This window comes from Chrysoperla carnea, chromosome 5, assembly GCF_905475395.1.
Source record: "Chrysoperla carnea chromosome 5, inChrCarn1.1, whole genome shotgun sequence".
NCBI classification, from domain to species: domain Eukaryota; kingdom Metazoa; phylum Arthropoda; class Insecta; order Neuroptera; family Chrysopidae; genus Chrysoperla; species Chrysoperla carnea.
Window position 1 is genome coordinate 42,505,852 of NC_058341.1, and position 576,716 is coordinate 43,082,567.

A 576,716-nucleotide genomic window follows, 5' to 3' on the forward strand; every position below is an offset into this window, starting at 1 on the left:
ACACAATTATATAGTAGAAAGGAAACACGATAATCAATTAGATAGCTTGAAAATTATAACTCGATAACTATAACTATAGCTCGAAAATTGGAATATGATTTTTCACTTTATTTATTTCCAGCAGATCCTTGCCCAAGATCACTGCGCTAACGATAACGTTATTTCCCAAACATGTCATTTATTCGTTAAAACTCCTTGCTCGTGTTATTTTAAAGCGAAAACAATTTAAACTATTGAATCGGAACAGGTGGATATTTTTTTATCTTCTTATATTCTGGTGTTCTGTTTCTTGATCAGGTAGCCTACTAGGTAAAGTGAATCTATCCATGAAAATTAAACCCTAATTACTCTAAATAATCCAAGGATACAAAAATGTGGTTAATTTTGTGATTAAAATTTCCGAGATATCACCCCCCATATAGGGATGAAAATTACTCTAAAACAAGCTTTTAATTCGGGGCAAAGTTTAAAATATATCAAAAAATACCATTCTTTTCATGAAATGGGTAGGATGTTTTTGGGCCCATAACTATCTAAATAGTTTATAAACATGCATATCGGATCACTTTTGAAGTATTGACTGAAGAATTCACTTTTACGTCTTTAACCACTGTCTCAGAAATTATTCGTAAAATACTATAGAAAATGATTTGAATCATTTTTGTGTTTCTTACTTTACTCTTTATGGAAAAAGTCGGCAAATATCTCAAGATTTGCAAAGGTTTAAACTTGCATTATGTGGATAGCTGAAGTGTTTTCTTTGTATTAGACGTTACAAACAGACTTTCTTAATTTAACCCGAATTTAACAAAGAAATATTTTCCAATTGGATCAAATACAAAATATTTTTTCCTGAAAATTATATTTGTAAGTAAAATTTGGGTATATTTTTCTGGAATAAAATAAAAAAATAACTGTAGAATAAAAACTATTTGAGTATTTGTATCAACTCTAGTCGTAACAACTAGTTTGATAGTGATTCAGGTTAGTATTATAAAATCGAAATAAAAGAAAGTCGAGTTTCAGATAAAAAACTTTTTCTTGTTTGTACTTTTTTATACTTAGATTATTACACTACAACACAACACACATTATGTGAAACTATTGATGCTAGTTTTATTGATAAGAAGAAAAAATTTTATAATAGAAAACATAAAACTGGTCAAGCATTATTGTGGAACATTATGTGGGCGATGTTTGTTCCGTTTCTCATAAATAACATATTTTTAGACGCACTATCGAATAAAATTAAAATATTTTAAATTTGGTTATTTGTGTATTCACTATCGCATAGATTCTTGGAGCCTAACATAACTTTGTTAAGACTTTATCAAGATCTTCTAAGGTTTGTCGATTCTAGTCGATTACTATTAAATTTTGACGTCAAATTTTAGATATTGATTAAATATTCCAGTTAAATAAAAGATCCAGAGGTGTCATGAGCACCCGGTAGGAACTGTATTCCTTTCGTACCTTCGTACATTATAAATTCAGCGCTTACTTTTTTTATTTACAAGATATTTTTCTGAAAATTTAAGGTATTAATTTTAGACGCCAAATACTTGTTTGATTCCTTAAAGAATTTAATTTTATAGCTATTATTAGTTTTTACTATATGAGTTAATTGTAATATTAGTTTAAAAAAGATATACTTCTGATTTATTAGTCAACCCAATATGTGAGTACATTACGTTTGGTGTGATTAGGATATTTATTATGACATAACATAAAAATTTCATTGTACTTTACTATAAATTATCTCTATTTTCTTTAACTGCCGATAATAACTAGATGTCGGTTTTTGGTGTCTGTTGCAGTTCTTTTAACTACCAACCAGCAAACAAATATCGTACGATGAGGAACATAATTTTCAAAACCATATTGACGTTGAAGGGAGAGCTGTCGGAACTCGAGCGCCCCGAAATACCTCGAAATACCTGTCTCATGACCAAAAATTTCTGGCGAACCTTTTCGTATTTGAAAAATGTTTAAAGGTTTAAAAGGAAAATTTTGTTAATTTAAATTGACCGGAGACCTTTAAAATATTACGCAGGTTCACAACAGTAACCAAAACCGGTTGACCTTTGAGTAATCTACAATAATTTTTTCGAATAACTTTTTTCTGTATCTATAACTTTCCTGAAAATAAATTTATCATTAATGAATGCCAAAGATATACGAGCATAGTCCTTACGGAATACCCTATATACATCACACCCTGCCAATAGATAACGAAAACCTGTTTTTACCTATAGTACGAAACCCTTAGTGGCGATGTTATATTCACACACAACCTTTGTTACATGTAATTATGCCTCAATGTCAAAAAGGAATCTAATTCCTGCTCACGTTCTCGGAGAAGAAATACACCATTAAAGCACATAAAAGATATATTTTTTTTACATTTATTCAAAGAAAATGTTGTTGAATCGGATAAATTTCATAGTGATAGCCTACAAGTCAATGTTTGGTATTACGGTTGTAAGGTAATAAAATATGTTATCTTACTGTACTGCGTTACGGAACATTACTAGCAAAGCATGCTGGATACGACTTTAAAAGGTGATACCAATAGCTTTCTAAATTAATTTCTACAACGTTACATTTGTTAAATAATTAATATATTAATGTATAATCCCTATCCCTATATATTATAAATGCGAAAGTAAGGATGTTTGTTTGTTTGTTTGTTTGAATGTTTGTTACGCTTTCAAAGGCTTTGTACAGTTTTGAACGAAACAATATAGAATACATAAAAACATATACAAATCTAATAAAATCAACTTTACAGCTCAACGGCATTTTTATCTGTTATCTGAACGACAGCAAGTTACTAACGAACATTGAAATCGAATTTTCTTTCAAATAAAATCAGGCGTGATTACCAATTGAATATTAATAAACTAATGATGGAATTAAATAGAAAATTGTTGGGAATGAGGTTTTATGGATGCAAATTGGGAACAGGGTATTGACTGAAAAAATAATAATTTTTTTAACATGGGTAACTTGTTTATATTTAAATGGGTTATACCTAATTTTAGCAAATAATTATGACATTAAATTGAAAAATTTGGAGTACGCTGTTTTGGAGAAATTTGAATCGGAGTCTGGACCCAAAAAAAGTATTATTTTTTATAACAGAGATTCACCTTTAAATATTTTTAAAATTTTAATTTTGCATGGTGATTATCAATTTTAGAAACGAATAGTGGAATTTTTAGTTCGCCAATTTGGAGAAACTTGCATATCTTATTTTTTTAGTGTTCCAGCGTTCAGAGTAGAAGACTTACAGAAAAAATTCTTTGGTAAATTCTAGAAAAATTTATTGTCTTGAATAAGGTTTCTGTTAAAAATTCCTTTTTTCATAAATGTTTCAAAATACTTTCTATTCAATTCACTCTCAAAGCCTCCCCTTCTTTTTTTATGCCTTAATTTGGCTGCATATTCATTGGTTTCAAAGTCTCATAATGTCTGTAAAAGTTACAAATTAATCCAAAAATTCAACAACATTTATGATAAAATTAGTGATTTTGATTTTTGGGATGAAAAAAATAATTTCCACCTAGGGAAGTTAAAAGCCATTTAAACGATAAATGAATTCATTCTGAATGATGGTGTGACCTTTACCTTGAAATAAGTAAACAAAAGGAAAATGATATGAAGAAGAAAAACGATCTCATACAATATAATATGACTTTTTTCATACACTTCATTCATTCGAATTTAATTCAATACTGTACGTATTGCCTGAGTCTCTACAAAAATTACATTTTGCAATGTATTTGACGATCTCGTCACATCATTACTTTCTCATTTCATAAAGAGAGTAGAGATAAACATAGTTTAATTTAACAACAAAAACAAATTTTAGGAATTCAAACAATATTTGAGAGGAAGTTTCTTCTAATTTTGTATGTATATTGATTTGCTAACGTACAATATGCTTTTTGAATGAAAGTTATCCAAACCTTGGACTCCAAGTCGTTATTGCCGTCAAGATAAGTTTTGTATACAGAATGTTCGAATTACATCTAGACATATAAATATCACGAGTATGACAGAATAAATACGTCAAGCAATGCATCTAAATGAGAGGTTTTATATATATATGTGTTGAAGCATCGTTATGCGTTGAGATAGTTGTAAGACGCTTGGAGAGTGGGAGTTTCTTAGATGAACTACAACAGATAAACCACGATACAAATCACTTTTGCAATTTTATATAACACCTGTAATACTTCTTACTTCGATGCATTGCTTAACGCATGTACTCAGTCATACTCGTGGTATTTATATGCCTAGATGTAAATCGAACATTCTGTATATTATTTCTCTGGGCATCAATTAGGTAATTCCAATTTAAAAATTATCAATTGCGGTTTATTACTTCAAGAAATGATTTTTCTTTGGCACTTTCTTATAATGCAAAATATTTTTGAGATAGAATGCCCGTAAACGGATTTAGGAAAAAATATTCCGTAAAAATTCCAGTACCCAACCAATTCCTCTATAGTCGACAAACTCAACTCAACCAATTCAAAATTACAACAAAACTTCGAGTATATAAAATTTTGGATTCAATTTTTCTGGATCTATTTTTTCCGATTACCCGATTTCCGATTTTAGTGAAATATGGGATTTGTCATATATTAGAATTCTCGATTAGAGCTCTTATATAGATTGGAATAATGCAAAGATAACATAATTTATCGTTTGAATTATAATCAGAAAATCGTTGTAGATGAAGAAATAAAGCACTAAAAACGGATCAACTATAAACTTTTTGAGCATTAAGGCGAATTGGAATGCGGTTTTTTGCATTCGATTTGGAAGGGTGTCTACAAACTTTATGATGAGGGAGAATCTAAAAACTGGAAACTAAATATCATGAAAACTCAAATATCATGAAAATGACCCCCGAGGTATCTAGTGCCCAAGACGGGACCGTAGAGGCGTAGACATCTGGCCTCTTTGATTTTTATGAGAATATGTATTGGATTTTGTTCCTGGGAGTCCCCCTTTCGCCCGTCCTGGACACCAGGTATTTCGGGGGTCTTTTTTGAAGTTCAGCGGTCTCAAAATCCTTCGAGAACCAAAATTAAACTCATCGATATTTAGTTTCCAGTTTTTCATTTCTTCCTCATCAATTTCGTTCACAATTTTCACGAATGCAAAAAACCCCATCCCGATCCGTCTTACTGCTAACAACATACGACATTGCATGCCTTTATTTCCTCGTCTATTGGTATATAGTTTCTAAAGGCTAAATCCACAACAACTTATTTACACACTTGTGAAAGAATGGTTGAAAATGGTTCAATAAGAAAGTATGTATGTTCATATATCCCATCTTTGAATGTTTTTTTTTACGTTACCTATAAAGCAGTCATCTCTTACACTTACACGCCTCAACAAATTACTATTTTCCATTTATATTTACAATGAAAAATATACACCACATCATGCAATTACCCATTTTATTTTTATACCATGTACTTATGTAATATTTATCAAGGTTTACTAAGTTTAGCCTCAAGCTTGTAACGCTTAAAAATATTGGTTTTACGGAAAAAATTTTGGTGTTTGGTATAGGTGGTCATAAAATTACCTAATTAGTCCAATTCCGGTTGTCTGCCTGCCCGTGTTATCACACGATAACTCAAAAACGAAACGAGATAGATATCAAGCTGAAATTTTTACAGCGTTCTAATGACGTAAAAAGTGGGGTCAAGTTCGTAAATAAACAACATAGGTCAAGGTTTTGGGTCCGTAGGAATATCTTGTAAACCGTTAGAGATAAAACAAAAGTTTAAATGTAAAAAATGTTTCTTATAAAAAAATAAACAACTTTTGAAACATTTTTTCGTAAACATCACTGCTTACCCGTGAGGTTGCAAATTAGGCGCAAATTGTATAGTATCTATTATATGTGAATATCAGTTATATATGTGTGACATGTATGTTTGTGTAATGTGACAGTGTAATATTGTATTTTAACTATTAACTCAGTCAATTGTTTGTTTTAACTTGTTTTTTTTTTTTAAGATGAATAATTTTTTTGTTAGGTGCGTGTGTTTTATCCTTTGTTGTGTGTTTTCCATCTCTCTTTTCAATTTCAAGCTATTCTAAGCATTCGGAAAATTTTAATATTGTATGAAAAAATTGAAGCATTATCATTTACACCCATCAATAATACAAGACTACACCAAGCTTACACTGTACTTTCACATCCTGTTGATAGAGAATAGAGTGAGCAAATTTTAATTGCTCAACCAGCTCATGTTGCGTGAATTTCACGTTTAATGTTTATTTTTAGACCATAAATTGTTTTTAGATAATTCATATCAAATTCCCTTTTCAGATATATTCCTGTATAGAGTAAAAAATGGGCTTGTATAGTTCGCGAACGAACTAATTCAAAAGAGCGCTGTTTTAGATGAGCTAGGCGAAGTAGTTCATCAATAATTGCGGTCCTATTTCCTTCGTTCTTTGTATAAAATTAATTTTGTTGTAATTTACTACATTAAAACCACTTTAAAAGAAGACATCCGTATAAATAGAATATTCTTCGAAATATTAGGTTTTTGTCAAAACGGCAACTCTACTTCTCTGGAATAAATTAAAAAGATTGCCATTTTCACACGCTTTTCCTATGGTACGTGCGTTAAAAATGTCATTTTTAACCCCCAAATTAAAAAGGGGTGTTATAAGTTTGACCGATATGTGCTTCTATCTATGTGTGTGTCTGTGTATCTGTCTGTGGCATTGTTTAGGGTTCCGTACCCGAAAAATTTGTGAGGGGTTTTAAAATTTTGTAAATTTCACTTGTTGATTGAAACGAACCCATGTTAGTTGCGGTAAATTGTCCCTAAATGATAGCATTTGTATTAGGCTTTTAGTTATATGTATTAAAAGTTTTGAAGATTTCCTAAGATTTTGCTGAAATGACCCAACTTCCTTAAATTTAATGCTATAATTATTTATTTTCTAATATTTATTTTTTAATGTGGAACCTAAACATTTTTGTATTCTCTTGGTTAAATTTTGTGATGTTAACTCATTTTCCAAAGGAACAAACGAACTAAAAGCTCGAACTAGTTCAAAATAAGTGAGTAAACTAAATTAGTAAAAATCGAATGCAATTTTTCATTAATTGTATATATTATTGATCGTGTAATGTGCTCTACAGGTGTCAGGTGTATATATTTTATGAAAATAATGACATTTAAATTCACATAACATACGACCAATAAATACTTTTAAAAAAGTATTATATATTCAGTAAAATGTATATTGTTCGGTATCGTTAACATAAATGAAATTTAATATTATAATGTAATATTTTATTACACTTTTACATCATTAAAAATTAGTAATGGGTAGAAAAATTTTCATATTCACAATTTACTAAAAATTTCGTTCACTTTGGATTGCTTTTGCTGAAGCTAATGATGAGCATAATCATAGCTTTGTTTTCCCCATTTAGTTTTGGGCTTGCTCTTACTTTTAGCTAGCTAGTCTTGGTTACGGTTTCGATATTGAATTTTTTATCTTAGTATTTTCCTGTATCCTGCAAAGATTGCAAAGTATCAATATTATGGCGAGAATAAAGCTATATCTATAAACAAGCCGCGGGTAGGGTCTGGTGTGATCCTTGAGGTTCACACGAAAAACATCACAACCTAATAAATAGTTTTAAAAAAAATTAAAAAAATAAATACGATACGAATATTATGAAATTCTTTTCAGATCATATTCATTTCGCATCACCCCAACGAAGAAAATATCATTTTTTGTTTGCGCGTTATCGATCAGGAAAAAATTAAAAAAAAAAGCTCGCCAACTCGAAACGACTTGACCGAATTTTATGAAATTCTTTTCGGTTCATATTGTCGTTAATACTCTTTCTAATCTACACCTCCACGAAGTTTATATCATTTTTTTGTTCGTGAAATGACTCGATCGAATATTATGAAATTCTTTTCGGATCATATATCTGTTAATAGGGTTCGATCCACATCTCAACGAAGCCGTTATCATTTTTTGTTCGCGCGATATCGACGAAGAAAACAATGTGTACGTACGTACGAACACACACACACCTACTTCTTTTCAAAATTGTTGTTTAAGCCTTGTACTAACCATGAAACGTAAAGATATGTTGAAAATTTTGATTTGGAAAACCGGACCCATTACAATAACTTCCTATACTGGGAAGTTGACAACCTAGGATAGAAAAATTGATTTCTTTCCAGAATTCTAACAATTGTCATAAGAATAGTACCCAATAATATGGAACTAAATAGAATTCAAGAAACGCGCCACACGCCACACGATAGTTTTTATGCGAAATCATTCAATCGTACCCAACCCTATTTGGAATCGTTTTGAAAATATGTATGAGAATTGAGGATCGATTCCAAGTACTCATACACCTCAACTCATTTTAATTAAAAACACAACGGGTAATCGTATAAATATTATCGTATAATTAATATTTTCATACATGTTTTAACTTTTAATAACACAGCATTCAACATCTCAGAAGGTGATCTATAAAGTTTAAGTAGTAAGGATTATTTAATATAACATAAAGAGTACCCAGTTTTTACCTTTCTATACGTAACTAGAGCATAGAAGTAATGTTTTCCACTGAAAAATTCACTGGTGTATTTTAGCGAATCCTTACATTTGCAATGTTAGAAAAAACTGTCTATAAAAATGTATTCAAAGTTTGGCAGAATTTTTGACCATTTGAATAACCACCTGATTTCCAATACAGTTTAGTTAAAGGGAATATTCATGTGTTTTTTTATATTTTTAATTCATTGTTTACAGCGAGCGTTATAACATAGTATAATTATAAATACTGTTTAAAAATGCTGTAAACTAAGTGTAAAAAAAATATTTAAAATAGAGAATAATTCTGAGACGGTTAAACGCAATCGTTTTGTCGCTCTCTGTTGGTAACGTATTAATATGTGATCTGTGATTTGGTGACAGTTCAATGTACTGTTTACTACAGGAGTAATACCCACGAATAATTATAGTATATATCCATGGTAATACCAAACATAATATAAGTAATTAATACCATACAGTATTTCAGCAAGTCTGACAAATCCGTTTTAGAAATTTGAATTTCTCTCACTGAATTGGTACTTTTATTAATTAATTTTAAGTATTTAAAAAGATATTAATTACTAAAATAATGGTTTAGTTCAAATGTCCAGCCAATTAAGTTACGGAAAAAAAATACTTGAACCAAATTTAAATTTCATGAATATTCCCTATTGGCTTAGAAACACAATTAATGAATTCATTAAAACATCCTTTTTTTGGTAGGTCAAAGTAGTGAAAAGATAGATCGTTCGAAAAAAATGCTGGGATTTCGTTCTACAGCATTTTCAACTTGCCTGTGCTCTATATCGACAATTATCGTAAGCAAACTTTCCAAAACTACGGATAAAAACTAGCCTGTCCCAACAGAATTTTTCCTTCTTAATCCTTCTTAAAATGGACAACAATTATTTGAAAATGTTGTGCCATCACATAATTTATAATCACTAAAAACATATGAAAATGTCAAAGTTTACTTTTATTACCTTAATGAATACCGTTATATTATAATTTCACATTCAAAGTAAACTTTTTTATGGTAACCAAATTAACAAAAAAAAACAGTGATTCACAATGAAAATGACTATATATACCCTAAAGGTTTATGACACACAAAATGTGTAGGAAAAAAGAATTTCCTAAGAATAATAATAATAATAATAATAATAACAGTTTTCATAATACTTATAGCCTGAAGTATATTTATTTAATATTACAATATAAATGAAAGTAAAGTGTATGAAAATCACTCTCTTTGTAAGAGGGTAACAGTAAACTTCCGTTCAATTTAATATTATGATTATATACGTAGGTAATATTTTAGTCGATCGGAGGTAAACTTTGCAAATTTTAAACTTTATGCTACAATTATTTTGTAAAGTAGACGAAATGTTATTCGATATGTTTGGCAAAAACTGGGTGAGTAATTTAAAGAGCTGACATAGTTTTATATAATAAATACAAACACAAACACAAAATACGAACAAATAAAAAGGCTCTCTTTTCTTAAAAAATCTACGTAGAGCAGAAACATCAATCTGAACTCCTCCTACTCTTACCTAAAAACCACCTGTGGAATAGAGTATTTCTCCCCAAGCGAAAATTTGCAGCAAACCAAACTTTTATGCAAAATTCGTACGGCAAACTTGAATAGTCTATATCACTAAAATTTAATAATAAAACAGTTAGCATTGACTTTGAAAAAGATTGTACACAGTGTAACCCGTTATCAAAACTCATAAATTATTTAAGACTCTTAATCGGGATACTGTGTTTGGTCTGCTTAGCCCTACGAACTTTTTTTTCTTCTTATCTTCACAGCATAATGTCTATTATTTTTAATACGACTACAAATTTTATAAAAAATAAAATTTTTTTTATTCAATTTGAATGCAATTTGTTAAACGATTGGTGCGTAGTTACTTACGCTTGTAGCCTCGTTGGGGCATAGGTCAACGGAACATTGATGTATTTGTTTAAAAAACACTAAAATCACTGGCGTTTTATTATTGAAATATTATTTTAATAAAATGTTACTCAATTTTATTGTTCAACAGAAACAACTATATAGTTATAGTATTGGTGGTTGAAGAGAGATATCTATACTAACAAGATTTTAAACAACTCTTGGTACACAATAAAATGTGTAAGAAATAGTTACGTAGTATTTTAAAATAAAAAATGACACATTATTGGTCTAAAAGCATGAATTTTTTCTCATGCAAAGAAACCAAAACTTTTTTATAATACTGTAGAGAGATAATCACCTTAATTTAAGTTTCTTGGTTATTATAATTGTCAAGTCGAACACCTTAATTAATGTTTCTTCGTAAATATTATTCTTTGCCTGAATTTGAATATAGACTTTTGTAAAGATGAACAGCGCAGACCATATTGAATTAATTCGTAAAAAACGTTCAATATGATTATCGTATATTAATTTTTAGTTTAGTTAAAAATTGCGTAGGTTACTTGCTGACTTGTATTAGTGTACACAACAGAAATGGTGTACTTTAGTAGGATAATGTGTTTACAAAACGTAAACATCAAACATATTTGATGTACACTATATTAACCATGTTAACCAAGGTTAAATTTAACATTCAAGTACAGAAATAATGGGGATCAATAAATGATAATTTATGCAAGTCAACAATGAAACTTTAAAATAAAAAAGACACTTTGAATAAAAGTAAAAATATTAGCATACAAAGGCTCAAATGTCTTTATTGCAAAACGTTATTCCTCTCCAAAAGGTTGTTTTATTATAATCGTCCTAAACAAATCAGCATTCTTACCTCGACAAAATTTTTAGATGGCTGAACACTAGAATACAGGTAACTTTTATCATGTAGAATTCGATTCCTCAACTTCCTCTCTATGCGATCTATCAATCAAAATTGCAACTCGTACAACCTTTAAAGGATTATCTTGAAGAATCAGAACAACAGTGTTTTATCAATCAATATGTTGTTGATACAGATAAATTCACAGGAAACTTTTTTCATTTTAACTTGCGATTTCAACTACACTTTACTTGTTGAAATGTTAAAAAAAAAAAGAAATTAAAGGTATATTTAAAGTTATATTAAAAGTAGGTAGGTGTATTTGCTATGGGCAAATATCCAATTGAGTGTGTTATAAAAAGCTTTGAAAAATAAAACCATTTTTAGTTGTCTAGATAAAAATGTTATAATAAATGATATTTTTTTTAATATTTACCAAGAAAAAGCTTTGCGTGTTCATACATGTAAAATAAACTTTTGATAAAACAAACATGTAAAAAAAGATCTATAAAAATTCAATGCACAGTAGTGGCACCTTAAATTAATGAAAACAGAAGAAGATGGCAAAATATTTTATGAAAAAATTAAAGTTATGAGACAGCTTAAAACCGGTGATGGATGAAAATTTATTTAGCTATTCATATAAATTAGCAATCTTGTAAATTGGAATGTAAAGTGATCATTATAAATTATGATAATGTGTCTTTTTATAATAGTGGGTAACATTTGGAATATTTTGCACGCTTATTCTAGAAAATACTATGTTAATATGTAAATGGAAGGTTGCTTTCTTAACTTGTAACTGTTCTTTCGACAACTGTTTTCCCTCACATGCCGTTCATATCAATTCAATTTTTAGTCTAGCCAACAAGTTCAAATTGGTAAAATATAGAAAAAATGGTAGTAAAAATACGTGTGATAGCTCGGAATGATGTCTAGAAAAATGTACCAGAAGTGTTTTTCAGCACATAAAAATTGCAAAAATGATAAGCAATTAAAAAAAAATAAATAAATTTTTTTTTTTAAATGGATTAGTAATGATGTTTGTTATTGTAGTTGGATTGCAAAACATTCAAAACGCCTCCACTGACTCAAACAATTAATCACTGAAGCATGGGATAAGGTAAAGTTTATGTCAACTTAAACTTTTTTCTTTTGTCATAACTAGAAACTTTATTTTATTATTCGAAAATATGATTCATTTATTCCTCTTTTAAAAATAACACATAGAATATAAAAAAGCAAAAAGAAAATATTCTTTGGATTTTAACCACTATATGTTCAAATCAAAACGTATACAGTTATCCTTTACAATAATAAAGAGAATAATAATAATAAATATCCTCTTTCCAGCTATCTTCAAAAATATAGTTTCAATAAAACCGTGTTTTAAGTTTGAGAGACAATTCCGGCAGAGTAACTGGGATAATAATATTGTTCACCATGGATTAATTAGCGATCCCAGATCCATACATTAGGCCTTCTTCTACTTCATATACAATTATCTTGCAAAGTTATTTCTGTTAACCGAGATGTTTTGCCTTCTTTTAAAGCAGTTGATGCTCGCAGTACAGAGCAATCAATTCAAACTTCGTTACCAGAAAATACGATGTACATATCTCCGAAAATAATTCGAATTTTGTAAAATCCAATTAGGGACATACTCTTAAGGGCTGATATTTAAAAATATCTAAAAAAATCAATTTCTTCAATTTTCTAGACCAGAATACTGCCTAAAAGTTAAAAATCTACTTCACTTTACACATAGTCAAATTGAATTAAAAAGAAGTGAAAACAAACAATTGACTGAGTTAATTGTTGAAATACCATTCATAGACAGTGTTGATTACTCTATTACATTACACATACAAACATGTCACACATACTTAACTGATATTCCCATATAATACATGCTATACAATTTACGCCTAATTTGCGCCCTCACGAGTAAACAGTGATGTTTACGAAAAAATGTTTCAAACAAAAATTGGTTATTTTTTTATAAGGAATATTTTTTACATTTACCAGGTGGGTCCTACGGGTCCAAGACCCAAGACCCAAATGACCTATGTTGCTGGTTTACGAACTCGACCTCACTTTTTCCGTCCTGAGTACGCTATAAAAATTTCAGCTTCATATCTTTTTTCGTATTGAGTTATCGAGTTGACAGACGGACAACCGAAAATGGACTAATTTTGTGCGTAGCATCAATATTTTTAAGCGTTACAAACTTAGGACAAACTTAGTATACCTTGAAAATTACATATATGCATGGTATAATTAATGATCTTATTTTCATTTTATATACCTGTATATTAGAGTCGTGTGAGTAATTCACACTAATGAGTTAAATTCAATTATATATAACCTACCAGAAAATTAAAAAAAAAATTGTTCTTAGAATATTTTAGGAAATTGATTTCCTTTTATTTATGCGAAAGCTTATAGTACTAAATAAAAAACAAATTTTATCGATTATATAGAAAATTGTATAGAATTCAATAGTTAATAGTAATTATTATTTTTTTGTATTAATACAATAAATTATTGTTGGAAAATAATAATTTATCAAATAACGAAGACCATGTTCCAATTCCTGTCTTAGATTTATTAGTTCAAATAGGTTCATATAAAACGTATTAATGCAGACAAAAGTGCAAGATCATTTCGATGGTGATGCAAACTTCTATGATGCCAAAAATTTGGTTTTCTCATTGAAAACATTTAAAAAGGTAATACGTAGAAGCTTTAAATTTTTTTAGCACATATACAAGGATTGAATAGATTTCAATAAAATTTTAAACACATTTTTTGATTAACAAAGTTTCCAAAACTCACAAAAAATTCCTAGATCATCGGGCTTTTTATTATTATTTTATCGTTCAAAGTTGGCTGAAAAAATGATGAATAATATGGGTTATCATTTTCAATTGGAAATTTCTATATCAAAAAATCTAGAGAGTGTGGTAAAAACTTATAATAAAGCCATAAAAATATAAAGTTGCTGATGGTATAAAAACAAAATTTTAATTTAATTATGAGTTCATCGAAGATCCATCATTTGATGAACAGAGACGACTATATTTAGATTATTGATGATTGAAAAGCGATATCTATATTATCAAATTTATAAGCAGCACTTTCACACAATATATTATATATTTTTGTAGTTGCCTGGTATTGTAAAGCTAAAAATAACTCATTACTTTACTACAAAGCATGTATTTTATTTACATGTATATACCGTACAATAAACCAAAACTTTTTTACAATACTGTAGGTTTACAATCACTTTAACACTTAGTTTTCAGTGGTAAAAAAGAAATTATGTAATTATCATGGTATCTTTTGTTTACGAGGAATAACAATCTTTTATTTTTAAAACGTTATAAGAATGTAAATATCTGTCTATGATGCATTGATTATATATTTTTTTTTAAATATAATTTAATACAACTACTATTGTCAATAAACTTCTGTGTAGAGAAGACCCGGAATACTATTAAAAGTAGTCAGCAATACGAGATTTATTTAAGGTATATGTATAAGAGTCCTGTATGCGAAAGATATCGCGATCGTATTATATAAATGAAAATAAATAAATTTGTCAATATTAACATAAAATAATATAGTATACTAGATTGATACCCGCCCGCTTCACTGGGCTTAAAAGTAAAAACCACCGCTTTATAGCCTCCACCACTTTTGATCTCACTTACCAACGTTCCATATCATTTGAAGGGATTGTTTTACGCAGTTAAAATATATGTTTTCAATTTTTTAAATTGTAAAGTAGTCATAATTCATTGAGTATATCATAAAAGGTAGCTTTGAATTGTGACATTTACTAGTTTAAATTTTTACAGAAATCTTTAGTTTGTGGTTCAAAATTATGATCATAACTCTGCTTCATCTGTGATCATTTTTAACCATAAATTAAAGATTTCTGGAAAAATTTAAAATAGTAAATGTCAGATTAAATTTATTTAAAAAAAATTTTTTTTTAGATTCTATATCTTTTTAATTTATAGCTCATGTGTTATTCTGACAGTATGAGCTATATTACTGTACAATTTCATTAAAAACCATTCGCTAGTTTTTGCGTGAAAGCGTAACAAACAAACAAACATGCTTACTTTCACATTTATAATATATAGGGATTACTTACCTGAAATTGGGGTACCTTAAATGAAATAAATTTTTATTTATCTTTCTGTTTATTTGTTATGTCCCAGGACTATATAATAACAAATAAAAAAGTCTACAAACAGATCAATACACAAAATGTCACAGCTTGAGCTATACAGACAGTTTTTAAACATTGAAAGAGTGATCGAGTAATCTGCATATATAAAGAGGCCATTTTAATCGATGAATGACAAAAAAACAGATTTTAATGTATCCACTTTTGGTTCATCTAAATATCATCTGGTACTGGTAACTTATAGATGATAGTAGATAAAGAGCCCTTTAAATTAGAAAGTACCTTATAAAAAAGCAAATCCAATAATTTCGACAGCAATTAAATGAAAAATAAAGGAGTCACGCTTCCCAACAAACTTGGTCAGTTTCTTATAAACAAAACCTCATATAGTTAACGCAAGCTTCTATCTATTACTAGTATCAGAAATTGTATCTAGAAATGTGCTTTTAAACAGTGTGTCCAATTCATTCGACATCATATGGTTTTTTATTATTTGTTTTATGAAAAAAAGATTTTATCAATAAAATTTTTTTTTCATAAAACAAATAATAAATTTTGAGTAAGGCAAAAGATTTCAATTGTTAATTTTAAAAATAAATTTTATGTATATCCTTAGATTTACAAAGATTTATTATATGTTTTTTATACAACTTAGAAATTATGAAATCTTGAAAACCTTCGAGTATTGGCTTCGACATGCCAAAAAATTTCCATGGCAATCTCAACCTACAAGGAGAGACCAAAGTGAAACTTATGGTTAAAATGAAATAGCTCCTTCATTTATTTAGTAACTCTACAATAACTCAATTCAAAATATATTTACTTGTATGTAAAATGAACCGACCTAAAAACATTATACATATATAACATTATTTTCAGTTTGACTAACTTATATAAATCACTTTAGAGAGTATATTCTTGGTACTTTCCATTACACTTGACTTAACACAATTAAACAATTCTGACATCGAACATGAAATTCTATAATTCCTAATTATACCATTTATTATTTATTAAAATAGATGCAGAAAATTTATTACATATATTATATTATATAATATTATGTTGTTCATAATTGAGTTTACATAAATTTGTTTGTCAACATTGAGTTTGTTATACTACTTGTGATACACATATGATATATAGATTGCATATATTATACAACTGTTGAAAATTATTGTCAAGAGAATTTTGTCGATAGCTCACACGCTAACACAATAAATTACTTGAGCGTAATAATAACAACATTTTACGATTTTATAACAAGAATTTTATTTTAATATTTAATTAAAACGTGTTAAAGCGGGTGGATAGTTCCTTTAGTAGATTCCTTTACTTACGGATAATAATTGGATTTGAAGATATTTGCAGGGCCCGATCCAAGGGGGGGTGGCGTTGATCCGGGCAACTACCCAGAGCGGAAACAATGTGGGTCGGCAAATAATATTGACAATCTGAACTAAATAAAACCTGGGCTATTCCGAAAACTGGGATTGTATGGAAAAATTCATTATTATTGATAAATAAAATAAAACACTGAAAAAACACCATTGGAATCTATGTATTTAAGCGAAACTGTACATATAATATTTATACAGAGTGTCTTTTTAAAGTCGATATTTGTTTGTAACTCGGAAAATAACTTTTATCGATAAAAAAGCTTCAAGAGAATAATATTGGATGTGTAGGCGCACATCTTACGCAGACATTAAACGTGACCTTGGTTTTTAAGCTCAATGAAAAGCTCAGTCTACTCCATAATAAATTAGAAAGTAACGTTTTTTGTTTTTTCATATAAAAATTGTTATTTTTTATAGTTATATATCGTTCAAATTGAATGAAAAAACGCCCAAAAGGATAGATTTTTGCTATTAATTACTGTCTAAGCTATTCGGTTTACAAAAAAATGTTTAGGTATTTATAAAGATCAATTTTCTAATTTAACACGTTCGTTTAATGTTTGTCAGTTATATTAATCAGAGTGTGGTTTTAATTGAACCTGAAAACTTACATCGAATTCGACGCCGGTATAATGTGTCCCTTTGAAACTAACATTTTTCGTTTGAAGCAATTTCCTCGATTAAATTTATTTATCGGGTTTCAAGCATATATCAATTTAAAAAAGCACGCAGTATATGGTTTGAGTGTTAAGAGCGGCAAACATAATTTTTTCCCGAAGCGGTTTAATATCTAGATTGGACCCTGGATATTTGACACAAACGATTTTTTCACGTGTATTACAAAATAAGTTATAAACACGTCAACCATGCCAATGGCGTTTGTTAAGTTAAATATTCCTATGAATGATTGAAGACTAAAGGACATCTCAAAACTTCATCTCATTTAACTTAAAATCCTATGAAGGGTGGAACGTACTTGTGGTACTACAGGACAGATATGGTCTGAGTACAATCGCAGGCTTTCCGAAGATTTTATATCACTTCCAAGTTGTTGTGGATATTACAAGACACTGATTGGGCAACAGGCATGCTGAACGCTTGGGCCTGGCAGTGTATCACAACTACTGCAGGAGCTGTCACAGTGGTGAGGAGGAGCAGACACTGTCTCATCTTCTCTGTCACTGCTCAGCTCTTTTCATGAGGAGATGGACTTACTTGAGCCAGCCTTTCTTTGATGACCTTTCCAACCTAAAGCCCGTCGACGTCAAAGCTCTCCTGCTTTTCTTAAACAGCTCCAAATAGTTCATGGAGTAATGGCCGGGGATGGGCCAACCCTTTTTCGGTATCACAACGGACCATATGGTCTAAGTGTGTCCCACCCCAGGACAGTCGCTCTAACCTAACCTAGCCTAGCTTATAATGTTTGAGAATCGTTTCTTTACCATGTTTATTTTGAACCGTTCGGTGCGTTAGTAGCATCTTAACATACATTAAATACAGCACCATTTTCAATGCTTTATTCAATTTTACTTAGGTTTATGCATATTCGCGTGAGATTTAAATGCAAAATAAGTATACTAGCAGCGTGTAACTAGCTATGACGCCAAATAGTAATACTTTAAGTCTTACATACAGATTTTACATTGAATTTAAATATTTTAAACAAACAAGCAATCATATTATTCTTGAGTAAGTTAAATTTTATAAAATATTTTCTGTAATATAAAAATTACATGGTAGAATAATTTTTATGAAAAGTTTAGGACATAGTTATCCGTTTTATTAAATAATGTATTTTCAAGAATAAAACTTTTAGCTCACTATCATATTACTCTATTGACAAACTATGTTAAGGAGACCCTCTCGCTTTTGAAAAATAGTCGATAAGTAACGACAAAAAGGATTTAACATGAAAATTTAAATTTTGCATCGACTCATCACGGAATGAAAACTTGTGTGACTTACGCTGGTTGTGCCGGTTTTTATTTGAAGATTTTTACACAGGATTAATAAAAATTTTACGTCAATTTTATCAACCGTAATTTTTTCGGAGTCAATGAGGAGAAAATTACCAAGTGAAATTTGTCACCCAGTTACATTTCAAATCTCGTAAAATATTTACAAACAAAACAAAAAAGTTGATAAGGTTAAAAAATTTATAAATAAAATTATAAAAAAGGATATCTGAGTTTTAAATACCTAATAGCATTTTTAATTATTCAAAAACAGAAATGTTATTTTTACTGTGTACATCTTGTATTCCTGAAGGTGCAATTTAAATGAATATTTATGAATTAAAAATGAGTTTTTAATATTTTTATTTAAATCACAGCAATATAAAAAAAAAAAACATTATTTAAAAAATTTACATGAATATTACAAAAAATATAAAAGCAATAATAGCAATTGGTTCACGCCGACACAATTTATATGTTCTTTTCAGCACTCATCAATGTTCTCGGTTTATTTGAAGAAAAAAGTGAGACTCGAATGTAAGAAAAAAAAACAGTTCAAATCTTTCAGAAACCGACTTTATGAGCAGGAAATTTATGAAAATATGTTCCTTGTAAGCACAAAATTATCGTTTATCGTGTATACGCACTATCAACGATGTACTAACGCCAGGGTAATTTTGGATAAAAGCTTGATTTTTTTAATATGAAGTTGAACTAATTCTAAATCTATTCTGAAGATTTTAGGGGGAGGGGATTGCCTGATTATTTAAATAAATAAATGACTTCAAAAGTAGGCATTTCTAATATTGGCCTTAACGGTAGAAGAATGACATGTTTGCGTGGTAAATTAAAGTTAAAACTTTAATAAATTATTAAAAACAAATAAACAAACCTGCCTTCCTCGATAAATGGACTATCCAACAATAAGAGAATTTTGCATTATAATATTAGTTTTAGTTTAATTTTATGTAAATCACAAAAAATTTAATTCCTTTTAGTTTTTAATCATATGTATTTACATGGGTGTTATACTCATTGCCTAAAAAATAAAAATACCGGTAAAAAAACGCTGAAGTTTGGAGTGATTCAACATAAAAATTTTCTTCCCACTCAAATACTTTTTACTTCCTCAAACGTATTAATAAACATTTTATTGAACTTTTACCTAAAGTCAACAAATTAAACAAATAGAAGAGACAATAAAACGTATCATTAATATAAAGCTAATTCGAAAGACTTCTTTCATTTCATATCCTTCTTTGCATATTAGAAAAAATATACACGCATATTTGAAATTAAAGACCTTGATATTTAGTTAAAACTAGTTTTGAAATACAAAATGTAAATTTTTCAGCAGAACAATGAAAGAAAAATTTATAACTTCAAAATGATAGACCTACCATGTTACACGTATTTGCAACTTAAATCGTGGATCAACCTCACATATCTCAAAGGCCTTAAGACAGAGATACATCGTCAACAAGTTGGGCGTCACCCTTAGTATTTTCTAGATTTTATTATTAACCATTTAAATATCCATACGAAGTTGAAGAAACTCAAGCTGTTAGTAGAGCTAAAATTGAGGAAAATTTGTGAACAGGTATGCACGGAAATTTGTCTAGCTCTAACGACTTTTAATCAGCTGAGCTCACGCGCCGGTGTTTTTTTACAAACGTAGGCGTTTTAAATTAATTTTTTTTCCACTTATACTAAAAAATTTCAAGGAAAGTGTTTCATCAGTAGTCGGAAGATATCAGCCATTAGTCTAAGAAGTCTACCTGATTTACCCTAAAGGTACTTACCGGTTTTAGGCTTACGTGTACAATGTAGCCAAATAGGGTTTGATTTCAAAGTTTAATTAATATACTACATTAAGAATTTTACAGTTTCTTTTTACCTTCGCGTATATCATACCCGTTTTGAGCTACCTTCCTCTTCTTACTACCTCTATTTTTTTGTTGATATAAAAATCACCTCTAGAAATTATTGTTTGGCTTAGTAATGTTCGGTCTAACAATTTTTACCTCTTCGAGAATCATCGTAATTGAGGCGATCTCTTTCAGGAGAAGAACAAGTTAGACTAAGCTCCTCAAGAATTTACAGATATACTAACGGGCACCTGGACTTATTTTATAAAAAATTAATTTGAACAAAGTATCAATGAATTTTTCTTAAATTTGTTTTCATATTTGCGATATTTTAAAGTAGAAGAAGGGCTCGCCGAATGCCGTCCAGAACACTAGTATTGATCACAATAAGAATTAAGCACACATCGTGGAATAAAACGTTGATATTTGGTAAGAACTAGTTATGAAGTACATCAAATTTTTGACAATAGTTTCTTTTAAACTAATAGAAGAAGTAGATCTGATATTACATTACCCACGTCCTTCAAGAGAATCAAGATCAGTTATCTCAAATAGTACAAATACAGAGGGAACCAAAAATGGCCATAGATGGACATAAAATTCATAACTATTACTCATGAATTATTAAATTTATTATTACCAGCACAAGGAGAGTAATTTTCAAGTTCAGTTGAAACGGCCGTTGAAGTTATTTATATGAAAGTGTAAGATGAAATTATTTATGAAAATACAATAATTGTTTACTTAGTAACACTGATAAAAAAGACATAAATGAATCAACGTTTGTCTTGACATTATTTGTTATAAAATTTTTACTTTAATTTTTTAATTGTATTGTGTTATTTTTATTTTTATGTTCGGTACAATTAAAAAATAACAACGTATGGCTTTGTAGATCATAATCGAGGACCTTTAAGAAAACAAAGATTTTCATGGGCTTGCCCAGTTTTTGGCCCAGGCAAAAATTCATAAATTCAACAGAATTTTGGCATCACATACTTAGGCCAACAAAATCTAAGGTAACTCCATATCCAAAGAGGGGGAGCTGCCCTGACCTGCACCCCTTTCTCGGTACGTCCAAGTAGATTATAATCAACTTGTTATATAAAAAAAATTCGACCCAAAAAATATATAAATTATGTTAGTTTGACGATGAGAAACCTTACAGCTAAAACATGAAACTTGACAACCATAAATTAAGGTGACGAATCAAAATTCTTATGCCACAGAAGAATCAAGTATTAACCCTTCAGAACGAATGCGTTTTTTCAAAACGTTTGTTTTTTTTCAAAATTTCAAATGGAATGTCCACTTGCAAATTTTTTACTTTCACAAAATTACATGCATTACATTATAGTAAACAAACATTTCCGTTAAATATTATATATCTATGGGCATTGCAAATTATAGTTCTTTTTTCTATCGCTAAACAGAGTCTGTCTTACTATTTAAATCCAAATTAAAACGTCACGATGCTTCACGTCATCTCTTACTGTACAAAGCGAAAAGTTCCGTAATGTAAAGACTCGTTATGAAAGCCGCGCCGGTTCGAAATTATAAAACAAACAAAAAAATACATTCATATTATTATTGAACCCAAATTGTATGGTTCCATACCTACTTTTTTTTAATACCAATATTTGTAGTAACTGAATTGTGGTGTTATTCCTCAAGGTTGACAACCTCCATATAATTCAATGAATCATACTTCAATTTTATAATATTAAAAATGTGGCTATAAATAAACTAGAACAACTTATATGTATTTATTTATTGAACATGGGAAAAATATTAAAACTGATTATTAATAATTATTAGATCGAATATTTAGCTTCTTTTTACACCTAAAAAAACTGTTTGATTGATCTGTTTGCTATGATAGACCATTACAAACTAAAGTCTAAATGTGTTATTTTTAAACTACGAATGTTTATTTACATGCGATGCAGCAGGAAAGTAATATTTACATACTAGAGGAGGATAAAAGTTCGTGTTCGTGGGGAAAACTTTCGGATTCGGGGACTTTACATATTCACCTTCGAGAAGTGTCCTTGCATAAGAATAAAGAATTTTCAAAATAAAAATATGGTCTGAAGATGAGGACTAATGGCTTTCTTTTAAAGACCAACGATGTTTTTTTTTTCAGTTTATCGATAATTTTTCATCAAAACCTTAACTTTTATTTTCGTAAATTTAAACGTTTTCGAGCTGTAGACTATTAAATGTTAGGAAAAATAAAAAATGACCATTTTTAGCCTTGAAAGCGGCCTTTTTTGAATTTTTTTAGCAATATTGACAAAACTTTAACCTGCTTAAAAAAAATAAATTTTAAAATAAATATAATTAAACCATATCCTATTAATGACATCTCTCGTATCGATACATGCCAACAAATCGAATTCGAAATTTTTACCCGGCGAATACGGACTTATGCACTTCTCTACATACATACACTGTTTGAAAGAGAATTTAATTTGTATTTAATGAGTGTTTTGCATAAATGACTCATAGACGTCAATTTTATGGCAACAAAATAAATGTTTTATTCAACTTTCGTTTCAAATTTTATGTTTATCAATATCGGCGACTTTTAAAGTCATATTACAACGGAAGAGGAAAATTTTGACTCATGTTAAGTATCCACACGAACCATGTCAAAATTAAAAATAGGGCCGGGCACAGGGTTGAAGTAGTACCGGTGAGGAAATTTTTGGGCTCAGTTTTCCTTAGTTTATTCTATCCAAATAAAAACACAAAATTTACAAAATTTTAAAAGTCCCCGATACGATTTTTTTACTGGTATTTCTCTCCAAACTGATCCGATTTTTTTGAAACATAGCTCAGAACACTCTCCATTATATTACCTTCCAATTAAAAAAGAAATTGGAATCGGTTCATCCGTTTAGGAGCATCGAAGCCGAACATCCTAGGTTTATCGATGCCAAAGACAAATCACATCTCATTAAAATTCAAGAGGCAATTAACGAAAGAGGACACAAAATAAACGCTATTTCAATAAAATAACTGCAAGCAAATTTGGAAAATTCAGGACTGGATAACGACCCAAAAAAATAAATAAATTTTTTTAGTAAGCAATATGTTACTTTTATTAATTATTCAATCAAAAAATACATGCTATTTCAATTTTTTGTATAATTTGAAGAGCATCATAAAAACATTCTGTTTTAATAATATTTTGATAATTAGGTCCTTTAGGATATAAAATCCACAATACATATTATAGTTATAATTGCGTTTTCATATTGAAAAATCTTTTATTTTATTTTATAAATAAGGTAGGTAAAAAAAGCTATTTTTATTATTTTTAATATTTATTTCAATAAATAAGGCCCTTTTTTTTACGAGTCAACAAAACAAAATTTAAAAAGAACCTTATAATACACACAAAAAAATAATCAAAATAACAAAACATTATTTGTATTTTGGTATAAATATTGTCATTTCTTTTGAATTCTTATTTAAATCACAATTAAAAAAATTTCGTTTTTATCAAAAATTAAGAATTAACCATTTCAAATTTTATTTAACACAAATTATGCAAGAATTGTGGTAATATGTTCAAATTTCATACCAAAAGAGTATCTTAATCTTGGCACTGGTAAAACGTACAATTCAAAATAAATGACCCAACTCAACGATCTTAGACGTTTATTTGACGTATTGTCTTGCATTCTTTTTTTTCTAACTAAATAAATTTGTGTCAAATTGTCACAAAGCTGTGACCAGCAGGAGTTACCTTGAGATTATTTCAGTAATTTTAATACACATCAAAACGTTAGTATCAAAAACACTTCAATGAGTTGCCGTAAAAAAGTATTTGGAAGCATTTTTAAAAAACCACTAAATTAACTAACTAAACTAAATTTTATCTCCAATTCATCGCCTCGATTATCGTCTCCTTCAGCAGTTTTTCTGAATTAATACACTATCTTTTATCAGTTACAAACACAACAAGCTAATTTTTCAATGACTCTAAAAGAAGTAAAGTTCAAAGCCTTTTAGGATGCGTCTCTATGAGCAAAAAAGTTGCATTTTCACTAATTCTTTTTTTGGGTCTTACAGATTTAAAGATATTTAAGGTAGTAACAGGCTATTTCATCCAGTATATCACAATGTAAATCCTAAATAGTCGAATCGAAACGATTAAGCTGCACTTAAAAAATATTCTATACCGTTTTAGAGAAATTTTCGAAGACCAACTTTCAATATCTTTCCAGGGCCAAATCTTTAAAAAAAATATCAAATAAAGCCCGATCATTGTTGCGTTCCGTTAAGGCATGTCCTTTTTTTAGTGTTGGTTCCTGACCTATTGATTCAGTGTCGTATAACTGTCGTATAGAAAAATCGAGTTCTCTGATACAAATTTGCTGTAAGAATTTCACCCAGTGTCAAAATTAAATTAAAACATTTCTTGATCATACTTTCTGCCACATTTCATTTTTTTTTTCGTACTTAATAAGAGACACGTTTACCCATTTCTTGCATATAAAAACATTCAAATAAAAGCACAAAATTCTGTTGTTCTCCAGTTCAGATATTGTGCAAAAATTTTGAGATTCCATTTAACGAAAGTTGTCATGAGTACAAATTTGTTTCTTATAAATTCTTCTTTTTCATAAATTCATCAAGTGAGCAATTATTTTTTTAATACCATGTAATTAATGAGCATTTAATTGAGTTTTTTCTAGGTAAATTTCTTTTTATAATAAAAAAAAATGGCGAAAAATTTATTATATTAATATAGTACTAATTGTTCTTTCAAATATGGGGTGTCCAAAAACTACAGTATTTATGAAGAGCAGAGCTTTACATAGGATAAAAATCTTAGAATTAAGCTCTTTTGCTGTTTTAAGATTCTAGGAACCTTTAACGAGTCACGGCTTCGTTAACTATCGATTGTAATTTTGAGTTATTTTTAGTTTTAATACCTGTATATATGTAATATATATCAAAGTATAGTAACTTTAGTCCCAAGTTTGTAACGCCTAAAAATATTGATGCTACGAACAAAATTTTGGTATTGGCGTTCTTAAAATCATCTAATTAGTCCATTTCCGGACTGTCATCACGATAACTCAAAAACGAAAAAAGATATCAAGCTGAAATTTTTGAAACATTTTCAGAAAACGACAAAAAATTTCAGAATAAATGGTTCGAAAACCTAATAATTGTGTTGGTTTTCTAAACACTTCTAATTTATAAAAAATACTGGAAGTACTAAGTCAACACCTTTAATACAGGATATTTCAACAGTTAACCCAATCAATTGTTTGTTTTCACTTGTTTTTCTCTAAATTTAGTAATTTCAGAGATGCAAAGTTTAAAGTTCTACAATAGAAAACTTGATTTTTGTTAATTATTTTCAATTTTTCAATTAAATATCTCCCCAAATATTAAATTTGACAAATTGATAAGAAGAAATATATTTTCTCGCTAAAATTTTAATTACATTAATATTGATCGAATTCCCAAACTTACGAAAGATAATTAACGAAGCTCGTACCTCGTTAATGGACAATAAATATCAGATACAAAAACTGAAGAGAAGGTTTCTTCTTATAATTATGTTCTAAGTATCACTTTGTCCTCCCAAGTTCGGTAGTTTTGAGACACCTTGTATAAATATTAATTTTAGATTACTTTTTTTTTTTAATTATTTAAATTATATTTGTTTGTTTTTAATAATTAATAATACTAATTGTTGTTAAGGCTGATTGTTTTTTTCTAATATCTAATGTCTTTAGTAATATAATACCAAATATTAAGGATTTTTGTTTGTTTTATAAATATTAGGTAAAATTATTCTCAAATACAACCCTGGTTTTAATATTTTATTTCAAAAAGTTACAATTCTAAGGTCATGTTTACAGTTAACTGATTAGTTGTTTTTTTTTTTTTTGTGTTAGTTCAATACTTCAATATTTTATCAATTTTGAGTAATATGAATGGCGGGAATTTAACCAAATGTTGTTTATTGTTAACAGCTGATAATTTTTACAAAAAAAAAAAAAATTTTCAACGTTAATTTTATCAATTTTACAAAATTCCGCCAAAGTCAACAACCAGTAAAAAATTTTTGTTCAATGCATAATTATTTGAATTTGAAATTGATTACGTAATACCTAATATAATAATTTATATTGGAAAACATGTTACAGCATGTTTGGATATTTTATAAAAACTGTTTTTATTACAAAAGTACAAACTAACAAAGTATGTGGGCATTAGTAAACCTGACATACATTATTCAAAGAATATCTGTTTTAACCAATAATAAACATTGAGCCTAAACCACAAGTAAAGCCGTATATCGGTTAACGGATGTTGGACACAAGCGCAATAAAGCGTTTTCTATCATGTCTTACATAACTTACATTGCGCACTTATATTCAATTTATTTTCGATGCCTGTAATATCACCGTATGAAAATCGTAAACATCACAAAATATTTGAAAGTTATTGGTTTGATGAATACCAGATGGGCTACAGTTACCAAAACCGTTTTACGAGCATTAAATTAGACTTTTCCGATAATATTTTCCGAGTATTAAACGTTAATGCATAAAAATTGAAGTATTGAAATTAAACACTTTGAATAATCATTACCAAACCTCTAACGAAAATTTTCGTCTGAATTAAGTAAGGCCAATGGGATTGACAAAGCATAAACCAAACGCCACGCTCGTATGAAGAAAAAATATTTATGAGCGCTCCTGTTACTTGTTAAGTGTTTTGAATGCATAAATAATGACACTTTTTTTCTAAAATTTGGTACGGAACACTAATGAAAATAAGTAGAAATTCATTTATAATCTATTTTCAATGGGTATTGTTAAAATAGAAGAATGGAAAATTTATAAACTAATATCGATTTTCTTTTGTGAAATGAAAACATAATGAAAATTTTTCCTTTCAAAACGGTGTGAAAACGTTCGATTCAAGTTGGTAAAATTAAATAGGTACATAATTTAGAATAAATAAAACAACTTTTTGAATAAATTCAAAACCAACATTTTCAAAACCGAGTAAAAAAATCAAAACAGCAAAATATTACATTAAAAAAAAGTTTTTTGGTCGTAAAACACTGGAATAAATATTTCTTTTGCAAAAATGGAATATTAATAATTAGGGATTTATTTTAAAAAAATACAATATATATGCAATTTTTTTACACAGGCACAAAATTTTACTAAAATTTCAAAAAATATTTTCAGCATATTAAAAGCACTCATTATTTTTTTTTTCGAATATTCATTTTGTATTTTTCTTTTTTCAAAACAAAGAGAGGGAAGAAAAATTGAAGAGAAAACATATAATTAAAATGTTTTTTAACTGACGCAAAGTAATTTTTTAAATTAATCTAAATTAATAAATACTAATTTACATATTTTATTTAATAAAACAGAATTAATATTTGAATATAATGTTTATTTTTTTATATAATAAAGTTATTGTAAAAACACAACATTAAATAGACTTAACAATAATTACAAAGGTAATTATTCTTCTTCGTGTATAAGACTACGTTTACACGGAGATATTTTTTTGGGGAGGAAAAATTAAATATTAAAATTGAGAACATGCGTAAATTGAATTCGATTATTTCGATATTTTCTATGTAAATGTAGTCATTATTCCAATAAAAAAATCTAACATGATTAAAAAAAATTCGATGTGCCAGATAAAAAACTTTTACAGCAGATGAAAATTGAGACAGAGTACAATCGTAAGCGTAGTTTACCTTTAATTATCTGAGAAAATGAATAAAAAAATTATATAAATTAATACAATAGTTAATAAATTGATTATATCGAATTAAAAAATGTATTAAACGAAACGACAGCCATCTTAAATATTAATCGAAGGAAAAAAAATAAATTTATAACAATAATTTCGAACAAAAAAAAACATAAAATGTAAAAAAAAAATTTTTTTTATACTAACCGAAATTTTTTTTAATTTTCATTTTTTTACTCACTTCCTCTTCTTCTTTTAATTTCGATCTAAACTCACACACTAGATTACGTGCTTGCATTAATCGATTAACTTGCTGCTGTAGTAACGATTCCCAACGCTGCGAATACATATCTTGATCGTAATCGACTACTTTTGTCATATTAAATAAACGTAACGATTCATTACTAAATTCTTGTAGTTGTTCTAGGATATTCTTATGATTTTCTAACACCTCCTCTTCGGCCATTTGTAGTTGTGACACAGCTTCATGAAAATTGTACATATCTGCAGACATATCACCTTCATTTAACGATCTTAAACGTTCTAAATCTGAATCGTCATGATGATGTGTTGCTGAATGATTAAGGATTTCTTCAGGTGGATCATCATTATCTCCACCACGTGGTTCTGAAGGATCAACCACAGCTAATTCCTTAACACGATCTGCATATCGAAGAGTATTTAAAGTATGTTCACACGATTTCATTCCTGGTGATATCATTGCAATCATACAAGTACGTGATTTATCACCAATAAAAGAATCACGTAAAACTTGTGTTAGTTTACTTGCCCGGAACGGTAAATGTGTACCTTTTCGACCTAACGCTCGAATACATTCTTTTAACGCCAACAAGGATTTATTAATTTCAGCACCTTCCATTCGTGTTTGTCGATTAGCTGATGAAGTATCCGCTCCACGTTCATTTCCCGCTAAATCAATCAATGAAAACTTACCATGTATACGATTTAATCCACATGGTCGTAAAACAATTTGAAATACTGCATGCGAACGTGATGAATTACTATTTGCACTTGTTTGTCCAGAAGTACGTGCTTGATTACCATGTTGAATTAATCGTAAAACTTCATCACAATTATCAACAACTTTCTCTGTTAAGCCCACAATTTGTACTTGACCTTTTCCATCTTCTAACACACGTAACTTGGATTTATCCGCTAATAGATCAAATACTTTTCCCGAATATATTTCAAAAAAACTTGCAGATACCATTAGTTTTAAACTTTTGTATTTAGGAGAGTTTAAATATTCAAATACATCTTTAGCTACCATGGCATAAATACCATTCTTACAATTCTGAGTTTTTCCTTGAAATACACCACCCATAGTATGTGTTTTTCCTGACCCTGTTTGACCATAAGCGAAACATGTTGCCATTCCACCTTCGAATACTGTTTTAACTAAAGGCTTCGCTGTGTATTTATAAACCAATTCGTTATCACATTTATCGTTAAAAACATAATCAAATCGAAATAGTTGATTTTCCAAAAATTTTGTAAGATCTACTTTATTTTTTGGTTCGTGAATAACAATCGAATCTTTACTGGGAATGCTAATTACATCGACTTCTTTAAAATTATTTTCTTTTTTATTCAATGGCCGTTTTCGTACACATACAGTGATTTGATGATCTTCAACGCCTTCGTTTCCACGTAACGGCCGAAAATCAATGCTATTTTGATATTCACGAATCATTGCTAAAAATTCCCAATTTGGATTACCAGGATCTAAATTCATAAGTGCTTCTTTCTCAGCTTTTTCTTCTGCTTGTCGTTGGCGTCGTTCTTCTCGATTTTTCTTCAATCGTTCAACTTCTTCGACAACAGTACTTTTTCGTGATTGTTTATTCTGTGTAACTGTAGCACTAGATACAGGAAGATTTGCCATTTGGGATTGTATATTTCGATTCGGTTGTTCGTTAGTTCGAGCATTTTGTTGTGTAGGCATTGGTGGTATATTTTCACGTCCACCTTCACGTTCTGTTTTCCCATTGACATTTTCTGGTTGCGTTACATTCGTTTGTCGTCGATTGTTATTTGTTGGTAAACGATACGATCCTTTATTTGATACAGGTATTGAAGCACGAGATGAACTACGTAACACTCGAGGTGGTTGCATTTGATTATTCTGTGTTTGTAAGTTTTGTTGACTTTGTGCAGATTGTTGTGTTTGTCGCAATGATTTTGACGTTTCAATTAATTCTGGATTTAAAGCAATTACTAAGGAAATTTCAACTTCTTTGCCTTTTGTTTCACCCTTTTCGAACCATTCCACTGTAACACTACGTGTTTCCCAACTGACGTGAGAAACCAACGCGGAGTGAATACGACCATCGCTACGTTTTATATTCACACTTAATCCAGGTTCAATACGACATCCAGCTTCCATTTTTAAATGATTATTTTTTAGTACTTTATGTTAATTTATTTATTTATATATTTTTGTTAAATAATTATAATAAACACTAATTTTTTGATCACAGTGATTTTGCAGTCTATTTAAGGTAAACACTTTGTAAAAATGTGATTTCTTCATGAAAAATGATTTTAGATATGTTCAATGATGAATTTATACTGAAAACAAATAAAATTCACGTTATTTAATATGAAAATTAATCTTTTTATTTCGATTTTATTCAACATAAATTGCATGTGTTCAACGTAATAAATAATTATTTAAGTTTTTCTTTATGTAACCTATTCAAGCTGTCATAGTAATTTTGACGAAAAAATATGTTTACTCAAAATATTTGATAAAAATTCAAATCATTGAATTGATAAAAGAACCTTTTAAGGATTGACTGAATAACAAATTAACTTACATTTTTTTTTCTCTTAATTCATTGACCGTTATTTTTTTCACATAACCCTATTCTATTTAAATGCTATTATTATTTCACACAAGAAACTTCCATGTTTAAAATATATTTTTTAATTTAGATGCTTGAATTTTAAATACGAAGTAAAATAAAATTTTTAATGAATTTTTTTACAAATATAAATAATTTTAAAATGATCGAACAGATTGAACTGCAGTAATATGCAACTTACTTTGAAAGGGATTGTTCCAAAAACACCGGTGGGCGACTAGTTTCTGTAGATGGAGCGTTCTTGAAACTTGAATACAAGTATGAGGTCATCGATTTTCAGTGCTACCAACAAAACTATGGTTTAGTTGTCAGATTTAAAATACTTTAAACTTTTATTTAATTGATTAAAACTTATAAAACAATACTTTTTTCATTAAAAAACTTTTTAAAATTATATTATTTCTAAGTGAAATTATATTTAAACAAGAATAAACTGATTTTACTATTCCACTATATTTCACTTGGTTAGGTTTGTGTCTGCGGTTTTAGTTATATCGATACTAACGCTGCTGCCATAGAAACGGTGAATGCGTCAACAACCGTGTTGTATGTTGAAGACAATTTCAAATTTGTTGTTATTGATTAAAGAAAAACCGTTGAACTATTTTTTTTTTTGCTATTTACTTGATAATAGGGGTTATTTTGGTTGAAATTTAATTAAATTTTATTGTTATCTATTATAGAATAAATTTCAATACAATTTATTGTAAATTTTTAATCTATTTTATCATTTAGAACTTACATATTTCAAGGTCGTTAATGTATTTTAATTTGAAAAAACCTTGATTAGTTATTGCATTAAAAAGTCGTTGTTTGTTCCCATTTGCAATTCATTTCCTATTTATTGTTATAAATTGAATTTTATACACTTATAGACGTAGAGTTTCATGAAGTTTACGGACAGTTTTGAAAATTAATCTTCTTATCAGTGATAATAATTTTTTAATTTTATACAAATCACTTTATTTTGATTAAACTATAGATTTGATAAGACATAAGATATCGACCATACGTAGGCAATAAAAAACAAAAATTATGAATTTACTAAAAACTCAATGTTAAGTATTCAAGATTCTATCACGTACCAAATTATTTTTCCGGTTGATTAGGATATCTAACTTTTAGAAAGCTTTTTTCTTTTCTTAGACAGTGTTGATTACGCAATCGTTTGTTTTTTACGCCATGTAAGAAAAGAAAGATAGCCACTCTTAGATTACCACAGTCATGTACCTATATATAATATGACTGTGGCGTCGCACACACATAACTGATATTTCCATATAACACATACTTATAATTTGCGCCTTCACGTGTAAATAGTGATGTTTACGAAAAAATGTTTCAAACAAAGGTTGTTTATTTTTTTGTAAGGATCGTTTTTTACATTTAAACTTTTGTTCTATCTCCAACAGTTTACAAGATGGGTCCTACGGACCCAAGACCCAAGTGATCTATGTTGCTCATTTACGAACTAAGCCTCACTTTTTACGTCCTGAGGACGCTCTAAAAATTTAATCGAGTGAAGAAATTCCCGATATATCTACCATCCTTTATATACAATTTTAGTCAATGTTTCGTATGCTGGATGTTTTGGGATAAAATTACACCTGAAAATGATTTTTGAAATTTGAAAAAATTCACAAAATTTATCAAAAATGGTTTTCCTAAATTTTTTGAAGCTTTTCATTTAGGATAGTTTTGAAAAGTACTATTTTGCGTTTGAATGACTTGCTTGTTCTATTAACAGGGGGGCTCGATTTTGGTCTTTTCTGGTCAAAATTATCCCAGAGTCATTTTTAACCAAATAAAGTAATACAAATTTTTCTCGATTTTTTCCAATTTTTTAAGGGGACGAACTTTTTAAAATTCTGAAAAAAATCATAATTTTCCTTATAAAAATGTGCATGAAAAGGATTATATTGAAATGAGCCGCCTAATTAATCAATAAAGTGTCACCAGAAAATAATAACAGCAAGGCTTGTCAAGGTTTCTAATTAGATTATTGTACATTGTTGAATATGAGATATAATGTAAAACTGCACCATTTTAAATCACGTCATTAATTTAATTCCTCTAATTTATTGGTTTAATAATGCTTTTTATATCAAATTAATATTAGTTCATTCAACAATAGATTTATTGGAACTTGGAAGTCATGTAATTTAAAGAGAAAATTGATTCAGTCGAAAAGTGAATTAAATCTTCTGATTCTTTTCATTTTTTTCGTGACGATTTTGTTGGGGTAACATAGGAACATTCACATTTAATAATATCTGTTTTTTAGATCATTCGTAACATTTTACACATGTATAGAGTGCCTACTTAAGTTGGCTACATATGGAAGACTTTTTTACTATCGAAAAAAAGTTATTTTTTATAAAAATCTTTGCTTTCGAAAATATTACCATTCAGGTATTCATTTTAGTTCCAAGTTGGATTAAATCTGTTCTAAAAGGGTGTTCATTAAAAAAGTTCGATAGGAATGCTAATGCTCGTTTAGAAATGTAGATAGTTTAGAACAGATAATAAGGGAAACGATTTAAGAAATTACTCCCAAGATATGTAGAAGTGTATTTAATGAATTTTGTAAAAGAACAATTACATTTATGTCATATTACAATTACAGTAATAGTTCTTAAAATGTTTATTTCTAATTTGACACATTTATAACAAATTAATTGATACAGAACAATTATTTTTCCAAAATTACGTTACAATTATTATTTACGTAAGTAAAAACTGTTATCTATACAGTTCGTTTTTCCCTCAACGTATCCAACTTCGCGTTCCATCAGGAGTAGTTTCTTGAACCGTTTCCAATATTATCTGTTCTAATTGATCTACATTTCTAAACGACCATTAACATTTCTCTCGAATTTTTTCAATTTGTGGACACCATTTTAGAACATATTTAATCAAATTTAGAACAAAAATGAATAGGTGAAAGTTAATATTTTCGAAAGCAGAGATTTTTGTTATTTTAAGTTTCTTTCGTAAACCTTATAGTAAAAAAGTTTTCTAAAGTTTTTCAAGCTGGATTTTTATATTAAAAGCAAAGTTCTAGTAAATACTATTTACTGCAACTTATCATCTAAGCATTTTTTCTCTCATTACAAATATACAAATTTTAGCATTTTGGTCTGTATGGATGGATGAACAGTTGTTACCAAATTGGCCCAAAACGATAAGAGCTAAATTTTGCTAACAAATTAAGCAAAATACAGGTATGAAAAATAAAGATTTGAATACTGTAACAAGAATGCAACCTGTGAAATTGAATTCCACGCTGACCCATTTTTTGTTTCTTTTCTGATTTTTTTAAAAATATGTTCAAAATCGCTTAACGTTACTCATATTATGCAAAATTTATTAAAAATTATTTTATAAAAACGTAACTACCAATTGAACTGATTTATTTAAGAATTTAAGTCGATCGTGGTCCTTAATTGGTTTTTAATGACGCTTATTGTTTTTTTTAACATATTTAGATTGGGCAGATTACGCTCACATATTTACCATATTATTGATTAACTTTTAAATACATGAATTATATTCCTAACAAGAAAACATATTTGTGGTAATATTTCCTATGAAAAATGACGAATTTTATTATACAGAATTGCTGAATAAGTTTTGCTTATCATCTTTAAACATTAGGTAATACAATATATATTATATTTATGTAATAACAATTGCATATACTTAAAAACTAAATAAAACATTTGAATAAATAAATGTATATGCAATTGGTATTATAAAATTGTTATGATAATTGCATATACAACAAATAGTAAAAAAGTTGTTTGTAGTAAACCCTCCCTGATAACATTATTTAACTTTTATTTTGTAGTTTCTATTATATTTAAGACACAGGACTAAATTACACAAATTACAAAATTCCAATTCTGAAGTTTTTTGATGTTCTACCTAAAGGCTGTTTTTTAAGGGAATATACTTTAATTCGAAATTAAATTCATAAAAATATATCAATTGCCATAGTACTAAGTTCATTGGTAAATTAATTTTATGCTATTTGTGTTTAAATATGATTTTGGGCTTGAGGGCATTGCCACTGACTTAACTGAAGTGTAATCTGTGATTCGTATGTTTGACACTTTATCGAGCAGTTAGAGGCGCATTCCAATTAGTCAGTTATGTGTGTGGTTTATCGGTACAATCTAGCGACTTCACATATCTCCATAGAAAAGAATCCATAGGAGTGAGAACACGCAAATGATGCAATTTTTCTAAGTAGAATAGCCAAAAATACCATACTTTCGTTACCAAAAAATTGATTGGTATGCACATCTAGAAAATTATCTCCAAATATGAGCTTTTAATATTAAAAGGAAGATCCTCCTCATCAAAGTTTTCCATTTTTTCCTACCAGTCCCGTTGAAAAATTTCAAATTTTATTAATAATTGAACGTACAGCAAATCTCAACACATATTTGGTAGAAAATTAACGAATCTACAAAAATTGTCTCTGTTGTTTAAAAGATTACCATAAGAGTTTAAAAGACATTCGCAACCAAAGCTCAAAGTATACAATTTCGAAATTTTTAATAATTATCTAAAATAATATGACTTTAATTTATTTATTTTTGGAAATATTTCTGCAAAAATCGAGTTTTCAAAGTATTTCTCGATAGAAATCCGTGTGTATGTATAAATGTGATCTTTTATTGCAGTACAATATCTTAGCGACAAATTAAACGATTCAAATAATTTTTGTGGCATTCAAAAAGCATCCATTGAAAGGTATGGATCTTATTAGATTTTTAAGTTCACTTGTTAAGCACTTTTGACCCCACCATATAGTACGAAATATTGAAGACAAACGAAGCAAGTGATACGGCTTTAACTGAATCCATTATTAAATACGCAGATTTGATTTTTCGTGCTTTCCCATTTTATCTAGCGATATACAAGGTAATCAAAAAGAGGTTTAACTGTTCCAGCAACAACATGTCGCATTGAACGTACATTTAGAACGTTACAACGTGCAAAGACACGGAATCGGCCAACAGTGGAAGACGCAAGGCTACGCGGCCTATCCATGCTCTGTGTTTACAATAAAAGAGTAGAGAAAGACACTAAATTTATCAACAGGGTGATAAATAAATTTGGGCAGAAATCCAGATGATTTAAGTTTTTATTCAAACAGTGATTTAATAAAAAACATTCATAATACTTTTTTGTGTACTTTCTTTTCCGAAAGATGAGTTCAAGTGCACCTCCTTGCATCCCTTTCTGGCACATATGGAACCAGACACGGTGCCCTTAGACCCGAAGACGCATTTTAATACAAATGGGATAAAATTATTTCAACATTGTAGCGATCGATACCATTTTCATATTTCTAATTTCGATTTAAAGTTTATCCCCTTTACAAAAACAGTAAATATCTTAACATAAATTTCAATGTCTTAAAGATCTAAATAATAAGAAATACATGTCACCATTCGACAAAAACTTGGAATCATTACAGTTCTTAAACCATTATTTTCCTTAAACGTTCTTTGCTTTATATCACCATTTAATCTTTGCCAATTTTCTCTCTGATAAGAGTGTTATGAGGACGGATTTACTATGGTTGCCTTTTATAGATTCTAATAAAAATAGTCATACCACTTACCTGCTGTATCCACAACAGTGGTATTAAAACGTTGTGCCGTTGGTATTGTAAATTGTGATGAACTTAATTGCAATCCATGTGTTAAAATGTGCACTATCACTGAACACGTCACAATCATCCAACCCCAACCACCCTCTGGATAATAATGGCGACATAATGTTGCCACTTTACGTGCATCTAATGTTTTAAAATCTTCTAATGGTTCCTCACCATTATTATTAAATAATTTCATGTCACCGGCTGTATCACCTAATTTTGTACTTGTGGTTTGTTCACTAGCTTTACGTGTTTTACGTGGATTGTGGATAGGACATATGGGTTTTAGGTTTTTGTAATGATTTTCCGTATAAATAAAATCCCAATTATCAACTTTAATACTATTCGATCTTCGTCGAGGATACTCAATATGCTCGTTTTCGACTACATCATCCACATGTGCCAACGCCACAACTTCATACTTCCCAATACGATATATTGGTACTGGTTCTTCTGACGTTGGAGTTGGTGTCGTTATTTGTACCTCTGGACCTTTTGATGTAATGACTGTTGTATTATTATTTTCAATTATATTCAAATGTAATTTATTCGGTGGAAACGTGACATCATCTGGTTCTAAAGAAGTAGAAATGGTTTCAGTATCAAATTTCTTTGTTCGTTGGAAATCATTTGACGGCATCGAATTGGTGAACATTGCTAAATGTTCACGCGATAATGGTAAAGTTGCTGAGGGTTTTTTAACATCATCTGTTGAGCTGTCTTTTATATGGATTAATGGAGGCATTTCGATGTTGGTTTCGGTGCAATTGTTTAAATCGTACTCGTCGTGATCGACTATGGTACTGTATGCGCGTCCATTTGGATCGACACGTAATTGAACCACAGCCATTGTACATACTGGCCATGTTTTGCTGTGATTTAGTGTCATCGTGTATTGATGAAATTCTTGTGTCTATCGAAATATTAGCAGTTTCAGGCGTGTTGTTTTTCTTGAACATTTCTGTAAATAATAAAATTTTAATTATTTATTGTTAATACCATTAATATCAGATTATTTGGGTTTTTGTTGGCAAATTTGGACCCAGTAAAAATGATGTTGATGACTAAGGTTCACAAGTCTAATACCGTGAAAAATTTAGAGCGTACGTTCAAATTAAGTCGTATATTTTTTGGGTCAAAATTGCTTCAGAAAATGATTTCCGTTGACATAAGTAACAAAAATTAATTTGAAATTTTTCGGTTTTTTTGAGGGGTATCTTTCTAGTTTCTAGAAAACTTTTTGTTTTCGTTTTTCAAATTTCTATCACAAGACGCACAAGTTGAAGCTATCCACAAATTTTCAAATCTGTATCTGTTATAGTTTTGGAGAAAATGGACACAAAATTTTGTCCTAATTTGATGGGTCCTACGAGCCCTAGATTTAATTGAGAGACTTTTTACGTCCTGAACACGCTCTAAAAATTTCAGCTCGATATTTCTTTTCGTTTTTGAATTACCGTATTTCCAGACAGACAAATGGATGGACAAACGGAAATGGACTAATTAAGTGATTTTATGAACAGGTATAGATACCAAAATGGTTTATGTTCAATTTTTTTTAGCGTTACAAACTCGGGACTAAAATAAGTATACCTTGATAAAAATCGTACAAATTAAATAAAATTAAATTATTGTCAATATATAGCAATTAAATTATTGCCAAAGTGTTTTTGGAAAGTATCCCTTAAAAAAATCTATAATATAATTTCCAAATTTCCACCCACGGTGTTGAGTCAAAATTAATTCAAGAGCTGTGCAACTCAAAATGCTTTTCGATCCGAACTATCATTCTTGAAATTATGTATTCCAATTATCTTATTTGAGGAATTGGACCGACCATAGCTTGGGAATGCTATAGTCCTTATCGGACTGATTTCTGTGTCTTGTTCGTCCGTATTATTTCAAATATAAATTGTTGGATTGGCGACAATTCAAAACTATTGTGAAACATATTAGAACAACTGTAAAAATGATTAATAAACGACTTATATGTAGTAAACGAATTATATAACTTATTTTGTTTCAATAATTTTTGTTTGAAACTTATTTTACAACTGTTACGGCATAGTTTACAGAAATATGCAATTAGAATATAATAATTGCAGTTTTAATAACTGTTAATTATATTATTTATTTTATCTACGACAATTATTACAAAAAATAACTTGCACTAGTGCGATTAGATATAATGTGAAGAAAAAAAAAAGTTGTAATAATTAAAGGAATTAATGATCTAATTATTTTTTTTTTTAAATTTATGTAATATCTATGTTTTAACAATAACTTAATTATGTTTATAATTAATAACAATTTAGCATGAAATGATATTTATCAGTTGTATTTTATATATATTAGTTTTCTAGCCTGTTTTTTCCTGGGTACGTGATGTCTTCCTTATTTTTTTATCAAATTCCATAATTTATTCCTCATATTCAAACTTATCGTGTTGGATAACGACGGAAAATAGAGTCAAGGCCTCACAAATATACCCATTAGAAAAAAAAAACAGGTTAATGAAATAATATTAAGAATTAAGTTTGTTTATTATGTAATTTGTATATCATATATGTAATAAAATTGCCTATAAATAAAGAGAAAGTAAATTACTCACTTATACCTATAATATTTTTCTAGCCTGTTTTAAGTCACGGGTTCTTGCCGAAAAAATGCACAAATTTTGATTTCTGTATGCAAAATGATGTAAAACGGGGGCAAAAATATTTGTTAAATAGTTTTCTACAAAATTTTAAAAATTTTGCGATTGCACAAGTGTGGTTTTTATCAGTAACTGCCAAATTAGTCTTGCAAAAAATATGTACCTTTTAAAAGTACATGAATACAGTTACTTTTACCGAGTATTTGGAATCAAGTTCAAATACGTTGTTTTGGTTTTTAAAAACAAAAACAAAATTTAAAGTATATTCCTTACATTTAATGTATATCATGTTTACGAAATTTTGAGATTTTAAAAACGGCCACAAATAATACTTTATCCAAATATTTTTGTCACTTAAAATATTTGGACCCACACTTAAAGTAGGTAGATTCTTTTACTCAAATACTCTACAAGTCTGTTTTTTATAAACTTAATAATGTAAAAAAAATTTGAGCTGGCATTTTGTCCAAAGTTGCTTTTATTTACAGTTATTTTCAAAAAGCCTAGATCAATTTTTTGAATTAAAAATACGTATTTCGATTACAATGTATAGCGATAAGTAGGAATTAGTTAATCGTAACTACTCTCCTGTGAGATTTACTCGTCGCTAATTTGATGCCTATTTCAAATACCTAAAGTTCTCATAAACTATCTTTTATAATTTTACATATAAAAATAAAAAGCTTTCAGTGATTAAAATGGGACAAAATGATTCGCTTACGTTTACGAAACTGTTACAAAATAAAGTTTGGAAAGAAGAAAGAAGAAAACAAGAAAATAATTAAAAGCAAGAAAATATTTTCATCTGAAATTGTTATGATAAGTAAAATCGTCATTATAGTCGGGGGACCCGTTTTCATCCTGTCCTGTGGAAAACTGTTTAATCTTAGAGAACAATTCCAGATAAAATATTTTCTTGTTTTCATACTATGAAGAGCGTGTTTCTGTAATTGTCGGAGTTTTAGTTTTCGAACTTTATTTATTTAAACCATTTTGGGATTATAATTTCGTGAGAAAGTATTACAACATATACTTATATATATATTTGATAGCTTTATCATCATATCATAGCTTTATGTTCTCTAGAGGGGGCCGTATTTAATTTAATGTGACGGTACATAGCTTATAACCAGCGGAAGATGAAGATGCTTCTAACGATACCTCATTTGTCAAATTATGATAAGTAGTTTAGAAGCTAGGTCCGAACAGATGAACATACATACATACATATAGGTCAAACACATAACCTTCGCCATTGTATTTGTCGGAGTAAAAACTATATTTCTTGCATTAAAAAATATAGTTCTTAATTTTGGGAATACTTTGAAGTTAGGAAACTTAGAATGCCAGACTAAGTAATCTTCAGTAGATCTGCTGATGCCTTTAGTTAGTTAATGCTGACTTTTCGATTATTGTTAACAAGTTCAGATATAATTTAGGTAATTAATAGATTAAAAATGATATTCGATTTCGATAATAACTCTCAACATTTAAACACTAATAATTTAATTAAATGCTTATTTATTTATATTCATTTAGGTACCTTACCTATAGGTATTAAATTAAAATAATAACAATAATTATTTGTTACTAGGTCAATATTATTATTAACAAATATTTACAATATTATAATAATAATGTAAATATAAATTGTATTAATTATAATGTATTATATTATTTTAATATTAAAATGATACTATCAATATACCTGATGCGTGATTGGAAAATATTCTGTCCAATAATTAATTATTCAATTGTTTACAGGAAATTTATATGCGATTCTCATTAAAAATTGTTAATGAATTGTAGTTGTTGTAATTGGAATTTAAAAAATACGAAAAAAAATACGTGTGTGTGTGTGTGTGTGTGTGTGTGAGTGTGTACGTACTTACGTACGTACGTTCATGGTAATTTTTTTCGCCACCGATGATGCGCGAACAAAAAATGATATCGATCACGTTAAGGTGTCCATCGAAGCGTATTAACGGCAATATAATCCGGAAATAATATCATCAGATTTGGTCAAATAACCCACGGCTCGTTTGTTTTGTAATTATGACTAACTTTGGTAATTAGCGACAAGAAAACGATTACGTGCTAATGAAATAATTTTGGATTAAGGACCCTGAAACGACACGAGAGTGGGAACCTATTCGCACCTAAGTTTAGAGCTATCGGACTGAAAAAAAGATACATCGGACTGAAAAACAGCAAATAAACATTCATCTGAATGCGATAATTATGGATCACTCCGTATTCTGTGTTGTAAGTACGTGGTATTAGAATATCTATGTGTTATATCATCATAAATTTATTGATACGTAAATAATTCACAGAATTGTTAATTGTTGTAATATATTCAAACTCGAATAGGTTAATCTATGCAATAATTAAACTAATCATGTAATAATATATATGTTATTGCGGTTAAAGATGACAATATATTCATTCATTCAAGTGTAACTACAATTTTACTGATAATTGTATTTATGTACTTTAGTTTTTATGGCATTTCTAGAAAATTTTTTTACCAGTTTCTTTCTTATATCGTGGAAGCTGGTTTAGCAGGCCCTTAATATGTAAGAAAACCTCTACTAATAAAAATTCTAGAAAATACTTTAAAATTTAAAATTTTTGAAATTCCCGAAAATCAAAATAAATGACGATCGAAAGGCCGCCATAATTGTGTTGGTTTTTTAAACTTTTCTAATTTATTAAAAATAATGCAAACACTGACATTCAACACTTCCTAGATAGGATATTTCAACAATTGACTCAGTCAATTGCTTTATTTTTACTTGTTTCATGAATTTTTTAGTTTTTGAGAAAAAAAAAATTGTAAAAATATCATGTTATTTCTATATTGCCTAAAAAAGTGACGTCTTTCGTTTTCAGTTGAATTAAGACGTTGACGTCTTTCGTGATTTAAGTGTGTGTACCTAGTAAATCTGAACTTATAATTCAGCAGCACGATTGCAGAATATGATGTCAAAGTTTTGAGGTCTGAAAAACGTAAAAGTCCGATTTTAAATTTTTTCAATACCAATTTATGAATATTTACTTTAGAAAGTAAATGATTGGATTTAAAAATCACAAGAGTAAAGTTTAAAGTAAAATCACGTTATGTAGAGTAAAAATACTTTTTCGTTGTTTAAAATTGGTAAGAGAATAAAAAATGTATATATTTTGAACATTTTTTGAAATGATAGTTTTTCAACTTATTCACTTTAGGAGAAAAATGGTTGGAAACTTTTTATTGCATTTTCAAAGACCTCATTCTGGGATATAGATCATGCATGTGCTTTCGACAATACCCATTTTAAAAAAATAGACCTACAGCTTGTTAGTTGGCGCAGTCTTTTTTTAGTACAACTTCATTTTTTCATCATATAAAATACTTGTATAATGCATGCATTTATGAACAACATTATATTTAGCTATAATAATACATTATTGTATAATTATATATATTTTATGTTTGTTCTATTATATGTACAAGAACGTTGATTCATAGTACCTATACATATCTTAATATATATATATTTCTTGTGTGCGTGTGTATGTAATTGAACTGCTCCTAGACGGCTGGACCGATTTTGATGAAATTTTTTGTGTGTGTTCGTGGAGATTCGAGAATGGTTTAGATTTACAATTTGGTCCAGTACAACTGTTTTTGAGGGCTCCGTACCAAAAAAATGAAATTTCATTAAATGGTGGGAGCGCATATAAATCATATCACATTATGTATACTATGTGTACTATGTATTTTTAATAGTATTCAGGTATTGTCAATAGGCATTTATTAGAGCCATATGCGAGCGCAGCGAGCTCTACTATCAAAGGTCAGGCCAAAGGTCGAAGGTCAGGCCACTCCAATAAATAGGAGTTAAATTGGGGTTTAGCGGGATGGGTTTAGCGGACAGGCTAAACGTAGTATAGGTATTCATGAATTGGAGTTACGTTTTTACGGGACAACGTCCGTCGGGGCCGCTAGTATATATAGTAAAAATAAAATCATTTATATTAATTTAATACGATATTTAATGAGGCAAACAAAAACAATTATTTATTTCTGTGCTCTAAGTACTTAATTTATATTTACTAAATTATATTATTTGTATATGTATGCATTATAATAATATAGTTTAGACAATTTATTTTATTGTAATACATATGTAACAATTATCATCATATTATATTATATTTAGAATGTTCAACAATCATTTATTTTATAACAATTACAATAAATTTATTTTTGTAATTATTATTAAAAGCGATTGGGAACATTAATGAATGCGATATTATGTATTGGCATACATATAGGCATCTGAATTTAAGATTCACTTGATGTGGTGAATAATGAGTTAAGCCCTTACAGTTTTTTCGAAAAAAACATTCTGTTATGATCTTTCATCTTTGCCGTACATATCGCCTTATGATACATCGCATCTCAGTTATTGAGTCTATTTTAAAATAACCGTAATCATTTTAGGCCTTCTTTTAAGACACTCTTGCAAGAAGTGAAATGCGAGGTATATTAAATATTAGTGTACAAAACCTCTAAAATTTATTTGTACTCATCAGAGTTTTAATGAAACCGAAATATGTTACTTTTTGTCGTGAAACGCAATTATTTTGCTTTTAAAATAGAAATCATTCAGTAAAGCACGTTGGTAACTGCTATCCTTATAAATTATTGTCTATGGGTTATTCTAATGTATGAGCAATATTATTGTAAAGTTTCATTTAAATCCACTCAGTAGGTTTTGAAACCTCTTCTACCGAACCGAGCGAGTAATTGCTAGTATCTTTATAAGTTATAGTCTATGATTTATTCTGACATATGAGCTAAATTATTGTAAGGTTTTATTAAAATCCATTTAGAAGTTTTCGAAATCGTTCAGCAAATCAGGCAGGTAATTGGTACCGCATGTTAGCAAACTTGCTAACAAACAAACACACGAATAAACTCTTCACCTTTGTATATTTAACAAGTAAATAATACCTACTCCCTTGACTTCCCATCGCCTCCACTATTTTGCAAACTGTATTTAACTCAAAATGTAAGTATATCATCATATTTTTATTTTCTATTAAAACTAACCGACCAAAAAGTTCCAAATATCAGTGTTTTACATTGTTAAGCTTATACACCAACCTGTATATAGAATCAATAGATGCATTTACAATGTTTGGTTTTTTGTTATGAAAATACAAAAAGACAACAAAATGAATTCTTAAAAGTACTCAACTTAATAAAATTTTCGATAGATTTCAAAATAAAATTGTCATAATAAATACTAAGAAAAGATGAAATCGTATTATATTTTCAGATGAAGTATTTATTGATCGCTAAAATGCAGTAGCGAAGTATTCAATACAATTATCATACTTTTATAGTGTTTTCGTAATTTAATCATCAGAAAAATTCTGATTGGAATGACGAAGCCCCACGTATTAGGAGGGAGGGGTGCAAATTGGAAGACTTGCCTCGGAAATCATAATATAAAGCGTTGGAAAATAATATTTTAAAACGCCTATTTGGTTTTTCAACACATTCAAAGTTGATTCATGAACGTATCTTATTCTTGATCCAAAGATTAGCTAAAATAATTTAAAGAGCTAGTAAATTAATGAACTATCAATTGTATTCGACCTGATACAACACACATGCAAACAGGCAAATGGTTTCGCAAGTTTTATATAATAAAAAATTATAATGATTGAATTAGAAACGTCACTACGAAATAGAAATATGGTGGAAGTGCCGTGAAGAAATTTAAGTATATAATTAATTTGATTTTAAGTTTTGACAATTTTTGATTTGAACAAAATGATTTTGAAAGTTAAAAACATTTTTTTTTTTAAATTAGGTACTTGTTTTTATAAAACTAGCTGACTCGGTGAACTTCGTTTCACTTACAATTAATTTGATTAAAAAAAGATTTATCCAATTTAATGTAGTCTTTCGGAAGCTATGCACGTAAATATCGAAGTCCCAGTCGATACATATTCATAAAGTTATACATATAATATAGATTTAATATTTTCTATTAATAATTCAGCAGGCAATATTAATTGAGTATTAATTATGTGTTAATAATTACTAATGTAAATGTTAATACATAATTGTGTGTCAACATTACCAATTCCATTGAGTTTTAACCAAATATTTTATCGAAACGAGAGTTGACGAAAATATGAATCTCAAATATTGCTACATAATATATACTTATGCAATGAGGCGCCATGGTTAACGAATATTTAAACTTTTACTGGATTTTTGCTGCGTCGATAATTTAATATAACCATTAGCGGCCTTTTTCTAAATATCTTACCGCTATCGTTCATTAAATCAGAAAGGATGTCTGTATACAAAATAATCTAGAATAAAGACAGGAAGAACGATCTATCAAACTTTAAAATCTAGATTTTAAGTAAAATTGTAGCAGAAACATAAACCGCTCCACAATGATACAAATTATTGCTAGGATAGTCTTCTCTATATTACGAAAACTACTTCTCTTTCAGATTATCCACGAAATTTTAAATAAATATCATTTGAGGACATTTGAAATAACTATCATTTGAGTAAAAAAGCAAATTTAAAAAATCAAAAAACGCGACTGCATTAAATTTTAACTGAAAAACAAGTCCAATAATTTACATATAGCAAAATATCAGTCAGAACCCATTAAAATCTAGATCGGCTCTTCTGAATAATGAGTCCCGGATGTTACAGTCGCTATGTAAACTACTGGACTTGTTTTTTTTTTCAGTTCAAATTTAATGCATTCGAGATTTTCGGTTTTTAAATTTATTTTTTTATTTTACACTTTTTAATTGGAATTTTCAAGTACCTATTCAATGAAACCCCACTTATCATAGTTCGTCGACATTTTCAGCCTATCGATTTGTTTATTTAATACCAATTCTAGGATACCCCATCTTATCATAGTCATTCGACTATTTTTTTCTTTTGCACAATATGGTGTCTGATTATCGCCATATTGAGTTTTCATTACTGGCATGGCTGTAGTGACACGCGTTTGACTTTGCCTTTGATAGTTAAATAAAAAATGCAAAAATCACTTTGCTCGATACGGCCGTTTTCCTGTGCTCGGCTGCGTATAACTGTCGAACAAAGAATGAGGTTAACGACTCTCATTAAAAATAAATTAATGAATTAGTAACTCTATATTATTTATTGATCTGAAAAATTCAATTTAATTTTATTCCCAACAGAAACTGCCCAATCGTTTTCAAGTAGTTATCAACCAATGTATGTATACAAAAGTGACATTATAGGTATAGACGACGGTAGACACAGACATGTGTTTAATTTTATTGAGTTGGACATTATAAGTATATAAAATTAAAATTTTGAACACGAAAATTTTATCTCACGCACAAATCAATAATATACGATTTATTTGAATTGTTCTATTTTATACTTTTTGTTGCTGGCTATCGTTTATTTATTTGGTTATATGTAAAAAAATATTGAGAGTCTGAAAAATAGCAAAATTATTATGCAGTTATCACAAGCATAATACAGTCTAACCTCGAAAAAATTTCGGGAAAGTTAAATTATTTAATAAAGCTATTATTTTTTGTGTTCCATGCGAAAAATCTATAGAAAGACCGCGAAGACAAAGTTTTCGTCATTATGTCCCTAACAATCGCGTTAGCAAATGACAAAAATCAATTTTGTATCCTCCTAACATTTCCATCAGTATCATTTTTGATTAAAGTAAACAAAATTTTAATGTCAATTTTCTCCAAAATTATAAATAGGCAATTTGCAGGTAGCTTCAACTATTGGTCTTGTGAAATATTCTCGCAAATTTTAGAAAACCGGTCACTGTACAGTGATGTTTTCGAAAAAATATTCCAAAACTTTTTACATTTGTTTTACATTTAAACTTTTGTTCTAACGGTTTACAAGATGACATTTTGCGAAAAATCGTATAACTTGAAAAAATAGATAAACTTTGAAAAGCTGTATCTCCAAAACTGTTGATCCTATAAAAACTAGTTTCACTTCAAATTGTTAAAAATTTAACCTTCTTTAAAAATAAATATTACAATTTTTGAGGAAAAACCAGTCCCTCCGGGTTAAAATCGACAAAAACTGAAGTAATGTCCAAATTTTCGATGTTTTTTTTTTCTTCCATTTTTCGGTATAATATTTTTAAAAGAACGTCAATCCGAAGACATTTGAGTCGTTTGAGCCAGAGTCGTGGATAAATTTTGCTTTCTCCAATTTTGTACCAATCGACAAGGTAATACGAATAACGAAATGGGTATTTATAGCCACAGATTAGCCCTTAGATTTCCCCACAATTTTCTTTAGTTTTCGGAATATTCTGTCATGTAACGTGTTACTATTATTTTTGGCTATACTATTATTTTTGGCTATGCAATATATATTAGGTTGTGAGACTCTTATATTACATTCATGAATTTTCAATAAAAAAAATGTAATGCATAAACAATAAAAATAATACATTGGCCATTATATAACATTACATAAGGTACGCATCTACAACCTAAAAATATATGACCCAATATATAATTTTTAATGCATATACTATATATCATAACATATAATATCATAGAATAACACTAGCTGGTGTTCACAAATTTGTCTGCGAATTCCAAGTCTTTACGATTTACTAAACATATAACTTAATAAATAAGCTAGAAAATGTTAAAAACCTTCACGGGTTTCCAAAATTCCATTTTCTACGTATTTCTTAGACATAGAAATATTTATTACCACTTTTATCAACCCCACTTCCCAAAACACCTCAACAAGGGGTCTAAATTTTAAAATACCATATTTCAGTACGAGATGCGTGCCAGATTTGGATAAAAAACACACTTTTGTGGGCTGAACTTGAAATATATTTTGCTGCATGAAATAAATTTCGATTTTGGCCCCAATTTCATAGATCAATTTTTTTTATTATATAAATACGTCTTTCGACTACCAAGTACATTCGAAATATCCTAGATATCTCATTTCTTATCTTTGATAATATTTATATTTTGCTGCGATAACTTAAGATTGTTTTGGGTCGCTTATCACAAAGACAGGATCTGAATGCAACAATAACAAAATCCAGTGAGGGATTCGTGCTATTTTTGGTCAAAAGACTCACTCTTTCGGCCTAAAATTAAATTATAAAAATTTGGTTGCAAGAATTTCCCTTGGGTGGAATAAATATTTTTCTATTATCCTATCACATATGAAAATAAAGCAACAATCGAAAAATAAGGTATAATGTACTAGCATTTATAAGCAGGCAATAGTCCACACTATCAGCAGCTCATTGCACACAGGTTTGTCTGTTTATCTTTACTAAAAACTCCCAAACAATCGATGCTAGACAAAAAGTATCGAATGACTTGTGTGTTACAAATATTTACAAATAACTAATTAAATCTTATTCCAAAAAATAATGCTATAACTGATTTCATTGTTCATAGTAAAAATGAATTTTGACAATTTTTTGATGAGCTACATATCTCAATCGAGTACAACTTTTCGAACAAATGTGAAATGATCTTAAATTGACATGCATCTAGTGCGTATTTACAGGATGTATATGTTAAAAATTATTTTTTCAAAATCTAATAAAGTAGAAACAAATTTGAAATAAAGTGCGAAATTTTATTGACGTCTGTAGCCCCAAAGGGGACTGGGTGAAGATCCATGTTCATACAAACTTTTGATAATGTTTTGATCCCAGGAATAAATCCTTAAAGCTACGGATACATACTTTTATACATTCTGTATACAGCACTCTGGGTGTATAGAATTTCATGATAGTCTGTTATAAATTGAAATATAACGACAACATTTTACGATACTATTTTGGCATTAATAATAAAAATATCGTAGAGATAACATCGTTATTCATCGTTTATATAAATTGGTTGTCCTATGCGATTCGATTCGTTTCACTTGTATTGGATCGCTGAACATGAATTGCTATTAAATTTCACAAAAAAAAAAATTCTAGCTTTACTAGTACAATAAATTGATACATGTGGATGAGACCTTTTCTGTTATTTGTAATAGATATTCAATGTTTTAGAAATTATTGGTAACTAGCTGATGAAATCTGTTGAAAAATTTTATCTTTTATAGTTTATATGGTTGAACGTTGCTAAACACTTAATCGTTGATAAATCAAATCGCCTGAAAAGTACAAAAGTTGAAGATATAGAGTTTCTTGATTGATCAACGTACGAATTATATCAGCAAATTATCCTTGTTCTAGGTCAATCCTTCATTCTGGAATGAATTCATGTAGAAAACTACAAACTTTGAGTGATAGCGTTCAGAACAAAAAAAAAATCAAATCAATTTGAAATAAATTCGAAAATAGTTCAGTCCAAGAATTCGAATTTTTAAGGTTTCTAGAATCAAATCTCAAACTTAGAAAAAAGATGAAACAGACATAGAGCGTCAACCGTGAAATATATTATTTCATATCGTACGTTTAACTAAATGATAGAATTAAACGTGTTTGTATTTTTTCTCGGAATTTTGAAAATCCTCTATCGGACGATAGCTTAAAATTGATAAAATGCTTATTTTGTGTGTTTATTCGAATGAGAAAATAATTGTGACACTGAGATACGTTTTCAAAAACAAAAATACTTATGTACAGCATGTTCGAGGTGGTATACAAGCTCGTCGGTGTACTTTTTTTTGTCGGACAAAATATTTTATTGATTCATAATTATTAATGTTATCAAGTGGTCATAGGGTCCGAGAAATTCTCTGCTGCGATTTTTTAGAACGATAGGTCATCATGCTCATTTGAAAACGCTGCCAAAGGAAGACACTCACAAAGTTTCAAATATTTATTTATAATTTAAAAAATTCGTTGTGTCCCACGGTTTAATTTTATTTATTCAAGAAATATTTACTATTTACAAAACATCAAGAGCCTAGAAAATTGATTTACTTCTTTCCCGTAATTTATACACCATGTATATATGTAATATACAAGGTATACTAAGTTTAGTCCCAAGTTTTAACGCTTAAAAATATTGATACTACGAACAAAATATTGGTATAGGTTTTCATTAAACCACTTAATGAGTCCATTTCCAGTTGTCCGCCCGCCCGTCTGTCAACACGATAACTCAAAAACGAAAAATGATGTCAAGCAGAAATTTTACAGTGTGCTCAGGGCATAAAGAGTGAGGTCAAGTTCGTAACTGGGCAACATAGGTCCATTGAGTCTTGTGCGTGGGACCCATTTTGTAAACCGTTAGAGATATATCGAAAGTTTAAATGTAAAAAATGTTCCTTATAAAAAAATAAACAACTTTTGTTTTAACATTTTTTCGTAAACATCATTGTTTACACGTTAGATCGCAAATTAAGCGCAAATCAGTATGTATTATATGGGTATTTTCACTTGTTTTTACTGTATACTTGGTCATAAAAGAATCACTTATACGCACCTCGAACTATTCAATGGCATATGGTCGACATAAAGCAAATAAAATTTATTCATGCTAGATAAACGCAATAAAACTTTACTGGTACGCTCTAACAAAGTTTTTCAACCTTTACGAACCACAATTCACAACCCATCCATCATTTTTCCATAGCTATATGTACTTACTATTGGAGCGTAATATTATATACGTCAAGGTATGAATTCATCCAGCCATCCCTTATGAACTTCCCATCGTAGGTAGGTATTCATCAACGTTAAGTGCATTCTTACAAGTATTAAATATAAAGTGCAGTCAACTGTATATGGAATATTATTTTATTGCAGTGCGGTTTGATTATTAAATATATTATTCCACATCATAAGTAAACATTATTGGAGTGTGTTTGGGTTAGGTAAGTAAATATAAAATAGTTTATTGCATCAGAGTTTGTAAAGCTCATTTAACATTCTCTTTTTAATTTTCTCAATTTGTGAAAACATAGTTTGATGATAAAGTGGATGAAAACTTACGTCACATGTATGAATAGACCTTTATTGTTTGACATATACATAGTATCTAGATTCTAAGGTGAAAACACATTTGAACTATCCACGTGTGACATAATTTTTGTATAAATAACAGAAATTTATCTTTTTTCTGAACTTAAAGCGATTATTGTAGCTTTTGTAGAAACCGTATAGTTAGTTTCTTCAAAAACATAGCTGTAGCAACGCGTTATAAAAACATCTTTTTAACCTCAGGGAACCTACAAATGCTCAGTTATAAACTTCTATTTTATTACCTTGGTTCAATTATTTCAACTTCTTCAAGATTGATGAAAAAGTCTTGATACCAAACTAAAATTCGATGGCAACACACAACACTTTTGTCGATCTCTCAATATTATTTTCGGCGATACGTTAGACGACTTTATAGTAATCTTTGACTTAGCGATCGAATAACCTGAAGGTAAAATGATATAAAATAAATGTTTACGTCGTCAATTCGAAGAAAGATTTGATTTAATTATTTTTCAATTGATTACAAATAATATAAATGATGTTCATGGAATCATAAAATCTTCTGACTAAACTTTATACATCGAATGTAATAAAATCTTAAGCAAAATGAAAAAAAAAATTAATTGATTTTACATTATTAAAGCAGTAAGAAATAAAACAGTAAAGATTTTTCTTTTCATCATTTTAACAACATTTACTGCATTTGAGTAACATTTTTATTAAAGTTTGCCAATAGGGATGATCGGCTTTTAAAGTGCATGGCAGCTAAATTTTAAATATAATTAATGGTGTTATTAATAATTACTAAAGTCTGGCAATTTATCGTGACACGTTACACGTTTCCACAACGTTGGGTTATTAGCAAAAAGTTTTGTAAATATGTCAATCTCTTCGCTGCAAAGTTCTGATTTAACACCATATTTAACAAAGACTTGTTCTTGTAAGCTATTTTAAAAAATTCGGGACTTCAAGATGAATATGCAAAGTTATTTGTAGGCTGGGTAGACTTCAACCTAGGCTGGGTTGAAGTGTTAGGTTGGTTTTGCTAACACTCACTCGGAGGGTTGAAACCCACAGTTTGCTCTGTATTATCAAGTCTCTTAAATTTGTTCATTCAAGTCTCTTAAATTTTTGTATTGATTTCCAGTCTTTAGCTTTTTATTTTCTCGATGATAATATACAAACCTTTTAAAAAACTTGATTATAAAAAATTTTCCAAGCAGGGTTTTAGTGGCTGGCTTTAATACAGCAGATATTCAATTATTTCCTCTTTCTCATTGCATACTTCCCAGTTACCATTGTTTTTTTGATTTTTTGAGATTGATCCTAACAGCTCAATTTCCTGTAATAACTTCAGTGTTTATGCAGACTGGATTCTTATTATGATTCACCAGTCTCCTTGTCTTGATGCTACCCATTTTTTCCAAAGGTTTGGGAAAACGGCATTATCTCGATTGATGCTTACTTCCCTCTTTTGTGTAATTTGATCCGTTCTTGTTAAAACTTTGCCATTATACCTCTGTGTTCAAGTTCACATATCTGTTAATAAGCTCTAAAATGGGAGGAAAAAAATTTTTCTCTGAAACACAAATAATTTTGTATGTAAAATGATATAAAAATTTGATATAAAAATTTAAATTATTGATTTTGACGGAAGTTATAATTTTTAATTCAAATATTATTTTGATTAAATAATTTTTTTTTTTAAACAAACACATAAATAAATCGTTTTTATAAAGAGTTTTCCATTAAGATTAATAGAACTTCCATTTTAAATTAAATAGCTTGTATGATTGGGATGGTGACAACTTTGTTTAATTGTACAGTAAAGATCTTAGAAGTACGCAAAATTAGAACGTTTAAAAATCCTAATTTCACAAAGAAGAAGTTACTTTAAAAGTGACGTAAATTGGTGTAAATTTTGCAAAAAAGAGACGTACAGCAGACTTTGAAGGCTTATTACTTTTTTAACAAATTTTAATATAACTTTAAAATTTTCTTATAGTATGAAGTTTACTTTTATATTTTTATGGGTAATGTGGCAAATTCGATAACTAAAGAGTGTTTTTTTGATAATAAATGTTTAGTATGATACCAGCCAAATGTACCCCGCGAAAAGGTATATAATCGACGAAAGGTATATACCATATGGCACGAAATATTCGATAATGCCATCAATGGCATTTTTTTTTTACTTTAATTCGATCAAATTCCATGCTGCAAGGACGTTCGTGAGTCAGTGGTCAAATTATGAAATAGGTACCTGGTAAGTAACTTGAGCTAAATACTCTTTTCCAATAAAAGGCGCAGCGCTGATTGATATTTGGCTATCGCTCTTAATGAGAAACTCTCCCTTTTCTTTATTTAAAAATATGAATAAAATTTTAATAAAAAAAAACCTAAAAAATAACTTTCTATAAGCTCTTTTTTGCATAGGAATTATATGTTTGTATTTTCACTTTCAGTAAACAAACGTGGAAAAAGTTCAAGCAACTACAAACAACTTTATATTATTCCAAACTACTTAAAAAAAGTTTTAAAAGTTATGTGCTTTTTTTTTCGGAGCCAATTTAGTTGTTTATTATAAATATTATGTAATCCGTAATAATATAATAGAAGACAGTTTTGATAGTCTGGAATATAAAATAATCTTGTTATGAAGGTATACAAGTATTTCTTCCCGATTTTATTAAATCAATCTAAAAAAAAATTATATTGTAAGTCATTTGTAAAGTCACCACCTAATCAAGAGATAAAATTGAATTCCAAATAATTTTGCTGATTCAAATGTTTAGAAAGAAATGTTTATAAAATTTTAAGCAAAAGGCCATAAGTCGATCCTACGTGATTTGCGCTGTTTTTACCAATATAGTCCATATAATAATAATATAATAATACAGCCAATTTATTCCATAAACCTTAATTTCACATATCAAATGTTGTTAGTAAGTTTTATTTACATGTTTGCTTAAAATCTAGTATAAGTGGTTAAATTAGATGTCTTTATTTTTAGTTATGGACCCCATTTTGGGTATAGGCCTACCCCCACCTTTTCAACCTCTCTCTATCCTGGCTCTGATCGATCCAGTCTCTCCCCACTGCCAGAACGATGTCGTCTGCTCATCGCTGCTTTGGTCTGCCGGTTTTTTATGCCTGATAGTCCTTTTAATTTGGTGGTCTCTATTGTCTACCTTCTATTTGTGTAGCGAGCGATGTGACCAGTCCATTTCTACTTTATTGTTGCTTGCCCAAGTGCATCTGTAAACTTTGTTCTCTGTCTTATCTCTTATGCTTCTCTCCATTGCTTTTTGTGTATTCTTTGTTTCCTGTTTGTTATTTTTGGTGAATACCTAGGTTTGACAGCCATACAGGAAGCAGGGCAAAATACAAGTGTCCATAACAGTTTTTTTCATGTGTAGGCTATAGTTGCCTTTCAATATTTCTTTCAACGAACAAAACTATTTCCATGTTAACCAAAAATAACAACAACAAAGGGCTTAATTAAAATTCACTTAAAATATATAGAAGGGTCTATTTTTTTAACCAGATGTTTATTATGAGTTAAAAATTGTATTTATGGTACTAATTTTGGCAACTTTTTCGAGAGTTTATTTAAGACAGCTGTTTTTGGATATCGGATACGTAAGAGGTAAGGAAAAATTACGTTTCGTATCAGAGAGGGATAAATTAACACTGGTCGTCTGCTAGTAAGGCAGCTTAATTTCTGCCTGCAAATTAAATTTGCATTATTTTATTAAAAAACTAATATGGGTATCATATAATTTAAGAATATTAAAATTACATATTTCACTCTCAAAGTTTTTTTATGTTATTTCATCAGCTTATGACATTTTATTTGTCTTTAATTGTACACATCTTTTGGTACTACTGTTATCAAACTTCTACATATAAAACCATTATTTAACTTTGCTGAAATTTTAATAAAAAAAGCAACTATATCAAGGAAGATACAGTAATTCAAAATATTTTATGAATTATTCATATGTGTAAAAACTTTTTTTTTTCTTGTAATTTTAAACCATTTCCATTATATTTGTGCTTTGTTTGTAATAGATTATACTGCGCTATGCTGCGGTAGAAAATATGATACGATAATAAAATATATTTTATGTTTCAATTATCAACATTCACATGTTAACATTTCTAAATCCGGATATCTTCTTTCAGTGACGCAGTTTAAATTGGAAATTAAACTGTTAATGTTTGATTTGTGATTAAAGATGTGGAAATAGGATTTGGATTAAAGGATATAACGAAACCATAAAGTAAAGGCAAGGGACGCTTTAGTATGATTGAAATGATTGTCCTATATCCTCATATTTGATGGATTTTACTCTAACATCAGCAACAGTTAGAGATTTGGAGGAGAAAGTAACAGCGGACGAGTCAATACAGCATGGTCGTCAGCCCCATACTGGTTGGCGATATCATAATACTTCTGGTGGATAGCCTTTTTCAATACTGTAATATTACTTATGCTAACATGGATATTATAGTATCTGTCTCTATACCATACAAGCATTGCGCATTAAGCGCTATACATTTCTTACCGTGTGCGTTGCAAATGCAATTTTGTTTACCAGTCGCCAAAAATTATCAGAATAGATACGTAGCATTAGTTAAAAGGAACAGGAATGATGTATTAAACTCTGCCAGTAGATGTTATAAAGAATTTTGCTGTTTTATGTATAGGGATACGCTTCTGTGTATTTTCAGTATCGTATTATATATTTAACAATTTTCATCGAGTCCAACAAATTATAGTATCATAAAATCATACATTTTGTATAAAGCTGATCGTTAGCTTATCTGTTGTAACTAAATACTTCAATCGTTTTAATATATTATAATGAAGCAAATGTCCTATTTTATGTATAGAAGATATTTTAAAATACCATTCGAATTACGATATAAAAGGTTTCAAACATTCGAGTTGAATATAAAGGTGCGAAGTTAAAAATTTAAAGGTTTTCATCCTTGATCGGCGATTCTAATTTGACCTATGTCCTAACACCTGTAGCATTAATCTACCTTAAGAACCCTCCCCTAAAATAAAAAAATAAAATTAATTTCGATTTTGCGGCAAAATTGTCTGATTGAAAGGATAATGAATAACCTAGAAACTAAAAGTATAGTTGTTTTTTAGGCAGTAACTGACTTACAGCAAATATTCTGTCGCTGCTAAGATATAAATATATTAGAGTACTAGCGGCCCCGACGGACGTTGTCCCGTAAAAACGTAACTCCAATTCATGAATACCTATACTACGTTTAGCCTGTCCGCTAAACCCCAATTTAACTCCTATTTATTGGACTGGCCTGACCTTCGACCTTTGGCCTGATCTTTGATAGTAGAGCTCGCTGCGCTCGCATATGGCTCTAATAAATGCCTATTGACAATACCTGAATACTATTAAAAATACATAGTACACATAGTATACATAATGTGATATGATTTATATGCGCTCCCACCATTTAATGAAATTTCATTTTTTTGGTACGGAGCCCTCAAAAACAGTTGTACTGGACCAAATTGTAAATCTAAACCATCCTCGAATCCCCTTGAACTCACACAAAAAATTTCATCAAAATCGGTCCAGCCGTCTAGGAGGAGTTCAGTCACGTACACACGCACACAAGAAATATATATATTAAGATAGTAACTTAAAATCCTTAGTATCTGTAATATTTTTTTCTAGCACCCAAATAGGCTGATCGAGGTCAAAGGAGTTTTCTTTTGAAGGTCAAATTGCTCTGTTTCGGTCGTGTAGGATGTGTATGTATTAATTTGGCAACGCTGGGAAAAGTAAAAGTTATAATTTTATATATCTGATAGTTTTCAATGTTTATTTGCATACCAAGTTCGATTTTAATTCACGATAATTGTGTATTTATTTAAAGAAAAATTTTTTCTACGAGGCATGTTTATAATTTTCTGATAGATATAAAATTCTTAGAAATAACATGTAGTGTTAAACGAAGTGAGTAATAAATTGTGTAATACATTCGATTTACAAATCCAACCTTTTATCTTTAATAGTATTTTCCACTATTTCTTGTGGTATGTAATCTAACATCGCGAATTGCATTTTATCGGTGAAATAGCTGTAAGCTTCATATAATCATCAGTCAAACCTAGACGTTCATTCTGTGTGTATATTGTGTATTATATGTTACCGTTATGTTGCAAAAAATGAAAGCAAATTATTATTAAAAATAACCTAAAGTTAAAATACTACTAAAAATTAATATTTCCAACAATATTTCAATATATCAGGTAATACAATCTAATTGTTATTTCAGCTTTTCCTTCCTTCTCCAATCAATCTATTATGAGCATTCCTATTTGGTTTCCTCCTTAAGCATTGAAATAGGACTGAGGAAATATATTGCATTATAAGAAAAATAACTATATCATCACTGTAATTTCGATAGGTCCAATGTCAAAATTTCAAGTAACTTTGATAACTGAAGGTCAAAAAAATAGACCAGAAGAAGCGTTTAAGAGGTATCTGACAACCAAAAGCATGAAATAAAAATTATATGCAATAAGCTTTGTGAATGGTCAAGTAAGATTAAGGGCCTGCAAAAAGAAAAATGCTATACATGCAAGTAACTTCGCATTTTAGACATCAAAGAAATACTTTTCAGTCCCTCGAAGGTCATTCGGAGACAAAATTAGGCACCCTTTTCTATCACCATCTGTCGGTGTAAGTCCAATACTTTCAATATTCATTTTAATGCAACTTTCATCTCGCATTGATGTTAATATATTTGCTCATTAACTCTTGGGTGAAATATAGAACGTGAACCATTTTGAAAATGGTGGGTAGATAAAGCAGTTTTTTTAATTATAATAAGGGAAAATACTGTTTTCTAAGCGAGTCATAAACATATATTTAACCGATTCGCAAATTGTTTTGGCAAGCTTAGCTGGTAATTTAAGTTATTTGCGATGTATGGGTAAAATTTGGAGTTATATCGTGATTCTGTAAATAATCAGATTACCATTTTTTCGTTTAACAGTAACATATTGTGTATAATAAAATTACATAACATGACTAAAATACACATTATAGGTATATCGACACGTACCAAAAATATATTATACAAGAACAATTATATATTCCGCAAAAATTTAATTGAATTGAAAGAAAATAAATAATAGTAACGAAAAATAAACAACTAAAAAACACGCTTTTCTAAAGAGCTGAACTAAAAGGTAGAAAATAATTTCTTTAATTTCAAAAAAATCATTTTTTAAATATTGGTAAAAGTAAAGTCATTATAAAATATCTTAAACAGCACCTCATGCTTTTTTTGCGATAAAATTCTTTTCTACCTTTTAGTTGAGCTTGTAACAAAAGCGTGTTTTTTAAACTATTATTTATTTGGTGATTATTAGTTTTTTAGACAATTATCTGTTTAGCAAAAATCGAGTACAAATATGGTGGGAGCGCAAGAAAATATATATATCTTCAGATTCGGAAAACGTTATTCGTGAAAATCCTGATTAAAATAATCAAATAAACTTATAAAATTATTGTATAGTCATCGATCCTTGATAACTATGCCAAATTTCGAGTTAATCCGACGTTTTGAAGAGTGATAAAATCATGTTCAAAGTTCCCGTTACTTGCTAACATACGTATGATGTATTTCACAGAACTTCTAAAGATGCTTGTTATACTTACGACAATCGGATAAAAATAAAAAAGATTATTAAAAACGATTTCTTTCTTATTTGCATTTCTAATCCAAACTTAATATTTCTAAATCAATTTCATCTTTACTAGTAAATTATATCAAATATATTTTGTTACATTCTGTAAATGTGTGTTTATAAATAATATGTACCTAAGTATATCAAATGTAGCTTTCGAAGACTTAGTTTTGAAAAGATCCTGATTTATTAAAATATAAGCTTATAACGGTCTTACAAATTTATAAACAATTCCCATACGACCAACCTTTTCGAGATAATACATGACCTACAACCTTTTCACTCAATTAACTCATTCATTAACAATGAAAATTGGTCCAGTGTTACTGTTTAAGATAAGATAAAGGGTCAATGCTACATGAACATTAATACTATTGTCAAAGCCTCTTGCTTGTAAAATTTTTAGTGATATTATAAAGAGTTTCAAATTTTAAATTTAATAAATTTAATTAAATAAATTTCATGTTTGGGAAAATATTTCAAGAAACTGGTTTTGTTTTTGTCAAATTTGAGCCGTTTTAAAAAATAGCAAAAGTATGTTTTAATGATGTTTATTTTACAAGATTTAGAGAAAATGATATAAGAACCTGATTTTGTAGCAGCAATGACACTTTAATATTTAAATTTAAAAATAAAATATTATATATCCCCTGAAAGTCATAAACATGAGGCCAGTGATTCCCAAACTTATTTGACCTATCGCCCCTTTTCCAGAAAAAAAAATCCCCCAATGATTAGGGCAACATTATTTCTCCCCCCAAACTTCGCGAATCTTTTTAAGCTGGTTTGAATTTGACTCAAATAACATTTATTTTCGATATTTTTTGGATCATAATCACTTTAATAAATGAATCCCATCCCTATCCCTTTATATTATAAGTGTGAAAGTAAGGATGTTTGTTTGTTACGCTTTCAACAACATAGCTCATACATTAGAATAACAAATGAGCTATAGTTAATAAATATATATAAAAATAAAACAAAATAAAATAAATATTTATTCTGATATTTACTGCCCCATCTATGATCATCATTTTAAACTATAAATTAAAGAATTCTGTAAAAATTTATAATAGTAAATGTCAAACAATTCATGGCCTTCTTTTCTGATATACTCAATGAATTATGACTATTTTACATTAAAAAAATTGAAAATGGTGCAAATATTTTAGCTGTATAAAACAATTTCTTCGAGTATCCTGGAAAGGGAATACGTGATATAATAAGAAAGGTGGAGGCTATAAAGTGGTGGTTTTCATTTTTAAGCCCAGTGAAGCGGCTGGGTAACAAGCTAGTTTAAATATAAAACCTTTTTTTAATATATTTTTTCCAAAGGGTTCCTAAAAAAGTCGTCTAATTATTCTAAAATTTTCAGGACCCAATCACTCTTGAGATATTAGCTTCAGATTTAAAATATCTTGATTACAATTTTTTTAATTATTATAATTAGAAGTAAATACCATAAGTAGAAGTAGGTAAATGTAATTTTGTTTATTATTTGGGATGGCCAGATTTGAGCGGGCCAAGCTTGAAGGTGAAAAACTTCTACTTCCTCCCGACACGGCGTTGAGTTCAATGTATGATTCGGATAAAGCTCTTACTAAGTAAGTGTATTGTTAATTATAATTATGTATTGAGATAATTAGGATTGATTCATAATAAATGGTTTGTATTATTATCTTACTAGATTCATTTTAATTATAAGTATTTGATAATATGGCTTAGACATATTTAAACATTTAGATACAAAACTACATGTATTCATATTTTATAAATTAATTGTAAATAAAAGAAACAAACCCATGTAAATTTTTAAAATATTATTTAAATATTAAGCGCCTACAAATTATTTATGTAAACATTATTTTTATTAATGTTTATGGATGTAAATGATAATAAATCAGTTAATTTTTTTTGAAATTTATCATACGGAAGTAGGTGTTCTTGTGAGGTGTATCTTTTGGGAAATCGCCAAATGCAATAAAAATCATTGATGTTATGATAAAAAATTTTTTTTAACAGAATCCATAGTGGAAAAAAATGAAGTAGTAGAAAAATCTGGTGAAATATATTTACTAACTTGAATATATAAAATTTATTAGGGTATTTGGAAATACAAAATATTGATAATCCATATTTATGGTAATCGAATCGACATAATATTTTTACGGATATGTGTTATCTAAAGCAGCATTACTGCATGAAATATTTTCATGATTTGCATCAGATGGACCGAAAATTCAAAAAATTGACCACTTATAGCTTGTATGCCTTACTTGTACGTTCAAACGAAAATGCAACTTCGAAGTGCGACGTTTTTCTTCGGGTGTATATATGTATATTTATAAACTTAACTTTTTCGGGCCTATATCCGTATGCCTATAGCGGTTTCCGGTCAGATAAAATGAACCTGAATTTGAGATTTCGTTGTCTAAAAGTTCGACGTTGATAAGTATATATCCGATAGAAAAATCGCACTCAGGAATCTAGTTCCTAGAATTTCATTTTGTTATACATGTATACGTATCTAACAAAAAAATAACGTGCATCAAAGAAATAACAATGGCAATGCGTCTTTTATATAGGAAGCATAGGCGTAGACAGTGGGCTCTTGACTTCCAATTGTGGGCAAAGTGTAACTTCCCACTTCGCTGGGCTTCAGAATAAAGGTCACCACCTTATAGCCTTCATCTCCCTTGCTCTCACTTATCCCCCTGCCATAACACTGAAAATTGTGATAGGGATTGTTTTACACAGGTAAAATATATGTATCTACAGTTTTCAATTAAAAAAAAATTTTTAAATAGTCATAATTCTTTAAGTATATCTCGTTCACTATTTTTACAAAAATCTTTAATTTAACATTAAAAAGATGTTTATAGTTGGCGAAGTGAAATGTCAAACACAAATTTAATTTTTGTAAAAATATCTTTATAAATTATAGCTCATGGGTTAGTCTGATCGTTTCATTCAAATCCATTCAGTAGTTTTTGAGTGAAAGCGTAACAAACAAGCAAACGAAAGAACTTCCTTTCAATCACATTTAAAATATAAAGGGATTTGTTCATAAGCTGTTCTTAATGAGAATATGAATTGGGAATCCTGAGAGAATGTTAGCACAAGAGTTGCGAAAGATAAAAGAAAGGGAGCCTAGACGAAATGTTTTCTCTCTCATATAATCTAAAGACTTGAATGTTGTGAGTATCAGCAAGACTTGCATAACACAGCTGTTAGATTTTACTCTTTGTACATTTGTGTATAACACAAAGTACTACCCACATTTCTCTTTATATTATCGTACGTGCATTAGGTGTGTGTTTTTGTTTCTGTTTCTTTTTCATTTCAAATTCAAAATGTGTTCTCAAATAAACATGAAGTTTAAAACAGTTAACTATAAGCTAATTCTTCAACATCTTCTGTTTTGTCTTTTCACATATGTAAAGGTGTTGACACATTAACGAACCAGACAGCTGTAGCACCTGCTGGCAGTGTTTATCTTGAATATAAATGTGTACTTCTCAGAAATTATGTCTTTTAGGATTAGCGTTTCTAGACTGATTTTTGAATTTTTTTAAAATAATCTAAAATGAGGATTATTGACTAATATGGGTAAGAACTAGGACGAATCTGATGTCAGAACATGATGTCCCCCATCAATCTCTGAAACTTTTGCTTAAACTTGAAAAGGGCCAACCCTGTATATTCCATATTTTCTTTATCCATTGTTGAATCAGGGACAAGACTATACACATAGAGAAGCCAAATGCACCCGAAATTCCTTTCGAAAATTGTTTTTGAAAAAAGAATATTAAGGATGTATGAGCATGACAACAATGTTTGATTTAAAGGCTCAAAATTTGTTTGTAGGTAGTCTTTTACTCAAAGAATATGTGGTTAAAATTTCAGCTTAGGTATCCGTGCAAATTTTTAAGAAAAAAGTCATTAAAAATCGATATAAAATACATTGGCTCTTATGGAGGAATCTCAAAAAACGACATATTTTGGAAGTTTTTGATAATTTTCATTTGGAATGAATGAAAACAAATTAAAAAAACACTTTTTAATAGAAAGTAAACATATTAGCAATGAATTAGAAAAGAAAAAAACTAAGTGTCACCGTCCATATAAGGGATGTAAGAGCAGGGTAGATTAAGGGTTGAAATTATTTTTATCTTATTTTCAACTTTGATGATGAATTTTGTTATAACTTCATGAATGTAGACGAAAAATAAGAATAAAATTTTTCGATATGTGTCTTGGTTTTCGAAATATCGAAAGCTAAATAATTAAACAAAATTTTCAATTTTCGATATTTTGAAAATTAAGCCAGATATCGAAAAATTTTATTCTTACTTTTCGTCTTATATCGTCAAGTAATAATATAAATTTATTATCAAAATTGAAAATATCTATTTTTAAATTTGTGCCCCCACTACCATGCTCTTTAAGTAGTGGTATTTTGGATTAAAATACTATTTTTTTGCATTATTTTTAATGAGACCGGTGAGCATTTTCAACTGGCTAAAATTGATTTTAACCACATGTGTTTCAGGTCACTGTTAAAGCAGCACGCAATCGTGAATCGCGAATGGAAATTCATGCGAGTCATTTATGTATCGTATGTCTAATGGTTACTGAAACGGATCGTGTGTACGCACCTTAATCTAAGCTAATAATGACTGCTTACAATTAGTGTGTTGCATATTTATCGTGTGTTTATGAACCCAAATATATTTTGGAAAACTGACATAATGTAATGTTAATTATTGTTTTGTCTTAAATATCAATAGAAAAGTCAATTTGATTTAAATACATCGTACATACCAAAACGATTTCAAAGAATTTACTTTTTGCATTCATGTACAAGGAGACTCGATAAAATAAAATGGATACGAACGTGTTAAAATATATATAATTTTAGCACGATTGAAATGCGATCAAAAATCTTAAGCGCGAATCGATATGAACTTTTCATATGCATCTTTTTGAGTAATTAATAATTTTATCCATTTAATGCTTACTATTTAGATTATTTCGTTGCTTACTGACATGGGAACTTTGTATTTCTAGAAAAAAAACACGAAAATCTAGTGTATTTAGATACGATTTTAGTGTCATATCTTACAGACTACACATACAAGCGTCAAGTGAATAAGATTTTTGCAGCGTTTGGGCTAAAATTTACTTTATAGAAAATGATTAGTATACAAATTAATGGCTACGCACTCAAAAAGATAGGTCGAGTAGAGAATTGATCAAATAAAATAAAAAATTGTTCCAGAATTTGATTAAAAACCCCAAACAATTCAAAAATGGGGTTCATTTAACGATTGCATGAACTTTTATTTTGGGTGATTCGTAGATATCTCAAAAAACTAATGTTTCGGAGAGAGCTCCATTTTCGAATATTCTGGAGGTATCTTGAACTATAACAATATAAGCGTCAAATGAGTTGAATATTTATGTTTTTTGAGTTTTTACTAGATAGTTTGAATAATTCTTTGACAAGAAATTCTGATAGATTTTACGATTGAAAAATATATTTCTGAGGTATAGAATTCATACCTAGAAGGCGGAGGCTAGAAGTAGGTAATAAAACACGATTTATGATTTATTTATTAATATACCAAACTTAAATAAAAGTTATTGAATGTTTCAATTTTCAATTTCAAAAACATATTGTGTGTGACAAAGAAACTTTTCTATTGTTAAAATATCTTTTAAATTAATTCGAAGGAAATCAATATTACTTTTTATTTTCATTTCAGTTTGTAACTGGAACAAGTTTCTAATACAATACCTAGAATACCTAGAAAATTTCTATAATAATCAAATTAAAATAATTAAAATTTAATTTTGTTCGTAAGTTATTTTAAAAAGAGGAGTTTCGAGTGTGAGTCGGGGGTTTTTAACCGACTTCAAACAAAAAAGAGGAGGTTCTCAATTCGACTGTATTTTTTTTTAATGTTTGTTACCTCAGAATTTTGGACTTGGTGATCCAATTTCAATTTGGTCCAATTCTGACAATGGCATCCTTGAGAAAACCATATGTCACAAATTTGCATTAAGTATTTAAGTAAGTAGGAGAACTCTAAAAAATATTTTGATTATTGTCTGTTATTCAGAAGAATACGCAATTATTTTTTAATTTTTAGTGCATATTAATTCGTTTGGGAACAGTTTATTTTTTGAAATCGGTTTTTTTTTTTGTTTTGAAAGTTTTTTATTTAAATTTTGTAAATTTCACTTGTTGCAATGGGAACCTAGGTGAGTGGTTTTGCTAGAATTAATTTATCTTTGAACCTTGAAATATTTTTCTTTCGTCCACAATTGTTGATAATCAATCATATTGGAAAAATTTTGTAATAAAGTCTTTTGTCATTATAAAATAATTTTATGATAGAAATAAATATTCGATTTCGTAACATATTGAAGCAATTAGTCGTATAATAAGAAAAACATGAAAAATAAACACAGGACGTAACTACATAAATACAAAATAAGTATCCCAAGAAAAATGAATGACTTAATTTTCAAAATATCATAAATTTGATTTGGATGATAATGTGGATATATGAATAAATATTTTGAAACCTACTTTTCATAAAATTAGAGTATACAAATAAATAGAAATATTTTAAACATAAATTCTTCATCTACATTTTTTCCAAAACATATTTTGTAAATCGACATCTGTTTAGGAAATTAACAATTTCTTATAATTTCAAACTATAGTAAAATTATCTTGAACTTAACTAATTTTATTTTATTTAATATAATCTATTCAATTTTTGGAAGTATTACAATTTTTTTAATTCTATTTTTTAACTCTCGAACCAAAAAAAAAAGTGTTAAACTTTGACCGCTATGTGTGTCTGTCTGTCTGTGGCATCGTAGGGCCTAAACGGATGAACCGATTTGGATTTTTTGGTTTCGTTTGAAAGATAACTTAATGGGGAGTGCTTTTAGCTACATTTTAAGTGCAAGTTTGGGGTTACATACTCGGAACAAATAAAAAATAGGCAATGATCATCAAAATGGGATCAGTTTCGAGAAGGCTGTAAGGAAAAAATAATTTAACGGAGAGTGTTCTTAGATAAGTTTCAAATGCGAGTTTAGGGTTCCAAAAATTTCACTTGTGGTAGTATATTCGGTATGCATAATGGAAAAATTTTCTGGAACAAAATTATACTTTTATACTGTTTGCAAAGAGCTGATGTATTATATAACGAAACCTCTATTACATGTGAAATTTACAAAATTAAAAAAAACACCGACAAATTTTTCTGGTATGGAACCCTAAACTCGCACTTGAAACATATATAAGAACACTCTCCATTAAATTACGTTTTCCTTAAAGCATTTTGAAGATCGTCGTCAATTTTTTCCGGGTGCGGAACCCTAAACTCGCACTTGAAACATAGCTAAGAACACTCTCCGTTAAATAGTCTTCCAAAAAAATCGGTTCGAATCCAAAAAGAGCGCTACGATGCCACAGGCAGACAGACAGACACACACTTTAGCGGTCAAACTTATAATACCCCTTTTTTTAATTCGGGGATTAAAAATACTGACTTGTGAGTAAAATACGATTGCAACACGTAAATTTGGACCAAAATTCGTTTTCACAAAGCTAGCACTTACAATTTCGGTCTGACAGGAATAAAAAAGGATGTTGATATTTGCAAAAATTTTTGCTTTTGCCTTCTTCCTATTGGTGCAAAAGCTGGATTAGCATTACGGCAACCTCTATTGTAATATAGAAGATTTAATTATAAAATTTACAGTAAGCAACGAGACATTTGCGACAAAGGACGATTATTTAAAAAAAAAAGTTATTATTTTTGCAATAGTTTGTACTTATTCGGCGTCACTAAATTTATATCGATACTAAATTCGATTTGATTAATCGCTTATGCGTGTATAAATGAATGAAAATATTCGAATATATTTAGTGCTTTATATATAAATCTTGAGTGCATTGTTATATTATTGAGGATATAACAACAGTGAATGAAAAATAATAAACTCATGCATGGACGTACCTAAGAGAAAGGTTCAAGGTGGTCGAATTGCGGTCCCAGACCCACTATAAATGGACAATTCACCGAATATTTACTCTTGTTTTTCACCGAATATTGAAGTGCTCTTTATTTACATAGATATTTCAACAGTATGTTATAGCTTTATTACTCGATTGACCGACCTCCCCCATTTGAAAGCTTATATATACGTCTGTTAACACATGCATGGTTTGTACTGAAGAAAAGTGAGAATATAAATTTTAAATATCGATATTATGTATGTAAAGAATTATTTATTACATCAGCAATACAATATTTATTACATATTGCAATAAAATTATGAATAAAATCAGTCATGTATGAGAATTTTATACGAACGATTTTATATATAAAAAAAATCATACGTGCAAAGCGAAGGAAGAGCGGGGTGTGTATAATCTGTGTAATTTTCTAGCGCGGCATAGGTTAGGTTAGGTTTGAGTGGCTTTGCTGGAGCGGAACACACTTAGCCTAAAGCGTCAGTTGCATACCGAAAAAAAGTTGGCCCATCTCCTGCAACAATTCCATGAAGCATTTGAAGCTGCTTAAGAACATCATGATTGCTTTGACGCCAACGGACTCAAGAATCCATGTCCTCATGGCAAGATCTGGACAGTGAGAGAAGATTAGACAACGTTTCTTCCCCCCTCCCTTCTGTGACCGCTTCGGCAGTAATCGTGAGGTACTGTCAGATTGAGCGTATTTTCCACCTGATCAGTGTTTTGTAATAGCCGCCCCAAAACACTTTCAGAACACTTACGACCATATCTGTTTTGTAGCGCCACAAGTAACTCCCTTCCTCTATTTAAGATTGGACTTCTTTAAGATATTCTCATGCAGTAATAGCTTGCAGTTCGCAAACGTAACTCTCGGATGCCTATTGATGTTTGCCAGCCTTGTGATATTTCTAGCAAGTTCGCTGGAATGTCCCTTTGTCCTGGTATCCATACCAATACCAAATTACCAATAGCAATTTGGCATAAAAATTTATTTAGAGAACTAAATTAATGGTAAATCCAGATCCAGAAGAAGGCAGTGGGTTAAACAAAGATAGTTGAGTATTTATAATCGATAACATACTACTGGACAAGCCTGTAAATAACTTTATACAAAGACAAATAAATTAAACTTAAAATTATTTACGAATAATAAGAATTTTAATACTAGATTATCCAACTTTATGTCAAGTTCTAAGATATCGCTACTATGGTGGTAGTAAATATTTGGACAGGCATAATTGATGATAATCGATTGGATTATCATAAATTATACTATTATTACAAGACTCTTTTATTGACACTTTTTTAAATTTATAATCGGAACAATTGTCTCTAAAATAACCAACTATTTCCGGTGTTTAGGATTTATAAAACAATATGCAAGCTTGTAAATAATCGATAGAATCAAAATTTCACTATTTTCGAGAAAAAACAATTTTATTTAAATTTATTCGAAAACAAAACCACAACCAGTTTTCAGCCTTCTTGAATTCTGATAAACTACCTTTATGTCAATACCAATGCTGTTCAGTTAATTTCAATATCTGTCTAGAAACACCGAATGATTTAAAGTGCATTCGACTCTAGGTAGGTAGTACATCTTAGACTAAATGAAAATGTATAGAATGCAAATGTTAAATATCTTCTTGTGTTGCAAACGCAAGAAGATATTTTCTATATCACAAACATCAAATACATTACTTACCTACATTTACTAAATTACATAAATGGTGATTAAGTTCAAACGAACACAGTATGGCATAATATGAATTAATGCATAAGATATCTTCATATCTACTCGTTGCAGTATCGGTAATACAGTGTGTCGCATTTTAGATAAAGACACTCTCATATTTTCGTTATTTATAGGAATATTGATTTGCAATTTTGGATAGACCCACCCTCCTGGGATCACATTTTTAAGATACTTAACCGAAACTTTAAACTCATCTTACTATAAATTGACAAACATGTCCGATTCTTAATATTTTACCTTGCGTTAGAGATGGCTAGGGATATCGAAAAAAATTACTTAAAGTTGCTTAGAATTTTTTTTATTCCTATGTACCGATTTTCATGACAAAATACGCATTAATTCTTAATTCTGTCATTACTTTGGTCCACATCCATATTTACTGCACGTTTATTGAAATATTTGAATACATAACATTATTAAATTATCAAAGTGTCCAGTTTTTACATTCCATAGCACACAATTAGAAAATTAGAAAAAAAATCATTTTAACAACTTTAGCTAATAGTTTTTTTTCGATATCTCAAGCCATCGCAAAATATTAGGAACCGACCCTTTTTGTTAATTTGTAGTAGGCTGAGTTCAAGATTCTGATTTCGGTTAAATGTCTTAAAAAATGGGACCTATCACCTTGTATGACTGTGCAAAATTTCAAATCGATAATCTAAGTTTGAGAGCGTTAATTTGTGGAAGTTATTAACATCAAATAAGCAAATAAAATGTGTATAATTAAATTAAATCGATTATCCTTTAAATAACGAAAATATGAGGGTATCTTCATCTTAAATACGACACACTGTATAAATGAATGCATCATCATCTTGTTGAGAGAAAATATCAGCATCCATTCCATTTACTAAATAGTATATTATGTTTGAACGAACATTCTGTTATTATTATCTATTAGCAAATAGTAGTGTCTTTGCGGCCGTTGGCAATTACTATTTCAATTATTATAACTTTTATACTAGCCGTGGATAGAGGTCCACACGAAAAACTTCCCAGCATAATAAAAAGTTATAAAGAATTTTAAAAAAGAAAACCTCGACCGACTGGAAACGACATGAGCGAATATTATGAAATTCTTTTCGAATAATTTTGCCGTTAATACGCACACACATACTTATTCTCCAAATAAATATTAATGCCTTGTCCTTATAGTCATGAAACGTAAAGATATGTTGAATATTTTGATTTCCAAAATCGGATCCATTACAATAACTTCCTATGGTGGGAAGTTAAAAATATAGAGCAAAAAGGATCGATGTACCGTTCTCTCTAAAAACGATTAGTGAAAAGTATAAAAAATCATTTTTTTGTAGTGACTATTCACTATTTGTTCGTGGAAGGTATACCACTATACTTCTCAAATAGTGAATAGCCACTATTTTCACTATTTCAAAATTAAAGAGTTATCGAGACCAAGACTAAAAAGGAAATTGTAATTGATTGTCTTTGTTAAACATGCTTAGTTTTAATACATCTTTGTTGAACAATTTTCTTGGTCTGTGAATTGAAAGTTTAAAAGAATGAACGAAAAAAAGACCTGAAAAAATTATTAAAAAAATAAATGATAAGTTGTTAAATGATATTACCAATAGCACATGTTAGTTTTTAAGTAATTCATTATTTTTTTTGTATTTTCTGATGAATTCGTCAATGCATACTTCGATATAATTCGGCCGGTAGGTTTATGTTACCTGTAGTTTTTGTGACCTATAAACAAAGCGAAATCGAAATATTCATTGATTGTGTGGCTGAGAAGTCACTTCCATTAGAAAACATAACGAAAAGAATGTTGTTGAATTCTTTAAAAACTAACATGTGCTACTGGGAATATCATTTACGTAAAGCTATTCATCTAATTTTAAACCATTTTATCTCATTATTCCCTTTTTCATAAGAATGAATAATGTAGTTTTGTTATCTGGTAAAATTTGTTAAATTTTCGAAAAAAGGTTCGAATAAAAATCCTTTATACTAAATTTAGTAGTAGTAGTATTTATTTAAAAAACGTGATTGGAAATTTTTCCATCATCAATTTTCTTTCCGAAAAAAAAGGCGGTGTAAAAATGAATTCGATATTCTTCAAGTTAAAGTCTTCGAAAAATGATTTTTATTGAAATCAGCAACAAAACTTTTGGTACTTTTGTTTCCGATTTTTAAGATTTAACTATCCGATAAGCTAATTTGAACATAAATCAATGTTGATCGCAGAAACACCGATTTAATTTAGTGGCTCGAGAAATCTGCATAAGAGTGCTAAATATTAAAAGTTCAAATAATTGACTCATTTCTTAGTTCGTAATTATGTCAGAAGTCAAAAAGATTACTCATAATTTTTGACATTCGTGTTATCTTGCTGAAAAACAGACGGGCAAGCTAACAGATGTATATACATAATATATTAAGGAATGCAATGAAATGGACTAATTAGACTAAATGTAATTACTGTTCCTTCATTCATCTGGACCCGTGTCTTAATAATTATGAGTATTAGTGTATTCATTATATAAAATTATACCTTGGAGGAACTTTTCATAATTTCAAAAACACTATTTACTGAGAATATTCTGTAGTATTCTCAGTAAATATTTTCTGAGAATAACAATTTTGATATAACCTACTTTAAAACAAGTTGAAACTCGTTGAGTAGCTAACGGAACAATTTCACCTATTTGAATTATTTCACCTATATAAAGTTATATTATCTTTAGGCTAAATTTTATTTAAAAAAAATTATGGTTTCGCACCAAAAAATTTAAAACTATAAAACTGTGAACACAAGGGAGGATGAGTGAGGTCAAGGAAAATGCGGGCTGTAACACGGTAGTCTTTATATTTAGAGTTGAAATTTTCCAGCAAAGCGGGTATCTGCTAGTAAAAACATATATATTCAATACTGAATGTTAAACATGATATTCTACGCCATCCGATTGATATTTATAAAGATTTTTTATATGGGTTTCCGAGACACATAGGTAAAGCAGTAACACCATATCATATATTAGCAAGAGCACAAAGGCACCTACTGTACGTTTTCACTTCTTTCTCCTTCTATTTTTTTTTTTTTAAATTTAGTGCTTAAATGAAGCAACAGCGTTACTAAGTCAAGTATAGCTTAATCTACATTTTTGGGACAGCCAATATCAATGTTTTCAAGCCATATGGCGGATACTTGATAACGTAAAGATACAGGTTCTATGATGACAAAAACCAAAACTTTACTTTAATTAAGATTTCAAAAATAATATACGTACAAAATACAATAACTTCAATATCAGAAATCTCGTTAACATAGAAATACCTAAAAACAAAAACATTTCGTTAATTTCCTTTTTTAAGTGTGATTAGAAAAATTAGTAGGTATTATTAGACTGTATTAACAATATCTTTTCCTCCATTCAGGTCTACTCACGTACATGGTCAATTAATAACTATGGAAAACCAAGATCTGACTGACAATATAATCGTGAGTTATAAATAGTACTAGTTAAAGGATAGTTTCAAGGAAATTAGCAAGATATCTTTACAGCCCGTTTTTTTCATAGAAAGGATCTTTTAAAGATCTAAATAAGGTAAATTTTACACTAAATAATTTTGTTCACGTGTGTATATACTAAAATGGAAAATTATTTCAAAACATATTTTTAAACTAAAAACAACTTATACCTTATGATTAATGAATTATAGAAAGTAAAATCTTAAATTATTGATAGCGTGAATTTTGAACCTCGTTGTAGTTCAATTCAAATTTGTTAAATTAGAAATGAAATGCGACACTTTATTTCAAATAAGAAATAAACACTTTGAAATCAAATGATTATAATTAACTCTACAAAGATAATAAACAGATATAAAATTTAAATAATAAGTGGAATGTATTTTGTTGATTCATTAAAACTTGTGTAAAATAATGCGCTAGCAGAAAACAGGAATATTGAAGAAAATTATCTGCATAGCACTTTTTGATTGGTAATAGTGTCAAGGCTAAAGCTGATGTATAGTCTTGAGACTTTATTCACTTTTTAATGCACTTAGAAGTATTTGCTTTCCTTATATAATGACAGAAATCAAGAAAGAATTTTCGTGACTATCAAACGAAACATTTTGTTTTTTTAAGGGAGAGGAATTGCTGTTGATCAGTATAGAATGGATGTTTGAGTACGGGAGGTGTGGTTTTACCAATGCTGGTGATTTGGGAAATTGACGATCAATTCATAGCCTAAAGAAAAAAAACGAAGTTCACGGTGGCGGTTAAATGTGATAAACAAAGACGTCCTTCAATGAGTTCAAGTTAAACAGATGTAAAGTAAAGGATCCCGCAGTATTAGATAGCAAGATAGCTTTCTGTGAAATATTTTCTAATCCACCCTTAAATGTTCTTCGCATCATTTTGATCAAAAGCTCTCAAGGTCACAAAAATTTTTAACGAGTTGTGTTCGAGATTTGGGCGTTCAAAGCTATGAATATATTATAGTTTTAGTATATGGTTAAAACTTTTTCAAATCGCCCCCAAAATGTTCTTCAGATCGTTCTTATCAAAAGCTCTCACAGCCATAAAATTTGAGCGGGTAGTTTTCGAACTACGGACAATCAAAGCCACACATATATTATAGTAATATAGCCCTTAGCTCGAAAAGTAGCCGTTAAATTAAATTAAATTTTCAGGGCGTGAGAGTTTTTGATCAGAATGATCCAAAGAATATTTTGGGAAAGGTTAGAAAGCCATTTTCTATTTAATATTGCGGGGCCCTTGAATGAATGAGTTAATTTATGAAATCAAAATTCATGAAGAAGATTATTTCCTCTTATGTCACAAAAAAAAGCCGTAGAATTCAGTTTCAAAAATTTTTTGTTGATAAACAGCTTACACCTGTTTAATTATTTAAGAAGATAGAAGTTTTAAATAATTGTAATTTTGTGACGCCATCAATTCCATGATATTTTGTTAGTCAAATACCATAAACGAAGCCTTTTCTTCGTTATCAAGCTGATTTCTGTGCATATTGTCAGAACTTCTAAACAGATATTCCAAATAGACATACGATTCAATGATATTCGAAACTGGAAATTTTGTTTTCAGTTTCATGGTCCTTTTATTAACTGTCAGACTTTTCGGTGAGTCACAAATACTTAAACATATCTTCTATTGTACTATTCTTCTTCTTAACTATTTGAACAAACATATAAAAGTAAATGACGAAAGTAAAGTTCTCTCGTTACACACAATAGTAATTTCTATTACTTACATGTTGCATTTTCGATATAGCTGTATTGGTTTTCATTTAATAATAGTACAACACATACAACTATATTTATTTTGTTATTACATTAAATTGACCGTAAGATGATGGTGAATTAAAATGCTCCATTTTTTCCTTGTATTTCTATAATTTCCATTTTCCGTGTTCTTAATTTTACCTGATTCACAAGCCTTATTCTGATCTTGATATATTATAAATGTGAAATATTTGGCGCCCCTTGCAATTATTGGGTGCCCTTGTAGTTGTTTTCTCAGTCCAAAGCGTATTCCCAAGCCTCGACTACATCCTTTATTTTGGTTTTGTTTCTTATATTTACAGAAGGGATTTTTTGCAACTTTTTAATCTGTACAATTTAAGTAATTATCTTGACTACAACTTATTTATGTATTTTAAGATGGTAAAATAATACATTGGACAAGTTGAGAATTTTTGTCCTAAAGCAGCTTCATCACCACTTCTTTATCCGCAGAAAAAAAATACTCCCAGATAAAAATAAGAAAATGATACGTCATAATACTTCATCTCACAGTCCAAAACGATTTTCATTACAGTAAGTGATTGTAACGTTATTATATTCGGTATAATCGTATCTATATGTGATTCTTTGATAATCATTGTAAATTCATAAGTTTATAATGCGAGTTTACTATTTCTTTGTCTATTAATTTTAACATCGTAAACATAATAATTAGTATTAATAGACATTACTTTGATTTCCTCATGTCCGAATCTATTCATTCCATTAATCTTGTTTCTAGAATACATTTAGAAGCTTTGAAAGTACTTAAAAAAATCAATAAAAGTGGGAAGTTAGTCGGCATTTAACTGTAATGAATCCAAGATATACCCTAGTTAGCAACAAACTGGAAGTTTTATTAAAATCGTATCACATATTTTTATACCATGTATTTGAAATATATAAGATTAGTCCCAAGTTTTTAACGCCTAAAAATATTGATACTATGACCAAAATTTTGGTATTGAGTCCCATTTCACTGTTTGTCCATCTGTTTGTCCGCCTTTCTGTCAAAATGATAGCTCAAAACATAAAAAGTGAGGCCCAGTTCGTAAATGAGCCACATAGGTCAGTCAATTGGGTCTTGTTTTATATAAATGAGCTTCAAAGCCCCGAAATTTGTAAAATAATCGTTTTAAATTTTAGATATTTTTTGAAGCTCCCTACATTCTCTAATCGTTTGTTTTTTAATTACTAACAGAAATAATTTGTGTTTACAAATTTTAACTATCTGTGTCTCAAAAATGAAGCATTTGGTTTCTTAAATTTTTGAACTTTCGATGTTTTTTTTCAATGTTCCCTACCAACTAAAGAATTTTGTCGGTACGTACATTAAACACTTTCTATCTATGACTTACTACTTAATCGGATTAATTTTTAATCTGATTTACAAAACCACAAGAAAATAATAATACATTTAACATGTAAATTAAAGTTTAAGACAAGGCTAATCCATCATGTGACAGATTAATGATTGACATTAATTTTTACTGTAAATTAGGAGTATAATAAGAGAGTAATAATATAATATTCTATAAATAAATTAGATATTGTAAGAAGACAAGTTTTATCCTTTCTTTCTGGATGATAAAATAATTATGATGAATTAATGAATTAGAAGACACAAAACACAAAACATACTTCAAAATAATATTCCAATCAAATACAGGCTGTAACAAAAGATATATTTTAAAAATTATGATATTGTTATCTACCTAACTTCTTGTTAGTGGTCAATAATATAAAAGTAAATATCTCAAGATACGGAGGTAATAGTACTTCTCCTTTTTTCAATTCTCTCAAGAAATTTGTTTAATATCGTAAAAAATAGCTGGAAAGACATGCTTTTGCCCCCGCAATAGCAAATCTAACAAATTATCAACAGTACGTGATACAGAACAAAAAGCAAGTAAGGTTTACATCGAAGTATTGGTTTTGGACAGCAAAGGTACAAAGGATCAATTTTAATCTAATCTTACTTAATAACACTGAATTTAGTATCTGCCTCTCTTAATTGAAGTTATGTAGGAATGAAGTACGTCTCACAATTTGAGAACGGTTGCGTTATCAAACTCTGATGCGTAATAGTAAAGCACCCGAAAATCTGTATAGCAAATTAAAAATAATTTTATTAATTATGAAACCTACCTAGTAATAAAATTGCTGCTACGTGGGTATAATCGTCTGCTAATGATAACTTATATTGCATCAGAAATCAGAAATTTTTGCTGCTTTTTAGCCAGTTAATGCAACAGCTCTCAGATGTGGCTTACTTCATCGTGTGGCCTAATGTCAAGAAGTTAAGAAATATGTAAATTCCAAGCGTGTTGTAATCAAATTTTGAGTAAGGTTACTAGACTATTATACCAGTTCTTTGAAAATTTATAATTTTTACTTCTCCAAAATTCAAAGATAATTTCCTGTTCTTGAAATCTTTTTGGATACGCTATAGCTTTCAAAATATGATCTAGCAATGGGAAATTTTTGGAAATTTTAAGTATCTCGAAGGATTCGGACTGTGTACTTTACTATGACCTAATATTTGCGCTAAAATTCAAATTTAATAGTTTCGGGTATGGTAAAACCTTAACCAATAAATCTGTCTGAAAATACCTGAAATTTCTTTAAGTACCTATGTAGTAGATGTGCTACGTAAACAAGTGAAATTTACAAAATTTAAAAAACCTCTGACAAATATTTCGGGTACTGAACCCTAAATTCGCACATAAGAACACTCTCCATAAAATTACTTTTCAAACAAAACCAAAAAAATTGGTTCATCCCTTTAGGCGCTACGATGTCACAGACAGATAGACACACACAGACACACACACACACGCACATATAGCGGTCGAACTTAAACACCCCGTTGTTTAGTTTGGGGGTTAAAAATGATATTTTTTCTCAACAGGTTTTTTTATTATCTTTTTTTTTATAGTACGATTCGATTCTTGGAAAAGAGGCCATATAAGTTTTTTAAAAGAAAGTTATTATTAAATATTGAAACAAAAACATCCATAGAGGAAATTCTGTAGTTATAAGAAGAAAACATATATAAGATGAAAAGTTTTTTTAACTGTTTTTGTTCCCTATTTATGTATAGAGTTTAATTTTCATTCCATTACTTTGGATTTGATAGTTATTCTTTGGTTATGCTTTCTTCATCTAAATGTCTTCTATAGATACTTCAACAATGTGAAAACAGTGAAAATCTGAATAGTATAGAAAATATTCAAACATTAATACGATAATGGTTTAGAAATTATTATTAAAAAGAATACATAAATATAACGACATAAGTTGTGTCGACGTATTAAGGGAAAAACAACACTTCAACATAATACATAAAACAACAATATTTTTGGTAGTTATTTTGTGTTTTAAAAACATACAAAATAAACATTTTCATAGTAATTTGTTTTACACAGAATAACATTACATGGTTTTTTATATACAATTACTTCAGATATAATTCAATGATGGGTGAGCTCTTAGTTTAAGGATTTCACTCGACTAAGCATAAAAGAAGGCTCTTGTTTGATAATAGACGATTTGAGGATAGGCTTCGAAGTGATTTCGAGTGATAACAAGATTTTATTAACCTACAATTGGTATAAAATTAGCTAAATATATACACAAACGAATACAAAATAATAAGTAACACTGATTTACACAAAATTGATTATTTTAATGAGTGATTACGTTGATTACTTTTGAGAAGTTCAATTTTTTTAGTTTTAACTATACTGAACGAATGATGGAAGATTTAAACCAAATCAGAAGTATGGACAAAAGCATTATAAAAAATACATTATGGTAAAATACACAATTCAGTAAAAGATATGGAATTTAAACTAGGGCTTCTATTTGGGTTATTGGTAAAATTTACTCTACAAAATTTTTGACTACCCTAGTAGTCAAAAGTCAATTTGTTGAAGCCCTATATAAAGAACGTACGTATCCAATTTCAATATTTCATCGATTTCAATGGGCTAGTACCGCGCATCAGTTTTCTTGATGGCGTTTTCCATGGAAGCGATACACTAGCTTATTTCTATAATTGTATAGATGGACATATAAATCTATGATTTATATATTCGGTTTACATTTAAAATTTAATAATATTTTCTATCAAATTTAAATAAGTAATTCTGTTAATTTACATAGAAAAAATATTATTTATGGAATTTTATTTCTTATTTTCACAATTTCTAATACAACAAGCTTAATTCATTGTAATTTTTATACCATGCATATATGAAATATACATAGTATTATAAGTTTAGTCCCAAGTTTGTAACGCCTAAAAATATTGATGCTACAAAAAAAAAATTGGTATAGGTGTTCATAAAATCACCTAATTAATCCATTTCCGGTTGTCCGTCCGTCCGGCCGTCCGTCCGTCCGTCCGTCTGTGGTCACGATTACTCAAAAACGAAAAGAGATATCAAGCTGAAATTTTTACAGCGTGTTTAGGACGTAAAAAGTGAGGTCAAGTTCGTAAATGAGCAACATGGGTCAATTGGGTCATGGGTCCGTAGTACCCATCTTGTAAACCGTTAGAGATAGAATAAAAGTTTAAATGTAAAAAATGTTCCTTACAAAAAAATAAACAACTTTTGTTTGAAACATTTTTTTGTAAACATCACTGTTTACCCACAAGGGCGTTAATTAGGTACAAATTTTATAGTATGTATTAATATCAAAGTGAGTATCTTTTGTTATTTACGTGACGTCAAAAAAACAAACGAGTGCGCATCAACACTTGCGCATTATATGAGAATATCAGTTAAATATGTCAGATATGTATGTATGTGAAATGTGACAGAGTTATCAACACTGCCTATACATGGTATTTCAACAATTAACTCAGTCAATTGTTTGTTTTCACTTGTTCAATAATTAAGTTTGACATTTGCTTTACAATTAACATGTAAAAAATTAAAAATTAGTCATAACAGCCACCTTTTACACCAAAATTATTCACTGACAGTGCTGGCATCGATTTGATTGCCCCTACCATGACTACGCACCCAACGAATACTCAATTGTACAATGAGACGTAATGGCCAGTAAAATTTTTGATTCAAGATGTGACTGATTTTAATATTGAAACTGTTTCCGTATTCTATTTATTTTGAATGATATCGTAAGTGATTAGAAACAGACGAAAAAATTATATCGTTGGATACACACAAAGTTTCTTTTGTTTACAATAACAGAGTATAATTCGTAGAAAATATTTTCTTGTTAGTCATTGGTTGAATAGGTTGCTTTCTAATTTTCTTCTAACGTTTAATATTATATATTTGTTATTTAAATATGAAAATAATATTTAATCATAAAGTTATATAGAAATGTTATTTCTGAGAATTGATAAATCATATTAGCCATTTTATACGGGATCTTACTATTTTTTTTCTCAAAAGAATGTCATCGAGTGCTATACCGTTGTTATAATAGAATATTAATGTATATCGGAAATAAATTTTCGAGTCAACACTTTGAAATGAATAGGTAAAATAGTTTGTCTTATTATGATAATATTGCCGATAGCTTCATAGATTCTTAGATGTATCTCAAAATCGCTATTTTACTCACGTAAACGATCATCAGCAAGTTTCTTTGTTTCATTCTTTTTCGCTATCTACTCAAAGTCTTACAACTATAGTATTTCTATAAGTTATAAAATATTTTGTATAATAATTGTGCCAACTAAAATATTCTAAGTTTCAAAAGGTAGTTTTATTTGGGTTGAAACGCTTAGTTTTTCCTGTAGTTTTTTTTTACTATTTGGGGTTACTCTTAGCACTGTATAATGGTAAACCTGATCAGTAAGAGAAGCATTTTTATATGGGTTATCTTTCCAACGCCTTACTGATAATTGTTAAGTATAACTATTATTACCATTTAAACAAATTTTCGAAAATATTACGAGAAATTTGTTTTACAGATTCTAGATAAAAATTTGGTTAGTGTTAAATTATTATCTCCTTAGAATTATTCTCAGTTTCAAGTTTGGGTTCTTAATCTTAACAAAATAATCTGGGAGAAAACGGCACATAGGACGATCTCTTTGATTGGTATAAAAATCTCGATGCAATCATCTAGCACGGATTTTTCGCGGTTTTTCTTCCATACCAAAAGTGTTGATTTATCAAAGTTAATCAGAGATTTGATATGTATGATCATAGACGTTATAATTCTCCTCTATTACTTCAAACTTATTATGATAAACTTACTTTGAATTGCCCATATATTAAACAAGTGAAAACAAACAACTAACTGAGTTATTTTTTGAAATATACGCCATCTAAGTAAAAAAAGATAGCGACACATATATACATGTCACACATACATAAATGATATTCCCATATACTACGTACTATATAATTTACGCTCTCACTAGTAAACAGTGATGTTTACGAAAAAATGTTTCAAACAAAAGTTGTTTATCTTGTTAAAAGAAATATTTTTTACATTTAAACTTTTGTTCCATCTCTAACGGCTTACAAAATGGGTCCTAACTTACCTGTGTTGCTCATTTACGAGCTCGACCTAACTTTTTACGTTCTTATAAAAATTTTCAGCTTGTTATCTCGTTTCGTTTTTGAGGTATCATGTTGACAGACGGACAACTGGAAATGGAATAATTAGATCTTCTGAACACCTATACTTTTGCTCATAGCATCAAAATTTTTAGCGTTACAAGCTTGGAACTAAACTTAGTATACCTTGATATATTTCATTAATACAGAGTATACAAAAAACAGTTTAGAAAATATAAACGAATTTAACTCTATGGAAGTTTTTCCATTTATATACAATTTTTGTTTGTTTATCATTTATTATTAGTTTTATTATACATATAGACGCATTTTGTTTTGATGCGTTTTACTACCTACTTCCATTATTATTGGGGCGGTGGATGTGTATGTATATTGCTTATTATAAGGGTTGAAATTAATAAAGTTGTAATCATGATCAAAATTCAAATTGTTATGTATAAAATATTCAGTTTAATAATCATTATCATTTATTAGAATATAAGAAACATAGCCTAATTGAAACGAATGATTACCTACTCGTTATAATTAAGGCAGTGGGATCACGGTAATGCACTCCAGTTAATAGCGAAGGCATAAACCTGGAAGGCGAAAATCTTCCAGATGAAATTCTTGAAGACCAAGTTTTAGAATGTTTTGATTTTCCAAATGTATAAATTATCAAAATAGTTATATATAATAGTTATAATAATAGTTATATGTGTGTGACATGTATGTATGTGTAATGTGACAGAGTAATCAACTCTGTCTATACATGGTATTTCAACAATTAACTCAGTCAATTGTTTGTTTTCACTTGTATTTTGTTTATATTTGAAAACTGCAGATTGTGGCATGGAAACTGCAATGAAAACGGAAGTTAGTTGATTAGAAGTGATATAAAAGATTCAAATAAATATAACAACCATACACAGCAAAAATACCGTGTAACAAGATGCGTTAAATATGGGTTGAGATTCGACACAAACAAACACACATTTACAATAGATAAGTGGTTAATTTAGAACGACGCCATTTGTTATTTGTCAACCCCTTTATTATTTTACGCAAGTAAAATTTATTGTTATGAACGGCTGAATATATGGGATATACATATAATCATTTATTGGGTGTCCTGAAATTCGGTTAAGTAGCATTTATTCTTGTACGACCGAAAAGTTATAAGGAATAAAAAAAGGTACATTTTGTTTTAGTTAAATGTTGATAATGGAATAATAAAATATTCAAGGTTAGTAAAGGGTCGTTATTGTTTTCTTTTAATGGGAAATTTTTGTATTGAGTTATCTGCATACCTTTTTCTACGAAACAAAAACAAAAAGGTAACTTTTTAACGTGAATAAAACGGTTGAAAATAATTTAATATATTGTCCCATGCGACAAACATCACTGAATGCCACAACCATCAACAGAAATTTATACATCAATTTGGTGCTTTTTATACCATGTATATATGTAATATATATCAAGATATACTAAGTTTAGTCCCAAGCGCGTAACGATTAAAATATTGATCCTACGAACAAAATTTTGGTATAGGTGTTCATAAAATCACCTCATTACAAGCTGAAATTCTTATAACGTACTCAGGGTGTAAAAAGTGAGGTTGAGCAACATAGAGCAATTGGATCTTGGGTCCGTAGGACCCAGCTTGTAAACCGTTAGAGATAGAACAAAAGTTTTAATATAACAAATGTTCCTTGTATAAAAATAAAAAACTTTAATTGAAACATTTTTTCGCTGACATCACTGTTTACCTATGACGCAAATTGTAGTAGAAAATCAGTTAAGTATGTATGGCATGTATGTATGTGTAATATGATGAACACTGTCTATACATGGTACTTCAACAATTAACTCAGTCAATTGTTTGTTTTCATTTGTTTAACATGGGATTTTTAAAAAGCTAACACAAAATGGAGTAAACCTCCCTATATATTTGCCTCTTTTGTTTCCTTTCAGTTTTTGTTTCAAGTTTAGCGCAATGGGCGACTGGAAAGAGAGAAAAACCTTACCTATTTCTGGCCTAGCTTTGCGGTTACCAATAAAAACCATATACACTTATTTATATTGTAACTAACGGGATTGAAAAGTATACATGAACAATTTTCGCAAAGTTCAGTCCAATAATAAACCATAAAACATTGTATTTTATTTTAGAACTATTTCCATTGAGCACAAACTACAGTAAAGCAGTTTTGCTAGACAGTGTTAATTATCACCTAGTAAAATTGGTTTAATTCAAATCAGTAAGTTAATTTAATGTTTAACATTACTTTGTCAACCGTTTCTTTTCTACTAACACGCTTTGCGTGCACTGGTTGGAATTTAAAGAATTACTATTAAATTTTGTGTTTAATTATAAATTTATCAAGTCAAATACCGTACAATTAAAATATACAAATCGTAGATTCTAAAATTTTGGTAGATAAATTACATACAGCCTGTAATAAATGCTGGTATGCTCAAAGTAAGGTATGCTCAAAGTAAGGTATGCTTAATTTTAATTCAGAATTAATCGTGCATGCCATCCCTTCCCGCTGACCATCAATACAGTGCATAAGTCTATATTTTAGTCGAAAATATGACTAAAAAATCGATATTAGGTTAGGTTAGGTTAGGTTACTTTCTTTCACGCTTTGGCTATAGAGCACATTGTGATCTTATATGAGTTTTACTTCCTTTTCCGCTGATAATTTCATTTATCTGCTCAATTATTTTGAGAGACCGAGTGCACTTCCTTCATGCCGATAGCATGCACTACACCAGCCCATCACAACTATTAATTAAATTAATTTTTGTTATGACGGCGATAATTGAACCCGCGAATGGAATTGGTTATGCCTTAACCAACGGAGTAACTGGATTCATCGAGATTGGAGATGAAAAATTGTTGGCTTTTTCAATTAAGCCGTTATTGCTTCGCAATATGTCAAAACAATATGTTTATACAACAAGCTAGATTCTAAGCCTAAAAAGTGAAATTTTATTAGGAATACCGAGCAAACAATTTATTACAATAACAATTTATTATGGAAAATACAATTTTCTTTTAGAATGATTATTATAATATTTCAAATATTAGATTCTTGGAAAAAATTACTATATTATTTATAGGTACATATATGTTTATTTGTTTGTATATTAAATAATATAAATCATTTTTAAGTATGTGTACGCTCCCGCGACATTTATGAAAATCAGGCATTTTGTTTCAAGAGGACATATCAACATTTAGATACATATAGTATCGTAAATATGAAGAAAAACGAATAGTGCGAGTTGAACTCGCGCACGAAGACTTCCGTACCATCGTGTTCTGTACGGAACACTTCGTGTGTGAGTTTTAATCACACTTGACCGGTTTTTATTTTTTTCTGTTGTTATAACGGCAATAGTAGTAACACTCTGCCAGAATAACAATTCTCTAACTATTGCGGTTTATGTGGGAGCCTGCTGACAGATAGGTGGACAGATGGATAGAAAGTAGTGTGTTGGTTGTAGATTTTCGTTGATCACCATTCGGGTACAGAGACCATTCCTAAGAAAAATCAGACTTTTAAATCACTTTCTTAAATAGGCTAAATACTTACATTCATAACTTGGCAAATTTAGTATATTTTGTTTTCGAAACTTCAACCCGAACATTATTAATTTTTAAAATATTAATAGATAATTGACGTTTTCACAGCCTAGGAATTGAATTCCGGATCTCTTGTTTTTATACGGTTACAAAATTTTGTCACTTAATTGAAAATATAGTATAATTAGTCGAGTCTCGCTTGCCTCGAATGTAAGATGTTCTGTTAGTTAAATTCCTAAACTTCACAGACGAAGTTTTTTTGAAGATCATAAAGTAACTCAAAGCTACAGACTTAAAGCTACATTCTGCATGTAAAAAATTGACCACTGATGTTTTGACATTCAATGGTTGTAAAACATTGCACGTATATTGTGTCTGCCAATAATTTTACTAAAAATATTGGCATACGAGCTGCTGCACTTTTCTGATGTGTTGGGCGGGTCTTAGTTTTTTTATTAGTATTTATAATATCAATAATCACCTAAAAACGTTCGCAGTACTTAGATGATCACGTTAAAAATAAAAATGTTTATTTTTCACTTCAATTATTTGAAAAAAATTTGTTCGAATAATTTTTTTTAAATGATAAAAATTCCATACTAAATATAACAAAGTTAAACCACAAACGAAATAACAAAAGCCTATATAATAATATACAAAATATACATATTATTTATCGGTGGGAGGTTATTGGCAGGCATATGCTAACAAATTTCATTATCAAAAAATAATGTTCCCATAAATAAGCAAAACAAATACCGTTATTATAAACTCTGTATAACAAAGGCATATTAATCTATAAATTTAGCCATACACAATAGGGATTCATTTTTGTTAGTCATGGAACCAAAATCTGCAACAAGTAAGAAAATGACCAAAACGCATTTCGTACCTATTGTTTAACAATAATTGAAAAACTGAATGATTCAAAAAATCAGTTCGATTAAAAAATTTATAAACATTGGTCAGTATTGATCGGCTTCAATCAATCTCATGAAGCAATCCTTGGTTTGATAATTTTGTGGTCAAGAACTGGGCACAAAATCGACAAGGTTTGGCTTATTAGATTGATTGAGGATGATCAATATTTTTTGAATCAAACGGATTTTTGCATCAAATTGTCCCATAGAATGGTTAGAAAACATGTGATTATGGCACAATATTTCATGTCTACTTTGGGAATAAACTGCTATAAAATGTTTATTTAATATCCAATTTATATTTTAGACAAAACTTATAACATACAAGTGAAAACAAACAATTGACTGAGTTAATTGTTGAAATAACATGCATAGTCAGTGATGATTTCTTTATCACATTACACATACAAACTTGACACATACATAACTGATAATCAAGTATAGTACATATTATAAAATTTCCGGATAATTGGCACGCTCAGGGGTAAACAGTGATGTTTACGAAAAAATATTTCAAACAAAAGTTGTTTAATTTTTGATAAGGAACATTTTTTACACTTAAACTTTTGTTCTATCTCTAACGGTTTACAATATGGGTCCTACGAACTCAAGACCCAATTGACCTATGATGCTCATTTACGAACTCGACCTCACTTTTTACGTCCTGAGTACGCTGTAAAAATTTCAGCTCGATATCTTTTTTCGTTTTTGAGTTATCGTGTCCACAGACGGACGGACAACCGGAAATGGACTAATTAGGTGATTTTATGAACACCTATGGCAAAATTGTTTTCCTAGCATCATTATTTTTAAGCGTTACAAACTTGGGGCTAAACTTAATATACTATGTATATTTCATATATACATGGTATAAGAATCAATATAAGATTAAATAAAAAAGTTAAAGATTACCCCGATATAAAATCAGATCCGATCGATACGTTTTTGGTATTGTGGAAAAATTGATTTCGATTTTGTTTGTTTGTTTGAAATATAACATAAACGAAAGTGTTATTAGCTATGTTTCAAGAAAATCTACTCACCCGGTTGAAGATTGTCGACTCTCATATAGTGGTTTCTGATACGGTACAACAAAATCGCACTTGCAATAACTGAGAACACTCTTGATCAAATTGCCTTTCAAAGAAAAAAATCAAAATCGATTTCAGCCGTTTAGCAGCTACAATGCTACAGGCAGATACAGAAATACACAGATACACGTACACATAGGCACACAGGCACACGATTCGATGATCGAGTCATTAAATTGCACTGGGAATTTTAACACTTTTATCATCCAATGACGTTTTTCGTTCATTGGTCCCTAATTATTATATTAAATTATCATTTGTTGGGGATTACTATTATTATTGCTTTATATGGCATAAATTTTGCTTTATAAAGGGTATAAATATGAAATTTTTTTTAATGCCAAATTTTCTTTTCGTGTATTATTCGAACTGAGTGAAGTTCAAACAAATTTTTTGAATGGTTTTACTTTACCACTTTGAGATTATCGCAACAATTATATTAGTAAAGCAAAATAAATAAAAAATTTAAAGAATATCCTCCATCAAATGAAAAAAACAAAAAAATACGAAATATTGATAAATGTTCTTCTTTTCTTCAATTAAATGTCCATTGTATGACTATTAGCAATTTTCCAGACTTACTAGCATAAGGCACTAAAAGTAGCTTAACTACATTTACAAGTGAAATTTACAAAATTAAAAAAACTCCCGACATATTTTCGGGTGCGGAACCCTAAACTCGCAATTGAAACCTGAATACTCTTCGTCAAATTACCTTTCAAACGAAACCAAAAAACTAAAATCGGTTCATCCGTTTAGGGGCTACGATGCCATAGAAAGACAGACACACAGACAGACATACACATTAAATTACCTCTCAAAAAAATCAAAATCGGTTCATCCCTTTAGGCATTACGATGCCACAGACAGACAAATAGACAAACACACACACAGACAGACACATACACACAAAGCGGTCAAACTTATAACACCCCTTTTTTTAGTTCGGGGGTTTAAAATAGATTTTCTAACTTTTCAAATCTTTTTCATTGTGAACTGTATTTTTCCTTAAATTCCTCAAACTTTTCACCGTCAATGAATGATTGATTTTCAAAATTTGAAGGATAAACAAATTGTAAATATTGTTGTGTTATTAAAAACTTTTTTTCGAAAAACAAATGTTTTGTTCATAAAAATTTAAACAATGTGCCTCACTTTTTATCATAATATATATATCAAACAAAGATAATTTAGAAAAGTTTATAAATATAATTTGAACCTAATGACATTTTTTCATCAGTTTATGTTAAAAGCATCCAAAAAAACAAAAACAAAAGAACACAAAACAAACAGAAGCTCATATAATTTTTTGCTTTATTTTTTATTGTTATTTTGAACGAATGTGATATGGGCTGAAAAAAGTATTATACCAAATAAGATTTTATGTGACAAAAACGTACACATTAAAGATAAATGTTTTAGAGATTTTATGTGATAATTTCATGGTACTTTTCTCTCAATAAAGCCGTGCGAAATACCGTGAAAATGTATTCAATTTTGTTTTTTTTAAATATATGTTTATACGTAGTCATTTTTAAGGATTCCTTTACGCCCCGTCTTTTTTTGTATACCAATAGGAAATACAGGCTACAATGACAAGCTTTAAGTAACTCTGTAGATAAGAATTAAAAGCAACACGGTTAAAAATTGTTTACAATATAAAGGTGATTTAGGTCATACATTTCTTACATATAGATAAAAATGATATGAGATGCAGATATAATTTTGTTTTTAAATTTAAATATTGGATTTTTATTTAAAAATAATTTCTTATAAATGAGCACCTCTATGCGGTACCTCTATTGAGAAAGGTTAAAATAAGTCGTTTACTCTACTAAACGAAAAATATCAAAAATATTTTAAAAATTAAAAATAATTAAAGAAAAATTTTTATGTTTAAAAAAATTAAAAATATTTTTATTTATTGATTTTATTAATTTTTTTTTATTTTTGATGTAAAATTAACTAACGAACAAATTTTATTATAACTTAAACTGCCATAAATTTAATAGTTTACGAGATATTTGAAAAGAAAATATTTTCGCTACCTTTGAGCTTTTCACAGGTCACATCTTGCAACCGAAAAAAAGATAATCCCGGTGAAGCAAGGATCTTTAAAAATCTTTATTTTCCTGGGTTACTAGAAAAATTTACCTAACTAATTTTGAGGAATTAACCGATATGCATCAAGAATAATTTGCAAGGTAAAGCCAGAAAATCAACAAGAGAGAAAACTCTAGTCTCTAGTGAAGTTAGAAAATTAAAGCGAAATATAAAGGAAGACGGAATGCTAACTTGCTAGCCTGGCTTGAAAACTTACTTTGCGTATTCAAGGCATAAGGTAAATTAATTGAACAATGGATTACGATATAGATAATCTTAAAACCGTGTAAATACAATTTGCATATGTCACAACAAAAGATACTGATTACTTGTCATTTATTTGAAAAAATGACTCATCCAATTTAAAAATTCACGTAAACCGTATTATATTATATATAATAGCAAATATGTAAACTTTATCCAAAAATGGTCAGTTGTGTATTTACATTATTTACATTTATGGATACCTTTTGGCAGGTCAAAAGTTAATATATGTATAAATAAAAAACATTTAATTAAAAGTTTTTTATAATGTAGTTTTTATAAAAATATAAAGTTGCACCATATGACTCAAAGAATTTTAAAATAGGGTGATTCAATTTTGTACAGAAGTGTCCTGATTCAAACATTTTACAAAATAAAAAACAAGTGAAAACAAACAATTGACTGAGTTAATTGTTGAAATACCATGTATAGGCAGTGTTGATAACTCTGTCACATTTCACATACATACATATCTGACATATTTAACTGATATTCTCATATAATGCGCAAGTGTTGATGCGCAATCGTTTGTTTTTTTTGACGTCATGTAAATAACAAAAGATATTCACTTTGATATTCCTATATTAATACATACTATAAAATTTGTACCTAATTAACGCCCTCGTGGGTAAACAGTGATGTTTACAAAAAAATGTTTCAAACAAAAGTTGTTTATTTTTTTGTAAGGAACATTTTTTACATTTAAACTTTTATTCTATCTCTAACGGTTTACAAGATGGGTACTACGGACCCATGACCCAATTGACCCATGTTGCTCATTTACGAACTTGACCTCACTTTTTACGTCCTAAGCACGCTGTAAAAATTTCAGCTTGATATCTCTTTTCGTTTTTGAGTAATCGTGACCACAGACGGACGGACGGACGGACGGACAACCGGAAATGGATTAATTAGGTGATTTTATGAACACCTATACCAATTTTTTTTTTGTAGCATCAATATTTTTAAGCGTTACAAACTTGGGACTAAACTTATAATACTATGTATATTTCATATATACATGGTATAACAACAGAGAAAGTGCTCTACTGTTTTGATACTTATATCTATCCTTTAGTATCAAGGATAATTTAAATTAAATTGCATCGTTTAAAAATTATATTTTGTACATGACGAGATCAGTTGGTTCTATTCGCAAACTAATATTATTTTCCCAACTTTATAGATTTAAAGATTATTTGACTAGCAGCAAAAATTTGGCATTGACCAATTATTATGAATGAACTTATTCTAATTTCAAAGGGATAAAATGACCAAAAGTATTAGAGTCCGTTTTTGCCATTGTGTGCTGTAAAGTTGTACGAATTTTGTTTGTGTAGAATTTTATGAAAATTGATCGTTTCTCGGTAAAATACAAAAACAATGTTTGGTTTGCAGGGTTAGCACGGAAAGGTCATTTGTTTTTAATAGATCGCAGTGGGTAAACTATATATGTGTTCCAATTACCTTACTAATAATTCACAAAGGGATGTAATGGTTCCGAAACCATATATTGGAGAATGAATAGACGAGAAACGATTAATAAGGGCTCTATCGAATTTCGAAATAGGAAAGTAATTTTTCAAACTGATTTGGACGAATAGAACCGTATATCACAACTCTTTGACCTGATTTTCTGTCTTCAGCCGTATTCACTATACCACTTAAAAACCATCTCGTAAGCCATTTATAATATAAGTAAGAAGAGATTTTATGGATGTTCTTATGTATAAAACAAAGACTTGATATATCTTATATGTACAACTCCAAGTGATATACAAGTGATGAATCTGACAGACAATACTATTAAGTACAGATCAAATGACGTGATTACGCTCGCCTTATACACAGTACCTATTCCCTTTTTGTTTTATACTTAAGAACTTCCATAAAAACGCTTCTTACTTCATTTATTATAAATGGTTAACGAGATGGTTTCAAATTTGTATAGAAACATAACCAAAGGACATATCTTTAAAATATTATTCAACAACAGCTACTTTCTTAAAGGTACGTCCTATTGTCATGACACATAAGTGTTGTTTCATTGTTGAATGAATTTTCCTGTACTTTGGATCATGTAACTATATGACACTTGAAATTAAGAGTCAAAACTAATAGGTATAACAAGTGAAAACAAACAATTGACTGAGTTAATTGTTGAAATACCATGCATAGTCAGTGTTGATTTCTTTATCACATTACATATAGCAACAAGTGACACATACATAACTGATAATCAAGTATAGTACATATTATAAAATTTCCGCCCTAATTGTCGCCCTCACGGGTAAACAGTGATGCTTACGAAAAAAGGTTTCAAACTAAAGTTGTTTAATTTTTGATAAGGAACATTTTTAACATTTAAACTTTTATTCTATCTCTAACGGTTTACAAGATGGGTACTACGGACACATGACCCAATTGACCCATGTTGCTCATTTACGAACTTGACCTCACTTTTTACGTCCTAAGCACGCTGTAAAAATTTCAACTTGATATCTCTTTTCGTTTTTGAGTTATCGTGACCACAGACGGACGGACGGCCGGACGGACGGACAACCGGAAATGGACTAATTAGGTGATTTTATGAACACCCATGACAAAATTTTTTTCCTAGCATCATTATTTTTAAGCGTTACAAACTTGGGACTAAACTTAATATACTATGTAACTATAATCAAGTAACATAACTGATAATCAAGTATAGTACATATTATAAAATTTCCGCCTAATTGGCGCCCTCACGGGTAAACAGTGATGTTTACGAAAAAATGTTTCAAACAAAAGTTGTTTAATTTTTGATAAGGAATATTTTTTACATTTAAACTTTTGTTCTATCTTTAACGGTTTACAAGACTCGATTGACCTATGATGCTCATTTACGAACTTGACCTCACTTGTTACGTCCTGAGTACGCTGTAAAAATTTCAGCTCGATATCTTTTTTCGTTTTTGAGTTTTCGTGTCCACAGACGAACGGACGGACGGACGGACTGACGGACGGACAATCGGAAATGGACTAATTAGGTGATTTTATGAACACCCATGACAAAATTTTTTTCCTAGCATCATTATTTTTAAGCGTTACAAACTTGGGACTAAACTTAATATACTATGTATATTTCATATATACATGGTATAATAAATATATATATACAATTAAATAAAAAAATAACTATTTTTGATCATTTTCAATGAGTTCTTTTTATTTTGTTTTTATAAAAACCGTACAAATATGTATTCTACAGTAGCAGCATGTCTGTTGTATTGTGTATAAGCCATGTAGGATGATAATATTTACTATAAACATATTATATACACATATTACATTGAAACACTGCTCACGTAAAAATTGTATTATAAACCAGAAATCGATTTTCAATGAATAATAACTAAAATGAAATCGATGCAAATATTAAATAACAAAATTTAATAAAATAACTTTCTACTACTTTATTAAATACTTTTTGTGAGTAAAGATCCAAATTTTATTATCATTAACATGCTGCGAATTTTATAAAAAATAAAGATATAACTTTCAAAAAAGGCTTGCACAAGGGCAATGTTTTTTTGATCAGATTTAGTTAGCACTTTTTTTTAATCTGATTTAACTATCCCACGCTTTTTCTTTCCGGACAGTATTCCGCACAATGAATAATTAGCACCTAAGACTTATAAGTCCTACTAATTTCCCATTGAATGCGTCAAAATCACTTTTTGTATACAAATCTTAAATTTGCTCTAAATAATACAACTAAATAAATTCCTTTTTTCATTAATTATGTCATTTAAGTTTATCAACATGTCTTTGTTAAAATTCATTCTAAAAACATTTCTAGCCTACTTCAAGAATCAATCACGTTTTCATTTTGAATTGAATCTAGACGCCGTTTATAAAACTTGTACGAAAAAAGAACACGTTTTCACTGTTGGGCAAGGTTTGCATAATATTAAAGTTAAAGCAGAGCATTTTCGTATAAACTACGTTTGAAATAGTGATTTAGCTCTTCATTGAATGCGAATAATAAAATTTGACAAAATTCAGAGAAGCTAGAACATGATAGAACGCCTAAATCCTGGGGTTTGAGATTATTGAATTTTTAACATGAGCTTTTTTGAGATTTCTGAGCAGTATCACCACTATTTAGTAGTTAAATTTATGCAAAATGGAAAAATTCGATTAAAAAATTTCTATATGCTTTCAAGATGAAAAAATCCTTAACTACAAAATTTTGAGTTATAATCAAAAACTGGTAAAACTGTGTTTTCGATCAAAAATACTTCTTGCATAAATTTTTAGACCCTTTACTATCCATAAAACAAAACCAATAAAAAGCGTTAGGATTTTTACATATTTTTGGAACACATTTCAGATAATTTTCTATGTGTTAAGTTAAAAAATCCATTTGCGATTACTAAAGCACTTTCAGTATTTCAGTATTTAAAGGCGCTGAGCTTTAAGAACAAAATATTTCAATTGCGCTATTTCGAAGTAAACATCACGAAAATTATCAGAATAGGCTAGAAGAGATTTATACGCAAGGGGCACCCAAATGAGAGTTCTGATTCATTTTTCAGGTTAGAAACTGGTTTATTAAAAAGAATACGTCAAGTAAATTTCACGAAAAAGGAAAACTCACGATGAAAATCCATTTGATAGAAATTTAAATAATTTATGTAAGATATAGGTTTCATCAATATTATATTTTGTATTTAATTAAGAAATGTAAAACTTAGAATAATACTTTAGGCAAATTTCCAAAGACAACATCGCCTGTATAACATACTTACCTATTCTTATTGTACACCAGGTTGAAGAAGTAGATAGATTTAATTAAACTTTTCTTCTTACAAATAAAATTTTGTTTTATAATTGTTTGTTTCTTCGATTATTTCGATACAGGATGTTTCACAAATATATCGACAATTCCGGTTACATGTTTTTCAGTCTCTCTTAAATATTGCTGTAACAAATCCAGTAATCGAAATACTACTAAACGAAACTAAATCGAAACATTATTACGAAACACTACAAAACACTACGGACGGACAACCGGAAATGGATTAATTAGGTGATTCTATGAACACCTATACCAAAATTTTGTTCGTAGCATCAATATTTTTAAGCGTTACAAACTTGGGACGAAACTTAATATACTATGTATATTTCATATATACATGGTAAAAAAATATAAGTCTGAATTTTTTTCTTCCCATAAAATCAGTTACAAATAAATATAAAAAAATTCCCTTATTTGTTTAATTAAAAAATTTAAAATTGATACACGCTTAAAATAAAGGTTGACGACAATTTACATTGGCTTTGGGATATTTAATTAAAATTATATTTTTACGATTAAGAAAGAAAAAGTAATTTTTATTTAAAACAATTTATTGACTTAGCTTAGATAAAAACAGTTGGCAACAAACGTGTAATTTGAAAATAAATTGTATGATTGGAAAATTCTGTAAATAATAAAACGAAGTTAAAGAAGAAGAAATAATATACATCAAATTTGTTTAATATTAAATCAATAAAAATTTTATTTTATGGTAATTATTTTTTTAGATGAAATTTGTAATCAATAAGTAAATTTTTTAAACTTTAAAATTTCTGATAAATACTGTAGAATTACAATTTTATGTCCATAGCATAATAGGTTTTTTAGGTCTATTTGTTTTACCCTTCCAAAGCTTACCATGCTACGAAAAAAAATTTTGGTACATGTGTTCATAGAATCATCTTATTAGTCCATTTTCGGTTGTCCGTTAGTACGTCCGTTCGTCGGTGAACACGATAACTCAAAAACGAAAAAAGATATAAATCTGAACAGGGCAGGGAGTGCTTTTACAGGGCACTCAGGACGTAAAAAGTGAGGTTGAGTTCGTAAATGAGCAACATAGGTCAATTGAGCTTTGGTCCGTAGGACCCATCTTGTAAACTGTTAGAGATAAAACAAAAGTTTAAATGAAAAAAATTTTCCTTATAAAAATGTGATAGAGTACCTAATAAACACTGTCTGTACATGATATTTCAGCAATTAACTCAATCAATTGTTTGTTATCACTTGTTTTTTTTTAGTTCTTATTTTAATTCACGAATGTAATGTGATGTTTTTCTTTACATATCTTTTTATATAATTTGTAGGTTTATAATGAATAATAATTCATCTTGACGTAGTCTTTAAATTTAACTTTAGGAAATATGTTTTTTGGTGCGTAAATATATTTTTTTTAATTTATACGAATAGTCCACATAATGCAAAAAAAATTATAATTTAAGAGTGCAAATCTATAAAAAAGGTTCAAAAGTTTAATTCGTGGCTTTCCAAAAAACTTTAGGGACAGTAATGATATACAATTGTATAAAAAAAAGACCTTTTTAGGGAACAAAAACAAAACATAAAAAGGGCTTTGTGTTAATACTATTGGTACAAGATTGTCGGAGTATCGAAAAGCAGATTTTTATGAACTTTGTGTGTTAATAGTTTCAATAAATTAAACTTACTTTAACTTTACTACATGTAATTCTAGCCATAAAATTATTTTAAAAACATGAGGCAGTAAATGGCAGACCCTAATTTTATGGCCAAAGTTTTGATAGGTTTGTCAATCTAAGAGCATGAATAGTAAATTGACAAACGAAAGTAACTAACTGAGACTGGAGGGAAATCATTGCCTGCTTTAGGGGGATCTATCAGAGCGGCCATCCAGGGCTCCAGGTTCCAGATCAACTTAACCACTTTATTTCAAGTCCTATTTCTATCGATCTAAACGAAAGCTAAATTCAGCGTATTAACTTTTATAAACTTCCCTCGTAGGATGTTTGTAGTTTTTTAATAATTTGATAAAAAATATGATAAAAAAGAGCGTCATAACCATGCCTTTTAAGGTATATTCGCTTGGGGCACCTAGACGGTTATGGCTGGCCCTGAGGGCAATCAAGAGCTTTCAATATATTTTATAAAAGAACTAGGTATAATTATGGAAAAATTGAAAATGTAGAAACGAAATCAGTCTTTATATTTTCCGCATAATAAAACTACTTTTGGTATAGGTATTTTGATGTAGGTTTAATTTTCATTTTTTACATCACTCCACAATTTTGAATGATTCACTGTATTTTGTCTAGTATTTTATTAGTAAATAAATCGCAGGTAAAAAATACATATTTAATAATTTTTTGTCCAAGTAATTGTATGAACGATTCTTGTCGATAGTTTTTTATACTGTGATTGAAGATATGATTGAAGCAACGTAAGTGAATTTTTAGCCTGAATACAAAAGAATGCATGGGCCATACAAAGTAGCTATTCGCTCCGAGCGTGAATTTCGTTTCCATGACAACGATACACTACTTTAATTATAGAATTAATGGATGCATATATAATTGTGTGGATTGCATTGAAAACTTACATTTAAAATTTAATATTCTTGTTTCACAAATTTAAATAAATAATTACGATAATTAACATTTGAAAAATAATATTTGTACAATTTGATTTCTTATTTTCACAATTTTTAATGCATTAAGTTTAATTAATTAGTGTTTTTCAATCATTTTAATTTGACAGTTTCTATATCATTAACATGTAAATAATTGCAAATTAGTCATAACAGCCCACTTTATCTCCAAAATTTTTCACTTAAAGCGCTGGCATCGATTTTATTATCCCTACCATGACTACGCACACAACGAATACAAAATAGTACAACTTGTAAAAGTAATTGTAAAGTTTTATCAAACTCTCAGGCTTAAAGCATATTAATGTGAATTTTACATTATTAGCTTGCTTATCATGCATAATTAAGTACCTACCACCTACTCAATCACACAACTCTAGAAATTCTACTGTGACTTGATAATGATAAGCATCTAATAACTTATTCTAACAATTTTGTTCCTCTACACAAATTTTCGTAAGGTCTCCTAGGATGGTTTTCTAAACTGAATTTCCATTTTATCTAGAGCCAAACAAAAAACTTTTTTTTTTTTAAAACAGGGAAAGTCGAGTTCAGTAAATAGTTTTTCCAAGTTAATGATTTTGGAACTGAACCATAAAATATTTTGTGTTAATAAACAATTTAAATGAAGATAATTTAATGAATTCACGAACGCATTTAGCTTTCCTATTGTTAACATCATTTTATTTAAATGAGAGGGATTTCTCTCTTGCATTTTCTGTTTTGTTATGCGACGACTGACGTCAGTCTGCCTCCTTACAGTTATAGTTCTATTGTAGATGAGAAGGATTACAAAAAAAAAATTATTTACGAAATGTTTTTAAAGACATGATAATTTATGTTCCCATGTATTCATAAAATGTTAGTTAATTAATTTACACAAGCTCTCTAGTTAGTATCAAAAAACTACTTTTATTCTTTATAGTAAAAAACTACTTTTAGAAATAATTCCTCCATATAAAAAAGTTTGCCTAAGTTATAAATACTATCTCTAATTAGGTCATTTCCAAAGATATAATTTTTTTAACTTCTTCGAAGAAATATGTAAATAATAAATATATGTACTTGCAGATGCGAATTAATAACTTTTGCGGCCGCCGTTGGTAGTCTCAGAATTTAGCCCCGCTCGCAATAAAAATCTATCATAGAGAACAATTTCTTTAGTTTTAGAAGTTTTTTAGTTTCAAATTCTTTATTGCTTAGAACCTGAGAAATTGCGTTGGATGTTCGGGACAGTTCTTAGGATCGAGCTATCGTTGTTAAATTAGGACGTATACGGGTACATTTAAAAAAAAAATGGGTTCTTTTTCAAACGTCGTTACTAAAATACTTGCTCTATATAAAATCTGCTGTAAAATTCTCGTCACTTTTGAAGTTGAATCACGCACAAGTCTGTCTATAGTTATTACTAGATATACTATCACTGTGAATGTTTCCCGATCCGAAAACGAAGAAGCAATGTCTTCGGCAGATTCAACTGACTTCTCTCTTCTGTCTCCTCTTTATGTCCTTTTCATTAATTTTGTTTTTCAAGGTTTTTAAACGCTCTCATGAATTTAATGTAAAAAACCGCATTCCGATTCGTCTTACTGCTCACAAAATCGACAGTTGACACGTTTTTTAGTCTAACTAGACAAAAGTGATTATTATTTGCCTGTTAAGATTAAATGCCTTTTCACATCCTTTCCAAATGTGAGCATTACAAATTTGGATATTTTAAAACGTGAATTCAATTTTAATTCTCTGTATTGTGAAAAATATCAGTGCGTTGGAGTTAAGCACTTTCTGATCAAGGAAATTTTCTGATCCAAAATAAACCATATCTGAAATGTTACTGTATATGTATATCTAAACAGCAACAAAGATTGTTTTTAAAAAACAACCAACTTTTGTTTGAAACATTTTTTCTTCAATTTTGTAAATTTGTTACAATTTCAAACCAAAATTAAATTACAACAAGTGGAATATCGAAATAGAAATTGATATTCATTATTATTATCCACAGACAACAAAAATTAAGCATCTTTCTGAAAAATTAACTGCGGTCGGAATGTCTGTAGCCAGTCAGTTTAACAAGAGATGTTCTATACCACATGTAAGACATTGGGGTTCACCTATTTTGGAACTTACATTACTTGGTACATTTTAAAAGACTCTAATTTAAACAAATTAAACTTCAGTTTTATTGAGAAAGCTTTGTTATGGTCAGCTTTCATCACAATAATGGCTCGCAGAAAAAAAATATAAAGTTTAATTTTGATCGTAATATTTAAACAAAATTTCAGTAAGGTATTTATGTAAATTTGTATTGTTATGTAAATGAAAATTACTGTGGGACATATTTTCCTTTCGTATTATAATAATGAAAAGTGTATAAAAGCTACCGTTTCAATTACGAAGTTAATTTATTACATTATATAATATTTACTATATATATTTAGTTATATACGTATTTAATGCTCTTTGATCGCGCTATGCCACTTTTGTTATCTTAAGGGTTACAGCAAACCAATGTTGTTTATCACGCTTTAATGCACAAACAGGTCAATCATGTTCAGTTGCAACTTATATGAATGAACATAAGCTTTTAGTAAGTACATAAATATTGATAGATAGATTTTAGAAGTGGTTATAAAGTTTACTGCTAAGAGTTCTATAAACCGATCTTTTTATCTTCATAATATATTATTGAAAAATCTATTTTTGTAATTTTATCTTACATGTATTATCATTCAACAAGTTAAAATAATTGCATTGACTTCAAATCCCAAAGAGAATTTTCATGCACCAAAATTGAAACATTTTATCATTTTTATCACTTTTAATAGATATTCATTGATTTAAATTAAAAGTGAAAAAACTAAAAAATCAACGTGAATTTTAATTATTTTTGAAAAACAACTTCTCAGCGTTAGGTTTGTAAACGCTGAAACGATGAAAAATAACTTCTCAGCATTAGTGCAGGGGCCCGTAGAAAATCTATCCTACAGGGCCCTCAATAAAAATGTATCAATAGAGGCACTTATTTTTTAAGTTGTTGTAAAGGATCTCGCAAGATTAGGTAGGACAATAGCTTTCTGTAAAACGTTTTCTAGCCCATCCTAAAATGTTCATTGGATCATTCTAATCATAACTCTCACGGCCACAAAAATACGAATATATTATAGTTTTAGTAAGTATATGACTAGGAAAATGGCTTTCTGATAAATTTTTTTCTGATCAGAGCTACACATACACTATAATTATATAGCACGTAGCTTAAAAACTACACGTTAAAAAATTTTGATTAGAACGATCCGAAGGACATTTTGGGAGCGGTTTCAAAAAGTTTCACAGTAATAATTTTGTATTTAAAGCTGTAAATATAATATATTCGTGGCTTTAATCGCCCGTAGCTGAAATGGATAAAATTTTTTGTGACCGGGAGAGCTTTGGAGCAGAATAATCTAAAGAGCATTTTAGGGTGTGTTAGAAAAAATTTCACAGCATGGCGTTTTCCTATCTTATCTTGCACAATTCTTTACCGTTGATCCTTATGAGGAAAAAATTTGCCGGCATTGTTTTCCTTTTTTTTAATCAACTAGTATTTCACCACTATTTTTTAACCATCAGTGATTTTAAGTGTATTTTGATCTAAGATAAACCCTAGAATCTTTTTGTTCGCAATATTTAAAAGGTTATGGCAGATTTTCAAAAGAAATTTGTTTCACTTTTCAACATTGAGGGCACAGGAAATTATTTTTCTCTAAAATACTTAAAATACTTAAAGTTGGTTGGTTGAAATTATAAAAACTCACCATCCGTTCACTGTCAGATCATAAGTAACTAAATGAACCAAGTATTGGTTAAGGTAGGGCATTTTTGTTTACCATTTGGAAAACTTTAATATTTGGAAAATTTGTTCTTTCGAGATCACTTCAAAACATTAAAAAGACTTGCAATTTTAATAAGGGCGGTCAATTTTGACTTTAAGTGTATATTTCAATATGAGATTTTCGACGAAACGTTGCTCCAAGATTGATTCTCAACAATATAGAAAAAATTTGCATTTACTTCAATTTTCTTTGCATACTCACCACCATGTAGTACCCATTCTAAAGTTAATTAAGTTAAATGATTTTTAATTAATAACCACAAACCCTATCATTAAACTAAATGTTTTTCATATTATAATTCAAAGATATAATTTATATAGAATATAAAAATAATGTTAATGAAATCAAAATGATGTTTTAAAAAAAAAAACATAAAATGAATGCTAATATCCTATTTATCATAAATATATAACATATTTTAAAAATAATAATCAATAAATACATCACATATTCATTACATAATTAATATTTGTACATTATACATAATTAATTAATTTTTAACATGAAACTTTTAAATAAGTACGAGATGGCATAAATTAGAGAAGCGTAAATTATTCACTTGATAGCGATTGAATATTTGAAGAAAATTTATAAAAAATAAAATTTTAATGTAAATCCAATTTCTTTGTTAATTGTTTTAATTGCTTATCTATTTTCGCTACACAAAAGTTAAATACCGATAGAAAAAGAAAGTAATTTAAAAGTAAAATTTATATTTTATACTGTTTTATTTATCAGTACGGCGGTTGAACATGAAAATTAACTGGTCTAATTCTGAGTCAGCCCATATTAAAAAGTATACTACAAAATGTAACAACCAACCACACCTACTAAGCGCACTCTACTTTGTGCGAAGCTGGAGGCCGCTGTTGGCATTGTGAATCAGTAATTTCATGTCTTTTTATGTCAAACTCTGGAAATGGAATGTTTGAAACTTGAAACCAGTTAAAAAATGTTTAGCTGACATTTTCGCGACAGAGGGTAGTTGGAATCAATCAAAATGAATAATCATTCCGGCAAATTACACTTATATTTTGTAGCTCTGTCGTAATGCATCGGAAATTGAATTGATTCCCAAAATAATAAGTTAGATGATATTGAATGTCCACGACAGTCACACTTTGGCCATAATGCCCATTGTAATTCCATATATGTGTTTTACCATTTTATCCGCTGATAATTTCGTGTATCAGCTCCACAATTATTTTGAGAGACTGTTCTAAAAAGTTGTTTGGGTAATATTTCCGTTTCTCATATTTAAATACTCGAATCCCTTTAAAAGCTAATTATTAAAATCCGTTCATGTAAAAATATTAGTGGCACAATTAATGCTTTAAAATAAATAACCCCATTTAATTTTTATTAATATAAATGGCACAAACATATAACAAGTGCCTATATATTATACAGGTTTAATAGTTTTTTATAAATTATACTTCAACATGGATCGTTAATTTTCACATACAGCGTAATTTGAAGTATTTATGAACTCAAATATAATGAAAAAAAATTCAATTTAACTTTAATACGACCTCTATATACAGAGGGTTGTATGACATAGCTTTATGGAGAGCAGTTTTCCAAAATTCACCTACGTCCTTAAATCTATTGACGAAAATATCTTTTCCATTTTTTTCAATTTAAAATTTCCGCTTACTAGATTTGCCTAAGCTTAATTACAGAAAAAAAACTTTACTATCGCTTATCCTTTCAGATTTGTATACTCTGTACACGGGGTGTTCTGTTATTGACTGCAGAACGCTTCACTCTCGTAATAATAGCTGATCAAGAAAATGCGACCGCAAAAGCTCGTTACCAAATTTCGATCTGAGGCCTAATTTTCGAGATATGGCTATGGTAAAAATCAAAAACAAAACGGGAGTAATAAAAAATTTAACCATTTACAATGTCAGTAAACCTAGCAGGCATACACTATCGTATGTGGAAGGGCAAATAAAAAACTAAAAAATTTAATTGGACAATGTTAGACTGCATAGTTAAATGAAAAAGGCTTCACATTACGTATTCTCATTTCAACAAATAGAGAAAAAATTACACAGAAGCTGAGACTCCAACCCGAGTTCTTTAGATATCCGCTCTAGGACGTAGCCAACTCCGTCACTTCTATTATATTTGGGTGTCACAAATTATAAGTAACCTCTTGGTTTTTTTATTTTTATATATCAAGTACACAAAAATTTAAAATAAATGTTAAAATTTAGTTTCATAATAAAAATATGTAACCAGGAACTTTCTTATTAGAAATTTACCAACTATATATCTATGGTTTCCCAATGTGATGGTTACGGGACACTGTATAGAATATATTGTGGTCTTGAATAAAAATATAATTCACCGAAAAATAAATATTAAAGTTTAAATAAAGGTATATTTTATTCAAAAAAGCTATTTCACAATTGAGTGGAATTAGCTAGGCTAGTGTGTCAACTTATCTAAACTAAATACATTTTGCCTAAAGTTATTCTCTATAGACTATCTACACAAAACTATACGCAAACTGATCAATGATAGTATTCATTCATCCATTCTAAACAAAATTGAACCATTTTTGTATTTATAAAATGATACATTTACTAGTAAGTTCTGTGCGGAATGCCACCATTCGGTACTCGTGGCTAAAAACAGGGTAGAGAAATAATATATATAAGTGATAATTTACTTCCTATTTATTTATAGACAATTTTATTACAGATATGATATAAAAATTACATAATGAACAATATTAAATCTTTACATAGTTTTCTAGTCTGTTTTTACCTTCATCACTACCCTCTATTTTTCGTCAATAACTAGCACTAATGTTGAAACACACAGAATTCGGAAGATACAGCGCACCCAGGAAAAGCACGCTACAGAATTAATATATAAGATAATGAGTTTTAATTTTATGCTTTAGAAAACAAAATTTCAAAAAGTTATGTCTACGCAAAGTAGAAATTTTTACGCAAAGTTCTTGTACTATAAAGTACAAAAGAAGATTGATAGTGCAAATGTTTTTTTTTTTTTTAAATTACTCGACACAAATTAAAAATTGTTCTGACATTGATTTCTGCTGCTGTTCTTTGTCTGAGCTTAGTTTTAAATAATAAAATAAACAGTGGAACAAATTACATTGATCTGTGTAAAACAAATTTATAAACAGTGTAAGTTTTCCGCGATGTTAATTTGTAAGTGAGAGTATTAAGAGTCGTTAGTTCAGTTAGTTCAAGAAAAAATTAAAATAACGTTCTAAAACTTTTTTAAATTGCTATTAAAAAAATACTTATAGTTTTTTTTCGCGATTAGTTAAAATAAATGTCATAAGGTCTTATTTTTTAAGGAGTTTCTAGTACTTACCTTTATTTTGATATTTCGAATTTTTAATAATTCAGATTTTATTACTAAGTAATATAAAACCATAGCCAAAATTTTTGGATTATGTTGGGTTTTATATCTTAATTAAAAAATTAAAAAATTTTATAGCTAGTGGGGAATCTATTTCCTTTAATTCTCTTTTCATCACTGAAATTCATCAGATGCGTTAAGAATCGATGATATGGCTTGGGATAATAAGTGAATTCAAGATCAAATACGATGCGAAATAAAATGGGGGATTTTGAACGGTGGGAAATGAGACATATATTCATATATTTGTTCAAGGTGGGATGTTGAAATTATAATTCAAAATATTCACCAAAAAGTAGAGAATAAAAATTATAAATTTAGAAAACAAAGAACAATACGTGAAATATATTGTATTGTTTATATATTTATTCTTAGTTAATTTTGTTAAAACTATAATTTTTAAAGTCGTTTTTGTCCCTTGTATATGTTAAACAAAAGCCACTGTCAACCGAAATTTGGCCACTGTCCAAAACGTTAAGAAATATTATTTCCTTTTCATTGCTATTTTCGAGATTTTTCAATCAAATTGCCTGTAATTCTTGTAGGTAATTAAACCATGTATATATGAATTATATCAAGGTATACTAAGTTTAGTTCTAAGTTTGTAACGCTTAAAAATATTGACGCTACGAACAAAATTTTGTTATAGGTGTTCTTAAAATCACCTAATTAGTCCATTTTCGGCTGTCTGTCCGTCTGTCAACACGATAGCTGAATAACGAAAAAATATATCAAGCTGAAATTTTTCTGGCGTGCTCAGGGCATTAAAGTGAGGTCGAGTTCGTAAATGAGCAACATAGGCCAAATGGGTCTTGGGTCCGTAGTAGAAAAGTTTAAATGTAAAACTTAAAAAAATAAACAACTTTTGTTTGAAACATTTTTTCATAAACATCACTGTTTACCCGTGAAAGCGCAAATTAGGCGTAAATTATATAGTATGTATTATATTGGAATATCAGTTAAGTGTGGGTGACATGTATGTGTGTATGTTTGGCTGTCTTTCTTTATCTATACTATATGACGTAAACGATTACGTAATCAACACTGTCGTTACATGTTATTTCAAAATTTAACTCGAAAATATTACCGGTATTAACCGCACTATTTCAAATCTTCTACATTTGTATAATCCTTAACTCTGAATTCTTGCTACAATTTAACATACATATACTATGATCCATATACTAAACTAAGAACATTATTATACTATACATATGTAGAAACAAACGTTTTTGATTCTACTGTTTTTATAATAAAACAAATCCTTTGTGTACGATTAAATGATGAAAATATTAAGTAACTAAATATTTTATTAATTTTATGTAAATTTAAAATCAACTTATGAATATTGTGGAATTAGAAATGTTAAATAATATAATATATTTACAACGTTGTAAAGATTCCTTCATAATTAACGCGATAAAGTATGCAGTGTTTTTAAAAGAATGGAAGTGAAGATGAATAATATATAGTGAGACAGAAATGTATACGAAATTTAGCTGAACTAAATTGTCTGAAATGTAGCATTTTTGTGGAGGTATAATGGATATTTCGAACTGTGGCATAACGATTATCGTGAATGAAAGTGGTAGCAGGAAAATGATTTATTAAGAAATTAGTCTGTAACATATAAAAGAATGCCTATAGTAAAATCTTTTAATCATCCCTCGATTAGGCCCCGAGGAAATCGCCATACTGTAACAAATCTTCAGGTCTATAGATGTTACAATATTACTAACAATATCCCACTTGTTCGCGATAGCTTTGGTAGTGCAAGGAAGCAAAACAAGCTTAGAAGAGATATGTACAAAACACCGAAAGTCAATTTAGCTGCCATCACGTTAAAACGAAACAACAGATCGCAATGATTTTTTATCACAGAGTTATATAGCTACATCTAATTACGAGAAAAATGTATTATCTCGAGATATAAAAAGTTAAATATATTTAATTTATTTTTCTCGAAACAACGTTTTCAAAGCGATTGAGTAAAATCTCTCCGAAATGGCTCGACCAATTATTTTTGAATTTTTACAAAAATTTCTTAGATATTTTCCCCAGGTATTAATCGAAAGAATAAGATTTCTAAAATCTATTTCGATATTTTAGATACGATTGAAGAGAAAAATTAAGTAGAAATCTATTTTGGAAATAAATGGGTGGTTTATTATCTAATATATCACTAATCCTAACATTAATTTAAAGTTTTTATCGCGTGACTGGAGATGAACTTTTAATCTACCATTTAAATAGCACTAATATTGTGCAGGTTTGTTTTATCTCATACCATACAACAGTTTAAATACTGGCATTTGACTTAACATTTATGGACTCTTTTACAATCGAGATATCACTCTGATTTGATCTCAAAGAGGCTTAATTTTTATATGTTTTGGTTAAAAATTACTCTAGAAAAAGATTTCTATTACAATCAAAGATCAAAAAATTTATATTTTACCCTTCGTTTTGAGATAAGAATAAAGAAGACGACAACAAAAATTTTGTTTTAGAATTCAACGAGACTTGCTATATTTTAGAATTTTACGAGACTACATGATATGATTTTGGTCCCTAGTTTCGATTAGCAAATGGGTGAATAGTTTTTAACACCACTTTTTTTAGTTCGGGAGTTAAAAAATATATAGTTTTATCGCAAACATTTGTGAGATATTTCATCCTTGTTAAGGATTATATTAACATATTATATATAAATTAAAATAGTTCATTTCCTTTTTGCGCTATACTTTTGTTTAGTTTAGAAAAAAGTATTCAAAATGTCAGTAAATGTTGCTGTAAATTGTAGTAAATTATAAAATAAATATATGTTGTCCCCATTTCAGAAATGATAAATAAACTAAAACAAACCTCACTTAATGAAAATTCTACACATGCTTGTCAAATATTCTCCATCTGCTATTAAAAAGTTTTCAAATGGTTGACGATATTTGGCTTTTACTTTAAAATATAGGTAAATCAAATATTATTTATTCGACAGTCTTATATGAATTATATAGTTCACATTGTGTATAGGCAGGCTAAATATTTCTCTATTCATGGTTAATTGAACAAAGACACATGAAATAAGTTCATATATATAAACCATAAGAAAATCTAATTAACGTGATCTTTAATACATCTAGAATTTCCTCCAGGAATTTGAATCATCACACCACCAATAAAGAATATTTGTATGATATTGAAAGTGGAATAATTTATAAGTTTAATATTTAGCGATTACAAATAGTAATATATGAGTGACTCATAAGAGAAATTATTTTCTAATTTTTAGTACAATAAAAGCTGGTCCTTAACAAAGTATTTTATTTAAATCTTAATGTTAAACTAAAAAACGTATATCGAATATGATGGAAGCGATGAGAAAATTAAATCATACATAAAAATGCTTCCAAAATTTTAGTCTGGAACTGAAGCAAATTTATCTTTCAAGATTTGATTAAAAAAAAAACAATATTCCCTTTAATTATTTTCACTTAAAAAAATTAATATTAGTTTTTAATGATCAATTACAATTCTTCATGAAATAAGTGGTTGGAATTTTTCGGAGAAAATGATGCCAAATGAGACTTGATGAACGTGTCATTGAATAGTTATGAATAACTTTTTTTCGTGCTAACATGCCAAAACTTTTATTTTAAGGAAAAAGATACTTGGGCTACGAAGATTCTGTCAATTATTAGTAGATAAAATTTTCATAGATATTTTTTAACTTTTTAACTTCTATACATCTTACAATTAATTAACTAAGCTCAGTTCTGATCGCTTAATCGATTAAAAAAAAGCTTTGAAAAAATTTCAAAGCTTTCATTAAATTAATTGAAAGAAATCGGGAAAATTTTTCTTTTCGCCGATTCAGACGAAAAACTTTTCTCCCTTTGACTGGTAGACAAGTAGTTTCAAAGATATTGACTAAAATCCCAGAGCAATATTTTTAATCGATACCTGAGAAATTTATTTTTCAATTGAAAAGCTCAGTTTTTCATATTTTTGTATTATTTAGTGGAATTAGGACAAAAAAATAAAAATTCAGCTTAATTGACGATTAGATGAGCTTTTTCCATAGGTCTTCAAAATAAAAGCTTTTTGCAAGTTTTGAGATATATCCAATAACCCTCACTCAATCGTAAAAGGAATTTTTGTATTCGCGATTTTCGTATTTTGTGGTTCAAAATTACCCTACATATCAAATTTCATCAAAAAAATTATTGTACAATTTATTTCCTATAAGTTTTCTTATGTATTAACAAGTGAAATTTACAAATTTAAAAAAACTCCCGACAAACTTTTCAACTGCGGAACCTTAAACTCACATTTGAAATATATCTAAGAACACTCTCCATTATATTGCCTTTTTCCTTAAAGCCTTTTCCAAACTGAGCCAATATGGAAGATCATCGCCAATTTTTTATTTAATATTATTTATTAATTTAATTTAATTATTTAATTTTTGTTCGGGTATGGAACCCAAAATTCACATTTGAAACGTAGATAAGAACACTCTCCATTAAATTACCTTTCAACCAAAACAAAAAAAAAAACTAAATTGGTTCAGGCGCTACGATGCCACAGACAGACAAACAGACACACACATAGCGGTCAAACTTAGAACACCCCATTTTTTAATTCGAGGGTTAAATATTAAAGTTTTATTAATACTAGTCGAATCATTAATGGAGCGTCAGAAAACGTCAAAGAATTCTCAGTCATCTTACATTTTATGAAGGAATTCATAGATTTTGTTTACCCTGTATTGTACATCCTAAAAATAATTCCTCCTTAAACATTTTAAAAGCTTATTGTACCACATATAATGTGGGTATATTATTCACCAAAACAAGATTGAGTGAACAGGGGACGACTTTACTATCATCAAGTTTCTATATTTAATATGCTCAATTTATCAATGCTCTGGTTGCTTGTTGTTTGTATTATCTTTCCTGTTCTTATATAACAACGACCTTATATAACATACACACATGATACAGAGTGATTTGTCAGCTCACACCTACAAGCTTTGATAAATAATACAATTCTAAGAAAACAATTTACAAGAAGTCGATTTATTCTAGTTACAGAATTACAAGCCACTAGAAATGTGTAGGTGATGAAAGAAATATATGAGTTACTAACTGTCCCTCGGAATTTAGTCAAGCTACTTCTATATTCAGATGTAGGTATACATTTCGATTCACTACCTACTTGAGGTAAACAAAAAATAAAACTGAACCGATTAATTTAAAGCAAGATTCCAACCTGACTGAAAGATGGTATCGATTCCAAATTTGTGAAAGGCGTATTCCAACTGCCCTAGTTGAATCTGGATACCTTGAGAAAAAGGATTTGAATTTATTACAGTGTGATCGTTTTTTCTGTAAATGTCATATTTATATTTTTGATATTTACGGCTTTTAACGCCCGAGCTTAAAAAAAGGTTTTATAAGTTTGACCGATATGTGTGTGTGTCTGTATGAACCGATTTTAATTTTTTTGGTTTCTTTTGAATGGTAATTTAACGGGGATGGTTCTTAGGTATGTTCAAGTGCCAGCTTATGGTTCTATATCCGCAAAAAAACTAAAAAATTGGCGATAATCTTCAAAATCGATTCAGTTTGAAAAAGCATGACATAATTTTAACATATAAATAACTACTATGTTAATGAATGGTCAAATAAACCTGGCTCAATTCATTTCGAAAAGCGAAATAGTAAAATAATTAAATAATTCAAAACAATTATTCAAAAGAACAAAATCAACTCAAATATTTCAACTTCAATAATAATATTTCCAAAAATTTGTCCCCAAAAATGATACTTCTCTAATTATTGTTTTCATCTCATCTGATGTCCTTGGCCATCACTTTGATATTGATTTACGAAGGAGTGTTATAAGTTTAAAGTGTTTACCTGTGCGTCCGTGTGTTTCTCAGTGGCATTGTAGCCCCTAAACGGTCGAACCTACTTGATTTAGAACATTTTAAAGCTAGGTTTCCAAAAATCGGTTCACAGGAAATAAATCGCATTTGTCGGGGGTTGAGAACTACATGTACAATTTACTTGTTGTTTATATTTTAAACCGATACTTTGTTGTTTAATTATAATAATTTATAATTAAAGCAGCGATTAATTAATCCAAGTGCCGTTCCATAATATGCACCAATTTTAGTGTTTTCGTTCGTGAACTTCCGATGAATGCGTAGTTCCCAAGTTGTGCACTCAGTGTAATTTTCCAGCTAGTTATTCATTAAAATAATATAATAGAAGGAGTTCCCTGTAGACCGATGTATATGATAAACTGAGGTAGAACCATATTGTTTAAGATTTTTAGATTCTTGTAAAAGGTTAACTAAAGCAGATTGCCCGATACAGAAAACAATATGTTTTCTACTAACATAGAAGTAAGAAAATTACAAATAATAAATAATGATTTTTCTCATTTTGAGATTTTGAGAATATGTAAGTACCTACGTATGTACTTGTGTGCTGGCAGGAAACTAAATGAAATCAAATACTTATATACCCATATTTTTAAAGTAAATGTCAAATGTTGCGTTTTTATTTTCTACAGAATTATATGAAAAACATATAATTCTGTTTTTGTAAATGGTGATAAAAGACCTGGATGTATTAAATACGGGTTTAACCTCCGTTTCTCTGACATATACGCCTATCTTTAAATGTAAAAACATATCAAAATCTTCAATTCCGCTCTACTCGATTTCTGGAAAAACATGTAAGTTTTACGACTTTTATTGTAGAGGATGGTGATGGTTTCTTTTCAGACGGACAGACAGGCGACAGACGACAGTCAGACAAACAACCGGAAATAGACTAATTAGGTGATTTTATGAACATCTATACCAAAATTTTGTTCGTAGTATCCATATTTTTAAGCGTTACAAACTTGGGAATAAACTTGGTATACCTTGGTATATTTCATATACATGGTATAAAAATATGTTGTCTATGACATGTCTAGGCCATTAAAAGAGATGTCTATGTTTTATTAGACAGATCATTCATCCCTTTTAAGGTATTTCCAGCATGGTATCTGCAGTTCCTATGCTAAAGCTATGGTTCAAATTTTTTTCGACATAATTTAACGAAAAATTAAATTTAAGAATTTAATAATGCTTACTATTAATTTCCAAAGTTTCAGAAATTTTGACCGTTTAAAATGGGAAATAATTATGCCAACGTCCCAATTTCGATCAATTTACGTCAAAATTAATATCTCGAAAGTGAAAATTAATTTCTAAATTTTTTTTTTAGAATTTTATTGTATAAACATTTTTTTCTACTTTTTCTTCAATATATAATAATATCATAAAAAATAGTTGGAGAGACCGGACATTTTACATGCTTTAAATGGGACATGACCCTCAAAATCGCGAACTTTGTCTTTAAATATCTTGCGATCTAAACGGCCAAAAATTATGAAATTTTAGGAATTCATAAATAAAGCTATTATAAACCCGAGAAAAAAAATTCGGCCAAATCTGTCGAAAAGTGATTTCATGCTGGAACTACCTTAACAGTATTTTTTTAAATTACTACGATTTTTTATATCCATCCATTTATTTAACGCCTAATGAAAGTCATTTCAGTTCTATTGTAAGACACCGATTTCACAAGACAAAATGATTTTCCCAATGGTTACATTAAAAATATCTTTCACTATTTTGCCTTTCATTCCTTCATAACTGTATGATTTAAAATTTGTTAGAAATTTTCAACAAACAGTAATCAAACGACCTTGAACTTTTCAAGAAAATGTTGTGGTAGAAACCTTACACATTATTATACTCTTGGATATTTACGTACATACATAACAAAATTTATTTAATGTTGGAAACTGGAGAACTGTTTATGTTGCAAAAGTGTAATAGAGGGTCATTAATTTTGAAATATTCACACACAAAATTTTTGTTTTGTTTAATTTATTACCACTTAAAGTTATATCTATTGTACGCACTCGTTTACGCTTAAAGCAATAATTTCAACTTTTACAACATGTACTGTTTTAAAAAAAAATAATGGTCAAGAGAAAAAAGCCAGATGTAGACGTTGTTAAATATTCAAATTAAACGATATGAATGGAATACAGATATAAGTTGATCTAAAGACCACGTATCCATTAAAACTATAATGGGAGCGTTTGGCCGATCTGATGAAAAAATATCTTCGGTATCTTTCAACCAAAAATTTTTGAATGTCATAGAAGGATGGTGTCTTATTCTTTCTGAGATTTGTTGATTGATCAGTTAATTTATCCACCATCCCCGTTAACGTTAACTTAATTTTCAACTTTCTTTCTATGACTTTTTTTGAAAGTGCTTCGCATTTTCAAATGAATATTATAGCACCAAATTTAAGTTGTCGGTCTGAAAAAACGAAGCTGGGAATTTGTCGGACATTACTAAGATTATACTATAGGATTTGGTGGAAATAAATAATCGGAATGTAAAATTCATCGTGAATGTAATGTGAGTTAATTGTTAAAATACCAAGTATAGACAGTGTTGATGACGCAACCGTTGTTTTTTGATGTCACGTAAGTAAAGAAAGATAGCCACGCATTCATAACTGATATTCCGATATAATACATACTATAAAATGTGCATCTTATTTGCGCCCTTGTGGATAAACAGTAATGTTTACAAAAAAAATTTTCAGACAAAAGTTGTTTATTTTTTTATAAGGAACATTTTTTACGTTTACACTTTCGTTCTATCTCTAACGGCTTACAAGATGGATACTTCGGACAATTCAATTGACCTATGTTGCTCATTTACGAACTGGACCTGCTTTTTTATGCCCTAAGCACGCTATAAAAATTTCAGCTTGATATCTTTTTTCGTTTTTGAGCAGATAGACAGACGGACAGACGGACAGGCAACCGAAAATGGGCTAATTAGGTGATTTTATGAACACCAATACCAAAATTTTGTTGATAGCATCAATATTTTTAAGCGTTACAAACTTGGGACTAAACTTAATATACTACGATATATTTCATTTATACATGGTGTAAAAACATTATATGATAGCGTACACTACAATTATTTCATATAAAATGATTATAACAAGAAAATATCTTTAAAGAATATAAGATATTTTAAAGAGCTTTAACAAAAATATATAAAAATGTTCTTGGAATTATTTATGAAATTAAAATACAGACTTGATTTCAAATTAATCCTTGTGAACGAAAATCCTTTGATAGCTAGATAACACCATTTAGTTTTAACATAATGGTTTTAGTGTAGAATAAGAAAAAATATTCGATAGTAGAGTATTATACAGTTTTCAATGGACATCACATTAAAAAAATTTAATTCAAAGAAGCATGAAAAAAGGCTGTGCTTTTGGCCTGCACACACAAGAATAATTTTTTCTGTAAGAGAACATACGCCAAAAATTTGTAAGAAAACGAACATGTTTATGCTCACCAAAAAAATCACCATTTGCGACGAGAAAAATTAAAGCATATAAAACCTGTCAGCTTATTATGAATGAATTTGTACTAATTATTTCAGGTGTATGAAGAGGGGAGCAAACATTATCTCTTATCTCATTAAGAGAAAAGAATACTTAAGGTCATTTTATTTCCAATCTTTCATGAGATATTTCACCAGAGAAAATATACCACCTTGTTGTTAAAAAAGGGCAAGCTATATTTTACTTTTGGTAGAGACCTTGTTGAACAATTTAATTCGAAATTTATCTGGAATTGCTTTATTTCTTAAGTTGGTGTCTCTTGGTTAAGTCCGAAGGATCACGTTGGCAAAGAATCAGAGATTTATAAAGCATTTTCTTATAGGTAATTATACTATACTAAAAAATATTCCAGAAAGAGGACTGTACTTACGTTTGTATGCTTATGAATACTAAGTTAATGTAGGTTTATCACTGAAGTACAACAGGACATTTTTGGTACGAAGTTCCTTAACGCGGATTCCTTATCACGTAACAGTGTGAGATATGCTTTGTGTGCGTGTGTGTCATATCCATGACAACCACCTACTTCATCTACTTTATATTATTTTTATTTTTTATAGTTCACGAATTTCGCATTTTTGTACTATTTACAACCAAAACTAGTTATGCCACTGTATGGGGTTTCGAAAGATTGTAATGATCTGATGATTCTTATTTCTTTTTTTTATACAAGATCAATGAGATCCATCTCGTATATATCACTTTGGTTACGCCAAAAACCAATTACCCTGAGAAAGTGGACTTTAAGAAATCAATCAAGTTGTTTTTATTTTCTCTCCACGATTTATCATCATATGTAGGAGCAAGATCCATAAAGATCTTTTTGAAAAAACTATGAAACTTTTTTATTCTGCAGTTGGTACTGAACCTGCATCAAAGTACAAAATTCTTTTGAAACTGTATATTAGATAGATCACTATGATGTGTTTATAAAAGCAATTAACAAGGATAATGTATAATACCAGCAGAGTTTCATAGCATTTCAGATGTACCCAGAACGATGTACGTGATTTGATTTTTTTCTTTGTGAAAAATTTTTATTCTATCCTACCGAGACTAGTTCAAAATAAATACAATAATGTTATAGTCAAAGAAAGAAAAACAGAAAACAACATTTATCACAAAAAACACAATGAATAGATGTAATTTTCAGGTCAGTAACTTTCTTTTACAAATTTCCGTATTTTTTTTTGTTTGTGTGTGTATATATTTTTATAATTGAATTAATGAAAACAAAAAAGTAATAAAATATTTACTTTTATTAGTCTGTTTTTGTATATACCTGGCCTGTTACGTGTGGTTCGCAAGGGTATAATATGTCGTTAATTCTTGTTTAAGGTTCGAAAGAAACAATGGAGAAAAATTCTAATAATCATATTTAAATGATATTACCCGTTAGTATAGTAATACTATTATCTGTGCGCCTAATAACGGTAATATGTAAAATATACAGAGTGTCTTTTTTAAGTTTACATATGCTTGAAATTCGAAAAATAAATTTTATCGATAAAAAAGCTTCATGCAAAAAGTGTTGGGTCTATAGGCGCACATCTTAAGCAGACATTAAATTTGACCTATGTTTTCAGACTCAATGAAAAGCTCAGTCTACTCCATAACTAGTAACAGATAGATGAACACTTTAAAAAGTTTTTATTGATTAGGAAAGTAAGATTTTTTGTTCGAAACAAAAAAAATTTATTTTTCACATGTCTTCTGCGGAATCTAAATCTCTTAAAAAAAAATTCCAATAAAAGTGATTTACTTTTCTATAAAGACCAAAGTAAAGATGAATAAAAATCCAATTTTCTTGTTTGAATGCAGTAAACTTTTAACTTTTTTTAAATATTAATAACACACCCTGTATATTTACATCAAAAGACTTAGGTACAACTCAAAGTCAATGAATTACAAAATTGTTAAAATCAACTTTTTTTGTATAATTCACGTAAATACTTTTTTTTCGACAATTTAAAAGTAAATTTTCTTACGTGCAGTAAAAACGACTATTAATCAATATTCTGATTTTAAAACACACGAAATATTTACAATCGTTTCACAGTTTATCAATCTGTCAAAGCTTGACAAAATGTATTTTACATTATATTTGGTAGATTTTTAGAAGCTATCAATCAATCTTGATACTTTTTTAAGTTCTTACAGTTGTTTATTATTCATATTTTTGATGTTGATCCATTTTTGTTTTTACGAAATATACTGGCAAGAATAAACTATTTCCTATTTCTCTTCTTAACTCTTAGTTTTAAATAATTGTACATTTTAGTTTCCAAAAAATTATTTCATGGAATGAACAATGAACCCATAAAGTTAAAATTTTAATAAATTTGTATCGGGAAAAGTGTATTTTCAGGTTTTTTGATTTTGATTTAGATATGATGCTAAGCTGTTGATGATTACATTTTGACAATACATCTACGCTGTATGAAGTCTTAAACTATTTTCAAATTTCCTTATCAACTATTCTTAAATAGATAACATACAATTTCTATGAAATATCACCTAATACTAAGAAAAATAATTCCAGGGATGTAGTAACTTCATGTTCTTCCATACTTTGTTTGATAATACGAAAAGAAATAACGAGCTGAAATTCAAACAAGATGTTGTAAGTCTGTGCCCATGGTAAGCTGAATTCACTTTTAATAAACTTCACAGTCGAAACGAACGAACATATAAATTTATTAGATTATACTTTTTTCAAATTTTTTCGTAAATAATGAAATAAATTTCAGATAAACCAGGATTTAAAACAAAAATTATTGAATATTCGCTTTCTTTAAATACATTGAACTGGATTCTGATATTAATCGCAAAGGACAAATTCAGGAAAATTGTGTTTTAATATATTTTTGGAAAAATATTATAGATAATAGTGTGTCAGGCCAAAAAAAATAAACTTTATATTTTTGGCATAATTTACGTCCTTAATGTTATAGTAAATAAATTACTTTACATTTTTGATTAGTTTTTGTTCGAGGAACACTGCAGGTGCCTGAGAATTTTCCACTTTAAGTTGTAATTAATTCTAAATTAGTTTTAGGGGCCAATTAGAAATAATTAAAGCCGTAACAGTATGTGAAGCCGACGAGGGTGCTAGAAATAGCACAATCCTGCCGGACACAAGCATCAATAGACATCCGGGAGTTCCTTTTGCGAACTGCAAGTTGCTCCTGAGAGAGGATTCCTTAATAAAGGCCAATCTTAGATGGAGGAAGGAACGTACTTGTGATACTACAAAAAAGATATGGTCTGAGTATAATCGTAGGCGTTCCGAAGATCTTATATCATTTCCAAAGGCCTCTATTAGCGAAATCGTGGCGGCTATTACAGGGCACTGGCTAGACGCCTGAGCTTCGCAGTGTATCATAAATACTGCAGGAGCTGTCACAGTGAGGAGGCAGAAGAAACAATGTCTCATCTTCTCTGTCACTGCCACGAGGAGGTGAACCTCGAGCCACGTAGCTTCTGCTACGAGGAGGTGGACTTATTTGAGTCATCCTTGCTTTCACGATCTCTCCGACCTGAAGTCCGTCAAAGTACTCCTTCCGCTCTTAAACAGCTCCAAATGGTTCATGGACTAGTGGCCGAGGATAGGCCAATCCTTTTACAGTATCACAATGGACCCTAGGGTCTTAGTGTGTCCCACTCCAGAACAGCCACTCTAGCCTAACCTAATTTAACAGTTTGTTATACAAATAAATAAGTTTGTTACATATTGTTCATGATATTTTAGCTAATACACCGAAAGTTTCTTAGTTTGTAGAATTATACAAACACAATTCCTAGACATTAAATCCCAAAGACGTGCCTGAACATCTTATATATTTTTATGACTCTAGTCACATTTTACGTCTCCAGACAAAATAACTTTTCGATCTTCATCGTAATCGAAAGCACCATTTCATATACCTAAACACACACATGATGTATGTAACATGCACGTACTCAGATAAATGATATCAAATACGTAATACAACGTACAACGTACAATAGATATTACCTATTTATCGTTGCACTCTCATCATGACCCATTATTAACTTTTAAAACTGCACATTTTCATGATAAATCATTTAAAATGATTTTCTAGATTGATAAAAGAAACTTTTGTATTTCGTTTTTAAAATGTAAAATTCTATCATTCTTTTCAAATTCACTATGATGCTTATCTTTGGTCCAACTCCATTAAATAAAATATATAGGTATTCACATTTTGACAACATTGTAGTAAAAGTCTGGTGTGATATACTCATAATTCCTCTGTATAAACGCGAATTTTTTTGTGAATTTCTTTTGAGATTGGTATTTACGCGTGCACAGAAGCTGTAAGCAAGTTTATAGAAGTAGAGTTAAAATCGGGTATAGCGACTAGGGGATGAATACACATATAAAACCATACATTAGGACGACACATTATAACTACATATCGGCTCTAGCGACCAATATTCGTTGAATTATAAGCAAATATATCGGCTATAAAGACCGTCGCATGTAAAAATGCACTTTTTTTTACATGTACATACACATATAATGTACTCATTTTCAATTAAACTTAAAACCATCTTATTACTCTTTCGAACCTTATAAACTTTATTTTAAGTCTTTGAAATTAGTTTTGAAATTAGTCAGGAATAATGACCGACACATACACTTATACACTCACAGTACATATACTTATACACTCACTTTAATACCACTTGTAAAGCATCTCGATAGCCATTATAATATATATGAAGTAAGAAAAGTTTTTGTGGACGTTCTAATGTAAGACAAAGAAAGACTCGTGAAAACACTTGGGAAAATTTCGACTTTTTTCAGATTTTGGTGATTATAGCACAAAAGGACCAATTTCTGATGTACCTTTTCAGGATGTTTTTAAAGAAGGCTAAATTTGTTACAATATGAGACTAGATTTGTTTCTGAAGGTCTACTAGTCTATAATAGTTTCCGAGATAAAACCATCCAAATATTGTTTTTTCGAACTTTGCAATTGTTGCAATATTCTGTCGTTCTCTATTAAAATTTTGGCTTTTTTTCATTCAGAACGACAGAATGTTGCAAAACATTGCGAAGTTCGAAAATGATAAACTTGATAAAAATGATGAGCCTTATCTTAGAAACTAGTGGGTTTACAGAGACAATTCTAGTCTCATATTTTAGCAAATCTAGTCTACTTTAAAAATATTTTGAAAAGGTACTATCAAAAACAAGTCCTATGGGGTGATAATCGCCAAAATCTGAAAAAAGTGAAAAAATCCGATACTTCACGTTTTTTCGATTTTTGACAAAATTGCGTTCAGTAAATTACTGTCGGTAAATTAAATCTAAAAGATCTTAACGATTCTTGTGCTTGGAGAAATTAGTGTTTCGAGTACGTTGACGAGCATCACACTTCCGATGTATTCATTTTGGCTTTTCTACGGGATCGAGATATGAAAGTCTCTATTTTCATTTTAGTACCGCTGGCTAATCGTAGATATGAACCTCCATCACATTATATACCCAGGTTTTATTCTGTATTTAGACGTAAAAAATGGCAATTTACACAGAATATGTGTTTTTTTTCAAAGCTATAAAAATATATTTAATATTGTTTTTTTTTTATTTCCATCACAGACAAGGTTTACGCTTTTTTAGAATGTTAGAATGCATAAGCTTTTTTTATTCCATTAATCTATACAATTTATAGATCAAGACACTAAATGATGAAAAATAAGCAAAACCAAACAACCCCGACAAAGAACATTAAACAACAACAACCGACTGTAAACAATAAACTGTAAATAAGTTTTTATTATAAAATGGATGAAAAAACTCATTGAAAATGTGTTTAAGTCCATATAGACCGTAATCAATCAAAATTCCCTTAATTCTGCATCTTTGCCTTGGCGGTAAGAAATTTTTGTGGATATCGGTGTGAGCGCCATACTGATTTGATCTTTGAAGAAATAGTAACATTAGCAATTGTTATGATGAACGGGTCAATGCACCATGGGCTTTAAGCTCATACTGGTTGGCGATACCACAATACTTCTGGTGGATAGCCTTATTCAATACTGTAATATTATTTATGCTAACATAGATACTATAGTGTCTGTCTCTATTCCATACCACCATTATAGTAACCGCCTTACATTTCTAACCACGAGTCTTAAAAAAGTAAGTCTGATTTTAAAAACATTAGCCTTAAAGTGTGACTTGGACGTCGAAATTTTGGAAACCGAATTTTTTGGTTTTTTTTCACGAATTTTTTGTCTACTTAAAATTTTCTAATACTTAGAAGAAAATGATTCACAAAAAAATACGTAAAATGTTACGCATCCTGTAATCGTCGAAAACGGTTTTGTTCCTTAAAACTGTACTTGCAAGCGTCTAGCCACTTCTTCAATAACATTATTTCAACACGTACGGCAGACAAAAAAAAGTCGAAATACTCTATTTCTATAAACCTTACAACCGGTTGAATTATTAAACTTACTTCAGCCAATTTTCAAAATGGTCAAAAATATGTATGAACTGTTCTCCTATCTCTTACAATTTTAAAGATATATTTTTGTGGCTGGAATAGAGTCTTGAATCCCCCTGTCTCGAGCTTTTAGGAACTCAAAATCAAAGTTAAAATGTAAGACTATTTCAGCTCACTATCTAAGGCTCGCTATACATACCCACATGAATGGACTAATTAATTGATAGTGAACATCTGAACCCAGATTTTGTTTCTACAATTTCAACTTTAAAAACAAATACTAGCGTGCTATAACCTGTTACCTAGCCATCACTTATGCTCTTACTTTGAAGACAAATGCGCCACATGATATTATTCAACCCACTTGCTATATACCAACTTTACTTCTATCCCTTGAACAATTAAACAGGCTTCAATTATCGAGCTCGCTTCGCTGACAGTTTAGTATAGTCATTAGTTTAAAATGTATATCGTTATCGTGATATCTCCAACAAAAGTCGACGTAGCAACCTCAGTTCATGTCCTATTCTGACGTAAAAGCAATAATAACGTGAAGTTTCATCAAAATCCGCCCTTTAGTTTTTACGTGGAAGGGTAGCATATATTTACAAACTTTAATAGTATTGGGATTCTGATTTTTGTTCTTTTTTAGTTTGTAGTTAAAAATTGAATGAGTACTTTTTTATTATTGAAATTTACGCTTTTCGAGTAATGGTTTGATTTTCTCTTTTGGAAATATAAACGGGAATCTCACATCGGACAAACAACTGAGTTTTAATATACAAGATACAATAAGACAATAAAAAGTAGATAAGAAAAGCGTTTACATTGGAAAGTAATAACAAATGTTTTTTTACACTTTTCTCCATTTCCACAATACTTGACATTTGTAATTAAATTCAAATTAGCGTTCAGTTCTCTAAGCATATATTTAAATTTTAAATAGATAAAATATATGAATTATTCATAACACCTTTCCATATTTAAATACAAAAAAAGTCGCATCAAATTTAAGCAAAACATCATTTGGCTAGACACACAACTTCATTTTGTAGAAACAACTGGCCGTTATGATTCACACCTTGCAATTTGGAAAGTAAAAATGGTGTATTTTTTGCACGCGTTATTCAATATAATTCCCTAGTAATTTTCCAAACAAAAACTACGTCTACAAAAAAATTTTACCTTTTCGCGTGATTTTGAAAACATTTCGTACTTTAAGTGATTGTAAAATTGAAAATAACAAACTGGCATTTAATTTTATTAATTTTTATTTTTTAATATCTGTCGTGAATAAAGAAGCTACAACGTCTCAACAGTGACATACAGGAAAAATACGTTTATAAGAATTTACAGGGTGGACTATTTTATTCTATTATGGCTAATTGCTCGTTTAGTAGTTAATCAAATAAATAATAACTTAATCTTTATGGGTTGTTCTTAAAAGGTTAAATGACAGCTGAGTTGACGTGATAAAAGTTTGATGGAGGATATCATGTGCTGACATAAGTTCAATAAGAACCTAGTTCTCCGGGTCGCTTTAGTAGTTAATATAAAACCTATCTAACAAGTAAGAGATAGAATAACATTTTAAATTAGAAAGTTTTTTTTTTCGAAAATATAGCCAAAAGTTGTCAAGGAAAATTGACCTTGATCTTTAAAAGATTTTGAAACTTTACCACGGCTGAAAAATTATTAACACAGGCGAATAACCTTTATTGTCGCTGATAACTTTTGTCTAAAAATTTTTTCTAATGCCTTAATGTCTTAATTAGTCCATTTCTCCTTATTATCATTTCCACGTGCCCTTCTGTTCGTCCGTCACTCCGTGATAACTCAAAAACATAAAGAGCTATGAAGCTGAACTTTTAGAGCGTACTCAGGACGTAAAAAGTTCGTAAATGAACAACATGGGTCAATTGAATCTTAGGTCCGTAGGACCCATCTTGTAAACTATTAGAGATAGAATAGGGAATTAAATATAAAAAATGTTCCTTATAAATAAATAAATAAATTTTGTAGGAAACATTTTTTCGTAAATACAATTGTTTACCTCTGAGAGCCCAATTTAGTATAAAACTTTGGCGTCCATTTTCTCCAAAAATATAAAAAGTAGAGTATTAAAGATTTGCAGAAAGATTCTCGAAAAACCAAAAAAAAAATTCTAAAAAATACTCTCAAAATTTTTCTAATTTATTTAAATTAATACCAACACTGACATTCAATACTTTCTTTACAGGATATTTCAACAATTTATTCAGTCAATTGTTTATTTTCACTTTTTTAAATTTTGTATTTGTTAATTTTCTGTATATACTTCATACACGCTAAATACTTTTAATAAGACATAATTTGGTGGAAGCGCAGGGCTCGTTCATTCTTGTTAAAAATGGGTATATTTAATGCATTGATCTGCGCCTCCACCAATAATAAGTCTATCTATGAGGAAATCCCTGATAATAAATTTTAAATAAATAGACATGTCTCTGTTTAACAAAGCTACGAAAGAGTAAAAACAATCAATCGTGATCATTATCAACTGTCTAGCCAAATACCAAATGTTCTCAATTTTGGTATTCACTCACTTTTTAACAAAGATATTAAATTAAGTGACACCTATTAAACATGTTTATTTATTGGTTAAATTTTCAATTTATTTACGTAAATATTGTGATCGAATTGTTTAAGATGTAAAGAAGGTTAATTACAATCCTTCTAAATTCACCGGATTATTGATTATCTTATCAGGTTACGTTAGTTGGGTGGATCTAGTTACCTTAGCAAAGCGTACCGACTTCCGCACGCGGTACACATTATTTTGTGAAATTGATTCCCATATGCATGAAACTATGCGGAAGATTCAAAAAGGAAGAAAATTTATACTTGAGTTTTTTTCCAGGCGCAACCTCCGTATCAACAGCTTATTTCATCAATAAAATTTTTTATTTTTTTTGTTTTATAGATCAAGTCTATGGATAATACATTTTCGATTTTCCGAAGGAAAAGCGCAAAGTTCAAAATTTTAAATTTTTATATTTTATTTTTTTGCATTTTTTTTTTCAGTTTTAAGCAAAAAAGTTCTCTTGTGATTTTTGCCTAGACGCTTAGTTTTCGAACAAAAAAATTTTGAAAAATTAGTAATATTTGATTTTAAGAAAAACGTATTATTTTTTCAATCTCTGAGGGAATGCGCTTAGCTAGTGCAGCTCCTGCGCTAGGAATTTTTTTTATACATTGAGCTGACAAATGTATAAAAATTCAATATTTATTTACACAAAAAAAAAAAAAAATTATTGGCCAGCCACTAACTCGTAAAAATGAGCCGCAATGAGAATTATCGGACTAAGCTATAAATGGTTTTGAGGGGATTCTAGCAATTGACGTGGGTTTACAGTTTTCACAATCAGAGCTACAATTATTTGTCACTTTTAAATAATTTTGTTGACATTAATAATACAAACTATATGAAAACAATTGTTGAATATGTAATTTATAGACCGTGGAACACCAAAAGTTTTTTAAATGAGTACACCAAACTTTTCTCTATGATATTTTCCGAAAGCCCTGCATTTTCAAATAAGCATGGTTACGTCATATTTGAGTTATCGAACTGAAAAACACGAAACAGGGAATTTTTCGGACACTACGACCACTTGATAACATTTATAATTATTAAACAAATTTGCCAAAGTGAATTATGTTTGTTTTGAAAAACAAAAATACTTTGTACGGCATGTTCGAAGTGGTAGAAAAAATATTTTATCGTTTAACAATTATTCATGTTATCAAGTGGTCATAGTGTCCAACAAATTTCCTGCTGCATTTTTTCACACCAATAACTCAAATACGACGGCATCATGCCCATTTGAAAATGCAGAACTTTCGAAAAAAAAATCGTAGAAGAAAGTTTGGTAGACTCATCAAAAGGAAGCCACTCACAATGTATTCATCGTTTTAAAAAAAATCAATTATATTTTATATAAATTAGTGAAAAATTATAATTTAAACCATCAGTCATGCTGCAAACGTTTCACTTTAGACGTACCATACAGTATGTATGTAGCGAATAATCGTAGATAAAATTTGAGCTTGCCAACTACACTCTGATTTTTTCCTCGTAGTAAGCAACAGTCTCAACTTTGATTTATAATTTGAAACGTGAATGTTTTTCGTTCACTAATGAAATAAACAGCAAATATTTAAACTATTGTGATTTCAAAATAGCGTAATTCAATCGTTGAATTAGAATATTTTGAAAATATTACGATTTATATTTACCTGAATTCCATTCATTCGATAATCCTCCATGACTTCACAGTTTCACAAATTATCATAGTAACATTAAAAATAATCACACGCTTATTCAAACCACACACAATTTTTTATTTGTTTAAAACACATTCACCACCCATCAATTGTTTCTATTTTCCTTCAAACACAAAAACCTAAACATCATTAAAAAAAACAATATTTATTAATCACCAAAAAGTATTAAAAACACACAATTCTTCGTCAATTGACACACATAGAACGTAAATTTACGTAAACATAAACAAGCTCACAGAAAACTTCTTTATAGGATACCATCGAACACAACGTGTACGGAGCTACTAAATTCATATTCACATTGGTAATATATACGGAATAACCCACATATTATTACAATTTTGTTGAATGAATATCCACGTGCGAATATATTTGAATTTCAACCAATCATATCACTACAATTATTATAAACATACTTTCATCTCTATGGTGAGTGAAAACATCGGATTGCAGTACGCATGTTTATATGACAGTAAAATGTGCGAGAACTTTCAATAATAAAAATTTAATGAGCTATTTTATATAGTTTTGTTTTAACTATCATTAAAAATTATTCTATTAAGAAGAAAGTAGAGCATAAATTTTGCTTCTGAATTGCAAGCGGGAATAAAAAATGTTCGTATTCCAAATATTTTTGTAATAATTTTTCTTCATTGTTGCTATACTATAAGTATAAATTAACCTATGGACATCTCTTAGAATAACAGCAAACTACAAAAACACGGGAGACATCTATGAAAGACATGAACAACTAACTATGGTTTGAATCTCCGTTCCAACAAGAGAGATACAACAATGATCACTTAATAAATGTTTTCTCAAATCAAAGTAATTCTATTTTAGGTATTAAATTGTATCCTTCTTATCAAGATCCTTATGCATAATTTTCTTGAGTAGTAAATGTTTAAAAAAAAAATAGAAAAGAATATAAATAGTATTTGTCCAAACGAGTGGCTCTCAGACGGCTGAAAATTTTATGAAATGCTGTATTATCTATTATATTACCGACATTTATTGCTCCCAGCAACTAAACAAATTAAAACACACTTGAAAATAAATATTATTTGGTTTAAAACTTGTCTTTATTATTAAATAACATTTAAATTACAAAACCTTATACTCAAATAGAATGCTTGATTTCATTACTTTTAGTAATATCTGGTGCATAATTATATAAATCATTTGCTAAATCATCAAAACCATTTTTTTCATCGTCCGATTTTCGACTACCAGCGTCACCGTCTACATTGTCTTCTTCACTAGATGTCCTAAGTGGTTTCGTTAAACCCGAACATCGTATTAAGAATTTCAATTCATTAATTAACTCTTCACGCAATGGAATTTTATATTTAAAGCTACGGCTCACAGCACCGAACGACATTTCCAAAAAGGCTGTTACGGTTGAACAAAGTATGCCCGTGACCAATACAATAAATACACCACCAACATTTGGCAAACCTAATTCAGCTGCTGCAGTTGCTGCCCCCGTATCCTATAATTAAATACAATTAATAAAAAATTCGTAACATTCACAAAGCCTGTGTAACTTTTAGCGAATTTTCTGAAATGGAGCAAAACTATACCAGTTTATGCAGGACGGTTGCAGAAATTGAGACGAAAAGTGATGAAAGAGGAGGTAGGAATCCAAAAAGATGAAATTTTGAATGAAATATTTTATGAACGGTCTCAGTGTACTTAAGAACTTTACTCTTTCAGTTGCTACTGTCCCTTGGCTTTCAGAAAATTCACTAACATCTAGACTTTTATTAAAATTTTATATTAAATTCCCATACGTCACAAGCACCGCCACCACGTTTTTCTTTCCACCATTTATCTTTCAGTTTTTGTAATTTGCCAGCTTCTTGAAGTTTTAAAACTGCTGTACTTAAATCATTTCGATATGTTGAATCTAAAATTAAATAAAAAAGTCAGTGAAATTCAAGGAAATTTGAACTAGTCAGAAGGACTCCCCTCCCTTAAATTCTGCACATTTTCCTATAAGTGAAAATTATATCTTGAAGGGAATGATTATGAGATACCAATATACTTGATCGAAGTTTTACATTCCTAACGTGACTGAATCGATAAGTACCACCGCACACACAGCAAAAGTGACGATTTAGCTGAACAAAAATATATAGGACTTAAGTTAAAATGTCGTAAATCGGCCATATACTGGCTCAAAGACCACGAATTAGTTTTTATTTTTAGAAAAAAGCAACAGCAAAGAAATACAGTCTGGTTTCTAGCAAGTGTAAACTACGCATACTTACTTTTACGCATCGCAATCCCATATCCTTTATCATCTAGTAAACCACCAACCTGTTGCAGTGTACAGTCTCTCTGTGTAATGTACTCAATTGAAGTGGATTCCATCAAAAACGCATAATTTGAGGTCTTTGCTCGTGTAATACCCTTCTCATTGGTGTCGAACAATACACCTGGTGTGTTCTGCATATATTCAAACATTTTTTTATATGGGGGATATGTGGCCTCCTGTCACAAAGATTAGATAAAAAAATTAACAAAATTATTTTTTCAGCTTTAATTGCAAACAGAAATACTGCTTGCCATATTAAATTTTAAACTACCTTAAAAAAGTCTTTGGTGGAACCTTTTGATTTAGAGCCATATTGTATCTCTGTTTGTGCAGCAAGGTCTTCTGCACTTTTAATGGGTTCAAACATGCGTTCAACTGTCAGACATGCAGCTAAATTAGCTGTATAAGACGACACCATAATTAATGTGAAAAACCACCATGTTCCAGCTGCTATACGCGTAGACGTTGCTCTGAAATCATTAATTGGACTATTGCAGTTTTAATTCAATATGATATTTGGATTATTACACGACCAAACGACCAGGCGTGAATCTAAAACAAAATCTTTCATCTCAATACAATATTTGAATAGAAAACTATTTTTAATAAATTTTTTTATTCAGTTCGAGAAGGTCACGATTTCTAATGACCTTCTCACTAGATCCGTACTTGGTATTGCCACGTTTTAAATTAACTTTTAATTAATATAGTAAGAATAAGAAGTTTTTATACTAACGCTGGTGCAATTTCTGACCCTTGTTGTAATAAACTACCAATAGTAAACCAAAATGAATTCGTCAAACTAAATTGATTTGACAGTACTTCAGGTTCTTCTACACAAGGATAAGGATTCATCCATTCATACGGACTCAATCGTCCCATCAAGAATATCAAAAACGATACACTGAAGTATGCTGCACCCATATAATACCATAATTCCTTTGAAAATGGATCCATGAAAGAGAAAAGTTCTGGTGGCATTTTAGATGATTTTTTATATAATATACTAATGCCTAAATTCATGAAAGGCATAGTAAAATCCACAACTGATTCTCGCTGCGATGTGATTGTTAAGTCGGTAATAGCTAAATCAGCTCGCTGAAAAAAAAAGTTTTAATAAATGCATAACATAAATACCCTGTAAGTTTTTATGCCAATTTTACTGAATATTCATGGCATGCAGTTTGAAGTATGTATAGCTCGCTGAAAAAAAGTTTTGATGAATGCGTGATATTATATGGTGAATTTTTATGACAAATTTACCAAATAAGTATTCGTGGCATTCACATGCAGAATGTGAGTACATACGTAAGCGTGTCTTTATATTTTAATAAATAGAAAGAATCGATAAAGTTAAATATTTCTGCTTATTTAAAGTTATTTAAATTAAAAGCGATGTGTGCGTTAATCCATTGAAGTGAGCACTCCTGGCTACATATTTAAAATTTTCCGCGACAAGTATAAAGTATATAAAAATGTTCAAAATAAACTATATAATGCTTTTATCACTCCTTTTACTTTACGGAGAATATTGCTTGCAGAAACTTTAAATTGGAAAATCATGATTTAAAAGTAAAAAGAGCAGAAATTATTACCAACCCCGTCCATAACTTCTCTTAACATTCCTTCCCATTCACCAGTCTTTTCATTTATCGATCCATAATTACTGTCTTCTTGTATAGCGAATGTGTAATTAAATCCTAATAATAAAGATAATTCATGAATTACATCAATTCCAAAACCTTCATATCGATCGTTTCCAGTTAATTTATCTGCTGAATCTTTTAACATTCCATAGGGTTTAGTCTACAAATACATTCCAACATTAGCGAAGAGTTTTAATTGATTTTTTTTGACATTTGATAACCGATACCAACCAGCGCTGTTAATACAAGGAAAGTTTTGTTTTTAAAATTTGTTTCTTGTTTGACTTCATAAAAAGGCACTTGTGTGCGAGTGATGTTTAACCCTTCTGTTGAATTCCATGTACCAATTTTTTGTAGTCCTTCGGATGTCAATTCTACAAGTTGTAACATAAAGTCGTTACGAAATCCTTGGTGATCAAATTTGAGAATACCAGTAAGGCCTTTCCAGTTCACCTACAATTAATATCATCAGATTTAATTCTATAATTACCCTATATGTACCAAGATTGAGATAAAATTATGTATTATTTCAAAATTTCATTTTCATTCTGAAATATTATAGTTTCACCTAAATATATCTGTACTGATTTTGAATTAAGGGACAGAAAGATGGTTAGATCGGTATCTAGGAATAATAAAATTAATAATTGGGTCATTAAATTATGGATAACACACGATATCCTTCTAATACATATATAGTAACTGTTTTCCTCCTGATTCTGATGGGAAGTATTTTTCCCATGTCGTTTGATCTCAGCTATCATATTGTCATTTGATACAGCTAATAATATTCGCATCAAATTAAAACAACAAAATTTAAAAAAAAATCGCATCCCGAAACACACGAAGCAAGGTACAATTTCAGAGACCACTGTTTGAGAAATGACAGACTAAGAGTAGTGTGTATGGTTTAGTATGAATTTGAATGATTTGGAGGGATCATTTTACCATTCAACGATTTAACATAGCTTTAAATGATTATCAAATTACTAGAAAAAAAATCAAAACTTTGCCTTGCTATCCCCAGAAAATTTTCAGTTATTTACCCAATAATTTTTTTTTCTTTTTTTGTGTTTTGAACCTTAAAATTTAAACCTTAAGCCATTCCTTAAACCTACCATTCTCATAAAATTAATTAAACTATATCCATGCTCCCAATTATCAAATTCATCACAATCTAATGGTCTTGCTCTTACGCTATTCGATTGATTCAGTTGATGTAAAGCCTCAGCAAATATAAATACAGCATCATACATTAATGCTGTATCCACTGTTAATTTCTCTTTTTCCAATGATTCTCTTAGTGTCTCACCGCGCTCTTGTTCAAATTCACGCCATAACATTGTAGCTTGTTCAACATCTGCGTCATCTGGATCAATCATTCTTACTCCAGTAATATTTGCACCACCATATTGAAATGGTTCTAAATCGATGGTATGGATATCCAAAGTTGTTATAATGTAATGATAATGGTCTGTTAATATTCCAACTTGTAGTGCTTGTGTTAATATTGTGTATAGATCATATCCTGTACTTTCCACGATAAAATAACGCTCACCATTGTCCTTGGCTTCTTTTAAAATAGGTCTGAAAATTAGAAAGATAGTATTTGGTGTGGGAACATTCCGCTTATCACTCGGCTTCGTGTTCCAATAAAATACGTCAAACACAAAGTCTTGTAAAATAAACAGGCTTTTTAATGTTGCATTCAAAAATGAGGATAAGTAATTTCAGATGAAAATGTTTAAAATGATGGATATGTAGAATTTTTAATTGACAGACGAAAAGATGTTAAATGAATATAATTCGAAAATAAAGAGTCCTTGATACGTGTTTCAAAATATATAGTTAGCCCAGTTTCATGGTATGGAGAAAGATGTTAAGCATAGTGACATTACGCTTCAGTGAATTATGAAATTGGTATGATTCTTTTTGTTTGCCATTTAGAAGATTGAAAAATATAAGTTTATGATTTATGTAAAAGGAGCTTTTAATTTTCGTGCTTGACTGTCGTTAAAAAGCAAATCGCTTACATCATAATTCGAAGAAAGAAAAGCAGTATGTTTGCAATTGTCAATGCGGTTGAAAATTGAATTTGCGAAACGACTTTTCAACCCTTTCAATAGTTGCAAAGATTCTGCTTCTTGTTTCTGTTTATCATGCTACCAATGAGTTTCTTTTAATAAAAATGGCGGGAAAAACGATTTCAAAAAGAAAATCTTACCTAAAGTTTCCATCACCATTATAAATGTCTAATTTTCGTACAATAACACTAAAACCTTTCGGATCATATAATTTTAATAATTCATTAATCCGTGGTAAACTATCATCCGTGTCATATAAAATTGTAAACGATGTCCATTTCATTGCACGAACCAAATCGGAATAGACACGAGCTAATGTTGGCGGATATGGATGTAAATTTAGCATGCATGTACCACGATTCGGTAAATGATCACGACGTGTTTCTATATGTGGTATTTCCATTAAATCGCACATAGATTGTACATAGCCAGATGATTGGCCAGCAGTTGGTCCAAATAAACCAACAATACCTTTCTCCAATAATTCACAAACTGAAATTAAATAAAATCGAAATAAAAACGAATTAGAAGACGAGTTTTAAATAGAGAATTTGCCTTAATACAGTTGTGTTAACTGATTTGTCTTTTGCTAGACATGCATCTCGATAATCTTATACAATTTAAACAAGCAATTCTTGCATGTATAGGTATATATACCTATATATATCACCAATCTCGGAAACGGTTCCAACGAATTTCATGAAAATAAGTATGAGGCGATCTAGCTGGATCATTTTTAGAAAATCCGTGTTTTCCGGAAAAATTGAAACAAAGTGAAAAATATTACTCTTACTGCTATTTATGGGCGAGTAGTAATCCTATTATTTTTTTAAATTAGGAGCTAATAACTGCTTTACTGACACTGAAACATTAAAGATAGATTTCAGTAGATGATAAAGATAGTTTTTGGGACGAAAAATCGATCTGGGTTGAATTCATTTTAAGAAAATGTCGTTTTCCCTCGGAAATGGCTCCAATAATTTTCATGACATTTAGTATCAAGGGGATTTCGGAGGCGAAAAATCAATCTAGCTAGATTTCACTTAAAATAAATAACGAGCAAAGCTCGGTCATCCAGGTACTGTAAAATATTAATTAACGTGGAAATCACAAATCTTCCATGTACGGTTATAAACCACAATTAAATGTTTTGGAAGGCATAAATATAATGAAGTTTACAGACTAACAGTTTTGAGTGGATAATTCGAGATGAAAACGAAACATTTCTAGACTAATGCTAGAGTTATGCACCATAAGTTTACAAATGTTATAAAAAAGTAAATAGCTGATCTTATTAAAGGTAGAGATGAGTACACTCTCGAAAATTTGGCCAGGTCTCGTACCAAAATCTGTTTGAAAATTTAACTAAGATATAATGGATTTTTTACAAAGTTATAAAATAATGCATAAATTTTCAATGTTAAACATAAACTGTCAGTAGTAAAATTAAAATATGATGATTTAAAGTAGATCATGATCCATTTATTTTATATTTCTGCAACAAAATGCATCATAAAAATATCAGTACCGTATACAGATATTTTCATGTAATAGGAAGTACTCGAAACTTTTGGCTTTTGGTTTTATAAGATTATATAAAAATAAGGCATTAAATGGATTTATCTCAAATTAGTCTTCAGCATTTTGGAATGTTGAAAATTTAATTTTTACATTATCTGTGATTTGATGTTAAAATAGTGCCTACTTTTTCTTGTTGATAAAAATATAAAGTTAATAATACAAAATTCATAATAAATTTAATTGCTTTTCGGTGAACTTTGCACAAAAAATGATTAAAAATAAATATAATTTGTTTGTTTAGTATACAAGTTTTAAAGTACGTTTTCAGAAATTCTGTATTGGTAGTTATCATGTAGGAAAAATGGTACAATTAAAAAAAATCAAAATATCCTCTATTGGAATTGATCTTATTAATGATGAAAAATGTCAAAATATTATAACAAACTTTTCTTATTTTTCTAATTGCTATATAAAACTAAGATTTTTGATTTATCATTTAGTTCTTAGTAAAATCGAAAAAGACACATGGTTTTCTCTCCAATCACTTAAATACGCCTCTGGCAAACCTTGAATATTTCATAGAACAAATAATCGTAATTTACTATAATGTATTTATTGTTTTAAAATATTGAAATTATACACATATGTTAATTCTATATTTTAGTCTTATTTCTAGATTTTGTCTATTTTTATTAATAGACGAGTGGCGTCTACCAAAAACGCGCCGACACATAAGTGAATAGATCCCATCGGAATCTGAAACGATTATTTTAGAAAACAATTTGCTTCGAAAATTTCACAAGAATCGAAATAAAGAGTCAATTTTTTATTATCATATAAATAGTTAGCTATAACAAATTATAGTGACTATAATATAATTTTTTACTTGAAGCAAAAAAGTCGTTTCTGGGGAGATGTTTCGCTCGCTTATCATTAATGTTAATAATCATCCAATAAGTGATTTTTCACTAAATATGCCAATACCAAAGTGTATTTGCAACATAGTTTGCCCATATTTTATATTATAATATTCTAAATTTTAATTTATTTTTCAACCTTTAAAACATTTGCCCTTATTTAGTGACATTAACCAAACGAGAATATACAAAAAATGCATAAGAAAATTTTCCCGGAAATGTGGATGTATGGTCAGTATTTATAAGAATAAATATTAACTTACCTGTACGAGAAATCATAAACTGATCATCAGCCACAACTGTAGAATCCGCAACTAGTTCATGCCATGGTAATAATGCCGAAGGTTCTTCATCATCTCTTATTGAAGCGCCAGCTCGCTGCTCATTAATCGCTTCAGCAGCTAATTGAAATACCTTGTTCTGATCTTCAGACATTTGGTCAAACAATCCAGCTTTTGATTTAAATAAAATTTCAGTAAAAAATAAAAAAGTGGAATAGATATATTTTGAATTTAATATTTGCGCCTCTCTAAAGCCAAAGCACATAATTTTATGTATTTATTTTTCAAAATTTTCAAAAATCAAGAAATGGCTTCCGAGAGACGCATGTTTTTAATACGCACCAATACGGATTTCATCTTTTTTGTATCCATAGGTAATTGGTAAATTATATATAAATAAAATTAAAAACAGAAATTTAATACACCAGGTTCCCATTTTGATGAAGTTTTAAACATTATGAATTAAATCTGCATTTTATGATAAGATTTGTTGAAGAATGTCTTGAAAAATTTACCGACCTGAAAATGACAAAAATATAATTTATGACCAAAATGATTGTAAACATATTTCTATTTAAATAATGCATTTCCAGGTCCAGATTAACTTATAAGAGATATTATAAGAAAATTGTTAATTCGGACAAGGTAGAATCGAATCGAATATCGAAAAACCTATTTCCGTCTAATCAACAAATGAATTAGTAGAATTTTTGTTAAAAAGTTTTTCTAACTTATCTATAATATAATTTTAATTTGCCATAATTTTGAAATATAATTTCTAATTTTTTAAATAATTGTTCTTCTAAATAAAATATTATTTAAAAATAAATGTCTAAAATTGAATATTAAAAACCACTTACAATAAAAAAAAAACTGTTTTTAATAAAAAGCCAATAACAATCAAAATTTCCCATAAAAATGTCTTAAAAACCAATAAAAATAAAAAATAAATTCACATATTTGTTATTTTAAGATGAATAAAAAAAAAAATTAAATTGTTTAATTTAAATACTTAATAAAACATTATATCCAATAAATCCATTAACAACGAATATAATATAGATTGTTATAAAACTTTTTTACAAAAATAAAAATAATAATCGACTTCAAAAAATGAAAAAAAGGTACAATTTCAAATAGAAAATTGAGGTTCTGTTTAAATAGAAAATTGTGGTTTGTGGTGTCTAAATAAACTTAAAAAGTAAAGCTACTTATAATATCTTTTGGGATTAGAAAAGGATAAGCTTTCTTATCAAAAAATGTGTTACAATGGAAATGATAAAATTTTTACATTTTTCTATATTTTTAATATACTTTTATGAATAATATTTTGGAGTTCTAGTTTCCCCAGTATACTCGTTTAAAATTCGTTGAATAAAATATAAAAATTTTTTTGTTTAATTGAAAGAAAATTATGCTGAAAAATAATTTTAACTCCTCTACTTAACGAAAATCAGATTTAGTTTTAGCGCGTAAAGAAACGTGTTTTAATATATACATATTTATTTCAATTTTGAATCCTGTGAATTATTTAATTTATTTCTACATATTTTTGTTTTGAGGCACGCTAATTCTAGATAGAAATTATGATTTGGATTCCCAACAGACATTGGTAAAATTATGTTAATAATAAATAGTTCATTTCAAAATTTTATTATTATCATTCTCTTTTTTATTTCTCATATACCGGCATGTGTGTTGCTCAAAATTCTGCACATTTTATCCAATATTCTTAAGCGAACGACTTATAATGAGTCGACTAAAATTGGAATTATAATGGATGAAAAAAAATACGTGTTTACTTGAGAAATCATCATAATTGTTCTTTTTTTTACATGGTAAATTAAGGCTAATGCGCAAAAATTACACGGAGTGTATTAATACTTTGTTTTCTTCGTTTTTGGGAAGTCGGTTAAAAATTAAAATTAATTACCAATATAAAATCTAAACAAAATAATCATTTATTTATTAGAAAACAAAACAATTTAATAGAATTATTACTTACTTTGCATTTATTTCACACATTTATAATTTAACAATAATAATTTCATTTAATAAAATAATAAACACAAAAACAATATCGATTTTTAATTTATTTATTTATTAAATTTTAGAAGAATTATAATAATATCAAAGATATAAACTTAGAACTAACATACATTTACGGATGATACATATAAAAATATTCATAACGCTGTTTGTTGTGTTACGAAAGATCACGACGATGTCTCCATTTCTTTCGTTTTGTGTGTATTTTCTATACAGTTTTAGTTTCTCATTTATTTACTGTGTGTGAGTGTGTGTGATTGTATAATCAGATTCGAAAAATATGAAACAGAATAGCACACTTTTACTGTTGATATAATGTTTGAGTTCTCTTAAACCAAAGAATATAACGAAGAGAGGAAAAGCTGCCCATAAGAGCTAATGTAAATTCGTAGTACACGAGTTTCAGTGCCTCTACCGAGTAAGGCTTTCAAAGTTAATAGTTAATAGCCGCTCTCACAAAATAGTCAAACTTAATCATAGAATATTATGCATAGATAAGACGAGGGTATGCTGGCCTGTAAATGGATGCGATATGATGAATGAGAGAGAAGACTGTCAGTTAGTTCCTTTGTGTCCTTGTTATAGTCATATGTCATAATCATATGATGCAATATCTAGCCAATGACATATAGATTAAACAAGGACTCTTGGGAACTAATTGGCAGTCTCCTCTCTCATTCATCATATCGTAAATTTGGACCATGGCGTTCTATATGTATAATATTCTATGAACTTTATAATCGCCCCCGCAATATTTCTGCATCTCCTCATTTCTATACTCTTTGTTTTAAACTTAACTGACTTGTAAGTAAAGGATGGTTGTAAGGCTGGAGGGCATGATTATCATTGTCAGGACTCCAGGTACATTTTATTTAATTGGCATGAGGTACATTTTATTTAAATGGTTGCAACTATTCTGAAAAACATAGTATAGTTTTTTAAGTCAACTTTAATATCTACCGTTCCATTGCATTAACAAGTTATTGTTTATTAACAAATAGCAACATTTGCTTCCCTAACTCTTGCGTTACTAATGATATTTGACTACTAAGAAACACATTCCATTTTCTTCAGTCTCATTACACATAGTGGTTTATAAAACAATTTAAAGTCCTATTTTACTACCAGTCTACTAATTAGAAGCGAGGAAAAGGTTAAATTACCTATTAGTTACTTATAATGTTGCCGCTGGCTCAATTTATTTGCATTAAAGTATTTATATACATACCTATAGTTAATTTTGAACTTAAAACGCTTCTATCTTTTTTAAGTTTATTATCGTTTATCGTTTTTATGATTCTTGGCTACATTTCGATAAACGTTTAAAAATAGATTTTTCCATCACAAAATATTATTACATGTGTCTGTGTAGATAATATACTTACTTGCTCTGTTTTCAAATTTTCTTAATAAGTTCTTCTTTGTATTTGTGTGTTTTATTTTAAAATGTAAACACATACTCACTTAGCCTAGCGCCGATCCACAGTCGAAAAATTGCGCCCTAAATAAAACTTTCTGAAATGTTAACTAAATTGATTTGCGAGGAATGACACCCCGGAGCAATCGCTATGATTCGGCTCGGAATCATATTGTTTAGTTACAATATCCATTAGATTTTCACGCCTATAAATTATTCAGGATAAGTAAGACACATCACACACATAATTGACGTACATTTTTGAATATTTTGAAAGTATTTAATGTTTAAAATGAACTCGTTTTTTTCTAACCCTAACGTAAGGGGTTATTCATTAATTACGTAAGCATTTCGGGTGGAGGCGGTTGTTAAAAATATTATCACGTGCTTTGTGGAGGGAGGTGGGTGGAGTCGTCAAAATCAATATTACCAAAATCGTTATCCTCTCTATCAAGTTTCATCAAATTCCAAATATATATTTTTTAATTGTGATTTTATTGATTTTTTGTAGGGGCTACCTATCCCATAAAAAAATTGTAAAAAAATATTTGATCCAGTCAATATAAAAAGCGGGTCTGTTTGACGTGCAGTGCCCGCCAAAATCATATACGAGAGGCGATATCCGAGAGAGAGAGGAAAGCTTAAAATATTTAATACAATGTTTTTACGCGACATTCCTCCAGATATAAATAACCTCTTCAACTATATGGATTTCAATGCTGTAGATGCTGTAGACAATAACAAAAAAAAAACTTTATAAAATGTTAGTCATTAACTCCCTCGAAAAAATTGTCTGAATCCGCGCTTGTACATACTGAAAATATGACATTCTTTTTGAAATTTTCTTGTATTAAATGTATTTGTGTTTAATTTATAAAATTTGTTCTCATATATAACATTTTTTAAATAATTATCTTTAATTATAATCGCTATATGCTTTGTGTGTTATCCATCTGAAAAGTCGATTATGCCGAGTTTTTAAAGGGAGTGCGTTCTATTTTATAATGACTAAAAATACCATTTTAAGCTATAGAGCTCTATCTATGTTTATATTAATATGCCTGGAATCAACAAGTTTTTAACAAATTTTTTAATTTAAATTTTGATTTTGAAAGAAATTAGTCCCAGAAAAAATATAAGTACCTGACAGATTGTATGTCACAGCAGATTTGTTTGTAACATATTTTATACAGTCGATTTTACAAAATTTTGAAACTCTTTAATATAGGATTTAATAAGTGCGGAGTAAATGGCATATTACACAAATTTAACGTTGTCATATTTTTAAAATAATTATAAATAAGTATTATTTTAAAGATAATTATTATGAAACATACTTATTGTTTCTACGAAATGAAGACTTAAGGTAGTACCAGCATGAAATCACTTTTCAACAGATTTGGCCGAATTTTTTTTCTCGGGTTTATAATAGCTTTATTTATGAATTCCTAAAATTTCATAATTTTTGACCGTTTAGATCGCGAGATATTTAAAGACAAAGTTCGCGATTTTGAGGGTCATGTCCCATTTAAAGCATGTAAAATGTCCGGTCTCTCCAACTATTTTTTATGATATTATTATATATTGAAGAAAAAGTAGAAAAAAATGTTTATACAATACAATTCTAAAAAAAAATTTAGAAATTAATTTTCACTTTCGAGATATTAATTTTGACGTAAATTGATCGAAATTGGGACGTTGGCATAATTATTTCCCATTTTAAACGGTCAAAATTTCTGAAACTTTGGGAATTAATAGTAAGCATTATTAAATTCTTAAATTTAATTTTTCGTTAAATTCTGTCGAAAAAAAAATTGTACCATTGCTTTAACATAGAAACTGCAAATACCATGCTGGAACATCGTTAAGTAAACACAATATTTTTATGCGACATTCCTCCAGATATAAATAATCTCTACAACTATATGAGGTGTTTCAGGATTACATACCACTAACTTAGTATTGTGTATTCTAGCACAAAATAATCGAAAATATTGAGAGCGTTAAAAGAACTAAGGGACCGGATCGTGGAAGCTGCAAGAACAGTTTACACTCGACGGCAGATTTTGGCATGGGCAACATGCTACTGCCCAGGGTGGCAAAATTTTGGGGATCTGGAGAAAAAAACTTATTATAGATTTAAAAAATTTTTTTATCTTGCTTGTTTTTTAAAAAAAAAGGTGATACATGTTTTCGTTAACATTGTTGTTTATTCGTGAGGGCGCAAATTAGGACAAAACTTTGGTATCCAATTTCACCAAAACTATAAAAGATAGAGAGTTGAAAATTTTGCAGGTACCTTCAACTAGTGGTCTTTAACGAAATATCTAGAAATTAGATTTAAAAAACTTCCAACACCAAAATACGAAAACCAAAATAGTGGTTTTTGAAACTTTTCAAATTAAATAAAAATAATGCAAGCACTGATATTCAACACTTTCTATACAGGGTATTTTAACTATTAACTCAGTAAATTGTTTGTTTTCACTTATTTAAAATCATTTTGCATGTTCTTTTAGCAGTATAAATTATAATTGCTAGACAGTTTTGTCGTTGCTAATACCGCGCGGATATTATTTCTAATTTTTGTGGAGCTGTAATTTAAATAGGTTAATATCTATATTTAAATACAATAGGGAAAGAAATATCCGAAATTCAACTGTCTTAAAATAAATTCTCGAAAAAATTGCTAGCTCTATTCCCTGAATCTAAAACTTTTCCTTACGCCACTGATATTCCATTTAAATGTTTTACAATTTATGATACCACTTATTTACCTAGTTTTATGTTTAAAAATATCTGCGATTTTCTGATGCATGGCGCCATGGGGCGGTGATTTTTTTTTATATAATTAAGAAATTAAATATCTTTAAGTATAAATTCGTTCTGTCAAATAAAATTTAGTTAGGCTTTCAGCAATTATTAAAATTCCTTTGAAGTACATTACTTATTGCAATATTTTGATTAGCGTAATTTATGAATTAAAATTTATAAACATTATATCAACAGTATAGTAAATTCAGCCTTACAGCCAGATTTTTAATCATCTCCAAACTAAATAATTAACATAAGAAGTATGATGATTCATCCCTTAACACTCTGATTGTCATGTTGGGTAAGCTTTGTTTAGTCTTGGTGTGCTGTAGGATTTTAACAATGTACCTACGTCCCGAAAAAAATTGAAAATCTTTCTCGATAGATTGTGTGTCCGTCAACAAGGTTCCCGCCAATTATAAAATAATTTATCTCGTACCAGCTACCCTTAACAAATATCGACCGTTACTTAAAAATTAAATAACTAAAAAATTAATTTCTTTTTTTCTTTCTTTCTTAAATATATTGATTTTGCTAAACGATCAATGGCACAGGGCTTGGAAGAAACCTAATTATAGTGCTTTTTATACCATTCTCTTAACTTCTCTTTGATGCGAAATTGTTAGCTTTGGTAAAAAGTGGCATCGGAATTTTTTATATTGAAGATATGGTATTTTTATTCTCAAATCTACTATCATTAAATTTGTTTTTAGGCAGCTATACAGCTAAATATTTAACAGGCAGCTATACAGCTAATTTATTTAATTACTATATCTCTGTTTTTTCTTTGTCATGCTAATTTCCACAAAAATTGCTGCGATGAAATTAGTAAAACCAAAAAATCTAGAGAAATGATACTAATCGATTTTTTAAAGCTAAAGTAGATTCAATAAATCAGGAGATTTTATTTGCTGTTGGACTAGAGAATAGTTAATGTTCTAAAATAGTAAATTTGTTGGACCAGAGAATTCCTATATTAACTGTAATTTTTTCAAACTCTGACACAATGGGATTTAAAGTCAAATATAAAAAAAATATATTGAGTATTGCCATTTTTTATTTTTCAGCTAATCGCCGCTAGACATTTGGATTTAGCGCATGAAAAAGTGTTTTCTCAAAGTGAGAATACGCATGGGAATACGGCATTGAAGAGGTAATGTTTGTTTTGAATAAAAAATTTTTAATGAATATTTCTTTGAAAATAAGTTGCATTTTTGGTAAAGTTTCCATGTTATGTAAATATTTTGCGACAAATAGACGACCAAATTTCTTAACATTCCCTTACCTCCAATTAACATATCGTATTAAAAATAACTTCAGGGGAATATTAGATACCTAATTAACAAGTTCTAAACCTAAGCAAATAGATATCGAATTAATTAGTTTTATCAGGTTTTTTCATCGCATGATCAGTAAGATCATAGCTATAGAATAATCTCAAACTGAATATTGAAATCGAATTAATCACTTAATGACTTATCTGGAAATCTTATTGTAAAATATAAATGTAGTTATGACGTACTACATGTTACTCCAATCTTTTAGATTCAAGATTCGTAATAAACGAAATTTACTATACATCAAATTTATTTAGTTATGAATGAAGCTATTACAAATCGAATTGAATTTTTTCGTTAATGTGACCTAAAAATTGTTGGCAACATTTTTCATAAATTGATATTCACAGACAGACGTCTAAGATTAAATATTTACTTGTTGTACAGACTAATAAACAGAAGAAAATAGTTAAATTTGTTGATCATTTTCTGAAAATTTCTTTTCCAAAACATTTCCTGAGAAAAAAAATGTTTCTGTTTTTTTCTGTACATTTGCCAAGAATAGTCATGTTTGTTGAAAATATTTTGTAAATAAAAATTTTGTTTTCTTCATTCAGAATTAAATATCCGGTGATTAATATTTACAAATATCCGCTTATGTGTGTGTCTAATCGCAAATTTTTTTGAAATGAAAATTAATACAAAAATTATTGAACAATAGTATGTGTGGTCTATATTTATTCTAACTATTAAAATATAATTGGCTGGGCGTAGCCTTTACAAATTCTGTTATAAACTTTTTGATAATTGTGGCCATACAGTACAGACTACATAAAAATTTTTGAACAAAGAATCAGTGACGGATACACCATTAAGCGGGGTAGGATTACTGTCTAGGGTCCTTCCGTCGGCTAGGGGCCTTGGAAAAAGGATAGAAGAGTAAAAGTACAAATTTGTACACGAAGGGCCCCACACAGATATATCTTAATATATAAAAGAAAGTTGGGTTTGTTCGACCATTTATAACTCGAGAACGGCTCGACGGATTTTCATGGTTTGGGATGATTTAATTTTCATGATATCAGAGTGTGACAGAGGAGGTAACATTTTGTATGAAAATACGAATTTTTTTGAATATACTACTTTAAAACATTAAAAAAATGTTTCCCTATTGAATGCTTAATTATCAGCAAATATCATGGGCTACTTTTTTTTTTCTTGAAAATAAGGGTTCCGTTCCAAAAAATTAAAACTCATGAGAGACAAGTGACGACAAGGGAAGTGACGCCTATGTCGCGGTAGTCTTTAAATTAAGTTAAAATTGCCCAGCGAACTAGACATTCATTGACTGTAAGGTGGTACGAAGTTCGCCGGATCAGCTAGTTAAATATAAAGTTTAACCTATCTCTACCTAAAAGTTAACAATAATTGGGACATTTTCTTGGTTCAAAAATGTTGAAATTCTTCACACTTTTAGAGCAGAAATCATACAAATGAGAAAAAATGCTTATTAGGTAATACTTCGAGAACAAGTGTCTATGCAGGGATATCATATAAGGTTTTAGCATAATTTACCTTGCCAAAAAAAAAATCATTGAATCAACCGTTAAAGTTTGGAAAGATAATATCTGATTCTGTGTTTGTGACCTCAGAACTTCCAAGCGAATGATCCAATTTCAGGGCAGTTATGGGTACAAAGTTTTAATAAAACGAAACATTTCCATTTATTATTCATTCGGGGATTTCAAAAGTCCACGATGAGTGTTTATAGAATTACATACTAAATTTGGGCACATTTTTACATGGGGTCTCTCCTTAATAAATAGCTTCGATTTATTTGATAATCCATGTTTTTATTTAAGGCGTTTCGGTAAAAAATCGAAAATGTTACCAAAAAACTGAAATTTTGTGTACGATGTACGATTCTCTGTACGGTTTACGATTATTAAAAACAGCCTTTTAACATGGTGGTTAATGGAGATTCGTAATAAGTGTTGATTTTTTAGCCAATAAGTGCTTTTAAAAACGTAACCATTTATATAAAAACTTTTATCAATATTTCTCAAGTTTTAAGGTTTAAAATCACATCTTATTTTGGAAAAAGTACTGACTATGGTAGTTAATTTCTCATAAGCCGTTCAGAGAATCGATATGAATTTTTCACAAGAGACATATAAAAGGATGATAAATTGATAAACAAAAATTCAAATTTTTCGAATCATTTTCATTTTTTCGGTATCGAAATATCTACCTTAACTGATTTCGGAATAGGATATTTGGGATTAATTAAACAAAAGGAAACAAACACTAAAAGTTATAAACTGACATTTATTTCTTTTAATAATTATTGTATTTTTTTTTTTAAATGTTTTATTTTTTCAAATAAATTTATTTTCGTGTTTTGATTTTAATTTAGTTTTGTTTATTTTATTTAACAACAGTGTATATAATTTTGTGTTTTTTTTCCATAATTATCATTGACACTTTCGTGTGTGTTTCGTTTAGATTTTTTCCTTATTTTTTTGACACATAAAAAAATTAAAAATTTTTTCTCTAAATTTTTTTTTTGTTTAAAATTAATTTATTGTATATTTTTTTTGTTTTTACAATGTGAGTGCAATATTTTTTTTGTCTTTTTTTATTATTTATTATTATTAATTTTTATATTTGGCACATATAAAATTTTTTTTATACAAAATATGCCAAAATGGAATCCAAAAATTTATCTTAATTTTATATTACATTAGGTATAGTCATCTTATACATATTTAGAAAAATTAAAATAATTAATATGAGGATAAAATTTTATGAAATACTTTTCTTTATTAGTAAGTTTATCGAGAGCATCAAGGTTACATAAGCCGCACGGAGTGACTAAAACTTATGTCATATTATACAAAAAATATTAGATATTAATTGAATCAATTGAGTTGCTTAACTGTAAAACAATGCCAACAAATTGAACAAAGAAGAAAATTAAATTTTTTGAATCAATATGTTTTAATATTTTTTAAGACCTATTTTAAAGTAAAAAACGAGCTATTTTTTGGAAGGTTAGACGTTTCGCCGCTGACCTTCTTTGTAGTCAGTGCATATTTGAATCGCGAACGACTGCAAAAAGTAGCCCGACGTCTTAGTTATAAAGTGGAAAAAATTGTAATATTATTAACAAACACTGACTGCTTAGCTCAAGTTGTTCCGTCTATTTTTATTTAACAAGGGTCAATAAATAATTCTGACCTCAATACCCTGAAGAAATCTGGTGTAAGAGTATTAGTTTGTTTTTAGAAATGCTAAAAATATTTTCAATTTGGTATTAGTACTTTTTAGTTTAGAGAGTAAACGTTCCGATTATTCACTTTTGGATTTCAATTGGACCATTCAAAAGCTATAGATTTTATTAACAAATTATCAATATTTCCAAACATTGGACAAGCATTTATGGATTTATTTTATTCATCGAGAATATAATATTCAATTTTTCGCTTGAAAGACGATCTTGGAGCTTTAAGTGGCGAAATAACCGCTAAAACAAAAATTATCAAAAAATGCCCTACCCTTTATACATATTTGGGCAAAAATCAAACACACAATCTTTGATATTTTGGAACAATTTTATAATCTTGCTTTTTAGTTTTTTTCATTCTGGAGGAAATTAATTTGATATAATTCATTAATATCCAAGGGAAATAATCTTGGTTTTTAGTATTTATTGCAAATTGGCTGAAGTAACCTCGAATTACTGTAGAGTGTATATTCGGAAAAAATTGAAACAACTTCATTTTAAATAGGAAATAAAGCTCGAAGATATGATCACTTCTAGATTTTCGACTAGAGCCAGACTAGGAAATAAAAGTCATAAGTAGGTAAAAGTCATAAGGTATATTATTTACCTTCTCCACTTAGATGGAATAATTCCTTCTAGTACTCCTATTTTTATGCTCCTCCAAACAAGAAGACTCATTTCTACAAAGTTGAGTTCTTTATTTCATATTATAAATGAATGATTATAAGAATGAGTTAATATCACAGAAAAGTAATTATTATTAAATCATTTTGGAATAAACTGTAACCTTAAAACTACAATTAAAAAATAAAATTGTGCAGAAAAATGTTACGGAAAAATCTTATATTTATCTATTTTAAAAATTAATTCAATTTGCAGATTAAACTCCCACCACAGCATAATTCACGCGTTGTTGAATTACTTGACGCTTCAGTTCATTTATAAATTATGAAATGATGAAATTAATGAGTAAATTAACCCAATAACTCTGCAGGAGTGGGGATTTATACTGCAAAGTTTCCAATAATATTTATTAAAATTGTGTTTAAAAAAAAATTGGGAAGACAATAATCATGGTTGCAGTATTTATCGTACAATACTTTGTAATTAAATGGCATTATTAACTTACTGTCTAAAATTAAAAATTATGTTGTTGGCTTAGTTTATATTGCTGGAAAAATGGCAAAAATAGATAACGGATATGTTACAAGCTGCTTAATGGAAAATTGATATGCTTAAAAAAAGTAGAAAGGGGTGTAGCTAAGAACTATGTTCTTCTCGTTTTAATTTATGTAATTTAAAAAAAAAATTATTTAAGGGGATGAGTTACGACTCACGCCCTTCAGCATGAGGATCGGGCACTGTGACCTCAAGATCAAACCCATTTATTGCAAATATTATTAGTATTTTAAGACTATGAAAAAGTGTTGGTTGGTCGGATAGTTCCAAAAAAAAAATGTAACAGAGACAAGAACAAATAATATTCTAGGATGTGACACATAAAAAATTCCACCCTAACTTTCTGCTAATGGCTCCTGAGTCGATGTGGATTGCCAAATAAGTTCCCCAACGACCGCACAAATGTTACGTTATGGTAGCAGACATATCCAACCTTACAATCCCGACTAATATCAATGCCAGCAGTAGGATGTAACGTTTGTGCGATCGTTAGAGAGCTTATTTGGTTAAGGGCAGAAAATTTTCTCAATTTTTACTAATCTTATTTCCCTCTTTCTTTCTATTTCGATAATGGCCGCTCTGCCATATATATGTCCAATACGAATACAATATGAGACAATACTCCACATCGACTGAGTAGTTTATTTACCACGCGGCAGACAGATACGGTTCATAGATTTTTTTACGTGAAATATACTAAAATATAAGAAAATTCACCTTTCTGTGAATAATGTTTCCAGTCGATTTTAACTTTGATAAACATTTCGGTATTTTACATTCATAATTTATTTTTAATATCAGCTAAGTATTTTATTACACAATATTTAAAAAAATAGAAACCAAATTAACTTTGAGACAAAATAAACATTAAATCAAAAATGAAAAATAAAAAAAGCTATTTTCTGATCCATATCAATCCTTTCTTTGGCATTACCAGCCACGGAAAGAAAAGGAGAGAAAATATGGACAACATTTATAAACAAGTAAATAAACCGAGTTAGATCAAAGCACAAATATCAATATCTAACACAAATATCACGCAATGATGTCCTTGTGAATGACATTCTGGTATCCGCGTCGCAAAACACTTGTAATAATGTAAGAGTTGAGAAATTCAAGATACATGGAAGCTGAAGCGAAGGCGTTCATATTGAATGGAATAATTTTTTTTGTTATTTTCAACCTCGGCGAAAAACTATCCTATTACAGAAGTACTATTTCTGGAATGCGGAATGCGCTTGAACGTAAATAAATATTATTGTAGACTAAAATGGAAGCATACGGAAATCAGTGGGGTCTTTGGCACAAGCTATAACCATGTATCTAATTGCCAATGTAAACTAAGCCATGTGTTAAAGTTTGAAAACATTTTTAGAAATTTGATCTCCACAAACTTTGTAAAACTGTAATAGCATAAGAAATTTGAATTTAGGGGCTGTTTTTATTTATTTTTTTAGTAGACAAAATATTTTGAATTTATTTATTTTGGACAATATATTTTGTGCAATAACTATGTTTAATTCTTGTTTTTGTTTAAATGAATACTTGATTGGATTTATGGCAATGGTTCTTTGAATCCATATGAAGTATATGTTCCCAATGGATGAAAACGACGTTCTTCCCCGCCAGAAACAACGCCAACCACGGTTTGTGGTTGTTGCTTCTTACGAGCTGGTTTTGTTGAGCCTTGGCAACGAAATGCAAATTTTAATTCAGTTGCCATTTCTGAGCATAATGAAGCCTGTGGAAAGATTTAAATAGAAATTAAAAACAATTTAAAATATATTTTTACTTATATGAAAAAAGTGGATTTGGGAAGAAATAGACCGAAAATTTTCTGTAATAGTTTCCCAAGCCCTGAACATAAAAGCTTAAAACTTCAGAACCCAAACAAATCCTCTATAGTCGACAAACTAAGCCCTACCAACTCGTAATTACAAAAATACTTCGGTTCTAAAAAATTTTCGGTATTTTTTCGGTCTATTTTTTGCCGGGTGTATTCTTCACACGCTTTTCGCTAATTAACTGCTACATATCCGAGATTTAAATTACATATTAAGATTTATTTTTAGTTTAGTGTACTCAATGGACAGTTTTCTACTTATTGTTGCACGGTAAGTTATACAAACAGCGATAATTTTTACCCCATTCAAAATAACACGTGCCATGAGCAGCTCGCAAAGGTTGGCTATTTCTCTCTAAAGCGGAAAAACGATTAATCTCGATTTTTTATTTCAATAATTCCATTTAAATACTATATAAGAAATGCATGGCGACAACTACACAATGCTGGTATGGTATAAAGATAGATGCCCGGGGATCTATGTTAGCATAAGTAATATTATAGTATTGAATAGGGCTATCCACTAGAAGTATTGTGCGTATGGCCAACTAGTATGGACCTGACACCCATACTGCATTGAATCATCCGCTATAGCTATTGCTATTCCTTCAATGGTGAAATCATTATGGCGTTCACACCGATACTGACGTAGAATGATATCCACAAAAAATTTCTTTCCGTGTAGACAATTCACAACTTGTTTCCCAGTATAATTAACTGTCTACACTAATTTTCATTTTGACCTTAGGTGTCAGAGCTGATCACTTATCGAGGTTAAAAATTCAAATATTAGGATTTTAAAATTTTATCAACATTCTTATAGGTAAGTTAAAAAAAAAAATCTTTGAAAAGCATAAATTTCGAGAAAATTTATGTAGTTCGTTTCAGATTTATGTAGATTCTTTCAAGTAGAAAATTTTATATTTGAAAATAGTTGTGAGATCCGTATTCGGTATACATTTAAGTTTTCGAAACCGTATTTAAAAGGTGGTTTTACAGAACTTTGTATTCGAAAACTATATCGAAAACAAATTATATTTGTTAAAAAAATAATTCAAAAGCAAAACTTGGAAATAGTTAAGTAGTTTGTACTAATTGTTAAGCCCATTGCGAATATAAATTTCTAGTAAATTGCATGTTTTTGAACAGTGTGGCTTTGATAACTTTTTTGGTGTAAAACTTACCTCCTATGAAATCCAAATTTCGATATAAGGCAAGCAACAAAAAATTTTGACACAATAAACATAGTCATTTCGCAAATAACAAAATCATATTTTTTGAAATTTTCATTTACAAATTAACTTATAACTAATTTATATCCTAAATCTTAAAATTACATACTTTTCTAGATATATACACAATTTTTGTTAAAATAATTTCGTTTATATAATTTTTTAAAATTTAATTTATATATATTTTTGTTTTATAAATTTAGATTTATTATTTACAAGAAAAAACAATTTAATTTATTAACTCAATATTAATTTCTTTTTAAATATTATAATGATTGCTTTATTTAATGATTTCGTCGTGATTAAATCGGCTAAAAATTACACATACACTTGTAATGAAATCATTTAGAGGTGTAATAACTCTGTCTGAAAAAGTTAATGGTTTGAAAACTCTATACGCTCTTATCTTTTTTGGGTTAAACTGTTGCCGGGAGGACTCCTAATAATTTTGAGTTTAAATTCAGTAGGCCCCTCAATAATTAAATAAATACTCGCAGGCTCATAAAAACAATAAAAAATGTAATTTTATAAAATAAATATTATTAAAAGGGGCGACTGCAATGGGCATTTGAACCAAGGATAAATTCATGTTTAATAAGGATGTCATTACCGTATATTATATTAAGGCAAGTCGAAAAGAACCGCTTCCGATCCAATATGACGCTTAGTTTAGGCGGTAGATTTAATTTTAGGGTAAATTATGACTTTTTTTGAAAAGTGTATTTCATCTGTGCGGTTGTCGTGGCATAAAAAATGGATATTTCAAACATGATACATCGGCTAAAACCATCCCTTACCTGATCCGACACTAAATTTGGCCTGCGGGCCTAATTTTTTGAAATATAGACAAATTATTAAAATATGCATATTATGACCATGGAAAGTCGTATAAACCCATCTCCTGCTTTATTTGAGCAATTTTTTGGCCCGGAAACATTGGCAAACTATGTTTCGAATCGAGTATAAGAATGGTTTTATTCGACTCTTCATGGTCCAAATACTCGGAGATCATGACGGATGTCAAATTATATCCATTTTTGTAAAATAATCAATATTTTCCGAAAAAAGAGATTCCACACTTAACTAAAAAGTTAACGAATTACAACGGTAGTGGTTTTTTGTTTTGACCAAAATATGTAGAACTGACAATTTGATCGAAAATTGATCCATTTTTTAAAAATTGGGGCCAAATTGAAAAATGTGTCTATGCATCCATGTTCATTGCACAAATATTGAGTCGCATTGTTCGAAATTTCATTTTATAGTTTCTGAAAACTACATACAAAGTTTCAGAGCTGTATCCAAAAGTATCCACATGTGAATGCAAATTGAAAAATTGATCCATAAAATTGAACAATAAGGCAAACTGATGATTGTGGATTTAAAAAAAAAAAATTTCATCTTGATTTCAATTGCAAGTGCTTGTTTCATTTTTTTCCCGGAATAAAACTATTTATAAAAGTAAATAAAAATTGATTTTAGGTTATAATTTAATTAATAATTGTCTTTATAATTTTAGGCCTGAAATTTAATGATTTTTTTTTAAATAGTTTATATATTGTCATAATTTTATGTAGGAGTTGTATAAAAATTTATTAAAGAATATCTATTTTGATTGTTTTAAAATTGTGTTTTAAAAATATTGTTTTATAAAAAAAATATTAAAAATATAAAGAAATAATTGTTTACTCCACACATGTTTAACGTATGGAAGTTTATATCGAGGCGTTTAATCAGAATAGTACATTACTCTGGCTTTACAGGAATTCTTTAAGAATACTATTGATTTGAATTCAATTGCCTTTTTTTGGTTCAAATTATTGTAAATTATGTTTTTAGATCATTTTAATCCGTACATTTGCAATAACCACTTCAAAATTTGATTGAGAAAAAGGTTTCATTGACTTTGGAAACTAAATGTATATTAATAATTTTGGAGGAGTTCCAAAAGTTTGAAGAAATTCCTTAAAATATTTTTATTTCCAATATTATTGAAAATTATTCTAGGCTGTTTTCAAATCTGGTTAAAAATTTGATAGGGATAAAGATTTTCAAAATATCTTAAGGTTTTATGGATTTGAAATTCCATATGTAGTTTTTTTTTTTTATTTAGCTGAAATATTTGTTTTCTTTGGGTTCAAATGTCTCTTGAAAACAGTTTTCATATAATTTCGAAACAAAATATTTTTTTGGCTTTTTCGATATTTTTAAAAAAGAATAAGAAAAATTTAGAAATCCCAAAATTATACTTTTGTTTCCAACATTAATGAAAATTTTATTTTTGGGCTATTTTAGGCAATATGAAATACCTTCCGTTTTACATTTTTGAATTCGATATTATGACTGCTCCTTAAAGAGGATATCTTAAAAAGCGCCAATCTTAGATGGATGGAGGAACGTACTTGTGGTACGACAAGAGAGATATGGTCTGAGTACAATCGTAGGCGTTTCGAAGATCTTATATCGCTTTCAAGAGCTGCCAGTGTATCACGTCTGTTGCAGGAGCTGTCACAGCGCGGAGGAGGAGGAGGAGACGATGTCTCATCTTCTTTGTCACTGTTCATCTCTTGCCATCCATCCAAGAGATGGACTTATTTGAGTCAGCTTCTCTTTGACGATCTCACTGAGCGAAAGTCCATTGACGGCAAAGCACTCTTGCTATTCTTAAACAGCTTAGAGTGGTTCATGGAGTAATCAACCCTTTTTCGGTATCACAACGGACCCCATGGTCTAAGTTTCCCATCCCAGGACAGATACTCGAACCTAACCTAACCTGGATTATAATTGCTTGGAGAAATAAATCCCATGGAACTTTTTTTTTTCTTCGTATTTTTGAGATATTCGACATATCCGGCTATAATTTAAACTTTCCTTGGGTCAAAATAACTATTGAGTGCCTCTGAAAATATCATAAAAACCAAAAAATTATTTTTGCATCTCTAATATTTCGCAAATGAATTTCTAAGTATTACCTGAAAACGCCCAAACTATGCGGAAGAAAATCAACGATTTTCTAAATAATTAAACTATTTTTAAAAACAATTCTAGGATTTGTATAATCAATTCTTGTGTTTTTAAATGACATATTGGCAGTGTTTACTTTAAATTATTAAAAAATTTGTTTAACTTGTGGTATAATCAAAACATAGTTTATATTTTTTTAAATCGCTTAGTATAGGAACGAGTAGCGCGATTGTACAAAAATATAATGAGTGAAATTTTTCTTTTGAATTATCTTGTGACCATAAAAAAATGTTTAGAAAAGATAGGTACTTTTTTTTTAAGAATATTTAAAACGCTTTCGTACGTGTGGTGCGTAAAATGAAGCCTGAATTACCTTTGTTGGAAAAATTTCACCCGAATAATTTTTCTTACACATACACACTACTGTGCCTCGTACTAATTATTTTTTTTAAGTTTTATCTGCGAGTAATCTTTGTTTATAATAAATTCGTTTATTCAGTACTATTTACATAAATATTAAATATTATTATATTTTTTCGATTTTTAAAACAATTTTTTGCGTCGTTATTGCAAAATAAATATTTTTTGTAGTTTTATTTAATAATTATTATACTTATTCATTTAATTCACGATTAATAAAATATTTTTAAAGTTAATTTTTCTTTTTTTTAAGAAGGAAATTCTTCGTGTCCATATTCAGCCTTCGATCATACAGTTAGAAAACATTTCATTTTTATATTAACAATTTTATAATTCTTTTTAAAGTTAGGTTTTAAACTTTTTACGATATTAAAAAAAAATTATTATTTATTTACAATTTTCTCCGTTTATATTATTCTGAACGTTTAATAATACGTGTAGTCTTTAAGACTACACGTTTAACTTATAGCTACGTGTCGTTAAGAATGGAGCTCACCCTTTCCTCAACGGCAACTTTTCGTGATTTCCATACAAATTCACAAACGGCCATAACACATGCCACTCCCATGCCACCCATTAATACAACAAATACACCACCAACATTTGCTAAACCCAATTCATTTGCTGCACTACTACTTTTTGTTGCGTCATCCTGTTATAACAAAAAAGAAATGAAATTAATATTAACAAAGTTTCTAAACACGTAATATTAAATTTTGTTAAAATTTACCCGGCAAGTCCCTCCGCCACGTTTCTCTTTCCACCACCTGGTTTTCAAAATATGTAATTTTCCTTCTTCTTGTAATTTTAGTACAGCTCCACTTATTGCAGTGCGGAACGGAGAGTCTGTTTAAATCATACAATACTTTAGTATTTTAATCGAAATTTGTATAGAGACAAAAGTCTGGAAACATGAGAATACGTCAAAAAGTAGACATGTGGTCGTAGACATGTGGTCAAAAGTCTAAAACTTAACTTTGTAAAATTAAATAAAATCGAAAGTATTTTAATACATCAAGAATCAGGTTTGCCAAATTGGATTTGTCTATCTAGTTTGCACCTTATTGCATTAGTATAGATATTACAGATGCCAAAGGATGGCTTTACAAATTACGCTCTCTTTGCGATAAGGAGTCCGGTTTATCCAGATGCCATTAAAAAATGTTCTTATTATTCAAAAATTTGTTCATGTGTTCGATTTGCTAACACCTGGCAAGTGTAAATCCTTTAGGAGCTCCGATGACACCGACAAACACACAGATACACACGTCAAACTTAAAACACCCCTCTTTTTATGTCGGGAATTAAAAAATAGATTGCAATCAAGTATTTTAATGGAAATTTTTGTTATACTTCTTTTAGCGTTATAGTTACAATTTTTTAGCGCCATGAAGCTGGTCAAAAAACGAAATGTTCCTCACAATAGATAAGGATAGATAGATGATAGATTAAGTGGCTATGAACACTATTTGTTAATATTATTATTTGCTAGTATAGAAGAAGTACAACTTTTTACGTGCGTACAAGACACGCATATTTTTCTTTTAAATAAATTATTATTACTGAATATATTGACTAATGATCTTGAAAGACAAGATTTTCTTGAAATATCCAAATTTCTTCCCACACAAATGAAAAAATAGTATAAAAAGCCATCTTTTGTAATTTTGTCTGGTGTAATCTTATTACACCGCTTGCCTTATGGATGTAATACCAATTCAAAATGTCCATCTCATAACCAAAATATGGCAGGTCTTATCTTTGAATATAAAAAATTGATTGAGTAATTGTGGTCACAGACTTTTGCAAAATTAAGAACCTATTGCTAAATAATTACTTGGAGGCATTGCTATTCCATATCCTTTTGAATCCAATAAAGCTCCAACTTGCGTAAGATCACAATTTCGTTCTACAACATATTCAATTGATGTGGATTCCATTAGAAATGCATAGCTGCCGGAGCCTTTAACAACACGTTCAACGCCTTCTCCATTGCTTGATGTAAATACAGACGGTCGTGCCGATTCCATGAAAGACCACATTCGTTGATATGTTGAGAAATTTGAATCCTAAAAAAAATTCAATTAATTTTATGTGCTTGATATTTGGTACATTTATTGGCTGTACTTCAGTAGTTAAATTCACGAATGTTATTTGACGCCTAGAAGCACATTCTAGCAGATTTTAGCACAAGTGAGCGTTCATTCTAGTGAGCGTTTTATTTCGTTTTGCTTTATTAGTCGAGTTTCCTTTCTTCTTTCACTGTACTATAAATTCATTTAGTCTTTTTCATAATTAATGATAAGACATAATCATCTGTCAGCATACAGTCAGACAAGTTTACCAGAGAGGTATTATGGATTTCCATGTTCAAGCATTGATATTTTTAGTTAGATGTACAGTAAAAAATAAATAATTAAAAAATCAAAAATCCGACTGTGTTAAGTAAAATCTGAAAACAAAGAAACAAGTCCAGTAGTTTACATAGCGACTTTAACAGTCGGGTAGTTATTGGGAAAATTTGAGTCAGTCTAGATTTTCAACAGTCCCGACCGTGGGGGCTGAGCGATATTTTATTTTTGAAAGTGCCTACGGGACGCTTGTATTTCCTTATTCGCCTCTGATTCATATAGTAGTTGTTATGAGAAAAACAATACTTACTCGAAAGAATGCTGCAGTTGAACCACCTCGTAAAGCGCCATATTTTATCTTAGTTTGTTTAGCTAAATCTTCAGCACTTTCAATCGGTGAATCCATACGTTCTACCGTCAAAAAAGCAGCCAAATTAGCTGTATATGATGAAATCATAATTAATGTAAAAAACCACCACATTCCAGCTACCATTCGTGTTGAAACAGCTCTAAAATTAGAGAAAAATTAATTACTAACATTACACTTTATGAGGTCCATTGTAGGCGATAATAAATTTGACTGTAAGCTTTTTTTGTAACCGCTATATACAGATTACAATGTCATTTAAAATATACGATGTTCTCTAAAGGCGAAAACTGGGCGACATGTAGCTCGATATTTGTTGTCAAGTGTTGCTTATTGTAGGCGAGCGACAACGTAGGACAAAATTTAATTAAATTTGTCCAGTTTCCATGTTGCATGCAACAAGCCGCACCGATCCGTTCATTGTTGGATAGACGACGAAACTGTTCAACTTTTAGCATGCGGCAAGGACTTCAATGCCGCTACATGTTGCCTCAGGAATTGCGCTTTAAGGGACACATTGGAATTATGTGTTACGAAGGAAACAAAATTAGCACAAAACATTTCCAATCCTATATTCTCTTGACGAGATTTACCCAATATTTTTTTGCATTCTCTGCTATACAGATCTCTTCTATGTTTTTCTTATCATTAATATCTATGAGTGATAAAATAGTGAAGTGCAGAACAGAGACATAGAAAAAAGATCGAAGTACGTTTCTGTATGAAGTTTTGTAATTTATATCACTGTATTGTCCAAATTCGGTAATTATAGAACAACTTATACATTCTAGAAACTGAAGCACTAGAGACAGAGGGTAGAAATTATGGCCTAGAATCTCCTTCGTCACAGCGAAATTTTGAAGCAACAAAGCTAAAATTTATTCCAGTTTTCAATAACAATTGTATGTGATAAAATGGGTTTTTAACCTCCGACGAAAAAGAGGGGTGTTATAAGTTTAACGTGTCTATCTGTGTGTCTGTATCTGGGATCCTATTTTCTAGACGGATGAACCGATTATAATTTTTTGTTTTATTTTGAAAGGTAATTTGATCGAGCGTATTCTTAAATATGTTGCAAGAAAGTCTGGAGTAGGGGAAAAAGATGGCGAAGGGCCTTGGTTTATGTACTCTATTACCCTTAGCTTTTGGAGTGTTGAGGAGAGATATGTGACTTTCTAGTCTGTATATAGGGGTCATATGATTGTGTTCACACCATAATTTTAGTATATTCAGACGACTGATTTATTTTTCTTTTAATGGAAAAGAATTGGTATATATAAAACAAAATGAGTTCAAACATGCAACAAGGATAAACAACACTACTTTATAATCTATCATACTATTTATATTTAATGAACTAAAGTGAGACAAATGATAATAGATTGCAAGCCCATAATAAAACAAAATTTCTATGATTCTATTTCTGATTTGTCTTCCATTTGGCGGATTGGTAACTGTAGTTAAAGAGTCGAATTTAAAAAAATCTTGTGTTTCATTTTTCGTTTTTCGATTGGGGGAAACTACTCTATAATGATCCCTTAGGGTTAATTTATCCCTTAGGGTTAATTGATGAGTTTTTGTTTTAAGTAAACTATTAAAGCCATCTAGTATATTTATTGATAGATGGCTTTCACGTTATCAAATTAATCGTTCAACAAAGATTAATGTCGATGTATAAGCTATTTTGTGTTTCGTACCAAAAATATTAATTTTACTGCTTTTGATCTATGACAAGACAAACTTGAACGTAAAATTTATTTTCTTGTGTAAGCTTGCGCCAGCTTGTTGTTTTACTCTTGACTTTTAATATAACACATTTTGATAGGCGTGTAATAAATTTCAAGGCCAGTTTTTATGACGATATTCAAATATGTCGTTAAGGGAAAAATGATCCCTATTTTGTGTGTAAAGTTATAATAGGTAAAATGATTCCCCATCACGTGGGGCGGTACTTGAATGTGTTTATTTATATGCTTTTACCAGTGATTTTTGTTTTCATACTAATCGTTGATGCAATGTAAATGAACAATTGATATTTCATGTGAGCTATTTGGTAAAAAATACAATGGGCACATTTTACCTACCAATTCTTAGGTCAGTAAAACGATCTCTTTTGAGAAATATTGAATAGTTCTAAAAATTTGAACACATCAAAAGAAAGTGACATACCGATATTATTGTAACACTTGAATTAAGAAACTGAAAATATTTCGACGTTACACATATTTCGAGTAGTTTGGCTTTCTTAGGGGAATCATTACAGGACATCTTCCTATATTTTACTCTGGATTTTATGTAAAAAAACAAGGATAACATAATACGTAGAAACAAAACGCAACTTTCGATAGGGTTAAAATTGAAATGCAATTATTGAAAAAATTTCCAGATCATTCGAACATTGTAAAAATCCTAATCATTGTCTCTATTATGTTGCTAATAGATTCCTGTTATAAATAGATAACGTCAAAAAACATCGACTTAATACATAAAATCGACACTTAAGGTCCGATTTAAACTTAATTTTTCTTTATTAACAAACTTATCTTTATTAATCGTCCAAAAAGCATATAAAAAGAATCAAAGAACATTCGCATCATTATTGGCTCACGGTCTAAAAAAACTCTATATTGATTCACAAAAAGAATAATTCTTATTGTGTTAAAATAAATAATTTTTTACTGTAACTTCAGATTTATGTCACTAAAATACAAAAAAAAAAGTACTACATTTAACGATTTATATTTAATTTGTCTTTTGTTATTTAATATAAAATTTATGATGTCTTCCGACATTTTATTCTATTATATTATTTCGTAAAATAAATGTTGCATCATTATTTAATGGAGAGTGATTATTCTGGATAATTTCTTATCTTATTAAATACAATTATATCAAAATTGCCTTTTTATAATATTATATACTTTGGTACTACTTAACAATAGAAAAAAAGTTGAAAGCTTTAATGTTGAAAGGGGCTAATTTTTATTTCCGTGCAAGTTATCGTAATGTACGTTTTCTTATATAATGACTGTTTCATTAACCAGAGTGCAGTTTTTCGATTACACACATAAAAAATAAGAAGAATTCTATAAAGTATGACCTTCATTGCACTTGATTGAATACCAAACCCGATACTTTTAATTGATACCTTGATTTTAATCCTTATAGGACCCTTTAACTAACCCGTGGGAGCTAAGGAACAGGAAAAAATTTGTTATATTTTAGAAAGCTCAAACCTATTCTAACAAAAGTTTAAAAAAAATTCGATGGGTATTTAATTATTATTGATCTATTTAAAAGTATTTTAGCACTCACTCATCAAGTCACTTTAAAAAAGTAGATAAATCGAAAACAGTTTTAACGGATCAAATATGTTACAAATACTTCAAGTTCGAAATATACTAAACTTACTTCTTTGAACGGACTGTGCTATAAACGTGTGTGTATTCATTGAGTATGTAACACAACTGACGACTAACTAATCTTCTTAAATCTTGACCATTTTCGAGATAGGGAGAAAGAGGGAAAGGCAGAAATAAAATTAGTGAAAATTGAAAAACGTTTCTGATCCTTGCCGAATAAGTGTCCTAACGACCGCGCAAATATTAGGTAATGCTGGGAAACACATCCTTCCTTCTCTTCTGGACTAATAATAATCAAACCATGTTATAGTTTCTCGGGCGTTTGGAAGAAGAGAGAAGGGTAGAAATGTCTGCCAACAGTTTGTAACGTTTGTACGACCATTAGAGAGCTTAGTTGGTAAGGGGTAGAAATTTTTGTTTTTACTAATTTTAGTTTTACTAATTGTTCTCATATTCGATTCATACGATTCCTATTTGCTGGTTATGATTAAGACTCTCCTAATATTTTCTAATTTTCTAACAATATGGTTAGCCAAAAATACAAAAAAATATTTATATGATACCTATTTACTATCTTTTTATGTTGTTTAAAATGTTTTAGACTTTTCCACATTTTTTATGGTGACACTTACTTAGGGGCAATATTTGAACCTTGTTGCATGAGGGAACCAATTGTAAACCATAATGAGTTGAGTAAACTGAATTGATTTTCTAATACGTCTGGTTCATCGTTACATGGGTGTGGATTATCCCATTCGTATGGGCTGAATCTAGAAAATAAAATGAACATTTTTTGAAATAACTAATAAATTTTACTTACTTTGGTAAAAAATCACATCCTTGTTGCATTAAAGATCCAATCGCAAACCACATACAATTTAATAATGTAAACTGATTTTCTAAATGATCTGGATCTGGATTGCATGGATGTGGATTATGCCATTCGTATGGAGTAAATCTTTATTTTTGTTTTAAGAATGTAATATTATTATTTGAATGAAAAGAAATTTAACTAATAAAACTGTGATTACCTAGTATAGCCAACAAGTTCATATTGTTTAAAATATTTTGTTTTTGCCAATATTTCATAAATTATTAATAATACAGTAACAATGTCGTTCAAAAGTACGGGATAGTCTGCATTAAATTCGGTAGTAACGATTTTTTGCAGATTTATTTATGATATTGGTCGAATGAATAATCCAAGTTTGTGACCTCAAGCGCTGAACGAAACTTTGTCAAAAATCGAATAATCCGTGAAAATTTTGAATCTGTGCGAAAGTCACAAGTATTTTTACGACCAGTATTTCTATATTTCATCAATTCGACCTTGTCGACTGGACTATTTTCTGTATTTTTGTTTCATAAAAACCAAGTTTGAATTAATTTCATAATAACACACAGTTTTATTAGATTTTAAAAATGATAATTATCATTATTAGTTACCTGGCTAAAATGAATAATAAAACAGAAACACCCAAATATGCTGTGACCATATAAATCCAAACATCCAACGATAATGGTGATAAGAAGGAAAATAAATTTGGTGGTTGTTTAATTGGTTTTCGATATAATATACTAATTCCCAGATTCATAAATGGCATTGTAAAATCTACAGCTTGTTCACGATCATATGTTATCGTTAAATCTGCAATAGCTAAATCAGCTTTTTGATCTAACAATTCTTTTATCATACCATCCCATTCCTTAGTTTCACGATTTAATGAACCATAACGACCATCTGGTGCTAAACGTATCGTATAATTGAAACCTAATATACGTGAAATTTCATGAATCAAATCAATTGCATAGCCTTCAAATTGATCATTCCCTGTTAGCTTTTCACTGGAATCTTTTCGCATGCAGTATGGTGAACTCTAAGAGGAAAAAAAAATTTATTTAATTTTATTCTGGTAGAAAATAATTAGTAAATAGACGTACGATATAAAAAGTTGAACGCCGAATGCGTAAAATTCACTAAAATTTATGTGCAACACTAAAGGCTGATAAATGATTACACGACGATATGCAAATTTTGAAGCAACCAATGGGTGAATGAGCTATTCTTTGTTGTAAGGAAAATTGTGCATATAGAAAGAGATTTCAAACAAAAGTTCTTTGTTTTTTAAGAACATTTTACATTAAAATTTTTGTTTTATCTCTAACGGTATACAAGATGGGTTATATGGACCCAAGAAACAATTGGCTTATATTTATGAACTCAAACTACAATAATATCTTTTTCGTTTTTGAGTTACCGTGTCGACGGACAGACAATCGGAAATGGACTAATTTGGTGATTTTAAGAGCACATATATCAAAATTTTTTTCGTTTCATCAATATTTTTAAGCGTACAAACATGGGCCTAAAATTAGTATACCTTGATGCGTATTTCATATATATAGAGGGTATAAAAATAATAGAAGCCACTGATGCAGGAAATAAAAACTCTACAACCTAAATTTAAGAAAAATGTATTTACCAAGATGGTTGTTACTACAAAAGTTTTATTTTGTAAAATTTCCACAATTTGTGTATAAGCTTCACCATATGATCGTGTAAAATTGACACCTTCTGTTGAATTCCATGTACCAATTTTTTTCAGACCATCCTTGTTTAATTCAACAATATCCAAAACAAAATCACTACGAAATCCTTGATGATCAAATTTGATAACACCAGTCAAACCTTTCATTTCCACCTGCAAAAAAGAAAAAAAAGTCATATATAGAATTCGTATCCAATGTTTTGCATCAATTTTGTGTAAAATTTGAAAAAAAAAAAGCTTTTTTTATATTCTTGAATGAACAATCTAAAGCCAATTTCGTAATTATATTTGTTTTTCTTCTATTTTAGCAGTATGGTTGGATTATTGTGTCTATTGTGATTTAGACTTTTTACTGCTATCAAGTAGAGGAAAAGCTTTTTCGTATGTTCATTTAAAAAAATTTTTTTTTTCTTCATGTTATGATTTAAGTTTGTCTAAAGAAGGATGTTGTATAGTGAACAATTTATTGTGTATCAGGAGTGACTCAAAGCTCGCTTTACTCCATCTAGAACTAGAAGTATGTAGTCTTGAATCTAAAAAATGACAGTTGACTAATTGCAATAATGGAAAATTTCTTTCATTAAACTGTCGTTGTATAAAATAAGAATATACTTGTACAAGTCTGTGTTTATCCTACAAATGCCATCGTAGTGTTCTTCAAGAGTGCAACCAACGGTCGACTGAAAAAATTATAACGTCATTATTTAGAATTGTAATTGTTTCCGGATCTACCTTACACTTCAGATTTGATTCTAAGCAACTTTTATTTGTTCGTAAGTTTAACAAAATTCTGACGGGGCAGAGATGATCTTCAAATTTAAAGTATGCGATCGAAAACCTCAAAAAAGGAGAAGATATGGCTTTAATGAAGAGATAGAGAATAGGCAAAAACTATCCCCTTTTTGATGAAGGTTGAACAAGATTTCTCAGAAACGCATAGAAATGATTTGTCAAAAATGGATGTTGTTTTTTGATAGTATCAGCAATTTTTGACTCACCTTATGTTTCAAAACTGATAGTTAGATGTTATTTGGAGTTGACCCTGTATTCTCATTCCTTGACAATAGACTTTTTTTTTGTAAATAAAACCATGTCGGTTTTTTTTCATATACTCGGAAATATTATCTATGTTATATTATTTCAACACAAAAATTCCTCAAGGATTTAAAAACAAGTAGTCTGTATGTGTGTAATAGCAACTACAATGATATAATATCAACAAAAATATATATTACCTCAAACCCTTTAGCAATTTTCCACCCGCACACACTAAATATGACTTATTCTCCCGAGCTACCACTCTCTTTACTATTTTGTTAGATGAATATTATAGACCGACCTTTAACCAAAAAGTGGGTCGGACTCTTGATTCTGATGCAACTCATATCAATTGTTTGGAGTCTTTCATAAATCATTTCTACTCCAATAATTTTCATTCACGTTTTTGATATATAACGAATAAAAATTTATATAAGAAAGAATATTTGTTGACTTTAAGTTGAGAAATAGTTATTGAAATAAATACCACGATATTCGAAATGAACGAAACGTAAAATGGCGATTCAAGAAGAGGAATATAAAAGCGTCCTCAAGAATCACCGACTCGAAAAATCGTATGTTACCTTGCATTGCAAAACTTTACCTGCAAAGTTAGTTTTTTTAATCCACTAGGCCCACTAGGCTAATAATAAGATTCTGAACCGTGATATGCGTGAGTCTGAATCGGTCCTATACGTGACTCTGAATTGCTTAAATGGATAACTGTTAAAAACAAAGCCCTAAAACAATTCTGGTTAGTTATTGAGAGTTTGGACACTCCCATTTCACAAGTGATACCAAATTTTTATCCAACTAACAGATATAAATTACGGTTGATAAACGAATTTTTCAAACTCACTAAATGATTTGATTTTGTGATAATTTTATATTATTATTTTTTTAAGTGTACCTCTAATTTTGATGTGAGTTGCATCTTTTCGGGCTAAGGACCGGTCTATAATATTTCTGTGTATTTTTTCCATGTTCCTGTTTTGTGGATGTGTCGTGATGATAGATGATTTTAAAATTTATATTACCCAATGGTATTTACTACACTGACTATCCCTAAAATACAGCTATACAAGGCAAATGGCGTTCATAACCGGATCAGTATAAATTATATTTTTACATTAAGGATAGTTTAGACAGTTTATCATTCGTAATATAGAACTTATTTGTGAATAAAGTAATTACTATTAAAATCTCTTCTTGTAATTAAAAAATTGAAAATTAAATGTTGTTATAGCTGGCAGGACCAATATTTGCATAATCTATTGAAACTGATCGGTTAATTAGAGGAATCAAACGAAAAATGGAGATTGAAAGAGGAATAAATAGAGCAATCAGAATTTGAAAATGGAGAAAGGCGAATCCCGAATAACAAACGGAAGGCTATGAAGTTCATCATATTTTTAATGGCAAAGACATAATTATGGTACGAGAACAGGCAACGTTTCGACACTTTATTTTTAGACGGCAGAATTTCAGATATTGTTTTTTTTTAACTGAGAAGAGGAAGAAGTACGTCTTACACATGAGAGCGATTTACTAATAATAGATGCGCGCTAGTAATGAAATTGAATTTCTATTTGGAAAATTAAAATAACATCTGTTAATTATAAAACTAACTCATACTAACACAAGTGAAAACAAACCTTCTTGTTCATATTTTTTGTTTACTTTCTTGCATACAATTTTTAAACGTCAAAGTCCTTAAAAAACACAAATAACTTTGCCGTGTAAGCTTAATTAAAAACCTAAAGTTAATGTAAAAAAAAACACTCGCACCAGGAATCAAACCCGGATCTCTTGCATTCATGCCAGGCGCCTTATTTAATTGGGCTATACGAGCTCTAAGCACGAAGTGTAATTTTTTCTTATGATCAAATTTTTATTTTTGATTGTTTTTCCATTCTCTTTAATTGAAAACAATTGATTGAGTTAGTTGTTCAATTATGTCTAACCTTGCATAGAAAAAGTCTTTCAGTCAAAAATCAGCGTCTGCATTATTTTTATAAACTAATAAAAGTCTTAAAACGAACCCATTTACAGTGGTTTTGATCGATATTTTTTAGTCTTCGAACATTTTTCAAAGGATTTTCAAAAAAAAATTTTTTATTATCGAAAATTTCTTAAGCGACTCGCTAGTTGAAGCTATTAACTATTTTCAATTATCTTTTATACTTTTGGGAAAAGGATTAGAAAAATTTAGCCTTAATTAGCGACCTCGTGAGAAAACAATGATATTTAAAATGTTTCAAACAAATACCAACTCAAACTCACTTTTAACGTCTTGTATAAATCTCTGTGATATCATAATATGGCTTGTCAGACTTGTTGACATACTGTATGGCATCAATTACTTATATCTTGTATGATATTACCATGGATATATACTATAATTACTACATATGTGGGTAACAGCACATTGAACGGTCACAAACTGACTGGTTACATATTAATACGACATCAACAGAGGAGGAGTCAAAAGGACTGCGTTTAAACATCTCAAAATTTTTCTCTATTTTATATATTTTTTTACATTTAATTACTGTATTTTAAACAATATTTATATTTTTTACTATGTTATAACGGTGCAAGCAATGAATTAAAAATATACAAAAAATACATGAATATTCCCTATTATATTTCCTGGTATATTTAAAAAATATGAATTTTGACATTTCAGAGACAAAAAAGTGCATATTTTTGACAAAATTTATGATATTAACAAAATAAAAAATAGAATTACTTGAAGAGAATAAAAAAGTATTTTATACCTTTAATACTTTATAATCGCATGTGCAAGATTTCGACATACTATATTATAGAAGTAGATAACTTATAAACACCTTTACTAATGTGTACATTTGTATGTTATGTAGTAATATAGAGTACCTACTACAGGTGAAAATCTGATTTTTGTTTATACAATTTGTCATTGTAAATAATAATATACCATTTTTCAACACTTGGGATATCTGTTCTTTTATGAAAGTCAGTTTTTCCTAGGTATATTACCCTCATTTTATTTTTATTTTCTGAAAAATTTCTAACTATAAAGTACAATTCGAGTAAAAAAAATTTGATTAATATTTGTTCACTTTGTTAATGAAACTCACACATACAAATTTATGCTATGAATGTTAATGTCTTTGTATCAACGAGGGATTATTTAAACCTCTTAGATGAAAAGCAGCTCAAACATTATTAAGATTATAGGGAAAGGAAAATTATCTTATTTTCTAGGAAAATTAAACTAACACCGCGATTTAAATTATCATTTAAAAACATCTTGGTAAAATGTTTATCTAAGATGTTTTACATGGAATATTTCCAAAGAAAAGTGAACAAACGAAAGGTTTTTTTATTATCAGAAATATTTTTTATAAATATTTTAAATATAGTCATTATCTTTGTTGGTAACTCATATGAATTCGACATTTTAGACCCGGTAAAATTTCCGTTTAAAAATGCTAATGAAGGTGGAAGTGCAGGTTGCCGGTGAATAACCCGGTAGGATATACTTTAAATTAAAATGAGGATTTCTGTCAGCTGTATTATGTATTTTGTTAAAATATATCCCCTTCAGAACCCACAATAAAAATATTTAGCTAGATTTATTGTGGGTCCTGAGCGGGAATATTTTAACAAAATGCGATAGGATAATGTGTAAACTATTTTTTTAAACAAATAAATCATAATGACCGATTTTATCATACAATTGGGGACAAAATTAATAAAAAATGTTCGTACTTATTTTACTTCAAGTCCTCAAGTTTTCGAATTTGCATCCCTCAAGTGGGGTAAGTATGATTCTATCAGATTTTGAATGTGTATTAATTTTTATTTATCGTGTAAAGCTTGCTCAACAGCATCCCGTAAAAGTTTGAGACCCAGCTGTATTTTAAGTGATTGATTCTTAAGAGACCGCACGGAAAACTGACCAAAAATAACGAGTTTCTGTTTTATACATGTTAGAAAGATGAGATTGTCACCCATCGACTCGAAATAAAGTTAAATTTTATTTAACATGATTTTATTTAACGCAGTCGCGTTAAATAAAGGGGTTTTCGGGTTTTGATTATTTATTTTATTTTAGACTTTTTATAATTCCTAACTAAATTTAAACATATAACTTATATATATTCTTGTAATCCCATTTTAATGTCCTTTAATTTGATATGTTGTTCGATAGTTATTATTATTTCGTTCAAAATATCCTCCGTTTTGTTTTGTTTTTTTTTTTTCAAACACCTATCTAAAACACTTGGGTTTTTGAGACAAATATAATGATGTATTAAATGTTGAAATCCATTAAGCCGTTTGGAAGATACGAAGTAATAACGAAATTTACAAATATACATTCATTTATACATGCAAACACACAAGATACGCGCGAAAGATATAAATATACCCCTTGAAAGTCGGGTAAAAAAAAAAAGAAGTAAGTACAAAATATGTTACTCATATAAAACTATTCAACATAAATTTTTTGTAAAAAATTCCACTTTCTTCATTATCCATATTTATTGTTTTTATTTTACATATTTTTTTTACACGGCATAAAATTATTGGCAATAACTAAATTAATGTCATATATTTTATTAACATCAAATTTTTTTGACGTGTTTCAATTTTATTGAACAAAACCGTACAAAGTGTTGGCGTATAATATTACACACAATATGCTCTACAAATTTAAAATTTAAAAAACACTTTTTTATGTTTTTCATGGCACTGCTGTGTTTTTATTTGTTATGATTTTATATATTTTCCAATTTGTATTTTTTGCCGCTTAATATTATGGTACGTAGCACGCACATTATAAATTGAAATATTATATAATACGTTTTATACTATTAAAGTATGCGTAGCAGTGTGGCTTTATTTGGAAATTTATTTTCGTATTTGTCCTTATAATTTTTATGATATTAATATTTTATTTAAATTTTTAACATTCTTTTCTATTTCATTTTTAGGATTATTATTTTATTCATTGTAGTAATAAATATTCTAAATTTATACGATTTATTTTAACAATCTTGTAGGTCACAGGATTATACAGAATCGACTCGGAAACAAACTAACAGATTGTAGGCAGTTTTCTGGCGCTTTATTCCTGTGAAATCAGTACCGGATAGTACCTACAATAAAAAACTAGATTCTCCCATGATCCTAAGAAATGCCAAAAAACAAGATCTGCCAAAAAACAATATCTGCCAATTTGTTCATTTCTATTCAAGTAAATTTACACGGCGCTTCAAATATTTATCCTTAAATGTAATTTAAGGGATTGTAGAATGTAATGATAATAACATAATAAAGTATTTTGTCATTCCGTTGACTTTCAACGATTTTCTTCTACTCATTTTAATTATGTTAAATGATAAATTTGTTTAATAGTAATTAAAAAATGGTACACTTCTAAGGTAGATAGACGAACCCTTTATACATAATTAAATGAATGAATTCTAAAAAGATATATCACCTATGTAGTACCTTTGTAAGTATTTTAAATGGTATATACGGGGGAGAATTGTCTAGCTCGGTCTTCTGTCTTAGTAGGCCCGTAGTAATTTTTTTAGTTGAATTCGCATATATGAAACCCCCGTATATGCGAGGAACGAGAATGAGTAAAGTATATTTGAGGTATCTCACGTTCTCTTGGCATCGTACTATCCGAATTCGCTAAAAATGCGATCTTTTGTATCCGAGTAAAAGGCAACATGAGGTACCCAGACGAGTAGAGGCGAGCTTTATCACATTCTCGTGATTATTTGAAGTTTAGTTATAAACATAAGAGTGTGTGGTAGTTACTGTTTCACTTTGACGGGTAACTTTGACCTGTATATTGAGCGAGGATACTCCCCGAGAGTGTGGATGATGGGTGAAATTTATTTATTTATATTTTTTAAAGGTTATTAGATTAGTTCTTGCCATCAGCAAGTTAGAGATTCTTAGCAATATATGTGTTTGGCAATAAATATTCAACAAAGTTAGCAAACAGTTTTTTAATAGATTCCAATTCGTGTTGGTCAGTGAAACGGAACGAATAAGTAATCATTTGAAAGTCTTATGAATGTAGACATAAGCAAGCTTAAAACTTAAAAAACAGCAGTGATCTGTAGAATGACTAGACCGTTAAAAAAGGATTATTTTTTATTAGACAGTTTTGCAAATTACTATGGTTTCTTGATATCCTCCTATTTATTCAACGACTGTAGTTTTCGTAGTTTTTTTTAAGCTATCGCTTGTCACATGTGCCTAATAATTTTTTCAATAGGCTTCGTTTTGAGTCTACTAGCTTCACAGCTTAATGTACATGTCTTTTTAATCGTGTATGGATATAATTACATAATAATTACTAATTGTATATGAAATTTTGTGGGGTCTAAATATTAAGCATTTTTGTCCGGAAAATTAATTGTCCGGCAAATGCGTTGTTTTGGAGCGCAATTTAACAGGGTATTGATTACTGATGATCACATGACTGGTTTTTGCTTTAATAAATATAGGTTTATACCGACCAACGTAAAAAAAACCGTTTTATCGGGGTTATGTTAACTGACTATCACACGTCGGGCCAAAATACTGTTAAAACGATATATGTCGAGCGAAGCAAATATGACTACATAAACGGAGCAAAAAATATATCCAACCGTTCCGTAACAAGTCACGTGCTCATCAGTAATCAATACCCTTAATTATTATTATCTTAAACAAAAATTATGGACATTAGTCGAAAGTATGACAAACCTTGACAGCCTTCCTTTATACATACATATATAAAATACTATACATTTTTTATAGTGTCAGCTAAAAAGTTATTAACTATTAAAAAACATATAAAAACAAATTCATTTAAAATACACTTAAAAATATGATGTATACATTTTAAAATTATTAAACGGGTTTAAAAACAGAGAGTCGAGTCGGACGGGTGGCATAAAAATGTACGATACTGGAGTATAAAAAACATAACTTACAACATATACATACTACACTAAATACAGCAAACAGAGGAGGCGAGTATTTACTTTACTGGAAATGTATACAAATTTATATTTATACAAAGTGTATAGTATGAATTTGTAATCTGATACAAAACAAACCTTTGATAAAAGTGTGTGGCGACTATAAATTAGGTTGCGGTCAAGTTCAAACATCTAGAAGCATTCCTCATAAAATAAAGGATCATACGCTTTTAATTGCCTTTGTACTATTAGCTCAGTTGATTAAGGCGTAACCAATTACGTCCGCGTTATTGTTATTTTAAAATCTGGACCATAATTTTTTCTGGCTTACATAGGCTAGCTCGAGTTTCTAATTTACACAGGCGATCTTTCCTCCAGGGAAGCAGCTTCTGGAGATCCAAGAACTTATCGGGATTAAAATGATTAGATCTGGTCATACACTTGTACAATCTGACCTATAATTTCTCTATTCAGATCCGCTGCTGGTAGAAATATATTTACAAAGAAATAAAATTATATAGAAATATTTATTATTTACAAATGTTTCAAAGAATAGCCTGTATAAATGTCTACTTGTGTTAAAATTTAATTTATTTGAATTTATAATGTATTTATAATTATTATTCGCTTTATTGCATAAATTTATTTTAAATTAGTAACATAAACTTTTTTTAAATTCTAACTCTACTTATTTCTTTTAGTGTATACTAATTTGTACTGAAATTTTGAATGAAAGCATTTAATTACAAAACATTAAAGTTAAGTAGGTATTAGTGATTATTAATTCCGTTTTATTTTAAGTGACTTTAAAAAAACCTAGGATCTTTGGTATATCAATGACAATTTTTAGGAATTTGCATTTATTACTTGCTGGTCACTGCTCAAAGCTTACAGGGAATGTGTTCTATACCAATGAAACCTTTTTGCATGAATCTACTTCTTTCGAGTTTTCAGTTTCTTTTAACACGCTTATACAAACTTTGTTTGTGATTAACAAACAATGTAGTAAAATATTTCAAATCAATTATGAGCTATTTTTAACTATCCCATCAATTTGAAAATAGGTAAACATAACAAAACACATATAAAATATTTTTGAGTGAACAATTTTCACCAATTATTATTGAATGAGATAAGGTATATACAAAAGACAGAAATAGTACCCCTAATATACTTTAAGAAATTTGATGCCTTAAGAAAGAAAATACCTACCTTCTCAATCGTTCTCTTTAAAACCTTTTTTTAGATCCTTTATTAACTATGCCATGGGAGAAATAAGTATTTTGATTCCAGTAGATGAATGAGATTAAAAATATTTTTACTAAAAAAATCCATTTGTGCGTTACAGTCGTCTGTATGATAAAATTATACAACAAATTTACATTTTTGGAATCTTTAGACATTTTTAACAATGCAATTTAATATGTAATAATAAACTGTTTCAATGTAATAATAGTCTGTATTCTATAAACAAATTATCAACATTAAGATATTTATCAAAAATTTAATTTTTTGTATCTTCAAAGCTTTACTTCGTCGGTGTATTTCAATGCTTTTCTGTTATGAAAAAAAAATTATAATATTTAAGAGAAAAAAATTTTCCTGGATAATTAACAACCATTTGAAAAATGATTTTACTCATTTTATTCTTCATTCTCGACATTATGTATTTGGATCCTAGACTTTTCTAGGCTCTTTTTTTAATTTTTGTTTTCAGTTTAGAAAATTAGGTTAAAATAGACTGAAACAAGTTTGAGCGCACTTCATGAGTTCTGTCCCCCAGTGCGTGTGTTAATTTTGCCTACTCTTTGCATATAATAAATCTATAAATTTCTGTTTGTATTGCGTAAATTATTTGCACTTCCACCATATTTATTGTAATGTATTTGTTTTATCTAAAATACAGAGACCAAACACGACACCAGAAATAGTATTAAAGGTAATTTCGTTAAGTTCAAGCTATTCGTTGTGTGTACAGTAGTAGGTGGATGGTAAAACTAAATCGATAGCAGCGTTGTCCTCTTAATAAATTTGCAATAAACCATAAGTTTTATTTAAAATATGACTATTTTTCAATTGATTAAATGCAATTGGTATAGTAAATGGCAAATAAAAGACAGTTAGTCATGAGGACTGTTGACGGAAGTGAAAGTTTTAAAACTTTGGAATAACTGTGTTTTTTTTAATGAATATTACAAATTTCATAATTTTAAAATATGAATAATTAAAATTTCATAATTTGTAATTTTAAATTATGAACGTGTGAACAGATAACTATTATTAGTAATTTAAAAAAAAAAAAGCCTTCTATTAACAGTAGTTAGGAGTTACCAAAGATCAGAATCACTTAGTTAACAGTTAAGGGTACAGCTTTAATTATTGTTACATAGGTGCCGTTTTTTCGATTAAAAAAAATTGTAGTTTCATAGGCTACGATGTTATATTTGTAGCTATTCGTTGTGTGCGTAGCCATGGTAGGGACAATAATTATTGTAAAACACGAATTGATTAAACTTAATGCATTAAAAATTGTGAAAATAAGAAATCAAATGTAAATTATTATTATTTTTCAAATGTAAATTATCATAATTATTTATTTAAATTTGTGAGACAATAATATTAAATTTTCAATGTAAGTCTTAACTGCAATCCATACAATTATATATGCATCCATACAATTCTATAATTAAAGTAGTGTATCGTTACCATGAAAACGAAACTCACGCACGGAGCGAATATTCATAGCATTAGATGTGATATCATAAGATTTTCCCAAACCAAATATTATTTATTATACATATACTACATACCGTTCAAAACGCCTATAGGTGTTTTCATTTATTAAAATTATTGAAAAATAAAAATTAATTAAACCATTACAAATAGTGAGAAAAAGAGACGAAATTGCATTAATGATATTTTTTATATGTAATTTAACATAAAAACTTAATTTATTTGTAAAAATAGTATTAAATTTTTAATGTAAACCAAATATATAATCCACAGACTTGTATATCCATCCACAAAATTATTTAAGTAAAGTAATGTGTCGTTAAGTGGACAAAATAGTAGTCGTTTGATTTATAATATGGGGCCTTTCAATAATAACGATTTGATTTAAAAAAAAATATCAAAGTAAATTTTACATATTTTGAAGCTTGGAAATGTTGGTTTTGTTGTGAACAAAATATCTTAAAAATATCGAAAACGACTCTTTAACAGAATTTTTGTATAATTTCTATGATGTCCAATTGAAATAGTTTTATGAAAAAAAAAAAAAAAAAATTGGATATAATAATTGATGATGTAAACAATTTATAAAGTCCTATAATTGGTATAATTGAAATTCTGCGATATTCAAACTCAGCGATATAAATAAGCTTTACTGTATTTTCTTGATTAAAAAATTTTGATGTCACAGAACTATTCGAATTGAGTGGCTATATTTCCATTATTGATATGTTATGTAGTAGTCATATGGTATAATAAAACTAAACATTTTTATACTTACTATTTTCATATAGTTAATTAAGCTGTATCCATGCGGCCACGTATCAACGGTATCACAACTTAAAGGTTTTATATCAATTTGTTGACTGGTATCTAAATCATGTAATGCTTTTGCAAACAAGTGTACAGCATCATACATTAATGCCGTTTCAGCCTGGAAAAATAACATAAATATTAGAGAGTTATGAAAATTAAAATATCTTGTTAAAAAAACACACAGAATCAGTGGCGTATTATAAATAATAATGAATTGGAAACCTAGGGAAGTCAAAATATGTTAATATAGTTGGTACGGCCTATGAAGTAGGTTAGGTTAGGATATATTGGCTGTCCACGTAGGCTATAGAGCCCATTGTGATACCGTAAGTGTGTTTTACTACCTTTCCCCTGATAATATCATTTACCAGCTCCTCAATTTTAGAGGCTGAGTTCATATACCATGCACTACAACAGCCCAACACACTATTAATTAAATTAATTTCGTAGCGACGGCGGGAATCGAACCCGCTACCCTAAGCATAACGCGGACGGCCTTAACCAACTAAGCTAATAGGCCTTAACCAACTAAGCTAATACTACCTATGAAGTACCTTCAATAAAAATTAGTTAGGTGGTTACGAAAATTAAAGCATTGCGAAAAAGAGTTAGCTTGGCGTTCGCAATTTCTAGAAGGTTGAATGAAAACTCTTCTATGAACACTATATAGAATATTGCACTTTACTGGTTTTCGTTTTGGATTTCCCTTATCCTACATCTTACTTAATGTCAAAAAATTTGGTAAAGCTAACTTCTTCCCAACGAAAATGCTTATCTTGTTTTTTGAATAAGTTCGGGGTTTGAATTTATAAACCCTCAGCAAGCTTTGTTATATCCCGAGTGTTATATCCCAAAATGATTTAGGGCAAAATAAAATATGTTCAGGCCCATGTCAGGTTACAGCAGAGTATATATTATCTTTAATGTTTACTTATGGCCACATTTTCTTCTTGGTAAAGTAAGAAATGGACTAGCAACGTTATTAATAAACACAGTTATCTATTTTGTATAAACCTTGTTATTTATTATTTCGTTATTTCAGCGATTCAAAACTTAGTTAAAACTTAATAAATCGCTTTTATAATGTAGGACATAAATATTAACTGTCATCGAAATGATGTCAGTAACAAGTGAAATTTACAAAATTTCAACAACCCCAGACAAATTTTGGGGTACAATAAACAATAAACACGCATTTGAAATATATTTAAGAAGAGTTTTCATTAAATTGCCCTTTTCCTTAAAGACCTTTCCAAACTAACCCGATTTGGAAGTATCATCGCCAATATTTAGTTTTTTCGGGTACGGAACCCTAAATTCGCAATTGATAAGATTGATAATCGATAAGAACATTCTCCATTAAATAACTTTTCAAACAAAACCATAAAAATTAAAATCGGTGGGTCCGCTTAGGCGCTACGATGCCACAGACAGACAGGCAGACAGACACACACACGTAGCGATCAAACGTATAACACCCTCTTATTTTTAGTTCAGGGGTTAAAAAACCAAATGTATACGCCACCACTGTTCAAAATCATCACGTAGTTGTGACAGAAGGAAAATGTTTCCAAGCTATTTGGAAACACATAAAAAAAATATATATATTTTTCATTTTTATTTTTGTAATTAAATTAATTGGTGTGGATTTTTAATTAAAAACCTTTTTATTTTTTCTGTGTGCTTTTTTTGTATCCTTTTCTTTCTGATATAAAAACCTTACCTTTATAAATGTAATATTGTCCTGTAAAAATATTCCCAATCAAATATTCACAGTTGATGGTGCAGGTTCCCAGATGTAATGAAAATGAAACAAAAACAAAAAATATTATGTTAATACAAGATTATTATAGACTTATAAATTATTTTACTAGAGATTATTATAGTATAGATATAGACCAATATTTTTAAAGCAACCATGTTAAAAATGCCAACTTTTGAAGTCATTTATTTATTTAAATAAAAGGGCAAATCCACCCAACCCCCCTTAGATTTTCAGAATTCCTTTTGACTTAGCCCAATTTAATATTTAAAAATCAAGCCTTTTATCCATTTTGTTTCAATAGAATGTGAATGTGTTCGATATTGTAAAATACCATTTTACCTTCAATACTATACTGATACTCGGTATGTAGGAAATATATTTTTACGTTTATTGTAGTAAAAATAGTTTGTTACCATTTTAATCAAACAAACAATAACAATAAATTAAACGGATTAAATAACAACAACAATAACAAAAAGTTACTTAGATAAAATGACAATAACAATTGAAACTTTATTGTTTGTAATAACAAAGTTCTCCATCTACAATTATTTTATTTGAATAGAAAAAAATGTATGAATAAAAAAACGACAATTTTATGAAAAAATATAGTTTTGAATTATTAGTAGACAAACAACTCAAGGACTTCATTCCGTTGTTGTTTTTCTTCATTTGTTTACCAATATACGAAGGAACACATAGAACAATGAACAATTATAAAGTTTTTTCCTACTTAAAATAACTATCCTGAATAAAATAAATAGTATAAGGGCACGTACGTCAGAGATCACTTTTGTTATATTTTCTATTTCATAACTAGTTGCATTCAAACTACAGATATAGATAGAATCAACAGTGTTTTAGTTTATTTTTTTTAAACAATGTTTCCATTTGACAAGATATTTTTGGGCTATCGGTCACCATTAGTGACGAAAAAAAATTAGTCTCACTCTTGCAGTCTTGGTCTTGGTCTTTTTTAAAAAATTTACCAATACAGTATCGCTTCGACAAGAACAATTCAAAGACACTATCTATATGAATCAAGATCAAGACCAAGATTAAACTATGCAAGACCGAAGCCTCTGCAAGACTTTTTGGGGCAAGTTGTAATGATTATTAAAAGTAAGACTCCAAAAATTCTGAAATAGAACAATAAGATTTAATCAAAAGTTAAGTTCAAAATATGGTTGATCAAAAAACAACACTCGATTCACTAAAACCATTTTTACCAAGATGCAAGACCAAGACCGAAACCTAACTCTGCAAGGCCACGACATATTCTTGCAGGACCAAGGACAAGATTAGAAATAATTATGGAAGAACAATACGAAGATACAATCGTCAAGACCAAGGTAACTATAATCATGTTTTTAATATTGGTATCGCTCATTAGTAGTCACCCTTTTTAAATTTTAACCCTTCAGGGCTTACAGCCACAGTGATGTTCAGTAATCGTACATAAATCCTGCATCTCTAGTTTTATCAAACAGTTTGATCAAACATTATTGAAACTAGGGATGCAGGATGGGCAAACAGAGGTTGTCCTTTATCAACTTTTTCAAGAGATGGACACATTAACATTGGACGAAGACGAATTAGGGGTAACGTGGTTACTTGACATTTTTACTTTTTCTTGGAGTATGAAATTCAAAAATTCATATCTAGACGTTTTTATTTTGTATGAAAATGTTCACCCACTGTAATTTGCAAAGTATCAATCAAGAAGAAAAAAATAAATAATCTTTTTTAGTAAGACCTTCAATTTTTATATTAACCCCCATTGATCTCCGAATCATAGAATGTAAGATATTTAGGGAAAATGGGGTTTTGTGGACTTTGATCGCTCATATTTCGTGACACGAACATTGTAACTTCGTCAAATATACCGAATTTATTTGATTAATATGTGCATAGTTTGACAAGCAGAATATGAGGTTTTGTGAGTTCACAAAAGCTGACAATTTTCAAATGTATATTTATATTATTACTGTGGGTCCTGAATTGGATATATACTCAAAAAATAAATTGTATCGATAAAAATGCTTCAAGCAAAAAATGTTGGGCTAGGCGCATATCGTACGTAGACACTAAACTTGACCTAAGTTTTTAGTCGCAATAAAAGCCGCAGTCTATTCCATAACTGGTAATAGATATTTTAAATTAGACACTTTAAATTTGAAAGTTGTAATTGATTAAAAAAATAACATTATTTGTTCGAAAATTTTTCTGGAAACTATTAAGTTTAGACAAAAACGGACCGAAAAGTTTTATCCAAAATTAATTGTTTCTGTGGAATCTAGGTACAATTCGAAACAAAATTTCCAATTAAAGTGGTTTGTTTCTCTAAAAAGACCGTTTCAAATTGTATGAAGAAACGTACTATTTTAAACTAAGTGCATAATACAGCCCACGGAAATGCTCATCTTAATTTGAATAATAATTTTCCATCCTAAAATTTGGATTTTTTTATCCATATATTCCTGCTTTGGTACGGATGAAGTACGTCTGTACATAGTCCTCTTATATATATTGTTCGAGGGTAAACATAAAAAGTAGAAGTTGAAGTTGGTTTATTGCTATCATTAAAAGTTAAAAGAGGGTAGTTAGTATTCGAATAGCTTTTTTACTTCAATATATGCAAGTAATAGTTATGTCAATCATGTGTAAATATTGGAATAATCTAAAGTTAAATATTTTGATTAAAGCATTCAATACATCTAATTATGTATGTCAATTCAACAATATTTACATATAGAACATGCCTAGAACTATAGTTTACTTTCATGTTATTTTGTAAGCCATCTGAAGTGAGATAACATATTGAATAAATTAAATCAAAATGTATTTTAAATTTACATTTCAGTCATAAAAAGAAAATATGGCAAAAAAAGTATATAAGTCTCAGTATTTCCAACTCAGACCAAAATTATTTCTCAGAATATTTGTTCGAATCATCTATACTTCCAAACAGAAATATTAAATGTGATTTCGATATTTGCAACTCGGACTATTTAGCACGATTTTAAGCTGCGATGGAAATTTGTTCAGGTGTATAAATATCATAACATATTTAAAGTTTACCTATACCTTTATTTTAAGTACCGGTAAAAATGGGAGTTATACTTGTTTAGTATAGAAAAGGCACTCGGAAGAGGTCTTCTAATCTTTGAACTTTAAATTCAATAGCAAGAAGAAGTGTATGGTATTAGTGAGTAATAAACTTTAATCGATGAATCAAAGTGTATAGTGAAGTGAATGGTGTAAAAAAGAAAATCAGACTAAATAGACCAGTTGCCGGCCTGAAAAATGGATTGGGCCTCTTATTGGTGCTCGCATCAATTTTGAGAAACTCTGAAAAAGACAGTTGTAGCCTACTCCGATAGTTTTATTTGACACTTATTCCGAAATAAATCTTTTCAAAATATAGTAAAGTTGTCGATATTTTTGGAGAAATACCCATTTATATGTTCCATTTAGTCCCATGTATATACCTTGCTTTTTGTCACTTTTTAAACTTAAAATTCAACGAAATTAATTCGATAACAGTAATTTTTTTGCTTAACGGTAGTACGAACGCCAATTTAGACTCGTGGTTGAAATTATTTGTACCTTATTTTCAACTTTGATGATTAATTTTCTTATAACTTCATCAATCTAGACGAAAATCTAATCTCTGCCTTGATTTGCGAAATATCAAAAGTTAACATACGTCCTATAGTCCATCTCGTCTGAAAATGTAAAACACTTGACGCCGTTAATCAGTTTCTATTTTATAAAGTTATTCTTCGAAGTAAATGTGAAAAAGAGAATTTCTAAAAAAAAAAGGAATTATTGAAGAAGGCTTTAAATGTTTTTCGGCTAGGGACACGTTTAAAAGTACTTCATTGAACCTAGAGATCTCGATCAAATTTTTGTTATTGATACCTGATTAGTCACTAGAATCGTCTAAATAGGATGTCAGATCTGAATACTGCCCATAATCAACTTTACAAATTATAAATATAAATCTATTTCAAATTATAAATATAAATACAATAAACAACAGTGACCGTTGCTTTCTGTAAATAAATAGATATAAAATAAACAGTTAAGTTACTATTTTATTTGATTAATCATTACCTATGCAATATAGTTCATATATGACCGCTGATATTAAAAATACAGCGTATTATTATTAAAAAAAAATGAAATAAAATAACATTAAATATTAATAATAAATTTGTTGCCCATCTTGAAAGTTATTATTAAATTTTCATTCGTAAACAATAAGAAGTAATAAAATTTTTCAATTAAATTGAATGTGAGTGGAATGAAAATATACAAAGTATTTTTATTGTTTTTTTTCTTGTATTTTTGTTTTTGCATATACTGTTTTTCTTATACACTGACAACAATGACAACGACGTTGGGAGACGGACAGACTGACGAACTGTCTTCCATATGCGTTATATAAAGTTATATTAAAAAACAAACGACTTTCTTTTTGGTATTTGAATAATATGATTTCGGTAATGGTAGAAACTTACCGGGATTGATTAACCAAACATCGATGAGAAAATATTTATATGCTTTGTGTGCATATTAACACGATTTACTACTATTAAAATTAATAAATCGATATTTTAAAATACGATGAAAAATAAAAAGTTTAATTTGAAGGCTATATGGCATAACAGCTACCCATGGTCCGAAAAAGATTCTGAGACGACTGAACCCCTCTCAGGTTTATCCCTAAACATTTTCAATAAAAAAAAGTAACATTCAGCCATCTTAATAAAAGTCTTGAAAAAGTTGCCACCTCTCGTATCTTTGCGAAGAAATCAATCAATCAACTCAATTCTACTATTCTCACTTTTTTGTTACTTCTTTTCGTCTCTACTAAAGCTCATTTTGACGGCAAAGAAGAGAATTTAAAAGACAGATAGATATCACTGGTCTCATATCATCAAGATAAAAAATGTCGTTAAAGTAAAAAAGCCAACAAAAGGATAGAATATTCGGAAAAAATAATGTTTAAATTCAAAGACATTCTGTAAAGCCCATTAAATAAAAACAATTCCGCGAAATATAAATATTATTAAAGATAATAAATGTGAACTCTAGTATACTTTGAAATAAATTTCAATTTTTGCCCCAATTTCCTAGATCAATTTATTGAATTATATAAATATGTATTTCGATTACCAAGTAGCCATCTCATCAGTATGAATTATTTAATCGTAATTACCCTTATTGTATATGCTACTCGTTGCTAATTTGGTGGCCGACTTCGGGGTGCAGCCGAAATTTAATTCCACGAAATTCAGAAAGCTCGCCACAATTTTTCGTTTTCACGATTTTGTTTCGAAAAGCTATATTTTTTGTTTGTTTAATTTTTTGATTCGGAAAAACAATTCGCTTTTTGGCTTATATTGGAGTAGGTAGAATAATAAAAATCCCTTTGAATTACAGAAATTGTATATATTTTTATGAAAAAACTAGTACCGACTGCTAAAATTGTTCTTGTACACTCGACTTTGACTAGCGCTTGTACTTTATATTTAAGTCTCTACGAATAAGCACAAATGATACCACACACCGCATCTGTAACAAATTGGATAAAAAATTCAACTAAGAAAAACAATAAATATACTTCGTCAAAACCAAATATTAATAATTTTAAATATAAAAATAAGCTTATTATTTATCTATATAATGATTTCAAATTATAAACAACATTTTGGTGAACACATGGCGAATTTAAAAAAATTTATGAAAAAAAATTAGTTGTGGAAGACAATGAAAGAATGGGAAAGAAAAACAGTTTTGTCCAAGACACAAGTCCTAATAAATTAAAAGTTTGGGAAATTGACAAACCCGTACAGTAATAGACTATGAGTTGATAGTATGAAAATAGCAAATGGCAATTTGTTTCGGATTTGTGTTATATTAATGTGGTAGCTCATAGCCTTTAGCGGATTTAAGATTGGAATTAAATTTTACCTGACTGCGCTACGTAAATGAGAGCAATATGCTTATCAGCCTTTGTATTTATGTTTGTTTCTTTGTGACAGTTTTGAGACTAAACGTGTCGGTTGATTTTAATAAATCCAACGTCAATCAATTTTTCTTAATCTTGAATTTATCAATAAATATGCAATGTTTTCTAGTAATCATCCAGACTATAATATTAATCAACCAGATATACAGACGCCATATTGGGAAAATAAAAAATAAAAGTCGAAAAACTTTGTTAAGTGGGATAGCATTGAATAGGTATTTGAAAGTCCAAACTAAGTGCGATTGCATATAATATAACTTTAAATCAAAAACAAAAAACGCGTGAAAATTGAATGTTAAATATAAACTGAAAAGAAAAAACGCCCAGCAGCCTACATAGAGACTTAAGGAGGATCCCTCACCAGTAATAGAAAAAAATAAATTAGTAGAAAATGATCCAAATTTTTAGTATGTTGTAGTTAACAATACATATTATTAAATGAAAAAAAAATTTGGGTATCTTATCGATCAATTAAGAGAGTAATTAATTAATTAAAAATACACTAAATAACATAGCATGATATGAGGATGAATGTTATTTAGTATATTTTTAATTAATTATTTACTCTCTTAATTGATCGATAAGATACCCAAATTTTTTTTTGGTTTAATAATATGTATCGTTAATAACAACATACTAAAAATTTGGATCATTTTCTACTAATTTATTTTTTTCTATTACTGGTGAGGGATCCTCCTTAACAGCCGAGAACTATTTTTGGCAAGATTTGAGCCGGCTTAGATTATTGGTCCCTACTGTTAGAGTCGCTATGACTACTAGACTTGTTTTTTCTTTTCAAGTTTATTTTTTGATTTTTGATGTAAATTTTAATTTTTCGTACACGGTTTTTTCGATTTTTTAAATTTGCGTTTTTGTTTAATGTTGGCCAAGTAAATAAATTTAATATTCTATGCTGTTTTTTACTCCTATGGGTTCCATTAACACCCATTTCGGCTTGTTGATCACTTTTTTAATTTAAAACTGAAAACAAATATTTGATCATGTCTATGACTTTTTCGATAAAATATAATACAAGGATTTGTCAAGTATTTGTTTGCAGAATTAATACAGTTATAAAATCGTGTTTGAAAAAAAGTTCTAATAATATTAAGCGATTATATCTATTTAACTTAAAACCTATAATTCTATGTGATTATAATATTACTAATTTTGAGATAAAATGTAAATAAAAAACCTTTTGTAACTGCTATATTCCATGTAATGGTAACAATTATGGTAATGCAATAATTTATTCAAAAAACATTGAGTTAAAAGTTTATAGGTTTCAATACATAGTAAAAATGTTTCTTAAAAGGATTATAATGGCGTTTATTAAATTTCGTGATAGAAACATATTGTTTTTACTATGAAAATCGAAATTCTGAACTCATGAAAATATTTGTATTTAAACTCATTTTATTTTTGGGAATTGCTTAGAGCGAAGAAGTCAACGAGGCTCTAGTCAAATTGAATTTGCTTATATCTTAGCCAATCTCGATGTTCAATAGAGTTATATGATAACCTGGTTTGGTATTTCCGTTGATGTCAAACCTATTTATAAAAAAATGCAAATTATACCTTAACCTTAAACAAACCAACAAGTCTATTGGCTTGCTACCTTTTTAAAAATTAACAAAATTGTGGGAAATTTAAAATTATTTCTTTTCTTTCGAAAGGTACGTGCTAGCCTTCACGACAATTGTTTATGTGTAAGCTTTGAGTCATTTCATATATGAGTCTTGTATGAAGTAAAAATTTACTTTAAAAATACTACGAAATTATGGGTTCGAGCCATCATGCTCTATGTACATTTGATATAAGGTTGTTAGGAGTTTAAATAAGAATGTCAGTTATGATATGTGGGGTCCCTTAATGCATCAATGAGGAAAAATTTCCTCTACTATGATTATTTTACTTCTTGAGGTGAATTTATTAACATCTATGTTTTACAAAAATGTGAATATAATTGCAAAATTGTACGGTAATGTGTAAAGCTCTTTGATCAAATTATCAGAGCTCTTTGACACTCTCTCTTTGAATTTTTACTCTAACTTATTTTTATACCATATATACCTACCTTTCTTAAATAATATTAAGGAAGTTAAGTCCCAAGTTTTTAACGCTTAAAAATATTGATGCTACGACCATAATTTTAGTATAGGTATGCATAAAATCAATTTCCGGTTGACCGTATGGATGTCTATCAGTCCGCTCGTCAGTTAACACGATAACTCAAAAACTAAAAGAGAAATCATTCTGAAATTTTTATACCATGCTCCGGGCGTAAAAACTAAGGTCGAGTTCGTATCTGAGCAAGATAAGTCAATTGGGTTAGTGGTTAGGCCCGTAGAATTCAACTTGTAAACCTTTTAGGGTAGAACAAAATTTTAAGCATAAAAAATATTTCTTATTAAAAAATTTACAACTTTTATTTGAAACATTTTTTCGTAAACATCACTGTTTACCCGGGAGAGCGTAAACTAGTCCCGAACATCATATGTATTATATGGGAATATCAGATAAGTGTCTGTGACACCAAAGTCGTGCGATATATTCACGACTGTGGCTATTTAAGAGTGGCTATCTTTCTTTACTTATATGACGTATAAACAAACGCTTGCGTAATCAATACTGTCTATGCATAGCATTTCAACAATTAACTTAGTCAATTGTTTGTTTTCACTTCTGGTTAATATTATGATCCAACAAATTTTTGAATTTCTCTAGAATTAGAAAATAGATTATTATGACCTAGACTGTCAAAAATAAATTTTATTTTATTGGTTTATCATCAAAGAGTTATAATCATCAAGACTGTGCATATATATATAACGATTGAAATATGGAGAGAAGGTACAGTTTATAAATAATTAATAGGCATATCCTATTCTTCTATAATATGTACAGCCCCTGTACGTTTAGGTTGTAACATAATCATTTTGGCTTAAAATAAATGAATTTATTATTATTGTACAAAAGGGATCAGAATAATAATTATATTTAGAATACGACGATTTAGTTGTAATAATAAGGAATTACATAAATAATATTAATATTAATTTATTAATACAAAGAGTTTGAAAATTATGATAGCTCATGCATTAAGCATTATAAGGATAAGTTTTTGAAACACGTAACCTGTACTCACGAATACTATTCCCGATCCCCAGGCGGAAAGAAAGTCTCACCAAAATGGCCTAACTAATTTATATGTTTTTTATTTCCAAAATATTTCATTAATGACATTGTGAACAGAAGAGACATTTTGATTGTGTAAGTTATCTATAATAATAATAATGGAGTTTAACCTCCGTTTCTCTGGCATATACGCTTATAACAGAGGCCAGCAACATCGTTATTTGTTAATATTTATGTATTTAACTGCATCCATATTTTTACAATTACATTCTTGGGTGGGTGGGCTCGGTTACTTCGTTCTTATCCAAGCGACGACAATGTGATTAATTCTACCGCCCCATTAATTGTAGTTGGTCACATTGCCGCTGCCTGCATTCGAGCCCGCAACCTAAGTGTAAGTAGACAAACGGTCAATGTTTAACGTCTTAGACCGCTCGACCACTTAGGCTCTTCTAAGTTGTCTAAGTTGTCTTCTATGTTAGAGGTAAGTTATTGAGATCACTTAATCGATGCCGACTAAGATATGGTGGAAGTCATTTAAGTCGGTTTTTTTTCCAAAAGCCAAATTTTAGATTCTATATTAATGAAACGAATAACTGAAAACCATGTCAAAAAACCGATCATTCAGAATATATTACAATATTTGACGAACACTTTTTACCAGAAAATGTTTCTTACAATGTTGTTGAAAATATTTTCTTTTAAAGATATTAATTTAAATTCTTCCCTCTACTAAATTTCATCTTGGGTATTTTACGTTTCTAAGACAAATTATAAATGATTCGAAAGCATTTAAAATGGGACGTTAAGGGACTTACATGAAATATGTAAAGTTTACATGATTTAGTGCGGAAATTGCCAGTCACGAAAATTTTAAACTAAAAATGAAGTCGTTCAATATATATTAGTTAAAATAACCCAAGATATCGACAAAGTTAAATCATGATTCTTTTTTAAAATGAGTTTCGTCTTGTATTTGAAAGTTTAATGTTAGAAAAAAAAACGAAAATTTAAAAAAATACATACAAACAAGAGTCGAATCCCGGTTAAGCAAACAAATAAACATAGACAATAAATAAAAATTTGTTGCGAAAAAATTACACAAGGAGTCTAAAACACATATAACCCAGTTGGCTTAGGCGCTTGGGAAGATTCCAAGACACCCTGTCTCGACTTCTGTTATCTGTGTATGTTTTTTAGATCTCTTTAATTAATGTTAATTTTTTCAAGTTATTTGTATTTGTATATGGGGACTGTCGACGCAATTGAAAATTTATAACTTTGGAATAACTGTGTTTTTTTTTGTTTTTGTAATTTCTTAATTAAATATAGTATAAATAATTAAAATTTCATAAGTTATAAATTGAAATTACTAACATGTGTATAAAAAACTATTATAAATAAAAAACACCAGCAATACACAACGTTTTCAAGCGATCAACCATCCTAGAACTAAGTATGCTCAATGTTGCTTAGCTCCAGTGATCGAGTGAGAACCGTTGTTTTCAATACGGTATGTATGGAGCGTGAGGACAACGCAAGTTCATTTTTGTTCATCCAATAAGTGCTTAACGTGCCGAAACAAAGTATTCATTTCAAAAAATATCAATATAACCGATTGACTTTGACGTTTTTTGTAAACCATATTTAGTTAACAAACATAAATAATACATTTTATATTAGAAATTATTCAGAAGCATGTATTTAGTTTATTCTTGCAACCACGAACTAGTGATATTGATTTAAACAATGAAATTATTTGAAACATTTCAATTTTATTCTAGATAACTATATTCGAATAATATAGATAGTTTTCTAATTTATACGTAATTTAAATTCAAGACATATTTCAATCACGTCCACATTACATAACTCTCTATAACAAAATTATAAAATCATATAATACTAATAAATTTGTAACTTATATAGCTTCTGTAATTTATTTTCAATAATAATATGGACTAAATTCTATTTTATATCACTTTTGAAATTCATAAATGTAGGTACTTTTCTAACCTAAGAGGTGGTTTTTATGTTTTTTTAACAAATTTTCATTTGAATAAAATGTAATAAATTTTGTAATTTTCATGTCGAAATCGCTATGCAAACTACTGAATTTATTTCTCCTTTTCATATTTTATCGTACGCAAAAAGTTCTGGTTTTCCGCCCAGACCTTGCAAATTAAATTGTTGTAATATAAAGTATACATTTCAAAGAACATAAATTGTTTAAGAAAAGAAAACCCGACTGCGTTAATTAAAATCTGAAAAGGAAAAAACAAGTCCAATAGTGTTCATAGCGACCATGTAAACCACTGGACTAGTTTCTTTCTTTTCAGATTTTTACCCCGACTATACAATGGCGTGGGTTATGTGTTTCATGTATGTTGTTATACTTTCTCATGTAATTATAACGCCCAAAATGATTTAAATATTATGAATAAAATAAAGTTCGAAAACTTAAACTCCGACAATGACAGAATCACGCTTTTAAAAGTATGATAGGTTTCTTTCATTTTTTTTTTATTTACTTATTACGATTTCCCGCCAAAAATCCGCCATTTTGTCTCTTTTTGTCTACCTGAGAACATTCGTGTTTTTAAGACGAATATACGTACATATAAGATAACGACGCAAAAAAAACGACGTCTTGATAATCGGGTAGGTCTAGATGGTAGGTGTTAAGCTTTAATAACTTCTTATTTTATAGAATTTTTTGGCTAAAAAAGCTTATGTTACAAAGTTATTTCTATTATTTTCTTGAAACTAAATTAGACAGAAACTAATAATGTTACAGCAATAAATCCTTCTAAGAGGTCACAATTATTGGCTGTAAGGGACGAAGATCGTAGGTGTTAAGTTTTGATAACTTCTTATTTTGTAATATTTCCTTTTCATTGTTAATACTTGGCTTAAAAAGCTTATGTTACAAAGTACTTTCTGTACGGAAGATATAAAGACTTTTTGATTGTTTCTTGACTACTCCCGTTTAGATAAATAATGAAATAACTTAAGTGAATATAAATAAATACCTACAAGTTTAATATATTGTTATGGCTATGAAACCTTCTAAGAGGTCACAATTATATAATAATATAATAACACAGTTCAAATTACATAATGTACTATGTAATATTGTTACTGGTATATGATTCACATATTGTTATCTTCAATATCCAACATTGTTCGTACATACTACATATTATAGAACCATAGTACTACGGTTTAATACAACAATAAACAACACATTTGTTGTTAACACATTGTTAGTGATTATAACATGATATTGTATGTATGCTCTAAGTCAAAATAAATACAAAAGTTAAACCATTCTAGTTATTCTTATTATATTACATGTGATACACACGTAGTATTATAGTTATAGCACTTAGAATGGTATAATATGTGCATTTTTTGTGACACAGAGTGTATGTTTGATATTACATATATCTCTACACGATAAAATGAAATGTATGATATAAATTTTATTAATCATTTATGTATTATGAACTTAATAGTCAATATGTGTACCAAATAAAATCAACACGTATGCTCGAAAACAAGTACTAAGCATGAAAAATAGGCTGGAGTTCTAACCTGGACGTTACTATTAGCATAATTACTTAATTGAGAATTATCGAAGTAGGCTAAAATGTTATTTGTAGGGTTGCAAACAATTGACGTGAATTGCGTTCAAATCGGTGTTCTCTCTTTAAACAATCCCCGAAACTTTAGAAACTAAAGCTAATGATTTGGAAAATGTTTCCGCTGTCCACTCTACTTTCAACCTTCTGTCCTCTGATTTGAACTTCTGTTTAGTGTTTTTTTTTTCGTCTCTCTAACCGTCTGTTACTTCAATATTATTTGATCTTTTAAGAAAATTTTCACAAATTCTTTGAAAACTTTCTTTGAGTAATCCTTTTGTTCACAGTATTTCTTTGCGACATGGGGAAAGGAGAGAATGGATTTCTGGGGACTAGAGTTATTAAACAAATTCGGCTGAAAATTTTGTTTCGCTTCTTTGTAAGCGATGTTACTCGATCCCAAACCGTGTTAGAGACGTGTATTTTTTTCAAATTCTTCTTTTCGACGCTAATTTTAAAATCGCATCTCGATAAGTTGCAATTTTGTTAAGAAGAAAATTAATTTTTGCCCTTTCGATTTCCGTCAAGCGGATTGCGATCGGATAGAAACTCAGGCCTTGCGGCCTGCTCAAAGTCAGGCACTTTTTTCAGACATCTAGTGCAAAATGGAATTGTGCAAAAACTATTAGACCGAATGAAACGTTCTAGAGCTAGTTTTGTTCTTTGAAGTATCAGCTACGAGATATAGCGTTTATTAATCATTTTTTCGCAAAAATTTGAAACAAACATTTGATTTTTCTTATAAGTTCTAGAAAACCATTTGCGGAACAAAAACTTGCATAGCACCAGTATCAAGTGCACCATTTACGAGTTACATCGCTTACAAGGAAGCAAAACCGATTTTTCAGCCGAATTTGTTAAATAATTCCAGTCCCCAGGTTCCCGGCGAGTAGACTCGGCAGATCCATTATCTGAGTACCCCCCTTCAGAGATTAAAATCACTCCTGACCTGTAACCAACAACAACACGTAAGCCATATCTTTTTCCGTTATTCAACAGGTCTATAATTCTTAATATCATTTAGTATGTGGTACGCAATTCAATTTGTTCTTTTTGGCTTAGTATAGTATACTAAAAGATAGTAATATTACAGTGTATTTAATACAAGTATCTTTTTTATTCACTCTTGGTGTAAATAGTGAATGTTATTGTAGAAGAAGAACATACGGTTGCAAAGTTAGAGATGTTTTATACTAAAATCAAGATAACTATTAATTCATTACATGTATGGTTGCTAAACAATACACCTTACCATACATACATAAACTGTTGTATATCTGTATGGTTTTATTGTAAGGTAATAGTTTAGAATTTTCAACGACGGATATTTATATTTTATACCTATAATAGACTTAGACTCACTGACACAAAATTTATATACAAATACAGTGACCGTTACTCGAAAAAAGTAGATGGTCACAGAGCTATTTATAAAATTCATCTATTTTTGAGTCATCTAAATAATCGCTAGCTCTGTTACGCCAGTGACGCAAAGTATTGAATTTGCATTTAAAATAAATTGAGTTTGATACGACCCTCGAGGTCAACTTCTCATTTGTAGATCATGTTTCCAATATGTTGTTTACAGATGATGCTTTAACGATAATTATCTCCATAGATAAATGGAGATAATGAGTTTAGTTTTTTAAGTCTAGTTTCATCCACTTTTCAGATTATGTTTATCTAGTTTTTTTCCAGTTTTTTTAATTAAGATTAAAAAACGGCTAAACCAATTTTGCTCCTCTTTCAGTTTTTAACTACGTGTTTGTGTACATACGTACACAAACACATACAGACTTGAAAAGCTTTGATTCGGATATTAATCCCTTGAAACCGCGGAAATATGTAAAACTGGAGATTTTCAAAACAGCCCCATTAAATTAACTTCCTCTAGGCAGTTAAAATTGGGTACTTTTTAGGTGCTAATTAGGAGTACCAAAGCTAGAAATCAAGTGCTCTGTACCGTAACTCAATACTCAAAGTTGCCTTACTAGCATTGTGAATGTAAAGGAAACACAATGAGGTGCTAATTGAGTCCTAAACGTTCAAGATCCTAAAATTTACTAGCTAATAAACGAGAGCTTCAAATTTCGCAAAGCAACAGATCTAAAAATCAGGCCTCTTAATCAGGTATAAACTAAGCATAATAATTAAGTGTTATCTTTTGTGACAAATTCATATCGATTTTCTGTACGGTTTTGGAAAAATTATCGATCAAATTCAGTGTTTTTTAAAAAAAACACTTGTTCATTTCTACGTTCACAGTTCTTAATTTTGGTATAGTTTTAAAGCTTAATCGTACAGAGAATCGACTTGAAAATCAGTTCGTATTCACAATAAAAATTCAACCGATTTCGATATGCATGCAAAATTTCATCTTCAGCTTAACTTCAAGGACATTCATAGATAGCACATATAGACATACAAGTGAAGTTAAATAAAAGGTTGTACAAAAATTAACCTTTTAAGGTTCGCCATACTTAACAAACGATTAGAAATCAGTGTCTTCAAGTCTATATTTCACAGATATGTGAGCCGTTATACACAAACTGTTGAACAAAACTTTATATGAAAACTATATAATAGTATTTATAATAATAACAATAATCTAAGTTATCCATAACAGCCAGAGCATTATCATAACACTTCGTTATTATGGATGTAGCAGATACCTTCATCATTTTCAAAATAATATACGTCAACATATCAAACGAAACACTTAACGAAAATGTTTTGTTATATGGTATCTAATATAAATATTTCTAATTTCTTGATAGCAAATAATTGTCTATCACCTCAAAAATGGAAGAAGAAGTTTTAGAATTTTTTGAATAATCACAAATTCGACAACTTCATCATTTTCTAACTTCTGTCGCGGAAGGGGTCGAAAAATATGTAATGATCGAACTGGGATTTTACGTTTTAAAGCTTATAAATAAAAATTATTTGCCACAAATATTTGCCCACGCATCAATTCTAAGCGATTGAACCTACTTGGTATTTTTTTTTGTAAATGGGCACCTTTTTACACCTATCGTTATCCGGTCTAAAATCAGTCTAATTTTTCTAAAGTGGAAGCGAAAAAATAAAGTAGGCTGATATGATTAAAAATGTTTTTCCAAGCAAGATTGTAGAAAATAAATTTCGTTATAATCTGTCAACGAATTGACTTATTCAGCTAATCAGAAAGCTATTAGTATGGCCTTTACAGGTAAGAGCTGCTACGGTTTGTGTTATACATGTCTAATATAAATATTTTCATATTTAGATATAGGTAAATATTATAACAGTAGAATAAAATGTCAACTATTATATAAACAATCAGAAAATTTTCGTTAATTAAATTGGTATCGTGGATTCTTCAGAGCATATGTCAGAACCTTTTTTTTCATGTAAAATTATTAAAGAAATCATCATGGTTTACAAGTATACCAGAGCCTCTTTTCAATTGGGTATAAAAGCTAATTTTATTTTTAGATATACGGGGTAAGCATAACTTCTAAGAGAACTGGATTGCTTGAAATGTAGAAAAAACTGTAATATTGACACACTCCAATGGCCTAAAAATGGTATTTTTCCTAATCTATGTTCCTTATCGCACGTAATGATTTGTTTGGTGGTTGGGAGGTCGATTCAGATTCAGCTTGCCAAGAATTTTGAGAATATGCTAATATATTTTATAATATGTCAATTTGTATTTTTTGTTCAAAATTTTTGTTTTTTTATTCAAAAAAATTATTTGTGAGTTATAAGAAGTTAAACATAACAGAGATAATTTAAAGTAAGCACAAGGAAATTTTATGTTATGTCATACTACATATCCTGATCAAACAAACTGTGGATATTGTACGCACATATTGGGTTGACTTCTAAATCAGACGTATGTCTGTTTTAAACTAATATAGAGTTAAAGTAGCTATAATATTTAACTCTTTAAGCAATAAAACAAGTATTTGCCTTCTTAAATTAATACATTTAATTTTCTGAATTACCAATGCGCAGATATGCAAACAGTATTCTGCAAGAAAAAATGAAAAAAAAAAAAAACTAACTAAACCTTATTAAATTACCATCGCACAGAAATATAAAAAGTATCGAGAGAGAGGGAAAAAAATTATTAAAAGAAACTAATTACACTAAACCTGTAAGGTAGCGTACCACGAAACTAATATTAAATAATTAATTTCCAATGCAGGTATTTGTATTTTCAAATAATTTGTATCTTGTATATTTTCATTTTTTTTGGAGTTGTGTTTTATTTTATAGCAAATTGCGCTTAAATAAAAAATATAGACAGTAGAAAAAAGCACAAAATGTCTTACAAAATTGAACATGTGCATAATCAATCAATCAACCCAGCAAAAAAAAAGCGTAAAAAAGTAGGCACATACATTTAAAATGTACGAAGATACATATTTCTTACCGGGTGGTCTATCGTTGTTTTTTTGAATTCAGGATACTTTAAAACATAAAGATTTGTTGAAAATAGAATACACTATATCCTTATTAAATATATAGAAATTTAAAATTCTCTTGCTGCACATTTATACAGGGCATATATAAATATAAAAATTCTAAATTGAACCATTTTTTCGTAAACAGAATGTGATTTATCTTGAAAACAAATGTATGTTGTTACATATAAACTTTTAAAAATGCAGTACATATAAAATAATAAAAATTTATTTGTTTTTAACTTTGAGAAATATAAACACATTACACATATCTTTGAAAAAAGTCATTACGTAAGAGCTGCGCAAAATAATTGAATTTCCTTTTAAAGAATACTTAAGAAGAAAACTGTCACTTGTTAACAATATTGATGAATATCTTCTGTATTGAAGTCATAAAAAAAATTCATTATGAAAGATTGAAAACTAAAAAAACAAGTAAAATTTACAAAATTTAAAAAACTCCAGACCAATTTTTTGGGTACGGCACCCTAAGCTCGCACTTGAAACATATATAAGAACTCTCTTCATTCAATTACCTTTTTCCTTAAAGCATTTTGAAGATCGTTGTAAGTTTTTTTCGGGTACGGAGCCCTAACTCGCACTTGAAACATAGCTAAGAACATTCTCCGTTAAATTAGTTTTTAAACAAAACCAAAAAAATTAAAATCGGTTTATCCGTTTAGGCGCTACGATGCCAAAGATAGACACACACACAAACATAGCGGTCGAACTTATAACACTCCTTTTTTTAGTTCCCAGCTAGATCAAATCGAAATAATGTACTTATTTCTTACAAAATTTTAGAACAAAATGCCTTTGGCGTTTATTTGTTCTGATTCTCCGTTACCGACTAAGGTCTCAATAGTTATCGTTTTAAGATTATTATTGAGACCTTATTGAAAGTTTTAAGTTTTAACTATAATTTATCATCAGAGCATTTATTCGGTAAATCTAATATTTACAGAAAAATTATCAAAAATTTTTGTCTTGGAACTCGCAATGTAAATTTTGATGTTGGTCTGAATTAAATTTATGTTAACTTTATTTCCTGCGTCTTTGTTTACTGCAAAATATTATAAGCCGAGAAAATTGTTAAAAACTATTAACTGTACGTCGGATCGACAAATCAATTCCTAAATCTTTTCTTCTTAGAATATCGTGAGAAATTCAATAACACTTCATTTTTTCCCAAGAATGATTAGTTAGCAAAAAAGTAAAACTAAAAAATCTATCATTTTGTTTACTATTACTGCGAAAATTAGTTCCCCTTTATATAAGCTTGGATTTGAAGGCAAAATTACATTAAAGGTATAAAAGAAATAGCTCATGTTCCTTGAAAAATAAATTCGCTTATAAATATATCGCAGTAAGTAAGTGAACATTATTTTCCTGGTAAGAACGCTGGCTTGTTGTGTTGTATTATTATTGTCATTAAAATAACTGTTGGAAAAGTATCGTAAAACTAATAACACAAGTCAGTATAACAAGTAGTAAATCGTGAACATTTTCTTTATTCAAGTTTGAATAAATATTTAATAGATTAAGTATAAGAAGTAGTATATACCGACGACGAGCACTCATTCACTAAGGCAAGCAAAAATAAACAAAATTTTTATGAGAGATATCTACTGAAATGCTCTTACGAATTGAAGGAAGACTATTAAGTGTAAAGAATCAAACATGTCAAATTTGGATCATACCCTAAAATTAAAGCATCAATTGTAAATCGAACGTTAGGGTTTATATAACTGTAAATGAAATTATAGATGGTAAAAAGTAGCTTTAATAAATTATGATAGGTAGTCAAGAGTAGTCAAGTTATAGTTTACTAAAAAAAAAAAAAACGAAATAATTAATTTGGATACATTTTTTTGTGAATTGTTTTTGCTCTATAAAAACTGAAATTTTTCTAAACGTTCCTACAGTTTTATAAAGCAGCCTAGGCTACTTTTCATTTAAAAAATTTTTTTATAAAACAGGTAGATTTACGAATACTAAAAAGAAAAAGTGGAGAAATCGAAGAAAAGTGATACCATGTAGAAGTAGACAAATTTTTAGTCCAAGGGCCACTGATGGGGCCTTCTTGTACATTTACAGAAGACCAGTAGACAAAAACCTGCTTAAGGTGTCAACAAAAATATGTCTGCATGTCACAATAGTTCTCGATAACCATTGTTTTAAATCACCTTCATCTTTTAACAAACTTTTAATTTATAAGTAGATTAGTAAGAAGTTACTTTTTTCTATAAGCTGTGGAAATAATGTCATATTTTACTGATGCGGTTTACTTTTATTTTATGTTTATTTATTTATTTTTTTATTCTATTTATTTATTTATAAACTTCCTTCCTACACTGTGTTTTTTTTTGTGATCGTTTTTGTATAGTCAATAGTATGAATGTACGTGGTTATCTTCTTATTTCATTCGGTATGCAACCCTTACCAGATTCATAAAAAGGTAATATGTTATTACCATAGTGATAGCTATTAATCAAAAAATTGCGAAATTGATTTCAGAAACAAACTTACAATGAGCTTATTTCATTGAAAACATTCAAGAAATAAAGATAAAGTATTAGAAAAATATCAAAAGTGGTCAAATACTTATTTTCTTTAATTAAGCATTAAGATTCGTTGACTCAAGAAATATTTAATTCAAAATTTTTTATTGAAGACTCCTAAGAAAAATTATTTTCTACTTTTAAGTAGGTACAATAAAAACTTACTCCTAAAAAAATATTTTTGAAATAAATTTTTGTTATAAGACATTGGCAGTTGAGTAGTAAACACATTTATTTAAGCCGGAAATTTTTTAGTGTGTAGAAATTTCAAGAAGAACCTCTTTTAAAATTATTGTCATCTTTCTAAGATGTTACAATTGCGAATAAAAACTATCCTCTAACAAATAATAGAAATAGTGAAAATTCATCACAGACCATGTGATAATCGTGTTATATACAACCGCTACACTTTTTCCAGTGGTGCTTCGCCAACATTATTAGTTTATGCTAAAAGTTCTCCTATAATTTAAGTGCTAAAGGAGATTATTCAGAATGCCATCTACGAAATAGAGCAGCCAATGTAATTTCAGTGAGTAATATACCACTTATTTCAAAGAATGAAAATTTCTGACCGTAGCTACGTAAATGGCATTGTGTTTTACAAACATGAGAGAATTGAATTTTAAGGAAAATATTTTTACGAAAAATATTACGGGCATTATTTTTAACATTATCTTCAATTTTTCCATAAATGTGAACTTGATTTCAATATGACTAATATACTATTTTTAATAAAAAGTTCGTTGTCTTTTGAATTCTTGTTTACAAAAAAAAGTATATTTTTTATAAAAAAATCATCTTCTTGTTCTTATAGCAATATGTATGCTTTATTACTATACCAAAAGTATAAAGTTGGCACCCCAAATACGATGCTAAGACGGTTAGGATGGCGCATGAAACTTACTCATTTTTGTGTTGAAAAACTTTGTTTTCTTATTTTGGTGAAACAAATGAGAATCAAGGTTATTATAACTCTAAAATTCGATTTTTTATTTATTTATAACAATCTGATAGATTTTTGACTCTTTGATAACACTTATCAAATGATAATCAAACGACGCTGAAAATTACAGTTTGTTAACACGCTTTTATTAGCTTCATACGTATGTTAGTATGTTAGAATGTTAGTACGTAACGGAAACTTTCATCGCGGTTTTGACCCTCTTCAAAACGTCAGATTAACTCGAAGCTCTTTGGTATACTTATCAAGGACCGATGACAATACAATAATTTCATTAGTTTCTTTGATTATCCTTATCAGGCTTTTTAAGGATTAACCCTATTTCTATATCTGAAAACATATATATTTATTTGCGCTCCCACCATATTTTATACTGAAATTTTGATAAATAAATAATAGTCTAAAAAACAAAAAATAAATAAAAGTTTAAAAAAACTTGAAAACATAATTTTGTAATCAGCTGAACTAAAAGGTAGAAAATAATTTCTTTATATTAAAAAATCATTATTTTATCGTAAAAAAAGCGTGGAACTATTATTTATTTTAAATTATTTCATTAAATTTTTGTTTAAATATTCTCATCACTTTTAAACGTTTAAATAAGTATTCAAAAAACAAAAGCATTTTGTTTCAAAGCATCTACAGGTTCAATTTCTAAACAATTGCAATGCCTTATTTTATAGGCTTAGAATTAAAATTCTTTACAAATAAAATTATTTGGCTTACGGAACACATGGGTAATCGAAAACTGATAACAAAATTTAAACACTCAAATGCTTTGAATCAAATCATTTATAATATACAAAACTTTGTAATAGAATAAGCTCACAATTAAAATATTGTATTTGGGGGTGCCAACTTTTCAAACCTGTAAAGTACGGGCAATAAGAACTACTATAAACTGTTTGCTGCGGTTGTTCTACCGAAAATTCAAATATATTTTACATAGAAAACAAATCAAAGTTGACAGAACTACAGATATAACTTTTTACACACAAAAGTTATAGTAAACACAGATGTCTGTGGATTTATATAATATTTATTATTCATTGATAGAAAACTTACGAAATGGAAACTTACATAAAAATGTTCTTTAGTTACTCAGTTTTTTATTTCTTAAATATTTTATAATCCATCGATAGTGGATACACGAAAAAATTACTTCAACATACATAAATAATTTTGATTTAGTAATATTTTATAAAGTCAAAAATCAAAAACATTAAATCAAGAGGACTACAAGTTTTGGGCGTTTTCTTTCTCAAATTGGAGCAAATATCTTCGAAAAGATAAAAAATTGAAAAATGATACCTGCTTGATATTTTATTATAGAGGAGTAAAACTGAAAAAGAAAACGAAATAGGATAGTTGTTGGTCAATTTTTGAATGAAAAAACCTTCCTCTTCTGAAATGATTACTCCAGGTTCCGGTACCCGTTGGGATTTTATACCATTTTTTAATAAAACAAAGATAGTTTCGTCCAAAGATATCGAACAACAAACATCTTATTTGGTCTTTTTTCATGTAGATTAAAAAATAAAAAAGATATTCATCATATCAGACTTATTCCTCTCAATTGTAAGGTAGTAAGTTATAAATTAATTGAGTTCTGTGAAAGCAAATTTTAGAAGAAAATATTGCTAGACTATGCATATTGAGGCCACACAAGAATTTTCAGATGTGTTTAATGCTTAAAATAATTAAAAGTTTGCTTTTTTGCCCGATAAAATAGAATGTTATATTTTATTTTTGAAGGTAATTCGAGAAACTGTAGCAAAATAAGTGTCTGCAAGTGAAAAATATTTATCTTTTTTATCTGCAAGCAGAAGACGGAACATTCGTTAAAGAACCTGAGGACTAAGTTCCACTAAACACTGTATACTAAAAAATCTGTATTTCTATAGTTTTTAAAGTTTTTCTTTTTCTTTTTTCGTACAATATATCATGTATTTTTCGATTTGATTCGACATTCACTTAAGTGTTGACAAAGATCACTTCTGTACCTTTCGAACATTTGTTGTTTTATCACAAAAGTAAATAAATAATAAAAAAACAAAAAAAATGGAAAGAAAAAACTTGTAAAGTGAAGAAGATAGTGAATAGCAGAGAAAATAATGTATTAGTTGTATGGGAAATGAAACTTGTGTAACATTTTTAAAAAACTTTTTCAAAAGATCAGAACGAAATACGTTACATCATTCTTAAGACGCAAATAAAACCAAGAGTAGATACTAAGACCATATACATACAAATAACATGCAAAAAGCTATATAAAATAGTACTTATTCATTCTTAGTAACTTTTAGTTATTTTGCTACAAAATGTTTTAAAATACGACATATAACAACTAACAGAGCTAATTGTCCAACGTGGGAATGTTTGATCCAGTTAACCTAAAGATATTAAGGTAGATAACAAAATCAAATGAGTTTTTGCTTATCGTTAACCATTTACTTTCAGTAGCCTTGAAACAGCTGCAATTCAATAGTTTGATGTTATCAAAGATGAATTTTATTTTATTCCTCCCCCCTTCTTGGGTCAATCTTACTCGTTTCCGCTAACCCAACCTTTCCTCCAATTACATTTTAATTTGCATTGAAAAATTCCAAATGCATGCCCATTTTTTGTTGTCGATATGTGTACATAAAAAAACCTTCACTTGTTACGATAAAAATCGAATACGAAATCTATAATTTCCATCGTCGCTTGAATCAAAATTGGCTCAATTTTTATTTTGAATCGCCCGTTGACTTCTAATTTTCATCATTCTCTTGAATTATTTGCAAATAGTACAGCTAAAATGGCTTTTTAATTCTTTTTGTTGCAATCTAATTATCTTATAGAATAACGTGATAACCAATAACCGTCAATTTTAACTTTGTGGAGCTACAAAAACGTAAAAGAGAACACCCGACTTGTTGAAGAGGAAAAAGTTGTAAGACTAATAAAAATTAGATATATATATGACCTGAGTACAATCGTAGGCTTTCCGAAGATCTTGAATCACTTCCAAGGGTCTCTATTAGTAAAGTTGTTGCGGCTATTACAGGACACTGGTCGGGCGGCAGACATGCTGAACGCCTGGCAGTGTATCACGACTACTGCAGGAGCTATCACAGTCGTGAGGAGGAGGAGACAATGTCTCTTCTTCCCTGTCACTACCCAGCTCTTGCCATGGGAAGATGGACTTACTTGAGCCAACCTGTCTTTGAGGACCTCTCCGACCTAAAGTCCGTCGACGTCAAAGCACTCCTGCTGTTCTTAAACAACTCCAAATGGTTCATTGAGTAGTGACCGTGGTTGGGCCCTATCACAATGGACCCTATGGTCTAAGTGTGTCCCACTCCAGGACAGCCACTCGAACCTAACCTACCTGAATCACAATTAATTCCATTTTATTAAAACACTCCGTATGTTCTTTAATGGGTTATGGTTACATTTTTGACCACACTGTATAATAATATATTCATGGTTTTTTTTCTTATTTTGTTTCGTATATGTATCGTAATATATAATATTTTCGTAAAAATCATAAATTATAAAATAATAACAGTAATAATGTCTTGTTATGATTTTTTTTCTTTCGTCATATTTCATTTTTATTCGTATCCATATACCCGTTATTTGTTTTAAAAAACACTGGAAGTTTTAAAGAATGTGCATTTTATAGAATGATTATTAATTTTACGAATTTTATAAAGTCCGTGAGACAGAACTTTTTTTGTTTAATGATTACTACGTACTTGAAACTTCGTGAGTTGCTTGGAAACTTTACCAAAATTTCTCTCTAAGACTTAATAATAACGGTATATTTTACATATAGGTTTGAAAAAACGCAGGAGGGTATTTGAATCGACCACCCCGAACATGCCATACTTAAGTAATTTTGTTTTTGAATACATACTTAGTTCACGTTTGCTGTCCGAAAAATTCCCGGTTGTGTTTTTTTTTTTGACCAATAGCTTAAATGTGACCTTATTGTACTCATTTCAAAACGCAGCACTTTCGAAAAAATTCGTAGAGAAAAAGTTTGGTAGACTCCCCAAAAAAGAGACACAAAGTTTCAAGTATGTATTTATAATTTAAAAATAGGCTGCGGTGCCATGGACTACATGCTCTCCTAAGTTTGAAATAGCGAAAATAGTGGCTATTCACTAATTGTTAGTGGGAAGTCAAATAGTGATATACTTCTCACTAGCTTCTAGTGGTATACTTCTCAATAGTGAATAGTTTCTACCTTCAAAATAGTGATTTTTTTACTTTTCACTATTTTGTTTTCAGAGAGTGGGCATGTATTCTAAAAGAAAAAAAGGATCAACTTGAAAGATCCTATAACTAATTAACAAAGAGACATCTGTAGTCGAAAAATATAGTGAAAATAGAAATCACAAATTGTGTTAGGTGAGTACGAAACTTCTTAAAACACAACAAATGTTCATTTAAAAAATTGTTGCGGTTAACAGATGGTTTTTTGAGACAGATTTGGCTTGCATTATTTTAAAGAATACCAGTTTGTAATGCTTTGAATGACGAAGACATCGATGAATAAATTGCGTAGTTGTTTCATTGTTTCGAAAGGCTTCCATTAGCACTATTTATTATTATTATAATAGGATATTTGCCTCTATGCGAGAAATAATCTAAAAATATGTTATTCAGCTATACTAGGCAAACGGCAGTCGGAAAATGTGGGTTTTAGTTCATAAAATATTCCAATAAATTTTAACATTTAACTTTAAGTTTTCTTTTTTTTAAATCTGTTTTTAAACACCATAAAAAAATTGCCGCTATGTTAAAAAAGTTTAAAATATAAACAATTATCAAACAAAATATCATATATATCAACCCATTTATAAAATTTAAATAAAAATTTAATTTGTATGGGACCTTTTGAAGTAGTTTATTAGCATTATAGAATCTAATTGAGATACTTTTCAATAATGCATGTAAAAATGATTTTACAAATTACGAAAATTTCCCTTAGAAAATTGACATAAAAATTAAAAAACTAAAAAAAATAACTGAAAAATAGTGCAGATATAATTCAAAGGATTAAGGTAGGTATTGTAAAACAATCAGCAACATAGTCATGGGAATTACAGAGTTTCAAGCCTAATTATAGTGAACTTTTGAAGTGTGGATAAATAATTTATTACCACACGCATTTTTCATATCACTGGTTTTCAACGAATGAAATAAGCCAAATTGAAACTGACAACAAGTAACTATGGGAACTTTTTTATTGTTCTAGTGCTCACGATTTATGTGTGATCACGCTTTGTTAACGTACCTCTTCAATTGTACAACTACACAATCGTTGTGCCAATTTCGTTTACGTTCTTTAATACAACTCTTTTACCGCTTATCGTAAATAACTATTGTATTTCAGTTTATATAGACTTGCTTAAAATGAATCAACAATTATTACTTGAAGTACCTATTGGTATCATAAAATTTTTTTAGCTTTTTCTTTATATTCTACAACGATTGTTTTTATTAAACACTAAACAAGTTGTAAAAGTAAGTAAACTTTGAGTAAAAAAGTAAAGTTTTAAAATTCCACACTATGAGCAGCCACTTAACAGATTTATGTCACCAGAATATGTCCTCATACCATTAACAACAAGTTTAAATATTTAGGTTGATACAAGATTTGCGTTAAATAAATTAAGGAATTAAAAGTTGCTTCTGTTTTTAAGTATTTAGTTGATCTTATAATAACACAATGATATTTAAAAAGCAAAATGGCACTGGAAAATGAGCTTCGAGTTGACGATACCGAAGTGCTAGTTGAGATTCCTTTACGGTTCTGAAAATTTTTGATAAGTCCATTCACATTCATTTTGAAAAATAAGGTCTTAGCAATTTATTTTTTGTTTTTCCAAAATTTTAGTATAAATGATGCGCCGGTTATTTACATTTCGAAATTTTTGCCAGTCCTTTAGTGAGATTTTCACCTTTATAGATGACTTTTCGGTCTTATTATTAACTATTATTTGTTAAACTATCCGCCATGTAGTTTACTTTTCAGGTAAACAAAGAAATTAGTCGCAAAGTACTTACAATTTAACATTTAAATTTTTATTACAACAAAAAAGAAAATCAAAGCTTTAAGCAGAATATAGTGGAGAAACACTGATAGTTTTAGAGATTTCTAATGTGATGTCGTTAATAAACAAATTATTGTATATTAAGATATTTTGTAGTATATTTAGTATCAGCATCGCACTTGTGGGAAGCCGGATTGGATCGCTAGTGTTGTGTGTTGAGTTAAAACAAAACACAAACAAATATTTTTAATATCAATGAAACTGGCCTTATTCGAAGGATAATTTTAATGTTTGAACATGATTTCAGCCGTGCGGTCGAATAGCACCATTATTTTGAGACAAAAATTTCAACATTTTGGTTTGCATGATTCTATTCATTATAATTAGAGCATAGATAAAACCCCAAGTAGTTGCCTGCTGTGTAATCTTTAATCAAACAAAAGAGTGTTGCCAACATTAAGGTGTGTACTTCTAATAATTTCCTTATACTACGATGTATATAATGAATAATACAAAAAGAAGAAACTTATTTCTATGAAAATAAATTATTAATGCCTCTTTAAGCATTTCTAGGAACTTTATATGATTGTTGCATTGTTTTCAACTTTTTGAATGCTTTGGACAGGAAAGTAAACATTGGATCCTGTGTTATATTAGTAAAAACTATTTCGTTTAAAATAGTAATTACTTAAATTGAAGCCATCTGATGTGAATAATAATCAGATTATAGTTGAAGAGTTAAGTATGTTTGTTTATATAAATAGTTGTCAATAGGTCATCATATCCAATCACCTAATCCGCTTTTTGTTTATCGTTCAAAAACAGAGTTCATAAAGCGAATACTAATGACTATATGTCTCTCGTCAATGTATTAATTTTGTAAATGAAACAAACTTATCCTTTACAAATTTTGTTTGAATTAGGTAATATAAGTTTGTTTAGAAAAACAAATTAGGAAAAATAAAGCTTTGAATATATGGAACTAAAACTTATGTAACTATAAGGTAGTCCATTTTACCAAGTTTTGAATAATTCCTTTGTCAATCGGATGAACGTACTATGTTATGACATAAAAATAATAGCAACATAGTAGAACTAGCTGTAAACTACCCGCTTGGCAACTACAATTTTAAATACAAAGATTATCGTGTTATAACCTTCACCTCATGTGCCGTCACTTATCCTTTTTTGTTCACAATTTCTTCAATTTTATTATTTTGGTACGAACCCTAATAATAGGGCCAAAGCTTCCCAATATTACGCTTAATGGCTGTGAGACATTATGGTTGCATACAAATAGATGAGAAGTATCTAGAAAATTTTATTTTATTTGACAAACCCCCGATAAAAGAGTTCACAACTTTTGAACAGCTGAACTGACTTTGATGTGGCTTACAGTTTTTTAATGCACACATCATGCCTTTTTATTTGATATCAGACTTGGGTATATTTGCAAATATTCGATCGTTCATCTCCTCCCCCATATTCTATTGCGTCGGGTTATAGTTTTGCAATGTACACGTAATGCTCTTTTATTTGATACCCCACTTGTGTATATTTGATAATATTCTATTGTTAATCCCTACTTTCATGCCCCATCATTCCACCTTCTAAAGGTTAAAAGTAGATAAAAGCAATCCTTGAAGTTAGTTATATATCATGTAAAATTTGAGCTCATTCGATCTAGAACTTTTATGTTTTCGAAGCATACTCCTTCCAACCCCCAATATAACCTCTTACAGCCCTTTTTTTTCGCAATAAAAAGTAGCTCTCTGTCTTTTCTGAGGGTCTAGATTATCTTTGGACCAAATTTTATTTAAATCGGTTTAGTACTTTAGGCGGATTGCGTAACACACATACATATATGCAGTAAGGATTGTTGTCAAGTTACATACACATTGTAACTCCACTTTTTCCTTAAATCTTAAATTGTTACGGTAAAAATCGAATGTAAAATTGGACCTACAAATAAACTGATGTATCTTCTGTTTAATGAGACTTTTTTTTCTCAAAAAGTTAAGATCATTCCAAAGTCATTTTCAACGAGGAATCGGTCAGTGATTTAAGTTTTTTTCTACTTTTCTTATTTGATCAAATTTTGTTCTTTACTACAGGAATTAATATTGGTCTATTTATTAAAAATTTCTTTATGAAGGAACTTACCCGACTACTGGTTAATCCTAAGTCTAATTTGCGTCCATAACGGGCTTCACCATAAATCCAATCACGTACAACCTTTTGTATCTCTGGTTTTTCGGGATCGACAAGTCGAAATGCTGTAATATTTGTACCGCCATATTTAAATTCTTCTAAATCCACACTATGTAAATCCTGAGAAAATACAAAAAAAATTGATTGAACAAACCAATGTGTAGTTAAAACTTACATATACAAATAATTAATAAAGTACTGAACCAATTTTTGCTTGATTTTTGGTTATTATCTAAAAAAGTATATTGTGATTCCACAAGAGGAGATTACAAATTGTCCAACTTAGTTCAGGCTTTGGTCGACTACAAAAATTGAAACACTTTGGAAAAATAAAGCTGACTTTACAGGCGCATGTCCTAGGAATGTCAATTAATATTATTGCAAGCTTTTATTTGACTTTATATGTGTTTAATTATAAAAAAGTATAAAATACCTTTTTGAAAATAAAGGTATTTTCCGTTGATATAGGAAGCTGGAAACCTCAGAGCAAGTGTAAATAAAAATCAAACGTAAGTATGAATGAAACTGTTAAGGTTTTTGTTTTAGTTTGAAATAAAAATCTAAGCAAAATATAATTTTAAAGTATGTTTTAAAGTACAAGCTTTCTTCATTGTTCTCCTCCATAATCCACTTGAAAGGCATGTCTGTTTGTTTTGCCGCGATTGTAAAATATTATTCACTGATAGTGTTCACACGAAGTACTAGTAAAACTGATAGGTTACTCAATAATTAATAAATGGCAGACTTTATTATTGTTTTAAAGCTTCTTCCACCCCTAAATCTTTAAATGTCTTTTATCCAGAAGTTTTTGTTTTCGGTTATGTTTGCATGAACTTTTCTACTTAATTTAACACTTTGTAGTCATACATAGGTGACTCACGAACAATAAAAGCTTACATATTCAAAATAATTTTGCTTAAATCTTTTATAAAATACCATCGTAAGACTTTTAACACCATTGTAGTTTAAATATATTGTTATAAGAAGCAAAAAATTGTTTTTAATATGATTTCAATTTTCTTTTTCACCCTAAAAATAATCTAAATACGTGAAATTCCCATTAAATTTCCTTATTTATTAAGTTTTAAAAAAACCTTGTCAATTAAAATTGAGAAATATTTGAATATATAAAACACGTGAAAACAAACAATTGACTGAGCAAATTGTTGAAATACCATGTATAAACAGTGCTGATTACTCTGCCACATTACACTTACATACATGTCACACACATATAACTGATATACCCATATAATACATACGATAAAATTTGCGCTCACACGGGTAAAGAGTGATGCTTACGAAAAAATGTTTCAAACAAAAATTGTTAATTTCTATAAAAGGGACATTTAAACTTTTGTTCTATCTTTAACAGTTTACAAGTTGGGACCTACGGACTCAAGACCCAATTGACCTATATTCCTCATTTACGAACTCGACCTCACTTTTCACGTCCTCAGCACGTTATAAACATTTCAGCTTGATATTTTTTTTCGTTTTTGAGTAATCTTGATGACAGACGGACAGACGGCAGACGACAGACGACAGACAGACAGACAGACAGACAACTGGAAATGGAATAATTAGGTGATTTCATGAACACCTGTACCAAAATTTTCTTCATAGCATCAATATTTTTAAGCGTTATAACTTGGGACTAAACTTAGTGTACCTTGGTATATTTCATATACATGGTATAAAAAGTTAGGGGATTATTAACGAAAATATGAATAATATGAGAAAATAAATAATTTCTCATTTCTGTTATGAAGAAAGAATGTGAAAATACCTCAAAATCATTTTCATTTTGTAATAAATAAATAATATTATAATTATTTTAAAAAGGCTATTATTATTATTTCAAGAAGAAAACATTAAAAGTATTTTATTTCTTGTAAAACAAATTTTGTAAGAGAAACTGTATAATTATTACAATCAACCCCTATGTATATAATGTTTAAAATGGATAATAAAAATATATTAATATTTTTTTAAATATCAGTATAAAAATATCAATAAAAATTGGTGAAAATATCAGACAAACAAATAAATATACAATTTATGAAGTTTATTTTAAATTGTAATACAATGTGTTAATTAGATAAGGTAATGAAGACATTTTTATTGTGAGAGTTGGAATGATATAATATTTGCAGCCCTCAATATAAATGTGGTTTGGAGTACCACCTTTGGTTTGGAGTACCACATGATATATTCAAGAGAACTGTTTTTTTTTTAATTTTCTAAGTGATCTTCGGAGTTAAAGTCAGCAAACTACAAAATTTAAGCCATTTTCGAGATATATTTTCGAAAGAAATAAGCTATGCTAGACGAACAGATAGACAGGCAGAGACAAAAGCGACCATATAAAGGTCAGTTTTCATCGAATTTCATGTCTCTTAAAAAATATGATTCTTTTATTATTTATTTTTCTTTTTTTACTATCCTAGGTCTAAACTTAGTCAGAATTTTGTAAACATAAGTGCTGGTTTAATCTTCCAAAGCCTCAACTTTTTTTCCAAATTTTAAAATAGCTATTTATGAAAAAAAACTCGTTTTGAATAGACTAAAAGTGCGTAAGAAAATATTTTTGAACAATTTTACTCAAATGGAGCTTAATATGACATTACAATCTGAAAGATCAACTTTAAAAGCCATTGTCCACATATGGTATTGGTTTTGTGATTGCAATTAATCACGAATTTATTAATAAAGGATTTTATGCCGAAAGTCAAAATTTGGTATGCAAGTTGAATAGCAACTTTGTCAGAGAAAAGAGTAGCCAGTTTATGCAGCTGATAACTAAAATGTTTCTTAACTTTTACCTAAAATAATATATTTACTACGCCGTAAATCTTGGAGTCTTGTGAGAAAACTGAAATTACCGTAGGGCCAACACCAAATTTTCCATGATCATATGTTGGCATAGTTCTTATCGTTGGCTTCTAAGATGGAAAGTTTAATTGATTAAAATTATGGCTGGGTCAAATGAAAATTTTCCGCAGTATTTACCAAAACTTTGTAAATGGAATATATATTTTGTTGAAACTTCTAACAATTTATTGTTTCACTGCACACCAACTTTCCTTAAATTGTGGTTAATCATGATGTCGTAAAGTATTTTGTACCGAAATAATAAAATCTTGATTATATTTTTAGGTCCTGGACATAATTTATCATACTGTATAACTATTAAACATGTAATAATACCATTTAACGAGTCAATAAAACTTTTTTTTTTTTTGTAAAATTTTATTGAAACGTTATTATTTAATACTTTATTATTTTATTTTGTGAATAGAATATTTTTTATCCATAATTTTTATGGTAAATTCATGTATTTTTAATGTTTTTGAAATAAACGTTAATGTAACAAAAGGTATCACACACACTGCTCCTACCATTTTATACTGTGTGACATTTTTGAAATGATACATAGAAAAAATTTCTATTATATATTTCTTTTTTCTTTATTCCACTTGTTTTTTTTTTTGTTCAGATATCGTAAAAATGGCTATTTTTATAGGAATGAATTTTTACAATAAACACTGAGGCATTAATTTTTTGACAATATAAATTTTGTTTGAGGACATATTATGATTGTTTTTTAAATTAAACTGGTTATCGAGAAAGTAAACTTATTGTATACGAATCTTTGATCATTGACATGAGAATGAAAACATGGAATTAGTACGAGCCCCAAGGTTAGGTTTGGTTAGGTTATATTTTCTGTCCACGAAGGACACACTTAGGTCATAGAGCCCATTCCGAGCTCCAAGGCAAGTTAAGACTTGTAGTTAAAATCATTTGTACCCGATTTTCAACTTTGATGATGCATTTTGTAATAACTTCATGAAGACGAAAAATAAGAATAATATTTTTTGATATCTGCTTTGGTTTTTGAAATATCGAAAGCTAAATAATTCAACAAAATTTTCAATTTTCGATATTTTGAATCGGTCCTATATTATCAAGTTATAACATAATTAACTATCAAAATTGAAAATATATAAATATATATTTATTAATTTGTGAACCCACTACCGTGCTCATACATCTTTAACTAGTAGGGCACAACGGGTTTTTTGTTTTCAATAATTTATTAAGGTTTAAACTTGAATTGAAGTTTTTTTTTTTTTTAATTTCCAACAACTACTTTTGGAGAAATTTATGAAAACATATCTTCCACCTATCTGTAGTTTTCCCAAAAGACCAATTTTAAATATGCCTACTTTTGAAGTCATTTATTTATTTAAATAATCGGGCTATCTAAATCATTATTTAATACCTTATATTTATAAGGTATTAAACTACACTAAGGTTCGTATCGCTGAGATAATGTTTGTCTGAAAGCTTTTTTTATACGTTGGACCGTTTTTTAAATAAAGAGAGCAGAAGATGGAGCGCTGAGCTATACGTACCTTAGCGCAGGATCAATATTTATAAATATATGGTATTAAAAAATTATTTCAGTAATATTTAATCGATAATTAAGTGAAAAAACTGTATAATAGATAAGGTCAGTCGTGAATCCCAGTCTATTATGCGGTTTTTTTCCATAATTATTATTCATTAAATATTACTTCAATGATTATGTAATACCTTATATTTGTAAATATTGACCCAGAACTAAAGTTCTCCTTCTGCGCTCTCTATTTCAAAAACGGTTCAACATACAAAAAAATTTCAGACAAAATTTGTAGAAAATTTTATCCTCTACAACTTTTATAATAAATGCTAATACGATTGAATGCAAAAGAAACGAGATATTTCCAAAAAACTGATTTTCGATACCTTTAACTTTGAATATCTAACGACGCGAACGCGTTATCATTTGTGACTTTTGAGACAACATTTGTACTATCAAAATAAAGGTTTGTACAAAAAATTAGCCTATTCCGTTAGATTCCGAGGTCAAACCCTAAGATGATTGGAGTATAGGTACGTTTAATTTTATATTTCTTCTCGATTTATTTAAAACTTTATTACACTCTTACATATCGTGTTGGTTAGAATTTATACCGTCTATTTTCTATATAATATAGAAAATTTACTGAACTATTTAATTAGAAACTTTGAAAGTTGTATGTAAACTGATTCAAACTGAGTTTTAATTATGTTTAAATATTGCCTAGATGTATCAAGATACACTGATAATCTTTATATTTAATACTTTATAATATTCTAAAGTATTAGGCAAACCGATTGGCATTCTAAATTTTAAACTTTTTTTTGTAGCTGGATGGCTGGATTTTGATTTGCTATAAATTTTTACCATTTAATTATACTGACTGGTGATATACAATACATCTGGCGAATAGTACTTACCATTTAAAATTTAATGTTTCCGACGCTACTAACCAATGATATTGATAAAAATGACAAAATAGTTTAAGAACAATAGAGTAACGAGCAGTGTGACAACAAACATAATGTTTACACCTTTACTGAATAGAATGGTAGCTCAATACAGCATATTGCTAACGCGTCAAAGATGATTGCGCCATGCAGCATTGCGACCTTTGCAATGTAGGGTGGAACTCAAGACCATACTGTCGAGTTGAACTAACTATTTACTAATATAAGTGACGCAAAAGCTTTTATATCATACAGTTTTGTAAATAACACCATAGTTATGGATATAATGGCAAAATTTTACTAAGTATTCTCTCATACTTTTTGAGTATCTGTCCCTATCCCATACCAGCATTGTAATAAACGCCATGCATTTCTTAGATGTAAAAGAAAAAATTTTTGATAAAGACAATCGAGGTATAAACTGATGCTCGAATTTCGAATTCGTGAAAGTGCAATTTTTTGATATTCGTAAAATCCAGACAATGTGCAAACTATCAACGTGTAAACTTCATCTGCGTTTATCAATTTTGATTGAAATCTTTTCTTTTGAGAAGATATAAGATTTGAAGTTATTTGGTGTGTGAGCTAACAAATTTTATCGACGTCATAGTGGCGTCTCTAAGGCATTGTTTTTCCCCAACTTAAGGAAATGTATAGCTAGTTGCTGTAGTTGGAGATCCGTGCTTTTTGGGCGAGTTTGATTAAATCCTCTATACAAACTAAATTCTAGTTTTCAAAAGCTGCAGCTCTTTTAATCTTTGGCAATACAGAAACCACTGAACTGCATCTAGAAAAAATCACGTTATATAACATCCCTCAGTTGCAAAAATTAAAAAAAAGAAATTTCACGATTACCTAACTACCTTTCACGAATCAACACGTGATAAATTGTCATGTGTCCACAAGAGCAGTTATATATAGCAAGCACTAAGTTACTAATTTCACCGCTCAAATGGGTAATGCACAGGCTGCAACAAGTTACCAGTGCAAAACAATTTCTAATCTTAATATGGTTTTCTGTACTACAACAAATAGTTAATTTTTTATTGAATGCAGCAATAGTGTGGAAAGACAATGCTTATTTAACCTCTAATAAAACTAACAAACAAGTACAGTCATATAAATAAAATAGTGGATACTTACCAGTGTGGTAATCAAATAACTATGATAATCGCTCATCATACCAATCTGTTGCGCTTGTTTTAATACATCGTAAATCCTTTCTGTAGAACAATCAAGCACAATATGTGATTCAGCTGAATTCTTGATTTGTTTTAGTAGTGGTCTGAAACAAAAGACATACAAATATATTAAATAATGTTTTATTTCATCACATCTTTTGTTAGTCCCGATGCCCATCAACATGCAATGCTGATGGAATCCGTCTGTAGCATTATTATCCACCAATTATCCTTAACCTAATAACTTTTTTATCTATGTAAGTGGGTTATATTGGCTCTCTACGAAAGATACGCTTAGGCAATGGGGACTTTTGTGATACCATATATGTGTTTTACCACTTTTTCCGCTGATAATTTCATTTACCAGCTCCTCAATTATTCTTAGAGGCTGAGTGCATCTTTTCCATGCATATAACATGCCAGTCCATCACAACTATTAATTAAAATCATTTTTGTTGTGACGGTGGGAATCGAACTTACTACCCCAGGCATACCGCTTACGGAATTGGTTACACTTTAACCAAGTAAGCTTCTAGGGTTGCGTCACCCTTATTCAAACAAAACTATTTTTGTATTTGTGACACAATTATCATTCAAACAAACAAGCGGATATCTATCAAATTGAACTTTTCAAAGGTGACAGAAAACTTTCCGAGAAATGTGGAGGAACGAAAACAAATTTTAGTAGAATAAAAAATTTGTTAAGCTAGGTAAAATTAAGCTACATACCAATTTCTAGATATGTATTCATCAATGAAATTTATGCCGATGTGCACCCAGACTACGTCAATTTAAGGATTACAAACCTTTTTTTTTGTTGGTTTATACGATTTTATAAATACTGTTGTAACATTTGGTTCTTAAAACCACAATATACATAGTAAATAACATTTTATAACTTTATCATTAGTGAGAGAAAGAAAATCTTGAGCTTCGAGTGTAGATGAGTAAATAGAATAATTCTCACTCTTAACATTGAGTAAACATACATGTGTAATGTTTTTAACTATAACTGAATTAACTATGTACAAATATTGTTTGTGTATCATTGAGTTTATTTTTTTATACAAATGATATACAAAAATTCACTTTTCATACGTTTGGTTTTAAATTCCACGTCAACAAAACTTGTTTGGTACACTCATCTTCCAAAATTTATCATTATAAACTCCAAAATATAATTAGAAGCTTATAAAAAATATACGTGTGCCTGGATTTTTTTCTTCCAAAGATATTTGAAAAAACTACCGGGCGAAATTTTCAAAAATGATCTTTTCGAGTTTTATCAACTTGAAACAAGGTTTTATGCTAGAAAGTTTTAGAACATTCTTTCATATTTTGAAAATTCAAGACTACTTTTAAAAGATCTTCTAAAATTTTAAATGTTTTATTTGGATAATATTCACTTTGGTTTTTATTGGACAGATATTGTTTGTTTCCTTTAAATTGCTGACAAAAATTCGAAATATTCTTTACGTTACTAAGCTCAATCTAAAATATTCTGAAGTATTTAGAGTTACAAAGAACTTTTACCCCCTAATTTCCACTCACCCAGCGATACTTCGGTTGGAAATAGTTAATCGCGAACAAGAACGAAGGATTATGATAAAATATTGAAATTAAGTTATTAAAATAAGTTTTTCTAAATTTTTTTTGCTTTTATAATGTATATAATAGCCTTTCAATTTACTTATCCTATTATTTTTTAATTATTCAAATTTTTGTCTTTCTATTTTTTATTATGTTTGACGTAAAGTTTCCGAGGGACTTCAGTCTCGCATTAGTAAATATCTGAATTAAAATTAACTCGTTTGGAAAGCTCATAAAATTTTTCTGAATTAGGAGTGGAAATAGTATAAAAATTTTTACTAGCCGCAAACCAAATTATTGAAGCCACTTAATAGTTAAGTAAGCATCAAATACCTTAAGTTAATAGAATTAGAACGATGAAAAGTATCATTCGCACAGTATCTTCATTAATATTCAATGAAAATGTTATAAAAACTAACTCGACTCGTGCGGAATTCCCGAGTATGGTACTGTTGCTAAAATCAGGCTAGACAAATAATATATAAGTGAATAACTTACTTTATTTTTATTAATAGGCAATTTTGTTACAGATATGATATACAAATTACATACTAAACAAAATTAAATTTATATATTATTTCAAGCCTGTTTTGTTCTCAGCGATACATCTTTAGACCACGAATCTATTTTACGTCATTAGTCAGCTTGAATCTAAGGGGTAAATCATGGAATTTAATAATGGAATAAGATCTCGCGTGGACAAGAAAAAGCAGGCTAGAGAAATAATATTGAAGGATCTTTCACGTAATTTGGTTTGTAGTTTAATATTCACAATATAATGATCTACTTCTATACAACAAGGAGAAATCTTCTTTAGAGAAGTTGAAAGTGAAAAGTTTTCAGATAAAGTTTCATAACAATTTATTTATTATGCCTACTAATAATTATTAAATTTTATTATGGTCTAAAATTTCAAAATGCTTTATTAAGTATAGAAAATAGTTATATACCTTAAGTTTTGAATATACATTTTCATAAAGTTTATACATGATTTTTCCTAAACTATATCTGAACACATTAATTTTCAATTAACTAACATGTTCAAGAGTTGAAACTTGGTGACGCGGTGTGAGCGAAATGTTTTATTAGTTGTATTAATATTAGATATAGATAAAAATTTTCTTTATGTTGTATGTTGTTCTTTATGTTGTGTAAACTATGATTATGTTACTATAGTATGATACTTTCCTATTTAAAAAGGTTAAATTTTACCCCGGCTACATCAGTGTATACAGCCAAGAAAATATTACCTCTGAAATCAGTATCGAATATTTTTGAATCTTAGGAAAAGTTAGTGCTACCTTATTCCTTCAATTTTTTTCATTATTGTTTCAGAAGGGTAATGTAATTTGAATGTATGCTTGTCTGAATGATGTAAGTACGTATGTATATATGTTTGCATATATGTCTGCTTCCTTGAGTTCAAGCTGTAACTCTTGGAGTTACTGCAGAATTTCTCACCGCCGCAGTTCTCTGTCTAAATTTAAAAGTCAGCATGACAAAATATTCATTCATTGGAGAAAATTAAACCATGTATCCTTGATAAAAAAAAAAATGAAGAATGTCGAACATTATCCGACTATTGTACTCTGTTGATTCATCAGTATTTAACTGTACTATGGTACTTCAGGTTCAAGCGCATCCTTGAAACCGGAATTTTGTAAAATCGTAAAAATGTATATCTGCAAGTTGACATCTTCATTTTATGAATTCTCTTTCATAAAAAGATAGTAAAGAATTTCACAAAGCAATGCACTGCGAGCATTCTTGGTTATGATATGTTGAATCGACAATATTCAAAAGGAGTTTTCTTTTGAACAGAGAAATATTATCATCCTCCAGTTTTAATTCAAAGAATAATTTTTAAAAGTGGGTGTTTTAGATTTGCAGTGACGATGATTTTTGAAGTACAAAAATTCCTTTTTTACTTACAACCAAAATAAAGTATGTATAGGGCGTATCCTAGAAAAGCATTTACTAAAATTACATTAATTATAAATTGTATGTTTAACTAAATAAAGTTAAGTGTAATTGTGCAAATAATTGTTACTTGTAAATTAGTCGGGCCTATTTGTGCCTTTTTCTCGAAAGTTTCTTTGAAAGGAGAGTTTTAAGAGAGACAGGGAGAGAAACTGTGCAAGGACAAGCGAATTGTAAGAACAAAACTGGCTATTTTATGCTTGTACTATGGTAGAAAACATAATTGAGATAAAGCTTGTTTTGTAGCGTTTTTAAAATCTTATACCTTTGTCCAATCCTGTACTATATTATACAATTTCATCAAAATAGTTTTTATTTACGATTTTAAACTTGTATGGCGTTAAAAAACTTTGAAAACATTATAAAAAATATAACAGATGAACTTCAATATTCTCAAAAAGAGTTATTACGAACATCTTTCTTACCAGGAGATGAACGAAAGAACAAAAAGACAAATAAATTTTACAGAACTGTTACTTAATTATATCTTTTTTTCTAAAAAATATAAAAAGACTTCCATTACAATTAACATAATTAAATTTCCTAAAGTAAAAAAAATTTGCATCAAAGAAGAGAGAGTGTGTAAATAAAACAAAATATACTTCTAGAGAACTGAAACTCCACTATCATTAGTTTTGTAACAACTAAAAGGAAAGTATTGACGAAAGGTTTTCTATTCATTCCGTTCACTCTATATAGAAATTTAAAGTTTTATTCATCGCTGTAATATTTTATATATAGAAAAGTGTGTTTTGTGGTTTTAGTGTGTGTAACAACTTATAAATAATAGACCGAACGATTTGAATGGAAAAGTAGAATTAATGTTCTTTTGATATGTCGTTCACTCTTTCTGGTGATGATCAAGGAGACGACCCAAACGATATACCCTTAATATAACAACTTTTCTTTATTCATACAGGCTAAGTACTCTCTTACCGTACTGTTTTCTGTACGACAAATAGTTTACGTAACGCATTAAAATTTTCACACAGAATGAAATACAAATATAAAACGTAGAAATTTTCCAGTTTCTATTTCTTCGATGGATAACTAAGCTGATAAGCATAAAACATTTCATAAATAATAAAAAAAGCTCACACAAGCTTTGAAAAAAGCATTGAAAGCACTTGTTGCACGATATATTTATATATAGAGTAGAAAAACTTCTTGTAAATAATTTTATGGATATTTAGTATGTCTTCTAAATACAACTTTCTTTAACTATCTTTCATCAAATACGACAAAATAATATAAAAAGAATGAAAAATCTGGTAGCAATGCCATACACAATCACTGTATAAAAACTATTCAATTGAATCACAAAGTGATATCTGCGACGTCATTATAAGAAGGAGTTGCAGCAATTTTTTTAGCTTCCATATAAACTATTAACAAATTTTTAAATTCCTGGCTGACAAATTAAAAAAAAAAATCGAGAAATGTCGTGGGACCCCCGGTAGGTATTATATTCCTTTCGCTCCTTAGTACGTTTTAAATGTAGCGCTTACTTTTTTTTATTCAGAAAAAATTTTTCTGAAAATTTATGGGATACATTTTTGAAGTCAAATACTTATTTGATCTTTTTTTTGTGTTTTAAAAGTCCAAAAAATGTTATCCAAGCTGTCAAAACCGTTTTTTAATCGTACATTTAATTAAAAATTTAATGATAAAGTTCAAATTTTTGCAAGGTAATATAAACATCTTTAATGATAAAGAGTTTATATACATAGAAAAAGCGAGGGATCTGGTTATATACAGTTTTGTATTATTTTTTCTGAAAAATGAAAAAGAATTTAAAATGTAGATTTGCATATTCTCCAATATGTGGTTACAGTTTATACTAAGTATACAATATACTAAGTACACAATATGTTTTTTCAGAAATTTTGTAATTGAATTATTGGTAGATGAAAGTGCACTTAAATTTCAATAATAATTAAACTCAATAAAACTAGTAGTTAATTTTATTAAAAATTAAAATGTTTATATTATGTTTTTTATGTAAATAAAGTTTCTTTTGACGTCTCTTTCTTTTTGAATAACTTTTAAATAATATTACATACATCATTTTCTAACTATTTAATTAATAGCAATAATGTAAACAATATGTAGCCTATGACATATAGGTTAGACAAGGACACAGGGGAACTAACCGACATTCTTCTCTCTCATTTATAGTTGTATAAACTCTTTACCATGCATATATGTAATATACCAAGGTATACTAAGTTCAGTACCAAATTTGTAACGCTTAAAAATATTGATGCTACGAACAAAATTTTGGTATAGGTGTTCATAAAATCATCTTATTAGTCCATTTCCGGTTGTCCGTCCGTCTGTCAACTCGATAAAGCAAGAACGAAATACGATATCAAGCTGAAATTTTTACAGCGTACTCAGGACGTAAAAAGTGAGGTCCGTAGGACCTATCTTGTAAACCGTTAGAGATAGAACAAAAGTTTAAATGTAAAAATTATTCCTCATAAAAAAATAACCAACTTTTGTTTCAAACTTTATTCGTAAACATCACTGTTTACCCATGAGAGCGCAAATTATGCGCAAAATCTATGGTATGTATTATATGGGTGTAGCAGTTATTTATATGTAACATGTATGTGTGTGTAATGTGACAGAGTAATCAACTCTGTCTATACATGGTATTTCAACAATTAATCAGTCAATTGTTTGTTTTCACTTGTTTATACTACGAATTGTCATAACAGATTCACGGCGCACGATTCTGAAGTGTTTTAATGCCACAATTTTTTTAAGCGATGTATGATGATGATGATGATGATGATGTGTCATGTCTGTTTACAGACGTTGACGGATATGCTCTTCCATAATTTTCGGTCGTATGCCGAATGTACGATATTGGCTGTTGTTAAGTTAAGTGGTAGGTTTTCTAGGAAGCTTCTTCTTCTTCTCCCTCTCCCCCTACGTCCTTCCACTTTTCCCAGCAGTGCTATTGCTTCCAGCTCGTTTTTTCTGATGATGTGTCCCAGAAATTCCAGTTGTCTTTTATATATTTTTGTTTTCAGCATTTTCTTTTGACCTATTCTTTCCCATACTTTTTCATTACTAACGTAATCATTCCATTTAATTTTAAAAATTCTACGCCAAATCCAAGTTTCAAACGATTCTAATAACCGCATTGCGCATTGGTTAATAAGCGATGTATATTTATTGCAAATCACTTTTAAATGTAAATATTTTAGTATAGGAATCATTTTTTGGTCCCAACAATAGATTCGACGTGTTTTTGGTACATCGAAAAATTTACTTTTATAATGAGAAACAACGATATTTGCACCGTGCCTGGGTTTTTTTGGAGGCGTTTCCATGGTAACGATACACTACTTTAATTATTAAATTAATTGTATGGATGCATATAAAAATTGTATGGATTGCATTTATGTCTTACATTGAAAATTTAATATTACTGTCTCACAAATTTAAATAAATAATTATGATAATTTACATTTGAAAAATAATATTTGTGCAATTTTATTTCTTATTTTTACAATTTTTAATGCATTAAGTTTAATTAATTAGTGTTTTTCAATCATTTTAATTTGAAATTTTCTTTAATATTAACATGTAAAGAATTGCAAACTAGTCATAACAGCCTCCTTTAACCCAAAAATTTTTCACTGGAAGCGCTGGCATCGAATTTATTGTCCCTACCATGACTTCGCACACAACGAACACAAAAAGTGTTAATTATCTTAAACAACACACAATATCTTTAAAATAAAATTACTGTTCTCTAACTAAAAACGTATTTATGAATAGGAATTTCATTTATTATACGGTTTGGTATTATTTAATTATTTAAATTACCAATAGAAATTAATTTAATAATATGTTATGTTAGAAATAATGTATTAACTAACTCTGTTCTTACAAATTACTTAATTTAAATAGAAAAGTACAGATTGTACTTCAAAGCTATGTCACATATTGAACCAAGAAAACTAGGACGTTTTATAGAAAAAAAGTTAACTTAGGCAATTCTTGAAATACCCTATTTAAACAGTAATGAATGTCAGTCAGTACTTGTATTATTTAAAAAAATAGGATAAGTTTAAAAAAAAAAAAGATTTATGCAGGATAAAGTGGCAACCATTTTCTCCCCGAAAATTCATTGCATTTTTTCTTTTTGTAAATATACTTGCTTTGAATCGAGTTTTGAAACGATGACCCCACCCCCCCTAAAATTGAAACTCTTTTAAACCTCTTAAACCGACTTTATGTTATCGACACGAAGAAAATCCTGTTTACCCCCTCAATATTATCGGATGGCCTTAGTGTGAAATTAAAATCCAAGGGTTCACTATTTGAAGCTGTCTACCAACTTTCAACTTTATATCTTTTCGAACAAAGTTGTTTATTTTTAAGAAAGCACTTTTATATTGTGCTGCCACGGACGATATCGAATGATCCAATTGAAATATATTGATCTTTTAAGAACTAAAAGTCACTTTTTACGTTCTGAACCCGCTATAAACATTTCAGTTCCATATATGAATGAACCAACGGACGGGCTAACGGAAATGTACAAATAAAGCATTAAAAACTTGGAACTAAACTGAATATACTCTAATATATATTGTATTTTATAAAGAGAGTATACCAAGTAACAACGTTAACATGTGCAAAACCACTCTTACATGATATGTCAGAACGATGACGCAAGAACGTGATATGACTGACTTCTTAGAAATATTGAACTTTTTGTAAAAAACCCAAAGTTGTAAAAATAAATATTTGTAAATTCTTCCATCAGAACATTTTTCTCTAGCTTTCTAACAAACTTATTTAAATTCAAAGTTTCTCTAATATTAGAAAAGATGTTAATATGATATATTGTTTTTTAATTTTTCAAAAATATATTTTTTTTTTTTTATTGTGTTAAGACGCTCTGAAAACCCAGGTCCACGATTTTTTACATTTTTAAATTTCGTTTTTGCTAATATTAATCGAGTAATTCTCAAAATTATATAAGATACTTTATTAGGAATTATTTTGCAAATGACCATTGGGATCGAAACATATCTATCTCCTTTTCGATTTATTTTCATTTGATACCTTAGTCATACTTGAAACGATAGATAATAAAAGGAGTAAATAAAAAATTTTCTTATGTATGTTTTTAAACGTAAAAATTTTTATAATTCAACTTAACCAATATGTTTTTTGCATAAAAATCGTATTACTAAAAGAGTAGGTGGTTATGGAAACTACTTTCTGCTACAAAAGCTAAAAAAAGAAACTCTAACCGAAAAATTAGTATACGAACATAAGGAACGAATCGAGGGCAATTTAGTTTAGTTTAGTGTAAATAACGTTCTTACAGCCTTTGGAACTGTAAGGTGAATTTTGTTTGAATCGAGAAAGAGAGATGTTTGAAAATATATCAGACCTGGGGAACAATCGAGAGTTAATTATTGTGATACCATATCATTTATTACGAAGTTCAAGGAGCTAAGGAATGTACGCTCAGTATCTGCTCCATTTGATAAGAGAAGCTATTCCAAACGCGTCATCCTTCTCTGTTTGAGTATGAAGAAGATTATAATGTCAACAATTGTATAAACTGTTTTTGTAGATTTCACATCAACATCAACAGTTAAAATATCTCATTTGTTTGTTTAGCGATAAACAATTATATTTATACATATGTTCAAGAAGCGTTAGAAATATGATAATATTTACAAAATGACACTATCCGTATTTAGTTCTGAATTCTAGAATCCATACTTATATGCATGGATAAAACTAGAGTTCCAAAATGTGGACCATATATATGGCCCTATAATGACGTGTTTGGGACAAAAAATGTATGAAAATTCTTTGCCAATTATTATCGCATGAACACAATTCATGGAGATTATTATACCTAGGTGAAAAAAAATGTGAGTGGATGTGTTCAGTACTTCAGTAGACTAACATGAAGTTTTGTTAAAATTTTCTTTTTAACACGTCAGCAGTTTAACACGCGCATTTATCGCGCAATGCATCATCATAGCGCAAATAATGGAATCGCTAAATTTATTTATACTATTTAAGGGGGTTGCCTAATTTTGCAACCGATTTGGCCTGGCAATCCATTTTTTTTATTCTTGAAAAGGTAGATTTGTATTTTCACGTGAAAATTATACGATTACCTCATCAGCCAAGTTGGGCATTGCGAATCGTCCCCCTTTCTTTTTTCAATCAGTCTCTTTGGGCTATAATAGCCCATTGTTTTTGATTGTCGCTTTATTACACAGTTTAAACCGGTTTCCAATGAGCCAAGTTGCGGTCTAATCCTGGTATCTACCGGATTTTTACAGTTTTTAATCCTACGTTCTTTGCAATTCTTTGAATTTATAGCTAAGATAATGGAAGTCATTGATGCATCCTTTTTTCAATGATTTTTTGGAAAAATTGCATTGATTCAATATTTTTAACTTACCAGAGGAAATTATTGTAATGGGGGCGATTTTGAGAGTTTCCAGTTTTACATATTTCGGCGGTTTTAAGGCCTAAATATCCGAATCAAACGTATGTGCGTATGTCCGTTCGGATTTTCCGCTTCGATTACCTCGCGAACCAGTTTTGACATTAACACGTGACTGGGCTTATTCGACGCATAATCACGTATTTAAGAACTGAAAGAGTTTTCAGCATTAGTTGAGCCGTTTTTTAATGGTAATAAAAAAACTGGAAAAAAAACTGAGTAAACAGAATCTGAAAAGTGGATAAAACATATCATTTATCTAATGAAATAATGATCGTTCCAGCATAAGCTTCAGTACATGATCGATGAAAAATCTATGAAGACCTTTTATTTTAGGCCCCCTCCCCTCTGGAAAGTTAGTCGTGTGGACCACAAGTGTCGCACTTACACGACTTTAGTACCACACCGACTATGCACTGCCAATTTGTTTGGAAAAATATTGAAAAAGAAACGTTCTCGGGCGAGGAAAACTATTATATAGTAGACACATCATTACATCATAACATATAAAATGCCATATTTGTACACTACTCAGTATACACAGAGGTAAAAAACATGGATGAAAATAATATTATTCTCAAAACACAACCAGTAAGTATATAATTTGTTTAAAATCCTTTTTAATTATTACGAAAGGTTTTTAATTCTTGTATTTCCTTTGATAAGAATCTAAATTGTTATTAAAATCATAAAACCTGTGTTGTTGCGAGCTGCTTCTCTATGTTTTTATTCTTTTCTTCTGTTTGTTGGAATAAAAATGAAAAAAAAAATTGTAAAATATTATATAAAATGTTGGAAAAAGATGCAAAATATACGTTGTATTATACAACAAATATAATGGTAAGGTAAGATGTTTTACCTTCGAAATAATCTAAATCAGATCAATCTTTTTGTAAAATATTACTATCTATGAAACAGAAAGTATATAAAGACGAAGTTTATTTACCCAAAAGCAAGAAACCAATAGAATTCTTTCCCGTGTGTTATTTTTTCAAGTAAAATAGAAATCCTATTATTAAGTGTACAAAACATAAAGTTTTTTGTTGTTGTTGATTTATTTACAAGTTGACTATTGTTTTTTTACCACTGATTTTTTTTTACCTTGGATCAAAACAAGGTATTGTACCAATGATTAATGATTAAAGCTAGGAAATATCAAACAATTACCATTTTGTTAACTTTTATAGGTTAACATGCATTGGTTATAGTATCAAAAGAGAAAAGAACAAAGTTCATTTCTTCTTGGATCAATAAAAAAGCAGTTATGAATTCTCAGAGCAGCAGAATGCCCATCATGAAAACATAGGAGGGTTTTCATCACTCACGTTCTATGATTTTATTCCCTAGAGTAAGCTATAAAGATACTTGACACCTTAATTTTAAATCCATGGTATATTATGGTCTTCCATAATGGATCACACTTTCATAAAATAATAAACTACATCTATGTTTGTTGAATTTTTAATTTTCTAACGAAATACATCCTCAAAGGTAGCTTGGGACTGCCGTACGTCCTTAAATGAGCTGATGGAACAAATGAATATAAACCTGGTATGGGTACCGGGACACAGGGACATTCCAGGAAATTGTGAAGCCGACGGCCGGACACACGCATCAACAAATATCCGGGACTTCCATGTGCGAACTGTAAGTTGCTCCTCAAAGAGGATATCTTAAAAGAGGTCAATCTGAGATGGAGAGAGGAACGTAATTGTGGTACTACAAGACAGATATGGTTTGAGTACAATCGTAGGCGTTCCGAAGATCTTATATCACTTAGAAGGGCCCTTCTTAGCAAAGTTGTTGCGGCTATTACAGGACACTGGTTGGACGGTAGGCATGCAGAATGCCTGGGCCTGGCAGTGTATCACGACTACAGCAGGAGCTGTCACAGTGGTGAAGAGGAGGAGACAATGTCTCATCTTCTCTGTCACTTGCTATGAGGAGATGGACTAACTTGAGCAAGCCTCTCTTTGACGACCTCTTCGACTACAGTCCGTCGAAGTCAAAGCACTTCTGCTGTTCTTAAACATCTCCGAATGGTTCATGAAATAGTGGTCGCAGATGGGCCAACCCTTTTTCGATATCACAACGGACTCTATGGTCTCTGTGCGTCCCATCCCAGGACAGCCACTCTAACCTAACCTAACCTTATGAATTACATGTGTGTAAGAATATTGGTGATAGAGATACTAGAAAACAAGACTACTTCCTTTATTATCTTTTAAAGATAGTTTTAAGAAACATAAGAGTGTGAATTGTTAGCCACGGTACGATGATCTCCCATATTCTCACAGTAAAGGGTATGTACACATGCTATATGCATATATATGAAAACACTTATCCGTTAACATATCCTATGAGGAAATAAAACACAGGAACTTTGACAGGAATAGGAGTTTCCCAATGGCGTAATACCACAATCACCCTTTCTCTCATTCATATAATATAATAATATCATGGTATCTTTGTTTTTTTACTAGTGCTATATTATGTATAGAGAATAAGTAAAAACATCTTTTACTTGAATTCATTTTGTGGTAGAGTATTTTCACATAACATTGATTCATCTGCACTTAATCGAGTTTACATCACGCATAAAGTTTTAATTAAAAAGAAGAACAATCACTTTTTGCATCGATAGTTTATTCCATTTCGAGAAACTATTTTAGAATTTTCAGGAATTTGTTGAACATACGGAAGATACACTTCGTTTTACCGGTACGTATGTATGATCACCTGTTCCCACTGAGCTTCTAAACTACTTATCATAATTCGACAAATAAGGTATCGTTAAAAGCGTCACATTAAATTGAATATGGTGCTTTGCCACGAAATTATAACCCCAAAATATTTTAAATAAAATAAAGTTCAAAAACTTAAACCCCGACACTACAGAATTATGCTCTTACAAGTATGAAAGCAAGAAAATTTTTTCATCTGTAATTGTTATGATAAGTAAACTCGTCAGTCGGAGGCCCTCTTTTTGGTCCTGTAGAAACCTGTTTAATCTTAGAGTTCTCCCGACTGTAATGAAGATTTTACTTATCATAACAATTCCAGATGAAAATATTTTCTTGTTTTCATACTTTTAAGAGCGTGATTCAGTAGTCGTCGGGGTTTTAGTTTAAACTATTTTGTTTTAAGCTTTTTTCTACCCTACCTGGCAAACAGGAATGCGTTTTATTAAGCCTTTTTGTGTTTAACAACGTACCTCAAATTACAAAGAATCTATTAATGATATAAAAAGGTTCAATAATCGTTGAGCAGCTTCTATCAATTATTTTATGAATACAGGTTGAATACATAAAAATCTTGGGTTATGAAAATATTTCTTATTTTATTGCATTTAGATTGATACTAAAAAAAAAATTTATTATTACGGTATGTGTGCGTTCTGTGGCACGATATAAAAATAAAAATTTGATTGATTCAGTATATTCTTTTGGACTGAAAAAAAAAACAGTTTGTTTTTCAGAATAAAATTTTTGTTATTACCATTTTTACGAATATAAAAAAAAAGAATTCTGCAAATGATTACAATGCTTTTATTTCGATCTTAAACTATTTGTTACATCATTATGCCGTTACGATAAAAATGTCGAAAAAAAAAGAAGAAATATGTGCAATAAAATTGTGAATTATATTGAGAACAAAAATTTTTATTTATCAAAGGCTTACAATTTCTACTTTTGATTTCCTACTTTGAATGGATAATATGCTTTATTTTGAAAAAATTTTATTATATAAGAGAATATAAAGGTGGCTCGCTCACAGTTATTATTTAGAGTAGTGATTGTGTAACTGGTTATTTTGTTTTTTGAGTTTGTGGAAAAAAAATTTCACTGAGAACTGTAAATCTAATGTTAAAAGAATAAAAGAAATCGATTCCTTTGTTGGCACTGTCATCTGTGCTTTATAACCGAAGATAAAGAAGGAGGTTTGCAAGTCAATCCGTATATATTTTTTATGATCGGTCACGCAAATTAATATTAATTATAAATTAAAATAAATATTATTTTACAGAATAGGGTGTACTTCGAACCGATACCATGGAATTTTGAACACAAAGCCTCTAAAGGAAGAAAAATAGGGTCTGATTAATAGTTTACTCACTGAATTTTAATCTGCGAACCGATTTCTCCGGCAATTGTGGATCGATTTCGAAAGAGCATTGGAAACTGTCTTTGTATAAACGTTAGAAGATAGAACTAAAAACTCAATAAAAATTTTTGATAAAAAATGAAATCAATGAAAAATGCATCAAAAAATTAAAACAATTATTATTAAAGGATCGACTCCAATCAATAATTTCGTTGTGAGTAAATATGCTTTGAAGTCGACGTTAATCATGTCTTTCGCTAAAAATCCATTCATTGGAATTTTAGCCGACTTCAAATCTCAATTGTTCAGAAGTAAATTTTAGATTGGAGTCGGAACTTAATTAAAAATTATGTTTTACTTTTTCGTGCATTTTTTGGCGGGTCCGTCTGTTTTCAATATAACTTATAACTTATAACTTTTCCTATATAACTTAATCAATTTTTATGTTTAATCATCATCTTAGAATATGTTTTAGGATATTTTAGCATATTAAATGTACAATGATTCCACTCTTATTAATTATGATTTCACGCTTTCCTTGCTAGAATAGTACTTTTTCTGGAGCTTTTGAAATAGATTGTAATACCACCAAATCCTACGGCCAAAATGTAAGTGTTTACGTTGTGGCAATCCTCCTTGGTTTTTGAAAAATGATATTACTTCTCTTGCTAACAAAAATCGCCTCGATATAGTCGAATAATTTCCTCAATTTAGAAAAACTGGAGTTTCGTAGAAACCCCACCAGCACAACCATGAAGGTTCCATGACAAATGGTACATCTTCTTACCTATTCTTTGAATATGGTTGATGGCAGAAATCACATTTGAACAATTTTTTTTTCCACGAAAAGATGTAACTCCGTCTAGTATCTAACTGTTTTTGTATCTCTGTTGTTCTTTATTTAAAACAGATTTAATTTTCTTAATTATATTATTCCTCTTTTTAGTATTACAGAAAGCACAAGCATAAAGTATATGTTATTTTCTTCAAATGTGTTATGGATTCAAAAAGTTTCTTGTATAGTTGGCTGGCTGGTTATATGAACTAAAAGAAAGACGATGTAAAGTGGCGTTAGTGATGCCGCGAGAGAAACGAGACGAGAATAAGCCCACGAGTGGCAATATCTTTGATTTTCGATGAAGATTTATCGAGATGCAGGGCGAAATATATTCGGTAGATCTGAAATACAATCGTTCGAGAAGAGCAATAATTTTCCAAAAAAATTAAGAGAAAAAGGTCTTAACTCATTCGTTGGATTTACTTCAAAATCTGATAAAACACATCCAAAAATTCTAGCAAGGTATTAATTTACTCGGTGCTCTAAAGTCTTTTTTCAAGTGACAGAAATTCTCAGTATATTATTCCCGGTGAACCAACGAGTTGATAGAAGGTTTTTATGTACTTTTATATGTTTTACTTTTATTTGCGGTAAAGTCAGTCAGGAGGACTGTCGACAAAAGTGAAAAATTAAAACTTTAAAATAACTGTGTGTTTTTTATTTTTTATTTATTTATTAATTAAAAATTTTATTATTTGTAAATTGAAATTATTAACGTGTGTATAAAAAACTATTATAAATAAATGGAGCAAAAATTGGCAGTAATTAGTCGGTGTGGTAATGAAGTCGTGTGAGTGCGACCCCTGTAGTCCGCACGACTAAGATGGGAAAGAGGGGGGAGAAACATTAAAAAAAAAGATCCTGTTAGCCTTCAGAGATTATTCTTAAAACAAATACCTTGCATGCACCTTCTGCTGGAACGATTATTATCTCCATAGATAAATGATGTATTTTATCCACTTTTCAGATTCTGTTTATTCAGTTTCTTCCAGTTATTTATTGCCATTAAAAAATGGCTCAACTAATTATGCTGAAAATTTTTTCAGTTCGTAACTGCGCGATTACGGTTTGAAAAAGCCCAGTCACGTGTGATTGTCATAACTGGATGTAGTATGTTCTTGTCTGGTGTCGTTTCGCGGCCACACTAAGTAGTTTGCTGAGTTTGTGGGTAGAGTTCACTCACTCACTCAATTGTTGGTTGTATAATAAGAAATAATCTTTTGGGAATAAATTTTCAAAGTAAATTGGTTGATAACAAATTATTTCCCCTCATCTTCCATTGTCGCCTTACAATCTCTACCACATTACGTTTTCAACAATGTTCTCGTTTTTTAACGTTCGTCTCTCTGGTGTGTCTTTCTACCTTCTCTGCCCGCCGACCATTTTTACTAGTCTAACTGTGCTTACTATGCTTTGTTTTATATATAAAAATGTTAATTTTATATGTTTTCTTCATTATCAAAAATGTTTGTTTAAAATTATAAAATGTGCCTTATTTAAAGAATAATTTAAAACATGTTTATTAAACAAAATGAATGATGTGTAGCTAAGTGTGATGAAGCCGTTATGCCAAGGGTTCCATAGGTATAAGTACCTTACGCAATATGCATTGTTTTTGATTAGTTTTAATAAAAATATTTAAGTCCCATTTTGCTGATGTACCTCGTCTTTTTTTGTGAAATGAAAGAGTATTATGTTTTCTAAGCGGGCCAATTAATTTCACCTATAACTGTTAAGATTTCTATATATCTATTTATAGTCAATTTCTCTTTCGAAAAAAGAAATGAATTGTGCTTATTGCTTCTAAACTTTATTAAAATTAATTCCGGAATAGACAAAATGTTGAAATGAGAGGACGTGAAGTCATAAAAATAGGAAAGATGCAATTATAAGTAATATCAGAGTACAAAATTTTAAATTTTTTTCGGTTCAATGGATTCATGGATGCTTGAAATGGGTAGTTTCCTTAATAGCTACCTCCACATCCAAAATTTCCTTATTTAAGTATGTTCTTCCATTTTCTGGCCCAAGTAATCAAAATACTTGGTTTGAAGCTTACGTTTAAATAAAAAATCTACTGTTTAATCGAATGTATACAGGGTGTTTTAACTTTAAAAACTATGAAATATCCATAAACTTTAGAATAGGAATATTAAGCATATGAAATGTAATCAATTTGTTCTATTCGCTATTTTAAAGCTATAATAATAATAATAATAATAATAATAAGCAATGAGTCTGATATGACCCTAGAGGTTCACCCGAATAACTTCCTAGCATAATAAACAGTCCTAAATTCTTTTCGGATTATATTGCCTTTTATACGCTTCGATCGACACCCCAACAAAGTCGATATCATTTTTTGTTCGCGCGATATCGACGACAAAAAAAATGTCTACAGACACTATTTTGGTTTTTGAAAAATCGGTTCACTTTTTTCAGTCAAAAATCGTATTCGTCAGCGGTTTTCAAAATTTTGGAAATTTCGCTGACGTAATAATTATTGTAATTTGTAGTAGCCCCCAATATCTTCTCAGAATCATTTTTTTTTACATAAACAGCAGTTAATTTAAAATTTTTTTTTATTTTTGGATTTTTCCATCTAACAGTCAAAAGAGGTTACTTATATTGAACGCAAATTAATTTTCTCACTTCTTTCACATTCGTACCGTCTGAAACTTATACTGTGATGCTTCGAATGATTTATTACCTTGTTATATACTTAAACGGAATCCTAAGAAATCTGAATGGTTTTTTCACAGTAAGAATGTAAAAATGAAAATTTAAATGTATTTATTTTATATATTTTGTAATAAAATGATCATCTACATTTACTTATATCCCAATTTATTAATTAATATATTTTGATTTCGTATATGCGAGTGTGCTTGTTAATTAATGACTATTGAATTGAATAATTTAAAATAAATTGTTTTAAGAAAAGGGTTGGATTTTTTACAGACATCTTCTTTTTATAAGAATACAAAATGAACAATGTATAAAATATTCAAGTATAATTAATAATAAAGTTAATTATTTTAAATTACAGTAACAGTTGAATTTGTTGTATTATTTATAAGGACAATATCGAATAAGACTTGTATTGTTATTGAAATCAAAAAAAAAATATTATTTTTCATAATTAATGATAATTAGCTTCTTATATCTTCCCAGTTTTATTCCTTCAGATTAAATTTAAATTTTATCGGTATATCTGATTTGAACAGTTATAAAAATTAAACTAGCACAAAAATACTTTTTTGTCGCTTTAAAAATTGTTCAATTAATTGTTTAAAAGAATAAAATAATGAAAGTTGTACCTCGTTTTTATATGTCACGATATAGGCAGCCCAGTTTGTTTTCATATATTCTTTGTTTTTTTTTCGTCGCTTGGCTAAAAACGAAGTACCCTACCCTACCCACATCATAAATGTAATTATAAAAAAGCGGTCCAGGTGCGACCCGAAAGGTCCACATGACCAACTGGAAAGGATAAAAAAATTTCATATGTTTTAATTTTTTTTGCAAAAATTTTTTTTTTCATTTCTCCGTGGACCCCCAGCTGGGGCTTTGCCCTCTACACCCCCATAACGTTCAAAATATATAAATGATAAGTGATAATAATGACAATTATACAATTTTTCAGTCGGTACAAAAAACGGCTTGATCGATTTTCCTCAAAACCTAATCAGGTCTAAGTTACATAATTATGCGTTAAATGAAACTGGTCCCATATCAATATCATCATTTGTTCTCGAGATATGCGAGACGAAAATTGAATCCGAACATACATACATACATACATACATGCATACATGTGCACAGACGAACATCCTTTTAAAAACTATACTATTCGACTCTAAAGGCCTTGAAACGTGGAGATATGTCTAAATTTTAAATTTGTAAAATCGGACCCATTACAACAACTATCCAACTGGGAAGTTAATATGGATCTAGTTACATAAAAAAGATTAACAAATAATGTTGAGGGTGGCCTCTGTTATAGACGTATATGCCAGAGAAAGGAGGTTAAACTCAATTACTATAATGATTTATAATCCCATTTTTACAAACTAAAATTTTATTGTGAGTGATCAAATAGGCTTCGATTGGAAAGTTAATAAACCTGCAGTCGACTTTGGTAGGTACTGCGCCGAATTTTATACCTGGACATCGTGACTGCAAAAATATAAGGAAGCTAAAAAGAGTATGTTTAGTATAGTACTTAGTAGATAGTATGAGATAATTTGAAGCAACTAAAAATGGAACAACAGAGGCGGAAAAACTACGGAATAAAAACCAAACGAGCAGATTAAATGAAAAATGCAACAGCTAGTGTTTACGTTAGAAATAAAATAGTTTGTCTAGAGAAAATAAACATCTTAATAGAAAGGAGAAAAAAAAACTTTTGAAAATAAAGAATACTTCTTATCTACATTCTAACATAAACTTATCACATAACACTTCTAAAAAAGTTTTAATTTAACTAAAACCAAGGTATGCAGTAAACTATTTATAGGGCTACACGAAAAATAAATAATGGAAAAACAAGTTAAATAAAGAATGTTACGTCACGTACCAAATACATAGTTTCATGTTTTCTTGGGTATATAACACGATTTCGTATTATACAATTAATTCCATGTTGTTTATAACCAAGATGAAAAAAATTAATTGTTCACAATTTTTATTTACTCGATTTTTTTTAAGTAATACAAAGATAGAAAATATTTACATAGAACCGATCAGCTTTCGAAAATTTCTTCGAATGTTCATCGATAATATCCGGACGAAGTGGAATATGTTCCTATGTCAAAATGAACACATTTGTCAATGAACTGAGTACCTACACAACCAGAGCTAAAAGGGAAGAGGTCGTATTAACAGTTTTAATGTGCGTTTGCTTCCTTCTCAAAAGAGCCTTTTGCGTACATGGTAGAATTGGACAAGGTATATTTTTGCTCATGTAAGGGTAAGGTGGGAGAATTCTCTCACTCTCGGTAATCTCTCTGATTATTTTACAGCTTCTTTTAGGTTTTACTGTATGAAATAATTGTAGCATTAGTTTAAAAAAGACATACTTCTGTAGTAGTCAACCCAATATGTGAGTACATTACGTTTGGTTTGATTAGGATATTTATTATGACGTAACTTAAAAATTGCATTGTACTTACTTTAAATTATCTCTGTTTTCTTTAACTTTAGATAACTTTTATAACTCAATTTATTTAAACGATAAAACACAAAATTTTTACAAAAAATACAAATTGACAGTTAAAAATAGATGTTTGAAATTTTCTCAAAATTCATGGTTACCTGAAGCGATTAAAAAAGTTTTAGTTTTCTAGGTGACCTGGATGTCGGTTTTTTGTGCCTGTGCAGTTTTTTTGGTTTTAACTCTTAAACAGCAACGTGCGATAAGCAAATATCTTGCGATAAGGAACATAGTACCAAAAATAAAGTTACTACAAATCGATTTATAAGAAAACGACGTGGTTATGTGTACCCCTCTGGCAGTTACAAATGTTTCGGTTTAGGACCTCAAAACCAGGCAAGTCGTCTGTATCATACACTTATAAGTTGTGAAGCCATTAATTCAATAAGGGAAAAAGATGGACCGAGTTTTTTGTTAGCAGTAAAAAATCTTAGGCATGATTTTTCTTCCACTTAAAATTTATAGATAAGCACTTTATGTCCTATTTTAAAAATTAATTTTTAATTTGTGTTAATTTTATTTTATCACATCTATTCAACTAAGAAAATCGTTTAGTTTGACTTATAATTTACAGTTTTGAATTTTATGTACTTCAGCTAAGTATGACAATTGGTATACCAATTGTCTTCCACATCCTTTACCAAATCTCTCCTTTACCACTTTTGCATCAGGACTGGCTGCTTTCCTACCTATGATTTCCCATTAGGCTTACGCAAAAGTTCATTCCTTTTCTCTATCCCTTTTTATGATATTATCTGTACAATTTCTGTATTTTATTAAAAAGAATGAATAAATTGAATTGAATTAAATTTATAAAGTTTTATTTAACTATTAATTTCACTCTCCAACTGAACCGAAATACTTTAATATAGTCTATAACCAACATGCACGTAGCACTAAACATAGATGCTACGGTAAGTATATTAAAAAATAATTAAAAATAATAATAGTGATTAATTAATCTTTTATTAATTTTCAAATAACCAACAATAATAAATCAAATGCCAGAGCATATAGTTTGAGGCTTTAGTATTATAACCAGGTAAGGAAGACAGTAATTTGTATGGGTATAACCTACCTCTCAACTATAATAACTTTTACTATGACTTTTGAACAACGTATGTGTTGAAATATTGTTAGAACGTTTTACGTTTTTGCACATTTTATATTATTTTCTCAACACTTTATAACACGTTAGAGGTTCGGTGTAAAAGTTCTTTTATACTTTTTGTGGTGATTTTTGTATTTTTATTTTTTAACGAGAAAACAGTTTAAAATGTTCAAGCAAACAAGCGTGTGTGCAGTATATTTGTTTTTATAAGGTTGTGTTTTTTTTATTTGTTTTTATTTTAGCAATATTATAGTCAGTTGTTCGAATTAGCTAGACGGTTATAACATGTGACAATTTATTTTTTCAACAACTATTTTATTAATAAATAGAATCAGTACATATATCTGCTGTTACCTCTAAGGTAGGCTACTGAAACTTTACCACATTTTGGACTGGGTACTACTCACATCTATTTTTAATTAAATGAAAAATTTGTGGTTTTCATGCTCTTGTTATTCGATAATTTTTGTGGTCTATTGGCAATGTTTTTTGGAACCTTGAAGCGTTTGGTTACTCAAAAGAAACTCGAAAATTTATTTCATTTTGCGACAAACATAAACTAGGTCCCTGAAACTAGTCGTTAAATTGTAAGGCAAATAATTGTTCCGGATTTTTTTAAGAGTACGTAAGTATCCCTTTGAAAAAATCTAAAAGAAAAATTTTTGTTGTTATAGAATTTGATAAAAATTTTGACCCCAAAAATAAAAAATTGGATTCAATTTAAGATTGGTTGAATAAATTTTGATATTTCGTCTCCAATACCGTACGATAACCTTTTTATTTAGGAGAGATTTCGGATATATCTCGGAAGATACTCATTTCCTCGTAAAATGAGCTGTAATTTTGGTTTTTCGGTTCTTATTACTCTAAATAAATACAAGGGTATGCAAATTTTGTTGATGTTACCATTGAAAAATGAAAAATCCAACCTATTTGACCATTAGGTGAGTTTTCATTTTTCAATCGTAACACCAACAAAATTTGCATATCCTTGGATTTTTTTAGAGTGTTATTGAGTGTCTATTTACCTTTTATAATTCATAGACACGTAATTTTTTTGCTAATTACTTAAAACAGTTTACCTTTGAAGCCAGTATCTATACCAGAATGCGACCGAAGATTGTAGTTAGAGTGAACACATACGTTTGTTCAGGGTGGAAGAAGTAAAGTATATTGTGTGATAGAGTTTAGCAAATTGGACGAGGAACAACTAGTAGTATTATAGAACACAAAGCAGACAAACAAACATAAAGACTTAAATAAAGATATCATTGCACAAACAAAGCACACAAAAAAATCCTAAAATATTATTAATAAATTTCAAATTCAATGCATGCTTTTGTTCTTCTGGAATAAAAAGAGAAAAGTCACAGTCGATTTTCTACACAAATTGTGTGTCCTTATGTTATTATATTCAGTATGCTAAATTTTTTATTTTTTTCAGAGTAAATTTCCTTTAGTAGGTATTTATATTGTGTCTGGTTGTGTTGTTGTCCTGTAATTGACCGTCAGCTAAATGAAGTGAAATTTGCAGGAGTCTTTATATTTTCCTTAATGAAGAATGATGAAAATTTAATAATAAAGAACTTAAAAATTTTAACTCGTGTATCTAATTTATAAAAATCAAGTTTTTTGTCGATTATTTTTCGTGTTCAGTAAACCACGCCACAATCGACTCTCTAAAAAAGAAATTAGAATAAAACTTCGTATATAGACTCAAACTCGATTTTAGATGGCGTTGAATAAATAAATGGATATGGCTTTTTATGCCCTTCTTATTTGCATATAAAACCTCTGTTGTTGAAGATTTAAGTCTACGTATGATTGTAATATTGATGACTGCTTGACTTCAAAAGTGATTTTCCTATTAAGCTAAGAGAAAGCTATCATTATTAAAATACGTGAAAAAAATGTTAAGGAATATTCAAATTGTCAAAAATATTTGATTTTCTACAATTATACTCCAGTTTTCAAGCTTTAGACAGCTGAAAGCATCGTTTTATCACACATTTTTCTCAAGATAAAAAAGTCGTCGAAAATTACGAAAACCGGATTCGAGTCCGATTCCACTTAAAGCATGATTAAAATTTTAAATTAATTTATTATCAAACTTTAACCTGTATCAATACTTAAAAAGGCAAACAAAAGAATAATGGAAAATTCGTTTCTTTATGGGCCCATGATCTGTTATACACAAATACAATATGGTATGTATTCTTCTAGAAAGAGCCTAGAAGTTATAAAATGAATGGTGGTTGCTTTTTTATTTAATATATCAAACCAACTATATATAATCTAATATGAAGCCCACGTTTCAAGAACAGAAGACAATCAAACAACAGTTTCTACTACTATAATCTGGAAATCATATCACATGTAATATACATAGAGAAAATAATAGTATGAGACGTCACGCAAATTCACGGACCTGGAATTTGAACATTCCTTAATTTTGAAGGATAAGTGTACAAACACGTAACATTATTTAAATTTAATATCATTCAAATGTACTTCTTAAAATGAAAGTATTTCCGTTAAAAAAAATTTACGGAAAACCTCGTTTTGTGTTCTCCAAATATGATTACATGTTGTGACCATCCCTTTAAATTAGAAATTTATTAGATAATCGGAAATTTTGGCAAACAAGCACAGAAACATAGCCATATTTTTTCTTTTTTTAAGCTTGATATATGCTTGAAAATGGAAAAATAATTTTGACATAGAAAAATGTTTTACAATAAAAGATTCATATGCACGTTAACCGAACGATCAGTTCGACCAAAGCTTTCACGGCCCATTTAATAAAGCTAGAAAGATGCTCTGTAATAATTTTTCGAAAACAGCATAGTTAAGGTCGTAATTGAATGGAAATGTTTTTATAAAATTTTGTTTGTACGAATTTTGAAAAATCTGTTCGCTTTTCAAAAAGAAATACTGTCGGAAAAGTTAGTAGTTTTTCTTATAGAAACAAATACAATGGTAAAATTACAAAATTTACAAAGTCCCCGACAACCGACAAATGCGATTTATTCCTTGTAAACCGATTTTTGGAAACTTTGCTATAAAATGTTCTCAATCGAGTTGGTTCGACCATTTAGGGGCTACGATGCCACTGAGAAACACACAGACGCACAGATAAACACTTCTTCTTAAATCAATATCAAAGTGATAGTTAAGGACATCAGATGAGATGAAAAGGATACTTAGAGAGCTATCATTTTTTGGGACAAAAGTTTTAGAAATATTTTAATTGAAATTGAAATATTTGAGTTTACTTTGTTTTTTTTTTTTTTTTTGAATTATTGTTTTAAATTACCTCATTATTTTACCATTTCACTTTTCGAAATGAATTAAACCAGGTTTATTGGACTATTCATTTCCATAGTTATTATTTATGTCATGCCTTTTCCAAACGGAATCGATTCTGAAGATCATCGCCAGTTTTTTAGTTTTTTCGGGTACGAAAACCTAAGCTCGCACTTGAAACATAGTTAAAAGCACTCTCCGTTGAATTACCTTACAAACGTTATCCAAAAAATTTAAATCGGTTCATCTGTTCAGGCGCTACGATTCCACAGCCAGACAAACACATAGCGATAAAACTTAAAACACGCCTTTTTTAGTTCGGGGTTTAATAAAGGGAAATATTTATGCATTCAATTTATGCCTTAAGTCCCAATTTTCTAATTGTAATTGTTCTTTGAATGAAATATTTTTCTCGAACAAATTTGTCGACTTTTAAGAAACTGACGAATTAATAAAATACCCTGTATTTTACTTGGGTAACGAATCTCAAACCATATAGATGCTGAATTTTTGACGTGGTTGCCCGTACTATAATATATCAAGAGAAGAATAAGGTCGTTGTTGTTGAAAAACTGAAGTCAGTAAGTCTATATGTATGCATTGAACCAGCGAACCGACTTATTTCGTTTGGTTGTTTTTTCCAAAAAGGAAAAAAAACAAACAGAGAAAAAAATATGCAGAGAAAATAATACTACAAATAAATAAACAAACGAAAATAGAATTTTTTTCTGTGAGGCATTGAGGACTCAATAAAATATACTGAATCATTGGGGATGAAGTATAAATAAATATCAAAAAAGCTAGAAAACTGTAGTATGTAAAATGTAGAATTAATTGCAAAAATGATGCATTAAAGTGTCTGAAATGTAAGTATTACAAGGAAACTAAAAACATAGCAACAAAATGCTTCGAGCATCGTCAGGGAATTTTCAACAGGACTGCCTGATCAACAGTTGTTTTAGTGAATTAACCAAGAAATAATTAAATATTGGAAAACCAAGTGATGTTGTGTATACGATAATATTTTTGTATATTTTATAAATGCCATTACTTTGTATGTAAAATCTGCTGTCCACTGAATCAACAACTACATTTTATCAATGGATTCAAAGCTGTTTGAAGGGATATGCATCATTGTATTCCAAAGTATTACACTGCTAAGTGTAAAGTAAAAACGAGAAAACTACTGTTTTTTTTGGAACAATGTTCCTTATTGCACAATGTTTGTTTGCTGGTTCAGAGATAAAACCAAAAAAAAGAGTGAAAAAATATTTTTTTAACTGTCAATTTGTATTTTTTATCAAAATTTTATGTTTTATCATTTACAAAAAATTTACTTGTGAAAGTTATCAGAAGTTAAAGAAAACAGAGATAATTTAAAGTAAGTATAATTCAATTTTTAATGTCATGCCATAATATATATCCTAATCTTACCAAACGTCATGTACTCACGTATTGGGTTGACTACTAAATCAGAAGTATGTCCTTTTTAAACTATTACTACAATTATTTCATACAGTGAAAACTAGCTTTAAAATTAAATTCTTTAAAGAATCAAACAAGTATATGAATCCTAAAATTAATACCTTAAATTTTCAGAAAAATATCTTGTGAATACTAAAATTAAGCGCTGCACTTATAATGTATCAAGGTACGAAAGGAATATAGTTCCTAATGGGAGTACCACGTTACCACTCGAACTTTTTTTGATGCAGAGCTTAAATGGTGGAATGATGTTGTGTCCTTCATTTAAGTTCAGAGCTTAAATTGTGGAATGATGTTGTGTCTATTATACACTTACTTTTACTATGGTATTCTCTGCGCCAAAACCATTATTTTCATTTATTTTTTAGTACCTACCCATATTTAAAGGATAGCAGGTTTTTGGAGTGGTGGTTAAACAAAACATTCGTTTATAAATATTTTTCCCCTTAGATTGTACCAACTGAAGTTAGTTTCAACTTTTAGTACATAATTATAAGAATGGACCAGAAATTTGCCAATTGTTTACTTCTCCTTAGATTTAAAAACTACCAACATAAAAAACAATCTGAAACATATTTAATACATTATTATAGAGAAAAATCCTTAAATCTGCCTTGTATTTAAATCCTCTCGGATTTAAAAATTGCTGACGGGAAAAACTCTCTGTTTTTGTATACACGGAAAAACCTCAGGAACTATTTACTGAGAATCGCTCAGGTGCTTTGTTACAGACAGTCGTAACTACCTACCCACATCCAACACGAATATATAAGCAATAAAATCGATACATGCTCTTTTAACATTAAAACAAAACAATTTCAGATAAATTTCATGTAACTTCATCAAATCTTGTTTCTCCCAAGACAATAACTTTTGTTTAAACAACAGTACACAATCCAACAGTGGCAATAATTTAAAAAACTTTGAAATATAATTTGTTGTACCATACATAAATTGTGTAGAGGTGCATAAACTTTGTCTAAGTAATCAAAAGAAACAAAACAACTACATGTTATTATTATTATTATTATTATTATTATTACTATTTTTGTATAAAATGTAGAAAAAATTTTTATATTGTACATTACTCAGTACTATAAAAAAAGGATAGAAATACAATTTATAATAGTTTTTCTTTTGACATAAATGAGAAGAAGGGGTAGGCATGTGTTTACAATTGTACAGAAATTTTTGTGTTTAAATAGACATAATATTAGAAAAATACAGTGAAACTATGCTTAATTGTAAAACTATTTGGTTTCACTTCTTCATTTTTGCAAACAAGGTGTACAACTTTTGGTGACACAAAAAGTTCGGTGAGTAAAATTCAAAAATAAATTTACATTTCCATACACACACATTAAGTACTCGATAATCGGGCTTTAACAAAAACCAAGGCTATTCCAATTTCTCGATTTATTCCAATTACTGGATTTAATAAAATAGTTAATTATAAATGACATAAAGCATTGTAAAAACTTGGGGGGGGGGGGTGAACATGTTTTTTACGGTTTTTCTACTTTTTGCATAGCATAGTTTTACACAGGTATGAGACAACTTTACCGTAACGCTATTTAAATCGTTTCTTCCAGATTTTCAACTAAATAATCAATTTTTCCTTGATAATAACATTGGTACAATGGCACCTTCAAGAGGATACGAAAAATCTAAAAAGACAAAAATATGCCAAGAAAATAAGTTTCAGGCAACAGTTTCTTGCTTCTTAATCTTTTCTGTACTGGTTGAACAAATAGTTTACTTTGAAAACCACTTCGAGGGTACAGAGCTCGAAACTGTATTGGTATTTTCACGCTTGAAGCATATTTCGTAAGTACTTGTCGTCCGTATATCGTGGTCGACTCCAGATTTTTTATAAAATATATCGATATTTTTTGTAATAGATCGGCGTAAAAGGCAGTTTCACTGTACTAAAAATATAAATTGTTTCACTGTACTGTACATACATGTCTATGTATAATGGGCACTATGTGCAGCAAACTTTTTAAGTTTCTATTCTACAAACTCAAACAGACATAGACAGTAACCGGTAGTTAAGCAGACATTGAACACGAAGTGAGTAAATACACTACGGATATAAACATTTGTATACAGGATGGTTATCCAAAAAGTTTCGACACTTTTATGTCAAAAACGGTGAAATGAAAATGAAAATTCAAAAAAAAATGAAATGGGTAAGTTAAATTACGGTTTTGAGTTTCTTATACATATACTACTCACTTTTTGTAGCATTATTATGTAAATACGTATTTCGACTACCAAATTGTCATCATCAGTATGAATTAGCTAATCGAAATTACTCTTATGTTACTCGTTGCTAATTTGAAGGCGGAGGTTTATGTAGGTCAAAGTAGAAGACAAATTATTACAACATTTCAAGAACATATGGGACATTTCAAATATTATATAGGATTGAAAAATCATGTGTAGCCGTTCATGTTATTGAAAATGATCATATAATTGTCAAATTGAGCTTAAAACTTCTAAAATCAGTACTCAATTAAAGCGAATTAGACGCTTATGAAAGCTTCTACATTCAAAAACCGGGTAATGAAATAATGAACTTGGACAAGGGATCTATTTCAAATTCGGATTTAATATAAATTGCAGAATCACAGTTGAATTTCTAGAATTGGTAATGGATTGTGAAAATAAAAGAATATTTACTTTCATGATTTATTTATAATTTTTAATTTAAGCTTGATTTTGTAGTTTATTATTTAAAACGTCAAAATAAAAACGTCAAAAATAATCGAATATCATTGCGCATAAGGTTCATACGCATCGGCCAAGCACTAATCACCTGAAGGAAGCTGATTGGCTGACGTCACTGACATTACAATTTGACAGATACTTGGAAAAGTATAAATTGTAGGTACACGAAAATATCAACGTGCAGTCCGCCACCAAATTAGCAACGAATAACATACACAATAAGAGTTATTACGATTAGCTAAATCATACTGATGATGACTACTTGGCAGTCGAAATACGTATTTATATAATACAAAAATTGATCTAGGGATTTGGAAAACCCTTGTTTGCCCTTGAAGATGACCAAACATAAAAATAAAGATTAGATACTGTATTTTTATTCCCTATAAAATTGAGCTGCTACGCCTTTTCGCGTTCTCTGATTTTCTATTCTGTTTTCAAAATATATTAAACTTTTGAAAGAATCATTCTGTATAATATTTATATATGTGTGTCTAGTATGTTTGTATGTATGTAAGTATGCATTTATCAATTTTCATGAAACTGAGTAGTGTCATATTTACATTAATGGTTGATTTATTTTTATTGGTGGAAAATAATATTGTAAAATGATTTATAAACCTTATTATTACAATTTAAATAATAACTTATTGTTGAAAATATATTGTGTTTATGTACGCCCTTAGGCAGAACATCGAGAAAAACTAGACAGAAGCTATTGGTGCACTAAAAAGAATAAACACCTGATCATTTCTTTGTTATTATTATTAGATTATTACAAGGCAAATTGAGGTCTAAGAGCTAGTAAAGGGATTCTAAGAGCCCTCCTTCGATTTTTTTCATATCCGAATATACTTTAAAGAAAAAATATAAAAGTTCAACGTACTTCCACACCTAGTCACTAAATTTCAAAAAAAAAACTTATTATAGTATCGATAATCGAAAACGTCCAGTAATCGGAACAATTTTCGCCCACCAGCACTTTCCACACCATTCTTTATCAATAACTCAAAAATGATATTGTTTGTTTGTATATACATATAATTTGATGCCTTGTTGTGATTTTTAAAACAACAATGATTATTTTTTTATTATTTATAAGGAATATCCATAGAATCCCAATAATAGAAATAGCGTTGGAATACCTTTTAGTTGGAACAACGAAGTCCCTATTATCGAGAATCTACTGTATTTATAACTCAAATTAACACTGATGATGCTCGTGCTTACGCTCGACGTACTATTATAAATGGTAAAAGTAGAAATAAAACGATACGTGGGAATGTATGAGATTATCACTCATAGTAGATTTTTCTGTAGAACTTTGTAGGCAACACGTTTTTTTAACACGCTTTTATTTTGTATGTACCAGACGTCCAAAATGAAGTATTGAATGAGAGATATCCTGAAGAATAAATAAGATAATCAAAGTGAGGGATATTTGAAATACTCTTCGAGCTGATTCTGTTCTTCAAAATCATTTAAAAATCAATTTGGTCAACCATTATCGATAAAAGACAGAAGAAACCTTTATATTAGGCTAGTCTTCCTTATAATTTATATTTTCTAAATGAGAATAATGTGGTGGAATTAAAATCTGTATTTCTTTGAAGATCAATCATCTAATTTACAATTTTCTTCTAACTATTATCAGAAATTGAATGCAAAAACATATTTTAATGAATAGACTGGTAAATTCTATTATATTCAGTTTCTGCAAAATCTATTTGATCTATGGGAACAAAAATCGCTTTCTTTAAACAAACCACTGTATAATTCATGGTGGTCTATTATAAATTACGAGCTCGAGTAAACACTCTGAGGTGAAAATTCATGTTCAATATATCGCGTTTTATATCAACAATCTTATCTCAATTATTTTTCTGTTTTTACCTTATTCAGTATAAAACATATTTCACATTAAAGGGTGGCTAAGAACTTATAGGACATACTATTTAGGGTGGTCCAAGTTGTAAGAGCAGGACTTCAGCAAATGGTTAGAAACGTTAAAGTTATGATAATTTATTAATACACTTCATCTTCACTTTTAGCTGGGAAATATTTCTTTTTTTTGTAGGTATAGGGTGTTGAAACTTAGGAAAAAGGATTTTTCATCATTTAAAGTTTATATGCCGATAAATTACGAAAATCATCTGTTGGAACATGGATGTTCCATAACAATGTTTCGAAAAAACATGCCACTAAGTTTGTTGAAGGTGAAAGCAAACTTCAATTAGTACTTATAATGAAGCCGGTGGTGTAAGAGATTTTTTGAAACTGTATTATGGAACTCATTAAATCTTTACATAATGATGGATCCCTAGTGAATACTGCTTGCCGAATTGATACTTTTTCTTAACAGTCGTCTAGGCAATATTCACAAAAATGTCAATATTTCAAAACATTGTATCTAGAAAAGAAGCCTTTGTCATGAATAAGTGTATTGAGAAATTTTCATTATTTTAACATAATCTACCATTTGATAAAGTACTGCTGTAATAACTTGAATCACCTTGTATATTACTAAGTAAAATACAAATTTTGGTTGTTGTTTAAATTACCAAGTAAAGTTTTAAGTTTCTGATTATAAATTGTCTTATTATAATTCACATTTTGTCTTAAACACATACTTGTAAATTGATGAGAAGGGTACTTATTCTTTACAATGCCATATGTGACACTTAAATACGGGAATATTATATGAATCATATATGGATTTCAATCATTCATAACGTGCTTCATTTTATATATTTTTCATGAGTGATGCTATGATACACCGTTTTTTATTCTTATATCAATGTACAAGAACTACCACATAAAAAATTTAAAACCATTTTTCTTTAATCCTATATCGAGTTTTTCTTGTGAAGCACGATAAAAAAGAGTGATTTTTATACCATGTATATGAAATATACCAAGGTATTCTAAGTTTAGTCCCAAGTTTGTAGCACTTAAAAATATTGATACTATGAACAAAATTTTGGTATAGGTTTTCGGTTGTCTGTCTGCCCGTCTGTCATGACGATAGCTCAAAAACGAAAAAAGATATCAAGTTGAAACTTTTACAGCGTGTTCGGGATGTAAAAAATGAGGTCGGGTTCGTAAATGAGTAACATAGGTCAATTCATCTTGTAAACCGTTAGAGTGCACATTATGCGAGTTTGTATTATATGGGAATATCAGTTATATATGTGTGACATATATGTATGTGTAATGTGACAGAATATAATCATCATTATTATTATAACAATATTTAGGTATTTCAACAATAAACTAAGTCAATTCTTTGTTTTCACTTGTTTTTAGTATAAAACAAACAGTTGTACATATGTTTAAAAATTTTTCATTCAATCGCAAAGATTACTACATATCTTTGAAGTGTGTTTGATTATTAAGACTCAAAAAACATGGGTTCAACTCATTTAATGTACTAAATGAGTATTTTTTGGGATACTTCCAGAATCGTTTCAAAACTAAAGTGTTACATCTCAAAAAAGGGTTACAAAAAATTTGTTGTGTTTCCAAAATAATAATTTTTTTTACGAAGTTATCGAATTTTTCAACACATGGCAAAAAAAATAAACGATTCCGTAGTCATCAACACTGTCTAAAAATGGTATTTCAACAATTAATGGTATTTCAACACGGTATATATCAAAAATGGTATTTCAACAGTAGTATTTCAATAATTGTTTATTTACACTTTTTTTTTATTTATGTTTGACACTGTCGGTACGTGTATGTAAATAAGAAATGAATTAAAAAACTTTTGGAAAATATACGTCTTCGTCAGTTCAATGACTTGTTTTAGATGAAATGATATGAGAAATGTATTTTCACTTGCATTTTAGTTACATATAAATATAAAATTTAAAGAAATATGAAATACAAATGAACAAAAAAAATATACTAATTGAATTTGAAACTTGTAATGGTTTTACTTTTTTTTTAAATAGCTGGTAACGTTATCGCAGTTTATATGAAGTGAGCTCGAAAGTAGCAGAATTTCTATCTGGCAAATTAATCTACCGCCACAATAAAATGATTTGAATTTATTTATAATTATTAGAATTATATCTGGTGTTACCCATTGTAAAATTGTCTGATAATTATAATAAACATTGCTAAAAGGGCATGAAAATGACTAAAATAATTTTAAAATCAACAATTCATTAAACTTTTTTTGTTAACCCTCACTTGTAAACTCAGTAAACGACATCGCTTTCAGATGTCCGACGTATATGAATAAGAATAGAAATTTCCAAAATTCACTTAAATAAAATATTTATGCACAAAGAATTGAATTTTAAAAATTAATAAAAGTATAATAAAATATACAACTAATGTTAAATGACTTAAGTAAATAATAAATTTTAAAAACACATAAATATTTTATAAAACTTAGTAAGCATAAGTACCCTAAGTAAGTAAATAAAATAATAAATTGAGATATTAGTTTTTCATTAATTCTGACATGTAAGAAATTAATTATTCATGCAGGTACTGACTGTGTTAGACATACAATTTATGGTTTATTATTTTAGGGTTATTATATTTTTTAGAGTTATAAACAATTTTAATTTTATCACACACACAAATTTATAAACATACACAAACACACTTTTAAATAAAAGTGTATATGTATTACGAGAAAATCATCAAGGACAAGTTTTTAAATTTTCATTGTATGCTTTTCTTTTCATTCAAGAAAAAATGAAGAAGTACTAATAGATGACCCCTAGCCCGAAATGTGAGACGGGATCTTGACGCCACTTACATCAATTCTTAGAATCCCTTCAATATAGGACATTAAAAGCCTACTTCGATAATTTTCATTGACGTTTATTTCGAAAAATAACGGTTTTAAGATTTTAACAAAGCTAAAATGAAATTGATAAATGACTTCAGGATGTTTACACATTTAAGGACAAGACAGACTATGAAGCAAATCACCACAAAGAGAAATTTTCAGTCCTTTTTTAATCGGTTTTACATTTAATATAAATAATCTATTTGCGACTTATCAAGTATTTAATTAAAAAAACAACAATGGTATCAAGATTGGCCTTATATATATTACTGAAAATTGGCGATTTTTTGTTGAATTTTTAAGCTCTAGTATTCGGAATAATAATTCGAAAGAACGAAATAGCTTCATTTTTGAAAAAATATCCTTATACAATAATTGAAAACTTATTCAAAAAGTTTTCTTACATTGTTTTTCTTTTTAAATTTGGAATGTTACGAAAATAGTTCAATGCACCTAATCGAAAAACTGAAGGATGTAAGTAGCGCGAACCAGCCAGCGAGCACACCTAGACAACTTTCCCTTATATATACCTCCACGCATTCCCACACACTTTTCAGTATAATGAAAAATATAAATTTAACAAGCCGTTACGATTTATACACATGATGTCGTGTTGCTTTTCAAAACAAATACATAATACCTCCATCCCTTATGATGTAATACCACCACAAATATACACGTATTTCAGTGTGTGAATATAAAGTGTGCAATTATTACACGCGACTTTCCCAAATCCTCTGCCATCCAAAATCACAATCCTTCGCCATCTTGTACGAAATTTTTTTATTTCTTGGGATATTTCGTCCACCGAACAACACTCTGTTTTGGTAAATGATTAATATATCTTGGAAACTTCGTGAGTGGCTTCCTTTTGCTGGGTCTACTAAACTTTCTTTCTTTACAACTTTGTTCGATAGTACTGCATTTTCAAATGAGCGCGATAACGTCATATTTAAGTTATGAGTCTGAAAACGCAGCAATGAATTTGTCGGACAATATGACCACTTCATAATATTACTAATCATGAAACAATAAAATATTTGTCCGACAAAAATGGTGCACCGATGAGCTTACCTACCATCTGGAACATGCCGTTCTTAAGTATATTTGTTTTTCAATCCATACATAGTCCATTTTTTCTGAATTCTTTAATAATTATTATTGTTATCACGTAGTCATAGAGTGCCTAAAATTTCTTGCTTGATTTTTTCAGACCGATAGCTTAAATTTGACGTAATCATGCTCATTTGAAAATCCAGCACTATCGAAAAAAGTCGTAGACACGACAATTTGGTAGACTTGCCAATAAGAAGCCTCTTACAAAGTTTTGAGTATGTGTTGACTTTTTTGTTAAAAAGTTTTTAGTATTTTTATTTACTTTTGGTCCTATTTTCTGTTATAAATACATTTTAAAATCAATCATGAAGATAGAAGCTTTATTATGGCCCCAACAAGACCGTTTTCCAAAATATCTTTATGGGTTTTAGATTTAAAATACCTTAAAAAGCTGGCATTTATTTCCTTTCTGTCAGAGATGCTGCTTGTACAAAAATGATTTTAGCTTTTAAAAATATAGTACTTAAGCATAACATATCTAAGATAATCCAACTTGTTTTGTCCAATTTATTCTTTCAATATTGAATTCGGTCGCGGAAAATTAATATTTGAGAATAATAATTAATCTTTATCTTTTGAAAAATAATCTTGCAAAGAAAAATAATCTTGTATTGTGGCCACAACAAGACCGTTTTCCCAGAGTTTTTTATGGGTTTCATAATTAAAATACCTCACATGCTGGTTTTTTTCATGAATGTAACTTTAAGAACCATTGCACTTAAACATAAAAAATCTAAGGAATTTGATTGAATTGATTACACCATTTCTAAGGAACAATGATTGAACTGATAATACTACATTCATTGCTCAATTTATTTTTTCATTATTGAATTGAGTCGCGAAAACAAATATTCGAGAACACTTATTTAACTTTATCTTTTGAAAAATATTCTTAAAAAGAACGGTCCGAACGACAAAATATCTGCTAGTAGATGCCGATGTTATATGTTTTTATAAAACGAAGTATTTATCAATATGTTTGGAGGTATAAAGATTTGTTTTTAAATTCAGAGGTTTTCAATTTGTGCAAACTCTACGAATGAAAAACACTCTATATATAAAATGAACCACCTAGTGTCAGATACGCATTTGGCATTATACAAAAATAAACCATATAAATATTTTACATAAGCATTCACTTGTTGTTCTACGGATGGAGTAGTAAAAAAAAAGCACAACATAAAATACTTCATGAAATATTAACAACGTGTACGCAGAACTTTCATTGTAAGTTACGTAATAATTGTTGATACCACATAAAATGGGTTAACCGTATTTAAATTTATTTCCTATCATAAAGTTATTTATATTCTTATACGTTATACAGTGGGTTTGTTTAAATATTAACCAGTGATAATTACTTTTTAATTTTAGTGATATTTAATTTAGTTTTTTGAAACAATTATACTCGAGGGTGTAATTTATCATGAAGGGATTGCAATTTTGGCAAAGTATATGAAAGATAATAAAAATCAAGAAGAATATTCAAATAAATCATATTTTTAAGTATAAATTGGCAGTAAATAGTCGGGGTGGTACTGAAGTCGTGTGAGTGCGACCCTTGTAATCCACACGACTAACTTCCCAGGGGGGGAGGAAACACATTAAAAGAAAGGTCTTGTTAGCATTCATAGATTATTCTTCGAACATTACTGCAGCTTATGCTGGAACGAACATTATCTCCATAAATAAATGATGTGTTTTATCCACTTTTCAGATTCTGGTTATTCAGCTTTTTCCAGTTTTTTATTATTGTTAAAAAGCGGTGTTAATGTCATTACTGGTTCGCGAGATAATCGAGGCGAAAGAATCCGAACGAACATACGCATATGTTGTAAACACACACACACACATACGTCACATTGAAAAGGTTTGATTCGGATATTGCGGCCTTGAAACCGCAGAAATATGTAAAACTGGAGATCGGCCCCATTACATTAACTTCCTCTGGGAAGGTAAAAATTTATTGTCAAAATAATTGAACAGAAAGAACATAGCAACGAAGGGAGGGAAAAAATTACAAACAAAACTAAAGAAGCCCTCTTACGAGTAAGCCTCGCTTTGCTGAACGAGCACTTGGGTCTCCGATCAAAAAATTGGGTCTCTAAACCATAGTGTATAGCACAATCAATTAATCAAAATTCGTTGAACATTAAGTTGTCTGTTTCATTCAATGGTTTTATGAAGAATGCTACGACCAGAAAAGTTATCCGCTGTAAACGAAACGAACCTTCTGACTGTTCTCAAACACAGTTTGAAACTGAACGAGGAAAATAATATTTTTGAAAAAAACCAATTTTTCAGTTAGGAAAAATTGTTTTGTTTGTTTGTGTTTCCAGGGAATTAAGAAGTTATAAATCATTACGGAAATGCAAAGTTCATACCAATACGAAAATGATAATCTATGCTATGTTTTTTTCTTTCAAAATTTTACAGAATCTCTATCTTTTAAAATATAGTCACGATTTAAGTACTTTGTAAATAAATAATTATCTCAGATTTTATATGTTGAATAAAGGTGGGTGAAGATGTCTTGGAAAATAAGTCAACTCAACAAAAACCATGTTTTTTCTCTCTAAACATTGTGATTATTCAAATTTCGTATTTTCTGACTAACTTTTCATAGACTTATGATAATAAAAAATAGACACAAAAAAGTTTACTTTAAGGATAAAAGTTTTAAAATTTTAGAGCTAATTTTAAACGAGAGTTAAAGTTTCTGATTTAATAGCATGCGTCCAGAAAAAAAAAAATATCATCATAAACACCATTAAAACATGGCTTTCGATTGCGCGAGATTAATATTTTTATTGAAATGTTAAAATTACCGCCTTAAAAGAAATACAAATGGAGAGGGCATCTTTCCACTGAATGTTACAACAGCCCTTAATCCTAAAATTTAAACACATAGACTTTAAGCTAAATCTAGCTAAGATGGATTCGGGAATGGTTAAAATTGATAAAATTATCATTAAAAATGAGATTTGATTGAATTTTGAACGGAAATATCCATTTTAAGTATTCCCGAATCCATCTTAAGAAGCTTCGGCTATTATTTAATACTTTTTGTACTTTTTACAATAGAGCAAAGTTTGGAATATGCTCTTGCATATCAAAGCCATATTTGTACCATATTTTTTTGAAGCGTGCATCCTCTTTTGTTGGACAAACATAGTGGACCTTTACAAAGCATTCTGTTTGGTAAATAAATAAACTTGCTCATGTCAGAACTATAACATTGAACGTGTTTTACTGTTCGAGTGTCTGATATTCAATCCTAGTCTAACACTAATGCCTGGCTGCTGATCAAATACTCATATCTCAGCTAGGAATCAATGATAGTATGGTATGCTCCAACTTAGATTTCAACTGAAGTCGTCATCTTTAATTGCCAAGGTAAGAATCTTAAATCGCTTAGTTTATTGTAGAATAAATTCACATGATGCATCCAATCCTAGCTCAGATCCCGATACAGCCCCTGGAATTTTACTGGATCTTCCATGATACTGATATGGAAGTCTCTATCCCCAATGGCTACGTTACTTAGATCATCAGATTTGAATGATATTGCCTGTGTATATGTACTGTGACATAATCTCTGCAACATTACCTCTTTATTCAAACAGAGACAATAATATATTCCTTCCTATATGTATGTAAAAAGAAACCTTTTCTAATTAATAAATCCAACAAGTATTTTCTAATTACAAACATAAAGTATGTAACAAAGCTAATGAAAAACACTTTATGGATCACATGTCTCTGCTGGCGTGCTAGCAACTGTACTTAATATGGTTTTAGTACAAGATATGATATGGTCTGATATGGTATATGTAAATTTATTTATAAATTATTATTTTCTAATAATAAAAGTTTGTTGTAATCAATTTAAAATATAAGGTGAACCATTCGAAATACTCTATATAATTAGTTTAAACACGTATACATACAATACACTAATACAGTGTGTTTCAGTTAATTTGTGATGGAGTTATGACTCGTTAAAATGTGATTTTGCTTTTGAAGTTTCTGGCAAAAATTTTACAGTTAAAATTTCATTGTACTTAATCAGCATAATCAAGGTCTAGAAGGGATAGTATAAAGTACTCAATACCACACTTTTGCCTTACATCTTAAGTATCTTATTGCTATGAAGGACATCGAAGTGGAACCAGAGTACAAAAACCGTTTTTTCATCAAAACCGGGCTTAGCGGGGCGGGGACACTCGAGAAACCATAAGCATCATGTCTATATTCTCGTTTCTTGTCTGATTTTGTGCTATTTCGTGCTAGTTTTCTTTTTACAACGGACAGGCTTACCCCAAAAACCTTCAAATAGACTAGTAACATTAGCACAATTTTTATACCATGTATGTATGAAATATATCAAGGTACTCTTAATTTAGTCCCAAGTTTACAACCCTTAAAAATTTTGATGCTACGAAAAAAGTTTTGGTAAAGGTTTTCATAAAATCACCTAATCATTCCATTTCCAGTTGTCTGTCCATCTGTCAATCTGTCTGTTTGTAAGCACAATAACTCAAAAACAAAAGAGGTATCAAGCTGAAATTTTTAAAGCGTGCTTAGGATCAATTGAGTCTTGGGTACGTAGGATCCATCTTAGGTAGAACAAAAGTTTAAATTTAAAAAATATTTCTTAAAAAAAAATAAACGAATCTATTTGAAACATTTGTTCGTAAACGTTATACAGTATATTTTATATAGGAAAATAAATTATGTGGTGTTATATATACACGATTGTGGCTATCTAAGAGTGACTATCCTTCTATACTTACATGAAATGAAAAAACAAAAGATTACGTAATCAACACTGTCTATGCATGGTATTTCAACAATTTACTCATTCAATTGTTTGTTTTCACTTGTTTTATTTCATTTTTTTTGGTAAAATCTTCGATGAAAATTATAAATATATCACGTCAGCAGCTTTGCCATTAAACCCATAATAAATATGCTTTTTTGAAGTTAATTATTTATTTATATATTTTGGTCATAATTCCTCAAATATTTAGAAGTCATTTAAACATGCTAGAATGCACGTATACCATCCTAATTGAACTTTTTTTGTAATATGAATTTTTTTCGAGTTAGTTCTCCGTTTCAAGCTAATTAGGACACCCGATATTTACTTAAAATTAATTTAATTTACTAAACATACACATAGCTACACGTAACACGTTTTAAAGACTATGCATAACCAGTAACAATCACGGCTTCTCTTTGATTCCTTAGAATACCAAGAGAGAAACGGAGAAATGAAACAATATTCACGTATGAAACATGATAAGCGGTACTAGGACTATGTTAGGAACAGGCATATAATTAGAAGGATTGGACATCCAAAAAGCGTACAGGCTAAAATAAGATTGCAACGCTTTATTTGCTGAAGTACTAACCTATTTTATGGGAATATAGGTTTAGTATAGGATATGGTACGGTATAAGTAAATTTATTCATAAATTATTATTTTCTAATAATAAAAGTTTGTTGTTGTAATCAATTTAAAATATAAGGTGAACCATTCAAAATACTTTCCATAATTAGTTTAAATACACATATATACGATCTACATATACTTAAAATTAATTTAATTTGCTATAGGTACTATATAAACCATAGCGCACATAGTTATTTACTACCACGTTTTAATATGTTCAATGTATCTAAATTATGAGACTATGTGTAACAAGATTACTGGGTATTATTTTATAGTAGTAGTATAATTAGTCCACGAAAGGATTCTTTTATTAATAGTCATAAACAAAACCTGATTTTAATTAAAGAGAATTGAAAAAAATACACTCCAACCAGTACTCGAACCTGGAGTCCTGGAGTTCGATTGTATTTTTTTCAATTCTCTTTAATTAAAATTACTAGACAAGATATTTTTCAATATTTATACATACGCTGTATGTATGAAATTAAAAATCATCAATTATAATCGACAGACCATGATGTAAATAAATATCGTATACATGATTAAAAGTAAACAAAAACAAAAAGTAATAAAATCTGATTTATTTTGAATTAGTTCATTGAATCATTTTCTGTAAATACACGCGTTTGGTAGTAAAAAACATTTTTACGCGTTCTATAATTAAGTCCGTTTCCAGTAGAGTTTTTCGCAGTAGAGGGAAGTTAGAAATGAGACTCATCTGAGTTCAATGGGATCAATGGTCTCATCTCAAAGTCCATTGAATTTCCAAATTTTGGCTTTATCTTAGCTACGTTTATTTGACGGTTATGGAAAGACTATATAGATTCGATAGGTAAGCAACATAGAATTGTTATGAGTAGGTTTAAAATAAGCCTAGCATACCTCTATTTTGGATTGGGTCTATTTGGAAAAACTAAAAAGTTTAGCCACGAAAACGATATGTCAAGGATTAAGCGTTAAACAACAGTTACAACAATTCTAAGTTGCTTCATGCATTATCTCGTAAAGGCCTTTTTTTCGGAGAAAAAAAATGTCTTTGTATAAATTTTTATAAGCTTCAAAATTTATTCAATAATATTTTCGGAATCTTACAATGTTTTTGTTCGTAAATTCAAGCTGTAGCTATTTTACGTATTTGACGGTTTGATTTTAAAAAGCATAATTCTGAATAAGGTAATGTGAATAATATATAGAAGGTTATGTGATTCACAAATGCACAATATGAGAAGAATATGAGACGATGAATCTGTCCCAGAGAAGACTGAAGAGTAGATTAGTTTTGAATAACAGGAAATATCGAGGTTATGATTTTCACGACTGTGAAATGTTTACTTAGTGAATTCTTTTACAGAACTTAGCTTTGACAGAGACTACTCATACATTTTTAAAGTTACATAACATAAAGTAACAAAATAATTCAAATTAGGAGACGATTTTATACGGAATAAATGTCAATTTGTGAAAAGACTTTCTGCCAATCGAGTGTCTGAAAATGGATTTTGCGATCCCATAAACAATATTGGCTTGAGGTCAAGATTAAGGATTTTTGCTCATTCAATCAAATGAAAAATGATCCAACCCTATAAAGCGTTAGAGATAGAACAAAAGTTTAAATATTAAAGTTATTCCTTATATAAAAAGTAACATTTTCTCTCAAACATCACTGTTTACCCATGTAAGGGCAAGTTAGGACAAAAATTTGGTTGTCCATTTTCTCTAAAACTATAAAAGATAGGGAGTTATATATTTGCAGGTAGCTTCAACTAGTGGTCTTGTGAAGCATTCTGGAAAAATGAAAAACAATTTTAGAAGATACTTTCGATAATTTCGAAATTTAAAAAAGTTAAAAAAAAAAACAAATTTTTTTAAATTAATTTTCAGCAAACTGGAAATTATTTAAGAACCTTTATTATGATAACACGCATTTAGAACCAAATCAAGGTATTAAAATGATTTCCAGCCTGCTGAAAATTAATTACTTGCAAAATTGTAAATTGATTAAGTTATAAAACTTTAAATTTTGGAAAACTGTTACATGTTGTAAAAATTGCATGTATTATATATGGATGTATAATATTCTAAATCAGAGAATAATGCTCGTATTCTATTATATAGTAAAACCACATTAAAGTGAGGTGGTGATGGGCTTCTTATAAACCACATTTTAATAAGTTAGACAAAGATAAACATATAGAGTACATACCTACTACATTCACATATACCTTTATACATACATACATACATACATACATGCTTACATACATATATTAATTATACATATAGGTTGTGAACCTTCTTCTTTAGTTAATTAATAAGATGTAATAGGAACAGTTTATGACTATAAAATGGAGGTGATGTATATCTTCTAACTTCTAAGACATAATTTGTTACAAAACATTTAATATATGAATAAAAAAAACTCGTGAGCAGCAGAGATCTATAACTCAATTTATATTTATCTTCATTTAATGTTTTTTTCTGTTGGATACTTTATATTGAAATAGGATTTTTGTCTTATGTCAAAAACATGAATTTTCATGGAACAAAACTGATCAAAAACATAATTTTGTTGTATAATAAAACAGGGAATAGGAGCTAAAAGGGCTGAGAAGCCACCTCCAAGAGGCTATGGCGTTATATTGACTGTTCACGAGGGACACACTAAACTCACAGGGACCATAGCGATTCGTTCGATTTTAGCGGTAAAAAATCAGCATCACATAAAAATATAAAGCATACTTTAATTAAACACTCATCTGATTTTTTTCATTGAATTAAAAGACTAAAGATGCATATTTCATTATACATGCTATGTTATATTTGCTCCCCGAGACTTTAATAATTGCGATAATAGTCTTCCTACTTTTATATAAACTTTGTAGTTAGTTTTGTTATATGAATTTTTTTAATATAATTTTTTTAATACAAATTTAGGACCTTAAATTTTATAATTTTTTATTTTTTATTTACATTTTGAACTTTTAATTTTCAGGTTTGATGTTTTCATATAGATTTTAACTTTTAATTGTATAGTTATTTAAAATTTGAAATTTTATGAAAAATTAACTAGCGATTTACTTTTTTTAAACGACATAATGACCCAAATTAATTAAATTAATTTTATATACTTGTTTAACACAATTTGTGTTGTAAAATTGTTACATTAGCCTATTTTATATGCGTATGGTATCTTCGTATGGTTTAAAAGATTTTAAACAAACATTTCTGATAAATGTTAGTTGTCTATGGGCGTTTCAAGCTATGGGTTCTTTTTATTCTTTCTTAGTATTTAAATCCAATACGGCAATACCATTTTGTGTTTTACCACCTTCCGGTGATCATTTCATTTACTCTTTACATTACCAGACTGCAAAACAGAATATTTATTCCAGAGATTGAAAATATCAACTCCTTTAACAGGACTCCAATCGAATTTTTTTGTAACTACTAAAATCTGAACAATTTGGTTATTTTCTGAATTGAATTTAACATTATTTTTATGTATGCGTTATTATTTACACAAACAATTCTACGCATTACAGAATATATACAAATCAAAGACTTGGTGTAATTGAAAATTTCAACAGTCAAATTCAGGCCTGTAAAAAAGCGTTGTGTACCTTTTAATGATATCTTGTACATATGAGTTTAAAATCTAAGTTAAAAATAAAGCAAAATCTATTTCTAGTCGTATAATTAATTCATATTGGTTGCTTTTTATTCAAATTTTAAAATGGTCATCTCTTTACAAGATCCTTAATTTTCAGGTTTTTATTTATATATAAAAATATATAAATTGCAATCAGGAGACTATATCGTCAGTTATTCTTAAAAAAGAACAAAAATAAATCTTAATCTAAATTCGAAACCCATATAATATCCGGGACAGATTTTGATAAAATTTTGTGTGTGTTTCAGTGGGTGCCCGGATGGTTTGGATTAACTTATTAATTTGACGAATTAACTGGCGCTGCAATTGGGTTCCAGGAATTTTTATTTAAAGAAAATTTGAATATCGAAAAAACATTTTGCCTGCTTGATTTTAGTGGATTTAGTAAACGTTTTTTCGATATACATTTCTATAAAAAAATTACCCGGACAGAACAATATTTTCCGGACCGGCTTATATTTTATAAAATGAAAACTTGAACTTCTTGTCTATTCTGTTATTTATGTTAATCTATTTAGTATAGTTTTAGTTTGGAAAATCTTAAAGTGCTTTTGTGCGTTTTACGAACATCTGAAAAAGTCTTAAAAAGAGCAATAATATCTCTCTGCATTAAAAGAGTTTATAAATTATGGTGGAAGCGCAAATAAATCGATAGTACGTTAACTGCATTGATAATAATATTTCGGGGTAGACTCTGTTAGCCATTGAGTATACTATTCTGCATAAATGAGACCGCCGGGTTGATGCTCTTTATTATTTAATGAAAATTTAATCAAAAGTAATACCTAATGAATAAGAATTAAAGTTTAAGTTACAACATTATTATTAATTCTTTGTACTAAATATTGTTTTATTCCTCTGATATTGTTTGATTAATTTTCTGTAATAATATATTTATTATACTGGTGAATGAATTTATATAACTGGATGAATTTAATTTTATATTGAAAATAAATTATGATCATAGCATGGGGTAAATAAAATTGGTTTTTGGTATTTATTAATATAACTAAAATACCCTGTAATGACTTTAATATGATTAGTAGACGGTGGGCCCATAATGGAACAAAATTTTAGTCATTATTTTTGTCTGCTTTTTAGAAAATTGAGATTTTCGATTCTTTGGTTTAATTTTTGTCGTTGGCAACAAAATAAGAAGAAATAAATTGTAAGAATTTTAAATTGTCGAAAAGGTTGAGAATATTTTCGAAAAATCACATTTCATTTATCAATGCCTATACGGTAGTTTGAAACTTATTGCCTCTTGTTTTTATGTTTTGTGTTAACAATCACTTTTGTTATATTATCAACACACACAATTGTCAATTTTCCAAAGAACATAATTTATTATAGACTTTAATCGCACAAGGCATATTTATCAATTCAAAAAAGTTAAATTTAATGATTATACAAAACTTACTCGGTATGAAGAGTGTTAATGAATCTAAATTACCTGTAACAAATGAGAAAAGCATATTATTGTATTGCGGAATTAGAGAATAACAACAGAAGGGCAGAAAACGTGATTTTCTTGTCTCAAAAATATTAAAAGGAAAACATTTTTCTTTCAAAACAAAATAGTTCCCTACCGCAAGTATATTTTTCGTTCCAAAAAAAAAAAAAAAATTGTAAAATAATCCCCTTTTTCTGTGTGCTTATGCACTGTATACAATAAGGCCAAATGATCTTTCTCCTAGATAATATAAAAGGCATTGCAAATTAATGTTTAAAGTGGGCTTTATTTAGCCTTTAAAGTAATTTTTATCTCTATGGTAGGCAATAACTGTATCTGCTTCGAAAATCGAAAGAAAAATTTTTAAAACATCCTAACGTTTTAAGATCTATTAATGGACAACATATTTTTAAGAGAAATATTATAAGTTGGTTACTTATTTACAGCCATACTTGATATTTTGATCTCCTATGATGGATATTAGTAATGTCCCATATGAGACAAAGAAGGACTAACATCTCTTTTGATTTTTATCGTCTTATAAATCGTTTTGTTTCTACAATAAGCGAAATTTTGAAATATAATAATCGGACGGCGGAAATTGCAAAAATATCTGAAAGAAATATTTGAATATATGTAATAAAGAAAGTGAAGAAAATATTGTGAAAATGAAGTAATTAAACCTTATATTTGATCCAATCTCAATAATTATTTTTCACTTGATTATCATCAAAACAAATTAAAATATCATCGACGTAGCGGGTACCAAAATTTAATATACCGTTTTCCTGGTGGTGAACTTAGTATTTGTTCTTCGAAATTTGACATAAATATTTCAGCTTACAAAGGGCTGATTTAATGTATCAAATCTAGGTGCATAACTGTAATGGCTTTACTTTACCTCAGAGAAATTTAAGACTAAGAAGATTCTATGAATTTTTTCAACTTTTGTCTTTGATTCAATGTGTTTAAAACATAGTAAGAATAAATTCTCTGTCCCACCTTATATATAGTACTAGAGTGATACCCACCCGCTTCACTGGGTTTAAAAGTAAGAATTGATAAAGATTGCTCTCACTTATTCCCTTTTTATAACACTCGAAATAATGGTAAGGATTCTTTTACACAGGTAAAATGTATGTATGGTTTTCTATTTTTTTAAATGGATAATAGTCGTAATTAGTCATTGAGTATATCAGATAAGATGGTCGTGAAATATTTTATATTGACTATTTTTACAGAAATCTGTAATTTATGGTAATGTCAAATGATTACTTTTACAGAAATCTGTAATTTATAGTAATGTCAAATTAAATTATTTTTTAATTTTTTTATTTATATATCTTTATAAATTATATCTCATGTGTTATTCCGAAGTATGAGCTATATTACTGTACAGTTTCATTAAAAACCATACGTTAGTTTTAGCGTGAAAGCATAACAAACAAAGAAACAAACATGCTAACTTTCGCATTTATAATATAAAGACTTAAATAACTTATTGTTTTTGTCAGTTTAATAGTAGGGATATGCATTTATATTTCGGAGTAAGTTATAAATATATAGTCAAAGAAATAGCTAATCAATTCACCTGATATTTCCTTCACATAATGTTCAAAAACCTATTTACCTTATCATTGAAGGAGAACGTGTACAAAAGTTTATTTTTTTTATAGTAAAATGTTGTGTATTGTATTATATGAAAAAAAAAAAGAAGCAGTATTATATTTCTTTATCAAAGAATTTTAATCAAAATATTTCCTATCTTTGTTCATTGTACTTCAAACAAACAAATATCTAAACAGAATGTTGCAAAATTATTTTTCATAAATTAAACGGGTAATAAAGCTGTTGTTTCTTAATATCCATCTTCTTGTTCAAAGCCTGTGAAAACGAGTTTAAACCTACTTTTATTTTAAGTTACCGGCTGTCGCATGACAAAGTAACTTTCCCAATAGTCAGAAAAAAGTTTTTGTAGTCATATCTGAAACAATAAACGTTGAATAACGTGTTTCGTGTAATTTTGACCAATGAGGTCAAGAAGTCCAATTTTTGGGAAAATTTAGCCATTTTAGTAGGCTAGTAGCTTTGGAACAAGTGACTGGATCGGATAATCCAAAACGTGTACTCGCTTGGAACATAAAGGACAAAGAGTGGTAGCTACTACTAAGCCCCAGGGTAAACAGACCATGAAATATAAATATTATCAAAGATAATAAATGACATCCTTAGGATATTTTCCTATAAATTTCGATTACTGTTCAATTTCCTAGATCCATTTTTTGTATTATTACCAAGTAGTTATCAGTATGAATGAGCTAATCGTTATTACTCTTATTGTGTATGTTACTGGTTGTTTATTGTATTTGGTTGCTTATTGTACTAAAATGGGCAGTCTGCCACCGAATTAGCAACAAGTAACATACGCAATACGAGTAATTGAAGCTAACGTCATAAATGTCACAATTAGACAGATACCTAGAACAGTATAATTTCAGGCTCATGAAACTGTCAATGTGCTGTCTGTCGAGAAATTGGCAACTAGTGATATGCACAATGATAGTAATTACTTCTTGGTAGTCGAAATACGTGTTTATATGATACAACAATTGACCGAGGAAATTTGAGCAAAATTTATACCTACCATGAAATATTTTTCTTCATGAAATACTTTTTTTATACCACGAAATACTTTTAGCGAAATTTTAAGAAAAATATAAACAAGTGAAAGTTAGAAAATTTCAAAAAACCTGATGAATTTTTTGGGTGCGAAGAACACTTAAATTACTTTTTTACTTAAAACCTTTTCCAAACTTAACCGATTTTAAACCTCATGGCATTTTGTTTTGCGAAACATAGCTTAGACGGACAAACACTCTTAGCGCTTAGCGGTCAAACTTATAACACCCTTTTTTTAAGTTCGGGGGTTAAAATAATAGACATGAGCTATACTTTTGAAATATATTCAAGGAAAATTGTAAGTATACATTGCTTATTCAAAAAGTTTGATCCTTCATATTATTCAATTGGGCGACTAACATAAGCTACAACCTTACCTAAACAACAATAAAATTTTTGAAAACTACAAAAATCGGCAAACAAATTCTCTACTAACGCTTACAAAATTTCATGATTCCAAATAAGCTGGTTTAGATATCATAGGATTAAAATTTGTATTTTTTGCCCATTTCGTAACGCACTGCATGTGTACGGGTTATTAAACATTATAACACCTTTTTTTGAAGATCTGATTTCTAATTTTGAAGTACTTTGTATAGAAATATATTATAAACTTACAAAATATATATATGTGACACAAAACTTATATTACTTGTGAGTGTGATGTATATTTTGTTTAGTTTTATTTCAATTAGTTTTACTAAACTTTATAGTAATTGTTATTACGATAAAAATAAAAATATGACTACATATATTAAATAAATACAAAAACTAAAGTATATTATGAATTCTTACAAATATGGCATTTTATAATTATGCAAAATTGTTCAAAAAGTCTTTGTGTTCTATTCGGATTCAGAACACCAGATGTTCAAAAACTGATTAGAAAATACACTGTTTAGAAAATAGGAACTTTCTTCTATTGTTTCTATTCATTTTTATATAATATTTTATATTCTATGTTTCAATCGCCTCATGAGTCTAACATCTCAGCCTGATCAAGTTGCTAAGTACAATTGGGCATTACAAATTAAAATCTTTTTGATAAATATTGGCTGTGAAAATTTATTTGTTTTGGAAAACATCAGGAAAAGCGATATTAATGCCATTGTAGACACGTACTCCAACTTGATGCTTCAAGAGGACATAAACAGAGCTAAGTATTCTGGTTTTAGCCCTCTTTATCAAAGCTTACAGCTTAGTAGGAAACCACAACCTTACCTGCTGTTACAATGTTCAATTTCATTTGGTAGAGTTTTGGCTCAGCTTCGCTCATCTTCCAAATATTATATTCGTGTAGTGATTCGGGGAGTTGTCTACGTGATAGATCCGACTGCTGATTGCACGTTATGTAATTTAAAGCAACACGAGGATCTTCTACATCTACTACTCATATGTCCCGCATACAATGTCATTCGCAATGCTTTTTTCAGGAGAATCAATTTCATACCAAGTGGTATTAACTTGGAGAGTATTGTAAAACTTTTTTCAATAATGGATATGTGTACATTAAAAAGATTTTTCTATTTTATCAAGACTATTATGTGTACCAGATCCTTTATTCTTAATGAGTAATTTAAATTATAACAGTCTTTGCTTAAAAAATGGTCAAATTTTTAGTATTAATTTTCTCTTTTTCTTTTTGTAAGTGTGTTTTTTTTTTTTTTTTTCTCTTCTTTTGGCTGAATTTTGTATTTTGTCATTTATGAATTCTTATTTTCAGTTTTTTCATTTTTTATCGTTTATTTTTTGTAAAATAACTTATCTGGATTCTATTTATTTTAATGATCACTTATTGTACTAATCTTATTTGTAATGATGCGTAAAGCTTATTTGTAATATTTTTTGTTTTTTTTTGATAAATCACGAACTCTTTTGTACAAGTTTTATAAACTTAAACAAAATAAATAAATAATAATAAAAAAAAAATATAATATGCCAGGTTTCTCGAAAATCGAATAACAGATAACTTATGTTTGTTCTTGCTTTATTAATTAAATACTTTGGTATTGTGATGCCTATTTTAGAATTATAATGAAACTTTATCGATAATTATATAAACAACTAAAGTATAAAAGGAACAAAATTTTAACACACAATTTTAGATAATTTTCAAACAGCTGTATCTCTGCGAAAAGTAATCAAATTTGAAAGTATAATAAGGCATTTTAAAACTTGTACTTTTTAGATTTAGAATCCGTTGTTACAAAAGTTTTGTCATCCCTTGCCACTTTGTACGAAGGGATGAAAAGGAAAATAAATGTTATCACTAAATCTTATATGGATTTTAGAAGTGTACCAAAATTTAAAAGTTATTTTACAACTATTTTGTTAAGCCCACTTGAAAGTTGTCTATCTAAAAATGAGCTATTTAAAAAGCTATGTAAAGAGCTTTTTGGACCCAGATATTCCTTTTTCAAGGAAAATTGTCAATTCTGGGTTTAATATCCTGTATCGTATTAAATAATCATGGCACTAATTATTTTATATTCGTCAGAAACAAAATCTAGAAGTTATTTAATATTTGGTATTCAATTTTAATATTTAATTTCACTATCTTGGATTACATTTCCACATGTGTTCTAACGACGTATTTGTGCAAATATGTAAGTATATGTAACTTAAAAAAATGTTTGTAGCTTAAGTTTTACGAATTAGAATTATCCAAGACTATCTAGAACTGCCTTTAATTAAAAATATGACTTTAAATATCAAATTTAAAGTTGTATCTTAGTAAATTGATCTTATCGGATGGTTTGAATGTGTTGCCAGCTACGGATTTCAACCAATGGGCTTTCCAGACATCAAAGGGCTTATCGTTTCTAGCATAGAAGATCACTTTAAATCAGAAAGTTATTCCTTAGAAACTGACTTTTGTTCGGAAGCATTCAAAAAAAAAAAAAAAATGAATTCCCAAAATTTAAAAAATTTTGCCAAAATAATCGCGGTAGTATTTTTACCCGACATAAGTTTTCTTATTATGCAGTGTGTCGCATTTACGATGAAGACACTCTCACACTTTCGTTTTCTATAGGAATATCGATTTGATATTTTCTACAATTATACAGGCTTAAGGGTCATAGTTTCTTAAATACTTAACCGAAATCTGAACTTTAAACTCTACTTACTTACAAATGAAAAATAGAGCCGATTCTTAATATATTTTCTAGCGCTAGAGATGGTAAGAGATATCGAAAAAAAAAGTATTAGTTTACAAAGAGATATCGAAAAAAAAGTTATAGTTTATCCAGTTTTTTTGAGCTATGGAATTTAAAAACTGAACAAATTGATGATTTAATAGTGTTATGTATCTAAATATTTCAATAAACTTGTAATAATTAAGAATTAAGAATCTCAAAATGTGATCCATAACCCGTATGATTGCGCAAAATTTCAAATTCTATAGATACTATAAATAACGAAAATATGAAGGTGTCTTTATCTTAAATGTGATAATTATTCCAAGGCTAAAAATTTTCGGTAAATATATTGTACCGAAATGTGCACCCATACATCTTCTCCACATAAATTTCATATGTCTATAGGAGAAGCAACAAAAGACACACCACTTCACAGATATATTTTAAAAATTCTTCCGTTGTTTTTTTTTTATATATAAATAAATCAAAAGAGATTTACTAGTCTTATGTTTGTATAAAAAAATACTGTCATAAGAATGTCATCATTGTACAAATTTTTATATAATAAAAATATTTCTCTGTATTATTATTCCTTCTAACATTGTAAGAAGAGTAAAACCAACTTTTAAGTTTGAATTTGTGTTATTTTTATGTGACTATTTTTTTTGGTTCAACAATAGTAAATCAAAACTGATGTATTTAATACATATAAACCAAAAAATATGATTTAATGGAAAATAAGCCACAAATCCATTTTAGTTCAGATAAAATTATTATTTATACTTACAGTGATATTCAAAGAATTCTAAGAGAAACAGCACAGTCAAATGAGAAGTAATGTACCAACTGATTTTATCAATAAGTGCATACAAGAAGATCATGGATGCAATTATCTCGACGAAATTCAAGTGAAATTTACAAAATTAAAAAACTTCCGATATTTTTCGTGTACGGAACCCTAAACTCGCATTTGAAACATAGCTAAGAGCACTCTCCATTAAAGTACCTTTCAAACTAAACCAAAAAAATCAAAATCGGTGCATTCGTTTAGGCGCTACGATGCCACAGACAGACAGACAGACACACGGACAACAGACACCCAGACAGACACACACACATAGCGGTCAAACCTATATCACCCTTTATTTAGTTCGGGAGGTTAAAAAAATGAAATAAAGATGATCTGTGAGAATTGTCGAAAAGCCCGGAAATTACGAATTTAATTCTTTTAACTGTTTGTTTCATGAAGAGCCTGTACCGAACTGCTTCTGTTTGTATTTGCATTTTTAAATAAAATCCTCCTAGAAAATTTATTTTGGTATCATGATGCTGGAAAAATTATATTGGAGTGTTTGGAGTGCTATCTACAATTTGAAAGAAGCAAAACAACTAGAAGTCGTTGATTATTTATCAATTAATAATCATTTTTCAAAGTTGTACGAGGTAAGGAGAGTGATATATTGCTGTAATAATTGAAAATGCCCGTTTTAAGATTTAAAATGCAAGAATTGATGTAAAACTCGGTCATCTTGATTCTACACAAATCAAAAGGAAAAATCAATTTTAAAATACAGGAAATTTCGTGTATGCATTAAGACCCATGTAATACTCAAAGCAAACTGTATTCACTTGGAGTAAACATCCAGGAGCAAGAAATCTTCTTATCTTTTATGATTGTTTCATTGAACGACCTTGAATGAGACTTTTTTTATATTATTATTATTATTATTATACATTTATTTGATATACCCATTTGGGTTAATCAACATAACAATTAAAGTCTGGTGGTGACTTGCGAAGATTATTATATTTTTCACTTTGAAAAACGGGTCAGAGAAGTCACGATATTTCGATATAGGCTGATGATTTCTTCCTTATACGATCAACTTTCTGCTCTTTGCAAAATAATGAGCTTTATTTGGATTGAATGTTAAAAAGATTTTATAGGTCTTGTGACGGAAATATTAATAAACTATTATTGATTTTACGACTTTAAGATGGATAGTTTTACGATTAAGGTAGTTCCAGCATGGTATTTGCAGTTTCTATGTTAAAGCAATGGTACAATTTTTTTTTCGACAGAATTAAACGAAAAATTAAATTTAAGAATTTAATAATGCTTACTATTAATTCCCAAAGTTTCAGAAATTTTGACCGTTTAAAATGGGAAATAATTATGCCAAACGTCCCAATTTCGATCAATTTACGTCAGAATTAATATCTCGAAAGTGAAAATTAATTTCTAAATTTTTTTTTTTGAATTGTATTGTATAAACATTTTTTTCTACTTTTTCTTCAATATATAATAATATCATAAAAAATAGTTGGAGAGACCGGACATTTTACATGCTTTAAATGGGATATGACCCTCAAAATCGCGAACTTTGTCTTTAAATATCTCGCGATCTAAACGGTCAAAAATTATGAAATTTTAGGAATTCATAAATAAAGCTATTATAAACCCGAGAAAAAAAATTCGGCCAAATCTGTCGAAAAGTGATTTCATGCTGGTACTACCTTAACAAGCTACTTCCTTGAGTTAATATCCAAACGCTCCAATATAATGGGATAAAGGTTTGTTAAGGACGTTATGAAAAATGCAACAAAGAGTTAGCAATAAAAAATATTATAAATATTACCTGAAGCTAGAAAAACTGCAATAACACTATCAAAGTAAAAAATAGTTCACTTTAAGGCCTGGAGAGGTTATATAATTAAAACATTTTTGAGAAGGTTTTATACACAAAGCTTTCCTCATAACTTGTTGGATAATAAAAAGTAAAAAAAAAAATTCCGACGGGCCTCTTCAGGTCATTCTTAATTGAACACATATTCCAATTAATAAATGATTAGTTCGAACACTAGCCACATATTCATTCTCACAAAAAGCTATTATTAATACTTATCGTGAGATTCAAGTTATATTTTAGAAAAACTTATATGCAATGGAAAAATATTTATATTTGAAGCAAATTTGAATTAATTTAATTTTAAAGTGTTGAAGAGTTTGCATGAAGTAGAAGTTATTGAATACATTTTATTACGAGTATTACTTTTTCCTATGTTTCTTTCAAACTAACTCAACGTAGTTCGTATAAACTATGCAATATACAATTTAAATGTAGCATTGCAACTTGAAATAAAATGAAACAGTTAATCGTAGTTTGTGGTTTCAAGCCACTTTTTTACAAATCCAAGACTAAATAGGAAAAACAATTTTTATTTTAATGTCTCTAGGGATGAAAATATAAATAAAACTTGCAACTCAGCATATTCAGTAGCTAAAAGTAGAGTTAGTATGATGGAAGCACCTTTTTTGTCTAAATATTGTAAATTTTCGCAATTCAGAAGCTTAACGTACATTCAATGGATCTCAAAATTGAGCTCGAGCGTCGAAAAGTTCTGTCTAAAAATTGAATTAATGTTAAGAAAGTTGCTCTGGGTAGATTCAACTCCAAGGTCCTTTCCGATATTCCTTGTTTAACTTCTTATAAATATTTAATTTAACTTCTTATAAATTCTTGTAAGTATTTGTTTTCTGTCAAAAATATAATAAAAATATAAAAAGTGGGATAATTTGACTAAATCCAATTAAATCATTATATACTTTTTTAAAAATCTTTTCCATTGTTGAATATTATTAAACTAAACCTACCGAAGTTTACTGATTATTATTGGGTACTGCTTATCAAATGATAGTGAATAAGTAAGTTTATCAATTTTTGTCATATCCGTATCTCCCAAATGAGGCCTCAGATCCAAATTTGGAAAATAGTTTTTTTATTGCTCTTGATGAGCTTATTCTGGGTTTCCGCAGTCAATAACATAACACCCTGTATAATATCGAATTTCCATTTATCATTGTAAGTATCATAACGAATCTTGATGAATGTACAATGTTATAATAGTTTTAAGTATTTGGTATCATCTTTTTATGTATAAAAATCATATCTATTATAATTTCTTTTTGTTATAATATAATTGTGCTGAGCTATTGTGTTGTCTATGTCTAGTATACAGTTTCTGGTTACTAGAACACTAGTTGTAAGCGACATGTTTTACGATAAGGATTTCGTTGTCATCGATAGAAAAGACATATATAAATCTTTGTGCACCGTCCGATAGAAAGCCATTCCTTTTCTTCTCGAAATAGAAAATTTAACGATGGATGAGAGAGCAGCTTTTGAGATGAGAAAAATTATTTTCATCCAAATCAGATAAGAAAAATTTTTCCCAAATTTGAAATAATTCTTAAGAGGAACTATCTCCTTAAGAATATTTTGGTTTCAGAATTTGATGAAACTTTCGAGATCCTGTACAAAAATCTTACACGAAAAAAAGCTTTTATTTTGGTTCGGTCCTTGAAATAAATTGAAAAATACTCATCTTACTGTTAGATGACCTAAATTTTTAATTTTTAGGTCCTAATAATCCAAACATTTTTATGATTGTCAATTGTACTATTTAACAACAGGACTTTAACAGAGTTATCACTTGTAAAATTGCTCCAGGATATCGATATAGGATTTACGATTTCAATTAATATTCCAGAAACTGCTCGCCCAATAGTCAAAAGGACTCGATTTTGTAACTTTTGGGTTACAATCACTTAACAAATTTGTTTTATGGTGGTGATATATATTTTTTATTTTTAGATTGTATTAAGAGATGTTCCCTTTGAAAAAATTGCGAAAATAAAAATTTTTGGTTTATATTGTGATAAAATGTGGTATATATGATAACATTGGGCCAAAAAATGCAAAAATCCGAAACCGAAAATATTAAGTTTAAAGTACTCATTTCGAAGATGGTTCTCGAAAAATATTATTTAAATTGACAAATGAGCTATATTATTACCACGAATACAACAAGGGTTGTGTGTTGGACTCATACTTTGCACTATCATAAGTGCACTATCGTCTTGATCGTCCGCTGCCTATAGGCTATGTGGCGTCACATTAAATTGAATATGGCCCCCTCTAAAGGACATAAAGGCATTACCGTATTCAGTTTCAAATGAAAGTACTTAATTAGAACATTCCAAATATATATATATATATATATATATATATATATATATATATATATATATATATATATATATATATATATATATATATATATATATATATATATATATTGTTATACTTTATCGCGTAATTATACCCCCAAAATAATATCAAAATCTGAAATTGTTATGCTCTCATCCGAAATTTACAATGAAAATTTTAGTCATAATAACAATTTCAGGTGAGAATATTGTTTCAAAGAGGGTTTTAAGATCGTTTTCAAAGCATGATTTTGCAGTCGTCGCGGTTTTAGTTTTTACCTTTATTTTATTAAAATTATTTTGGGCCTTTATTAGTCATTAAATATTATAAATGAGTATTTCCAATGCGATACAAGACGAATTAGCTGATTTAATTATCCTGTTCTGTTTTATTTTCAAGGAAAAATGTTATTCATCGGTTATTTGATGACATTTTAAAAATTTCAACCTAATATAGTCAGAACTATGAATCTGGCTACTAAGAGTCATGTCTAACATGAGTTAATGTAAGTGTTGGTGTCATATTTTTATTTAAAAGTATATTTTTCAAGTGTCCTAGTTTTTAGTCAGTCTCTCTGATATATAATACAGACCATAGAACGGATATATACTTTATAAATATATGAATTATATATTGTACAAAGATCATATTGCTTTTATTTATTGTACTTAATGAGTTTTTCGTTGATTTTTTTCATTTTATTTTCATAAATATTATAAGAACTTTATGAATAATATTCTTGTTATATTTTATATATACTTTTGATATTATCATCATAGCTAAAGTTTTGATTAATCTTTTTTTATATCAGAGAACAATCAAGGGTATTCCATTTAGAGTGATCATATATATCTTTAATTTAAACAAATTGTGTATGTGATAGTGTCATTATAAAAGAGCAAGTATTTTATGGACATTTATGCCATAAATGACACCAGCTTAATGCAAATTATTAAGATTTTTAATCGAATTTTAACAAACAAAGAAGGTGAAGGTTATCAATTCGACTTAATTTTTTTATGTGTGTTACCTCAGAACTTTCGGCTGCGTAAACCGATTTTGATGATTCTTTCTCTATTTGAAAGCTGGTGCTTCCCGTGCGGTCCATTTCATTTTGATCCAGTTCTGACAACGGATCCATGAGAAAACCATTTAAGTCTTAAATTTTCATTAAGTATGCACGACAAGAGGACGAATAACTCAATATCACTTCAACCGATTTCGATGATTTTTTTAATTAGTTAATGTACTTAAGATTCACTAAAAATCACAAAAAAAAAAAAAACTTTTAACAAAAAGAAAGCCGACTTCAAAAGAAAAACTTTTCCAAAACAAATTAATATGCACTAAAAAGTAAAAAAATAACGATAATATAATGTAGTTAAAATTATTGTTATTTTTGAAGTTGGTGTCAGCCAAGCTAATGTAGCAAACTGTTCAGTCAGAATTATTTCCTTGGCTGACACCGACTCCAAAAATAACAGTAATTTTAACTACAGTATAGTATCGTTATTTTTTTTTTTACTTTTTAGTGCATATTAATTTGTTTTGGAAAAGTTTTTCTTTTGAAGTAGGTTTTCTTTTTGTTAAAAGTTTTTTTTTATTATCAAATTGAGTGTTTAGTTTGAGCTACTGACCATGTACACCGTATTAATGATTTTCAATGGCTCAAATTATCAATATGATGGGACTAGTCATCGTTTATTAAAACATTTAAAATCAACTGCTTGTTAAAAAAAACCTTTGGAGTAGGTTCCAACTATGACACTCTTAATACCAAGCCGAATATATGCTGTAAAGTAATCAAGCGATTGACATGATGAATAAATAAAAATTAATTTTAATCACTTCAGGTGAAGAATTTTCACTGCACGGATAGAAAAAAGAATTTGGTAACGTTAAAAACTCCACAAAACTAAACAAAAAGGAAGATGAAGTGACGTCGCTGTTGAGTATCGCCATCGAGATTAGATACAAAATTCTGTTTTGCAATAAATAGTCGGGTAACAATCATTGAATACTTATAACTTCTTTCTTTATTTTTAAATTTTGTTATGGTATCAAGTCTCCTTTTTACAGTATTATAGGAAATGTGGCAAATTTTATGTCAGTCTACCTAATTGTATTTTTTTTATACAAAGCTCTCAATGTTGCTACGGTCTACCTTCAAGATACTTTATACACAAGACAGCTTACATTTAAATTTCATTCTTAATGGAAAACGATGTACAAGATGTTATCTGTATATTTTGTTTATGATATTTGTATAGTCTAGAATTCCTTAATATAACGAGGAATGTAAAAAACGAATTGGCAAATAGAATAAAAGTTTTTGACCTAGTCAAGCATTAAGAACATACAATATAGACGACGACTGCATTTATTCGTTAATTCGATAATATTTGTTATCTTTATTTTTGTTAGTACCGTTATGAACTTATAGATGAGGTTAAGATTATACCAGGAGAATTTTCCAACGCAATATGACGTAATAAGTAGGTAGTAATGCGAGGCAATGAGACAATGCTGATTATCGTTCAGATCAGACCATTTTATTGTGATTTTTTTGCGAAGCAATTTTCGAAGATAAATGAGAAAATAACGAAAAATTGTATCACAATATTAATAAAAGACGACTTGTTTGATTGATTAGCAATTCGGTGATCGATAATATAAGGTCTGAAAACCAACTATAAGGAATTTACGACAATATCTGGATAATGTTAATACTAAAGACACGAAAGCGTACAATTTCGTTATATCGAAAATATACTCCTGAATAAAGTAACAGAAAAATTCATTCATATTTCACATTTTTGACATTTCCGAATAGTTTCATCTATTTCTTCGACATTCTCATCTATTTTTTGATTTTAACGAATTCATTTTCGATAATACAGTGTGTAGGAAACCCAATGTTCATCCGTCCTCCGTAAAAATAGCACCCCCAAATTTCATTTGAATTTTCCTAAAATGCGTATTGAATTCGTTTGTCTGTCATTTGTCCAGGTTTGTTCACACAAAATTTTTATTTTTCTACAATTCAATTTTAAATTTTGAAGAAATTAAAATCAGACGTTGACTCCTTTAGCGCGCCCATCTCGCACTTGACCGGCTTTTGAATAGTTACCTTAAAGATAACTGTTCAAATTAAGCTTAAATTCATGATACAAAAGTTTACCATCACAATGTTATAAATTTTCGAGTATTTTTTTTATCGTTAATAAATTTTTTATGGAAGAAAATTTACATTTGGAATTTTGGATGGACAAGCGTAGGCAAATTGTTACCAAAGGTATGGCATCTGCATTTTGTGAAAATTTGAAATTTGGAGGTGTTTATGTCAAAATGTAATTTCCTCGAAATTTTATATTGAAGGATAGACAAAATTTATGGTGTACAAACGTAGAAAGATCGTTGTCAAACGAATGACATCATGCATTTTAAGAAAATTTGCAACTAGAGGTGTCATAATTTTTTAATTGTGTCACACATTTCAATTAGAAGGTGGACAAACGAAAATTTTGAGTGGGAATCAAACCGCTATTTTATGAAACGGCGCGGTGCTTTAAAAATTAGTATTATGTAAGAGTGTACTGTGTATGCCATGCGATATAAATGCATATGTTGAACCCTTATGTGAGTGACGGGGTACCTAGGTACCTTTTGCTTTTTCAATAAAAAAAAAAGTTTATTTTATGCAATTAAATATCTTTGGTTTATTGAGAGCTCTTAACTTTTTGTAAACCATATTTTTTAAGGTTTGTAGTTTTTTATCTTCATAATAGAGCAGCTAGGTACTCGGGTACCTTCACTTCTCTACTTAACCCAGCTGCCTCGTTCCTCTGATTGAGTTGTTTTTTTGGGACTCACGTAAGGTTTAATAGTAAATAATATTTAACATTGGTTAAACTATGAGGCATCTTTCCTTACACAAGCTGTATAGCAATATCTATTTAAGTTTAAAAATGCTTTCATAAAATAGTTTCTTCTGTACTAATAATAAAAAGCACAGTTTCCAGTTTCCTTTTTAAAATCGAATCGATATCGAATATTTAATTTGTCTCTTTTTTCTTATTTCTTGCACATAAACTATATAAAATATCACAAAAACAAAAAAGAACTTTAACTATATGAGTAGATCGTTTAAACTATATTGATATTGTAATAGTTATTATTATTATTATTATTATATATGTGGATAACGTGTGTGTAGATATACGTAGAATACGTAGAAATCGTAGAATATACGTAGAATACGATGGATGTAGAATGAAAAATGAAATTGGGAAATCGTGACAACATACTACTTATCTTATATATAAATTTTTCATTCATGAAACATTTCTAAACCATTAACTTTAGTTTCTACATATAATAATAATAATAAGGCGGCAGGATTCACTTCGTTGCTTTTCTAGCTTTATAAACGCAAAGTGGCTCATAAAATTTATACTCTGTACTTTACTAACTGTCTTACTCTCAGGGCTTATTATTAATATAAATGAAATGATTACTCTATCACAATACACATACATACATGTAACACATACATATCTGATATTCCCATATAATACATACTTTACAATTTGCGTCCTCACGGGTAAACAGTGATGTTTACGAAAAAATGTCTAAAACAAAAGTTGTTTAATTATTTCTAAGGAAAATTTTTTACACTATACTTTTGTGCTATCTGTTACGTTTTACATGATGAGTCTATGTTGGTCATTCACGAACTCACTTCTTACGTCCTGAGTACGCTGTAAAAATTTCAGCTTGATATCTTTTTTCGGATTAGAGTTATCGTGTTCACAGACGGACGGACGGTCAACAATGGACTAATTAGGTGATTTTATGAACACCTATATCAAAATTTTGTTCGTCGTATCAATATTTTTAAGCCTTACAAACTTGGGACTAAACTTAGTATACCTTGATATATATTACATATATACATGGAATACTAAGCGTCCTTAATACTCTTAGAAAAAAAACTAAGATCACAGTTTATGTGTTAATCGAGATTCTCAGTGATGAAATTCGATAATATTTATGAAATAAGTTGTTATGTTAATTAAATATTAAATTATATTTGTTCAATATTATAAGGATTATGACGATATTTTCGGTGGACATTTTTTGAACAGTGTGTTTTATAAATGAAATTGAAGTTTAATAATCCTCATTAATCTTCATTAAATTACCCAATCTTATGTACAATAATTTACCAGGTATCAGTAATGAAGATGCTTTTATAGCATGTTTTTTTTTATCTGACTGACTCAGGACTATTTAGACAGATAATAAATGACCAAAAAGTATATAGCACTAAGTAAATCGATTTGTTTACAGAAAAACTTTTTCAAGGTTATTGTTTATACAACGAATAATTCAAATTCATTACAAATTAGCTAATTAGTTGGTTCATGATTCTCTTTCTGAATGATAACTGTTTTCCTTAGAATCGTAGATTCGCAAAATCTTATTAAATAAAGTTGCATGAAATCGAATTAAAAATATATATAGACAGATACATGTTTTGTAATGTATTCTGTTTAAAACAAATAACTGTTAATTTATTCCATTTTCCAATTATTTTCTGTTCCAATTTGAATAAAACCTAATTACAAATTCATTCAATTAAGATGTTGTGGTCGAGATGACGGTACAACTAAATGTATGTTTTTATAATAAAATGTAAGTTTTATACACGGTGAATAGTTTCTAGTTGTAAATCATACAAGCAGATACTCAAGAGATGGCCTACGAAACAGGTATGAAAATACTCAAATTTTTATTCCCATCAATTGAGCAAGTGAAATTTATAAAATTTAAAAAGCTCCCAACAAATTTTTCGGGTACAGAACCCTTAACTCATACTTGTAACATATAATAGAACACTCTCCTTATGTTTATCCTTTAAGCCCTTTCCAAACTGAACCAATTTTGAAGATCAAAGCTAATTTTTTAATTTTCGGGTACGGAACCTTAAATTCGCACTTTAAACATAGCTAAAACATCCTGCATCAAATTACCTTCTAAGTATGCCACAGTCAAATCTACGATGCCACCCACAGTCAGACAGGCAGGCAGCACACACACATAGCGGTCAAGTTTATAACATCCCTTTTTTTGTTCACAGGTTAAACAAAGATATAGGTTAGTAAAGAAAAACTACTAGTTTGGTGGAGCTTTTTAAAACTCTTGCTTGGGAGTTTTTAATAACTTTTTCTAGTTATCGAAATAAATATCACGATACTCGAAATCAAAGTGTATAGTAAGAAATTCTATTTAAAAAATATAATTAAAAAAACAAACAACAGACTTACATTTAGATAAAGATCGATATTTCGATTGCAACGCAACCATCGTCAGTATTTTTTTTAATGGAATTTCGACATTTTACAAAGTGTAAGTCAGTTGTATGTTTTATAATTATATTTTTTAAATAGAATTTCTTAAATTACATTTTTATTTCGAGTATCTTGGTATTTCTTTCAAGGTCTCAACCCGAATTCAACCAAAATTCATCTTTATAATTTCTTTTGGTTTATTTGCTTTAATATTATTTATAGTTTTTTGAAGATAAATGATCCATGATCTTAAATTTTTATCAGAATTTTTATCATGTAGAATCTTAAGTTTTGTGTCAAATTAATTCAAAATTTTGTGTTGAGATTTGCTGCAGAAGCTTTTTAAGGCTTTTATAGAGCACATACTTGTTTACAAAATCATTAGTTTCGAAATGTGAAAAAATCGAAATCAGGCAAAAAAACAATGCGTGATTTTATAAATGTGTCTACTTTTAAAATCAAATTTCACTAAAGAGGTATTATAATTGTGACTTCTATGTGTATCTGCCTGCGGCACCGTAGCGCCTAAGCGGATGAGCCAATTCGGATTTTTTTTTGTTTCGTTTGAAATGTAATTTCTTACCTATGTTTCAATCGCAAGTTTAGGGTTCTACCCGGAACAACTAAAAAATAAGTGATGATCCTCAAATCCAGTTCAGTTTGGAGAAGGCTAAGGAAAAAGGTAATTTAATGGAGAGTGTTCTCAGATACGTTTTAAGTGCGAGTTTAGAGTTCCGTAGCTGAAAAACTTCTCGGGGGGTTTTCAAATTTTAGCACTTTCAACACTTTCTTAAAATTTCACTTGTTGTTTTTTTGCATCAACAACCGATGAACAAATTTGGATGAATGATTCGATCATTTTGATAGTCTTTATTGTCCCATTACCTCATAATACACACAAACACTTTATATCCTTATTATATACTTGGCATATCTAAAAACATGGATCACACAATACCTATGAAGATGGTTCCATATTTCTGTTTCCTTTTTTATATAAATTAAAGTGGTTTTCCTAAATTGATATGCCACTAATTGCAAACTTAATGTATAGTTATAACTTTCTAAATTTGTAACAGAAATTATCTTAGTTTGCACAAAAATTATCTTAATTAGCATCACTCATAGAAAATTCAAATATTGTAGTGTACTATCATCCTTGAGAACTTGTCTACTAATGCTTGAAAGATCAGCTTTAAAAGAAAATTTCTCCCTGTTTAAAATACATAATTCCTAGTTAACATTGAATGCTTCCTTTTTTTCATACTACCCTGTTCTAAAAGCAATAAATTTTCGTATAAAGTATATACACACTATTATAATACTTACTAATATTATAGTATTGTTGCATTATAGAAGTTGGAAGAAGGTTATTTCTAGAAGAGGTACACCATACTGATAAAAAGACTTCTTTGCTATACTACTCCTAGGATACACACAAGGTAAGTGTTTTTACAGTATCGTTAATATAACTGTGAGCTGTGTAGCTATCGTAGAATAAAACGATAATGTATTTTATGGGTTGTATGTATAAACAAACAAAAAATAAAATAAACTACAAATAATGAAAATTGAATCACTAAAAAGATTTCCTTCTCTTGTAAATTGATTTTTAAAGATGAAATTTCAATTACTTTACTGTACAAATTTAGAAATAAATATATCCTTCTTTATGGAGTGTAACAGAATAAAGTACAAATCCAAATTAGCAATGAGTAACATATGCTATTTATAATTAACTAGCGACCCGCCCCGGGCTTTGCACGGGTGCAATGCTGATACTAAATACACTACAGAAAAATTGTGAACGTTGTATATAAAAACATAGCGGCCCGCTCTGGCTTCGCACGGGTATAAAATATATAGCCTATGTGATTAAAATCGATCCAGTAGTTTTGATTTATTCATTACTGCCCGTGGCCCGCACGCGTTAAATTTGGAGTAAAACAATCCCCCTTTCCCTATACCATGAAGATTTCCTGCTATCTTTGGAATATCTAAATTCATACACTACATTTTTACTTATTTACTTTTTACATTTTTAACTATTAACCTCAAAAATAGCAGTACTTTTCCACTATTTAATGGATGTTATTATACATATAAACCTTCCTCTTGACTCACTCTATCTAATAAAAAAAAGCGCATCAAAATCCGTTGCGTAGTTTCAAAGATTTAAGCATACAAAGGGACATAGGGACATAGGGACAGAGAAAGCGACTTTGTTTTATACTATATAGTGATTCATAATGATGATGATCTCTTGCTAGTCGAAATACGTATTTATATAATAGAAAAATTGATCTAGGAAATCGGGGCTAAAATCGAAATTTATTTCTAAATATTATGTATGGAGCTCTCATTCATTACCTTTGATAATACTGACAATTATCTTTGATAATACTGATACCATTAAGGTTGAACGGAAATTGAGGCAATGTATGAATGAAAAAAAAAAGTTTCATACACAAATAAAAACAATGTAAAATCAAAAATTGTGATATCTTCAGCCATTTTCTCGAAAATCGTGCAAAACGGCCAAGCATATATACATTTATTAGTTAATTAATAATAGGTATCTTGAAACTAATTGATTCTTATAAAAACATTTTTCAAACAAAATTTGTGGGTTGTTTTAGGAAAAAAAATGTAGTGTGAACAATGTTGATATCTTTAGCCGTTTTCAAAACAATTTTATATGTATTTTTTGTTAATCATCCATTCATTATACTCGAAATCTGTGTAAAAAGTCTGATTGAATTTGGTAAATTGGAGGTTTTGAGGTCGCTTATATAATTTATATCATCGAATGTCGTGAATCAATATGTCCTGATAATTATCATCTAGTTTATTGATTAAAAAATTTGTTTTAGTTTTAGCACAGAAACTGTTTTTATATACGAATTTAAGACCCTTCAAGATAACTACAAACAATACATTTGAAACATATCTAAGAACACTCTCCATTTAATTACGATGCGCTACGGTAACACAGACATACAGACACACAGACAGATACATTCACATAGCCGTCAAACTTATAACACCCCTTTTTATAGTTAAGGGGTAAAAAAAGAGGATTTTTGAATAAAACAAGACGGTAGTGACTTATACCAGTGGAGTCGGTGAATCAATCGGAATCAGGCTAAATTTACATTTTTCAGTTTGTGACTATGGAAAATTACATTAAATTAGGCAAAACATTTATCATTTTGCATGTTATTTTATCATTTCTCGACCGTGCGGTGGCGTTGTAAAACGATGTCTTGACGTCACTGCTGTTTGAATTAATAGTTTCAAAACCATTTTCAATTGTAAAATTACATGAAAAATCAATTAAAATTTTTTTAAAAGTAATTTTTAGCAACCAAAACAAAATTTAAATTAAATTAAAAAAAATGCAATTTATCTAATATAATCAATAAAAATGCGTTATTTTTTCGTGTAGCATAAATATGATAAATAACTTATTAGTTAGTAAAATCAATAAACATTGAATAGCATTGATAGCATGTTTTTCAGATGGACTACAAACTATAAAATAATTAAATTATTATAATTGCAAAAAGTATGCAGTACTTTTCTTGCATTCTTCTTTCAATATTTTGGACCCTACGCTTTTTAACATAAAATATAGAGTCTAATCTAAACTATAACTATTGACATTTCAAAACTCTTTTGCCATATTTACTTGAACTTGATTTTATTAGTTTAAAAAGCTGTTTTAAATAAATGTTTATTTAAACCATTGTTTTAAAAATCAAAATAGTTTTAAACTATTTATTTACATACATTAACACATTATCAATATGAACTGTTAAGTATAGTGCCTACATATAAATAATCTTAATATATATATTTCTTGTGTGCGTGTGTACGTGACTGAACTCCTCCTAGACGGCTGGACCGATTTTGATGAAATTTTTTGTGTGAGTTCAAGGGGATTCGAGGATGGTTTAGATTTACAATTTGGTCCAGTACAACTGTTTTTGAGGGCTCCGTATCAAAAGAATGAAATTTCATTAAATGGTGGGAGCGCATATAAATCATATCACATTATGTATACTATGTGTACTATGTATTTTTAATAGTATTCAGGTATTGTCAATAGGCATTTATTAGAGCCATATGCGAGCGCAGCGAGCTCTACTATCAAAGGTCAGGCCAAAGGTCGAAGGTCAGGCCACTCCAATAAATAGGAGTTAAATTGGGGTTTAGCGGGATGGGTTTAGCGGACAGGCTAAACGTAGTATAGGTATTCATGAATTGGAGTTACGTTTTTACGGGACAACGTTCGTCGGGGCCGCTAGTATATTATAAAATAAACTTTAATATAAACTTTTGTTTTTATGAAACACATATTCACATGGCGAACAAGCAATACGGACCACTCAATTAATGTATGTAACTGTAAAGTAGATAGGTAACAATAAAAATGCCATGTTGATCGAACGGACTATTCCTTTCAAGACAAAAAGTGTTTTCTAATTATTTTATATATCTTTCTAAGAAAATAAAAATTCTCTATTGTTTTGTGACACCCTCTATTTTTTCAAGAAAACACATTAGTTTGGATTAGTTTACTTTTCAATCTAAGGTAGTCTAAGAGGTTTATCTATGATATATAAACTTTACTGTAAATAAAATATGATATTGACAAAATGTTTTAAATTACTTTAAGATAAAGTGTGTCCCCGGATAGAGGTACCTAACTATTTATTTTAAGGAAAAAAGTCATTCTTTATAAAAAAATTGCTTATTCGGAAAATATGTAGAAATGCTTAAAACTTCCAAATAATGTATAGGGTAGCCAAAAATTTGGTATCACTTTTTTTTTTTGGTAAACTGCCCATCCTTTTTATAATTTCGAGAACATCTTTCCAACTTTGACAATTCCATTCTTAGTGAATGTTTATCGGGGAAAATAAATTTTATTTTTAATTTTCTAGCCTATTCCACAAAAAAAATACACTTTGGAATAGTACATGTTAATTGATTTATTTTCTTTGTTACGTTTTTTTGTAATTACAACTTTTGTTCAAATAAAAAATGATGCTATAATTAAATTACACGGATCTTCTTGATATTTTGTATAGCGTCATACTTATTAATTGCGGGCAACTTTTCTGAATAACATTTTGTCAACTTATAAAAAGGCAAGGTAGTTTACCAAAAAGAAAAATAATGATTTCAGTTTTTTTGCTACCTTGTATATTATTTAGAAGTTTTAAATATGCCTGCATTTCAGAATAAGCAAATTTTTTATAGACAATGATTTTTTTTCTTAAAATGAAAAATAAGAAAATTTACAAGTATAATTACCTCTATCCGGGGACACACTATATATTATTAAAGAGGAAAATTTACAATATGTACTATCAATGTACATTTCAAGACTAAACATAATTTTAATGTTTTATTTATTTAGGTATTTTTGGTGGAAAACGTGAAAAAGTGTCGAATAGGAAACGCAAGGTGTAGTTTTAATTATTAATAATAAAAAATTTTCTCACAAAATTGTTAAATAATCTAAGAATATCAAAAGTTTTTCAAATACAGGAGGATCGTCAAGTTCGGCCATTATTTTGATTGATATTCTTAGCTTGTGCTTAAGAACTTGCATTTCTTTAATTAAAGCAAATTATTTTGTAATTCAAAATGGAATGTCCAGGCAGGTGATAAAAAGGATTGAATAATTAACCAACTTGATATCATTTTTCTACTATTTTATACGGAATTACAATTAGAGAAAATGAAGAAGCTCACTCTCATATTCTTAAAAAACATAACCGTTTTTTTTAGATATTTATTTAATTTAAAAATTATTCGTTTACGCAGGTTAGATTTTATTGACTATCCACGAGGGACACTATCCACGAGGGATGAGTGTTTTTGAGAATCTGAGAGCACTTGTTTCATGTACTACTCCAGCCCATTACAACTATTACTATATTACAATAATTACATGATGTGGCGTTGGAAATCGAAGCCAAAACCCAACACCCTACGGGGCATACCACGTCCGGAATTAGCTATGAACGAAATTTATGACTATTGGTGTACACGATATTCTTAATCCAAGGTAGTACGTATTCAATTATTTATAAAGATTTAACCTCTTCTTTAGAAATTCATACAATGCTGCATCCAGACACGAAAGCGAACATTAAGCATCAATAAAAATCAGCAAAATTATACATGTTTTTATTTCTCGATATTATTAAAGGTGTATTTCGAAATAAAACCGTGATGCTACCCACCAAGGTTTGTCTTTGTTACCATCATGATAAATATATGAGAATAACAAAGATAAACTGTGAGAGGCAGCTTGACGGGTTGTACTGAGGAACGGGTAGACCAATACTGTTTAGTAATTGGCTATTTTCGTTGTCCGTCTTTGTGACTGACCTCAGCTGAATAGCTTAATTCTTCAAATAAATTTTTGAAGAAACAATCAATCAGAAGCGAAAATCAATGTTTAAAGAAACAATCAAAAATTTTTTGTATGTCTGTGAATGTTAAATATAATATTCACAGACTATATTTAGTGCATATTTATAAAAATATAATATAATAAAATATAAACTCTATATATTCAACATATATATATATATATATATATATATATATATATATATATATATATATATATATATATATATACATTCTATGTTAATGTATAAAATATATTTTCAATTTTTGTTTCATATCTAGATAGAATATATACATACATATATAGGAAAATTCTATTTAATTTTAGTTTGGCACAGAATAGATAAAAGCACTCAACTCTAAAAACTCTACTTTAGTTCGATATACAAATTTTAGTTTACAACAATAATGCATACACACACAAATACGGAGTGTTTCGTAAAAATGATGATTTGCTTTCGTTTTATCGAATTCTATGCAAGAAATTAAAAAGGAAACGAAAGTTTGTATTGCATATTTAAAATAATAATAAAACCCGATAGTTAGTTATTTTTTTACCTTGGATGTAAGTTTTATTATGAAAGAAATGGCACATTTGTTGAAAATAATAAACTAAAAATTTCACCTTTGGCACTTGATTAGCATTTTCACTTTATTATCACACAAACTATGAGAAGTTATAACTCAATCGTGTAGACGGGCGGACAAACGGAAATTTACTAATTAATTGATTACTACTTGGTTGATTTTACGAACACTTGTATTTTGTTCGGATCATCAATCTCTCTATCCGTTACCAACTTAAACTAAAATTAGTCTACTTTGATATATATTTCATATATAACAGGGTATAAAAATTCGTTGAACCCAATTGCAAGATCTTGAATTGGAATGTTAATGTACCTCATCGGCAGATGGTCAATCATAATGAATCATAATTGTGTTTAGTTGTTAAATGTCGGCATAGCTTTTATCAAAATTAGCAACAAGCGCATTACTTAAATATTTAATACAACACGATTTAGAGGACCGTTTTGCATTGGCATTTTGCATTGGCGTTTTGCATTTATAATATGGATATTGGAAATAAATTACTAATTTGGTTGAAATTTAATATGTCACCATTCAACATTTGGAACTTTTTTGAAAATCATGTAAATCATAAGAACAGTCCAAAATCTGAATAACTTGAACACTCTGTACGCTTGCTTATAAGCATCCGTTCCGAATATCACAATATTTTATATATAACATTAATAAATATGGTTCATACAACGATAAATTTTTGAATTTCTTTTATTTTGCAAAAAGTAAAATCTTTATTTACCTTTCCTGGAAATATTTTCCTGCTATATTTTTGCTTCTGGGAAAGTATTTAATAAAATATTACGCGAAAACGAAACCGTATAATCTAATGCATTTTTATTTCTGGAATCAGAATTTTATTGTTTATTTAGGTTACGTAGATCAACTTGCAATACTTGAATTACAGTCAAATAAAATGAATAATTTAAAAAATATAAAAACTCGACTGCATTAAGTAAAATCTGAAGAAAAAAAACATTCCAGTAGTTTACATAGCGACTTGGACATAACAGTTGCACCCGAAGAAGGTTAAAGCCGCTATGTAAACTGATTATTTTTTATACCATGTAAATGAAATATACCAAGGTGTACAAAGTTTGTAACGATTAAAAATATTGATACTATGAACAAAATTAAGGTATAGGTGTTCACAAAATCACCTAGTTAGTCCATTTCCGGTTGTCTGTCTGTCTGTCGTCTGCCCGTCTATCATCACGATAACTCAAAAACGAAAAGAGATATCAAGTTGAAATTTTATAGCGTGCTTAGGACGTAATAAGTAAGGTCGAGTTCGTAAATGAGGATCATAGGTCAATTGGGCCTTGAGTCCGTAGTACCCATCTTTGAACCATTAGAGTACCCATGTAAAAAATGTTCCTTATAAAAAACTAAATAACTTTTGTTTGAAACATTTTTTCGTAAACATCACTGTGTAACCGTGGGAGTGCAAATTGTATTGTATGTATTATATGGGAATATCAGTTATATAATATCACTTAATAATCAACATTGTCTATACATGGCATTTTAACAATTAACTCAGTCAATTGTGTGTTTTCACTCGTTTTTATTTATTTTATTTTAGAGTGTCCCATAACACTTATATAGTTTTATACTATATTATAACTTTTTTAACAAATTTATTATTCCTAATAAAATTTAGCTTATATATATTGTAAGCGCCTAATATTCTTAATTTCGATACTATGCTCGCAGATTTGGTCTATATTTTTTTTTTCACGTATTACTATTTCGAGCAAAAAATCCACCATTTTGTTTTGTTTTTTACTTATCTAATGGTACCTACTCGAGATTTTAAGATAAATATAACGATACCTTAGCTGTCAAAATCCGTTTGGTTGCTTTCGAGATTCGAGGTAATAAAGAAATATGCAAATAATTATACATACATCCAAGGTAGTTCTAGTTTTTTTTGCGGTAATGGACCAACATCTTTCCAGTCGTCCAAATACTTTTCGGAATACAAAATTTCAATCAACTTTTTTTTTGGCTTTTTATTATTGAAATTAGGTAGAGATAAAGTCCGCCTGGTACATGAGCGCGGCTGCTTTTACGGTGCTTACTAGCATTTATATTAATATTTAACGCATTTATGTTCCAAAACCAACTGTATATCTATCTACGCCAGTAGATACTAATACGCAAGTAGTAGAGAAACTCTCGAAATAGTTGCCAGCTCTCATAGCAAACCTTTCTTTGTTACGTTGATGATCCAGTTCATTCTAAGCTTTCGTTACATAGCTTAGAACGTCCTGTAATATACGTATATTGTATGTTGTAAATAATTAGATTTTTTTTTTTAATTATAAAAGTATAAAAAAAGTGTGCCATTTTTTCAAAAAAAAAAAAATAGTAATTAAAATGTAAAATTAAAAATATTAGTAATTTATTGTTTTAAAATTGTGTTTCGCATCAAAGAAAATGTCGGTAATAATTATTTCTAAGAAATGTTATAGATTAAAAAAACTTTTATGTAAACTATAAAAATTACATTTTATTATTATTGTTTAAAGTCGTCACTAATTACTTTGTAAGAGCTAATTATAAAATTTATACATAATGAATAACATCCTCTGTCAATATCTTCCAATAATAAGTCATTGAACGTGAAATTTATAAAGTTACTGGAGTTTTCTTCTGTTTCTTTTTTCTATATGGAAAGCACTTTTTGAACTAATTTTATCAGAAGAAAAATAATTTACTACACAGCTAAAATTGAAAGAAAATTTCACCTGAAAAATCTCATTTTATGTATTATTTTAAAGCTATTTTGTTTAATATAATTGCATTTCATATTTTATGCTCTAGATGTAAAATTTATAGTTTATGTGTCTTCATTTACTATAATAACAAGATTTTCTCAGAAAAACATTTAGGTACACTGGGGTGAAAATTCAATTGATTTACATTAAAATTAGCTTGCTCAAAGATATCCTACAAAGATTCAGTTTATGTGTTGTATAGATCAGACTCTAGCATGAAAATAGGTCGGGGGTTGAATCTGGATACTACAAATCGATTTTCACCGTCTATACTCTCGATAACAGATGCAAAAGTGAAACGAAAGTGAATTTGAAAGTGATGAAAGTGAAAGTGATGAAACGAAAACAAATGGCGTATGGATTTTTATATTTTAAGGCGGGACAGATTATAAGTAAACATTTATGTATGTTAAATTATCGGATCTTTGTAATTTGTGAATTATTAAGCACATTATATTTCAAAAATTGCCAGAGTGGAAAAGTTTTTTGAAGGGATTTTAAATGGACCGGAATGAGAGTCCTGATTTATTTTCAGGAAAGCAGCAGTTAAAAGCAGAAAAAAGATTAAATTCAATAATTTGCTCGAAAATATCTTCCGTGTGTCTTTCCATTATAGTGGCTACATAAACACTTTTGGGGATGAATTTAAACAAGTGAAATTTACAAAATTTAAAAAACACCCGACGGATTTTTCGGGTACTTAACCCTAAACTCGCACTTGAAACATATTTTTGAACTCCCTTCATTAAATTATCTTTTTCCTTAGAGTCTTCTACAAACTGAGCCAATTTTTTATATGTTTCGGATACAGAACCTTAAAAACGGACGTGAAACATTGCTGAGAACACTATCCATTAAATTTTCTTTCTGGCGCAACAAATTAAATTCTGCTCATCCGCTTAGGCACTACGATACCACAGACAGACAGACAGACAGATATACACAGCGATCAAACTCATAACATCTTCTTTGTTGTTTATTCCGGGAGGGGTGTGGGTTTAAATAAGTAAGTAATTTGTTACGAACAAACATGGGACGATAAAGTGAAAGAATATTGGCTAAGTGGTACATTTGATAAACCTTAAACGAATTTTATTAAAAACGAAAACATTCATAGCTGATTCATCACGAATAATAAAAAACATTTCTTTAAATAATTCAACGATTAATTCATTAATCATAATTCATAAATTTTTATTATCATAATTCGTTAATTCATAAATTATTAACAGAAAATTCATATATTATTAATTTTGTAACGAGTTTTCTGTATCATTGTTCATTTTGTCTACGTTAATTGATATAGATATAGATAAGTTTATTAAAGTATGTATCACTTTTAACAATAATGATGATAATAATAATGAACTAAAAGATAATATCAGAAAATTCTAATAACACTTCTAATTATAAACAGAGATAAAACTACTTACTTAATACTCTTTGTGAAAAACTATTTTCATTACTGTCAATTTATTAGTCTAATATGCATGTGAAGAATATTATAATGTCGACTGATCCGTCTTTTTACTTTAGTCCTTGAACTGTACTTAAAAGCTTTTCTATTTTGAAGCTTTTTCAACTAAACTACGATATTTTAGACAAAATATTTAAAATAATTTAGTTTTTCTGCTAAATTTGATTTTAATTATGAAATTTCTGGAAATTACACATCTTCAGTTAGAAAGTTATTTATACGTTTTGTACAGTTTTTTTGTCCAAACAACATTCAAAATGTTAAATAATGCTGAGAACTATGTAAATCATATCTTAAAAACAATTAGACGAACGGAGCAGTTTATTGGATTCAACTGTTCAAATTTAATATAGTTTCAAAGTGATAGTAGACAGGATTTTTGCATTTCCTTCGAAAATTGAATTTAAAAAACCGAAAATATTGCAGTTTTTCACGGATTACGGAGTTAGCACAACTTGCTTGCAAAACGTAGCTTCACACTCCCCTAAGAGATCCAAATAACTTGTAGGGCGCACCTGTAGAGCGCGTTTTGCGATTTTAATGTAGGATTTGACTGGCGTATAATATTTATGTTTGAGTAGTTTCATAGTTTCATGGTTACATGATATTTTTATGTAGCACTAAAGAACTTTATTAACTTTATGCTCGCAATTTTGACAACCATTCAGATCAAATTCGCCTGAAGGCGTGCATTTATCGATTGCATAAAGCTTCTAACGTATTTACATCGAAAATATTTTTCAAACGTATGTGAATATGGTATGTATTACAAAACTGATGATTTTACCTATTTTATATTTCAATAAACAACTTTATATTCGATCTAGTAACAAAACTGTTTTTGTTTAGTTTATGATATTTATATATTTGTTTGTACTGTCTGTGTACTGCATTTAGAGTAAGTAAGCTATAGTCGAGCTTGAGTGAGCAAAAGTTGATGAGAATTTGTCTTTTAAGTCCTTTATACTCCATACCGTTTCGGGACCGTTTATAAAAACTATCTATGCTTGTGAAATAAAATTTTTTACAGAGAAAATATTTTATCAACCAGCCTTTATGTTATATCTTTCAAAATTTTAAATTTACGTTTAAAATTCCTAACTTACACTCTTCTAGAATATGGCTCGTCAAAAAATCCATGAACTCTAACTTTCTCCAGCGTGATAACTAAGCTCCTGAGTCAATGTGGGACTTTTTCTCTCTCAGGACATACATATGTTTCTGTTGATTGCCAAACAAGTTCCCTAACGGCCGTGCAAGTGTTACGTACCGCTTCCCGGCATATCTCCTCTTCCCTTCCAACTACTATCCATCAAACCATGTTACCCATTTTCGGGAGTTTGGGAGGAGGAAGAGCGAAAAACGTCTGTCCACCGTATGTTACGTTTGTGCGATCATTAGGGAGCTTATTTGGTAAGGGGCAGAATTTTCTCTCAATTTTTACTACTTTTATCCCCCACTACTTTACCACCAAAATGGCCGCTCTGCCATATATATGTCCAATAAGAGAAAATGTTCCACATAGACTGAGGAGCTTATTTATCACGCGGTTGAAAGTTATGGTTCATTGATTATTTGACGCGCCATATCCTAAACTACACAGGCCATTTAAAAGATTACATTAATAGTTGAAATTACATAATCTATGCTTTTTCAAGCAAAAATTCTTTCTGAAGTAATCACTACGACAATTATACTTGCAAATTTCAAGTGTTGCGCATTGCTGTTCAATTAAAAGTGGTTTTGAAGCACTTTCAAAATAAGCTATTTACTGAAATAAAGACAAACTTTCGTGTGAAAATAATGAAAATTTTTCTCGTCTTAGAAGTTGCCATCCATCTGAAGTATGATTGATGATATTGTTAGGCTCACAACAAAAATGAGACCAAATCTGCAAATGATCAAGATTGAAAGCTGGATAAATTGAAAATCAACTTTTGAATATGGTTCATTGATGAAAATTTGCTTTCATTTAATATTTTTTAGCTTCACTTATGTTTTCATCCTCTATTTCAAGCAAATATCTCTGCTTTAAATAGAGAATTTGTTGCATTGTTATATGTAAACGATGATATCGACTTGAGAATGAATTGTATGTAGTAAACTGAACAAATGATTCAGCAAAATTCACATATTGTTGTTGTTGTTGTTGTATGTAAAGTGTTACATGTATTACAACAAACATAGTAAATATTGTTGTCTGTCCTCAGTGTTGTTTATAGTCGAAGCGAAACTTAAAACTATGTACAGTGATGACGAATAAATATTATAAAAACTCGTTGTTGTTTCAACAAACAAATACATTTCCCCTTTATAATATGGTTTCAAAGATAAACAAGTATCTATGTATGTTTAAATAAATAGTACTTCATTCAATCCATGAAAATATACGGGTGACTGGCAGTTTTAAGGATATAGGGTGGGAGGTTTGCTTCTTTTTAAGATGTTGGAAATTATGACGTTGGATTACAAAAATCAAAAGTACAATATACATGTCAATTCAAGAACATTGCAAGTTATTTAGGATTAAATTTCACGTGTATTTTCGGTTTTTTTCTAAACTTACTGGCGAAACATTGCCATTGAATTTTGTCTTCCAGCATAGTTTTTGGTAAAAAATGCTGTGTACATGAACGAACCGTCCAGTTTCAAACTTTTTCTTTCGATTTACTTCTCCTTTCTAACTAAAACACTGCCTTTATATCGCACATACAGGATTTTTGAATTGGATGACATCACGTAGGTAAATGGGAGAAAATTTGTCCAAAAAGATATGAGCATTTAAATTGGAGTGACACATTGTCCAAGACCATGTTAACACTTGGAGAAACGTGTATGTCAGTTATTACATGTAGGTAATAAAATATTAGTAAAATTTTACGATTTGAAAGTATATGTCTCCCCCATGTGGTAAAATCTCTTTGAACAAAATTTTCTCATTTATGTGATAAGATCTTTTGAACGATCCTGTCATATGATTGGGAAAATACCGCTCCAAACCAACTAAAAAATCCAAATGCGAGAAGCAGCCAGTTTAGATGATCCATCCATTAGGTGAATCTCATTTTCTTACTTTTAAATGAAAATGCGTCGTAAATTATTTTATGTTAAAAATTTAGAACATGTTAAAATAAGAACATTTAGCAAGAGTAAAGTAAAGAGTAAAATAACAAGAGGTTCTTTTACAAAATAACATCTTATTAATAACTTACCATAAATTATTTTTATAGGAAGGATATTTTGTATGAATGATAATTACCTGTAACAAAGAAAAAAAAATTATTAATATCGACATATTAAGACGTGGATTATTAAAAAAATATATAATCCGTCGAACGGTTTGGGGAAGGTGTAGTACCTAGAATGCAAATGAAAATCCATATAAAGCATTAAAATTTCACTATGGAAATTTTTTTTGTTTAAAGCTCTTTTATTTCACAACACAATATATTTCTTTGAGAATTTGAATACAAAATTACTATCGATAAAAACGTGTGAACTATGGTATATGATGCATGAGCATTGGTACAACATTATTTGTATCATGAATAAGCTCAACCAACCCTTTCCAAAAAAAAATCATACTCTTTTTTACACTTCACTCAATGGGAACATCATCAGCAAATTTGTGAGAGTAAAACGTACAAAATCACATTTCTCTTACCGGTATCCGTTATTCTGAGTGGTAAAGTAATATTTTTAATGACTTGGGATGAATGGCACTTTTTTCCCACCTATACTTCGCTAACCAATATTTAGAGACACATAAAACACAAGCTAACAATTGTAATATTTAGTGCATACATAAGCATGAGTCCATGTGGTTAAATTTAAGATACTTTGGACATTTCAAATTTTAGCTTCTCAAAAATTAATTTTATGTTTAAAACTGGAATATGGTATTACAACTTACCAATAACCAATAATTTACGTTGCGTACAAATTTAAAAAACAAAAAGCCAGTTCATAAACAGATAATCAAAAGAATGCAAAATTGCTCTCTAAATTGTTAAATTCTTCTACGCCTATAAATATTCTGCCTTAGGTCATTTGATTGTATGAGACTCTAGTGTATTTAAATCCTCGTCGGAGTATAACAATATTAAACCACATAAAAACAAAATTTCATTAGAAAATTAAAAATTTAAGACGTTTCACAAACATATTATTTCGAAAGTAATATATCAATCAAGCAAGTTGAAAATCTCTTAAGTAAATAATAATTTTTCACATATAAATATTATAATACATTTTCTTTAACTAACTGTTACACAATACTAATTTGAAAAGTTTTTCGTGAAATATTACTATTACAAAAAATCGTTTAAAATTTGAGGTTTAAAAAAAAGTTTCTTAAACTTCATTTAATATTTATTTGTAAAGAAAAGTGTGTTTATGAAATGTGAATATTTGATAATAATTTTTGTACTCCAAGTTTGATAATTATATATACACACATAACAAATAGTATGCCTATATCATTTTTAGGAAACGTTAGGTTAATTATATCGCTAGAGGAGTTATATGTAAATTTTCTTTCACGTTAAGCTAAATGAACGTTAAATTATAATTGATAAAACAATTTAGTTATTTATTAACTTCCCAGTGTAAGAAATTTTTGTAATGGGTCCAATTATCGAAATCGAAAGTTTCAACATATATTTACGTTTCATGGTTAGGACAACGCATTAACATCAATTTAGAAAAGAAGATACGAGTATGTGTGGGCGAAAAAACATTTTACAATACGTTGAGGCTGAAAGTTGTAAAAATCGGTTTCCATTACATTCAGTGGTCAAAAACAAAAGAATCAAATAAAATTTTGTTAGTAGTATTGTTTTATAGTCCCTAAATGATAAAATTAATCATATATAAAAACTATGGGAACCGTTTTGTAAAGCTACATATCGACCAAAACAAGTTCAAAGTTTTCTAAAAGAATTTTATCAATGCACTTATCTATCACTAGCCAGCAATTCTTGGACTATATAATAAGCAGAATAATTAATCATAATTCTTCCTTTTCTGCACGTTGCTGTTTTTAACACTTGAACCAAAAAATGGGTGTTATAAGTTTAACCGCTCTGAACGTCTGTCTGCTTGTCCGTGACATCCTAGCGCCTGAAAGTATTAACCAATTAGGATTTTTTTGTTTCATTTGAATGGTAATTTAATAGAGAGTGCTCTTAGCTACATTTCAATTGCGAGTTTAGGGATCCGTACCAGTAACAACTAAAAAAAGGCCTATCCTCAAAATCGGTTCAGTTTGAAGAATTCTCCGTATTAAAAAATTTCTCGTGAGTTTTTAAATTTTGTAAATTTTTCTGGTATTGCTTTTACTTTTTTAGAAGTGAATGTTATTAATAAGTTATATATTTTTTAGTATATTCTAAAGAATTAAATAATATAAAAAAGGAAATAAAAATCTTTTTAACTCGAAAGATCCTTTACTTAATAATAACAGCAAAAAAACGTGTAAATTTTGATTTTTTTTTCACATTTGTATAGCTGAAAAAATATGACCACAGTAGCGTGTAATTCATCGTTTTAGAAATATCTCCAGAGAAAGTACACTGTCATTGTTAATTATATATCTTCTGGTTTATTTATACACGTATACCAATTAGTCTTCAAATATTTTTCTTAAGAAACAATTATTAACTTTTTGTAGAAGGAAAAAAAGTTTCTACCATACACTCTCGCTACCATAACAGAAAGAATTAACAAACTTTCAACTTTTGTAAGTGACTGTATGCATGTATACTGTTGTATATTCTACATGTTATAAGCTTTGGGCATATAGAGCATGTTAGAAATCCTTTGAAATTATGTAGTTTCAGCTCTTTTCTGTATTATAGAGATATATTATTATAGAGAAGTTTCAAAGAGTGAGGGACGAAGATTCTGTTATACTCCTTGTGTAACAAAATTTATGCCATGCAATATGAGGTTTGTACAAATACATATAAATTGATATTCGTGTAGTCAACGAACAAGGGCTTCGCATAAACTATCATAAGGAATGAATTTGTTTTGTTTTATTTTAAGGATTCAATAGTTACCAAAATTTGTACAAAATACAGAATGAATTACAGATGTAAAGAAAAGTGGAAGAAATTTGAGTATGGCCATCATATTCGATGTTTTGCTTGATGACTCCTAAAGTTTTTTTAAGATTATACCTCTCAAGAAACTTTCTTAAATACTTGACCACAGGTTGTCCATGTCCATCACAGTTTGTTGTGACATGTGTTTATGAATAATAAAGATGAAATCGTCATACTCGTGATGTTGGTCAGGCGGCGGTGATAACATTTTTTGTATTGAAAGTAAGAATCAAGAAAATTTTAACCGTAGTTTTTGATGGTTGAAAAAAATTAGTAATCGATAAATTTTCTAAAAAAAGGTTCAGAGGTATGAAGCAAACGTGCGGAATTTAGGTATAAGGTGTCGATAATCAGGACTCAATAAATATAGAGGTGTTTCAATTAATGAGCTTGCATGGAAATTCATCATTATCAATACATAGGCTAAAATAAAGTCGATTCCCGCTGTCTGTCCCTATGTTTCTATGTATGCTACGATCTTTAAAATTACGCAACGATTTTTGATGCGATTTTTTTAATAAATAGAGTGATTGAAGAGGAAGGTTTTAATGTATAATTCATGCATAATAAAGTAGAGAAACACTAATAATTTTAGTGATTAATATAATGTCGAAGAAATTGTGAATAAAAAGAGGGTAAGTGACGGCATATAAAGTGAAGGTTTAACACAATAATCTTTGTATTTGACAATTGAAATTCCCCAGTAAAGCGGGTAGTTCACAGCTAGTTATAAATAAAATAAAATATTACAAAAATAGCATTGAAATGTACGTATTTAAGCGAGACTGTACTAACAGAATTAAACACGTGTAATTGTGATGCTATTGTGTTTTAAGAATCATAACAACAATAAATCCAATAAGATGTATAAACAAACAAACAATATCATTATTGAGTGTTTGGGAGAGAGCGGTGTTAAAGAGCGGACGGGTGAAAAGTCTTACGATTAGTAAGAAGCCAAAAATTTCTGTAGATGTAGTCGAAGAACACTGACAAAAGGTGCTAAGAAGAGATTGGCAAAGAAATTTATCGTATCCACTGTCGTGTTAACATAAATAAACAAAATTTTCTCCAATATTTGTACCGCAAAATTCTTTGAAAAAATTTCAAGTTCGCGATTGAAAAAAACTAAGTTTCTTCCTTACAAAACCCTCGAATAAGTTTCTTTTCTCATACGATACTATAACGTATTTAAAGCTCAAAGAGTTTTACATACTTCATTTGTATAATTTGCATTTACTTGGTACTCGTTACCAAATATATTTTCATTAGTTTGATCATATAGTGACAACCAGCGTTCATCTTTGTGTCTATCTAATTTACTTTATGTATCATATAGCATAATAAATGACTTACGTGTCGTATGGATCACTTAGAAAACAAGCAAAAAAAATCTTTGTAATTAACACGACTGGACTGTGTAAAAGATTTTACTAATTAAGTAATGGTAAATGAATTTCAGGATTATTTTTATTAGCTTTTATAACTTTTATTATATGGATTAAAAAAGAATTAGAAATCCATTAATATAACAAAAATTATCAATATCAGTAAGAGTTAGGGAAATGAACTGTTAATGTTACATCGAAAAATGTTTATTTTTGTATTTTCCCCGGATATTTGCAATATATTGTACACGTTTTATACACAAGTTTATATCATTATTTTTAAGCTTATTTTCTACGTTCATTGTAGCTTTTAACACTAAGTCTTACGGTTAATGAAGATATACTCAAAAGTTAAATATTTATTCCCTCGTAACACAGATCAGGTCAGTAAATATGGTGGAAGTGCAAAACAATGCAAAGTATAGATTCCAACTGAGTTTCCTACATTTGATTTTCTTACCGGACGATTATTGCTTGCTGGTTGGGAGCTAAAATTAAAAAAAAAACTGAAACAGGCACCTAAAACCGACATCTAAGTACCTAGAAAACTCAAACTTTTTCAATCGATTCAGGTTTCCAGGAATTTTAAGAAAATGAAAAATCATAACTAACAATTTGTATTTTTTGCCAAAATATAATGTTTTATCATTTAAAAAAAACTGTGTTGTGAAAGCTATCAGAAGTTAAGGAAAACAGAGATAATTTAAAGTAAGTAAATAATGCAATTTTTATGTTATGTCATAATAAATATCCTGATCAAATCAAACATAATGTCCTCGGCTGATAAATACAGTTTATAAATTTTATTGAACTAACATAGCTTTTTAACCATGTATATGAAATATGTCATAATATATTCAGTTTAGTCCCAAGTTTGTAAAGTTTAAAATATTGATGCTTTGAATGAAATTTTTGTACAGTTGTTCATAAAATCACCTAATTAGTCCATTTCCGGTTGAATGTTCGTCTGTCTGTCCGTAAGCACAATAACTCAAAAACGAAAAGCGATATCAAACTGAAATTTTTATACCATGCCTATGATGTAAAAAGTGAGGTCGAGTTCGTAAATGAGCAAATATAGGTCAATTGGGTCATGTAAATCGTTAGAGATAGAACAAAAGTTTAAATGTAAAAATCGTGCTTTATAAAAAAATAAACAACTTTTGTTTGACACATTTTTTTGTAAACATCACTGTTTACCCACGAGAGCGCAAAATAGGTGCAAATTTTATTATATTTATATGAGAATATAAGTTATGAATGTGTGACTATCTAATAGTGGATATCAACACTGCCTATACATGGTATCAACAATTAACTCAGCCAATTGTTTGTTTTCACTTGTATTTTTATCACTCTAATATTTGAGAGATGGAAGATAGTGCCCTCTTCTTTTCTCAATTCCTCTCCTATATAAGGTTTACTTTACGCTGACGATTTTTACGACCTTTATATTCGAACACAAATCTTGAAATTTCTCAGATGGTAATAATATAAAATCAAAAAGTTCGTTTGAAAAATGAATAAACATGAATAAAAAAATTACCTTAAAAATAAAACAATTCTTATTATTTCCAAACCAATATTGACATCACATTGTTTCGATGGTACTAAAACTTAATGGTGCGTAATATGCACCCCGTTGGCGGTATATTCAAAGAACTTTGTGAACATAAAAACAAAAACAAATCAAGCTGGCTTAAAACATTTTGTTTTACCTGAAGGTAACATTTATATACATGTTTATTCCGGAAAAACAATATATTGTTACCCTGTGTTTTGATGCAAAATGTTTGTTTTATAATATTTGGTTTCACTGTAAGTATTTTATGTTTGTTTGTTTAAAAAAATTGTAACTAATCTCTGTTCTAGGGACGAAAAATTAAAAATGACAGTATAATATATGACATTATAGTCGTATTGAAAAGTTGTGATTTTATAGAAATTGAGATTGAAATGAGTGAAATTAGCTCCTAAATTCTAACTTTCTTTAATAAAACGTTCTGAAAACATATATAGAGTGGTTTTTTGTTTTAGTTAAGGAGTAGTTCTTAATGCGAAATGCAAAGTTTTATCCAGTCGCAGGTATTACGTTCCGGAACGAGAACTATCTCTATACTGAGTATATATTCAAAAGATCAGATTGTATTGTTCTTCTCTATTTTTATACCATGTATATATGAAATATATATTAAAAATAATGATGCTAGGAAAAAAATTTTGTATAGGTGTTCACTAAATCACCTAATTAGTCCATTTCCGGCTGTCCGTCCGTCCGTCTGTGGACACGATAGGACGTAAAAAGTAAGGTCAAGTTCTTAAATGAGCATCATAGATCAATTGGGTCTTGGGTCCGTAGGATCCATCTTGTAAACCGTTAGAGATAAAACAAAAGTTTAATTGTAAAAAATGTTCCTTATCAAAAATTGAACAACTTTTGTTTGAAAAATTTTTTAAAGAAATCAACACTAACTATACATGGTATTTCAACAATTAACTCAGTCAATTGTTTGTTTCCACTTGTTTCTTTTAAAATCACTCGGTTTTTAAGTAGGTTTGTAAGCAGATTTTTTTTCTGCTTTCAAGTAAATAATCACAGAAACTGATTGATAGCAAACTAAGTGAAACTGAGTTTCAACCTACATTTAAATTGTGCCTAGAGGGGTCCAAGCAACAAACTTTTATATGTTAAACTAGTTTAAAACCATAGAACTTAAAAAAATCACACAAAAATACTGTCTATAAAAAATTTTGCATAATATAGAGCAGAACAATGTTCCAAATTGTTCAAAATGGTGTTATATATTAAAATAAATATGATTAAGTTCATAAATAAAACAAGTGAAAACAAACAATTAACTGAGTTAATTGTTGAAATACCATGCAAAGACAGTGTTGATTACTCTATCACATTACACATACATACATGTTACACATACATACCTGATATTCCCATATAATACATACTATACAATTTACGCCTAATTTGCGCCCTCACGGGTAAACAGTAATGTTTACGAAAAAATGTTTCAAAGAAAAGTTGGTTATTTTTTGATAAGGAAGATTTTTACATTTAAACTTTTGTTCTATCTCTAACGGTTTACAAGATGGGTCCTACGGACCCATAGGTCAAGACCCAATTGGCCAAATTTACGAACTCGACCTCACTTTTTACGTCCTGAATACGCTGTAAAAATTTCATCTTGATATCTTTTTTCGTTTTTGAGTTATCGTGTTGGCAGACAGGCGGACAGACAGTCAGACGGACAGACAAGCGAAAATGGACTAATTAGGTGATTTTATAAACACCTATACCAAAATGTTGTTCATAACATCAATATTTTTAAGCGTTACAAACTTGGAACTAAACTTAGTATACCCTGCATATTACATATATGCATGGTATAATTATAAAATTCATTTATGTATTGTTTAAAGGAATTAAGAATCGAGTATTATACAAATATTATGTCACAGTTGTTATTAAAAATGTGTAATGGAACAAAATATTCAATAAATTTTAAAATTATTATACAAAGTTTCAAAATATTTGAAAAGAAATTTTTTATGATTTTGAAGGTGACTTATTGTGACGAAGTAAAAATTGATTTATTTGATAAAATCTTGGAAAAAAGGAGATAAGGAGAGGTTTCCAAAGTGTTCGAGAATTTATGTATTTTAATATAAATGACCTCTTTAAGAAAGCTTCATATAATTCTTTCACTCTATCTCCGTTTATCTCTTCTAGCTAATTCTTCCGCACCTGTCGTCCTACACATTTCTTTCTCAACGTTTGAAGATCATCTCTGTTCAAGCCCAGTTGAATACTTAATAAAGTTAAGGGTATTAGTAGCCAATTGTATTTTACTTTTACTTAATTTAAGGTGATTGTAAACCTACCGTATTGTAAAAAAGTTTTGGTTTATTGCACGGCATATACATATAAACCAAACGCATGCTTTGAAGTCAAGTAATGAGTTATTTTTAGCTTTACAATACCACATAACTACAAAAATATATAAGATATTGTGTGCAAGTGAGGCTTATTAATTTGATAATATAGATGTCGCTCTTCAATCATCAATACTCGTCGTCTTTGTTCATCAAATGATGGATTTTCGATGAACTCATAATTAAATAAAAATTTTGTTTTTATATCATTGACAACCTTATATTTTTATTGTATTATTATAAACTACAAGATTGTCTAAATATTTTAGATAGTTTTTGGCACTCTCTCTGGATTTTTTGATATAGAAATATTCAATTGAAAAGGATAACCTATATGATTAATCATTTTTTCAGCCAACTTTGAACGATAAAATAATAATAAAATGCCCAATGACCTAGGAATATTTTGTGATTTTTGGAAACTGTTAATCAAAAAATGTATTTATGAAGTTTTATTAAAATCCTTAGTATTATTCAACCCTTGCATACCTCTTAAAAAAAATTATATATGCCATGCTTTTATCAGCTAAGTTTTATGTATTGTATGTTCTTTTAAACAAATCTATGTTACTATGAATTTGTCAAAGTTACTTAGAGATTGATTTGCATTCAACGAGGTACATCAATTTAACACTAGTAAATGTACGTTGTTTATAATTTTTTTAGGTTTATTAAAGGTAATTAATGTGAAAACACTTACACGATGCAATAAATGAAGACATATTAATATCTACTTCGAACATATATGAAACACTCTGTTTCTTGTCGTTTAAGCAGTAGATTTAAACTGATTTAATCGAAACAAAATCAATTCAATCCAGATTTATGTAGCAATTTCCCTTATTGTTGTGTATTATAAACATTTTATATCTTATAAGGGCAGTTGTAGTACCCAGAATCAAGATTTCCATTTATAAGTTTCTTATAGTCATTTTTAAAAATATCACAATGGAAAATATCTTTGACTATATCACTGTTATTCCCCAACAAAAAGTATTTTTTAACTCCAGAACTAAAAACAGGGGTGTTATAAGTTTCACCTCTATGTCTGTGTGTCTGTGTGGTAATCTAACGGAGAGTGCTCTTTCCGTACCCGAAAAAAAAATGTTTGATCAAAGAAACCTGCAATTCAAAGCAATAATTCAAAAGAACAAAGTCAACTCAAATATTTCAAATTCAATTAAAATATTTCCAAAAATTTGTCCCAAAAAGTAATAGTTCTCTAAGTATCCTTTTCATCTCATCTGATGTCCTTGACCATCACTTTGTTATTAATTTAAGAAGGAGTGTTATAAGTTTAAAGTGTTAATCTGTGCGTCTGTGTGTTTCTCAGTGGCATCGTAGCCCCTAAACGGTCGAAACACTTGATTGAGAACATTTTATAGCTAAGTTTCCAAAAAATCGGTTAGCAAGAAATAAATCACCACCGAGAAATTACGGAATGATTCAAGGTACGTTTGACCCTAGGAACTACATGTTCCCCTCTATGTTAAAACGAAATGTTGCATGATTGGTAGGTATCCAATTAAAATTCAGCGTTCCTTTTTTAGGAAAAAAAAATATTTAATTTGCGTTTTAATTAATTTATTCCATTTCAATTTTACATGTAGTTAAAAATCTATAAATTAAATTAAATATATCAACATATATTTATATATATATTGTTTAGATTTTAATTTTATAACAGCCAAATGATTTTACGGATTGGCAGTAATTAATTAAAAACATTGTTATTTAAAACAAAGTTATATAGCACGCAATAAATTTGGAAAATGGAAAAAATTGAAAACGTTTAATTGATTTTGATATAATTTATTCTCATAACCAAATTCTTAACTATTTGCAGCAAATAAATAATTATTTTTTATCGCTTTATACTGTCCAATGAGAGTACATTTGTTTTCCTGATGATAGCTTCTCTTTTAATACTTTTATGTAAACATTAGAATAAAAGCTAAAAATTGAACTGATTATGGTTCAATTCAACTGTTGACATCCCAAAAAGATTGGTGATTAAACAAATTCTCAAAGTAGATGAACGAAAGCAACGCAATTTTAACCAATTTCACCTTTTGGCTTATTAATTAAAAATTCAAAGATTGCCACAGAAATTCCAAAAGACCGTTTGTCAAAATTTCAAGTTCACTTTGAATTGATTCTAACGGTTGTTTTTCAGCAATTCACTGCTGTAAACTAAAATGAAAAAAGGAAATTTTTAATATCAATGTAACTGGTTTTATAACGATAAAGTGGGGCGCTCGTAGGTCGTAATTTGGATGCCCAACTTTTACACAATTTTCGCAGCAGTTACGGTAGTTTTTCTAAAAATAGGCCGAATGTTGTATTCCAAAAGTTCTCTGGTCTATCAACGTAGAAAAATGACTTTTCATATCTCCATAGAAAATAGTCTGACGGGGCTAGATGAAACGATGTTGTCCAATTAATCCATATATCATTATGAATTTACAACAATTATATCAAAATATTCAACTCAAATTAAATTCAAATTCAAAATTTCAACAATTTGCAATTTATTATGTAAAAGTAAAAAATTGTGGCGTCTCTTATGCCTGAAAGACGCCACAATCATGATTCTTAAATATTGAATACTTACAGAAAGCACTTATAGTCAATCACTTACATCTGATTCTAGAAACTGAATTTGTATCCTTCTATTCTCGATAAAAAGCTATTTTCGAACTTATGGTAATATGAATGAATTTTTTGCTTATTTTGAGCACCTAAAATAACCCTCTGAAATACACTGTAGAACTCACATTTGAAGTGTAATAAGTATACATACAATTAATTTCAGACAAAAGAACTTAAAGGGTTTTTGTTTAAAAAATAAGGAAGAAATGATCAAAGGATGGATATTTGAATGTTTCCAGAAGATGGAGAATGATTTAAAAAGACGAATGTGAGCTTAATGTAAGAATTAGAAAATTTTATTGTTATTGTTTTTTTGAACAGCCTATATACACAGGATATAAAACAACATATTCCAAAAAATCGATCATTATTAACTCTCGTTAAACATAACGATACTTATTACCATTATATAAATAAATTTAGTATTTGTTTATTTTTGTTTAGTTTATTATTTATCTTAGAATATAATATATATAAAACTATTGGAATTAAATAAAGAGAAAATAAAATCCTACCTACCAATGTAATGATATATATCATAGTCATTTTTTTGTGAAGTTGTCATTTCTCATTCCCCAGTTATGAAGTTTAATTTAGCGTGTTTACCTATCTTAAATTAGTAATTTGAACATCAACTAAAACTTAGAACAAGTTAAAACAAAGAATTGACTGTGTAAATTGTTGAAATACCTTGTAAACAGTGTTGATTACTCTATCACATTACACATACACACATGTTACAAATACATAGCTGCTATTCCCATTATACATACTATACAATTTGTTCTCTCACGGGTAAACAGCGATATTTACGAAAAAATGTTCCAAACAAAAGTTGTTTATTTTTTTATACGGCATATGCTTTTATTTAAATTTTTTTCTATCTATAACGGTTTACAAGATGAGTCGTACAGATCCAAGATCTAATTGAAATATGTTGCTCATTTACGAATTCAACCTCACTTTTACGCCCTGAGTACGCTGTAAAAATTTCAGTTTTATATCTTATTTCGTTTTTTAATTATCGTGTTCACAGACGGTCGGACGGACAACCGAAAATGGACTAATAAGATGATTTTATGATACCTATACCAAAATTTTTTTCGTAGCATCAATGTTTTTAAAAGTTACAAGCTTGGGACTAAACTCAGTATACCTTGATGTATATTGCTTTATTTATGCTTTATTTATCATTTAACTGTCAATTTGTGAAAAGTTTGTCATTAAATAATATTAAAATTGTCATGTCATTAAAATTGAATAAACAAAATTAAATAATAAAAATTTTAAACTAATGAAAAGCGTAAAATTCCATATTCTTTGTTTAATTTTTGGTACTACCCATTAAATGTACCCGGGTATGTGAGAAATTTTGATAAATTTAATCTTTTGATATTTCATTCATATCTACGATTTTTAAAACTAGTGAATATCAAATAGAGAAGTGAAATTTATAAAATTTAAAAAACCCCGACAAATGGGATTTATTCCTTGTAAACCGATTTTCTGAAAATTAGCTATAAAATTTTCTCAATCCAGGCGGTTCGACCGTTTAAGAGCTACGATGCCACTGAGAAACACACAGACGCACAGATAAACACTTAAAACTTATAACACTCCTTCTTAAATCATTATCAAAGTGATGGTCAAGGACATCAGATGAGATGAAAAGGATACTTAGAGAGCTGTCATGTTTTGAGACTAATTTTTGGAATTATTTTAATTGAAATTAAAATATTTGAGTTCTTTTGAATTATTGTTTTGAATTACCTAATTATTTTACCATTTCACTGTTCAAAATGAATTGAGCCAGGTTTATTTGACCATTGATTTCCATAGTAATTATTTATATGTTAAAATTATACGTTATGCCTTTTCCAAACAAAATCAATTTTGAAAATCATTGCCAATTTTTTAGTTTTTCGTGAATTGTAAGCTCGCACTTGAAACATAGCTATGAACACTCTCCGTTAAATTACCTTAAGATGCAACCAAAATAATTAAAATCGGATCATCCGTTTAGGCGCTACGATGCCACAGACAGATAAAAAAATAGGAGAATATGAGTGAGATTAATATATAGCATCTTTTCCTATTCAAAAATGATTTATGATTCTAAAGAGTGATGATTATTATTTAAGCTCCCACCCACTGAATAGTGATTTATGACATATGTATAATTGACATGATATATGACACGAAGGCGGGTATATAGATAATTTAAACTATAAAAAGAGTGGAAAGTTTTTGACATCAGGAAAAATTCATTTTATCTAAAAGTAAAAATGTAATCCGCACCAGGATACGAACCATCGTACCTTACTTTCAAAGTCAAGTGCTATATCCACACAGCTACCTGCGTTTATGTTTAGATTATAATTATTTTAATAATTTCGTTTACTAAATAATTAGTTAGTAAGTTAATAATAATAATTTATGTGACCATATGTTACCACGATGGACTCTGAGAGAATGATTTTTGATGTAATCAATTTTTAAGTGTACTCTAAAAGGTCAAAGAACAGTTTCGTTTGAAATTAATTATTGGGAAAATTGTTTTGGAAAGTACCGCGACCTTTAGTACCTTTCTCACTTTAAATAACACAAAGCGGTCAAACTTTCAACACCCCTTTTTACTTCGGAGTATTTTGGAGTACCGGGGGTACTTTTTTAAAAATCAATGAAAATAGAAAACAATACAAACTCTTGTGTAAGTAATTTATAATGTTTTTTAATGCAAAATAAATGTATTTATTATATTTTAAACATTGATATTATATATTATGTAAATAACATGATAATATAATATACATTATGACTATTATTTCGTCGTTCAATACGTATATAAAAAAATAAATAAATAAATTCAATTTTATTGTAGAATAAAAAATAAAAATAAAAAAATTGATAGAATATACCTAAAAATAAAAAAAAAAATAAAAACGTGCTCTGTATATATTCCATGTCAAATAAAAACAAATACGAGAAGCATACAATTTGAGTTGTGAATTTTTTTTCGATGAAAATAATCATTTTATAAAAATAATTTTATGTACACAATGTATCAATCGTATCAATCATATTTTTAAAGCAATTGATTTGTTATTGACAAAAAAAAAAAATAACGACACTGATATATTATTGACGTCTTAAATATCTTAAAACTATTGAATCAGATTGTTGATGTATGTACCCACTCAATGGACCATTTTGCAAAATTCCTCTATGACGAATTAAATCATAAGCATTTTTGAACACCTAATAATTTATAGGTTTACCTAAATGTTATTGATTTGAATGAATGTATAAAAAAAATAAGCAGAATTTAATTTTTTGTAACATATACTATCGACAAAAAATTCACTGAATATTTGAAATACATATGAGTGTGAATTCCAGTCTAAAAATTTGTATGTACACTATTGTGTACATAACGCCATAGTTATGGATCTTACGGCAGTATATATACGGCAGTCTATTTTGTCATTTTAATAAATATTGATGGTATGCCATTAGTTGCATTAGTGACATTACAGTGTCAAATAGGATATTCGAAAGTGCTACAAATAATCTATGTTTAAAATTGTAAAGCAAATCAAAATCAGCCATACAGTATTGAGTTCACACCTAAACTTAAATTATGATATCGGCAAAGAATTTCTTTGCCGCGCGTAAGACGACATGTAATAAATGAAGAGCTTAGTGGATGTAGATGTTATGAGACAATTAAGTGGAATCGAGATTATCAGCTGTAAGGTTTTTAACTTGCATAACAAGTTATGCAAGACAAAACAACTTCATCCACTGAAAATAGCTTTATTTGAAAGGTTAGCGAAAAGGGGAAACATGCTATGTTTAAAGGAGAGCATAACATGTTCAACCACATGAAAATCTCGATTTCCTCAAAAATGTCACTTAACATGTTCATCCACTAAGCTCTTCAAATGTATAATAAATAATATTTGGTAGGGAAAAAACTTTTGGTCCCCTGGTCTCGCGTCATTAATACGCTGAGAATATAGCTACAGATATAGCACTGGAACGTAGGAAACTACAAATTTTAAATTGGAAAAACGATGTAATAATAATTAAAGCTGTACAATTAACTAAGTGATTATGATCTTTGTGAATAACTAAGTGATTCTGATCTTTTGTAACTTCTCCTGATTTTCCGTAGATGACGTCTTTTATTATTTGTAATAATGTACAAATTTTGAAATTTTAATTATACATGCATAATTAATTAAAAAATTTAGAAAAAAACCGGTTTAAAGTTTTAAGTTTTCACTTCCGTCGACAGTCTCCATGACTTACTTTCTTTTTTTCTCCAACACTCATCTAATGAACAATTGTTGCAAATTACATTAAATTGGTTCATTCTCTTTAAAAAACAAAGAACATAATTGTTAACATAATAATAGGCATGAAGTATGCAAATTTAAATTATGTTTCTTAAGTTGCTCCATCGAATACATTTATTTAAATATTAAGAGACAAATATTTTTATCTTTGTTTATTTTTCGTTTTTTTTTTTTTTTTTTTTTTTTTTGCAAATAACAATTCAATAGTTTTTTATAATATATTTTAAAGGAGATATGTTTATTTTTAGTATATACATTAGCATTAGAATTACATTACATTTATTCGTTATCACACATACATTAAATGATAACCAAAGCCTAACGAAAGAACCCAAATAAAAACAGGTATGTACAGTATGGATGGATAATAATACACTTTATCACGAAAAAATAAGAAATAGGGTATTCTACTATTTTTTAAAAAGTACTTCAAAATGTTGATTTTGCTAATAAAAAGCCACCAAAATCTTGATTACAAGAATGATCAAATTTGTTAACAAATGATAATTGTCTTGTTGCTCCAATCTTCAACCAAAAACGTTTAAGGAAAACATGCCAAAAAAATTATCAAACTCTTAAGCATATTTTCAAAAATTAGTCACATAAGGTAAATGTCCCATAATACGGGATGCTTAGGCATAATGCACTTTGAGGCTGATTAGAAACAAATATAAATATTTCCACTATAAAAATTGGTTTGTCGTACAAAATGATTTATTGAGAATTAGTTTTGATCATTTTTTCTCGCCTAAGTCTTTAATTTATAGTAATTTTCTAGACTTCGAGTTTGTCTTAAATTCCGTGATAAAATTTGGCTTTGAACCTGATTCCGGGAATGGATGTACATAATTCCGGGATACACACTTTACATGGGTAAATTACAAGGAAGTTTAAACAACTCCATAGTTGGTATATTATTTTGTTTCCATCCTATATTTTTAAAGTTATTACCCTTTATCTATTTGCTTTTGTTATGTAATCATGTAATTTATTCCTTCACAATTTCATTGTAAGATATTTTTGTGGCTTTATCTTTTTTATTTAATGTTTTTAAACAAGCATAAACAGGACATCTACAACCCTATATTTTATGGATTATTAAAATCACTCTAATCAGTCATTTACAAATAATTTATTGACCAAAAATTGCTGTCAAATTTAGAAATTGAAGCCCGTGATAACAGTTGTCTAGCTTATCCTAAACTTCGTACATATTTAAGTACGAAGTAAATATAGTAAGTAACGTTACAGAGATTCAGAAGTGTAAACTAAAAGTGATTCATGACTGTAAACTAAAATGAAAGAAAGAAAATGTTTAATATCAATGAAACTGGCTTTATAACGATAAAACGGCGGGCTCGTAGATAGCAATTTGGGTGGCCAACTTTAACACAATTTTCGCAGCAATTACAGTCGTTTTTCTAAGAACACGCTGAATGTTGTATTCCAAGTGTTCTCTGGTCTATCAACGTAGAAAAATGACTTAACATATCTTCAAAGAAAATAATCTGACGGGGTTATATGAAACGATGTTGGAGGCCAATTACCAGGTCTATTACATGAAATTTCAACAATTGTAAAAATATTCAACTCAAATTCAATTCAAATTCAATATTTCAACAATTTGTAAGCGTTGCTCTGGCGTGAGTCTACTCATTATGAAATGGGAAACCAAAAGCAACTATCTTCTGTAAAACTGTAAAGAAAAAAGTTTTGCCAACTCAAAGATGCGAATGTCTTAAAAACACCCATTATTCATGTTCGAGTTTCCGTGGTCGATTACGAAAAAAAGTTGAACAAAGATACTATTTGGGCGTTCGAAGCCTAACACAAAGCCAGCAAAAAATTTTGTCATACGACCATTTTGAACTGATTAAATAGAAAATTGACCAAATTGAAAAATTATTTGATAAAATATTTAATAGGTTAGTAAAACAAGTCAAAGTAAATTTTTGCAAAATTCATGTATGAGTTAGTTTTATTTATTCAATTATGTCCAGTAAATATTAAATTACATTTAACAAAAAAAGTATTTCATAAAAAAATTATATCGATAAAATTAATTGGTGTGACATTGTTATCATTGTTCGGTTCAACGATGAATATTTATAATTACTCATTAGATACAGACCATAAAGCCCGCATCATACTCTAAGAGCGTGGCACATCAAGGTATTATGCCCACAATGAGATTAGGTGCAATAAAAAGTGGATCTATGCTAATTTAAGTTTGCGGCCGTTGCTTTGACTCTGGTAACATCGCCCAAAATATGTAATAGTAGTAGGCCAACTAGGTTACCTAGGAAATTAAAACTTTTTCAAACGATTCTGGTTGGTTTATTATTTAAAAAAATTTAGTTATCAAAGTTATATGAAGTTAAAAGAAACAGAGATTATTTAAAGTACATTGGATTTTTTATGTTATGTCATAATAAATATCCTAATCAAACCAAACGTCCTGTACTTACATATTTGGTTGACTACTAAATCAGAAGTATATCTTTTTTAAACTAATACAACGCTCACGTTTTTGAAATAATACCTCTATAGCTCTATCAGTTTTGGCTTAAAAAATGAATACATTGAATAAACTAGCGCCCAGTTTATAAACTTAAAATATACAATACTGATTACACACTAACCAACAGAGTAATTGAAATTGAAAAGCCACAAACATGATTTGAATTATTAATATCTAATAATAATAATAATGATAACAATAATAATAATTATAATGTCTCATTTATACCTAATGAATTCATAATTATGTGGTTACCTTTGTAATATAATATTCGATTAGTAAAAACTTCAAAAGTTATTTCTATAAACTTTCTAATTTATATAGGTATAGATGAAAGTATCCATGTTGGATATATGTCTTTTGAAAGTCAGATCAATAGCTCCCTGATTCAGTAAATTATTGTATCCATTGATGTTGGAATTTTATGCCGAAAAAATGGAATGTTGACAATAGTTGTTCATCGTATATTATTTTTATTTTTATATATTAATTTTAAACGTCGAAGTCTTTTGATTATATAATTATAATTGAGGTTTATTTCATACAATATAAAATCTGATATCTCTATATATTATAAATGTGAAAATAAAGATGATTGTTTATTACCCTTTCACGCAAAAAGAAACTGTACAACAATATAGCTCGTATATCAGAATAACACATGAGCTATAATTTATAAAGATATATTTAAAAAAATAAAATAAAATTTATTCTGATTTTACTATTATCATTAATTTGAACCATAAATTAAAGATTTCTGTAAAAATTTAAAAAAGTAAATGCCAAAGAATTTATGGCCATCTTTTCTGAAATACTCAATGTATTATGACCATTTTAGACTTAAAAAAATTGAAAACTGTGCATATATTTTAGCTGTGCAAAACAATCTCTTCGAGTGTTATGAAGGGGGATTAGTGAGTTCAAGAGAGGTGGAGGCGAAAAATCGGTGGTTTTTACTTTTAAGCCCAGTGAAGCGGTCGGTTAGTACATTATAATCGTGAAAGTTTGGTTGGATGGATGGATGGGTGAATGAATGACTGAATGGATGTTTGTTACTCAATCACGTCAGAACGGCTGAACGAATGAGGATAAATTTGGAACACAAATAGTTTATAACCTAGATTAACACATAGGCTACTATTTAAAAAAAGCTGTAAGGGGCTGAAAGGGGTGTGCTTCAAAAACTTGAAAAGTTGAACATCGATTACGCTCAAATTTTGACACGATATACAACCAGATTCAAGAATAGGTTTTACCTATTTCTAACTCTGTGGGGATGGAAAGGTGGAGCGAAAAAATAGTGATGAACAATCGAATATATTCAAATATAAGAAAGTGTGGTATCAAATAGAAGAGCATGATGACGTGTACATGACAAAACTGTAACCCTGACGCAAGGGGATATGGAGGAGGAAAAACCGAAGTTGAGATGAAATTCGAATATTTTCAAATATACCCAAGTCTGATGTCAAATAAAGGGCATGAGTTATATATTAAAAAATGTTACATTAAAATTGGTCCAGCCGTGTTAAAGTTGTTTAAACTATTATATCTGGGGTTTTTCAAATTTCATAAAATCTACTAGATACTTTTCTTCTATTTCTATGCAACCATAATGTCCTTCAGCGAAGGTGTCCGACAGTATTTTTAATAAGCATATAGAATTATACTAAAAAAATTTAGGTATATGGGTAGCATTAATACCTGTCTGTCTATTATGTTATAACTAGCGGCCCCGACGGACGTTGTCCCGTAAAAACGTAACTCCAATTCATGAATACCTATACTACATTTAGCCTGTCCGCTAAACCCATCCCGCTAAACCCCAATTTAACTCCTATTTATTGGAGTGGCCTGACCTTCGACCTTTGGCCTGACCTTTGATAGTAGAGCTCGCTGCGCTCGCATATGGCTCTAATAAATGCCTATTGACAATACCTGAATACTATTAAAAATACATAGTACACATAGTATACATAATGTGATATGATTTATATGCGCTCCCACCATTTAATGAAATTTCATTTTTTTGGTACGGGGCCCTCAAAAACAGTTGTACTGGACTAAATTGTAAATCTAAACCATCCTCGAATCCCCTTGAACTCACACAAAAAATTTCATCAAAATCGGTCCAGCCGTCTAGGAGGAGTTCAGTCACATACACACACACACAAGAAATATATATATTAAGATTATTATTTTAAGTTAAGTTCATTTGAAAAGTAGGTAAAATATGTGTCTAAGTTACAACTATTATATTTTGGTAGGTGTCCAATTATAACTAATTTAAATTATTTCAATTTTAAACTTAGTTGTAGTTTATTTTAAAGTTTGTGAGATTGATATGAGTAAGAAAGAATAGTAATATTGTTAAATTCATAAAAGTTATTTTAATTTTAAAGTCACTATTATGATATTAAAACGAGTAATATAATATTTCCTTGAATCAAAAAATGAAAATATGACGTGAAATATTTCCGTATGGATTTCTATGTTTAAAAGTTAAATATTCTTATTTAATTGATATCATTCATTGTGCATGACATTAACAAAGACCGCAAAGTCTACTTCTATAAAATCCATATTTGATTCGCATTCTTGATCAAGTTAGTAACTCAGTTCGAGACTTCCGAATAGAATTAACAAGGGAAATTCTATGAAAACTATAGGAAATCAGACGATAATAAAGAGTAAATTAATATAGTTTTTGTAATATTAAAACCTGAATATTTATAGGAAATCACTAATTAGAAGAAATACTGACCATCGCAATGATATTTAATCAAATTTGTCTACTAATGAAAAATCTGGGGCCAAACGCCCCTTAAAATTCAGCTCTCTGATAATTGTGACAAAAAAGATAAAATAAAAACTTTCAACTCATTTTATGAGAAAACTAGTTTGTTTTTATGTAGCATCGCAACCATTCATTAAATTAACTTATGGTCGTTACGGCGAGAATAAAGTCCACTAACCTCGCCATATCGCTTACGGAATTGGTTACGCTTTAACCAACTGCTCTACTAGGGTTGACAAAGAGACAAAGAGGTCTCACCAGAAACCTGGACCTGCAAATGACCACCTTTCATACTGGAATGATTACTTAAGCACTGAAATAATACCAGTACTACCAATGTCTCGAAAAGAGTGTCGTTCTGACGAAACAATTATTAGACTCCCACCGACGCTTTTTGCCCTTGGATAAACGTTTAGGGGTATCATTGGAGTTATAGTTAGATAACTTATCCTCGTTTTTCTATGTGTTAAAGTGACTGGCATAGGTCTTTTATCCCGCTGGCAAAGTAACTGAAAGGTCTTTTATACCGCTGGCAAAGTAACTTGGTAGCGATTAAAAACTATCGATTGTAAATATTTTAAAAGTATACCTTAGACTAGTACGCGCATCCAACTTTAAAAACGTATATTAAAATAGATCCATCATACATATTCGTAAAGTGAATTAATAATATATTACTTGTTCGGATTAATTCAACTTTAATGTAAATTTTAATTTAAAAAAATGCAACAAAACATATGTAAAAATTGACACAACATATGTAAAAAAATTTAATTCTAGTTGACAGACTAATTTTACTCGACTCGTACAATTCTTTCACTATATTGTACTCACACATACCCTATAGCCCGTGAGCCAACAATAAAGCAAAATCAAGACTTAGCAGACAAGATAGCTTTTGTCTGCTATTCGGAGAATTGATATGGATTAGTTTGGTATTAAAAATAATAAGGGTTAAATTTATACAGTGCGTTCAACTAAGTCAGAACCGTATGGCGAGCTTTTCTATTATTTATCTTTTGCATTAGCATTGAAAATTTCTGTATTTAAATCTGTTTTGTCATGGTAGATAAATAATATTGTATATATGATCGTATTTTTCAATTAGAATCAATTTTTTCTAATAAAGCTACTACTTAACTGCTAAAAAAAATTAAAAGTTTTAACAAAGATCATGCAGAATTTTTGATTAAGAATAGCTTTTTGTCATAAAATAATAATAAAAAGTTTTCTATAAGGTGCTGATTTATTTGTACAAACTGTATAGTAAAAGAAAAATAACCCAATACGCAGTGATTAAAAAGCAGAGTCCAATTTTTCAATTATTGATAGGATTTTCCTACCTATTTGATGGTGTCATACTTCGTGTCATTTGTTTTTCATTTTACTTAATAATTTGTGAATCATTTTTTTGATATAAAGGTAACAATTATAATGGAATAACAAAAACTGAATAGGAAAATCGAAAAAGTCAATCGGACTCCAATAATTCGGACTTCGTATCAAGATAAAAATCTATTTTTCTTATAGAAAGCTTGGTTTTATAAATTATCCAAATGGCATACAGCAAAAATCATAAAAATGAAGCTTCGTTATGGGTTCACGGTCTAATACTGTGATTTTGATTTATGCACTGCCAAGTTCATGTTACATACATTGAAACTTTACTATGTTGTAGCGTAGCGTAAACAAACTAATTCAATTCATTTCAAAAAGTATAAAAAAAAAAAGAAAATTAATTTATTTTTTATATGTAAATAATACGAATATGAAAATACTAGCTCGGCCCGTGAAGAATTCTGCAGTGCGGTACCCGTGACTAAAACAGATTAGAGAAATAATATATAAGAACAGATATCAACAGTAATTTCTGTCTTTTTATTTATAGGCAACTTTATTACAGATATGATATACAAATTGCATACTGAACAAAATTAAATGTTTATATTATTTATTATTTAAATGATTTTTGGAAACTTAGGTAATAAATGTTCCCAATCAAGTCAGTTTGACAGTCTAGGGGCTACGATGCCACTAAGAAACACATAGACGCGCAGATAAAAGCTTATAACACTCCTTTAATCAATATCAAAGTGATGGTCAAGGACATTAGATGAAATGAAAAGGGCACTAGAGCTGTCATTTTTTGGGACAAATTTTCGGAAATATTTTAATTGAAATGGAAATATTTGTCTTGACTTAGTTCTTTTGAATTATTGTTTTAAATTACCTAAATATTTAACATGTCACTTTTCGAAATGAATTGAGCCAGGTTTAAATATAATATGTTATGTTATGTTAAAATCATATGTCATCAAAATCAATTAATTGATTTTAAAAATATCGCCAATTTTTTAGTGTTTTCGGGTACGGTGTTTCCTAAGCACACTCTCCGTTAAATTACCTGTCAAATAAAACCAACAAAATTAAAATCGGATCATCCGTTTAGGCGCTACAATGCCTCAGAGAGACACACATAGATATCGGACAAACTTATAACACCCCTTTTTTTTTAGTTCGGGGGTTTAAAAGACAGAAAAACAGACTAGGGAAATAAAACACAAGGTTTAGTTTTTGAATAATATTAACAGCAACATATGACAAGTGTATGTGAGATTATAAAATACCTATGTACATACATTATAACTTTAGTTAAAGTTTTCAAATATTCATTTTATGTAAAATTAAATTTTTATATTTTTTTAACTTGTTTACATACAGGATATACACAAGTTTACAAACTAAGATTGGGTTTTGGTAATTTTTCAATTTGCAAAGTCTGCCTTTTGGACTTGGAGGCCATGCTTATATTAGTACATATAATACCACAGTAGCAACTGGTTCAACAGCTCAAAAAAAAAAACCAAAATAAAGCTGGTTATTTGTGTACTGTTTGGATATTACGAGTGGTATGCACTATAAATGATTTGTATGATTAATATTACGAGGTTTAAGGCCTTTACTACAAATTACTAAAAATATTGAATAGACTTTCGCAGTTTTTGAATTATACGAAAAATTTGTACATATCTACTTACAAGGAAATGCGTAAGGGAAGGCTCACATTCAGCTTTTATAACAATCCGGAACTCAAAATTTTTAGATGTTACAACAGTCCCAAATTCACCATTATACGGCAATGATTCTTGAGCTATGCGCTATGTACAGGGTGCTCAAAGAGTTCGAGACCATCCCCGAATATAAGAAAATAATCACAAAAATCTACCATAAACGTTTAAAGGTTTCATGATCAAGTGCATTTTTTTAATGTAATATCGTATAGCTACTTTTAGATTAGTTTTTGATTTTGTGTATTTTTCTGAAATAATTTTTTAGTGTACTTTTTCAAAAATAGTGGAATACCCTATTGTTTTAGTGTTCATTGAATTCCGATTTAATTGGTGTATACAATTTTAGTTTAAAGTTTGTAAGGACTACACCTATTTAGACATATTTTACAACATTACAGTTCGTACTGGCAACAATAATACAAAAAAAAAAAAAAAACTTCAACAAAGTGACACATCTGAATAGTTATTTCCTATTTTTCTAGCATTTTACAATAGTCTAACAAGGTCGAGTCTAACAAGTTTTTTCTTTCAGAAATTCCCATTTATAAACAAACTCTGCAAGGTTAAAATTAATTAACGAATTTGCTTTGAGTACGATATTCAGACACTATGAAAATTTTATGGTGTCAGACAATGAATATCTTGTTTTTTTCGAGTGGCGGACAAAAATATTTTTGCAGTTTTTATTTAATTATTTTCTTATTTAAATATCTTCCATAATGAATAATCACCATTGTTTGAGTTCTTTTAGATTGAAATATTAGCTGCATTTTTTGCACAACAACCATTTATTGGGTATTTTATTTTTATACGTAGCCATTTAAACAATAAATTTCGATAGTTTTCAAAATCTCTTAATTTAAACATAATTTAGATCAGCCTATAAATTGAAAATAATCTCATATTGTTTAGAAAGGTATTATATCCAGTCATTTAACTACTTATTGAATATTTAAAGAATTCATTTAGAAATATTTTTGCTTTAAATAATATATAAAACTATTTTAGCTATTGAATTGTTAATCAACACCATTAAAACTTTATAAATGAAAGAGTTTAACCCGTTGAAAGACCCGTCAGAATTATTGAGATAAATTTCTCTCAACCTTTTTGTGTATATTGATGCACCGTCAAATAAACACCGGAGATAGTGAATGCCAAAACAAAGAGAGAGAATGATATAAAAGACATAGAAATAATGAATGATACAGCTATTCACAGCAAAAATTTGTAACAAAAATAAAGCAATAACAAAACAAAAAACGTAAAAAAATTTTGGCATCAAATTGTATTGTAATACACAATTGTATTTTTTGTACGTCACTAAAGTAGAGTTCGTACAAAACGAAGTGGCACCGAGCAAGAGAGAGTGTATGATGTATATGTATGTGCACTCGTATCTACACTCTCTCTTGTTCAGTGCCACTTTGTTTTGTACGAACTCTAACTAGAATATAGTTGCTGAATACTCAAACACAATACAATTCATTGTGCTAACATTTTCATAACATTTTATAACAAGTGAAAACAAACAATTGACAGAGTTAATTCTTGAAATACCATGTATAGGCCGTGTTGCCACACATATACCACTGATATATCCGTTTAATACATACTATACCATTTTGCGGATAATTTGCATTCTCACGGGTAAACAGTGATGTTTACGAAAAAATATTTCAAGGAACATTTTTTACATTTAAACTTTTGTTCTATCTCTAACGGTTTATTTGACCAATTGAAGTATGTTGCACATTTACGAACTCGACCTCACTTTTTACGTCCTCAGCACGCTATAAGAATTTCAGCTTGATATCTCTTTTCGTTTTTGAGTAATCGTGATGACAGACGGACAGACGACAGACAGACAGACAGACAGACAGACAGATAACCGGAAATGGACTAATTAGGTGATTTTATGAACATCTATACCAAAATTTTGTTCATAGCATCAATATTTTTAAGTGATACAAACTTGGGACTAAACTTAGTATACCTTGGTATATTTCATATACATAGTATATTTACACACCCAGGTAGCAAAAGTAACAAATGTTCTTTGATAATGAAATGAAACATGAGATCTTATTCATTCTTTACTTGCTTCCGTAGTGTGTTTACAAGTTTTTGCTCGACGGAGACGAAAAGCGGAAACTTTGTTTAGCACAGCGGGATGAAAGAGTACACTTTCCGCCCAGAGGACAGAAAACTTGTTAATAATGCTTGGCGCAATATTAACAAGAGCAGTTACTCATTTAATAACTCAAATAAAAGTTCGATCGGTCTTAACAAATTTTTTGTAAACTTTTTTTTTAATTTTAGCTCGCTTCTTAACTTTGTATAAAATTTTGGGATAACGTTTACAATCTTTTCATCCGTCCGTGTAAAGCAGGCAAGGAGAAACTTAAAACTTTTGAAAAAAATATCCCAAAACCAGGACTTAATACTTTTTAAATGAGCTCATGCTGTTTCATACTCCATGTTTTGTGCATATACAGCTTTTTGGAAAAGTGAAAATAAACAATTGACTGAGTTAACTGTTGATATACCATGTATAGACAGTGTTGATTATGCAATTTGAAGTTTCTTTTTATTTACGTCATATAATTATATAAAGATAACCGTCATACACACATGTCATACACACATAACTGATATTCCCATATAATACACATTATATAATTTGCGCTTTCACTGGTAAACAGTGATGTTTACAAAAATAAGTTCTACGAGCCCAATTGACCTTTGTTGCTTATTTACGGGCCCAATTCATTTTGTTGTTCATTTACGAACTCGACCACAATTTTTATGTCATGAGCACTCTAAAAAAATTTCAGATTGATATCTTTTTTCGTTCTGTTATCGTGTTGTCAGACAAACGAGCAGACAGATGGACAGACAACCGAAAATGGACAATGTAGTTGAGTGATTTTATGTACACCTATACCGAAATTTTGTTCGTATCGTCAATATTTTTAAGCGTTACAAGCTTGGGACTAAACTTAATATACCTTGATATATTTCGTATATACATGATATATAAGAATGTTTCTTAAGTTTCTGGGATTGAGTATAAATTGAATTTTACTTTGACTATACATCGAACTTAGCTTTGAGTATACATGGGATTTTACTTTTCATCAATTAAAACAGAGAATACCTTCGTTTCTCCGTGTTACATTATGATAAAACAGTGTTAGGCAGTTTCAGCCATATGAAAGGACATCGCACATCGGACAAAAAATGCTCTTATCTACATAGGTTTTAAAATATTCTAAAAATATAAATAGACTTTTGTTGATCTATTTTTGAAAATTATGCAATACATTTAATATTTCCATTTTTGATATTTATTATTTAAGTGACGGATATTTAAAAGCTCATATTGAAAAAATCACTTAAGAGATAAAACTCAAGTACGGTAGGTATTATCTAAGTGAAGAAGGTGGGCGAACAAGTATTGTATTTATATCGGAGATGGTATGAGACTCCGCAACCGCAACCATCGAATATCCGAAATATAAGTCTATATGAAAGCCGGAATCGAATCTAATAAAAATTTCAAGTAAGTTCGGATAGGAGCGGGGTCTAAATGGGTCATTGTCACAGGTTCTCACCGGGTTAAACCAAAGGTGCCGCTTTCTTTGTTTATGTCAGAATAATTGTTGTATAAGTTTAGTCTCAAGTTTGTAACGCTTAAAAATATTGATGCTAGGAAAAAAAAATTTGGTATTGGTGTTCATAAAATCATCTAATTAGTCCATTTCCGGTTGTCTGTCTGTCTGTCTTCTGTCGTCTGTCCGTCTGTCATCAACTTTACTCAAAAAGGAAAAGAGATATCAAGCTGAAAATTTTATAGCAAGCTTAGGACATAAAAAGTGAAGTCAAGTTTGTAATTGGCAACATAGGCCAATTGGGTCTTTTGTCCGTAGGACCTATTTTGTAAACCGTTAGAGATAGAACAAAAGTTTAAATGTGAAAATTGTTCCTTATCCAAAAATAAACAACTTTTGTTTGAAACATTTTTTCGCAAACATCACTTTTTACCCGTGAGAGCGCAAATTATGCGCAAATTGTATACTATGTATTATATGGGAATCAGCTATATGTATACATGTGACATGTATGTATGTGTAATGTGGCAGAGTAATCAACACTGTCTATACATGGTATTTCAACAATTAACTCAGGAAATAAGGTTAAACAATAATAATTTGTCAAGATATAAATTTTTTTTTCCTTTTATAATTCTTGAAACTCTTCTTACTATTTGAATCTACGAAATGATGGCTCTTAGGAAAAAAGTATCGAGCCATTCTTTATATTAAATTATGTGATCTACAATTTTCTTCTCAACTTTTTGATTTCATTTATTATTCGGAAGTTTAATTTGACCGGATAATTTAGTGGATTTTATTGCACTTATTTTTTTAAAAAAATTGTTTATTTTGTACATTTTAGTGAGTTTAGATTTACTCAGTAAAAAAAAAAAAAGAACCGGTTTTGATTCAACAATTATGGGACCGCCTCAAGAGTCTCCACTTTTAAATTGATCCACTACTGGTGGAGAAATTGTTGAACATGGAACCTTTTTATAAGCCAGGTAAAAAGAATATTTTTTAAAGGAATATTATATACATAGAACTGTGTTTAACCCTTTGTTTCTTTCTAAAATTTAAAACATAACATTTCTTACACTATTTTCAACGCTTAATCGTTCTTTCTAAAAGTAAATAAAAGATAAGAGCATTTGTTACAAACTTCAAATATTTGCATTGCTAGAACTTGAATAAGAATGAAAATAATTAAAGAAATATGAATAAAAAAGAAACAAAAGTCATTAATAACAAAACAAAAATAAGTTAACCAACAAATATAACGACACAGCTAAAAATTTTGAATGAGGCCCGCTATTTGGGCACAGATAGCGGGCCTGTCTTGACGACTCTCTTTCATATTAAATATACAAACTTATAAACGAAACAGTTTTTCTATTTTCTTTGCCCATAGAAGTTAACGTTAAGTTTGTTTGATTTTATCATAAAATAAAATTTAATAACGGTTTAAAGATACATATTTGAAGTACACGTTCGTAACAGTAAGTTTCGTACATACAGGTAGGTATATAATTACATGATTGACTTAATAGCGTGTTATATTTCGTAGTTAGTAAATCATATAATTTATTCTTTCTTTATCGTTTATTTATTTTTACATAAATACTGTAAGTAAAATAAGTATAATATTTCTAAACAACACGGATAACAAAATATTTTGTTTTTATATACCGTGTGTCCTAGACCATCCATAAACCCTTTATAACTACTCTACCATTTTTGAACATACACACGGCAGAAGAATAACTAAAAGATTTTGTTGAAAATCAGTATTAAGAAACACAAATATAGATTTGACAGAAATCCAATGTAATAGTCGCTTACAATTATCATTTTAAATATAACTTAAATAGTCAATGAATAAATCGTGAAAGTCGTTTAAGACATAAACGGTTAGTGATACAAAAAAAAATTAATGCACAAAAAAGGTAGGTAGTTAAAACGGTTTTCCTTAAAATGAAGGCAATTCCCCGCCTATTTTTGTAAGGATTTTGTGCATTTACATTCAGTACGTGATACAAACCTATTTAAATAAAAAAATAACTCCTGTAATTTAATGCAGAAAAAAATTCTCTGTAGTCAAAAGTAATATCTACCATATTTTATTCGGTATTCGAAAAAATATTTCGTATTAAAGTTTAAGAAATAACTTTTTTACTTGAAATGTGTTTTATCAATTGCGAGAACGAGTTTAAAAAAGTCACTTCCTGTTAGAATCAGAAGTGTGTATGTATGTCAATCGATCTGAAGTAATCGATTTTCATTTTTTTAATAGATTTGAAGTATAACGGCAGGTATATTTATGATTCTAACGGTAGGTTTTTATGATCTCTGGGGGGATGTACGATAGAAACACACAGTATAATATTATTTTAAATATGTTTGCATGTTAATATTTGTATAATTATATTAATATTTACGTTTACAAGCACAGGATTTATATGTGTAATACAATTTTTTTTAAACCATACTATGGATATAGAAATAAATATAATGGCATTTAAACATCACAAAACCGTAAATATACAATAAAATATCAGTCATGATTTGCAAATATGTATCTATTCAAGAATTAATTACAAACAAGTGAAAATAAACAATTGACTGAGTTAACTGTTGAAATACTCAGTATATAGTCAGAATTTTCAAAAGTATTTTGAAGATACCTGAATTTTGCTATTTGAAGCCACTTACAAATTTTCCACTCTCTATTCCTAAATTGGCCCTCGGACGGGAAAACAAAGAACGTTTACGAAAAAAAATTTCAAACCCGTTACAGGAAAAGAAGGTACCACATACTCCCCACAGTGGCACGAAAAGTAGGATACAAAACACGGGAGTGAGAAAAGGATCTCTTATTTCTTTAACCGACTTCAAACAAAAAAGGAAGAGGCTCTCAATTCAACGGCCATTTTTTTTAATGTTTGTTAACTCAGAACTTTCATCTGGGTGAATCGATTTTGATAATTCTTTTTCTATATGAAAGCTGGTGCTTTTCGTGTGGTTCTATTTCAATTTGGCCCAGTTCTGACAATGGCATCCATGATAAAACCATATAAGTCTTAAATTAGCATTAAGTATGTGCGCGACAAATGGAAGAATATCTCAATATCACGCCAACCGATTTCGATGATTGTTCTTTTAGTGAAAAATTAGTTAGTGAACTTCAGAGTCACTAAAAATCACACAATAAAAAACTTTTAACAAAAAGAAAACCAACTTCAAAAGAAAAACTATTCTAAAGCAAATCAATAAGCACTTAAAAGTAAAAACAAATACGAAAATATAATGTAGTACAATTATTGTTATTTTTAAAGTCGATGTCAGTCAAGTTAATGTAGCAAACTGGTCTGTCACAATTGTTTCCTTGGCTGACACCGACTCCAAAAATAACAACAATTGTAACTACATTATATTATCGTTATTTTTATACTTTTTACTGTATATTAATTCGTTTAAGAAATTTTTTTTTACCCACGGCTTTGTCTGGGAATATCATTAACATGAGATTTGAGTCATTTATTCTTTTTGTTCCTTAGTTATGTAATAAACTATACCACTATCTCTACTAAAAGTGACTCCCTAGTGAACAATTTTTGCGAGTTTGGGTAAAATTTGAAAAATATTTTTAAAATTTTTTCAGAAAAATGTGAAAAATTGATATATAATTAAAACCCATGGAAAAATATAAAAATCTTGTCTTTATTTCAACAACGATTATTATAAATATTTATAAATCTCTTATCTTTCGTTTTATAACTCGAAGGTACACAAAAATGCTAAGAATTTAATTATTATTTCATAAATCATGCTATTTAAACTTCATATTATAGTTTCTATCTAGATTCTAGATATTCTAGGTAAAGTATATAACAGTTAGGTATCAACCTACATACATAAAACTATTATTATAATATCATGTATTATAAACTTGGACAGTTGAATGTTATTATTTGAAGTTTTTGATTCCTTGTCACTTTAATATTAAAAGTGTTTCTCACACAACAATATTTTATACTGTAATTTTTAATTTAATTAATAATTAGTTTTATGAAATTTTATGTAGATAAAGAATATTTAAAATACTGCCTTTTTTATGAACTTATAAAAAACAAAATTAAAAAAAAAAGAAAAGATTTTAAGAGTGCTATAAGGTGGATTATTTTTTATCCTTCTTAATAAGTAGGTAATGCTTATGTCAAGTGTGTAAGTAAAGACGAGACGAAAATATTTCTCATAATTTAAAGTATACTCATCGATATTCTATCGATTTAAGAATTAATAGAACTTATAATTCTAGAAACATCAACTTTATTGAAGACATTATTAAAAACAAGTGAAAATAACCAATTGACTGACTTAATTATTGAAATACCCTCTATAAACAATATTGAATACGGGTGCTTGGATTATCTTTAAAAAATTAAATAAATTGAAAAAAGCAAACAAATTTTTCCTATAAGGCTCACTAGAAGCTATCCCCAAAATGGAAACTATAGTTTTTTCCTAGTTTGCTCTTTTACGGAAATTGACGTTTAAGAAAAATGTTACAAACAAGACCCTATCTTCCTTTGCTGCTCATTTACTTTGTACGCTCTGAACACACTGCAAAAATTTCCGCTTAATATCTCTTTTCGTTTTGAGTTCTCGAGTTTACGGGCGGGAACGTGGACAGGCGGATGAACAAACGGAAATGGATTATTTGTTGATTTTAAGAACACCTATACCAAAGTTTTGTTCGTATCACCAATATTTTTACAAATTCGGAACTAAAATATATACGATTATGTATCTCGTATAACACGAAAAAAAATAACTCGAAATGTTCAAATTTGCGTCTTATTGTTGTTGTCGTTTTTTTTAGTTTTCAGATATTTCAATCAAAATATTCATTTCCAATATTTTTGAAGTAGTTTTTTAATAGTGTTGACCATAATATTTATTTTCCAACTTTCTTAGTTAATACAAAAATATTACCGTACAAAAGAACGTCAAGATAGAGGTTCTAGAAAATGCTTTTTAAATTCTAAAAATATCTTTTAGATATACTTTTTAGGATCGAACGTAAGATTATTTGTAAACGCCTACGTTTTAACTTGATAATTCCAACTATGTTCTCTTTCCTACACATCTTTATATTTTTTCAGAGTTTATTTTCTTTTGATCTTAAGGTAGTTGTGGTTAAAGATGTAGTTAGTTCACAAGCATCACAATTATATCCACAAAACTTGTTTTTTTCGGAAAATTGCATAAGTTTAGGCCAATTAAATGTGACCAAATATATGAAAATTCAAAACAATATTATCATGAAATTTAGATGTAGTAAGAACAAAATAATGCTTGAATTATTGAATAATCGCAACAGAGGTGAAACGTTACTCAAGAGTAGTTTAAGAATACGGTTTAAAAATTTAAGAAATATTTTTAAGAAATATTTTTATTTCTATTGTATATATTATTAGTAAGTTATTGATTTTGTTTAATGTACGATTATTTTATTTTACATTCTACAAGTCTTTAATACCTACTTAAATATAATCTTTGTATAAGTAGGTAACTACTGGCATTTTTCACACAAATATTTACTTTCAAACAAAAAGTAAATTCAAGTTGAAAATTAATAGGCTGTTTTAAATAAGATATTTGTAATATTACTTTTTATATTTTACAATGTATGCAGAAAGCTTAGTTTTTTATTCTTATATATTATTTCTCAAGCTTGTTTTTCTGACATATTGCGCAATCTTTCTTATCCCTTTATCAGTTTCCTTGATTTACAACCCACATTTTAAAATTATCGTGCTGGCTAATGAAGATTACAAACAAGGTCTAAAACAACACTGCTTAGGAAAAACAGGTAATTAATATTTAATATTGTTCAGCATGTAATTTGTATATCATATCTGTAATCAAATTGATAACGGATATGTTGTATATTGTCACAAATGGTTTGGAATTTTGAAATTTGGCGTCAGTATCTTCAAGTCTATTTATCATATCCCGCATATAGAGTGTTTCATATTTGACTGCACTTTTGCGTGTAGGTGAGTGTTTTCTGGTTCAAAATAATGAAATAATGGCTTCCTTGAGTCTTTTCGTAGAGCCATCGTATTTCTTTGTTCTGCTACTTAGATTAAAAAAAATGAGTGTTGGTTCTGTAAAAGTGAAACAAGTTGTCACGGTTGAAAAATATTTAACGCACAAACTATTCACTTAAACGAGCTACTATTAAAACTGACAGCAAATTCAAATAGTGTTTAGTTCTAATTAAAGGCAATAAATAATAAGAATAACTATTTGGACTAAGAGGCAAGGGTTCAGTTGTCGTAGTTCTTGTACGGGATCAAGCAATTTAGTCCGTTTTTGGTTCTCTTTCGAGACTGTGTTCGTTTCTGCCGGAGCAGAGAATTAAATGACACTCATTATCTTGGATGAGATATCATAGAGCACTATATTAGGTTTAGTACCAAAGACCTGGCAGGTAGTTCAGAAGATGATGCATTTCTTGATATTGGCATCTGATTTGATTTGTGAACCAGATATTTAATCGCTTGTAAAAAATTATGTGCTAATATTCAACTATCTTTTGTTTATTGTAGTTAACTACGGCTACATTATTTCCCTTCATAATAGGCCTTCTTCATGAAAAACAGAAATGCTTTTTTAACAATATAATATTACGCATTTTTAACAATAAAATTACTATGCAAAAAATTGTTAAAAAGTCACAATATTTGAAATATTTTACAAGTTTTTTTTTTTGGCTCCACCGCTCACATGATCTGTGATGTCAATCCGACAAGCAATGACAATAAAACAGTGTCAAGAGTTGTATTAATATATCACTATTATCAACTTTAAATGACGTCAAACAAACCTTCGTGTAACATCGTGTGTTTCCGGATCGTTTTCGCCAATTTGAATTTGAATGATTTTCATTGTCTGTTTTCTCGGTCATTTGGCTTCAAAAAAATCGGGAGAAAAAATTAGCCCATTTATCAAGAGATTTAATTTCATTTAAAAAAGAGAAAAAAATGTGAAAAAGGTCCATTGATTGACATATCTGACTTAAAATAAATAAATTTTTATCCAGCTGAATCTCGGTAATTAATTATTTTCGGGCACTTTTGTATGAATTTTTTTTCTTATTCCGATATGATGACATACTATTTTGAAACATTCTGTATAAAAGCTGATACAATTTCCGTTTCTACACATACATTCCAAGGTACATAACGATATAAACACACATGTGCAAACATAAATCAGAGATATACTACATAATTAAGTCAAAGGTTTAATTTAAGATTTAATTTAAGCAGTTAGTAACTCTACAAAGGTACAAACATTACATAAACAAACAGAACAGAGGATTGTTATAGTTTATTGTTTATTATATAGATCAAGGTCCAGGCGGAGTATTTGACAGTTATTTCATAATTGCTAGACATTTGAGAAGCTATCCTTACAGCAGTTTCCAACCACTTTAGTAGATTCCTCTCCTAATGTCAAAGTTTTATTAAGCATCTTCCCCCACGGCGTCACATTAGAAAATCTGTACTGCTATTTAGTTAAATTTTTTCAAGTTTTATTATTTACAAGTGAAATTTACAAAATTAAAAAAACCTCCGACAATTTTTGAAACATATAAAAGTACATTCTCCATTCAATAACATTTTCCTTTAAAGCATTTTTGAAGATCATCGCCAAATTTTTAGCTCGCACTTGAAACATAGCTAAGAACCCTTTCCGTTAAATTACCTTTCAAACGAAACCAAAAATATTAAAATCGACACACACATATAGCGGTCAAACTTATAACACCCCTTTTTTCAGTTCGGGGGTTAAAAATAGAAATTGTTAAAATTTGTTTTGTGACGCCACAATATTTAAGCAGCACCCTCGATATAAGCGTCACCGTCGTGATACATCTCTGATGTGGTGGCTGAAAAATTTTTAATTGCATGACACTTAAAATTCGGAATATATTCAAAGAACAAATTATGTAAAAAATACAAAAGTCATGTTATATAATATTTGTGAAGAACTAGCTGTTTTATGTGATCATAAAAGTTAACAATTTTCCTCGAAGGGAAAAGATTTTGCTTTGGTGAGAGTCGAGCAAAATGATATTTGAATCTTCTACTCAATTATATTTTTAATCGAATATCGTATTGAATATTCATCAAATCCATGGCAAGATTACAAATTTTGAACACAAAGGAGTTGTTAGATACAATCTCGACAATAGCTTCTCAAGCTCCCCTCCGTTTTGAAATGAATGTCAAATACTATGATTGGTCCTTGACCTAATAGTAGTCATTTTACTTAATAGTGAATACGGATTACTATTATTGCATGAAAATGCTTGAATTCAAGCCTAATGAAAGCTAACAAAGCAGTGATGATATTCGAAGCAAATTCAAACTCTTATACCTGTAATAATTAGTCTTAGCTAACACATGCTATCAATGTTTTATATATGAAATATTGAAGTTAAATAATTAATATATTATTAATAGAAGATTTATATATTTGAAGTGTTTCCTCTTAGTTTACGCCTGCTTCCATGCTTAATTCTGACATATATTTCCTTTGTTCTTTATTTACATTCTAAGAATTGAATTATACAAGTGAAATTTACAAAATTTAAAAAACTCTCGGTAAATTTTTCGGTTACGGAACCCTAAACTTGCATTTGAAACATATTTAAGGGCACTCTCCGTTAAATTGCCTTTTTCTTTAAAACCTTTTCCAGACTGAGCCGATTTGGAAGATCATCGTTAATTTTTAGTTTTTTTTGGGTACAGAACTCTAAACCCTCTAAATTTAATTATCTTTCAAACAAAACCAAAAAAAGCAAAATCGGCTAATCCGTTTAGGCGCTACAATTCCACGCACACACACACACATAGCGTCACTCCTCATAGTCAAACTTGTAACACCCCTTTTTTTAGTTCGGGGGTTAAAAATACCAATACGAAATATAATGATTCCATAACGAAACATAAAGAAAAACTTTAACAACAGATATAGATAGTAAATTTGCATTACCACTAGTACCCCGACAATCTTCTAAGAGATGTTTTATACTTTCACTTCCCCGCATATACACTAGCATGACCCATTTTAACGTTTTTTCAGTCTGAATTTGGCAATGACATTCCTGTAACTTCTTTTAGCTACATGCACCATCTTCATAATGTTTCAGGTCACAGTAAAAATTGAAGGAGCCTTTCGTTCTTGCATCTTGCAGGGACATTAAAAGTGAATGAAGTGAATCTTGCATCAGGCATATTCGTACCACGAGTATGACAGAGTACATGATTTAAGCAATACATCTAAGTAAAACATGTTATGAACATGTGTTGAAGCTTTGATACGCATTGAGTTACTTGTAAGACGCTTGGAGTTGCAAAACTTACTTTGGCAATTTCATATAATATCTATAATACCACTTACTTAGATGGCTTGCTTACCTCATTTACTCTGTCATTCTCGTGGTTATGTCTATGCCTAGATATAAACTGAACGATTAGTATAATTTACTAACATTTGGTAGTGAGGTTGTTACTTTTGAAACAACCTGTAAAATATTGATTCCATTTATGCATGATTTTTATTTATTCATTCTTTAAAAAAAATTTCCATCATATTTTTCTTTCATTTATTCATTATTAAAACCCTTTATTTATTTTTTTTTATTTCAAAAATACAAATAAACATAATTCTCAGGAAATAAGATTTCTAAAGCAAATACACTTAAATAATATTTGTATCAACATCAATACACTTCCGTCATAATGGTTCTCTTGCTTTTTATTTAAATATCACATATTTACGACATAAAATGGTATTGTATGAGATTTTTATCTCCTTTAACTTGCTATGATCGAAGAAAGCTAAGTAAAAGCTGTTCAAAAGAAACTTTCCTGTGCCTCTGAAGAAAAAATCAAATTCATTTCTCACAAGATTTTGCATCTTTCTGTACCTACACTACGATTACGAAAAATTTTTGTATTAAAATATACTCTGGTGGACGGCACCATTTTTCTAAATTACAGCAATACATAATTTCCGACAAATTCCCTGTTGCGTTTTTTCAGACCGATAGCTTAAATATATAGGTTATCAATCTCATTTTAAAAGCCGCACTTTCAAAAAAAATTTTTTAGGTTTGGTAGGTAGGTCGCAAAGAGGAACTTTGGTAGACTCGGGAAAAGGAAGCCACTTACGAAGTTTGAAGTATGTATTATTCATTTAACAAAAAGGATACTGTCACGCGCGGACTAATATACACATTGATAAAAAACGCTATTGACAAATATTTCAAACTTTTAAATTTACTAAAACTTATGGATCCTACAAGTAATTTTAATAAGAAAAAATTAATCAAATGAAAGAAAGTAAATGCTTATCGTCTGGTAGACGTGAATGGTTTCAACTAGTTTTGTATACGCATTGGTAAACGGAGTGCGTATGAATTTTTAAGCTAAGTACGGAGGTTCGATATACATAAAAAAACCTTTTCAATGTTTAATTAATTAAAAATACAAAAAATAGGCATTAACAAATTCAGGTAATAGGTGTATTTTGATTTATTATAGAAATATATGATAACAAACTGTTGAAATCAAGGTCAAAGCATAATATTAAAAATCCTTACATTATTTTACGCAAGGCTAAAAACTTCGGACCCAAACAACTCCTCTATAGTTAACAAACTTAATACAACGAACTTTAAATAGACTTTTACCGAGGCATTTTTTTCCAATTACCTTTCATAAGTATACAAGTAAGTCCACATGATTTCATTCGTATGATTGAAAGAACTAGAAACAATAAACAAAAATATCGAGAGGTGTCCTGGCACACCTGGTAAGACTGATATTCCTTTCGTATCTTGGAACATTATAAATGTAGCGCTTACTTTTTTTAATTAAAAGATATTTTTCTGAAAATTTAAGGTAATAATTTTTGAAGTAAAATACTTGTCTGATCTTTAAAGAATTTAATTTTTTAGTTACTTTTTACTGTATGAAATAATTGTAAGTAGTATTAGTTTTAAAAAGACATATTTCCGATTTAGTAGTTTGCCCAATATGTGAATACATTACGTTTGGTTTGATTAGGATATTTATAATGACAACATAAAAATAGAATTGTACTTACTTTAAATTATCTCTGTTTTCTTTAACTTCTTACAACTTTCACAATTCAATTTTTTGCAATGATAAAACCTAAAATTTTGACAAGAAATACAAAATTGACGGTTATAAAAATATTTTTGCATTTTCTAAAAATGCATGGTAACCTGAATCGATAGAAAAACTTTTAGTTTCCTAAGTATCCTAGATGTCGCGGTCGGGTTTTCTCTCAACCAGTAAACAAACATCGTGGAATATGGAACATATAGTTCCAAAACTACACATCTATATTGTTAGTTAAATTTTATAATAAACTATTGAATAATAATTTTAAGCATTTTTATTATAAGAATAAAAAGAATAATAATCATAATAATATCTTGAACAAAATCATTTCGTGATATGATTAAATTTCTTTTTTAATATAGCAACACGAAGTACCTTGACGTATCTTACCCACTACAGAACAACATATATTAAACTTGAGTTGAGTTGAGAGAGTGTATTAATAAATTGAAATCTTTTCAACTTTCATAAAATATATAATAAGTTCATTCATTCGTTTCGTTTTCTTTCATGTGATGTTCATCTGCACGTATTTCTTTACTGTATGTTTATTTTGATAGCCACATAAAGCTAGCACAGCTTCCGAAGAAAACACCATCAACGAATAGTGTTTTTGTATGTTTTAGACGGTTTGCTTAAAAATGGATTACAAAACTGTTATCTGATCTATCTGAAAAAAAAAAAAAATTGATTCACAATCAATAAAAATTTTGAATATTAAAATTAATTTATTATTTGTATTCAACTTTGAAAAAAGGCTTCATTGTCACAAATCAAAGCTTATGATGTATTTATCACAAATCAAATAGGATTTTTATCTGTTTTTTGTGTTTCTATCCATGTAGGAAGCATTAATTGATTTGCAAGGTACACAGATCGAAAGATCATTTCAATACCTATAACTTTCTGAATTCTAAATAGTTCTGGATATAATTGCAAGCAGTTTTTCAAAGTAGTAAAGAACAAAATATTTATATATTTATATATTTATATCCATATTAATGGATTAAAAAAAGATCTAGAAACTAATCAAACTATACATGTCATCAAAAAATACCGTGTTTGCAAGAAGTGAGTGATGGAAATTCAAGATGATTGAACTAAACATGAAACGCACAATCTAATTTTCACGGTTCCGTTTCATCTCTTTTAATTTTTTTTTAAATCAATAGATGATAGCGTTGCTAAGATAATAAAAGTTGAAAAGATGTTTGCAGCTCTGGAAAATAATGAATGCTGGCATATCTCTGCTAAACAGGTCATAAATTATTTTCTTATACTCTTTAGGAAATCTGTCCCCTATTCCATTTTCTGCTCAAGATTTTTGACACCCCACAGATTTAAGCTGCTGTTATAAGTAATTATTATATTTATTTCGCTTCGTTGAAACTGATTAAAACACAAATTCCTTAAATACGTAGGTAGTGCCAGCTTCACGCATCTTGTTTCTCTTTTCATGATGTTTTTATGAACTTTTCTCTTCTGAGTGTTGTATCCTAGAAAATATACTTCCTACTGCGTACAATACAAAGTCATTGACCATTAAATTCAGCTGTTTTTTTTTGTTGTTGTTAACTTCTAACTATTAGTGTTGTTATGATATTAAAGAATATAATAATAAATACTCCATTTTGCGTAAAAATATTTCTAGATTGACGTTGTGTAAAACTAATTGGACCTTTTATTATAAAAAAAAAAAAAAAACACAGTTGGTCACCAGAGTGGCCATCATCTTTATTATGAATTTTAAAATAAGGCAACTAATATTGATTTTTATTTTACTTTTGTCATTTTCACTTGAACATACTTGAATTTTAAAATCTAATAGCATTTCTTGTTATACTGTAGCCATATCGAAGTACAGAATCGCTAAAGTTAAATAAATAAAATCATAACTTCTATGAAGGAGATTGATTTTAGTTTAAAGTCATGCATTTTAAAAAACATTTCTTTACGTTTGCTTTAAATACAGAATTAGGTTAGTACGAAAACATATCTATCATGTCTAGTTCATATGTGATTGAGCCAACTTCATGAAGATCGTTGTTAACAGTTAACAGAGAGTTTGAAATAAACCTATTGATAGTTTTTTTAAAATTTACTATATTTTTTGGTATATACGTAACAAGCATCGATAGCGCAGTTGATTAAGCTGTAGACTGGACACTAAAATCAATAGTAATACATATGTCGCTGACTCAAATCCGACTTGAAGAACTCTCCTTTTTTTAAATAAAACCAGGTTTAAATTTTTTTATTTTTTTATCGGCCCGTGTAGTAGTGACATTCAACCACATTTGAAATATGTTAGACAGTGTATTACTTGCATACAAATAACTCATGCGTTTGTAGCTTCACCACTCAACCCCGTGGCACCATTCGCCATACATGATCTCGCGATGATGTTAAGACAACGTCCTATCGGTTGTATCGGTCATAAAGGATTTTTTTAGTGTAGATTATATCCAAACTCAAATTATAGTTCAACCGAAGTTTCCGATATCGCAAACCAAGATAATGAAGAGGACCTGAAACTCTCGTTGTTAAAATATTGAGATTTTAATTAACAAGAAAACAAAATTCCACACCCTATAAATACTGACTGGCTAACATAAAAAGTGTGACATTTTTACGAATGAATTACTGTCAAAAATATAATTTTATACGTAATTACATTTGACAATTCAATAATTACTTTTTTGCTTCATCAAATATGAGTATTTTCTATATAGGATATTTTTCATCTCGCTCCAAAATAATTATATAATATTCAATGCAAATATAGGGTGAATACCTACTGTAAATATAACATCAATTCTATCGCCATTGATTTAAAATTGGTTTTGAACGGTCCGCAAATTTTTTAAATAGATTACTTTCCAAATTTTGTAACGGTCATTTTCAATTTATTTTAACCAAAAATTAAGCGAAAACTTTTTTAATTACAAAAACACATATTTGAATGGTCATGTTTTTGAAATTTAATTAAATATTTTGTGTGATTATGGAGTTTCTATGCAAACGATAATGACAAAAGCTTTTTATGATTTAGCTAAATAACTACAAATTTTAAATAATTTTAAATAAGTCTACAAATTGTTAATATTTTTAGTTTTTATTTTATCGTATTATTATTTTAGATATAAATTTTAGAATGATTACAAATATAATTAGTCAAATTTCAAAAGCTCGCATAGGTAACAAAAATAATTATCTATAGTTTTCCTAATTTAAAAGTTTCTTTTTGTCTAACTATAAAATACAATACATGGATGATTATAGAAAAATTCTGAATAAGACGCATAAATGAACGGCTGTCTATTTACAATGAATGATGTTTTTCAAAGAATGTTTTAGTTTTAGCTTTCAAGAAATAACACCAAGTAAAATGTATGTGTCATCACACTTAGAAACTCAATCTCAAACGTTTTCTGTTCTTCTTCTTTAATATCTTTGATAATATTGTGACGAATTATAAATTATACGAATTCTGAAGTACGAAATAAAAAATAAGTATTTTTCATTTTTTTTTTTTTTTTTAAATGCATTCCGCCAACTAATACGGGGAAAATTATATGAAAAATACAATAGTAGTAACCTTGTAACTGATTACTATTGATAGTAAAAATACCAGGCTGTAGCGAAAAAAATTTACAATACAACATCGTAAATTTGATTGCTACTTAAAACAGAACACAATTTTTTCATCCAAGGAGAGACCTTTTTAAATGAAAAAGCTTCTCCAAAACTGACGCTACTTACTTACCTACTTAAACTTACTTTTACATTTAGGAGTTGGATCATTTCGCTCGAAAATTTTAAGCATGTAGCTTTAGCTTGTAGGATATACCACATTTATAGATTTTGCAAACATGGTCCTGACTTGAGATTCATTTAAGCTCCTGGTATTTTAGAATACTGAACAAATATCAGAGGTAAAAGAGTATTAAAGAAAATAAACTTATCAAAATATATATTCATTATATATCATATATAATTATTTTGTCTTCATTATTACTACATAAGAGGATTTCTTTACGTATTTAGCGAAGCGGATGACAAAATCATATTATTTATACAACTTTATTATTTTCAAATATAATGGATCTATAATTACAAATTATAACTTCATTCTTAAATACTAACGATAAGTATGAAATATCTTTTACAAATATGTTTATTAAAAACTAGATATTCGTCAATAATTTCGAATAGAGATTTAAACAATTCACCAAGTTCAAGAAAACACCTTTAGAAACTATTGATTTAGTTCTAAATGAGCAACAAAGGTCAAGTGGGTCTTGGATACGTAGGACCCATCTTGTAAACCGTTAGAGATAGAACAAAAGTTTAAATGTAAAAAATATTCTTTATAAAAATGTTTAAAAACTTTTGTTTGAAACATTTTTTCGTAAACATCATGTTTACCCACGAGGGCGAGTTGTTTAATATTTAAACTTTCAAAAACAAAATGCATAGTGCTGAGAAATAACAGAGACTATTTCCCTTGTAATATTTAAAAAAAATGGTTTTAAAAAACAAATAAAACAGATACTTAAGTTAATTCTAGATTCTAGGTACTACACCATTCTATCTATATTACCACGAAAGAGACAGTAAAGAGAGTGATTACTTTTACGCCACCAGTAAAAGAAAAAAAACTAATCAATAAATTTTTTCATCAACCCATGTTAATATATATATATATATATATATATATATATATATATATATATATATATATATATATATATATATATATCATAAACAGTTTCTTAATAATGGTAGAACTACTGACTGTTAATGCAAACAAATCACATGATATCAAAATATTAGTAATGAGAAATGTCATCCAATGTGTCACAATAATGCCCTCGAGGATAATTAATATTTGACAAACTTGTGACGAGTTTGTTTTTGAATTATATTTTTTCAATCTCGTTTTTGTTTTCGTGTACAATATGCCTCAGTATAAAGAAATTGTATTAGTATAGCATACGGTAGCATAAGATTCTAAGGCGCATTTCCACTGAGGCAACTTGTAGCATGCGGCATTGACGCATGCTACACACAAAGAATATGTCTCCTTGCCGCATGCTACAAGTTGACTTATGTTGTCTGTTGAATGCGTCCTTCTCGAAATGAATCCACGCGTCGAACGGTGTCGTCGTCTGCCACAATAGGCGTCGCACGCCTACAATAAGCAACACTTGGCAACAAATATCGAGCGACATGTCACCCAGTGTTGGCTCAGTGGAATTGCGCCTTCATGAAATTAATAAATAATATAACGACACCTTAATTTTCGAATTTCATCGAACCATTCAGAAGATACGAGCTAATGAAGAGACAAACACGCGAAAACTATAACCACTTCTTGACAGTCGGGTAAAAACATATATCCCATATCGCTTTTTTTCTCGTAATCAATTTAGCAGTTCCAACAAAACTTTGGTTTTAAACATTTATAGATTTTCTTTTTTAACTCTAGGACTAAGTTTAAACTAAGATTCAGATTTTATTTAGAAAATAAAGGGTATTACAAAAAAAAAACAACAAATCTTCAACAAGAATCTAATAAAATATGCTATATTTTATTTGGTGTATAATGATATCTATTAAATTAACTCGAAAACGGTAAGATATCATCATAAAAAAATAAATTAAAACACCGAATAAAATACAGCAAGCTTAAATTAGTCGATAATAGTAAAACCAACAAAAATTTTATGCAAGTAAAATTATAAGTTACCTACCAAAAATGAAGTGCTAGCACAGTTCGACTAACCGAGATGGCTGGCTGGAGTCAAAAAAATACGTTAATAAAGTTGAATTTTACAGTAAGCAAGATGTGTTACTCCTATCAGAACCAGCTCCTCGCACCCCAACATTAATAAGTATCCTGATTGTATAATACTGTTCATATCTGTTTTGATACAGTACTGCGTTTCTTTTAAGGGCCATAATTTTATGCATCATTTTGTCATTTTCTCTCACACAGGTTTTAAAGTAGTGAAAAAAAGAAAATTAGTATGGTATACACTTAAATCAGATAAAAACTGGTACTTAAGAGAAATGTGATTATCTTAAAATGTGTAGAGTATTTTCTAAGAGTTATTACATTTTCCTGATATTCTATCCATCATTATGTGTCACTAATGTTCACATAGATAGGTGATATTTTATTATTATTTTTTTTCATAGAAATTTTAAACTACACTTTTCATCGAAAAAATTATCTTCTTCCGTTTACAATTTATCAAAAGTGAAATTTATGTTCTTTTCAAAATATAATCTTTCATTTCCTGCTAAATCTATATATGCATTGTACATACTTATTCGTAAAATCAAAGGAAATGTTATAGCTGTCAAAGATTGTATAGTTTTTCAAAATCGGAAATATCTGTAACAGAACAAAAATTTTCTTGACTTAAATTAAGTTGTCATCAGTAATATTATTTTCCAGTTACTCAGTGAATGAAGGATTTAGACCAGATTTGATTTTTTATTCATTTCTATATACCTTCAATTAGCGACTACGCTTTAATTTACGAAATTTTGAACATCACTAGTTAAAAAACCATTTTTATTACTATTAAAATGCAAAATTATTTTATCTGACAGTCAATTAAACGGCTGTAGTCTGATCCTTCAAAACTACAATTTTCAGGGTATCGGATCTAAGATAAAACTCAAATCTACAATTTCTTCATGTTGGACCCACAAAAATGCATTTTAATTTTTGAACTGGTAATGAAAAAAATTTGCCAGGCTTGTACAGGCCGAGAAATTTAATTATGTAATCCTACAAAAATGTATTACAAATAATTAAAAAACTGTACGATAGCTTTATAACCATTAGAAGGCAATCAATACGTTGTTCGAAGGATCTTCAGAAAAAACAATACAAAAGAAATTACTTTAAATTTGTGCCAGAACTTGAAAAATTAGGAAAAAAAAAGTTTAAGGAAAATAAAAACTTATTTCAAAACCAAACACAATTTGCTAGTTTTATAGTTGAAAGAATATTTATATAAAAAATAAAAATGGTACAACTATAGAAATCAATATAAATGTAGATTCATTGACGGAAATAATTGTTTTAAGGAAAATGGAAAAAAGCAATTCTAAATATCTTTCTTTCGTGGTCAATTTGATTCCGAAACATGTTGTATAATACTTACATACGTTCTTTAATGTGTATATATTTTTGCAGAAATAGTTTGTGTGAAAAGCATAAAAAATCAACGAAATAGCCTAGATTGTTTCACATATCACAACTGGGCACTACTTTTATTGGCTAGTTACCAAATAACAAATTTGTTGTCAAAATTACTTCATGAGTAAATGTTTCTGAGGTAAGTTTTTATGCCAAAATAGTACGAGCACAAAAGTAATTTTAGATTTAGGGTTGAAATTATTTGTGCCTTATTTTCACTTTTGATGATGAATTTTCATGATGGTTGACGAAAAATCGAAAGCTAAATAATTAAACAAAATTTTCAATTTGTGATATTTTCAAAATAACTCCAAATATCGAAAAAATTTATTCTTACTTTTCGTCTTATAGTTAGTTATAACATAATTCACCCTCAAAATTGAAATTGATATTTTTTTAAATTTGTTTCTCCACTATCGAGCTTATGCATCCTTAATTAATTCATTATGGTTAAAAATTTAACTTGAATAATTTTTTTTTATATCTACCGTTTTACCATAAAACCAATGGTAAATATGCCTACTTTTGAAGTCATTTAATTATTTAAATAATCGGGCAACCTCCCTAAAATTTTCTGAATTGGTTTAGACTTAAATTAACTACAATCAAGCTTTTTATTGGAAATTGCCTTGGCGCTCGTACATATTTAAAGGCAGGCAAAAACTAACTTAATTAGACAAAAAAAAATTTTTTATGATTTCTGTTTTTGTGAGATTTTCTCTAGTCTCAAATTTAACTAGCATATATAATATCTGTCGCGCAATCACTTCAAAATATTCAAACAAAAAATTTAGTAGTTTTACCGTTTCGGTCCAAAAAATCGTGAACAAAGAGGGGGATAAGTAAAGGTCGGGGAAGTGTTCAAAAGTTCTTATTTTGTGAAGGGACTTGGGTGGCACGATTTCTGGTAGCATTCGCATACAATTCTTGCTTCGTTATTAACCATTGGTATGTACCAATAATATTAAAATCAGTTAACTGTTTCGTAAGTAATAACCAAAAAACTTATTTTCCCGTGATTTGAATCAGCCTTCTCTGGATTCTAACCATAGACCATCTTTATTGATTTAAATAAATCTGATTGCTTATACACTTGTACAAGAGTGATTAAGTTTTTTAGTGCTCAGGTTACAAATCGTTCACAAAAACCACATTGAATAAAATAATTTGAAATGATTTCTTCGTTGAAGCATTACACTTTATCGTTCGGATATACGTGTATGAAGTATGTGATACGATTGTATACGTTTTAAGTGCTCATATACGATGACGGTGAAATATAACTACATTTTCTTCAATGCCATTTCTATTTCCAACCTTTCAATATAATTCGAATGAAAGAAAATTACACAGTTTTCATTTATACGCTGCATTTATATTTTATTTAATTTTTTTTCTCCTGTTTACGGAAATGATTTTCTATGACTCGTGTTGATAATTAAATGTATTTGGTAATGAATTCATACATGTGCTTATTATGAAATACTTCTAAGAGAATATTTCCGTCTTGGTTTATTGAAGACTTTAATGAAAAGATTAGCTATGCTATAAATATGTGATTTAAGCATAACATGCTTATAATTGACACATGTGTCATGGTCCGATGGCAAAACAATAATTTAATAATCAAACCTAGTATCATACCAAAATAAACTGTTGTGTCTTTATTACTTTTATTATAAAACTATATTGAAATATTGATAATTTTCTGAGCGGTTGGTATAGTGTAGGATATATGATTGATACTCGCTTCTCGTGCGGACAATAGTCAGGTATATCAATGGATTTATTTTGATTATTATTTTGAACTTTGCGAGAATAAAAGATAAATTATACTTTAAACGACTTATAAAACACGCTTTATTACTAACAGTGTAAAAATAATTTACTATAAGTGGATAATAATTTTAATTGTAATGAAAAATTCAAAGCGTTGAGTGGTCGATATTGGTCAAATCAGCTAATTTAAAGAGTTATTGTCCCACCCCACACTTTGAAATTTGCATTATATTACAGTATTAAATTTATTTCATAAGATTAATTTTACAAAAGAAGTTTTTCTTCACTTTTTGGAGACATCGTTTTAGTTTTACTGGTACAAATACATAAACATGTATAAATAGACAAGCATAATTTCCGACATTTTTTATGCAGGCAAAAATCTTAAAAAGCGAAATATCAACCAATTTTTTTTAAAATTTCATCTTATATAAATTAACAGGTACATAATCTGTAAGACTTGGCCAAGGCTGCAAGGTATAGGCAAGGATTGGCTGACTAAATTTTAGTCTTGGTGAAGGTTTGGGTAAAAGCTGACAAACCAAGCACCCATTGAATGAACTTTCCAATGCTGGTCAAACCTTGATTCAATTTTACTCACTGCAGAGGTTTTTCTGTACATACAGTTCAACAAAAAATTTCATAGATATTGTTAATAAACTATTGTCATTTTTTATTAATTGAGTTTCTAACACTTTGTCTGGTAGCAACACATGGTTCGGTGCTGTCAAAAGATATTTTATAGAGGCCCTCTGCGACAATATTTTTATTATGTCGATATAATTGTTCCGTCTAATGACAAGAACATTTGTTCTTTTTAATAAATCGTAAAATTACAAATATATAGTTTTACTTACAGATAATAAAGATTGTTATAAACGCAACTTCTTACCTGAAACAAAACAAATCAATAAATATCTTTATTAATTTATGAAATCTAAAAAAATGCTTGTATTATATTTGAATATTCCTTCAAGCATCCAAAAACAATAGGGTTTTATGGATCTTTAACAATTATTTTAAAATTTTAAAAAATCTTGCAATCAGGAAATTTTGCTTGCCATCAGTATATCAATTAGCAATCTAAAAGCTATGAATAAATTGAACCAGTATAATTTTTCAATATATTCAACATGAACAGATAATTCTTGAAATAGTAGAAAGATGGAATATTATATGGGCATAATATATATTGGCAATCATATATTTTAGGTCCAAAACTTTAAATTAAGTTAAAATGTATGTTTAAGAATTCTAAAGAAAATTTTAAAAAAGAAAAGTCTGCAAATCTTGGTAAATGTTCTGAATCCTTCCTTTTTATTGCTAGATAGAAATTTTCAAGCTATTATTATTACTGCATGGCTCATAAAAATTCTGCTTACTCTAATTTTAAGAAATCATTTTTATAAGAGAAATTAAAGTTATAAAAACTTTCGAGGATGCAAAGATGAAAGAAAATCTCGTAGATGATTCTAAATATCACTTTTAAGCATTAAGTTTGGGTTTTTTGAACCAAGGACAGCCTCACTTGAGACTATGCTATAGCCGTGAATACAGAATACTACTTGTGTATTACATCCGTTAGCTTTTGCGTATTATATATATAGCCGCATGATATGTTGAATTTTGTTATGAAACCAAAATTTATTTGATTGTTCAAACAAAATTAGAATTTAAATTGTTGAAAACATAAAATGAAGTACCCTTTATATTAAAATTGTGTTGAATATTCTAATAGATAAACATTTATTAGGTGTTCCAAAATTTATCCATTCAAAACAATGTTTTACAAGATATTAAATTTCATTAAGGTAGGATGTCCGCTAACTCTGCACTCTTTACAGAATGAAATAAAATTTTGAGTAGATGTTTTAATAACCTCTTCCTTAAGACATGCGAAATTCAAAATTTTTGGCACTTCAATTAATATGGATAAACAAACGCTGTCAAAATTGTAACTTTTTTCATGTCGATATTAACATATTTTACGAAATTTTAATTAAAATGTACCTACTACACATACAAACTTTATCTATCCTATACGATAAAAACCGTTTCAAAATCCGTGGCGTGACGTGGTTTAGAAGAAGCTAGTGGATAAATAGACGGACAGACACTTGCTGTCATAATATGTATAGATGAGTAAAATTGTAGACAATTTTTACAATAATAAGTTAACAACTAAATATTTACAGTGCTGATCCCATTTTAATATACAATTTTGAGAATTCAAGTATTCAATTTACTGTATTACGTTACTAGTAGATCGTGTGATCATAATAAAGCACAATTTTTATTATTCATTTTGTCTACCTTTCCAAAGATCGAGAAAGTTATTTTGGTAATAAAAATTGATGGAGATAGAAATGTTCAGCATAGCTCGAAATAGTAATGTTGAGCATAAATACTAATCGATTTTTGATTATCGTGTTGTAGTGATTTTTTTATCTACCGTATACAAAGAATAGATAAAAAGACTAAAAATTGCACTCAAAAGAAATATAGAAGTCCAAAAATAAGATGTGACATAGAAATCATTGTTTTCTATCCGAGTTTATTTCAGAGACGTCAGCGCCGCGAATAAATTAGACACAGATTTTTTTTTCTATATGCGGATATGTTGTGTCCGATTTTTGTAGAAAAATGTGAGTGCCTGCGTTTTTTGAGACACAAAACACATAATAATCGTAACAAATAATGCATCACACAAAATAGTGAATAAATATAGTATAGAGGTATAATAATGTTGTACACATATGAATGAATTTTATGTATTTAAAATTATAATTAAAATTCAAAATATATGTATATATATATTATATATATATACTTGAACAATAGTTTTAGGTGGATACATACAACTAGATAAGTAGATTTTATAGCAAATATAGAAACGAATAAACAACTAGATAATGTGTTATATTTACACTTCGCATGGTAAAGTTTTGTACCTATCTTGGTTACAAAGAACTGGGATTACACTTCAGTTTCTTGAATTATAAGAATATCTATCGATAAGACAGCAACTTGATTAGTGCATGAACTAGTATCATCTGAATGTCGTCAGCAACAAAAACCTGACGTTGAAATACACTGTAGATCAGACCAGAGCCGTACTTTTCGAAATGATATCGAATAAATATACACCGCCCCCTCTCGTAAAAAATTATGGCTCTGGGATTTTCTACACAGTCTCACAGGTCTCAGGTTTTTGCCAGCTTGTTTATATCATGCATATTTTTCTACAACTTTGAGGCAGGCTAGAGAAACCTACTACAACTCAGCGAATTGAAAATCATATTTACATGTGTGCTTCGGCTCTGATCTACAACATATGTCAATGCGAGATTTTTGACAGCTGACGACATTAATCTGCCAAATATATTTAATTAATATTATTGCCTCGATTGGATATGCAGAAGCCTATTCTAACCATTCGATTTCTGAGTGTAGTTCTAATAGTTTTAATCTTTACTTTACGTATTGTTTACGTATTGGATTTTTATAGCCTTAATTGTCTCTGAATGATAAGCATTACATTTATACTTAACTCACAACAATAATGTTCCGACGCATCATAAGCTTACAATGTTATATTTATAATATTTTGATGAATAAAGTTTTTATGGTGTAATCATATTGGCCATTTCAATATTTTGAATAGCAAGTTTTTAATATGTCTTAACATTCATGAAGTATATTTCGACACATTTCGTACACCGGGTGTATAATATTAAATTTCAGAGACTTAGAAGACAATCTAGTTCAAAATAGAACGAAATATACTTCTTCAAACAAGAAAATTATCTTTATTATTCTGAAGCCAAGAATTCGGTAGAATGGCTATCCATATGATTTTTTTTAAATTTAATATAAAATAGTATTTAAAACATAATAATATAAATTATAAGCCGAGGTACAGGACTCAATCGTATAAACACACACTATCTTTATTTAGAACAGGAATAAAATTATTTATCCTAAAACATTTAATAAAATTATAAAGCTATTGTGTTGTGTGTTTAATTACTTTAAAGATTAGAATTAGTTAAATTTAGCAGCACAAGTTTACGAGTACGTTTTTTATTTATCTGCTTTTGTGTAATTATTAGTATTTATGATTTGTTCTGCTAATTATGTAACCCCAAACTCTACTCAAGAATCTATTTAATAAAAAACACTTACACTTAAAAATTTCATATCGGAAATAACTAGCTGCCTTAAAAATGACATATTTACATTGTACAATTTCCTTTCCTTAGAAATATTGTGTTTGAGGAAATGGAAGCATTTTAGGCAATCGTACTAATAAAACCCCGAGTGCTACATTAGGTATATTTGGGATTTTACGCCACATTTTATGAGAAATTTAAGGAACTGATAAATATGTCGAAAACGATACGCATTATCAGAATTTTATGATATTTCTTTCGTTTTTCCCTCAACGTATCCACCTTTGCGTTCCATAAATGTAATTGTTATTTCAAACATTATTTAAATACACTTCTACACATCTCAGGAGCGATTTCTTTAACCATTTTTCTTAATATCTGTTCTAAATGGTCTACATTTCAAAATGATAACTAACATTTCTATCGAACTTTTTCAATTCGTGAACATCCTGTACATTCGATGTCAAAAGTGAATACCAGAATGTACATATTTTCGAAAGTAGATACTTTTATAAAAAATAAGTTATTTTCGTAAACCTTAAAAAAAAAATTTTCCCATATAGGGCCAACTTAAGTAGACACACTGTATATATTACACTAAGATCCACAGGTAAATACGAATATATCCCCTGGTTTGAAGTCCGTTAAAAAAGTAATGATGGCAGCTAGCTAATATGATGTTCTACTAACTAAATGAAATGATAATTATCTATAAATATATAGGAGACTTTCTATAGATATAGATAGATAGATAGATAGATAGATAGTCACTCATCACGATATCTCTGGAACTATAAGACCTAGAGACTTGAAATTTGGCAGGAATATTCCTTTTGCCAAGTAGAGGTCAGTTAAGAACGGATTTTACGAAATTCCACCCACAAGGGGGGTTGCGGGGGTGTTCATGAATAAAAAATTCATATTTTTCAATTATGGCTTTTAATAGTTCAAAACTTGGTCAGAATGTTTTAAATTACATTTAGAAATTTTTTTAACCTACGGAGGGTAGAAAGGTGTAGCGAGAAAGTGGGAAGGAAATATCGAATATTTACAAATATACCTAAGTGGGGTATCAAATAAAAGAGCATGACGTGTACATTACAAAACTGTTATCCAACGCAAGGAAATGTGGAGGGAGGGGTGCAAGTGGGGATGTTGCCTTTACGCCACGCAAAGCGGGCGGGTAACAGCTAGTATTATATAAAATGTCTATACAATAAAAAGTAACAATCTCGTCTGTATACCATTGTACCTTCTCATCAACATATTTTATCAGTATCTCTATAAAAGTTTTTCACATTTACTGTATATAAAATAGAATGTATATTTTAACGTATAGAATAATGTTTGCTAGTTCAAAAGAGTCTGAATGATTATGAACTTTTTAACTGAGATAATAGAAGTGGGTACAATTTTACATTTGCTGAGTAATGTAGTACCGTTGTACAGTGTCTTACACAATATTCTCGATAGGCCTAAAACTTGTAATATTATTTGAAAATAACAGACGAATGTAACAATGTTCATTAGTAAACTTTCCAGTTGAACGCAGTGAAAAGAAACTCACAACATTAACTTAGATTGATTATTTTGATAGATTTCAAAGCGATATAAGAACGACTTTTGTAAAATCAAATAGAATAATTCAGATGTATTTCCTTTCCCTTTTTTTAATGACCTTCGTTAGCAAACATGAAATAACGTAAAGCAAGGTTCAATAATAATTTTGTCAACTTATGTTAAAAGGAGGAATACTTTTAAATAGTAGATGAATGCACAAAAAATTGTAAACTCGTTAAGTTACCTTAAAGTAAATATATTAATTTTATACAAAATCTTAAAATTAACAAGTGTTTAAATTGACTGGTTAATTGTTGAAATACAATGCATAGACAGGGTTGATTACTCTATGACATTACACATACATAACTAATATAAGTGATATTCCCATATAATACATACTATACAATTTGCGCCTAATTTGCTCTCTCACGGGTAAACAGTAATGTTTACGAAAACATGTATCAAACCAAAGTTGTTTTGTTTTTTATAAAGAACATTTTTTACATTTAAACTTTTGTTCTATCTCTAAAGGTTTACAATTGACTTATGCTGCTCATTTATTCGACCTCACTTTTTACGTTGAGTACGCTGTAAAAATTTCAGCTTGATATATTTTTTCGTTTTTGAGTAATTGAGTTGATAGAGGGATGGACGGACAACCGAAAATGAACTTATTAGGTGATTTTATGAACACCTTTATCAAAATTTTGTGCCGAGCATCAATATTTTTAAGCGTTACAAACTTGGGACTAAACTTAGTATACCTTGCATATTACATATATGCATGCCATAAAAACTTGGGTCTACACTTAGTATACCTTGCATATTACATATATGCATTGTATAAAAACGCCTAAAAAGACCTCAATTTCTGATGTGTTTGTCCATTTGATATTTTTGAGGGCGTTTAAAACTAATAACGACTGAATTAAGTCAATTTCTAATTTTTTGTTTGTAGACTTTTGACATTTTTAAGAGCAGAAATTCCGAATCAAATATATTGAGAAGACTCTTTGTATTACGATTTTTGAGTAGGTTTTTCAATTTTGATTTTGACAAATTAAAAAAAACTTTGCTCGTGCAGAGACCACCTTGACTAGATCCAAAAGATTATCGTGATTAAAAGAGGATTCTAAAGTGTAATTTTTGTTTACTTAAAAACTTCGGCAAATGTCATTAAAAAGCCAATTAAAAAGTTGCAACATATCAACTCTTAAATTGCCATTAATAATTCTTTTTTCAGTGAAATCATTTGACTAAAGTACATATCTTTTTTTGGAAGATAGAGTAGATAAAAGCGATAATTCTAGAAGCTGTAAAATCCGCACAAATGTTTTTTGAAAAGGTCTCAAAAGAAAATAATGGTACATATTTGTACAGAAAAAAAAAACAATGAGAAGAACCAGAACTTCTAATTCTTTAAAAACATAGCCAATCTCTTTATTGATTCGCCGATGTTCAACAATTTTAAATTTTGCCCTAATAAACAAAAGAACGTAGTGTTTATTCATAAGTCAATTCGTCTTGAATAATTTTATAAATTTTCTTTTATTTCCTTGACTATTTGAACACTCAATACAAAATATCATAAGAATAATATACATATACGATAGGAATTAAGTAGCACTAAGTGAATAGGAGTTGGGTGGGTGTATACATCTTTTAAAAATTAATTCCTTTAACTTCATAATTTCATTATCCATTTCATTCTTCTTGCAATATTGTGAAAGTGTATTTTATAATTTTATCAAATGATTTAAAACAGAGGTAAAAGTAAATCCCATACGTATACTATACGTGAAACTTTGTAATACGTTTTGTTGACACAAAGACAATGGTTGTATCAGTTGTATGTAATAACCGCACTGCAAATAGGCTAGTTTTGTCCATTTAATCCAATAAATCAGATATTTAAAAATACAGAAATTAAAAAAGAAATCATTTGAACAACTGACGCCTGATCTCAGAAAGTGGTTTTGAAAGATTATCAAATCTGTATTTGTTTATAGGAAATACTTAAAGAAAAGTAAGTGGATCTTGGTACAAATCTTTTAATTTATGGCTATAAATGTTTTAGAACATTTTTGACATCAACCAAGTAGGTACTATTGAAGACAATGAGAAGAAATTTTTATAAAATTTCATTATCGAAAACAATTTTTCATGGAGAGAGTAAGGTTATGACAGGTGCCCTATACTCTCTTTTGCCCGAATTCAGGTTGAACTATATCTGATTTGATTTAAAACAATCAGAAATATAATAAAACATTAATAATATTATAATATAAATATATATAAATATTCTTATTATAATATAAATAATAAGAAACATTCTTGAAATTTTTTTCGCAATCTCTTTACAAAAAATGAAAATATAGTAAAATATATGACAAAAAGTGAAATTAAAATTAAAGTCGACCAAGAAATACTGATATATTATATGGTTGGAGATCGGATATAGTAATTGACGTCACACACAAGTTTTTCATGTTAAATTCTGTTTTTCTACAAAAAGATAAAAACAAATCTTTGGTACCTTTAATTTTGTTTGTTTTTATAGTTATTGGAAAAAATTTTTTGTTATAACAAAAATACATAAATGAGCTTTTATAAAAGCAACAAAATAATTTTCTTAAGAGTATTCCCTATTTAAGAAGTTTGCGTGTGATTTACGTTTTGAAAAACTTAAAATTCGCTAGGATTTTGTTCAGTCTGTATTTTCTGTATGATTTGGTTTTAACCAGGCAATAGAAAATACTGATTTTTTAGGGAAACAGGACTATTACACCCGTTTTAGAAGTATTTTGCTTATCGTCAGTACAATGTGAAACCGAATTTTTCGTCGGACTCATACGGAAACTTTGAAAATTTCACTACATTACTTATACTGATTTATATTTAAACCAGCTTTAATAGCTCCCTCATATCCGAGAAAGTTAGGTATTCAAATCTATCACTTTTTCACGGCTTGAGAAGAGAGAATTAACAAATGATTGTCTTTTAAAGGTTTTGACGAATTTTTGTAGTATTTTTTGTGCCACTTGATATTGTATGGCATAATAAAAATCCCACACTAAGTTATCTTTTTATCGTTTCTTAAAAAAAAGATCAAAAACTACGATATTTAATTAAAAAGCATTTAACATGAAAAGAAGTAAATATTGCAATAAAGAATCATTTTTCAAATATAATTCAATTTTCATTCAATATTAAAAATATATACAAAAATTAAATTATACATTCATAAAATTTGCTTTTATTTTGTGAAAAAGATATTTACTATAATACTCTTACTTAAATTTATTGCTACTTGAAATATTTTCTACCAGTCACCTACTTTTTATTCGGATTTAAAAATACTGATGAAATATGTAATAAGAGACAATTTCTTGTAAACTATCTGGCACAGAAAATAACAAAATTTGCCTTCATCTTTGCTATTTTTGCACCTCACATTAAGTAAAAAACATTCTATTTTATAAAATATGTATTTTAATTGATTAAAATAATATTTTCTTGCTTTATGTTTTTGTTGTTTACTTTTAATCATGCATACGATATTTATTTACATCATGATCTCTTCGATTATCATTGATGTTTTTAATATGATGCATATTCAGTGTAAACTAAACTGACAAATATCTTGTCTAGTAATCTTAATTAAAGAAAATTGAAAAAAATACACTCAAACCAGGACTCGAACCCGGCATTTTTTGATTCATGACAAGTCCGGGTTCGAGTCCTGCTTCGAGTGTATTTTAAATGTAATCATTAGCAAACATATTGAGAGACAATCGCTTCATATTTAAAATCACAATTCATTCTGGGACTATTTATTTTATTAAAACTCCTGTGGTTCGTAGGTGCTACACATTTTATTGATTCGATAAATTCCAAATTGAATCAGAGAGTTGTAATTCTCGTTTATAGAATAAAAAGTCGGAAAGTTACATAAGTTCTTAATCCAAAATTTTAGTTGTTTTTGTCAGATTTTCTGTCGCTATACTTCAATAAGATCAAAAAGAGGATTCCTTTTTGACGAATTGACGAATTAAACTCCTAGATCGATGATTGGCTCCAAACACACATATTGCCGAAATGGATAAATGGATAAAAAGTATGAGGTGAATTGATTTAATCCACTACTGTAAGCAGAATAGTTCATTTAAGTTGTGCTTTTACATTATCAGGCTTAGTGAACAAATACCGAGACACCAAAATATTGAAAAAATTACTTTTTTGGCTTTAAACCCGTAGCCCACACGCCTAACTTTCCAGGGGGAGAAAAACATTCAGAAACAAACAAACAAACAAACAGAAAAGGTCTTGTTATCCTTCATATATTATTCTTCGAACATGTACTACAGTCTATGCTGGAACGATCATTATCTCCATAGATAAATGTGTTTTATCCACTTTTCAGATTCTGTTTATTCAGTTTTTTCCATGTTTTTTATTACCATTAAAAAACGGATGAACTAATTTCAGAACTAGTTCGTGAGATAATCGAGGCGAAAGAATCCGGACGAACATACGCACATACGAACATACATACACACACACACACACACACACATACACAGACATCTCATTGGAAAAGGTTTGATTCGGATATTGGGGCCTTGAAACCGCGGAAATATGTAAAACTGGAGATTTTCAAAATCAGCCCCATTACATTAACTTCCTCTGGGAAGTTAATAAGTACGATAAGTACATAGAAGTACAAAGTATAAAATATTGACATGTTTTGAAATAGCAAAAGAAATGTAAATAAATGTCCTGGTTTGAGTGTATTTTTTTCAATTCTCTTTAATTAAGATTACTAAACAAGATATTTGTCAATATTTAGTTTACGCCTGTGTGTATCATATTAAAAACATCAAATATAATCGAATAGACCATGATGTAAATAAATATCGTATGCATGATTAAAAGTAAACAAAAACAAAAAGTAATATACCTATATTTATTTAATATTTGAAACGCCTCTCTGGGATGCCTACAAGTGGCTCATATAAAAAGGAAGAAATAAGTGATATTAACGATATAATAAAAAAATAATTACGGTACAATAAATTCATTTTGGTTGTATGAGCATCAGTTAAACACATGATGATGATGAAGAGAGTCAATAATATTCACTAAAACATCTCTCATAATATTCGATAACTTTTATTTGACTTTTTTATGAATGACTACACTCACATATTGGAAGCCTATACCTAATAGAGCAGTTGTTTTGAAGGCTTTTAGTAAATATTATAACACCAGGATACCATATCCATTTATATGCAAGGGAAAAGTGTTGTTCTTCAGAATAATGTCGATCTCCCTAAATTCTTGATAGCAGCTAAACAAAAGCAAAATTTATTAACTTCCTAGAGGAAGTTAATGTAATGGGGGCGATTTTTGTAGGCGCCCTCGTGGGTAAACAGTGATGTTTACAAAAAAATGTTTCAAACAAAAGCTATTTATGTTTTTATAAGAAACATTTATACTATCAAACTTCTAAACAACTTCTATCTCTAACCAATTATCTAGGTTGCTCATTTACGAACTCAGTCTCACTTTTTACGTCCTGAGCACGCTATAAAAATTTCAGCTCGATGTCTCTTCGTTTTTGAGCTATCGTGTTAACAGACGGACAGATAGACAGACAACTGGAAATGGACTAATTAGGTGATTTTATTAACATCCTAACCAAAATTTTGTTCGTAGCATCAATATTTTTAGGCGCTACAAACTTGGGACTAAACTTAATTTATTATGATATACTTCATATATTAATCGTATAAAAATATATAATTAATTTGTACACAAGGTACAAAATTTTCCCATATGCTATATCATCAATAGTAGTTGTCGACCAATCCTATGTTACTGCCTATCATCCTACGCATGGACTATGATTATGTATGGGTGTGAGAGGAATACGTGAGTACTATCTGGTATACGCGAAAAAAGGTTTCGTATAATAACATTTTTACATTTAATAAATTAATAAATTTGCTTTTAATGGCAGATAATAGTTGTTATGGTTTATGGAATAGTTGTTACGTATTTTTTAAGAAATACGAATGCGAACAAATATTATTAAAATTTTGATTAATTAATATTTAGACCATCCCCAATTGTAATCAAATGCATACCGAGTATCGATATATTTTTTGTATTCTTCCTACTTTATTTGTTCAGTATTTCTGTCCAACAAAAATTTATTCAGTTTTTTCATTATGAATAAAAAAAAAATTCAAGAAAATATGAGCATAAAACAGATGCATTTTTTTACAGATAAAATGGATCTATACCACGTCGCTGGTGATCTGGCCTGAACCTAAGAGTGATTATCTTATTTTTGTATTGGACAAATAAAACATTTCTTGAATCGAGCAACACCTGTTCGTCGAGAAAGGAAAAAATTTAATCGACTCATTGGAGCATGCGTTCTTTGATATTACGCACTATTACCGCAGATTGTCTCCGATCATAACTTCGTAGGCGCAAGATCTTCAGTATAAGTTCATTATAAGGGAAAATATTCGTTATTGAGATTTAAGGCAAAAATCCGTTTTGAACATTCATTCATTCATTTCAATTCGTTTCGTCGAACCACCAGTAACGGTAAAAGTGGTGGCACGTTTTCGATAGTTTATTTGAAGGAGGCAGAAACTGTGATGATTACGAAAAAATGTTTCAAACAAAAGTTGTTTTTTACATTTAAACTTTTGTTATAGCTCTAACGGCTTACAAGATGGGTCCTACGGATCCATAAGTCAAGACCCAATTGACCTATGATGCTCATTTACGAACTCACTTTTTACGTCCTGAGTACGCTGTAAAAATTTCAGCTCGATATCTTTTTTCGTTTTAGAGTTATCGTGTCCTCAGACGGGCGGACGAACAACCGGAAATGGACTAATTAGGTGATTCTATGAACACCTTTACCAAAATTTTGTGGGTAGCATCAATATTTTTAAGCGTTACAAACATGGGACTAAACTTAGTATACCTTGCATATTACATATATGCATGGTATAAAAACTGTTAGTTATTTTCAAAATACTAACTCATCATTGATGCATTTGTTCTGTGTTAAAAAGAGAAAATTATTGACCGTTTCTTTCGAGGATGTAATAATGCATAGTTAAAACACTTTATTGTGGAACAGAAACAACTATAGTTAGAATACTGTAATTTAAGAGAAATAACTATTGCAACTAAGCAAGCAGTTGAATAATAGCATGGTTAAAAATGAAACATTATTTCTTTACAAGCTTATGGTCTCTTACTGTGCATATAATCCAAAACTTTTTTACAATATTGTATAGGAAGACAAACAACTTAAAGCACAAATGATGAATAGATTTTTAAAACAGAAATTTCCGCAGCTTGGCAATGAGAATTAGTTAACACAGGAAACGCAACCGCCCCAAGTGCCAAGCGTACATCATGCCTACCTACTCTTATTCAGAAAAGAAATAGCCAAAATTCTGCCATCTTGAATGCAACTGTTTTGTGACTTTCCTAGCTCTTGAATCATAGAAACTTATGCTTGTATCTCGCCCTAGAATGTTGATATTTGGGACTGGTGTAGCATCTAGTTTTACACATTTTTTTTTTTTTCAATTCTCTGTAAAAAGTAAAATTAAAAATTTTCGATTCTAATATCAATATCAATTTTATCATGAGGTATCAGACCCTAAGATTGCTTTTCGAATAAGGAGTACATAGATACGAAAGTAACTTTCATATATTTTACCAATTTACACATGAACATAGCACCAAAATTTATACTATTGTCAAACATAAAATATAGTTTATCGATATAATTTGATATTATATTTAAGTGTAATATTAAACTGCACATATTTTTAATGTTCACAAGTATATCATCCATAATATGAAGCATATATAGATTTTCGTGATTGTATTTCATATGTGAAAAATACGTGACTTGTTTTTCTGAAACTACATATATAGGTATATCGATAGCAAGCATTTAGGTGTATATAAATGAATGAGAAAGGATCGTTTTTCGCTGTACTTTTTTTTTTTTGTGAAAAATTACCGCACACTCTTCATTTGAGTAATAGTGGTCGGTTTTGTATAGAGAGGGGGTAGGTGAATAATACATACATATATCATTCAAACAGTTAACTATTAATATATCATTCAATGTTTTGTTGGTACAGAAAGTTTACAAAGAACTCAGGGTTAAGACATATAATATAACTTTGTATATGAAGTAATGTTTAAAGTATAAATTTTAGATTGTCTTCAATTTTAAATCAGGTTTTTATTCCCGGCGAATTTAAAAAAAAAATACAGTACAGTTTTGATAATTAATTGGAACCAATAAGATAAACCAAAAGTGTTACGATTACTGGGATTGTAATGGAAAAATTCATAATGAATGAATTAAGACATTGCAAAACAGCATTTGAATGCCCATACATTTAAGTGGGACTTTACCAAAAAGGTTGTATAACATAGAGGCTTCAAAGCATAGGAAACTCAATAAATGAATTATTGACCGCTAAAAAAGAGAGCGAAAAAGGGGACAGTCTTCCCCCTTTGTCTCGCAACCTGACAAAGTGCGAATATTATTATTTTGAATTATTGTATAAACGCGTGCATTTCTGTGAGTTTCATAGAGGTAATATAGGACAGGCGAAGGCAGCTATACCTAAGCATACTTTTTTAAGGTCTCTCTTTATAAATCAACGGTTTGTATGGCCACATAACTGTTCTATGTTATTACTTCTATGGACTTTACACACAACATTAAACGCAACAATTGATATTTCTATCTAATCTTTAATTTGTTGGATCAATGCAATTTTTCTACAGAACTCTTTTCGTACAATTATAGACATTGGAAAATTTTAGCCATACATTTGTTTTGAAATTGGTGACATACTAGAGAAAGAAATGTTTATTAATTTTTCAATTCGTATATATTCGTTGCGTGCAGAACTGATTTAAGTGCCGTTTACGATAATGAATATAATAACTTTAATTTAATTGTCTCATTTTATTATTAATTTAAGGTTCCACATAATTATTTTATCATTTATGTAATGATTTTGCCTATATCTATAAATAAATATCATTATTTAAAAATACAGGCAATATTTTGACATTAATTTGTTGCGTTTGATTTGGTTATTCAATTTCGTAATGTATTTCGCTGTAATATGATGTTAGATGTGAGATGTAAGACAACGTTAATCCAAACACAGATTGTACCAATTTGCTTATCCGTTTTCGATAAGACAAAACGAAGTGGATTGTTATTCAATTTTACGAGACATTTTGAAGAAACCAATTGAGTCGCTTGATAAATTTTATGGAGTTCCTTTTTGTCTAAAGCGATAGCCACGACAAGAACATTAAATCTACCATGGACTTTTTGCGGCAATACTTGATAAAAAATACTGGCAAATGACTGTAAAACTCTCTATTTGGAATTTTGAATAATAAAAAAAAATTGAATTCATTCAATTCATTGGTGGTCCAAATTCAGAAAGGGCCTTATTTGATTTAATATTGCTAATTTATCCTTTTTCACCTTTATATTTCTTTACTTTTAATCTTTACAATTTCCAATATATAGAAACTTTCGCTTTCCCTCTGACCTTTTCAATAATGCATTTAACTTTCTAAAAAGAATTAATTCGGACTTTTACAAAAGTTATGGACAAAATTCAAAATGACCATCCTTGGTAACCGTTTCACACGTTATTCCTCATATGTCCAGTAATTGTTATGTAGAAAAATTAGACAGTAATTCCACATTCAATAATTATGAATTCTCATTATACAATGATACTATACAGTTGCTGAGAAAATGTAACACATTATTTCATTGTGGTCATACATAACATACCCGTGAGCTATATGAGCAAGCAAGGTAGCCATCATGTAGTAAACATGTTATTTGACACTATAGTTGGTAGCTGTGGCAAATAACTTCTTTTCTATATTATTCACCAATAAATAACGTACTTGATGTTTTAAACACCAGATACATATTCAACAGTTTCAATGTAGACATTCAATAAATTTAGCATTTTGTCATTGTCGGAAGTTGAATATTTACCACTAAGTATAATCTTCATATGTAAGAAGCCACATTTTTGCCTCTTTTATATCCCACGTCTGAAATATATCAGAGTATAATAAATCTAGTCCCAAGTCTGTAACAATCAGTAATTATTATTGATTGTAACAACAAAATTTTGACAGATATGCTCATAAGGTGAAAAATTCGAAATTGTCGATTCGTCCTTCTGCCTGTCTAACCGTTAACATGGTAACTCTCAAACGAAAATAGATATCGTGCTGCAATTTTATAGCGTACACAGGACCTCAGAAGTGAGTTCGTAAATGAGCAACATAGCTCCATAGAGTCTTGGGTCTGTGAGGCCCATCTTGTAAAATAAACATGTACAAAATTTAAATGTAAAAACTATTTCTTATAAAAAACAACAACTTTTGTTGGAGACATTTTTTCATAAATATCTTCATAAATATTTTGTTTTCCTGAGAGAACCAAAATTAGGGCTAAACTTAAGTTTCCATTTTCTCAAAAACTATAAAATATAGAGAGTTGAAAATTTGTAGGTAATCTCAAATTGTGAGTCAATGGATGCTTATTTCATGCTAAATCTATCCGATAATATGAAGGGGGTCAATTTTCGAAGAAAAATTTATTTACTTAAAAATTAGTTTCAATGTAGACGTTTCAATGTTTCAAAAAACGGGAATATTAATTTGCTAGAATAAATTTTCGGGGATAAATGGCCACTATTTTATTCTAAATGAACCTATTTGTTATTTTAAACTTAGGTATTTTATTTATAAGGATATTTATAAAGATAATACAAGCACTGATATTCAACACTTTATGGGGTATTTTAACAATTAATTCAGTCAATTGTTTATTTTCACTTGTTGTGAATAGTTTTGTGGTTTGAACTAAATATTATACGTGAAAATATCATAGTATTAAAAATAAATGATTGATTAAGACTCGGTACTTACATGAATTCTTCCATATTTCGTCTCATTTTTCTCTTTTGTAAGATATGAGTGACTTTGTCTAAGAGCTGGATTTTTTTTTTTCTAAATAACCCAAAAACCTGTAAACCTGGTTCGATATAGAATTGAATGATAAGTTTCTGAAGTAACGACAAAAGAAAATCAGACAATGTTCATTCAATCTGTTTTCAAAAAATCAAGATAATTATAAAGAAAGTAGAAAAAAAAAATTGAACGACATTTCGTATAAGTATAGGGTTTATTTCACCTTAAATACATAAAATTCGGATTCTTTAACGAATGCGTGAGCAAGTCACGAAAATTTGGTTGATTTTGCGATTGAATGACAGGTTTGACTAACGAAATTGCTGTGGAATATCACTCGCCAAAACGACTCAATTTTCGTATTTTTTGGATTCATATTACATTAAAAAATTATATTTATCGTAATTGAAATTAAAAAAATGTTCCAGATTTTATGAATTTTTTCATAATTTGCCTTAAAATAGGCCGAACATTTTTTAGACCCGGAGTACTGTTGTAATTACGAGTTAGTTGGGTTGAGTTTGTCAACTATAGAGGAATTGCGTGCTTTCTGAAGTTTAAAGCATTTGCGTTCAAAAATGGGACGCAGAAATCTTTTATTTCGGAGCGATTTTGACTCTTAAAAAAAGTTGGTGTAATCGTCTGAATTGTTGTGTTTTTTGATTTCTTATTAACCTAATTTACCTAAAGACACGAAAATATGTTTTATTTTGCCATTGAACTCCAAGTTTCTAAGATATCAAAATACTTTTTGTTCTAGACACCTCGCATACGATTTGAGACATTCTGTCTCAAAATTGCTCGACCAATCATGCAAGAAATTCAGTTTTGAACAAAACACTGACCAAATAAAGGTAGCAAAAAAATTTTGGTTGCATTTGACGAAAGATAAGCAAATATTTCAGCTCGTACTTGTTTTCTTTTTAACCTCCGAACTACAAAAAAGGAGTGTTATAAGTTTGACCTTTATGTGTGTGTGTCTGTCTGACTGTGGCATCGTAGCGCCTAAACGGATGAACCAATTATTTTTTTGGGGTCTTTTCAAAGGTAATTTAATGGAGAGTGTTCTTATTAATTTCAAGTGCGTTTAGGACTCCGTAACCAAAAAATTTGCTGAGAGACATGGTCTAATTTGATGATTTTATATACAGTACTAATCATATTTTTTTGCTATACTATCATATAAATCTAAGCGTTACACGCGGTGCCATATCGTTTTATTAATTCCAGTGTAAAATCTTGTGTTTTATAAGTTACAAAGTTACATACTGTATGTAATTTTTTTATTACCTATCTATTACGATCGCTATATAACGTCACTAATTTGCTTGGAAACTCAACTACCGCTTACATAAAATTTTAAAGTATAATTTTTTGAAAATTTTTATAAGAAATAAATAATTCTTACATAAGGTAATTAGTTTCATTTTATTTATAAATTAATAACCTAATTAGTGTTCAAATTATATAAATTATTATTATTTTATAAATCCATGAACTAATTAGTATAATATGTTATTAAAATATATATAATTACTAGATTTGCAAAACAAAAGAAAGCTAAGCTATTAATTTCAATAGAGAAAAATATTTCATGAATATTGAAATACAGGGTGAGATATAGAGGAGTATGCAAGTTTAGGAACACTGAAAAAATAAAAGCCAACCATCTTTTCAAACTATCTTTTTACCACCATAAATAACTGAAAAAGAATTAAAGAAAATTTGGTACTGAAGAAAATTAGTTATAAAGTCACTATTGTTAGTTAAGTTAACTGTGTTGAAAATCAGAAAATCAAGTTTTCTTTTTTTCTATCATGTTTTATCTGTCTTTTATTCAGTCATAATAGTGGATACAATAGCCTTACGCTGTGAAATAAGTTTATCAAGACAATATTGAAGCACCGAAAAACGGATTCTTAAATCACGGTCTAAGTATTATTGAGTATCATTTATTATAGCTCACAAGTGTCTTGTTTCAGTTAATTTTCGTTTTATTATTTTTAACCCCCGAACTAAAAAAAGAGGTGTTATAAGTTTGACTTCTATGCGTGTGTGTGTGCTGCCTGCCTGCCTGTCTGTCTGTGGCATCGTAGCGCCTAAACGGATGAACCGATTTTGATTTTTTTGTTTCTTTTGTAAGGTAATATAATGGAGAGTGTTCTTAGCTATGTTTCAAGTGCGAGTTTAGGAGTTTTTCATCCACGTAGGCGAAATAAATTGATACATTTTTTGTCCATATGATTTTTTTTATAAACTTCCGCAAAAAAAAAAACGAATACTTAAGTCTACCTAGAATGTGAAACAACGAAGAAACTGAAGCTTTTAAATGGTAAAGTTGAGTAACCACGCTGCTAAAAGAGGTGTTACTTCTAATTAGGATACCCCAGAACTTGCAAAGCTGTATTGTTTTAAGTGGTTTTTATATTCATAAAAGTTTTTTTTTAATAATCAAAGTCTCCTTTCAAATTTTATTCTTGAACAGTATATGGGCTTAAACGATATAGCTACTTTCAATATTCTGCCAAAACTGTTTTAATATTACTTATTTTTTGCTTGCCATTCACATAAAATTTAACTATGCCATACAACTAAAAATCCGTTGACAATACCAATACATATTACATAAAAATGATATTATTCCCTTGACAATATTCGATCATTCAAGCTAGCTATCCAAAAATAGAGATATAAAAATATTATAATACCCATATTACTAAATTTTCGAAAATATTATTTAATTTATGGAAAAAAAAAACTTTTACACAAAGGTTTTCAACAGTCAAAGAAAAATATTAAAATGATGATAGCATATTGAGGTCGTTATAACGGTTTCAATAGGAAATAGAAAAAGTAGTATCTCATGTTTTCAAAAGAGACATAAAGTAGAATAAATATTATATAAAATAAGAAAAATTGGGGAAAAAAAGTAACGACAAAAATTCTTCTTGTAAAAAAGTATATTCTTCTTGGAATTCATAAAATCATAATCGAGGAAAGTAAAGAAAAAATGGGAATTTGCTATGGTAAACATTCAACAAGCCAAAGTATCTGCATTCTAGGCCGCGTGATTGTGGTCATTAACTGAATGTAATTAGGCTCAATTATGGTAGTTTTCAGCAGTTTTCCTCCGTAAATTACTGACTTATCCTGATTTATTTGCTAAATATCTTGATGTAAAGACAGCCAATTTTTTTTAAAATTTAAACATATATAGTTAATTGAATGTGGACTCGAATCGACAGCTTTAAGCCCTGTTCACTTTAGAGAATAGAATATGCCATTTCTAAATACATTCTAAACTTTTGAATACTGAGAACAGAGATAGTTCTTAATACAAAGTACTAAATTTTTTGCAATCATCGGCTTTGAAATTTTACATGTTGTAAAGATAGTGGTAAATTTAACATTTACTTATATTGGAATATTATAATAGAAAATTTAAATAAGGACGTTTTATGTAAAATTTGTTTTGTTCCTCATAGTTTAAAAAGAATAACGTTCTATCATAAAGTCTCTTTCTTTTACCAGTAACCAACATCAACTATTTCGAATTCACCAACCATTCAAAAGTTAACATTACGCAATAAGAACTCTATTTTGAGTATCAGTAAATGGTAAAAAGCTATATATTCTGCAATAGGGAATCGGACTATATTTTTGTTTATCCCTTCAGATGAAGAATTCTCATTTTACGAATAGAAAAGTGATGTTGGTTTCTAAAAATCTTTACTAGTATGCAAGATATAAACGTTTAAAATTCCTTATTAAACGAAGTGGAAGATACCTGCTAGTGACGTCATACGTGGGTATCGCCATAGAGATTACATATAAAACTTTGAATGCAATCTTTGTTTGCTTATAACTTCTTGGTTTTTTAATCCATTTTAATTACACTTTCAAACTTTGTCATGGTATCAATTCTAGTTTTACATTTTTATGGGTAATATGGCCAATTTGAAATCCGGACTATCCGCTATTCTATTTTTTCTGTTAAAATATATCGGTCTAATCAAGGCCTAAACAGGGTGATCTTAGTTATAACACTAGGACTTCGTCAAATGATAAATAACGTTAAAGAAATGACAATTTCTCAATACAGTTATAATATAACCGGGAAAAAGTCTTTTTCTATGTACAGAATATCTAGATTATGGAAAGGAAAGCACATTTTTTGTAAAATATTATCACTTGGAAAAATTACAAATTTGAAAGTATGAGCTGAGAATTCTTCATGATTTAAGAGCTTAGATTAATTTCGATATGCCTTTAGCGGTTTACCTTGGGATAGAACCACTGACTTTATTGCAAATACAATTACGTTATGCCCCATTTCCAAATTTTCTATACAACCATTTTGGCAATATTTAAAATAATATGATTTTTTCCTAAAAATACTACGCCCTGTATCTAAAAATGGACGCTTTCCCAACTATAAAAGTATTGAGAAATTGTCATTAATTTAACGTTATTTATCATTTGATAAAGTTCAGCTGTTATTCCCTGAATGACCCAATATATAAGTTTGCTTTGGGTCTAATACACTTTATAATCAAATTTCTTAAATGAATAGTTCGTTGAAAAGAAATGATACAATAAATTTTTATTTTTCTATCATTTTATTTAATATTTTTATTCAGTTATATATTATAAACATAATTCTATTTCCAATTTTACATTACTATTATTATTATCATTATTATACGTACATTGAATGTAATCTTTTCTAACAGAGTATAAAATCGCTTTACAATAATCATAAATTCGTTTACAATTTTCCTATTAACTTTTTCAACCATTTTTATTTTTTTCTACGTAAAATAATATTTAAAAGTAATAGTTAAAAGTATTATCTCCTACTTACACGTTTACGTTAAAATATTGTTTCACGTACTCAAAATAAATCACGTAAATCACATGCCATTCTTTCTTAGTGGATTACATTATAAATTTACAAGTTACAGTCAAAAAAATTGAAACACTTTGGGCGAATAAAACAGATATAAATGGAATGGCAGATCGAAGTCTGCCTTTTTGAATATTCAAAATGGAATTGATAACAGTTTTCCTTTTAAAAGACATAATATAGTCTTTTGATAATTTTTATCTAATACCCGTTGATTAAGAAAATTTTTTTCCAGTGCTTACAGTCTTTTTTACCCGACTGCCAAGAAGTGGTTATGTTTTCTGCGAGTATCTAGTATGTATGTATGTATGTATGCATGTATGAATATTTTCTGGTAAATTTCTTTATTACCTCGTATCTTCCAAACAGCTCAATGAATTTCAATATTTAAGATATAATTATATTTGTCTCAAAAACCCTTTGAAAAACAAAACAAAATGGCGGATTTTTGAAGTGAAATAGTAATACCTAAATTTAAAAAAAAAATTACAAAACCTATCAAGTAGGGTATCAGAATAAAGAAAATTAAAAGGGGATTACAAAAATATGTATAAGTTACATGTTTAAATTTAATTAGGAGTAATAAATTGGTTTAAAAGCTTTAACATAGTTTAATGTGACGGATTTTTTAGTGTTGGGGCACTAAAAGGTCTAAAATATAATAATTAATTAAAAAAACAAAAAAACCCGACTGCGTTAAATAAAATCTCTAAAGGAAGTAACTAGTCCAGTAGTTAACACAGGGATTTTAACTGTCGGGGCCCATTTAAATATGGATCGACTCAAATCTTCCCCATAATGGGCCTCGATTGTTAGAGCCGCTATGTAAGCTACTGGACTTGTTTCTTGTTTTTCAGATTTTATTTCAGAAGTTATCATAATGAATTACTTTAAGGTTATCATGTAAATAGACTCTTCGTAAAACTAAATGTGTTTGCTTGATGCATAACATGTAGGTGCTTACACTTACCTAGATAATAAATAAATTCTATATATCCAAGTGATTTTCCATTTAAAACTGTGGTTTTTCAATTTGTAATACAACATGGTTTTACTTCTGGATTTAACAGAAATTGATTCTTTATGAGCGAACGTTTTTAAAAACGTTGGATTTTTCTATTTAAAATAAATTCTGTTTTCGAAGTATCAAAGAATTGTAAATCGGAAATTAGTATCGGTTTTTCCTATGGTTTATTTTCATACACAATTAACCATTTCTGAAAACTGTCTATGATTATTTAGTTGCACGCTTTTTAGAATGCCTATCGCCATTTTACTGATATCGTGAGAGTGAACAACGAGTCTAACAAACAGCTTGCTTGAGGCAAGTTTCCAATGTAGTCTGGATAGTGCATTATTCAGAAAGTTATCAACTGGCTTACTACAAATTATACATATATGTATTTAATGCCTTACGGCAGCAAAATATGATACCCCACTTATCTGTAACAACATCCACTTGTTTGTAACAAGATAATACTTTTAATAAAAGTTTTTTTTAATTATTTGGCAAGTCTTCTCCACCCTCTTGCGAAGTAGCATGAAGTCGGGCGAGGAACGAAAATATAGAGGTGATCCTTGTTGTCTGGTTGTACTCGACTTAAAAAATTATTTTTCCGGGTCAAAGGTTACACTAGGCATCCATGTTTGTACAGACGAGCATCATCTTCACATTATCATGTTTAGCAAGTTTTGTTATAAAGCCGCAGTAGCTCGATTTCAGTCATAGCTTTTGTTATGTGCCAGAGCGTGGTTTGGGGTAAAAGGTGATATCAGTTTATAAAATAGGTAATAATCCACAAACAGCCTTTTGTGTCTTACAGTATGAAAAGTCGCAAAGTCAAATTACACGATGATAGGAAAATAATAGAAATACTTAAAAAAAATTATTTTAAAAGAAAACATTTTTAACAGTAGCCGAGACTTCACTTCTATGACGTATCTAAGACTAAGGCTTAAATGCCATAGGTTGAACCGGGACTTTACTTCTATAAAATATGTAAGGCTGAGACTTAAATGCAAACGACTTAGCCTAGGTGCTTTTTTAAATCTATGTAATAGGAATATCTAACGAACTTTTTGGAGTTACATGATCCAAGCAACATAGGATATTTCTAATCCATCGATTAAAGTCTATGCTACCATTCCCCTATTTCTTGATTTAATTTAAACCTGATCCAAAATAATCCATTAGAAAATTACTGTTTCTCATTTTAAATTCAACGCCTGCATTAAAAATGACCTGCCATAACGCCTACTACAAAATAAATATATAATATGTTTTTTAAACAACCGCAGGAACGGCGATTCATTATCACCTTACGTTTGATAAAACCGTATACCTACCTAGTAGATACAATATACCTTTCTAATTTTAAATATTGAAAAGGAAAGCCATTAAAATGCATGAAATATTTTAATAGTATATCCTTTTATATGTAATTAATTACAAAGAGTAATTAATCTAACGTAGAAACGTATACTATGTATATATGTATAGGCTTTAGTCCACAGTATGCATATGAGTATTTTTTTTCACAAATTTTGACTAACAAGGTTATTCTAGAGGCTGTCACAGTGAGCGAAGTCTCACTTGCTCTGCCTCTGTCGAGCTCTTGGCATTAGGAGATGGACTCACTTGAGCCCACTTTCTTTGACGATCTCTCCGACCTGATGTCCGTTCAAAGCAATCCTGCCGTTCTTAAAACAGTGATCGAGGATGATCCAACTTTTTTTCACCCTATGCCCTATGGTTAAAATGTGTCCCAACTCAGAACAGTCACTCTAACCTAACCTGACACATAGGATGGGGCAAAGAAGTTAGATTTTGAAAATTCATACCCATCAATGTTTCTAAATAATTTTTTTACCATCTTAAAAACATTAAATAAAATTAAAACTAAAAACTAAATAAATTGATTTGCAAAGTTTTTCTTGTGAGTTTAGTTGAAAAGATTACTATCAAGTGAGAAAGAAACTGTACCAGGATAAAACAACCCAATGAACTGATAAAAGCTGGTTCAAATGTGTAGAATATGATGAATAAACTTGGTCGTGTGGAAAAATGCTGTATGGACGACGTCTTTTAAAAGTCGTTTTTTCAAGTCTGTTATATTAAGTAAACTTTTTCGAATGCTTTTTATGTAATTTAATAATTTAATTTACTTAATTTTGTTAAAAACACATTTTATAATTTACTTCAAAGTACAGCTAATGCAATTTACTTTCTATTTTACAGCGTTTTTAAGCCGCACACTTCTCTGCCCTAGCCTGTATTTAAAAATCACAATGGGGCTTTATTTTAACGAATCTAACTTTTGATTTGGAAAAACATTTGAAATGGTTTCGTTTTTATTTACGATGCCCGGGGTATTTGTAATTTATTTAAAATTTGTAATTTTTATAAGCTCTCGTGGGAAACATGCGATTGATGTACCTGCCTTCTATGCGTCGAAAATGTCAACAAAATTGCAAACCTTTGTCAAGAAAGACGCCATAATAGTTTTCATTTAACAACAAATACATCGTATTAAAAATGATTTATGTGGTTCTATGAATAAATAATGTCGCTGAATATTCTTCCAAATAAAACAAAATATAAGGAATGCAAAATATTCTTGGAGCGAGAAGAAACTGCGGCTAGAAAACCTTTCTTGCTGTGTATTGTTCGGCACGCAAAGTAACCGCGTGATTAAAGTCATACATGTGTAAAAAATTATTCTTTCTAATGGTCATGCTTGGTACAAGAGTTTTGCCGAACACAATAATTTTTCTTTTTTCCAAATACGTGTAGTATGCATACTGTGAACTATCTAATATGTGTGTAAAAACAGAATCTCTAAATGTATCCGAAATATATACTGTTCATATACTTTTTTTCATGTATTTTGAACAAAGTGTCCGAACCATGCTCTATCATGAAATTCTGAAAAGCTAGACCCTATATCTGGCAAATATTATAAATTCAGTAAAAAGTAACAAAGGTACATCTCCAGGTTTTCGCCAATAGAATTGATTTTGATGCATTTTCAGCATTTGATTTAAGAAACCCTTTAAAATTTTTGCAAAAAACACAAACAAAACAAAAGATTCCTAGTTCTGAGGCCGCGAAATCTGCGAATTATTTTTATTCAAGGAGTTTTCATAACCAAGGATATGAGGTAAGGAACAGTAATTTGATGTATTTTTGGGGTTAAAAAACGTACATTTCAGAGGTGACAATAGTACTATATTATCTTTTTTTTAATACTTGTAAAATTTTTTCTTGAAGTTCTTTTGGTATTTTATTAGTACGCAGAAATAATCATTCCATTTCAAATTTGTAAATGAGATTTTTTTATTATTTGAAATTAGGGATTGTATAGTAATGGCTACCCATTACTACACAATGAGAATTCTTCATACTTAAATATATAAACGATTTACTGTTCAATGAATATGCAAAATATAATATACTGAAAATTATATACATGACCATTCCACAAACTACACAATAAAATAATAAATGAGGATATAACATTTAGAGGCCGACCTTTTCTGATAAGTGATAATTAGCTTCAAAATAATTTTAAGAATATTTCTATGCTGTCATGGAAGTAAGTATTTCCTTAAAAATTTAGTGACAGGCAGACACACGCACGATTGAGTATGTTTGAACTTCGATTATTGGGTGTACACTGCATCGCCTACACTACTTCATGGCAAGCCGCGTTAAGGAAATTAGATCCAAAACCTATTTTCTACAACATTCACACATTGATTTTTTCTAAATGTTTTTCCGTATTATCAAAACTTTAAAATATCTTCAAAATTTTGATTTTATTTTCGAGTACGAAAACAATATTTTTCTATCAGGAAGTTAATAATATTCACAAAACACAAATATACATAAAATATAATATATTCATTCGTACCTGTAATCAGTACCTTCACCAAGTTGCCGTACCGTAATTGGAAATTCACTTGGTCCATGTGCCTTTAATAGTTCCTGTAAACGTACCAAACCTTCATTGTTCTCATAAATAATTGTGAATGACTTCCAATTCCATGCTTTCACTAAATCAACATAAGCCTGTAAAAACAAATAAAATAGAAATTTTAAAATCATAAATTATTTTTCATGTATTATATGTAAATACAGAGTATTTCAAAAGTATGGATAAAGTTCAACAACTCGATAGGCTCTTAGTAGAAAAATATACAAGCAATAATGGATATTATAAAGCATAACATGGAGACCAAATATAATGTCGTTAAGGACATACCTCAAGGTGAAACGATGGTCAATATCTTTTAATTAAATCTTTATTTTAATGAAGAAAAATTTTTGTCCCAGATTCCATTTTTTCAGCTTTGTTTTATTTTCAATTACAACAGAAATGTATTTTTTTCTTTCATAATATTTACAGAAAAATTAAAAATATGAACTTCGACTTACAAAAATTCATTTCACCTTAAAATTTACTTTCGAGAATATATGGTGAGATTCAGTTGTACCTTAATTTTTGGGACACCCACCCTTAAAAGCTTACTGATAGTCCTGGCTAGTAAATGAATGTTATTTTAAAATAATAACCTAAATTATTTTTTACCTTTCATAAATGGTATAGCATATCCATTAATATTTATTATAAGACGAAAATACTCGTTAAAGATTTGAAAATACAGTTTCTCTGAATGACCCTATTTTATCAGACGCTTAGACTGAAGTCTTTTCAAACTATACGGCAAATATGTGCACATTATCACGAAAAACATGTAACCACGCACATTGGTAACAGTAACCAGACCACTCATGGGTGCCATTATTTATACAAGTAGCCGAGCATGAAAAGTCAAGGATAATGATGTGTTACCGAGATAAACTTAAACGACAGAAATATCGACCCAGGCACAAAGATATGAAAAATTTCTCGACGGGAGTGATAGATGAGCAAAACTTGCAACAAGAAGAAACTTTATGAAAATTCTCCAATCTCACAAATCGCAGAAGCAAATTATCGATGCAATTATAATGAAAAGGGACAGAAAAATTCAAAAATTACTGCGGGGAATGCATTGAAATAAAACATTGCACTCAGAAATAGAACACCGTAGGTACTTTACAATTTTAGAAGGGTTTATGAATTTTTTACCAAAAAACACAATGGTCACAGCTTCAGTATCAGCACTGCTGACCCAGCTCTTTAAACTTGCCTAACAAAAATGATTTTCAAAGCCTCGTGGATAAAAAACGAAGAAAATAATTTTTTTTAAAAGACAGAATGGGAGAGTTTATTTTTTGAAATATTGAGCTGAAATTTTCGAGAAATTGTTTTTTTTTTATCAAAGTTTTTAAAATTTTGAACCATTGAACAGTAAAAAAACACATAATTAATTATATTGGGTTTTATAAATTTAATTCATTATTAAATTTTTCTTTTTTGCCTACATGTTTATCGCAAATACTTTTCTTAAACATATAATAGATCTTAATTCGATTCTTAATATTTTAACTATGATTATTTCCTGAGATACAAGAGTACAAGGTACTGGACCGAGGATATTCAAGAATTTGACATATCTACACTGAGCTATTGCAATTTCATTCAATTATACATATATAGTCTAACTTGTGAATTTTTTGTGATAAATTGAACCTACCAACACATATTCAACTGATTTATTACAGGAAACTTCGAATGAAATGAGTAATTTAAACGGACAAATAGCTGACTTACATGTAGTTATGTAGGTTAGCGTTTTAAAAATTTCCTGAAATATTTGTCGAATTTTAATCAAGGCAATAGAATAATGAAGATTAAGCGATTTTTCTTTCAAAATTCAGGACTTGGTAAAGTTTGAACAAATCTTGATCACTGGCTCTATTTCTGACAGGTACGGAAAGGCTCTACTTTTGAGACTTGCGATCCCCGAACGGGAATACGCACAAATATCTTAAACAACCAAAACATAATTAATCTTACCAAAACTTAAATACCGCAAACAAATTTTAGTTATTAAATTTTAAACATATAAATTATTCTTTCAAGATAGATATTGATAGAAATTCTTTCAAAAGACAACCCTCATAGGTTTTTGGTGGTTGCGAAAATCGAAGGGTTGGCATGAACTGGGTTGGTTTCTTCGAAAACTGAAATGCATGACCTCGATTTATATGTAATTTTGCATGGCAAGTGGAATAAAATCAATGTCGAAACGTAAAATCAACTTTTGGTGTGATAAACGGATTTTTGCATCGAAATAGTCAAAAAAGGCACTTATAAAGAAACATAAGATTTATGAATTAAAAAGTTGGAATACGTTCATAAAAATATGGTTATAGCTTCTTTGTAAAATAATTAGGAAAACTATGAGTCCATGCTTAAATGTTTCGTTACTTTTACATCATAAATTTAAAATTTCCATTATCATAATAACGATAAATTTTCAAAAGTACAATGAAGTAAGACTTATCTCGTTTGTGGTTCACAGTCATCTTAGATAATTTTTTTAGTATCCATATTTGTCTCCTATTCATGTGACGTCACTAACCGATTTTAATGATCTCTACCTTTTTGGATTCGTCACGTATAGCATAATAACCATTAAAAAATTCCACCCCACGACTTAGGGAAGGGGACTTAAAAATTATTACTCCTGTAGAATGCTTCACTGTAAGCAAATCACGTGGGTTATATTCTAATTTATAAAAATTTAGGACCCACGAAAATGTTAAAACCGATGATATTATGAAAGGGGAGATTATCAAGGACAAGGGAAATGAAGGTTATAACCCGGTAGTTTTTGTTTTTAAAGTTTAAATTGCAAACACGACATAGTGGGATGCATTTTAACCTGTTTGAAAAGTTGACAGCAAACAAAATTTTCAAACATAGACGTGTTTATCCGGACACCATTTAGACAGTTGATGGACCACAAAAGTGACTTTCATCACCTAATTTAAATTTAAATTTAACCTACTTAAAATATTAGTATTCCTGTTTAATATTATATTTTATCTATATCACGTCAAGAGGTTAAATATTCAAAGTTCAGTGTGGTATATCTTATTTACATTAAACATATTTGTACCTTTATAGAATGATATATGTATGTACACGAATGACGTCATAATAGTAATAGTTGACGTCAGCAAACCAAACTAATGAATATGTAGGTTAGCAAATCAGTTATGATGATATACAAACACTGTTAACAATTACATTAATAGTCTATTTGTGGATTAAATGTAGCAAATATCTGCCTGAATTATGGAACGAGGGGGATGATTTTTAATTATGTCATGGCAATATACCTACTATTAATGAATAGTTGAAAGGACTGAGTTTAAATTCAAGTTTTAAACTAAGCACGACAAGCTTCAGTGCCTGGCCTATCCATTGATGCTTCTGTAGGATACCAGAGTAACCCACATCTTTTAGACCAAGTACTTTTTCAAATTAAACGAGTTTGTCAAAATAAACATATTATAATTGTGATGGGGATTTTATCAGAAACTTGGACAATTAATAAAAACAAACAGTTAAATTGTCAAATGTTTCAACGTTTCGTTCTTATTTACAACTTCATCTTCATCGGGAAATCTGTGTACAAAAAACAATAGTCGAATACAATAACATGTAAAAAGAATAAAAAAGATATAAAATCAATACAAATCAATGTTCTTACATTTAAGGTTAACATTCACGTAAAAAATAAAAATAAACTTGTCTGGAAAACTTCATCGTTAAAACAAAAGTGAAACTCTACTGAAGTTTTATGAAGTTTTTCAGACAAGTTTTTTTTATTTTTTACGTGAAAGTTAATCTAAAATGTAAGAACATATCTTTTTTATTCTTTTTACATGTTATTATATTCGACTACAGTTTTTTGTACACAGATTGCCTGATGAAATAACAAGGAAACGTTGCAACATTGTGCAATTTAATATTTGTTTTTATTCATTGTCCAAGTTTCTGATAAAATCCCTTTCACAATTATTTCATATCATGGATGAAAGTATATTAAGTACTCATGTAAAAACCTCTTCGTCACAGAATAACAAATAAAAATAAAAAATCATTTCATAAATTCGAACATTTTTGGCAAAACAGGTTTCAAACACTTGCTCGTAGGTACTAATTATTTATAATGAAATGAAAGTATATATTGTGGGTTTTGATTCAGTTCAGGTATCAAACTTCAAATAAATAGGCACCTATTGAAAACATATTATATGAAAATAAAACAGTTAATATACAGAAACTTCCAAAACGAGTTGTACCAACCCAGAGAGAGGTAGAAACGGGAAAGACAAATTGAAAACATGTCCCACTGATTTCTATTAAAATTTACTTAGTTAAAAATATTTTCTAAAGAGACACAATCAATTTTCTATAGTAATAGGAGGGAATAGTGGTCTTGAGTGTATACTTCCCTCTCCTTATGCGGAAACCTGCCCATGACAATAGATTTTTGTAAATTAATTTTAATTTTATGCAAACAGAATGTTAGTTCAACACATTTTATACGGGTATTGAATTCAATATAGTTTTTCCGGTGCAGGTAATACCTCTCATTCATTTTTTGTTTGAAATTTTTTTTTGTAAACCGAATAGTTTAGACAGTAATTAATAGCAAAAATACCCTATTTGACCCTATAGGAAGCAATATAGCGTAGATTTTTGCATGTTTCTTCATTCAATTTGGACAATAATGGTCTTTATAGAAAAACAAACCAATTTTATTAGAAAATATTTTCGATAACTTTCTAAATTAAATTGTTCATCTATCTGTTACCAGCTATGTAGTAGACTAAACTTTAAATTTAGTCTGAAATTCTAGAGTATATTTCAATGTCTGTATTACACGTGAGCCCATAGATCCAACATTTTTTGCTTGAAAAATTTGTATCGATAAAACTTATTTTTATAGTTTTAAGCATATGTCAACTTAAAAAATCGTCCTATATACATCATTTACAGGGAAATGAATATAGTTCCTACCGAGTGTCCCAACCTATTGCTCTTCAGATTTCGGAAAAGTTCGGATTTCTTTTTACAGCACTATCAAAATTGTAAACTTGTCTGAATAATTAATAATTAAGTAACCCATCCCGAATAGAATTAATTTAAATTGGAGACGACAGACTTTGAAAGCCAATATTCAAAGCTCCCTTGCGTCAATGCGTCAATATTGACTACAGCTACATACTATTGTTGTAAGCCCGCTAGATTTTTTTAAAGATTGCGTTCCTTTATAAATGGTATACGTTCCTTGGTGTTGTACTTCGTGGTTCGCTGACATGAAAAACATATAATAAACAAAAACTGGTTCCAGATCAATTATAACAAAGAATCTTATACTTTTTCTAGCTGTATATCAACGTATGCACCCGCCTGTATACTTATATCACTTACTACACAACAAATTATTTTCGAACACGGTTAGTGTTATTGTCAAAACATTAATTTAATACAAATATAACAGCAAATAGTAAAACTAATTAACCACTTAATTATATTCAATTTTGAAATGAAATATTTTGATTAAATGTTTTATTATATTATAAATTATACATCTAGGGAAAACTCGTTGAAAGATCAAATGTAAAATCACGTCATGCATATGTCTACAATTTGTTCATTGTTTTTATACAATGTATATATGTAATATTTATCAAGGTATACTAAGTTTAGTCCCAAGTTTGTAACGCTTAAAAATATTGATGCTACGAAAAAAATTTGATATTGGTGTTCATAAAATCACCTAATTAGTCCATTTCCGGATGTCTGTCCGTCTGTCTGTCTGCCAACACGATAACTCAAAAACGCAAAGAGATATCAAGCTGAAATTTTTTTAGCGTCCTTAGGATGTAAAAAGTTCGTAAAGAGTTCGTAAATGATTGCACATACAAGACATAGCATAGATGTTAATATTGATTTATGTATTTCTGTCAAATGTACCAGTTGACATGTTGAAATATACAGCTTTCTAAAAGGTAACTTTTTATCCTATTTGAATAAAATACATTCATTTGTTTAACATTTAAGTGGATATTATTAGTTCATATTACTGCACTAATTTAAATAATAAATCAATATTATAAAGCATACTAAAGGGTGTAATTAAAATTTATGTTCATTTTCCAATTTCCATAATCTTGCTTAGACATTCGCAGAACTTATATATTTCACCTATATTTTTGTTGACCTCGGAATATCGTGTTTCATACTTGAACACTTTTAAAATACTTAAAAAATGGTTTGATTCCTTAGAATGTTTGGAATTATCCTAGTTTTGCCCACATTTTCTATAGTTATAAATAACTTCCTTCACGGTTTTTGCAGGAACGATGTTAGCAAACGACCGAGTTTACAAAATTGTTGATATTTTGGGAAATTATCGCCCAGCCTCGCCAAATTGATATAGTTTCCCGAATCTTTCAAGGTAACTGCAGGAACGATAAAATTGGACAACTTTATGATCCTACGGTCATAAGTTTATTTAATGTATGTACAGTTTTTTTATCCATTCATTTAATTTTTAAATTAATTTGATTTCTAAAATATTTCTTTTATTTGGTAATTATGTCGTTATATAAGAATGGTTATAAAATCGGATGTACAATCATTGTTTACTAGCAAAGACCACCGTGTTATAGGCTTCACCTTCCTTGTTGGCACGTATCACCCTTCCATAGCTCTCAAAATAGAGATAGGGATTGACATAGGTAAAATTATGTACAGTTTTCAATTTTTTTTCACAATTCATTGACTACCCTGGTGGAAAAAATATTTGAAAAAAAGAATAAGAAATTCTGAAAAAGTCTTAGGAACTTTGAATTTCTCAACGTTTTCGGAATAGTCTAATTCAGAGTTATTCAGAGTTCTTAATACTTTTTTAAAGTTTCTAAGATTTTTTCAGAGTTTCCTAAGACTTATTAAGACTTATTAAGACTTATTCTTTTTTCAAATATTTTTTCCACCAGAGTATATCATAAAACCCTGGTTGAATAGATGGGCATACATTGTTTCTCGTTTAACACCCTAACCCTCATGTGTAGTCCTGATATATGAGCTATATTATTGTAAAGTTTCATTATAATCCATTAAATAGTTTTTGCGTGAAAACATACAAACTCACTTTCACCATAATAATATATAGAGATTTGAAACTAATAAGATTGTTTGAGTTAATTATGCAATTATACAAACTCCATTATCTTTATCACTAATATTCGAAGTTTTAATATGAATTTATATTATTTACTTCATTCCAGCATTCATTTGTTTGTATCCATATCGAAATAAGTAATCGCCTATGTACATACTTAAAATCTCGGTAGTTCTTTCCATGCCATAACACACTATACCGACTTGAAGTAGTCTGAAAACATATTGAAACAATGTAGGAGACGAAGTTGGAAATATTGATCATATCTGGTGCGTTTTTTATTTATGATATATAAAACAACGCTATTTATTCAGCGCTTTTCTTAAACTACCTCTCTACTCAAAATCGCTGCAATCGAAAATCTAGCTATTTTTGTAACAGTTTCTGAAAACTTTACCTAGATTATCTTCATATTAAAAAACTATGAAACTTATTCGAAAGCACGAATTTTCGTTACTTTTCTAGGAAAATAAGTATTTAAATTGTATTTATTTTTTGAGTGAGATGAATTGATAACGTAAGAATAATAAATATTGTAGTCATAGTCAGGGTTTTAATAAAGTATTGGATTCCATCTTTGATTTCGAAAAAAGGACTAAAAACAAAATTTAAGTGTAAATATTCTGATGATATGGGTTCAAAATTAATATTCTGGAGATTTTTAATTAGTTTTAAGGAATGTAATCGGGTGTTTTTTAGCCTTTTCAACTTTGATACGCCATCATTTGGATGCTTTAATGGATTGGGCATCCACCGTCAATTTAATTGGCTAAATAATTTTTTGATAAAATGGAAACACATAGGGTTTGTTTTTAATGTAGTTTTAGCATTCTGGGCACCTCTAAACGTAAAGATATACGTATTAATTTATTTTATGGAATTGTTTTGCGATAAACAATAATTCGCAAATGTCTCCGAGAGTACTAAATGGTGTATAAAAATTATTTTTATTGAATTTTTTATTTTGCATTCAAAAAACAGAAGCCCAAATGATAGGATCAAAGTAATAAAATAACTCTTGTATATCCATTGCTGGGAATTTGCTATATGAGTCAAGCGGCGTTGCGGTTTATGCGTTTATATTTCAGTATTCTCGGTGGCATAAGTGAGAAAATTGTAGAAATATTTCAACATCTCCCAGTAATTAATACATCTATCTCTATTATCTACTTACATATAGTGCATCTTACATCACACAAAGGTTGTTATAATCCATTATCAAATAATAATTAGTCCAATTTACTGCAATAATTATATAGGTACTGATATATTACATTACATAGTAGGTATACTAATATATTACATGAAACAGTATGATGTGAAACTAATCGGACATATAAATTACATTTATTACTCAAAAGCTTAAAGTATTATCAAAAAGGTATCATCACAGGAAAAATACAAACGTGGCAAAGGCGGTATATTTGTGACTGCATGTTGGCATCTTGGAACCATAAGAAAATAGTGATATGTAGTAAATAATATATAACGAACGCTTCCAGTAATGTGACCATCATTTTCCTTGTTAATTTTCCCTTGCAATAGTTCGACGTTTTTTGATCGCGCTTATGATAATAAATTGTATGAAATTATGTGTCAGACACATGACTTGCATATGAAACGTTACGTCCTCAAAATATCACGATGTGTTTAAACTGGATGTTGGTATAATTTCTTACTTATTAACCAATTTTGAGTAATTTTAAAATGAAGACACCCTCATATTTTCGTTATTTATAGGAATATCGATTTAAAAATTTGTACATTCCCCCAGGTTGATGTGTTAAATTTTTAAAGATACTTAACCGAAATCAAAACTTCAAAATCAGCCTACTACAAATTTACAAGTAGGGTTGATTCTTAATATTTTGCCCAGCGTCAGAGATGGTTAGAGATATCGAAAAAAAAACTATTGAAAGAGTTGCTTTGAATATATTTAATATATTTAATCCTCTCCTTTGCTAACCGTGCTAATGGTCTGAACTTTCATTAAGTTTCCTTGAGTTAGAGTCAGTCAATCGACTGCAACTTTTGATGATAATTGTAATATAATATCCTTAAAAGTATACAAAAATTTAGAATTTTCTAACACTATTCCCATAACAAAAGGCAACAACCTTAAATGAATGTAACGAAAATTAATCAGTGACCTGTAAAATAAACACTGAATTAATGAAGAGTTACTCATCTAAAATGGTAGATACAGCTAAAATAAATACACCTAATGGCAGACATCTCTTGTGAATAAACGTTAAATAATGTATATAATAGTATGGAATATTATAAAGTAATGAAGTTTCAATGTTAAATCGATAAAATGTGACCTTATCAATAGATTCATTATGTTACTTTTCTTTTGGGAGTTTTGATTTATTTAAATACTTGACAATTTTATCATCAAAAAAAATTTTCCTGAACATCTGATGTTTAATATTCAACTGAGATTATTATCGACACTAATCATATAAAGAGAAATGATTTGATTATTAAGTTGCGTTTTTTTGTTTGTTTGAAATGGATAAACTCCAAAACTACTGGATCGATTTTAAAAATTAACTATAGAAAAATACATTGTCAGATTGTGAAAAAAGATTCCGCATCAAAAAAAAAAAAATCTTGAAGTTGTGGATAAAAGTGGGAATAAGTAAGTGTAATAAATTTTTTTTTGGCACAAAATTGCCTTTCAAAAACTTGTCGAAATGATACGTATGCATAAAAACAACTAAAGAAATGTGTGAACGAAATTGAGGCAGACTAACAGCAATAACCAAGGGTATCATGGAAAGATCCGTTATTATTAAATTGTAATTGTGTCGTCAGCTTGAAACTGATGAACACCGTGTATTTTTTTGCAATTCTAATAAAAACAGAGTCATGTCTGTTGACACAAATTGAAAATCTGAATTTTCGGATTTCGAACTATGAATTGCGGTTTTGATATTTGAAATCATTCGGTACCTTGGAACCGATTATTGTCTCGATGACGTCTATAAAAAAATTACTGCATTAAAAGCTCGTTTATTGTAGCCTGTGATTAGTACAAGTAAACTATTCAGTCATTGAAACAAGTAAAGTTGCAGTAGAAAATCACTGACGACGATTGCAAGGAGTTTGGCGAAGTAGATAACGACATTGGACACTAGCTAGGGTACTGTTCACCGCTTCGTCATAATACAATATGTCCAAAGAAAAGGATTGTGATTTGACGGCTGTACTCTCAAACCTAGTCTAAACCAATAAAGTTTTATGTTTTGCACACATTGCTTAAAACTGTTTTCTATACAATGCTTGTTTATGATTACAATTTTTATTTTTTTAAACTTTTTTAGTAGAGAAGAGTAATAATTTTTAAATATTGTGAAAAAATCTAATAAAAATTTTATTTTTAAAAAATATAGTGAATTAAAACAAGTATATAAGCACATAAATTCGTGCACCTACACCTACGGTTTTGTCAAACAATAAAACAACATTTGGAATAATTTATTATCTTTTTGATTTGTTAGTTTTAGAATGCAGAAAAAAACACTAGCAATTTATTCGCAGAACAAATTTGTTTGAAACATTAATATTTACAAAAGAATGAACTTTTAAAGCGAGAGAATGAAAATTTTTTCGCAATCTAATATTATAAATTTTTTTGTATACAAAGTGTCCGAAATAACTTTAGACATAATAATTCCTGCAATTCTAAATTAAATTAAGAAAAGAGCAAAAAAAATTACTTCAATTTTACCCCAGAATTTTATTACTAAATTTAAAGGACCCCGGACCACTGTATATGGAAAATGGCTTTCGGTCAAATGTTACCAGAATTTGGGAAAATTCTGCCTTCCTAACAAAAGTCTCAATATGCGCACATCTCGTTGTTTTCGAGATATTTCAAGCAAAGTTTCCGATTTTCGTTGAATTTCAAGAGGTGCAATATCATATGCAATTGCAGAGATACAGATGACGTTACCTTACAATCTCAAAAAAGCTCCTGAAAATCGAAAACATTCAGAGATTTTTTTAGGAATATCGCTCTTTTAGCTCAGTTGGTTAAGGCGTAACAAAATTAATTGAATTAATAGTTGTGATGGGCTGGTGTAGTGTATGGTATATGCATGAAGGAGGTGCACTCAATCTCTGAAATTGAAGAGCTGATAAATTAGGTTAAGAAATTATCAGCAGAAAGGTGGTAAAACACAGATATGGTATCAAAATGGGCATTGCTCTATAGCCTGAGTGGGTTCTTTGTGGACAGCCAATATAACCTTACCTAACCTAACCTTAGGAATATGGGTCTATCTGATACTTTGACAGAAACCGATTCATTTCTGTCATCGTTTCAGGCATAAATTATTAGACCTTTTTTGCAATTCAATGAAAATCAGGAACTTAAACATTTAATATCTTGAAAACGCAATTTGTGCCCATTGAGACATTTATTCAAAATGACATTAATAATATTTTCCCATGTTATGGCGACATTTGACCAAAAGCCATTTTCCATATACAGTGATCCGGATGATATTCACGTTCAAAATATGAATAAGCAAAATTTTTAGGCAAATTTACTAGATTCACAATGCTCTAAAATACAAAATTATAGAACAGCAAAATAGCAAAAATAAGTCTTATCGCCTAGCTGTGCTTTATCTAGAAATTCGTTATAATTCCAAATAGGCTACCTAGTCCTTCCGCATTTCAATCAGATAATTTATGAGCTTCAATCAGATAATTTGTTGCTAGGGAGCGATAGTTTTAAGTTTAATACGAAGGCTTTAAGTGTAGTCGAATATACAATGGCTGATTTTGTAATAATGATTAAACAACGAGGTTGAATAATTTAAAAAAATGAACTAAACAAAAAATCGAATATATTTTTTCCTTAAAAAAAAAATTCGTTGAATAGCTTTACGGACCAGTTGCTCTGTGCTATATTAACACCCAGTACCTACACTGTAATATTTTCACATTATATAAACGTTATACATATTTTTCCATTCGTTTTCAATGAAATAATTTGTAACTAGTGCGTCATGTCAGAACGTTCCTACATACTAGTGCGACACATGCCGTGAAAAAATGTATCAACTTGAAAAATGAATCTTGAATCGATTTTAAGCGTTGTTACACTCACACATAGTTTTTCAACAAGTGCCAAAATGCCATTTTTCAAGACCCAAATATAGCAAATATATTATTTGCAGTAATTTACCAGAAATATACCGTTTTTTAAGGAATAAATACTTATTAACATATGAATATCAATAACCTTCACAAGAAAATATAAAAATTGGAAAATGATTCGCTCTTTAGCACCTCGTATTGGTGGCTTCCAAGCAAAGCTCTGGAATAAGCTTCGTATTCATTTATCACGTTAAAAAATGCAAGAACAAAACTAGATGATTTTACTAAATTCATATAACATAGAATATGTTATACTTTTTACATATAACATAGAATAACTTGTTGTTAATTTTATTTTATACTTATTTATGTTTCAATTGATTTTACGTTATGACACAAATGTATCAGGTCGGTACACTTTTTGATGACATGTGACGTACTTCAAATATACGTAAATAATATAGCAAATGTACTTAGTTAACTTTTCAAATCCAATTTGTCTGTTTACGTTAATTGAAAAATTCAGTAGACCGATAATAAACCTCAAACAACATAAAGATAATTGTGCAGAGTTTTTTTTTTTTTTTATTTCATTGAAAATGTTTTATATATTATAGCAGTAATACAGAGTGCCCCAAAACAACCGCATAAAAATAGCAGAGCGATGTAGAGGACAAAGTTTTTCTAAATCCGTCTAGAAGTAGATTGTAAAGCGGGTAATATACATAAGAATTGATTCTCTGATAAAGATTCACTGAGTAGACGATCAAGCAATTCAGTGAGAGATTAATCATTCCCTATTATTCTTCCTACACTGTCTTATAAAAATTACTCTACTCTTTTAATGGTCCATTCCACTTGCTCCAAACTTTTTCGTCTCATGAGCCTTTTACCATGTTTTTCGATTAATATTTATTATAATTTTATATTTTACTATCGTGGACCCTGTTTACATTTCACAGACCACCTATATATTTTTTTTTGTTCACATGATCCCCTTGTATGTCATTATGAACATACGGAGGTCCTTATGGACCACTTTGCGAATTACTGGCCTAGTCATTACATAAACCACTGCTGTTTTTTTCAGATTTAGACTGCTTGACGTTTTTTCCAAAACGCTGCTATGAATTTATTATTAGTTATTAACTGGAACATACGGTCTATGACATTTATTCTATTATTATATGTATATGCAATAACCATCCATATTCCCCCAAACTCATCCTAATGTACTCACCATATTTAAATAATTTATCTCGTTTCTGTTTTTTCAAAACCATATTTAAATTTATTTTTTCGTATAATGTAGACACAACATTGACAGCCATTAAAAATTAGCATTTATAACGTACCTAATACAATGATTGAAATTTGACCCTTACGAATGAATAAATAATTAATTCAACTAGCATCTATTAAAAAAATCCGATAAAAAGCAACTGTATTTGACTGTTTTTTTGACGAAATAAATTAAGAAATTCAGTTCATATTCTTTTAGACAAAAACTGTTTTATCTTGTCAAAAAAACGGCACTTTGCTACGCTATCCATCTTTTCTTTTGTAAAAAATTGGAATGAATTGTAGATGAATGTTTATTAATAATGTAGAAGAAAAAAAGCCAAATTATTGAAGCTAACTGGACATCAATGAGTTATCGAGTAATGGGAAAACAGGTTTAAACTGGGTTTCAGCAGGAGTTCAATATATAGACGTATATTCAGGAACTATAGTAATCTACAATAATAATCTATAAATATATAGGAGACTTTCTATAGATATAGATAGATAGATAGATAGATAGTCACTCATCACGATATCTCTGGAACTATAAGACCTAGAGACTTGAAAATTTTTAATGTGCTATGTTTTAATGACGGGCTAAAAAGTATAAAATAATAAATAGCTATAAAATTCTTGTAAGATTGATTAATACTCTTTCTAGTTTCGTATTGCATGCGCCCCATGTTTTGCGTTTCCAATCATCGAAGTATTTTAATAGCTATTTATTATTTTATACTTTTTAGTCCGTTATAAAAACATGGCACATTAAAAATTTTTTGAATGCATTGTCATCTACTGCTGAGATATGTTTCAAATTTCAAGTCTCTAGCTCAACGGGAAGTTAGCTTAAATTCAATTACAAAATTTCACCCGGACATACAAAAAGCGAGTTGTTAAAATAAACTATACTCCTTAAATGGTCTCGTTCAAACACAACTGTTTATTTAATTGTGCCAATTTACTGCTTGATGTCATTAGTGATTTTCCAAAAACACCGGGTCAAGAATATAGTGTGTAGGGTATTATCAAACTGAAATGGAATGGCATTTTTCAAAAAAACTGATGAAATTGTGTCGATAGAGCTACTATAATATAAGCGCCCATTATCTGATAATATTCAACAAAATTATATTTACGATGGGTAGATGCTTTGACTGTGAACTGTGACCAGCGATAACATGCAAATTTGTATACAATGCATATATTTGGATCAGATTCACGTTACTGTAGAGGGTTTATTGGGGTTCAGTTCGTATTTAACGTCCATATTTAAAGTAATCAACTTTGCACAAAAAAAGCAAAAGCCCTTAATCATTGCCAGGGCATGGTCGCCATATTTGGCTAGGTTATGTTATTCAGTTTAGCCAGAGAGCCCACACTTTGGCCAGAGAACCCACTGTGATATCATATAAGTGTTTAACCACATTTTCTTTCTATTTTAAAGGTTGAGAAAAACGCTTTCCTGCTTATACCATTAACTACACCAGCCCATAAACTATTAATTAAAATAATTTTTGGTTGTGACGGCGGAAACTGAACTGTCTACCATGGCATAATTATACCAAATTAACTACGTTTTAATAAACTAGGGCTCTTTTATCTGGCTAAGTGATCTAATTTAGTGTGTTTTTAACTACAAACCAATTTTTTCCCTTTCCAGATGGAAATTGTCAATTTTGTTACGCTGTTCTAAACAAAGTGGCCGTTTTCCTCTTTCACCGAGCAGAAAAATAGTTTCCATATCACGGGAACAAGTAAAAAATGAGACATTATTAATTATTATTATTATTTTTTTTTTTTTTTGCAATTTGATAAGCATGTGTTATTATCAAATTTTTTCTTGCTGCTTTTGTTTACTCAAATTACTCTTCTTGGAATAGTTTGGGTAGTTGTTTATCTCATTTCAAACCCATCCAAAATATTTTATTATGTAGTTTTCAATAAAAATTTACAAAATTTATTTACCGAATCCTTGAACGACACGGGAAAAGTAATACAATATCGTATACGTATAATTTATCAATAAAATCAGTATAATTTATCAATAGTTATCCAATTTCATCTATGGAAAAATAATTTTTACAATTTTTCATATAAAATGAATAATTACTAGTCTGTCGACTTTAAAATAGTAGGTATGACAAACACGAACACTGTGATTTTATGGGGTTTGGGTAAAAATAATGAAACAATTAATTTACTCTTATATCAATATTTTTAGCATGTGGAAAAATATATGTCAGTGCTAAAAGTTTGAATTGACCAATTAAAATTCTGTTCAATTAATTCATTTGAAGGTTTATAAAAAATCACAGTCGTACATAATAAGACAGAAAGTTTGATGAAAGTATGTTCAGGCAGTGTTCTAGTATAGAAAGACAGTATTCTCTCTATCGTCCGAGCCTTTGATTAGAAAAAAATTTCAACCTGGATTATTAAAAAAAAAAAAAATCAAATAGGCCAAAAACGGGTCAAAAAAAAAATTTTTTTTCATTACGACGCCAGTTTGTGAATGTTTTCAAGATCCTGACGATAGCGACATCTTTACTAATCAGACCAAATTTTTTTGTTTCCTTTCAACACATGGGCGGGAATCGTGTCAACCACAGTGAAATGTTTTTTTGTAGCCCTCACTTCACCGGCTTGTGATTCGAAGAATTTAAAATTTTGTTTGTTTAAAAATTTTATTACATTTTAAAAAATAACTTATACTTGTCACAAAGTTAGATGTATACGGTGCATGCAACTTGTTCTTTTGCCAATGATGTCTTCTTCTCCAACTGAATATCAAAACAAATAGATTTCAATGCGTTTTTCACGTGTTAATTTGAGGCTTTTATATTGAAATACTAGTATATAAGGATCATTATCGACTCTAGGTAGTTGTAATTCCAAAAGCTGAAAATTATTTACGAAAATAATCCTCGTCATTTTAGGGCACATCAAGTTGGAGTGATCTCAATATTAGATTGAATACACATGTAGAAAAACTTTTCTATTCACTACTTAACTAGAGTTAAAAACAAAAAGTATCCACTGCCAATATTTATTTTGTGTTTTGATTTCCAATACTGTTCAAAAACTGTAAATAAACTGTTCATTTTGCAGATAAGCTTTTCATTTTAAAATTTCCGTAACATGTTTAAACGATGAAAAATATCCAATTACGAAAATATATTAGTTATGGATAAACAAACTGAATATATTATATTTTAAAACTAATACCGTGGAAATATTCATCGAAAATAAATTAATTAACAAAAAACATAATAATTTATTACAATAAAATGATTTAGCATTTTTATTTGTAACATAGGTGGAATAAACCGGTATATTTATGACATTTCATGAATATCGAACCTACATAGAAATATCTTTTGATCCACAAAGTGTTGCCTCCAGTGAATAATCTGATATCAAAAACAAAATAGTCAAAATATTCTGTAATTGTTATACCAAATATATGAAATATACCAAGGTATACTAAGTTTAGTCCCAAGTTTGTAACGCTTAAAAATATTGATGCTATGAACAAAATTTTGGTATAGGTGTTCATAAAATTACTTAATTAGTCCATTTCCAGTTGTCTGTCTGTCTGTGCGTCTGTCATCACGATCAAAACGAAAAGAAATATCAAGCTGAAATTTCAAAAGCGTGCTTAGGACGTAAAAAGTAAGGTCGAGTTGGTAAATGAGCAACATAAGTCAATTGGGACTTGGGTCCGTAGGACCTATCTTGTAAACCGTTAGATATAGAACAAAAGTTTAAAAATAATAAATGTTCCCTATCAAAAAATAAACCACTTTTGTTTGAAACATTTTTTCGTAAACATCACTGTTTACCCGTGAGAGAGCAAATTGTATAGTATGTATTATATGGATATATCAGTTATATGTGTGTGACATGTATGTATGAGTAATGTAACAGAGTAATCAACACTGTCTATACATTATATTTCAACAATTAACTCAGCCAATTGTTTGTTTTCATTTGTTTTTTGATGAAATTCTCTAGGATTTATTTTTTCGGGTTGTTTCAATTTTTTCAATTATGTGAACATAATTTTAAGATTTACGGTCACTTTAAATAAGGCATGTGGGAGCTATATAAAGTATAACTGTAGGAGATAAACTTATCATGAGAGATAAAACTTAAACGTTATTTTAAAATGACAATAAACGTTCGTACCTATGAAACTTTCATAGAAGCAATAGCTTAGACAAAATTTCAGTTTATCGGTGAAAATAGTTGAGAAATAATTTATTTATTTTGTGTGTATTATTCAGGGTGTCCCGTAAGTTACACAAGCTTTTGTCGCATCAGGTAGAAAATAAAATTCTAAGACGAAACGTCCACTACCATTTTTTGATCCGATGCGCCGATAGTTAGCTATTAATTAAAAAAGGGAGCCAATCAGAAGCATTGTAATTAAAAATTAAAACCACTCGCCTCTGGCTGAGACTCACTAATGAATAGATTAAAAGTAAGTATTGTTTATATAAATTATTGGACGCCCAAAAAACAATTCTCGTTGGCTTCCGTAATTTCTATTTTGAAGATTAGACTTAAATAAAGATAAAAATGACTTAATAAACACCTAAGTGCTAAATCAATGACGCGTATTTGTATTCTTAGTTGGCGCTACCATCGCATTCCTTAAATATTTGTACAGGGACAGCATTTTACCAGATTAGACTATAACATTCGATGGTAATACATTTTCGATTTTACAGGCATTATTATAGAACTTCTATAATATTTTTTAATATTTTTACTGATATATCTTTCAATCCGATTATTATTTATATTTTTCTATATATGCTATAAATATTTTACTTTAAAAATTTCAATTTTTTAATTATAATTTCTTGTTACATATTTCTTCATTGCTATTTGTTATAAGTAAGCCGATTATTAGCACAATTGTACTCTAAAAACAATAATGGTTCTAATATCATAAATACTTATTGTTTATGATTATGCTTATTAGAAAAATTCTCAAAATAGTAAGTATTGAATTATTCAAAACATCATCACTATTTATAATATTGATGCCGTTCAGAAAAATCCTTTTATTTGCTGCTATGATAAATGGTTCTATGGAAAAGAAACTGGTGCTTGGGTACATTCAGGGGCTGCATTGTTATGCAGAATAATACTGCAATAAAATAGATTTTTATGAAGTAACTTTGACATTTATTTTGTTTGCTTTTTGGATGATTATTTGTGGATTGATATAGTTTCGTAATAAAGGAAGATGGGAATTGCATCGTGGTCTGAATGTAGTTATTAAGCAAAGCTACAGCAAGAAACTTGTGTGACTTTTAAGCAAAAAAAAGGTTGGCTAATGAGGTCATAAGCATTGAATTTTTTCACGATGACAACATAGGGTGATGCATCTTTTGGTCCGTTTTGTAAATGGTTTTGTAAATGTAAAAACCCGACAAACTGATAGTTTAATATGGTTATGTATTCAAATATTTCAATAAACTTGTAATTGATTTGATTTAAAGTTTTTTGTCGAGAAAATCAGTATATGAGTATCAAAAAATATTCTAAGCAATTTTTTCAAATAGTTTTTTTTTTGTTGATATCTTTAACCCCAGCTCTTTCGCTAGACAAAATATTAAGAATCTAGAAATATTAAGAGTGTTTAAAGTTCTGATTTGGGTTAAGTATCTTTAAAAATGTGACCCATCATTCTATATGCAAAATTTTAATTCGATATTCCTATAAATAACGAAAATATAAGAATGCCTTTATCTTAAGTGCGAGACACTGTACATATATGAAGTTTTGTTGGTGTTGATATAGGACATTTCAATAATAATTTTCAACATTTCCTAGCTTTACTCGGATATATATAGACTCTTTTTCTGGGAGTATAATACTGAATTTTAATGCTGAATAATACTGAATTTCTGATAGTTGAAAGACGGCCCTAAAATATCGAGTGTCGAAATAATTACAAGTTCGAAAACATATAAAAATATGTCCTACCCCCTATACTAACCTTACTTTGTTCAAACAAGTAAAATATTACCAAGTTAATCACTATTCGATATGTTTAGAATAAATATGTCACCGCATAAATTTTTTTTCTGTTTAACAACCTCCCTTATCATATTTCTATGTATTATTTTTTAATACCAGTTTTTAAAAGTAGAAAAAAAAAGATTATAAATATTATAATAAATCTGCATACATGATGTAAATTGTCTTTTTTTTTAATAGACGGATGGTATAAATATTCGGAATAATTTTGAATTTTATTAACCATGATTGCTAGGGATCCGTTTATTTTAAACGATGTGCAAAGTGATTATGTTTTACTTTTGACAAGCTTTTATATAACTTGTAATGTTTGTATGTATGTATGTATGTATGTAAGTTTGTTTGTTCGGGTTAAATTGCAACTGAATATAGGTTAGGTTAGGTTAGGTTAGGTTAGGCTAGGTTAGGTTAGGTTATCTTGGCTGACCATGAAGGAAACATTTTTCGATAAAATATCAGAATTACAAACGAGAATTAACGGAGCCATTCTTCTTTAACGATACCCAGGATCGAAAAGCACAAATGGAACTTTGACAAGGAATTGTAGCTGATTGGGTGGTGCTTACAAATAATGTTTTCTATATAAAATAAATTAAAAATTTTTTTTAAATCGTTTTGTGTTGTCAATCATTTTTTGTTGCGGACGAGTATTACTGTTTAAGAGATCATTTTTTGTTATCCAGCAAATATTTGCTGGCTCACAAACACGAACTTTCTATGTAGGTACAGAACACACTTTTTGGATAACGGTACACTTTTGAGTTGCCTATACCAAAATATTATTCACATCCTCATTATTTCTCAGAGCATAAATTTTTGGCTCAATTAATTATAACCCAAAGTAGTGTATGGAAATAGAAAGGAAATAGGATTCTTTTGAAGCCTTGTTGAAACGAGAAAGGCAAAATTACGTGTTCCGAAAACTTTATATATACTTGGTATCTCGAGAAAGGTGTTAATATTAAAGTATACATTCGTGAAACAAAAATTTATCCAGACTCAGAATAACCTTAAATTGAATGAGGCGTTAATATTAAAATATTAATTGACAAAAATGTCCAATGACTCAGAACAACTCAAAATTCAGAATTAACGTTTGTTTTCTCAAATATAACGTTGTTGAACAAAATAATTTCGAATTTACTATTCAATTTCCTTTCTACGAGAATAATACAAATCTATTATTTTTAAGCTTACTGCATCCTCTGGCAGAAAATGACCTATTAACGAGAATGTTCGTAGATGAAACGCTAGTATGATAATTCTCTTATTTATTTATCAGTCTTATAATTAGAAAAGTCAACAATATTTTGAAGCGCGATTCTGTTAACAATTTAAATCTGGCACAAGTTTTCTGCCACATTTGTAATGTGACATAGTAACCCTACAGAAAAATAAACTCTCCACTAAATTTAAATGGATATTTAAAATTTGATCAATTAAACTCCCATTGTATTTCCACATTCATCCTGTTCAAGCTTAACGAGATTTCCGAGTATTTTCTTTTAGATATTGTCATTTATGTATGTTTTCTTTCGTAAGAGATTAAATTGGTATTAAAAAAATGTGACTCTGGTATAATGTATATATATTTTTTTAAAGTTAATCTAAAAACATAAAGTTAATAATTGAGTTTATATTCAAATTTTACTTTTTTTAATAACAAAGAAAAGGTTGCCTCTTTTTTTTCCTCCTTCATAATTTTCATTTTCTAGAGAGGACAGACGAGCGTTTATAATGATCAAACTATTTACAGTATAAGCTCTTGTTGAGGATAAGCTTCTCTTCATTACTCTAGAGACATTATGCATACATATATACATTTATAATACAAAATATATGTTATGTATATAATATGGGACAGACTGGAAAGTGGTAAGTTTTAAGGGAGGGAAATCTTAATTAAAAATAACAAAAAATTAATTATTATCTACACCTTGTGTTGCGTGAAAGGTATGCTTTGTTTGACACTCAAATGTAAGCAGGTACAATACGTTCTTCATATTTTATTAAAAAATTTTCTTTCTCACATCTGTCAAACTTGAAAAAGATTTTCTTATTCTATTATTTTCATGTAATAAATTTCTTACAATTGCGGAAGTTGAACCTCTTGAAAATATACTTTGGGAAATTTCCCATCGCTTACAAATTCTTTCATTCACGGAATTGTTAATCAGCTCTAAACTGATCATAAAAGCTGTAACCAGGCAACCTGATAAGAAAATATCAATGATTTGTCACTGAGGCGAACAGCTCTAGACAATTCTCTAAGCTATAGTTACGGACCACCAATTGACTGAATCTCAAAAGAAACATTTCCAGCCTACGCTGATCATTTTCATTCATGTTTATTTTGTGTTATAACGATCTACAATTGTTTTTTCTTAAATCTGTGCTACAATTTATATCAATACGGAACTTCTAAACGAAAATTTAAAACAGATTAAAAAAAGGATTCAGAATTTGATATACATGGAATTCGATATGATAGCCTATCTCGCTCTAAACATGTGAAAATTCCACATATGAAAATGGCTGGACGAGTTTTGAAAATTTATTTTCTTATTGAAACTAGGTAGGGATGATGTAATCTGACATATGAGGTTGTGCTAACTGCATTTACTAGTTTACATTCCCGAAAAAAGTTGTTAAAGTTTTTGCTTTTAAAATTGCTCATTTTAAGGATGTTGAGCATGACAACAATGTTTGATTTAATTTCAGCATAGGCATCCGTGCCAATTTTTAAGAAAAAAAACATCGAAAATCGATATAATTAATACATTGGCTCTTATGGAGGAATCTCAAAAAACGACATATTTTGAAAGTTTTTGATTCAATATATGTTTTTGAAAAAATATAAGCAATGGCATGGAAAAGAAAAAAACCAAGTGTTTCCGGCCATGTAAGGCGTGTAAGAGCAGGGTAGATTTAGGGTTAAAAATATTTATATCTTATTTTCAACTTAGATGACGAATTTGATTATAACTTTATGAATGTAGACGAAAAATAAGAATAAAATTTTTCGATATATGCGTTGTTTTTCGAAATATCGAATGCTGCCAGATATCAAAATTACGCCAGATATCGAAAAATGTTACTCTTAATTTTCGTCTTATATTGTCAAGTAATAATTTATCATAAAAACTGAAAATATATATTTTTTAAATTTGTGTCCCCACTACCGTCGTCATACATCCTTGATACAATTTTTTTAAATAATTTTTAATCTCAGGTACAGGTATTTCAGTAGGCAAAATAAAATATAATTGCCAGGCAGTTTTGCCGTTGCTAACACCACGTCATACATTATTCAAATAATTAAATAAAACGTTTTCAGTTCATTTTAGTGGGACTGTTATAATATTATTTAGTTTTATAATTAAATAATTTTAGTTTAGTAGACAGAAATTATGCGTTCATTTACTAACCCCCCCCCCCCCCCATAGTTAAATAAATTCAACCAAAATTCAGCCGTCTTAAGATAACCTCTCGAATACGTTGTAATATAAAATATTTTCCAAAATTGTATTACCAAAATTGAAAATTAAATATTTTGACAGATTCGATCACATTACCGAGAACAAAATATAAACAATAAAATATTATCTGTAACATGCGGTATATACAGTCTTCATAAGCAATCTTAGACGATATCAAATTGCAACGAATAAAACCTGATCGTAAACATTTACAACTTTGAATAGTATTCGTTTCAATGGCTTGAATCTCGTTATATTGATTAATCCTAAAGAGTTAAAGCTACTTGCTAACGGTATTATTTCATGTATTACGAATTAAATATACTACGGATGAAATTTAACAGTGTGTTATTCTACAGTTTTACAGTGAAATACTTCAATTGTATTTCTATGCCGTATGGCAGAAAGGGATTAAGTCACAAAATCATCTTTAAGAGATTATGTAGGTTTGTTAGCAAGACCAGTATTGAAATTTGGTACAAAATAGCTATGTGAATGACTATTGCATTTGAAGTAATTTTACCTGATCCAAAGATAATAAGAAATGATCTAAAGAAGTCAAGTTGACTCAACTATCTTCTTTCCAAAAAAACGATATTGGATTTTCCAGATAAGAAAAAAACCCGAACTTAAAAAAAGGTGTTATAAGTTTGACCGCCATGTATATGTGGCTGCATGTGTGTGTCTGTCTACCTGTGGCATCGTAGCGTCTAAACGGATGAACAAATTTTCAAGAGAAATTTTGAGTTTCGTATCCGAAAAAACTAAAAATTGGCCATGACCTTCCAAATCGGCTCAGTTTGAAAAAGGCTTTAAGGAAAAAGGCAATTTTATGGAGACTGTTCTTATATATGTTTCAATATATTATAAAAATAGTTAGAAGGTACAGAAATTTTAAGAGATTACAGAAATTTCAAGCGATTTGAATAAAGTTTTGTGGGGTAAAAATAAGTTTTAGGGGCAGAAATGTAATAGCAGTTGTATAAAAAGAAATTCTATGAAACACAACAGTAAATGTCTTTGGCCTTACATAAAAGGAGATATCAAACCTTCAAAAGGACATAGCCTGGTCACCACACAAAAATGGTTGGAACGAATTACAAAACCGGATCATTGAAAACAATATTATATCCGAATTCCAATCAGGGTTTAGGGCATCATATGAAACTATGGACAACATAGTCATAATAGATGCCCTTATGAAAAATGTTTAGCAATGAAAAGGCGAAAACTTTACTGTTGTTTTATTGACTCAAAAAAAAGCTCTCGATTCAGTCGACCGAAACATGCTATGGGAGTAGTGACGACTTATACAAATTTCATACTATCGAAGAGAATAAGTTTGTTGTTTTGACGACCAAGTTTGTTGTTTTACACACATTAAAACATGAAAACGTATATATGAGCCATTCTGACTTTTAACTAGTAAATTGTAAAGAATTTATGTTATTTTACTTAATTTGTTTTTTAAATTTTTACGTAAATACATATTTTATAATTTTGCACTATTCTGTAACACAAGCTGTAATTTTGTAATAATTGATTTGCTTTTTGTATATCAATAAAGAATATATATACTGTAAAAAAAAAAAGAGGAAATAATTATGAAAGTAATAATAAAATGCTACGGTATGTCAATTAAAGTTTGTTCTAGCGCTTGGTAGCTACTTTATTCGAAGGCTAAAACAATAAAATGATAATTTATTTTGAGAAAAAAAAAAATATATGTTTCAAACGCAAGTTAAGGGTCTCGTTGCCCAAAATTTTGTGGGGGGGTTTTAAATTTTGTAATATTCTATGCATGTAAAAATATTTTTTGACGATTTGATGTTAAATGAAATGAATCAATTTTTAACAAAAAACTGCTGTTTTATCGAATATCATGGTAAATATTTGTAACATAATAGCCCTGAAATCTTTATTGTAAAACCAGATACATATACAGTAGAATCTCGATAAGTTAAAGTCCAAGGGAAACAAAAAATATTTTAAGTTATAGAGGTTTTTAGTTATCAAGGGTCTATGTTATTGAATGCATCAGAAGGATGGGTTCAATAAAATACTGAAAATTAAATACATATGTAATCATATTTATTCACATTACTTACATTACATAAAAATAAAACAACAACTAAAGGTTTAGTCTACTTATAAAAATCTGTGATTTTCTTGTTTTAAAAAATTCACTGTTTCTAAATCGATTTGATTTTCAATGACAAATAGAGAGGAGAATACATTATCTTCTATGTTGCTACACTGCTCTATAAATGATCGTACAGTTGTTTTGACACTCTTTCAAAATGACTCATTCACACAATTTTATGTTATAGAGGTTGTGGAAACATTTCTTTTAGTTACTGAGGGCCAAACAGAAATTATTTATTTAAGTTATAGAGGTTGCGTATTTTAAGCTATAGAGGTTTTGGGCTCTGATGGGAAGGGAACGTAGTATTTTTTGAAGTAACTAAGGTTTTTATGTTACCGAGGTTTAACTTATCGAGATTCTACTGTATTTTGGCTTCAACTTGTTAAACAATTTTTAACCCCCGAGCCAAAAGGATATGTGTTAAGAAGATAAGTTTGACCACCATGTGTGTGTGTTTTTTTGTGGTGTCGTAGCTCCTAAACGGATGAACCGATTTGGACTTCTTTGTTTTGCTGGATTTGTGATATTTTATTTTTTACATTTTATAAATTTCCCTTATACTTCTTTTTATCACTCGAAATGTACAGTTTACTCTATTTTACCGATTACCAGGATCAAGATGTCATCTGCAGTCAAAAAGAATTAAGCTCCTCCAAATGAAAGACAAAAAAAGGTAATAAAACATTAAGATATTTATATGAAAAACACTGCTTCAATGTATAAAATATGCTCAGCAGACTTTATTCTCCATCATCCCTATAATTGAAGCGCTAAAATAATTTCTCAACATTCAACAGAAGTTATCTCAAAATAAACATTTTTGACTTAATCCTATTCTACATTACGGTGAAGGTATAATGACGTACGTAGATATACGATGTAGTATTCTATTTCAAATAGAGTCGACGTGTTTCTTTAATATATTTCAATTTATAAAAGTAATTGCTAAAATTACATTGCAACGACTTTTTTCAAGCATGCTTTATCGGAGGATCGACGTCTAGAAAATTAGTACGACTCTAATCAACCTTGACAAAATTAGAAAAATGGCCCGAAAAAAAAAATTAGATAATAGCCAGACATGGAAATCGCTAATTCCGAACATCTTGATCAGCAAAATCCAATAAACTTATAAAATTATCGTATTGTTGATCCTTGATGAGTATGCCAAATTTTGAGTTAATCCGACATTTTAAAGGGGGTCAAAATCATGTTCAAAGTTTCTGTTACATACTAACATACTGACATACGTATGAAGCTAATAAAAGCGTTAAAAAAATAAAAAAATTTTGATGCCACTTACAAATATAATAATTACAAAAAAAAAAAAATTATAATTTCACGAGAACCTACCAACTAATTTCAGTTATTACATTTTTACATTCGCATTCATTCTTTTTTATAACTTAAGTATTCTTGTATGCATATCATCGTTATATACATTTCGAAATCAACTTCATATCTACAATTTTTAACGAATTGCCGAAGCAAATGGAGCTATTGCTTTTCTACTGTTCGTGAAATTTCGGAAAAATTTCTTCAAATATTCATGATACCTACTAGATGTCAAAAATGACACCATCGTTATATATATATATATATATATATATATATATATTTATATATGTATATATATATATATACTCTCTAGCGGTCGCAATTTACGTTCAATTAAAATTAGGTATCAAGAACGGTCGTGGTATTTGAAAGTCAAGTTCGATCATGAGAAATATCGACCGAGAAACAAGGGGTGGGGAGTCAGTCCGCAAAGTAACAAAATTTTGAATCTTTTCAAATTAAAAAATAGTGTTGTATTTTTTAATCAGTTCTAAAAAAAAGTAATTTTTTTTCCAGATGCTTACTTTTCGAAATAAAAACTTTGGAAAAATTAAAATTGCCATATTTAATTTTAAGAAAAATGTGTTAATTTTCTAATCTCTGAGGGAATTTGCTTAGCTGACGCAGCTCCTGCGTTACGGATTTTTTATTTTTGCGTTATGCATTTTAATGATGAAAACTATTAAATAGATTCGTATTTCCTGAAGTATCCTCCTCTCATAATACAAGTATTGATCAGATCGTTAAAAATAATTATTATTCTTCTGTGTTTTCGTCTTTTTTTTGCATGAGAGAAATTAAAAGTATTAATTGCAACAGAACCTTGTCGCATAGAAAATGATTATATATCATTCATTAAAAAAATTATTTAAAGCATTATAATAAAATTTATTTTATATTTTAAAATGTTAATTGCAAAGTGAGATTCAGAGATAGATTTTACATTAAAAAACTTTACTCCTTGTCCTAAGGTAAAACAAAATGAAAATTTTATAATGAAAACATTTATTCAAGTAATTTTGATCCATAAAATGATTTATTTGATGTAATTGCCAGTCTATCAATTTTTATATATAACGTTGTTTTGTTCCTTGTATTCTAAATTTGAACCTTATGAAGCTGGAATTTCGAAACTTGGAGGTTCTTAAGGGGAACTTAAGAAACCATGAAACTTGCAGGTTCTTAACAGGAACTTATTGGGTAAAAATTAAATTTCTTTATTAGGTAATTTGAATGTAATTTGTTTGTGCGAAGCTTGTGAAAAGTTGAAAATCTATTTAAAATGTCATTTTGCCAAAAAAAAATACGATAACCGAGTTTTTAACCAATCGAGTTTCTGTGATATTATTTGATACCAGCTTGAGATCGAATCAGTATTTCTATGTGTCATATTCCCCCCCCCCCCAGGGAGAGATTTGAAAAACTGTCACTAAGTGATGGTTTTGGAAACTATCTGCTTGTTTGATAATTCATTAGATGTGATTCTGAACAGTCATCCGCAAAGTTTGAGTTCAACAAGTCGTCCCATTCCCGAATTATGTCAAAAAACCGAAAATGTCGCTACGCGGTAAAAAATTTGAAGTGATGGTTCTGGAAACTGTGTAAAACTTGTTTGGTTGTGTTGAGGGTGTCAAAAGGATCAGGAAAATATGTCTGGCAGAAAAGCAAGTGGACAGGGATTTTTTTGGCAGCACTTTGAAAAACACGAATTATTCCCTGGCGGGAAGGGGGATAATATGACACATAGAAATTCGACGAACCTTACAGGGTTACTTGGAACATTACCTACTATCATATTTAAGGCTCAGCAGACGGTTACCATGACCATCAGTAACTCATATGTACATACATCACTCTAACTATAAGTAAATAGGGTAAAATCAAAATACTGAATAAAATTAAATTTAAAGAGGATGTAAATGTAACATAACACATTATTTTCAATACATTTATTGTGACAATAAGAATGTCACATCTTCATCGTCACAGTAAAAATTCTATTAAGATTAATAGAATTGGTTTTCAGTAAACATACATGCAGTATAAGATACAGTGCACGATATAAAGGTAATTTTTATTTAACAATAAGTGTCTAGGTGACTGTTGTTATATTACATCATATAAACATTTTATACAAATGATGATAACTCGTTGAAAAGTTTATCATTTTCTACCTTTCCACGCACTACAAGAATATATACTCAATAATGGGAATAGTCATGAATAAATCGGTATCTCTGATTAAACTCGTTTTCGCTCAGCCGATTGATTATGCCAATATTCATGGTACAGTAAGCACATGTCTGATTTTGCGGTCACGGGCTTAGAGATTTTTTGGCCGTTGCAATAAACCCGTTATTGCGTTCACTCAGTTATTTTCACAATGGTCGTATTCAAACTAAGAAACACTAAGTCGTTTATATAATGAGTTGTTTTTGATGAAGTTATTTGGGCAACGAATTATTAAGATTGGAGTTACATTTGTTCGAGTCGTTATGATCGAGTTGTTTCTGTATGAAACCTGTAAATTATAAGGAATTGGAAAATAAATGGTTGAAATTATTTGTACCTTATTTTTGACTTTGATTATGAATTTTGTTATATCTTCATCAATGTAGATTCATCAACTTCATCAGTGTTAGAATTGTGAATATTTTGAACATTACTCCAGATATCGAAAAAATTTATTTTAACTTTTCGTCTTTTATTGTCAAGTTATAACATCTTAAGTTATATACCCCCTCCCTAAAATATTCAGAATTGATTTAAAATTAGTTCAATTTCATATAAAAAATCAAACCTTTCATCAAAAATTTCCTTAGTGCTCGTATATCCTATCGAGCACGCAATTAGGAGAGTAAATATTCTCAGCCAAGTACAGAGAATAGAGTGCAAGTGATTGCTTGCTATTTGACTAAGCTGAATACTTGATAAGTTTCTTTATACCTACTCAGCCAAGTGAATTGTCTCAATACTTTACTTGCGCCTTTATACGTAATATTTTCGACATTAAAATGGCCATTATATGTGCCAATTTCAAAAGTTTTCGACATAACGTCGTACACCTGACACGACACAAAATTTGTGCAACAATATTAAGTATTATATGATGATGTTTACAGCTTGTTAGCTACATTATATGTTAAAAGAGTTGATGTAACATTTAAATAGTATTCTTAACAAAATACAACATTTATATTGTGAACTTTCTGTATATCTATAGAATTCACCCTCGCATGGCATAGAAGTATAATATACACTAGAGAATAAAGATTCAATATCATTGAACAGCATCTCAAAATTCATCAACGTATAGAAATACTGAATGTATTACATTCTATGTACATTTAAATTCTAAATACATGATTTTTATAGTAAAATTTCGATATCCATCAAATTAATTTCAAGCAAATAAAATTAGAGTTTAAGAGAATTATAATAAGTATCGCTTATATCGTTGGGAACATTGTAGAAATTGTAAATAATCTTTCAAACTTTACGGTATTTGTGAATAAAATAAAAAAAAAGACAGTCATTCTTTTACTCAACTAATCAAAATTGATTTATTGATCAAATGGATATTTCAATTGAAAGCTCGAAAATTGCCAATATCACTATGCTCAAGTACAAAAAATATTTGTCAATTTGGTTTTTATCAACGAGCACAATGTAGGATGTATGTTTGTTTGGTTATTTTACTTTCTTGTCAATCGGTAATTTTAAAAAGAATGCTTTTCTGACATAGAATTTTGTTTAAAATTGTAAAGAATTTATTAATTGTAGCAATTTAATAAAGTAAATATTCCAATAGAATGCATTGTTTTAAAAATAATCATTTCGTTTACAAAATATCTACCTGTATACAAAATTCAAATGTTCTAGACCTTTTATGATATTTGTATAGAATAATACAAATACTCAAGAAAACAATTCGTTGTTCTCTAATAAGTTACAGGATATGGCAATACCTTTTTTAGCGTATGGTTGCATACGCTATTTACTCCGATGTAACTAGTAAAAGAGAGTGTTATTTAGTGTATTATAAGACTATCCTTTTCTTCATATACCTAATGTTTTCAAAAAGATCATATACTATATTCGACAATACTTATTATTGATATGTCTACACGGTAAGAAATTTTTTCCCGAAATCACTATGTAAGTATTATTTAAGTTTAGGCATGATCGCAATACTCTACTGTTACATAAGTGGCGCCAAGGTTTTTATACAGTATACAATATTGTAACTAATGCCATGTATTTCTTACATGAAAAGGAAAATTTGAACACAAAATTACGTTGCGTGGTTTACTGTAACGCATTCAAAACATATAGATATTAGAATGAAACAATACTCAAGAAAATAGCCACTAATGGGTCCACGAATGTGTTACAATTACCGTGCGGGGTTGAGTGGCGAAGTTGACACAAGCGCATGAGTTGTTTGTGTGAAAGTAATATACTGTCTAACAATTTTCAAACAGTGTTGTCTTGAAATGCAACATAAGTTTTAAACAATCTTTTTGAATTGATTCAACCACTTATAAATAACCTGAATATGAGCTTGAGTGATTTTGCATCAATGAATTCATATTGTTTGAAATTATTTTTACTTTATTAACTCACAGGTGGCGAGACTATAAAGTTCGCGTGGTGAAATTTAAAATTGTTAATGAAACGTCGCAAAAATTATAAAAACTTAACTTCTACTTAATTATTTGATCCTAGCTTCCAGTACTCTTTCATATATTACACGAATCTAATACGGTTCAGCGTATTTTTGTAGCACCCAGTATAGATATATTACACAATTGTAACATTTTATTGAATCGTCACTGAAATAAATTGTGGGTTTACCTATTTTGTTGTCATCAACTTTACCTATAATAATAGTTCGCTATTGGGTAGGAACATATTACATATTCACGTACCTAGAAATAGTCGATTGAATAAACTTATCTAGAATATAGTCGAATATACTTCAATATTGTATTATAGACATTACATTCAATAATATTGTATTATAGACAGTACTATAATCAAAACACGAAGTAGCATTTATACAGTATATGAAAACATGATGAGCTTGGGAAATATTGAAAATAAACTTAATGCTTTATTGAACAATATTACTTCCATTGAATAATGAGCCATTATTTGTAATACATTGTTTTGTATTGTTAACTTGTGCGTCTGGGTAGATTTGTAAAGCAAATATTTTTAACTTGTGCGCCTGGGTAGACAAATCACGAAGTTGGTTAACAACCACTTTTATAATTGTTAAACGGCTTCAATTAAAATATGAAAGATTACGGTAAACCATAATGAACGATTAAGGTATTGAAATATGGTTTGTTTTTTATAATTGTATTTCTGCAAATTAGAAGATAAGGATCATTGACATTTGCATTTCATTCAAGGATGCTTCGGACGATCTAATAGTGCAACAAAATGAGTTTTAAGTCTATCATCGGGACAATAAGAGTTAAAATATTTTTTATTGTCTTTTTCTAATGCCTGTTTTTTAAATTTTATACTACACTGATAAAATTATGTTATTTTCATAACGAAATTTTGGAAAATTTGTATCTTTTAAGATTATTTCATAAAAAACCTTAATTAGAGAAACAATGCATCCAATATGCTTATTATATTTACTCAAAAATGTGCGATCAAAATCCGAGTTGTATTTTAAAATTTACTGGTATACCGACCCGACAGTTGGATATTTTATCGAAAAATGTTTCTTCCAGCATTTTTTTAAATAATGTTTTATTTCAAGTGATTTTTTTTTGTCATTCTAAAGTACAATACGCTATAAAAACCAGAATTGATTCCAGACTTTGTGTATATATTGTAACAATTGAAAACACATTTTTAAATTGAATAAAAGTATTCAAATTTAAAAATAAGTTTATTCAACCAAAGGATAATATTATATAACCTATCGACTCACGTTAAAAGTGGCGTATAATATTTACCTCCCCATCAATACAAGAACCAATTTCAAATATGTTGTAAGTACTTTTCAAATTTACTTCTCTATACTCAACAAAAAAATAAAATAAAATAAAAATGAGTAAAAAATATATGAAATAAATCAGTAATATAAATGGAAAAATTCCATTTCCTTCGTATTTATTAAAAAACCTTCACGTACGTTGTTACCTTATGCATGAAAGTATGCAATATTGATATGTGTCAAAATAGTGTCAAAGTATTTAAATATAACTTACTTAAAATTTCTAATCGTGATTTCACTAAACTATTGGGATAATCATTCTACCATATGATAGCTTCGATTATAAAAAGAAGTACAGGCCTGCTTGAACTAGGTTTCAAATATAACGCAACTGTAATAAATGACATTAGAAGTAAAATTCACAAAATTTAAAAACCCCCGACAAATTTTTTGGGTACGGAACCCTAAACTCGCACTTGAAACACATCTAAGAACACTTGTTCCAAATTGAGTCGATTTTGAAGATCGTCGCTAATTTTTTGAATTTATCGGGTACGAAACCCTAAGTTTGCGGTTCATCCGTTGAGGCTCTACGATGCCACAGATAGACAGACAGTGTATGCGAGTGTATGTTTCAAGTGCGAGCTTTGGGTTACATACTCGAAAAAACTAAAAAATTGGTAATGATCTTCAAAATCAATTCAGTTTGGAAAAGGCATGACATATAATTTATATTATAAATAATTACTTTGGGAATAAATGGTCAAATAAACCTGGTTCAATTCATTTCGAAAAGTGAAATGGTAAAGTAATTAGGTAATTCAAAACAATAATTCAAAAGAACAAAGTTCACTCAAGTATATCAATTTTAATTAAATATTTCTAAGAAATGGTCCCAAAAAATGATAGCTCTCGATCTTGATATTGATTTTAGAAGGATTGTTATCAGTTTAAAGTATTTATCTGTGCGACTATGTATTTCTCAGTGGCATCGTAGTCCCTAAACGGTCGAACCGACTTAATTAAGAACAATTTATCACTAAGTTCCCAAAAAAGAGTTTACATCGCATTTTTCGGGGGTTTTTTAAATTTTGTAAATTTTACTTGTTGATAATGTGGAGCAACATTAAGATGTTCACATCAACAAGGTATTCTAAGAAATGTAAAATAATAAAATAATGGACACGCGAGAAATCAGAAATACATGGTTATGTTGAAAAATTATACCAAGACGTCGATGTAAATAGTGAAACAAAAGATGAAACTTGACCATAACTATTAAACGAAGTCAAAAATTAAATCTTTTTTCATTTTTTTAAATGGTTTTATTAAGATTATGTGTATTTGACATTCAATTATTCTGTATATACCCATATGTTTCGATTACAAATCAGTATCAAACCTAATTTTCGATGTAGAAACCCCTTGAGTTCTGAATTGACAGGTACTTGATATTTACTACTACGTATTATGTCAATATAATTAAATTGAAATAAGACAAGGCTAATCATAACATTTGCAGACAATAAATGGTAATTGAAATAGATATATTTCAATTTTCAAAGATTTCATAACATGATGATCAATGAATTGAATTATTCATTATTGCTTCCTATTTTTGTTCACATGTTAACTGATGTATTTGTGATTTAAAAAAAAAAATTTAAGGAGCTTTGGATATAATATTTCTCAGTTTCGACGTCTTAAAAAAAACCATTAAATTTGTCTAGAAAAAGATTTAAAAACATTGGAAAAACTCCGAATTAGTCATTCTTATCCATTTTTAATCGACTTCAAACAACAAAGGAGGAGGTTTTCAATTAGACTGTATTTTTTTTATGTGTGTTACCTCAGCATTTTCGACTAGGTGAACCGATTTTGATGATTTAAAAGCTGAACGGGGCTCTTTATCTATTTGAAAGCTTGTGCTTCCCGTGTGGTCCCATTTCATTCTGTTCCAGTTTTGACAACGACATTCATGAGAAAACCGTAAAAGTCTTAAATTTGCATTAAGTATGCACGACAAGAGGGCGAATAACTCATTATCACGCCAACCGATTTCAATGATTCTTTGTTTAGTGACAAATTAGTTAGTGTACTTCAGATTCACTAAAAATCACAAAATAAGAAAAACTTTTCCAAAACAAATTAATATGCACTAAAGAAATAACGATAATATAATGTAGTTAAAATTATTGTTATTTTTGGAGTCGGCGCCAACCAAGCTAATGTAGCAAACTGTTCTATCAGAGTTGGTTCCTTGGCTGACACCGACTCCAAAAATAACAATAATTTTATCTACATTATATTATCGTAACAATAATTTTATCTACATCATATAAATTTGTGTTGGAAAAATTTTTCTTTTGAAGTCGGTTTTCTTTTTGTTAGAAGTTTTTTCTAACGAAACATTTCAGATGAAGCTGTGTATTTCGAATCGTAAAAGCACTCAATCTTGTTAAGTCAAACAGAGATACGGTTATATTTGAAGAAAATAATTTTTCATCTAATTTGACTTTTCACTAATGGGTAACTAGACGGCAAAGCAATCAAACATGACTATACCTTTATTTTTTGAATATAATATAAACACATGAATATAATTTAATAAAGTAAGTGTTTGTCGGTTTCAAAGTTTTCTTTAGATATTACTTGTTATGGAATGTTTCTTTGAAAATTTTCTGGATTGGTTCAAAGACTTGTGGTTGAAATTATTTGTATCTTATTTTCAATTTTAATACTGAATTTTGTTATAACTTGATGAATGTAGACAAAAAATAAGAATAAAATTTTTCGATATCTACTTTGATTTTCGAATTAACGAAAGCTAAATAATTAAACAAAATTTTCAACGGTCAATATTTTGAAAATTAATCCAGACATCGAAAAATTTTATTCTTACTTTTCGTCTAATATTATCAATTTATAACATAATTCACCATTAAAATTGAAAATATATACATCCTTAATAAGTCGGGGACAACGGATTTTTTTTGTTTTCAATAGTAAATTAGGATTTTAACTTTAATTTTAATAGTATTTTTTTTTAAATTTATTTGTAATTTCCAACGACTAGTTTTGGAGAAATCTATGAAAACATACCTAAAATTTCAGAATTGATTTAGACTACGTACAACTTCATGAAAAAAAAAATCAATTCTTTTATCCAAAATTGTGCTGGCGCTCCTACATCCTTTATGACAAATATAATAAACTAGCTGTTACCCGCCCGCTTTGCTGGGCAACATCCCCACTTGCACCCCTCCCTCCACATTTCCTTGCGTTGGATAACAGTTTTGTAATGTACACGTCATGCTCTTTTATTTGATATCCCACTTAAGTATATTTGTAAATATTCGATAATTCCTTCCCACTTTCTCGCTACACCTTTCTACCCTCCGAAGGTTAAAAAAATCTTCTAAATGTAATTTAAAACATTCTGACCAAGTTTTGAACTATTAAAAGCCATAATTGAAAAATATGAATTTTTTATTCATGAACACCCCCGCAACCCCCCTTGTGGGTGGAATTTCGTAAAATCCGTTCTTAGCTGACCTCTACTTGGCAAAAGGAATATTCCTGCCAAATTTCAAGTCTCTAGGTCTTATAGTTCCAGAGATATCGTGATGACTATCAGAGTGACTATCTATCTATATCTATAGAAAGTCTCCTATATATATAAGATTTCTGACAAATTAGGAGTGTAGCCGACTCTGATGACCTTCTCATGCTTAATTCACAAGTGAATAAAAATGTAGAAAAAACTTTTTTATTTTAAAGATTTATCATCTTGAAATAATATTTTAAAGTAACGTGGTGGTTCTCTCAAGATTATTAGAGATATAACTAAGTATCTAGGGAGTATCGTAAGTCATCATCGTATCGTTTAATAAATGGATTACTGTAAATTAATCAGGAAATGCTTTTATTAAATTTTTCTTTTTTAAATGATATAAAAAATATATCATTTTCATGATGCGCTAGAAAGTTAATCTTAGATATTAAATTGAAGAATCTTTTTTAGTATCACCTGTTATTATGGAATTTTATTAAATAACCTCTAGAAGGCTTTTATACCGTATATGTATAAAATATATCAGAGTATATTAAGTTCAGTCCAAGTTTCTATCGTAAATAATCACCCGCAGCATCGCTGAGCTAATTCTTATTTCAAAACAAAGACTTACTCGTTATACCCTTTGCTTTCATTGTCCTCGGCACTTTTTTTCGCAATTTTATGGGCTATAATTTTTGGTATGGAATCCTAATATTTGAAAAATACAATTCAGCCCATATGTCTTCCTGATAATGTTGCAATCTCTAGGTGAATTAAGTTTTTAAATCGATTGAATTATAGATTCAAAAATTACTATCATTATTTTCCAAAAATTTTAGAAATGTAGTAATGAGACAGTCATTGAGAGGTATTTCGCTTCAATCTAAAGATTTAAGCCAATCGCTTTCAAAGTAAATATCAAAAATAAAAATTGCTTTAAAAAGTACCATTTTAAAGTAACATTCACTTTTCAATAAAACACACTGTACATTAAATAAATATATATTAAGTACTTTGTCTATTTATTAAAAGGTTTACAATACATGCTTTATTGCCAAGTAATATGTTATTCTAAGCTTTACAATATCACGCAACTACAAAAATATATAATATATTGTGTGCAAGTGTTGCTGCTAAATTTGATAATATAGATATCTCTCTTCAATCGACAATACTTTAACTATAGTCGTCTCTATTCATCAAATAATGGACTTTCGATGAACTCATAATTAAATTAAAATTTTGTTTTTATATCATCGACAACTTTATATTTTTATGGAATTATTATAAACTACAAGGTTGTCTGAATATTTTAGACAGTTTTTTATCACACTCTCTAGATTTTTTGATATAGAAATATCCAATTGAAAAGTATAACTTATATGTTTCGTCATTTTTTCAGCCAACTTTGAACGATCAAATAACAATAAAAAGCTCCATGACCTAGGAATTTTTTGTGATTTTTGGAATCATTGTTAATCAATAAATGTATTTATAAAGTTTTATTGAAATCCTTAGTATTATTCAATCCTTGCATATCTCCTTATTTAAAGTGGTTCTTTGTAAACAGTCTACAACCTGACGAAAATTACAATATAACGTTAATGTATACATCATATAAATATAAACTTACCTTTGATAATGTTGTCGGATGAGGATACAAGTTGACAAGACACGACTCCCGACGGAGACGATAATCCCAGCGTGTTTCTAGGTGTGGTATTTCCATTGTATCACATATACTTTGAACATGTGAAGCAGTATGCGATGATTGTGGACCAAATATTGCTGCAACACCACTTCTTAATAGATGACAAACTGTAAGTAAACAAAACGAAGGTGTACTATACAATATTGTATAAATGATAAATATAGACAGCCCGTGAGCACACAATCAGTGAAATATGAATTGTATGATACTATAAACTAGACAATTTCGTACGTAATACTGGCCCCCTGGGGTGCCAAGTTCGATTTCGCTGTCACAATCAAAATTATTTTAATTTATAGTTGTAATGAGCTGGTTTTGTGCATTGTTTATGCAAGAAAGCGGTGTACTATGCCTCTTCATGAACACTTTTCGTTAGAAAAACCATGATAGGAGTGTTTAAAAATCACTAAAATTTCATACAAAATATGTCTCATCTTGTTATCTGATGGGTGAAGATCGACCTTATAGCGTCTCTTAGACCAGTATGGATGGGTAACGGCAGGCATTACTCTCTACTACTACCGATCCTGTGTACAGAGGTTTTTTCATTATCAATAATAAAAAAGAAAGTAGAGAAAAATAACTATATATTTTCACTTGGTTATGGGATTCCGCTCTATAACGATGAATAGAGAGTACAGTTTGAACTCATTGTATTATATTATCTTAAGCTGTCTATATCATAATATTTGGTTTGTAATTCTCGGTGCTTTGGATTATGCAATAAACTTGAAATCCGATTTAAGTTTAAACGTTTAAAGTAATTTTACTCAAAAATATTCAACACATTATAAAATGTTGAAGTACTAAAGTGAATAACGGAGATGCTTTATTACAAATCGAAATTTTTAGGGTAGGGAGTTACTCATTGCGGCCATTGAAACTACCCATTGTATCATAACCGGATCCAATTGAATTATAAGCGTATTGATATTATCGTTAATTTGTTACTACTTTAACTCACTGAGGTTAATCGAATTCACTTCTCCAAAAACGGTTTGTTGAAGAAATATTCATATAATTTAATATGGAATACCTGGTATATATGCCCCTCCCCCAAAATTTGCCATGTATATGGTATATATGGGCAACCATCTCCCCTCATATATAGAAATCCCTACTACAAGGTCGTTTTGTTTTTTCGTTTTTCAAAAACTCCAAACTCTCCTTTACCTTAATGTATGAAATGTCCACTCCTTAGGCAAGACTTAGTCATCTGCCCACTTAAATTAAATTTTCACTTCTTGGGTGACGTAAATTATATTGGAAAAACGGCGGACATATTACATTTCATGAGATTGTCATTTTCACCCTCCACCCCCCGCATCAGTGATTTTATCCGCCTTTGTCGAGAAAGGTTTCCTCCACATCCCCTTTACATAATGATAACAACATTGGAAGAACTGCAGATCACGAGCAGAACACGTCTCTATCTCTTTGTCCATAACCAACCAATATATAGACCACCATGTATATAATATCGATTATATTTAATTGTTTTTATTGCACTATTTATTAGAATTTATCAATTAAAAGTATTTTGACCTAGAATCGGTATCCAGTTATAAATAAACGTATAAATGATGTATAAATTCCTGAAGTGTTGTTGTTCATTAAAGTATTGTTGAACAAGTACTTTATTTACCACGTTCTTGCTCTTCTTAAAAGATAGTTCAAATACTTCAAATCAATTTTCCGTTCTACAGTCAAACATCAACTCGTCAATAATTTATTATATAAAACTGCATGACATTATTGTTTCATACAATTTTGTACCTTTGAACAAAAAGAGTAGAAAGGTTATCACTGTAGAAAGTGTTGCAAAATGTTTGTTTTTTTACAATTACAGTCTATTTTTTAACCCTTTCTATAGTTGAAAATGGCAAGGAAAAGGATTTTATCTTTAATATCACGGTTTAACACATATTAGAAGCAAAATCACGCACTCATACTCAAAGATAATATTTCGTTTTCGCAAATGAAAAATAGTGCATCTCATTAAGTATCACTAGATGTTAGCGTGGTTACTCTTTGGTTATTTCTTATTAAGTTAAGATTAATTAGATCACTGCTAAAATTTGTTATGCTCTATTTTCTCTATTAAGGAGACTTAAAATTTGTTCATATAGTTAAAAAATTTGCACACTTGACATAAGCAGGTTAGAAGGTGACTTAAAGTTTGTTAAAATAGTTGCCAAACTTGCAAAAGCAGGTTAGATTTGACACACGATTGTTTTAAAGACCAACTAACCTTTTATATTGAGCAGTTTATTTCACGAACTAGAGTATAAAAAACACATTACAGCTATACAAATTAACATTTTTAAGCTTTTGTATAATGTACTTGATTCAGTACTTTAAAAAAAATTAAAACAATAATAAAAATGGCCACTAGCAAAGCCGCATATGTCTGTTGAACGATTATCAAAAGTAGTTAAAGAAATTACATATCGCTGTTATATTAGAGGTTACACTATGTTTCTATAAAATTCATTTAAAGATTCTTTCTAACATGTAATTAAAAATGTAGAACATACATTGAATTTATAAAATTTAATTGAAACAAGTATTGGCTGTGTATGTATTTATCAATATTATCCATTTTGTACTAAATTTAAGTTACTAAATGTTTAACCACAAACATTTTCTTTTTTAAATTGATTTCTGATAAAAATAAATTTCAAATTTGTAAAAATGAAGCCATATAGCCCACCTTAGGTCTAAATTAACTAAATATCACAATTAATTATTCATTAAAAAAATTTGTAGTAAATTCCTTAAGCCATTATTCAAATGATTAGTAATTAAAAGCAGATATATAAAATTCTAACAAAGATTATTTTCATTGTTCTACGACAAGACACGAATGATTTATTAGAATCAACAATAACACGACTAAAAAAATCTTATAAGCTCCACACGGCCTCTGTATTTTCATGGTTCACATGTTCTACATGCATAGAACAAGGCAGTTTTGTATTATTATGCAGTAAGCGAACGGTTACCCAAAACATTTATCTGCGCTCTCACCATATTTATGGAAATGATCTTGTTAGACAAATATGTTGATTAAACATGTTTATTGACTCCGTGCGTTGACAGCCCTTTCAGACGATAATTTTAGCATTAAAGGAGGCTATTACGACTAACTGAAAATGGTACAGTAATTATCAAATTAATTAAAATTATTGAAAAATAATAAAATATTTAGTAGTACAAGAGCTTATGCCACGAAAAAGTTTATATCAAGATGCCTGGATTTTTATATTTCTTATTGAAATAAGGAAGGAATGAATATCAGTACGCTATCACGAAAAAAGTTTTCTACAAAAATTTCTGATTTTTAAATCATTTTTTAATATATAAATTGGCATAAATTATAATTTTGCCGTTTGCTTATACTCAATCGAGCAAGATGCTATTCTAATAATTAAAAGAAAAAGTGTTCCAATCATTTTAGTATGGCTGTGATTTTATGATTTAGCTTATTGAATGAAATCTGATAAATATTCCGATGCTTTATCCGAAACTAACTTCATAATAAAAATTTAATATCTGATCGAAATCCACCCGTACTATAAGGAGAATATTCTCAAATGTTAGCACTTCCTAATACTCAAATGTTAGTTTGCTACCAGCGGTTTGGTACGGAAGCCTGAATGGCACACAATCATTTTATGAGAAAGTGGCGCTACACTAGCTTATATTTTAAATGTGTACTACTCACAAGTATAAAACCAACTTTTAAAAAGCCACTAGTTCACTTTCAACAAGTGCACTTGTGACTTGTGGTATTATGGGAACGCCACTTTCTCATAAATTCATTGTGAGCCATTCAGGCTTCCGTAATTTGGCACTATGAGAATATGAACTGACTTGTTTTATGTGGAGGTAAGAAAAAAAAGTTTATTCATCGTACACTAGGATAAAAGAATAGACTTTTTTTTTATATATATTATATTATTTTGTAACATTATTAATTCACTATTGTAAGTTTATAGTCTTTATACACTGTGAAATTTATATGTCTATAGATATCATTAATCACTTTCGTTCGACTAACACTAAATATGTTTGTTTGGACGAACGAGAGAAGAAATTTAAAAGCCTACAGAATGAGAAATAGTTAACTTCCTGAAAGACGGCTATTGTTTTCACTCCGGAAAACTAAATAAAAATTTTATGACGTGTTTAGCTGCCTAGAAATGCGAAAACATTTAAAATATCCCTGAATTACTCGATACAAATAATTACTTAAATCTACTGTTGCTCTACACTTTTTTTAGAAATTTATACCAAACTCTTAATTTAATTCTATCAATTATTTGAGCTAAATTTCCGCTGACAGTTTTCAGTAATTGTTTTGAAAAATTGATCTGAGGCATTTAAAAAAATAGATCTCGTCAAGTAATACACATAAACTAACTTATTTATTTCCCAAATTTTTTGAAATTAATACTCATTTCAAAAATCATAGGTCGTATATATATATACACGCAATATATTGTGTCGAAGATTTTAAGGCATAAGAAAGTTATCGGACCTGATCAGTAGGCACACGTTAAAAACTTACTGATTACATCATCATTGAGATTTTGTTTTTGTATTACTTATGTCCTTGCCATCAGAGTTTTAATTTTAAAATATTCTTTCAGAAAATTTAGGATTGCTTCCTGAAGCTTAAAATTGTAAGTCGTCCGTTTTTTTATTATTCTAACCGAAAGATAATCCAATAACAAACTACAAATTATTTTACCGGGCCTTTAACATAGCCGGGTGTTTGTAAATCGACGTTCAAGGTATCGGTGAACGGATACCCTGTTTTATTGAAGATCTGGAAAAAATAATTTTCATTTTGATATTAGATTTTCTTACTGTAAGAATAACAAAATACGGATATGTTTCAATTCGTAGCTTGGCGGCCTATTTTTCATTTTCGGTTGATTGTCCGTCCGCCTGTCTATCAACACGATAACACGAGAATCGAGCTAAAATTTAGGTATAGTGTGCTCATGATATAAATAGTGTGTTTGAGCTCGTAAATTAGTAACACAGGTCCATTGGGTCTTGGCTCCGTAGGACACATTATGTAAACCGTTAGAGATAGAACAAAAATTTATCAAAGATGTTCTTTATAAAATAAATAAACAACTTTATGTGAAACATTTTTAGGACAGAACTTTTGAAAATTATAGACAGAACATAATAAAAATTTAACATTTTGTTTTTTATTGTGTTAAATATTTGTTGAATATAATTTCTTACGATTCCAAATTTCACTTTTTTCTTTAAAATTATTTAAAAAAAATGAATTATTTAAAAAAAAATTACAATTTTGATTCTTTGTTTATATCCCGTACGTGCCGAAAACCTACACAGCTTGTTTATTGAAGATGTGGGCTCTTAACCCAAGAAATCAACTCTTTATAAATGCTCAATAAAATAATGCAAATAATTTACGTATTCAAAAAGCTATTGATATGGTTCAGAAAGGTCATATCTACCACAATACGTTTATTTTTGTGATACTTTTGAATGATTATTATTATAAATAAATTCGAATTTTATTACAATATCCCAAGTATGTGAGATATGTGGGCTCTATGAATGTGAGCTATGTGTTGTACGATGAGCATGAGAATCTTCTTCATAAATCATTCGGGCTGGCTTGTATAAAAATTTATCGTTTTTTTTTTGTAAATATTTATATTTATTTGTTACGAGTACAATAAAAACAATTTGTCAGAATTTTTTTGTTTATTTCAATCGTTCTTCCTTTAAATTCTTTAAAGTAACATTTTTAGATAGTTTCGTAAAATTGAAAATCAGTGTGCAAAAAATGGCATTAAAAGTAAAACCTAAACAATTGATTTGCGGTTGGAATGAAAAAATGATTAGGAAGAGGCAAATACAGCTTTTGTTGCGGTATTCATATATTCAATTTATTCAATTTTTACAAAGTATTGACGTGTTACTTCGACAAAATTGACTTACTTTTACTTTTTTATTCCACTTTCATTGATTTTACTTGAAGAGTTCTGGATTAAAAATAAATGTTTTCTTTAACTGTAAATTTTTGGGCACTTAATCTCAAATATGTTTAATCCAAGAATATTGAAATGAAAACAAGATTTAAATCTTACAAGCTTTGCGTATTTAGTTTTTAGTTTTAGCTATTATTACAAGGCATAACAGCTTATACGTTTATAATTTGGATATAAAATCACCTAAAGTTCTTTGAGTGAAGGTATGAATGGATAAGAATATTATACGGAAATGGTGATTTTACGATTATTTTTAATTGGCAAGAAAATCTTTTAACTAAATTAAAATCAGACATTCATTTTCGTAATAAAAGGTTAAAAGCTTGTTTTTTCTTACTTTGATCCGAAAAAATACACACAATAATAGCCATTAGAGTGAAAATCTGTATGTTACGTTCCATTTACAAAGTGAGTCAGGAATTTGTATCGGGCTGGAAAAAATGTGTGTTTTATAAAACAAGGTAAATTAAAAAAAAAATGTTTGGTGTAAAACATGAAACTATTTTCCTTATATTGGTTAAATTTGATATCAAAGCCTTGTCTTTTATTCATTTTAAAATTATTAAATCATCAAAATATAAATAATTCAAAAATTTTAATATTCCCATAAATATACGGACTTTCTGCTAGCTTTAAACATTTTGAACAATATCATGTGTGAAACACTATGTCTGGACAGCAGTAGATTTGGAAAAGATTCTTTTTGAGATTAGTATTTCCCTATAGTTTTAATCTTTTTACACGATATGTATATAAAATAGAATTTCAAAAGAGACGAAATGAGATACGATTTCAAAGAATATTATTTCGAACACTAAACGAAACTACATTCCAAAGAATCGTTTCTCAAACTCGCGAAACTCGTGTTAAGCTACTTCTTGCTAAATAGGCTACTTCTTGTTTAGTCTCTGGCGCACGGGTTCGTTTTGAGCGATTTAGTCTCCACCTAATCTCGCAGGTTTTTTTTTTAATTTGTTAAAACATAACGAAACAAGAAGACATAGAAACGACATCGATGAAAATTTCGTGCTCGGGTAATGAAATAAAAGTTTGTAAAGGTTTCGAGTGTTTATTTTAAACTAACATATTTTGGATATTATATTAAGTGTCTTGAGGAATAAAACTAAACAATAATAAGTTCTCCAGTGCCAAGTGTACATCATCTTTATCTAATTCCAATAAGAAAAGAGATATCAAAAATTCAGCCTTCTCAAATCGAATTTTTCGTGTTGCCTGTTTATACCATGAAGCCCTAGAAACATGACAGAAAAATCACGTTAGCTTGTAATCTCATTTAGTGCAGTATATGTCGCGCAAAATACTTCAGTATTAAATAAAATTGATTCGCTTGGTTTTCAAGGCGATATTTAGGCAAAATAATAATATAACTTTGAAAATTAGAGGATAGGAAATTAATTTTTTTTTAAATATCGAAAAGATGTGAAATACCCGATTTTGGAAAAAAAAGACAGAAATAACATTTTAATAAAAATCCCAAAAAGTAAAAGCAGGGGGTTGTCACGGTATAAAAAAACACAAAAAATGAGACTAAATTAATCAAACTGTGCGGAAACTTTATATTTTTTTTAAGGTAAAGTTTATGCATTAAACCGATTTCCTATGAGCCATACATGTCGAGTCGAAAAAATAAATGATTAAAACGCAATGAAACCGTAATGCTTCGAGTTGATTTGACTTTAGGTAGTCTCTTTTTTTCTTATTACTTTTTTTTAACGTTAAAATACCAAATTTTTCTGTAAATAACCGGTTTTTCGAGCCTATCCGTCTATTTATTCTTAAAAACTACTATTTTTCTCCTCAATATAACGTTGTAAAATCGGATAGCTTAATTTTTTTTTAAATATGAAACTCCTCAGCCTGTACTAATTATGATCATCCATATGCACCCATCCATCCAGATCCAGTAGGTAACATAAACACAACACATTTACTGAACGTATTATTAACTTTAATGTTTATGGTTTTTTATTTATTTTATTTTTATTTTGTTCACCACAATAAGTTATTCTCATCTGCATACAGGTATAATATGTATTATACTAATTGTGTTCATTATTAAAAGAAAGCAAACGTGTTTTAGTTTTAGTAATGGGTGTAGGTGAAAACATCATTAACAGAAAAACTATGTTTTAAACATGTTGGTTTTATGTTTGAGTGCACATTATAGTTGCAGGCGAGATTATTATTAACTTTTTATTTTTGTTGTTTTTTTTTGTACTTCCTTGTTCAAGCTTAACAGTAATGATGCGAGGAAAAAAATTTTGTCATAGGTGTTCATAGAATCACCTAATTAGTCCATTTCCGGCTGTCCGTCCGTCCGTCCGTCCGTCCGTCTGAGGACACAATAACTCAAAAACGAAAAAAGATATCGAGCTGAAATTTTTACAGCGTACTCGGGACGTAAAAAGTGAGGTCAAGTTCGTAAATGAGCATCATAGGTCAATTGGGTCTTCGGTCCGTAGAACCCATCTTATAAACCGTTAGAGATAGAACAAAAGTTTAAGTGTAAAAAATGTTCCTTATCAAAAATTAAACAACTTTTGTTTGAAACATTTTTTCGTAAACATCACTGTTTACCCGTGAGGGCGCCAATTAGGCGGAAATTTTATAATATGTGTACAAACTATACACTAAATGTCGGTCGGTAATGCAGAAACCTATAAAGTCATTTACATATGTACTATATTAGTTATGAATGTATGTGTCACATGTTTGTATGTGTAATGTGATAAAGAAATCAACACTATGCATGGTATTTCAACCATTAACTCAATCAATTGTTTGTTTTCACTTGTTTGATTTAGGACTACACTAAGAAGTCAAAATACATTTTTTCCTGAGTTATCGTTTCCGTATCGTCCTTAGAGTCTGAAGTGCTCAATTTTTATATATAGTTATTTCAGATGATTAAGGATAAACATTTATTTTGTAATGAGATACTTTTTAGTGCAAAAGATGTACCTACTTTCAAAGGTATACTAAGGTAAACCTTTTACATACCTAAAGGTACATCAAACCCTTATATAATTACACTTACCTATATCGATATGTTTAATATAATATGTAATTAACGAACATGAAATAATAAAACTATTTTTTTTAATCGCTGTAGTTAGTAATCATTTAAGGTTTTGAGGAGGTTATGTTATAAAACTACCAGACGGGCAGAACTGAACTGGACAAAACGGATACTAAAGTAAAGGAACTTCAGATAAGAGGATACTACAACTGCAAAAAAGAAAAGCTTCAATCGATGTTTCCAGGTTCTTGCGGTATCAAAAGACAATGACGAAAAAAACAATCCTTGGGAAAGTTTTTGAAATCTTATCTGTGAAGCAAAGATTGGCCCGCCGTTGCCGACAGAAGATTGGATACAATGTGGACACATGAAGCCCGCTCTTCATATTCGGAGCGCGGTTCATATTTTTGAGATGATATTTTTATTAAATACGTTTTTCAATCACTATTCGTTTTACCCGAACAGAGTATTCTACCAAGGCGGGCAAGATCATAAACGGACAAGGAAGTAATGGAATCTGCTGATTAAGTTTTTTTAATGAAAAAATATATTGTTCATTTAAGTTTTGTTAATACATTGTTACCGGTGTTAATTCCTGTAGTTTGAAATAAAATCCTTTTTAATGTTTGGACGCTATAAATATTTAATGGTGTTGTAAAAAGCTAAATGTAAACAGCGGGAAAAGATGTTGTACCAAGTAAAATATACCTTCAATCTTTATGCAGTTTCTCAGCCGATATGGCTCTTTACTGAACAGCGTTTTCATTGAAACATGAGTATTCGAATTAATTAAAAATAAAAATTTTATATTTTTTGCTAATAAAAATTTCGATTATTCTGACTTTCTAAACGAGACATAAACAATAAAAATCGGTTCATTCATTTAGGCGCTGCGATGCCACAGACAGACAGACACATACACATAGCGGTTAAACTTATAACACCTCTTTTTTGAGTTCGTGGATTAAAAAATGGCTTTAACAAATAAATAAAATTAATTTTTTATTTTAGGTACTACACCTCCCCCTACTTTATAGAGCAGACGCTGGAGTTAAGTAAGCAAAATACGAGAATCGCAATTTTTCAATTGATTCTTGTTCAGAAATATTTTTGAATTAGTATTCCGGATGTTGCTTGAAGTTGTTGATAGTTGGTCCATTTTTAAATATGCCACCACACAACCAGTCAAATGACGATTTTTTGACCAAGTAGAGCCACTTTAGGTTTATCGGATCATTTCACCTAAAAAAACTTCCATGTGATTTTTACGAAAAGTTCAAGTTTTTATGCTTGGAAAAGTTCAAAAAGGCTATTTTTGCTTTTCTGCACAGGAAGCCATTGATAAACTTCGTTCCTCATACTTTGCAGACTCCGTCCCGCGCCCACTCTATATAATATATTTTATTGAGTAGTTAAATATGAAAGTTAAAATTAAGTATGCTTATAAAAAAAAATAAATAAAAATAAAAATAAGCTAAATAAACTAAATCGAAAATTCCCTCAATGTATATTTTTATATCCTGTATATATATAATATATATTAAGGTATACTAACTTTAGTCCCAAGATTGAAACGCTTAATATTGATGCTACGAAAAAAATATAGGTGCTCAGAAAATCACCTATAGAGTTTATTTCCGAATACTTGTCTGTACGTTTTTCGACACAAACATAACAAACAAAAATATTTCATGCGTGTTCAAGACGTAAAAAGACAACTTGAAATTGTAAATGAGCTACATAGGTGAAGGTCTTGTAAACCATTAGACAAAAAACAAAAGTTTAAGTTGAAAAAAAGTTCCTTATAAAAAAATTAAAAACTTTTTTCGTAAAAACCACTGCTTATCCGTCAGGGGAAAAATTAGAAAAAAATGTGGTTTCCATTTTTATTCTCTCTTTGAGATTCAACACTTTTTATACAAAGTATTTCAACAAATAACTCAGTCAATTGTTTGTTTTCATTTATTTTATCTTCATTTGATTGGTATGCAGGTACACAAACAGGCAAAGAATTCAAAATTAAAGCTCCATTCCAAAGCCTTTTTGTCGTTATTTAAAAACTATAAAAATAATTTATAATTATTATTTTGCTTATCAATACTCTCGAATTTCCATGATTTGATATCAAATATGTTAAAACAAATATAATTTTGTTTTAATAATAATAATAAAGGCAACCGCATTATGTAATTTATAATTGTATTCATATTTATTTACAATTGGTTCATTGAATTTATAAATCATTTCTGTTTTATAAACATATTCATATACAGGTTGGTGTAAGGCATAAGAGCATAATAATAATGAAAATTTCGTCCTTGTTAGTTAAAGCGTGTTGAAATTTTGGTTTATTTTGTACTAAGTACCTACCATGACTATTTTTAAAGACTAAGTTGCTTAGAACCACCTAAGCAAGTAAGTCTTTCACTTGGAACTCGAGATTTAAAATTTTTTTTTCAAGATAAGAAATTTTTACTGTTGGCTTTATAGAGCGGGAAATAATCACAGAATTCATTCTCCCATTTTCTACTGCATGCCTTTTTAAGAATTAATAATTTACCCTAATGTATGTTCTAAAATTATTCACTTATTCAAATTCGTACTCAGTAAATTAAAGAATATTTAACTCTCATGTCTAACGAGTTAAAAAATGTGACCTTTATCCTTGGTCTCCCTTACCATTTATACATATTTATTAAAAAAAGTACTTTATTTTGATAGAACGAATGTTTTGGTTAGACCAATATTGAAATGTAAATATAGAATCATCAATACAGACATAAAAGCAATGTAGATATTGATATACTGTAAATGATGAGCTAAATAATCAAATAATAAAATCCATTAATTTATTCAAAATTTATTCATATAAAAACAGTGGGTTGTTTAATACAGGTAAATATATACGAATACGGAAAACCTATTGAAAATCTGTGAACTATTGATTGTAACACACTGAGATACTACATTTTAGTCTTACTTTTACAAATTAGTCTTGGTGATTTGATAATTGGCTGTCAATATCTTGCACAGTTGATATTGTACTTTGGTTTAACCCTTAATTCCGTTCGCGGTATGCTTAGGGTAGCGGGTTCGATTCCCGCCGCCACAACATAATTATTTAATTAAAAATTGCGATGGGCTGGTGTATTGCATGGTATATGCATGAAGGAAGTGCACTCAGCCTTTGAAATTGAAGAGCTGATAAATGAAATTATCAGCGGAAAGGTGGTATAACACATATATGGTATCACAATGGGCTCTATAGCCAGAGTGTGTCCTTTGTGCACAGCCAATATAACGTAACCTAACCTTGGTTTAACCCTTAGACATCAGCCAGACCAAACAAGACTTTCCAAAATGAAAAACGCTCAAGACCAAAGATATTTAACAATGGTAGCAGTCTTGCTCTTGGGTTTGGTAATGATCTTGTTCATCTCTATCCACGAAAACATTTTGTTTTTCAGGCAAAGTTGTCTTTAAACCCTCTCATTCTTTACGCTACCTTTACGTATCCTTGTGCGTTTCTTTTAGAAATTCCTTTAAAATACGGTTTACCTTTTTACCCCTAAAGACTTCAGAAGTCGGACATTCACCAACTATGTAAAATATAGATATAATGTTAATCTATGATATAATGACATATGAGCATCGAAACTTTCCGGAGCTGAAATTTTTGGATACTTTTCTTCCTACAACATAAATGATCATTCCGGGGGTTGAAATGGTATGTCTCATAGCCAAGAGGGGATAACTTAAATTTAAGAGAAAAAGTTGCATGCATTTGAAAATTATTGCGAAAAAACTCGGTTTCAAATTGATCAACGAGAAATATTTTTGTTCGTTAAATGGTATCTTTATTTAGGATTGATTCATCAAGTAGAGATAAGATTTAAAAACTTAGGATCAGAAAACAATTTTTATTCGTCAGGTGATGTGATGAAAACAGTTTTCCATGGAAAGATAACTTTCTTGTCTTGTTTTCTACTTTTTAGTACAATAAAGGTAATTTAGTACTCTTAAAAGTATTTTTCTTTTAAATTTTATTTCTATGTTTATGTTTTTGAATAAAATTTAGAAGTTATGTACCACTTTAGTCTGTGCTATGCAAGCATAGTATTGGTTTTGTTTACCCATTTTCGAATTCCAATGTTTTTTGGTCAACTAAATCCATATATAAGTAAAACCCACGTTCTGATTCAATATACATACATATTTAAAAAAAAATAATGTCGCCAATATAATAATGTATTTAAAGGTAAAATTGAATTGTCGAAAGTACATTAAATAGGAATTATGCTAATTAAAAGGAATAGTCCTGGACCTGTGTTAGAAATAGGTAATGGTCTTTGAAGACTGACAGCGGGCTTTCTATGCACATTAAAATTTCCATTGTTAACTTATTTCACCCATTTATTAACTAATTCCAATCATTTGGTCGAAATGTAAGGTATTAAAACAAACTACAAAACTACAAAGATAAAAACTTACATTCAATTTTATCGTTTCCTGGAGGATCGAAGTGGAAAAACCTAAATATACTACTTAACCTGAATTTATAAAAGTCGTGTCCACCAGCTCCAAAGAATTTTCTTTTTGAAAAAATTAGTGACAATGGTTATAAAACTTTGGTAACTAACCACGTAGCTCAAAATTTGCTGGTTGTAAGGAATCCCGAGTTTCGGCGGATGATGGTTCGAATTTTTTGAAAATTTTTTTTGAATTCTATCGTTTTTCTGCCACTTTTTTCTTTCTTACGAAAAAAAAGTAAGTTGAATGTGTACAGATAGTACATATTTTAATGTGAGACTATGGACCGTTTTGCCAAATAGATGCTTGAGGTATGTGATATTCGCACGGTAGGCTGCGTATAAAACTTAATGTACAAAGAAATGTAAAAATACTTTAAAAATAAAAATACGGATTTTATTGGTGTTGTTATAATAATATTAGTAGCCAAATAGGCTTTTTTTCTGTAGTAATTTCGCATCTGGATCATTTCTTCCACTATAATAAAACACATCCTCTGGTTAAATAGTGTTTGATTGGAGTAATTCGATTTTGAGGAATGTATTTTTATTAATTGATTATAATAAGAGTAGGATGGATAATTATCTCGTATATTAGGCATCAGATCCTCAGCTACAAGGTTTGGAGTCAAAAATAGAACACCCTGTAAATTAAAAAAAAAAGTTTTGCATTGTGGACATCTTACAAATATTTTGAGATTCTCAATTGTGGTTTTCCGGATGAAGAGAACAAATTTCTATCAGGAAGTATAAATAATCCCTATTGAGCCACTTTTGATGAGAAGTGTTTTAAAGTTTACTCTTAAATAAAACGGAATATGTTACACTATAATAAAGATTGAAGAAATCGTTACCTCACCTCATGACGTAATGGTAATCAAATAAAAGGATACATCTTATAAATATCTAATATATTTCTTCTATATACAACCCTGATAGTAATAATTTGTAATGTACTATTAGATAGTAAAGCATTAAACACATTGTAGGCGGTTTCAGTTTTAGTATTATGTTTAACCACCGGATTGAGACGTTCGTAGTCGGTTGATGTTCTAGTACGTATTACTACTACTCTTACATTATTATATATAACTATTATACAATATATTCCTATTATATCACATAATATACATTTAGAGTAAGTTTCTTAAATGTTGATCCTTTTGCAAGTAAGAGAAAAGTTTGCTTCAGAGAAGTAAAACTAAGTTCATATCTAGAAAATTGTATCTACATCGCTTAATAGTTGCTTTGTTATTGTGGCAAAACTCGTAAAATATTTTGAACTATTTCTATAGATAAAACATTCAATTCTTGCTTTAATAACAATATTTTTCAAAATGATCTACAGCAAGTTATTTCAAGTTAAAAGTTTGCGCCTTTTGTTTGAAACGAATTTTGTTAATTTTGTCCTGGAAACAGAAACTGATTTTAAAAATGGTCAAGCCACGACCAAATTGTAGAAAATAGACTCAATTTTTATTTAGGTTAATTACATACGCTTAAAATTTTTTAAGATGATTGAAATTATTTTTGAATTAATTTTTTGTTTTTACGACAAAATTGTTCGTTATGACAGTATGGTATATTGATTTCAAAAACTAATGACCATAAGTCATATTAAGAAGTTATCTCAAATAAAAAAGAAAATAACACGAAGAAAATCTGTGTTCCATAAGGTAACCTCAAAGAGCTTCTGGAGAATTCAACGGCTTTCTTGATCGGCGCAAACAACTTTGTTTGGTATTTTGGACATTAGAGCGAAAAATAATCCCAATACTCAACAGATATTACTCCGTGAGACATTACTTTACAAAAAAACCGTTTTAAGTCTTTTGACATATTAAGCTGGATTCGCTTAAACTTAAAAGAAAGAGTTATATTTAGCGTTTTATTTGATCAGTTCGAAACCAAAGCTAGGTAAGGCTAGAAGTTTCTCATGTGCAGTGGCATTCTGCACTCTGTCACTGCCCAGCTCTTGCCACGAGGAAGTGGAATCACTGGAGCCAGCCTTTCTTTGACGATCTCTCGGTCTTCAAGTTCGTTGATATCAAGGCACTCCTACTGTTCCTTATCAGCTCCAAATGGTTCATGGAGTAGTGGTCGGAGATAGGCCTACCTAACTTAGAGTGTTAGGTAACCGAACCTAACCTAATGTTACCTAGGCTAAAAGTTAGGTCAAGAATACGGTAGTAATGTTGAGACTGTGTTTGTGTTTCCTGTAAAGTCGCAGGTTATTCCTGGACCTGACCTGCTACCGGTTTATATTTTTCTGACTGTATTAGTCTGGCTGTATTACTCTTTTTCTGAAGTATTTTTGTTCAGAACAAGGCTCAAAACTAGAAACCCTCTCCCTAGTTTGTATTATTTGGATTATATCAGACAATATGTGTGTACATCCATTTATCTATTTAATAAATATATTATGCTTACTACGATACGATGGTGCTATATTATTATGCTTACATGCGGTGTATAAGATGTATAGAGTTGATTCAAATGTACATGGTTTTATCCAGTTTTATCCATAGAAATTGATAGATTATTACCATTTACTAGTTTAGATCAGTATTCCTTTATTATTATTATAAACATGCGGTCTTCGATTCAATAAAGTGAAAACACATTTCATTTATAGCATCACCATTCAATCGATGAATAAATGTTCCAACAATTATATAGCTTTTACTGTAGGTTATTCATTAAAAACATCAATATATGCTGTCACTCTTTTATATATATCTTGATATTGAACTTTTGTCATTCTCTGTTGGTGTCCGTTATCTCATCTATTTATTTCTCTGGATACTCTGTGATTATTATTTCCCTATAATCTGCATGCCATTTTTATACCATGTTTATGAAATAAATCAAGGCATACTTAGTTTAGTCCCAAGTTTGTAACGCTTAAAAATATTGATGCTACGAACAAAATTTGATATAGGTGTTCATAAAATCACCTAGTTGGTACATTTCCGGTTGTCCGTCTGTCTGGGATGTCGTCTGTCATCACGACAGCTGAAAACGAAAAAAGATATCAAGCTGAAATTTTAATAGCGTGTTCAGGTAGTAAAAAGGTGAGGTCTAGTTCGCAAATGAGCAAAATAGGTCCATTGGGTCTGGGGTCCGTAAGATCCATCTTGTAAACCGTTAAAGATAGAACAAAAGTTTAAATATAAGAAATATTCCTTATAAAACAATAAACATCTTTGTTGGAAATTTTTTTCGTAAACATCACTGTGTACACGTGAGAACGCAAATTACATTTGAATATTGTAAAGTATGTGTTATATGTAAATATCAGTGAGCGTGACATGTATATATGGCTGGCATCTCTCTTTACTTACATGACGTGAAAAAACAAACGGTTCTGTAATCAACACTGTCTATACATGGCATTTTCACAATTAACTCAGCTAATTTTTTCTTTTTTCACTTATTTATCATTTATTGCTTGGAAGTCATATTCGATCACAACAACGGCCTAAATTCAAGCCCGGCTGAATATTTTTTTATCGATTTTACAATAGGATATGCAACCACTATGTCGTAGCATTGGTATAAAAAGAATTTTTATACTCTTTATTTAACTAATACACAATTTTTCTACTCGAATAAAGCTTAGTTTAGACAGTTTTACATAACCAGGAACGAATTTTAAATTATATTATTTTAGAAAATTTTATCCGATGACCTCGCAAATTTAATCTTTTTAGTTCATCTTAACTGAAAAATTAGGAAGAGTTTAAATATAATGGAAAGAAATAAATATCCATTCCTGCTTAAAATATTCAAATTCTCTTTGATTATTTTCCTACTAATGCACGATTTTCCTACTTTTAGATAATAGAACGTGGCCTGGAACGAATTTTAAATTCGATTCTTTTATATGTCTGACGGCCACCAAATTAAAATTTTTTGGGTTGAACTTAACTGAAAGATTGAGAGAAGACTTATTAAATGAAGAGACATAAACATCTGTTTCTGTCTAAAATATTCCTACTAATGCACGATTTTCCTACTTGAACAAAACAACTTTTAGATAGGTAATAGATAGATTACGTGACCAGGAATAAAATTTAAATATTATCCTTTCAGAAAAATTTTTCAAAATTTTAATCTTTTGGGTCGAACTTAGCTGAAAAATTATGCGAAGACTTATAAAATAAAATAAATTACTTTCCGTTCCTATCTAAAATATTTAAACATCTTCGGTTTTTACTGATACATTGAAGAATTGAATTTAACTTTGAAAGTAGACTTTTTTAACTGCACTCATCTTTAAAAATAGAAACACTATTTCAAGAAGACAAATGTTAAATCAAGGTTTTGGTTTAATAATATTATTTAGGACTATTAAAAAAAGAGTATATTTCTTAATAATTACAAACATATGGAATTAGAAATATTATGACGTTAGACCATATATAAATAGCTTTATTTCAGTCGCAAAGTTGTGTTGTAGAAATATTTTGACATAAGCCAAAGTTTGGTATCCCAAAATCTGTTCACGGTATCTTAACATTGCTGGTGCGGGGAAGAGTGTGAAAAAGAATCTAAAACTCTCAGAACCCCCATTTATCATAAGAAATGGAACAACCATTTCACGTGGTATTTTATACGAAAATTTAAGTTTGGCACAATAATTAATTAATTATTTTGAAAAAAAAAGAGACTGTTGAATTTCAATTAAACGAAATTCTCCTGGAATATCTGGAACAAGTATTTGAATTTGACGACCCGTTTTCGTGATTTTCAGATTTACGAGGAGCGGGGGCATACAGAATTTTATTGTCACACTGTATTACTTCTAATTATTCTGTGGAGGAGATTAATAAAATATCCTTGCAAAACAGTCTCCCTGAAAAAATATTTAGATGATTACACATAATTTCTTCGAACGAAATATTTGCAATTAAAACTAAATATCTAGATGCAGAACAGTTACCCTAAGTTTTATATTTCTACGCATAAGGAGGTAAAAATTAAGGATAGAATTTACATAATCAAATATCAACATTTTCAATTCATTTATACTTCTATCGTAGAAAGTTAGACCTAATCAATTATTGTAATGTCTAATGTTATAATGCCTTTAACATTGAATGACAAAATGGTAAATATTTACAAATGGTAATAATATTTTATTGTACTTTACATTTAAGTTCAGACTATTAACATTTCATTTTCCTTTAAAATATTTTTGTCCAAGTTTCCAGATAAGTACCAAATCACCTAAGGAAATGTTTAAAATTAAAAGCTATTGGATAGACCGTGAAAATTGATGTAATATTTCTTTTGTAACTTCTGAATACAAAATCGTAGATCTTATTGAAGGTTCGTGGAACTAAGGTAAGTATGTCGTCTCACTTACATGGGCTGCCGCAATAAAAAATATTTTGGCCGCATGAATTTTTTACTGTTTTAGTTTGTTTCAGTACCTAAACCTGCCTAAAATCTTCCGGCTTTTTTCTTGTTTACTTGATTAAATAGGTACTTAATTTGAAGAAAGATATTATTGCAAATGAAATTTAGTGTATTGGAAAATTACAGACCCCCGAAAACCATTCAGTAATAGCAAACGAAGTTCATAAATTTTCATGAAGCATGAATTTTAAATAAAAATAATTTTTTGGGGACAAGCAATTTATGATACTAAAAAGTAGAAAATAATTTTATATGAGGCACTTATACATTATACTATTTGTAAAAGATCAACATAAATCAGATCATAGAGTAAACCAAACGAAAGTGGGTGAAATATTGATTATCAAATTAAACAAAAGGTTGTCCATAAATAGCAGTCCATTATAAAGTCGGTTTACGATTTCGGTCGACCTTATCACATTCCTGCCATATTTTTATCCCTTGTATATATGAAATATATCAAGAATAATCAAGGTATACAAAGTTTAGTCCCAACTTGGTAACACTTAAAAATATTGATGCTACGAACAAAATTTTGGTATACGTGTTCATCAAATCCATTTGCTATTGTCCTTTCGTCTGTCCGTATGTCTGTCAACACGATAATTCAAAATCGAAAAGAGATGTCAAGCCAAAACTTTTATAGCGTGCTCAGGACGTAAAAAAGTGAGGCTAAGTTCGTAAATGAGCAATAAAGGTCAATTGAATCTTGTTTGAAACATTTTTTCGTTAACATCACTGTTTACTCTCTAGGGCACAAATTAGGTTAGAGCATTATACATTTATTTTATTGTATCAAGTATACATTTATTTTATGTATGCAGGTATTTGTTTATTAATATTTCTATTGGGGAAGTGAGTAGTATGATAACTCTTTTTACTTTGTATGTAAGAGTACTATTTTTCTATTCTTACATGACATAAAAAAACAATTGCGTAATAAATACTCAATACATGATATTTCAACCATTAACTCAGTCAATTGTTTTTCTTATATGATTTTATTTTTGAGCATTGTGATATATTTTGTTACTGCTATAAGATCTTGGACTATTAAGGACTATTTCTAAGATTTATGTGTTACGCAATGAACTTATAATATGTCCTGTAGATGTTTAGATATCATGAATATGTATTATGTATGTGTGTTATTTAGAACGATATGATGACGATCAAGAAGATAGATAATTAGTGTTTTGTAAAGAGTATTCGACCGTTATATTCACTGATTACGAACTTGGTTTATAATGAGTAACTTTACTCTATATAACACAATAATAACAATAATTTACTTCTCAGCAAAGTGTATATACACCGCAATAGCCAGAGAGTCAATTGTTTATACTCAACGAATCCAATCTAGTAATTCGAGAATCAAGATTAGGGAATTTTAACACTTTGATGCATGAAGCTGAGTAGTGGTAGGCTTGAATAGACGACCCAGTCTATCAACCACGAACAATAGGATGATAAACTAAACAGACCATCGTTGAAGTAAAAACAATGTCGGCTCTAATAGATGTACAACTTTTCTGCATTTTCTTTCGTACGAATGTTGGTATGGCTTCTTTAAAAATCGGTTTAATTGCTCATCTTCACTTTCATCTTTCACACACACTTCACCTATTGGGTTTCAATTAAGATTTCAGCGCCATAATGTCGTAAATTCTAACCATCGTCTACGATAAATCACTAATTCTTGCTTACAAAATTTATTCGACTATTTTTACCGAATTTATATGATTGAAGATCAAAAGATTTTGTCGTGATATTTGACAAAATTTGAAAGAGAAATAACATTAATTAAAAAAAAATAAGTTATAAGAATTCAAAGATTGCTGCCCATCTCCTTTTAGCAAAACAATAAGCTTGGTTAATTTTTTAGACAACATATTAATAATAAAGACACTACCAAAATAATTAACAAAAGAATTGCTTAAGCAGAATGCTCTTTATAACTTCTTCCGGTTATTTTCTTATTGTGGTATAAACTTGCCAGTAAAGTAACTTCTGGCATCAAACGAAAAAGTTGCTCTAAAGATCTTCTTGGTGTTCTCCTTTAAGAGTAAAATAATCAATAAGTCTATGAAGCCAATGACCGAAGTTGAGCTTAATTTTTTTTTTTTTGGTTTTAGGGGAAGAGTGGGAACTAAAGAAGATATAATTTCTGTCAAGAGGTCTTAAGAGAAACGACGAGGTAGTATTTATATACAAAAAAACTTTTACGTACGCAGTTTGGAACAGAAATTGTTTTCTTTATCGTTTCTTCAATTTTAGTTAAATAGGGAGCCTTTTCCAAACTGAATCGATTTTGAACATCATGATCTATTTTTAGTTATTCCGGATACGGATTCCCAAAGTCAAAACATAGATAAGAACATTAAAGTAACTTTCAAGTGAAACAAAAAATCAAAACAGGTTCACCCGTTTAGGGGCTATGCCACAGACAGACAGATAGACAGACACACACACATAGCGGTTATAACACGCTTTTTCAACTCTTTGGTTCGGGGGCTAAAAACACTTATATTCAAAGATTGTTGCCCGTTTATTTATTGCAAAAAAGAATTTTATATGTTATCTCTATGGATATACCGCAAATTAGAATTTTCACCGGAAGCGAAAATTTAGTCATCATTCCCATTCTATCTTTATCAGCAAAATCTTCTCTGACACTACAACTGAGAGGCTTAGTACACTATATAAGCGATTATTACACAAAATACATTGTAGTTGTTGTTTAATATCTTATTCTAAAACTTTATTATTAAACAAGAGAGCACACTATTCACTTAGAACTATCTGATTATCATGTTTTTATTGCGTATGTTGTAGAAACTTAACAACTTCTTCACTTACTTTCAATATTAATATTAGTTTGGGTTGTTTATCATGAAATTGATAAGCAAATAGTTGATCATATACATTTAAGTTATAGAGTTATAGTTTCATCAAAATTAATTATTTAGTAATAAAGTTATTCTAATATAGATAGATGCCTTGTGGACTATAGAAGCTTTAATTTAGAAATGATTTTATTTCTTGAACTGATGGAAGTACAGAAACTATGAGATGAAATTTAGGACGACTATAATAGAACAATAATAGACCGATATTTAAGGCGAAAAAATTTTACAACAGTAGCTTACTTTTTTTTATAAGGAACATTTTTCCAATTTGAACTTTTGCTTCATCGTCAACGGTTTACAAAATTGATTCTGATTTCAGCTTCATATCTTTTTTTGTTTTTGGCAGACAGACAGACAGTCGGACGGACAACCGGAAATGGACTAGTTAGGTGATTTTATGAGTTCCTTTATCAAAATTTTGTTCGTATCATTAATATTTTTAAGCGTTACACTAAGGACTAAACTAAGGACTAAACTTAGTATACCTTGATATATATTACATATAAACAGGGTATAAAAATTTGAAAAAATTGTGGTGTATTCTATACACATTACACAATTTATTACTGTTGGAAATTTATCTCAAATTTAATTTATCTTTAAGGTGATTGTAAACCAACAGTATTGTTAAAAAGTTTTGGTTTATTGCACGGTACATATAAGCCAAATAGATGCGAAGTGAAGTAAGGAGTAATTTTTGGTTTTACAATACCACGCAACTACAAAAATATATAAAATATTGTGCGCAAGTGATGCTTATAAATTTGATAATATAGATATCGCTCAATCAATAACACTCTAACTATAGTCGTCTCTCTTCATCAAATTATGGATCTTCGAATATTTATAATTAAATTAAAATTTTGTTTTTATATCATCGGCAACCTAATATTTTTATGGTATTATTATAAACTACAAGATCGTCTAAATATTCTATATATTTTTTTATCACACTCTCTAGATTTGTTGATATAGAAATATTCATTTGAAAAGTATAACCTATATGATTCACCATTTTTTCAACCAACTCTGAACGATAAATTAATAATAAAAAGCCCGGTGACCTAGGAATTTTTTGTGATTTTTGGAAACTTTGTTAATCCAAAAATGTATTTATAAAGTTTTATTGAAATCCCTAGTATTATCCAATCCTTGCATATCTCCTTAAGTTAGACAATTGTTAATTAAGAAAACTTTTTTGAATCTTCGCCGTAATTGTAAATTTAAAAAATGTTTAAATAATTGGTGTCAAAATTTTTGGCTTCATGGATCACTTTACTTCGATGCTTTTCTTCATTTTTCCCGACCATTATTTCTATATTTCTCCAATTTGAACTTTTTGAGCAGGGTAGTATGAGAGAATCCTTTTAAGCGTTTGAAACAATTTAATATTTTATGCATGTCCCTCATTGTCAATATTTATTAAACTAGAATATTATTGTCAATGTTCACAATTGAATTAATTCTAAATAGAGAACATCAAACAGAATTTTTAATTAAACCGCTTAATAGAATTACAATATTAATTATATAATGTAATCGTTTACCTGTATCGAAAGGATTGGTTGATACAACAGCAGTCGCCTCAAATTGATTAATTAATAATTCATTACTTGTGTAAATGATGGAGAAGGGAACTGAATTTATGATTAAAATTTAATTAACTATAGTTTATCAAATAAATGACCATTAATTATTAACTTTGACTTTGGTTTATCATAATAATATATACATCCTATCAACTGTGATACAGATTATTTAACTGATTTATGATGGAAGATGGCCAACCAATCATTATGATTTGTCTTATACTATTAGTTGGTATTATTAAGTTGGTTTTAGCTTCATCAGTAAATTAATATATGATCGTATGAATAATCACTATTAAGATTTTCTTGCTGTAAAATATCTTTTGACTAATTTTTCCTAATTTTATTTTCTCATAGCATTGGATAAAATAAAACGTACCTTGTACATTTAAATTTCTTGTATAAATTATTTAAGGTAATTTTGTATCGTTTTCGAACCTGTTAGCACATAAAAAAATTATAATTTGTTTTGACAATTAGAGTACTTTCGATTTGCTGAATTGATTTTCATACAGGAATTTTAGTTTAATAAATCCAATCTTGTATTTTTAGGTAAAATATTTAGCTATCCAAACCATGTTATAGCACATTTTAAAAAATAAATTCTTTTGAGATTTTATTGATTTTTGCAAAAGCAGCCACTAAACAAATCAGGATGCCACAACCTAACCATGCATTGTCATCCAAACTAAATGTGCATGCAAAATTTCAGCAAAATCGGAAACCGGGAAGTAGATCAAATTTGACTTGCAAGATTTGATTACAGACAAACAACGGGACAAGTGAAACTAAATAAAAGTTTGTAAAATATAAAAGTCTCTTTTATGATCAGATTCAAGCAAAGAAATTAGTCAATTAATCGGAAAATCAACATTTCGTGTGTTATGATTATGCACCCTTCCGAAAATTGCAAAAGTATTTTAAAATTTTTACCAAAAAAAATCCAACATTTTTGACAATTAGCCGAATAGTTAGCCAGAGAAAGGGTCGTATTCTAGAGCATCAACCAGGTTCGTTTATTTTAATTACTTACGGTGCGTAGAAATCTAGAACATTTAACGATTAGATGAGTCTTTTTCGAAATATTTCCAGATTCGTTGCGAAATAAAAGCTTTTTATAGCATGCTATCTTTTTTTCGTTTTTGAGTTATCGTGCTAATAGATGGAAATGCGAATAGGCAGACAGACAGACAGACAACCGAAAATGGACTAATTAGGTAATTTTATGAACACCTACACCAAAATTTTGTTCGTAGCATCAATATTTTTAAGCGTTACAAACTTGGGACTAAACTTAGTATACCTCGATATATATTACGTAAATACATGGCATAAAAAGCCTTTAATTCTTATCATAATATGATTGGAAAAATATAGATAAGTCGACAACACAAAATTTTAGAAAACAAGAATTGAAATCTGAGGTAAAAACGGATCTAAATCCTACATAAAACTTTATCATATCGTATTTAGATTATATCAAATCAAATCAAACAACAGCAAATGAGATCAAATCGATGTTGTTGTTTCCTATCCCAATGTTGTGATACCTTGTTGTCTACAAAACACACACCTCTAAATGATAATCCAATTATTATGTGAGTATTACACACAGAACTACAGAGCTCCATACAAACTGCAATATATACAATCAACCTCAACAACATGGGGGAAATAAACCACTCACATACAAGTTTGTGATTTATCTTTGTGAGTTAATTTATTATCATATAATTCAGTTATTATCAAATTAAGACCATCTAGTCTTTCACATGTAAGAATAGTTCGTTCTTATCCAATCAAATACTTTAAGTTGTAATGTTTGTGTAAGACTTTCAATCCGTAAATTAATAAACAAATAAATAAAATTTTTATTTTTGTTTTGCATACTTTCAAGCCAAAAGAATGAAAATTCTTCCTTGCCTCAATAATTCAATATACGTTAAAAAAAATGCGCAACATTTGGCTTAGTTCGAAAAAGCCATTTGCCCGAATAGTGAGGTACACCTCTGGTTCAAACTCCGGAGTAACATTTACCTTTTTTCCTATATTTTGATTTTCGTTTTCTTATATGTTCTTTTCGTTTTCGTACAATAAAGATATCAGCCCGCTTTGTTCAACAATTTTAGCTTTATTATATTATAAGGCCCCGTTTAAACATCAAGGAGTCTTTGGGTATGAGTTCGATCATTGGCATCAGAGCTTGTTTTAATACCACGTTTAAGTGAAGGTTTAGTGAGAAGTATGTAACACTTAAGAATATTAATGCTGCGAACAAAATTTGTCCGTTTATAGTTGCCCCTCTGTCTCTCAGTGAACACAATAACTCAAAAACGAAAAAAGGTATCAAATTGAAATTTTTATAGCGTGCTCAGGGCGTTAAAGTGAGGTTGAGTTCGTAAATGAGTAACATAGGTCAATTGGATCTTGGATTCGTAGGAAATATCTTATAAAACGTTAGAGATAGAACGAAAGCTTATATGTAAATATTTCATATATGCATGGTATGGAAATGTTCCTTATACAAAAATAAACAACTTTTGTTTGAAATATTTTTTCGTAAACATCACTGTTTACCCGTAAGGACGCAAATTATTTTAGAATAATATATAGTATGTATTATATGTGAATATCAGTTATGTGTGTGTGACACCACAGTCATGTTTTATATTTACACGACTGTGGCTATCAAAGAATCTTTCTGAATTTGCTTGACGTAAAAAAACAAACGATTGCGTAATCAACACTGTCTATAAATGGTATTTCACTTGTTTTTGATAGTTTCATTTACGTAAGTATCTCTAGAAGGGAACCGAGGAGAGGAAGGAGGTCAAAATAATATTTATATTTTTTGATATAAATAATATTTGTATTTTTATTTGATCTCATTATTTATTCTGGTTTAAGATCTAAGATTTTTATTGATTTAACGAAAATAGGGAACTTTTTAGATCCCTGGTGCTAAATTTGAGGATGGGAAATGTTGAAACTCAAACACCTGTCAGAAAATGTAAGTTAGTCTTTCAAATATATCGAATAACGGTTTATAATGGTTATTCATATTTTTTAGGTGCAAAATATAATTTTCATATTTTTGAACCTTAGATTTAGATCCAGCGTCAAATTTTTTTGAGGTTGAAAAATCCTTCGGATGCACTATATTGTATACAGAATTATTTTTTCAATAAAAAAATGAAAAAGAATGAAAAATATCTTGTATCATTATTTACGAAATTAAGTTTAGGAATTAGTTTAGATATCCAATTATTATACCTTTGTTCATAGATAAATAGATAGTTCAAGTAGCTAAATCTGCAAGGCTATTGTTGTTGTGGTCTATTCAAAGTGTTCATTATACCTACAATTATTGTAGGAAATTTGAACGATTCATGTTATTGAATTTAGAACGTAGTATATTCTATGAATTAAGATATAATAAATTGTTATTATACAATATAGAATAATTGCTTCGATTTATGTGAGCAAATATAGATATAGGCACTTTTCTTTCATGGGACATGGTAAATTAAAAAACTTCCTTAAGTTCTAAACTATTGAAATTGATGAATATTCATTGAGAAAGATCAAATAAAAATTGAATTCAAAATACAAAAAATCATTTTGTGCAATGCTCGAAAAACGAGACTTCCGCTGTCCAACACGAACCCCTCTGTTTTTTGAGTGAAGGATAAAACATTAGCTTCTGATTTGAATATTGTCTTTAAGGAATATCGAATTTTAAACCTGTTGCGAAATTAAAAATTACCCTGGTGTCCTAAAGGAAAAATTACTGCTTATTAAAATTTTCGTAAAGTACAGTTTTATATCAATCTTGTTAATAGCCACTCAAATTTCCGGTCGTTCTAAAATGATTGTCAAACGTATATAACACCGTAGAACTGATAAGCCTTTAGACTGTTGTATAAATACTTAAATAATTTATTAAATAAAATTTACTTTTTGAACGGTCAAGCCATGTTTGTGAACTGAATCAATTAATTTAAATAAGTATCAAGCAGATAAGAAAAATCAGATATTTTACACCCGTTTAGTTTTTTTTAATAAAAATCGTAAAAAAGAAACGTCTTCGTTAATTTAAAACTCCTACGAGATAGTCCTTATTCCAAAGGTCTACTTTTACGATATTCACGAAAGCAATATTTAAGATGTGAGTACCCGAGCGTCTGTTGACTATAGCATTACCTAAGATTAAAATATTTTAATACTTGCTGCTTAAATGTTTATAAATTAGACAAATTTATTATCCTTACTAATTTATGAACATGATATAAATTATTCATATTTTTCAGAAACTTTTTAACAGTTTTTATTAATTAATTTAAGTCCTTGACAAATTATATTTATAACAACATTGAAATTAAAGTTACTTCTTTTCGATGCTTGATAACTATCTTGTAATGAATATTTTAATCATTTAGAGTACCCTAGAATTTTCAGAGTAAGTACATGACAAAATCCATTCGTATTTCTAACAAAGTTTAAAATTTTTATTTAGACAAATACTGTTCGCAGTTAAAGTTATTTCACGCCTTTGATTTTAGATTAGGTAAAAGAACTGTTTTTAATTATTAGAGTGAGTGTCAAAAATATCGACAATGCAATGTTGGAAGCAGAATAGATAATCCAAATGTTTAAAATTTGTTGTAATAAAAACCTGTGTCAGAAAACTTTAAATTGAAGCTAGGTCATCGAAATCCAATCAGAGGCTTAACTAAATCAGTTTAGAATCGTATTAAAACAACGTTTAACTAAAATAACACCATATTATTTACTTTTTTAATTAAACTTTCTGCTGGACACTTTGCATATATTTGTTGTGGAAGTCTTTTACAAATAAAATTATTATTAATATTATCAATATGGGTGAGCTATGGTTAAAATTTGTAATATTTCAGTAACTTTTTTTTTCAAATTTATTATTTTTGTTGTTGTAAAAACTTTATTACTCAAGGCCTTGATAAATTAAACTACAGTAGAATCTCGATAATCGGAACACTCGATAATAAGAAATGTCCGAAAAGTGTAACATATTTCACTCGCCCGCACTTTCTCTACCAATTTCTACTAGAGTTGTTGATATGGTTTTAAAAACAAAAAAGCATCACAACAACTCGTGTCTAATGCTGTGTACACAGTCTCGTTAAAATACATACATTCAAATGATGGTTTTACAGGGCTTCAATTAATTTATAAAAAAATTTTTCATAAAATCCCAGTAATCGAAACTTTTCTGGTTTTTATCCCGATGGTCGAAATTATTGTAATAACAATATTGATTTTAAATGAAAATTAAAATTACCTCTTTTCGATGCATGAAAGCTATCCTGCGGCGATATTTTTTCAATCTGCACACTTAACTTTGATCGTGGTAATATCTGTCGATCAGCGTTAATTTTTTCAACAGCATACCGGAAGGCAATCTCTTGTTTGTCATCGGCCGGATGAAAAAGTCCACCTAAAAAGAAACAAATATAGTTTTTTAATGTAACAAATAAACAATTGGTGGTTATTAAGGTTTAAGATATTTTTTATCGCATGAGAGAGAACGCGATATCTGAGACAGAGAAAAATATAGTTATTTAAATAATTTTAATAAAAAATCAACTACTGTAAATGTGTCAAGGCTATAGCGAATAAACAGATGAAAAATATATCATATATTGGTCATCTGTGTAACATTTTGGCAAGCATCTCCTCGTCACAGGACACAGATTTAATTAAACAACGTGGTCGCTTGTACAATTCACTTTTGAACTAGACTAAATATTTGGCATAAGTAATCTTTGTTTATTGTTTTTCGAAAACTAAAAGGTCAATTACAACCTATTTTGCTTTAAAGCATCCCTAGATTGTTTGTTTACATATATCTAGTTTTCGCAAAGTTATTTTCTAAAGCAGAAACGCGAACTAAAAATGTTCAAAAATGTCTTCTAAACAGTACACATTGCTATTATTTACCTGTTAAATATCGACGTCGAAAAATAATAGCAACTACCAGAGACAATCAATGGTCATACAGTGGGGTATTCAGATCAAATTTCTGGTCCAAAAACAAAAAACTCTACTCCTTTGTTTTCCATTGAAAGTTTTTTTTGGTCTAGTTAGATAACCAGTACCTCACAAGCAAGCCTGGTTTGTAAGCCGCAATCTATCTGCTCTTACGGATTATAGTTTTCGCTGTTGATTTACCGTGTTGTTCAATTTACGTTTACTGTATTTGCTAGTGCAGGGTTTTTTTTTTCTATAATGAAGACGAAGGTTCGTGTTAACGAAGGTTGTTTCTATTAATATAATTCAATGTTTGTGATTTATATTTGCAGTTAAGAAAGGTATTTTTTTCATTAAATTTATCATAATAAAATATTTTTGTTTATTTGCCAGGTTTTGTCGGGCAAAATTTTTTGTAACAAGGCAAAGTTAATGTATTCATATAATATGTTTGGAAAAAAAATCTTGCGCCTTTTCTTTTGAGACTATGATAAACATAGATAAAGATAGCTTAAGGAAAAAGTCAAAAAAGGAGCAAGCATTCTTCTAGTGAAATTTTGTACCTTTATTACGTTACAAGAAGCAGAAAAAATATAAGATTGATGAAGAAAAGAAATAATTGAGTTTGAAGACGAATATGACTAAAACTTTCATTTTTTATTATTGTCAAAATAGTGGTACTTTTGCATTTATAAAGGTTTTCGAAAAAGTTTTGAGCATAAAAATTCCTTCATTATTTTTTGACCAGAAATTTGATATAAATACTCCGCTATGGGTCGTCAAACTTTTAAACAGCTTTGTGTTGATGAAAACTACATATTTGGATTCTTTCAAAACTGTTTTTAGTCGCATATTGTCCTTAATTTCATATCCCAGAAGAACGAGGAGAAAGACGAACATTTAATAATTTCCCACTTAATTACGCAATTAATTTGCTTGTCTGCCTCCTTCCCATAAACTGTTTGTCTCCTAAGGTTTTTCGAAATTCTTAGGTTTTGTCTGTAATGGAGCCTCACAATTCGTATAATATTTTGTAAAATTGTCAAACGAAAAAATGAAGGAAAAAATAATAAGGAGTTTTCTTTATTGTTGGACGTAGTATCAATTATTTTTCTTGACAGTTCAATTTTTGTAGTAACAGAAGAAAAATAATAATAATTTTCATTGTGGTTCATAAAAATTTTACACCCTCGTTTTAGATAATAAAGCTTAATTTTATAGTTACCTAGCAAATACTCGCCCGCTTTGCTGGGCAATTTACAGAGAAGAAAAGTCATACAAAGAACACTCTCTCCAAGTTGCAGGTCTCTAAGATTAGCGGGTTAGGCTGTGCAATGATCCGTCAGTCATTCAGGACAAAGCATTTTATAGATATAGATTAAGGAACTTAATTTTTATTATTTATATATACTTTAAAATTTTCACCACTTTGTATTGTTGACTTAGTATTTAACACATTTAAAAAAATTTACTTTTATTATCTACTTCCATTACTGCTAATGTTATTTTAAACATTTGTGCAAATAAATTCAAAAGCTAACGACTGGTTATTAAAATTTTATTAACGAGAGACAATTTAAAATTAGCATCTTAAAACATTATGTATTTTAGAATTATAAAAATAAGGAGTACATATCGGCCTTCCCACGTGTCAAAATGTATGTTAATCCGCATGTTTTCGCAAAATGTTGCATCCGCATGTTTTCACAAAATTTCACGAATGACATAAAGAGTCTAACTCGGATGTAGTAGAGCGTTTAAGATAAGCTTTTCTTTCCGAGAACCTTCAATTTCTTGAATAGATAACAACAACGAAAAAGTAAGGAAAATATTGGTTGAAAATCGCCACAAGCTATTAAATCCATTTTCGCAAATAATTGTACAATAAATGTGAACTCAGTTCGACTTTTTCCTTTCCGAATACTAAAATTGGTAATTTGGTAAATCTATTTTGAACTGCTTGAATATATGTAACTATAAATATTTGTTGAAAGATTAAAATATGTAATCAATAGCTTTATGTTTAAAGAAATGAGGTTAGTATATAGAACTGTATCGTTTCTTCTATGTAATTTTTCCTCCCATAGAAACAATGTTAGATTAGATTATATCGGCTGTCCACGAAGGACACACTTAGGCTATAGAGCCCATTGTGATTCCATATCCAATTCCATGTATGTGTTTTACCACCTTTCTGCTGATAATTTCATTTATCAGCTCTTCAATTTCAGAGGCTGAATGCACCTCTTTCATTCATATATCATGTTCTACACCAGCCCATCACAACTATTAATTAAATTTATTTTGTTTCGACGGCGAGAATCGAACCCACTACCCTTAGTATACCGCGGACGGATTGGAGCGATCCCACAGGAAGAAATAAATAATTGAAAATCAAATTATAAAAAAGGGCGATTGATATTGCTTGAAAATGTATAATTTAAATTGCAGTTGCAGTTTTTTAGCTTCTATTTATTTACAAAACTCTACAGAGAGCCGTGACTGTCTTAGTCTCTTTATATTTGAGTGTCCCTTTAGACTAATAATTTTTCTGAAACAAGCAATTCAATACTCTTCCCCGTTTTAGATGGAGAAAAAATGAATGAAAGAAAAATAATGCAGAACAAGTCATGACGTGAAGCAGTATTTTTTTTTTTTAATTTATTTATATACATTCTTTTAATTATATATATCCTCACAATTCCCATTGGTATAGAATTACGCGGCATGTCCATATGTATTTGTAAGAAGGAAATACAACGATGACTAAGATAAGAGTGTTTAAATCCTACTTTCAATTGAGGTGTTAGTATTTTACTGATATAATCGTTTTGCAAATTTTTTCGAAAAGATAGAAAGGTTGAAATTATAATTTTAAGGTAAGGTCTTCTTAGGGACACCTTTTCACACTAAAAATTTCAAATGAGATATATCTAAAGCAAGTAATTGAAGCACTTATCTATGCTATCCTTAGTACCGAATTTACCACATAGGCGGTGAGAGGCGCCTATAGATCCCATGAAATAAAACAATTTAAAAGAAAAATTTTAAAAACCTATACCTGAATATACCTGAAATGAAATAGTAGCAAAACTAATGAATTAAAATCATTGCTAGGCTGGGCAATACTATGAAAGTTTTAATTAACAAATAACTCGGAGCTAAGCAGCATATTTCAATAGAATTTCACAAATGCATTCCCTCACACATTTCGTAATTAAAACGTATAGAATTAAAGTTTATAATTATATTTCAACAAAATTCAATTCATTGTTGAAGTAGATTTCTGCTAAATTCATTTTACTAAATGGTTAATTGAATATTTTAATTATTATAATGTAGGAGCGAATCTATCGAAAAAAGTAATTGGATGGATTGATTAGATTTGCTGGTCGAAATGTATTGATATCATCCATTATGATCACGTTCAATAATTAATATAACTAAATTATATATAGTTATTTTTAGTTTAATTACAATTGGTTAATATGTTGAATTTGGTCCCAATACCCGTTAACCATCTTAAGGTGTATTGATGCCAGTTGATATCATTCATTTCCTATTACATAAAAACAAAAGATGGATCTAGTTATACAAAAGAACCATAACTTCCGGTCATGTTTTAAACTTAATAAAATCTGTAAGTAATAAAAGGCTGAACGAGTGTGGCCATCATGGTCATTTTATGTACTTTTTAGGAAAAAATTGATCGATCACGAAATCAATCAATCACAAAAAAAGCCAATATTAAGGTATATAAATTGTCAATGTTACTTTTGAGAAACAAAATAAGAAACAAATTGATTGAAATCAAAAATCTCTTTTTCTATCCTTTAAATTCCTACTTCGACGAGGGCTGTATAGAAGAGATGAGGTTGTTAGTTGCTGAATACTATACTTATCCTTAAAAGTACCTTTCTATATTCATAGACCTCTTAATATGGGTTTAATCCATAAAGGCTTAACTCGTTTACGCATTAAATTTGAATATAGTATTGACTAAACAAAAAAAGCTAACAGAGAAAATACTGTTAAAATGACAGCAAATTGGTAAATGATTTACAAAATCTATTTATATTTCAGCCCTTTAAAGGTTTGGCAACCTTTTTTTTATGGAAGGAAATGTTTGCTTATATCAATGAATTAGATCCATCAAAGTTTCTACAGTTAGACGGGTCTTTTTATATAATATTTATCAATGAATACGAATAATCAAAATTGATTTAGGTTGATATCAAAATCGCTGTTGTGAAACTGGCTCTTAAAATATTATATTATATTAATTATGTTGAGTCTTTACATAAAACAATAAACTATATCGACAGTACCATAGAATTCTAGGAATTATCTTTAAAGTAACAACACTATATTGAAATATATTTCAAAAGGATACGAATCGCATAGAATAGAGATATCAGATTTCAATTATATAGTCCATTTTTGTTTCCGGGCAACATAAAAAAACGATCCAATAGCTGTCTCCAAGTATTGACAATTTTAAAATCTGTTTTATTAAAAGATACTATTTTAAGTGAAATTGTTTCAAGTAAGTTCATTTTTTACAAAAATTTATGTTCTCCTAATATAAGTCGAGAAATTCTTAGAAAAAAAAAGAAAGAAAAACCAGAATTAACGAAGTTTTCTTTAACCGTTAACAGTTCACCTGGTCGAAAAATTCCTCGAGACTTTTCGTCTTTGTATTTCGTACGAATTTCACAGCCTATGTTGATTCAATTTGCAAAAATTAAAAATGATATAGATGATATGGAACATAGACAAATAGAGAATCGTATAGATGCTTGAGCATTTATCTACGGACTATTCAAGAAAATTGTTTTTCAAATACCAACCATAAATAATATTAAATTACAGTAAAATCATCTACAAACTATATGCGATGTTTTCATTTTAATAGAAAATAATGGTGCTGCAAATAGGTATGAGTTTGAAGAAATTTCTTTCTTCTGTTAACGGTTATATAAATGTCAGATGAAGTTCTATTTGAAAAATAATAATTACTATTTTCTCACTTGCTACTTAAAATTTTGACATTTTAATCAGACATAGTATTTATGATTCTATAAATAATATTATATATTTTATTCATATATGTAATTGTTACTTTACATTTGGTGAACTTATATTTCAATGACCAATATATTTATAAAAGCTAAAAACGTATGACATATTTTATACGTGGTGGCTACAACTAACAACAATATTTCAGATAAAGGTAGATAACTTAAAAGATTATTAATTTCTGAGCATACTTGCTGGGAAAGCCACCTTATCTTATTACAGGGTGGTAAAAAATTTTGAAAAATATTATATTTTTGTGAGTATTGTCAAAACAACTATTGATAATTTGGGACACACTATGAAGTAAGGATCCTTCACGATTTAAAGCCTTTTGCCATTTTTTTATTTTCAATTTATTTTCAAAAATATTATTTTTCTCCAAAATTTCAACACTATGTATCTAGAAAAGAAAACCTTTTTCGTTATTTATTGAAAATTTACCATTATTTTAACGTCACCTACTATTTTCTGACATCCTTCTGTTGAACTTGAACCATTCTGTATACCGAAAAGCAGCTAAGGCTTTCTGCTTAATTCAGGAGCAAGCCTTTGGTCTATGGTACTACTACCAGTTGGATTTATTGTACCTGTTTTGTTTCAAAAGAGCTCCAAGAGTTATAAAGTTTTAATAAATTTAGTATATTTCTGGATTACATGTCAATGAATTCATTAGAAATGAGAGTATATTCCAGCCTCTTCCAAATCCAAGGCGCTCCAAGGAGATTAGTCGATTCCATTTGAGATAGCGCTTTTTGTATTCACACATAATGTGTATTACAGTTTCCTCCTCTTCATGTCAAAATCTACCGAAATCGTTCCATATGAGATTTATTATGAGTCTATCTGTGCTTATTGGGCTTACAAAGACCGGTCAGTAAAATTGGTAAGTATTGAATTCATAATTATTCAAAATCCAACGATTTTCCCCAGTTAGAAGCGCTCTTGATCCTTTTTCCTTGTTAAGTCTTGGTAGGAGTTCTTGCAAGGTTGCTTCCAAGACTGGCTGCACATGTGTACCTAGGATAAAAAGAGTTCACTGCCGCCATATAACTCGTAAGAATATGAGAATTTCATTTAAGTTATTAATTACTGCTTACCAACCCCTAATTTATGGTGTTTTGAATAAACTTACAATAAACCTTGAAATAAAAAATTTAGAATCTACCTATCATGTTTGACTTAATGCGCTCTATCTGATGGTGGCAACTTATTTTAAAAAATATTTTGAAAAAATGTACTCACCTATCCGAATTACATCCGGTAACGAATTAACACTATGAAATAAATGTATAAAAATTACTAGATATTTCACTATACATATTATCGTATTGTTTTTATTTGCACTACAGTTTATATTTGAACAAAGCTCCATATTTCATATGGCTAAACAAAGATAACAGTTGCACTGATAGTCTTTTTATTATTCTCACAAAACATTCATTATATTTGTGTGTGTGTGTGTCGTAATATTTAAAAAAATATGAAATCTTATCAAAAGTAAAAAATCATAATATATATTTTCTTTTTGATCTTTTTATTATGGTGATTATCCGTGAATGCGTTTCATAACATTTTTGTGGCTTTTTTTCATTCCACCTTTTTACTGTTGTTTTGTCTTCAAATTATATTATGCAGGATAACTCTGAAACAAAAGAAACATTTGTTATTATTCATTTAACTCTGGTTGGGCTTATATTAGTATTATATGCCCATTGTTTATGAAATGAATAAATTATATGGTAAAAGAAAAAATAAATGGAAATTTTAAATTAATCTAGGATTCTTTATTTGTAAGGCAGCTAACACACTATGACTGTGAATGGAAGTTCTAAGGTTTAAATAGAGCTATATATTTTGATGGAAATTGAAAGAAATTTGTTCAGCTTAACAATATATAAAATTAGTGATTAGCGCCAAAACAGGGCTAATTTGACTGTCTTTATCTTGCAGGCTTGTATTTTGCTCTGTGATTTACACATTGGTCTTGATTCTTTTGTAATTAACTACTTCTGTCTAGCATACTTGCAGGACCAAGACCAATGCGTAAGACAAAGATGCTAAACACACCACACTAAATTCGTTAAACTAAGATGATCACATACAGTCCTAAATTTGGTTTTAGTCCTGGTTCAGCTCATCACAAGCTAAAATGTGGCGGCAGCGATTTCAATCGTTGTCTGAAAAAGTCCCCATGTTGGGAAATGAAATGACATAAAACTCATAAATAAAAGTTCCGTGATTGACACAAACCATTTCTACAGATTATCCACAGTTATTTTTAATTAGTACCAACCTTAAGAATGTTTGGGATGTACAATTGAAGGCAAAAGTACACAAAACTAGCTTTTTGTTAAAATATACGTTTGTAGAATGCCACAAAGTAAAATTAGGAAATAGGATGTCACAAACGAATCGCTCAGACCTGAATTTTTGTCGGGGGTTTCTTAAATTGTTAATTTATGTCTTATTATAAAACATAAACAAGAGACAATGAAGAAAAAATAAAATTTACGATACCCTTATAAGACATTATTTGTGCACCTATGTCATTTAACTTTAAAGGCTATGCCCAGGAAAAAAAATTATTCATGAGAAATTAGAGAAATAATTTAATTTCGATATTGTAACAGACGTTAAAGAGATCAAATGATAGTGTTTGATATTATTAATATAACTTTAATAATTGTGAGATATTATCATAGAGAAATTGTTTACAGCTAAACACTTTCAATGCTAGACAATATTAAATAATTATTACTTTACAATTCGACAACAGTAATTAAATTAATTCAAATATAATACAGTCGACATCAGTTATAACGACAATAAAGGGACCAACAATTGTGGTGTTTATAAGCGATATGTACATTGTTATATTAAATTGAAAGTATGGGTATATGTAAACATGTTTGCCGTTATTGCCTACTTACTCCAACGGTTATTGGTCGCTTTAATCAATAGTAGGTACTTGAGTGACCTTTGCTCGGTATTTTTTTAGTTAAAAAAACACAAATTTTATCACTAATATAAGAAAATCTCTCCACACAAATACCAATTTGAAAGTCCCAGTAATGTATTTTATTTCGTTAGCTATCAATCAACTAAAACTAAGAAGGCCACACGGTCTTCACACTATACAGTATATACGAAGTGAACCTCGTACAATGTATAACTCGACAATAGATATCAGGAAGAGTACGGATCAAACGACGTTTTCTAAAAATGAAACCTAGATTCATATTTCGCTTCCAAAACTCCCTATATACTAAATTTCAGGAAAATCGTTGTAGCCATTTACGAAATTGTTGATATACACAAGAATAGTTCGTTTGTATACATAATATATTAATTATTAAGGTCCAAAATAAATTAAGTAAAGATCAAAGTAAAGTTTTTATGATTCAAAATAGTAAAACTAGTTCAAAAATGCAAACACTGATATTGCTGATATGTCGTGGGCCAGTATAGCCGATATGTCCGTTTATACTTTACTCTTTTAAGTCACTATGTTGTTATACCCAATCCTGGTATAGCCGACACATTCTTATAACCTATTAACTGTAGTATTACTATATGACTTTTACGTGTATAAAGTACACAAGAACTTTAAACCAATGAAAAAAAAATTTTTCATAATGCAAATATGATATTTGTATCACTTATATAGGTAGCGGTGTGAAATGTTTGTGTGTTGTGTATACGCAAACAAACAAACAGAGAAAAGACACGAAGAGGCTATATATAATTTAAGTCAGTCGTATAGAACAAGAGTGACGGGGTTGGCTACGTAATAGACCGAATATCCAGGGGACCCATACTCGTCATGGTTTCTGTATTTCATTTCTTACTATTTGTTGTAATGAAAATACGTTATGTTTGTCAGTCCATTCAAGTAAACAATATGACCCTCACATGTTAAGTAGCATAAATGTGTTGAGAATGTATTTTAATAGCTTTTGCTATAAAGTGCACGAAAACTTGAAACAAATGTAAAAATTTGATTTCATATTTAGTATTACTAGTTAGCTTGCTCAAAAATTTACGAACATTTAATTTGCTTTGCTCTGAAGTCTGCCGACAAAGTTGTAAAATCTGTTTTCACAGCTGAAAACTTTGTTTTAATTTATAAAAAAAGAAAGTTTATATAGATACGTTTAAAAAAAATCAAAATTATCACATAACGAAACTGGTACAGGAATTTTTATCATCGAGTCAACTACGTCCTTGAACACATTGTATATATTGTCTTATAAGACACTTTACATTATCATGTTAAATAGCAAACTTCAAATTTGTTGTAAATTGTTGGGTCGTAAAGAAAACATTGTAACTAATGTTCTTAAATCGATAATTATACGAAAATTTATTAACTCTTTAATATATATAATTAGACTCGTCTTATGAAACTAACTACATTCATTTAAAATTAAAGTCAATTATTTGACTACGAGGGAGTATCATAAACGCTGTAATAGTAACTTAAAGGATAATTTAAACTTTATTCAAATAAATGTGTAGAGATTATCAAATATAAACGTATAAGAATCTAGTACAAAAAGAACAAAGTTCGCCAAATCATCCAAAATGCCCAAATCATCAGTATATCAAATACAAAAGCAGACTCTATATTGAAAAACTGGAAATATACGAAAAACAGTTCTAATTTTGTCGCTTGGATCAAAACTTAATGGTCGAGAGACGAATGAAGCATGTGCGATGATCTCGGTTCATTTTTATTGCAGATAGTCACAATGGAAATTCATCACATTCACGGCTTGAAATAAAACTGTTATTGAAAATGAAATTCCTTTATCACAAAATACAAGTGCAGTTTTCGTATCGCTTTGAATCACGGATAGACTAGCTATGGCTAGACGACAATTAGAAAGGGAAAGTACAAATTGCTTTGCAAACCATTGGGTAACGTTTAGTGATACAGGATATTTATTAAGTCCTAAATTGCCATGTTTTACGAAGCACTTGTAAGTAATTCACATTATAACCAATATACTACTTTTCTCAGAAATGTACCATAAGAATATTGGTGTTTTAAGCGTACATATGAATCGTTATATTCTATTACATGTTTCTTTCTTCAAATATTCGGCTAAACTAGGTTAGTTCTATAATGATTATTTCGTGATTGCGTTAATGTTTTATTGCGTGTTTCATGTTTACCCAGCATGGTGGCTCTAGAACATTAAATGTATATAAATGTATAACAGTAGGACACACTGATTTATAAAACTAGTTTGGAATATTTCAGTAAAAGCTAATTGCTAACATTCACTTGTTAAAGCCTAAATAGTATATACAGACTGGCACACTTAATTATTAGACATAAATTTTATACTTGGAGTTGTAAATAGTTTTCTAAAAAAAATTATATTCCTGGTGTGCAATCAATAACATTACAGGCAAGAATTGGTTTTCTGACGTTGGAAAATGGCCTAACCGTTCTAGCATTGAACTGCTACACGGCCTCTCGATGTTAAAGTCAGGTCTATTTAGGATGCTACTAAAATAGATTAAAGAGAGAAATAAATTCCTCTGGTGTTCTCCGCTCTGGTTTTCATTCATATCAATAGTCTGGTACAAAAAAATACATGCGGGTTTCTTCAATATTATTCTAAGATATGGTACGTAAAAAATCCATGAACCAAAAATCCTCAGTCAATGTCGAGCATTTTCTCTCACAGGACATACATATATGGCAGAGCGTCCATTTCGTAATAGAGGGGAAGGAGGAAATAAAATGAGGAAAAATTAAAGAAGGATTCTTCTTCTTACCAAATAAGTTCCCTAACGACCACACAAAAGTTTCGTAATGCTAGCAGACATATCCCTCTGCTAGCAGTTACAGTCTGCCAGCAGTGTGTAACGTTTGTGCGATCTTTAGGGAGCTTATTTGGTAAGGGACTTTTTTCTAAATTTTTATTTATTTTATTTCCTCCTCCCTCTTTATCTCGGAAATGACCGCCCTGATATAAATATATGTCCCATGACAGAAAATTCTCCACATCGACTTAGAAGCGTATTTAGCACGTGGTAGAAAGTTAGGTTTCATGAATTTTTTTACGCTACATATCCTAGAGTATATGATGTATATCGATTAGGTAGGCGGTATATTCTTTTCTTTCACAAAACTAGTGGTCCAAATATATTTTGGTGGATTATTTTTATTTTTTCGTTTCAAGAAATCCAATCGTTTCATAAGCTTTCCTCGGCTTAATAATATCATTGTACACATCAAATTTAATAGTGAAAAAATCGTTTTTTAAAATTTGGTCAAATACAAATTCTTCGATACCATACTAATAAATTTTTGTACCTTAACCGTTGTTTAATATAATCCGAGCAATGACAAGGTGAGGAAGTTTGTAGGATCAATCGTAGGTTACTCATTGCTCTCTTGTTATTTCATTTAAGGTAAACAAAAACTTTTTGTCTGATTATTAAATACTAACACAGTAAGTCAAGATCTTAACGAAAATTGGTCTGATAAGAGAAATACTGACTATTTTTTCTAATTATTCTCTGAGTGTCTTATTCTCATCATTTTCTCAAGATAATTGTTATCGAAAAAATAATAATATCAATGTAAGTTTTCTGCAGAAAAGAACAGTTTAAATTTTGGTAGTGCGACTCTATCTACTAAATGAAAATATTTTTACATAACAGTTAACAGCAGGTTCTTGCTGTTGCCACGTACTGTCCTATATTCCAGAAGACAAGTAGACTTATTATATTCAACGATATCATTAAATTTCATAATGCTACAAGCATAATAGTACCTATGTATGGAGAATTGTTTGTATAATTTTTAGTTATATTTTCCCCTCAAAGTTATAAAATATGGACTTGTGCACTACAACTGAAGGTCAACGAAGGATACACTATTCCTGGTGCTTTGAGATTTTAACTCGTTACTTTAGGCGCCTCCAGCAGCCCTCTTCAGTTCATACGAGCTGAAACTTGATATGTTTACCACACAAATCAATGTTATTCTAGCGTGTTTGATTTTTGTAATTTGGAGTTGATTTTCCAGCAAAGACAGTTTTAACGTTTTTAAGGTTTATTCATCTATACAAGCCCCTCCCATTTGAGCTAGAGAATTGAATATCTTTATTTGGATTTAGTTTGTGTCTGGGAAGTGTTTTTGTGAGATGCCACCTTCCAAACCTCTTCTGCTTGTTATTCTAAAATACCCTGGATTTTCGCAATGTTATGGCTTTGCGCACTTACATATATTTTCAAAATGAATATATAGAGAGTGGAAAATCTGTATGTTGGTGAAATAAGTGTCTAAAAAGACCCTTTTGGAGGTATCAACTAACAAGTGACTCCAACCTATTTTATGTCAAAATATCAGGGTACGACTTTGCTCATTTCTTCAACAAAAAATTTAAGAATCAAGAATGCCAGTGATATGAAAAGCATCTAAAACATCTTTTAATAATAGTGATATAATGGAAAATATGTCTTTCGTGATGGAGCTCCGCTGTTCATGAGTTTTTTTTTTCATCTTCTAATTAGCTAACAACATGTAACTAAGACAGCTTTTCTTTCTCGTAACAATAAAAAAAAAAAAAAGAAATATACATAAAATTAGACAAAATGACGGTCATAATATTACAAACAATAATCGTTATGAATCGTATTTTGACTAAATGTAATTTCGAAACAAACAAAAAAACATTTTAAGGAATCATAAAAACAGTAATTAGTGAAATTGTTTTGTCGCAACTTTTTCTTCAATTCTTTCTTATATCAGTTTTAAGATTTCAATTAATTTTTTTATTTAATATTTATCAAATTTTTAGTGGCATTTTTTCCGGTAACGGAAAATAGCAACGAAGCCTTTTATTCCATGTTAAATAAAAGAATGCGAAAAAAGCATTTTATTCTATCTTAGGCACAATAAAGAAGAAAATATCGTTGAAATGCAAGTTGGTAGACAGCTTTACGTTTTTTTTCTATTTTGCAATGTGTTGCATCAAAGAAATCGAAAGTATACGTACCAATACACTTATGGGTGTAATTAATGAAGTGGTCTACTAATTAGATTTTAAAAAAATTATTGGAGAGTTGGTTTCCAAATATGTGGCTTGCGTGCCAAACTCAGGACGAATCATGTTCAAATCACGAACATATATGCATGCACAATTTCATCGAGACTACTTTCACTCCCCTACGTTTAAACGTAAATACAATACACTCTCGATAATATAGACTCAATAAAAACCAAGGGGTATCGGGTGACTCGATTCGTTCGAATTATTGCGATTATGTAGAAAAATCATATGCATTCATACTTTTCTGTATACATGATGATATAAAATTTTTTAGTATTTCACTTTCACACGCGTAAGGAGTGGAAATGAAAAAAGCGGAAAAAAAGTGTTCGAATAATGCACGTTTGGGACTATCAAGTGTTCAGATAACGGTGGCTCTACTGTATTTATTTGGACTAATACATTAATTTGAATAGTTCTGGCGTGACGTCTGTATACATACTTATGTGAGTATGTATTTCTATGTCACATAAATTGCACGATTATACATAGAGATATTTACTAAAATGTGCGTTTTTTGTGGCATAGAGAAACGCGTATATATACATTGCATAAATAATAAGTCATTATCCATAGACTGTTGAATTTTTCTATTCCCATCAACGTAGCGATATCGAAAATTTGCACATTTTTATATCCCGTTATGCATTTTGAAAATAGGCTTTGAGCGGACAAAGAATTATAGTATTACCAAAAATGCTTTTAGTCGGCTAATGAATTTTCACATTGATGATACCATTGATCTATTAACGTTCCAAGTATTTACATCATAAAGGTATATAATAATGATTATTTATACTAAACGTAACATATACATTTTACTTATACTATGCAAGTAATTAGGCCTTATTAATAATTAATACTTAAATTCAGATGTAATATTTTACTACGTAAGACTATATATTATACACATAAGTATGTTTTACTCATTAGACCGTATTTTATACAAAGGTGCACATAATATATGTTTTCTTTACTCATGTAGGATAAGTACTCTCATTTGGCACAGTAAATATATTATTATCATTACTGTGCTATTATTCCTACTTTATGTGTTGCATGTCGCAACGTTATAAATTTGACACATTAAGATGACAATAAGCTCTTAATCATTGCACAAAAAATTGAACTAGCAGAAAGAGAACTTATAAGAATAGAACTTCTTCCATAAACTTTAAGAAAAATAGCTTGTGTCACACGAGCCAATTATGAATTACATATCCGAGTGATAAATTACTTGACGTTCATGTTTTCGTTTAATCGTTCTTGTATTTGTAGCTCCACTCTCGTTTACAATTGACAATTTGACGCACTTGTTGTACAATATATTATCACATGAAGTACCATATCCTTATAAATAGAACAGGTATCTACTTGATGAAATATTTAATCTTGGTAGTTTCAATTATATGCATAATTGATAACTTATTGTAAATTTTTAATCTAAAATTCTAATCACAAATATCGCTTTACGTCAGCATATGTGGTTTAGTTTGTTATATATTATTTAGGAGCTTATAGTTTTGATAATAAGTGCTATGAGATCCTTCAGTACTAAAGTACACCCTAAAATAAATTTTTCAAAGTTTCGGTTATATTATTTTCAATAAATAAACGACCTGAATTATAGTCAAGATGTTAGTGTCATCAATCGTTAATTATTGCAACATAAGGGGTTGTGTTTTTATACGTTACCAGGACTAGTCGCATTGCACGAGACTTTTTTTATTCAAGAAAACTTTTCATGTAATGTCTGCGAAAATACACAAAATGCAAATAAAAAATGCTAGGAGCATATTGGAAGATTAAGGCCAAGAAGACTATAAGCAAGATTTCTACTAAAATTTTGGTACTTTTCGTAGAAATGTAGTTAAAAGGAATTGAAGAATCAATCGTATGTTTGTTTGTATGTGTAACACTTCCGATTTCACACATTTTGACAGCAAAAAATCCGATTTCACACATTTTGACAGCAAAAAATCCTATCGGAAGAGGAAATTTGAAATAGTGCTTTCGGATAAATACAAAATTTTTTACGTTTTTTTGTTGTTAAATTTTTCGACTTTTATAATAATAGTCATTTATCCACATTAAGAAGTTCCATGGGTTGATATTTACTGAAATTGAGGTATTAAAAGGACGAAAACTTAAAACGAAAAATTTTCATGTGCTTACATATACTTAGGAAATGTTCAATTTTTGTTAGGTTTTAATGCCCAATAGTGTTGGTTTGGGATAAATCTGACATCAATAGTTCCGAAGCTGAAATTGGTATTTTAATTCAGGGATTTAAGAATTAGATGAATCCTAGACTGATAATATTGCTAGACAGTTAATCATTGAGTTTGAAGTTGAAAATAATAAAATAATAAGATCTATAAGACTTTTAGAGAAAAAATTAGCCCTTATAAAAATATTTGAAGCAGAAGATACTAAAATATTCATTTAACAGCTTAAACGCATTTTAAATGTTAATGCTGGTTAAAGTAGAACAATTTCATAGTAAATCAATAATTTTTTTTCTTTTGAGTGCTACTCAATTCTATATAGTTCAGAAATTCGTTTACTACCCATAATTTCTGAACAAAACGAATAAACAGTTAATATAAAATCTTCTCTGGTGAACAATTCACAGAGGAATTGAAAAAGTAGATAATAAAATATGGTATTATATAGTCTTTTTACTAACATTCATTTTTTTCTTTATTATAATTTTATCGAAAAATATTATACTTTGTATAAAACAACTGGCGATCAACAGAATTTTATCCGTAAGGTCATATTTGTCCCTCATTTGGTGCTTATTTTTAACAAGAGGCTTTTTATTGCAACGCAATTTTTATTTTTGTCTGTTTTTTAATTTTCGTGCCCCAAATTATAAAATGTTAAAATCTATTATTTTTCGACACAAAAACGAGAAAGGAGGTTCAGAAATTTACATCCATGAGACCCATCCTTGTAGGTTACAACTTGGGGCAGCTTTAGAGATGGGCAAACATTTCCAAAACCCATTCAGATTTTGACAAAATCCCTTAAATAGTCTTCTGGGGGCTTAAAAACGTATTATTTATAACACCCTATCATCCATTCCCGTTGACCTGCGTTACAGTGAAAAAGTCTATATTTTCGTGAAAATATGATTAAAAATTGTATAAATAAAATTAACAATATCGGACTTTTACAGGTTATGTGCGACTTTGTAACCCAAGGCATTGAGAAATTTGTTCAGGCATACTTTAAAATTATCTTAAGTTACCCCATTTGGTTAAACTTAGTAAGTATTATTCAAACTTCAAAGCTTTTGTATTAATATAAAAACAATTGCGCAAAGTTCATCATTTCGTAGTTTGTTGAAAAGCCTCGATCTTTTCAAAAATGCAGCAGGAAGCAAAACGTAAATCAACATAATATTTGAGTTGGGAGGTTAATTAACAAGCGGAAAAGTTGAATGCCAAAACCAATGCCAGTGGTTTATTACTTTTTTATTCATTTTAACGAAACATTTTTTATCGGATCGTCCCAAATTTACAGTTAGAGCTACAACTACCAAGGACTTGAAGAAAGTTTCGTCAAAATATTATATACATATGACTTTAAGCTGTTTTATGGTCTTACATAATTCAAGTAATATTTGGATGACCGAGCTTCGCTTGGTATTTTTATAGTTAAAAAGAGGCAAATTTTATCACTAATATAATAACCGTTTAAAATGTCTCCACGCAAATACCAATTTGAATGCCCCGCAAATGTAATTCATTTCGTTAAATACGATAAACACCAATAGATGTCAGGAAGAGTCACATTTTACAGTAAATACTTCAGTTTTTCTGGAAAACATGGTCAAAACGATGTTTTTTTTAAAATGGAACCTATCTAGATCGACTTTTCTCCCCAAAAAACCTCCGCATACCCATTTTCATGAAAATTGTTGGAGCCATTTCCGAGATCGTTTATATATATATACAAGAATTGCTCGTATGTATACAAGAATTGCTCGTTTAAATATATAAAATTATTTAATTATTGACACTGCGGAGAAATTCTAGAAATTTGGCTTTTCATCGATTCGTCGACTTATGTACCTAGGTTATTACTCAATGTCAAGAAATTATATCTTGACTAACTTGCCCTACTGGTAATGCAACTTCCAATGTTCTAAAAACTCCCTGTTTTAATCATCAATTCTGACTATTTACTCTTCTAAGATGATATTTGTTTTCTTTTCATTTAAATGAACGTAAATTTTTTTTTCATGGCTTTTGAATTGAACGAAGTATAAGAAACGATGGAGAAAAAGCTCTCAATGTGTGTGATTGTTTGTTTGTCTCTACACATTATTGGTTTTGTTTCTTTACCATTTAATTCGATTAACGGAAGATTTGGTTTTTTCTTCATGATTTATTGATTTATTATCTTACCACATTTAAAAACGTTAGAAGTGATGATATTAGAGAAAACCTACATTTATTCAAGTCAGCATTTTATAATATAAGTATTTTATTCAGAAAAAAAATATCTGATATCAAATGTTGTTTATTGACGGAAAGGAATGTGAAAATATGCATAAAAATATACGGAAACCGTAATGATTAGGCAATCTGGTGGCAGATTTTTGAGATATCGTTCCACATTAAAAAATAATAATAATAATTTAATAATAATAATATAATTTATTTGTAAAAGGCCAATATCGGTCAGATCAATCAAAGAGTCAGTCGTACATAAATTAGATTTCAAGGATTTCATTGAGATCATAAACAGGTAATTGTACTAAATACTTTTTTGTTGTACCATGTATATATTATATATGAAATATTTTGTATATATATATGAAATATATCAAAGTATATTAAGTTTAGTCCCAAGTTTGTAACGCTTAAAAATATTGATGCTACTAACATAAGTTTGGTGCAGGTGTTCGTAAAATCACTTAATTTGTCCATTTTAATTGTTGTCTGTCTGTTTGCAGTCTGTTCGTCTGTCATCACGATTAGTCAAAAACGAAAAGATATATCAAGTTGAAATTTGTTATGGTGTGCTTATTACGTAAAGCGTGAGGTTGAGTACGTAATTGAGCAATTGGGTCTTGGGTCCGTATGACCCATCTTGTAAACCGTTGGAGATAGAACAAAAGTTTAAATGTAAAAAATGTTCCTTAACGATGTTCCAGCATGGTATTTGCAGTTTCTATGTTAAAGCAATGGTACAATTTTTTTTTCGACAGAATTTAACGAAAAATTAAATTTAAGAATTTAATAATGCTTACTATTAATTCCCAAAGTTTCAGAAATTTTGACCGTTTAAAATGGGAAATAATTATGCCAACGTCCCAATTTCGATCAATTTACGTCAAAATTAATATCTCGAAAGTGAAAATTAATTTCTAAATTTTTTTTTTAGAATTGTATTGTATAAACATTTTTTTCTACTTTTTCTTCAATATATAATAATATCATAAAAAATAGTTGGAGAGACCGGACATTTTACATGCTTTAAATGGGACATGACCCTCAAAATCGCGAACTTTGTCTTTAAATATCTCGCGATCTAAACGGTCAAAAATTATGAAATTTTAGGAATTCATAAATAAAGCTATTATAAACCCGAGAAAAAAAATTCGGCCAAATCTGTCGAAAAGTGATTTCATGCTGGTACTACCTTAAAAAAATAAACGACTTTTTTTTTAGATCATTTTTTTGTAAACATTACTGTTTACCCACTTGGGCATAAATTAGGTGCAAATTTCATAGTATGTATTAAATGGGAATATCAGTATGGCTATCTATGAGTTGATATCTTTCTTTACTTACGCAGCGTCGAAAAAAAAACGATTGCGTCATCAACATTGCCCATACATGGCATTTCAACAATTGTTTCTCAGTGCCTTATTTCATACAAGAAATGAAATAAAGCATTGTTTTTCAAAAACTGTGCCTTAAATTTTCAAATAAGTCAATATTTTGTCAAAACGATGGAAAAAGTTTTTGTATTTGTTATTTGTCTAGGTTTTAGAAAAAGTTTATGTTACCTGTCATGTCTCTATCAAACAAAAAGAAATATTTAATTATATCAACCGAAGACCTGCTACATGCATATATTTTGGCTCGTAAATTGAAATCGAAAATAGTTGCTGTAATCGAGATGGGTCATGATTATATATCGCGGAATGTTTTCATCAGGTATTGGGGTTTTAATGAATTATTAAAATAGGTTTGAATTACTGATTCGAGACAAAATGTCGTTAAACCGAAAAATATAGACATATATAATAAATGTACCTACCGATCGCGATCGATTAGAGAAATTTTCTACGTCGTAAATGGTTTTCAGATAAGTACAAGATATCAAGATATTTTTAAAGAAATTAAAATTAAAGTTATGCTTTTAAAGAAACTAATTTCATTTCAAATAAATTTTGATGGCCCTCGATGCTCGATATGTTTTTCATTAGACTTGACTGCAATTACAATTGATACTATACCATTCAGCTATAGATACTATACCAATCTTTCTCTTCGTTACACAGAGTCAATTATTTAAAGTATGAAAAACATTACCAAAAATGAAAAAAAAAAATTTAAGGAAAATAACTCTCATTTACTTTATTACTTCGTTTGTGGAAACAATAAATTTAATAATATACCATCATAATATTATCACACCTGTCTATGATTTATTTGCTTAAAATATTTGTATGTGAGATGAAAAACTCGTTGAAAATTAACGAAATATTGTGAAAATAATAATTTGAGTTTTTACATTTCAATACTGTACATACAAACCTATTGAACCGGCATATACTAAAGGAATTTCTGGCACAATTGAATAAAGTGAGAGAATTAAATGTAAGAAATCGTTCAGAATTTTTATTATTTGCTATAGGTACTGCTGCAACAAAAAATACTAAAAGGATCGATTTAAGTAATTAGCAATTGTGAACTTAGGCCAAAGTTTGCTGCATTTCTGCATTGTATTATCAAAATATTTATTTAACGTACAGGATACATGGTTCGATTCGTATGTAGAATAATTCGATTCTACGTTCCATATTCAATATGTACATTATATCCAGTACCATTGCCCCAAGCATTTATGCTCCAAGAATGCGTGATTGGTACTACCTTTTTCTTTTCCTTCATCGTGAAAATTTAAAGCTTCAATTTAAAATTTTCGGTATTTAAAATGACAAAAAAATTTGTTGGGACAGTTTTCTATATTTATACAAGAGCCACATTTATCTAAGATTAGTGGAAAAAAGTTCATAAGAACGAGAAAAATGTGTTTTGTAAATATGAGACTTGAAAAAAAACTTATTTGATGATAAATTCTAGAGAAATTATCAACCACTTTGCGTTTTATAAATATTTTCATTTTAATTTTATAAAGCATTTGTTGCTCCATTTCTTTTTCATAAATGCGCAAAATTTTATTATTATTTTATTGTATAAAAAGATTATAGTTACTTCAAAAAATAAACAAATGATAGGCCTTAAATTTTAGTTTTCGATGTGTAAACGATAAAACGAAAAATTAGAAGAATTGGCAATACAATGATGTTCTAGATTTTTGAAAGAGATATTAAGTAATTAAATAATTTTAGTTTTAGTATGAAATTTAAGTTTAAAAAGTGAAAGCAAACAATTGACTGAGTTAATTGTTGAAATAACTTGTATAGACAGTGTTGATTACTCTGTCATATTACACATACATACATGTTAGACAAATATACTGATATTCCCATACAATACATACTATACAATTTGCGCATAATTTGCGCTCTCACGGGTAAACAGTGATGTTTACGAAAAAAATTTTTATAATTTAAGTCAGTTGACCTATGTTCCCCATTTACGAACTCGACCTCACTTTTTACGTCCTCAGGACGCTCTAAAATTTCAGCTTGATATCTCCTTTTTTTGAGTAATCGTGATGACAGACGGACAGATTGACGACAGACAGGCAGGCAACCGGAAATGGACTAATTATATGGTTTTATGAACACATATACCAAATAATAAACAAACATCACGTCATTTAGAGAAATATGATCTCGACGCAATAACCCAGATTAAAGATATCATATTTGACACATCCCTTATCCAATGAAAAAGAGAGTGGACAACATACATCGTTCACTGAACAGTCAATGAAATTTTTATAATATCTATAATGTTATTTGTAAGAAAAAAAAATACACACCATTAGAGTATTATCATAGTACATACAAATCTTCCTCCAAACATGATCCTCTTACGATCGTAAAATAAAATAACATACTTATTCATAATAATAAATTTTTTTTTGCTTTTCTTTTAGCCTGTATGAATAAGTTTTACTGCATCATTATATGCGGCAATTTCTTTAAACAAATAAATCATAAATATTCTATTATTCTCAAAGGATTTTGTTATTCAAGATTGTGTTATATGTTTGTGAAATCGTACATTATATATAATCGGAGCTACAAAAAAAAATAGAAATAAACGACCGAAAATTTACAGCGAAGCAGCGAAGATCTGAGCTTAAAAACTAAGATAATTTTGTTTACATTAAGCCAGAAAAAAGTCTCTCATGAACCAATTTTTGTTCTAATGTAGATTGTAAAATTTAATTTGTTTTCAATTAAATTCTTCTGATAAAATTATTATATGAATGCTCTGGTTCTTTTGTTTAATATAGTTTGTATTTAATATTCCTGTTTTGTATCCTATGGTTCTTTTGTTTCAATACCAAGAATTTTATCATGTAAAATTACATTTTGAAATTTATTATAGAAAATTATGATGAAAACTAGTTCGATCCGCGCGGAATTCCACTGTATGGTATCCGTGGCTACAAACAGGCTAAAAAATAATATAATATCAATAGTAATTTACGATATTTTTATTTATAGGCAATTGGAACTATGTTCCTTATTACACGTTTTAATTTGTTTGCTGGTTGGGAGGTAAAACCAATAGAAGTGCAACAAATAAAAACGACTCAAAAAAACTGACATTTAAACTACTTAGGAAACTACAAAGTTTTGATCGATTCAGCTTTCCATAAATTTTAAGAATATGCAAAAATATTTTACAATCTAACCAATTTGTATTTCTTGTACAAAATTTATGCTTTTTCATTTAAAAAAATGAATTGTGAGTTATCAGAAGTTAAAGATAATGGAGATAATTTAAAGCAAGCACAAGGAAACTGTATGTTATGTCAAATAAGTATCTTAAACAAACCAAATGAAAGTAATGTACGCATATATTGGGTTGACTACTACATCAGAAGTATGTCTTTTTTAAACTTATATTACAATTAATTCCTAAAGTATAGAGTTAAAGAAGCTATTAAATTTAATTATTTAAACAATAGAACAAGTATTTGACTTCTTAAATAAATACTTTAAATTTTCAGAATTACCAACGCAGAGATATGCAAACAGTATAGTGAGAGAAAAAAAGAAAAAAAAAATTAAACCTAAAATTACCAATGCCTAGAAATGCAAACAGTATTGTAAGAGAAAAAATAAAAAAAATCAAGAAACTTATAACACTAAATCTGCAAGGTAGCGTACCACAAGAATAATATTTATAATTAATTACTATTAGTTATTTGTATTTTCAAATATTTTTTTTCTTGTTGTATATTTTTCATTTTTTTGGAATTGTGTTTTTTCTATAACAAAACACTACAAAAAAAAAATCAAAGCAAATCTGAGTAAAAAGGTAAGCGTAACATTTATGATATACGAAGATACGATAGAAACATAGTTCATACCCGGTGTCCCTCGACACCCTTCGTTTTTATTACAGATTCGATACACAAATTACTATTGTTATTATGAACAAAATTGTTAAAATATTCTCTAGCCTGTTTTTTTCTAAGCGGTACATTTTTAGATCGTGAGTTTATTTTTTGTCAGTAGCCAGCACAATAAGCCTGAAAATATCATGGAATTTGACAAAGGAATAGAGAAGATATTGCATGGACAGGAAAAAACAGGCTAAAGAAATAGTAATACATACATATATTAAGATTGTACAGTTTTAATTTGACGTTATAAATTGAAATATTAATTCTAGGCAGGTGGTCAGATTGGTTTTTCATGATACACAGCACCTAACCATAAAATTGTAAAGCCAGTCACAAGTTTGTCGCTTGTATTTATTAAAAGCATACTCTATACCTTTTATTTTACCAAGTAAAATCATTTGCCGCTATATTCATATTTAATAATTACGGGGTTACTTTTGGACGATGTTCGCAATCGTTTTTGTTGAAAAGTTTTTGAATCAATATTTTGCAGAACAGTATTCCATTGTCTGTACGAAAAGGGCGAAATTTTTATATCTACTAACAAGGTCACAAGCAGGGCCGAAAGTCCCAAAAAGTCACTCCATCCAAAAGCCACTCGTGGAAATGCAAAATAAAAATAACAGTACCTTGCAGAAACAGTCAGGATACTCATGATATACTCGCACTGCTTAACAAACGCTTTCTTAACATTTCGATACATAAAAACGAAAGAGCTTATAACTAAGACCTCTTTTTCCAAATTTTACGGAAGCAAATTATTTTATTATTGAAGTTAATCTTACGCGCTTTTTGAATTTAATGGACAGTATCGCTAATGGAAAGTCCGTTCGGTTTTCACATTAATTGCAGGGGACAGTTTGGAACGTCAGAAGTACTGTGGATACATCCGGATAAATAGACGACAATAAAGAATGATAATCCATCCACACCCAAGGGTCCCTCACGTTGGCTACCCTTCGGCCCTGGTGACAAGTTGCGTCACATTTCGTGCCACGGTAAAAAGTTTAACAAGAGACGTTTTTGGTAAATTCATCGGCTTGTAACAACTTGGTCTTTCCATTTGAAACTCTTAATTACAAATATATTTTATTCTACTTAAAGAAAACGTAGGTAATTTCAAATATCAAGATGTCTTTACAAGATTAAGAAAATAATGATTCGAAATTCTAATTTTAAAAACATTATATAAAGTAGAAGAAGAAAATATACTAAAAACTCACTTAAAATTTAGTATATTTATATTTAAAATTTAAATAAATATACGTTCACTACATTAGTGTTCGTATATATGAAGTGAGCTTGGAAAATTTAAAAGTAAGCGAGAAAAAAAAATACATGGTCATTATCATATTGTATACGAGCAGCAAAAAAAGAACGACGAGCTTTATTTTTTGTAACACAAGGAAAAAGAAAAAAAAAACTACGAAGGAAATCTTAAAAGAAATACAGTTATAGTCACATTGAATTGAAATTTATGTGCAAAGTTTTCATATGGAGAATCTAACTCGATGAAGAGTTCGTCTTCTTCCTTCAATTATTGTAGGTCAAACCCCTAACATACAAATCCTACATAATAGCATCATATAAGACCGGCGGTACAAAATAAAACATGTACTAAAAAAAACAAGATATACAGGAATTCATTACAAAAATGCGACAAAATTTAATTGATTTTCAAATTTACAACGATTTTCAATTTTACAACGAATTAATACTAATCAAAATTATAAGTATTCAAACTCTCAGATTTTAATCTTGCCCTTAATCCTGCATATGAATTACGATTATAGGAGCTTCCCATTTATTGAAATCTCTAAAGGAGTACCATTTGCAAACTGTAAGTTGCTCTTCAAAGAGGATATTAAAAAAGTCAAATCTTAGATGGAGAGAGGAACGTACTTGTGGTACTACAAGACAGATATGGGCTGGATACAATCGTAGACGTTCTTCAAGAGTCCCTATTATCAAAATTGTAGCAGCTTCTACAGGACACTTGCCACCTAGAAGCACGGTGAACGCTTCGGTCTGACAGAGCTTCATGGTTATGGCAGGAGCTGTCACAATGAGGAGGAGGAGGAAGCTATGTCTCATCTTCTCTGTCACTTTCCAGCTCTTGACATGACAGCTTTCCAGCTCTTAAACAGCTCCAAATGGTTCATGGAGAAATGGCCGGGAATAGGCCAACCGTTTTTCGGGATCAAAACGGACTCTACGGCTTCAGTGTATCACAACCCAGGACAGCCACTTTAACCTGACCTAACCTATCATGGTTGTTGTCCGCTGTATAGGTCAGCTTTTCATGTCCCCCATCTTTTATCATTCGAGATTTTCGCTTCAATTCTTAAATTTTTAAGGTTATTAAAATCATTTCATAATAGAAAACACAACATCTTAAGTTACGGGGCTATAAATACGTATTTAAGGATATTGTTATCTTAGGCATTCGTTTTAGGGCTTGCAGAATTAGCAGCAAACTTTTTTCTCGAAAAACATAAAAATTATACTATTCTTTATTTAGAACTGACCGAGTTACAATAACCCCATACTTCTATAGTCTTGGATCTGCCTTTGATAGCCATGGCCCTTTTTGAGGATATTCTTACTGTGTGAAAATTTTTTTTGTGGCTTAAGAAATATGGTACCTGCCATTTCTTTAATCGTTAACATAAGGAAACAGTTTAACGGTCTCACAGATTCCTATTAAGCCCTATACCCTCATTTCTTAAACATACAAAACCTTGAAATACAGTTTTACTTACAGCCAGCAAAATCAAAATTTAGCCATCATTAATTTACAGCTTTAAACTTTGCCTTTATGATGAATTTTCGGGAAAGAACAGATTCATTCTGAGAAAGGAAGGAAATTAGCCAGATCTAAAAAAGTTCGATACATTTGTCTCTTACGAAGTAACTATTTGGAGAAATTAGTAAATAAGCTGCTTTAGACAATTTAAGGTACTAGACCTAATATTTACGATTTCGAATTCTATTTTCATTAATGATTGTAATGTGCCAATACAACTACCGGAATCTGTATATTTGATGTTTTCATTTTCGTTTCGAAAACATTCTTCAAATTTCTACATGTAAAATATTTTTAGATTTTCTTATAGCTGATTGATTTTGAAATATTTCAAAATTTTTTCTATATTTCATCCTGTATGAATAACTTGTAAAACACAGTTTTCTTGTTCTTTCAAGCATCTGAAACCAGATACAAAAGAAGGAAAAATAAGGAATAAAAAACTGATAGAATGTTTTAACTCAATATTTTTTCACCCAACACCATAGATATCACATCGTCCGCCGTGTCATTTTGTTGCCCATGTTATAAAAAAGTTATTTAATATGCAAATCATACATTACTAAAATTACAATGATTTATTTACTTAAACAATGTTTAAGGAAAAAGAAACAAACGGAAGAACACTTTTTTTTTAGTTAGATCTTTACAGTAAAACTTTTTAATCAAATATGACTTGATTGTCTCTGTACTATGTCTTAGATTCTTTGTTTGATGTTACAGAGTAATATTATAAAAGGATTATATTGTTTGGATTTTTAACCCCCGACTAAAAAGAGAAGTGTTATATATTTAACATGTCTGTGTATCTGTGTGTCTCTCTGAAACATTGTAGATTCTAAACAGATAGACCGATTTTAATTTTTGTTTGTTTGAAAGATAATTTGATCGAAGTGTTCTTAGCTATGCTTCATATCAAAGTTTATGGTTCCGTACATGATAGCAAGTAGAAAAGAGTTGATGCTCTTCTAACAGACGAGCCGATTCTCTTGAAACAGAGCTAAGAATACTCTCGATCAAATAACCTTTCAAACAAACAAAAAAACAAAACAAAATCAAAATCGGTTCATCCATCCGTTTAGAAGATACTTAGGTCTAGCTTTTTTCAGCAAATCAATAGTCCCGTTAATTTTTTTAATTAAATTTTAAAGTGAAAACAGTAAACCTTAAGTTCGCCTACGATTACGAGTTAGTTGAGTTGAGTTTGTCGACTATAGAGGAGTTGAGTAGGTTCTGAATTTTTGAGCTCTTGTGTTCAAAAACGGGACTCTATTACTGAATTTTTTTTTTGTCTATTTTTTCCGGGACAATATTTTTTAATGTATTTTTTCTTTAATCCGAAAAAACCATGTGACAACCAGTGGCTTATAACAGAACTACAATAATAGGCAAAATGTTAGTTTCAGCAGACTTTGAAGGAATAGAGAGATATTTAGAAAACATGGTAATTTACAACAATACTGTTCAAATGTATCGAATGACTGCTCTTTTAATGGACTCCATAGATCACTACATTTTAAAATTTAAGCGTGGTCATGATCGGCATATTGACTGATTGACGTCATGAGAGATTTTCCCAAATTAAGAATAAAATTTTGGTTGTTTAATAATCTATTTTATATGTTCAATGTAAAATAGGACAAAAATAGGATACTGGACTATTTTTCTTATATTCATAACTTTAAGAAGACATTATTTCAAACGTATACTCTCAGAAAAGTAGAATTTTATTTAAAATAATCTCTTGATTTAATTGAAATGATAAAATAAGGTGGTTGTTAAATGTTGTGATGTATTTTTTTGTTTTGTGTACACCGACCGCATTTGAACATTGGAACAAGTTTCAAAGCTGAGTGCTTTATAATTGTAAACATATTTATGTTAAAGTGATATGAAAACTAACTCTACAAAATAGACCAATGCAACAAAACTAACCACAAGACTAAAAACAACAATTTTAATTATCATAAAATATATGTTGCAAGAATAAAAACAAATGGCAGAAGATTTGTATTTGTCTAGAAATCCTTCTGGCAAATGCTTCTGATCACAAAGTTGAGCGTTCGTCCTTATGAAGGAATTTGAAATATTTTCATGAAATAGCTAAGTTGCAAACAACACAGCACAAATGAAAAATGCCAATGCCATTCAACTGACACCTAAATAGGAAATATGAATGTAATATTATTACTAAAAGTATATAAATTTACTGAATGGTTTTGAATGAAACTGTTAAGTAATATAGCTCATACATCAGAATAACACATGAGCTATAATTTATAAAGATATATATAAAAAAAAAATTCAATCTGATATTTTACTGTACCATCTATGAGCCTCATTTTGGACCATAAATTAAAAATTTCTGGAAAAATTGTTAACGAAAAACAATTCATGGTCATCTCTCCTGATATACGCAATGAATTATAACTTATTTACATTTTTAAAAAAAATTGAAAACATTACATATATTTTATCAGTGTAAAACAATCCGTATCCTTATTTTAAGTGTTATGGAAGGGGGATAAGTAAAATCAAGGGAGGTGGAGGTTATAACTCGGTGGTCTTTAAGAGCCTTTACTTTTAAATGCAGCGAAGCGGGCGGGTACCAGTTGGTATCTACACTATAAATCGAATAGGAGATTTTTGTTTAATTTTCAATAAGCTCTGAATATACGATAGTATAAACACTCTTTAATCTAATAGAGTAAATAATTAATTTAGGATTCTGATATAAATATACGAAGGTTAGATTTTACTCTATAATAACGACTGTTGTGCGCTATTATGACTATTGTGTGCTATTATAACACTAATTTGTTTAGTCAAACAATTAACAGGCTGCATTTTCATGTATACTTACAATATTTGTGGAATTCATAAACTCAAAGCTATAAAAAGGAATTGTACGATATTATACTTATCAAATAAACATAATTTATTTAATTTTATTACATCCTAATTTAATAATTTTATACTTTATTAAAATAAAAATGAATGTTTTAATTTATTCATTTAATAAGTAGCAACTAACTTTGATTATCTACCTGCTTCAAGGATAATTATATAACATAACCTACAAAAAGTGTTTTTTTCTTTACTGTGAAAATGAAAATAAATTGTAGACGAATTTATATTAGTAATTAACTTGGAAAAATTATGGTAGTAAAATTATATCTTTCTTAATGATGTATAAACACACAGGTCGGTATGAATATAAACACAGGCGTAGGCATTTTTAGTTGGCTTCCTTCTGTTATAAGCAATTTGTGGTGATATAATCATATAACCGTCAGCACGCGCTATGAGCATTTCGCTCACCCTCGATTTTAAACATAAATAAATTTTATTTTTCAAATGGTACATGGTTGAAATTATGAATTTTTCATATTTATTCAACTAATCTACAGGTTTAAGAAATATATTTTTTATCAAACCCTTTAGAAATTGTGATCTTTTTTTTTCATTACGCGCATAAACGCGTGACAAAAGAAGTATTACCTTCGTATATTTTCAAACCTGTTCGTGTATTTCCGTAGGTTGAATGTTTCATAGGGGTACATAGGGGTACATTTATGTCCGATAGGGGTACATTTACGAATTGATTTGTCAAAATAACGAAGTATTTATTATTATTTTTTTTAAATTTAAGAGATAATATTTTAAGAGATTTGTACGCCTTTGAATTATAAAAGAAATTATAACTCAATAAATGTACAAATGCATCTCCTTTTTCGATCGAAGTATTCTAAGAGTTGTTCGAAATAAAAGCTTTACGTAGCAGTTATAATTATTCCTTAAAATTACCGTATTTACTTTTCATTTATATATCTGAAAACAAAATTATTCCCTAATTGATAATTAGATGCATTGCTGAAGAGACTTCGTCCAAAATCGAACAAAATAAGTCCTGAAGCGTCACTTACTCCTGTAAAAGTCGTTGAAAAAATGCATACTACCTATTCTAAAAAAAAATTTGCATGGTCCTTGTATGATGGAAAACTAAAAATTATATGCATCGTGCATGAAAATGTAGCCAAGAAATCATGGCATCTTGTCATTCGTCGGGCATTTGAATCAGAGGATGATAGCCTCGTCTGTTGGATACGCATCATATTATATAATATTTATGAACCTACCATATAAAATATCAAACGAAAAACTAGAGATATGTGATACGAATGAATTATTTAACATTTATGTTAGAAAATTTTATAATGCGAAGAGTAAAATTATATTCACTTTTGGCCTAGACGATATGATGATGATGCCTTGGCTATGTGTTGAAGAATACCATGTAAAGATAGAGTTTTGCATAATTTATTTTTCGAAAATGTATATTTTTGCTGCCTTTAGATTTAAGATTGGGATGAATGAATGAATATGTACTGGTTCTTCGGCTTTTGTACAGAATGTACTGCCAATAATAAATGTTTGCTCATAAAAATTCTAGAGTGGTCTTTACAATCGTATACCTTATTTTCAACTTAAATTACGAATTTTTTTATAACTTCATGAATGCAGACGAAAAATAAGAAAAACATTTTTCGATATGAGCCTTTGATTCCGAAATATTGAAAGCAAAATAATTTTAAAAAATTTTCGATTTTTGATATTTTCAAAATTGCTCCAGATATCGAAAAATTTTATTCGTACTTTTCGTTTTATATTGTCAAGTTATAACGTAATTCCCCATGAAAATTAATTAAAAAAATATAATTTTTAAATATGTTTAAGACAAAAAAGATTTTCGATCAGAAGCAGCAGAGTTTACACTTAACCATCAGATTTTTATCTATTATTGATGAGTATTTTCTTGTCTACCGTCATCTATATCCAGACATAAAATGATAAACAGATTATGGCCTAGTTTTCTCTGTTCCTACAGGATAATATTTTGATTTACTTAATCATACAGTCTCACATATAGACCATACTGTACAAATAATAGCTTTGTATGGTAAAGAACACATATACTAAGAATATGAATATTTATGAAATACTTCACGTCTTCACGCAACACAAATTATGCGAAAATTATTCTGATAGTATTTGCATTTTTATATAGGGGAAATTGTAGTACTTTGTATCAAAATTTACATTTATGTGTTTTTTTCAAGGCATTTTTTAAAAAAACAGAATGAAAATTGTCTCTGTTTATTGCACTGTTATTGTTCTAGGAGTTTTTAAAATTTTAACAACTACCGGTAAAATAAAGCGTATTTCATGGTACAGTGAAAGCAAATTTTATCAAAATATCGTAAGATGGGTCACACTCTAATGTATCTAGAAACAACCCCAATTTTATCTGAAGGCGCCTTGGGTATGATTGAAACATTGTAAACGATACACGCTTCTCTTACTAACATACACTACTCTGAGCGTACAGCAAGAGTTTTCGCGAAATTTAAGTTTATGTTTAAAAATGGGATATAGCATAACAACTTACTCACTTATAACATAATATGCAATGGTTTTCCTCAAAAATAGAAAGAAAAGGAATCAAAATTTTGAACTTTGAGAGGAAAAAAATTTTATTTTTTGTTTCGAAAACAAAATCATATTGACAACCGGTATTCTGATAAAATACTCTCATTTCAGTGATGAAGCTGTCCAGCAAATAGAAAATTTATGCCGAAAAACTGCAGAATGATTAAAGATTTGTTGTAGATAAACATTTTACTCTAGGTACTACATATTACCCTACATTAGGATCCTGGTATCGTATACACATACACCCCAACGATGTATTCACGCTTTAATGTTAGTACTTGATATATGGCAGACATCACGCGTATGTCTGATTGTTGGTTCAAATATTTATCTATTCGAGTAAAAAATGTTAATGGGTTTTATACAGGTGGAAAAATTTGTAGGGTTCCTTTGATAAGGCACTATTAACTTACTTTAGATCGGTAAATATTATCTTATTTCATCCTATTCGATATGGAAATATCGAATTATCATTCATGCTTACTTCGAGATTTTACTATTTTTGGAACTTTTCCCTAAATTAGATTTCAATTCTAGCGCTCGGATTTTAATTTTTTTAGAAAAAAGGAACACATTATTAGAAAAGATTGTATGTAAACTGGTTCTAAAATATTTTTAAAATTTGTTTCAAGATGAAGTGCCCAAGCATCTAAATCATTCTAAAAATTAAATACAAAAACAAGATTTCTTTGGTTGAAGCACGCATTTAAATAGATGCGAAAATTACTTTGTCATCTCTATCCCAACACAATCCTAAGGAAGAAGGCAGTCTATTTGTTCCAAAACTAAATTTTGTTGTTTTGATGGATCCATTTAGTCTTATCGCGTGGCTTATGTCTTTATAATTAACGCGAATCAGGTATTTGGATAAGAACAATTCTTGCTTTGAAGCCTGAATTATATCAAAGTCAAACTTGCTAGATCCAAGATCGACCGTTATAAAAGTTTTGTTATCTCTTTTAAAAATCTATCAGTTTCTTTCTTAAAATGTCAATTGGACTAATGAGAATATTATTGAAAAGATTATACATTTTCAACTTTCATCTAGCCAAAAAGACAAAATCTACATTGGCTCATGTAACACTTTTCAGTCAGTGTATAGAAATTTCGATTTGAGAAAAGCCATAACAAATTATTACTAAATTTTTAAATAAAGTTTTTTTTTTTTTAATTTCATTAGAATTTTTCAATAAGAATATATTCTATCCAGTTTTGCTGTTTAGCGTGTCTTGTTTCTCTATGGAATGAGCTACAACGACCTCACTTGAGTCTTTAATTAGTAATTTAATGTGCGTGTGTCAATCAACATAATATTTGGTAAACTACCTGGTGAAGTGCTTACAGCTAGATGTATTTTTTAGCCCACGATTTTTTACGATAAAATAGTTTTCCTAATTACCCTATTTTTTTTACTTATAGAAATTATATTTTACATTTTAGTTCAGACTTGATGTTTTTTTTAGTTTTTTTAAACTATTATTAATTTTCGCAGTATTAGTTCAATAGTTTCAAAAGCGTGTACCTTAGATTTTTAAAGTATAATTATTTATTGATATAATGCATGAATGTTATTTGCGCTTATACCATGAAATATTTTTAAGTTAATCGTTAATCCAGAAAATTCTGATGTGGATAATCGGACACACTTTAATTATTCCATCAGCATCAGTCCTATGATAGGATTTCCAAGTTTCAATTCAATCTGACGTTTTTTAATCTTACGTTCAAAGATTCAGTTACATAGATACATACCAAGTAAATAAAAGCGTGTTAAAAATTTCATCTGAAAACCAAAATTAGACTTTGTTGATGTTTATAAATAAAAAATATTAACGTCAAACATAATTTATGCATTAATGAGTTCCGCTTTTCCAGTTATCGGAAAATACCTTGTCTTATTTATAACTGATTTTCAACTTTACTCTAAGAAAATTATGATTTTTACAGAGTAAGAATTATTTTTAACTTCTCAATATAGTATTTGTGTGTTTAAAATGCAAATTTTAACAACCTTCGCCTGAAATTTTAGCACCGCAAAGGGTGTAAAAAACCTTCTAATAGAGGATATAAAGCAAACTTTTGGAGAAACGTTAAAAAAAGTGATTTTTCAACGACGGAAAATCTTATTGATCATAGCTTATTTAATTCAACCCTGTCTGTTATATATATTGTAAATCATAATCCATAAATGTGTCATTTCGTTAGTTATGAACAAGTTTTTGATATTATATGTGATATTAATATAAGTTAACAGACACTAAACAACATGAAAATAGCGACTGTTTGTTTATTATATGTAGGAAAAACGTAGTACCATGAGTACTACCATTTAGGTGCTGTACTTAAATTACGTAATGCATTTAGAACGACTTTTCAACCCCTGCCCCCCTTATGTAGCCGATCGTAACAAAAGATGAACCCCCCCCTGTTTTGTACGTAATTTTCATCTTCTTTGAATTTTAGAGTACTATGGTTAAAAATCTTTAACCATTCAACCAATTTGTGTGTTGAGTAATCTCTTAAAACCAAAAACGTTCATAACACGCTGTTTTCAAAATATTATTACTGATTACAAATACTGATTACAAATTTTTTCAGTTCATCAAAATTTATTTCGACAGTTACGTACAAGCGTTGAAGGACTCCTTCCCCGTACCATATCAAATACATAGTAACATTACGATTTGACCCCCTACCCCTAAATTTGAAAAAAATAGTTTTCCATGTGCATTTGTTTTCTAGTAAATGCATTTTGAGTGTTCCACAAGAACATTGTAAAAAGTGAGGAATAATAAGTGTCATTCACCTCGAATAAATAAAAATTCCTGTCAAAGCTATTATTAGGCGCTAAGAGAAGAGCCAACTTGTAAAGTTTTCTATGTGGGTGGGGGGGGGGTTGATTTTAAGTTTAAGGGTAAGACCCATGCTATTATCGATAGCTTTTTAGCATTAAAATACATTCTCGAAAAAATACAGATTGAAAAAACATTGCTATATACAGAATCATTTTTAATTCTAGGTACAACACCTTTCCCTGCTTATATAGTAATTGTAACAGAATAACCACAGTCGGAATTAGTAATTACTTACCTCAGGCACAATCGGTTTCTAAGTATAGCGTTGTTTTATTTTGCTATATGTGTATATTAGACAATTTAATGGACGTCGATACAATTTTGAGCAATCATTTTGATACAAGATTTTGCAAAAGTGAAATTGTCAGAAAAGCCAATTTAGTTCTTAATATTTTCGAAAATACGGTGGAAGCTGGCGTAAAATTTGTTCCGTTATTTTATTTTTCTTATCCGAAAAAAATTCATGCTATTAAGAGTCTTAACAACAATACATGTGTTTTTAGTCAGTGGCATAAATTTAAAGGAAGTTTAGAGGCTAAAAGGATCCTTTACATCAGTAAAATAAAATGACGTAATGGTTATGGTAAATATTGTAAATATATTAGAATATTTGTAAATAGTCCAAAGGTATGGTTGTAAAATTCATTAAATGATTGCTTACGATTGTATAGCCCACGATGACCAACTTTGAAAATGGCTCCAACGATTTTCATGAAAATGAGTTGCAGGGTTTTTTGTTTGGCGAAAAGTCGATCTAGCAAGGTTTCATTTTTGGTTTCATTATTAAAAAACGTCGTTTTATCCGTCTTTTCATGAAACAATGAAACAAACATGCACACAAAATATGACTCTTCCTGACATCTATTGGTGTATATCGTAGTTAACGAAATAAAGTACATTACCGGGACATTCAAATTGGTATTTGTGTGGAGACATTTTAAACGGTCTTATATTAGTTATAAAATTTGTGTCTTTTTAACTCAAAAAATACCGAGCAGGGCAATCGTTTCCAGATATTTTAATCATTTAAGCAAGTATTTCGTCAATTTTATCTACGTAAATCCTCGAACAGACTAGTAACAAAAAATTCATTTCATAACTAGCTCACGTTCAATAACTGAAAGTAAACGAATAGTGACGAAGCCGGGCTTTAAAATTATAAAATTTAAAATAAAAAATTAACAATGAATATAACTTTGAATTAAATGAAGCACCAAATCTCTTAAATTATGTAAACTCGTGCAAGTACATATAATATTGTTTGAATCCAACTAACTTTTATAGTAAGTAGAATATTATATAAAATACCCTTCAGTAAAATTACATATATATAGGGAAGAGTGTTGTACCTGGGATTCATTTTATTATTTACAGTCTTTTTTTAAATCAGTATGATTCCCGCACACTATGTATCATCATGTACCTACTCAATTTTTTAAATAATCTGTTCACCACCTTAAACTATACATGAAAAGGTATTTTAGAAAAGTGTGGAACGAAGAAAATTTTGTTTTTAACAATAAAACAATAATAGAGGGCCGTAGGCTAGGGGTACGATCGCACCCTAATTTTTTAAATTTTCTAGACGCTTTCACGGGTAAACAGTGATCAAAGATATTATAAGCAAAAGTTGTTTAACTTTTTACAAGGAATAACTTTTGCTGTATCTCAAACGGTTTATAAGATGGGTCCTTTTTCTTTTAATTGAACGGGCAAAAATGCACCATTTTAAAATTGGTATCTCGGTCAATTTTGAAGCTAGAATGTCGAAAAAACCAAAAATGTGATGAATTAAATAAATCATCTAGAACTTTTATTTGAACTTTTTTTATATTTGTTGCATAGTTTTTTTTAATATGTAAAACTGATAAAAATTCTTAACTACTCTCCAAGAAATTAGGCTAGCCTCCTCCCTTGTGAAGCCGATTTTTGATTAGTACGATGTTTTTACAGCCTGATTACTAAATGTGAAAAATTTCAAACATACAACACTTTTTTCCTTTTAAATTTTTAGTTTCTTGATACATACTATATTCTTGATGCAAACGATATAATTTATCCACAATTAAAAAATAAAAATAACCACTATTTTTTTATTTTATTCCACTATTTTTGAACAGAACTTGTCTTGTAAATGTTGATTTTGCTAATAAAAAGCCCCCAAAAATTTATTTTGGAAAAATGCACACGCTTTCTTGCCAAAAACTTAAATTAAATTTTAAACCTTTTTTAAACTGTCAAAAACGCGGGCATCCAATTTGTGACGTAATATGGGTATCACTATACGAAATAACACAAATAAGTTTGACAGATATATTCATAGACATCTGATTATAATAAATATAAATAATTATTATCTATATATGTATTATACCCAGCTGTCTATACTGAACTAAATACTGATGGTCTTACCCGCGTTTTAGGTCACGTGGTATACAGTTTAAAAATTACAATTTTTAATTTTAATATTTTAAAAGAAAAATGTGGTTTTATGACTCGAAATCAGAATATTTAATTATATTTTTACATAAATTTTAACTTTTTTCAAATTTCATGATTTATTTTTGACTAACGATAATACCCTATTGGAGGTACATCTGGCTACGATACAGTTTTGTTATTATATAGATGACTGTTTCGTAGATACTATTATCTTTCAAGAAACTAAAAATGATCCCCCGGGTACAAATGACCTGAGGTACAACATACAATCATATAAATATACCAAATATATAATACATTCATTTACCGTATATCATATAAATTTTCCAGCTTTCCTTTAGTTTTGTATGAATTACGAACAATTTCTGTATTTGCTCGTGATATTATTAAACCAACAATTTATATGTTTAACAGTATAAGTATCTGTTGTATAGTGATGGGACGAATGTTGTATTTGCTCGAATACCGCCAATATTCGCGAAGTCAAATAATATGTTATTTCTAGCTTTACAATACCACGCAACTACAAAAATATATAATATATTGTGTGCAAGTGCTGCTTATAAATTTGATAATATAGATATCGCTCTTCAATCATCAATACTCTAACTAAAGTCGTCTCTGTTCATCAATTGACACGAAAACAAAAATTTTATAAATATTACTAACTCGATCATTATTATAGAAACTTTAAGTCAGAAATAAAAAAAAATTTAAAGGAAATGAAATCAATTTTGAAACATTTGTTTTAATTTAATTGTTCTTAAAATAAAATTGAAAAATATGTGACGTCGAACCAGGAGGAGATGGGCGTTTTACAAACTCAACCACCTGTTTCAAAGAGGAACATGGTCCCAGATTTCATTAAAAACAAACTGTATAAATCCATTAAGAGCACAGCGGATAAGTTCATTAAAAGACTACCACAGTTTGACGTTAATTTGCTACATAATTTTATTTGTCCAACAGTCAAATTTAACTGTTTAAATAGTGATCTAAAAGTTGCATAAAACACAAGTAAAGTTTGAACTTATTTGAAAAAAAAAATAAATATAAGTTGCTTATTCGTTGTGTGTGTAGTTTTAGTAGGGACAATAAAATCGACGCCAGCGCTTCCAGTGGCATATATTGGCGTTATTGTTATTGTTAAATTGTAATTGTTTAGGTACTTATAAATGTTATAGTAAATCAAATTAAAATTGTTGAAAAATATTAATTAATTAAACTTGTTGCATCAAAAATTATGAAAATAAGAGACCAAATTGCACAAGCATTATTTTTTAAATGTAAATTATCATAACTAATTATTAAACTTTGTTTGATAATAAAATTAATTTTTAAATGTAAGCCATAAATGCAATCCATAAAATTACATATGCATCCATACAATTATCCTTTTAGTTAAGTGTATCATTACCATGGAAACGCCTCCAATAAAACTCATGCACGGTGCGAGTTAGTGGTTTTTTCATTGCAAATCCGTATACTTATCAAAAAGATTCATAAAATATTCGCATCGAATATTAGGGAATGCGAATATTCGTCATACCACTACTACTGTATATTTGATGCTGTATAAATGTATGCTTTACTGTATGTTGTGTTTAAACTTTAAAATGAGGTGTATTGTTAATGAACTGTTTGCTACTGTAAACTATCATTACACAGAGTCTGTTTAATAAGACTCTGAATATACATTATTACTGTTAATGATGAATATTCATTTAAACAAGTATTTAAAGGAGTCTATGAAATTTAGAACAATCTATTTCGAACGCTCACACCGATTACCAGGTATGAAAATCAAAATTTTCAATATATCTTTACTTCTAACGGTCAAGGTAATGTATTTGAATAATAACATCAAGATGTGTTGAAAAGATTACTGGAAGCAGCGCCTAGAAATCGGGTTTTGGTAGAATTCGACATAAATTTTCCTCAATACTCATTATCTTATTAGTTGTTGCATTCAGTATTAGAAGAACACTATAAAAAAACTGAAACTTACAAAATTTATAAAACCCTCGTCAAATTTTTTAGCTACGGAACTCTAAACTCGAATTTGAAGCATTTCTAAGAACACTTTTCATTAAATTACCTTTTTCCTTAAAAAGTTTTCCAAACTGAGCTGATTTGAGATATCATCGCCAATTTTTAGTTTTTTAGGCTACGGGATCTTAAATTCGCACTTGAAACATAGCTTGGAACACTCGCACTCGAAATTTTCTGTCAAACAAAACCAAAAAAATCAAAATCGGTTCATCAGCTTAAGCACTACGATGCCACAGAAAAACACACTCACATAGCAGTCAAACTTATAATATCCCTTTTTTTTAGTTCGGAGGTTAAAAACAGTTTTATTCGAAATGAATAATTTTGTTACTTTTGGAATTGGTGGCCGATTTGAAATTTTAAATTAAAAAAAAAGGAGGTACATTTTTAGACCGTAAGTCCATTTTTCGTCATTAACCAGCACGATTAACTTTGAAATGAGATGTAAATCATAGAATTGTATCAAAACATGAGGAAGATATCGCCACGTGACAGAAATGTAGGTAAAAGAAATAATGTATACGATAATTTTCTTACGTATTTCTAAGAACTAAGTTAACAATCTCACGTAAAGAAGAAAAAAAAAGTTGTTTCTTCATTAAACTACCGTTACACGTTATACGTATATTAATTCTGAAATTTACTAACCATACTGTCGCTATGGTTACTATACTTATCAACTGAAACAAAAACAAATATGTATATTATATAATAATATACTAGATCGTCCGTGTTGTCACTTTGATTCTGATCTCAATTTCGAGAATATATGGATGTCGTTCCAACTGATATATTATTATCTGATATAACTATCTTAATACTTAAATACAAATATAAACTAACATATGACATTACCTTTCCCGTAGGTTACAATATTATGCAACACATTTGTGTAGTCAAGCTTTTATACAAGATGATTTTTAAAAGGTTTCAGCAAATATTTTCAAAAACGGATTGGAACGGATTTTTTTTTCAAAAACATCAAAAACGGCATAACACGGATCTTCATAGTGTCGCGGGGAACTAGATTTTGCGGCTGCACCTGCTGCTCATTTCTCTCCAAAGTGGTTTGTTGGCAGGAGGTGCAGAATTACTTCAAGTGCTTTAGATGGGGTTGTCCGTTGGCATCCCGAGATTAGTATGGATGCTAACCGTTGGCTTTTTTTTATGGATTTCCTTTTCTTGTGCTGTTCACGATACTAGTAGCTCATAGAATAGTGAACCATTTTGGGGTTTAAGCCCCACTGTTTCCTCAAAAGCTACTATGTCCCCATAGTAACTTTTGGTCTAGAATGATGTCTTGATATTTGGCTTTTTCCGATATTTTAAGGATCACCTCCCTCACCTTTGGAAGGGTAAACGGGGACTTTGAATTCCCTGTAAAAGTACCAACTCTGTTTTGCCAGGATTCATCACCATGGTGGTGAAAGAACACCACCTTCTTCAGTTCTTCGATATTCAGATCATACAATGCTCTAATTGGAGTTGCTTGATGTTATTGGAGACAGTGGGCTACCCATGTTTTATAGCAAATTGAAATGCCTTACGTAAAAAAATCAAATTTTGTTTAAAAATGTTTTTTCACATCTCAATTGTTGGTACCTGATTTCACGGTTTATATATATTAACAAGACTGTGGGAATAGTAAAGGAAAAAATGTTGAATATAAAATTTACTTGGTTTAATTAAGAATATGAATACGAAGAAAAATTATTTTAATTATGTATTGATCCCTGTCTGACCATGAAAGTATTTAAAAAAATTTTCATAAAAAGTTTGAAATTTTATTTAAATCATCTTGTAGACAATACACAGTGTTTGTATGAAGTTGCTTGTTAAAGAGTCATACTTGCAGTGAATTATTTAGCCTACTTACGCTTGAGAGAAGTCTAAATAAGTTGAAATTTATACTATTAATTCAACGAAAATATAAAGATATGGAAATGATTTTTTATGTGTTTAGAAAGTGACTGTATGCAAAAAGTGATTAGTTTAATAAAAAGCCAAGCTGTTACCTCCACAGAATTCTTGTTGATTAATCAACATTCTTGCCTTCCTCTATTATGAATCATTCCTTGACATGCAATCATTTTTGTATATGCAAGTATTTGCAAGTGTACATGTTTTTAATTTCCTATCAAATGGCGTGAGGTTGTACCTTCAAAATACATCTGATTGGTGTTTGCTGTCACGTGACCGGAAGAATAATTTTGAAGAATTTATTTAAAAAAATAAGTATCACCCTTATATTCAAAAAAAATTAATTTTGTATATTCATGATTAATCAATAGAAACTTTTATAGAACCGATTTATTCTTAGTGGGAAAAGCTTATTGAGGACAATACAGTACGATTACGTGTTGTGTGATTATTAACTGAATCAGTTAATTTTTATCTAATTAAACTATGAATAGTTGATTCATGTTGACAATACCACCCGATGAATTTGTAACACACAGTAAATAGTTCGAACTAAGCACACTCATTTTGATTTCAAAAACCAGTAATTTTCATGAATTGTTCAACAGTGCAGGTAATTTTGCATGATACTCCAATTTTTTAATTTAAGTTTAAATTCGATCATTATTCATAGAAAATCTTCTACTTCCTTTCGTTATTATCAAGTTTACCCATCTAATAAATATTCGATAAAGTAAATAATCAAATAATTACAAAAAAGTTTTACTAAACTAGAATTTTTTTAAATTAATATCTTGCGGTAAAAGTAATTTAGAATACCTTTTTATTTGAAAAAAAAAAAGAAAAAGAAAAAAAACTGAAAACTTTTCTTCACGCCCAGACATTTTGTACGTTCAGCGTACATACGCAGAGGTGAATTGTTTGAACCGCAGTGGCACCTATTTAAGTTGTCAGTCATAATCATATTTTTCCAAAACTTTTCTTTTTTCATGTATTTTTATACCATGTATATGAAATATACCAAGGTATAATAAGCTTAGTCCCAAGTTTGTAACGCTTAAAAATATTGATACTATGAACAAAATTTTGGAGTAGATGTTCATAAAATCACCTAATTAGTCCATTTCCGTTTGTCTGTCTGTCTGTCGCCTGTCTGTCCGTCTGTCATCACGATTACTCAAAAACGAAAAGAGATATCTAGTTGAAATTTTTATAGCGTGCTGAGGACGTGAAAAGTGAGTTCAAGTTCGTAAATGAGCCACATAGGTTAATTGGATCTTGGGCCTGTAGGACCCATCTTGTAAACTGTTAGAGATAGAACAAAATTTTAAATGTAAAAAATGTTCCTTATAAAAATAAATAACTTTTGTTTGAAACATTTTTTCGTAAACATCACTGTTAACCCGCGCGGGCGCAAAATAGGCGCAAATTGCATAGTAGATATGTATTATATGGTAATATCAACACAGTCGATGCATGGTATTTCAACAATTAATTCAGTCAATTGTTTGTTTTCACTTGTTTTTTTATCATCTCATAAAAGTATAAAAAAATTATGTGTCGCACAGTGAAGTTGGTCTCGTTAACGTATTAAAAAAAATACAGTTTTTTGTCTCTTTTGTACCGTCTACTCGTTTCTAAATATAAATAAAAAAAAAAACGAAAATTTTTTCGTTAGGGAGAAGAAACAAAGTTTATTAATTCTTCTTTTCAACTTTTTCTCTACTTTTTTGCTTTCATGGTCGACAGCCCACAACACTATTTTATTTTTAAATTTTCATTTTTTGTTTTTGTATGTTTGGGTGTGTTTTGTTTTTTTTCCAACCATTGTTCATGAAAATTCTTTTATAATGTCTTTTTGTTTTGTTTTAGAAAATAAAGAAAAAAAAAACTTTCTAAATAAATGATAAATTATAATCAAATATAACAAGACATATAATTGCAAAGTGTTTGTATTATATGTTTTTCAATTTTCTTATTTTCTAATTTCATTTTCAAAGTTGATTATACTTTCTGTCCCTGAAAAAGAATATAGGGGTCATTCTACAATAATAGGTAAAATGTGCGGCGGTCATTATACAAAAATGTCCATATCCGAACTGTGATGGTTTTATGGAATTAATCGCCGCAATTAAAACCCATTTTCTCGAAATTTCAGATTTAAGTCCAGTAAACCCTGGTCCTCATGACTTTTCTTGTAAAAAATGTAGAGTGTTTATACCTTTTTTCGTGATGACTAATTTATTATTTAATTGGTATGAATTTAAATAAGTATACTTAAGTATATTATGCGGGAAAAATACAAATTATTTATTATCCTGGCTAATTACAAACCAGTCAAACAAAAATATTTGGCTGCCACTTTTTCAGTGTCGCGACGAGACTCTGCGATGCAGTCGTTTTGCTTGGTCATTTTATCTCTTACCATGGCAAGTTGAGATGTGATATGACAATTATTGGCAAAAAATTTTACTTATATCAGTAAAAAATTTTTAATTTATCAGGCAAACGTCTGTCCCTGGTGCATGATTTTCCAAACTATAGTGAAGGTGTAAATACTTGGCAAATGAATAGTTACATTTTAATTGGCCCTTATCTGTAAGATAGCCAGTCAATTTTTAATGTTTTTCTTGTTTTTGAAGAGCCCAGGCGAGACACTGATCTCTTATAAAACGATAAAAAATGAAAAATTGATTTTCGATGCGCACAGGTTTGTAGAAATTTGTGTCAGTAAAATTTTATATAATCAGATACAAATTCTAAAATTTTTCTTGTGTCCCTTTACCTTCTATATGAAAAATATATTTCTTATCGTAGAATGACCTCTTTATTGTTTTGTTGTTTAGTTTGTAGTTCTACATTATCTTTTTCTGTGTCTGTATTCAAGCTGCAAATGTTCGTTTACTAGATAGATTTTAATTTTTTTGTAGTTTTAAGAAGAAATTCTTAACGGGTGGCCCAATAAAACATGCCCTACCTCATTAAATTTTGGAGGTTCGCTTGATTTACATTCCAAATGGTAGCTATTCGTTAACCATTCACAAAAAAAGCTAAGTAGAGCATAATAAGTTTTTATAGAAACCATACAAACGTTAAGAACATGAAACGTCTGATTCAAGTTATATTAGGTATGTTTACTCGAAATCGTCTATTTTTAAGGGAAAATTGGCGTGTATCACTTGTTTTTTAAATTGTAAATTTCTATTTATAGGCCACAGGCTTACTTCTGATCAATTTTGAGAGAACTTTACCGTTCAGGCGAAAATATTTTCTTTATAGTCTCTTGCATGAGAAACTCTCCGTAGCGGTAGTAGAAAATTCACCACAAGGTTGAAATTAATGTATGGCCGGTTATTAATTCTTACTTGAAAGTCATCTTAATTGACCGTTATTTCCCGTTGATCGAGGCTTTCACAAAATTTTTAAGCTGAAGCATGTGGTATAGAATTTATATTGTATTTTACTAGATTTACTCGATAAATATCGATTTTTTTGGAAAATATACAGTACCTAAGAGTTTTATTAAATTGGGCGTAGAATAAGTTTATTGCCTCGAAAATTTTCGAGGTAATGAATACTTTGATTAAAATATCGTCAAATTTTACTAAAATAAATGTTACATAAATTTCAATTAAAAAAAAAAATGAGTTTAGAAAATATACAAGAGTCCTGATTATATTAAAATACAATTTAGTTTAGTTTCCAGTTTTAAACAAAATAAAAATAAATGCTCTTATTTTATAGACCATTATTTTTTCCATGTCTACACAATGTTCCAGAAACAATGATCCAAATTTAAGATTTCTGAACAGCAGGTTTTGAAATACTTCAAATTTAGTTTTTCCTTACTAAAAGTATTTAAATGTTGATTGAATTTTAAAAATCAACAGCTTCTCTTAAACACAAAACTTTTACTCAATATTCATCCACCTGAGATACGAAAAATGCAGCTGAGGCATGATTATACCCGAATATAACCAGAATCACCTGAAGTTGAAGCTACCTGACAATTTTCCACTGGCTTTCTTTTATAGTTTCGGAGAAAATGAACACCAAAATATTGCTCTAGTTTATGCCCAGTGACGTTCACTAACAAATTTTTCAAACAAAAGTTGTTTATTTTTGCATAAGAAACATTTTTTAAATTTAATTTTTTGTTCTATCTCTACCGGTTTAAAAAGATCCAATTGACCTATGGTGCTCATTTACGAGCTAAAAATCACTTTCCTCAAAAAGTTATAGAAATTTCAGCTTGATATCTCTTTCGTTTTAGAGTTATCGTGTTTATTGACAGACGGACGGACAATCGGAAATGGAATAAGGTGATTTTATGAAAACTGTCACCAAAATTTTGTTCGTATAATCAATATTATTAGGCGTTTCAAACTTAGGACTCAAATTATTATATCTTGTTATATATTCCATACAGTGTATTCATTTCAAAAGTATCCACCCTTGCTAATTCTTGACTAGTATACCTTGAAAATTTACGTATCATCCCTTCATCCCCACCTACCTTACTGTGAAATTCAAATTCCATCCCCTATCTAGTGATATCTCCTTTAAATGGGCATACAATTCTCTTGTCAACCATGATTAAAAAAATGAAATTAGTCGTATTGATTCTGAGGATAGACTACACCGAAGAAGAATAAACACACGGTATATACAAAGTACGCAAATTGAAACCATATTTTCATTGTGGTTTACTATTTTCCTGAAATACTCTGTACTGCTTTGTACAAGAATGTTTACATAAACTCATAGTTGAAATGAAAGATTGTTGTTCTCAATATGTCGTCATTGCATAAGCATATAGAAAATTGTATACTTTTTAGTTCAGCATGTATCGGCGCAAGAGTAAGCTCATGAAAACCTATGTTTTCGGTTTAAAGCGAAAAATCTACGACACTTTTAAAGCGAATAGCTGTGTACTTTAACATCTTACGCCTCACTAGACTAAAATATTTCAAAAGTGTGCTTCACTCTTTATTTTTTAAAACTGTTTCTCTATTAATTCGAATATCACAAAGAGCATCTACATCGATGTTTGCGTTAAAAGCTCATGATTAAAAACTGGTAATAATTTTATCTTACTGCGATAAGAGGAAACGAAAACACAAAAAATAAAACCAACTGAATACAGGCACTGATGGCCATCGGGGGGAAGCTCATCGAAGAAATCAAGTGGAAGATTGATCAAAACAGAAAAACTAAACAATAGGGTACTTTCGGTAGTGAAAATAAATTATGAAATTTTAAAAAAGTTAATATTTATGTAAAAATATACTTAAATATTCGGATTTCGAGGCATAAATGCACATTATTTTTTTTATAATGTTAAAATTAAAAATCGTAATTTTTAAACTGTATATCACGTGACCTAAAACGCGGACAAGCCCTGATGTGATGTCATATCGGTATGAACCATAGACCATCAGTTAGTTGAGTGTAGACAGCTGTATATCATGTATCCATAGATAATAAATATTTATATTTATTATAATTAGTTGTCCATGAATATATCTGTCAAACTTACCTGTGTTATTTCGTATAATGATACAGATATTACGTCACCAAATTGGATGCCAGCGTTTTTCACAGTTTAAAAAAGGTTTAAAATTTAAGTTTTTGGTAAGAAAGCGTGTGTATTTTTCCGAAATAAATTTTTGGTGGCTTTTTATTAGCAAAATCAACATTTTGAAGTACTTTTTTAAATATAGTAGAATACCCTATTTAAAAAATTTGCAGGGACAAGTTTCTACGCTTCTACGCTAACATAGTCTGCACTATTTCGAATATACATGAAGTTAAACATTCATAAACGATATATTATTTCACAAGAAGTAGAAGTATTTTTTTATAGAAAAAAACTGTGTCACATTAAATAGTTTTATATAACTCTTTTCTATAACTTAAATTCCTTTACAGTAAAAAGTCAGTTTGTGGAGTAAATAATTCTGTAAATACAAATATTTAATGAAAAATGTGATTAAATAAAAAATTTTTTGTTAACGACAAAATGAATTAAAATATTTGTGGGAAAATTCCAGCATCAACTTTTGCGTAAATTTAATCTTCGCCAAGTTTCCAACATTCGTTATTTTTATTTGAAAGTACATTATAGTAGTTCTCACGGGAACGAAAAAAGGAATAAAATAAATAATTAATAAAATAAAAAATTTGACGAGTAAAATAAAATCAGAAAAGAAAGAAATAAGTCCAGTAGTTAGCGGCTTTAACAGTCGGGGTCCATTTTTAGGAGAATTTGAGTTGATCTAAATTTTATTGGGCCCTGACTGTTAAAATGGCTATGTAAACTACTGGACTTGTTTCATTATTTCAGATTGTAATAACGCAGTCGGGTTTTTTATTTTTTTTTTATTATTTTTTTTATTTTAGAAGATTTAACTCGTTATTACATATTAAATATCACAATAAATATCAAATTTTCTTATTTAAAACTATTTGATACTCGACAACAAACCCATGTTATAATTTTTCGTGTAATATGTAGATGTAAGTTTAAGCACCATGGCTCAGTTTTGCGCGGTAAAGATGAGTACAAGTGAAAATATGAATGCCGCACTCCTTGGTCGCTCACCCCTGCACTAGCAAATATATGTACGGCATTGCTGAATAATAACTCTGCATAATCATTCGAAGCGAATTCAATAAATGCTGTGCAGAAATAAAGCACATAGGGCTTCGGAAACTAACCGTTGATAAAAAATTTCTAGCTTCCAGTACCAAAGTTCCGGATTTAGTTTTTCTGTACGACATTTACGCAGAGTTGGTATCCAGCAACGCCATACATATTTGCAAGTGCTGAGGTGAAACACCAAGGGGTGTGGCATTCATATTCTCACCTGTACTCACCTGTACCGCGAAAAACTGATGCTGTGGTGCATAAACTTAATTTTACCATTTACCATTTACCACCTTTTTCAACATAATTCCTGGGGGGTCATTTCGCCTGAAAAATAACAGCTTATGGGCTTATAGTCTATACGGATTTATTTATTGTTCTTTAACATATAAGTTATCAATACCATAAAATTATTTTAAGTTTGAGTTTCAGTTACGAAAGCATTTATTTGAGTTACAGTTTTCAAACGAAAACCTGAAATATTATTATTAAATAAATAAAAATTATTAAATATTATACATAGAAAAATATATTATACTCAATATAACATCTGCTTACATACATATATCGCAAACATAGTGTTAGAAAATTATGTAAAACTATTATATAGAAATGGGAATTGGAGCGTGTTTTTACAGTTTTTTAACACATTTATTATATGAAATTTTATATAAAACTTTAAAAACTTTTTAATTATCTGGTGTACATCTGTCTATATATGCATTGTAATTTGTTCATGTATGACAAATCATAAGTACATACATGCTATTTGAAATAAAACATACTGTGCGCCTTGCAAGCATATACAGCTTTTGAAATGTAGGTGTTTCACGAATTTTAAAATTCAACGATAATGGCAGAAAGTTGTCTAGATCGACCCTGCTATTAATTTTTTAACACCTATTAATTGCAATCAGTTGCATACCAATTTTTTAAGTTTTCAATTTATATTTACAAGTAAAAGAGAAACATGGAATCATCAAGATAAGTATTGTGAATATAATGTAGATCATGATTTAAAATATGTGTTTCATGTAGATAAATATCTATCTGTATTGCCATTTGTGCATTTAAGATAAACTTTATTATTATTTTATTAATATATCTTATTTACTCTTATACTTTTGCCACTGGCATTCAAAGCTTTTGCAAAGCTACAAAAAAAAACATGCGCTCGTCAATTTGTGTAATTTAAATTTAAAAGGAAAGTTTCAATTCGTATATATAAATGAAGAAAAAACACGGTTCCGTCAAAGTAAGTATTGTAAACGTATTGTGCTTTAAACCACTTGTGGGTATCGGTTACTCTTTTTACTTAGTAAGCTCTCCAGATATTTTTCGCATCCTCCAATGAGAGTAAGCAAGAGAGGTATGTTCTAAAGAGAAATTCACTCAGTGTAAATACAGAGAATCATACCAATTATTTTTTTAAATTAAAACATTTATCTGGTAAAAAAATATAATAATGTGATATGTATTTAATTCTATAATAGACGGAAAAGCAATAGTCTTTTCCATTATTAAAATCACAAAGACAAATTACTTTTTACTTTTTCAATTTCAAGTAATCCTAGAAGAAATTCAGAGATTAATGAATAACCAAACATGTACAGTAAATTAAAATTCCTCATGTAATTATTTAAACAACAGTAAACTATTTTCTAGTTAGATTCTAAACAGATAGCCAATCTGTATTTAAACTATTTTTAACACTTCGGAACATCCCTATCTTGTTAAAACCCATAATGAGTAAATTAAAAGTCAAACCCTGTCGAGCTATTCTTGAAACTACATACATACGAGATAGAAAACTTTTTACGGTACGGTATTGATTGTCTGTCTATAGTCGCTACGGCCCATTGACCTGTTCCCTTCACCAACCGTGTTCAGTTTGACTATATTATAGTTAAAATTTAATTTATAGTTGACCATAATTAGATGTCTTGCGAACAGATATGCTAGTTTACTCTATACCTATAGTTGAAAATAAACTTTTTTTTTTTATCCCATGTGAACGTACCTCTACGATTGTAAAGGTAAAGGTAATTGGGTTGTTGTGACGGACTATGTGTCGCAAATAGTAGTGAGTTGGTACCGAATTCGTGTTTAAATAAAATGTCCGACCTTGACGACCATCTCATACGTATAATAAAATAAATATTGTAGGTAGAAAATTTACTATTTAATTAAACCAAAACGTACAACTAACTTAGATATGATTCTATTGTTACCAAAATATAAATGACATGAATAAATAATAATGGCATAGCTTTAAACGACACTTGTTTTCATAATTAGTAGAATGCTAGATTTTATAATTATTAATGCAGTTGTGTGCTTAATTTGAAGTACTGAATTTTTATTTTTACATACTGAAAATATAAAAAAATAAATGAAAATACGTGAAAATAAAGAATTGATTGAGTTAATTGTTGAATTACCGTGTTTAGCCAGTGTTGATGACGAATTTTTTTTTTTTTTTACGTTATGTATGAAAAGAAAGATAGCCACTCTTAGAGAGCCACATAAACATAGATGTCACACACACATCGCTGATATTTCCATATACTTAATACATATTATTTGCGTCCTCACGGGTAAACAGTGATGTTTACGAAAAAATGTTTCAAATAAAAGTTGTTTTTTTTTATAAGCAACGTTTTTTACACATTCAAACTTTTATTCTATCTGTAACGGTTTACAAGATCCAATTGACCTATCTTGCTCATTTACGAACTTAAACACACGTCTTCAACACGCTTTTAACAACATTTGATCGTGTTGTTGGATAGACGGACGGGCGTTTGTGAACACCTTTATCAAAATTTCGCTCGTAGCATCAATATTTTTTAACGTTACAAAGTTGAAACTAAACTTACTATACCTTGATATATTTCCAATATAATACGGTATAATAGAGAAAAGTTAACATCATGCGTTTGAAAATTAAGACCATCGGTTACTCTTAAAGTACCCCTTAAAAAAGGTTAAGTTTTATTTGTTCAAGCTATTACGGTTTTGCGATAGATTACAAGTGTGATATCTATATGCATTGAATATAATATTTGTCAAATGACAAACTTTACTGTTTATTGATTTTCTCACAAACTTATCTTGTAAATTTTTTCCTTCTTTTCTTATTAACTGTTTCCGAATGCTTACCCAAATTGATATTCCGCTAATTTTAAAATGTACCATTTCCTAACCAAATTAATATTCGAGGAAATTAAGTTTTAATATTTTACGCCAAGAGTTTTTATAAATTCTTCTAATTTTATTCCTATGAATTTTACTTTTAAATAATGAATTTCCCGGTGTTTTTACATTGAAATGATAAAAATTTTCAAAACGCTTATGTCAAATATAATATTTCAGTTTTCACGTATAAAAAACTACGCTATTCCCTATATTGATCTGATAAAGCAAATTGCCAAAACAATCATATGTATATTATGATTCCTAAAATATGTGTTATGGTATTTTATAGAATTCATTGGAAGTAGGAATATGTACGCCTCACATATAGTCATATAAAAATTGTATATCCGTAGGAAGTATTATTTTCTATCCCATAAATATTTAATATTATGAAAATGCTATGTGAAATGTATTGTGTACATATACACTATACAGTATGGGCAGTAGTGATGTGACGAATATACACATTCGCGAATATAAGCATATTTTTTATCACACGCATTCGCATTCGGAAGAAACGATACGAATGTTTTTGAAATAAATGGAATTATATACGGATATGTAATGAAAAAACAACTAAACAAATATAATAATTTTAATCTACTTACAATATAAATTAGAAACAATGCTGCTTTTAACCCCCGAACTTAAAAAAGGAGTGTTATAATATTGACCACTATGTATGTGGGTCTGTGTGTTTGTCTGTCTGTGTCATCGTAGCGCCCAAATGGATGAATCGATTTTAATTTTTTTGTTTTCTTTTGAATGATAATTTAACGGAGAGTGTTTTTAGCTATGTTTCAAATGCGAGATCAGAGTTCCGTTGTCCGAAAAAAACTTAAAAATTGGCGATGATTTTCTTCAAAATCGATTCAGTTTGAAAAAGGCATGACAAAAAAATTTAACATATAAATAATTACTCTGGAAATGAATGGTCAAATAAACCTGGTTAAATTCATTTCGAAAAGTGGGATGGCAAATAATTAGGTATTCAACAAAGTCATCTCAGATATTTCAATTTCAAATAAAATATTTTCAAAAATTTGTCCCAAAAAATGATAGGTCTCTAAGTGTCCTTTTCATCTCATCTGATGTCCTTGACCATCACTTTGATATTGATTTAAGAATGAGTGTTAAAAGTTGAAAGTGTTTGAAATTTGTGCGTCTGTGTGTTTCTCAGTGGTATCGTAGCCCCTAAACGGTCGAACCGACTTGATTGAGAATAACGATCGACATGTGTTCTAATTGAAATGTTAACAAAATAATTTCATTTATAGAAATTTGCTAGCGTTAAATTTCAAAGTTTACATTCACATTCGCGTTCACGAATATTGCGAATTAATATCTGCATTACTTTATTGGTAAAACAATAATTTTTAAAAATATATTTGATATGTATAGACTTATTTTGTAGAATGCCTGAAGAACAATAAAAAAGATCCGAAACTAATTGCTAGTGCATAGACACGTTCATTGCAAAGGAATCATTTTGGATAAAATAATTAAATATTAAGCTAGTCAAGGATATTACTAAATCGATTTTCGAACAGGAGATTAGCTTATTCGTTGTGTGCGTAGTCATGGTAGGGACAATAAAATCGATGCCAGCGCTTTAAGTGAAAAATTTTGGAGTTAAAGGGGGCTGTTATGACTAATTTGCAATTCTTTACATGTTAATGTAATAGAAATGTCAAACTAAAATTATTGAAAAACACGAATTAATTAAACTTAATGCATTAAAAATTGTGAAAATAAGAAATCAAATTGAACAAATATTATTTTTCAAATGTAAATTATCATTATTATTTATTTAAATTTGTGAGACAAGAATATTAAATTTTAAATGTAAGTCTTAAATGCAATCCATATAATTATATATGCATCCATACAATTCTATAATTAAAGTAGTGGATCGTTACCATGGAAACGAAACTCACGCACGGAGCGAATATTGAAACAAATATCTGTTAATATTTTTGAATCAACCATATTACGATATTTCGTACGAACTTATAAATATGATCTGATTATGATTATATGGTATTACATACATAATACATTCATATGGATAAAATATATTTATTATCCCTAAACATATTTGAATATGATAATGTTAATGATATGTTTTTGCGTCTATTATAAGCTACATATACGCATAGGGGAAAGTTATAGAGGTACCACCGGATCTGTCTAGATCGATCCACTGCAATTCTTTATTCGTACAATCCTGAAATTTGTTTATTTAATTATTTTTACGATTGCTTATGGATTGTTTTTCAATCCGGAAGGAAGTTAAAAAGAAACATGGAATCAACTTGTCGGGGTTATACGTTGAGCTGAAAAGACCCCGGGACAGAACCAAATTTTTGAGAACCCATCACTCGTCATAATAACATTGTGTGAAATGCAATGTAAAAATAACAGTATTTTGTTAATTAAATCAATTTTTTTATTCACATCTTGTGTAACTGATTTTGTTTATTACTTACAAACGTAAACCTTAACTCATTAAAAAGTGTAAAAACAAAGTAGTTTTTATTAAAAAAATAGTGGTCCGATGAATAATGCGCAAAAAAAAGTAGATAACAAATTTAAAAAACTGGTTCCAGTCAATTATTTCCTTGCAAGCAATTGCGCATTGAAATCGGCGCCAATAAGTCGATTTTTAGCCAAAGGTATGGTTGCGTCGACTTCAAAGCGTTGCTCGTTATTGCTCTGGTATTATGTTGACATTCAAAATTGTATCTCACAAGAAAATTATTGATTGGAGTCGGTACTTTAAAATTATTATTACCTTTTTTTGTAAATTTTTCGTTGGTTCTATTTTTTGCCAAAAATTTGTATTCTCATTATTTGCAATCATTTCAGCATACAACTCTTAGCCATTGTTCACTTTTTGTCACGGTCAATTCACCAAACGTGTTTAGATTGCACAAATTCTTGCGTTTACAAAAGTGATAAACAATGGTCAATAGTATATAGCCCACCTTGACGATTCCACATTACACTGTGAAAACTAGATGACAAAGAGAATGTAGATATGTTTATTATTTAACAAAAGAGTAGGGCTTTAAGCTATGTATGTTGTTTAATAACTATTGTAATCTCTTCTAAAGTTCACTTAAAAACTTCACTACAATTATAATTGCATATTTACACACACAATCTTTAAATTAGAAATTTGTTCTATATTATACATAATAATTTCACAAATAGCATTAAAACTGTCAAATTTTGGATATTGGGCAAATTTTCGACACAAATTATGTTGACATTCAAAAGAGTATCCCATAGACCTATTGAAAGATCCAACACTTTCATAGTTCCAAGGCATTATTAATATAGCGTCTAAGCGGATGAATCATTTCGATTTTTTTGTTTTGTTTGAAAGGTAGCTATGTTTCAAGTGCGAGTTTATGGTTTCGGAGCTTAATAACCAAAACATGGACGGTGATCCTCAAAATCGATTCAGTTTCGAAAAAAACTCTAAGAAAAGAGATAATTTAATAAAGATTCTTGTAAGATATGATTCTAGTGCCAGTTTAGGGTTCCATATCGGAAAAATTTCTCGGAGGTTTTTTAAATTTTATAAATTTCACTTTTTAATGAGAATTACTTTAATAAATATTTACAGTATAAAACGCATATGATTATGACTATTTTGAAATTTAAAGAATAATTACGCGCGATATATTTGACGCACGTGCAGAATGTGTGAGCAAATCTCTCATTAAATGCCTAAAGATTACCGAACGGTTAATGCGAGTGCTGGCAGGTAATAATAATTATTTTTGTGAGCCAGACCTTTAAGATTTAGACCTTTAAAACTATTTTATTGGACTAACTTTTTTAATGCGTTTTTTTCCTTTCTTAGCAATCTGCATGCTTCGATTCATTTTTTCTGTTTTGCAATTTTGAAATCTGTTTTAGAAAGGATTAATCAAAACAATATAATAATCACCCTAAGTTTCGCCATAAATTATTTTGTTTAGATACAAATAAAGCCGTAATAAAAGCCGACCTATATAGTACAAAAATGATTTCTAAATAGAAAATGAAAGAAACCTTTTAATAAAAATTGAAATTTTTTGTTCTATCTTTAAGAAAGTGATACCTTTATGAAACAAAATTCAATTTAGAAAAAAATCTAATATACGTTCAATCGAGTTGATATAAAAAAAATGTATACCTAATCCACTTATGAGTGTCTGCTTTCACCATTTTCTTTTTGAAGTGAATAAATACATTTATTTAATATAGAAAGCTTACACCTAGATGTAATTAAAAACATCATTCTCATACACTTCACTCAAGATATATATATATTTAGAACTAGACAATTCTTTGTATTTTATTTCGGCAAAATACTTTACGGAGAGTATTAACAGTAAATAATTGTTTTCACTTTTCTTTGTACCTTATTGTATTTAATAAGACATAGTAATCTCAACTTTTGTCAATAGTTTATCATATCCCATACATATGAAATGAGAAATATAAAGTATATTAGTTGTTTAGTCTCAGAGTTTACTTTCAATTGTTCAAATAAAGAATAATTTTGAGATGTTTAAGCGCAGTCATTTTGACGCTCTCTGTTGATGACGTATTAATATATGATCTGATCTGTCAATTGGTGAAAGTTCAATGTACTGTTAACTACAGGTGTAAAATCTGCGTATGTAGTAATTGTAGTATATATCCATTTTCTGCCAAATTTTCCGTTCACTGCCTTTAAAAGGTAGTTTGTACGGTATTTTATTCACGATTGATAATCTGTTCAGCCGTTTTAACAATTCACTTTTATTATAATCTGGTCAAAGTCGTTATTTGATGTCAGATAAAAAGTGGAAGCATCAATAATATTACAAGATTTGATTTTTTGTCTAAATTCATATTTGCGAATATCAGTCGTTTGAAAATACACGAATTGTAGACAAATAAAAATTATGAAATTTCGAGGGCGAATTTTTTTTTTTTTTTTTTTGTCAGGTCGTTTTTTAACGATTAGGTCAGAAATTTTTTTATCTTATTATATTCAGGTGAACACAGATACACATTTAATTAAAATATTTAATAATCTGTATAATGTTTGTGGATATACACAATTAAAGCTGGCTTAATAAATTTAAATGAAGTATGTCTATATGTATGGCTTCATGAAAATGAAAACATCTCACTGAATATGCTAAATTCCATTTATTTAATTAAAACTAGATTAATTAAAATCATTTGATCACTATTAGCAGAAAAAGAGAATTCATTATCTTGTGATTATTGTCGGCAATAATTAATTGATTTTATGTTAAATATATGCATGGAACTGAGATCTGGAAGTGTAAAATTCAATCATATATTCGCAATAAATTTCAACAATTAACTCAGTCATATGTTTGTTTTCACTTGTTTAATTGATAATAGCTGATTTTAAGATTATTACTAAAGCTATCAAGATCTTTTATTGTAAGTTTTAACGTAATGTAATGGCAATAATATTTAGATAAAATTTTTATTTGCGTAACTTAATTATTATTTTTAATTAGCAAAACTTTTCAACTGTAAATTATAATATGTTAAAAATGACTTGATTCTAAACTATTGTCTAGTTTAAATTTTGTAGTCACTTTTTAAACGTTTAAATGTCTGTTCAAATAACAAAAGAATTTATAGAACAGTGAAAGATGTTACAAAAATCGTCTTATAAAAGAAAATAAAACAAAAGAAAACAAACAATTGAGTGAGTTAATTGTTGAAATACCATGTATAGACAGTGTTTATTACTCTGTCACGTTACACATACATAAATGTCACACATACGTAACTGATATTCCCATATAATACATACTATACAATTAGCGCCCAATTTGCGCCCTCATGGGTAAACAGTTTACGAAAAAATGTTTCAAACAAAAGTTGTTTATTTTTTTATAGAGAACATTTTTTATATTTAAACTTTTAGTCTATCTCCAACGGTATACAAGATGGGTCCTACGGACTCCAGACCCATGTTACTCATTTACGAACTTGACCTCACTTTTTACGTTATCAGCAAGCTACAAATTTCAGCTTGATATATTTTGTTCATAGCATCAATATTTTTAAGCGTTACAAACTTGGGACTAAACTTAGTATCACTTGTTATATTTCATATACATATGGTATAAAAACAGCTCACTTTTTGCAAAAACGGGATGAAATGTGTTTTGTAGGTAATTTTTCTATTTTTTAATAAACAATAGATTCTTAATTAAATGTAACGGTCCTTGTATTTCGTATACGTGAGTGTTAGTCAAATAATCGAAAAACTTTTAAACAAATAAAGCATAGACGTAATACCAGATGCCTATTTAAAAATTTGTATACCATGTATATATGAAATATGTATATCAAGATATACTAAATATATTATACCATATATATATGAAATATATAAAGGTATACTAAGTTGAGTCCCAAGTTTGTAACGCTTAAAAATATTGATGCAACGAAAAAATTTTGTGTTATAGGTGTTAAAATCATCCTTTTTATGAACATATATTGTCCATTTCCGGTTGTCTGTGTGTCCATCTGGAAACACGATCTCAAAAACGAAAAGAAATATCCGGCTGAAATTTTTATAGCGTGGTAACAGCGTAAAAAGTGATGCTGAGTTCGTAAATGTGTAACATAAGTCAAAACCTTGTAAAGCGTTTGAGAATAAAAAAAATATTTCTTATAAAAAAAGAGTTGAAAATTTGCAATTAGCTTCATCTAGAAGTAGTCTTGTGAAACATTATAGAAAAACAACTAAAAAATCTAAAACATACTTTCGAAAACTTAATTATTGGCAGCCGAAAGGTCACCATATTTGTGGTAGTTTTTTAAACCCTTCTAATTTATATAAAAAAATAATACAAGCACAAATTTGAACCCTTTCTATACATTTGGTATTTCAACAATTATACTTATAATATTAAAACAAAAGAGGGGTACCGGAAGTGGGTCCCTAGCACCTAGATCAAGAATCCTCTATTAATAGTCCTCTAGTCCACTAGTCTTTATAGTTCCCTTCTTGAAAACGACCTGCCACTCGAAATCTTGTGGTAGGAAATACTATTAAAATCAAATGAAGATGCAGGATTCTGTCGAGGCCAGACGCCACACAGAAAGCCCACAGCTTCTTCGTCGGGATCTCCCCCAGGATAGATGGATCCAAGGTTTCGTACCCAAACATTCTGAATCTATCGCCCTGCAGATTTATCTAAGTGCTAATAACATGTATGGCGGTTTTGACATCGTCTAGGCTCTACCAGTGGGATCATTAGAGATTCCCATATTGTGAAGGTGATAGTTCAATCGATAGTGTCCTGTAACAACTATACTTACTATACATGTGGTATTTCACTTGTTTATCTTAATGGTTTCATGTATCGTTCCATTTAATTAACAATTTATTGTTTATTAACAAATAGAAACATTTTCGCTACTAACTCATGGTCACTTTTACGATGAAAGGTAACATTCACAATCGCGGATGTACAAAATATAAATACATTCGGCGCATCACTAATACCTATACAAACAAACTACTCGAATTCAATTTTATTATCATTTGTATTCTGAATGTGAAATTAAAATACACTATAACTTTCCTTTTTTTAGTTAGCTAGCTAATTTACATGTTTTTCCAATACAACGGTTTTAAAATTTTACCAATATTAGCCTACGGTAAATTTAATCGTGATTGCATTGTCGATTTACGTCATGATTTTAAACATTGTTTAGATCAAATTTAAAATTTTTTTAACAGCACAGCTTTGTACAGGTTACTTTCCACTTTTATGTTCGTTGAATTTTACATCCTTTGGGAAAATATAAATGCTTGTTGCTGTCATGTTTAAAATTTTTCTATTCATTTGAAAATCTCTTCGAAAATTAAAATAGAAATGAAAAACAAGTGAAAACAGACAATTAACTGAGTTAATTGATGAAATACCATGTATAGAAAGTGTTAATTAATCTGTCACATAACACATATATATGTCACACATACATAACTGATGTTACTATATAATACATACCATACAATTTGCGCCTAATAAGCGCCCTCTCGGGTAAACAGTGATGTTTGCGAAAAAATGTTTCAAGCAAAAGTTGTTTATTTTTTTATAAGAAACATTTTTTACATTTAAACGTGTTCTATCTCTAACGGTTTAGAAGATGGGTTCTACGGGCTCAAGACCCAATTGACTCATGTTGCTCATTTACGAACTCGACCTCACTTTTTACGTCCTGAGCACCCTATAAATTTCAGCATGATATCTTTTTCGTTTTTGAGTTATCGTGTTGACAGGCAGACGGACAGACAACTGGAAATGGACTAATTAGGTGTTTTTTTTGAACACCTATATCAAAATTTTTTTCGTAGCATCAATATGTTTAAGCGTTTTAAACTTGGGACTAAACTTAATATACTATGATATATATTAAATATGTAAAAGTCCGTATATAGCAATTAAGCGATTTAAAAAAATTTGTACCAATTCGCAAGTCAGATAGAAATTTAGCAACAGAAAGTACGCTCAAATAATATATCTACAGCATAAAGTGGCCAAAACAGTGTCACAACTGGCAATTATAAATAAAAAAATGGTATTTTAACTTATATCTATCATATTAAAGATATTATAATATTTTAACATTTCGTCCTTTATGTAACTTCCAGCTTTTAATTCCCCAATAATAACTTTTAAGCGTCTCCAGTATCTGTAAATTTAGCATTTCTTTTTACCGTATATAAACTTGTGATTCGTTGCAGTTTTGCTTTAAAGAGCGATCCTGTTTTCACACACAAAGGTCAAATTAGAGCCTAGAATTATGTTCTTATTTCCTATAATAACATGTTTTTTATATTTATTCAATATAAGTATTATGTCATCATCTATCTTGTTCGGACTGTGAAAAGAATGTTAAAAACATACCAATACCATACGTCTTCAATTCAGTGGGGCAGATTTGAATGATGGCTGATGAAATAATTGAGTCAAACTCACCCTGTAACAAATAAAAATTTTTATTATATGAATTTTATACAATCAAATTTAAACAATAAAGGTAATAATATCAATAAATACTTTATGATTTAAAAAAAAAAAATTAAAATAAAATAATAATCTCTAAAAATCCAATGAAAGTCATTTTTTCATTAAATAGTATTTTTCGACCCCAGGTCAGAAAATTGGATTTCCGGACATATTTGATATAAAGGCCAAGCAAAAATGGTTGGTTTATATCACATACGCTAGTTTTTCTTGACGCACCGGCAAGTATGGCCTTCTCGGTTGCATTTAACTCAAGGAAGAGCAATTTTTATGACCCTTGAATAATTTTGGTGGCTGAAGTATTGCTATGCTTCCGAACCACAAAAATGCACGCGACAAAACCCGCTCTTCCTAGAGTTAAATTCGGCTGGAAAACCTTCTTTTCTGCTGGAAATGGATTTAGAAATTTTTAGAATTAAAGAAGCTTAAGTAATTTTTTATATTTTGCCTTTATAAGAATCGAAACAGTTTCGCCATAAAATGTCAAAAATTTTTAATGTGCCAATCTTAATTTGCACAGGAGTTTGTTCCGCAGTTTTTGTCACTAACTATATTTGCGGTACGTCGTATTAAACTCACTCGATTTCGCGTTCTACGTCTAATTAAAAAAGGTTAACTTTGAATTTATCCCACTTTATTTTGAGTGCAAGTGAGGTAAGAATTCTACTTGCATCTAGCCATTGTTCTAAACCATATTTTTAAATAAAATATTGTATTATAAACGATTGTTTTCAAATAATAAATTCTTTGATCAGAAAAATGATAAAAGACAAATATTTCATCACAAGAATAAAGTTGATCAAACAAAAAGAACTGTGAAAATTTGAAAACCATAAATACTATTAACATTGACGATAACTTTTACTATTACTATTTTATATTATTTTTGTAACCCAAACTAAAAATTTTGATAATATCGATGAAAGTATTTTTCATACCATGATATAAAAGTGCTAAAGATTTAGAATTTTTTGTTTGCAAAAAACCATATAATACGATCCATCTCATCGTAAAAACAAAAAACTTTTTATTCAATTTTTAAACATGTTTTTTCGCCAGATGAAAACTTTCTGTTGTTCTAAAAAGTTTTCCTTTTCTAAATTAAATTTTCAAATCAATTTCTTTGTTCGACCAGCTGCCAAAAACACACTTTCTTTATACAAATACATAATGTAAGTTTTTGTACGCAATTATTGCCACAATGTCTGTCTGCCTTTTTATTGTGACAATGTCTGTCTGCTATCAGTAAAAAGGTTCAATATATATTAATTCGAATTGAATTATTTTTATTAATATAGTGTAGAATATCTGTAACTTTATTTTATACTTTCGAAGATAAATGTCAAGAATTATAAATAGAAATAATAAATACTAGGTTTTGGCGTTACATAAACAAATATACTGACTTGATTAATTTTTTAAGGGTTAATTGGAAGAAAAAAGCTTGAGGTGCTCAATTTATAATATAAAAAATGAATCGGAACGCCTCATCTACTCCACATGCCTAATTATTTTTCGATTTATTCTTGATCGCCTCAACCTTTTACAAATAGTCGGATATGAGTGACTCATAGATAAAACTATTTTCTACTTTTTTGTAGAATAAAAGCTTGCTAATTAAAGAGTATTTTTTATTAAAATTTTTAATTTAAAACTAAAAAAAACGTATACATATCAAATATGGTGGAAGCGATGGGAAAATCAGGACGCCACCATGCATTGTCATCCAAACTAAATGTGCATGCAAATTTCAGCTTCATCGGAAACCGAGAAGTGGATCAAATTTGTCTTGCAAGATTTGATTACAGACAGACAACTAAACAGGTGAAACTAAATAAAAGCTTGTAAAAAGTATCTATAATCAAAATGCGATCGATCTTTTTTTACAATAAAATAATTTTTTTTTAAATTAGATCTCTTTTACATTGAGTGACACATTACGTTTACGGGAATACAATGAGGGTAATTTTCGAGAAAAAATTAATCAAATAATAATTTATTGAGTATAGCTTTGTGCGCATATATGGGGCATAACGTAGCATTTTTTGTCCAATTATACATTGTATAAATGTATAAAATATTCATTTTATTTAGAAACTCGATTAAAAAGGAGACTTTCCTAGGTCGGAATTTTGTACTAATAAACCAGAACATAAAATAATGAAAGCAATGACCAATTGTAATTGATTGGTATTGAAATTAATTAATTTAATGTATCATAATTCGAAACTAAAGTCATAATTAATAAAACAATTTCCAATAAGTTCTGATTTATTTCATTTTCAACAATACATTATTTAATAACAATACTCTCTTCAAAATTTCCATAATTACATTCATATTTCTCCGATATTTTCCGCATACTCTCATAAAATTTATTATTTAAAAGTATAAAAGAAATTATGATTTTTCAATAACAAAATAAAGAATAATTGAATTCAAAGCTTATAAAAAAAAAGTTCGTTTGCAATATTATTGAAATATTTTGTATGGTCGTCTTTGTGGAATAGAGATTGGCTATTGGAAAACTTTTGCATATTATTATTAAGTATTACTAGAGTGATAACCACCCGCTTCGCTGGGTTTTAAAGTAAAGATTGATAAAGATTGCTCTCGCTTATCCCTTTTCTATAACACTCGAAATAATGGTAAAGATTGTTTTATACAGGTTAAATGTATTTTTTTAATAGTATAAAAGTCTTAATTATTCCTTGAGTCTATCAGAGAAGATGACCGTGAAATATATGTATGGTTTTCTATTTTTTTAAATGTATAATAGTAATTATTCATTGAGTGTATCAGCAAAGATGGCCTTGAAATATATCATGTTGACTATTTTTACAGAAATCTTTTTAAATTTGCTTTTATTTTTTATTAATATATCTTTATAAATTATATCTCATGTGTTATTCTGAAGTATTAGCTATATTGCTGTACAGTTTCATTAAAAACCATTCGTTAGTTTAAGCGTGAAAGCGTAACAAACAAACAAGCAAACATGCTTACTTTCGCATTTATAATATATAGAGATTATTATTATTATACAAAGATGAAACCACTTGAAAATTTACAAATAAAATGCAAATAACAAATATTACAATAGCTAATAAAAATATTTTTAATATTATTTTATTAAATGTGGTTTATGTATTTGTTTGTGAGTGGAATAAATTTCCAAAAAATTTTTAATTTAAAAATATTTCAATCAATGCAAATAATACCAAAAAGTATTGCTGGATATTCCAGAATTCAAATTATATTTATCAACGCATCCACTGATTGATGGACATTTATACGAAAAAGCTCGTCAACTTGTTGGTGAACTATTCTCCCATGTGGTAAACAGAAATTTATCCGACAGAATTCGCTCCGAGCGTGAATTTCGTTTCCATGACAACGATACACTACTTTAATTATAGAATTAATGGATGCATATATAATTGTGTGGATTGCATTGAAAACTTACATTTAAAATTTAATATTCTTGTTTCACAAATTTAAATAAATAATTACGATAATTAACATTTGAAAAATAATATTTGTACAATTTGATTTCTTATTTTCACAATTTTTAATGCATTAAGTTTAATTAATTAGTGTTTTTCAATCATTTTAATTTGACAGTTTCTATATCATTAACATGTAAAGAATTGCAAATTAGTCATAACAGCCCACTTTATCTCCAAAATTTTTCACTTAAAGCGCTGGCATCGATTTTATTATCCCTACCATGACTACGCACACAACGAATAGCTGACTGTAATATTGGTTGCATTTAATGTTTATCTGTCTATAATATTTAACTACAGCAAAGTCGTTTGCTATGCTGAGTAAATCGTACACATTAGTTGTGGGAATGTAAATTTTTTGTTTGTATCAGCCGTATTCGCACCGTGTGTGAGTTTTATTGGAGGCGTTTCCGTGGTACCGATGCACTACTTTAATTGAATTATATGGATGCATATATAATTATTTGTATGCATTTGTATTTAATTTAAATAAATAATTATGATAATTTACATTTGAAAAATAATATTTGTGCAATTTGATTTCTTATTTTCACAATTTTTTATGCAATAAGTTTAATTAATTAGTGTTTTTCAATAATTTTAATATAACATTTTCTATAACATTAACATGTAAAGAATTGCAAATTAGTCACAACAGCCTCCTATATCACCAAAATTGGTCACTGGAAGCGCTGGCATCGACTTTATTGTCCCTACCATGACTATGCACACAACGAATACTCATATAAACAAGTGAAATTAAGAAAATTAAAAAAAGAAAAAAAAAAAACACCGTCAAATACGATTTATTCCTTAAAAACCGAATTTTTGAAACTTACCTATAAAATATTCTCAATCAAGTTGATTCGACCGTTAAGGGGCTACGATGCCACTGAGAACCATACAGGTGCACAGATAAACACTTTAAACTTATAACACCAATTGTTGAGAATTGAGAACATTTTTTTTTTTTAAATTGAGATATTTTAGTGGACTTTTTTTGAATTATTGTTTTGAATTACCTAATTATTTTACCATTTCACTTTTCGAAATGAATTGAGCCAAGTTTATTTGACCATTCATAGTATTATTTATATGTTAAAATTATGACATGCCTTTTCCAAACTGAATCGATTTTGAAGATCATCGAAAATTTTTCAAATCAAAAACAAAAAATTACAAAATTCAAGGTCCCAAAGAATGAAAAAATTATATGCAAAAAATTCATAACAAAATAGACTACAAAGTTTGTATAAAAAAGTTGGAAAATATCGCAATTATGAAATCCTCAGGAAACAAATATGGCACCGCACATATTTAAATCTTATATATTTAAACGAGCAATTCTTGTATATATATATACAACGATCTTGGAAATGGCTCCAACGATTTTCATGAAAATGAGTATGTAGGGGTTTTTTGAGGCGATAAGTCGATCTAACAAGGTTTCATTATAAAAAAACGTCGTTTTATTCGTTTTTTCATGAAAAACTGAAACATACATCGCAAAATATGACTCTTCCTGACATCTATTGGTGTATATCGTAGTTAATGAAATACAATGCAAATTATAACTCTTCCTGACATCTATTGGTGTATGTCGTAGTTAATGAAATAAAATACATTACCGGGACATTCAAATTGGTATTTGTGTGGAGACATTTAAAACGGTCTTCTATTAGTGATAAAATTTGTGTCTTTTTAAGAATACCGAGCAAAGCTCGGTCATCCAGATATTATAAAATAAAGTAGGCATCTTCAATTTTTTATTTAATGAAAAATTCAGACGAGTGTTTAAAGTATGATTTACATTTTAAAACTCGTGGCGCTGACATCTTGGCGCTAAAATTTAAATACAATTATTTTGAACCTTCGAAGTCGGTTTTGTTTCCTTTCTACCCGTTTTTTATTTAGAAGTACTTTTTTTCTAGAAAATTACTTTTTTTTTATAAACTGATTGAATATGAATAAGCTGCCTCCGGTTTAAAAATTCCAAAAAATTCATTTCTTTTAAATATTTAATAGGTCAATTTCAAAAGTTATATGTTTTAAATAATCTAGTTTTGTGGGATTGTTAGTAGTAAGTAATGCATCACATCCATATAATCTAGAATTCTACACAGTTCTAAATATTTTTTTTGAAGGAATACTTTTGTTATATGTATTATCATATGTCATTTTTGGTACATTAAACTTTTCCAGTAATGTTTAGCGTATACATAGATTGTACTTAAATTTTATTTTATTTAATGGTTTTGGCAAATTATCAAATATTTTAATTTAGCATTCATTGTGTTTGTTGTTGTTGAATACATTTGAACAGTGAACAAAAATTTTCTTTAAAACGATTTTAAACATAAATTTTCATAAAATATTAACAATGGAATGAAAACGACTGACTTGTATATTAAAGTAGTGTTTCATTGTGTTTTGTTATAATATTTTTTTCCCCGTTTTTATACCATGTATATGAAATATACTAAGGTATACTAAGTTTAGTCCCAAGTTTGTATCGCTTAAAACTATTGATACTATGAACAAAATTTTGATAAAGGTGTTCATAAAATCACATAATTAGTAATTTTCTTTGTTGTCTGTGTTTTTACAGCGTATTCAGAACGTAAAATACATTATAAGTGGTCGTAAAAAAGTGAGGTTGAGTTCGTAAATGAGCAACGTGGGTCCATCCGGTCTTGGGTCCGTAGACCATTGTAAACCATTAGAGATAGAACAATAGTTTAAATGTAAAGTTCCGTATAAAAAAAAAAAAAAAAACTTTTGTTTGAAACATTTTTTCGTAAACATCACTGTTTACCCGTGGGAGCGCATATTATGCGCAAATTGTAGTTTTGTATGGATATATCAGTTATATGTGTGCGGCATATATATATGTGTAATGTGATACTGTCTATGCATGGTATTTCAACAATCAACTCAGTCAATTGTTGGCTTTCACTTGTTTTTTAACAAGATATAATTTTTTATATTAATATTCATGTACGTTTTTTTTTTTTTTGATAAGAATTTTTATGATAAGTGAGAATATGATAATTGAAATAAATGGAAATAAATAATAGGCTGGTTCCAAACAAAAGTTACAGTATTTTTAAATATTCGCAAACAATTTTACAAAATAAATTAAAAAACTAAAAAATAATGTAGAATTTAATATAGTCTTTTCCGAACAGCTGTATATTTGAGAGGTTGTTGTCAAAGTTATGTATTTTGAATATGGAAGTATAGAAGAAATGGCATACCTATCTGAATATTTGAGTCACCAGTTTTTTTTTACCTTTATATTTAAATGTCATGTCTAACAATTTTTTCCTCTACACAAATTTTCAAAGCCAGGAACTTTTTTCGAGGACGTGGGACGTTATTAAAAGGCAAGCTCAATCACTTTATTCGGCACTTTAATTTATGAAATGTTACCCGACAACTTAAGAACTTCAATTTTCAAGGACACCGAAAAACCTTTGATGATTGATGGACAATACTATATTTCCATATTTTCATCAGTTACCTTCTTATTTGAATGCCGCCTTTAATATTTATTAAATTTAAGCTTCAATATTCTGAAATTGCTACGATTTTCTCAGCAATTTTTTCTAGCGTCTGTCATTTAACCATCGGAACGTAAGTGGTTGACCTACTTTAAAAATGTCAATATATAAGTTGCTGTTGACGACACAATGACATCTGTATAACCATAGTAAATAGATGGATATAATTTTAGTATAATTAAAATGACAAACACTCAAATCTGTAAAATGATAAATCCAAATCAAATCAAAATTTTCAGTAAAATGACAGACATAAACTTTATTTTTTATATTAAAATTCAAAAAAATTATAAAATAAAATAAAAAACTTGCATACAAATTTAAAAAATCAAAACATCTAAAGGACAAAGAAACGTAGATAACTTAAAAGAGCCCGAAAAAAAAGTTTTCAACTCAGTACCGGAATCCGAAAGAAACCCAGAAGAATAACGTGACAAATGATTTATTTAATTCTTTATTTTATATTACGTAAAGTATTTAATCATTGTAATGAATATTTTTGAATATTTAAAACTTAGAAAATGGTTTATAAGCAATACTATTGTGAAAATTGATTTAAATACCCTTGGAATTAGGGTCGACCTTCACCTATCTGCTTTCCAAATGAAAATTAAGTTTTTTGAAATATAAAATTTTAACTAACATCTCTTCAATAGGTTGCCTAAATGTATTAAGGCTACTTTTAGTGAAAATACCAAAAGTAGAATTTTTTGAAATTTTTCATTAATTGCTTATCTAACGAATTTTGGTCTACTCAAAAATAGGGGAGCGCAAAAATAAAAGCCATAAAGAATATCCAGCAGCTGATTTTTCTGCCTCTTTTTGTTCACTATTATCACATGTATACAAATAGATAATAGTAGTTACGTTCGTCTGTTAATTGGCTCACAAATCGAAATAAAGATAAGGATTATCCACGAAATATCAGCCAAACAATAAAGTTTGCAAGATTTACAATTTTTGATTTTTTACTAAAAGTAATATTGAGCATATTTTTTTAGGCAGTCTATTAGATGGATGGATTTTATTTAAAGTTCGAAAGCAATACTGATACATAAACAATATTGAAAAAGTATATCCAAAGTACATTTCTCAGTATTTAAAAGGGGAAAATGAGAAAACTATCAAAATAAGAATTTTTTGAAAAACCTTTCCTTAAATTAATATTTTGCCGACCTTTTTATATTGGTTTTTCCAAAATTAATGCTTGTAATCAATTACCAAAGAGTTTTTTTTTTATCTGAAAACAAAAATTCATTTTACAGCAATAATATTTGTATCATGGTTTGCCTGCAAGGTCTATCAATTCTCGGTGGACAATATACCCAATAATCCGAGTACAAGTACGTTTGAAACCTTTGGTGACGGCGATCTTTGCTACAATGAATGTAATTTTTTTTTGCTACTATAAAAATTAATATCTGGATGACCGAGCTTTGCTCGGTATTCTTAAAAAGACACAAATTTTATCACTAATAGAAGACCGTTTTAAATGTCTCCACACAAATACCAATTTGAATCACTAACTACGATATACACCAATAGATGTCAGGAAGAGTTATAATTTGCATTGCCGGTTTCAGTTTTTCATGAAAAAACGAATAAAACGACGTTTTTTTAAAATGAAACCTTGTTAGATCGACTTATCGCCCCAAAAAACCCCTACATACTCATTTTCATGAAAATCGTTGGAGCCATTTCCAAGATCGTAAATATATATATATATATATATACAAGAATTGCTCGTTTAAATATATAAGATTCATTCCTAGATAATGTTAGCACTACTTGCATAGAAAACATCTTCTTTCAATAATTACAAATTCATCTATTTGCAAACCTAACGAACCGAATTTGATATTATTCTTTACTTATTTCTAATTGCATATTTTTAGGTGGAATTCCAAATATTTTATGCATGCAAAGGAATTTATCGGTGGCCGAACAAGATGAACTACTTCAAGAAATGATGGAATATATTATTGGTACAAATACGATTGAGTGTCCTCCTGCATCTGGCATGCATGGAACTGAAGAAGTGTCAGTTAGAGGTATGTTTTCTCATTGTAGCCTAAAACTCAGGTGTTTGACGGTACGTGCGTGAAAAACTGCAGTGAGCCTCTGATTGTTCCATCTAAACATTTTGGTTCTACTCCAATAATTTTCATTCACATATAATTTGGAATATAACGACTGACTTTTTTTTTAGTAGCAAACTGAATCTGATCTCCTGTCCTAAATAAACAATAAAAATACAAAATTAACCTTTAGACTACATTCAGGATTCGATCATTTATAAATCTTTTTAAGAAACAAATGAAAGGCGGCTAACCAAAATGCCCTTCCTTAAGTTACTAGCAGTTATTCGTCACTGGGTAATATCAACTTTAAAAACAAAGAATACGGCGCTAAAACCATCACTTCAAAATAAAAAGAAAGAAAGCATAAAAATAAAAAGCATTAAAAATATGAGTTTAGTAATTAACTTTTAGTTATCTCGTGTCTAGCAGTAATTATTATAGCCGGAACATCGCCTTATAATACAAAAAATTACAATTTTAGTCACTGAAGAACCATGCCAATGTGGTGTAGCTGGCTGTAATGGTGCACATCCAGATAACGGTATTAAAGGGCTTACGAACAGTGAGAATTGATCCTTTGTGGTCTATCATCTGAAGTTACTTTTTGTTAATGTCTGTTCAATAGAATACAATAAATAAATTTTCATGTTAATTCAAAGAATAAAATATTAAAAATTTTACAAAAAAGAAAGAAAATAGACAACGCTTTGTTCTAATTTGTGCAAAAAAAATTGAATATATTCCTGCTACCACATTACAAATCAAATTTTAAAACTAAACACCGTTATCGCATGAAAATCAAATTAAAATTCAATAAAAATGAATAGTAAGTACCTACTTGTTTGGAGACCTTAACTCTGATTTTGCCTATTCGGGAATTAACCCTTTAAAATGACTTTTTAGGTTCTGGCTTATGTCTTGAGTTTTATTCATTCAAATTTGATGATTTTGATGTCGTTGGACTAGCTAACGTTTTATATTAAAATGTAAACGCAAAATCAGATTTGACGTCTCAAAGCAACTCCCTACTCAATGAATGAATAAAAAAATCTAGTATCAAACACTTTTCCTTACATTTCATAACTAGAAAAAACTTTTAACTTACATGCAATAAATAAAACGCCGTGTAGTTTTCATTAAATTCAATATTTTTAACAAGTAATTAAAAAACCACAAAAATATTAAAATAATAAAAATTAAATTAATTTTTAGTAGACTCAAAAATCATAAAACAAAACCACTTCATGATAATTTAATTCGATATATAGCAAGTTGTACAAATATAATAAATATTTTATATTGCAAATGTTTTACATTTTATATAGGTAAAAAAAAAAAATGAAAATTTTACCAAATTATTTAATTATAAAATTAATAAAAACTTCACTAGTTTACATAAAATTTCTACATCCATATACAATTTCCATTCTAGCACAGTGTGGGTAGATGTTAGTGGAAAAACTATGCACCTTTTTATTTCATTGTTATATCTTGAAATGTTGGGGGTACGTGGGTTGGGACAATAAACTAGGGGATAAATGCCTAATTTTTTATCAAAAAATAATTTGCCTTTATAACAACTATTATATCACAAAAATGTCAATAACAAAAAGGTTATGATGGGATTTGAGAAATTGTCATTCTACTCTTGTCTACTGTCAAAATTGCGCTTCTGTTCACGAATTTTCAAAGAAAATGATTAACAAATATTTTTCAAAATTATTTTCTAAACTGTGGAAAGCCGAAAAGCATGATAATATTAAATACTGGTTTCGTATTCTTGCGGATGTTGTAAAAGCGGTTTTCATTGGGGTTTTATACGTCCAATCTTATATTTAGGTTGGAAAACGGGACCAGATCCCGGAATGTTACCATTAATTTGAGCAATATTTTTTGGCATAGAATGTTTTGGTTCAAATGTAATGAATTTCAACTTTAGGTAGTGTTACTAAATAAATTTTCTTTTTTTATTTTTAAAATGATATAACTTGAAAATGAACATATCTTAAAAAATTTAGTTTTATGAAGAAAATTTTTTCAAACAAAACTTATTTTGGCATATTTGAATCCACTTAATCTGACTTGCCCAGTATTTCGTTATGCACTTTTTATTTCATTGGTATAAATCATGCAATCTCCAAAATCTTGGAAATTGTTTTAGAAATAATAGAAATAATCTATTAGTTGAAAAAAATGAGACGAATCATATTTTGAAAATACAAGAAGTTCTTTATAAAAGCTTCTCAAAATCGTAAAATAGAAAGTAAAATTATTAGACCCTATTTATAATAATGCAGAAAGTTGAGCAATTGAAAAAAATATGCAATATTTGTCTCGGTACTAACTTATTTATAAATTTTCTATATTGTTTTTTTCAGCTTAATGAAAACAGGGTGTCCAAATTTTCAAAACTTTGAAACCGTACTAAAAGTTTGAAACCATGCCATTGATGAAATTGTTTTCTATTTTCTAAAAAGAATCTCGAATGGCTCGAATAAGCTTTCAATCATTTAATGGGTAATTTTTTTAAATTTCAATATAGAGGTTTTTATATTAAAATTTTAAATAGTTCCCTAGTTAATAAAATATTAATTATTTGACTACAATAATAATTAGTATTTTTTAATTATGAACATATTTTTATCGTAAATATTTTTAATAATATTTGTATGTCATAAAATAAAGTTATAAAAAATTTACCTTACATATTAATTAATTACAATATTTTATTATAATTTTTCAATTTCTCACATTCTGTCGTCTAACGTAGAGTACCTATTTTCGCGATAAATTTTAATAATGATAAATTTTTCATAATTTTACGATCGTAAAATCTGAACGTTATGTATATGTGAAAACTTTAATACACTTCTTTTTACCAACAATTGTTCATGTTAGAAGTTTTTATTAATTTTTTTCCCATTTTTACTACGAAATTCTATTTAACGACGATACAGGTGGTGGTTGATTTATGACTTGGAATTTACTTTATTTAATTTAAAAAGGTTTTACTATTTATATCATGGTAAGTGGTGTTGTGTTTTAGTGTTTTTCACAATAAGGTACTGGAACCATTTAAGACTTAATCTGCTTATTCACTGGTAATACCAATTTTATAAACTTGTCATTTTTAAGTGGCTCTAGAACTGAAAAAAAAAACTAAATTAAAAAGAACAGGTGATGGATGATGTATCTTAGGAATATAGTTGCCCAAGGAGACTCGTTACAAATAGAAAAAAACTATATAAAATTTGATTGCGTTTTTTTACTAAAACAGGCATAAATTATAAACGAAATTATTTTACATCAGAAAATGTGATGGTCAGAATCAAATTTTAAATATAATTTCCGGATTTGGTCCTTAAAATTCACGATCGTTCCCCCATTTGACAAAACATTACTTTCTTTTGTATAATAACAGTTTTAATTCATTTTAAGTTTTAGTTTTAATTCTTTATTTAAAATGAAAATCACTTTTAAAATGCCATTTTATAACGTTTTAAAATTTCAAACTATGTTATCGAAAACTTTTGTGTCATATTTTATGAAGAAATTTTGTCGATTTTAACACAAAATAGTAAAAATAAAAGTTTTTAATACATATACTTCTTAAGCCCAAGCGTAATGTTTAACAGTCAGTTCAGAATAGAGTATATTCATGAAGTTAAAATTTGGTTCAAAATTTTTTTTTTCGTAGCTTTATTGGGTGGACATTTGAGCTAAACCATTATTTAAGTAACTAATATCTTTTTAATTACTTAAAATTTATTTAAAAAGTTCAAATTATGTAATTAAAATTTTAAAATAGACGTCATAGTATGTCAGAGTTAATATTTCGTATGATATTACCATGGATATATACTATAATTACTACATACGTGGGTATTATACCTGTAGTAAAAAGTACATTAAACTGTCACCAAATGACAGTCCACATATTAATACGTCATCAACAGAGAGCGCCAAAAGGACTGCGTTCAAACATCTCAAAATTATTTTCAATTTTAAATAAGTCTTTACACTTAATTACAGAGCATTTTTAAATGGTATTTATATGTTTTACTATGTTATAACGGTGTAAACAATGAATTAAAAATATAAAAAAAACACATGAATATTCCCCATTTTATAAAACATGGGAGGCTGTTGTCAAAGAAATGCACAGCAGCACTCATGAGTCTTTTCCCCTTAAGGAAAATTTACCTAGCTAGAGACTTTTCTTTCAGGAGGTCTAGAAAGTATATAACTGCGTGACAAGTTTAACATTGATTAATATTCATTGAAGAGGACGGATATTCAAATAAGAAGGTATCTTATTCAATTAAAATTCAAAAACCTAATTAAACATAAATGATAGTTTTCAATTAATGTTAAAATTAGTTTTAAAAAATTGTTGGTTTTTGTACCAGGATGGTATTATTTAACAATCTAGTGACGTAAACATCCCTTAAATCTATAAAAAAAAATTTTTATGAAACATGAGGCCACGGGTCATAGTGTCCTCATAAAATTTATATTACATTTTTAATAATTCAGTGATTTTTTCCTTTTTTATGTGATATATAATAAAAACTAAACCTAAATTTTCGCAAAAAAAAAAAAAAATACAGAATCATAAGCTAGGAGGATATTCCAGTTTTATAATGTTAATAACACATACGATGAAAAGAAATACTACTTTAAACTACGAAAAACTGCTTTCGCATTTACGGATGCTTAATATTGGTTAAACCAAGTAACAAAACTTTATTTCGTGAAGACATGTTCTAAAACATTCCATTATAATATGTTAGTTGAGTGTCCGATGTGTCCTAATATTGAAATATTTAAAATAATTACAAGCTTATGACAATGACGTTCATATTTTGCATAGTCAAGAATACACAATTTTAGCTTTTACCACTACGTTAAGAATTATTGCACTATATTAATTAGAATAAAATTACAGAAAATCATGTAAATCGACTTTAATTCTGAGGTTTAGATGCAGAAGAGCTACCATACAAGAAACGGAAATTCCCAATGACCAGTTCGAATTTTTGATTGGGTAACATAATTTTCAGTCAAAGATTATGATTTTAAACCAGGTGCAGATCCAAAAAAAGTTTTGGAAGGGATAATATTAACTTTTCATGAACATTTTTTGAGCAAATAATAATAATTTTACACTTTCCATGATATTTAAAGTTAAAGTGAATTTTATGAAGCAAATTTTCTAAGATATTGACTAAACTTGGAATATGGCTCTCCCTGCGTGATTATCTTTTATTTCGGAGTAATTCTGGATACGCATCGTTAAAGACTTGAAATGATCTGGATTTTATTAATTGGTAGATACTTATTGCCTATAAAAATCCATATACATGATCTCATTGTTTTTTTGTGCATGAATGACAAGTTTCTGAGGCTCGATTAAAAATATTTTACTCAATGAGATTATGCCCCTTTTAAAGATCGATAAATTCACCAAAAAAATATTGTTTCTGATTTTGTTTATTGAGTAACGATTGGATTAATATTTTTATAACTTTTGCTTGAAACATTCCATAGGTTAAACTTAATTTTTGAGATTTACCTATTGAAAAATAAATGTAGATAATTATGTTTTAGAAAAACAAACTCAAATAATATATTACCTACTGACACTGCGTATATGACCATCGTAGTTAAACACGCAGTATAATACTCAAATAATTCTTTGAGTTGAGTTTTGAATCACCTATATATATTTTTTTTAAATCAGTGTTCTATTTATTATATACACATGTACATTTATATTTTTATTTTGGTATCAGATGGCGCAAAAACACCACCAAAGAATATTGTATGATGTGGGTGTGTAAGATGGGTGTTTCTTTTTCTTCCTTTTCATTTACTTTCAGATACCTATTTAGCTAACTCTTTCGTTTTATAATATAAATACATGTCCTACCTATATATGTCGCAGTTTTATTTCAAAAACGCTTTGTTATAAAAAATTTGGTAGGTAAAGTTATAGTTTTTAATTTACTTCTTATTTCGAACTACACCAACCTCTGGAAATAAATGCATCATTAAAAATGCAGGTACTGTGGCACCCCAAAAATACATCAGAACAAAGTTAAAATTCCTTAAACTGATATGGTGATGAAATTTACCACCTTGACAACTGATATGTTGATTAGCTTTCGGAGGAAAAGTTGTCAAGGAAAAAGAGGACATTCGCCTGTCTTCATGATTATCGAAAAACTTTAAGCATATTTTCTTTCGATTTAATGCAATAATGACATATTTTTAAGTCTAATTTCCTCCTTACGTTTTTCGAAAAGATGATTTAGGGTCTAAATTTTCTACTATAGAAATCCGAAAAACTAGGTCCAATCTGATGTCATAAGATTATGTCCCCTATAAAAAATTTTTTAATCAGTGGCACCTCTGGCGAGATATTCAGATGTATAGATTAAAATGACCTATCCAGTATATATTAAATCGAAGACAAAGAATAAATGTTAAGTATTTTTCAAAGTATAAAATATTCGCGCGTCGAATTAATTCAAGTTTGTTTCGGGCTCAAAATAGTTTAAACTGAAATACAATATTTTTATCCATTTTGGGTCAAGAAAAAATATTTACAGAAATGATTTAATATAATGAGAAAAATTTCAAAAAAGAAAAACCCTTTGTATAACATCGTTAGAGTTATTATAAAAAAACTGCTTTGATAATATAATACAACATATATATTATATAAAACTTTACAAAACGATACGATATAGGTATAAACGATGCAGTTTATTATTTATGTAATGTCATAAAAGTATGTGTACCATAGCATCCATGGCTGCAGTAAAAATACACAACCTTTTTACCATCTTAAAAACATTTTGTTTTTACTATGTTTTGTATACCAAAAAATAAATATAATAATATTATAAAATATAATAATAATAATATTATATAAATAGATGGATAGCAAATATTATACAAACCTATACAGACACACGTAACGATATCATATTTAGTTTTAATTTAATAACTCAAAGCGTTTTATTAAAATAGTTCTAAAGGTATCTTTGCAATATATGAGTATGCTTGACTTACAAAATAATAGTATAAACTTTTGCATTTTACATGTTTCTTGGTATTTTATAAAAGTTTTAATAAACATACACGCAAATTCAAAAATTATAGTTCTGATCTCGAAGAACACTCGCGCTACGAAAAAAATTCGATTCGTGTTTTCGTAAAAAGAAATAGTGAATTCTAGTTTCTACTTCAATGGAATTTACTTTGAAGTAAGGTAACTAATCTTTAATTTTTTTTTTAATTACGGTGGTTCCATTTTGATTCATTTTTGTAAATTTTATCTCTATCATTTCGTGTTTGAAATTTTAACCTCCGTTCTTGTCGCCCACGGAAAATCAGCTTCTGATTATTTCGTACGTTTCAATTCAATTCCTAGATCAGTTTTTTGTATTTTATAAATATGTATTTCGACTACCAAGTAGCCATCTTCAACATGAATTAGCTAATCGTTATTACTCTTATTATGTATGTTACTCGTTGCTAATTTGGTAGCGGACTGCACCAAGCAGTCCGCCTGATGATGACTACTTGATAGTCGAAATAAGTATTTATAAAATACAATGCCCGATTTATAGAATGCCTGAATATTTTAGCACAAGGTTTACGTTTGCCAAAACCCGTTTATCATGGAATCAAATGAACGAGGGTGACATGTGTGAGGAGGAATCAATCTGCTACCCTTCATAAATATGGACCTATCCTAAATATGCCAAAGAAAATAAAAATTCCGTTTTATTGGTTATAGTTTTCGATTCAGAGTTCTTGGACTGAATTGTACAAATAAGATGTTTCATGCCATTTTAATATCTTAATGGTTTTAATATATAAAATATCGTACATAAAATAAATAAATTCGTATACATAAAATATCAGATCTGTTTGAAATGTATTCTTCATCCATTTCAAAACAACATTTTCGGAATTTTCATATTGTGGCAGTTTGACGTTTTGTGAAAACAGTGAATGAAACAGTATCTATCTAATAACCTATAACGGAACATTAGACTCTGAGCTGCTACAAACAAGGAGATAAGTAAAAATAGAGAAACTAATACTTTTCTAATTTTAATTTTCTGGCTAATAATCTCAGAAAAGCTATACTTACGTTTTCTCTCACTTATATGGCTACTATATAAGAAAATCTTCTGAAACCAACCGACCGTATTGAATTCTGTTTTATGTTCACAATTGTAGGAGGATATTACCTTCGATTTTTTCTGTCGGACTGTTGACCATTTAATCATAAAAATAGCCCGGAAAACAAAGCAACGGATAAAACAAAACTTTTTCAATCGATTCAGGTTGCCATGAATTGTGAGAAAATGTAAAAAACTCAATTTGAATTTAAAATTTTATGTTTTATTATTTAAAAGAAAGAGTTGTGAAAGTTATTAGAAGTTATTAGAAGAAAACATAGATAATTTAAAGCAAGTACAAAGCAATTTTTTTGTTATGTCATAATAAATTTCCTAATTACATTAAACGCTATTTACTCACATAGCGTTTACAATGTATGAGGAACGAAAAGAAAATAGTTCCTACCGGGTTTCCCACGACACCTCTCGATCTTTTTTTTTCACTTGACAGCCAAGTCCCAAAAAATGGAGTACACTTTTGCGTGTTGATGTAAACTTTTCAGTTTGCGCTTCATTCTCTCCTAAGGGACTCCATGTAATATTGAAACCACTTCCCTTTGTCCGGGAGGTTGAAACAAAGTCAGTGCATTATAATTTGAAAACTTCAATTCTAAAAGTAATTTTTATTTAAAATAAAACAAAAATTTACTTAGAGAAAAAAAATCAAACAACAGGCTAAAGAAGAGAGAAATAGAAAAATATAAATAATAAAATTTGTCTTCATACCAACATATATTTTCATTCTTCTACATTTCTTTTCACGTATGTAATGTATGTAGGTATATATACTTACAAAGAAAAAAAGGAAAATTTAATTTTATATGTTTCATTTATTTCAAAGCGAAAATAATATTTATTTTCACATATATGTATGTATGTATGTACAAGTCACCAACAAAAGTAGAAACCCGTTCTACCTATGAGCTAGCTATCTACCTTCACAACATAACACAACACAAACAAATAATAATAGCCTTATAAACACTTATCATTTGGTCACATATATCACAAAATACAGGAACAGATCATAGCCATTTATACATTGTTGGTATGTTGTACAATTCAAGAGTGAAAAAAATGAACATATTATTAATGATTTTTAAAGTGAAAACTTCTGTAGCGACGTTGGTCACTTTTTGGTAGGAGAAAATGTTATAGGTTCGCGTCACCGACATGCTGTGGGCGCGTATGCTTATAGCAGTATATCTGTAGCTATACAGCTGACGTATTGTGTAACATTAGTGCTGGGTGTATAACAAGTACATTGAAATTTATGTAAATACAAATACTGTCCACAAATCATCTGATTATTATTTATTTATAAATATTAAATTATTATTTCAATTGAATTATATTTATATTTTGTCATAATCTTGTACAGCCCGTAATAAAAAAAACCATATAAACATGTATATAATTGTTGCTCGGAGTGTCAATAGATGTGAAAACCAGATTGATGTTGATTATTTTAATTCAAATATTATAAAATTTCAAGTTTTCACTTCGATCCGCAGTCCCTATGACTGCTATTTATTTTAATGGAATGTATACCAAAATATTTGGAATAAGTTATAAAATAATGCTACAAACAATGCATTTAAGACATTTACACTCGTTTTTTACCCGACTGTCAAATCGGATAAAATGTATCTTCCAAACGAATCGATGGACTTCGACATTTAAGATATTGTTATCTTTTTCACAAAAACCCAAATGTTCTAAGACAGGTGTTGGAAAGAGAAAAACAAATGTGCAATTAGTTGTTTCAAGGATGTACATGAGCGAATGAATAAAAGTTGAAAAATTTCATTTAAGTATTATAATTCAAGCTTAATTTTTGAACCAGTTTTCAATCTTTTTATTTAAATATGGTCAAATTTTTTGGTTCATGAGAATATTTTTCGACTGAAACTATGTCGTATAAAGAAGGTACGACCCAAGGGCATTATTTACTATAATATTTATAACATTTTACGTATTTGATAACTGGATTTGTGCTCTCAATGCGTATTGTCAGCTCAACAAATATAATTTATCGAAAAGAACAACGCATTTATATTTATACAATATTTCACCTCGAATAGTCCGACGACACAGTGAATAGACACAGGTTTGTGTCATAGAAAATCACATATTTTGTGATTTATTTATCGATATTTACATAATATGAAAACAAACATATTTTTTAACATAAAATATATTGTGTAGCTTTTTTGTTTTTTACCCTTGAAATTATAATTTATGGAATTCTAATGCTTATTTGAGAAGGGTTTTCGACCACAACAAATTCTGTCAAGTTCCAATTGAAATTAAATTTAATAAAATACGATTTTTGATTTATTTCTTGAAATGTGTTTAATTCATGAAATGCGATGGGGGGGGGTGTCTCACAATTGTAGAAAATAATATTTTTTTTTTCAATTTGTTATTTATTTGTTTTTTTTTTCAAGAATAATATCCTTAAAAAACGCTTTTACTGTTTAAACAAGTAACAAAACCTTCTTTTTTGGGCTTTTTTGGTAGATATCGGCGCAATGGAAATTCCTAATAGAGAATATTCATGAAATTTAAATTTGGTTCAAATATTTTTTTTCCGTAACTTTATTGGCTGGACATTTCAACTAATAAGTATTTTTCTAACAGTGTTAAAGTTTTGTGAACTAAATGTATATCTCAGCCTTATCTAATATGCTTTAAAAATAAAGCAAACACTAATTATCAATATTATATCTATACAGAATTTCTAAACAATTAAATCAGTTACCCTTTGTTTTATAACTAGAACGTTTATTTTTTAACCAATGTAGTTAAAGACAGTCGTTCAATTACAGCCGTTTTTTTTTAATAGCTCTTCATCTGTTAATAAATACTCATAATTATTATTTTTGACTTTTTAATATTTTAATACAGAATTTTTCCATTAGTAAAGTTAAAATTAGATTTGAACATCAAAATTTTAAAATATCATTAAATATTCATTACTTATTCTGTTGGTAACCTATACTAGCTAGCTTTCATGTGGTGGTAGAATGAAATATTTATTCATGAAGTTTTAGTTATTTATATATAATTTATTCATATTTTAGTAGGTACTTTTTAGTAGGTACATTTTAATAGGTATTATTTATATTGTATTATTATAATGGACATTTATATACGATTCAAATCATTAATCGAATCTTTTATTAGAATTTATGGATTTTTAATAATTTAGAAGCTTTTTTTTCCATTTTTTGAAACCAGAAAACCCTGCATAAAAAATTGCATAAAGGTATGGTATAATAATCCAAAAATAATGAGACATTTCAAATAAAATACTTTCAATTTAAGTACAAAAAACAGCTAGAGATAAGTTGCGTTAAGGAGATATACAAGGATTGAATAATACTAGGGATTTCAATAAAACTTTAAAAATACTGATTAAGCAAGTTTCCAAAATTCACAAAAAATTGCTAGCCCATCGGGATTTTTATTATTAGTTTATCGTTCAAAGTTGGCTGAAACGATGATGAATCATATAGATTATCCTTTTCAATTGGATATTTCTATATTAAAAAATCTAGAGAGCGTGATAAAAACTATCTTAAATATTGAGACAATCTTGTAGTTTATTATGATACTAAAATAATATAAAGTTGCCGATGGTATAAAAACAAAATTTTAATTAAATTATGAGTTCATCGAAGATCCATCATTTGATGAACAGAGACGATTTTAGTTAGAGAGTTGATGCTTGAAGAGCGATATCTATATTATCAAGTTTATAAGCGTTACTTGCACACAATATATTATATATTTTAGTAGTTGCGTGGTATTTTAAAACCAAAAATAACTCATTACTTGACTGCAAACCATGTATTTGGTTTATATGTATGTAGCGTGCAATTTTGCAAAACTTGTTTACAATATTGTAAGTTTACAATCATCTTAAAACGTAATTAATAATAAGAAGTAATACGATTAAAATGGCGATAAAGTACACTAACTCCTTACAATAACGTCTCCTATAGAACCAAAAATTAAAAACTCTATGTATTCAAATTAACGAAATTGCTGTTTCCTTTTGAAGACTATCTAGTGGGAAAGAGTAAAAACAAGTCTCTGTATTCGACTAAAGTCACACGAGCGCAGATTTTAATGGTCATTTTTCAAACAAACGTTGTTGTGGGTGCATGTTTTGCTAGAATTATATAGTGTTAAATAGAGCTCTTATTATAGCATTAATAATTCTTTTTTATTTAAGAGCTTTTATGGAAACAATAAACGATTCAAAATTGATTATGATTATTTATGAAAGTGTTCTTACTATTTTTTTCATTATCAAATAAATTATTTTTGTTTACAAAAATAACTTGATAGACCAGTAACAAATTATTTTCAAGGTTCCAGACGAATATCATATAATATTCTATGGATATTTAAATAATATATTAATAATTCATCTATTTGACTCCCATTTTTAAATGTACTATAATGTTTTTTCTTATGTACTCTAATTTACGAAAATATGTGTATGGTATTGGTGTTTACTTGTTACGCGTTATCCACTAAATAAATAGCACTGTCAATCAAAAAATTTTGACTGATGAAAGGTTGTATCAGAAATCAAACTTGTTAGATTTGCAGCTAAATCAATGGTTAAGAAAGAATCACTACAGGCAAGATATTTTAATCTTACGAATAGTGGTAGAAACTATAATTGATCCTTGAAAGTTATTAGGGAAATAATGGTCTCGTAGCCAACTAGACCATATTTATTACGGCTATTTTTAATTCATTAATTAAACGAAAATAATTTATAAATTACGACCGATGATCAGAGATAACGATAATATAAGTTAAACATATCATTCATGATTCAAATTAAACATATCAAATAAAAAGGTTTTTATGTATATTTACCTAGGATGGAAGTTATAATTTTAAATTTTAAACACACGATGAATTTGAATAAAACAATAGTAAAAAAAAATATTACCTTGCCGCAAAAGCTTATTAAATTTAATACAGACTCAAACGAATGGTCAGTTGTTTAAAAATATTTTCGTTCGTTCAACAACATTCGACCCATAGCCATCATCAATTTTTTGTGTAATCAAATCTTCTTTTCCAGTAAGACTTCGTTTACTGTTTTACCTCTGTACTTGATGTATGTTCTTGCATTTTGAGTTTCACAAAAAAGAAACTTGAAAGTTTATCTTTGAAATTCCAATTTTTTAATTATTTAGATACTTAAGTAGTTGTAGACCTGACCTGAGACTGACTTATTCTAGATCTGTTCGAATTCAGATTATTAAGAATAGTTTCCAAATTGTTCGTAATTCACTAAAATTCGTTGCGCAGGAGCTGTGTTAGCTAAGTGAATTTCCTCAAAGATTGAAAAAATAACACATTTTTCTAAAAACCGAATATTGCATTTTTAATTTTAAGAAAAAAAATCACAAGAGTGTTTTTTTCTTAAAACTGATCAAAAAATACAAAAATATATTTTCTCACCCCCCACCCTTTGTTTATCGATCGATTTTTCTCATTAACGAATTTGACCTTTCAAATATCAAGATTTGATCTTGATCTTGATACCAAATTTTATTCAAATCGGACTTAAATTGCGACCGCTAGAGAGTTTACAGACACACAAACGTATAGACACATACATACATAGGTATATGTATTTATGTATAAATTTCAATGATGGTTATTTTTGACATCTATTAGGTTGGATCGATGGACATTTGAAGAAATTTTTCCAAAATTCCACCATCAGTACAAAATCAATAGCTCCATTTCTTTCCGCTAATAAAAACATCAACTGCTTCTGTAGCCACAGGGTCCGGAGTGTGTAATAATTCTTAAGCAATCTAACCATATCTTCTTATATTTCATAAAGAAAATTCCAAGGATTGCGTTAAAGGTAAAAATGGAAAAGTAAAAGTTTATTCTCTTTGTTCTCGTCTCATTACTATATTAGGGAACTCATCAGAGCCTGAATATTTTTCGATATCGATACGTTATTGATAATGCAGGAAAAAATTTAATAGATACATAATTGTACCAGGTCTTGAGAAAAAATTCATCCTGGAAGTAATGTTCAATTCATTGGAAATCAGTATACCATTAAAACACATTGATTTACAGACAAAGTTCATAAAATTTCTATATTCAGTAAAATTAAATACATTCAACACATAGACGTCGAATGAGTTTTTTTAACCGATTTTTTTACACAAATCACAAAAAAAAGTCCCTATGTAATCTTTTTTTTTCACAATGAATACAAAACGTTTATTATCATACAGATTATGATGATAATAACATTGTATATTATGATGATATAGTATGTAGATAGACCAATGGAGTCTTTATGATGTTCATATAATTTTTCAAGTTATATTACAAAATCTGTCATCAATTTTGTTAACCTCATTTATGTAATGTGTCAATAAAATATTAAAATAGTTTTTTTTATTCCTCATATAATATTTATACAGGTTTGAAAATTTCACCTTGATTAATATTCTATATACGAGATGGCCAAGCCGTTGTAAATTTAATGGGAGCTTTTTCTTGATTAGCTTACTTTACCTTCTAAATTTTTGTTGTTAACGAAACTACAATTTTGTTGAGAGAATGCGATCAAAAGATGGGCAGTTGCTACTGCATCTCTTCATATTTTTCATATACTTTAAGTGTAATGATGTTCTTCCTTCGTTTTGACTTTTTTGTAAAATTATTTATTTGCAACAATTGTTTCGAGATTTTTTGTTCAAGTCCCTTGTACTCCCTCTTTTTTTTACGCCAAATCTTGATTTATACCCTTTAATTTAGTGTCAGCAAAGAAGCTTTGGATCCGTACATCGAAAAATTAACGAGAAGTGTCTATTGGATTAAAATTTGATTTAGATTGGAATTATTGTTTGAAAGATATACAAAAATTTTAAAGAAGAGAAGTTTTCAAATAACTATCAAACATTTAATATCCGCTTTGGCTTCTCGATAGATTAACCAAACTTGTAAGTTTTACAAGTAATGAGAAATTAAACATTCCAAATGATTGCTACATCAGTTAAAGCATCTTTGCACAAGTACTCTCAGAGGCATAAGAGAGAAAAATGTGAAATAAAATCTATCATGATCTTTCAGTCCATCAGTCGGGAAAACGGGCAAAAAGGTTTAGGATTTTTTCTTTTTAAATTTGAAATAAGCTTATAACAGTTTTGACTTCCATAAAAATTACTAAAATAGAACATAATGATTCAAATTTTAGTCACCACTATTTTAGATAGATCTAAGCTGATAATATACTTTACATCTAAAATCTACAAAAAACAAATATAATATTTGGTATAATGTTCATATAATTTACCATGTCTATTATTGACTGACATCAGTATGCTAGCTTGTAACAATAGCACAGCATATTGTTTTACCGCAATATGAATGGCATTTAGCTTACATTTCACCAGGATATACATACAAGCAGGCGGCATGCAGGCTCCACCAAACAGTAGCCAGAGCTATATGATACACATAAACTACCAGTTACAGGCTGTCGTTAAGTTAATAAGTTAAAAAATTTTTTTTTCATTTCTACAATTTAATAATGTCGATTTAATGACGAATAAACCTTCGTTTTAATCGACTAAATACACATCCTATTCATTCAAGTTTATTATATTCACTTGTGATCATTGAACCTAATACTATTTGCGGTTTCGTCCAAGGAGCAAGAAAAAAACTGATAATCGTTTTACACCTTTTTTTTTATTCTCGTTTAAACTGATTTTGTTAACATTCGTTCTAAGGTTGATTATTTACTTCTTTCATGAAGCTGTTTTGTTTCCCATCCCTAATTTTAAGTAATTTCTAGTTCCACTAATTCTCGTTTAGTTGTCAAAGGATAGGAATATATCTAGGAATACCACTGAGCTGTATTTTTGGTTAGAGATGATTACATAAGTAGTGATATGATAATATGTTACAGAACGAGAAATGCTCATCGACGATCGAATTGGATAGTAAGGACAGCCAACTAGATATTAAAATGCTGAAATCCGTGCGTCTGGCCTCCTCAAGTGAGATTATTACTGTCCATCTTAAAACATGCTTTCAAATTGCCTAATATTGTGTATATTTTTGAATAGACGTATGGCATTTCAATGATATGAAAGCATTTTATTATCGAGCCATGTCGGAAATCGTTCAATTTGATTAATAGGCTCATTGTCCATCACACATATTGTCATTGATAAATAAACTTCGAGAAATTGGTGTGTGACTTAGTTATGCTTAGCTTTATAACTTTTTTATCTACAAAAACTCATTTAAATGGAGCATTTTCTTACACGCAGCTCGGTAAGTTTCTAATCGCCTTTGCAGACTTCAATTTGACCAATATACGTTTTTTTTGTAATTCTATTCGTAAATAAATGAAAAATAATGAAAATTTTTCTGGTACGCAACACTAAACTAGCATTTGAAACATATCTGAGAATAATCTCCATTAATTTAACTTTTTCCTTAAATCCTTTTCCAAACTCAGCCGTTTTTGAAGATAATCGTCAATTTTTAGTTTTTTCTGTTACGGAACCCTAAACTCGCACTTGGAACATAGCTAAAAACACTGTCCATTAAATTAACTTTCAATCGAAACAAATCAAATCAAAAGGCCAACATTTTTTATTATCGAGCCATTTAAACATTTAATTCTTTAATTCTGATTTAAAATACTTATATTTAGCAAAAATATAAATTCAAATCAATTAAATTGTATTATTACGCTCGAAAACACACTTTCAAGTAAAAAAGTTTGACCTTGTTGAATAAAACAACCCAGGTAAAGTCAACACAAATAAGCGCTTTTTTATCTTTTCTCATCACTGGAACAGTTGCTGCAAGTATGGCTCAGCAATCAAGCTACCATGTGAACATTTTTCGCTTTCGAACTTAAATTACATGGTATATATATATGGTACACCTCACCTATCCATATTATAGAATATAGTTCATTCAATTGAATCATCCATTCATAGTAGCTAGCTTCAGTTCAGCACAAACATATAACATTTCGGATGGATTGATGATGTGTTAACATAGAAAATCAGTGAATAATGACGATTGTAAATAAGGTTTTCCATTCCTGCCAAATGTTAGCAAGCTATGTATATTGTTCTGCACTGTATGTTATATGATATCTCTGTACGATGTAACTACTCACATTACGGTACAAATAATAGGTATAATACATGCCGTTATTATAACCCGAAAATAGTGATGATTTGTAAGTCTTTCTTCTGTAATATTAGCCATTATTTAATGTAGAGTAGGGTTTTTTACACAAAAAACAGGAGCTCGTATGATTTTCATAATATCACTTGCTTATGAACATGACATTTCAAAGTTGAAAACTAATATTGAGCAAAGTAATGAATTCCTTACAGTTAAATTTATGAACTTGGAACAATTTAATTTTAGATTCCTCCTTTTTTTAATTCACAGAAATCTAGGTAATACGTTATTTCAGAGTGCCAGCTCCATTATTTCAAAAGTTAAGCGCCTGTGCTAGGTGGATTTGGTATACAGAAATTATTGAAATATGATATTTGTTACTAATGTCAAAAATTTGCATCATTTTTTGTTGTTGAAATTAACCCGCATTCAAGATATGGTAGCTGAACACAAAACAAAAAAATCAAACTAATTTCAAAACAAATTAGGAAATGGGATTGGAAAATGGAAATATGTCTACGTGACAAAATGATAAATAAATTAAATTGAATTATCGATTTCTCAAAAATGCCCTCGGAAATAAAGCCATTATTTTCCAACCCAATAACTTAAAAGTAATTTAAAGAAAAAGTGATTATTGTGACGATTTAAATACTACTAGATTGATACCAGGCCACTTCGCTGCTCTCATTTATCCCCTTTCCATCACACTCGAAATAGGGAAAAATATTGTTTCACTTAGGTAAAATATATGAGCATATTTCTTTTTTTTTTTGAAATTCTATATATGCTTGATCCATTGAGTGTATCAGAAAAGGTGGCTATGAATTCCATCTAGCTTCCAAATAATGCTCTCAAATGGCGTAGTGAAATGTCATGAGCTAAATTTAAAATTTTTTATTTTATTTTGTAATATATCTTAATAAATTATAGCTCATGTGTTATTCTGATGTATGAGCTAAATTATTGGTAAATTTCATCCAAATCTTTCATATTTATAATACATAGGGATGTAGCTTCCAAAATTGCCATTTTTTTAGAAAATGAACTCGTTAAAACTTTCCAAAAACTTGATGAAAATTTTCAAGTTGTAATACATAACTTGTATACATTATTAAAAAAATTTTGAGTTTTGGAATTTTTCTATGGTATAAAAAGGTTATTCGATTCATGAATATAATTTACAAATCGTTTTAAGTTTGTTGTAAAAATTCCAAAGTTTACCATTAATATTAGATTATTATTCGATGAAAAATGCTTTAAAGTGATCGTTTTCATAAAACTTAAACATACAAATTTTTAACAATCTTCAAAATTTTCCGGTAACTTCCCAACTAAATATGTCAGTTTCAAGCTCAATTATATTTTCTATGAAACTGTATAAAACAATATATTTTCTTAAATAAAAATTATTTCTTGATAAATATAATTATTAATCTTGAATAAACTTATTCAGTTGATGATTAATCTATAAATATATATAAAATAGATGAATAGATGTTAATTATGGCACCTATATTCTTGTCACATTTTGAATATCAACTCTCATCATATATTATTATGTAAAATCTCTATATGTTATAAATGCGAAAGTAAGCATGTTTGTTTGTTTGTTTGTTTGTTACGCTTTCACTCTAACACTAGCGAAATGTTTCTAATGAAACTGTACAACAATATAGCTGATATATCAGAATAACACATGAGATATAATTTATAAAGATATATTAATGAAAAATTAAAAAAAAATTAAAAATTAATTTAATTTGACATTACCATAAAATACAAATTTTTGTAAAAATAGTCAATATAAAATATTTCACGGCCATCTTCTCTGATATACTCATTGAATAATTACTATTATACATTTAAAAAAATAGAAATGCATACATATATTTTACCTGTGTAAAACAATCCTTACCATTATTTCGAGGGTTATAGAAAGGGGATAAGCGAGAGCAATCTTTATCAATCTTTACTTTTAAACCCAGCGAAGCTGGTGGGTATCACTCTAGTATATAATATATTCTATAATATTATTAAAGGAATGTTAACACTACAACATATAACACATAGTATTCAAATTTTAAATAATTAAAATGACGAATATATAACTAATATACTGTTACAAATATAGAAGTATATTTTATACATAGAGCATTCATATATAATGGAATATAATTAATTCACATTTATGTACAGTGTGGGACCTAAGCAGATATTCCACCAATTTATAATAATCCACCAATAATAGGCATGTGCCCACTAAGAATATATAGTTTGAATAAAAGTTCCTAATGATTAATCATAATATTATGTAGATAGCAAAATACAAAATTAATTCTAATAAAATTTAAGGATCATTAATATTTTTATATAATAATTTTCATAAACGTATGTATAAGATCACGTGACAGGAAACACAGGTAAGATATACTTTCATGGTAATACGTCACATTATATGAAAGACTATGTAAGCTTATATATACAGGAGTTTTAGTACTAAATTTGAATTGGTTTTTTAAAATGCAAAATGCATAAGGACGTAATTTTTGAGCGATTTGATTGGTGACAGCGGTGATAATCGCTATACGAACTAATGACTTATAATAAATAAATTATTATTTTTATTAACAGTATATTAACTTACATCCCCACTCGGTATTTACATGTATATTATATCTATGTTATAATTGTACATGTAACAGATGTCTATTTTAGTTACTAGAAATAATATACAAAAACCAATTCTATATATAGAATGTTTTTCATAGAACCATGTCAACTGTAAAACAGTTAATACAGAAGGTCAATACCTGTCATTTTAGAAATCACAAATGGCAATAAAAAAATACCTTCAAACCTAAGCATCTTGGTTTTTTGACAATTTGCTTTTTGACAAGTTTATATATCGTGTAGACCACACACACAGTGTGGTTATTGTAAGAGTCAAGAAAGAAATATGCGAAATTGGCAGAATCCCCCAAATTGGCAAAATACATTTATAGCTTACTCCAATAACTTTCAAGCACGTTTACTACGAAAAATAACCATTGGACGATCTGTTTTGTGTTTTTAATTATCAATAAAAAATCCAAAACTGAAAAACCATAATTTTTACATATATTATGGCAAGACTGGCGAGTGTATTAATCAAAAGTCTATCTATATCAAATTCTTGGCTTTGTTACCAATGGCTTTTAAATTTAAGTTAAATAACTAGCGATTTACGAAGCACTTTCAGTTTTGTATTGTTATTAATACCGTTAAGATTTAAGAAATCAAATTAGAAATCTGTATATGTATTTCAAAGTGACTGGAAATTAATAGCGTAGATATGCTTTTTGAAGAGAATCTAACAAATAATGTTAGTGATGCCCAGATCAGAGCCCTATTCTATTTTTTGGAGTAGGGACTGTTCATGTTGTAAAATACAATGTGTAAAAATTAGTTATGAACAGTTATATCTTATGGAATTTTGAGAGTCAAGTACAATTAAAATCGCTCCATAAAGTGTCCATGTGTCTGCATTAGAGACGACAACTTTCATAGAAATCATTTGTTGATCAAAATGGCCCAGACTAAGTATTAGTGCATGGTAATTCAGTCCCATTATTTTTATAAATCGTTCAAAATGTAATATCGTACTTGAACTTTTCCGTTAAAAAGTTCTATTATCATGTATTATTAGCATCAATAGAAAACATGGCGACATTATACAGAGGAAAATTTTAACCACTGTTGTAAAAAAAGGACTGATATTAATATTTACATATATTTTTCCGTTAAACTTACAGATCTAACCACAAAACTTGTTTAAAGAAAATTTTTATTTTGAGATATTATTATTACGCCTTCACCATGTAAAAAGTTATTTGCTGAGGGAGTTACTCCACTACAACATTGTACTCCCTGACCCATTTAAATTTTTACGTGAGGAATACGACATCTTTATCTGCTGCGTAACTCATTACAGGAGGAAATCATGCGGTCACTACAGTAACAACTACACGCTAACTCTTAAACGAGAACATTTCTCAACTGAAACTAATTGACCACCTAAAAAATGAATCGCTAAATTCTTCCATTAAAATTGAAAATAAAAAAATAATTTTTTAGCTCGATTTTTGTATTATATAAATGCGTATTATGACTATCATGTAGCCGCCACAGTATTAATTAGCTATTCGTAATTACTCTTAATTGGTAATTGGTAATTTATCTAGGAAAATGAGGCAATATCGAAATTTAATTAGAAATATTCTAGTGTTATCATTTTTACCTTTGATAATATTTATATCTTCTAATAGTGTTACACCCAGTGATAGTAAGTTACATAGAATGAAACACATTGAAAAAGGAACAGTTATCAAAATCTAAAAATAAACAACAGTCTTTTGTTACCTACGCAGGAGTAATTAAATCAAATTTCGATGAAATAGGTATATTGTATTATATACTACGTAGAATAATACGTAGCGTTGGATTTAAATTGGTTTTAAAATAGTGAAATTTCTAATTTAATTTGTAAACATAATTTGTGTTCTATATACAATTTTCACCTAAATTTAAACTAAATTAGACGAATGAAAATTATGTTGTCGCCATTTTATTTCCTGTCTGTAGTTATATATACCAGGTGGTATAAAATTCATCCCCTTATTTAAAATGAGATATATAGGTTAGCGTTGAAATTTCCCGCTTGCTCTCAATGCCGCTAATTCAATTTTACATGTTTGTGACAAAAGAAACCAAATAGGCTAGAAAGCCAATTTTGTCACTTGTACTATTGTTCAAAACACCATCATAAATGAAATCTAAACAGTCCTCATCAGTCCGAGACGTGGAAAAAAATTTGCATGGGGCCAAAGGTCACAATAACGGGGTTGTCGTGGTTTTCCGCCAAACAGTCAGTTTTATCATAAAATTAGCTCAAACAAAAATTGATCTCATCATCAGATAATTAAATATATTAAATATAAAAATATCTCAATGATTTTTTTCCTAAGAGTCACCGTTTTTGAGATAAAACGATTCAAAAAATAGGAAGAGTTGTAATCGTCGTAATATGTATAAGTTACGAATATACATCACTGAAGCTGTAATACACGTAAAAATACTTTTCTATCGGTCAGTGCGACTTACATATATACAATTTTTACTAACATATATTCGTTGGGTGCTAGTCATGGTAGGGATAGTCATTATAAACGTCATGTAAATGTTTTTCCACATCTCGGATTGATGATAACTTTTTAGATTTCATTTAATAAGGTTTTATCATCAATCCTACCATATTTTAGCCAGGAGCGAATTTTTGTCCCTTCGGATGTTTAAATAGACCAGATATTATATGTTTATTGACCCAGATGGCTATGGTTTTTTTTGCCAGAACTTTTTTTTTAAACTCAAATATCATATTTGAGGCAGCTTAGCACGTTTCAATATTTTGTGTTTAAATATATAACCGAGCCATTTGTGTACACCATACACGTATGATCTGTATCAACACAGATATATTCATTTGGGTCAATAATATATGTAAACCAACATTGATTTTCACAAATGAAACCAAACACAAAAAAGATGCTTAATTACCTGATAAAATGATTGTGTAACAACAGAATAAAACACAAATTTACAATTAAAATTTGTGTGGTACTCAAATGTGGTTAACTGAAATGACGGTGGTATGGATGGACCACGGAATGAACGACATGTTCAATAAACATTTGTATTTTATTTCAAAATACAATCTACAAATGTTAGATAATATAATTACTAAATGTTTAAATATATGTAATTTAATTTTTATATAAACAGCATTCCAATCTGAATAATCACAAAAGTACGTTTACCTATACAACCCAACCACAATTGACAATGATTACTCTACACTCATTTCAAATGTTCAGATTAAAATGAATATAATATTCTAGTGTCCTGATGTCGATTTCAATGTACTTTTCATTAAAATATGAAAATATGCGAGAAAAGACGACGAGGTCTGAAATAAAAATAAAAATCGATTGATAAGCATGAAATATATAAGAAATTAAATAATCTTATTCATAAAAATGAATCGCTGAATGTGCTAATTCTTTTTTTATAATTTCCCTTAGAGTTCGAAGATGTTTCTTACGGAAAGAAAAATTTAAAAATTGCCTGAAAAAGTCTAAAAACAACACTTTTCTATATTCCCATACAGAAGATTCGTAATAATAATTAAAACTCAATTTGAACTTTAATACCATACCATAAAGTTTAAGTGTTAGTAGAGGGGTTCCGAGAAAGCAAAACAATTGAGTATCGTTAGTATCGTATAAATATTAATGTCAATATTTATAAATATTTATAATGTTGTAACATTACTCAAAAACAAATTGTCTATGGTAAAATGTAAATTGTCTGTGGTAAAATGTCAATTGAAATGTAAACGTCTCTTTGCTGACCCGGTGTACCAAATAGTAGTATAAGTATTAAAAAAAAAAAGAATCGACTTTTAGTTTATCAATATGTTTCTTGCAAAACATCTTTTGATATTTAGTTTCCATGACAGTTGAAAGTTATTTTTCTATCTATATATACATAAAGCTAGTTTCCTATCTTTCTATTTTTGTGCATTTAAATACCTTCATATTTTGTAGCTTTTTATGTTATCCCAAAATTGATTTTTCACTTGATTACTTGCAAACATATTACTATTTCGAGTTAAAAATCCGGTAATTTGTTTTTTTTTGAAATTCATCCCGCCTTTGGAAGATATGAGGTTAATTTACAAACATACAAGATATGCGCGAAAAACACAACCTGTAATTCTTGAAAGTCGAGTAAAAAAAATTAAACGCAAAATAAAATTGGGAAACGTTTATTCAAATAGGAGATCTAATTTTTTAACCCTTTATTAATGCAATCTTGTAAAGACCCCTTTGGAATAAATCGAGAAAATTACAAAAAAAATGTTTTTTATTTAGTTTGTTGAAATTTGGTAGTTTAATGGTAATGTTAATGATAGTGTAACTTTTACGCAAAAAATAAAAAAATTAAAATATCGATTTTACGTAAAATACAAATATCGATTTTATATAGGAAGTATTTGTTATATATAGCTTAAAGTCCTGTAAAATACTCATCTAGGATAAATAAACTGAATTTTTATGTTTTTGAGGCCAATGGCACTAGATGATAATCCATAGATACGAAAGTGGGATTGATTTTGCAATGATAAGACTAAAGACTCCAGGACTTAACCAATCATTAATGATTTTAGTTGATATCTCTAAAACCATTCATTCAAAGGTTCAAATAGGTTCAATTTTTGTTCTAATAGGATAAAAAAAAAGATATTTATTCAAACCGGAGGTACGAAATTAACAGAAATTTTCAAAATATCGATGAAACAACAAAAAGAAAAAAAAATGTTATCTTAAAATTTTATGAAAAATGTGATATGTGGTAATAAAAGATTGGGTTACTACTTGTACTAAGGGAAAGCTATGAAAATAAATAACAAACTATAGTTTGATATTATCACATAACAGGTATTATCATTTGTGAGTAGGAATAGATTTCCCATCCATTCTATTGAACCATTTTTTCATCATATGCGGTCGAACAAATAATGTATAAACAAAAAAACGCGATTTAATAAATAAACGTGTGCCTTTACATGCGGAATATTTTTTTGTCCTGTACGAATTTAATTAAAACACTTCGATGAACATTAACAATCAATTACATGAAAAGTTTCCCTTTTATATACAATCTACAACAATTCTTGATACCTCATAATCACTACCTACATGAATGATTAGTAAACTAACAAAATATTTCGAAAACAGAAATTGTTTATAAATTCAACAAAATTAAATCGCCGTTTACTTGAAATCGGAAAAAAATTGATTTGTTTTTTATATGGATTTATAAAAACTAGAAGATTGGTTATTAGATGTGAAATGTATTCGCATGATACATTTTCGACGATTTTTCCGTCAATTTTACTAAACTCATTCTTGCCAATCTGTGAAAAAATGTGCAAAAAAGACAGAATTTAGCAGGTAACATAAACATAGATGATCATGGGCAGTCTCTAATTTGTGTAATTTTCACTTTTGGAAAAGTACAATTTAAAAAAAAAAAATAGAAGTGTAAATTTTGTAGTTTTGTTTCTGAAAAAATATCGTAAATCTTATAAAAACGATCAATATGTTTATTTCAAACTCTCTGTTAACTGGTTACAACAATTTTCATGAAGTTGCCTCAATCACATATGAACTAGACATGATAGATATGCGATCATCATAACCAAATACATTTTTTTTAAACAAACGCAAAGATCTTTTCTTTTAATTCATCGATTCGCTTTATTTACATGATTATAAATTCCAACTAAGTACAATTTTATTTTCCATCAATAAACTGCATGACTTTAAACTAAAATCAATCTCTTTCATAGAAGTAATGATTTTGCTTATTAAATTTCAGTGATTTTGTATCAATGAATTCATATTGTAAATTCAATCCCATTCTTTTTGTTAAAAGAAATATTTAGTTGTACTTGTTCCAATAGTTAGGCAATTGTTTGAAAATATTTTTACTTTATTTCAATATGAAACGGTCAACTTTGGGATGAGGCTGTCATTATTTTAACTTTTTTTTTTTAAGTGAAACAATTTTGTTTGAAATTTATTAGCTGTATGTAACTGTGCGGCCTTACATTCTCAGAAATACAATTCTTTTAGAGTAGGAAAATATTATGATCATATAACACCTTTATTATTAATATAACTGCTACATGCTATTCTTTTGACGGCTAAAAATAAATCTTTGTTCGTCCGTCATAAATCGCGCTCATCTGTCAGTCAATTTTCTTTTGTGTAACGTCAGTAAACATATAATTTTTAGCCTCTAATTAAATATCCATTATACTAACTACCAATCAATTCTACAAACAAGTATCTAAATCATGCCCTTTCTAAAAGCATATAAATTAAAATTAATGAGCTATACAACATTAAGACAAAGAACGTTTCTTTTTTTTTACTTATTACGCACTACTTTACGTTAAAAAAAATTTATATATAATTTGTGCTAATTTCATGCAATTACTTTTTAATTATGTTCCTTTCTTATTTGGTAGATTCTATCATAAATTTTAGTCAACATCATTTTATCTACAGGTTGCAATAAAAATGATACGAAATATACAAATAATACAAATAATACAAAATATACTGATTATTTATTATTCGTTGAAATTTTCAATATATACTATCAATGACTTCATCATTTCGTAATAATATTGCCCAAATTTTTATATAGTAATATTATTGATCTAGAAGTATAGGCAATATTGAAACATATGTGATAAATTCATTTTGTGTAAATTATGTCCTGCTTTCAACAAATAATTAGTTACTAGGAAAATCCGTATTTCTTGGCCGATTTTAATTTTAAATTCACTGTTTGCCATCCCGCTTACAGTTCTTTTAATATTTTGTTAAAATATATATAATAAATTTCATTCAAATTTCATTTGAAATTAACCAATTCATATGCATTTTTAATTTACAACAAGGAAATCTGTTTTTACAATATGGTTTCATGCTTATCTCGCATACCTACATAATTTCCATTGATTATGTTATAGTGTTTCTACTTGTTTTTCTAAACAAGTTCAGTTCTCAGGCTCAGTATTGTTCTTACAATCATGTGGAAAATTATGGTGTTTGCAATTCGGAAATATCCATTCTGAAGATTCCTCAATTCATTTTTGTTTTAACGTGTTGTTTGTTTGTAGATTGTACATAATTATGTATTTAGAACTGCTGTATCATACTGTGAAAATGTTAGAATTGTGCGACGAAATTGAATGTATTCAGGTTTGAAGAAATAAAATTTCCAATTTACTTTGCTTAGTTCACTTTTATTTATTTAATATTTTAATAATTTAAAATATTTTAGATATTTTCATAACATTTTCATAATGTATTCAACTAATTTATTTAGAATTTTCGTAGTTATCTATTTCCGATACGAAAAATTCCCGATTTTCAGATTTCATTAGCCAGGTTTGGAAATGAGGCTTATATACATTCTAAGATTGGTTAATTTCATAATTCAAAAACCAAATAGTTAAATTTGTCAAAATTACATAAATAATATGAAAACTGATTTATATTCATCATAATACAAATCTTAGTCAAAATACCACACTTACTCTCTACTTACTTCCATATTCACACTGTTAAAAATATCAAAATTCTTACAAAGAGATCACTCTATACGTATTAGATATTATAAAATATATAACCACATATAATAACAGAATAAAAACATTTTAAGTAACGTTGGACTATAAATTTTATCAAAATGGGCTTACTTGGAATACTGTTCGAGGCCCAAGAGAGTAGTTTTTATTTCGTTTCATCGTGTGTGCATTTGTATGTGTGTGTATATGTGTTTGGTGGGTGGTAAACATACCAAGCTTGTTAGTACCTATGTTTTTACTGATAAAATTTCGTAATGTCTATTATTATGAAAATATATTATATAATATATATAAAACACAAAAGAATCATATTATGTAACATATCACAATACTTTTGGGTGTATTTTAACGGAAAAGAAAATACAAATACAAAATAATACGAAACGAAATTCTTAATTAATAATAGCTGATATATATAATTTACGTCACTATTAAAATACCAAAATATTTATCGTACATAACATTCATAGTTATTTTGGGTATAGGAAATAATCGCAAAATTTATTTGAACAATCTTTTTATCTAGCTAGAAAAGGATGATTCAAAATGAGCTCCCTAAGGAAAAATGTAACTTATATCCAAAATATTCTAGATAGGTATAACGTCGATATATTTTTGGTTTATTTATTTTAGTGTAATAATGTTATACTATACGTCAGCTGTACAGCTACAGATGCACTGCTATAAGCATGTCGGTACCGCGAACCCATTAAATTTTTCCCTACCAAAAAGTGCCCAACATCGCTAAAGAAGTTTTCACTTCAAAAATACTGGTAATATCATCTAAATCAACAGATACCCATGGTAGAAAATATGGGAGATAGTTTTATCTATTTCTTTACTAATTTCGATATTTCGGGTCTTAGCAAGGATCTTTATAATTAGATGTTGAGTTGAAATAAGTCTTGATTCTGCCGGTTTTTATTTAAAAAAGTTTTATTGATTTTCCTGATCGGACATATAATTTAATATTTACATACACCTTTCTTAAGGGTTTAAAGCAACATTATAGCTTACTAGCAATGACGAAAAAACATTGAAAAAAATGGTTTCAACACGAATGCTTTTTTTCCGGGACATCCTATCTGGATACAACCGCTTTGATAATTCGTAAGTTTATCTAACATATGCTAAATAAACGAATATCTTTAAAATAAGCTCCTATTCTGTTTATAAGATATCCCGAAACTATTGAATTAGAAAAACAGACTGATATACAGGTTGGGATTAAATATACTGTTCTAAGAAGAAAATAAAGTATAATCAAGTACTATGTGGCATTCCTAAGTTTAATACCATATATTTATGCTCTTAGTCAAAATAAACGCAAATATTAAACCATTAAAAGTGTTATTACTAGAACATTACATGTGATTCACATTTAATGTTATACTTATAAGACTTAGAAGGGTAAAACACGTGCTCTTTTTGTGACACAGAATGTACATCCGGCAAAGACACTTACCTGGGCTTACACAAGTGTGGAAGTAAGATTGCCCCTCTCTGGAATGTCACACATTATTTAAATATATTATATCTTAACGAGTTGGGACATTTTATAATTATGATAATTTCTCCATCAATATTAGCAAAGTTGTCAAAATAAGTATAAACTTAGTACCTAAATAAAACTTAAGCATTTAAATCAAACTTAAATCTTTTCGAAGACATTATCTTTGTAATTTTGTATCAAAAAAATGCTTTATTTGGACGTAGTAAATATTTCCATAAATATCATGAATATTATTTTGTACAACTTTGCTTAATATTCGAAGGACCCCGCAATAATAGATATATAATAAACAACATATAATATATGTGTTACTTTAATCTCCCGTGAGAGTTTTTGATGAGAACGATCTGAAGAACATTTTGGGGGTGCTTTGAAAAAGTTTCACAAAAAGCCATTTTCTAGTCATATACCCAAACTATAATATATTCATCTTTGATCAGAATGATCCAAAGAACATTCTGAAGTGGGTTAGAAAATGTTTCACAGAAAAACTTTTTCCTATCTTATATTGCGTGGTTCATTTCAAGTAACAGTCAATGAAAAATTGTCAATAATACTAAAAATGATTAACGACGCCCAGTCTGGTTAGTGGTATCGAATTTAGAAACTAGAAATAAACTTTTTTATTAGAATTTCATCTACTGTATTCATCTAAATAAACACTCTTCTGTATTTGTAAAAATAATACGATTTTCGTAAATTTAATACATTTTAAAATTAAATTTAAGGTTAGTTAAATGTTCTCTTTTATATTGGGTAAAACGATTTTGTGTGTAAAATTGTAAGTACCTACTTCCCTGAAAAAACCTTTTCATTTTCTTCATTTTTTTATATTCACTTTTTGCCATCAAACATACCACCAAAGTAGCTGCTATGTTGGTTGTATGTTTGTTGTTTTTCATTCCTTATCAGACATCAATTGTAGGTTATCTGGTGTGAACTCACCCTGTAACAAAAAGATAAACAAATTTTTATTACCTATATTATTGGATGAAACTCAAACAATAAAGCTCAATAAAATCAATAAACATGGATATTACATCGGTATAACAACAATTCAAAAATAGTAGTTATGTCCCGGATGTGACCCAAGGCCTACAACAAACAATAAGAATCCTATTATCAATGATAAGTGTGTCCATGTCCCTTGTTGACATTCATACGATTCATTTATACGTAATATATTTATAAAGAATATTTATTTGTTCTTTAAAAAGTAATTCGAGAACTTTAAATATTGTCTAGTTTTTTTGCAAAATTAACTGTTGTTGTTTACGATATATGAATCTAAATAATAAAGTACGTCCTTTTTTATTAATGAAACTGCATTTTTAATGATATTTAAGGTAGTACCAGCGCCAAGGCAGGTAAGAAAAATAAGCATAAAATTTTTCGATATCTGACTTCAAAATATCGAAAGCTAAATCATTAAACACAATTTTCAATTTTCAAGAAAATTACTCGACTAGTACAGCGACTAGTTTTGAAGAAATGTATGAAAATATGAAACGGTAGTCTATCTAAGATCAATGTTTCCCTTAAGATCAATGTTTAATATACCCACTTTTAAATTCATTTATTTATTTAAATAATCGGGCCTCTTTAAAACTTTCAGAATTGATTTACACTTAGTCCCACTTCATACCAAAAAAAAAAAAAAACATTTATTAAACTTTAGAATTATTGTATGTTACAACACTGTCTGAATACTTAAGTATTGGTCTAAGAGACGGTATAAGGTCGATTTTCACACATCTGATAACCATATGAGATATATTTTTTATGAAATTTTATTGATTTATAAACACACCTATCATAGTTTTTCAATCCAGAAGTGTTCAAAGCTATTTTTAATTAAATTAATTTTAATCAATTTTTTCCATACACGGTTTTTTGCAGGCCTTTACCATTATTTTCGTAATTAAGTTACATTTCATCTGATACCAATTTTGATTGATTAACATGTTGGTGTAGTTACATATGTTGGTTTACCTGTTCATATGGTATGCACAGATTTTCGACGATCTGTTAACTAATCGAAATTGGTATCAAATAAAAGAATATTTAATTACGAAAATAATGGTATAGACTTGCTTGCAAACCTTTCATGGAAAAAGTGATAAAAATTAATTTAATTCATAATAGCCATAAAGACTTCTGGTTTGAAAAACTATGATAGGCGTGTTTATAGATCAAAAATTTACTTAAAAATATGTCTGATCTGGTTTTCAGATGGGTGAAGTTTAACCTTATATCGTCTCTTGTACCTACTATTAACATGACTGGTGAAAAGGTATGAACTTGTATTCTGTCACTATTATAGACAAAAATTTGATTGAGATAAGCAGATATTAAACGCAAAAAATCAAAATTGTTTGTCAAATTTGTTTGACAAAAAACCAAGAATCTAATATGATTCTAGGAATTGGTTGAGTTACATCTAATTGAGATTTAAGGTTTGGTACGGTCACTCATTCAAAAGTGAAATTCATGTGAGAATTTATGTTAAAAACCTTCTACCAGGGTGTTTTATATTTGAAAGTTTGTTGGAGTAATCATCAAAAAATTATCCATGCAAATACCTATATATGACGTTTCCTTTACAACGTGTTACAAATTAACTTGATATATTACACAATCTTTAGACATTTTTCAATTTCGCTGAAAAAATATATAGTAATCATTCAAAAACAAAAATACATGAATAAACACACACAGATCTATTCATTCATTGATATGTGTAGGAACAAGAAACAGTTTAGATGAGAAGAAGGATAATATTATATTGCCTATATATACCTACATAAAAAATAAAAAAAAATGGTGGGGGCATCTCATAACCTCTATATGCGCTTAAAATGGAAAATATGTAAACGAAGAAAATTTTATAAATCCAGATATTATTATTCAATTTGAAAAAAAACCTATTCACTTAAAATTTTATTCATTATGTTACACTCATTGAAAAATAAGTAATCTTTTATTTTATCCAATAAATCTTGATGAGGAAATTGTGAAGCAATTCTGACGAGCTTGTCAGAAATGGCACAATGCTGCCGGACACAAGTTTCAATAAATATCCAGAATTTCCATTTGCGAGCTGCAAATTGGTCCTCAAAGAGGATATCTTTAAAAAGGTCAATATTAGATGTAGGTAGGAACGTACTTGTGGTACTACAAGACAGATACGATCTGAGTGCAATCGTAGGCGTTCCGAAGATCACTTCCAACGGCCTCTGTTAGCAAAGTTATTGCGGCTATTACAGGGCACTAGTTGGGCGGCAGGCATGCAGAACGCCTGGGCGTGGAAGTGTATCACGACTACTGCAGAAGCTGTCACAGTGGTGAGGAGGAGGAAACTATGTCTCATCGTCTTTGTCACTGCCTAGCTCTTGCCATGAGGAGATGGGTTTACTTGAGCCAGCCTCTCTTTGACGACTTCTCCGACCTAAAGTCCGTCGACGTCAAATCACTTCTGCTGTTCTTTAACAGCTCCAAATGGTTCACGAAGTAGTAGCCGGGAATGAGTCAACCCTTTTTCGGTATCACAACGGACCCTATAGTCTAAGTGTGTCCCACCCCAGGACAGCCACTCTAGCCTAAACCAACCATATGTTTCGTCTTAGAATTCAAAATTTATACTGCGTTTATTATATATATATATTTCTTATTATAATTTAAAAAAAAAGGTCATGACCCTTATGGTCCACAACATCAAGGACATTGATGATTAAAATAACTTACTTAAACTGCCTAAAACACTTCAATTTCAAGTATTGAAATCAAAATCCGGTATACAAATTGATAAAATCTATAAACAGAAATATTTAAATTTGAAACATTTGGGTCAATAAGAAAATCACACAGATGGAATAAATAATGTAATTTGTATTTTTAGGTCCATCTAAATGCATATCAAGTATTTTATTTAAAAAAAAAAAACAATTCGTGGACCTGCCATAAAATTAACACGAAAAAACTTTATTAAAAACACCATTTTGACTTTTTGTTTACACAGAGGTAAAAATAAAATCTGTATAATGCTTATGCTTCTATTTTTTTTCTCTTCTTTATCTTATATCCCTTATATCCGTTGTGATGTAACACGTTATATATAGGCATACTCGTATAACGTTTTACCTTTTTATTATTGTGTTAGCTTTGTGTTCCTTTTTTTTATGTACGTTAGTAGTTACAGAAGGTATAGAAGGTAGATGAGAATTTTTACGTTTGTTCACAGTGTGAGAGTATATGTTTGTTCTTGATATGTAAATCATAATGTCAACCTGATTTTGAGATAAAAAATATTTCTATTTTTTTGTATAAAATTTTTGATATTCAATTTATTATTATGATATTTTTTGTGATGTAGAAAAAAGTGAATTTGTACCATACAACTGGAGGTACTTTCAATGTTTTCTTGTATGTCTTTCAAATCTATTGATTACAAGAAAAATATGAAATGGTATTTTTATTTTTCTTCCACTGACAAGATGTTTTTTTTTTGTACAAAATAACACAAAGAAAAAATATTGTAATTACTTATAGGTACAAAAGAATCGCCACAATGAGATATTTTGTGACACGAATATAATATTGCTAAAATCAATGAATATTTGTCTCACAGTTTATATGAAAGTTTAAATTTTCAATGATTAAAAATTAGAATAGGGTATTTTCGTTAGTCAAAAATAAATTATGAAATTTGTTAAAAACTTAAACTGTAAATCACGTGACCGTGCCTTGCTGTGATGTCATATCGGTATGAGCCATAGACCATCCATTTATTATAATCAGATGTCTATGAATATATCTGTCAAACTTATTTGTGTTATTTCGTGTAATGATACCGATATTACGTCATCAAATTGGATGGCCGCGTTATTGATAGTTTAAAAAAGGTTTAAAATTTAATTTTAGTTTTTGACAAGAAAGCGTTTGTATTTTTCCGAAATAAATTTTTGGTGGCTTTTTGTTAGCACTTTTTCAAAAATAGTAGAATACCCTATTTTTAAATCCTGCCTAAAATTCAATTAACTTACACATATTATCGATATATATCATTTTACCATGACAGCTTCTGTTTAAGAAATGATTGTAATGATTTCGTATCTTTATCCACGGCCCAAATAAATAGTACAAAGAACTCAGATCTTATGCCCCAATCATATTAGATTTACAATAACCTATAAAAGGAAAAAATTCTCAAAGACTCACTTTTTAGAAGTGAACACATAAAATGGTATATTAATTAGTTTTGAAACCATTTTATACCATCTGTAATAACTGCGTTCTGAAATCCGCGAACCTATTACAGAGCGAATTATTAAATTCGATTAATAATCGCACCAATCAAGTCAGTTCATTGCAAGAAGATTTTAAGTGCTTACAAAAACATTTTCGAATATTGGGAAAAAATCAAGATGAAGATTGGATGTCCAGATTAAGTGCCTAACGGACAATGCTTTAAATCACTGATGGTACTTAGCTTAGGTAAAATATGATTGGATTAATGTGGTCGGATTATCCATGCTTTAAAATCGGCTGAATATCTTTTATTTAATACACACCCGATGATATTATACAAAACACCGTAAGCATAATAATACTGTCTACCAAATCAATATTTTCTTTAAATGTAGGTAAACAACTTTTGGTACAGGATTAACCTAATTCCATCACAGATATATATATCTTATATATATAGGAGACTTTCTATAGATATAGTCACTCATCACGATATCTCTGGAACTATAAGACCTAGAGACTTGAAATTTGGCAGGAATATTCCTTTTGCCAAGTAGAGGTCAGCTAAGAACGGATTTTTTGAAATTCTACCCACAAGGGGGGTTGCGGGGGTGTTCATGACTAAAAAATTCATATTTTTAAATTATGGCTTTTAATAGTTCAAAACTTGGTCAGATGTTTTAAATTACATTTAGAAATTTTTTTTACCTTCGGTGGGTAGAAAGTTGTAGCGAGAAAGTGGGAAGGAAATATCGAATATTTACAAATATACCTAAGTGGGGTATCAAATAAAAGAGCATGACGTGTACATTACAAAACTGTTATCCAACGCAAGGAAATGTGGAGGGAGGGGTGCAAGTGGGGATGTTGCCCAGCAAAGCGGGTATATTTTACGCCACGCAAAGCGGGCGGGTAACAGCTAGTATATATATATATATAACACAATATGTATCTACATCTATCCAATACATATAATATCAAAGAACACATTTACATTGGAAATATACAGACAAAATAGGAAAACAGAAAATATACTGTGGGAATTGAAGCAGTTAAGGCATTTGTAACGGAGCATGGCTCAAAATGTTCGTATGGCTGTGTAGAACAAAATTAGATTGATCAAAAAGTGGACTTTTACATGAAATTTGAAAAAACAACCATTGGACATTATATTTTGGGCTACTATCAGCGTTATTTGTTCAATGACTTTTTTTCTGAAACTCACCGTTTTTTATTTACAAGTGATTGAAAAAAGACAAAACCTAATTTTGATAACAATTTGACATGGTCGAAATTAACCATAATTGTGTGGTTTCTAACAAGTGTTGATTTTAATTTTCATATATCTTTGGACCATAATTTGGACCATTTTTAACAACCGAGCTAAAAAAAATGTTTGACCGCTATGTATGTGCGTCTGTCTATCTGTCTGTCTGTGGCATCGTAGTGCCTAAACGGATGAACCGATTTTGATTTTTTTTGTTTCGTTTGAAAGGTATGGCGAGTGTTCTTAAAAAATTGGCGATGATAATCAAAATCAACTCAGATTGGAAAAGACTTAAAGGGAAAATATAATTTAATGATTCTTCGATTAATACTATTATAAACAACTGATTCTATTTTAGATTTACATTCTATTGTGTTACATTAAATTATTCCATACACAGAATTAAAATACTGAATGTGCAACCTTGCGAATGTTATAATCTGCCTTAATTTATATCATATCTTTTTACAATCTATTCCCTAAATACTTAAAAATTTCTCGGCAAATGAGAGAAACTAGACGAGACGATAGCAAATAATGCGAGGGATGGAACGATAATTATCTAGATTTCTGGTTTGTCAATAAATATTCAAGAGAAAGACGACGAACATGAACTAATTTTAGACGATAAATTACATCGATTTTGACTTTTACTGTTTCTTTCCCGATTTTCAACATGAAGTTTAAACTTTTTATATTAATTTTTAATGAATTGATATAAGAAAAGATGACCTCAAATTGAAAATATATATCAATGTATAGAGGTCATAGCCGACCAGCATATCAACCAAACAAGAGTTTTATTATGTTGAATTTGCGGGAGTGAGGTGTATCGGGAAAATAACTCTACCTTGGATAACTGCACGTAAGACATTTTAGAACCTTTTTTAAAATATAACAATGGAAACAGTCTTCCCAAGAAGTACCCTTACTCGTGCGCATTATGCTTATTTTTATAATTTTTATCACAATTACAGATACAAATTATTTTTTATTAAATTATTTAACAGCGATTCCTGATAAAAGACCGCAGTATACCATTTACCACAAGCTAGTGTACCTTGAGTCATCCTTGTACTTTCGGATGCTCAATTCGCCATGTAATTTACATGTCTTAATTTCAAATTCATTTTACTTCAACCTTTCTCGAAAGACTTCTTTTTATCCATTAATACCACGTGACATGATACCCTATATAATTAAAGAAGAAATAGGTATTTCTATTTTAATCGAAAAATCTCGCGTTCAGTTGGACAAAAAATTTTTCTCTTATCACAGTTGCTCCCATTCTTTGTTTCTCGTTAATAACAATACCTATAAAAAAACTGAGGTTTGGTTCAAATTTCACTACCATCATGGTACAATAGTCTCTCCCATACAGAATTGAAACATAGATAAATAAATCGGCTAAGGTGTATAATATACATAGAATAAATTGTTTAGATGTTTTGCTGTATTGTAACAAAAATGAATTGTGTTGAATTGAGTTTTCTTTTCATTGAAATGAAAGTAGTTTTCTATGTGTGTTTAATCAAACGTTAACGAAAATGTATATTTCTGGTTTGGTTATCTCTTATTTATTACATTTATACATATATTCCACATACATGCACCAAAATTGTTACAGCTTAGGCAACATATAAAGTACCTATAGTCACATGCATAGTGTAGGTAATATAAATATAATCTTTTAAAGAATTTGAGTTTCAGTTTTTAGAAATGCCACACCATTATAGTTTTTTTTTTTACATATCACCTCAAAAATGTTGATTTCAAGTCGAAATTACCCAAACTAAAAACTTTTAAGCTTTATCTTGTATTGTATAAACAAAGTGAATGAATTCCTCCGGGATTGGAACTTCAAATCTCTTGCAGATTCATTGCGTATTCAATGAATCATATCAGGTTATTTAAATAAGAATTCTTAAATCCGATAGTAATTTAAAATAAGTTTTTGCATCAAGTTCATAGATTCCACAGGAATTAAATTACAAATACTTCCAAATACTTAACGAACTTAAATAATACAAACCGTTTAAGACTACAGTATAATTTAACTTATCTTACGGTCGATATATTCAAAAAAGTACCGATAGTGGATATATTATGGTATGGTTTCCGACTTTCGTTCGATTACTGGCTTTATAATATCGTAACAAGTACCTACTTTACTGTACAGTTTCACCATAATTGTTTTTTTCAGTTTTTATTTTATTTTATGTTTTTTTTTTTGACAAAACTTGAAATGTTTCGGATTCTATTAGGATAAACTGGTTTTCTTTGAAAAAACAAAAAAATTGTAATTGTTTTCTGGAAAAATAGTTTTTTGGTCAAAAATTGATACAAAAATATCAATAAAAAAATTTTTTGCAGGCTTTGGACATTTGGGGATTGGTTAAACTATATGATACAAGTTGCACAAGGAATAAAGTCGACATGTCAAAAAGTTTCCTCAGAATCGTGGAAATCGTTTATTAAAACCACATTTCTAAAACTAATTTATAAAACTTAAAAAATCATACGAATTTTGTCTTATAATTGTTTCGTTTTTTTTTTTTTTTTTTTTTTTTCACTGAAAAAACCCCTTAAACAAATGAAGGGATATAATTTCAAAGTTACTTCACGCATTGTCTCAAACTTGCGTTTGATATGATTTTAGCAATTTATTGTGTTAAATAGAATTGTTCATGGGGAAAGAAGTTTAAACAAAAGTCGCTTTTTAACATGGAATAGGGAATATTCACGTATTTTTTTAATGTTTTTAATTCATCGTTTACATTAAGTGTAAAAAAATATTTAAAGTAGAAAATAATTTTGAGATGTTTAAACGCAGTCCTTTAGGCGCTCTGTGTTTCTGACGTATTAACATGTGACCTGTCAGTTGTTGACGGTTCAATGTACTGTTTATTACAGGTGTAATACCCACGGATGTAGTAATTATAGTGAGTGTCCATGGTAATATCATCATACACAATATTAGTAATTAATACCATACAGTATGTCAACAAATCAGACAAGCTCATAGAAGTAAGAACATTATATATAACCTCTTTGGACAAGACACATACTATGACGTCCCGTTCGTTTTGAAATTTGAATTACCGTTTTAGAAAATTTCTCTCACTGAATTAATTCTTTTTATTATTGATTTTTAATTAAAAAGATATTAATTACTAAAATAATGGTTTAGTTCAAATGTCCAGCCAATAAAGTTGGGGAAACAAAATATTTTAACAAAATTTAAACTTCATGAATATTCCCTATTGTAACAGCCTTGGATTAAAATAAGGAAAACGTCAGACAAATATTTCAGATCAAACAAAAGTATTTTCATCACAAACCCGTTTTTAATATCATTCACTGTATGACAGTATATCGTATAGAATATGATATCAGAACACAGAGAATTACAACAAAACTATATATTTAACTTTATATATATATATATACGTTTTTTTTTTTATTCTTTTCGGCTATATGAATTTTTGGCTTCGTTCCAAAATTGTGAAAGTTTTTTGTGCTTTTAATTGATTTAAGTTATAGTTACTGCTCTGTTTTTAATGCAGAAGAGCAATATGCTTTGAAAAATATCTATATATTATGTTACAGTGTGTTTATTATTGATGTTTATTATTATTATTTATGTTACTTTCATAGACTATAGTCCGCTGGCTCACGACCAAAAACTAAATGATTTTATATATCACCGATGAGGCTTTGTATATAATATCTTTATATACTATTCGCCAGCGCCTTACAAAAAATGTTTACAAAAAATGGATATTGTTCAATTTGAATCAATCAAACACTGTCTGCAAGGACCACACTTTAAATTTGGATAAGTAAAATTCAAAGGCAGCATTGTGAAGCCTTTCACCTAGAAATTTGGAACTATTCATTTCTTTGTTATGTAACTTAACATTTAGAAATCCGCATTTAAATAATGAGAATTTGAAGGATCTTTAGGAATTGATATCCTCGGGTGGGGCTGAACAGTACTCCAGTGTTAACTAAAGTACGAGGAAATAACACAAGTCACATTTTGTGTTTAATTAGCTAAAAATTTCATAGTGCAAATTAAAGGTAGTAGAATGCAACGAAGAAATTATTTTTGCGCTAACGACCGTACTCAAAGGTAAATCGTGCTTCAAATTCTTTCTTATACAGTGCAATTGCATGCTGCATGTTACACAGGCTCAAAGAGTGCTCTATCAGGATAAGTCCAGCGTTTTATATATCTAACATTCACTAGAATAAAGGTATTCTATAGAGTCTTTTAACAATTTACAATTATGATTGTACTATAAAATTATCTGGAACTATTTTCCAGGATTTGGTGAAAGGGTGTTGAAATATTATTAACATTTAGCATTTTAGTTTTAGCATTTTATTCAGCCTCGAAAATGGCCATTTTTGTGTTTTTCAAACATTTAACACTATGGAAATAAAAAAACAACTAGCTTTATTTGCTTAAAAGCTAGCTTTATTTTGCCATTCTATATTTTTACCTGTTTTTTTCTGTTTTTTTCCAACATGATTGCTCTTGCCGACAGATTTGCACTTTTTTCATAGATTTAATAATGTTAGCTGTGAGATCCCGTTGCAAAGTTTGCAATAATTTTAGATCGTTTTGGTCGCGATATAGTCAGCTGCAAATTTCGCGATTTCCCCTTTCAAAGGATGTAAAACTCACTGACCTCCCAGCTATTTTTTACGATTTAAAAAAATTATCTTGACACAATTGATAAAAAAGTATGAGAGTATGAGAGCTGAAAGGAAAGTTTTTAGAATAAAGTAAAAAAAAACAAAATAAATGAAAGTTATCTTTTTATTAGGATAGATCTGATAATAATTGTATAGAATTGTAACTTGAATAATGGTTAAGGGATATGCGCCAAAAATACAACAATGACATCCCTATCTTCATTTTGAAAAAAATGACCACCGTCGTAAGGTTTAGGGCTATCTTCATGACTGAAAGTAAAAAGTTTTGGCTGTTTGTGGCGTTATTTTGAGAACTTTACTTTAACTGAAATGCAGAACTTTGTTGGATGTATTTGGTTACCGTGAATGCTTAGTACAAAAAGTAAACTACGAAAATCATAAATAACTTAGAATTAACCACAATAATTTTTTTGGAGAAGAAACCCTTGATTTTATACCATAGACTCCGTTAAACACAAAAAATAACAATTTATATTCATAAAATCAATAGTCTCATTCGTTGAAGGTTTTACTAAATCACAAAAACATTATATTGTTAAACGGAAGTTCGTACACAAAACGTGTGAAGGTAACAGACAAACTGTGACAAATGGTTTTTACCTTTTCTCTTAACGTGCACGGTAATTTTACTACCAACATTTTTTTTTTAATACTATAATATATTATTGGTTGTGTCTTGGGATTCGTTCAAACTTAATCAAATTCTTTGTGACATTTTTTTTTTATTTTCAATGCAAAATCCTTTTTTCCGTGGTTGCAGAAACTTTATTTTGGATTTTCTTCAAAGATTAAAAACTATTCTAGACTTTGAAAATTTATGTTAGCTATATAAGCACAACAAAATTAAATTAAATATCATGGTAATAAAAAAAATTCATATACATCTTTTAATTTTTCACAGTTGTTTATTAGGATATAAAAACAACGTAGCAGAATGTCGACCTCTGATGGGCGCACCTAACTCCATTTTTAACCCCCCAACTGTCCCCCAAAAAGGAGGTAGGGCGCCCTTCTGAGTCGACTTTTTGGTATAAAGCATGGATATAGGAATATTTTAAAAGGGATGGAGTACTTAGGTGATGTTTGAAACTTAAAAGGCGACGTTCTAAAATTTTTGGATTCTGAATAGTTTAGAAAACGCAGAACATTTATAAATCGAGACTTAACGGGCCCTACAACCTATCAAAATCTAAATAAAGAAGCCCGAAATATTATATATGAAAATGAATTTCTGTGAAACTTTTTCTCACCCACCCTAAAATGTTCTGTGGATTATTCTGATCAAAAACTCGCACGGCCACAAAAACTTATTTATGAGTAGTTTTTGAGTTACAGGCGATCAAAGCTACTCATACATTACAGTTAGATAGCCCGTAGCTCGAAAACTACTCGTTAAAAAGCTTTGTAACAGTGAGTGTTTTTGATCAGAAGGATCTGACCATCTAAAGAACCTTTTTGGGGGCGGTTTGAAAAAGATTTACCGAAAGCCATTTTCCTAGTCATATACAAAAGTATAATATATTCGCAGCTTTAATCGCCCGTAGCTCGAATTGTCCTTTAAAATTTTTATGGCCGTGAGAGCTTTTGATTAGAATGATCCAAAGACATTTCAGGGTTGGGTTTAGTAAGTTTCACAAAAAGTCATTTTTCTATCTGATATTGCGGGATCCTTGAAATCAGTTTTTATTTGGAATTTGGTTTCTATTTGGATTTAACAGTTTTGCGACATTTTCTCAAAAAAATCGTTTATAAACATGTAGTTTTCATATTTTGTGTTTAGTACTTAAAAAACTTCAATTTCCTAGTTCTGCATTATTATTCCCCTTTTAGTGACATTTTCGTATACACAAACGACATGAAGTCTTCTTTTTCAAAAGGAAATATTTTTGTATTTATTTTATTTTCTTCTTTCTGCGAAATATATGTCCAATTATTATATTTCCACAGCCATAAGCAAATCAACACCACGAATATAATACAACTAAACACAGCTATGTTTATGACATGTTAAAGAAAAATATTCTATTTATATTTTAACCTCCATATTCAAACACTTTTATCCAAGAGGAATTCAATGATTGTAAAACCAAGAAAAAGATACCAGATGAATTTAATATTCCCAAAATAAATATTTTGGTAGTGTTACATTAAAGTGACCAATTAAATATAAGAGATACCAGCTGGAGACGAAACAACAAAGAAATTGTTTGGATTACGATAGGTTTGGGAACAATTCTTGACAAATCTGTACGACTTTTATTTTATGTTTCTTCAATTCCTTGTGAAACTTTTATTAGAAAATGGTATATGTTTGTATTCTGGAAGTATTTACACTAACAAGAACTTTGATATTGAAAACCTTAAATAAAAACTAAATTTTAAGGGTTAACACTTAGTTCCCCATCTGAAATAGTAAGCCGTGGAAGCCAATGTTCTTACCTGTGATTGCAATTTGAAGGAGAAAATATTTGAGGTTTGACAATAATATTAGATGAAGATGGTGAAGGCGGTTTTTTTGCACACTTTTAAGAAATCACATTTTTATGCTCTTTCTACTACCACTTGAGACTTTTATGCCTCTCGTTTTCCGCTGCAAACTACTAATTTTTTCTGATCTAATTTTATTAATTTTTGGCAATACTAATTTTTTCCGAAGTTAAAAATGGGGGGTGCATTTACAAAACTTTAAATCAAGAGTAAATGCACAAAACCAAAATCAATCGGCTCAAGGATGAAGAGTAAAGTAGCATGATATGAAAACCGAACATGAATGACACGCAATGTTTCTAGTCAATGGTAGTCAATTTGACATTTGACAGATATGTTCTCTAAATATTTTGTTATTCTACCGTAAATAGATCTACACAAGAAAAAACGCTTCAAAAAACTAGATAAGAAAAAACGCTTCTAAAATGTGAAAAATTGCATTAACTGTCTCACTTCTATGGGTTATTTGCTTCGGAGATAAATTAGTCTTATGTGCTAGGTTCAGCCACGCACATAAGACTAATTCAAATCCACATTTGTCGTGATATTGGCAATATATGCTCCAATAAATTTGCTCAGTAAAAAGGTCGAATATAGGACTTATAGATTATGCTTTATCAGAGTCAGCCAAATATCGTAAGGACTAAAATAATGTTTCAACACAAATGGCATAATCTAATTTTCCGACTAACCAAATTTTATCACAATTTTGTGTTTAAATTCGAAGTGTTTTTGCCTTTCAATAAAATATACACATAACAATATAGACGGTAGGAGGCATTTACACCAAAATATTTTGCTATTCATACCAAATTGGAATCTAGTAATATTGAAATTTCAGAAATGTATTTTATTTATTATAATATCTACTATTCAATAGAAATAATCCAATATATTTAAAAAAAAAAATGTAGGTATTGTTAGAATATAAAAATAAATCTTAAAATCTGGAAAATAAAATTGTATTGCATCTTGTTGGTAGTAGAAACACTTTTTAGAACAATCGAGGAAGTCTTTTGCCTGTCTCCATGGTTTATTTGCTTATCTGCAGTTTGCGAAACTTTTAAATCTTAAAAACTTTTCGCGTAAAACAGCAGCCTATATGTTCAATGGCAACTCAAATTAATAATATAATGAAACGTAATATTTTCGCTAAATGCCATTATGAATTTTGTTCCTCACGTAAGTAATATACTATCTTGGTTCAGATTGACCACTCTCTAAATAAGAAAACCGCATGGGCTTTGAATATCATGGGAAAAGAGACAGGGTATTATGGATAGAAAGTTAATATTATGTAAACTACTAGGCTTGTTTCTTTCTTTTCAGATTTTATTGAACGCAGCCGGGTTTTTTAGTTTTTTAGTTATCCATTTTATGTAATAATGCCAATTAAAGTATTAACAAAAATTGGTAGTTTTGATCATTTTTTTGTCTGCCGCTTCTTCAAAGCTACATATGTTGACAATAGAAGTAAGAACTTTAGAAATATAAAAAATTCAATAGCTTTTCTAAAAGTTGTCATTTTCTTGATATTTTGATTAAACAGGAACTTTCTTAATAAGAGATACACAGCTTCAATTACCACACGGTACATTTACTCAAATAACATATAAACGTTAATATTGATAACTTTCATAGATAATCTTGAAGATTTGGTGACAGATTTTTTCCATACTTCTTAACTTTTATCTAATTCTCACACGTCAAACGCATCTAGAATGATAAATGAGAATTTGTTAGGAAAAAAAATTTCATTCTAAAATAGTGATTATTATTTTCATACTCCCAACAAACTCGATCACACATTTGTGTAAATATTATAAAAATCTGTATTCATACAGAGAGATCCTAAAATATTGGTGACGAATTTTCAATAATTGATAATAATACAAATCATGTAAATCTCTACGGTCGCTAATGACCTAGATGTTAAGAGCGACCTTAAATATAATAAAATAAAAATCATTAAAATTTTTATTTATTTTTGTCGAGCCATATTATCCCTTCCCAGAGGAAGTTAATGTAATGGGGCCGATTTTGAAAATTTCCAGTTTTACATATTTCCGCGATTTCAAGGCCGCAGTATCCGAGTCAATCCTTTTCAATGTGATGCCTGTGTGTGAGTGTGTGTGTGTGTGTGTGTGTGTGTGTGTGTGGGTGTGTGTGTATATGTGTGTGTGTACGTATGTGCCTATGTTCGTTCGGATTCTTTCGCCTCGATTATCTCGCGAACCAGTTATGACATTAACACGTGACATTAACACGAGAACTAAAAGTTTTCAGCAGAATTAGTTGAGCCGTTTTGAGCCAAAAAAACTTGAAAAAACTGAGTAAACAGAATCTAAAAAGTGGATAAAACTTCATTTATCTAAGTAGATAATGATCGTTCCAGCATAAGCAGTACATGTTCGAAGAATAATCTATGAAGGCTAACTAGATGTTTTTTTTAATGTTTTTTCCCCCTCTGGGAAGTTAGCCGTGTGGAGTACAGGGGTCGCACTCACACGACTTCAGTACCTCACCGTCTATGTACTGCCAATTTATTTTATTTTTAAACTCAGGGAATGATTTCCACGCTATTTTCCTCTCAAAGTTTATAAAAAAGAAGCTTAGGTATAAAAAATAGAAAATAGGTATCTTGGAAAACAGATTTCTTGATAATTGGCACAATATTGAATAATTTTTGTATTAGTTGATATTACCTCTTTCAAATCCTGTTCACTCACTGTATTAAAGCGTTATAATTAAGATTTTTTTCCAATACCCACAAAACATATTGAATGTTTATTTTGTAGGTACCAAATAAAGATAATGACGTAATCAATCATAATATTTTTGCATATTCACGTTTAGTACAATACAATACAAATGTAATGAATGCTACTGGCAGAAATCTACGTATCCAAATACAAAGTGCTCCAAAATTACCTATTTTCAAATTAATTTATTTAATTAATTTATATTGAAATAAAATAAAAAAATCTATGTATCAATGGAAATTGTTTAAAATTGCGATTCATTGTGAAGGTTAAAAGTTTTATTGTGAATAAAAAGTCTTGAGTAAGTCAAGCTTCGTCTTCCTGTTCAAACAACGTCATCTTTCCTAAATCAAACTACATATTTTGGAGCACTATATTGGTCTTTATTACAAAAAAGGAACTTTTGTTTGAAATTTTTTTGTATAGATCTCAATTTTTGATAACATATTTTTCGCTATTTAAGCTATTTAAAAAGTTCTTTAGTGAAGACTTTCTATCTTGAAAATACCTAAAATAAGGTGCCAAAAATTGAGCTTTTATTTGAAAAACTTTCAAATAAAAGTGGCTCTTTTGCTTCAATGAAGAATCTCTAACAAAATTTATGTAGAATTTAAAAAAAGAAGATAGCCCCTGTTTGAGCATTAAGACAACCTCGTATAAAAAACTTTGAGCTGATAAAAGGTTTTTATTTTATTTTCGACACCGTTCTCGAAATATTACAGTGGAAACTTTTAATAAAATCACCGTATACAAACTGCACTCAGTCATATTTTTATTTTTCGGGGATAAATTTCGGTATTAAAAACATTTTTGTATAAACGACAACATTGAAATTTTGTTTTTCCAATTTTTGAATACTTTGAAACTTTGGGTAAAGGTAATTTGTATTCATAATGTACACAAAAATAGAAATATTATTAGATACTGACGAATGAAACCAAGTAGACACAGGCAATAAAATGATACACAATACTACTGGATAGATACTATTCGAATGGGATACAGTGACACGCTATTTTCAAGCTATTTCATAAAAGTACGAAGAACAGTAATAGGTCGAATTATGAGCTAATTAAAAGATGAATATAATGCGGTTCAAGTGGCGATAGTAACTCGAACAAAACTAACTCGAAATGTAACAACTCGAACAAAATTGCTCAGAGACAGAATCAAGCGGCAAAAATGTCTCAAACAGCAAGAACTGCGGACAAAATATCACTAAACTAAAAAATACATTATAAGAAACACATTATTAAAAGAAAGTTACTATCTGCGTCTGTTTGCCTGTCTGTCTGTCTGTTTATCCGCTTACTTAGAATTTGAAACAGCTTTCACTATGATCTAGAAAATTTTTCCGGTGTGTTGCAAATTCAAATTAAAATTGCTTAAAACGTTTAAATAATTAAAATTTCATGAATTTTATGAATAATAAATTATAATGTTCCATACATACAAATTTTTAAATTGCCTTTCCATAATGGTGCCTACATAGGGGTGCAAAAATTTCCCGTGCAGAGCCGGAACGGGATGCTTATTTTAAACAAATATAAATGTCTACATCGTTAATATCCTTTTTTATAGGTTTTACGGAAAGACGGCAAATTCCGCGAGCTCATATTATCTAGACGTCATTAAAAGCGTGGCTAGTCCGTGGATCACACTATGTACGAAATCACAGGCTTAAACCAAAGGTCGAAAAACCTTGCAAACTCATACTTGAACCCATTACAGGCATGAAAATGTGGATCTCAAAATGGTACATAATGGGCTTAACGCAAATGGTAAAAACCCCAGGAACCCCTTTTTACTATATCATAATTGTCATTATTATAATATGATAAAAAAACATTAATTATTCTAATCATGAGTTACTTAGACCAGAATTGTTTTATACCGGATTATTTTGGAAAAGAAATGTTTTTGTGTGGGAGTTATTTTGATCAGAGTTTTTACGAAGTTATTTTGTCCAAAGAATGCTCCGTTGTGACCATAGTTTTCCTTTTCGTAATTACATAATTTAATCTATTCAATGCCGCCATACTCATAATTAATGACATGGAATTTTGTACCGGTGTCTCCAAGTCTATATAAGTACATGGTATAAAATTTTACAAAAATCATAAAACTTTTTTTTTTTCAAAACGTATTTCAGTAATTTATAACAATGAATTTAAAAATGTATTATCTAGTATGATAAAATATACAGTCCAATTGTTTCCCCATATTTACTGCATTCGTACATACATATAATACATATATAGGTACATTGAAGTGGAACAAAGAAGCACCAAAAAAACAAAAAAAAAAAAACAAAAATTCTGCTGACAACTGCTATTTTATAAAATTATTGCTGTACGTATTGGCGCTTGTTGGATTTGGTCATAGATATCATGTGTATAATTTTATATAGATACAGTGATTATCAAAATTCGTTGTTGAAACATTTTTTACATACGAAAATGAGGTCACAAAAATGTACACATAAAATTGGTTTGTTACACACTGTGCAGTACTTGCACACCTAAATGAGGCCGTAGCTCCACGATATGGGTCTGGCTTTGATCCGGGCGCCTATTGCCTCACTTTTTAAATTCCGCATAATCTATTCCAATAACTTTCATTCACGTTTGGTTCGAAATATAACGATTTAAAATTTTTTGGAGCGTATTTTTTGGACAATTTTAAGTCAAAAGTGCCTTATATACTTTTGTTGAAAACTCAATAGACAAGAAGTTATGGGCACTATTAAATTTAACAAATAAAGTAACGACGTTGTCGGAAAAAAAAGTTTAAAGTTTTATTAATTAAAAATTGTTATTCGTACACTACCAGAGGGACTATTTTCGACCATTATTAGGATAGTTTCTTCGTAGAAAATTTCTTGCTGTACGAGACGCGTAGCATTAGTTTTAAGAAAATTAACTTTTTCTGCTAAATAACGATGCACATTTAAGAACCATTGTTTATTAGGAAGTGTTCGATCAGGAAACCGCCGCTGATATTCCAGCACTGCTAGTATCGACATATTCTTGATTTGTATACGTATCCATTAAATTAATCTTAAAATTAAAATACTTAAAAAAAAAAACATTAACAATCAAATGCCACCAGACAAAACATTTTTAAAGTTACTCCTCTTGACTATTTATCTTTGGAAATAATAGTGTACATTTCTCCTTAAATATTGGGTTTTGGTCGAAAATATATAAGGCACTTGTGACTTGTGACCCTGTATATGAGAGCAATTTATGAGAACACAAAAGTGAAGGTGTTTAATAAACTGCACATGAGTTAATTGCGAATATTAAATTTAAAACTGATTCGAAAATGGACAGGGAATTTGATGTAGATGCACTTTTAAGCACTTTTAAAAGTCTGTCTTTCCCTAAAATATATCTTTATCCAGTCGTCGGGGATAAAAAATACTTGTTTGTAAATTCAGTCAGCCTGTGCTACGATTCGATCAGCAACTTTTCGTGGCTTTGGTTTGGAACAATACTGAATGATATCAGAATAATTTTGAAGAATTGTGTATATATGCCATGGCATAATATTCAAATAACAGATTTGGATATTCTGTGCACTATACATAAATAAATAATATAGGAAATTGAGTAGCTATATATAGGTAACATTATCAAAAACCAATTCTAGTATTTTACCCACTTACATAAGAATACCACCACGCCTTCTATATGTTCATTTCATTTAAAATAGTGACAGAAACATATCAATTCAATTTTTTCAATTCAAAATGTACCAGGATGTCTAAGCCAAGGTAAATATGACCTTTAGACAAATAAAGATTCATAAGCATTCTTACTAAGGTACATATTTTTTTATTTATTATGAAAACAAATTTTACAATAGTTTTAAGCTTTTAAACCGTGTATATTTGAAATATATCAAGGTATACTAAGTTTAGTCCCAAGTTTATAACGCTTAAAAATATTGATACTACGGGGTATCAATTAGTCAATGTCCGGTTGTCTGTCCGTCTGCTCTTCCGTCATCACGATAGCTCAAAAACGAAAAGAGAAGCAAATATTTTTATAGCGTGCTTATGGCGTAAAAAGTGAAGTCGGGTTCGTAAATGAACAACATCGGTCCATTGGACCTTGGGTCCGTAGGTTCCAACTTATTAAGCGTTAGTGATAATTATAACTTATTAACCAATGTTCCTTATAAAAAAATAAACAGCTTTTGTTTGTAAAATTTTTTCGTAAACATCACTGTTTACCCGTTAGGGCGCAAATTAGGTTAATAACATTAAATAGAATGTATATAGAGAGTGTACATAGTTTGTTTCTAAAGAGCATACCCTTTGCGAAGAAAGATACTCTTACTGCTTTGTTTGCAAGAGTGGCTACCTTTTTACTTCGTAGATAACGTAAAAACCTAAACGATTGCATAATCAACTTTGTACTATATATTAAATAACTTTTAACAAATGAAAATTGAGGCTTTATAGTCAAACAATTTGTAATTTCTCTTCAGAACTTTATAATTGTTGTTCAAAGATTGTTTTGAGATTTTGAAAAGCTCAAAAATTTAATTTAATTGCATTAATTTTAAGCTTTGAAAATAACCTTCTTGAATTTTTTCGAAACATTGAACTGTTTACTCATCAACTGTAACTTTAACTGTAGGAAAAAATTACAAGGAGACTTTTCGACGTAAAATTAAACAAAAAACCTCAGGTAGCTTTATTTGGTTCAAAAAATTAACATTTGACTATTTCTCTGGAGGAGGAGGGGTATGCAAAAATTGGACCCATAAGATGTCTGGCAACATCCGGAATATTAATGTAAAAAAAATTGCAATACTCTAAATCATGCTCTAAACCACGTGCAATAAAAATGTTTACACATATATGCACACATGCACACGTTCCTAAAGAAACACGTACGTTTACATATGCACACATATAATACGAATGCCTTTTCACTGGAAGTACAACATCTACGTGAAAAACATCTCATATTGTAAGTAACTAGGTATAATATTTTTACTTTCGGTGTGATTACAACAGCTTTCTATAGAAAAAGTTGATAATACGTAGATAGAAAGAATAATACTATTTCTTTTGTTTGTTCAAATTCGATTTGGAAATATAGAGGAGAAAATTCGATTTTTTGCGTTGACAATAAGTTATTTAGATTGATTAGATTCAAACATACATCAACTATAGAGATATTTTTAGACGCGTTGTTGTGGAACGTATAACGAATTTTAATGATGCAATAATTTTATTTCTATACATTAATAAATGGAATTTATGAATTGAATTTGGGAACGTGAGGAAGACATCAATATGCTGGAATGTATATAACGTTTTACAATGGTCAGGCTATACAATCTAATGAATAGAAGAGACGCAATAATTTTTCTATTTATAGTATTCCAATCATATAATTCATTAAGGTTCAATCAAAAAATATTCAAACAAATTATTTCTCAGTAATTTGTACACTCACCGACAAATAATAGAGCTTAACCTCCGTTTTTCATAAAGTCATGAATAACAGAGATACCCACATCATTATTTTTAAATTGTATTTGAAACTACATCCATATTTATTATTACTTTATGATGTTGGCGGCAGTCTGATCAATTATAATTATAATTAATGACGCGGTAAATTGATCATCACACTGTCTCTTGGATAAGAACGAAGTAAAACTACCAACCACACAACCATATTTAGAAACATAAGAGCAATAATTCAGTGTGGTAGTTTGAATGCCAGGATGCTAAACTTGTATACCAAACAGTTGCGTCACTAATATTACTCGAGCTTTAAAAGAGGTTATTTTCCATTGATCAACTTATCTTCTAGAAAGGCTCACTGATTTTGCTGTTAAATCAAGAGTCTAGTGAATCAGAAAGTGCGTCACAAAACATGTCTTATTTAAAGTATTGAAGAGGGGTAAGTTTTGGAATAGTATCAATATAAAAAATCAAGTATTTTTTTATAAAAGTTTTTTTATAAAACTTGAATAAATACATTTATCGTTAAATTTTTTCAAGGAAATAAAATTTTCTCATGATAATTGACTTATCATCATTTAAAACGAGTTTTACTACTTTTTAAGACGCCTTTAATGCCTTGTTAAATGAAATTTTCCTAGAAACCAAGTATTTAATTTACTTGAATAAAAATTTTCTTTGATAATTATACTATGATGAAAAAATACGTTCTATGCTCGACTCTTCTTGAAGTTCGAAGTTCTTGAAGAACAAAGTATAGTATTTCGTGTATACACTGTTCTGGAACGCTAGATGGTAAACAGAAATTTTGGCCATGTTTGATCGTAGAAAATAACGCCTTCTATAGAAAATTTTTCATACAATTACATACCATTTTACCAATAAATAAATACCTTAAAAATACAGGAGCTGTGTGTTCACAGCACACAAATAACTTTTCAATTTGATTACCGTCATTAATAATAAAAGGATGATTCATCAAAATTTGAACTGACATACAGAATGGACCATTTTAATCTACTATGGCGAGTAGCTCATTTTGCAGTTAATCCAATTAAAAAATATCTTACAAAACAAAAATTGTTAAGTTAGATGGGGGGGGGGTCATGTTCTTACATCAGATTGGATCTAGTTCTCCGTTTTGCTTTAAATAAAATCATGAACAAACTATAAGTATTTCAGGTTTATATCTATTTTCGTTTTTCAGCTATCGTTTCAAGGATGGACGAGAAAGGAGACAGTCGAAAAATTTTGTATTATCATCAATATTTCTAAACGTTACAAACTGGCGACTAAAATTAGAATACCATGATAAATATTTCATATATACAAGGTATAAAAATAATAGAAAAAAACGCTGTTTCATAAATTTATAAAATAAAAAAAATTTTACAATTTTAGAGTTACATTGAAAGTCGAAAATTAATCAGAATGACAGTTTTTTTAGCAAGTTGACGGGTAAACATAATTTTCAAACGTAAAATGTGTGAAATATGTTATATTTAAAAGCATGTACAGAACAGTTAAAAAAATTTGTTTTTAGAATTATATATACAATGCGTATCATAAACTAACATAAGGTAAAAACTGTTTTATTCGAGGTACATGAAAAAACACAAGTATATGAAAATAATGTATACATAATTTACGGTAATTGATGTGAAATTCCTGCAAAAAATTGCATACAAAATTAGCTCGAATGACTCTATTGCTTATCTACTAGTCTCTACCTATCTGTATTTTTCACAATTCTTGATGAAAGGTACCCTATATATCACGTTAGCTGTTTTAAAAAAAACGTACCAATGTCAAAGAAAAAGATAGGAATAGTATTTCTAATACTCTCATTTTCGATAAAAAAAGATGGTCAGTCATGGGGGCCGACGACGGAAGTGAAAACTTAAAACTTTAGAATAGCTTACCTTCAGCTTTTAGCCTTGCTGGAACCTTCGCTCGCATATAGCTCTTATAAATACTTGAATAATAATAAATAATACCTCAATACTATTTCAATAGCTGTTAGATAAATATGGTGGGAGCGCAAATAAATACATTTGAATAGTAAGATGTAATGTAATAATTAATTTATATGCGTTTCCACCATTTATTTCATAGTTTTTAATTTTTTGGTGCGGAACCTACGAAAAAATTTTGTAGCGAGACAAATTGTGAATCTAACCCATCCTCGCATCCACTCGATTGCACAAATTGCATCAAAATCGGTCTATTCGTTTTGGAGGAGTTCAATTACAAACACTTATGACACGAGTTCCATGATATTTGTTCGCCCAAAAAGTGCTCAACGTGCCAAAAGCAGTTTTCACTTCAAAATTAAATTATAGGTGAAAAGAATAGATGGATTTTAAAAGAAGCTTAATTTCCATGGTATATTTATTGATGCGGTTAAAAAAAACCATGTAATAGAATGGGATGGTGTTCCGAGTTTAAATTCAGATTTAACGTCGTACCTTCAAATATTCTACATATTCGAGTGTTTGAATAAACGGCAGTTATTCTTATTAGTATTTTCTAAGTATATTTGCAATGTTTTGCGATAGCTGTGTATAGTCCACAGAATGGCATGAATTATACATTATTACCACTCTACAGCCATAAATAGAACTTGATCGAAAATTAAGGAAGTTACTTTTTGAAAACTCTGTTAATGTCCTGAACAACACCTATTTACAACAACACTGTATGTGTCCAACTGGAACAAAAAACAAAAAAATGTAATTTGAAAATCTGTTTTTATCATGATGTAAAAAACTGTAAAAAACTATACCATACACATATGAATGGATTATATTCTAACACAATATCTTCATTCACGATGATAATTTTACTATAAAATTCAATATATATACATATAGGGTAAAGTGTCGTATCCCGGATTTGCCTTGAGCCATTTTCTAGTCTCTCGTATTTCTCGTCATCTACTACTTACTATGTGTGTGATACGTCAATAGGAAGACAAAGATTAGTTTCTAGAATAGAAGCAATGTAGAGAATGATTATCCATGTAGATTTGTTTAAGTAGAGGTAGCATTTGTTAATATTCATTTATTTAAAAGTTGAATTTTGGTTAGTGCTAATCACATTTCACCTAAATCACACAACTTTTTATTGGGTATATCAACGTGCTCCACTGATACATGAAAAAGGAGGTTCATTCACCCCGATTTAATGAAAATACCAGATAAAGTTGTTACTGAGATCTCATAGAAGAGGTTACATGTATACTCAATGTCACAAAAAATGCTCGTTTTAAAACATTCTAAGTGTTACTATTATAACATAACATATGATGAGTACGCTTAGAATGTTTTAACTGTGGCACATTTTTGACAGTGAGTGTACATTGTCATGTCCACGATGACTCGTGTACCTACCTTAAAATCACTATATTTTATAAATGTGAAAGTAATGTTGTTTGTTTGTTACATATTCACGGGAGAACAACTCAATGGACTTGAATGAACCTTTACAGTAATATAGCTCATGCATCAAACTAACACATCGATAATTTTCCGAAAATTCTTAACCATAAATTAAATATTTTTTCCATTTCCAAAATTCAAGTAAATCGAATAATTATATTTTGCTCCCATTGTTTCATAATAAATTGTTCTTGATGAATTTTGACATAAAAACTTCAGCACAATTGGTGCAGGTGATTCAAGATACTCACAAACTTCTTTTATCATTTTATCATTGCTTTTCGAAAGTAGTCATATTTAAACTCTCAAAGAACTACATAGTGTAAAAATAAATGTGAAAGTAAGGTTGTTTGTTTGATTGTTTGTTTGTTTGTTATACTTCCACGGAAAAACTACTCAATGAATTTAAATGAACCTTTACAATAATATAGCTTATACATCAGACTAATACATCGATTATTCTACGAAAATTCTTAACCAATAATTAAAGGTTTTCCTTTTTCAAAAATTCAAGTAAATCGAATATAATTAAGCCAATTTCTGTTATGAATTCAAACAGTAAATTGTGATCTCTGGTACTTTATTCTTCCCCATATTTTTGAATAGAATTAAAACTCGAACGTATGAAATGAGCCTTTGCTTTTAAATAATAGATTTTCACACGTATAATGCCTCATGTATAATATTTTTTTGTTACTATGTAACAATGGGTTTGAAATTGTCATTTTGAAAAAGTCGCAAATACATTTTGTAATACAGAAATGAAACATTTTTACAAAAAATCTAATTCAATTTACCTGGGAAAAAAGTATAAAAACATTGAATGGCTAGTAAACTAAAAAATCAAAATTATTTTTAAATTAAATATAAACAATTTACACAATGAATGTTTATATAAACAGCAATAATATAATAAAAAGAACCATTTGAATTGGTAATTAAAATATTTCCAAACTTGTAAGTTTTAACATATATCTTGTACAACTTTGTCTTTGGCATGCAAATACAGATTCTGCTTCGAATAGTTCTGCATATTCTTTGTGTGCGTAGTCATGGTAAGAACAAGAAAATCGATGCCAGCGCTTCCAGTGAAAAATTTTAGCGTTAAAGGAAGCTGTTATAACTAATTTGCCATTCTTTACATGTTAATGTTATAGAAAATGTCAAATTAAATTAAACTAAATTTTCAATGTAAGTCATAAATGCAATCTATACAATTATATATGCATCCATACAATTCTATAATTGAATTAATGTATCGTTACCATGGAAACGCCTCCAAAAAAACTCACGCACGGTGCGAATATTCAATTATTTTGATGACTGAAATTGAAATCTAATTTTAAAGTGAGTTTTTACAATTTTTAGGTCAAAATAACCTCGAGAACAGAAATCGGAGATATTTGTGTTTAAGAAATATCCAAAAAATAGAGAACATTTTTTTTTCTAAATTCGCCAAAATAAAAAACAGGAAAAATGAAAATTTCGGAAAAAATAATGCCAGACTTGTAGTCTTTGTAGTTTTTAATATTTAGCTAGCTTTTTACATTTTGTCTAGATAGGCAGTCTGTATCGGAGTTTATTGAATATTTTTTTGCGGCAGATAAGAGCACTATCTCAAAACCTGGTTTAACAGTACTCACGAATTTCAGTCGATATTCAAAAGTGGGTTACAAAGGAAAAAGTGTAAAGCAAACTATAAAAACTAAGGAAAAAAAGGAACACTATAACTGAATGATATAGATATATAATATTTTAGAACGACATTTTGAAACTAAAATCGTATTCTAAAAATTGAGGTTGTGATTTTTTAAGCATTAGAAAAAAAGCTCTATTTACATGCTTTTCTAACTAAATTTATTGTTTTTACAATTTTACGTTTATACACTTTAATGTGTCTTAAAATATTTAAGATCAGAACTTTCCATTGAAGTATATTATGGTTTTTTTTATAGATAGTTTTAATGCGGATAATTTGTAATAAAAAATGATTCAAATGAGAAGAGATTTTAATGTTTAAATTTAATGAAAAGAGCTTTTGATGTACAAAAGTTTAGGGAAAATTTTACAATAGAGCAACAAATAATCTCATTTATTTATTGAATGTAATGTCAAGAAAATATTGCAAACTAAACGAAAACAGTCTGAAAAATACCGAAAAAACTTTTGAGCATACGTCCTGTCAAATAATATTAATACGCACAAGACTCTTAAAAAAGTATAAACGAGCTATCATATTCACTATTGCATTAATAAATTTAGATAAACAAATTTTCTATTGTATTTCGTTTCAAATTTTTTTTAGATTTCCGCATTTTTCCCCAAATTAAATAAAATGTATCACCCCCTTTACACTTATTTCGCCTGAAAATGTCATTTGCGATCTAATTTACGAAATAATAAGATACTTTTAGATTACCAATAAAATAAAACTTAAACATTAATATGATAATTTGTTGTAGCTAACGTACTTATATGTACGAAGCTTCATTTTGGACAATTGCTTCTTTCATTTTAATTATGGACACACTTGCCATAGAGTTGGCAATTGAGAAATATCGGCGATGTATTATTGTTAAAATACAAAATAAATATTACGATACTCGAAATACAATGGCACTTATATTACAAATTTTGTTGAAAATACTTTTTTTAAAAACATCGTCAGTAACTTTATTCGTATAAAAATAAGTGCATCACCAAAATTACAACGAAATATACAACAGCAAAAATTATTACCCGAATTTTGGCAAAAAACTAACAATGTTTGATGTAAAATCCATACAAATAATAAAAAATGAAGTATCTGTTTCTAAGTCCAAATAACAGCTTCTTTCTAAATTTATACACAATATATCTACTTATGGCAAACAATTTTTTTTTTTAATTTTGGTTTTTATTCTTGTCTCTTGAGATTTTGATGAGATTTACACTGGCAAATACCTGATTTTTTTTAAAATAATTTATTTAACTTTTGGTTTAGGAAAAGAATTAGGAGACCGTGAAAAAATTGTGGGCTAAATGTACGTTAGCCAACGTTCGAGCTGGGCAACATCTACCATGTCTGCTAGTAATAATTCAAAATTTTATGTCAAGTATCGTGGCATTTAGTTATTACTTTAAGAACTGCCTCAACTGAAAGTCAACAAAATTAAGATTAGTATTCTACCCAATTTGATTCAGCAGTTCATTGACATGCAAATTCATATAGTATCAAAATTTGTAGCTTAAAATTTTAGAACTCAACTGTAAGTACATTAACAAAGTCATAAATTATAATTCTATTAAAATAGTGTTTTGTTGAATAAATGTTTAAAAAAATTTCTTCATGCTGTGATTCATTATAAAACAGATTAATTTTCTAACTAACGCACACATATGAAAAAGGCATTAACGAACAAAAGAATATGGGAGTAGTATAGTGGTTAAGGGGCGGTGGTCCAATGGATAGATACGAATAAAAAAAAATCTTTTTACATAAAAAAATAGTATAACTGCTAAGTTTAAATAATAAAAACACTATGGGTATTGTGTTACCCAATAATTAAATATATATTTTCTTCCATTATGTTAGTTTTAAAAAAATGTAAAGGAAAAAAAACCAACAAACATGGGGGTTTTTTAATTCATAATAAAAATAATTTTTTGTTGTTGTTTGTTAAAGTCGTCACAGACGTGAAGCTTTTATACAATAGAACTCCGAAATTTGTCCAAAACATTTACTACTAACCCGTCAGCACTCGCGCCAACCGTTCGATAAACTTTGGTCACGTGATGAAAGATTTGCTCACTGAGTTCTGTATATGTATCAAATATATCGCATGGTATATGCGATATATTTGGTGGGTCTTTAAATTTAAAAATCATAACCTTTGATAATTATTACCTTTGCATTCATTTATTTTTTTGGAAACACCTCTTAGGGAACCCCTTGAATACAAATAAAAAACAGGTACATAAATTTAAATTTAATAAATAAAGCAAAATGACTTCAATTGTAAGATTAATGGAAGTAAGAAAATATTGAATTTTTGTGAAATTTATTCGTTTTGACAACAGCCATGAAAAATTTTCTTTGGTCTTGCGAATGTTAAACTGTGAAAATAAAGACTACTGCAAGACTCCTCTTGCAAGTCAAAGTGGTGGTCATGCAAAGTACTGTAAATACAAGTACGCTCTTACACTTACAAGAAGTACTTTTTGACTTGAAAGATATAATCTTGCCTTTGTTCATTACTGAAGTGATATGAATTCTTGGAGATAAGTTTACCTATAGTACAAGAGACGGTATAAGGTTGATCATCACCCATTTGATAACCAGTTGAGAAGTATTTTTTATAAGATTTTACTGATTTTTAAACATGCCTATCATATTTTTTCTACAGAAAAGTGTTCATGGGTATTATTAATGTCATTAACTTTAATTAACTTTTTCCATGAACGGTTTTTTTTTAGGCAAACCTAGCCTTTACCATTATTTTCGTTATAAAATTATCTTTCTTCTGATACCATTCACCATTTCGATTGGCTAACAGATCGGTATAGTTAATTATATTGACTTATCTGTTCATACTTGATGAGGTAACTTCACCAATCTGTTCACCAAATTAGTATCAGAAGAAAGATAATGTAATTACGAAATAAAATTTAAATAAAGTCTTAAATCAATAAAATTTCATAAAAAAAAGGCCCATCTGGTTATCAGATGGGTGAAGATCGACCTTATGTCGTCTCTTATACCACTACTAAGATCACTGTTTTTTTTTTTTAAATATACAATATATTTTGTAAACTTCAAGATGAAAAGCTTTACAGTACTCTATTTCAAGAAGAAACAACCGTACAAACAAAGCCCGATAAAAATGTATGTTTTCTCTTTCAACAAAGATTATGATCAGAGAGTGTATATGTTGTTTTGGTCGTTGAAACGATTTAGTATCATCATTATCTCTGCATGTGCGGTGGTTATATACACATTTGTAATTCAAAAAACTTCAACCATCAAATTGTATAAATGTTTATATATCGAAAGTTGTCGTTGTGATAATGATAAATGCTATTATTTTCATCTTTGTTACTGTGGAACTTATAAGGAGAATTCATCGAATACTGAAAGTGTTAAAAGACCCCAAAAAATATCCAATATTTATAAAATTCTTCCTTTTTTTCAAAGTAACCGATTTAACAGGCTGATGTTGCTCATTAAGGCATTCTAAATCTTTCATCATCAAAAAGCAAACAAGATATCCAATTTTATTCTGATCGGATAAAAGTTGTTGCCGCTAGTGCGATAAAACTAAGAACTGTGAGCCTAGTTTTATCCTCTTTTTGTGAACACTGACTTATTCAAATTAGCCTGTGTGAGGGAAGACTAGTTAATTATAGTGTTTTATCATCTCTCACCTTTTGGAATAAGTTTTGGAGTTGGGTCTATAAGACGAACCAGAAATCTATTAAATCGTCTTAATAAAGATCAATTTTAAATGAAGAGAGGAATAATGCACTTTGTGCTCATAAAAAAAAATGCTACGTTAAAAAGTACGTTCCGATATTATTTTCCCTCTTAAGGCCTCTATACATAATAAAGTAGTGAATAACATTAAAAGAAAATAGTCTTTGTACTTCTTTCAGCTTCTTACTTGGTTCAGCGTCGATTACTGCAAATGATACTACAGTGGAAATAAAAAAGAAATGATGTCCTGCCCTTTTAACAATATCCAGCTCTTGTTCAGCCATTTTTTTTATTAATGATCTATCGTAATAAAAACTTTCAATTTCCAATCTCGCTTCTCTCTTTCTCTCTTATGCGATTTTAAATGACTAATGTAGTAGTGGGACTTTCAGAGCTTTGTATAGATAGTACTCTGTGGCGCTTCATGAAATTAGTAAGTACGTTCTACCTGAAAATAGCTTTACTTAACTATCTAAGGCGATTGTCTATAGTCTTCTCAATACATGTTTACTAAATGAACGAAACATTATCACATTGAATGTAATACAAACTCCTTTTATATGTTTACTTGAATGCTTTTTTTTGAAAGGATCGTAAAAGTATTTACCACAAACGTGTCTTGTAAATGACTCAAAGTTTTTACTAGAGCATAGATATACATACATACATGCATACATATATATAGATAGATTTTTCATCTTCACTGACGAATAAAGTCTCTTTTGATATCTAAAATCGCATGGTATATATCGTATGTGATCACTATTGCAATAACCATGACATCAGTGTCATATATAAATAACATGTACTTTTACCAAGGGTAAAATGTTGTACCTTGACGTTAATATCATATCTTTCCGTTGTTTTTGAAGACAACAATATAATATGAAGGCAAAGTTTATTAACAAGAAGGCACACAATCGCTAAAATGGTTGCACCGGTTCTTTTGACTATAGTGTTAAGTGTTTTAAATCACATTCAAATCTATCTAAATTAAAATCACGTACGAATCTAAGATGGATCCTTACTCCAGATGACTCTACACGATAAAATTATTTGGCCATCTATTAGTTTGGAGAATAATTTACCTATTTCAATGGTTCTTGGAGAAACAATATTTTATATATATTAAAATAAATAAACAATACGCCATTCAAATTTTGCATGTCGTTAAAATTCGTTAGGTTTCTTTATGTGTATTCTCAATTGATTGCGTTTGTTAATTTTGTTTGGGCCATTTGTGTAGTGATTTCATTTTAAGTGTTAAAGCTGTTTTAATTGTGTTCACTAACTATAATTTTAATTACTTGTGACTATATTTTAGTGTTTAGATCGTTTTAATTGTGTTTATTAAATATAATTCTAACTGTTGATTACTAAGTATAATTTAGTATAGATACTGAACTTATTTTAGTGTAAAGGTCTTGTAAATCGTGGTGATTATCTTTCGGTCGTCTTTATTTGATATTATTATTAACTATTAACGAACTGAAATGGCTAGATATTGCATTTAACTTACACCAAACTAGTAAATAATAATATAAATATGTTAATAATAAAATGAATGCTATTTTGTTTCAAACATTGCAATAAATAATTATTTCATTAATACTTGTTATTTTATTTAAATATCTTATTTTATTAGAAGATAAATAAGTACAAACAAATTAAAAAAACTATAAACCGAATAGAAATAATTCAAATAATACCTAATTCTCGCCATTTAGAAAAAAAAAATGTTCACTTTAAGTGCCTTACTCCAGGGGGCTTCTTGATGTTTAATGATATTGTGTATAGGCGGAAGAGAGTACCTTGAATTACAATATCCAAGACTGACTGAAGTACTTTCGAGTATGAACCATGATTCATTCGAATCTTGTACTAAGAACCATTTCATTACTCAATTATAAAAATAAATTCTTATCGATGGTAGGATTTGCAAAAATGCAGAGTGTGTAGGTATAATTGCTAAATCGAGAGTTTTTATCCAATGTTATATTTCGCAACACTAAAATGACATTCAAGGTGCGACACTCCTCTATATACATATATGTATACAAAACAGTTATCGTTTCTTTGATAACGTTTCAGATCTTCTAAGTTGCCTTTTCTACCACAACAAACATTGAATCGTTATATTGTCAATATGTTTTGGAATATAATTTTAAATTGAATATTATATCTTTAAAACGTTTTCATTATTTTACTGTGAATATTATGCCAATGTTTTTTTTTTTTAGCTATGTCAATTCGTTTTTATTGATGAAAAACAGCTATGTAATGGTATTATGAGAGAAAAGTTACTATGAAGTTAGAAAAGCAATTGATTTCTGCATTTTAAAATAATAAGTACAAAATATTAATGTTTATCTATTTTATTTTGAAATATTAATACAACTTTGTTCCAGAGATCCTTAGCCAGTCTTTAACAAGAATTTTTTTAAATATAAATCAGATAAACTAAAACGTTTCAATCAAAACTTTGTTTGTATCAAAGGTGATAATCTCATAGGCACGTTGGATTAGAACTAGGATAGTTAAAGGTATACTCGATTTTGAACCCCAGAACTAAAACAAAGAGGTGTTATTAGTTTGAACATTATAGGTGCGTGTCTGTCTGTTAGCCCTGGAGCCTATGGCAGTAAAACTACACTTACACTGATTTCGAAATTTCGTATATGAATCACTATTATTTAAAAATAGGTATAAAATTCCGAGATGGGTGTGCCAGGGTTTATCCTGGCAGAAATATTTTTTGCCATGGTTTTTTTTTTAAATTTAGTGGTGTGACAGATATTTTGGTCAAGTTTTGAGCTGGCACACCGAGATATTTCGAAAGTAGAACTCAAAACGAACAAATTAAAAAAAAAAAAAACAAAGTAATTTTGCAGTAAGGGTAAAATTTTATTGGCTTTATATATTAAAAATTTTGTTTCGTTTGATAAGTAATTTATTAGAGAGTATTCTTAGCTATGCTTAAGTGCGAGTTTAAGGTTTTGTACCCAAAAAAACGGAAAATTGGCGATGATCTTCAAAATCGACTAAGTTTGGAAAAGGCTTTGAGGAAATAGGTAGTTTAATGGAGAGTGTTCTTAAATGTGGTTCAAGTGCGAGTTTTTAATAAAGTTAAATTTTAAATTTGATAATAAATTAACGCAAATACCGTGACTAGGCTACCTGTAATAAAATTCTCCTTGGTATACCTTTTACAACTGAAAATTGGTTAATGAACCTTTTGCTACCCATATTCACAAAATGAACTTCAAAAACGACTCATTATTTTTTTTTAAATATATAATGTTGTTTTTTTATGCCTAAATGCCTAATAGAAAATGTAAACACGAGACTAAATATAAATGCCCTCTTGTGTCTTTGAAATTTCCGGCACACACAACCTTCTAGCAATGTTTACCTTTCTCAAAAAAGAAAAATTAAAATGTCAGTTTATATTTTAATTTGTACAACAAAATAAATGAAATTTATTTTGGGAGAAGCTTGAAAGGAATTTAAACAAATATTGCCTGTAATTATAATAAACAATATTTTACTTTTGTTTAAGTTACGTTGTGTATGTTGCAGCTAGAAATGTTGAAGATATATTATATACATATATATAAATTTAAGGTTAGGGGGCTATGCTGTTGATATTTATATATTAATATTAAAAGAAAACACCTAGAATAAAAACTGTTGAAAAATTAATGAAACAATACAGTTTAATCATTCATACTATTTAAGTCCCATATATAATTAGAGTGTTTTTATTCCTCTACGTAGAATATCCCTTGAACCCTTGGTTATCTGATTAACATAAAATTTTCCGTAAGTATACGTAATTATTGGAATAATTATTTTGTTATGCGGCAACCATTGTCTTAAAATAAAACTAGTATGCCAAGCTTAAACTGATTGCATCACTGTAAACTGGTTGGTTGCAGGGCTTTTTTTTTTCTGTTGTAGGAGAAGACAAAAATTCGTGTGAGTAAAGGTCATAGGTAGTCTAACAATACTGAGCTTTAAGCTTTATAAGTTCTGGGTCCGTAAAATTTGTAACTACCTCACTTGCTTAAAAATTACCGCCTTGCATATTGTAATACGAAGTAAATCGACTCTCCGGAAAGGTAGACTCTTGCAGATTCCGAAGTATACTCAACAAGCCCCGGCGGTTCCGAAGTCCGAATTTTTGAAAATCTCAAAAATCAAAATGCTTGGTTGCGGTAACGTCACATGGTTGAGTATTGTGACATTGTTCATTGAGTCGAATAGTCGATTATTCTATTTAATTAGAATATAGAGAAAGGTAGATATTCGCTAATATTAAACTGACAATTGAAACTTTGCCAGGCCCAGAACCTAAACATTGCAGCTGTCTTAATATGGCCCCGTCTCATTGTTAATAGAAAAATTTAAATAAAGCTATTATGACACAAATTATCGGACGGCTGACATAAAACTTTTTCTGACAACTGACATAAATAGACCAATGAAAAATATAGTATAACTAGATTGATACCCGCCCGTTTCACTGGGCTTAAAATTAAGAACCACCCCTTTAAAGCCTCCACCGTCGCTTGATATACACAATTTTGAATTTTGTTACATGTAAAATAGTCACAATTCATTGAGTATATCACAAAAATTGGCTATGATTTGTTTGACATTTACTAATTTAAATTTTTACAGAATTCCTTAATTTATGGTTCAAAATGATGATCATAGATATCTGTTCCATCTATAATCATCATTTTGAACCATAAATTAAAGATTTCTGTACAAATTTAAAAAATGGTAAATGTCAAATTAAATTTAAATATTTTATTATTTATATTTATTTTTTAATATATCTTTATAAATTATAGTTCATGAGTTATTCTGATATATCAGCTATATTTCTGTACAGTTTCATTAAAAACCATTCGCTAGTTTTAGCGTGAAAGCGAACAAACAAACAAACAAACATGCTTACTTTCTCATTTATAATATATAGAGATATAAATTATAAAATATTACCAAAGAAAAATCAAAATCGGTTCATCCGTTTAGTAGCTTATAGAAACGATGCCACAGATCGACACACAGACATGATAAACTTATATCATTCCTCTTTGTTGGTCAGGAGTTAAAAAAGATGAATGTGTTTAATTTTTTTTTTCTTTAATGGCTTTTAAGTGCAAAATATTCCATCCATATCAAACGTAGAAGTAAGAAAACGGGACACTCTTATTTACCGTCCTCTAACAGTTTATATGTGAAATTATATCAAGCGAAGCATTAATCGAAAGAGGTTAAGAGCAGGGAATGTTTCATATAACTTTTAATATCTGCGCTTCTATACTTTACTAGCAATGTTTAAGCGTTCGTAGTTAAGGTAACTAAGGTCTATCTTAATAGTTTAGATAAATTGACGAGATAAACTTACTTATGTATTTAATACAATATACAATACATAACATACACACCCATCTAAATCTACTACTTTAATAAACACAAACAAAAGTTTTAGTATATATACCTAATTGGAATGATGGGAATTAAAATTACCTAGAAGCAGAAAGCTCTTTTAGTATTTATACTATAGTGAGTAACCATTCATGTGAATAGGTGTAGAGTTAGTTGGATCGTAAGCTTATAATGATACAAAAGTTCTCTTTGCATGTGCTTTTGCCAGCCACTTTTGTTAAGATTGTTCTATCCCAGCAGTCCAGTCAAGCCAAAAATGATTGGCTTATTACCCACGTTATACGTATATACAAAACTAGCTGTGAACTACGCCCTTTGTGTAGAGTTAGTTGGATCGTAAGCCTATAATGATACAAAATTTTTATATCGATGTGCTTTTGCCAGCCACTTTTGTAATGATTGTTCTATCCCAGCAGTCCAATCAAGCCAAAAATGATTTGCTTATTACCCATGCTAAACGTATGTACAAAACTACCCGCTTTGCTGGGCAACATCCCTACTTTCACCGCCTCCCCCTTCTCTTTGCTTAGGGGTTACAGTTTTGTAAAGTACACGTCATGGTCTTTTATTTGATACCCCACTGGGGTATATTTGAAAATATTCGAATATTAATCCCCACTTTCTCACTCCATCTTTACACCCCGATGGTTAAAAATAGATAAAAACAGTCCTTGAAGGTGGTTGTATATCTTGTTAATATTTGAGTTTGACCGACACACAACTTTTTAAGATTTTGAAGCACATTCCTTTCAAAACTTTACTCTACTATGTATTATACATAAAAATCTTTCTCTTGAATCACTCTATCTATAAAAAAAAAAAAAAAAAAAAAAAAAAAAAAAAAAAAAAAAAACATCAAAATCCGTTGCGTCGTTATCATAAATCATAGACCTATGATTTTTCACTAGTACAGTACCTATACACATACTGTCTCACACATCTACTAGGAATGAATACACACATACACCGTCCCATTAACAATAATCCTTTAAATATAAAATTTAACTTAATGTTTTGTGGAAACTATGGTGAATGATTTCCTATTTTTTAATGATTCCAAATATTCACTGGTTACAATTAAAAATTTTGGCTTTTTCTTAGGTGTGGTAAATTTTCTTCAAATTTTTATAGCGTGTGTATTAGGCTTTTACTTATATTACTTATATTGAAAGTTTTAAAGGTTTCTTAAGATTTTATTTGCATGATTGAAGTAATTAAAAGTATAATATGTAGAAATAAAGCGATGTTTGCAGCTGTTGAAGGGAAGAAATTATAACCAGCCTGTACGTTTGTTCCGATGTCAACTTATTACGATGTCAATGATTTTCTTTCAATATAAACGACTGAAAGATAATTTCGGATTTTTACATATAAGCTGTTTTGATTTTTACATTCAAGAGTCGAAAAATACCCATTTCTGTGTAATCCTTTTGTGCGCATGTTCCATGCAGAAAGTGGTTTTGATATACGTTGAGTTTTTACATTATGGAAATAACCAAAAATGATATTTTTCTTTCTTTAAAAATGGAGGGGATTTTCAAACGAGAGGGTAGACTTTAAAAAGAGAAGACAGATCATTAAAAAAAAAAAAACCGCCGTGTCCCACGGTCTATAGAAAAAAGTGAAAATAAAAAGGGTGAGTTTTTAAATTTTTGCAATAAAATAGAAATTCAATAACGTCGAATACCAAAATCCATTAAGCAGCAATCAGTTACTTATACAAACGAAGTGTATAGTATAGATTTTATTAAAAAATCGACAATTTTGATTCCACTTCCTGTATCTTAAAAACTCTGGATTCTCGAAAGTAGTCACCCTTTGACTAATTGGCCAAGAAATCCTATTCAATATTTTAAACCGTATTCAATATGTTACCGATCTGTTATTATTTTGTTTCATTATGAGTTCACGATCAAAGAATTATACAAAGCAATACTGAACTGAATAGAATTATATGAATTGTATTGTTTCTATTATAATAATATGTATAATATGTTGATATATTTGTACGTTTGAGATGATTAAAGTACTTATGAGATAATCTCTTTATGTGGTTTTATGTAGGTACTAAAGGTTCCTAGATACAAAGGTACCTACCTAGATATATATAGTGGTCAAATGAAAATTCACATATGTGTGGTATCTAAATCATAGGTATATTCGACACAGGTATATTAAGGGAAAGAGAAATCATTTGGGTCGTTTTAAAATAATATTCACAAGTCGACAAAATATACTATTTTAATTATATGATTCGTTCTCCATTTTTATAACAACAAGTTGTTCATAAAATAGGAAAAAAATGAAAAGTTAAAACACAATAAATTAAAAATTAAAAAAACATCCGACACAAAATAGGTCGGGTTAATTCGCTTGTCGAAAATTAATATGATAGATAGTATTTCAAAAAAATTTGTTTAGCTGTTTGAAGATCATGAGCTCTTTTCTAGTTGTATTGGAAAACTGGATTCAGACGCGCAACCTAAGTCTTAATAGACAAACGGTGAAAGTCTAATGCATTAGACCGCTCCGCCGCTTAGGCTGTTCTTGGAAAACTGAGACCTAATACAGAACTAGAAACATAAACACTCTCGATCGAATTACCTTTCATAAAAAAAAAATCGGTTTATCCGTTTGGGAGCTATGACGCCACAGACAGACACGCAGATACGATGCAATGTTAAACTTATATAAAACCCTTCTTTATTACGAGGGTTGTTTTGTGTTTGACACCACCAAAAGACTTATCCTGGACACTAACTTAATATTGAAATTTTTAATAATAATTTCCTCTGGTAGGGTGTTAATACATCGATTCAGGTTGCCATGAATTTTCAGAAAAAATGCAAAAATCTTTTTATACCTGTAAATTTATAATTTAAAAAAATTGAGCTGTGAAAGTTGTCAGAAGTTAAGTAAATAGAAATAATTTTAAAAAAGTACTATGCTATTTTTATGTTATGTCATAATAAATATCCTAATCAAAACAAACGTATTGTACTCACATATTAGGTTGACTACTAAATCAGAAGTTTGTCTTTTTTAAACTAAAACTACTATTATTTTATACATTTAAAACTAAAAGTAGCTTAAAAATTAAATTCTTTAAAGAATAAAACAAGTATTTGACTTCTAAAATTAATACCTTAAATTTTCATAAAAATATCTTAGAATAAAAAAACTAAGCGTTAAATTTATAAAGTGCCGAGGTGCGAAAGAAATATTATTCATACGGGGTGTACCGCGGGGAAACCTTTCGATCTTTTTATTTCCACTGGGAATCCACTACAAGTTGCGGGAAAGCATACCGGATTCAAATTTCCTATGAATAAAATTTTTTGATGCAATCAGCGTTAGTGTAGCACTTTTAGTAAATCAGCTTTTATTTCTCTAGAAATATTAATATAATCTAATCTGTTCAAAACAGACGGATCTTCATAAAACCTTTTCATAACATGGTATGATCAAAGTAGATACCTAGTAGCAGTTAGATTAGGTTACTTAGAAATTGTTGAATGAAATAAAATATAATTTTTGTCCAGGGACTAAAAGCCCGATATTTAGTTGTTTTTTTTTTTTTTTTTTTTTTTTTTTTTAAATAATATTATATTTTATTGTATGTAAAGTTTTTCTAAGTTTTGAAAGTAGTAATGGATTCCCTCATGAAAAATTCATTCGTCTGTTCATGTTGAAATTAATTCAATTTATTCGGCGAAAATCACTGTTTATATATTATGTGAAAGTATGAAAAGAAATTTTTGTTTCTGAACTACTTCCTCTTACGAATTTTTATTTTCTTAAAACGAACAGTTCATAACGTAATTATGAGTAGAACCTGAAAAATTTCCTTCATAGCTTCTGACACGTTACTGAAGGTTGAAATAGTGAGACAAATTATCTCTTTATTATTTTTATTTTTTGTTTTTGGAAGCTGACACGAGCTGCAAAAACTTTTTCAAATTCAAAAGCAATCCCATAAAAGAACGGAAAATTTTATTAAATACTTTCTTAAATAAGCAGTCCTGTATAAAAGCACGTTTTCAAGTTTTCATTTATTAAACTTTCTAATTGAATTTAAATAATGATAAAGACACATCAATGATAAAAAAGACAATGAATCACATTGAGCACGTTTTTAAATAAGCGCTAACGTAAGATACACGTGCAAAGGCTTTATTATAGACCGCAAGACAAAAAGATTGCTTTGTAAAATGATAAATACATTCTTGAAATTTTGTGAATGACTTCCTTTTGGTGAGTCTACAAAACTTCTATCTAAGAAGTTCTTCAAAAGGGCTGCGTTCTCAAATAATCTCGATAACGTCATATTTTAGCTATTGGAAAACAGCAAAAAGTCGTAGGGAAAATTGGTAGACACGTCAAAAGAATAAAATTTGAAGCTTGCAACAAGTATAGAAAATCGTTGCCAATTTTAAATTCGTTATAGAGGAAGCCCTACACCCTACTACTGCAACAACAAACCAATAACATTTCTGCATATTTTTTTTGAATTTGTTTCTTATTTTATATCAATGTTTAAAGAAATTCCCTTAAGAAAATTTAAATTCAATTCTTTTTTTTATATTTTAAACAAAAAAATTATTTTCAGTGCCAATTCTTTAAATTCAAGAACTAAGTTTTTTTATATATGCAAACTTGATATTTTTATTCAAAAGAGTAATTTAGGCTTTGGAAGCAAAAAACGTCATGGGGGTAGCTAAGAGCACATTTGATATAGCACTAAACAAGCGTTCAAGTTTTTTTTTTTTTTTTGATTGAATTGTTTGTTGAAAAATTTAGCACCTCGCTTTGCCCTTTTGCAGATCATATAAATGAAAGAGTTCATTTTCTCACTTTTTCAATCTTCATAATAAACTACAAGCCCATGTTAAAATTTCCTGAGTGAAATGATCCACCAGAAATCATGTTGAAAAAGATTCTCTTATATGTAAAAGTAAGTTTAAGTTCCCTGGCGTCAGTTTTGTGGGGTACAGATGAGTGCAGGTGAAAATATGTAGCGTACTAACTCTGCATAGGAATTCAAAGCAAATTACATAAATTCTGTACAGAAATAAATTGGGTAACTTCGATATGCATCAATGCCAAATTAATTTTCTGGTGCCGGGATGAGACACCAAGGAGTATGTCATTCATATTCTCACCTTTACTTAATTGTACCACGCAAAACTGACGCCATGGTGCTTAAACATACTTTTACATATAAGAGCATTTTTTCTCATTGGTCTGGAAAAACCAATCATGATCAACATGATTCCTGGTGGGCTATTTCACCCGAAAAATTTTAGCATAGTTTTGTAGTCTATAAAGTCATGTTTTCTTATAAGCTGAAGTTACTTGACCAATAGTCGATCATTTTTAATTGAGTAAAATTTTCGATACTAGGCAAAAATTAAAAACAGTTATAATGATCCACTTCAATTGGTTTTGTTTATTTCTCCGAAGTGGAGCTTATTTGAATTTTGCATGCTGGACTAATAAGGTAAAATTGTTTTTCAAAAATTAATAACTATAAACAAATGCATGTGTTATAAATTTGCATACTTATAAGTACAAGCTAATTGTGTTTACAAGTAACACCCAATTTAATTAATAAAATCATAATTACCAAAGTAATATTATTTTGTATATATAATAATTAATAATATTATGAAAGTATAGCTTCTATTATAAACTTATTTTGTTCTACAGTCTTTAAGACAAATATCTTTGACATTTTGTATGTACGTGGGGAGTACACACTATGTTTGGTATGAACAAACAAACAAACAACCAAAACAAACTCATACAACAACAGACTGTCGCATAATATTAATTAAACTTTATAAATTTTCAAAAGCATAGTGTTATCCCCTAGCTCATTTCACCGTTAATAACGGGTTGACATTCGTATGTTGAATGATTTTCTGTTCCACCGAATCCAAGAGGCGAGTTTTTCGGGTGTATGTATGTAACCATATTCATTTCTTTAACGGTATGAGTTTAAAATGAAAGTTGTGTTTATGTATACTAATAATCTAACACTTTAAGTATTATTCGAGAAATAAATCTCGATACGACTAGATTAATAGCATTTTTTTAGAATTCATTCAACTTTAATTAAGAATTTTTTTCAAATTTGAAGCATGCAAAAGCAGCTAGAACCTTTAAGATTACCGGTAAATTCAAACTTTGTTTTGACTCGTCCATGGGTTATCTGCACTTTTTCCTTCCATATTACATGAAATGAACGGCTAATAGCAATTAATTCAGACATGTTCAATGAAAATTGGTCGCTATTTAATCGATATATGAGTTGTTCTAAAATGAAGTTAAAATAAGATTCAATAGTTTATAGTATCAAAATAGTATTTGTTGAGTCGAAATTCTGGAAAAAGATGTAACTTATGGTAGGTTTTTGATATACTTCGTTTTATGATGACATTGTGTGATCGATTTTTTTTTTCAAAACCTAATTATGAGCCGAAACATTACAAAACAATATTGCAAAAAAATCGAAAAAGTCCATTTCCAGATTATACTACTCCATACTTTTTTTTTCTATAAGAAATAAATATGTTAAATATAAAGTAAACAAGTGAAAACAAACAATTGACTAAGTTGAATACTCTGTCACATAATACATACATACGTGTGACACATATATAACTGATATTCCCATATAATACAAACTATACAATTTGCACAGTCATGGGTAAACAGTGATGTTTACGAAAATATGTTTCAAACAAAAGTTCTTTAATTTTTTATAAGAAAGATTTATTTAAATTGAAACTTTTTTTTCTAATGGTTTACAAGATGAGGCCTACGGACCCCAGACCCAATTGTCATGTTCGTAAATGACCTATGTAGCTCATTTACGAATTTTACCTCACTTTTTACGTCCTAAGCATGCTTTAAAAAGTTCAACTTGATATCTCTTTTCGTTTTTGAGTAATGGTGATGACATACGGGCTGATGACAGACGACAGACGATAGACAGCCAACCGGAAATATGACTAATTAGCTGATTTTATGAACACCCATACCAAAATTTTGTTTATAGTATCAATATTTTAAGCGTTACAAACTTGGGACTAAAATTAGTATACCTTGGTATATTTCATATACATGGTATAAAAATAATAATTGTTTAACAAAACAATATTTACTTCTGCTTTATGAAAAAATAAAGTTTTAATTCAGAAAGTACAGGAAAGATGTTTGTTTAGCTTCTCACAGTAAATCCTGCATTTATGAAAAATTGAATAAAAATAATTAATAATAAAACGCAAATGCAATAACTAGTTATTTAAATTAATTTACAAATTACCAGGTAAACATATTTTTTGAAATAGAAAATTCACAGGTAATTATATTATCTATTCTAAGAATTTTATGAAAATATTTTTCATTATTATAAATATACTAGCCGCTTCATCCGCTTCGCGGAACAAAAACGTTGGCTGGTGTTGAATAGTGGAAAATAGTTTTTGTTATGAGTATATTACAATAGATAATATAATTTAACAGTGGGACACAGTGCATGAATGAATATTTGATATATTTAAAATCAATTTAACTGGTAATTTGTAAATTAATTAAAATTACTAGTTATTGTATCGGGCATATGATTAATCATTGTTTAAAATTATTTGAATTTTTAATGAATACAGGATGACTTTGCGGAGAGAAGATCTTCCTTACGAGAATTTAATAGTTGTTCTATAGACAAGCAAACATTGCACGATGCATAATAACGCCAAAACTTTATTATACTTTCCTAGAAACATTTAACTGTATTTAAAATAAAGCATGCTTACTCCACATCAAAACTTATTACCAACTATAAATATAACTTTTACCTAAAACAAAAGCTCTCTATTGTATCTACAGGTAGATATATTTTCTATTTATTTTTAGTTTATTTATAATATGTACACCAAACCTCAAGTTGTTTTGCTAAATGAATAGTCTTGACACATGGGAAACAATTTCGCTTTCACAAAAATATTATCGAGAAATTATCAATCACTGCGCTAAACGTTCATTCGAGTTTCTAATTTTAGTATTTCTAAAGCCTTATATACAAAGATTTGCCCTAATAAATATTCGACATAATGTATCAACATCTGCCCCCCAATAGATTTAACCAGGACAAATTTAGCGATTTGTCGAAATGCGATTTTCAAAACTTTGTCAATCAAAAGCCCATAGATTTTTCCAAATTATTTTCTTGCCGTTTAAAATACAAACAAATTATTTTAGAAGATGGCATAAATTGACTTTTTACGTTCATTGTATTTTTAAGTATAATTAAAACTACTTAAGTGAGTTAAAAATTAGTCCTACCTAGCAATTTACATATTTTTATTGTGACCTTACTTGAAAACAATTGAAAAGAAACAGTTGACTTTATTGAGTTAATTGTTAAAATACCTTGAAAGTTTTGATTACCAGTACTTAAATTATTTTTAATGAATTAAAAGAATTAAAAAATCAACACAATTATGTCGGCCTTTCGGTCATCATTTGTTTTGTTTTTCGAAAATTTCTAGAATTAATATTTTTTTGATAATCTTTCACAAGACCACTAGTTGAAGCAATATGCACTTTTTCAATTGCCTATCTTTTATAGTTTTCGAGAAAATGGACACCAAAGTTTTGTCCGAATTTGCGCCTTATTATTGCTAAGCAGTAATGTTACGAAAAAAATTTCAGATAAAAGTTGTAAATTTCTTTTATGTGCAACATTTTTGGAAAAGTTGTTTATTTAGGAACATTTTTACGTTTAAACATTTGTCTCTACTTAATTTTCTTGAATGCTTTTTTATATAATATAACAAAATGAATAAAACTTGGTATTTGTTTTAAGATAGTAAAAAACAATGTTTGATGTCCGCTTTCCAACACCCTGAATATTGCAATTTAAAAGATTTCTAACAACAAATACATCAATTCGCAAATAATGATAATTGCATTTTTTTGTCATTTATCTTTTGAATATCATCTTCATTGAAGAATATTCATCAATTTTAAGCTTCTTCAAATTGGGAGATATAGAGTTGAATCAAAACTACTTCCAAGAGACATCAATACCTCCTAGACTATATTGTCTATAATATGGCTTTATTAAATATGTTAATTTTATAAAATATCATCGTTTTTATTGAAAACAATAGCAGAATTAAAATAGTCATACAGATGCGTACATTATTGTATGCATTTGTTTTATAATATCATTGTGGATGGATTAAATAGATTACTTAACTTTATATTATTTCATAAAACAAAAAATTCTGTTGAAAAATCAATAAAATATTTTATTAACACGACTACGCGAACCAAAATTTAGTGGTTTGTGAGAAATATTTTCGGGAAAATTTCTGTATTTGATTTTCTTAAAGAGTTGTTAGAGTATCGTATGGTCGATATATATTTTTGAGTTTGTTTCAACAACGGAGTTCCAATAGGTTATAATTTGAAGATTATTTTCTAGACAGGCTGTTGTTATAAAAGCGAGGACTCATTTCAGCGTTTTGAAGGGAGAAACTCAAGGCTAAAAACTTAGTTTTCGACATTTTAGAAAAATTATAGTCAATAATGTGCCTTTTTGGGGATTTCAAGTTCGCATACCATAAAAATCATATAGGATGGAGTCACGAATGTGTTTTTCGGTGGTATCAACTTCCCAGCTCTTTTTCATCCTTTTATTATTAAAAATAACATGTTTTTTCACGGTTTTAGAAACTCGGCGCTTCTTTACAGACAGCCTCATAAAGTTAAGGCTGTAATCTGGTCTTGAAATTTAAAAAAATCCATTTTTTTTTTCATATTTTTTTAGGTGAGACCCTTAAGAAAACTATTTTCGGAGATACAGTGAACTTTCTGATAAAGAAGTTGGAATTGATCGCTTTGTACTACAACATAACATATGAAGTCGAAGAAGAATCAATGTATGGATCTGGTTTCGCCGATTAATTCAAAGTGAGTAATATTATAGTTTCAGTTACTCTGCCATATTTATTTCTTAAACTTAATACTTATTTTTCTTGAAACTAAATTTTTCTAGGTGGTTGACATGATATCTCAAGTTCTACTCGACCGATTCCTTTGAAATTTGCTGAGAATCTTCTTTGTAAATCTCTCTATAGTCTAAACCTTGCTTAATTTTGATAAAAATTAAATTTTGAGTATTTTTTAAAAATTCGAAAAGGTCAGAAAAAGGGATTATATTTTATTTTTCGGCTGAGGTCCAGGCAATAACGACATCTTTACTAACTAGCAATTTTTTTTTGTTTTGGATCAATACAAGAGCTGAAATTGTATCAACCAGATTGCTCTGTTTCTAGTAGCCTCCACTTTAACGGCCTGTTATTCGGAAAATTTTAAATTTCTTTTTTTAATGATATTTTTAAAATGTCAATTAATATCATACAACAAAATGGCTACATAAATATTTTTCTTTTCTATATAATCTTAGTTTGAAAAGGCTTATAATTAAGGCATCTAGATCAGAATACCCCTTCCAGAAGGATTGAAAATTTGTACATTTATTAAGTTTTTGTGAGTGTTGACTTTCCAACACTGTTTCCGTCTTTTTATAAAAACAAAAATTATGAATTTTTGAGATTTTCAAAAATTTGCACATCTATGACCTCTTCTTAATGGAGTTGCAGTGAATAAAAATTTTTTTATGAATGGATCTCAGGTTGAGGAAATTTACAAAACAGAAAAGACAAAAATTTATAAAACAGAAAATATATCACAATAAAGGCAAATATGGAATGAAGGGGAAATGTGTCTTTGGGGATCCAGTTTTGAACAGGTTTTTGATAAGTTTGCTCTACAATTCTAATAGTATCGTATCGATACTTCTTAGGATATTACCATCCTTTAAACCAAACTACCTTTTCGCCATCATTTATGTCCTTGTATAGTGCCAGATTTCATTTCTCACATATTATAACACAAATATACCCCTATATGTACAATAATATGTGGCACAAAAAAAATCAAACATAGATAGATGATGACGTAGAACTTTTTTGGTCTATTGCAATCCACTACGATTTTTTGTTAGTGTTATTGCATAATAAAATACTATAAAGGTTAATATAATAATTTTATTAATTAATACGATTATAATTACATTATATAATATTGTAAAATATATTATAATCTAATCCATTATGTTGCCAATATCATTCCCATTGGTGGTATTAAAAACTGACAAAAACATTATTTGTAATTACATTTTGGTTAAAAATAGTAATTATCGAATTGTAAATATTTTATTCTATTGTCATTATTTTTGGTAAAATTAAATAAAATCAAGGTATACTAAGTTTAGTTCCAAGTTTGTAACTCTGAAAAATATTGATGCACAAAATTTTGGTATAAGTGTTCATAAAATCACCTAATTAGTCCATTTCCGGTTGTCCGTCCGTCTGTGAGTACGATAACACAAAAACGAAAAAAGATATCAAGCTGAAATTCTAGCAGCGTCCTCAGGACGTAAAAAGTGAGATCGAGTTCGTAAATGAGCAACATAGGTCAATTGGGTCTTGGGTCCGTAGGACTCCTCTTAAAGATAGAACAAAACCGTTCGTAAACCTACGTAAAGATGGAACAAAAGTTTAAAAGTAAAAAATATTTCTTATAAAAAAATAAACAACTTTTGTTTAAAACATTTTTTCGTAAGCATCACTGTTTACTCGTGATGGCGCAAATTAGGCGTAAATTTTATGTATGTATTTTATGGGAACATCAGTTATGTATGTGTGACATGTATGTATGTGTAATGTGATAGAGTAATCAAAACTGTCTATGCATGGTATTTCAACAATTAACTCAGTCAATTGTTTGTGCTCACGTTTTAATTTATTAATCAAAACTATATTTACAGGGCTTGTCTCAAAGAAATAAAAATACAATTTTAGTCGATATTTCGTAAAATATTCGTCTTATTATCAAAGATCCCAGACCGTCTCATTTTAGAAGCTGTGAGTAATTTACTTATTACTTAAATAGTACTTGGCTTCCGTACTTTACAGAGAATGCAATTGATCGTACTGCTCCTCTCTGAATCCGCTTTTGGTTTTAATAATTTAATTTGGAAGTAATATTTTACTAATAAACATAAAAAGATCACGTAGGTACGTGTTTTTTCATATGAATAAGCCATTAAGGTAGGTCATGTAATAAAGTTGTTATAAATCAAAACTGACAACTTTACCCATCATTCGTAAATATTATCATTTTATTAATATAATTTAATTAAAAAAATATTTTAATTAAATTAAGGTTAGAAATTATTATCTTGTTGCTAAATTATTTGAATTCTAATTAAAATTAGTTTATCAGATGGAGCTTGTGGAATTCAAATAACCCAAAATAGTGTATTGGGCAACAAAATCAGTACAGGTGAGAATATGAATGTTACACCCCTTGGTGTCTCACCTCATGTATGTACGGCGTTTTTTTATCTCCTGTCAATTTCCGAAGCTTTCGTGATTTATTTCTGTACAGCACTTATGTAATTCACTTCGAATACTTATGCAGAATTAGTATCCAGAACGCCGTATATGCTGGTGCAGTGAAGAGACATCAAAGAGTGTGGCATTCATATTCTCACTTGTACCGCGTAAAACTGACGCCATAGTGCTTACTTTTACAAATAGGAGCATCTTTTTTAACATGGTGGGTCATGCAAAATTTTAGCATGGGCTTGTAGTTTACTAAGTTAGGGTTTCTGTTTTGTTGTAAAAGCTTTAAGTTATTAACATATCTTCAATTTAGTTTCTGGAATATGAGCAAAAAAAGTTGGCAATGTTTCCTCGGCACCGGAAATTATCAGTTCTATTCTTAATATGATAATTCAGTTTGATTATGGCAATAAAATTTTTGGATTATTTCTTTATAAGTCTTTATAAGCTCTTACGAACCAACTGAGAAATTAAAGAAAGAAAAAAAAATGGGAAACGAATTCAAAAAATTTTAATAAAAAAATACTTTTTAAAGGATCAGCTTTCATTGTACCAAAAAGTACAAAATAATTATTTCTGTCAGGCAATCACATGACTGTTTTTAAAAGCAAGAGTGGCTTAATTTAAAATATTCGGAGTGTCTCAAGCTTTTACGAGTCAGGTATGAGTGACTCATTAAAATAATTATTTTCACCTACATTGTACAAAAAAAATAAAAACAAAAGAGGTATGTATATCAGACGGTGGAAGCGATGGAGAAAATTAGGTTATTAGAGACCCATACCCTTTTCATGAATTACCATCCAAACCAAACATTAATACAAAATTTCAGCCCAATTGGTTAAGGGTAGCTGCTTTAAAATTCAGTTGCAAAATTGGACTTGAACAAATTATACATACATGCATGTATACATGCATACCAACATAGATACATTAAAACCTGCATACATTCATACATATATACTTACATGCATGCGAACATAGCAAAACTAAGTAAAAGCTAGTAAAATAGAATGTCGGAATGTATCGAACAGAAGTAAGTTTTCTTTTTCACATAGTAAGCATATTTTTGCGTCTCTTTGTACAGTATAAACAAGCCTATTATCGATTTAAGTTTCTTTTCCCAATTGATCTTAAAAATTTTCCAGCATCATTTCGTCTAAACAATTCATTCATGTGTATACAGCGTACAGGCTGTGTGTCGTTTATAGTAGGTATGCTCCAGAGAGTTAACATTGATTCGGTACTGAAATACAATAAGCATTTTAAAGACCTTTGGGATCGTACACAAACAAAAATTGTTTTTATGTTTATATAAATATATACATATAAATATAATCGGAATACATACACAGAAAATCGAAATCTGTAATAAAAAATATACATATTAAACACATCAATGTGCCTATTTAAGCGTTAACGAGCTAATAACGTTATTTATCACTAGATGATATGTGAACGGTGTCAATTCAAGCATGGTTTCAAGTTTCATGTGTATATTGTGCTCACAAAGTGTTCACTTTAAGTGAATCTATCTCTTATTTAGGAGTATAGAGAATGATCTAAGGCTCAATCTGGAGCTACTATTTTATGGCCTCCTACTGGTCTCCCCTCAGGATAAGTTTCTTGATGACTAATAATAATAATGGGGTTTACCCTCCGTTTTTCTGACATACGCCTATAACAAAGGTGACCCACATCCTTATTTGTTTATCTTTATTTATCGAATTACATTCGTATTTTACAATTACATTTATGATGTAGGTGGAATCGTTTACTTCGTTCTTAACCAAGCGACGACAATATGATCAATTCTACCGCTCCATTAATTATAATTGTTCACACTGCCGCTGCCTGGATTCGAACCCGCAACGTAAGTCTAAGTAGTCAAACGGTCAAAGACTAACGCCGAAGGCCGCTCGGTCATTTAGGCTCTTTCTGAGGACTATATGCTCAATGCTCATTTTATAACAAAAACAAACAAACCTGAGTAAGAGAGAACTGGGTAAGCGAGAAAACTCTACAAGGGAGAATATTTCTCAGGACGTTGGCCTCTCAAAAACCTCTATATGTGAGAAACAAAAACCTGTATAAGTGACCGTCTTTTTTTTACCCTGACCTCTATAACTGAGAGTCTTTCCTGCCTGTACTTCTATGAGCGACAATTCAATGTTTGGCCCATTTTTTATTTTTCAGAAATAAACTGCGTGTGTTTTTCGGAACCTTCGGTACATACTCACAATGTTGAAACGAAAAATCAACGAACTGATTTGATGCCAACTTTTAATGATTTTACACGGATTGATGACGAAGTGGCTACTGCTAGAGAATTCACCGAGGACGCTATCATACATAAAGTGAAGATGAAGATGACCAATCACAGATTTTAGACAGAGAAATGGAAAAAATTCAAAAAATACAAGAAGCTTTT

At 29.1% G+C, this 576,716-nt stretch overlaps 4 protein-coding genes across 6 annotated transcripts; 1 reads left to right on the forward strand and 3 right to left on the reverse strand.

Moving 5' to 3' along the window:
• Positions 1–28,409: 28,409 nt before the first annotated feature.
• Positions 28,410–31,945, reverse strand: LOC123299900 (kinesin-like protein Klp10A). The gene is made up of 3 exons (XM_044882309.1): positions 31,663–31,945; positions 28,801–31,185; positions 28,410–28,607 (listed from the first exon to the last, which is right to left on the reverse strand). Exons 2-3 carry the CDS (start codon positions 30,998–31,000, stop codon positions 28,600–28,602), a joined length of 2,208 nt encoding a protein of 735 aa, XP_044738244.1. The 5' UTR covers positions 31,001–31,185; positions 31,663–31,945; the 3' UTR covers positions 28,410–28,599.
• A 93,354-nt stretch (positions 31,946–125,299) lies between these two features.
• LOC123299898 (glutamate receptor ionotropic, kainate 2-like) lies at positions 125,300–133,522 on the reverse strand. The gene is made up of 11 exons (XM_044882306.1): positions 133,348–133,522; positions 132,988–133,176; positions 130,427–130,778; positions 129,321–129,789; positions 128,434–128,655; positions 128,156–128,362; positions 127,293–127,654; positions 126,828–127,026; positions 126,510–126,732; positions 126,030–126,145; positions 125,300–125,728 (listed from the first exon to the last, which is right to left on the reverse strand). Exons 1-11 carry the CDS (start codon positions 133,439–133,441, stop codon positions 125,357–125,359), a joined length of 2,805 nt encoding a protein of 934 aa, XP_044738241.1. The 5' UTR covers positions 133,442–133,522; the 3' UTR covers positions 125,300–125,356.
• A 12,377-nt stretch (positions 133,523–145,899) lies between these two features.
• On the reverse strand, positions 145,900–434,212 carry LOC123299899 (glutamate receptor ionotropic, kainate 2). 2 transcript variants are annotated; one of them, XM_044882307.1, is made up of 16 exons: positions 433,985–434,212; positions 426,975–427,130; positions 398,042–398,226; positions 360,232–360,389; positions 209,002–209,143; positions 202,453–202,620; positions 173,400–173,420; positions 171,642–171,794; positions 160,050–160,268; positions 159,013–159,443; positions 158,199–158,336; positions 154,148–154,346; positions 153,324–153,555; positions 152,217–152,332; positions 151,983–152,138; positions 145,900–146,768 (listed from the first exon to the last, which is right to left on the reverse strand). In XM_044882307.1, the coding sequence occupies exons 1-16, from the start codon at positions 434,112–434,114 to the stop codon at positions 146,583–146,585; spliced, it is 2,790 nt and encodes a 929-aa protein (XP_044738242.1). In that variant the 5' UTR covers positions 434,115–434,212; the 3' UTR covers positions 145,900–146,582. The 2 variants fall into 2 exon arrangements, with proteins under 2 accessions (XP_044738242.1, XP_044738243.1); XM_044882308.1 differs by lacking the exon at positions 158,199–158,336 and adding an exon at positions 158,387–158,524.
• A 60,255-nt stretch (positions 434,213–494,467) lies between these two features.
• Positions 494,468–496,915, forward strand: LOC123299901. 2 transcript variants are annotated; one of them, XM_044882310.1, is made up of 4 exons: positions 494,468–494,650; positions 495,448–495,570; positions 496,078–496,233; positions 496,745–496,915. In XM_044882310.1, exons 1-4 carry the CDS (start codon positions 494,620–494,622, stop codon positions 496,834–496,836), a joined length of 402 nt encoding a protein of 133 aa, XP_044738245.1. In that variant the 5' UTR covers positions 494,468–494,619; the 3' UTR covers positions 496,837–496,915. The 2 variants fall into 2 exon arrangements, with proteins under 2 accessions (XP_044738245.1, XP_044738246.1); XM_044882311.1 differs by lacking the exon at positions 495,448–495,570.
• The last annotated feature ends 79,801 nt before the right edge of the window (positions 496,916–576,716 follow it).

Coding starts and splice junctions, on each gene's coding strand:
- LOC123299900 (XM_044882309.1), bottom strand. CDS start 31,000: ATGGAAGCTGGATGTCGTATTGAACCTGGATTAAGTGTGAATATAAAA.
- LOC123299898 (XM_044882306.1), bottom strand. CDS start 133,441: ATGGGAACCTGGTGTATTAAATTTCTGTTTTTAATTTTATTTATATAT. Junction 127,655..128,155: donor TAAGAGAAGTTATGGACGGG/GTTGGTAATAAT, acceptor TTTTTTTTTCAG/CGAGCTGATTTAGCTATTAC. Junction 125,729..126,029: donor GTGGTGGCGGTGCTTGTGAC/GTATGGGAATTT, acceptor ATTTAATTATAG/GATACGGGGGCAGCAACTGC.
- LOC123299899 (XM_044882307.1), bottom strand. CDS start 434,114: ATGGAGCTTTGTTCAAATATAAACTGTAGTGCAAATAAAAACAATACG. Junction 158,337..159,012: donor TTATTATTCATTTTAGCCAG/GTAACTAATAAT, acceptor TTTATTTTCTAG/ATTCAGCCCATACGAATGGG. Junction 152,139..152,216: donor GTGGCGGAGGGACTTGCCGG/GTAAATTTTAAC, acceptor TTGTTATAACAG/GATGACGCAACAAAAAGTAG.
- LOC123299901 (XM_044882310.1), top strand. CDS start 494,620: ATGATTTATTTAATTCTTTATTTTATATTAC. Junction 494,651..495,447: donor AATTCTTTATTTTATATTAC/GTAAAGTATTTA, acceptor TTCATTTTACAG/CAATAATATTTGTATCATGG. Junction 495,571..496,077: donor CGATCTTTGCTACAATGAAT/GTAATTTTTTTT, acceptor GCATATTTTTAG/GTGGAATTCCAAATATTTTA.